General features: G+C 39.1%; 3 protein-coding genes across 22 annotated transcripts in view; all 3 read left to right on the top strand.

The window, feature by feature from the left end:
• The first annotated feature begins 829 nt into the window (after positions 1-829).
• On the top strand, positions 830-279,213 carry AKAP6 (A-kinase anchoring protein 6). 2 transcript variants are annotated; one of them, XM_064148457.1, is made up of 14 exons: positions 830-908; positions 51,118-51,478; positions 86,840-87,091; positions 93,694-95,481; positions 117,708-117,830; positions 135,287-135,383; positions 136,639-136,802; positions 188,939-189,087; positions 195,737-195,857; positions 225,679-225,825; positions 229,267-229,491; positions 246,680-246,895; positions 269,457-272,935; positions 278,241-279,213. In XM_064148457.1, exons 2-13 carry the CDS (start codon positions 51,152-51,154, stop codon positions 272,892-272,894), a joined length of 7,047 nt encoding a protein of 2,348 aa, XP_064004527.1. In that variant the 5' UTR covers positions 830-908; positions 51,118-51,151; the 3' UTR covers positions 272,895-272,935; positions 278,241-279,213. The 2 variants fall into 2 exon arrangements, with proteins under 2 accessions (XP_064004527.1, XP_064004536.1); XM_064148466.1 differs by lacking the exon at positions 830-908 and adding an exon at positions 50,849-50,863.
• A 44,096-nt stretch (positions 279,214-323,309) lies between these two features.
• LOC135178107 (uncharacterized) lies at positions 323,310-334,284 on the top strand. 7 transcript variants are annotated; one of them, XM_064148677.1, is made up of 6 exons: positions 323,312-323,419; positions 325,385-325,562; positions 327,321-327,476; positions 328,536-328,693; positions 333,085-333,171; positions 333,294-334,284. In XM_064148677.1, exons 4-6 carry the CDS (start codon positions 328,655-328,657, stop codon positions 333,771-333,773), a joined length of 606 nt encoding a protein of 201 aa, XP_064004747.1. In that variant the 5' UTR covers positions 323,312-323,419; positions 325,385-325,562; positions 327,321-327,476; positions 328,536-328,654; the 3' UTR covers positions 333,774-334,284. The 7 variants fall into 7 exon arrangements, 5 of the variants coding, with proteins under 5 accessions (XP_064004768.1, XP_064004747.1, XP_064004761.1 ...); XM_064148691.1 differs by having other exon boundaries at positions 327,406-327,476; XM_064148698.1 differs by lacking the exon at positions 328,536-328,693 and having other exon boundaries at positions 323,310-323,419; positions 327,406-327,476; positions 333,085-333,206.
• Positions 334,285-334,437: 153 nt separating this feature from the next.
• NPAS3 (neuronal PAS domain protein 3) overlaps positions 334,438-576,716 on the top strand; it is a 665,104-nt gene continuing 422,825 nt past the window's right edge. For 2 of the 13 annotated variants that reach the window (XM_064148564.1, XM_064148606.1), the window contains exons 1-3: positions 422,584-422,636; positions 423,104-423,193; positions 539,324-539,568. In XM_064148564.1, the coding sequence (XP_064004634.1) occupies positions 422,608-422,636; positions 423,104-423,193; positions 539,324-539,568 (364 nt within the window). In that variant the 5' untranslated portion in view covers positions 422,584-422,607. Of the gene's footprint in view, positions 334,836-337,430; positions 337,610-338,493; positions 338,790-421,820; positions 421,847-422,583; positions 422,637-423,103; positions 423,194-539,323; positions 539,569-539,670; positions 539,722-576,716 lie in introns of those variants that run through there. The other 11 variants (XM_064148599.1, XM_064148625.1, XM_064148527.1 and 8 more) reach the window with 10 other exon arrangements.

Genomic DNA, 576,716 nt, shown 5'->3' on the forward strand with positions numbered 1-576,716 from the left:
CAGCAACATGGCCCACTAGGCATGCAGCTCACCCACAGCCTTCAAAGTCCTCACTCATCTGTCTGCCTGATGGGTAGATGAAAGTGAGGCTACTCAGCATGCAGATGGTAGTGTAGGTTGCCCCACAGTTAAAAAATGATAAGGAGATTTTTCCTTGGTTGGCTAGAAACTTCTTTACCCTCTTGTGAATAAAAAGCTTTTTTTAAAAAGAAAACTAAAAAACTCATTGTCATTCACTCAACAGTATGAAATTGTCTTGTTTTGAAGTATCCAATGTTTTTCCCTAGCAACAAGATTTTTCTTGTAAATGACAGATTTGGTGTAGGAGCAGGGTGGGGCAGGGTGAAAATACATATTTCTTAACATGCTATTCAATAACTATTGTGTTTAGAGCTCTACTGTTAAAAATCATGCTGCTGACTGTTTATTTGAAGTAAAGTTTCCTCACATGATAACCAAATCTGACTTACAAAATTTGTGTCTTAAATTGGCAGGCATGATACTAAGTTTTAAATGTAAAAAAACTACTTATAGCTTGCACTACTTACAGCTTGCACATTTAAGTCCTGCATCATCATGCAGAAATAATTTGTCCAAAATATTTCTTAATAGCAGATATGTACTTGGACCTGGGTTCTAAAATCTGTGGCACAGTACTTTAAAAGCCTGCTTGCATTTGGTCTTGTTTCTTTAAAGGGCTTCCGTATTGTCTCGGGCTCCCCTGGAAATGCGGTAAGGATTCGTATCACATCTCGGTTGCCATGGCAACAGCAGCCTTTCCCATAATGAGCTGCATCATCTGAACTGATGTCACAGCATCATGCAGCAGGTCACACAAGGCACCTCCTAGTATTGCATCTTACAGATGTGCCGTAAACATCAAAAGAGGATGATTTGAACAGGACATGGTAAGTGCAAAATGCTGTGCTGCTCTTAATTGCACCATTATTTTTTCCTGCTTTATGAGATTCTCCTAATGTAAGGTTGTGTGGGCTTTGCCTTGTGGAAATCATTTTGAGGAAAGATGCTGCATGCCTAAATATTATTTTTTCAGGCAGACAGGCTAAGACAAAGGCCTACAGAAAACGCATTTAGTCCAAATATTTAGATTTGTATTTGCATTTCTGATAACACCCTGGAGGTTTGAAGAGAATATATTTACATTTCACCATCCAATTCAAAGTTGCTACAGCCTGGGTTGCTTAAATGGAAAGAATAGCTGTCTTCAATTTTAAAGCCATAAACATAGCTCATTCCTTTCCCTGATTCTCTATTTAAGCATTCCCATTTCATGTAGCTTTTCTTTTAACCTATTTTATTTCAGTAACACTAATATCACCTATTTACTGTCACTGGCCTTCCATAACGTGACAGTACAGAAAATAGTCTGCAAACCGGTGCTGAAGAAGCAGCTGGTACAATATTGATTTAAACCACGATTCAGTACTGTTCTGTTTCTGTTAATATTCTTAAAAGGGGGGAAAAAAGGTATAATTGTCAAACAATAACCAGATATCTTGAAAATACAGTAGCTTTTAGCTTTCTTACTGCTTGCCTTTCAGTCTGTTGTTAGGGTTTTTTTTCAATAGTGATTTGAATGTAGTGAATCTTAAAGCTGTCTTTTACTGGAAGACAAATAAGCTGGGTTTTTTTCCCCTTTTTTTTTTTTCTCCAATATAACTGCAGTAAAAGGTGTAGTTAAAGATTTGAGCATTGTGAGAGGTTGTGCCATGAGGCATGTAGTAATAGGAATAATTATAAAAGCTTTCATCTCTATCATGGACATGTTTCTTTTATACTCAGTAAGTTGACTATAATCATGTCTGTATAATATCTACCAATTCTTTACAGTGTCCAGTATTTGTTTATTTTCTACTGAAGTCTTACTTCTGGAGGCCAGGCTAATTTTGCTTAACTTCAAGTTAATCCTGCTGGATGCTACACAAGAATCTTAATTGTTTGATTTTGCATGTTTAAAAGATCTGGTGTTTCAGCTGTTTGCTATTAGGAGGAAAGAAAAGACCAGACACATGTCATTTTAATTGATCAATATGTCCACTAGGAATTAGGGAGTGGTCTCTGGCTCTGTTCTCCCTGTGTAGTTTATATTTCAGAAGTGCAGCAAGAGAAAATACTGGACACTTAACCATGTAGGGATGGTCTACATTTATTGTGGGGTTTAGTGCTTATATGTGATATAGATTGATAAATATAATGAGCTTTAACTGTACTTCATAAGGATGGGTGAGATGGCCTTGTCTGGCACACGCTGAAATGGAGCTCCTATTTCTTAATTAGGCAGTCTGTACTGCATCATGCTTTTTCTTTTTCCTTCAGCATGGGTTGGGTGTATTTGTTGTGTTTATTTATTTGTTTGGATTTTTTTTCCTACTGCAAAACATAAAGCAGCTGCTTGTAAAGGAACATTAGAATGGTGTTGCTTTATTTATTTGTAATGCATTTTACAGTATGAAAGTAGTGGTCTCTTGTGCTTCTTGTGCTCTCACCAGGCAAACTCGGAAGGTATGAGTTAGCAAGAGGATGAGACAGAGGGTGGGACAGTTGATGTCTGGCTAGTGCCAGAAACAGAGATGTAAGGAGAGCTGGTGAGTAATGCATTTGACTTGCAGCTTTTGGAGCCATCAAGGAGCAGTTAAAGAGCAGTAGATGTAAGACATAGTAGGTTGAAATATGATGTTTTTGTGAAAAAATATGTATTTTGTTAGATTTTGCATGTGAGTTGACTATCACTAGAATTCCTCAGAGTGGAGTTAAAAGTGAGGGAAAACACTGGAGGAAAAGAACAGATGATCTGCTATGAAGGCCCTGGTACAGGGTTTTTTTTTAAAACTTTTTCTAGTAATGAGAATGCAGATAATATTTGCTTATATTTTTCTTTTTAATACTCTTTATTTGTTTTTACCCTGTGTTCCACACACTTCTGACAGCACTGTTTGCTCTGGGAAACACCCACTAATAATGGAGCTGTGATGATGCCACTTGTCTCTGATCTGCAGGCTAGAATTCTTCGATACTTGGAGTTGATACTGAACTTTAGTTGGAGATGGGATATACTAGGGAACCGAAAGGATGTAACTGCTAAATCTTTCCTCTAAAGGAATTTATTATATAATCAAATAATTAGTTCCTACATAGCATGGTTTCTCCAAAAGAGCTGTAGGAGTTGATAACAAAACCTGACTCCAGCAATGGATATTTGTACAACGTAAATACTTTGTGGATTTATTTATTTATTGTCAGTATATAACAATACAAGGACTACTTAGAGGGAATCAGCATGTGTCCTCAATAGAAGAAAACCTTATTTCCTCTCTAAAGAGAACTTAAAAGAACTCTGGGCTCTAGCCTTCATCTTCTGTAGGTCATATTGCAGTAAAACAACAGCAGTGGGTGGGTGTCCCATCTCTCCCACTCCCAACAAGTCTAGATTGGATCTGTGTTCAAGAACTTATCACTGGAATGTCAGATTAAAGAAGTCCTCTTTATCAGAAGTGCTGAGGCATTGGTTAGAACTGGTAGCATTTCCAAAATTCTGATGAAATATTTTCTTCAAGATAATTGAAGAATTAAAAACAACAAAGGAAATAGATCCTGTGCCATGTCTTAATTCACTTGCACCTTTCAGTAAAAGCCACTGCTGCATCATGAAAGAAAGAATGACAAAATTCTGGGCTTGACTTCTTGCTTTTTTTCCTGGTCCATGCTGGATACTACTAGATTCAGGAAGGGATGTGGGCAGCCAGAATGTCTGAAATTCCAGAGTTGTGTTTAAAAGAAAAATAGAAAAGTATATTTTAAAAGAAATCATATTTGTTCATTGGAATAATGTAATTATATTTCATATTGTAAGTATGGCCTATGCTATATAATGAATTGTCTCTACATCCCATAATGAGACATTTTACTGGTGCCACTAGGATGAAATTAAAGATACATGCATGCAAAGATAACTTAGAGAAATGATCTTGCAGTTAATTTGTCTGGATATTAAAATTTCTGTGGACTGCAGAGGGAAAAGATGCTTTTTACTTTGCCTGTTTGATGAAAACAGCCACTCATGAAAGCAGACTCTAGCTGCAGAAAGTAAGAAAAGTTGTATGTGTTATCCCTATCACAAGTCACCTAGCCTAGGCCAGGTCTTTTCTGCCAGGAAGGGAAAGAGCAAAAGGAGAAGCTGACCTGGATGGAGAGCCAGGAGTCTAGATTGCTGCTTTAGGCAGTGAGTACAGTGGGTGGAAGTGGCAACCATATATGAGATGACTGTGATAATGCAGAACTCTGCTGCAAAGTCAGTGCATGCTGGGTTGCTCAGCTTCTGCATGGAAGGGAGACCTCAGCTGTCTTCCTAACCCAAACAAGTTTTTGCTACGTACATTTTCTGCTTTGTCAGAGTTTGAAGGCTCCCTGCGCCTTGTTTGCTGAGTGAACACGTGTCGTCTAATCAGTTCTCTTGTACACAGGCCCATGGAGTATTTTCTTTCTCATACTCAGTTTTCTATTTAATATTTTCTTTTGATTTAAAAACAAAAGCACCAAACCCCACTTCACATCCACCAAATCAAACCCGTGTAATATAAATTCCTTAACTGGTTTGTGATGTTCAGAATAGTTTTAAATACATGAACAGTCACGCTACATATGTGTGTGTGTATAAAAATCACATTGTAAGATTATCAAAATGTGCTTTCTTCAGTCTTTTTATTTTTAAAATGCCTTGAGAAAAGCAGCTTTGCTTCAAGAGGGAAAGGGCTGGAGAATAAATACATTAAAAATAGATAAATCCAGATACCTCTTCTCTTCCTGTTTTGTGGCTGAAATACAGGTTTCAAATATCTAGACTCTTGGACACTGAATCCTAGCAAGGCTGACTCAGCTTTTCATCCCTTCAAGGTCAAAACATTTGACTCTGTGCAGTTAACAATGTCTGGCACTTTCAGACAGGATGGTTAAAGCCAGGAATGCTGCCTGCTCTGTGTGAACTCTCAAGTCTGGTAGCATGTGTCAGGTACAGGCTTACCCTGCCAGCCTTGGCCAAAATGCTGTCACCTCCTGGTTCCTATCCAGTACTCAATCCTGGTGTTGGGCAAGGAGGGACTTTCTCTGACCCACTAAGTGAATGTCTTCTTTGGCACCTGGAAGTGAAGATAGTTTATGAAGTGCTCTCCGTCCAGGAAGATAATTTTTGTGTGCCTTAGAGAATATCAGCCTCAATATTAAGGGTGGAGGATGAACGCTGTAAATGCTAGTGACACTTTCTTAGTTTCACAGCTAAGTGGTGTTTGGAGCTTTAAGAGTGCCCAAGGCAAGTAGTCAGCTCTCTGGAGGACCAACTGTTTTGTAGGGCGAGGCAGTAAAAAGGTGCAATGCCAGCGGAACCACAGGCTTCTGTGAGCATGAGTGCAGGCACAGAGAGGCCTGACTCCATGTACTGCTGGTGCACCAACTCCAGTTACTTTCTCGCAGAGACCAACTGTACTAAGCACAGCGCTGAAATGTGCTCTCTTTTTGGCAGAGCTCTTTCAAGCGACAGTGGTTTCTGGGAAGAAATAGCTCTTTGAAATAGATTGCCCAGTCCCACTGGTGCAGCTGTCTTGTGATAGCTGACATACTTGAAAAGACATTAGCATTAGGTTGTACTAAAAGAAGTCCTAGCTTCTAGGTGAGGAAGTGCCCAGCTGCAGTAATTAGTTCTATTTCCAATCTAGCTGTTTTCTTTCAAGACTTGCTATGTAGACTGTCTTGTAAGCTCAATTTTGGTATAGTTTCAGGTATAAAGTTACTTCATAAACTGTCGAAAAATGATATTAATTTTTTACCACTTTGATGCCTGGATAAAATAAAGGAGGCATATATATTGAACATAAACCAAATCCCCTCCCCACATCCCCATATAATTCATGCAGCATTTTCTCTCTAGACTACAAGTTCAGTGTTAAAATGCATCCCAGTTAACCACCATAACTCCTCCTTGCACACTATGTCAGACTTGCATTCCTTGTTTTCAGCTCCTGCTCAGTTCTATCATGTGTTGACTTCCTCTGCATAATATTTGATCTTTCCAGCATTCTGTTTCTGAATGTTATGTCTGTAATTGCTCTCTTCTACCAAGTGGTTCTTCTTTTCTTATCTAAATCCCTTGGTTTAAAAAAAAAATTATGTTTCCTCCAGACAGTCTCTTAAAAAATGGTTTCTGAAATGTCATATGCAGAAAGCTTGTGACACTTCAAGGTTATTACTATGTTTTAAAATGACAAATGTCTACCAAAGTTTGGACAGGACCCTTACAGATCCTGAGGTCTGTACATATGCATGAGAAGCAATGGAGTATTTCCTGACTACAGTGTGTCAATTTTTGGCTTACGTTGAGGTGAGAAACTGTTTTCCTCAATTTTCCTAGGTAGATATAAGGTATAAGTAACATGCCCAAGTTTGTCAGAAAACCTTTGGCAGATCTGGTAGAACAAGCAGTTTATTGCTTGGGTAGCACTTAAAAAGGAATAGAAACTTATGCTTCTGTGTTTGTTTTCAGAGGTTGTTTTTTGTTGTTGTTTGTTCTGGATAAAGCTGGATAAAGTAGAGATCCATGAACTTGCAAGGGATTTATAGAATCACAGAATCAATCCAGTTGGAAAAGATCCTCAAGATCATCAAGTCCAACCTATCACCCAACATTATCTAATCAATTAAACCATGGCACTAAATGCCTCATCCAGTTTCCTTTTAAACACCTCCAGGGATGGGGAATCCACCACCTCCCCAGGCAGCGCATCCCAATGCAATCACTCTTTCTGTGAAGAGCTTCTTCCTGACATTCAGCCTAAACATCCCCTAATGCAGTTTGAGACTGTGTCCTCTTGTTCTGTCACTGGTTGCCTGGAGAAGAGCCCAAACCCCATCTGGCTACAACCTCCCTTCAGGCAGGTAGTTGTAGAGAGCAATAACATCTCCCCTGAGCTTCCTCTTCTTCAAACTGAACAACCTTAGCTCTCTCAGCTGCTCCTTGTAGGGCTGTGCTCCAGCCTTGTTGCCCTTCTCTGGGCACTTTCAAGCCTCTCAACAAAGGCAAACCATGATTGTTACGATTGTTACGTACCCTAAATTAGGGTGCAACTTAAAACCACAATGAGCCTGGGAGGGCTCCAGGCTTTCCTAAGAGGAGAATCTGCTTTTTTTGTTTGATTGTTTGTTTTTTTAATTTGGGGGTTTGTTTGTTACAGAAACAGGCCTCTGTTTTAGAAGTTTTAAATCAGTGATTCTTCTGTTGGCTAGAGAAATGCTTAACCTTTGACAGTTTGCTGTGACAGAACATTCACACAGAATCACAGAACATTAAGGGTTGGTTGGAAGTGACCTCAAAAGATCATCTAGTCCATCCCCTTGTCAGGGCAGGATCACCTGGAGTAGGTCACACAGGTCACTGCCAATATTTCTGCAAAACAGATTGAAAACAGGTAAGAAAAGAGCATACCTGCCTACTGAATTATTAGGCTGGTCAGACAGGAAAGTAAGGACAAGTGCCTAGTTTGCACTACAAAGTACACCCATAGGTATTTATAACTGATCCCATCAAGAACTGATGCTGAACAAGTGACTAGTATTGCATTTTTGCCTTCCCCAAGAAACACGGGGTTTTGGACAGATATTTCATAGAACTTGCACAGTCAATACAAACCTAAAAGAAAGAAGCCAGATATTGCCATGTCTGAGGGCTGTGTTAGATTGGTTTTAAGCTGATGTTGCAAGACAAGCCTTAAGCCCAGATAAAATATTAGTTACCAATGACAAAAATAATGAAAGACTTTTCAGAACACAGTTTTTGGTCAAAAAACCTGCACTCCAGAGCTGAGTACTATTGATAGAATAACCAGGGTGTATTGAGAATGTCTTCAAATAAGGTCATTTTTCAAAGTTATTGCTTGTAGTTACTCCAGGCTGTTTACAAATTTCAAGTGTTTTAAACCATGTTTAGAAGCAGCTTTTGCTGCTGAGAAGGCTAATTCCCTGACCTGTACTAATAAGCACGTGTCCTTCCTGTACTTCAAGCTGCACTGCTAGTATCCTAAAAGATACCATATTTTGTTAGGACAATAAATCAGATTTTGATTGGCACAGAAAACCCCACCCAAACCTCCTAGCTACATCTAGAAAAAGCTGCTGTCAGATTTTAGCACACCTACTCCGTGTTGCTAGGGCAATGACACAGCAGATATGTGAGCTGCCATTTTAAGGGTCAGCTATTAAAATATGCAGGGTATATTTTATAAATCCTTAATCTGGCATCTAGTCTTGTTCCTTCATGAAACTTCAGCCCAGTGTTTTACCAGGTCATTTCCAATAACACCCCAGTTTAGTTTTTGATAACCTTATGCTCAGATACTTTGGGAGATAATTAGGGTGTTTGGAGTTTTCTTATACTTGGAGAAGGTGGAGTCCAGATGTGCTTTGTGCAGCATTTAAGAGCAGTCTGCTGGGAGCAATGACAGTTGCTCTTTCAGAAGAAAGCAATTTTAACCCTTCAATTGCTTGGCCCTTGTTTTCTATGCAATATCTCTTAAAGCAAAACATTTAAATAAAAAGGAGAGGCTTGATTTTGTATTTCTGGGAATTATGCAGAAAGCTTCTTAATTATTAGTTTTGTCCAGATTCGTTCTGTCATTTTGAATTGAATTGGACCTTCAGTTTCATTTGCTGGTCTCAGCTATGTGATACCATTTGTTTATTGTAACATTTAAAGTCACTTCTGTCAAGGGGGATAAATCCCCCTCTATTGTTCCTTTTTCTCTGTGGGCAGTATGGAGAAATGTTTGTTGGCATGTTGAGAGCCTGAATGTTATGTAGGACACTAATACTTAATATTTATTTGATGTAAAGATCTCAGGTGTTCTTCCTCCTGTGTTTGGAATGAAAATATACCAAAACTAGTATGAGAACTTCATGAGTTTGAATTTTAGCGTGAGATGAATATGAACTGGTCAGAAAGTGATGAGCTACAAGAAAGGTAGCCTTGAGCAGCAGCCTGTGATGCTTGAGTCAAGGAGACCTAGAAACTGCTCTTGGCTCTGATATTAAATGTGCCCCTTGTTCATCACCTGTGACACATGGACATGATACTGACCCCCTTTGCAAAGTACTCTGTGTAAGAGCCGAATGAGACTTCTATCAATTAAACCTTACATATATATACATATATACAGGCAAGACAGCAGCAGATTCTAGACAGAATGGTACAAGGGAATGTTGCTAAGTAAAAGACAGATGTGGGCACTGAAAATGGAAAGTAAGAATCTAAAGGAAGGAAACTAGCTTTTGGAATTTTTGTTCTTGGGTAAAGGATTGCAAGTACTTATCAAACGTACATAAAACTTAGTGGTTTTGTCAACATAAAACTTGCATTTTTATGTAATGTATGCCAAACTGAGCCTGCTTAATTGAAAATAGAAGCTTAATGCCACAATTACATATGAAAAGACCAGGCAGATATCTGCTGCCTGACTCAAAGAGATTTCTGTGTAGACAGAAGCAGCAACACCTGGTCTGTAAAGCTGGAGGCAATATAAGCATGCCATTCTGCTGTGAGAAAAATGTTTCATTTGGGAGAAAAAAGAGGGACCCACCATGCTTTTGCATGACCTTAAAGATCTCCTTCCCACAATTAGAGCTTGATGAGAATTATTCTACAAAATGCTGTTTTCTTAGTCATTGCTGAGTAAAGCATCAATTTTTGATCATCATGAAACTCATTTTGACTAGATTTTGTTTAGAGATGAAACAACCCAAATCAGCTAATGGCAGGTGGATAATGGCATTAAAATGAGATGTAAGTTAGACAGAGCTAACATCTGCTATCAACTAGGCAAACCCCTGGGTTCTGGAGATATTCCTCTGTCCAGTCTAATAAATACTTATAGAAAGCAGAAGAGCTGTAAGAGTGAAGTTAGCTAAGGATGTGTATTTCCGATTCCTGTGCTAATACTTCAGGAATAGGAGCATGCAAGAAAGGCACCTTGTGAGTCATTGAAAGTAGCTGTCGCAGTTAACCTGTGTTGTTTCCTGATTCCAAATATAAATTAGAATCTACCTCAGTTTAGTTTTCCTTAGCCCTATATACTGGCAGGTAGCTTTGATTTCCATATTCGTCCTTTGAATTATTAAAAAAAGGATGTATGTAATTGGTAAGTTTTAAAAAGCTGCTATGCTGAACTCAAAATTAGTGTTAGACATAGCTGAATTATAGAATCAGAATTCTTTCAGTTGAAAAAGAACTTTGAGATCATCAAGTTCAACCATTATCTAGCTCTGTTAAGTCTCTTGCCAAACTATACCCCTTAGCATCACATCTGTGCATCTTTTAACCACCTCCAGGGATGAGGATTCAAACACCTCCATGGAGAGCCTGTTCCAATGTTTGATAAAGTTTTCTGTGACAAAGTGAAGAAGTTTCTTCTAATATCCAACATAACCTCCTCTGGTGCAACTCCAGGCTGTTTCTTCTTGTCCTATTACTTGGTATTAGGTAGAAGAGACCAACACCCACCTCATGATGGCCTCCTTTCAGGGAGTCATAGAGAGCAGTAATATCTCCTTTCAGCCTCCTTTTCTCCTCCAGACTAGATGCCCACAGTTCTCTCAGATGCTCCTCACAAGACTTGTTTTCCAGGCACTCCACCAACTTCATTGCCCTTCTCTGGACTAGTTCCAGCACCTCAATGTCTTTCTTGTAGTGAAGGCCCCAAAACTGAACATGGTAGTCAAGGCGTGGCCTCACCAATGCTGAGTACAGGGAGACCTGTTGTTGATCAACATTCCCAGTTCTTTCTCTACTGGGTGGATTTCCAGCCACTCTTCCCCAAGCTTGTAGCATTGTTTGGGGTTGTTTTAACCCAAGTGCAAGACATGGAACTTGGTCCTATTGAATCTCATACAATAGACCTCAACCCATTGATTCAGCTTGTCCAAGTCCCTCTGCAGAGCCTTCCTACCCTCAAGCAGATCAACATTCCCACCTACTTCAGTGTAATCTGCAAACTTACTAAGGGAACACTTAATTACTTCACCAAGATCACTGATAAAGATATCAAAGAGAATTGGCCCCAATACTGAGCCCTGGGTAAATGCCTCTAGTGACCAACCACCACTAGATCTAACTATCCACCACCACTCTCTGGGTCCAGCCATTCAGCCAGTTTTTTACCCAGTGAAGTGTCCACCCATCCAAGCCCTGAGTAGTTAGTTCCTCCCAAGAGGATGCTGTGGGTGTCAGTGTCAGGGTTTTGCTAAATTTGAGGTAAACCACATCCACAGCCTTTCTTTCATCCACCAAGTAGGTCCTCTTGTCATAGAAGATGAAGTTTGTCAAGCAGGAAAAAAATCTAGCAGCATAGTTTCTTGAACGGTCTGCAATGACTTCTAAATTGATTTGTGTATTTCTCTGTGAATGTTAATTGTTGATGGAGTGTTAATAGGGAATTTTTGTGCTCTTCTTATAAACTGCCTAGCACCTCATGATTTTGACCTTTAATAAACTCAACTTCTGGACAGTAGTGGCATAATCAAATATATTAACATAAAAAAATTAGTCTGAAAAAGATTATTTGATTTGTCTGGTTCTTTCACTGGTGTGAAAGAGACACAGGGAAGCTAGAGGTTGTAAAGAACCTCAACAAACCTTCAGTCTATGAAATGTTATTTCCCCCCCCTGATATGCAACATGAAAATGAGTCATTCTGAAGGTAAAATTTGATAGCCAGGAAAAACACCATTTTGGCAGGGCTCATAAGTGTTTATTTTATTTTTTTAATCAATATATTCCTAGACTGGAGAAAGCCTCAGGGATTATAATTAGCCTGTCTTGGACTGATTAGTATCAGGTACTTAAAGATCCTTGATCAGCAAAATCACATATCCTGACAGCCTGGTGAAAGCAAGTCCAACCTTTCATTTTGCCCTGCAGGGAGCTGAGAAAAGAATTGTTTTGGTAGATTAAGTTCTTTAATGGGAAAAAAATACTGGAGATATCGAATACTTAGAGGTGGTTATCTCCTGGGCCAGGAGTCACAGCAATTTATTCAATCCTTTCAAAGCATTTTACTGAAAGTGGGCAAAATATGATATGTGCCATAAGACTCTATTTAAGCCCTCCTCATCTTATCAATGGTTCACGCCTGCTAGCTGCATCATAACCAAAGTTAGGATTATTTTCTTAAATCCAAACCCAGAAATCTTTACATGTGCAACTTAAACTTCTTACATAAATACGCCCTGTGGTCAGGAAAATTGTAAACAAATATTCCAGTTTTAATTACCTCTATTTTCAATCTAACTTCAATGATTATCTTTGCTAAAATGGAAATGCAATTGCTCATGTTTAACAAAGACTAGGGAATGAGTAATTAAATGGAATGCAGAATGTGTGCATTGGAAACAATTCAAATTTCCTTATGAAAATTGCTTCAAGTAATTCTAAAAGGCCTTCAAATAGAAATAAATTACTCAGGAATATAGTATTGCAACAATTATTTTTGCAAGCTAAACCTCTATGAATAGTTGCATTGTTTATAATAAATAAGAAACTTCAGACTTAGTTGTACTATCTGGCCTAATTTGCTACAGTTTGTTTGCAGTGTTTCAAGACTCTCTTCCAAGACATCTTCTAAGACATCACAGAATGGGATTTAGAGTCAAATGGGTTGAAATAGATGATGCTTTAATAGCAAGCACAATTCTGTTCCATGACCCTTGAGAATCACAGAGTCACAGAATACTGGGGGCTGGAAGGGACCTTGAAAGATCATCTAATCCCACCCCTCTGCCAGAGCAGTTCCCTGAGCTCCTTGAACTGAGAGGCCCCAAACTAGACACAATATTCCAGATGTGACCTCACCAGGGCAGAGTAGACAAGCAGAAGGACCTCTCTCAACCTACTAACTGCAGCCCTTCTAATCCACCCCTGAATGGCATTGGCCTTCTTGGCCACCAGAGCACATTGCTGGCTCATGGTCAAACTTCCATCCACTAGACTTCCATGTCCTTTTCCTCTTTACTGCTCTCCAGCAGGTCTTCCCCAAGAGAAGACTGTTAAAGATTTGGATGTAGGTCAGATTACCAGCCTTTTGATATAAAATTTAGACATCTGTTAGTGACTGTGATACCAAGACCAAAAGAAAGCACAATAATGTTTCCCTGTTATTATCGATCATACACTATTAGACTTTCTGGGTGGCACTGCAATACAAATAACATCATTTTTTTAAGCAGGCAAAACCCATTGTTCTTTAATCTTAAAGAGTTTAGAGAAGTAGATATATGGGAGTGGTAAAGGAATATATCGAAGTATTCCCTTGACAAGCTCATTTCTGAACTCCAAGAAACAAATTTGGGACACACAGAAATACAGCAGGGAAAGTTTGATTTAAAAAAACCCACAACTAAAATGTGAGCTTCTGAGGGTGAGTTGGTTGTTGGGTAGTGTTGTTTGTTTGGTTGGGGTTTTTTTGTTGGTAGTTCTTGTTGTTATTGGTTTTGTTTTGCTTTAATAAGAGTGAAGGAGCTAAAAAGACATGGTGGTATTTTAATGGCTCCTAGGATTTGCAGTGAGGTAATTCCTGTTACAATGGAAAGGATGAAGACTGTCTTGGAGCTTTCTAGAAATGTCAGCACAAGGTTAGTCTGGAAGTTACCTTAGCACTTTTTTTCCTTCCACAATCATTTCTCTGCTGCACCTACTACAGGCATGCCACTGAAACTTGCCTCAGGAGGTGTTTAGTTCTTGGTGCAGGTCTCACTCTGCTCCTGCTGACTTCTCATGTTTCACTTCTAATGGAAATATAAATCTGTGGGTCTCACCCAATCCTTACTGGAGTCATTAATGAGCTCCAGGCTCAGTATCTTCCCATGTTGTGTGGGTTTTGTTTCTTTGTGTGAGTTTTTGGTTGGTTTTGGTTGTTTTTTTTTCCTTTTGGTTCTATGATTTCCCCAAGGGAAGTGCGGTAATATGAATGAAGCCAAGCAGAATTCTTAGAGGAGTGAAACCATTTGAAATGTGTGTCTCCCATCTGAGATTCAAAGTGTTTGAAAAAAGGGCTGTGTGTGACTGTAAAGATTTAAGAATTTACTGACAAATAATAAAAATATTTTTGGTATTGCCTGTGAAGTTCAAGTTGCTGTTACAGTACTGCAGAGTTGCCAAAGTATTTTTAATGTGTGTGTGTGCTAGAAAGCTGATTAAAATCTGAGCACCACTAATAACCACTAATATTATGCAGGTGGGGTTAAAATTAATTTTCCAAGAAGCTAACATAAATATTGTGTCTTCTTGAGAGGTGATTACAAAACAAAATAACCCCCAACAACCTAAACCCATCGAATTTGAAGTGCTTTATCCTGTCTGCAGTTTCTGAAAGATAAGCTTTAAAAGGGTAAAGAAGGAAAAAAAAATCAGGTATGCATCAAGAGCTCTAAAGGTGTGTGGCTTCATTTTCTACAAAGGCAAGTAGGATATCCATAGCCTGAAAGTAAAGTTAAAAAAATAATTGATGTTTGTGTGGAGAGGGATAGACTGGTTGATATTGTTTTACAGTTTTGTTGGGTTTGTTTTGCTCTTATTTGAAATATGAAAAAATCCCAATACTGAATCTGAGAATAAAAGATACATTTATATGCAGGAAATGAAGATTTCTTCGGACCAAAACATGATGGCAAACTATTAAACGTGAATTTAAAGGAATTATTTATGAGGGCCCCAGGGAACAAAGCCCTCTTTAATGACAAAGCAGGGATAATAGTAACAAAGTAGACAGGCAGTAAGAACATTAGAGTCAAGATATATCACTGTAGGTTGGGGACTGACCTGCTGGCAACCAGTGAATGGGAAAAGGACCTGAAGTTCGTAGTGGATGGAAGGCTGACCATGAGCATAACAATGTGCTCTAGTGGCCAAGAAGGCCAATGCCATTCTGGGGTGGATTTGGAGGGCTGTGTTTATTAGGTTGAGAGAGGTTCTCCTGCTTGTCTACTCTGCCCTGGTGAGGTCACATCTGGAATATTGTGTCTAGTTCAGTGCCTCATAGTTCAAGAAGGAGTTCAGGGAACCGCTTGAGACAATCCATTGCAGAGCCATGAAAATGATTAAGGGAATGGAACATCTTCCTTATGAAGAGAGGCTGAGGGAGCTGGGGCTCTTTAGCTTGGAGAAGAGGAGCCTCAGGGGTGACCTCATTCATGTTTATAAATGTGTTAAGGGTGAATGCCAAGAGGATGGAGCCAGGCTCTGCTTGGTTATGCCCCATGACAGGACAAGGGGCAGTGGGTGGAAGGTGAGGCATAGGAAGTTCCACGAAAACATGAGGAGGAATTTTTTCCCTGTGAGGGTGACAGAACTCTGAAACAGGCTGCCCAGGGAGGTTGTGGAGTCTCTCTCTCTGGAATATGCAAGACCTGCCTGAATGCATTCCTGTGTGATCTGGTATAGGTGATCCTGTTCTGGCAGGGGGGTTGGACTGGATGATCTTTTAAGGTCCCTTCCAGCCCCCAACATTCTGTGATTCTGTGAAGATCCACAACTATATCTGCTGATGCAATTCAACCCAGTTTTGGAGAAATCAACAGTAAGTACATTATATGTCAGTTGGTTTTCTAGATCCTAAAATCAAATAAGTTATCAGTGGTATATTTCAATGGTTATAGTTGTCAGAAAGATAGACAGCATATGAAGTCTTGCACAGATGTACACAAAAGTCCTCCACCCGCTCCAAACATGTACTGCGTTACTGTGTGTCTGAGAGAAGGCCCATAAAGGAATGCACCAGGAGTGTGACAGATAGGTGAGAGGATAGTAAAGGTTTGTGATGTGAGCTACATGACCTGTAATAGCTCTACTAGATGCTCCCTTTACCACTTTTTGACAGGTTAGATTTATTTTTTCTCACTCTCTTCCCCCCCCCCCCCCCCCCGGCAGAAGTGATTGTTGCTGGTAGAAGTATGTGGGAAGTGCTAAATAAGGAGTCAGTCATTCTTTAGGATGATGCCTGCACAGACAGGGAAGGGACTTGAGAGGTTAAAAATAGTGTGCCCAGGGTATGCTTGTGATACTGGGGCACCCTGCTGCACAAGGAGCTACAGGGAGGTATCTGGGAAGAGTCCAGCTATCAGAGTTAGTGTCTGGTGAAACTGTTAGAAGAGTACAAAGCTAATAGAAAGAATTTGGTAAGAGCCACTTCAAGCAAAGAGGAGAAAACCAGAGATGCTATGAGCTGAGTGGGTTTGCCATGGACTGTAGCAAGAGAATAAGGTAACAGCTGATGCAAGCAGGCCAAAAGTTAACTGCTGCTTAAAGTCTCCACAGGACCCTACTCTTCAGCTTCTGTCAACACAAATATTGTAAACTTCACTGTGGCCATCTAATGGGTATGATGAGCTATTTCTGCTCATATTGAAGATAAGTCTAAGAAGTTTAAAGCATACTGTGCAACAAAATACATCTAATGGCATTGTTGAGTAGGGTTACAGCATGCAGGAAATGAATAAACAGCAGTTTGGAAACATAATAATAAATTTAACTTCAGCCAAGCGAGCTCATTTTTAAAGTCCTTGGAGACCCTGCAGGATGTTTTAATGGGTCTTTTGTGACATGGATATTTCCTCAGTTTAAAAGCTGGACTAAAGAGGTTCATTTTGCATAAGTTAGGAAGAAGCCTTCATACAGTAATGATTCTGGGTCACTGCTAAGCTAGACCAGATGTGGATGAATGGCTTAACAGTGAAATGCTGCGTATCCTGTTACAAAGCTTTTTAGGCCTATATACTTACTCTCTTGGCAATACGCTTGCAATTAACGAGCAAATTCTTAATACATAGTTATATGTCAAAAAAGGGGGAAAGTAGTTCCAACACAGTTCTGGGTGGTTTTGCTGAACCTTTGAAGCCAGTCATTGGCAAAATAAATCAATGGAGCCATCTGTAATTAAGGATAATGTGATGTATGTATTATTACCACCCAGAAAGATGTTGTTTCCCTCTGTGTTACAGAAGTTATCAGAGAGAGAATCACAAACTAAACCTATTTTCTGGTTGAAAAGAATGAAATATTGTGATGTAGGGAACTGCCAAATAAACAATGAACTTTCCGAAATACTAGCTGTAATCTGTAATACATGAGCAGTTTTCATCTGAAAAGTAGACATTGTTGTCTTACAGATATTTTAATAAAAATTGTATTTCTCTTCTCAAAAAGATAAGAAATAACAAAAGATAACATCAACTTTTCATCTCACTGATATTAATATAGAATAGAATAGTCAGTTGGAAGGGACCTACAACAATCATCTAATCCAGTTGCCTGACCAAAAGTTGGAGCATGTTAAGTGCATTGTCCAAATTCCTCTTAAACACTTGAAAGGCTTGAGGCATCAATGACCTCTCTAGGAAGTTTGTTTCTGTGTTTTACCATCTGCTCATTAGAGAAATGTTTCCTCATGTTCAGTCTAAACCTTCTCTGTTGCAACATCAAACCATTTCCATGTGTTCTATCACTAGATACCAGGGACAAGAGATAGGCACTTCCCCTTCTCATTTCCCCCTCAGGAAGCTGTAGAGAGCAATGATCTCAGCACTCTACCTCTGCAAACTAGACACAGCCAGAATGTCCCATGGGACATGCCTTCCAGCCCATTCACCAGCTCTATTGCCCGCCTTTGGATGTGTTCAAGTACCTCAACACCCTTTTTAAATTTTCAGGCCCAGAACCATGTGCAGTACTTACGATGAGGCTATGCCAACACTGAATACAGTGGGATAATCAGACAGCCTGGCTCATTATACTGTGTTTGGTTCATCACAGGGTGAGGTTTGCCTGCTTGACTGTCAGGGCACACACTTGACTTGAACTGAGCCTGCTTCCAAGCAGCACCGCCAGACCCTTTTCTGCAGGGCTGCTCTCCAGCCACTCCTTTCCCAATTTACACTTGTGTTCAGCATTATCCAGCTTTATATTACATATTAATATAATATATTTTAATATAAGGTACATGTGAAATAGTTCAAATGGTTTAGCTTACAAGCTCAAGCAGCGTTGAAAGCCTGATTGCACTTGGTGCCTAGTCCTCCATTCTTCATTCACTTGTAAGTGTCCTCTTTATTGTTTAGAAAGGTGTCTTGGCAGTCAAAAATGCTATGAGCACAGTAATGGATCTTTGACTAAATATTATGGATGTGCCCAGTCAATTAACTAATGAAGCCTTATTGCATCTGTTTTCTCTGTCATTAATTTTGTCCATGTGTCAATGCTTTGTCATATATGAATGGACCCAAATTTAGGTAAATGGGTAAGAATATAAATCCACTTTTCTATAGCACCTTTATATCTTTACATAGAGGTAATTATCAGTTCATCTGTTGATATTATGAAGCAACACATCTATCCTGTATTTACTCCAGAATCAATCCAGATAGAATTTTTTTTAATATGTGCTGTGATTTTAAGATTAAGAGCTAGAAGGGAGGAAAGAGGAATGTGTATTTTTAATGACTTTGCAATGTCTGAAATACTGAATATAAAGAATTGGGTACTTGCTTCTGCAAACAGCAAAACTAACACAAAGGGTTGTGTTACTTCCTGAAAATAATGGCTCCATCCTTCTGGTATGGAACTTAATCAATGCTGACTTTGCATTCTTTAGTAAAAATTTGTTTCCCTGGACTATTAGATCACAACGTTGAAGTATTGTCCACTTAATAAATCCAAGCATAGTATAATTTAATCTTTAAAACAACAATGGAGAACTTAAATGAAAATTCTGGCATAAATCACATTTTCTGTGTATGGAAACAAATGAGAATTGTAATTTCTTGGCTTTTAATGTCTGGAGCATATAGGCTAGGTGTAGTCTCTTGGAAAATTCTGTAGCCAAGCTTAGTATGCAAGTAGGGTTTTTTTCTGCTTTTTTTTTTTGTTGTTGTTGTTGTTTTTTGTCTGGGGGGTAGCACTGGTGGTGGTTTTTGTATCTTTGTTTGTGTTTGATTTATTTTCCCTCTGGGAAATTATGTGTTTTCTTCAACACTTTGAAGGCAGTTCCTGATGTGAAAGGCATCTAAGAAGCCATGTCCTGATTTAGTACCGTAGTCACTAGTAGAACTATCCAAACACTGGAGACATAGAAATCTTTTTTTCCAATGCATTTATGTAGGCCAGAACTTACACTTCTTTGTGCCTTCTAAGATAAGGAAAAAAATGCTTAAACAATATTGAGAACAATATCGAGAAACCCAGTTTTGTTTTCATGTTTTAAATTTGTCTGTGATGAGATTACTGCAGCTTGTCCACAAAGAGATATGCACCTTAACTAAATCATCTCACTGCATTTTACAGTATGCCATTTTTTTTTTTCATTCTGGAAGGATATTTCCATTCAAGTTCCTGTCTTGAATTTATTCTTAAGAATTTTTTTGGTGATGTTTACTTTCACACATATATAAGGAACGACTAAGAACAATTACATTGTAATGCATCATAAAAAGTGTTGATTAAAGTAACAGAAAACTGGGGAAAATATTCTTGTAGGTATTTTATTTGTTTTAGAAATTAACTGTAAAACTTCATCTACTTTAAGAAACATAGGCACAAGACTAACTTAATGGGTGGGTTTTTTTTTTAGTTGTTTTTGAATATTGTTTTCCCCATTACACTGACTTGGAGTTAAAAATTTGCAAATAGATTTGAAAGAATGAGGCAGAAGAATTTGCAGCTCCAGTAATATTTTCTGACATTCATGAGAGAAATTTCTGATCAGTGCTGAAAAGGCTGAACTGTTAAGATGTAAGGAGTTAATGGATGATGGAATATCAGCAAAGTAGCTGAAACCATGTAAAGCTAGCCACGTATTTACAACCCCTTTCACTTGTTTTCTAATCTTTCAGAAAGAAAATATCTCTAGTCAAATGAATTCAGAGATTTCTGTGTTTCTGAGGGTATAAAGTTTTCAGAATAAAACATTTTCAGATATGAAAATAAAATCATAATAGGAAAAGTGAAGATAGTAGTAAAGTTGGTACCCATTACAGTGCTTTCACTGACCATCTCTTAAAGAAAAATACATTGCATGTAATGACAGAATTAAAAGCTAAGAAAAACATTAAACTGTAGCTAAAAATAGATAGCTTTGAAGCCTAGAGCTTTCATGTATAGTAAAAGATACTGGCCCTGTCAGCCTAATTGGTCTTCTCAAGCTAGTCTTCTCAAAAGGAAAAAGAAACATTCCAGTGGCTGAGATGTGGATTAGCCTAAATGCTTGTTTAGGCCTCAAAACTATTTGCAATGTGAATTTTTGGCGTACTTTGCTCTCTGTTTACTTCTTACTGCATTTGGAAATTGTAAAGTACTGTGGGAACACATTCTTGTGGCATTTCTGACATCTGAGCCAAATGAAAAGTAGAATACTAGAAAACACCATTATACTTTTGGTGTCTGCTGTTATCTATTGCCTCTGTGAAAGCATAATTTTCTTGAGTCAATGGAACTAGCTACCTTGGGAAATGTCATGCTGGCTGCTGAGTATAGTCATAGAATCATATGGTATGGATTGGAAGAGACCCTAATTCCAGTGCTCCTGTCATATGCAGGAGTGCTTTCTACTAAACTAGGTCGTTCAAGGTTCCATCTGACCTGGCTTTGAACACTTCCAGGGAAAGGGCATCCACAACCTCTCTGTGCAACTTGTTCCAGTGTTTCACCACTCTCATGGTGAAAAATTTCTTTCTAACATCTAATCTAAATCTGTCTTCTTACAGTTTGAAGCTATTACTCCTCATCCCATCACTACATGCCATTGTAAAAAGTCCCTCTCCAGCTATCTTGTAGGCTCCTTTTGATTACTGGAAGTCTGGTATAAGGTATCCCTAGAGCTTCCTCTTCAGATTGAACAACTCCAGCTCTCTCAATCCACCTTGGTAGGAGACACACGCAAGCCCTCTGATCATCATCATGACCCTCCTCTAGACTTATTCTAGTTGTTCAATGTCCTCCTTTTATGGGATGCCCCAGAGCTGGATGCAGTGTTCCAGGCAGGGTCTTCTGAGAGCAGAGCAGAGCAGGTAAAATCAACTCCCTTGACCTGCTAGCCACTCTTCTTTTAATGCAGCCCAGGGTACAGCTGACAATCTGTGTAAGGACTGTTTCTAGTGTTGTGCACTCTTGCGTCTTAGTCAAGATGCTAGAATTCACTGAACATCGGTTCTGCTAGAATCAAAGTAGCAGACATAACTTCTGAGTGACTGGAAGACAAATCTAAACCACAGAATCAATGCATTATTTTCATTTTCACAGCCATTTTCCTTCATATAACCATGCCTTTGGTTTAATTTCATGAAGTAAGAAGTGATGGGTGCTGCTCACTGAATGAATGAAGATGAACAAAATAAATTGCAGGCTGGAATTAAAAGCATTGATAATTGAACTAGCAGTGTGAGTCTGTAAGTCATCTAACATTGGGTAATCTTCATTTCTGTCACAGAATCACAGAATCACAGAATATTGGAGGTTGGAAGGGACCTCCAGAGATCATCGAGTCCAATCTCCCCTGCCAAAAGCAGGATTTTACCTAGGGTAGTCCACACAGGAATGCATCCAGGCAGGTTTTGAAAGTTTCCAGAGACGGAGACTCCACAAACTCTTTGGGCAGCCTCTGGGTTCCAGTGCTCTGTTGCCCTCACTGTAAAGAAATTTCTCCTCATGTTTAAGATGAAACCTTCTATGTTCAAGTTTGTATCCATTGTTCCTTGTCTTATTATTGCACACCACACCTCTCCCACTTGACACCCATCCCTCAGATATTTATAAACGTTGATCTGATCCACTCTCAGCCTTCTCTTCTCCAAGCTAAACAGCCCCAGGTCTCTCAGTCTCTCTCCACAGGGAAGATGCCTAAGATTCCACATCATCCTTGTGCCTCTCCTTTGGACTCTCTCCAGCAGATCACTGTCTCTCAAATTGGAGACCCCAAACCTGGATACAGTACTGCAGGTGTGGTCTCAGCAAGGCAGAATAGAGGGGGAGAAAGACCCTCCCTAGACTTCCTGGACACACTTTTCTTGATGCTCACCAGGATGCCTTTGGCCCTCTTGGCTACAAGGGCACATTGCTGTCCGATAGAGCACTTGCTGAAAGAGCTTATGTTTTGTATATATATATATTTATAATTTGTATTTGGTTTTATTTTTCTTTTTTATTCTTTAGTTTTCCTCTTTATTTCCTCACTTCTTTCCTCTCTGAGGTATGTGACTTGCTCTTCTTCAGCCAACAGAGTGAGCCAGTGTCGTGGTAGGCCTGATAGGCCCAAAATAAGCTTGTTACATATCCCGGCTTGCCCAGGCACTTTTTTCTGCTCTCCTTCCTTCTGTTTTGGGGAGAAGCAACCACAGGAAAGCCACGGAGTCTAAGGACTCTAGCCTGCCCAGACTTGTTTTGCTCCTGTGGTAAACAAAACACACACACTTAACTTGTGCTTGCTTTGTGCCCAAATTTAGGTAAAGCAAGCCTATGGTTTAACCTAATATGGTTAAGCTTGGATAACTGCCATTCTGTTTGGCTATTCTGTGTCCAAAGGCCAGTTAGTCTTGGCTACATTGATAAAAGGAGATGCACACATACACACAATGTGCTCTGCCATTGTATTAATGCCTGCTGTTGCCTGCTGCTACTGCTCTCTGTTCCTGGCAGTATACTGCCTTATTGCATATTGCTATGCTAAGCTAAGCTATAACCTAGCCCTGCCACAAAGTAACAGACCCTGATACTTGGGATTTGTTTGCCTGGAAACTGCCTGCCTCGAGTTTACCAGGAACAGGCTCTAGATGCCTCCACGTGATCGGCCTGCATAGCCAGCGTGACATTGTGCTAAGACTGCACTTTGCAAGACATCCTGCCTACCTCTGAAAGTCTCCTGCTAAGACAGGAAGTCCTGGAGATACACAGATTGTCCAGAGGACTAGGTCAGAGATTGTCTGCCTCCTTTCCCCAGAAAGAAGAATAAGAAGTCTGAGAGGCTGACAAGACAGAATTCCCTGAAAGCATTTGGGTACCATCTGAAGCTGTAACTAACCCCACAGGTCAGGAGATAATATTTACGGAGTGAATATTTAAAGCCTCTTCTTATTCACCATTGCCTTCTGCTGTAAGCAGAAAGTAGCTCCCTGAGTCCATCTAGTGTGCAAGTGGTATTTGACCACAGGTACCATCTCTTCCAGTTCAATTGAGTTCAGTGAATGTTTATATTTTTTGCTGATTATCTCTAGATACTATGTTATTATCTGTATAAAGTTTCCATGACTGTGTGAAGAACCCATTATTATTAAAGTTAGTGGTTGGGGGTGGCGAGAGTTCTGAATATCAAAATTAATACACAATATTAATTTTGGAAAAATATCATCTCACATTAATTATTTACCCCTTCATAACAGGCAGTGAAGATGTCTGGTTACTACTCCAAGCAGAAATGATGAAGGGTTAGTCATGCAAAGGCTGGTTTCAATGCAAAAACTACAGGAGAGTTTTTATTTTTACTATTTTTTTTTAAAATCTCCTTTCTCCCCCATCTCTTTCCTTTCTTCTCCATCTTCTATTTCCCCCCATCTTCCTTCTTTCCTCTCTGTCTCCTTCCTTTTCCCCTATTTTCCTCTATTCACTACCCTCTCCATCCTTTTCCTCTCCATATCCCTCCTTTCAGCACCATCTTCCCTTTTACACCATATCTGCCCCTCTTCCACCCAACACAGCATTTTCCCCTGTTTTCCCCCAAACTAAGAGCACCTGAGTTCTTTTGGAGTCTTCTCCCTCCCCAGGTGTGGCCACTTTGCCCTCCCTGCCCACTCCCTTATATAAGCCACTCCAGGAAAAGTAGGAGCTTGCTCAATTGGGCAGAAGGATCCTCTTCCTATCACCACTGGTGAGTCCCCATGGTATGCACTGTGGTAGTGGGACAAAAGGCTGGGGAGACTGGTGGTCCCCCTGATTAGGCAAGAGTAAGCTTGATGGTTAGTATAACATCGTCCACGGATGATGGCTGGGCCTCTTTACTTAGGCTGAGCTCCTCTACATTTAGCTACCTCATTCTTTTGCGTTGTAAAACTGTAAAAATGCTAGGAATGAATCTGTGAAATGTTTTGAGAAGCCTTGAATTAGCATGGAGGAAATGTCTGAGGATCCCTAATGAGGAATATGGAATAAAACTCATATCTCTGTTTTATGTCAGAGTGGTTATAACTCTGTCTGGATTTGTAACTGAGTTAAAACTTGCTTTATTCAGTACCAGGTGAAATCCTGACTGTCTTAAGCCAGGTCAGGGCAGCAGATGGCTGTGATGTGGTTCAGGGTTTTACTTTATTAAGCTGCTTGACAGCCAGAGATTTTTACAAATTGTTATCTCAAGCCATTTTGCTCCAAAGTGTACTAATTTTCACATGGCCTAAGCAATCTCATTTCACACCATTATGACTGCAAGCTGCAATTCTTTGGGTGTCTGTGGGTTGGAAAATAGATTGATTTGTTCCCAGGTGGATTAAAGTATAAAGCTACTGAACAGGTCATACCTCAGTGTCTGTAAGGCTGTCTTTCAGCACTCCTGTGCACCCCATAAGATTCAGAGGTTTATGACTTAAAATTCTAAAGGAATCACAGGATCATTGTGGTCAGAAAAGACCCTCAGGATCATCAAGTTCAACTGAGATCCTAGCTCTACAAGATTCACCCTAAACTGTATCCCTAAGCACCACATCCAAAAGGCCTTTAAACATTCCACGGGGGCAGTGGAATTAATGCAAGTTTCGGAGCATTTCTTTTTATGGAGGTTTTATAAAGGGTAAATGGTATGTCAGAGAACTTCATTGGGAAAGGTTCCTAAACCATATAAATGCTGAGCTTGATTCCTGCAAAGCTGATATACTGACATTACAAATAGGTCCATATTTAAGGTTTGGCTGGTTGAAGCTTTAAAGTTCTGTGTTAGCCTTAAAGCATGCTGTGTAATTCAGTACATCAGTGACTATTATGATATGAATGTGTAAAGTTACAATAATGTCCCAAAATGTATGAAATCTCTTTGCAAGAGTCCTGGGACAAGTCTGGAACTGCCAATTGTATAATTAAATGCACTATGTAAGCCCTGAGACAAGACTAAATGGACTTGATACTTTTGCACCATATAGTGCATTGATGCAGAGAACTCAGGCCACTAAAGCAAGTAAGGCCACGTTAGTGGAGTACTTTGATGATGGTTAATAGATTTAACTATTAGTTGAAGTTATTACTGATGGAATATAGCTACTTTTGGAGTAAGCAGGTTGACAAGGTAGAGGAGGCACTCACTGCATCCTGCTGTGTGATAATCAAGTGTTCACTAGAAACTTAGCCTCACCTGCTGCCTGCAAGCAACTAAAGTAATATATCTTGGGAAACTAGAAAGCTGACACTTGGCTAATAACTTCAGGAGAATATTTATTCTGGAAGAATTTGCATTATTATAACATGACTGATAGATGATTTCTGTGAATTCCTACTGTATGCATGTAGGCATAACAAGTATATGCATGCATATACTTGATACATAAGGAGTTCTACACTGAAGTGCTTTGCTTGATGACTAAGTTCATCCTAATTTCAGGAGGTCTCTTCCCATCTTCTCATAGAAGGGTGATGATGCTTCACTTCACCACCTCCAGGTGGATCACTGGCAGATGGGAAATGGGTTAAACCCTCTCAGAAGCCATATGTTTGCTCCCAGTGGGGAGCCAAAGGAAGAAGGGATTTATTTAATCCTTATTATTTCAAGAGCAGCCATGTGGAAGGTGGATTTCTCATAGGACTTTAAAAATTTATTCTAATTAAGGTAGAAATTGAATTGGAAGTGCAATACAATAGAATAATTCTATGTATATTCATTTCTGTTTCATCATGATGGGTACTTTCTGTTGCTGTCTGTGTGCTGCCAAGCAGCTGCTTCAGCATTTCCTTGGCTTGCTGCTTCCTCAGCTGTTATCAGTGCTGTTTCTCTCCTCCCCCTCCCCTTATTTAGATAATGGGTGGTGTAGTTTGCTATAACCTCCTGCAGCGCCTGCTCAGCTGCATACTAGCCCTAGTTGTTGTGCTGCTCAGGAAGCTGGTTTGACTTGTTGGCAGTTCTCTTTATAGCTCCTGCAGCAGCTTGCCTGTAGCTGTTTCTCTTTTCTTAAAGAATTCTTGTTCCATTTGCTGACACACACACACTCTTGTGGACATAACTTGTTTGGACTGGGGCAGAGCTTTGTGAAAAACAGTGTAACAGTATGTTATTAGTCTGCCTGGAAGTGGAGGTTTTTTCCCCCCCTTGGATGTTGCTGGTTTCCAGCAAAGAGGAAATGCTAGGTCTTCATTTACTTGAGCTATAGACTTTCTTTGCTCAGAAACTACTGTAACCAGTTTAACCACAGAATAGCGTAAGAAATGATGAATAGAAATAAGAAGCAACTAATCTGACTGCAGGTCAGGAATCTTGCAGTAGCTATAAATATTTTTTTCAGTAACTGAGATATCAGTTGCACTAGAATGTGACCAAAGTTTCATGTTCTTCAGGTTCCTGTGTGGAAGAGGAAAGAGGCTTTTCAGGTGTTTCTTTCAAAGTGTTCTTTATTTTCTGATGATATAAAGAGATTAAGCTCTAAGAAGTCTTGTGAGTAATAAAACTATAAAAGAACAGCAGATGAATCCTCCTGTTGTGTCCTGTCAACACCTGGTAGTTTTTCAAACCTTATAGACAGAGAAGATCTGAAAAAATGCCCACTTTAATGAAATGGATGATAGTGACCTTAATAGATTGTCTTCTTCTTAAAATTCTTCAGTGCTAGAGATATCAGCAAGTCAAGCAACAAAGTATTTGATAAACGTGCATGCTTGAAATCTTATGTTCTTGCTGCTCTTGAGCTAGTTGCATATGTTGCTGCTAAATAGAAATACCTCCTGTATATGTGATTAATCTTTCTCCCAGCTTCAATTCTCTCTTGAATGTCTGAGAAGCAAGAGTAGAGAACTGTAATTCATCAGGTTTTAATTCCTATAGCAAACTGAGATCAGAACAGGATCAGAATTTCTGTTATAAATTAACTCTTAATATACCTACTTATTTATTCCCTTGCTGCAGTAATTAATGCCTCCTGATTTTTCTCCTTATTACTCTATTACTTGGAGATTCTGAACCAAGAATCTGTCAGCAGAGTTGGTGTGAGCACAATTTTTGTCTTTGCTTGGTTTTGGACATGCTGTTCAACCACTATCTCTCCTTTCCCACCTAAAGGTAGCCAATGAGAAAGAGTTGAAGTCCTCTTAGATTCATGCACTTTTCCTGTGAAGTGATAAGCCATAGTTTTTTCAAGTGCATTCTCAAAAATATTTTTCTTTCCCTTTATTTTTTCTTGTTTCTTCTTTCATTGTCCTCTTTTTTTTCCCCTTCTCCCCCTTCCCCTTCCCCCCCCCCCTCCCCCTGGTTTTTCTGAGGGTTTTTTTTTCACTTTCTTACATTTCCTTTTTTTTCTTTTTCCTCCTTCACCTTGAGCTTAAAGAGGAATCTTCTGATAACCACCCACTTCAGCTTGAAACTTGTGTGCAACTGCTGCATCATGGCCTCTCCAAAATCTGGAATTCTACTGATGCGAACTCTCCAGAATCTTAATCTGTGTATGTAGAAGTATGGCTGAATAGACCAGGATGCAAAAATCCAGGCAGTGTAAGGTATTTTTGATAAAGAATGATGAAAAGGAGTAACAGGAGAACATAGCTGAGCTTGAAGGAAGCTCAGTGAATTCACTGAAGAGTTGTCAACTCCCATGCTTATAGTCTCAGAGTTGCAGAGCTGAATCATTAATCTATACTGAAGTAAACTGAATTGAAATATCTCTCTCAGCCTTGCCTTGGTGATCACGGTTTCCTAGGGCTTGGACCTGAAAGCTGCTGCTGGCTGACAGAAAAGTTAGGAAATGTACAATACCCATATTTCACTTGGAGTGAAAATTTATTGTAGGGACATTAGATGATTTTGTTATCTCATGAATTTTTTTTCCACTTGCTAATACATCTCTGCCCCAATAAACTTTTATAGGAACACCTGTGTAGCCACCAGCATTTTCATCACTGTAGTATGACTTGAACTAGTCCAGAAACCAAACTGGTGAAAATTGTGACAGCATAAATGAATTTCTAGTCCTGTTGGATAGCTACATGTGTCATGATGGCAATCCTAGGATGCCTTTTCTGTGCATAAAATATGCGGAGATTACCTAATGTTCAGGCTTGTAGTTTGAATACATCCCAGAACAGTGATTTCTAACTCATCAAAAGAACTAAGTGCTGAGAAACCACCAAAGATGATTGTTTGTGCAGGCTTGGGTTTATGGCTAAAGCTGTGAGACAGAATTGGGAGGCAAATATTTGTGAATATTATTGTGGGATTGGATGACTTAGAAGATCACTATCACTAAGAAATGAGATAAGGACAATTCTGCACTGTACCAGGACTGTGTCCAGAAGTGTTCTAGTGACAGGAAGAGCAATGCATGTTTTTAAACTAGGAATAAGCTACAGTTAGAATCAAAGTTCAGGTAGGAAAGTTTCAATACATTCCTCTTGCCTCTTTGAACACACAGACTTGAACCAGTTCTGCAAGTGGAGCAAGATCAGCCTCAAGGGGTTCATGGTGTTTGTTTTGAGATTGCCCCTTTTCTCCCGCTCCCGAGTCTCCTAGTTTTCTTCCCCCTCCCCCAGCTCAGCTTGCAGGTTTGTAAAATTTGATACAAAACTATTTAACTTTCCTTCATACAGTGGTCATATTGTGACTGTGGATAGTCAAAATAACTAAGTGACAGCAAAATACTTAGGGGTGTAGAAAGTATTGCAGCTATGTAAATTGCACCCATGTAAGCAAGAATAATCTATCTGCTCCACAAGTTAAGATATTGTCCTGCAGGAGACCTATTTACTTGTGCTTGTGTGGTTACATAATGCATTTATAGTTATATACAGGCAATTAAAAAAAAAAATCTGTGTCAAGTGGTGTGTAAGACCTTGATGAATGTTACCATTTGACATTATTTTTTCTAGATGGATAAATACCTCAGGCTAAATTTTCATTTGGATTTCCTTTGGTTTTGAAAGATAGGAGGGAACATGCAGATTTGCTAGTACTAATTACAAAAAAATGAGCAAACAAACCATGAACATTTAAATCCTTCAGTATCTTGTGGTAGTTTAACCCTCTAGCCTAATCCTAAATTATGAACATAGAATTGGAAAATTCCAGAGGCATTGAATAGAAAAAATAGTAAAAGAAAATGAAATAGGGACTGTTATTTTACCTTTTTGCCTTTTCTGTCTGTGATTCTGCTTTGCATTACTTCTTTATCTCTTTCCTGACCTTCAGCTGGTGGATTGTCTGATGTACTGGAGAAGGCAGGTCACTAGTAGCCCCTTTCAGTTTTTTCCAGAGAGGATCCTTGTGTTTTCTGAATTGCAAATAACTGTAAATCTATGTAAATACGTTCTATACATATACCTTGGATTTTACGCTGTTAGTTTTTAGTTTGCTTGTAAATACAGCTTCATTTTGCTTCTGAGCTAGTCTAGTGCTTTTATTTCAGGGGTAATTTCAACCCACTGCATATCTTCAAAATAATTAGAAATGATACTTAAAAAGGATATTAAAAACATACTGTAAAATAAAACTTGCTATTGCCAGGAGAGATATCTTCACGTCTTGCATGCTTTTTTGCTTCCGTAGTTTGATAGGAGATAACTTTTTTCCTGTGGGTGAGATTTACAGTCAGTTGCACTTCACTGTGTATTGCACCAAAATTTCTCATAGTTAGCATGGAGATGAGCAGGGGAACATAGTTTTCTTCTGATTTTGATGATATCTTTGCAATTTGCAAACAGTAAAGAGATATGACCTGCAAGTTCTCAGAAAGTGCAAGATTTCCAATGCAACAAATAGTGTTCTAGCTTCAGACTGCATGCTCCTGGCAGAACATTCAATTCTCCAATTGTCGGGTGGGTTTTTTGTAACGTTTATATAGATCGAATAACTTGAATATTAATACAGCTAGGAAAATTGAGAGCCTCTGTTACTTGAATTTCATTGCCTGTGATCTTGTCTGAAACCAAAGGTAATTTTGTTTATCATATTCATAGGAATGGTTCCTTATTTTTAGAATTATGGTGTCCCTAAGAGAAGCCACAGGAATCTGTTTCCACCTTTGTAATATTAAAGTGTATCAGAGAAATTCTTCGCCTACCAACTGTTATCTACCTTATTAACATAATGTAGTGTTCTACTTCCAATATGCATTACAGGAGTCTTTCACCAAAGACCCCAAATTGGTTCATTAGTTGGTCTTGATTGTTTGGTTACTGCTCATTATAAAAGGAGCTTGCTTTATTATTACTTTGAATTTAAGTTGCATGCCAGCAGGTTTCTTGTCTTTGATTTCATTTGACTCTGATTGCTTTAAACTACTTGGAACATAAATTGCAAAGATAAAGTGCCTTGCTCATGCTTGAGTGAAGCCAAACATTGCCCTTTTTTGGGGGTGTATGTGTGTGTTGTTTCTCCTTCAGTATATTTACCATGTTTTATGGTGGCTTATAATTATCTCTGTGATGGCTTGGGAGTTACCCTCCACACACTTAAGAAAATCACCCAGACAAGAGTCAGCCAGATGGAAGTTAAAAAATGAAGCTGTATTTACAGCTTAGTGTGATATACAGGCATATATATACACTCACATAAAAGTTAAAAGTAATACAGAAACACAATACCCCTCCCAGAAACAGTCCCCAGGAGGGCTCCCAATCCCATTCCTCCCTTCCCTCTCACTCTTTCTTTCCCTTCAGGAATAACCAGATCAACCCATGTATATCTCACATGATAAATCTGGAGATCTGAGGTGAGATGTCAAAAAAAGACAACAAGGTTAGAGGAAAAAGGGTTAGATCAGATTAGAGTTAAGGCAGAGACAGCCACAGAGACCAGACTGCCAGAAAGAAGGCACAACCAGAAGTGAGAGCTGAGCAGTGTATGAGAAGTGAGTGTCTTATCTATGCTTTGATTAGTTGGATTTCTCAGCAGAAGAATGGGTGATATAGGGCACATATTGTTTTCTTTTCTTTCTTCTCCCAGCTAAGGATTTTATTTCTGTCAGTAAAATATACCAATTAGTCTCAAACCAACACAATTTCCTGTTTGATAGGAGTGCATTTCAAAGGCAGGCAGGTGAGACTTCTAAGCATGTGTGGTGTGCATAGACTTTATCAGCTATGGAAAGTCTCATATGCTTTTTTTCTTAGAGGTTTGCTGCAGGTGTAACCACTGTGAAACTGATTTTGTGTAAGTACAAATACTCTATGAAAAGTTTTATCAAAATAATGTTAGTCTTCTGTTACTCTAAACAAACAGATTTACCTTTGTATTTTTACTTTGAAAGACATCAAATAGTTTCTTGCAATGTGTTTTATACGAACAAACATTAATGCTTACAAAATATATGCATAGATGACTCTGGGATAGGTTGGACTGGATGATCTTTGAGGTCTCTTCCAACCTGGTTGATTCTATGATTGGTCTTATCACTCATACAGTTCTGTTACACAGCAGCATGATGCACTGCAGACAGTGCTGACTTCTACCCACTGTGGCCTCATGCTCAGCTTGTATTAATTTAGAAAAGAAGGCATACATATATACACACACTTACATTTAAGAGAGCATTCCTAAAAGCAGAAATGTAAGGAATACAAACCTGTTACCTGGTCTTCACAGCTGGGTTATGAGATTGAGGGCCAACATCTTATGTTATTACTTCTGAGACTTACATTTGCAGGAAACAACTTTCAGCCATTTCCTCCCTACGGACTTCTGCCTGTAGGCAGTCTGTCCCTGAGGTAGGCAAGGTCACAGCAGTGGAGTTAAAGCTGCTCTTCTGCAAGATTGTGATCTCCTTTTCTTCTATGAAATGCTGATCTTTCCCAACAGTGGCTCCTGCAGTTCTCTGTAGTTTGGGAAAGCTGTCAGCTAGGGTTTTCTTCTTATTAGAAAGGAGCTTTCTGAACAATGTCTGGCCTCATTTCCAGGTTGCCTGCTATTGCTATTTCCTTTGTAAATATTCTGCAGCAAATGAGTGCTACCTTTGCTTCCATTGTGCTCTACCCAATGCAGAATATCTTACATAGCTACTATGAAAGGAGAGCAGTTTATGTCAAGGTGTTGCTCACTGTAGATTACAGCTGAAGCTACAAAGCAATCCAGAGAGGCAGTGAGCCACACAGTTGTTGCAGTTTCTTTCTTTCAGATTCTATGGTTCTGTGATTCTATTGGCAGGAGGCTTATCTGCTTATCTTAATCTTTTGCATAATGAAGTTAATTCTTTACATCTCTGTTTGTCTTTTTGAGAGGTAGGGAGCACTGATGTTTGAGAATATCTGATTTAAATAGCTGATATGGTTAAAAATATTCTATAGTCCCACCTTTCCATGTGCAGTATCTTTGTTCCAATGATGGGTAACCAAAAGAGTATGATGTTCAAAATGGGGATAGTATGGATGCCAGTAGAGAAATCTCTGTTCCACAGAACATGAACAAATACTATCATTGGCAATGCCATCTAGGAAAGAGGAAGTAACATGGATGTTAGTATCTTCTTATTTTAATTTTAAAAATCTAGCAGTAAAAGAGACTTCCTTAGATTCTCCTATGTTCAATAGCATTAGAGACTTCTCTGGAACAAATGCAAAATAAAACAAGAATCCATTTGAGAGGTGACTTCCCTCAAACTCATGTCTTTGGTTATGCATGTGAAATACATACTGTACTATGTTTTTCCTGATTGTGTTTCCCAGTACTCAACGCTACTGCTATACACAAAAATGGGAAGTCACAGTGAATTGTTTGTGATGACAAAGAGAAATAGTAGTCTAGGTGAAAAATGAAAGGCCAACTTTGTCTAAAAATCAAGATGCTTGAGCGTGTCCAGAGAAGGGCGACGAGGCTGGGGAGAGGCCTTGAGCACAGCCCTATGAGGAGAGGCTGAGGGAGCTGGGATTGTTTAGCCTGGAGAAGAGGAGGCTCAGGGGTGACCTTATTGCTGTCTACAACTACCTGAGGGGTGGTTGTGGCCAGGAAGAGGTTGCTCTCTTCTCTCAGGTGGCCAGCGCCAGAACGAGAGGACACAGCCTCAGGCTGTGCCAGGGGAGATTTAAGCTCGAGGTGAGGAGAAAGTTCTTCACTGAGAGAGTCATTGGACACTGGAATGGGCTGCCCGGGGAGGTGGTGGAGGCGCCGTCCCTGGGACAGTTCAAGGCAAGGTTGGACGTGGCACTTGGTGCCATGGTCTAGCCTTGAGCTGGGTGGTAAAGGGTTGGACTTGATGATCTGTGAGGTCTCTTCCAACCCTGATGATACTGTGATACTGTGATATTTTGGAGAATAAATCTCATGAAGAGCAATTGAAGGAGCTGGGGCTGTTAAGGTTCAGTTCAGGAGAGACAGGGACCTGCTGGAAAGACTGCAGCAGAGAGCAACAAGGATGACAGGGGGACTTGAACATCTCCCCTATGAAGAGAGACTGAGAAACCTGGGGCAGTTTAGTCTGGAGAAGAGAAGACTGAAAAGAGATCTACTCAATGCGTACTCCAGAGAGTCACTGGACACTGGAATGGGCTGCCCGGGGAGGTGGTGGAGTCGCCGTCCCTGGGGCTGTTCAAGGCAAGATTGGACGTGGCACTTGGTGCCATGGTCTAGCCTTGAGCTCTGTGGTAAAGGGTTGGACTTGATGATCTGTGAGGTCTCTTCCAATCCTAATAATACTGTGATACTGTGAAATATCTGAGGGGTGCATGTCAAGTAGCTGGGGCCAATCTCTTTTTGATGGTCTGCAGCAAAAAGACAAGGAGCAATGGCTACAAGCTGGACCATAGAAGGTTTCACTTCAGTATGAGGAGAAACTTCTTCATAGTGAGGGTGAGAGAGCACTGGAACAGGCTGCCCAGAGAGGGTTGTGGAGTCTCCTTCTCTGGAGACTTTCCAAACCTGCCTGGATGTGTTCTTGTGCAAACTATCTTAGATGATCCTGTTTGTTGGGGGATTGGACTCGATCTCTGGAGGACCCTTCTAGCTTCTCAGGTTTTGTGATTCTGTGAAGAGGACCCTAAAGGGAAACCTCATCACCCTCTACAACTACCTGAAGGGATGTTGTAGAGATGTTTGTGCTGGTCTCTTCTTGCAGGTAATTGGTGATGGAACAAGAGGCAATGGCCTCAAATTGCAACAGGATAGGTTTATACTGGGCATTATGAAAAAAAATTCACCAAGAGTGGTTGGTCATTGGAATAGGCTGCTCAGAAAGGTGGTTAAATCACCATCCCTGGATGTGTTTAAAGGTTGTTTAGATGTGGTGACTCAGGATATGATTTAGGGGTGAACTTTGTAGAGTATTGTTAATGGTTGGACTTGATGATCCCAGGGGTCTTTTCCAACCCAAATGATTCTGTAATTGAACTGTGGAAATACTGGGAAAGATCGTGCCCACAGTAGAAAAAGAGAAACAGAGACCAGGTGACCTGGACACAAGAACAAACATGCATGTACACAGACACATATTACAGAAGTGTACAGGGTAGATAAACATGTTTAAGGGAGGTAATCTAATTCATGTAGTTAATATATAGTACTAAGTAGCTTATGCTCACTCCTATTGATGTGACTTTTCTGTCAGTTTCATCTTCAAACACATGTTCTGTAGAACTGCAGTTTCCTAGTTTACAAATTAATGGTTTAACTACATCTGGCTTTCTGTACTGATTTGGCAAAATTACCTTGACACATGCATTTCTTTATCCAATCTCTATATCTTGGTTCTAATACCTACTATTTATATACTAAGGAATAGAACTTGTTCACACCTGACTAGAAAATAGGGAGGTTTTGGTATATGCAATATTGAGATTCATGCTAGCTATGTGAAATCACAGTATCATCAGGGTTGGAAGAGACCTCACAGATCATCAAGTCCAACCCTTTACCACAGAGCTCAAGGCTAGACCATGGCACCAAGTGCCACGTCCAACCTTGCCTTGAACAGCCCCAGGGATGGCGACTCCACTGCCTCCCTGGGCAGCCCATTCCAGTGCCCAATGACTCTCTCAGTGAAGAACTTTCTCCTCACCTCGAGCCTAAATTTCCCCTGGCGCAGCCTGAGGCTGTGTCCTCTCGTTCTGGCGCTGGCCACCTGAGAGAAGAGAGCAACCTCCTCCTGGCCACAACCACCCCTCAGGTAGTTGTAGACTGTAATAAGGTCACCCCTGAGCCTCCTCTTCTCAACTTTTGAAGCAGTGCTCCCCTGATCTGCCTTTTCAGACAAACTTAGTATGAGTTCTCAGTTATTCCTAGATAACTGAGATGTATACAGGTTATCAGAGGTTGCTTACTTGTTCAGGTTTTACACTTTTGTTCCCTGACATTTAAATTTTCAAGACTCTTTGCAGCATCTCTTTCCTAGAGAAGACTATTTTTTGTTAATCTTTTGTTTTATTAATAAGCTGTATGTGCTGTCAGAAACTGTAGAGATTTTTTAGCACATTTTGTAAACAAAACATTGGAAGGTGGAAGGCTGGGGTGGGGAGGAAACAGTGATAAGTTTCTGGCCTGAAGGGCAGTTTTTAGTTGAACATAGTAAAAATGGTTACATTGTGCTTAAGAGGTATAATACATCATACACTTTAAAATGTGTAAATGAGGTGATAAAGAGAACCCATTTTAATGGCCCTTAATATAATGAAGTAATAAAAGTGATAGCTGAACATCCAACAATGCTGGTTATGAAGTATCCTCCCAGAGAAGGATGCTAATGCTGCAGAAAAACCTAGGAAATCTGTTATGTCATGTGCACTGGGGGCAAATGTAGGGTTTTGAAAGCAGTCTGCTGTAGGCATGCAATCTCAACCACCAGGGCCTGCACAGATGGAAGTATGATCAATGCACCTCTGGGGTTTGGGTAGCTAGGTATAGGATAGTAATCGGGTTACATATCCATGTAGCTGCCCTCACTGTCAGCATTGTAGCTTGGGGTTTCAGCTTTGTAAACAGTGACATCAGACAGCAAAACACCCATAATGCCCTTACCAACCCACCTGCTGCCCGAGTTTGTATATCCTGTGATGTACACAAATACTTTTAACTCATCTATACTGGTGAAGAGTTTTGTAAAATACAGTGCAAGGATACTCCATCTGCCCAGAGGTAGAGGAGAAATTTTCCCACTTATTTTGGCTGCATCCTAAAGGAAATGCTGGAGCAGGGTTTTCAGTAGGTGAGCCATCTGTGATGAGCTGTCCACTGGCTCCACCAGTTGACCTCTACCACCTTCCATCCTTGGTCCTGAGGCTGCAGGTCTTGTGACTTGTTCAAGCAACTGACAGTATGATCCCCAAGAGCCCCTAAGATGTGACAATTCAGTTCACAAAATTTTGAGTGTTACTGGCAAAAATTCAGTGGCGTGTTAGAGCACACCTATGCATGTGCAGTTACATGACAGGGGTATCTGGGGAGGAACATGGCTCACTTCCTTCAGGACAGTGAGCAGCTCTGCCAACAATATGAGACACAGAACTGTTGAATTCGGAATGCAAAAGTTATCACTGTTCTTAATACCTACTGTAAACAGCCCTGTATCATGTATTGTACAACCTAAAGCTGTAGTAGCTGCAGCTGATATAAATTCTTACAGTTTCACTATGACAGCATTAGTTGCTATGACAAGCTTGGGATGTCAGTTCAGATCTTATGGAGGTTGCATATACTTTTTTTCAAGGCAGGGCTGTGTCTTGATGAGTCATGCTTGGCTGCTCTTTTTCTCTGAAGCTCAACAGAAGAGATGCAATGTGCAGTCTGTGGAGTCATAAATCCCTCATTCTGAAATAGATCAAACTGAGCCTGTAATATGCATGGTGATTGTGGTTTGACAAGAATCACATGGCATGTCATAGCAGTTTTGCAGGAGCTACAGGCAGACTGGCTGTTCCTAGAATCATATTTATATAAACAAGTCTGCAGCTCTTCAAAGATGAAGCATTTCTGTGAGTCAGTGAATTTTCAGTTGCGTCAATATCAAATAAAAAAAAAAGTCTAGCAGAACAAAAGCCTGAGTAATACAGACTGCAGCTATGCTCAAGATTGCTGCAGTTACAGAATATATTGCAAAGCCTTTGAAATGATTATAAATGTAAGCACAGAACGTACAGAACTTTCAGAATATGCTGAGGAATATTATGAATTAAACAAGTGTTCCAAGAGTATGTCCTAGATGACAAAAAAGAAAAGGGGAAAAAAGAAGATAGATATCAGGTGTAATTGTAGTTCCTTGTTTATGGAATCAGTCTGTGAGGTTTGTTACAAATTGCTTTCCTTTCCAAGTTTCTTACTCTTAATGAGAGAGGTGAATAGGTATGGAAGATGAAATCTATTTCTTTACTCTTGTCAGGTTGACTTCGCAGGGGACATTATATCCAGGTTAACTATTCTTGACTCTGCACTTCTGGAAGTTAAGATACTCTCTGCAATTTAAAATAAATACTTCTTTTGGAAAATTATTTTCAATGACAGACACTTAGATTACTAATTAGCTGAATCAAACCAGCATGATACATGGAGTGATACAGTCTAAATTGAAGGGACTCGGTATAGGCTCACTGCATCATTAATTATGTTACTTCACCTCTACTTATGGGAAGAGTATTTAATAAAGTCTCTCTTGAAGAGGATACTTTCTTTGCCTATTTTTGAAAGCTCTAGAAAAAATAGTGGTTGAAAATTTATGCTCTATTTTATTTACTGGATTAATTGAAAATTCTTATTCAAAAATAGTTTTAGTTGGATTTGGCCATCCAGCTGTAGAGATATAGAATGACACAGAGAAAGAAAAAAAACCCCATAAGTACTAAAAAAGTTCTTTTCAGTGTAGGGCTTTTTTGACAAGGTCCCTCAGACAACTGTGTTTAAATTACTTTTGTTGGATGTTACGTTGCTAATTGGAAAAAAAGAACTCACTTAATATTTTATCAATGTTTCCTCCTCCCTGTGAGCATAATTTTTTGGCTTAACAGCCCTCACTAGTACTGCAGGAACCTCTGCTGATGTGCCTGAAAATGGATTGGCTGTCATGGGAAGATCTGCATTATTTCAGCTTGCTTATTCTTTTTCACTGGAGAAATACGCTTCCAAGCCTATTGTACCTTTTAAAGATGACTAGAGTTTGCCAACTAGAGAGAAACATAGGGCAGCAGTGGGATGACAAAGACTGTCACTACGTATTACTCTGAAGAGCTGCTCTTTCAGTTAATTTTTTAAGTTAATACTCAGCAGTGTCTTCTGTCTCTGTTCTCTGGTGGGCAAAAAGCCAGATTTATTCTGACTGGAGCCATTTGGTAACATGAGGAGAAAATGGGGTTATTAGTGTCTCAGAGGAGAAGGCCAATATTGCTATCATGCTATGCTAATGCAAAAGGCTCCTTTCAGAAATGAAGACGCTTGGAGCGAGATATGCATTAAAACCCCTACAGGGAGCAATAGCAAATGCCAAAGTTCACCTCTTGTTTTAACATGGTTGCATCCTTCTAATGTCTATTTGTATTTAAAGACTGAAAGCTGGGTGATGGTCATATAGCATTTTTCATGCAGATACTCCTACACACTAAATGGATTTTACTAGTTTGTTACATCTCTGTATCTCATCTGCATGTTTCTGTTACATGGTGGTGTATAAACTACCCAAGTGAATTATTCCAGATTCCAAAATAATCAGTGAGAATGATCACTCAAAACTTGTCTTGGCATTCAGAAATACTTTTTGATATATGGGATGAGACTCCATAGCGTTGTATGACAGTTTCTTACTGATAAACTATTCACTTGAAGTATTTTTGTAGAGTAGCTTTTCAACTGTATTCACTTAATACTGAAGGTGTTTTGATTGAGGGTTTTTGTTTAATTTTGTTTGGTGGGTTGCTTGTTTTTATTAGTGAATAACCAGAAGGCAGGGAATACAAACAGTTTAATATTAGCAAAATAATTGTCATTAAAGTAGCTTTTACACTACTCCTGTAACTTACCAGCTGGAAGATTTTGCTGTCAGGTGCTTTCACATCTTCCTTCCTGCCTTGTCTGTTTATTTAACAGCAGCAGGATTAGTCCCCTCATTTCTCTTTGACATTCATTCTTTCCACTGACAACTCACTTTCCTCTCAGGATCTGTGTACACCTCTTCTGGAAGCCTTTGTATTGAAACAATGATGAAAAAATAGTCTTGACAGTGCACACAGCAGTTGTCTAATATAGAGTAAATCTTCTGAAGTTTAGTCAAATGTATTTCTCTCTTCCCAACATATCCTGTCCTTGTCACATTTTTACAATAACTTTTCAGGCTGAATTTTGTTGGAAAGTGCTTCTGTGTTCATTTTGGCCTTCCTTAATACATTTGTGCAATCAAATATGCAGTACTATAAATAGATTAGTGTATGTGTTTTGAAGAGGCAGAATACCCCTTAAAAGGAGAGAGAAAACAATCATAGAAAGTAAGAAATCTGAGTGACAGCTGAAAATGACCAGATTTCTGTAAGCTGAATCCATCCCTGTCCTAGGTTAGGGTGCATCTCTCCCCTGGTAGGGTAAACTCACTACAACACAGTTTTGTTTTGTTTTTTTAAAGTCAGGAAAACCAAAATTGTATTTCTTTATAGTTTCAATATAACAGTATAAGGAGAATAAACTACTACAGAAATATAATAACCTTAAGGAAGATGGGGAAGGGTGAAGTGGGTGGTGAAGCAGCAGCAGCCGCCAAAACAGTGGTGGGAGAGGACAGCAGCAAGGGGAAGGTACAAGCTGTGCTTCCAGACATAAAGCTCTTGATGCTCCAGTGAAATGATATTAACTTATCCATTGTTGCCATTATATGGCCTATCCCTAGAATGTTCACTTCTCCACTCAAAGCTTCTCTGTTCTGAATTCTTTTTTGTCTGAGCTAGAAGTCTAGCTCAAATGGCCACAATCCCTTTGTACAGAATATTTGTTAATGAACTAAGAGTCACTATTTCAGAGGGATATATATTTTTCATACATTGCTGACACAATATTCCATCTAAGTTTTGATGAAGATATCCAGCTGCACATAACTTAGAAGGAAGGTTCTCATTTGTCCTGAGCAGGAGCCTCAGAGAAGACCCAGGACATAACTCAATGGGGTTCAGTTGCGATATACAACTTGAACAAAATGGGAGGCCAGAGGTAGATGAGCAGATGAAAACATACTCTGACAAAAGGTGGTGGGAAGATGGTGTGGGCTAACAATACCATGGACCATTTGGTCTTGACTTAGTTGGCAATGAGTATTTTCAATGCCTCAGAAGAGACAGCTCTCGGCTCTTAGCTGGTGGGGCTTTCTGCAGGCAAGGGCAGCATAATTCCTCTCCTAACATGTGCTGCTGCTGTGGTGAGTTGTGCAAGGCATGATGCTGGCATATGTGGCTCATCATTAAAATGAGAAGGGAAATATAGTTGTTAGATGGATTATAAAGGTGTGATGGAGTGGGTCTTGTCTACATGTTTAGAACTCCACCATCCTAGAATAATTCAGCTGGACTCTGGCTGTAGGCTCATGGTTTTTCCATAGCTTCTATGGCATAGCTACCAGTCCCATACAGATATCTTAGCTTTTGAAAGGATTTGGTCCTAAATGTTGATGTTCAAATGAGTGAGTTGAGTTCACCCTTATCAAAAAGGTTGATATATGAGGGGGAAATGGCTGTGACTCAAGAATTACTGGATGCAAGGTTGTTTTGTAGTTGAGTTTAAGAAGAACTTGTGATAAATTTTAGGAGCGAGAAGTTTGTTGAAACGGAAATGAGCATGACAACAAGGGAAGAGATAGAAAATGGTGTAGCTATACATGTTTAATGAGGCTGCAAATTATTAATGTCAGTGTTGCAAGCACAGGAATGCTGACCTTGTGTGAAATCACATGGAGAATTCTCAAAATTATTACAAACAACATAAGCTTAAACTGTGTGGACTGGAACTTCACACATCTGCTATGCTTTCTCAACATGGGAAGTAGTTTATTGCTATGAAAATTAACTTATTTTGTATCATAGGTGTATAGGGGCAGTGCAGTGCTAGTTTTCATGAGTGGCTCAAAGCATGAGCCTAAGTCATATAGGGGAATGGAAGAAACAAGAATCTTTCCCTCCTTATTTCATTCTCCATCTTTGATAAACCAGTAGCTGCTGTTCCTGTGACTTTCAGTTGTTGCGCTTCCCAGACCATGATAATGTAGCTCATTTATAAATACTTTGTTGTATGCATTTTTTGTTAATATCTATCATGAATATTGAACTTGCAACTGAAATGTATGAAAACAAGAACACAAACATAGCTAAGACAGAGTGTGTCTCTGTCAGAGTTTTTCTCCCTGGGGTGCTTCTGGGTAACCCAATTAATCTTTCTGCTTCTACCCCCCCTTTGCTGATCCTCACAGCTCACCTTGACTGTAAGGCAGACTCTGGGATAAGGTAGAGGGGTGGAAATAAGGTAGATGAGTGGTTGGGAGCCCCTCCTGAGGACTGATTTCTGAGAGGGGTGTTGTGTTTTTGTATTACTTTTAACTTGTATATTTTGGTATATAGCTATATGTGTAATGTATTGTAAATGCCTGCTTGAATATTGTGCTAAGCTGTGAATATAAAGCTTCATTCCTTAACTTCCTAGTCATCTGAGTCTAGTCTGGGTGATTTCATTGCGTGAGGGGGAGTGGGTAACTCCCAAACCATCACAATACTGAAAAGAGTTACTGGCCTAAAGAATTAAAGTATTTGTAAGCCTTGTAAAAATGATTTTTTCTCGGTGTAAAAGATCTATCCATCCGTGACACAGTTGTTGGGTTGTGGTGTTTTTTTTGCTTTAGTTGTTTGGTTGGTTTTGGGAGGAGATGTGATTGATTTGGGTTTTGTTTTGTTTGAAAAATAAATTTAAAATGGAAGCATCTGTTCCTGATTAGAATGCCATCAAAAAGTGTAGTTACCGATTAGAAGAAGAATGACACAGAAAACATCCCTTTAATTGATTGCATCAGATTTTGGCAACTGTGAAGTAAATTACCTTCCTGGCAGACTCTTAATTTCTCCTTCCTTCTTAGCTTTTTGCTGATTTAAAGATTTTTCTGGAAAGAAAAGATTATTAGTGTCAGGCTCTATAAATAGTTACTCATTCCACAGCTGCTGGGAACTACAGACATTTCCAGCCCTTTCCATTGTTTTTGCTGGTAGTTTTCTGATAGTTGAAGTATCCTTGTCTGTTACTTTGTATTACTAGGCCCTAATAAAACTGAAGCTCATCACTATCTGTACTGAATTTGTGAGGCAGATTTCTCATCCCTCTCATTCTGAGGCTCTGGTATCTGGCCTAAACCAAATAGATCCCAGGGAATTATGAAGTGGTTGCCCTCAGATTTATTTCAGCTGCTTGTCTGAGCTTCTACTTCTGCTTAGTGCTCAGTAATTCAATTATTTGTCTCAGATGCTGCTCACAGATATCCCAAATAGAAAATGAATTTTCATGGACAAATCAGGAAGAAAACCAAGATATCTATAATGTAACTTAAAGTAGGCTACAACTTTTGAATAAGACATCCCTGGGGACTCTTCGAAGACAACTTACTTATTGCAAACTGTTTCTTTATTGTATCTTTGCTCAAGCAGTTAACAAATGCATGACTTTAGCTGTATTTGTTTGGAAGGGGCCTGAAATGATTGAGTTGAAGTATCTTTTAGTAAAACAGACTTAAATAGACACAAATGTCTTCTATGCGTTGACTCTTTATTTAAAAGTTCAGACTACTAATTTAGAACCTGGTAGCAGGTTTTTTTAGTGCAAAGAAATCTGTTCCAATCAGTATTAAATGGTAGCTGTATTTAATAAATCAGTTACTGATTTTGACCATTATATTGCATATATATTTTTTTATATATGTACACACACACTATTTATCACACTAAATTGTTGAATTACAGTTATGGTGTGGTTTCAAGTGATCCTTCCCCTCTACTCCACACTGGTGAGACCCTACCTGGAGTACAGTGTCCAGTTCTGGAGCCCCTGTTATAAGAGAGATATGGAGGTGCTGGAACGTGTCCAGAGAAGGACCATGAGGATAATCATAAGGCTGGAGCTCCTCTCCTATGGAGACAAGCTGAGAAAGTTGAGGCTGTTCAGTTTGAAGAAAAGGAGACTCTGAGGTGACCTTATTGTGGCCTTTCAGTATCTTAAGGGAGCCTACAAGAAAGCTGGTGAGGGACTTTTCAGGATATCAGGTAGTGATAGGACTGGGGGGAATGGAACCAAGCTAGAAATGGGTAGCTTCAGACTGGATGTTATGAAAAAGTTCTTCACTATTAGAGTGGTGAGACCCTGGAATGGGTTGCCAAGGGAGGTGGTAGAAGCCCCATCCCTGGAGGTGGTTAAGGCCAGGCTGGATGAGGCTCTAGACAGCCTGATCAAGTGTGAGATGTGTCCCTGCTTATGGCAGGGAAGTTGATACTAGATGATCCTTGTGGCCCCTTCCAACCCTGACTGATTCTATGGTTTGATTCTAATACTTATTTGAAGGCTTGTGTCTGCTTCTCAGAACTGTAAAGATCCATAAGAAAAGAAAGTTGATCTAAATAAATTCCACTCCCCATAAATTGATTAAATGTTAGGATGACTGAAACATGCAAATCTTAATTTGCATTTAATATAATCATTTTCTCACACAGCTTTTGGTTTCATGTTAGTTGGTTTCTACAGAGGTTTACTATCCCTTTGATTAATTGAAGTGACCAGTTGGCATGAAGGAGGTATAAAAATATGTACTGGTATAATGATGTGTAAACTCACTCATTGCGGAGATGAAGAACCCATTCATTTAAGTGTATTTGAGATCACAATAATTGTCATTTGTCTTCTTGGACAAGGCACATAGTTTTTCTACTTTTAAGCAGTTTTCCATTACATCATTTTCTGGATATATGAAATATCCACCTTATTCCTGCATTGTTGTAGAGGCAAGGAATTAATGTGGCCAAGACGTAAAAAAAAAAAATAAATATTTTATTTTCTTGAAAACCCTGCCCCCAAACTATATACAAAACTGTTTTAGGTTTATTTAGAGATTCTAATACAATTTGGAATTCTCCAAATGATATTATGGACAAATTTGGGGATTTAGGTAGTCAGGAAATGGAAAAGGCTAAGCTATAAACACAGCTTTACTCCATGATCAATCAGGCTGAGCAGAGAATTAAGAGAACAGCAGGCTTTACTCATGGAAGTGAGATAGGTATTTGGCAATGATCCCTTGCTGGATTTCTCTGCTGCTCAACTGTCTTGGCAGAAGCCCAAGACGAGTGGCAGTCACCAAACTCAAATGTCTCAAGACGTGGCTTCCACAAGACAAAGATTCATGGAAGCAATGCTGACTCGGCAGCAGCCGAGGAGTTCCAAACTGCTAGGGTCTCCCTAGTTCGGAATAGCAGCTAGGAAATGAGCTGTGATATGGTTCAAAGGTAGTTGGGTCTGGGTGCCACTGGCAGCTCTCTCAAATGGACCTCAGGACTTGCCAAGACTGCAAGTTTGCACAGAATGGTGCAAAAGTGGGGACAAATATCTAAAGGCAGAGACGGTGTAAAACCAAGAGCCATGTAAAAAAGGTAGGAGCCATCCAAAATGGGAACTCTGTCAAGGTGGGTGTGATGGTTTGGGGGTTACCCTGCCCCCCCACACTTTGTAGGTACCCAGCTAACTCAGATGGACCCTGGGAATATAGATGAAGCAATTTATTTACAGCTAGCAAAATTTACAAGCAGCTATTTACAATATATACAGTTATATACAATTATATACAGAAATATACAAAAGGATAAACAATATAAAAGCACAACTCCCCTCCCAGAAACCTGAGTCCCCAGGAGGGGCTCTCAAACCACCCCAACACCTCCCCTGGCCCCTCTCAACCTTACCCCAGTTCTCAGGAACAATAGAGGTGCAGCCAAGAGGTTAGGGAGCAGGGTTAGAAAGCAGTGATGTTAGAAAGATGTGTCTCGGTCTAAGGCAAAAGCAAGAGTGAGAGACAAAATGGAGAAAGTTTACTTCTTCTTCCCAGAGTTCTCAGCGTGACTGTGAGAGAAGTTGACATCAATTGTTTTCATTTCACTGCCCGTTATCTAGTTCTTTTGCCAAAACATTCCAGCTTGCTTCAAACTAGCACAGTGGGAAATCTGTCAAGGCAGAAACCACCTCGTGTCTTCTCCCTTGCTCTATTTATACTTTTCTAGATGAAGTGTCCATTTGCCATTTTATACTGGGCACAAAAACCCAGCCAGCCACCAGCCCCACTCCAGTGCAGATTTCCAAATGGGTCAGCACATGTGTGGGAAGGTGCCTCCTGCTGTTCCCCCTTCACGTCTGCAGGGTAGGGGGGAAGGAGCAGTTTTTTGCACTGCCTTCTCCCCATTAAAACCCATGGGGGGGTGAGGAGAAGAAAGGAATTTGGAGTGCTCCAGAACATGCACGCATGTAGTTGGTAGCTGTGTATTTACCCAGCTTTCTGAACAGATTTTACCTATGTGCTAGTTTGAAACAGGGTAGAATATTTTGGTGAGAGAAAGTAGATAATTGGCTATCAATGTAATGTACTTAAGCTAAGTAAAAATGATTGTTGATAAAAAAAGAAACCGAAGGCATAGGATTTACCTGTAGCAAAATGTTCAGAACAGTGACGAAATATTATTTTTTCCATATAGGTATTATTCCATTAACATAAATATTTTAATATGATTTTAAAAAATCATTCAGAATAAAACAATTTGGGCTAAAATTGTGATGAATAACATCAGAAAGTATTGATCTTCCTTCTGGAGATGTGCACATTCTTCTTTCTGTCCATTTATACTCTTTTTTAAGGTACTCTACTCATATTTAGCATTAGGATGGAAACGTGTCTGAATGCAAAATAGCTCTATTGTGTATACTGACTTGAAGTTTAACCAAAGAGAAATTCTAGCTCATATCAGTGTTTAATTTGTTCAGAATTTACTAAGATCCTATGGTTTATGTTGGTGCTTGATCTAAAATTTGAATTGTGAGGCTGTTTAGAGGGGTTTGAGTCTGGGTTTGGGGTAAGATATAATGAGGCTGATGTAAAGGTTGTTGAATAATGTATTAGTATATACAAAGAGAACTTCTCCCCAAACTTATATACAACTAACCCACATAAAGTCTTTGATGCATTTTGGAGAATTAAATGCATTATTTGCTTGACAGACAGGTGGCTGTGTAGTGGTTATGGCTGATTTTAACAATATGTGACAGAAAAATTAGAGCTCATTAACATTTACTCAACCCATTGTCTGCACTGCTGATCAATGCTTGGACTACTGTGTGGCTTAAAATGCATAATGAATCATTGCTTGACAAGAATCAACTGCTGCTGGAGGGAAAAGTCGTTGATCTGATAGCTGGCAGAGTGGATATGGCTTGCACTTTATAAACAAGGAAAATGTGAATAGCTGGGAAGCAGAAAGGGTGAGAGAAGTCTTTCAAGGCTTGTAGTGACTGATGAACTATGTTACGTCTGACACGCACATTCCATATTTTGCATAAAAGCATTAGCATCTGACTGAGCGGAAAACCAGGGGAAAGAGATTGCCTATGTGATTACTGGAAGGTAATCAGCCATCTGTTAGGCATAATGCACTTATTAAAGATGAGGATAGAAAGCATATGTGTGCATGTGCTTACATAGGATCTGTCACCTTTATACAAGTACTCATTAAAACATGGAACTGATAACAAGAACTAACACAAGGCAAAAATACCAAAATCAAAACCCCAGGAAGAGTACAAGTTTGTGGCTATGTTATCTAGTTCTGAAATGTGTCATAGAGTCATAGAATTGTCAGGGCTGGAATGGACCTCAAGGATCATCTTGTTCCAACCCCCCTTGCCGTGGGCAGGGATACCTCACATGAGATCAGCTTGCTCACAGCCCCATCCAGCCTGGCGTTATAGACTTCCAAGGATGAGGCTTCCACCATGTCTCTAGGCAGTCTGATACAGTGTCTCGCTACCCTCATGGTGAAGAACTTCTTCCTAACATCTAATCTGAATCTACACAATTCTAGTTTTGCCTCATTCCCCCTAGTCTCTCTCCATCCTTCTTGCAGGCCCCCTTCAGGTAGTGGAAGATCACTCTTAGGTCTCCCCAGAGCCTTCTCTTCTCCAGGCTGAACAACCCCAGCTCCCTCAGCCTGTCTTCGTAGCAGAGATGCTTCAACCCTTTGATCACTTTCGTGTTCCTCCTCTGTCCCCACTCCTCTATCAAGGGCTTCAGAGCTTGACACAGTACTGCAGGCGAGGTCTCACCAGAGCAGAGCAAAGTGGCAGAATCACCTCTCGGTCTGCTGGCAACACATATAGTTGCTTAGAACTCAGTAAGGCTTTGTGCTAGTTTGAGCCTAGCTAGAATGTTCTGGTGAGAAGAATTAGATTGTAGGCTGTGAAAAGAAAACAGTGATGATGTTTATTTCACTCATAGGCTTGCTGAGATGCATAAGAACAAGAACACAAACACAGATAACAGAGTTGCTCTCCGGGGCTGAACTTCTCTCTCTAACCTAACCTGCCATCTGTGTGACTAATCCATCTGCTTCCTGCCTCCCTAGCCGACCCTCCAAGCTACCTTGAGCATAAGGCAAAGTTTTGGGTAAGATAGAGGGGTGGGAGGGTGGTTGAGAGCCCCTCCTGGGGATTCAGATTTCTGGGAGACTGTTGTGTTTCTGTATTACCTTTTTAACTTGTATGTATTGTAAATATCTGCTTATATATTCTGTGAAGCTGTAAATATAAAGCTTCATTCAATTTCCAAAGCCAGTCTAGACTGGGTGATTTTCCAAAGTGTGTATGTGGGGTAGATAACACCCAAACCATCACAGACTTACATCTCAGTTTTGGAGAAAACAAAGTACTCCAGAAATATAACAATTTTGAAGATAAGCATTTACAGTCAGTCACTTAAAATTTCAAATACCACAGTCATAAAATCATAGAATGCGCTGGGTAGATGGTCCTGTTTTTCTTTCATATCCGAAGCATGAGGATAGCTGAAGCTTGTGCTCTCAGCGCCTTGCAAGTTCATTTGACAGGTCAGCGGAGGCGTGACAGGGGAATTATGTTGCTTTGCCAGAGTCGCAGAGGTGCTGGGGGAGGGGTATTGGGGTGGAGCTTTCTGTTTCTCCAGGGATTTTAGGAGAGCTCCTCTGAATGCGCCGCTACAGCGCCTGTTTTCCCAGAGAATGCAGCAGAACCTTTCCAATTTCCTTTCTCACAGCAAAATCGGATGATGGAGACTTTATATTCTGCCTATTTAATGAATATGTGTCCTAGTGTTCGAATGCAGTCATTTCTAGCTGCAACAGTTTCTTCTTGCAACATTTGTAAGGTTTCAAAAGCTTTTCCCTAACCTTACTAATTAGTATCCACAGTATGGTTTACTATTTTTGTAGGAATTTGTTTTAAGAGTGTGAAAAGAATGATCTATTTGAAAGTTTCTCTGCGTGTTCTCATTGGAATACTGCAACTTATGATCTGACGGAAAGAAAAGGATTCGGTGGACTTGATTTAAAGAGCAGCTAAACTTAGGGAGCTGTAATGCTGGAGAGCCATTTTGCAGTCAAGCACATAGTAACAAAAAGCAAGTCAGCAGGTTTCTAATAGTTGCTAATTGCAGACTCAGTGTATCAAAGCTAGAGCTATGCTCTACATGCTGCATGCAACAGCTTTTGTTTGCTACTGCAGACGCATGTTTTAATTTCTGTTTGGTAATTGAGCTGAGTCATGTTGAAAGACTCTTACAGAGTCTTTTAGTGGTCTGGTTTTTGTTTGTGGTGGGTTTTTTTGTGTGTGAAAAACTACCAAGAAAGCTCTGCACTTCCTGCATTTCTGTAACATTTAGTGATTCAGGACTGCTGGTAGGCATGCTTAATTCGTTAATGGTAAACATGCAGAAATTAAGACCTGTGTTACACCAAAACTTCATTTTTCAGGAGGAAGTGATATAAAGAGTACATGTAAAGAAATGAGACAATTCTGGCTGTTAGAGCTTTTGATTTCTATGCTTTAAAATGCTATTCTCAGCAGCATCTAAGATTAAAAAGTTTTATAATTCAATGAGTTGTCTAACAGCATATTTTGAGTATGTACAGCAACAGTTTGAGTTGAAAAAGGGGCAGTGGAAGGACACAGATTGAAAAAACACTCAGCATCTTGAAAGTTAATTTGATAGAGTCTTGCTGCAGAGTTTTTCATTTGACATTATTTAATTCTGAAGTGTTCAAAAATCAGACTTCAAGAATTGGAAATATTACAACAAGCACTGAGAGTGACTTGAATCTTCTTTCACTCCCTTTTGCTGATTGCACTGGTAGAAATTTTTTGTTCTGAAGTGCCAAGTTAATATTTACTAGTTCAATGTAAGTTTTAAAAATTTATTTGTGGGTGTGATAGATGTATAGAAGATAATTAAGTAGTGGAAGGATAGGAAATAAAATCAAACTAATATTAAATGTAAATTTACCCTCTTCCCCACTAAGGTAAGCAGAATGATGTTTATATACTTCTTTGGCACTCTCATTGCCTGCAGCAGTAGTCTCTTGATACAGGGCCTCCACTTGAAATATTTAGGACTGTGAATCAATAATCTCAACGTGGTTGATTTACTGGCTTCTGCAGTCTTATAGCTATTATACAAAAGATAAAATGCAGTCTTTATTGAAAAGATAGTCAAAGTGTAAAAACTCGAGTGCTGCCCAAAGTAACAGACGCATAACGGAGTTATTTGCAGTCTTAGCACTACGGAAAAGGAGTACAAGCAAAAATCGTTAGAATGTAGTGTAAGTGTTTTTGCTATGTACTAGTTAGAACAAAGTAAAACCACCTTTAAAAGAATCTAATCTTCCTAATTCTCTTGATGTAGACTTACTGAATGTAGCTTAGGGCTGCAAAGTATTGAAGAAGCAAGTAAGTGCTGGTACAAGATTTAGTGAAATTGTGGGTCAAAGGCAAGTATGTATTGAATTTGAGTCTCTCCCAAATTAAGTAGAAAATCCCTCCTAAGTGAAAATTTTCATAATGCTTTAGGTACTGAGTTCCAAATGAGGAGCATGCTGTTAATTAGAGTATTTTTCTCTCCATCATAGTGTTTACTTCAGCCTTCTGTATTACATACAGCTAGAAAGTACAGAGAAAGAGGTACAAAGTAAAATTACCTATTTTTTCCAGTAAACCTTTTAAGTGTATACTGATGGCACAATTCTTGGGCTTTAACTAAGCCAGTCTCCTAAAATTACACTTTAATCTTAGGTGCGTATTTTGACATTTGGAATTCTTATCTCTGAGTTTTGAGGAAGTTGTTGCTTATTGCAACATTTCTGAATCTAGAAAAACAAGGAGAAAAATTAAATTTACAAACTGAAATCTCCCCAAAATAGGAGGAGAGAGAGCTGAAAAACACATCTGGGCCAGCCAGGACACGTATAAGCCTATTTTGGCCTGTCAGGCCTCCTACAATACTAGTATATGATGGTTTGCAGAGAGTATCTTATAGAGTTCAGTAAAATTCTGCTGGCCTTATCAATGTTCCGCTCATGTTGCAGCTATAGAAATTCAGCCCATATCTTCCATCAATGAAAACTGTAATGTCCAAGGTAATTGTCTGCAGTGAGAAAAAAAGCAGTGCCTGCTTATTTTCTCAAACAAAACAAAAAACAAGCTGTTTGCTTAAATCAACAAGCTTATATTGGGAAAAATCTACTTATTCTTGAACCTCTAGGGTAGATTTTCAGGATAAGGAATGTATTTAGAAGTACAATGCCTCTCAGACATTGCCATTTACTCCTTGTAAAGTACGTTGCAAAATTCAGTCTCATAACAGCTGTCTCTTTACTTTTTATCTTTGCAGCTACTTTGGAAACAATTATGGTTTAGATTTTCCCATGTTAGCCATGGATGTAGTAGCACTGTCTCCCATGAGGACACAAGAACTGGATCCCATGTCATCTGATGCATCTCCCATGCTTATAAACATGACTCCTACAGTGGAACAAGATGGGGAAGAGGATGTCATGAAGGAGCTTGATTCGGGCCAGCAGTATGAAAAGCCTCCTCCTCTGCACACTGGGGCTGACTGGAAGATTGTTCTGCACTTGCCTGAAATTGAGACCTGGCTTAGAATGACATCTGAAAGAGTCAGGGATCTGACCTACTCTGTCCAGCAGGATTCAAATAGCAAGCATGTGGATGTGCATCTTGTGCAGCTGAAGGTAAGATGAATTTCATATTGCAAATTTTTCAGTGAGGGTGGTTTGCTCAACTGTGCTACTAGTGAAGTAAAGGGGTTTGTGTAACTTCTGTGTTATGTGGAAGTTTGCATTAAAAAGTGAATAAATCCTTTTCAGGAAGATAATAGAAACCCCATCATTCCCAGATTTTTTTGCAATATTAGTTACTCATTGCTTAATTCTTAACAGTCATAACCATAGCAATGAACATATTCACATGCCAAGACCAGCTAATACATCACTAACAGCAACCTGACCATACATCTCTAAGTGCCCAGAAATATTCTCATTTATTTTAATGAGCTTCAGAAAATTTATCTCCCAATGAGCATGGCTGCTTTGAAAACTAAGCAAGTTTCAGAGGCAATAAGGTAGAAAGAGAGTGTAATGTCTAACCTTTATGTGATGTAAAGGTTATGCTGAAAGTTGAACACAGGTTTGACTATGTAAATGTGTGGCTTTTTTCAGGCATAAGGAACATGAAATATGAAAATTTGAAAAATATGAAATAAGATTTGAACAGCCACAGTCAGAAACTAACCTCCCATCTTTCTTTTCTCTCTTTGCCCTTCTCCCTCTCTCTCCTCTTTGCCCTCCTCTGCATTAGTGAGATTAGAATTTGCTCCCCGCCCTTTCTGCCCCCTCCCTCCCCAAATCTCTTCCATGTAAAAGAGCAGCTTACAAGTATCCTTAAACAAATATCTGTCTTGGTCTGAGATTTAAATTTCGGTGTTGAATATTTAAAGATATTAAGGAAATTCAAGAAGTCATGTCTGGAGCTCTGTGTGTATGCTTGTTGGCATGGCTTGTTTTGCTGCAGCTGATGAAATGTGCTTTTGAAGGCAGCTGTCTCCAAAAATAGCAGGCAAATGTTATCTCGTCAGACCGAACTGTCTTCAGAGTTGTGTTCTGAGGCCTGTTTATGTGAACACAGACTTCCTTCATGCTTGGTGCTATGGTATTTGTGTTTATTTTAGAACTGGAGCTGTAGGCTATCTTAAAATACAACTCTGTGCACTAGTGTCAAGCATAGAGCAATTGTACTGTAATCAGTCTTAACTAAATAGAGCTGGAGTATCTTATGGTCACCAATTTTTCTGAGAAATCTGGGGCAGAGATTACTGGCATTAGAGAAGAGAAAGGACTGTGCCCACGGTATGCAGGAGGTTTTTAGCAAATATGCCTAAAAGGGATTTCTGCAGGCAGATAGAACAAATCTTGCTGCGTTCGGTTGCCAGTTCTGACCTGGAATTGCTTGTTGCCTCAGTGATGCAGTGCTAAGCTGAAACTAAAGGGCGAGGGAGCGTGTGTGTATTTCCACACAGGTTTGGGCTGGCTTAGAGCAGAAGCAGAAACGCTTATGAAATGAGAACGAGGATGTCAGTGAGTGAATAACATTTCCCATGATTTTCTCCTTTTTAGAGTTTAGTTGTGAAGATGCAGGAGTCAATGGTGGTTCGTAAAGTACTTCCCTAATTGTTTGTTTGTTGTTTGTTTGTTTTTTATTATCGAAGAAATTACTTGTAGCACCTAGGGATTTTTTAGAAGTAAAAAGAACTATGGTTAATGCAGCTGTATTATAAACAATTATAAAAGAAAAACATAAAGCAATCTCAATCATCTGCAGCTGTCTGGCCTGTGAGCATGGGAGGGACCCTGTCACTGAAGCTGTCAAATTTCTGTGTGCATATGTGGAATCACAAGGGTGTGATTCCAGTGTGTATCTGTATGCCTGCATGATAATGATTTCTATTTGAGAATCTTTGTGAAAAAAAATAAAAAACCAATAATTACTTTTTAAAAGTAATACAAAAAGGGAAAGCTTTCCAATTTATCTTCAGTAGTAGTAAAACCACAGCAAAGTTTTAAACACATTGGGAATACAGAAACTTTTAATTACTTACTTTTAAACCTTTACACAGACAAAAGGAAACAAGATTGTAAAACCAGATGCTATTGAAATATTTCTATTCAGACGTTACATCTCTTTTTTAAATTATTTATTCTCATATCCTCTTCCATTATATAACTTAATGAAAATCAGCTAAGCAAAAATAAAAAAACCCAAACCATCTAAACAACTCAAAATCCCAAATATATAACCTGAGATAAATCCTATATATTTTAAATATCTTCTGTGCCCCAATAATTCTTAAGGAATTGTTTCCAGCTTGTCAGGGTCCTTCTGGAATTGTGCCCAGGCTGGGCACAAGGCTGAATATGAGTCTTCATCATGCTGAGTGAACTGCAAAAACATTTAACATGTCTTTGAGACAATTTACAGTGGTTTAAATACTTTTTCACAAGGGCAGGAGATGGTCGTTCAGCTTGTGATTTGCTGTAACTTCCAAACTCTGTGGGTTTTCACCTTTTTCTTATCCATTTTACATGTAGGATTTGGCCCATGTCCATTACTAATCTTCTTTCCTCTAATTTCTCAGTTCCAAATGAATCCTCTGATATGTTTGATGTCCCTGCTCCAGCACACACGTTTTGTTATCTGCAGATTTAAGAAGCCTTCTCTCTGCTCCTTTGTCCAAATCATAGAGACAAAATGAATGGCACAGACTCAGGATAAAAGTCTATCATGTATGATTTTCTGAATACATTTTTGAAAGTGCAAACATTAGCAGAAAGTTTTCTTCAGGAGAGGTCCAGTTCCATTTTCATGCAGCTTTCTATTAATTTTGAATACTTAGAGTTGATTTCCTTCCACTGGTTGTTGATTGACTTGTGGTGATAGGGCTGGTTTGAGGATCTTAGGCCATAGCAGATTTTTGTCGTGTTGTTCCATGCAAAAAAAAATGTTGAGCAAACAGATCACATCTTTCTCCTGTGAATATCTGTTTGTATGCGTGTTCAGATCTGTCCGTGCTTCTCTCTTTCTGTAATCAAGAACTTGTTTCTTTTTCACAGCTCCCTGGGGACTTGGGTGTTTGCTGCCAGTCTCTTCTCATGCTAATTGACTGAGGGCTTTCCTAGCCACTACTAATCCTTTTAACATAGTTGTTTCACTTCTGCACTGCCCTTTTCTCAGAACTGGTCACAGCGTGACTGGGAGGCTTGACTTATGTCATCCCTTGGGAAATTTCCTGGAAAGCTCAGCCTCACCTGAGTGCTTCAGTAGCTTAGATGCATGAATCATAACTCACTGGGATCCAGAATGCTTTGTATTAGTCGTTGATTGGGTCATCACTCTTAACTCAACCTGTGCTAAGATATATTCACAGCTTTTTAACACTTTCTGTGCAACTATTACTAACTACAAGTATTTGTAAATGGAACTGCAGTGTTTTTGGTTGCTCTCTCCTTGTACTTAAAGCCTGGATTAGAGAACACTGCAAGGAGTTATAAATGCAAGGTAATAAAGGACATTCATTTTTAATATATCTGTGGTTAGACAGGTTATTGCTTTTTAAAATTCTATATTAGGAACTATTAAAAAGTGTAAAAACCTGAATACTGTATGTGTCCACCCCTCCTCTTGAATTCAGTGGGCTCTTACTGTTTGAGTAGTAGGAAGTACTTGGTTTATGGAATAAATACCGAAGGCTGGATCAAACTACTTTTCTGATTACTTTTCAACTTTTTTTTCCTATATCCATTCTTTCTAAGAGCAAAAATCAATATTCGGTGGTGTTTTGTGTTGTTTGGGGTTTTTTTGTGGGTTTTTTTGGTGTGTGGTGGGTTGGGTTTTTTTTGTGGGTTTTCTTTTTTTTCTTTTCATTTTTATTATGCCTTAAAATGAATCACTCAAAATACAGCTGAGTCTGGAAGATAAATTCAGCAAGTTACAGTTATTGTAATTTGAAACTCAGAATTGTCTTCATTGGATCTATAAAAGGATTTATCCAATGCTAGCAGCACTGCTGAAGTACTTTTACCACATATTTTCCTGTAACATTAGAAATGGGGCTAGACTTTAATCTCACCTTCAGTTTGATGACTGTGTGGTTCTGACTATTCTTTTATATGACAACATACTTCTGCAGCTTTTTGCCTGTGCTATCTAGAACACCTTTAACCAAGTGCATAGATGAAGTTTTCCGAGAGGCTGAATCTCTCGACTGTGCAGACAACTTGAAGAAGCATTAAACCTTATGTTACTATAACAGAAATGATACTTTAAAAACGATCACAGGACGTGTTAGTGATAGTTTTTACAGAGGCTTGTCTAGATGAAGCTCCTAATGGAAATATTGTGTGAACTGGTTATCTTGACAGAAGTTTGCCACAGGAGATAACTGTTATACTCAACAGATGAAAAGGAAACTTTAATTGGTAGAGGTTGACTAGAACTTTGTTCTGCCATTTTGCTTGCAGGCATAATATGATCCTGATCCTTCCAGTGAAGGGTTGCTATGCATGTTGATAAGAGCTGTTATTCAAAAGAAGGTGAAGAGAAATAATGATTCTTAAATTCACAACAGTATTTCTCAGAAGACTTCTGGACATGCTCAAAAATTATGCTTCACAAACCAGATTTTTCTAGATTTAAAAGTTTTCCTCTGTGCCCTAAGCATAATCCTCTGTTTTGGCAACAAGTCCGAGTCATAGAATGGCAGAATTGTCAGGGCTGGAAGGGACCTCAAGGATCATCTAGCTCCAGCCCCCCTGCCATGGGCAGGGACACCTCACACTAGATCAGGTAGCTCACCGGTCCATTCAGCCTGGTCGTAAAAAACTCCATGACTGGGGCTTCCACCACCTCCCTGGGCAACCTGTTCCAGTGCATCACCACCCTCATGGTGAAGAACTTTCTAACATCCAATCTGGATCTCCCCACTTCTAGTTTTGCTCCATTCCCCTTAGTCCCATCACTACCTGACATCCTAAAAAGACCCTCCCCAGATTTCCTGTAGGCCGCCTCTAGATACTGGAAGGCCACAGTAAGGTATTCTTGGAGCCTTCTGTTCTCCAGACTAAACAGCCCCAACTCTCTCTTCATAGGAGAGGAGCTCCAGTCCTCTGATCATCCTTGTGACCCTTCTCTGGACACACATTCCAGCATGTCCAGATCTTTCTTGTAATAGGGCTTCCAGAAGTGGATGCAGTACTCCAGGTGAGGTGTCACCAGAGTGGAATAGAGAGGGAAAATCATCTCTTTCAACCTTCTGACCACGCTTCTTTTATGTAGCCCAGGAAATGGTTGGAAATGAATGGGAAACATGGAGTACCTGGAAGAGATTAATGTTTCTTAGCTCTGATCCATCATATTGTTTAGAAACCTTCCAGCTGGTATGGCTTTTCTGCAGTCTTTCTCAGACTGATGTTTTTAAGGAAAAAGATGGGACTTCATTAGCACATTTTGACACATTTTACTGCAATAACACCACATCTATAATTAAGTCATCTTGGTTTCTTAGCTTTTAGGCTAAATTCTTTTCTGCCTGATGGGACCAAACCCAGTTTTCCCTCATCTCTTAAAAAATAGTTATAATCCCTTGGCTGTGCAGTATCAAACATAAAGAGAGGCTAATGATCTGTTACATAGAGAGTGCAATCCTGGAGGCATTAGGTAGGCTGTTTGCTCACCTACTGTGTCCACGCCTGCAGAGATGAAATTGATGTTCATTTTTTAGGTGCTAACTAGGTTTAAAATCAGGTTCAAAGTTGCTCAGACTTGCTAGGACTGGTGTTAGTCTGAGCTCAAAGATGCAAAATTTTAGACACCTGGATAGTTTTAATGGAATAAGCAACCTACGATATTTAGGTATCTACAAGATAAATGGCAGCTGAGCAACATGATTCAGGACTGCAGTTGTTGCCTTGTTTCTGCCCTAACGTTTGTTCTGTCCTAATGCTTATTCTGATCATTAAAGCCTGTTAAGAATGCATTCCTGAGGGACTCATCTTAACTTCCTAATGGAAAAAAACCCTCAACCTGTTCTTCCTCGGCAAATACATTAATGCATTGAATTACAGCTAGTTCTTACTCTGAAACCATTTTTGGTGTAACTATTTTTTACCAAGTATCTGTTAAGCTTGTATGAATTCTTACATGCTTTTAGCTTCATGTACCTGAATGTTGATAGTGACCACACTGGTTTATTAACAGATAATCTGTTTTTCAACAGTTACCTTAGGAAAAAGCAAACAAACAAACAAAAAAAAGCATCATTTTTAACCTAACAGAAAATTATTCTCTAGGGTAGTTGTTAACAGTAATGCAATTTCAGAAGAGAATTTTATACCTTTAACATTAAACTATTGTATATTGACTTGATTATTTTTTAAATCAAATAATGGCAGATTAACACAATGCTTTAAAAAATACTAGGTTGATTTAAACCATGCCACTTAGTCTAACAAAACAACTTTGCCCCTTTTCTGCTGATATTGTTCAGACTGTGCAGATACAATGAAGTTAACCTGGTTTTCTTTCTCCAGTCTATTGCTATAGCCCATGTTTATGCAAACTCACTGTTCTCTGTCTGCTTGAGTGCCATAGGAAAACCAGTACACACAGAATGTACATGTACTAGTGGAGTTTCAGTTGCCTTCTAAAGAAAGCTGGTCATTATTTGAAGGCTCAAATTGGGATGGAAGGCTGTTGGTTAGAATATAAAAAAGAATGAAAGAATTGGGAGCTAATAAAAAAGTGAGAAAGTCCTATCTGTTGTGGTGGCTTAGGAAATTCCTTCTCCTCCTTTCCCCCCCCCCATTAAAATTTACTAGACCAGCTTGGAAGCTACATTTTACAGCAAAGCTAAATGTACAAGCATATGTACACAACATATTTTGATGTATTAGCAATTACATGCTACTTAGAAATAATACAGCAATCCAACCTTCCCCCCAACCCAGACAAAGAAAGCCCAGAAAGCACCAACACCACTTTCTCTCTCCCCACATAGAACAAAACCAGCAGAGCTCACATGTTATCTGGTCAGTCAAAGTTAGTGGAAGAGGCCAGAACAGGGCACAGGAGCAGCAAACAGACAGCGCTCAAGAGCTAAGGAGAATGAATTGTTTATACTTCACAATTTTATACCTCTTAGTAAACCAGTGAATGGTACAGATTTCATCATTATTATTCTTTTACAACCATTGGTCTAATTTAGTTAGATTATGTACTGAATTTCTCTTATTGGGATATTCCAATAAGCCATAAACTACTAGAGTGGTATAATTTATGAGTAGGGAAGTGAGAACTGCTTGGTTACTTTTATCTATGTATCATTCAAATGAAAATAGCTGTGAGCTGGAAAGGACTTAACTGCTAACTCTAGTGATAATGGAGGACCTGGCTTGCATAATTTATCAGGATAAAATGTTAAATAGTATTTCAGACAGTGTGTTAGACCCTTTTAAAGCTTGGATGCTCTTCGTAGAAGAGCGGTGAAAGGATGTGAACAAAAATGATCAGGATTACTACTCTTGTGACAAAGGAACTTAAATATTCCTTGGAGTGACAGGAGACAGTCCTAGGGCTGGGACATAAGAAATTATATTTTTTGGGGGGGGGGGGCATGAAATACATAGGTTACCTAATTGATTTATTTGAAGTCCACATCCAGGGCCTTGAGAAAGCAATGTAGCATCTAAGCTTTCCTCTTAATGCAAGGGTGAAATCTGAACAGCTCCTTTAAAACATCTTGAGTTTCTTCAAAACAAAGCAGTAAGGATACACTGAGCAAAAATACTGCAACCTGTGACATTCCCTCCAAGAGAGTGCTCTTACTGCATTACAGAAGCATCCATTAGTTTCTGAGCAATGGATTGGAACATCAAGGAGGATGTGTAATTGAGGGGGTGTAGTTATAAGAGTATAGTGTATCATCTGCAATGCTATGGAGGTCTTATGGTTGTCCTAAAATAGACACTGGGATTATTCAGCAGTCAGGAGACTCAGGGGAAGAATGGAGCTCTAAGACAAGGGGGAATTGTTGATGTTTTACCACTGTTAGTTCCTTCATCTAGTTCTAAAAATAGAAAAAATCATTTGGATATCCATGCTTTTGAAATATATACTTCAGAATTTCTGGTTCAGATCTCAGCAACACATGAATGCATTCACCAGCACTTTGACCAGATATAATGATTATTTCTCCCACTTCTAATTTCACATTTCTCTTATGTTAAGGTATGCTAATAAAGGGTTTAGCAAATGAGATAATGTACTCTACCAATAGTCCCTAGAGAAATATTAAAGTAAATATCAAATTCCAGCACAGATGTTACCTATTACAGTCTTCTCTAGTCTGTATCCTAATCTGACTCCAACATAAATGTTTACTGGATATAATGATGTAATGACATAAATAGTTTTCAGCATGATGTTACACCATCATGTAAATTGATCAACCAAAATGTTTGCTGAGGGAATGTATTTTGTCTAGTATATGTATAGAAGATGCTAACCACACCTACTGCTGTGCTGGCTTTGCTGGGGAAAAAAGGTCAATTTTTATTATTTTAATAGTACGAGTCATGTCGTAGGATCACAGTATGGTAGGGGTTGGAAGGGATTTCTGGAGATAATATCACAGTATCACAGTATCACCAAGGTTGGAAGAGACCTCACAGATCATCAAGTCCAACCCTTTACCACAGTGCCCAAGGCTAGACCATGGCACCAAGTGCCACATCCAACCTTGCCTTGAACTGCCCCAGGGACGACGACTCCACCACCTCCCCGGGCAGCCCATTCCAGTGTCCAATGACTCTCTCAGTGAAGAACTTTCTCCTCACCTCGAGCCTAAATTTCCCCTGGCATAGCCTGAGGCTGTGTCCTCTTGTTCTGGTGCTGGCCACCTGAGAGAAGAGAGCAACCTCCTCCTGGCCACAACCACCCTTCAGGTAGTTGTAGACAGCAATAAGGTCACCCCTGAGCCTCCTCTTCTCCAGATCAACTTCTCTGCTGACATGGGTTCATCTAGATCGGGTTGCACCAGAATGCATCCAGGTGGCTTTTGAAAGTCTCCAGAGAAGGAGACCCCACAGCCTCTCTGGGCAGCCTATTCCAGTGCTCTGTCACCCTCAAAGTAAAGAAGCTCAAATGAAACCTCCTTTGTTCTACCTTGTACCTGTTGCCTCTTGTTCTAATCTGATTGGTACTGAGAGTAATCCTCTTTAGATATTTATAAGCATTTATGAGACCTCTGTCATCTCTTTTCCAGGCTGAAGAGCCCCAGGTCTTTCAGCCTCTTCTCAAGAGAGAGATGCTCTAGTTACTCAATCATACTTGTGGCCCTCTGTTGAACCCTCTCCAGGAGTTCCCCATCTTTCTTGAACTGAAGAGCTCAGAACTGGATGCAATACTCCAGGTGCAGCCTCACTAGGGCACAGTAGAGGAGACCTTCTCTTGACCTGCTGGCCACACTTCCTAATGTACCCCAGAATACCATCGGCCTTCTTAGCCATGAGGACACATTCCTGGATCATGGTGAACCTATTGTCCATGAGAACTCCCAGATTGTTCTCTGCAGAGCTGCTTTCCAGCAAGTCAACCCCTAATCTGTATTGATACAACTATAAAAGTAAAAATCTTTCTACTTGTAAACAAAGGCATACATACAAAGTCAGCATCACATAAATCCTCCTGGTAGCTTTTTTTTATTGAGATTTTGAGTTTCTGAGTAGTTTACAATGTGGAATGTTATTCTGACAGCCATCTAGTTCTGATCTCCACTGTGAGCTGCTATGCTTATAGAAATTTTCTTGATTCAAGTATTTCAGCAGGCTTTGTGGACACATTCCTGGCAGAGTTTGTTGCTTTTTTGGTTTATAATTACATATCACTTCCAGCTATCTGAAAACTGTAGGATGGCATAAGGGAGGAGTCAAAAAACAGAGAAAACTGCACAAAATGTAAGGTTTTTTAATTTTGGTTCACCATAGTCAGAACTGCTTGATGGGCTTCTGTTGTGAGAGAGCTGAAAACCAGGTGATAGCATGACTGCTGTCTGAATGTCAGACCTGCAACGTGAATGTTTTCAGTAACACAACACACTTGCCTTTTTGTAAGAACAAGTTCTACAAGTTCGTGGGTTTTAAATATCTTTGGACACTTCCCTTTCCAAGTATATGAATTCTTTAAGTGGATGGGGCCAATCTCATTTTGCTGGTCAGCATCAATAAGACAATGAGCAGCAGCTACAAATTGCAACATGAGGAGAAACTTCTTTAGTGAGGGTGACTGGAACAGGCTGCCCAGAGAGGTTGTGGAGTCTCCTCCTCTGCAGACTTTCAAAACCCACCTGGATGTGTTCCTGTGTGTGAGCTACCTTAGGGGATCCTACCTTGGCAGGAAGGTTGGATTGGATGATCTCTGGAGGTCCCTTCTAACCTCTAAAGTTCTGTGATTCTTCAAAGTGAAATTACTTTCTGTATAGTTAACCATTACAAAGCCTGCTGTGAATTTATGTGATGACTTGTTACATGAACTAAAACCTCATGACCAACAAGCAAGTAGGCACAGCAGAAGGGTGAGAGTACACAACAACACATCTGTGCAGACATGATTGTACTTCTAACTGAATTGCTGCCCTGTGCATAGTGTGCCATGGGCTGAATACCATAGGCATCAGAAGAGACAGGGTGATGCTTAATGTAAGCAAGTTCAGTCCAATCCGTTTATTGCTTTCCAAACGTGTTTTTGTATCTTTCATCAGAAGGCTACAAATTGTATTATGCTATGATTGGTTACATGTACTTGCATTAGAAATGACATACTAATTAGCATAGACATCCATCATACTCTCTCAACAACATGTACATTGTGTCTAAGCAATCTAACTCAGCAGCAATAGGTGAAAACCAGAGACTCCAGCCTTACATTTGCTTATGTTTGTTACACCATTCTCTAAGGTCCTTCCAACCTTCCATTTTATCTCAACTCAGCACTTCTGAACTCATGCACTCTCGCCTGTCCATGGCTTATGGTCCAGTGTATAATATTCAGACAATTCTGTAGAATCACTACATTGAATATTACTATTCCCAACAACAGTGTCCATCCCCTGACTGACATGCATGAGAGGATTTTCTGGAGGGTTGAGATGTAGTTCATGTGACCTTGCCCAAACCTTATCTGTCTTCCTGGGGTAACCTGGGGACTTTTCTGGACCCTGAGCTTTTCTTAAGAATGTCTCTGGAACTTCGTCTTGTTTGCATCTACCAAATACAGCTATGTGGCAAGTCCAGACAGGAACCTAGCTTCAGGTTAACGTTTGACTGATGTTCTAGGTGTAAGTGATGTTATCTTCTTCAGAAAAGGTTATAGTACATGCTAGACTTCCCTTTTTCTGTGATTGTGTGACACTTCCTTAAGAATCATTAGCAGTATTGCATACATACAAAAGATCTGAAGATTTTATTGTGCTTCTGTGTAACTGTCTCTAGTACAAGTGTGCAGAATCAGATAGGTGAACAAGCTTCCTCTTCGAACAGGAGCTTGACCGTTTACAATGGCTCATGCAGAAACAGGAAGAAAAAGGAGAATTAATATCCACTTGTTCATCTGTTAAAGCTTTATGAGTGGTCTCTCCTCTTTCTCCCTGTAAACCATTCCTAGGAGGAAAATAACAGTTTGTGTGGAGTTACATGTATTAGGTCTTGCTTTTTAAAAGCTGGAGCACATTTTTTTACAAATCCTTCCATTTATTTTTGGAAAATATATGTAATTCAAAAGGCATAAAGGAGCATTGCATTAGCAATTGTGGAGCTCCAAAATTCTGACAGATCTTTTATAAGTTCTCATAAAATATAAAATCTGCTGAACCTCGTAGCTTTCTAGGCTGCAGAACTCTGCAGAGCCTACCATAGAGCTGCAATTTCCCTTTCCTATCAAGCAGTGTACTTCCTTCTCATAACTTACATTAGCTGAGAAAATGCATCTCAAATTTCAGCAAACGCTACATTGCTTTTATTCTCCTCGGCTCACCCTGCAAGTGTACCTGCCCTTAGCTGTGATTATACACCTCAAAAGGGAAAAAGGGACTTTAGACAAGTTATAATATTTAGTGATAGCTTTTGGTGCGGCCGTTCATCTCTTTGGGTTCTCAGGGGTACGTTTGCTTCTGATCACAACTTACACAAACATTCAGAAGGCAACAAAGCAGGGAATGTTTCTACTTCTGTGGATTTAATCACAATCTGCCTAGTAATGTAGGGGAAATAGATGTTTTTCTATGTGGTTTTTCAATGTCATTGTGAGCTGATGTTTTGAAATGTCCTGGTTTTAATAACTGACATATGTAGGGGCATATATGTGCACAAAAGTGTGTGCACTATGTTTGTAATGCTGTAAAAGAAATCCAATGCCATTACTACCACCTCAGTATTTGAGTTCCTTACGTATTTGCCTTTCCTTGAAGATTCTTCTGAATTACCTGCCCTAAAATATTTGAGCTACGAGAGTGCAATTCACATAATTTAATTTTTGCGTGTGCAAGTTGTCTTTTGTTTGCAGTCACCTCATTCTTCATAGCTACTGAGGGCTACTCTAAGTCTATGCACCTATTTAGGATGCTGACAGAACAAAAGCTTCTCATCTGACAGAACATTGCTAATATCCTTTGGGAAGCAGAAATTCTACTCAAGCAGTGATGCTATATGCTAAATGGTGCAGAGTATCTCTACTTCATATGGAGTCAAGTACACAAATTACCCTCATAATAATAGAAACAGAATTTAATTTTTTAAAGCTCTTAAGCTCTATGGATGAGCAAAATGGTTTGTACACCACTCAGCTTCTCTGAAAGGAATGTCTGGGATCTGTCACTATATCCTGCCCAGTAGCTGGAAGACAAATTGAAGTCTGCAATATGATCAGCCAGCTATACTCCAAAATTGTAGAGCTGAAGTGCTAACCAGAATATTCTTATTTGCTCTTCAGTAGTTATTCTGAGGTTATGTTTTTAAGAAGCAACCAAAGCTAAAAAACAGGTGTAGGATCTCTTCTTTACCTGCTTTTTGCGTGGGGCTAGCATCTTAATTCAAAGTTGATTATTTTAGTACATCGCATTAAAAAAGGAATCTTACATAATGCATTGCCTGTAACTGTAACCTTGTATGGGTTCTCACATTTGATGCACACAAGTAGAGACTTCTCTTCAAAGAGCAGTTTAAGTATCCACGTTGTTCATGAATCTAGGCCAGCAGTTCTGCATGAGGAATCAAGGTAGAGATAAATACAGAAACTGTACATGGGAAGTGAACCAGTGCATCTTCTCTTTAAGAACATTGCATCCTTGGTTATAAATAGAATTATTTTCTTCCATAGAAGCACAAAATACTGACAATGCTATGTGTCTGTCAGACTTCATATAGAATAGGCAAGGGTTGCTGAAAATATGCTTTCTTGCTACTTTATAATTTTAATCTTATAATTTTCAGCTGAGATCTGCAAGGACAGCTTCACTGACTCAGATCTGTTCCAGATAGTTTCTTGATCCTGATTAGGAATGAAATACTTACAATATCTCTCAATTACTACCTCTACTTTTTGTCTTTTTTTAAATGCTAGGGAATACAGAATCAAACTAAGCATTTGAGTGGAAAAGACTTCCTGATGACTTCCACTGCAATTTAAACCACTATTTGTTTTGCATTTACAATACTTGGAATTGATTTGTGAATTTTGCACCACTTCTTAACTGCTAGTTGGATTTTCTTTGCTATTGTGTTCTCTTATATAGGAGATCTGGAAAAAGCAAATCAGAATGACAGGGTCACCCACACCTGCACATTATTGGAGAGTTTGCTTGAAAAATTCCCAAGGGAAAATGCACATTACATAGGCATCTAACAGAGTGCTGAAGAGGACTTTTTCATCTGTTCAAAAAAATACATGTTGGTGCAGACCAGCTCAGGAGGTTAAAAATCAGTTTCTAGCTACCAAGTTATCGCTTGCTTGGTTTATTTTCCTTTCTCTCTACTTTGTTTTCTTTTCCATTCTGCTCTTTTCAGGTTCTTTCTTCCAATTTTTATCGTTCAGAATTTCTGTCTGGTTCTTGTTCTTTTTCACTTCCTTCCTGCTTGTCTTTTATCAAAGCACATTGCAGAGTCATCTACTATCATGCTGGATTGCTACTTAAAGTCATTCTTTGGTAAACTGAAGCAATGCCACATTCTGTGGGGAGGGCAGGAGCCTGCCAGAGCAAGTGTTTAAGAAATATTTACTGCGTTAGAAACGAAGGGAAGTAGAAGACAATGATGTTCTTTCCATACAGGCCTTACTTGATCCTAGTGCCTTTTTAAAGTCTGGCTTTCTGTAATTTCTGTGACCACAGAGAGACTAAAGTGGAAGTTCAGTTTAAAAGCTTTAATACCTTTTCTAGTACACTCAAAACAATGTATGCAAGTGTTTGTAGGGTGTAGAACTTGCTTCAGGGAGTTTCCAGTATGGTCACGGTATATTTTTGTAGTAAATTAGCTTGTCAGCAGTAGTTTCTGTCATGACACGTGACCTTGTATTGCTAGAATCTGATTTTACTGACATTAATGGAGATTGTTTTTACTTAGTCTTGCATCTTCTCTTACTGAAGACCAAGATTCACTTGCTATAATTAAGCAGATACAAATTTTATTGTCTTGCTGTTTGAATAATCTGGCCTTGAATAAGAAGCAGACCTAATAGCATTTATAGAAAGGAGACGACTTGATTTTGTTAGTGAAAAATGCCAACTGAGAAAGAACTAAGAATTAGGCATCTACAGTAATTTCCAAGAATTATCCATTAAACTGCAATGATTAAATGCTTCAAGTCTACCCTGAAGGCCTCATTTCATCAAACTGTTTCAGGTCTGCTTGCCAGGACTAAAATGAACAAGTATATAAACAGCTACACAGCCAAACCCTCTGCTTTTTATAATATATATAAAGCCAGAGAACTAACATAGATTTAAGGGATAGTTTTGCAAATATGCGTGGTGACAACTTTATGCATTTGGGAAGCTCTTGAACTGTATGAAACTACTCAAAGATGGAACTTATTAATACGTTTGAGTTACTTTTTAGTGTGGATAGCTTGCCGAGTTATTTTTGTGGCATTGTTACCACTATTGGAGAAATTACTTTAACAAAGCACAAGTCTCATGTAATACTGTAGGAAAACATTTGAAATTTATCTCCTTGGCTCATAGTAGAAGGTGATAAAGAAGGCAAGCTCCAAGTTTCAGAAATATTTGTTTTGTGTGCAATTAATTGCATTTATTATTTCTATTATTCTATTATTTCTTCTTTCATTATTTCTATTCATAAGGAATTTGTGAGAAAGCAAGCTAAATGTAATGTCTTAGAAAGCTAGAATTTCGTTTTTAAAACCTGGGGGGAGGAAACAACGTGAAAATTCAGGGCCTTTGATCGATAGCCCTCAGAAGCAAGGCTCTAACTTCAGTACTAAAGAATGGGAGACTTCAGGCTGCAACGTTCTGTCGGCAGGGGTCGGCTGGTATTGTGCTGCAGCACCACCTAGTGCTGCGGAGAGCTCAAGGTATCTCCCAGCTGCTGCAGTTGTTGCTCAGGGGGAAAAAAAAAAGACAAATGGGGGGAGAAAAAAGTAAAAGAAAAAGGTGGTTATCACGTGCACAAAGCTTTAGAAAATCACTAGTAACTTGCAAGGTCTCTTTTAACGTTTATTTGAAAGAAACGGTTGTTAATGTGTCACATTTAGCATATTAAGACTTACCAAATAAAATGCTTGATCTTGCAGTGGTAAAGCTGTTCTAAAGCCCTTAGGGGAACATGCACATTCACTTGTATGCTTATATTTATAAATATTTGTACCTTGAAACATCCGATTTTCACACTGCTTTCTATGAGGAACACCAGCAGCTTGGCAGTGCTGCTTATAGGAGACAGTGTTTAACTTCAGGCTGCCCCTGGAGATGCAGAGACCTTTAAGCCTGGATGTTACTCCTTAGATGCAAATTACAGCCTCTCCAAGTCTGCATGGGTCACTGGATAATTTAATATTTTAGTTCGGGGGGTATTTTTTTTGCATGCTATTTGGAAGTTGTTTAGGCAGTGCAAGTTAACATGAACACAGCCACTGTATACTTAAAGAATCAAAAAAACATAGAGTGCTTTGGGTAGGAAGGGACCTCTGAAGGTCATCTAGTCCAATCCTTCTTACAGTAAGCAGGGACATCCTCAAGTATATCAGTTTGCCTAGACTCCTGTCAAGCCTCACCTTGAATGTCTCCAGGGATGGGGATACTTGAGACAATGTAGGCCAGACAGATACAACTCCTTGGGCAAGGAGCTTTTAAAGAAATTAAAGATAAAAAGGAGGGGGTGTATCACCTTTGGAGGAAAGGGGAGGTATCCCAGGAAGAGTTCAAGGATGTCGCTAGGTCTTGTAGGAAAAAAGAAAGGCAAAAGCCCATTTAGAACGTAGGCTGCCACTGCTGTTGAAGAGAATAAAAAAATGTTTCTGTAAGTATATGAATGGCAAGAGAAGGGGCAAGGACAACCTCCATTCCTTATTAGATGGAGAGGGGAATATAGTGGCAAAGGATGAGGAAAAGGCAGAGGTGCTTAACACCTTCTTTGCCTCAATCTTCAATAGTGGGACAGGTTGTTTCCAGGACAACTGGCCTTCTGAACTAGCAGGTGGAGTCAGGGACCAGTATAGTCCCCCTGTAATCCATGAGGAAGCAGTAAGGGACCTGCTGAGCCACTTGGGTCCTCACAAGTCCATGGGACCAGATAGGATCCATCCTAGGGTGCTGAGAGAGCTGGCAGATGAGCTGGCCAAACCACCCTCCATTATTTATCAGTCCTGGCTCACTGGAGAGATCCCCGAAGACCAAAATCTGGCCAGTGTGATACCCATCCACAAGAAGGGGGGAAAGGAGGAACCAGAAAACTACAGACCTGTCAGCCTGATCTCAGTGCCTGGCAAGGTCATGGAACAGGTCATCTTGAGTGCCATTGTAAAGCACCTACAGGATGGCCAAGGGATCAGGCCCAGCCAGCACGGGTTTAGGAAGGACAGGTCCTGCCTGACCAAACTGATCTTTTATGATCAGGTTACTCACCTGGTGAATGTGGGGAAGGCTGTGGATGTAGTCTACCTGGACTTCAGCAAAGCCTTTGACACCATCTGCCACATCAAGCTCCTGGCAAAGCTGGCAGTTCATGGTTTGGACACATTCACTCTGCTATGGGTCAAGAACTGGCTGGAGGCACGGGCCCAGAGAATGGTGGTGAATGGTGCCACATCCAGTTGGTAGCCAGTCACTAGTGGTGTTCCCCAAGAATGAGTGCTGGGCCCAATCCTGTTCAATAACTTTACTGATGATCAGGACCAGGGGCTTGAGTTAATCATCAGTAAGTTTGCAGATAACAACAAGCTAGGAGCAGGTGTTGATCTGTTGGAGGGTAGAAGAGCCCTGCAGAGGGACTTTGACAGGCTGGATAGGTGGACAGAGGCCAATGGGATGTGATTTAACAGGGCCAAGTGCAGGGTTCTGCACTTTGGCCACAACAACCCCAAGCAGCACTACAGGCTGGGCACAAAGTGGCTGGAGAGCAGTCAGGCAGAAAGGGACCTGGGGGTGCTGGTAGATAGTAGCTGAACATGAGCCAGCAGTGTGACCAGGTGGCCAAGAGAGCAAATGGCATCCTGGCCTGCATCAGGAACAGTGTGGCCAGTAGGACGAGGGAGGTTATTCTTCCCCTGTACTCATCACTGGTCAGGCCACACCTTGAGTACTGTGTCCATTTCTGGGCCCCTCAATTCAAGAGAGATGTTGAGATACTGGAATGTGTCCAGAGAAGTGCAACAAAGTTGGTGAAAGGCCTGGAACACAAACCCTATGAGGAGAGGCTGAGGGAGCTGGGCTTGTTTAGCCTGGAGAAGAGGAGGCTCAGGGCAGACCTCATTGCTGTCTACAACTACCTGAAAGGAGGCTGTGGCCAGGTGGGGGTTGGTTTCTTCTCCCAGGCAATCATCAATAGAATAAGGGGACACAGTCTCAAGTTGTGCCAGGAGAGGTCTAGGGTGGATGTTAGGAGGAAGTTCTTGACAGAGAGAGTGATTTGCCATTGGATTGGGCTGCCCATGGAGGTAGTGGAGTTTCTGTCCCTGGAGATGTTCAAGAGAAAGCTGGATGAGGCACTTGGTGCCATGGTCTATTTGATTGGGTAGGGCTGGGTGATAGGTTGGGCTGGATGACCTTGGAGGTCTCTTCCAACCTGGTTGCTTCTGTAATAACATGACTTTTACTCAAGTCCAAAACAGACAAGTAGAAAAATCAGGAGTAAGAGCAAGTGCTTTCAGTTCCACCAATTCATAAGACCATTGCTGCTATCGTCCTTTCAACCCGCCTGGGCAGTTCCTAACCAAACTTGCACTTCACAATGTGTTTTGATCAAAATGAGCTTTTATGTATTGCAGTAAAGGTCATCACACATAAAGTTTCTTTGAAAAGGTGCAGACATTGATATAATAACATCCTGGAAATGAATCCAGCATGATAAAGTTTTAGCATGAGAAATGCCCTTATGCATTAAGTAGATTAATGGATTGTGTTTAACTCCTAAGATAGTGACTCTCTAAATACCTTAAAAAAAAAAAGGTGTCTAACTAAACACAATAAAGTCTTTTCATGCAAATGCAATCATCTTTTCATTCACTGAGACACCCTATCCACCCCTCCAAAAACCAAAATCAAAGATGAGTCCGATTCTATGAGCTGCCATGTATCCTCAAAAGCACCTGTCCTAAAAATCTCTGTGTGTTTTCCCTTTTCATTTTATTTCCCTTCTATGAAGTCTTCTAAGAATTACTCACACAACACATGCAGCTGTGCACATCCCAGTAAGAAGCAATGTGCAATATACATCAAAATACTGTACTGATTTGGTGTGGGATGAGGGGCTGACAGTCCACTGAAGCAGTGCTAAGACCAAGATTTTTGTGTGCTGAGCTCCATTCTTTCTTTTGCCTTGGAACAATGTGTGCATTTGTTTAATTGTGGAATAAAACTGTTTGATCTTTTGTACAGTATCATTCCTCTGCAACCCAGATGAACCGAAGGAACAGCTGAATAACTTGATATTGAAAACTTAAAGGTCATAAATATTGGATGTAACAGCTGTTTCCATTTTAAAAAATTGAATGATGTAATCCCATTGCCTAGAAATGTCTGGAATGTGACAACCACACTTGGCACAGGAGAAGGAAAACCAGTTTTAACCAGCTTTTCATTTCCTAGGAAGGACCACGTTTAGAGTTTTGCGTGATTAAATCCTTCAGGGCAAAAGCTAAAGCTGTCATTTGTGTAGCTATTTATTCTCTATGAAATATCAGAAATGCAATTTAGAAAAAGGGTTCTTCTGCAGCAGCCTTACTCAGCTCTTGGTTTTTCAGAAGAATGGTGAAGTGTTTTAACAGCACAATCTGGCTCCACTTAGGGTCTTTCAATTACAGTACATACCTCTGAATATGTTAATTTGTACTTTGCAATGTTAACACATTGAGGATGTTTTTAACAGGAGAGTAAGCTTGAACAGTGTGAATGAAATGAGAGGGTGATTTGCCATTGGAAAGGGCTGCCCAGGGAGGTGGTGCAGTCACTGTCCCTGGAGGTGTTCAAAAGAAGACTGGATGAGGCACTTAGTGCCATGGTCTAGTTGATTGGTTAGGGCTGGATGACCTTGGAAGTCTCTTCCAACCTGGTTCATTCTATGAAATCTGCACCTTCATCAATTTTCAGTGCACCTTGTTTTTTCTTTTCCTGGAATAAATAGGAAGGCAACATGTGTGCACTCCAAACAGCCCTGTTTAATTCCTTATTTTCTGAAATAAAGAATTTGAAAATGTAGGGAGGGACAGATTAAACTTTCAGTCTCTGCTGTGTGCAAATACAAGATATGCAGCAACAAAGGGTATGCTGTGAAAAAATTATTCCAAGTAATTTTCAGTTTAAATGCCAGTACCAAAAATGCCAAAGGCGCTGTTCACTGATGTTTTCTTTATCAAAAGGAGAGTTTAATGTCCATGCTATTTCTCTGTGCCTCACATAGGTGCATTTCTTCACATAGCTTTTCTGAAGGCATAAGGGTAAATGCGAATACATGCAGTGGAATCAGCACTTGAGACAGGTTTGTTGTTAAACTTCATTTTTGTAATTAAATTATGGTGATGCACAGACTGATAGAAACTGTCATGTTGGAAGTAATATGTTAGAAATATTTTTTTATTTAATTGAATAGTACTTTTTTGTTTTGTTTTTGTTTGGATTTTTTTATTTGGTTGGTTGGTTTTGAATTTTCCACTGAAGATTTATTTAACTGGAAAACTTGATGCTAGTTTACCTGATGTTATTCCATTCTGTTTGTGAAATTCGTAAAAGATCATTTTGGTTGCAGATGAAGGCTGCATTCTTAGTCTGTTACATAAACAATGTGAGTTTGTAACATGAACCGTGTAGGCCATCTGGTTCATAAAGGTAGCACAGGGAAAAAAACCACAGGAATTAGATCTCAAACAAAAGTGCAGAGACTTGAAAAGTGTTACAGTGACATTTCAAGTTCGAAATCAGAAGCTCTTCATATCTTATTTTTATTTTTGTCTAAAACCCCTCCTTACTAACAAATCAAAACAACTCCCACTCACTAATTCTGTATAGAATGTATAAGTCAACTCCTGGGTGATGAAGCTTATCATGAGTGTAACTTCACTAAATGTCTGCATTTTATGATATTTGTGTTTCAGGGAAAACATAGGACTCACTTGTTAATTCTACCCCAAGTTGTTTTCACTACTGCTTTCTCTCTTCCACATCTGCAGAACAATCTGCCAAAAATGTGCCCTGTTGTGCAGAGCTGCTGAGCGATAAAGATCTTTCCAAAAGTTTATGATGAAGCCACCCACCTCTGCTGAATTGTCCTCCATATACTGTTTATTTATTGAAAGCCCACCCAAACTATATTATCTTGTTTGTGTTGTTTTCAACATGCATTTATTAATGACCTTTATACTTTTGTTTTTCCTAAGATGATCACCCATTTCCGACTTCTTAGTAGACTGTGTCTTTTTCATCCAGCTTGACTCATCAATAGCTCCATCCTGGAATGGGGGATGCAATTAGAAAGTAATATACTACCTAGTAATGCAAATGACACGCTGAGATGTGAGGGTTTGGAATTGCCTGGCATTCAGCAGGAAATGGACTTCCTGCTGTTTGCCAGGTATGAACCAAGTTGCAAAGACAGAACCGAGCCACTGATCCTTGGTCATATTTTCTCAGCATTTTTCAAGTTAAGCCCCAAAGCAGAGGAAGCTCTTTCAGATTCATAGCATCTGAAGCGTGCTGCTGTTGTATATAGAAATGTTTTAATTTATCATGGAAAATCTCTTTCATATTGTAAAAAGTATGTATTTCTACTGTGGCCTATGTATCTGCTGCCTGTTTGAGTACCAGCATTTGATGGAAAACATAATTTTTCTATGAAAAATACAATATTTTTTAAGCAGAATTATTTGAAACTGAAACAGAAATAACTTGCAACTGCAAATTAACTGAAATAATTTTGAGATATGATTTTCAAAAACTTGGCCAGAGAGCTTCATATAGCATTGTCCTAAATTACTTGAGTAAAACCAGGTCATGCTGTGTAGGATATAATATCTACACACACTGCAAGCAGCTGTGGCCAAACCTGGAAATGCTGCTTCAGTTAAAATTTTTCTCCCCTCTACTCTGAAGTCAGTAGTTCTGATCTGCTTTTTACTGAACACTGAACAAAGGCATTTGCCCTACTGGCATTTTTTCTACCGTTTTGGAATCAAATATTATTGCTTTCTTTTTAATATTGCTGCTTATTTCCACAGAAGCAAACTTAAAAGTTCAAGAATTGATGTAAAATAGATACACATCCATTTAAAGCAAATTTGTGATTCCATGGTTTTAAAAGAGAAGATGTCTGAGAGAGGAAAAAGCTTTTTTATTACCGTTAGAGTTTTTGATGGCTAAGGCTATCCTGCACTAGTAAGCCAATGCTTTTGTGATGTCTTCAAATAGTTGAGCTATGATATTTCATAAGAAATCTTCTCTTAGAAAGATATTCTTCTGGGAAAAAGGTGACTGTGTATCCATTAGAGTAGTGTTTCTGTCCTTACACTCAAGAGTTCAGAGGTGTGTTTGCATGCAGGTACTGTAGTAATTGTGGTGACTACAGTATCTCTCCAGGGTCTGTGAATGATCAGTTTACTCAAAACTCTGGCTCTTGAGTTTGCAGTCTATGTGAAGACTCTGCCTGTTGCCTTTACTGTATTTTAAATTTTGCTACTGGGAATAGCTGTAACAGTCACCTTGTTGCTAATTACTTTGGCACCTCGAGTTTGTGTGTAACTCAGGATACAAACAAGAACGTTGATTTCTCAGTATCCTTAATTCCAAGAAATACATTTTTGCCCCAGGTAGATTTTGCTACAAGACCAAGGAACCAATTTCATTGTGGTTTAGTAAGGTGTAGAAGTAAATAATTTGCAAAAGCAGTGATTGTTCTTGTTGGGGAATTTTGTTTGGTTTTGTTGTCTTTTTGTTCATTACTCTCCTTAAAAAAATAATTCTCTCTTCTAATAGTGTTTCTGATGACAGTGCTTTTAGGAAAACTTGTCTTACATGAGCTGCCTGACCATTATAGCTCTAATCTAGGTCAGAGGAACTGTTTGTCACAGTTCCATCTGTGAGGTTAGATCTGCCACTATTGGAAGTATGAGGAAGGGTGGGAATAAGAAAGCTGATCCACAAACAAAAAAAAAGAAAGGAGGGGGCAAGGAATGAGACTGAGCAACGAATGAGGGTGTGGATATATGACTGAGTCTTTCAACATGACTTTGAAACAGCCAGCCAAAGAATTCAGAAAACATCCAGGGCAAAAAGAGATACCAAAGGCCTGCACAGAAAAGTGAGCCCCTTTCAATATAACCGAGAGAAACTGAAAGGCATTATTAGAGTGCAGCTGTAATAAGTTCAGCTCCACAAGTGATTTCTTCCTGCCCATTCAGAATGTAATAAGTAATCATGACAAATGTGAGCATTGCAAAAGTAACAGTTTCTGTTTTGCAAGTGGTGAATCACTCCACTGGGGAAGCAATAACTTCCTATTAATACATTTGTTCCAAGCATATGATCTACCAGGTCCTAAAATTAATTCTAAGCTTCTTAAAATTAACCCAGTAAATATTTCCATTCCATATGAAGTTTAAAAATGAAAACCACAGTAAATTTGAGGCCAGTTACATACCACTTTGCTGTGAATTAGAGGGTCTCACCTCTCCAAGATCAGCTTTACAGGGTTACCAAGTGACTGATATGACACTAGATTCCTTCCTGTCATAATGCCCTAAACATTCTGCTGGAACTTAGGTCAGCGCTTAAAATAACCTTGCTAATTACAAGTCTACGAGTGTCGGCTGAAATTTCAGTTAGCTGCTGCACAGCAGCTTTGAATGCTGAGAAATCTCTACTGTAGCTCAGAACGTGCAAGGGAAGAGCAGGCAGGCCTGAACTTGATCTGCACAATAGCACAGGTAGAGGTTGCAGACTATTTGATGGATTTTGTACAAAACAAAAGCTGTTGACTCTGCACTGGAGATGGATTGGCTTACAGATCATCTATGGCTTACTTGTCTGCCTTTTAAACAGACCCTTACTTTCTGAACTTCTGGTTGCATACGACTCCTTTAGCTGAGGAAAAGAAATGGGACAGTCTTTTTTTTTGGAAAGCTAATACCTGAAAACTCTCCTTCCAGTGTAAGTGAGGTAAGACATCATTAAATGGAAATATTTCTGAAATTGGTAGGAATGTCTAAAGCAATAAACTATCAGTGGTTGAAAACACATTTTTAATAACAAAAGTGGTTTGCTTTTTTTTTATCAGCTGGTTTTCAACTTCTTTAGGAGCATTGCAGAAACTAAACACGCTTGGTTTGAAATAATACATTACATGCCCTGTGCATGTAATGCTAACTTGCAAAATTGACTTATCTGTGGATGTTAGATTTCTGAAAAGCTTGTTCAGCTTCTTTCATTCCCTCTTCTCCATAGTGTAAAGGTTCTGCAGGCACAATCTTATGCTTCAGCAATTTACCTTCGGAAGTGATTTTAAAACAGTTTGTCATATGTAAAGTTCTCATTCCCAAGCTTTGATGGGGAGATTGTAGTTTGTTTTTTTTTTTGTGTGTGTTGAAGTGAAACTTAATGCTCAGTCTTCTCTATTCCCTGAGACATTACTCAGCTAACTTTTTATAGGTCACAGTATAATTAGAAATAGTCACTGTAAGAGTATAATTACTTTGGCTAAAACGTTGACCTATATTGTGAAGGGACGTGTCTAGTAAAGACTCAGGAAACCAATAGACTGAAAATAATGTAAGTAATAGAAAGCATGGAACTTCAGCATTGTATCTAGGTTTTACTTACCTTCATTAGAAACTTACTAAATGCTGTAGCTCTTCATAGGGTGAGTGAATGTGACACGGATGGTCTAATGCTTATCACAGTTGTATTAGTTTAGAATACCACTTGCTCTGGGAGCTATATCTTTTCCAAAGACTCTTTATTTTTGTTCTTAGAGCCCAAAGTTGTGCATGTACTATGTCCTGAGGCTCAAAAGCATTTGTTGTTTCTGCAAAATTAGTCATTCTTTAGAAATTGTATCTGCAGGAGGAGTTCAGGAGTTTTTGGTTAGCCAAGACTTTTTTCTTCAAAGGTTTGCATTGGATTAAGACAAAGCTTTTAGACTTACCTGAGGCAGAAGCTGATAAGGCACTGATGTTTAGTTTGTACAAAGAGCCAGAAGAATGGGAAGTCAGCTATAGATTATGAAATGAGTTAAATTTTCTATTTGGGTGGGAATTTCTCACTGACTTATAAAAGGTTTTTATTTTTGCTCTTCAGCTGTCTGCACATCAGTGGCAATTGATCTTGTTTAGACTCGACTGGCTAAGCAAGTTAGGACCTTAATCTCTATAATATCAGCCATTGCCACATTCTTCTCCAAAGTGCTATTTGTGAAAGTTTCATTTCAAGCTCAGAAGCAGCAAGGAGTGGAAAATTCTGCTACAGATGTCTGCTTAGCACTAGACTAAGTGTAATAGATGCTTGTTACATAAATATTGTTGCTCTGTTTCTTCATCCTGTTTCAGATAAAGAAATGAGTCAGTGGGTGATTTTGTAGGGAATCTGCTGTTTATCTCTATTCAGCACTCTTGGGTTCATGCTGGACAGTAGTCTCCTTGTGTGCAATCTGTTTGCTACTGCTCCCAGTCTGCCAGCTAAGGGTTTCTTTTTAAAATTTGTTTTCTCAATCTCTTTGTCTCTACACTTAATTTGTTGCCACATCTTTAGTGATTCTTTTCTGGAGCGTGTCCAGAGAAGGGCAACAAAGCTGGTGAAGGGCCTGGAACACAAACCCTATGAGGAGAGGCTGAGGGAGCTGGGGTTGTTTAGCCTGGAGAAGAGGAGGCTCAGGGGTGATCTTATTACTGTCTACAACTACCTGAAAGGACACTGTAGCCAGGTGGGGGGTGGCCTCTTCTCCCAGGCAACCAGCAATAAAACAAGGGGACACAGTCTCAAGTTGTGCCGGGGTTAGGTATAGGCTGGATGTTAGGAGGAAGTTCTTCACAGAGAGAGTGATTGGCATTGGAATGGGCTGCCCAGGGAGGTGGTGGAGGCACTGTCCCTGGAGGTCTTCAAGAAAAGACTGGATGAAGCACTTAGTGCCATGGTCTAGTTGACTGGATAGGGCTGGGTGATAGGTTGGACTGGATGATCTTGGAGGTCTCTTCCAACCTGGTTGATTCTATGATTCCTTGGCATTTAATTTCAGTTTATAGTTTCTTGTGCGAGTAGGTTTTGCATTTAACATACATGTGATTGCCTCGTGTGACTTAGAGATAAACTTACCTGGTACAGTATTTGCCTTTCCCATACCTGTTGCTGCTCCTAATAAGTGAAGAGTTTTTTCTCAGAAATTAACATTATTGCTGGTTTACTTCAGTGTTTGCCTCAGTGATAAAATCAGAAATGGCAGAGCCAAGCTGTTCTAATTATTACCTTAATTTTACTTTAAGTCTGCAAGTCAGCCTTTTCATACTGTATTTTCTGCAATCTCAAGTGGAAGAATATCTTCAGGGGATATTTTTAAATTATTTTGATGCTCCTAATCCCATTTGATACTGTAAAAAACCATAAGGAAATATAAATAGTAACAGCAGATTTTTGACATGCATCCCAGTGAGCTTCAAAAGAAGGAATGGCTAATGTTTCAGGAAAGGGTTATCTAGATGATCTTTGAGGTTTCTTCTAACCTAAACCATTCTATGACAAGCAATATTGTCACCCCTTGTGCTCAGGCACAAAGGTTGTACAAGACTGCTCTACTCATTATGAGCTATGGCCACCCACAGTCCTTTATTAAGAGAGCTAAATGGTAGCTATCAGCTTTAGAATGTCTTCTTGCTGGAAGTTTACTTATAGTAATGGCTAAGAGGAGTCATAATGTTCTACTTAAAGTATTAATGTTTGAGTAATGTGTTTTTGGAGAGCAGGATATTGAATTATAGGGAGTGCTAGAATTTTAACAGAGTGGACGTAGAGGGGATATATAAATCAGGTTTGACAGATTTGCTGTTGTCAATGCTATTTCTCAGCTGACTGGGATTCCTACTGGCTCAGTGTGACTCAGTTGCTCATGGAACTCTCGATGAGGCAGTGAAAAATTCTCTGTGAAAATATCTCAATATTTAAGAGTATAGTGATAATAGTAATAGATTATTTAGAAATACTAATACTCCTTCCACTTTACTCAGACTTGACATAGACCAGCTGCTTCTGCTAGGCAGTGTGAGTCAGGCTTTGGCAGGGATATTAGCTCAAGTGTGACACTGTGAGAATACAGCTACTGTATTCTAGTGTTACATCCAGTCCAGCAGCAGTAGGGCTACTTGTGAATTTTACCACCTAAGAAAGGTGAAAGATTTGATTTGTATAAATTCAAGATTCATTTCAAGGCCAAATAAAATGGTATATAAAGAAATGCAAGACTGTTCATAGTCAAAACCATTTTTTCCTCTCAGCACAGGAAAATAATTATACCAACCAAAACCCCAGGTCATGCTGTCTTGCTTTCTTAATGATGTGAATGATGCTGACTATGAAGTGCTTTATAAATCAAGCATCTTATTCCAGTTAGCAACAAGTAATAAATATATTTGCCCATACAGACATATGTGTACATATAAATGAATAAATATTTAAATAAGCACTCCTCATTTCCTCCTTCTTTCAAGGCACTTCAGTCCTACTGTGTAGTGCATGAGTACTTTCTCAAGCAGTGTCAACATCTTAACATCCATTAAGTCTGTCAGTGCTTTACACTAGGAAGTTCTCTTGTAAAGCTAAAACTGGCACTATTGGAAGAATCATGTAGGAGAATTAATTTGCCAGAGCACAAGCTGACTTGTCAGAACTCTTACACTGGAATACGCTATATATTAATAAACCATTGAAATATGCTCTACTGTCTTGTAACATATCTCTAAATTACAATTGCTGTGTATTTGGGTAGTTCTATCATATTATGTCTCATTTTAAAATTAAATATTTAATTCTAAATACGGTATTAAAATGCTAACTTCTGCATTCTCAGTCTTGAAAGCAGCCAGAACAAGAACCTATTATTAATGACATTGAATTTTAGGTTCATTAGAGACAATTTAATTGAAAAAAAAATCTTCATTGCATTTATTTGATATAGCAATTTTTAATCAGAAGTACATCTAACATAAACTAACAAAGTACTGCAGACATGGTATAAAATCTCGAGTTTGGTCATTTCCTATTTATACAATATCCTTTTTACAGCTAAATGAAAAAAATAAGGTTATTGAAGATATGATTCTGTTAAAATCCATGGCTCTTCAGTTCCATTCCATCCCAGGCCTTGTGGTGAGAGGCTCTGTGCTAGAGTTTTTTGCTGCATCAGCTGTCTGAAGCTTCCTGGGTGGACTAAATCACAGAATTAACCAGGTTGGAAGAGATCTTTGCGATCATTGGGTCCAACCTATCACCTAACACCTTCTAATTAATTAAACCATGGAACTAAGTGCCTCATCCAGTCTCCTTTTAAACACCTCCAGGGATGGCAGCTCTACCATCTCCCTGGGCAGCCCATTCCAATGCCAATCACTCTTTCTGTGATGAAGTTCTTTGTAATATCCAGTCTAACTGTGCCCTGTTGCAGCTTCCTTGCTTTTAAGGATCTGTAGTGTGGTGAGAAAGTCTTTTTTACATTAAAATACTAACTAATCTTAATAGGGAAAACAAATAGTTGAAGACAATCTGTCTTCTCTGCAGCCATCCCCTCCTACAGAAAAGGTACAGGCTGGCCTGTGTTTGTAAGACGCTGCAGCTGGTTCTGGAAGTGAGCTGGAATAGCTTGCAGTAGCAACTGTCCTGCTTTGGGACAAAAGGATCCTTTTTGCTTCCACCCTGTATGAGCCCAACAAGGGCCCATATGGCAAAACAAATGCAAGTAGCTGGAATCCAAGATGGGAACTTCACTTTCAGGCGTTGTTACTTAGCTTGAAGTGCTTAGTGAGCAGTGTCATATCTTGCTCTCCTCTTGCTTTTTTCTTTCTCATTTTCCTTGCAGATTGAGAGTCAACCAATATACTTGCACTAGAAACATCCTAATGAAGCATGTCACATAAACTAACAAGTCATTACAGGGCATCTCCATGTCTGTTGCAATCCCAGACAAACCATTAGCATTTTATCAGCTCTGTCAAACAAGCACTGATTTGACATCTATTTGACATTATTGTGCAATACAGTGATGTAGGAATGTAACTTACTGATTCCTGAAATAACAGGATACAGCAGAAAAATGTTCACCAGGCTGGATATTTATTTACATAACTTTTTGGAGAATTTTGTAATAGCAATGTTTTCACAAGAGAAAGTGGATCATGTTCTCTTGCAAGTGTGGCAAGACAGGAAGGCTCCTGTAACAGCTGCAAATTTCCATTGAAGAAGCCTGTTTGAAAACAGGTCTCTCTTTAAAAAATAGATATACATATAAAACATCCTTCATGGAAAGGGCTTCTGTGAAATGAACAACTTTCCCATATTCCAAAAAGCTTTTGAGAATTTTAGTAAAAGGTAAAATGAAGATTACTTACTGCAATTCTGAAATGATGAAAATATTGCTCACTTCTAACAAAGTAAATCAAAACAAAAACCAAAATGGCAAAGAAAATAATGTGCAGAAATGTATAGAGCACCAGAAAAAGTTACTGCTAATAACAGAGACTAAGGGAGCTGGGCCTCTTAGTTTGGAGGAGACTGAGAGGTGACCTCATTGATGTTTATAAATATGTAAAGGGTGAGTGCTAAGAGGATGGAGCCAGGCTCTGGTCTGTGATGTCCAATGACAGGACAAAGGGCAATGGGTGGAATTTCCATGGAAACATGAGGAAAACCTTTTTTTCACTGTGATGTTCACAGAACACTGGAACTGGCTGCCCAGGGTGGTTGTAGAGATGTCTGGATGCATTTCTGTGTCAGTTCCTACTTTAGGTGATCCTGCCATGGCAGGGGAATTGGACTACATGATCTCTCAAGGTCCTTTCCAACCCCTAACATTTGGTGATTCTTTGGTTATTAGAAGAGAAGAGGGGAGAAGCTTACTTTGAAGATCAGTGGGTGTTCCCAACTGTGCCAGCAGAAGACAGAGTCCCTGATCATAGAGAGCTCCTGATAACTGTTTTCCTCCTACACTTCACGTTCTTCACTGGATAAAATGTGTTCATTTCCTCTATAGCTGCTGAATACCACAGCACTATTTAGCATTTCATTTCACTTTCTGACAAACTTCTGACTTGAAGTGAGTTTAGAGCCTTCCATAGCTGTTGATTTTCCTTAGTCATACTCTGGCTTTTTAATGTATGGTTATTTTCATGGAATCCCAGAATATTAGAGGCTGGAAGGGACCTGAAAGGACCACCCAGTCCAAACTCCCTGCCAGAGCAGGATCTCCTGTAACAGATCACACAGGAACACATCCAGGCAGGTCTTGAATATCTCCAGCAAGGGAGACTCCACAATGTCCCTGGCAGCCTGTTCCAGTGTTCTGTCATCCTCGTAGGGTAAAAATTCCTCCTCATGTTTACATGAAACTTCCTATGCCTCAACTTCCACCCATTTCCCCTTGTCCTATCATTTGGTATCACTGAGCAGAGCCTGGCTCCATCCTCCTGGCACTCACCCTTTATGCCTTTATAAACACTAATGAGGTTACTTCTCAGTCTCCTCCTCCCCAAGCTAAAAAGCCTCAGCTCCCTCAGACTCTTCTAATAAGAAAGATGTTCGATGTTCCACTCCATTCATCATTTTTGTGGCCCTGTGCTGGACTGTCTCAAGCAGATACTTGAGCTCTTTCTTGATCTAGAGGCTCGGAACTGGACACAATATTCCAGATGGGGCCTCACCAGGGCAGAGTAGAGGGGGAGGAGAACCTCTCTCAACCAATTTTCTTTAAGAGAAAAGAAAAAGAGAAAAAAAACCAGACAGACAAACAAAAGTAGCATTTATTCTTAATGTTTCACCAATAAGCAAAATTAGAGTAGAACAGTTTTATCATTATTATAACATTGTTTAGAGGTACATACAGGTAGAAAGGAAAAAATATTTCTCTTTGAGAAGTCAGAGTGCATTTTGAAGGAAAAATGCCCTTCTGAAAGTTGCAACTTTTCACTGGTTTAGCATCTCTTTATATATAAACACAGAAGGACAGAGCAGAGAGTGTGTTTGAGTCATAATTTTCAAGTACATTTAAAAGAAATTAATCAGAAAATTCACAAGCAGATTTTTTATTTCCTGAAAAGAGTAATTTGTACATTCAGATTGGCATCTTTGTCTTCTGATGAAGTAAAATGAACTTAAAAGGAAAGGCTGAACAGATATTTTTCTTAAATAATGGAATTTTGGCTGCATGTACTGTAGTCAGAAGGCTCAATGGCAGCCTTGTTTTCCTGCTGAGGTTTTACTCCAAGATCAAAGAATAGAAACCTGCAGTATAGCTTCTCTGTCACTGATATTAGCTCTACAGCAACATACTGCAATCTTACAGCTTTTAGTAGTTTTCTGTACATCTCAACAGAATTTCTTGAAGGCCAAAGGTAAAAAAAAAATTAAGTCAACATCAAAGCTTAGTTTTCATTGACTCTTGAGGGTTTGTTTATGCACTTTGTCTACTGCAGTGTTTGCTGTTCAGGCTATTTTGGTTCACACGAAAGGCTTGATGGATTCAGCAGCTGCAATTTACAGGATCAGCTGTCTGGAAGACTGAGTGAAGTGGGCAGTTGTCAGCCAAATGGATACAACCTCTCTAGCCTAAGAAATTCCACAGTCAGTGCCACAGTATAGCCCAGGAGAAAATGACAAAACCTTTACCTGAATGACTCTACAAAAATGTGTGAAAATAGAATGCCTAATGCATGTGTGAGATAAATGATTATGAAACAATTGGTTTGGAAATGGTGCTGTCTAAAAATCAGGCAATAACTTCTTGTGATATGAAAGTGTATCCTGATAAAATAGGAAAGGATTCTATGTTCATACTTGTAGGCTCTATATTATTGCCATTGACCGGTAACTGCATATTTAGAAGCAGATGTCAATTAGATAAGTGCTGTTTTCTTATGACTTAGAAATACATGGTTTATTTTATTCACCTGCCACTTATAGTAAGAGCAACTGGCACTCCTAACAGCATTTAGGTATTACCTTGTGATACTGCTATTCTTTATTTTTTAAATGCAATGTGCAAAAAAACCCAAACAAAAACATATGTGGCAGTTAGAGAATCACAAAATCACCGAGGCGGGAAAAGACCTCCGAGATCATCAAGTCAAGCCTATAACCTGACACCAGCTAAACCATGTCACCAAGTGCCACATCCAATCTTTCCTTAAAGACCTCCAGGGACAATGACTCCACCACCTCCCCGGGCAGTCCATTCCAGTGTTTAATGACCCTTTCCATGAGGAAGTGCTTCCTAATATCCAATCTAAACCTTCCCTGGTGCGGCTTCACACTATGCTCTTTTGTCCTGTCACTGGTTGCCTGGGAGAAGAGCCTGACCCCCACCTGACTACAACTTCCTTTTTGGAGAAGTTGTACAGAATAAGGTTACCTCTAAGTCTTCTCTTCTCCAAGCTAACCAACCCCAGCTCCCTCAGCCTCTCCTCTTAAGACTTTTCCTCCAGCTCCCTTACCAGTCTCGTCACTCTCTTCTGGATCCACTCCAGCACTTGAATATCCTTCCTGAAGTGAGTTCTGCTTATTTATCTCTATCTAATGCTAAATCACTTCCAAGGACTTAGGAAACAGAAGGACAATGAGGCCATGTTGTACCGGGTCCTTATATTGAGCCTTAATAAAACCAGGAATTTACATAACACAACCTCTGAACTGCATTAATTATTACAAGGAATAGTGGAACTCAGATCTGTGTCAGATGTGATTGTTTAATTTTGCTGAATTATATGTTAACCTAGACATTGGGTACAGTGGTAAGAAGATGCTGCACTAGATAATGTCAGTTGGGTTCAGCTGAATTAATTCACTAGAAGTATTCTCTAAAGCATTTGAAATAACACAGAAGTACAGCTGTGACTTTCAGTCAAGTTGTGGTTGGATAAAGGGATAATAATAACCTTTTTCTAGAGCTTGGAAAATACTTTGCTGAGTTGTAGCTTTGTCTGTGGGTCTGTGGAATTAGATTAGCACACTAACCTGGTAACTACAGCATCCGTTTACTCACCTGGACATATGTGGGTATTTGAAGCCCTGAATACTTGCAGCCCTAGGTGTTGCCAGAAGAGGCTGTGTGTTTTGTACTTCCAAATATAGGCACTGGTTGCTGCAATAAGGGAAGAGGACAGAAAGGAAAAGATATTGCATCTCCCAGTCTCCGCTCATTAAAACCCCAATATATTGTGCTCATCTCTTGTATTTCTGAGAGCTACTCCTGCAAGGGACTTAATTTAGCTGTCAGTGTTTTACTAAAATAAGTAACTGCTGATAGTACTTGATGACAGTAGTCTCTCAAGGGCTAATATTGTGCTGTCTGTGGTACTTATGTTATTTAATATTATCTAGGGAATTTATTTTGGTTTAGTTTGTTATTCTCACTACAACTGCCTGAAGAGAGGTTGGAGTGAAGAGGGAGTGAGCCTCTTCTTGGTGTCATGACAGGACTAGAGGAAATAGAATAGAATCAACCAGGTTGGAAGAGAACTCCAAGATCATCCAGTCCAACCATCACCCAGCTCTATCCAGTCAACTAGACCATGGCACTAAGTGCCTCATCCAGTCTTGTCTTGAACACCTCCAGGGACAGAAACTCCACCACCTCCCTGGGCAGCCCATTCCAATGGCAAATCTCTCTCTCTGTCAAGAACTTCCTCTTAACACCCAGCCTATACCTCCCCTGACACAACTTGAGACTGTGTCCCCTTGTTCTGCTGATGATTGTCTGGGAGAAGAAACCAACCCCCACCTGGCCACAGCCTCCTTTCATGTAGTTGTAGACAGCAACGAGGTCACCCCTGAGTCTCCTCTTCTCCAGGCTAAACAAGCCCAGCTCCCTCAGCCTCTCCTCATAGAGTTTGTGTTCCAGGCCTTTCACCAACTTTGTTGCACTTCTCTGGACACATTCCAGTATCTCAACATCTCTCTTGAATTGAGGGGCCCAGAACTGGACACAGTACTCAAGGTGTGGCCTGACCAGTGTTGTGATACTGTGAGTACAGGGGAAGAAAATGGTTTCATGCTGCACCAAGGGAGGTTCAGGCTGGATATTTGGAAATATTTCTTCATTAAAAGGATTCTATAACATTGGAATGGTCTGCCCAGGGCAGTGGTGGAGTCACTGTCACTGAAAGAGTTCAAGGAGCTTGTGGACCTGGCACTTAGGGACATGGTTTAGTGTTGACCCTTCAGTGATGGGTCAAAGAATGGACTGGATGATCTTGGAGGTCTCTTCCATCAAGATATAGTCTGTGATTGTGTTACATGCATGCATTCAATAATGTGGCTTTACTTTCTAACTGAAGAGATCAAATGTGAACTGATAAAAATTATTGCAGCTTTACTGATTTTCCTGTTAATCTACTGCCGTACAAGCCCACAAGAGCATCATCAGAGGCATACAGTTCTTGTCTGATAGAGTTGTTCTGACAGTAAGCTTGAAATTAATTAAAAAAAACATTGTTTATTCTTTTATTGATATTATGCACACACTACTCTTTACCTAAAAAAAACCTCTGAGAGACGGAATTAAAATATTAATTTAAAGGTAACTGTTGTGTTTAAAATATGCTCTTAAATCACTTTTAAATACATGCCACAGATATATGATTTTTTTTCCTGTATTTTAATCACATTTCCTTATTTGTTTATAATATGCTTTTACATATAGTTTTCAAATAGGATTGTTATGAAGCAATGTTGTTCATTCAGGAGCATATGCCTTAATATTCTTTAGTCTTGTGACTCATCCCATCACAACTTTAAAACTAGATTTAAAGTTTTTACAATGTGTGCAGCACATCTTAGTAATTTCAAATGTGAATTGTTACATTTGGAGGATATCATCCCATCAAATCAGTAGTTTTATAACTTGGTGATTTGTATTTTCTGTTTTCTCAACACAACTGTTCACAGCTTCTCTGCTTTCCCACTTTCTCCTTCTCCAGACGTCTTCTGAACTCAAAATTTAATAGAACAAGACTGTGCAAAAGTTAATGCCTTCTCATCACAGCAGTCACAATTCATCTTAAAAATAGTTTATCCACATCGAGTCTGTCCCAGACTTTGTCATACTTGGCTATAGAGGCTAGATTAAAATGTAAATTCTGTCCAAAAGAGTTTTGTTGATGATGGCACAGATCAGATTACTTGCATTTTAACTGGAGAAGAGTAGGGGGAGAAGCAGAGAGGAAAACTGCTTGTGGCAATCTTATCACACTCATTCCTACTGCTGTCTTCTAGGATGTCACTGTACAGTGTTAGCTTTTTGTGTACATGTGATCTTGCTGTGCCATCCTCATTTATTGTATGCCGCCTCTGTGCCTACTAGCAGCCCTGCCAAACAGAACAGCTGCTGGTTCAGTTGCTGTAACATGGTCATAAATTAAAAAAAAAAAAAGAGAGAGAGAGAAGAGGAAGCACCCTGGATGTATTAATTACAGTATCTTTCCTTTCTAAAACAATCTATTCTGCATTTAATAAAAAGTCAATTCGGAGTACAGGTGACCCATGGAAGGACCATATCTGTAGCTAAATATCTTTTTTTTTTCCATTGTAGGATATTTGTGAAGATATATCTGACCACGTTGAACAAATTCATGCTCTATTAGAGACTGAGTTTTCCCTGAAGCTTCTGTCTTACTCTGTTAATGTGATAGTCGATATCCATACGGTACAACTACTCTGGCACCAGCTCCGTGTCTCTGTTCTGGTTCTGCGGGAGCGTATTCTCCAGGGACTACAGGATGCCAATGGAAACTACACCAGGCAGACTGATATTCTGCAAGCATTTTCTGAAGAAACTAAGGAGGTACAGTCATAAAGTTTTGAGAATTTAATCTGTATTTGAAGCATCTCATCCCTGCTGCATATTTTATAAGTTTTAGCCTGATGGTTTTAAGGGCAGATTACTTGTCTTCTAGAGAGTTGGCTAATTTTGTGATTTAAGGGTCTACATTTGACACTCCTTCTCACTGAACCAAATTAAAGCAAGCATTTAAGGTCACTTTTCAGAAGTGCCATGGTAGTGCCTCACATGTTTTCTCCTGATTGAATGTTTTTCATAGGAGACTGGAAATTACAGGGGTGCATCTGATCCAATATACTTGGTCTGGTCACTCATGAATTTAATGCTTGCATACAATTAAAAACTCAATATTTATATGCAATTATGTTTTTAATGAAAAGATTAGCCGCTTCCCTTCTTGCATTCACAAACCTGAAGCTTACACAATGTTTCCCAACTAAGTCAGTATTGCTTTGTGGTAGAGGATGGACTTTAATTTGCTTGAGCAGCAATTCTGCAATATGCCTCTCAACAGTCACGTGTTTTGTTTAAGAAACAATGCTGTATGAATCATTCAGACCAGTTTTTACTCTCACGTGGTGTCATATTCACACACATGAAAATAGTTTGTAAATATGGATTCATCAAAATGCCTCTTCCTTCAAACATATCATCACTAAAGTAACTCAGTTACAAGGACACTACCAGTCTGTTTTTTTAAACTGAAAGAAGGTGGACATTTTTAATACTTAATTGATGTTAATAAAAGATACCTTAGTATGTAGAGGATTCTTTATTTACTGTAAATCTTAAGATTAGGATAAAAAGATTTTGTTAGGGTTAGATAAATTTATAGCAAGATATTTCTACATCAGTACAATCAGAAGTCCCCATGTCCTGAAGTTTATATCATTCACATTTAAAGATATGTTCTCTGTTGGGTTTTATATTTGTCTTTGCCACAACAGAGTGGGTCGTCCTGAAATCGATGCTCAGATATGTCCAGGCCCACCTTCCACACCCCCACTTCCTGATATATCCATACCTGGTGTTTCAGACTCAGTTTCTGTTTTGCCACTGCTGCTAAACCTTCTCTGGCAAGTCTAAAGACACTTGTCTGAATACCCAGAGCAATGGATTAGACTTCTGTCATTATTTTATAGCATAAGTGTGGTGCTGTCAAGATATAAGGCAAGGGCAGATTCAGATACTAAGAAACAAGAAATGTCTCATCTGGATCCAATTACAATTGCTATAAAAACATCCCTCCAATACAGGGAGGCCTGACTGGGGAAGGAGAGACTATTTTTCAGTGAGGAAAAAAACATGTTGCTAGATAAGCTTATATAGTAAAAATAATATATCTTTTTTGTAAAAGACAAAATATCCTAATGGAATTTCTTCCCCCACTCCAACTAAAACATAAATAGTAACTGACAGATTAAATGGCTAGCAAGAGCAGGGATACAATAGTAATATAAAGTTTTTGCTGTAATGCTTGAATAAGTTCCAGAAAAATATTTTTTAACCTTCAGGTATTTATTCAGGATTTTAATGGAGTATAATGCCAGTGGGTTTATTTGACATTATTTCATAAACAAGATGTAATGCTGAGACAATTGTATCTACTTTTATCTATCTTTAACTTGGGTGTTTCCTTGATATTCCTTCCCAGACAGGACTACATTGTGGGACTAGCAAGTGCCTTATGATGCAGGTATTATCTACTAGGGATTTTCATGCGTGTGTGAATAGTGAGAATGTTTGAACAAATCTACAAAGCTTTGACCATACAGATATGCTTTCTGCATAAGAATCACAGAAAGACAGGGGTTGGGAGGAGATTGACTCCAAATCCCCCTGCTAAAGCAGGTTTACCTAGAGAAAGTCATGCGGGAACACATCTAGGCATGAGGTGAATGTCTCCAAAGATGGAGACTTCATTCCCTTCTCTGGGCAGCCTGTTCTAGAGCTTCATTACCCTTAAACTAAAAATGTTCCTCCTCATGATTAGATGGAACTTCTTATCTTCAAGTTTGTGCCCATCCCCCTAGTCCTGTCACTGGTAACTACTGAAAAAAGACTGGCCCCATCCTCTTGACACCCATCCTTTGTTATCTGTAAGTATTTATGAGATCTCTTCTCAGTCTTCTCTTTTCCAGAAGAAAAAGGCTCAATTTTCTCAGTCTTTCCTCCTAAGAGAGATGTTTTAGTCCCCTAATCATCTTTGTAGCACTTTTCTGTACCCCCTACAGCAAGTCCTTATCCTTCTTGAAGTAGGGAGTCCAGAACTGGACATAGTATTCTGGATGTGGCCTCACCAGGGCAGAATGGAGGGGGAGGAGAACCTCCCTTGACCTTCTTGCCACACTCTTCTTGATGCACCCTGGGATGCCTTTTGCCTTCTTGGTCACAATGGCAAATTGCTGGCTCATGTTGTTCTGTTGTCCACCAAGATGCCACTATCCACAGGCGTCCAACTAGATTCTGCCCCACTGACCACAACTCTCTGAGCCGTGCCCTTCAAACAGTTCCCAGTCTATGTCACCACCCAGTCATCTAATCCGTATTCTTAAGCTTGGCTCTAAGGATGCCATGGGTGACAATGTCAAAAGCCTTGCTAAATTCAAGGTAGACCACATCCACCACCCTCTCCTTGTCTATCCATCAAGCTACGCCATCATGAAAGGCTATGAGATTGGTCAGGTACAACTTCCCCTTGGTGAATCCATGCTCACTGATAAGCCCTTTTTCCTCAACATGCTTCGACTGTTGCCAAGAACAAGATGCTACATCACCTTTCCGGTGACGGAGGTGAGGCTAAGCAGCCTATAGTTACCTTGATCCTCATCCTTTCTTTTTTGAAGATGAGAGTGGCGTTGGCCATACTCCAGTTCTCAAGCACCTCTCTTGTTCTCCAGGATTTATTATAGAGAGTGGTCTAGCAATGACTCCTGCTAAGTCCCTCAACACCCATGGGTACGTCCCATCATGTCCCATGGATCTGTGGATGTTCAGTTGGCTTAGCTGATCTCCAACCCAGTCCTCTGCACTTGAGAAAAACCTTTTTCTTGACCTCATCTGTGGTCTTGAGTATCTGAGACTCCTGAGGGCTGGCCTTAGCTATAAAGACCAAAGCAAAGGCGGCATTCAGTAACTCCACTTTCTCTTAGTTTTCACTACTCCTTGGGAATTATGAACTGGAAACAACATTGTAGGTATTTTTCTCTTCAAATCGAGAAGTCATCTGGTTTTAAATTAATAAATGGAAACTTTCACACACAACAAAGACTTCTACTTTGGAAGGACACTTAGAATTTGAAAGAAAATTGTAAAATATATGTGAAAGCTAAGCAAACATAGGAGGAATTGTAATCTCCAGATGAGGAAGTACGCTGCTCACTAGTAGAAGCTGGGAGTAGAAATATAGTTTGTAGAAGGGCCGAGTCTTTTAGGTCAGCTAGCAGAAAATATTTAGAACTGATGCAGAGACAGGATACTTGGCTAGACAGAAATTTGATCTGAACCAGGACAGCAAGTGTTATGTTTTTCTGTAGTCCATGAGCTTATCATTTTGCAAAGTGTTTGGCTCGCTCCTTAGGTCAGCTGTCTTCTGCATAATGGCAAAGAGTGGCTTTGACTGCCAGAGTTAGCTGAGGAGCTCCATGGAAGAAGTGCCAAAGTTTCTGTCATGATCAGTGAGACTATGTCCTCCTGCTACTATTCACTGCTTTCTCTGTCCATAGACTGCACAGTCAATCACAGTGCCACAGTCCTGCCTGGGCTATATTTATACTGTAGCTGTAACACACATGGTTTGCAGAAGCTAGCCTCAACATTTAGTGAGCAGGAATAGGGTACCTACAGGTAGGGTGCTTACCTACCTGAACTAGTAGGGCACCTACCAAAACATGAAAGTGGACAGCAAAGGGGTACTTCACTGCTGAGGAACTCAGCTCATTAACTAGGCAGGTTACTGTGATTTTGGCTTTCTCAGTAGTGCCATACTGACAGAGATGTCAACAGGAAAGATTTTTATGGCTTGGAGGAAATACAAGAACCAGTGAGGCAAGCTGTCTGTCATGACAAAGATGCCAAGCTAAGAAAATATTTGCAAATAAAAACGTTTGGAGAGTTAAAATTTTGTATGACCTTTTCTCCTCCAGGAATGACACCTAGAGATAGGTGAGGAGGAAAGAAAAAAGAGTTCTGTGCAGCATGATTTCTCTCCACCTGAACCTGAACTGAGTTGAATTAAACAACTGATAAAGTCAGGAAATAGGGAAGGATCAGTCTAAGGTTATGTTAAAACACAGTGAATTCTGATATTCTCAAACAGTTCATAAAGTCACTAAAAACTTACAAATTAAATTAGCTCATTTGAAAGGGTTAAAAAAAGGCAGAATTGTGTTGGTTTAAATGTAAATACAAGAACACATTGGAAAGAGCCTCTAGAACCTTACAGGAAGCATTGCTATGTGAAAAGGGATGCAATTTTTAACTGAGTTAGTGCTATTGGTAGCCAAAAACTGAAGGTAATATTTTCCTGAAATAAAAACAGTAATAAAAGTGTGGTCACACTGGCATTAAGAAACAAAATCAATAATAAAAATATTGCAATGCTAGCATTAAAAAAAGGCTCTTAAGCACACACATTTAGGAGGCTGCTTGGAAAATGACCAGGCAAGATGGTTTAATGCATAAGATTGTAAAATTTATTAATGTTAATAAATACATTTTTAAGAGGCAAAGGAATGGAGGTCATTACTCAGGAGAAATGAAGGCCCTTAAGGACCTTGGAAAGAGTTTTGGGTTTCATATGGTTTTACAGTTTGTAATCTTTTCTTGAGATTACAAGGAAAATGCAGTTGTAATACTGATCACTGTTTAGTCATTTTCCTTAATAAATGCAACTCTAAAATATAGATTGGGCAGACTTTTAGAAATTTCCCTTTTTAATTCTAGCATATTGACCATGTACAATTACTGGCATTCTACTTCTGATCAGAATGTGCTAAATAAAACATATTTTCAATGTCCAAAATTATAATTAAGAAAAAAAAAAACTAATCAATCTTTTCTAGAAATAGTATTTTTATCTGGAGGATATTTTATAGAGTACTGCAAGTGAGTGGAACAGAATACAGTGCTCAGGCTTTTTATGCATATAGAATATGGCTTTCAATAGTTTTCTACATTGAGGCTGTTCTTGTTCAGAACAAAATGCAAGTTGTTTATTGAGAGATGAAGAGATTGTAAGGTTATTGCACCTTCTTCAGGAATGTTGTCTAAGGTTCTTAAATTATGGATTTAGTCATATTGTTTCAGAGAATAATTCAGATGAGATCCTATTGTGAATGCTCAAGAGTTTGTTCTAAAAAAAACCACTATTAATCAAACCGAAGCTGAGAGGAAATATCAATATATTAAGGAACCTAAAGTTATACATGAGTTTATGCCCTTTATGGTATTTTAAAAGGAGTTTCTGTAAGCATTTGGGCTAATGTTGGCTTTTGTATTTTAAATTCTGCTTTTCGGGTTTGCTTGGTTTGGTTGTTTGGGTGGTTTTTTTTTTATTTTTCAGTTGGCATGCTCTGATAATTTCTTCTGGATAGTATCATGTCGCTACATAAGATGTGCATCAATGTAAATAGGACCAGAAATTGTTTCAGAATTATTTGATATTATTGTCAGGTTTCAAATTATGTGCTAAGATTTGGAAATCTTTGAAATCTGTCCAGGTATTAGAGCATTAAATCTACTAAAAATATCCTCATAAACTATTGACTAAGTATAATTTTGCTGTGATGGTTATGTACCACACTGCTTTTGGATCTTCATGTAGAGGGTTTTCTTAAAGTATCCTTCAAATAATCTACCAAAAATATTATAAACATTATTTTGACTTCAAACCTAAAATCTCATTTGCCACCTGAGATGGTCTCCTCTAGTCATGTGTGTGTTTCCAAGACTGAAGGACTTCCATTGAGATGATGCTGAGAAGGGGACTTGGCAGGCCAGAGGTTTAGGATTCCCAGACATAGTTTCTTTCCACTGAGCTGCTTACCTTTTGTGCTCAGAATATCCAGTAGATAAATCTTCAGGTGATAGCCCTACTAGAAAGTGAAACATAGTTATCAATCTCTATCTCATTACTATGGGAAGAAATGTCATGCTCTAAAAAAAAATATTCTGGAAGCAGCTGGAAGATTGTAGAACAGCAAACATTTCTGAGAACATAAGATTAACAATGTGGCTGATACATTCAGGAGTCTTCCAGATCCACTCCCTCCTGTTTGAGGTAGTTAACATGAGAAACGCTGAGTCTGCTGGATGGGATTTTTGAGTTTCCCCTACAAAAGAGAGTTGAGAGCAGAATCTAAGGAGGAGGATAACAAGACAAAAGCGAGTTGCTATTTTTAGGTTATCTGCTGTACAAGATTGAAACTAAGCAGTTTACTGCCATTTTTCATTCCCAAATACATAAGAATCTACCAGGCAGGTCAGTGATGAATGTTTTTCTAGATGTTAGGCAGTGAAACACAGAATCCCATAGTTCATGACTTTGTGTTTGCTCTAGATATAAGTTAATCCTCTAAAAAGTATCCTTTCTTTATCTATTTCAGGACCGTCTTGACTCTTTAACTGAAGTTGATGATTCTGGACAGTTAACCATCAAGTGTTCTCAAAATTACCTGTCACTGGATTGTGGAATTACTGCGTTTGAACTATCTGACTACAGTCCTAGCGAGGATTTGATTGGTGCTCTGGATGATATGACTTCTGTCCAAGGAAAAGCAAAATCATTTGAATCCTGGAACTACAGTGATATGGATAAGGACTTTCCAGGACTTATCAGAAGTGTGGGTTTACTTGCAGTAGCAACTGATCCCATTGCTTCCCAGTGCAATGAAGCATTAAATGAGAAAGAAACTCATGCACCTCTTTCAGCAGAAGATGGAGAAGAAAGCAAAGACAGGAAAGCACCTCATGAGCTCTCACTAGTATCTCCTTCTGCGAACTCCTCTCTTTCTAAAGAGCTGTGCTCTGAAGATGGTGTTTTACCTACTGACAGCAATCCTGTTTCAACGTTAAAGAAACCAGAATGCAGTCTTCCACAACACATGGGTGAAAAAATCAAACATTCTCACTGTGAAAACTCAACTCCTAAGAGGTCCATAAGAGACTGCTTCAACTATAATGAAGACTCTCCTACACAGCCTACATTGCCAAAAAGAGGTCTATTTCTGAAAGATGATGTTCTTAAAGATTATATGGAAGCCAATGATTTTAAAAGGCAAATCTCTCAGATAGTTAAAAATGAAATGAGTAGAAGTACACCCTCACTGTTAGACCCACCAGATAGGTCTAAGCTTTGCCTAGCTTTACAGTCGCCCTACACTAACAGTCCATCTGCAGTTAGTCAGTCATATGATTGCTTAAATACAATAGGTGATAGAAATCTTGAATACACAATAAATAATCACTTTAAGAACAGTCCCGTAAGTCTGGGAAAGTCTGCTTCTTACACCTCTAAAGAAAAATCAAAGCACAAGAAGTCTCAGGATGCTTCAGAGAAAGTGAAAGCTGGCAGAACAGCTGGGGGTACATGTAAAATGTCTCCACCAATACAAGTGAAAAAAAGAGGACGTTCTTCTCTGCAGAATGGAATTACTTCTCATAACTCTCATTCTTTGGAGGAGACAGAAACAGATTCTTCTTCATCATCAAATTCTTGTAACCGGAGAGATCCACAGGAGCAATCACAAGGTAAAGCTGAGCCTTTTAGTTCACCAACACATAGTCAAAAGAGTGCTTCCTCAGCTGGTTCTGAGCTCAGCAACTCATCACCCTTTCCATTGAGAAGAAAGAATAATAAAAGCTTCTCCTCAACACCAAGCTATATTGAAAGAAATAGTAAAGATAGTGAGGTCTGGTATGGGTCTGATGAATATTTAGCACTTCCTTCACATCTCAAACAGACTGAAGTATTAGCTTTAAAACTGGAAAATCTGACAAAGTTGCTTCCCCAAAAGCCCAGAGGAGAAACCATTCAAAACATTGATGACTGGGAGCTGTCAGAAATGAACTCGGATTCAGAAATGTATCCAACTTACCAGACAAAAAACCCCAAAAAAATGGGTAGAATTTCATCAAGCTCTTCAAGTGACATAGTATCCTCCTTAGGTGACAGTATTGAATCTGGGCCTCTCAGTGATATTCTCTCTGATGAAGATCTTTGCATGCCTGTATCTTACATTAAAAAATACACTGCAGAGAAGCCTGAGAGGCCCACTGGCAGTCAGCCTACTGAGAATGAGACTTCTGCCTCAAATAAATCAGCTTTAATTCAACAACTGATGCAAGATATACAACATCAAGAGAACTATGAAACCATATGGGAAAAAATTGAGGTAAGGCAATAATCCCATGACCTGCCGTAGTTTTGATAAGCCTATATATTGACATGGATCTGTGGGCAGGGGTAGAGTTGCTTTTCTGTTTTTTTTAATGAAGAAAATAGTCTTTAACTAGTGGTTGATGGAAACAGAGTAGAGCTAGGATCACTGTAATCACAATAGGCTGAAGTTAATTGTAACTAACTATAGAGAATTTGCCTACATTATTTTACTTCCACTAGACTTGGGAAAACATATCAGTAGAGATACCTTTGGCAAAGTTTGGTCTATGATGAATTATTTTTTCAATGAAGAGAAAAATATTGGAAAATCAGAGAACTTCGAATTTTAATGACATCATACTTAATAGAATCTGCCTGTTTTCTTTATAAAAATGAATTCGTTTGGTCCAATCATATAACAACCACATTTCTTTTTGATTAGTTCTCTTCCATGGCAGTGATTATTTTCCCTCCAGTGTTGATGGAACTAAGCACAATTACTTTTCCCCTTTTTTGCTTGTTTTGGTTTCTTTTGGTTTTGTTTTTAACTCAATCCTTTATAAATAATGACAACTTAATAGTTCAATATGCTAGAGCAATAATGGCAATAAACTATCCCACTAAACTTCAAATGAGATATGATTTCATTCTTGGCTTTTGGCACCACTTCTTCAGAAGTAGCTCTTCTTTGTATAGTAGAAAAGAATATTTGCAATAGTTAACACTACAAGAGATCTTCTTAAGAAAAAAGATAAACTTTCAAAAGGGAGGTGAATTTGAATGAATAATCAAATAAGAACTTATGAGGTTACATTCAGAGTAAATTTGCATTTCAATCTTCTGATGGGTTTGTCTTTTCAGCCATTGTGCAGGAGAACTCTCCCATTTAAAACATTTCTTGTTCATCTTTGAAATAGTTTAGTAAAATGACTGTCAGAAAATAAAACTCCATCTCTAATAGATTTCAAAATCCTTTAGGATTCATTACATGTGTATTAAAGGATGATCTTAACATCTCAGTCCTAAATCTGGTAGCTGAATTGTCTTCTGTGTATCAAGCTCCATAAAAGCTAAGAGAAAAGGACTTAGTTTACAACTCCAGTAAATGCTTCTTACAATTTGTGATTTCAATAACTTTTGAAGGCATTAGAAGTATTATGATTAGTGGAAAAGCATCTGAGCTAAAGATGTTTGAGTATAAAGTCATGGGGCAGAAAATAACAGAGAGAAATTTCCTATAGGAGGGTGCAGCAGCTGTTAGCCTTGAAACAGTCAGCTGTAAAGGGCAGCACTTGAAGATTCAAGTTGTTCCATCCATCCTGACGGCTGGGATTCATCTTCCGGACTCTGATGAAAGAGTCATCTTCTTAAGTGCCAAGCTGCTTCTTGTGCTTAAGTTTGTGTAGTGGTGTAGTGTTGAAAACCAGTCCAGATGAAGCTGACAGATACAGAGCCCTTCATTCCGTGCAAGCAATAAATCACATCAAAATGGTTTGTAAATACTTAAGACTCATCTTTCAAATGATACTACAAGAACCTGTTTAAGGACTGAAATTGTTAAGTATCTAGGGACCAGCTCCCTCCATTAGATGCTGACTAGCATCCTTGTGGCAAGAAGCAGGTGGCAGAGACACTTTGCATCCCCCTCTCAAATAATTATTTTCTTCCAACTTTTTAGAAAGGTAATTATCTTTTTTTTTTTTTTTTTTTTGGGGGGGGGGGTGGGAAATCACCTGTCTTTGTGTGATTTCCCTGCAGCTGCAGTTCAGTCCTGCCAGGACAGAGAAGTAAGAACCAGCTTTAACAACTGGCTGCAGCTGTAAACCCCCACTTCACCTCCATAACCATCCTCCCCTCACCTCCTTTTAACAGTGGATTGAGCTACTGCCTCTAATTAAATGTAGTTATCTCTTCTCTGGCCAGAGTGAACTCTTCTAGATTACAACTGCTGCTCTTGGCCTCGAGGAACTTTGCTACTGCTGATGCTGCTTTTTCTACAGCTTCTCCGTGTTTCTGGTTGTGCTAAATGCAGGAAAACATTGATTATGGAGTCTGAGCCCCTTCCCACAGTGCACTCCATATGATTATTTTCAGAGTAGAAGAGGAGGTTTAAACAGACAAAAAACAAAACAGATGCAAAGAGCACTGCTAGGAGCGGAGATAGTTCAGTGATCCATGCCTTTAAAAGCAGCACACAAAAAAGTTTGATATTTATTTCATGCAGGATGATGCATGCTAGCTACATTAAATGGCTTGAAAATGTATTTTCTCAGTGGTGAACAAACAGAAAACTTGTTTTCTAAAGAACATATAGTAGTCTAACATTCTTAGGAAATAAAAGGTTTTCCCAAGCTGCTTATTTACATGCGTTTTGAGGTTGTTGCTAGTAATTGTATCTTCAGCTTGTAAGACTATTTCAATACATGAGCTCATTCTAAGGTAAATCCTGCCTCAGGAACACTACACTGCCTTGCTGGGGTACTGTAATTTGGCATAAGTAATACAAAAGGAGAAAATTCCTCCCCTATATGATGTTATGAAGTACTGTGGCCAGCAGGATGAGGGAAGTGATCCTCCCCCTCTACTCTGCACTGGTGAGACCCCACCTGGAGTACTGCGTCCAGTTCTGGAGCCCCTATTACAAGAGCAATATGGATGTGCTGGAACATGTCAGTATCTTAAGGGGGCCCACAAAGAAGCTGGGGAGGCACTTTTTAGCATGTCAGGTAGTGATAGGAACAAGGGGATTGGAACCAAGCTAGGAATGGGTAGATTCAGACTGGATGTTAGGAGGGAGTTTTTCACCATGAGGGTGCTGAGACCCTGGAATGGGTTGCCTGGGGAGGTGGTCAAAGCCCCATCCCTGGAGATGTTTAAGGCCAGGCTGGATGAGGCTCTGAGCAACCTGACCTAGTGTGAGGTGTCCCTGCCCATGGCAGGGTGTTGAAACTGGGTGATCCTAGTGATCTCTTCCAACCCGACTGATTCACACGTGAGTCCTTTCTTTTGCTGGATCTCCTGTTTCATAATTCCCTAGGCAGAGCATCAAAAAATGTGCCACTGAGTTTCCTAACTGCAAAAATACACGTCTTACCAATAAATCAATGCTACTTTTGTTAGCAGCAGTTATGTACTGAAGTCAGATCTGAAATGAGAACTTTAAGGACAGAAGCAGCATGCTCACGGCCATTAGTAATCTAGTTATGCTGCTGCAAATGTCTAGCCTAACATATCTTATTTACTGAGATTGTAAAGCAAAAGCAAAATAAGTCAACTTTTTACATTGGGACAACAGCTTAGAAAAAAACCTATCAGCCTTAAAATCACTGAAAGTTATACTTTAACCAGGTAATAGAGCAAAAAAGGAAGTTTCAGTATTTTATTCTGATATGACTTAGAATAAATCTGGCAATATCTTAATATTAAGCAATTTGCTAAACCCATGCTAAAGTATTTATTGGAAGCCTTATTCCTTCTGCAGTTATAAGAAAGATAGCCATGTGCAGAAATGGATAAAATGTTTGGTTTCATATTTGCAAATTATGCAGACGACCTTGCATGGGTATTATCACACTGTTAATCTGTGTCTGCCTACAAACAGAACTCTGTTTGGCCAGCCTATTTGATGTTAGATAGAATCACTTTCTTGCTTTGCAATAAATACTGCATTTCTTACTATGTTTTACCTTGCACTGCAGCTAATTATTTGGCACATCCTTCTTTTGCCTTTGGTACTGGGTACCTCCATTGTAGGGTGCATAACATTTTCTGTGGTAATTCCTTGTATGCTTCAGAATCTTCTTTTTGGATTTAAATGTGAGAACTATTGATACCAAACTTTGATTGTTGCTCTTATTATTAAAGTATCATTCAGGTTTTAGTAGCTACCCTAAATGATCTTTTGGAATACAGGCTAAACACTCTTGTTCCTGCTCTACTAACTGGAAGGGAAAAAGAATATAACTCTCGCAGATAAATTCAACAGAGTTCTTTGTTGTAAGAAGATGGCCAATTGCCACTTCTAACATGTGGCACCAACACCCTAGAGTATCAGCTTCAGAATGTTTGAAAGTGTAATTTCTCTAAGAAAACTAAGTTTGCCTTAAAATCATACGAACAATTGTTTCTCACACCTCCCACCCCCCACCATGATCCCCATTTTAATGTGCAGCTGAAAAATGAGAAGACAAAAAAAGGCCTTTGGCTGATATAATGGGATTGCATTTTCAGTCATCTTATATGAATAAAATGATAACAATAGCACTTGTCCAGACAGTTTTTTTTCCTCTAGAAAGCAATACTTGACCAACTATACTGACTTTCTTGTGCTGTAATCTGGTATCACATAATCTCATTTACTTGATTTTTTAGGGCAGTATTGCAAAGGTTAGGAATGTAACCATTTGCAAGACTCTCCATTTAAATAAAGATGTGTTTGCTTTGCAGGCCTCAGGGTCAATTGTATGGAACAAATTGCTGATTTTTTTTTCTGTTATGCAGACTTATAGCTTGTTTTATCTCAGGTTTCATTTCCGCAAGAGGCAGCTGACTGTCCTCTGCAAGAAGCAATTTGATTTCTATCGATCCCATCTTTTTATATCATTACATGTCATGACTCTGCCCTCAACTTCATTGACTCTGTATTTTGCCTGAGGAGCCCAGTCAGCCTTGGCACTGGTTACTCACCTTCCTGACATGCCAATGGAATAAAATAACACTGCTCTGCATGTTTCAATGTAATAGGTTAAAGCATACCCCAGGTATCCTACAGCAAAGAGTTAGATAAAGATTTTACTGCCTTCTAGGATCCAGTCAGGGACCCTCTCATCCTTCTGTAACCATTTATTCCTTTTGAACCCAAGACTCCTCAATGAAGAGAGATTAAAGACACCTTACCAAATTATTGGAGTAACAGGAATAATTTTCATGTCTAGGAGAATCTAAGGATCAGTGTAGCCTAGAAAGTATAGTGCAATATCAGAGCTAAACTTGTTAGTGTTACAAAAACCTTGTGTGTTTGAGTGGGACAGATCTGCTTTTTAGAGGGTAGTCACAAAAGTTGACTAAACAGTAGACTTTTGCAAATGGTTAATGGACTTGGCGGAGCAAATCTATATTGGATGTACAGCCAGGAGCCCTCTTGGGCAGTGGAAAGCCAGTTGGTTAGAAAGTATTTGGAGAACTGACACAAAGGGGAAAGAATTTGTGGTGTTTTGATTGAAAGGGGACAGAGTGGCCTCTGGGCTGAGCATGGACTTAAAACACACTAGTACAGTTAAGGGGGAAGTTGGACGGCTTTAGGGGAAGTACTTTGCACTTATTTGTGTTTGGAGGTGATTTTCATCAGCACCTCAAAAGTGTGCAGAGAGGACAAATGAAGTTTGGGCTGTGGAGATAAGGTAGTGAAGAACTAGTGTAACATTGGTAGGACTTGGTAACAAATTAAAAACATAGAACTAAAATCACAACAGAACAGCTGGAAAGAGCAAAGATAATCCATAGGAAAAAGGACTGGCTTTTTTTGGATTATCAGATAAAGGGTTTTTTAAATGCTGCAGTGCTCCTCTCAGTCCTCCTGCTTTCAAAAACAGTGCTTCTAACACTGGCACTCTTAAAACAAAGGGATTGTGTATTTTTCCTAATGGAGTGTTTGCCAAGATTTGTTCATCTCTGAATCTTACTTATGCTGCTTCATGCAGTTTAGATTGAAATACTACTGCTCTTGGTTGATGACTAGTTCATAAAAAAACAGGTGAAAGAGGAGCCAGATCCAGAAATTCTTTGGCAACTCTGCAGTTTTCTCAGCAGTCCTGCTGCTTTGTGCTGCATAATTGAAAACGTCACTTCATATTTTCTGCTGAGAGTTGAGTTTGTGCTTTGTTGGTTTGAGTCTGATGATACTCCCCTGGTTTGAGAACCCATCCCTGTCATTTTCAAGCTGGTTAAACTATTCTTAGCCAGTAATGCACTACACATGTATGTATGTAACTCTTCTTTTACTCCACCAAATACCTAGTTACTAGAAGATGACACTGAAACACAGTGAACTCTGTTCCTCCAAAGATTTAGTTCTTAACAGCTTGCTTGAACACTAAACAGCTTCTCCAAGTGCATTCACTTTTCTCTGTCATTTGCTTAACCACAAACAGTCTGAGAGAGTTTGTCACCACCAATCTTTGCAAAACCAGCAACTTGTGTAAACTGCAAATCCTGAATTTACAACTTTAGATGTAGAACTGACTGTAGGAATTATGCTTCCTTAATGAAACACATCTGTTGTGAACCATATGCTTGATCGGAAGTGTTTGATTTTCCACATCAGAATGATTTGGCAGGGAGCAGTTTTAGATCAGAGATTTTTTACATTCAGTATTTGGAAAGTAATTCCAAATAATCTGAGGAGGGGAAAAAAAGAAGATAAAATCTGCTCACAAATATTTTTAGTAGCATTGGTTTTAGGGTATGACTTTACTAGTATTTACAACTGATTGTAAGGCATATCCAACGTTTGGTTCACATCTGACATAAGGCATTTGGCTGCAAAAAAACCTTTTGATTCTCTCTCATTGTGTTCATAGTTGGATATCACATCTCAGCTCAGGGGTAGCTACTTACATCCTAGATGAACTGAGAAACAGCTGCTTTTGCATATATGATTCTCTGAGTCCTAATCTAAGGCAGTCCTAATTCAGAGCAGCTTTAAATGAGCATTGGCTTTACAACCCATATTCATGTCTTAGCCTGGTCACAAGCACGCATCAGCGACACACACATTATTTACTTGTGAACTGGGAGCATTCTAGAAATAGGCCAAGGATTATTTCTTCCAGTTTGGATCTCTTTCTGCTAATAGGCAAAAGGATGGAACAGAAAAAAGATGGAGAGAGGGAACGGTAAGACTGCAAGAGCTGCATGTCCTGCTCTCACTGCAGCAAAGGACAAGCTCGAAGGGGCACAGTGGGTGCGTGGTGACCTAGCTGTAAAGTCAGTGGAGGTTGCAGATTTAAAAGGAATACAGTGATACCCTGTAGAACTGATCAGTATTTACTTTGAGATAATCTTATGATTGACTCTTTGCTGTCATTGTCTGGGATTGGTCAGTCATTTCAATGAGGTGAAGGCACTCAGAAATCCCTGAAGTAGTATTGGAAGCCTTCTATGATGGAACTAAATTTCAGAACACAGAGAAAGTTAAAATGCTATTGGGAATTTACTTCAGGGTGCATATGGTGGTTTAAGAGAGGAGAGCTGTTTGCTTGGTTGTGAAGAGTTTGAGATAGTTAATAGAGTAGCTCAGAAGCTATTTTAGGGCTCCTTGAAGTCCCATTGTTATTAACAGAAAGCTATTGAATTTGCAATTGTGGTTTTTAATATTCCCCTAAATATGCTAAATATGGAGACAATGCTCATTGCTTTATGTTTTCATAATGATGTGCCTTTCACAATATTTTAAGGTCTAGCTATTCTGTTACATAATATACTTAGGCTCTTGGATGCTTATGTTTTATGTATCTTCTATGAGAAACTACAGAGTATTCCAGAAAGATACAGTATACCAAAATGACTATGCTCTATTCTAAATATTTCATTATTTAAATAATACATTGCTGCTAACTTTCACCTTCATCAAAGTCCAGTCTATCTACTGTTGTTAATGCATCATTGCCTTAAAATGTGTACATGTTGGAGATGAGTCACAGCAAAAGAAATGTTCAAAGGTCTAGAGAGGATTAACTTGAGAAGAGCGATCAAGTTTGCTTACGTAAGATTATTGCATAACTCCTCAAAATATGTTCATATCTTTTGCTTCTTGTCTATCTTGATATATTTTGACAGCAACTGGTTTTCATTCCTTCATCCTTTCCATTATGTTATGAACAGGAATGAAACATTGCATCACACACTTAAATTTTAATTGTCATCATTAGACATCAGTGTGATTATAATTTGTAGGAAATATGGACAGGAAACTCTTTCAGAGCTTCATTCCTGGCTGTCTCTATGCTTACAGAAGCATTTAGAAGTTACCTTAACAGCAACCAAAAAAAAAACCCAAAACAAAAAACGTTTTCTGTTTTTCCTTTGATTTTGGAGCTCTGATGGCAATCCTCTTAAAGAGGGAATCAAACTGTAATCTTACCTGAATACTTTTTTATTTTTAGTAAAGACTTGTTTTTAATACAAATTCTCATGTAAGTCAAGTAAGGTTACCTGTAGTAGTGCTAGATTTGCCTCTGGTTTCCCTTGGACAATGTTTGGAATCTCTCCAGGCTGATGGAGGGAGAAGTAACAAGGAAAAAGATTTTTGGTAATAGTCAGTGTAGATGTTCAAGTCACGGTAACGTAATGTTACTAATTGCTTTTTTTCCTATTGAAGCCAGCATCTGAGTACACAAATGTTTGTTCATTGTGCTGTTTAAGGCTAAAGACACACAGAGTATTTTAAAATGCCATTAGTGCTGTAATATTAGCAGCAAGTGAACTATAGCAGCTAGCATAGAATTGGCTCAGGTAAGCCCAAATTAGGGTCTGCCTGATCTATGTGCTGCAGTGCAAACCTCCTGCAGCTGTACTGAGTACAGAAAAAGAGAAAATAAAATAGCAAATTTGTTAGAAAGACCAAAGCTTCTGGGGTTAAAAATAGAGACTGTGACAAGAAAATAAAGACTAGAAATTGGTTTTATTTATCCTTTAAGCATATCTAAATTTGGAGATGAAAAATGTAAGTCAGAATTAGGTTCTAAATGGGATGTAAAGGAATTCCCACTAGACACCACTGAAAAAACAAACTATCTAGAAGGGAAGGTAGATTAATTAGGAAACAGAAGAAAAGCAATTAATGAAGGAACTAATAGTGACAGGATTTCTTTGGAGACTGCAGGTGAACAAGAACCGAGTGCATAACAGGAGGTTAAATTAGGAAATTACAGGAATAACGAAGGAGTAAATAGGTACTGAAACTTAATCTCTCCTTGCTGGTGCCGTATTTAGTGAATAGTGGCAACCATTTCCTCTGTTTTTATGCAGGGAATCTTAACTGTAAAACAAGTTCATGGGTCAAAGAATTACAATATTTTTTGTGAGATGACAGACCTAACATCTTCTATCCAATTAACCTTCAATAATAGGAAACGCTGAAATCTGATTTTGAGGGGGCATTTTGGTCATTATAACTTAAGTCAGTGATACAGCAAAGGTCAATATATTTAGTAGTTCTCTACAAGCAAAGGGCATCTGTTTAATTTCAGCTTGGAAAACTTTTAGCCATGGTGATATATCCCCCTCTTGAGGCCAGAACTTGTTACTGCAGCTACAGATAACGCCTCTCAAATGAGTGATTTGCGTAACTTCGCAAGTGCAATAGTTAGAAACTCAGAGATTAAATAAATCAGAAGTTGGAGTATTTCTCATTATTAAGAACATTTTTGCTTTTGTTTATTTTCCAGCAGTTTTTTCTATGTATTTTATTCCAACAAATGTAATGCTGAAATATTCTTTTCTGATTTTCAACATCTGAAAATATCATCCGTGCATAAAATTCTACAGAATTTGTGAAATATGTTAAAAAGAATAAACTCCATTATCTGAGAAAAAAATGACAGCTGTATTATCCCCACCAATATAACTGCCTTTTTTTTTTCATTTCAAGAACTACAGTTACTTAAGTAGGTCTCTAATCCTAGTTTGTGGCCATAAAGTCAAGAATATAGTGGCTTTCTTCCTTCATCACTTATTGGATAGCTTACTGAAAATGTTATGTAACAAAACCACATCAACATCTATTTAGATTTTATTTAAAAGGCACTGAAAATCCTCTGGTATCCATTTTGTACATACAAACTGGCCAATTGAATTATTTTCCTGATTGGGGAAAATGTAACATTTTTAGAAGTACACAAATCTCTTTTTAATTGACACCATGCCATAGGGCCACTCTGGTTTCAGGCTACAGAAACAGCCATGGTGTATGAAGGGTGGTTGTGGCCAGGGGGATGTTGCTCTCTTCTCTCAGGTGGCCAGCGCCAGAACGAGAGGACACAGCCTCAGGCTGCGCCAGGGGACATTTAGGCTCGAGGTGAGGAGAAAGTTCTTCACTGAGAGAGTCATTGGACACTGGAATGGGCTGCCCAGTGAGGTGGTGGAGTCGCCGTCCCTGGGGCTGTTCAAGGTTGGACGTGGCACTTGGTGCCATGGTCTAGCCTTGAGCTCTGTGGTAAAGGGTTGGACTTGATGATCTGTGAGGTCTCTTCCAACCTTGGTGATACTGTGATACTGTGTATCACGTGCATCTTCCAATAAATTGAATGCTAAGAAATTAGTTTCATTTCTAGCAAGTATAAGATCAAAGAGAAAAGGAATGTTGCAAACAGTTAGGGGAGGTGCCAGTCTGGCTGCATTCAAGCAGCCTCTGGTGCCTGCGTGCAAGGTAGCAGCTGACCATCAGCAGAAATAACAGCTGCACAGGGCATTCCACCCCCAGTCCACTGTCTGAGGCCAGAATACTCAGAGTATGCAAACCACGGAATGTTGGTAATCCATAACTGTCTATTTTTCCGAGCAGGATAAAGCTAATATATTACAGAGGCCATTATGTGGGGAAATTGCAAATGAAGATCCGTTTGCCTTTTGGATGCATTTTGGCTGATAATCAATACATACATTAACTGTAAAACAATCTGAAAATAAGGTATGACGCCAAAACAACATTCCAAATAATTATATGAAGAGGCAAAGAAGTATTTCCAAGTACCCCTCACATTACTGTAAGTTCCTTCAACATCAATAGTTGGCAGCATCTTTAGAAAAAGCACGCCAAACAACTGGCTTCACTGAAGACAAAGATGATCAATTCACATTATCCACAGAGTCTGGATTAAGGCTGCTGCACAACAAACATTTCATACAGGAAAAAAGAGAGGACAGTTATGATAAGGAGATTTGATTTGAGGTTTATCTGTAGAGTAAATAATATATTTCCACTTACAAACAACAGATAGTGAAATAACTTCTGCATTTTCTATCCTAGTTTAGAGCTGTTCAGAGCAGACAAAAAAGAATCATGGGACTGTGAAATAGGTGTGAATGTACTGCAGCATTGTGACGCTGTTCTTTGAACAGGACATATCAAGACATTTTGGTGGCTCATATTTTTATCAGAGACAAGTCCCTCTCCTGTGTAGTGCTCAGGGTCCTTCCAGAAGCCAGACATTTCTTCCAGCTGCTGTTCTGGAACTGAAGTTCCCCTTTCTAGATGTTCCTTGCATCACCTTTCTTGTACCAGGCAGTCTCATTTGCTCTTCTTGTCCTTCCCTTGAGGCATCATTAGCTACCATTTTCTGGAGACATTGTTTGTAACTTGGCTCTCTGGTTTGCCAACTGAGTGAAACAGAAATATGTTGCCTAAAAGCATTCACATCTCTTAGCTGGTCTCTAAGATACAGCTATTCTTTGAATATTCAGAGTCACATGAGGATGTAATCTAAAAAGGCCTCATTTTAGGATATTTGATGATGTGATATATAAGCAAAAGTTAAAACCTACCCTGTATTAGGTAATGTTTTAGGAACCTATTTTTATTTCTTAGGTGCTGCTTGGCCTTCTTGTATTTTATATAAAGAAGAAATTACTTAGAGAATAGCAATTCTAAGAGTGGTGAGAGTTTCTGTGAGACAGTATCAAGAATTGGTCTTTGTGAATAAATATATTTTCAGAAACTACATATTCAGTCCTAGGAATATGATGAATTTTGAAGACCGTTCTGGATATCCTTTGGAAGTTTGTACATTACTCAGCTCACAGTATCACAGTGGCTGACTCTTCTGCTTTAGCTAGAAGAGCTTTTGCCAGCTTATTTTATTTCCAATGACCCAAAGCATACCACACATTTTTTTTTAACCAACCAAAAAGAACTATCTTTCCCTTTGCTTGTACTTGCTTCCACTCTATTACCCACTTTCTTATTGTTTCTTCTTCCTATTTCTCATTTTCAGGGCTTTGGTATCCTTGAAATCCTGTATTTCTGCTTTCTGCTGTTTCCCCTATTCACTCTATAGTTTCTGTAGTTTCTTTAGCAATATTTTCCCAATCAATCTCAAAATTTCACACAGACTAGGGATGCTGAATGAGATGGGCACTAGAAACATGTGAATACAGATTCACACTGTGGAGGTTTTCTGATAAAAGCCAGTACTTATTAGAACTCTGCGAGCACTTCCTCTATGTCTTGATAATCCAGTGATGATGAAGCCTATTTGTGCACAAGCGGTGGGGTTTTTGTTAATATGTCCTAGAGAGGACACTTTTGGCTTGCTGGCACAAGTGCGGCTTCCAGGCAGTGAGAAGCATCTCCACCAGAGGGCTGGCAAGGACCATGTTCCAGCAGCCCCTTCTCTCCAAGGCCAGGCTTCAGCTCAGTTTCTGACACTGTCATCCATCACTGTGGCCTGTAATGGAACTTGAACAATTTCAAATATTGCCTCAAAAATAACAGATTCAAATTAATATGCATGATAACTTAGGAGGCAGATAAGTAGAACTATTTTCTGTTGTCTAGAAGGGGAAGGCATATGTAAATGTTTTCCACACAAAGAAGGATTTGCTAATTTACTTATTTGCTTGATTCCCAGAAGTGCTTTGAATCTCACACCACTTTTAAGACACAGTACTGGCCTTCCATATTTTCTTGACATGAACTCTGTCCTCATCTGAATGAATGCAGGAGGCTTGCAAACAGGCACAAAACAGTATAAAGTTTCATAACATCTCAGGTAGAAAACAGGGCCATGTAAGTATGAGAAGTGATCAGCAGCCATTTTGTACGCCTGGCATTATTGCCATCAGAGCAGATGGCATTTCTGGAGGTTTATAACAAATCCATATTGCTGTTAAGTTCATACCAGATGATTCTTTAAATGATGGATGAGCCAGGCAGTCTTTCCCCTCCCTTCTCCCCACTAGTCCTCCCTACTCTTGAACACTTGCAAAGTCACGATGACTCTGGAATTTCCTGCATGACATTGATATGAATAACTGTCCTGACTTAAGGGCTATGGGGATGTCTCCTCCCCAGCAGTGTCCTTCCAGTACATGAATTTCTCTTCTGTGGTTCTAGGCATTCACTGATCCTTCAAAAGGTTGGGGGAAATGTTATCAGCAGTGTTGGAATCTTGTCTGCTATCTAAGAATATACCTCTCAGGAACAGGGTTTAGAAGCATTTGGCTTACTTTTCCTGTATCTATGTTTGCCCCACAGTCAATCTTGTGATACTAAGAATATCCTTTTTTACATCTTATACATTCCAAATGGCAGCAGAGGCCTTATGGTAGTTCTTTTTAAAATAGAAAGCAGATCTTCACCTTGAGCAAAAGGTAGGAAAAAGCATAGGAGAAAGAGAGAGTTATGTTTGTGACACCATGGAATGGTTTAAATAATTTATAGAGGTACACTTAGGAATTATTCTTAATATTCGTATTAATCTCTTTTTCTAGAACCAGAAATAAAGTCAACAGTCCCATAGGGTCAGTGAATTTTTTTATTGATACTTTTACTTATCAGGTTCACAGTCTTTCAATACAGTTCTTTTTAGTGGATTGAAATCTAAACCCTTTGTATGTTTCCCTGCAGCATGTTTTATAAATCTATCCTGCTTTTATGGTTATGATTCACACTGAGAATTTATTTAAAATCTTTTCTGACATTCTTGTTGTAGTCAAAATATAGAAAAGTAGCTTGGGACTATTAGCAAAATATGTTTGATTTAGTAGTGGAGCCAAAGGTCTGCAAAAAAATAGGAGTAAAAGTACCCTATCATCAGCTTTTGGGGACAAAGCCAGAAGTGAGTTAATTTGTAGTGTCTTCCTAGGCTTGTAAGAACAATGTTTTGTTGTCCTTGTTCTTCCAAATTCTCCAGTGAAATCTCCCTGAAAAGTTGAGACATGTCTGGCTGGCTTTCTTTGATATAACTTCAGATTTTTATATTTTTATATATATATTATATATATATAAATCTTTTCCAGCATCAGAATGCATCTTGGGGACTCTGAAACCAGACAAAGTAATGAGCCAGTGACCATACTGTCCTACCACTTGCTGTTCCATAACCATATAAGTGATGACCAATTAGAGGAATGCCCATTAGGAAAAATACATTCAGTAGCTTCTGATTCTGTGGGTGGTAGTTAGGCACAAAGCCTAGAGGTGGCACCTGTAAAAGAGTTCTGCAATTTTACAGCCTTAACAATGCGTAACTAGACAGTATATAGTAGAAGACAGATTCATGCCTTTACATGGATATCCACTATGAGAAGTATTTAATCTTGATCTTCACGTTTTCCTTGTTTAATTAATGTGAACTTAATTTGCACGTTCTGGGGTTACTAAGTTTAGCACTTCTTCAGCAGAGAGTTGCAAAATTCTATTTCTGAAGTATCTGTGAATGAATATACTCTGAACTGCTGTATTAAAAACATTCTGCTGATGTGTTTGGTCAGTTGTATGTTTCTGTGAGGTCACTCTGCCACATAATCTCGATGATACTGACACAAAGAATATATGTCATTGTGATGCCTTGGTTCCTTAGGGATTCCTAACATCTATATTGCTAATGGCTTTATTGTTGCCTCTCGATCTAACTCAAATTAGATTGACCATGGCAGTTTGTTGCAGCCTCGTCCTCTTGAGTACCTGGATTTCTTTGGCTTACCTTTCCCTATGAAGAAAGAGCACTTTTATCCTTTTGAAAATGAAGCCCATAGGCAGGAATGTGTTCCTCCTGAGACTGATATGCAAGTCCTTTTGTGGTTAGACAAAGGGTTTTCTTAATGCATTCTGTGATAGAAGTGCCCTTAGAGCCAGCCCATCCTTGTACACAGCCCCCTCTGTGAGCTCAGTCTTTTTGTAAACTGGGAACAAACTTTACAACACTGTCTGCTTGCAACAAAATTGGACATTCATTTTTAAGCACATGGCCTCATAACCAATTCTTTTAAGAAGAGAACTCCCTCTGTATAATAAAAGAGAAGCTAGAAAAGAAAAAAAAAAGGTCTAGGGTAGTGATTTAACAAGCACTGTTGTCTGGTGCTTCCACGCTGAGGTTCAAGGAACACAACAGATTTTCCAGCATCACTCTTAACTACCATGGCAAATAATTTTAGTATGTTTGCATTTAATAGATTGACACGTCTCTTTTTATTCTGGTATTAAACTTAGTATAAGTCATTACAGGGGCTTTGTACTTTTACAAATGCAATGATCAGAAGTACCTTAAGTGGAAGCCAGCCAGCATACATCTTAAACACATTTGACTAATTAAGTAGTGTACACAATGCACAGCTTAAAATCACAAGCCAAAAGGCATTGAAATAATTTTGCTGCCTGTGCCATGTAGGCACGGTAAATCTGGGAATTTCCACAAAAAGCAAAGCCCAAAGCCAAAATTTGATCTAGGATGAAGGCTCATGAAACTTTTTATAATTGTGTTTACTGAATACAGTTGCACCTTTTATGTTTTATGGCATGATTCTGGCAATGTTAATCCCAGCTTCCAAAGGTGCACATATCCAAATTCCTCATCTAAACAAATCTCACTTAAAAAATAGATTAAAATCATCTATGATGCTGCTACTTTTAGTATACCAAGGGGGGAAAAAAGAGGTTGCTTTTTTTAATAGAGTAAAAATTATGTGTGTTTACCCTTTTTTTTGTTGGGTTTGTTTTGGGGTTTTGGTGTTTTGTGGGTTTTTTTTTGGTAGGCATAAATGTGCAGTCTCTCAGGCTAAAGCTCAAAATTAGAGAACTGGGCCTCAGTCTTTTTCCATTTTAAATGTGGCCTAATAAAAGCTGGATTTGTAAAGTGATAGTTGCAGCTGGGATGGAAACTTCCTCCTTTCCTATTCCATTCAATTAATGAAAGCTGAACTTCAAAGTCTAAATGAGATCATTTGAAGTGCTAAAATTATTGAACACCAGGTCTGTTTACTTCCCTATTTGCCAAAAAGAGAAAAAAAAGGGCTGAAATGTAAAAGTAAAATGAAACCACTGAAATGAAGTTAGGAAACTTTAAAAGTTCTAGTGCTAGAAGTGATGTCAGCTTCGTTGAGAGGCATTCATACATAATTTTAAGTTAATCATTGGTCAGTCATGCCTTTTTTTCGTGGCTATGACAGTAAAAACTTTTCTGGGAGATCATAGTTTTGTGCTGCTCAGAAAACTACAATGCAAAGAGAGTATGTCTGAGCAACACCTCTGACAAGAGAATGTGCATAGATGTCATCAGGGACAGCAGCCTTTCTAGAGTATCATAGGTGCTTACCTTGTTGTCACTCATTTAGTAGCTGTTATTAGTAGTTTTTGGTCAACTGCTCATTATTTTGCTGACAGCCCATAACATTTCTCCTGGGGTCTACTTTGTCCTTTTTTAATCGTGAGCATTGGCTGTGCCACCATCTCCATGTGTGCATGCAGCTAGAATCAATAGGTTCCAAAACTTCTCCAGATGACTAATTTGATGGTAGTAAGCATCAGCCTTGGGTCTGCTGCCACAAGCTGGGAAGTAGGAAGCTAACGGACATCTATTTCTAAAAGAGGTCAGTCTTTGACCAGAGATAAGGTGAGCTTCTGAACTTCAGTGGGAAAGTGTAGGATGGCATTGTGAAAGCTAGAGAGACATGGGAGTGAGGAATTCATGGACCACGCCAAGAGGCAGTAGCAGGGTGGAGGAGGGGTCCAGTGAGATGTGCTGAATAGTCACCATGAGTAGGGAGGAATGTGCAAACAGGATCCAGCGAAACAGGGAAAAGGAGTGGAGACAAGCACAAACTACTTGGGATGCCAAGACTGCCTATTTCTGTAATGATTTTAAGTATTTAATCTTCCTGGTATAGAAGACAGAAAGTCCTATTAAATGTAATGAATTGTATATGAGATTTATTCATCTGACAATCTCTTTAGGCCTTGCAGTTGTGCTGCTGGGTTTCTTGTGCTGGCAGCACACTACCACAGCTGCTCATCTGCTCTGTTATCCCGCATGACAGACCAACCAGGCTGCCTGACCCAAGATCCTTTGACCAGCTGTATTGGGCATAGGGAGCCCTGCAACCCTGAGCAGCAGCTGGGGGATCTGTATCTTTTGCATGTCCTTGTATTTAGCAGAACAAGGCAGGTAAACAAACTTCCAGGTACATCCTTCCACTGCCCAATATCCATTCGTGCCTTTGGCCTCTGACCTTAGCCATCCCTGCCCTTTTTGGGTGACTCAGCAAGTGAATTCTCTTGTCTTGTGACTCAAATTAGTTTGAGTGTTCTGGTCACTATTATGGAAATCTCAGGATATTTAGTTAAATCCTATCAATTCTATTTCTAAGTCTTCAGTTAATTAATTCCTTAATGCTAAAGAATTTATTAATTCTAAAGTATCTTTTCATTCTCTAAGACACCAAAGCAGGCACACTGAGTTAAAGCTTCCTCCCTCCCAATACTTACAATGGTCTGTCTCTTTCATTCTTATCCATACAGAGAGGACAGAATTAGACCACAAAAACTAACTTTGTGCATGCTGAATTTCAAATGAAGACATTTTTGCTCTAGCTTTGTTCAAGGATGTGTGATTATAACTTTCTTCCTTTCCCTATGGAAAACCTGTAAAATTATGACAATAAAATGGCAAGCTGAATGTTTCAAAGGGGAATGTTTAAAAACTTTCTGCATGGGGCATTGAAGAGCCTTACTACTCTTTGCAAACTTTATTATACATGTGTCTACAATTAATCTGACAGCAATCCAGACCAATTTACTTTATTTTTTATATATATATATATATATATATATATATATATATTACTAAGCAGCATGAGAATAGCTTTATGCTGTGTCAGGGAGGAGCTTGTGGGTTTTTAGTAACGTAAAGCTTGCAGAGTATGGAGCTATTGCATTTGCAAAACTGAACCAGCTGGTTGAAAGCAGAGACTGGATTGTAGTGGTGTTACTTTTTCTCCTGTTTTGTTTTGCTCTCTTCTCCCAGAGGAATTCTTGTACAGTAAATTTGAACTTCAGTGTGGCTGACTGTGGGTTTTCAACTTTCAAGACGCTTTGATGGAAAATACAATAGTTTCATTTCCCCTTGCCAAAGCATGAGCTGGGTAGATGCTATACTGTTTTCATTATAAGTGTGATAGCGTCTAGATCAGACCCGTAACTAGTATAAACCAGCATAGCTTTGCTGAAGTTTATACCTGTTGAAACTCTTTCCTACTTAAGAATGATTACTAAAATTCTAGAGAGAGGAAAACATGAATTCAAACAGAAAAAACAGTAAGCTAAGAAGTGTCTAGGACAGGATATAATGAGGTTTCATGTGCATCTGTATAAAATGAAGAAAAAAAGACTGAAAAATTGTCCTGTATTGGTTAAATTTTGTGATCTTAAGGTTTTATTTCTTGCACTGAGTATGCCAGGATGTGGATTTAAGATTACATGCTAAGTTTCATCTTTGTTTTGAAATTATGTTGTAATATGTTCTTTCAGAATGTAGTTTCATGATCTGACAGAGACCCACAAGAGATTTTTTTTTTGTTGTTGTTGTTTAGATTTTCTTTTTTCTTTCTGAAAAACTTGTTCTGTTTAAAGTCTTTGTTTAAAAGGTATATTCCAGGAAATATTCTAGATGATGAGAGAAGAAGCTACCATAATGCTGTTTGTGTTCTCACATACACGTACATCATTAACTGCATTCTGTTTCAACTAATGAGGCCACGTTGATCATGCAGAAATGACTCCGTGTTGGTCAGAGTGTGGAAGGGCAGTGGCCCTTCAGTCAGAGATAAATTGTATTTCAGACTTCTCCTCTGTTATTAGACTGGAGGAGATTAAGGATCCAAATCTGTATTTATGACAGGGCTACATGGGCCACTGCACTACAAATGGTCCTTCTCCAAATATGAAGGGGTAGGCAGCCTTTGCCCTTTTTCTGTCTGCTGGGGCCAGCTGAGTCAGCACAGCACAACCGTTTGAACAAGATCGAGGCTGCAGCTCGTGGTGAGCTCTTGCCTACATCTCAAAGCCTCTCAACAACTACACCTGAACAAAAGATCAATGGCGAGAAGGTAAAGTTTAGCACCAGCACCAGTTACAGTTTGCAAACTGTAACTCCAGAGAGGTGCTGCAGTTGATATTTCCATAGGTTCCAATTCCCAAACAAGAGTGGCCTCCTAGGCAGGGATGAGTCACGAAGCTGGTGGCCAGATAATAAAGGTATCTCCCTCCTTACTGCCATCAGACGACTAAAATAAACAGGATGGAATCGTAGGGCTTGCTGTGAAATCCTTGGGGTACTGTTGTGACCATTAGGTTGTGAAGCAGGGAGCAGGACCTGCACTGTTGCAGTTTCATCTTACACACAGTTTGATGTAAAAATCGTTTTCCGTACCTTCTCACGACTGAAACCAGGCCGCCGGCACTTTCGCCATGGTGTGCGCAGCCACAGGGACATAGGGGTCCCGTTTTCGGTCTGCTGAGTGCCCCAGCCACGCCAGTGCCCGGGCTGCATGGCTGGCTGGCGGGCGGCGGCGGCCGCCAGCGGGGCCGGGCGCGGGTGCTTCGGCGTCGGCAGGTGGCGCTGCGGGCCCAGGCACGGCGCGCGGCGGGCGGGTGGCGCGGTGTGCCGCGTGCGGCGCGGCGGCCCTTGCGCGGCGCTGCCTTTCCGCTGCTCGGCCCGCCGCTGTTTTCGGTTGCTGCGGTTGTGCTCCGCGGAACGGATTCAATAAAATTTTATTGCCGTTATTTGAAAAACGGTAAGATTATTGTGATTTGTGGTGCCAGGCAGAAGAAAATCCGCCGAGGCTGGCCGCTGCCGGCGAGCCACTCTGCCGGGGGCTTCTCTCGGGCACCATGTCATCAGCCGCGATTCTGACATGCCAAGTGGCACTGGTCTTTGCAGCCTTACCGCCTTAGTTAGCTTGGTTTATCGGGGTTCTGGGGAAGGCTGTATCAATATTTTTTTTCCCTCAAACTGGCCCCCACGCGTTGCCTGCGCCCCATGGGGGCCGGCTGGGGCCCGCAGCCCGCCTCAGCCCTTCCGCGAGCGGGTACGCGCTGCGCTGGTGCCTGCTGCTGGGGAGTTCGTAAGGAGTAGCGCGGGTGGCAGGCGTTAGGACACCGGCGTGTTTTGTGAGAGGGCAGAAACGAGTGGGTTTCTAGTTGTTGGGTTTTGTACTGGTGCGAGCCTGCAGTGTGTCTGAGCACCCTTTTGAAGGCATGCGAACGTCGAGTACCGCAGGCAGATGTTGTACGTGTCTGTTGTGTGACGCATATACAAGAGAGAGCCTGCCTTCGTTTTTTTTCGTGCTTACCACTTCACCTCTCAAGGACAGCATGTTGCTAAAATACAGACGGAGATTTATTGTGGAGAGACTAGGACTTTACTTCTACTGCTCCTCTCCCCGTCAGCTTACATCTCCCACTCCTCTGCTTGTCAGGCATCTCTTATGCTCCACTGTTAGCTGGAGAAAAGCAAGCAGCAGAGCTAAGGGAACATCTTGCCCCGAGTCTGTCCTGTGGCTTGAAGTGAGGAACATAGCCCAAGTGGCATGGCCTGCTGTGGGAGAATGGGGGTGCTGCTCTCTCCATTCCTTGCCCCAGAGTGGAGACATGTTGTCTTAGTCACCGTATCCTCTGGGTTGTTTATTCTGTCTCTTTTTTCCCTTTCTGCAATGTCCTGATAAAAAGCCTGCAATGAAATCTGCAGATAAAGAGTTCTCTTTAGAATGCTTAGAGATACAGTGGAGGCAATAGATTCCTTCTCATTCTGAGGACTTGTAGGGACTCACATAAGAAATAATAATGAAACCAAAGTTTGCAGAATGCTTCAGTGGGTGCTGTCAGGTCTGCAGTATGCACTGGAGCATCCTGCCAGAGGCTAGTGTTGGTTCAGAAGCACTGTACCTTCAGCTGGAAGCTAGGGGTTGATTATTGGATCCTGCTTGGCACAGTATTGAGATAAAGTGACTTTGCTACCATGAATTTTCAAGGAAATGTTGCTCTACTTGGTCTGTGTTGTTATCATTGCACTTCTTTGCATAACACAGCTGTGCACCAACTGCTCAGACTCCTGTTTCTGACTTGTTTAGAATTCCAGTTTCATGTGCCACTTCGGAGAAGAGAATTTGGGCTCCTGAGTCACTCAGGAGTCTTTAAAAGCTTTATGCTTAGCTTGCTTTTACCTATCTGAATGGACTAACAATTACCAGAAATCATTCAATAAATAAAGTGGTGAGAGTGAGATACTGAGTACGTATACAAAGTTGTTATCCAACTGGAAGTTAAATTATTACTGTGCTGCAAAATTCACAGTTAATAACTAATAATATAACCAGTATTAAACCTAACTTGATTTAGTCTTAGGATGCTTGTAAGAGATGGACATTTCTCTTCAGAGTTAATTTTCAGGATATTTATAAGCATCACAGTTAGTTTGTTCTGTTTACTCTCTTGCTTTGTGGTGGATAAGACTTCGGTAAAATTATCTGTACTCAGTATGTGCCTACAGTATCATCCAATCATGTAAATTCAGGGGCACTATTTTTAATCAGAGAAAATAATTGGTACTAATTTTGAAATAAATGGTGCTCCTGAGAAGCAGGAGCTGCTACCTTCTCAGGAGCACCATCTGTGTGGCTCCTATGCAATCAGCAATATTTATATTAAATGCTATATATTCTGCGTCACCTACTGTTTGATTTTTTCTGAGTCTCATCCTTTCAACCAAAACAGGAATCATGAGACCCAACTTCTCAGAAGTAGTTTCTTGCCTCAGTCTACTGACGTCTACCGTGCTAATGCAGCTTCGTTCTGCACTTTTGTCAACCAACAGTGTTCACACTACACCCAGTTTGTCCAGTGCAAGGTCTTCAGCTCAGTTTTCATTGCGATCAAGATGCAGCTTTATATATATCCCTCTCATATCTTCTAAAACTTTCCTGTTTTCTCCATTTCATCAGTGTCATATGGATCTCACATTATTATTTTCCAAAATATCACCTTAGCTTATCCCCAGAAACACCATTCTGCTTCTCATTTACTAGAAGGCCACTTGGTAATTGTTTTTTTCTTAGCATGCTTGTAAAAGACAAAATTGTACTATACAGTACTCTCCTGGCTTTAAAAAAAAATTGAGTGTACGGTTTCCAGAGTGCCATTTTACTAACAAATATGCTTTTCTTGTTCTTTCTTTTTCCTTATCTGGTAAGGGGTTTGTAAGCAAGCTGGATGAATTCATTCACTGGTTAAATGAAGCCATGGAAACAACAGAGAATTGGACTCCTCCTAAAGCAGAGACAGACAGCCTTAAACTGTACCTGGAGACACACTTGGTAGGACAAGATTACACTATGATTATTATCAGTAATTGAAGTGTTCCGCTGTGCTTTTTATTTGATTATTATTTTTTAATTACTAGTGTGCATCTATATTTTAATGTAAGACTTACAGCATTACAGTTTATTTTAATGAAAATACCAACAAATTGTGTTCTGCCTTGAAATATGTACTGATAGCTTTCTAATCATTAAATTAAAAGCCAGAGTTCCACTGCAATTCTGGAATTGTCTCCAAAATGGAAAGAAAATAGCAGTAGCAAAAAAGAGAAAGGATAATGCCTTTTTCTGCTGAATTCTAGGATTTTTAGTATACTATAACATCAGTGAAATTCTTGTAAAGAGCTCTTCATTTTCTCTCACATAGTTTAACATAATAGTCTCTCAAACAAAATATTTGAAATAATTGTTTCAGTTATTTTACTTGATATGCGTTTCTCATTTTGATTTAATACAACTGTCACCAATCTTGTTCTTGCGCAAAAAGCTAAAACATTTTGTGGAAGAAGAAAACACTTGGATGAATAATCTTCTGAGAACATTACACTCTAGAATTATAGATTAAGAAATATTTTTGTGTTACGAATTCTTCTAAGGACTGGTTCTGGTTCTGAGGGGATGAAACAAAACTGAATTAAAGCAGGTATTAAGTTCCTCAAAAGCAACATTTTACACTGTAGGTAGAGAATAGAGATCAATGTATTCTGTGCAGTTGGTAGCTATCTTAACTATTGTAAGCTACTGTAATTGGTAAAGAGGGAAAAAAACCCTGGAAAATTAAGCTATGAAATTCTCTCTCCCTTTGCCAAAGTTCAGATTCTTGCCAGTACGCATTGATAGAAAACCTGGTGATAGCACTATTCTGACCCAGTGAGCTAAGCGCCCCAGCAAGATAAACCATGCATTAGCTGAACCCACATTAGAGCATCGCTACCAAACCTCAGTCTCATTTCCAGCCTCTAATAACCAGATGCTTATATATATATATATATGTAATAGGAAGTCACATGATGCATTACAGGAAAAAATTTCATCCTAAACTGTACATTAATACTGGAGTGACCATTATTGAATTAATTAAGTCTACACTGACCACATATACAATTAGAACCAAACTGTAATCTATCTTCAGAATTTTAACTATACAGAAAATTGTTTTCTGTCTTTCATTCTTGAACATCTACTGTTGTAGCATCACCTGCTAGATTAAGTGCCCATTGTGGTAGTCTGTCGAATGCAGTACAAGGGCATTCATCTTCACCTTACTTTGCAGATTTTGGAATTTGTGGCAGAGTTTGATTTTTGCCTTGTACTGCATATGCTCGGTCCCTTGGTTTCCATAATGTGTACAGGTGCTCTGCAGACACAGAGCACACCTTAAGATCAGAGCTCAGAAAAGGCATTGGTTGTTTCAGATTGTTTCCCTCTTATTCTGCAATGTGAGATTACTCTGCAATCACCAGGATATCTCTGTCACAGTTTGTTTCTTTTCCCCTTCTTCCATGGGGAGAAGCACAGTAGCTCTTTTGCAGGCAAATTACTTCCAACCTTACCTTGTGGTTCTTTGGGAGATGAGGCCAAAACCATCTATCGGGCTGGAAGGTGGAGTAGTAGCTAAAAAACCAATAAATGAGTATGTGGGCACCTATACAACTTCACTTTCCCCTTTAAGTGATTTTTATGATTTTTATGGCAGGAATAGTTAGTGAAAAGGTTGTTGTACCACAATGAAATAATTTTTCTTGGATTTCAGAAAATGTGCTATTGTATTTGTTTCTACACAGCAAAACTGAACTGTTAAAATACAGAGCATTTTGATAGTGGAGATGATAGTTATTAATTAAATTATCAGCTTTTCAGTGGCATTTGTCTGTCAGAAATCCTAATCTGTGTTTAAACAGAAGTATATGAACTTCAGTTCATATTTAAGCTCATGCTTGAGCATTTTAAGACAGTGATGATCAAGGTCTTTGTGAGGGTACTTACTTTTATTAGTAGAGACAAGGCCTTAGCCTTTGGCACAATTTATCAATTTCACCACCTGCAATATTGTTTTCTTGGAAATATGTTTGTTGCAGCAACAAAATTAGTACTATAAAGAGATAATGTTTTGCATCCACGAATTAAATCTCTGCTTTTAAAATCTAAGAACATATGGAGCATGAAAACAGAAAAACATACCTGTTTCATTTTCGTCATTGGCTGAGAAAAGCCTTGCAGAGGAGACAACTACAAAGTTGTGATCATCCTCCAAATTTATCATTATGTAAAATTCTTGACTGTCATTTTAGAGTCCCAATGTAAGTTGTTGATAAAAGATTGAATTTTAAAGTATCTCCTTGTTCAGCTTCCATTTCCTACACCTTTGACACTGCAAGAAATGGGTGCAGCACAGTCACTTAAAGAGAGGATGTTTATTAAAACAACCAAACAACCCCACCACAATAAACCTTCAACATCAACTTAGAATCTTTGCATAAGGTATTGCTCACGTGGGGAGTCAAATCACTTGAATAGGATGGTGATGCAAGTCTTCCATTATAAATGTCTTTTCATGACAGCTTCAACTTAAATTGGTAGAACTCCCAGAATTAATATTCTAAGTTGATCCTTACATCAGATCTCCAAGATTGTCCATCCAGAATGTTAACCAGCATTTTGAAGCATACAAGTAGGGTCTGTTTGTTGCTCTTGGCCCAGCCAGTGCTGCCTGTAGGCTTCTGACTGAAGGCTCCACCTGGACAGCTCCTGAAATAATTAGTGAAGCACTTTATTGTGAAGGTGGAAGACAGCCTTTTCTCAAGTGCACTTTGTGTACACACAACTCTGATACCTGAATACACCACGATTATATTAACTGTAGGTTAAATTTAATTCTTAAATCATTTACAACTTAAGATCTGCAGATTTTTGCCATGTTGAGTAACCAGACAGTTTAGTGAAGAGTGTGTTTTTTTTTCTTTATACATTTAAAGGCAGTCTACATCTGTAATGTGTGACAAAATAGACAATCTTCAGCTTGGAGCACAGCTTTCTTGCAAATATTAAAATCCAGTTCCATGATTTTCTGCAGAACAGAAATTACTGTATTCTTAACTGTAGATAACAACAAAGCACAAAGCTATCAATGAAAATACTTTTAGAAACTTCTGGAATAGCAACTGAAATGGTTCAGTTTTGCAGGTCTTCACAACTCACTAATACTGATGAAACTGATTTGGGATCTGTGTGCTTCCCATTCTGGCACCTGAACTTCCGGCACTCCTATAGGCAACCACTTGAGGTGTCAACTGTTGAAAACTCTAATATGTCTTTATAAAACAGGGATGGTTTTCATCAGAAATCTACTTTGCCACAAAGGCCTCAGTCATCCCTACTGGAGATAAAAGTGAGGCAGGTTTTGAATTTTTTGAACAACTAGGCACAGATTCACCTCCTAATAAAAGATAGCTTCACTGACCTTACCAGAAAGGAACTTCTAAAAATGGTTTCTCATTCATTTTGTCTTTTCTAGCTCTTCTTTTGTGGTATGCTTATTCTTGCCCATTGGCACCCTGATCAAAATCAGCTACTAGCAGACTCAGCTTAGACTTGGTGGTATGCAAATCAGCTCTCATAAAAAACGGTATCCTGAAGGCAGCTTATGAGCTAAAAGCATCTGTCTTGATGGTACTGCTGTGCTCGTGAAACTAGACAGACGTTGTTACCAGCTGAACAACTAAGAATTCACCATGGTTCTCCTGACCATTTTAGTGTGCTAAAATAGGTATTTTACTGTTTTTTTTTATCGCTGACCCCAGAACAGACTTTGTTTTTATCACAATAGAAAAGTGACCAAGCAAATAAGGAAATGTGAAGAACCATGGAGGAAGAGGTTTAGCTGAATGGCACCATACGTATTTCCTGATGCCTGGACTTTAAATTCTGTAATCTTAACTTTTCCCTTTGTTGTTAACACAGTACTCTATTTTCTTGCTGCACAGCTCTTAGCTGTGCACCTTACCATGATGTGCTCTTAAATCTTTTGTCCAAAGCTGTTTCTGTGTCATGCTTAGAGCTAGATAATACAAAACTTTTAAATGGAGACCTACAAATGAAAAAAATCTTGCTTTCAACTTACTTGATGGAACTTTTAAAATCCTTGTTGCATTATTAGTATATGTTAACAAACAGTATTTTTCAGTAGAAGAAAATTTATTAAGGAAAGGTCTGCTTAAATTTTGGATCTTGCAGGCATTTTTGTCCTAACAATCCTACTCTTAAGAATTTTTGTAAGATTAAAATCTGAAATATTTGGTACAGTAAACATATATCACAGAATGCATTGGACTGGAAGGTACCTCCGGAGGTCATCTAGTCCAACCCCTCTGCAGTAAACAGAGATATGCCTAACTAGATCAGGTTGCTCAGAGCCCTGACCTTGAATACTGAAAGGGGTGGGGTGTCTGCCATCTCTACAGGCAAGGTGATCTGTTCCAGTGTCTCACTACCCTTACTGTGAAAAAGTTTTTCCCTCTTTTACTTTAAAACCAATACCCCTTGACCAGTTGCAGCAGGCCTTGCTAAAATGTGTGTCTCCATCTTTCTTTATGAAATGCTGCACTATGGCCTCCCTGAGCCCTTGTTTTCTTCAGGCTGAACAACCCCAACTCCCTCAGCTCAGATGAGATGCTCAGGCTTTCTGGTCATTTTTGTGACCTTCCTCAGGACCTGCTCTAAAACGTCCGTGTCTTTCAGATGCTGAGGACTCCAGAGCTGTGCACAGTACTCTAGATGGAGTTTCACTAGAGCAGAGTAGAGGGGCAAAATCACTTTCCTTTGACCTGCTGGCTACACTTATTTTGATGTAGCCTAGGATCCTGTTGACTTTCTGGGCTACAAGTGCACATTGTCAGCTTGTGTTCAGCTTTTCATCCACCAGTACCCCTAAGTCCTTCTCTACAGGGCTGCTGTCATGTGTCATTTGACTCTCATTGTTACTGTTACGATATCCTTAGAGAAGATGGTAGTTGGTGGTTTCCTGTTTCTCTAGATGTCACAATTGTTTGTGACTCATGGAAAGAGTAGAAGCAGGTGGCCTTCTTAAAAATAGTTAACCATTCACACAAAGGTTATTTGTTAGTTTTTTTTAGGCAAAAATAGAAGTATGTTTAGTTGAAACTGGACTGGACTAGCAAATACTATTTTGTAGGAAGTGCCAGTGGCTGAGATTGCATTGAGTCATTGCAGTACAAAGTGCTGAATGGATACGCTAAAGAGAATTTATCTGATTTCTTGTCTAATAAATTGTCTGCATTTTTTACCTCAGTTTAGTCACAAGCTTTGTGCCCCATTCAAGTGCTTTCTACCCAGAACTGTTCTGTTGTATTAACCTTTCCAGTCCCCATATTTATTTTGCATTCTACAGTCTTAAGAATATCATAGAGAAAATAGTATTTCAAAACAAATTAATCAAGTTGATTTCACAACAGCATTTGCTTCTCTTCTGTATAGGAAGTTTAGATGTCATCTCCATTCCAAAACCAAATTCTTGAGATGTGGGAGTTTTGCAACTTTTATTATCTAAAGAGAAATGAAAGATGCATTCTCTTTGTGCCCAGTATAGAAGTTTCTGCCCACGTCATAGCTCAGCACTTTCTCAGCTGTAACCAGAAAATGCTTTCATACAGAAAATAAATTGTGCTGGTAATGTTACTTCTATGATATGATATAACTGATTGTTTGCAACAAGTCTGCTGTGCTCATATCCCTGTAAAAGTCTTATTTTCTGAAAAAATTACTTTAGATAAGTATTAAATATCTGCTGTCATTGAAAATTAGGTTGAATACACATGCCTTGGGCTAATCAACTGGCTGCTGTTGTGGTTACAGTGGTAACAGTAGTTTTATTACAGGCAATAAAGATTCTGAAATGGCTGCTTTTGCTACATGGGCATTTCCAATGTCCATAGCAGCTAATTTAGATTTTCTCCTCAAAATACACAATAGTATCTGCAGGATGCTGCTGCTAAAGTCTGAGCACCATGAACAGACATAATCTCTTGTTTCTCTGAAGACTATGCTTTGAATATGTTTAGCCTGGGTTTAGTTTCACAGAATGACAGAATGTTAGGGGTTGAAAGTGACCTCAAAAGATCATCTAGCCCAACCTCCTTTCCAGAACAGGAGCACCTAGAGCAGGGCACACAGGAATGTGTCCAGGTAGGTTTGGAATGTCTCCACTGAAGGAAATCCACAACCTCCTGGGCAGCCTGTTCCAGTGCTCTGTCATCCTCACAGTGAAAAAGTTTTTCCTTATATTCACGTGAAGTCTATGCTTCAGCTTGCACCCATTGTCCCTTGTTCTATCACTGGACATCACTGGGAAGAGCCTGGCTTCATCTTCCCAACACTGCCCTTTGTATACTTTTTAATGAAGTCACCCCTCAGTCTCCTCCAAACTAGAGAGTCCCTCTCCCTCAGCCTTTCCTCATAAAGGAGATATTTCATGTCCTTCATCATCTGTGTGGGTTTGTGCTCGACTTTTCCAAGCACTTCTGTGAAGTCCTTTTTGAACTGAGGAGCCCAGAACTGGACACAATATTCTAGATGCAGCCTCACCAGGGCAGAGTAGAGAGGTTGGAGAACGTGTTAACCACAGCCATTCTAATACACCCCAGGATGCCACTGGCCTCCTTGCCCACAAGGACACGTTGCTGATTCATGGTCATCCTACTGTTCACAAAGGCTCCCACATCATTTCCCCTAGAGCTGCTCTCTAACCTGTCTGCCCCCAACCTATAGTTTGAATTTCTGAGTTTTTTGTGGTTATCTTGGAAAGGTATTTTGAGTACACATGGGTTTCTGAATGTGTGTCCTTTTATATAGGAAGCAGACTACAAAACATACCAATCGGAGATACAGACTTAACTCAGCAAATTCCAAATGATACAGGCAAAGCAAAATAGAGGACTTAATACGAAATAAGACATCAGCCTTAAGCAAAGGAATGCATCTGTATTGACAGCTATATTGTCAGCTTTTAAAATCTGTAAACCCAGTAACCTTTAAGTGTTTCTGTTTCTTAAGTGCCTGAGAACATTGGAAGGACTCGACTTGTGCTGTAATCTGGAGTCAGGGAATGTATGGTTACTGGCTGTGGGGAAAACAGAGGTTCCAAAACTGTTTGGACTGTTCTGTTGAGTTTCTGTTAATTTTTGGTGACTAAATAAGAGAAAACTCGGGTATATGGGAGAACCCAGGTATATATCTTGTTAATCACAGTACCGTTGTCCTGACCAATACAGAAATACTGCACTTTATATATTTTCTTCTCCCGTAAGGTCATGCAGTGAGGAAGAGCTGACAGATGTCTTCTCTTTGTAAGGAGAAAGTGCAGGCCATGCTTTTGCTCCCAGCGTCAAAGAAGTCAGAGATCTGTCGTGATGCAGACCTGTTACTACTATGCATGTTTTTAGTGAAGGAAGGGTGCCTCTGTTTACTGGCCTCCCTTGCTACCAGCTATTGCCGGAGTGTTCCACTCAGGAGATTTCTTTTTTGCTAGCCTGTAGCATAAGCAATATTTTCTTAATAATTTTCCCAGAGACTGAATGGCTTCATTACTGTTAAGAGTACTACTTTCTTCTCTAAACCTGTCTTCCACTTTTGTAGTTGCCTAGCTTTGTGTAGGTATTTTGTTCAGCTTTGAAGAAAAAAGTGTTACATTTATTTTTACTTCAATTTAAAAAAAATAAATTCAAACCTTCCCTTTTCTCCTTTTCTTCATTCTTCTACACCACTGATTTTAAGTAATTATGCATAGGAAGGGGATAGGACCCCATAAATAAAGTTACCACTGTTGAATCTGTCTGTCACATTAGTTGTTAGCTAGCTCCACAAGTCCCAGCTTTTCTAGTTTTGTGAGTTGCAGCTGTCTCTGGACATAGGAGACATTAAACTGGAGGCAAAGAGTATTACGACATCATCCTAAAGTATCTCTGTTTCTGCAAGGAAAGGAGAAGGGAAAATGTCCCAAATAGGAACTCTGTCACTTGTGAGGATTTTGAATTCCTGTGAGCTATGTGTCTGGAACTGGAGTGTAGGAATGAGCTTGAGCTACGTCTCAAGAACCACTTGTCTTGCTCTGCTGTTTGGGTTTTTTAAAAAATCATTATGTTTAAGGTTTAAAGAAACAATATCCAGCTTCTTTTTAAGCTAAAGTTCATTGCTTCAGAGGAGAAAGCGATGAGATCCTTAAAACAGTGCTCTTTTATATGCCAGAATGTAGAGGGTGTGTATTAAGTACTTAATGTAGATTTCTTAGAAAACAAGGCCAGACATTGTCATAGAGCACATTAAAATGCAGATTGTTCAGATTTTGGGAAACATATAAATTAATTTGCACTTGTTGAAGGCAGGACAACTTGATTTGGCAGTGTTGCAAATTATAGAATTTGGAAGGGACCTCGGAAGATTATCTGATCCAGCCCGCCTGCCAGAGCAGGATCCCTCAGAGCAAATCACACTGGAACACATCCGGATGGTTCTTGGACATCTCCAGAGAGGGAGACTCCACAACCCCCCATGGCAGCTGGTTCCAGTGCTCTGTCACACTCACAGGGAAAAAATTCTTCTCAGGTTCACATGGAACCTCCTATGCCTCAATTTCCACTTATTGCCCCTTGTTCTGTCACTGACCACCACCGAGAAGAGGCTGGCTCCATCCTCTTGGCACTCACCTCTTACCTATTTGTAAACATTAATCAGGTCACTCCTTAGTCACCTCTTCTCCAAGGAGTACTGTGTCCAGAGAAGGGCAACGAAGATGGTGAGGGGCCTGGGACACAAGCCCTCTGATGAGAGCTGAGGGAGCTGGGGTTGTTTAGCCTGGAAAAGAGGAGGCTCAGGGCAGACCTCATTGCTGCCTACAACTACCTGAAAGGAGGTTGTAGCCAGATGGGGGGGGTCAGTCTCTTCTCCCAGGCAACCAACAACAGAACAAGGGGACACAGTCTCAGGTTCTGCTGGGGGAGGTATAGGCTTGATATTAGGAAGAAGTTCTTCACAGAGAGAGTGGTTTGCCATTGGAATGGGCTGCCCAGGGAGGTGGTAGAGTTGCTGTCCCTGGAGGTGTTCAAGAAAAGACTGGATGAAGTGATGAGGCACTTAGTGCCATGGTCTTATTGACTGGACAGGGCTAAGTGATAGGTTGGACTGGATGATCTTGGAGGTCTCTTCCAATCTGGTTGATTCTATGATTCTGTGAGAGTAGCCTGGCAATGACCTCTGCCAGCTCCTTCAGCACTCACGAGTGCATGCCATCAGGACCCATGGACTTAGGGATGTTCAGTTAACTTAACTGTTCCCTAACCCAGTCCTCATTAACCCAGTCTCGATCAACTAAGGAATCCTTTTCCTTAACCTTATCTTCCTTCGTGGCCTCAGGAGTGTAGGACTTCTGAGTACAGACCGAGAAAAGGCATTCAGCAACTCTGCCTTACCTGCATCTTCTGTCACCAAAGCACCCATCCCATTCAGCAGTGGGCCTATATTGCCTCTAGTGTCCCTGCAATATATTTGAAGAAGCCTTTTCTGTTGTCTTTGGCCTGCCTTGCAAGATTGAATTCCAAGAAGGCCTTAGCCTTCTAAGCAGCCTCCCTACATTCTCTGGTGACCATCTTATACTCCTAATGTTCATCTCCTCTCAAGTGTTTGCAATGCCAGAAGTTTCAGCAGAAATAGAGAAAATTTAGGGAATGGAAGGGCCTCTTTATTGGTAAATGTTTTTCTTTGCATCCCTTATGATAGTTGTGGTGGCTTCTTTTTTTCATTTGTTTTACAAATGATATAGGTCAATAATCTGGCATCTCAGTTTGTTAGATATATTTTGCTTAGAGGGCATGTTAGTTTACCTTTAAAATGCATAAAACCTTTTATCTGTATTTATATAAAAAGCAAATTACATCCCTCATAATTCCCTGCAATTTTAATAGAACTAAAAATTTTCCAGGATTCTTCTAAAACTGCATAGTATTATTTAGTGTCAGTGAATGCTTTTTGGTTTGTAAGTCAGTAAATGTATATTTCAAATGTATACGTGCATACTTTTTTTTTCTCTTTGTAAGTCTGTGTTTGGCAAGGTCAATATGCCAAGTGAATTTATCTCTTGATTGGAAAGCTCTTTTTGTCTTGGTTGGCATTTTTCTGCATGTGGTCGGACAACACAATTTAGACATATGTCGATGCCATGACTTTTGGGCATTATGGGTCTCCAAGTGGAAGAAGTGTTCCTAGAAACATGTAAGATCAGGCAGACATGTTTTCTTGGTACAAAAGGAATCAGAAGACTATGGCTTATGCAGATTATTTCTTGAGTATCTCAAGAAAATAAGAAATAATCAAGGACAGCTATATTTGGTGGACTGAATGTACAGTTCACCTTGGTTATGGCAACTTAGGAATTGTTTCATTGTATATCCATTTTGCCCATGTCCTTTCCTGCCTGTGTTCTTCCATCCCTCATTGTCTCTTGACAGTAAACAAACTGAGATTCAATTTAGGAATCCTCGTGTTAACTGGTGTTTTTTTCCCCCTTTTAAATCTAAAAGGTTTAGACAGGGAAAAACAGGGAAAATTTTATGTAGTGAAACACAAGAAATTAGAGTTGGCAGCATAAGAATTTATGTGAGTTAGAAATATGAAATATCTGCAAAAATAGCCTCTGTGCCTTTTAAAGTAAATCTGCAAAATAGGTTTCCTGAAGAGCTGGCCTAACTATCCTTTCTCTTCACATCTAAAATTATGCATTCAACACTTGGCTAAATTACCTAAGAGATGACAAACACAATGAGGAATGAGAAACAGAAATTGGGGACCTAAAGTATTTAATGTGAGAAAGATTGTGCTATTAATGTTTAAGAGGTAACAAAAGGAAAAAACATTGATTGCCTCATATTGGAATGGCAGAAGCTGTGACAGAAAATAAAAGAATGAGGTGCTTTTACAGAAGTATGAATTACTTAGGCAGTGCCTGCCCCTTTGTATTTAGTTTTTCTGGCCTGTTGCAAATTCTGTGGCACCTGAAAGACCTAGGCTGCTGCTCTGTCAGCCCATTACATTGCAATCCTTCCTCCTACATTTTTATCCAGTTTAGATTTAAAGGTCTCAAGGGATCAGGGCTTTCACTGTCTCCCCTAGGAGATTATTACACAGTCTAATGGATGTGACTTTCAGGGGAAATTTCCCTGGTATTTATCTAAAATTTTCTCTTTCTTAATTTAATTCCATTAGTCCCATCTACTGTAGCCCCCGTACTATGCTAATAAGTCTTCTTTCTTGATGTTCAGATTCATGGAATATAAGTAGATAATAAAGGCCTTTTCTCTTAATCATCGTTTATGCCTTGCTTATGTCTATAATCTTCCACCACTTCCATCTTTAAACATATGTTGTTTGCTCTTCACTAAACTTCCATCAGTTTGGCCCTTCGTAAATGTGCTTGGACCTCCAAATCAAAAAAAGTGTATCAAGATCAAGTGAAAGGTGAAGAATGCTAATCAGTGGTCAGAAGATAAAATAATTTCTGTGGTTGCTATAATTATCTCATTGATAAACATTTTGAACTCAAAAATGTTCAGTTAATACTGTGTTTAAATGAATTATGAACTTACCCCTTAGTGGGTGCTGCAGCATCAGAGGAAGATTCATTATGTTCTCCTTAAAATCAACCTTGACTGTGGAGCTGCAAAAGGTATTGCAATTGTGCTTTCATTCTGTTTTACGGGTAGAGTTATCACTCCACTAAAAGTACAGCTTAAAAGAAAAGAAAATTGCAATTTCTTTATAGTCTCTTAGGTTTTATGGAAAACATGAAAAAAAAAAAGACATTGACTGGAACCATTTCACATGTAACAGGAAAACATATGCTGGTGACTTCTAATACTGTTAGTTTTATATCTCTGATGAAATATGTGAAGCTCTCTGAAGTAAGATATTTCCCAATTGTTAAAAAGTCAAATAGTGTGATGATACATTTGTAGATGTAATGTGTGAAATACACTTTTTCATAGAAGATAGGATATTTATCCATGTACAAATTGCGTATTAATATCTATTTTATATCACCTTTGACTAATCAATTGTGTATTTAGTCTCATGTCATTGAAATTCTAAATATATGATCATTTCCATGTCAAAATAAGGGTAGCCTTTATAGTACTCTTTTTTTTTTTTTTTAATTTACTGAATGTCATTGATAGGTAGTATTCAGGAGTGTGAAAATAACTATGTTATTGCATGGTTTGTTAGGTTATTAGCTCAAATATATAAATACTAGGTGGCGACCAAATAGAGACTTTTTGTGTGGTCAGAACTCCTCAAGAAAGGAAGAAAAAAGTCAGAAAAAGAAGACAGATACACTTTCTATACAGAACCATAGAATCATAGACTTGTCAGGGCTGGAAGGGACCTAAAGGATCATCTAGTTTCAACTGCCTTGCCATGGGCAAGGACACCTCACACTAGATCAGGTTGCTCAGAGTCCCATCCAGCCCTGTAAGATCTATAAGATATACTTTCCATGAGTAGAAGTTTGATTTGGTACTTAAAATCTTGGTATTTTGTCATAGCAAACTATTGGGAGGTAACTGTGCCAGGACTCCCCAGTTTAAGAGGGACGGGATCTGCTGGAGAGGGTCTAGTGGAGGGCTACGAGGATGATTAAGGGACTGGAAGGCATGTCTTTTGAGGACAGGCTGAGAGACTTGGGGCTTTTTAGTCTGGAAAAGAGAAGACTTAGAGGGGATTTGATTATTTGATTATATTTGATTTATAAGTATCTGAAAGCTGGCCAGGATTGGGGGGGGGGGAGGGGGAGGGGTGGGACACAGGCTCTTCTCACTTGCTCCCTGTGATAGGACAAGGAGCAATGGGTGTAAATTGCAGCAAAAGAGATTCTGCCTCAACAAAAGGGGGAACTTCTTTACTGTAAGGATCACAGAGCACTGGAATAGGCTCCCCAGAGAGGTTGTGGGGTCTCCTTCTGTGGAGACTTTGAAGGCCTCTGGATGTGTGTTAGTGTTGTCCTGCTCTGGCAGGGGGATTGGACTCGATGATCTGCTTGGGTCCCTTCCAACCCCTAACATCCTGTGTTCCTGTGACCAACAGAGTTGCAAAAGTAAGAACACAAGAATAAATTGAAGAAACTGAAGTCATATTCCCTTTAAGACAAATAGTATGTGCAAATTAGAATACAAACAAAATAAACCCCACACTTTTTTTTTTTGTTTTCTTTGAGATTATCATTGTGTAGCATTTGTTTAATAGGTAAGTGGCACTTGTTTGTTGCTCTGTTTTCCTAGAACTTTACCGTGTGTTGAAATTCTCCCTATACAAAACAACACTGCTGATAATTTTTGTGGGAGTCTGGCTGTCCTTCTAGGATTGTCTCAGTCAAAGAATTCCATTTCTTTACTACTAGAAACTGTTCTCATCATGCTAAATTTCACAACTGAATGATATCTGTTACAGTGAGTATTAGAATTAAAAGTGCTACGTTCTGAGCCACAATATACATACAACTATACCTAAATATTAAAATCCATATCTTAGTAACATTGTGGTTTTCTCAAAAAAAAAAAAAAAAAGGCAAATGACTGTTAGGAATTTTTAAATTAAACTTTCTTTTTAAAATTATTGATCATTTAGATAATACTAATTGTCTGTACCACTGCTCTACAAAACCCAAATGTCCTAGAAACAGTGATACTGTTCTGAAAGGTATTTAAACATGTAAAAAATGAACGTCAATACAATTAGGTCTCAGGGGTACCTCAGTACACAACAAATGCCAATGTTATGATTGAGTGAAAGAATTTAAATATTTCTTTTAATATTACTTTAATCTGGTAATAGGTGTAAACTGCTATGTCATTCCAGCTAATCTATATTTATGTATGCACTGTAGATTCACATCATACTCAGTTGCATATTTGTGCTTCAGAGACACAAAGTACACTGGAAGTAATTAGTTGGGCACATCATGACTTAAAACACCCAATCATGATTATTCAAAGTCTGTGTGCCTCTGGAAGCAATAATATTTAATGGTGTATTGTCCTTACTGCAAATGTGAACAGGTCAAGACCCAGGTTGTGTTTCAGAGAATAATGGAGATTTGTTAAGAAAATGGTTGCAAATCAGTGAAATTTTGCATATCAGAGCTTGAGGTATATACATATATTGTAGGTTACCTACTCAGTAAAAGTTTCCAAAATCTAAGTAATCTACAGCCATAAAAAAAATTCCGTGGGGAACTTGAAATAAACAGTTTTTCTCATCTCCAATTGTACAGACAAATAAGATAGATGAAAAAGCACCCTCTTGTTTTAGTGTGTTCAGAGCCCAGTATAGATCAGGAAGGATTGCTTTTTTCTCCATAGAAGTTCTGCAGTATTGTCCAGTGGAGCAAACAGTTTCCTAAAGTTAGGGGATAGCTTATGTTTTTGAAAGCTGGGCTCCTTTGCCTCATGCAGTCAGCAGAAGATAGCCCTCCTAGGACTTTGTACTTAGGCTTTGGAGTCTTTATTCCTGTTTATTTAAATTCTGTAGCTTTAACAAAACTGTGTGATTCCTAGCTCACTTTTTCTTTCTTGCTAAATAAGAACAGCTGGTGACTGGGAAAACTAGAACATCATAAGGAAATTTTGCTTGTTGCAGCTTGTAAACTGTGTTATATATACTGTAGTGCTTGCGATGACATTAACGTGTTGTTTACAGAGCTGCTGTCAGGTCAATGCACATGCATTTTCCATAATGTATATGTGCTCATGTGTGATACTTAGACTGCTCTATAGCTGCAAATGTGTCTGGAAAGATGGCTTTGATTAATTGAGTTCCCTCCTCTTTGCCTTTGCTTTCTTCAGATGCAAAGGATACATTCATTATCAGGGAAGATCAGAAAAGGAGGGGAGCAGAGTACCTGGATTGCATGCTCTTAGAGTTACAATTTTCAAATGCCATAAGTAAACAGTGGGGAATGGTAAATATTCAGGGATGGGAGATAACCTGTGTTTGAAGGCCCTTTTCCATTCCAAATATTTGGTCTGATTTTATTTTGAGCTGTGCAAATTTGTATCTCTTCGTTGTATAAACCTGCCATATTTACTACGACTTCAAGCCTGCCTTCCTTTTCATGTGTCTCATTTTCAGCCCTGCAGGTATGAAGAACCATGAGCAATGATGCATTAATTGAGGGCTATTCTCTCCAGTGTTCCTTGTCCATTTGTTCCTTTTTCTTAGGAAATTACCACCATGATACATACATAAATAATTCTAAACCCAAAACTCATACTTCAGTACATTACTTGACAATTTCATTTGTATTTATCCCTGTATGAATAGTTCCCTCCTTTCGATGCCTCTGTGCTGATAAGAGTTTATTTCTGCTAAATTCCATGTATGCTCACAGCATTTGTGACACAAATAATTTATCCATAAATTCAGAATTTTGCACAAGGAGAATGTTGCTAGTCAAACCCCTAAAGTTTGGCCTCGTATTTATTCATCATATTTTCCTTCTTTATTTTAGCATTATTGCTAGTTAATAGGTGCACCTGAAAATCAAGCTGTATTGTAAATACCTGGTGCATTACGTTAAATGAATCTTTTCTAGGCCAACAAGTCTCTTTTTTCCTCCCTAATGAAAAAGAATACCTCATCTTTTCCAATTTTCCTATCAAACACATCCACATCATCTCGAGACACTGCCACATCCAGCTGCATCTATACTCAACTTCAATTATATGAAATTACACAACCTACTTTCAGGTCCTTTAGGTTCTCTTTTGCTGTGTGAGGCACACGCATAGTGCATTTCCTGTGAAGTGCATGATTACAAACTATTCAGTACAAGCCTGTTTTAAGTAAACAGTAAATTAAATATTGTCAGTGCTTGTTCACACATGCTCTTGTGAAGGAAAAAGAACTTCTAGATTTGGGTTCATAAAACTCTAGATTTAAGAAAGACAGACATACTAGGCATCTTTTTTTCCTTTTTAACTTCTTTTGGCTGACCCAGTTGTTCAACAGCTGGTACAAAACGATATATTCAGATGCCCATACAAGGAAAATTGGGCTAGAAAAAATGCTGAAAGTAGCTAAATTCTTGTTTATTGCTCTTTATTTGAATGGTGAATTCTCAAAAAGGTTGTATCACTAACTGTCAGGTACAGAGCTGCCTGAACGACTGTAAAGAGTCTGTCTGAGCAACATGCTTCTTTCAACCGTGACAAATCAGTTTATTGTGGTTCTGGCAATATTCTTTTCTGCTACACCAATCAGAGTTAGGAAAGAGAGGAAATGGTCGCTTTCCTGGGAAGTGAGGGCTTTTAAGTATTTTGTGGTGTCTGCTACTTCAGTACTAGTCGCTAGGATTTGGAGAAGTATAAGTAAGTTTTATAAAAGAAAGAAGCTACAAATGTGCACTTCTAAAGTCTCTTTTCATCTCTGCCAGTTAACTCACTGCCAAAAGAAGGCAAAACTCTTGTCTTTCAAGGAGTCAAATATTGTTTTCATTCATTTCATTGACATTTCAAAGAGAACAAGAGTTGTATGTGTGTTCAGGGATGCACATGATTTATGATTAACTATAGCAAGTTTATCATATTTTGTTGCTCTTTCTTATATGGAGGTATGACTAAGAAGCTCTGTCAAATAAATTCACACATTTATCCATTATCACTGGTGTATGAAATGTCATGTAGTAGGTCTGGTTTCCAGTTTTTGTCTCTATGACTGGATTTTAATGAAATTTGAAAAAACAAAATATAAATTAAAAGGAAACCAAATATTTTCATCACTGTTAAAGCCAAAATCCTTTTAAACTAGTAAAAACAGTAGTGCAACAAAAGTATGAAAAATACTTGTTTTGCATATTGTGAATGCAGAGATCTAAGGCATCCAGATTTGTTCTTTGAAAATGGATATGAGAATTAACTCAGAAAGACAATATCAATAGATGTGTATGAGTGCACATAAGGCAAATATATTCAATGCTGTAATTTTTTTATGGTTTCATAAATAGTGCTATCACCAACATTTCAAAGAAAGCTGAAAAAAACACCCCAAAACAACCAAAGCTCATATGTGATGGCATAAATTTAGTGTATTTTATAGAATACTCTTACTCCAGATATAGCCTATGGGTTGTGACTTTTCATAAAACCTAATGAATGTCTAGATTTGTCAGCTGTTTCAACACAGATGCACTTTGCTGATCTAATGGAAACATTTTGAGCCCAGATCCAAAATATCAGTAGCTTTTAGTATTTCAAACCAGTTCACTTATTGGGATGTGGTTCTTGATAAAAAGCAGCAAGTCATTTTGTATGTGTGTTTTATGATAACTGCCTCCCCAATGTCTGATGTTTTTTTTTTCTCTTCTCTTTTTTTTTCCTTTTTTTTTTCTTTCCCCCCAGAGTTTTAAGTTGAATGTAGATAGCCACTGTGCTTTAAAAGAAGCAGTGGTAGAAGAAGGACGTCAACTTCTCAAGCTTATTGTATCTCACAAATCAGGTAAATCCTTCTGAAATATTGCAAGTCTTTATGTCTCCAGACTATTAAAGAATGAAGGAGCATTGCTGTAAATTACTGCATATATTCACTTCCTTATGTATTATTAATATTTACATTATCAGATTGACCTTCAAGATTTATAAATGTTTCATATACTGCATACAATGCAGTGATACTTATAAGATGAAATACTGCCTGCAAATAGTCTGTTCATTTTATTTTGGTCTTGCTGCTCAGCTGAGTTTCAATTGAAATCACATCACTGAAAACTTCACACTGACATATTCTTTGATGTAGGTGCTATGGAAATAAAATTGAGATAATGAATTAGGATTTCAAATATATATATTTTTTACACACTCTGCATGGGTAATTACATTGGTAAAGCTTAATTTTGCCACTTAAACTAATTCTTACATCAATTTAAATATATTTATGAGGAATAGATTAAAATTAAAAATGCCTTTTTCCTTTGGTTAGGTTTGTCTTTTTCTGCAGGGGCCTAAAATTGAGAGGAAGGGGAGAGATGAACTGATTTCACTTTTTCTATCCCCACTGCCCTCTTTATTTTCAGACATTTGCATGACTAGTAGGATAATAGACTTTTAATCAGCATATACTGGTAAAGAATGCCACCTTAATTTTGGCCTACTTAGCATGCTTTTCATCCAGGTTGAAGTTACTCTTTGGTCTGCTGTTTTCTGATGTGCTGTGCATCTATTGTTTCACAGAATCAGACAGATCCATATAATGTGAAAGGCGCAGGAAATTAGTGATTTTTATATATGGTTCCAAACTGTGTAGGAGCCATAGCAGAGAAGGGTAGTGCCTGTCCTCATACACTGAGGAAAGGGTAATGTGTAAACTACAGAAAGTAGTTACGGAATTTGAAGTTAAGAAAAATGTATTTGGAGGATTCTGAAATGTTCTGAAATGAAGATTAGAGATTAGAGAGTGAGATTACCATAGTGCTTCCTACTGCATAGAAACCAGAGTTTATATGGGATTTTCCTTTTCTTGAAATTGTCAGCTGAAGCACACTCAAAAGGTAATATGATGGTTAAAAGAAATGTTTTGACCCTATAGATTTTTTTTCCACTATGAACAATAGTAATACTCAGATATATTACTGAGAAAATATTTTCAAATTCTCATTGCATTCTTTTAAATATTCTGTTAATTCTTTAAATTAAGAATAATATTTAGAGATGCAGTTGAGTTTACAGCTTTTACTTTCTTCCTCTTCATTTTGGAGGACTGAAGGACATGCTGCAGATGATTGCAAGTCAGTGGAAGGAACTACAGAGGCAAATCAAACGGCAACACAGCTGGATTCTTAGGGCTCTGGATATCATCAAAGCAGAGATACTGGCTACTGATGTGTCTGCAGAGAATGAGGAAGGGACTGGAAGCCCTAAGGTAAGTGGCTTGAAGTTTGTCTTATTTCCTCTTATTTCCGTCTTCTTTTGAACTATGCACCACTGAAGTTTTCTTTCCACCCTAAGGCTTTTCATTTCTACTGGGTAAACTTTTTTTTATATAAACAAAATGAAATTCCTTACTCTGAAACAATAAAAAAATCTGAGAACTTTCAAGTTTTCCAGGAAGACCTGCCTCATTGTGTGCAGAGGGGCATGAGGGGCAACATAAAACGTTTAGTAAACAAAACATAAAGCATCTTTAACATGAATAATCAGAATGGCTTTAAATTGTTTTGTTGCAACTATAAATCACTATAATCAGTGCAATCACTCAGCTCTGACATCCATTAGCCGCTTGGTTACAGCAAATTAACAAAGAAGAGAGAAAGTGATTCATTATCTCATTCCTGTTAATGACTATCAGATGCATTGCTTAATTAGGGGATGGCCATTGTAGTGGGAAGAAGGTCATATGCCTTTTCACAGATCTTCTTGCTCTGAATCCTCCATAAATGCATGGTGTTGAACGCAAGTACTTTTAAGAGTAAGATTTTGACACCTGTCATCATTTTATGAATATTAATTATTAAAGAGGGCTATAGTATTTAACTAGTTGCTAAAATAGGTATTTGTTACAGTATTTTAAATACCAAATATATTTATTCACATAGGTGTAAGCAGTCTAAACACATTGGATGTAACAGAAACTTGTAGCATAGGGTCCCATGGCCAATCACTGCCATCACAGTAAGCAGAGGTGGTTGTAGAAGGATCCATTGGAAAGTGTTGAATTTTCCAGTGCTTTCTAAGCAAAGTGTATGCAGCAATAACTCATAAGATCTTCTCTTGCAGCTGGCTGAAATTTATCAAAATATTCAAGATTTCTGTTTCTAGAAATAGCAGAGATGGTTGTGCTGAGTAGATTTTCAGGTTCCAGTGCCAGACAATTGTTTACATGCAGTGCTTCCTAGAGGGTAGTTTGTAGAGTGACTTTTGGCTAAGATTACATGAAAAATTCTGGTATTTTCTCACCATAATTCTGCATAGCAAGGATGAGCTGGTGGAGGAGGAAAAGCCAAGGATAACAATGAAAGAAAAATACAGGAAAATATCTATATGCAGGGGGCACAATTTGAATTGATAGTCTTCATCACTTGCTTGGTGGGAAATGCGCCTGTACGACATAGCAGACAGCAGAGCATCTCTTGGTTTCATATTTATGTTTATTAAAGTAAAAAGATTAGCTCAGAATTAAGTTACACCACCAACAATAACATCTTATATTTCTGAACAGCTTGTTCTTTCTATCCATGGCCAAAATTCTAACTGCTTTATCAAAATTATCACATGAAAAGCGTTCTAAAATCCAGCTTAGTTTTGCTATGGCGATTATGGAATCCATAGCTAGCATTAATTATATTAAAATATTTGCCTTAAAAGGAGTAAATGAAAGCATGGTTTATGTTGCAATGAATTTTTCATTATAGACAGGTGGTAGCTCATTGCCCTGTGCTTGTTATCATAAAGATAGGAACCTGAAGCAGTGGAGGTTTTTTTTGTGCCTATAGTTAAATAAAAACACAAGCAGACAAATTAAGAAAAAAAAAAGACAAGAAGTATTTTGGGTAATTTCATACTTTAAATTGCATCATTGTATTGTTCTTGTAAGTATGGGCTATAGTGTCAGTCAAATACCATCTACTTCTTTATGCTGAAAGATTAACTAAAATTAAAATACAGTTGGTAACATAGCTGTAGCTTTCAGTTTGAATTTATTTCAAAAGCCAAAAAGAACCTTAGAAGTATAATAGAAAAATCTAAAGATTATATCTAGAGGGTATTTTTCTTTTTGCCTTGTTTGAGAAACTACAGGAATAGCACTGGTGTTAGAAATCTGTAAAGAAATAGGAAAAGGAGGAAATTCAAAGGCCCGAGGAAAATTTTCCCTTAGGACGTTTAAAACATGTTTTCATAGTGCTATGCCATCTTTTATGCAAGCAATGGTGAGTGGAAAGGAGAGAGGGGACACTGCACTGTGGAAATACATTGTCAACATTGGTATTCAAGAATTTAGATTCTCCTTTTGAATTTTTTTGTTTTACTGTATGTATACTTCATAGTGGTTTATAGCGATTGCCTTAGAAGACTTAAGGGATGTTAAATATTTCTGGTGCCTAAGCTCTTCCTAATGTATTGCATTCTCTGTACAATCTTAGAACAACATTGAAATCTCTTTATTTACTAGAACTAATACTCTGTTGTTCTTATGAATAAACAAATGATGACTGCGTTCAGCTGAAGTAGGAGAATATAAGGTTTTGCCTTCTTACCCCATTGAGAAATACCATAAAAAATTTCAGAATTGCCATGTTGGATTCCAAGTACTCATGAACATTATGAGTAGCAAACATGACATGCAGTACATCTGACTTTATTTCAGAATCTTGAGACACTTAGCTAACAGTAGAAGTTTTTGTCTGATAGAAATAGAAGTAATCTAAAATATCTGGAAAACAGGAGGAATATTTGCATCTTTGTTTTTTCCAAACTTCTGGAAATGTCTGAGACCACTTGTTTTGTAACTGATCTCTAAAACTGGGCCACTTCTTTTCCATAAGGAAAGACTTAATGGAACAGTATTATTTTCGATAAACAGCAAAGAATGATACTGGAGAATGTTCTTTCTTATCTAGTGGCTGTGAGTGTTACTGCCTGAATGTTCGCCTGATCTAATTAACTTGTAGTTTGGTGGAAAAGTTCATTGCGTTATACGTCCTTGACACGTACAACATTTGCCCATAGCAGGCACTCTCCTTCATTCAAATTTGTATGGAATAGCGTTCTTAGGGGCAATTGTATGTTCTACATGTGGACAGTTAGTTCTTTACTCATTATTTGATCTTGGTGTTTTTGTTGGGAAAGTAAATGTTTGAATTAAGTTTTGGGAGGTTTTGGTGTTCAGATCATAACATCAGGACGTAAAGGCTGGTAGGTTAATATACACGTATATAGTCTACTTCTGGAGATGTTCCTTTCCATAATAATTGCTGAAACCAACGCAAAAGCATTTCTACTTTCCCATTGTAACTTCAGAGAAGTAAGCATGAAGCTGGTTAAGGCACTAGACCAAATACTTCAAACTCTATAAACTGACTTAGTTATGTCAGGCAAAAAGGAAGGTGATCTTAACTCTAACGATCTGTTAGTGGGTTAATGATAGAAGCATGAAGGATTTTAAGAGTATTAGAAAAAGAGGTAAAAATATGTGTCATAAAGTAAACCTAAAATCAGAGAACTAATAGATGGTTCAGGATAACAGAGTTTGAAGTGGTTAAACAAACCTTTATATAAAGGGGGGGAAAAGCTACTTTAATTTCCTCTTGATATCTTGTAAAGCAACTCACACTTCCAGGATCATCTCCCATTCTGTTGTACATAATTTTGGTTTTTACAAAAATTCCATACAGTCTTTAGTATGAAGAAGAGTGTTTTTTGGTGAGAAAAATGAAAATGTGATGAGGCTGTTTAATATCTAGGAGAGTTTGGGTTACCATACTGTTAACAAGACTAGTTCTGAGAAGGCTTTTGGATAGTTTTATAGTGATACTTGTCTCAGATCAAGTGAATGGGCTAAACACTGCAGAAAAATTCCATCAGTGTTTTAGTTTGAGGATGAGTTGGTAAATTTGAAAGAGCAAAGGTTAGGGACTGGTAAGAGTCTGTCCTTTATTTCTCTAGACTTGTAACTTGTCCTGGCCATGCTGCTGTGTTACTACAACATTTAGATTAATTCTTTGATACAAAACAAATATACAGATGGTATGTTTTGACATCTTTGCAATCAGTCCAAAATATATTTGTGGGTAGACATTTTCCTTTTTCTCAGTGTATTTTGTCAGCGCTAGATATCTATTCTGCAGACATCCGTACAATGCATGCACTGTAATATCAAAGCAAACACACTGGTATGTTTTCTGAGGTCTTCCATTATTTAAAACCATGGAGAATCCTTTACTGGGACAGTCAGATATTGTCAACAGGTAACAGAGAGCATGATTTCAGAGTCTAGTGGTTTTATTTGCGTGCCTACTGTGAAAATTTGGTTTCTAGTGTCTAATACATGCAATTGGAATGTTGTATATATTGTTGTAGTGATCAGTGCTTTGAAGTTGTCAAATGGCACATGGCCTTCATCCTCATTTCCTTGAGTTAGTTGCTTCTAGTGAAAGGCCAGGAATATCATGTGCTGGAGTGATCATTTTACTTGACTGCTGGAGTTTCTTAAGTCACAAGGGACTTCACATCTAAGGTGAATTTGTGTATTTAACTTGATCTCTCTGTCTTCCACATGCACAAACTCAGGATCAAATGTGTGTATTCAGTCCTGCATCTCATGTTCTTAATATTGTGGAGTAAAATGTCAAGTAAATAGCCATTGCTTTGTCAGTAACAATTTGAAAGATAATGAAATGGAAATCAGGGATCCCTGACATTGTACAGACATGGAAAGGGAATTTCAGCTGATAACTCACATGCCACCCTGGGCTATGCTTATCTCATGGCTTAATCAATTATTTTTTTTTGTTGGACATAAAACTGAAGCTTTTCTGTGCCAAAAAGCATTTGAGCAAGTGAGTTGCTCACTACTCACTGCTTCAAAAGATGGCAATAGAGGAAGTGATTTCCTGTAATTAGAACAGAAGGTTCTGCTATGTTGCCATTGAGGCATAGTCTTAAATTGTTGAATATTTACAATGCTGTTTGTACATAAATAGTATTATTGTGCCTAACAGCTGAACAGCTTAAAATCATTCATGTGACATTTCAATTCGGAGCATTTTGGAACTTTGAAAGTCTACACCTAAGATACTGTGATCTCACTCATTAGTACAAACAATGTCATTAATTCTGTCCTACTAGGAAAAAATACATCTTCAGCTGCTAATTTGCTTGGCTTTACATATTCTAATGTATGGCATTATAGAATTCTTGATCTGGCAGCTTCTTTGGTGGGGGTTTAAATCATGGATGAATTTCTCAAATGGATAGAAAGGATAGTGGTATATTAAAAATCAAATAAATCTGTAAGTCAATAGACAGAATTCTGATTTTGCAAGGAATAAGCCTGGAGCATGTGAATCACAAATGAATTCTTTTTTATATTAGCTGGTATTCAAATGCAGAATTGAAAATATCCATTAAGAATTTCCAAGCTCATCTAAGCAATCTGTGTTGATGTAACAATGAGAAGAACCTACGAAAGAAGCAAGAATAAGGAATATTTGTGTATTTTTAGTGCAGCTAGACTCATAAAGTTCCTTAGTTTTTAATAACTTGCTTTAAAAGCTATGTATTTTTAGTCTTACGACATCACCTAGAATGTGCACAGATCTAGCCATCATTGTAACAAAAGCCACCTTTTGGTAGGATTTTAGAGGTGAAACCGTAATTCTCCACACTATTTTAGAGGGAATGAATAAAAGGAAACAGAAAAATATTTTGGAATAACTGTAGTAACTGGATGTGATAATGGTGAAAGAACAGCCTGAATATGGGAAACCAAAAAGATTGACTTACAGTGAGTCTTAGTTGTAGAAAGGAGAAACACTGATAAATGTAATCTTCTGAAGGGTATTACAAATGTCGTGGCAGAAAAGCTTTGTTGAAAGTACTGTCCAAGGCTGAGAATTCATTGGAAAAATTTATGTGAGAATTTTAGTCTAGATAGAAAATCAGAGTGTTCATACCTTTAATACCTTTCTGGTAGAGGTTTTTTTTATTGTGCCTTGCCAAGAAGGTGCCTCTCTTTATCACATTTGGAAGCAAAATTTTCTTCAGATAAGTAAAAGGTTTCAAAACCCCATGCGAAGCCAAAGTAGTCTTTTAATCTTCTATGTACAGAAAGTTTCCTTTTAGGCTCTAAGAGAATGAAATCTTAAGTTGGTACATTGCATACCAAATAATGTTCACAGAATACCTCCTCTTCATCAGAAAACTGTTAAGATTCTTCTGAGCTGTATTTTGTATTACGTAGTCGAACAAGTCCATGCTTAGTTAAAATGCTTCAACTGAGCAAGTAATTTTAGAGTAAAAGACTGTAAGTTCCCAGACTCCTAAAACCTGCATTTTGGGGTCATTAGACACGGGCACAAGCAAACTGAACCTGAAAGCCTTCCTTTGGTCAGCTCTTTTACAAGGGCTTTCTCCCCACCACACACTGTGAGAGGTATGTGTTGAAACTACTGCTCCTTTTCCAGAGGAAGAATGTTATGTTCCAGCTGGCTGTTGATAAGAGTTTGCATAGCTTCCAGGAAATGCTATAAATCAAATAATGGCCTTGGTAGCCTCATCTTACTGTGCATCTGTGAGCCCATTGTAGGCCATGCTAGCGGTCTGCAGGGAAAGAGACTCTGCAGCTCTTTCCCATTGGAAACCTACAGCCTGTGTTAAATGAAGGCAACTGGGATAAATCTAACCCATTATTATGGGAATACTATATTGTGATATTAACTGCATTTTTAAATGTATAAGGTACATGACTGTGCTAATGTGCTTCTAAATGGATAAGTAGCAATTTACCATTGCTTTCTGAAGTTGTTTTCTGTTGCTACAAGAATTTAAATGTAAGTTATCTGGGAGAGCTATAAATTGGAAAAAAAATTCTTTCTAGTAGTTGTAAGGTTTTTTATTTCTGAATGATGAAAAGCAAAAAAAAACCAAAAAACATCAGAGGTGCCTAAAAAAGATTTTGAGCTATTGAATGTACATTCAGCTTACAGATGGTAGATTCACTGATATTTACTAAAAGCTGTTTCTCGAGTTGTTGATTTTGTGCCTTTTGATGGGCAGGAGCCTACTTTAATGGAGAAAGGAATGAAGCTAAGCAGCCAATGTCTGGCTGAGAATACAAACGCTGACCTATACCTCTTTAACATGCTGCATGAACCCTATGAAAACTTCTCTATATCACAAGTTAACTAAATACTTTGCTAATTTTTCATGAGATTGTGTCCCTAAAGTCTTAGTTAAGTATGCTTGGTCCCGTTTTAGCTCACAGCAATTGTTTTCTCATATATCCATCAACCGCCTTGCGTATTTGCTGCAAATTCTGACAGCATTGTTTTTATGGTACATAAAGTAATTTTAGTAGTCTTTAACAAGCCTAATCTCTAAAATGGTAGCAGAGATCCTATTTGTTTGTCTCAGTTGAATCTAAAAATTACCTTCTCTCTGGTTTCTTAAACTCATGACCAAGTACAAAGTAAATAGAGCCACACTTGAGAAGTTGTATTTTGGCAGCTGAATTGCATCAACTGTTAAACACAATATTCAGTCCTGTTATAAAACAGGTACATTTTTAAACCAGCATATTCTAATATTTACTGCAAAAACATTGAAAGTCATATTTTAATTGAAGCTGTGAACAAGGACTTCAAGGTCTCAGTGGCATTTATTGTATGCTTCTGTAATTTTTACACCTTTGTGATTCTAGATACGGTATATTGATTACTTCTGGCAGCAGTAGGCTCTTTAACAGCTAACACTGTTAATAGAAATAGTTATGCTTAGACAGCAAAGAAATTAGGATTTTTTACTTCAGGAATAAGGAAGGCTACTTTCTATTAAAACGTGGATCAAGTTCAGTTTGAAAGCTGTTTTAAATCTCAATCACTCCACTGAGAACAAGTGTAGACTGAGAACTCAGTGAGAAGAGATATTTAAACTGACATACACCCAAGGGGCAAATTTTATCATAATGCTATTTGAATCTTTGAACACTGTTATTCAAGACTCTGAAAGTATTTTAGGCTGTTGCAACTTCACATGCAAAACTGCACCAGCTCTGACAAGTTTTATGCAGGCAAAAATCCCAGTTGTGTTTTGCCTGAGTGTATTTGTGCGTATATTCATGTGAACGTATTTATCTTAAGTGACTTTAAGTATTAGCCAGTCAAAGGCTCAGATTTTCTTTTTTTTACCAGTATCTCTTCATTCTACTTTCTCTATGCAATGTTCTTCATGCATTTTTACTCTGTTATTTTGGAATAGAACTTATTTTCACCAGTGAATCTTGATGGAAAGCTGCTCTTATGAATGTCTACCTGTTGTTTCACATGCTTCTCAAATTTTTAAAGAAATCTGAATTTACTAAGTTTTGGGTAACATACACATAAATGCACAGAATTGTTTTATGGAAAACTGGACATCTCTCACTCTAAGCAGACATTTCTAGGGTAGCCTGTCAGTGGTATTGCTTCTGTCCTTTTCTGTGTGGGTTCAGAATTCTCTATATGTTTTTTTACAGCCACAGAACTTTTTTTTTACTTTTGAGTTTGAAGTCAGAACTTGACAGAGCACACTAACATAAATACATGAATAAGCAAGTGAAAAGAAAGAATCCTGTCTTGGCAGAACAAGTTTGTGGTTGGCTTTATAGTTCATGATCAGTAACAAACTATTTGAAATTCAAATCTTTTCAGTTAATTTTCCCTCTTCATTTCCTAGTCCTGCTTCCTCTCCATCTCTTGCTCTTCAAAATAGTTCAGAATTTCACCAGAATCACAAATGAAGCAAAGCACAGGAGCATGTGAGATAACTTTTCTCACAGGGTTCACTGGCTGATCAGACCCCCATGCAAGTGTAGTAAGACTGAAAACCAGTCCTCTGTAGATGTTGTAGCTGATTTGAAAGTAAAATTGGTTGTGGTCAGCTCAAACAATGAAGTTTAAAGGTGTGTTCCACCCATGTGTTGCTTACCAGTCATCACAATGATAAGTATTTTGGATGGTTGTAGCACATGAGCTAGACGTTGGGCTTACAATGTTTTCTCTTGCTGTCTCCCCTAGCTTGTTTTGCTTTTTCTGGCTTCTGTGGTAGAAATGTGGTTTTACCTCATATTTCTCATCCCGATTACCTCTGGTAGTGCAGGCTTCAGTGAAGTTAAACTTGACTTGCCTCCTGTGCTGAAATGCTTCCTTTTTTTTTTGCTGCCAAACTGGTCCACTATGTTTTCTTTAAAAAAAAGAAAAGGGAAAGCTAGTTTTTCCCTTTGATAGTGTCCTAAAAAATCTTGTACTTCGAAAATGGCAGCTTAATATAGAGGCTATTGCCAGTTGTCATTACTAAAGATTATTGCTTCTGTTAATAGCAGTCTGCCTTTGTCATTTTATTAAAATTATATTACTGCTCTGAAAACAGAAATTACTGCTTTATTCAATTGAAGAGTGACTGGCATGGCACTTCTCTGATCCTTAAAAAGAAATTTTACTTTCATTGTATTTGTACACTAAATGAATTGTTCATATCTACAGAATAAACTAACATCTTATAAATATTACTGTGTTTAATTCACTATTTGAGTTTTTGCTTTTATGGTTGATGTCTAGGAGTGTAATAGAGAACAAAAGGAACATTGATGTGAACAAAGTTACTATTAGATAAAGGTAAATTTTATCTTCTACATGTTTTTATTCTTTATAAAGTATTTTAATTACTTTTATATTCAGTATGATTGGGTGGCATTTCCTTTTTCTTTCAGTTAAACTCCTATTCCAGTCTTTCAGAGCAATATCTTCCAGCAACAATTTAATCTATAGAATCTTTCAGTTCTAGTCTCAGCTGTATACTTAATGCAGCTATTCTTCATTGGGGTGGTCATGAGGGAAATTAGGTAAAATAATGTTTGAAGGAAAATCTTCTTGGACATTCTGTATTTTAGATCCAACTATTCCTAAATCTGACTATGTGACTCTATTTAAACTTCAGATTTTTAGTGATGTTACAGATTTTGTTAGTTTTTAAACATAATTTGTTAGAAGGCATCATAATACAATGCTGAACATTGTGTGGCTTAACTTCTTTATGTGTGTGTACATTATGAAAAAAAAATAGAACGTTTTCTGTAGAGCAGTTGGTGAAACACAGACTTACGTATTAAAAGACTGCAAGATACTTACAGTATCTCAGGTCTACCAACTTGTGGATAATATCTAAAAAAATATTTTTTATAAGTTGTGTTGTGTTTCCCCCCCCCCCCCCTGGGATTTTTAATGATGCCTTTCCTATGTTATCTCAGATGCTGCTAATTTATTGATAATTATGTTTATCCAGGGTAGTGTAACTAATGTGGGAGGTACAATGGGGACTGCATCACATTTAGAAATGTGTGCTTGCTCCTTAAACACCTGGAAACAACTGCAGAAAAATATGTGTGGTAGTAGTGTACTTAGCAACATCCCTTGGGCCAGCTGCAAAATTAATGACAGTTAACCTAAGATGGCTTTAAATGTAAAATGGGATCTCTGACCAGGAGACAGGTGGTATGCTGTATTCTTTTATAACTGCCCCATAGAATGCTTTATGAACCATCATCAGGCTGGAGAGAAAGAGCAGCTCATCTGGGCATGTACACTTAATTTCTCCATCTTCTTTTCCCTCTTTACAATCTTGTTACAGAGAAGAGCCAGGCATTTAGCGCAGAATACCTTAATCCTTGAGTTTGTGAGCCCTAAGAACATCACAAGTCTGGTTGATGCTGACAGGTCACATCATCCCTTAGGAATTTGAGAAAAATGGTGAGAAAAGAAGAGAAAAAATAGCGAAGGAAAAACTTCAGATCTGCCTAAGTTTGACACCATGTGTTCTGAAAGACTTAAAGCTATGCAACAGAAGTCTAGAATGGTGCATTTATGCTTGCTTACATTCAAGGATCATCATTTGAGTTCAGAGGAGGGGGGTAGAAAAGAGGTGACTAAGGGCAGTTTATCTTTTCTGTCCTTGCTGTTGGCTTGGCAAATTTTCCTGGAGACTGCAAGGTTGTTAAGTACAGGCTTCCTTTCCTAGCTTAGATTTGAGGTGCAAAAGTTTGTTGCATAATAGCCATGTACTACTAGAAAAGCAAAATATAGAGAGGGATGCCAGAAAAGAGGATCGGTTTCTGTTTTACAAACTGCATGTAGTAAAATGAAACAAGGACTGGAAATATATGCCCAGCCTTTTTTGTTTTTTAATAAATATTACAAATAATGGGTTAGTTTGCAAACAAGTTGTGATTGACAACAATGGTATTTAAAAGCTGATTTCATAGTTTTTCAATAATTTTGTTAAAATGTTGTCTACACAACAATATTTTAAGGAAATATACAACAATATTTTAAGGACATAGACTGGATGAGGCATTTAGTGCCATGGTCTAGTTGACTGGATAGGGCTGGGTGATAGGTTGGACTGGATGATCTTGGAGGTCTCTTCCAACCTGGTTGATTCTATGATTCTATGAATATATTTAACTTCATGGTTTTGCTAGTTCATTTAGGCCTCAGTTCTTGCTCTTTAGTATGTTGCATGAAGCACCCATATTTATTTCAGTGGACTTATTCATGACGTGCATTGCTACAAAGACTTTAGTTTATGGAATATCAGCTAATTAAAATAAATCTAAAACTGAATGTGAAAAATGTCAATTTCCAATTCAGTGAATGCTTGCAATATTATAATAAGTTTGGGTTTAATTCTCAAAAAACCATATTAAAATTAACTTTTCTCCCATTTATGCAGTGCATATAACTAAACTTCCTTCCTACTGTGAGACAGTTTCATTTATTGTTATTTGTAAACAGCTTAGTAAAGATGCATAGTGGATTGGTCTAGAAACTCCTTGAACAGTTTCTTTTGAAATAACACTACATACGTTAAGCTCAATTACACATCCAAACAGCCACAGCACACTTTTGGTAATTTATTCATTGATTTAACATAGTACCCAGAAGAGTCATGCCTGCTGTCAATTTTGTAATATATTATGTTTTAAATATACTCATGCTCACCCATGCACGCCATTAAGGTGTGCATAAACCTGTGTTTTTCTCTCTTGACAGCTATAAATGTTTGTTATTATTACACAAAACATATGTTCATGTTGTTTTTGTCTAAATTATTCTATCTGGGGCTATAAAGTTTTAATGTTATTAGTTGCCCTTAGAATTTTAATGTTTCACTGCTGTAACCTTCTTAGGATTTCTCTGCAATTAAATAGAAACTATTTCACTACAGCCTGGAAGAACAATATATTTTATACAAATAATAAAAAAGAAAATCCTTCTTGATCCATTTTCTTTCAGTGTAGTAAACTGTTTACTTGACAGGATTCTACACACAGCAGTCTTACCTGTAGTATTTTCCAGAACTGGATAGAATGTTACACTTTCCTACAGTCTTCTCATTAAGAAAACAAACCTAGTTTAACCCCTTTAAGATAGGAGGTACACAATAAACACTTTGATTTGAAGGCTCTCTCCCTGCTTTTCTCTGTTGTCCCCTTTAGTCAGTAAAGTTGCTCCATTACAAACTAAACCTGTCAGTGTAACACAGAGATACACTGTGAAAAAGAGGAGAATTTACAAGATAGCATATTAGTCTTGAAAAATCATTTGGAGAAACATCTCCTGTGTTGTCTTCTAAATAGCAGCAGTGTTGCCAGTAGGAAAATATATTACTTCCCCCCTTTCAGCTTTCAAGGCCTTTTTTTCTAAAGAGAGAGAACAGATGGGAATTCATCCAAGACTAAAGATATTTACTGTTTTTAAATGAGCAAAGGACTCATTTAGGACAGTCTTTTCCATATACTGGATGAAGACTTTATATGAACCTTTCTTCATGTATTTTGTGCCAAAGTAGCCTCTCCTAGAGCAAGTAATCTGTAACAGTGCCAAGCAGAATTTAAATATCTGACTTTTATTATCTTATTTCTAAGTACAGCAGACTGGTATTTCAACTAGGTTCATCAGGTTTTGTTCCACAATCTGACCACAAAAAAAAAAACCAAAAACCAGGAGTTATTTATAACTGAATTTGTGCAAAATGCTTGAGATACTTCAAAAGTACAGAGAAAGAAAGAAACCGAGGTGGAGGGTTGAAGAGCCTTCCCCACAGTTAGAAGGAGAATCATCAGGCCAGCTGGAATTACAGTTCAGGAGTTCTCAGCCTCTTGTAGAGCTCACTGAACCAGTAGTTCTCACATTTCTACAGTAACAATTATCTGTTCATATTTAATGCTTGCAGGACTCTGCCAAAAAGATCTCTTTCTTTATGAAAATTAATTCCATCCAGCCAAATTTAATTTGTGTTCCCTGCCTTGCTTTCCCTTCTTTATTTGTTCTTTCATTCACTTATTCCTTTCATTTCCTTTATACTCCTCAGTCTTTCTGTCTTTTTAAAATTCCTTTTTCTTTTCTTCCTCCTTTTGTCCACATGCTATTAAAGAATTGTGTCTTTTCATCCCCAACAATTATTTCCTTTTTTGTTCCTCGTTTTCTCTAGGTATCTCAAGCCTGCCCTCAAAACTACTCTGTCTTACAGGGCCACAGTTGCTGCTCACAAACAGTGTTTCATACCACCCTAATTTTCAAGATTTTAATTATATCTGAAGCTTTGCCAATTACATGGTGAACTTCTGCATTGGAAAGAATAAGACCACAGCTTTCTATCCACAAAACTGAAAAGCTTATAATAGAAAAAAATGTACCATTTGTTGAAGAATAGAGATAACAGGGAAAAAGCAGTGTGTCAAGGTACTTGGTTAAACAATAATCTCTTACAGAGCACTCATTACTGCTAAATAATTGACTGTGTTGGGAGAAAGGCTTCTATGTGAAGAGAGGTTCAAGAAGGTCAGTTATCTAGTGGTAATGACCGTAGCGGTCGTTAGAGGGTATTAATGCTATTAAGAACAGAACTTTAACTTTTTATTGAAGTTTTTATTTAAAATATATTAACTTTGATTCAACTTTTAATTGAGGTGCAACCATCCAAATTCTATAGTCAGGAACCAAGAAGTAATGAACATAAAATTGCATGTTCTTCTGATAGGCTGATGGGTGTTTAATATATTATAATTTCAAGAGTCTCTACAGAGCAGTTATTAGTAGAAAACTATTCAGAGGTATTCTATTAGAATTAGGGTTGGATGACTGATTCAGGAACAAATTCTGGCTTAACCCATAGTAAATGCAGACAGTATATTTCCTGAATCAGGAAGAACTTAGCATAAATGCTGTTGCATGGGACAAATGCTGTTGCACTTAGCAAAGACTTGCTAAGTGAAAACAAAAATCCTTTGGTGCCTCAGATGATCTCCTGTGAACTTGATCATGGTGACAGCAGTATTGAATTTATTCTGAATTGAGTTTACAGTTCCATGCTAAGTAGTTGTATAAAGAAAGTCATGCTGACAGTAAGTAGGAATGGTGTCACAGTCACTATAAGAACCAGAGTAGGGATGTGGCTGGGGCTCCCAGGAACCTGAGCTAATATATCAGCAGCCCACCTGTTCCATCTTTCCATGTTGTCTTTTAGAGTATTTCAGGAAAAGGCTATTGAGTAAGTCTAAAGTTCTGGAGGGCTGGAGAAAAGGTATGAGAATGTAATATGAACTCTCAGGGGACCAAAGGAGTATTGCATGTCGTGCTACCTTCCAGTCTCCTTGCAACAGAACTTTTTGTTCTTGCCTTTCTGACTTGAGAACATAGTAATATTCTTTAAAATGACAGCAGCAAAACCAAATTGCTAGCAGAACAAAATGCTAAACACTGTTCCTTTCATTCACATGGAGGAATGATGAGCCAAAAGAAAGGCTGCTATATGATAGGAGTTAATCACATCACCGTGTGCATGTCTGGCAGGTGCTAAGCGACTTCCGTGAAAAAGGACCAGCATAGCATACAGAGGATTGCAAGCTGAACACAATCCTCCATGCTGTCATGGTAACTTTTCAAGGTGCAATCTGAGAGCCAAAAGCTATATTGTGTTTATGAAACGCTTTGACTTTAATAGATCTAGCAGTCTTATAAAGTAGCTAGGAAAAAAGTATCTTGGGACGAGTTATTTAGAACAATGGGGAATGTGCTATGTAAAAGATTTTAGCTGTTTTTATATCAAAACATAACTATTAGGTTAATCAGTAGTGCTTTATTACATTATTATCTGAAAAGCTTTTTTGCAGTGAGGATAACCCAGTTATTAATACTAATAGTGGCAACTGACTTCACAGCAGAAAAAATATTCTGAGTTTTGGAAATGTTCTGGGTCCTTCCAAAATTTCCAGGAATATGGTCAATTTGTAGTTCTGTTGTTCATTATTTATTTCTATAGTTTCATTCTTCAGACTGATGCATCATTCTATGAAAGCATCTTCTGCTTCTAAAATCCTTTGAACTTTTTTTTGTTTGTTTGTTTCCCCATAATTACAGACTTGGGGAATATTTTGTATTAAATTGGTCTCTTGCCATTTTCTTGCAGGGCAATTTGCTATATGAACTGATAATGATTTTTTTTTTTCCTGGGGGGGGAAAAAAAGTAAACTACTTTACATTTTTGGTAGGAAGCCAGGTTTTTGTCATTTAGACATGTCACATCGTTATGAAAACATCATGCATCATAACACAACATAACAATGTGATTTGCTGAGATGCTGACTCCTCTTGAAAAATTGTAACATGGTGCGTGCGTATTTCCATGCAAAGAACTAGTTGAGTGTTTTAGAGTGCTTCCTGGGGCTACCTGGTGCAGCAGTCTAATGTATTGGCCTTGTAAACTGAGAGAAGACAGTTCTAGTAAGTGACATGCAAGTCTGTTGCTGTACTTCATAGCTACATGACATTTTCATAAACCCAGAACAAAGTACTAAACGACATTCCAGGAGGTCATTTAGTTATCTGCCCTGCCCAATGTACAAAAGTTAATCATAGAATTGTCAGGGCTGGAAGGCACCTCAAGGATCATCTAGTTCCAGCTCCCCTTCCGTGAGCAGATACACCTCACACGAGATCAGGTTGCTCACAACCCCATCCAGCCTGGCCTTAAAGACTTCCAGGGGTGAGGCTTCTACCACGTCTCTAGGCAACCTGTTCTAATGTCTCACCACTGTCATGGTGAAGAACTTCTTCCTAACATCTAATCTGAATCTACCTGTTCCTAGTTTTGTGCCATTCCCCCCAGTCCTATAACTACCTGCTTTCCTGTAGGCCTCCTTCAGATAACTTCTGACTGTTTTCTGCTGTCTGACTTGTTCTTAAGGACCGGTAGTGGTAGGTATTCTGAAACATCAAAGCAATTTATTCTAGCTCTTAGCAACCTTGAAGCTTTGTTGCCTAAATTTACCTCACAGCAGTTTAGGTACATTTGTTCTTGTCCTATACCCAGTAGACACAGAGAATCATTACTTTATTCTGTGTGGCAAAGTTTAATGTATTTGAAGCTTACTATCTTTTTGCTATTCCATTTCACATTGCATGGACTTGTTCCATCAGACCATAAACTTGAGTGTAAAACTGGTAATAAAGTCAAGGCAAATTATTTTCTTGGTAAACACAAACAAAAAAACCCTACATCCTCTTATCTGTGCCCCTTTAGATTCAAACATTATCCCTGTGTGCTGCAGTGTGGCAGAGAGCCTTCAAGGTATCACCAGTCCCACGAGCACACTTCCATCTGCCCAGTGTAGGCTGAAGTAAAGTTCTGGAGAAGAGAGGTGTCTGAAGCAGGCTGAACTTGATGAAATAAATGAAAAAGCAATAAGGAAAAGATTATGAACTGAAGCAATATAAAGTAAAAAAAAAAACAGGACAAGAATTGGTTACTGCCTTCTCCTAATCACTGTCTATCCTATCTAAGCAATGGAGTGGGCAGATCTAAGCTTGCTGAAGTCAGATCTGCTGTGATGAATGGGTATTCTTGGGTTTTGGGAGGTGGTAGAACCATGGGAAATGGGAATGACCCCATCAAATGATGCTGTTAGGAATGATACTGAAGATGTATATGAAGAAGTTGCACTTATGAAAAGACAGACAAACCTAAAACTTAGTTTCTTTGCTTTTGATGTAAGCTGATGATGAGTTCAAAGCTCCCCTGGAAGAGATGAGATGTTCTCAGAAACAATTCCCAGAAGAGTGATAGAGATGACAGATTGGATGTGCAGTCAAGAATGAGTATTATGACCATCCAGTGGTAGTATCAGGATGCAGTGCATTTCCTCTTTCTGAATGGCTGCAATCTCATTGAATTGTGCAATGTAAATAAAATAAGGTCAATTTTCATGCTGTCCAGTTAATTTTGGTAATTTTGTTCAAAATCAACTTAGGTAGATTTCCTTCCTTAAAACAGCACCAATAATATCCCTGAAAAAAATTGAGTGGGACACCCCTTTAAAATCATTGACTGTAGGAAAAAACGTGACTCATCTTTTGGCAATTCTCACATGAATCACGCCGTTAGGCTCACATGTACTATGTGAGCAACCTTTTTTCAGGCAAGTCAAATGATCACATGTATTGATTTTGAACTGTAATGGAAATAGCTTCGTGTCGCATGGTATCTGGTTCCAATTTCTGACTTTGATTTGTAGGGATTGTGAACTAATCTTGCCATCACACGTTACATTTGTAAACTAAAGTTTTAAATTGTGCTGATCTGACTTGCGTAGAAAATCACCGCTGCATTGCAGGCTTGCACCTATGCCCAGTTTTCATCTTTTCTAGTCTCTACTTCAGGGCACAAGTATGAGCTATGAGAAAATTTATGGTGTGGGAAACCTGTATTTGTAGTATGTGTACCAGAAACAAGTGGACAGGAAGTGAGACGTGGTTCTGTTTTATGGTTAGGGAATCAGAGGCAAAGAATTGAAAGCATTATTAAGTTCACATAGAAGGTCAAAACCAAGGCAAAATCCATATGTCCTTTTTATCAGTTCCTCTGTGTAGACTCTCTGCATCCAGTCTGATTCACTTTTTGGTCCAGTGGTTGCTACTTAAACGTGGCAGAGCATAATGAAATAATATCCTCAGTTAGCAAAGGCAAGGAGTGGTGAAAGAGATGTCTCACAGACTGGTCAGCAGTGATACTATTTCCTTTGCATCTAAAAGCCTGTCTTCACGGTGAACACCTAGGAAATCTTCCTGAATTGATGACGTTATTGTATGGAAGTTAAAGAGCATTCAACTCCCATATGGATGTTCTTATTCAAAAGTAAAGTCAACATAACATGCTTTAGCTCCTTGGAGAAGGATTAAGCAACAGCAAATTAAGGACACTTTAGTCCTGAGTGAGTGTCCACATGGGGGATTAATGCACTTTTAACTTTTGCACATTATTTTTGAAGCATTAGTTAATTAATCTTAGAAGTCTTGTCCCCGTGCTAGCAAGTGCTCAGAGAGCTTGCAGGGATGTTGATTCCCAAAGCAAAGAGGTTTTTTAGGCATCTCTTCTAATGTGACATTTTATAGAGAAATACATTCTTATTTCAGTATGAGTTCAGTATTTGAATGTATCATTTCTAAACATGCAGTTCTGTACCGTTGCCCATTGCAGCTCTAAAAATACAATCTCAAATGCGTGATGTATGTTGACATCATAATGGTGTCAGAAAAGAACTCACTCCAGTTGAGTAGATCACAGTCATCTTTAAAATGGGAAACATCACATGCAAATAAACAAGGTTAGTGATGCATTTTCCATACAATACTGACTTCAGATAAATACTAAAGCTATTACAGTTGTGTTTGCCAAGTTAGGCTGTATCAATGAAAAGCAAAGCAGTATGTGGAAATACCCCTGACATTTGATAGTTTTTCCTGGCAATGAGTGTGATTCAGATATTTCCTTTCCAAATCATTTTTATTAACTTCTGTAATAGACTTTTTAAAAGATACTGCCCAGGACACACCTTTTATTTAGGACAGAAAGCTAGTATTGCAAATAAGGAATGAACACTGCTAGCTTTCGTTGCTGTTACCCCAAATAAAAATTATCCCCCTTGAAGCTGTTCAGAATTGGATGTTGAAAAAATAGCCAAGTGGACATTAATTTAAATGGAAACACTTCAAGAAGAAAAAGATAACAGAAGTTACTGCTCTGAGTTGATTTATCTGCTATTATTGTCTTAAATGATCATCTTGACTGCAGCTGTTTGAATAGGAAGCTGTCTGGCTATAAATAAGGAACAGGGCATATTCTCTGGATTTTTTTCCTCTTGCCTAACCTTACATTGTGTAACTGATAAAAGTAAACCTTCCATAAAACCTTCTGGAAAGATATGATTACTTCCTCCCAACCCAAAACATATCCTAAACAGTACTTTAAAAAGTATTTATTTTATTAAGCAGATATTAATTTATCCTTTTGTATACTTTGTTGCTGAGATTGTGGAGCATGCAAAAAAGCCAAATATAATCCAGCAGAACAAAACTTCAAAACAAAACCAGGATAAAGTACGAAAGGGAAAAAGATAATTCTTTATTCATCATGCATGCAGAGATGTTAATTCATTAAAGTATACCTATAATTAAAACCTTAAGTTAATTAAGTTTTTAGGTTTTTATATCCTCCTTATCATAGAAAAAAAAGAAAGAACAGTCTCACTCTCTCTGAGTAGTTGTACTTCTGGCTGAAAAATATCCCATCATCTTTTTCCTTCTGTGAGATACTTTTATTGAACTAAAGAGATCATAATTTTTCTAGATGAAAACTAAGATGTTTTAGGCCATAATTTATACTGGAAAAATGTTACAAACCTTTCGTTGTCAAGTATTTTGTGCAAACCAGCAAAATCTATTATTGAAGAAAAGCACATTGTAAAAATGGTAGTGATGGGAACTTTTGAACATGTTTTGTTCAGCACAGTGATATTTTGCATTTCATTTTAATAAGTCTTACTGGTTTTGGCAATAACAGCTATTGGCAATTTTGCATTTATCAGTAGTAGCAGAATTTGTTGGGTTTTGCAGTAAGATTCTGCATCTGAAGTTTCATCAAAAAATGTTTCTAATGAACTCATGAGCTCAGGGAAACTTGTGCAGAAGGGACTTGTGCTGGTTTCTGCAAGAGCATTGAAGTCTTAGTTTTACAAGACCTCATTTATATACTTTGCATTGGTATGGTCTTATGTGACCAAAAGAGTATGGGAAGGATCTGTTGCTACCAATTATTAGAAATTAGTTACTTAACATCTCTATTGTCATGATTATGTACAAAGGAATGTCCTGCACAAGCATATTTTCATCGGCAGAGATAGATGCTAACAGCTATTTATAAGTCTGTTGACTGTGTGCAGTTTGGTCAGTTCTGGAAGAGGAACTGCCTGGGAGGTCTGTGACTCTTCCCGGTTGTCCATCCAGGATGTTAATCAGCACTTTGAAGCATACAAGTAGTGTCTGTCAGTTGGTCTAGGCATAGCAGGAGCTGCCTGCAGGAGTCTCTAGTCCCACCCGGAGAGCTTCTGAAACAACTTGTGAAGCACTTTGGTGTGAAGCTTTCTGGTAGGCAGCTTCTGGTAGGCAGTATGGTGGATACCTCTTAAAGTTGGTCCGCTGTCTTCAGTTAGCCCCTTAATTCTATTCATCGGTTAAGCAGGGTGTTCCTGGGCCACTCAGGGAATTAATGACTAAATGCACTGGAAGTGCACACAGAGACACAGTGTCCTTGATCTCCAGCCGTACCACAATTCAAACTGTAGCACAAAGCTGAATTTCATCCTTATATTACACCTAAAAACGTAAATTCTGTAGATCTTGCCACAAATCTCTGCTGTGAGAAACTCACTGAAGGTAGGAAGAAATGGAATATCTCTTGCAAAGCTATTCAGCCATTAAGGCAAAAAGAATTACAGAGGTGTTAGTATGTAAGATACAAGATTCTGTGTTTTGGCATATTTAATATAAACATGAAAGAGAGAGGATTTGTGTTTGTGTATTTCATTGTCTATTTTTATTTGTATATCTGTCACTCCAAAATCTGGACTGAGTGCACAATAGAGATTAATTAAAATCAGAGTTACTTCAGAAAGCACTTCCTATAATAGAGCTGTATTAATAAATTAGTTGTGACTAATAGTCTTTTGTAGATGGATTAGAGAAATGAATTAAAATGTAATCTGAAGTAACACTGATAGAAATTATGTCTGATAAATCCAAGGTAACTTCTATCCTTGACTGGAAATAGAATGCCATTATGTGCTCCCACGGCAACACAGACAACAAAAAGTAACTGTACTTACACTGTCCATTTTCAAAAACTTAATTAGCAAGAATATCAAAAGCTCATCTTTGAGTCGGGTATCTGTCCTTGCATTCTACCCACCTAGTGCCCTTTGCTTGTCTATTTCTACCAAGGCATGAATTAAGCTAAAGTTATACGTATCTGTGTGTGTATGTATCTTCTGTATGTAGTTCTTTTTTATTAGTACCTAAGGCATTGGTAGCATTGAATTTATTACTGAGACAATTTACTACTACTCATCTGGTCAGAAAATTTCATCCCTAGTAATTTATTAAAAAGTGCTCGCTGATTTTTTTTCTGATACCAAATCCACCTAGAGGCAGATGAGGTGTCCCTCTCCAAAGTTACTATTGCAGGCTGTTACCCACAGGACATTTTCCAGATTAGTTGCCATGTGAGGCATAATGAATGACATAATAATTTAATAAACATTTTGTCAGAATGTAATGAATCTAAGGCAATATTAATATACACCTCAAGCTGTTAACATTCCAGAAATACTTCTAAATTAAGGTAAAACATTTCTCTGCAAGCAAAGATGACTAACAAAAGTATGCAGATTGCATGTGTTGATTTTCTGAAAGGCCTTTCTCAAATCAGCCATTAGCAAGCTTTCAAAGAGTTTAGTGAAAGTTGTAAGCTTGAATCGTTAATCCACCATTTGAACACCACCACCAAAATTTACTTTGGGATGAATATAAAGTTTAGTGGCAGTTCTTTGTTACTTCTATAGAAAGGTTTTTTAGACTGATCACTCTTGAAGTCCCCAAAGCATTGCACATTTAGACATTGGAAGCAAGGGTGATTTTTTGAAAAAAGAAATAGGTTTAAAGGGAGATTTGTATCAGGATTCAGCAATTGCTTGACACATAGGATTTGGGAAGCTGATGAAAGTGCTGAGAAGTAGAACGAAGAGAGTATAAAGCTGGGAGTGGGACTAGATAGAAGGTGAAATGCACTTCTGTATGAAAGGCCAGCACAAAATCTATACATCACTTAGATCTTACTTAATCCCTCAACATAGGGGCTTATATATAGCTATGAACTGTTTGAAGAAATTATGATGGAGCTTAAGTGGGACTCGTGCTAAGCACTGATCTTGTGCCAACTCATTGCAAAATGAGCGCTTACCACATAGAGAAGGATCGTGTTGAGCCTTAGGAGTCATGCAATATATAATGGAATGGGACTAAGGTACAGAAGAGGTCAAATGATGAAGACTTTGAAAGTATAACAAGTTGAAACAAGAAATTATTAGGAAACATGAAGAAGGTGTTTCCAAATGTACCTTCCTTAAGTAAATGATAAGTTATGACTCTCCTCAGACTAACATAAAAATGAAATGAAAAGAAGAAGTCTCTAACACCTATCTTGTTTATACTAATCAGGGTTAGCTTTATCCTCCTAATCAACAATCTTAGATTCAATCTGAATAATATTTCATTAGCTTTTCAGATCTACCTTTCCTGTCTAGGTCTAATTATATCTAATGGAATGTAGCTCAACTCACTATATTAAATCATTTAAAAAAGCCTCATCATTTTAAATGATTATGGGGCCTTGGGAAAGAATAGTCCCTCCTTTTTCTAAAACCTAAAGGACTTGCCCTAGATCCTTGTCATCATTTTTCTCCAGCCTGTTGTTTGATTGAAAAGAAATGTAATATATCCATTTTCATTTGTAGCCAACTATAAACAGCTACGTAAGTACAAACACAAACATCTGTTCTAATAAATCCTCAGAGAAGGTTACTTATTCATAGAAGTCTTCATTCTCCAAGAGGGAGATATTCTTGAAATACTTAGATAGATATATATATATTTTTTTTTTTTGTCTGTTCAGTGTCTTGCATATTCTGCTGTTTGTGAAAGGGTTAAAGGATGTCTTGAAATGTATCCAAATGGGCTCTGCATAGAATTGCTATCCTAGTGCCATTCACACAGGTTGCAAATATTAGAATTACAGACATATATAGACTGAAAGAAGAAAATCAGACAGATTAGAATTCTGAATGGTGGTGAGCACCCTTTACTGGAGAATCCACGGGAGAGTGTGGCATGCCGCTTGATCCTGGGCTAAGGCTTGGATTTTTACCATAGCAGTAAGGCAGAAATTGGTGAATGGAGAGAGATGTTTGAATGTAAGATAGGCTTGAGAAAAATGTTACACCTGTATTTCATCTGTTTGAGTTTTGAGTTGCTGTGTTGCTTTTTAAGGGCTAAGAATACATTTTAAGAATTCCCAAGAATTTAAGAATTCTGGGAAAGAGTTATGGTAATAACATTGCAGGGTTTATCAAGGCTTATTTATCTTACTGGCAACTATCTTTCTGTATATGTGTGACTTGGTATCATGAGTCCAGAAGAATAAGGCTGTAAAACATTGATTCTGTGGTTTATGCAGTAAAGTTGGAGACTAGATGCACATATCGTAAGAAAGAAGGGAAAGACTCTACTGGGAAGTTCTAGGAAATGTTGACTCAAGCTTATATATTGCATCTACTTAATGTGAAAAGGTACAGTAGTCATGTTAAGGTATTTATACTGAAAAATGTGTTTCCAGCTCTCTGGCCATTGAAGTGTCAAGCTGTATCATTAAAGGAAAAAATCATTTGACATTAGATTTCTGGAAATATACAATTATTTGTAGAGAAAAAGTTTATTAATACAGTCTTTTTATTTGAGGGAAGCTATTCAACAAGATACAAGGCTGTTAAGCTAATTAAATAGGTGTCAGTATTATTTCATTTAATTTTTTCCTGTTTGTAAACTAGCCCCATTGCTATTTTGTTCTTTCTGTTATGCTCAACTACATTTTAATGGTGAGAACATAATTAGATGAAAAAATACACTGCAGTTGTTTGCTTTATATTTTGTAATTTACTGTTACCCATTTTGCAATCTTATTTCCCACTTGAATTCAATATGGACTTGCAGTCAGAAGAGTTATATTTGCAGTTTTGTCAAATCAGTTTTCTCTCCGGAAGATTTTTCATCTTCATTGGTGGAAAAGTTGTTTCTGCTTAAAACTTCAGGGCAATTTCTTTCCTCCTTATTTTAGGCAATAGAAGATCTTGTATTTCACTGGTACTTCCTTCATAGCTGTCTATATTTCTTGTGGGATGCACATCTTGTTTAATAAAGTGCAAAAAAGATAATCCTTAGAATTAGGTGTCATACATTTAAATGGATGATATGAATAGCAGCAAATTTGAACTCCATTTGTGGAATCTACTCTTATCTTATACTACATAAAAATCTATGCCCTGGCCACATAAAAGTGAATTGCTTAAAAAAAAAAAAGACAGATGTGCCCAAATAGATTTGTTGCTATAGTAATATAACTCATCTCTTCATTTAGAAATATTTGTTTACCTTGCTGTTTTATGCAAGACTGTTAGAACAAATGTTAATATGTTTATAAATTAAGCAATAGGAGTGTACTTATAGAGAATATCTCTCTTCTTTTCCCAGGGTAGACACATGAGGGTAGTGCAATACATTGAAAAATTGCCAGCACCTCAGAAAAACTCAGATTATGTTGCTAATATTCATTATTACATTGCTTTTTGTGAAAACAACCACAGCTTGACACAGAATTAGTGTATATTCAAAACTAGCAATACGGGTAAATTATACACATCTTCACAACAGGCATAGCAATATTGTATATTGCTATAAAGAGGAGAAATAACTGACACAAGACCCTTTCACTTTTGGAAAGGAGAAATTCTGAACTTTTCTTTCCATTCACAATATGTTTATGTGTTTTATCCAGTAATTTGTTGCTGAAAAGTTACCGTCAGCCTCTGAATTACAGCCAGTATCACAGGCTCTCCTTTCCCTCTTCTTTTATTTGCTCAGAAGGTTATCCTTCTCACTGGGTGATAAACAGGATCTCTCTTGCTTCTTTGGCACCACGGATCTTATGGTTCTGATTCTCATTGCCCAGTTCAGCAGGAAGAGCAGACAATACCTTGCATGCAGCCTAGCTGTCTGAGCAGTTAGTATGAGAAATCAAATCTCTATTTTCAACTTCCCAAGAGAATGCTCTAATTACCAAGCTATCAAGAAACAGATTAATCGTAGCAACTCCAATCCCCAGATTTTTTTAAGGAAACAGCAATCTGCTTTTCCTGTGGAGCTAATCTATAGGGATATTTTATGTGCATTTTGCATGTTCAGAAGTCATTTTACAGTCTGAATCCATAACATCTGTTTTAGGCTTGTGGGTGACAGTGAAATTTGGCCTTTTTTTGTCATTTTCTACTGGTTCCTTGTACTCAGAATTTTAGAAATTCCATTCTTACTATGCAGCTATCTTCATGCCTTGTAAAGAGAAGTTGACTACCTTGCCTCGATTGTAAATTTTGTCTTTAAATTCCCTTCCATGTCTATGTCTTGATCTGGGTCTCATATGTCTCTAATTTTACTCACTCTTAGGTTTGTACTGTTCAGAATGTGTATAAGTCATGGCAAATTCTGGATTTTAGTTACAACTTCCATATATAAAATAGTATGGATTAAGGGAGCCTAGTTTTAAAGTGCTGAATTGAGTAGATATAAGTCAACAGAGACTTATGTATATTTTTTCCTGACCTTAGGAAGGTCAGTTAAATAAAAATATTCAAGTATTTAAGACTGCATATTTAAATCACCACTTCAATGTCTGAAGGCTTTCTTGGGTTTTCATTGGGTTTTCTTGGCCATAACTAGAGCTGCGAGGCACAATTTTGACAATGAGGTGACTTACTGTAGTGGCCAGGTAATAGTTTAGCTACATAACTGTATGCATGAATCTTTTGTCTGATAGATTGTCTCTTGGAAGACAGATTTCCTCTTTGAGGTTCTTCATATCTCTCTACCATTTGTTGAAGTTATTTTCGCCTCATTCAAGAGGAAAGCAGGTGACGAATATGAATCTTAAGGATTCAAACAATATATAGGGACAGCAGTGTATCAGCTATGTATGCGTATATTGCCTACAGCCTTCTTAACTTTTACTAGCATAGACTTCTCCTGTTAGCCACTGCATGAATAACCTGTGGTTAGTCAAACTAATACACCCTTAAAGTTCCTCCATTTTCTGGTTGTAGTGCAGGTGACTATGGTAGGAAAACGTACCTGGCCTTCCATATCCTCATTTGTAGCTGATAATTTAAAATTTCACTTCTGTTGCCCTACCGAGTTGAAAAATTCAGTACACATGAACCATGGTGCCTGCTTCTTAGGTATTGTTCATTGCATAACCACAGCTTTTCCTGATAGTAAGTGGGAATTACTTCTCATTTCAGCCACACACCATCTGTCCATTTAGAAAAAGAGAATAGCCTTCCTACAGTGGTCTGGTCCTCAGGAGATCAGTAGTTCAATTTTATATTCTCTTTTCCTTTAGGAATATTCAAATGTGTACTAAGCAAGATGCTGATCTTCACTTCTTTTTTAATATACTTTTCACATCCTCCTCAGAATTCCATTTTCCCTGAATTACTTAGTTTTACCTTCAATCCCCTCTTTCTCATAATCTTCTAGTGACATTTTCTTTGAAAAGGGGCTGGATACTCCTTCACTTAGAGGCTACCTGATAATGTCTAATGACAGGAAGGGTTTTCTGAGAGTTCTCATAAGGTTGCCAGCACTGAAAGGGTGGTTAGCATAAGCACCACTGCATTCCTCTGAAGAAGTCACAAAACAGTCATCTCTGTTAAAGATTCATTTTGTGTGGTGAATACCGAAGCTAAATCCTTTGTTATTATCCCAGTCGTAAAATGTTCAGGGGCACGTTACTTATGTTTACATTGTTCTCCTACAAAAGAAGAATACCTGCTTTCCTAAAAGACACACCTTCTTTCTAAAGGTCAAAAGGAGTTGCTACCATTCTGACACTGCACTGAAAAAGCTGTTAGTAATTTCTGTCTATAAATATATGCACATTTAAAAAAGTGCTAGTGGCCAAAGCTTATTTGTAGCAAGAGCCACAGTCATGTAAGTGTTGAAAAAGTACCTTTCATTAATTGCCCAGGGAGCAATCAAGAACATTGTTTATTTATCCTTTTGTAACAGTGCAAATGCCTAACTACCACTCTGAATCCAGGCAGTCCTACATGCTGGAATTTAATTTTTGCAGTTCAGTCTGACTACACTTCTGTAAAAGACTGCACAAGATCTCAGCATCCCACTATAACTATTGGGAGTTTTTTGCTTTCTTAATGTTTACATTTTTATTATTGTATTTATACATATATATACCTGCATATTATATATAAATATTAATTTTAAAGAAATCTTCTTTGTTATTATTATGATGCAATGTCATATTCCTGTGTATTTGACATGAGTTTTTGAAAGACAAATTGTCATAAAACAATGAGAGATAATGTAAAATAGTCAAAGAATATGTTATTTTTGGGGTTAGAAAAACCCAACTTTACTGCTGCAGACATGCACAGAAACATCTGCTCAAGTACTTTGGTGCCCAAACATTCCAGATGTCTACAAACATCTAGAAGCCATTTTAGAAGTACCAATAAAAATTAGGCATTGATGTCTCCCAGAAAATAATGGGAATTTGGAGTCAGACATTCATATATTTTAATTTAACTGCCTGCTTGTATGCCTGAGCACAACAAATGCCTTTGAAAATTGGTCATTCTGAGCCTTCCCTATATTTGTTTCTTCAAACCTTCATCTTGCAAGTACTTAAGCCTGAGCTACTGGTTTCAGTGGAGCTTTCTATCCTGGGATCCACAAGGGTCTGTCAATATGCAGCAGACTGAGGGAACTGAAAATATCATTTAGAGACATTCAGTGTCTGGGAAGCTCTCACAAAGGAAATTAGGAGACTACAAATTTGGGCTGATTTAGTTCAACCATTTCAAAAGGTGTTAAATTAATGTGGAGGAATTATGTTTTTCTTTGGTTTATAAAAAATTAGTATGTCTATAACTAAGTCTTGAATACTGGAAAATGAAATAGGAGTAAAAAGAAAATGTTGCAGTTGTGGAGAAAAGATGCCGAAACACCCAGGGAAACTTGATGGGTGAAAGAGATTTTATTCATACCCCTCAAATGAACAGGTAACTTTAGCTGACACCTTTTTTCCTACCACTTGTGTAAAAGCTCAGAAAAAGACTGTGGTATGAATTCAGTGCAGTGCTTAAACACTCACTAAAACTTAAAGCGTGTATGTTACCTCATTTACCTTGCTGAAGCTGCTCATGAGTCTAAAGCTCATGAGGCCAACAAACACTGCAGTTGAAGGGCAAATAAAAGATAAAGATTTTGGGAAGTGCAGTCTTCAGTTCTGGGGGTAGTGAAGATAACTATATTCATCAATGTTGCTTAAGCTCCTGGATGCTTGAATTTCTTCAAGCTTCTTTTTTTTAATGTCTCAGTAGTGCAGCCAGAAAAAAGTGGAAGACCTCTGTGCACAGTATTTTAAGATGTATTTTTTTCTTTAAAATCTTTTGTTGAACTGTTATTTAAAATGAAAAAGGTAGGGGATCATACTCCACCAAAATTATAAATAGAATGAATTATGAGATATAACTGTTGTAAGCATTGAATCCTCTTTGATATTATGCTCACATCTGTGTCTGATCATGAAACTGTTAAAATTAAACACAATTATCTGTAAGACAGCTAGGTTGCTTTATAAAATTTAACCTCATTAGTACATGCGTTTTGAATTGTATGCCTCTACATCTGCATTCTGGGCTGTTTCTATATTCCTTGTGAGTGTGTGTTCAGCAAGGACTATAAAGTGTTGTGGTGATCCTGTTCACAAAAAAACCCAACAAACCCCAACATTTTCCACTCTTCTTTTTGATGATATCAGAGTTAAATTGTAAAGCTTTATGTTAGCAGGTTCCATTAAGAATATAATTCCTTTCTCCCATATCTGAAATAAAAAAGTCTTAAAATTTTCTAGCATGCAATCCTTAAGCATGGATTGCCTAAAGGTCTCTACTGAGAGAGTCAGATTCTCTATATTGGGCTCTCTGAGGAACAAAAGACTTCCTATTCTGCCTTGCTCAGAAATGAACTATGCAGTGTTGGTTTGCTGTAGATCTGCTATGAAAGGTGGCTGAGCCACTATTTTACTAAGACACTTTCACCATTCCTACTGGTTTTGTTTCAGGACATTTTTTTAAAACAGAGTGCAATCCTCTTGGCTTTGAAATCAAACTATTCCTTTTTGAAGGAGCCATGAATGCAAATTTTAACTTGTGTCTAATCCCATCCCTTTTGAAATGTTTATGCACTGAAATTCTGAGCCAGAGCGAACATACGTTGTAAGCATTACCTGAGAAAACCAGTCTTTTTAAATTAGGTGTCTTTTATTTCTGAAAAGCTAATATCCAAACTAGCAACAGTAAAGATGTCCAGGTTTCAATGAAATATATTTCATAAATTAGCTTATCATTGCACTGATTTAGCATGCCTAGCAGGTGAAAGACAAAAACATGTGTTATCTTCCCTAGGGAACCTTCAATGAATGTCATTCTAGCTTCATATGTCTTTTTTCTCTCCCCTTCTTGAACTGATATAAAATTCTAATGTGTGCCCTCTGGTTCCATCTTCATTGAAATCTAGCAAAACCGCTGAAGGTAAGATAGTGGCAATGGTGCATGAAAAAAGGGAGAAGGAATACAGTGATTCATAGCATACTTGAAGAAAGTTGCAGTTGTTAACAGCGCTACTTTTGTGTGTAGACAGGTTAAAATGTGTCATATATCAGTGTTAAAAATAAAGTTATTCATCTTTACTATTTTCACAAAGTTCAGGGGAAAAAAAAAAAGGCAGTAAAACCCGTGCCATGTGTATCTTCAAAAACTATTTCACATGACTCTGAAAACAAACCAACTCAGTCACTCCTGGTGGTAGCAATAGTAAAGGCAACATCTTTACATGGATTTGCTTATGTAATTTCTGTAGTTCTGAATGGCAATTGCTCTTTGTTGAAAAACTCCCATAGGTTTCCATTCCTCTTGCCCATGGACATCCAAGTTACTAACATACAGTGACGGTTTTAATTTCACATTTTCCTTGGGAGTAGACATGGGAAACAGCCGGTAGGTCATCACAGTCAGAATTTAAATTTATAGGCACCACATGGTCAGTTTAATAAATTTTCACAATAAAAAAGAAAATGTAGCTAAATTAGGCAAAATGACCTTGTTCAATATTGAGCAAATCAACAGCAGAAAATTAAAAGAACATAATACTCTGTTTCTCCACATTTATAGTAATGAAAGCAAAGGCAGCAATAGAAGAGTAACTCAGAAATAAATTGCTATGACCAAAATTCTTTTTGCCTTGAGCTCTGTGGTAAAGGGTTGGACTTGATGATCTGTGAGGTCTCTTCCAACCCTGATGATACTGTGATACTGTGAATATGTTGTGGCATTGGATAAGTCAAAGAAGCAGAATCTTGTCTGAAAGATTTGATGAGTCTTGCTGCCTTTACTGAAAGAGCACATGGTCTGGGAACATTGGTAGGTCCAACTTCACCATTCCCTTTCACGGCTAGAGTAGAAAAGCATTAAGCTACAAACCTGTACATGTGGAAATGAGTATTAACTGGAATAGCTGCTGTGTATTTTGGAAAGAGTGCTTATATGAATCAAGTTCCTGCACGACTACATGTTTGTGGGAAGGAGTCTGTGTGCTGGCTACTGGACTCTCACTGACGTAAAGGAAAGCTGCATGAGTAAAACCACGTGCAGTGCTTTGAAAATGTAACAATGAGCACATCAGGGGAGTGGAACATCCACTGCCTTCAGACAAGCAGCGTCATGCTACACAATTCATCTTCTTCAGCCCTTCTACTTAAATCTTCTGCAGCTCAGAAATGCACAGTCTGGTTTTGTTGTTTTGTTTGTTGTTGTTTTTTTTTGTCCCCCATTTTGTAGTTATTTGTAGAAAGGCAAAGATTACTTTTGGACACTAAATCATTGGAAAGATCTTTAAGAAAACCTCATTCTTAAATGACTCATGACTGTACACAAGCCACTGTCACCTAACTATTTCAGGCTCACAGAATGTTTTAAAATAACTGTAAAGGAATGGAATTCTGGAGACAAATATTTTGACTAAAAATGTTTTCAGTGTTTCATTAGGCTTTGACTCAGACTATGAAGTTTTTCTCTATTAAACACTTGAGGAAAGAGGGGAGAAATATAAATTATATTGACTGTATAATATAGATCATTAAAGTGTAGCAATCCTGAGAGTCCAGTGTTGTATCTGTCTGCATAGGAGAAATTTGTTCATTTTCAGACTAGAAAGTAGGTAACCTACTGCAGTTAGTCTTCCCATAACAGAGGTTTTGCTTAGGTTTTTACCCCCATATTTCTATAGCATTCAACTCATGCATAAATAACACAAAAGGAACAAGTATGGAGGTGTAAAGGTCTTGAATTACCAAAGTCTTTAAGCAACTCCACAGCTTCAAGTGGTAACCATTGGAGTAATCCTGTTGCTCTTCAGTGGGATAGATTATGTGCTTGAAGTTACTCAAGTGCTTAGTTAGAGGGTTTATGGTGGGGTTTTTTGTTGGTTTTTGTTTGTCTGTCTGTTTGTTTTTATCATAGTATTGTCACTTTCCATATAGAATATTGAATTTCATGTTTTAGAGCTAGGAAGTGGTAACAAAATGTGTTCTTTATGAGGCTGCACCATATCCTTATTTCGTTTTGGAAAGACACAAAACAGTTTGATTTTAATTTCCTTTGTACTTAAGAAAAAAAAGTATGTTCTTCAGTGGAGTAGTGGCTCATGTAGAAAGCAAATTTTAGATAAGACAAGAGGTTCTGAATGCAGTGAAACGTATGTAAGTGATCAAAACTGGACAGGTAATTTTTCAATTCATATCTAAAATTAGTGTTCCTCTGTAATATTCTTTTGGTGATTGTAAGAGAACTGAATGTTGGGGTGTTTTTTTCAGTACTGTAAACTGTCAGTTAAATCATTTACAAAAAGATCCTAGCCTATACTCAAAGCATTTCTGGACACACTGCAGAGTTTGGTTATTGTCAGTAACAATAAATCCAACGTATTTGGAGGCACATACTCCATATTTGTTAGATTAGAGATTCTAAATGACTGGTAATGGATTCAAGTGTACAGCCAAATAAAGCTACACTACTAAGAAGCATATGGATCCTCATATTCAGATGTAGAAAAACCAGTTAAGCTCCAGCCCTTCTTAGTTCTTCATTCATGAGATGATACCTTTACAGCAAAAGCAAATAAGTAAAAAGTTTCTTTTACCCCAAATTAAAAAAAAACAACATTTTTAAAATATAAGTTTGAAGTTAGTCTTCCACAGATAGCCAATTAAATTATGCTAAAAATGACATTTTTAATTAAACACCAAGGTAAGCATAAATGGATTTCAAAATAATTAATCAAACATCAAAAAATTGAAACCTTTTTCTGCTTGAGCAGCAGAAATGAAAGAACCAGTCTTCAGGTCTCATAGAGATTCAATCTAATTTAATTCTCTGTCTTCTCTAAATAAACATTCCTAAAACCTTTTTTTCATCTGGGGGAATAAGGATGAGAGGGGTAATCAATATTTCTAGCATTTTAATTAAAACCGTTAGTGGAATAAATCCATTTAATTATCAGTTAATGAAATACAAGGTCATTTACCTGACAGGAACTTTGAAGGTGGATTACTAGCTGGAATAAAGTAGAAGAACCCAATGTCACAGCCATTTAGCTTCTGTCAAATTTAAGGTTAAAATCCTTTTAGACTATTTAACCTATTCTCTACCGTTTTGTATTATGTATGTCAACTGGCAAGAAGAAATACACCACCAAAACTTACCTACCTTTAATTTTCCTCCAAGGTTTATGCTAAGCTTCTGTCATTTCTTCTCCATTTTTCACCTCAAAAGATGCAAAATTCAAACAAATCCTGGGGTATTTCCACTTACTGCAAGTCTCCTTGACTGAAATTAGCTACTGCGCTTGAATTCTGTTAGGAAATTATTAGCCATTAAACAAGCTAAACTTGAATGTAGCCAGTAAATGTAATTGTGGATGTGGAATAGTAGCTGCTCCATTTTTTTTTAATGTAGTGAAGTAAAATAAAGGGAAGGTTTTAAGGCTGATGTTCTCATTTTGTAGAAGAAAGAAAATGAACACAGAAGGGTTTCTCTCTGTGGGTTCAGCAGCAAATTTCCCTGTAGTATCTCAGTGGGACAGCAAATCAAGTGGTGAACAAAAGTTCTGCCTGAGATGCAAGTATGAGTGTCAGTATTAACAAGCAGCAAGATCAACAGAGAAAGAACTACCCTTTCCAGGATTCCAGGAGAACTGTGCAAGTATAGGATAAAAATGAACATGTATATGGACTGTACCCACTTTGTGGTAGGATTTTAAGTTCAGGGTTGATTTTATGTAATTAGAAGTAGATCGTTTTAAATTGAAATGAATACTAATGGTAATTATAACCTCAAACTAAAAGTATACACTGCCATTTGGGAACATGCTAAGGTGCACTGCTATACTCTTTTAAAACAAAATCATTGGTTCTGTGACTCTTCCACTGTCTTTTATATTTGAATCATAGAATCATGAAATCAACCAAGATCATCCAGTCCAACCTATCCCCCAGCCCTATCCAGTCACCTAATCCATGGCACAAAAAAAATAAAATGTAGGTTTTCAAAATTGTTTTAATGAATTAACTTCAAATTTGCATTTTCCTATCCATTGTAGCTTTTGTAAGTCACATTTGCCAAATTACTTATGCATCTCCATAAGACCATGGTTATCATTCCAGTTCAAAAAGGATGTTAGCTATGTATTTTTATAGCCAAACAAAAGTCATTGTTCTTAACACAAGGCCATCAGGTCCTCTGTATCACAAGCATTTTGTTTTATTAATTACAGAAGTATTCCAGGTGTGTGTGAAGTAGTGCTATAGAACATGTCAATCTATATGGTGAAAGACTGCTCATAACATTACTATGTAAAGACAAATAATGAAGTATAGACAAGGGAGACAAAGTTTGCTGTCTTTTATTAGACCATCTGTTAGGGTCCAGAAAAGAATGGAAAGCTTAAAGGATGGTTCTCAACATAGTGCAAGCAAGGCAGGTTGACTATGCTAGCCATGACCCTGCCTGCAGCTAAGTCATGGAAAACTTAACAGGTGCAAATGAAGAAGCTGGTGTGGAAGGAGAGTGGCAGCTAGTACAGGAATGTGAAATCTGCTTCCAACAGTGAACAAGAGATCTGGTGTTCCCAGCCCTTCCTTCTTGCAGTGGGATTGAAAGAAGCAAGGCTGGCATTTCAAGTTTAAGCCCAGGTTATTAACCAAACCCTTTATTTTCCGGTTTCCCTCATAAGAAATGGAGGCTTCATTATTCTTAGAGCAATAAGATATAATTTTTCCTGTAACTGCTGAAAAACACTGACTGTTCTGCACTTGTTTTCAAACTTTTCTTTGCTTGCAGCTTCACATAATTTAACAATTACATTAACACTACACATTTCCTGTCCTAAAAAATATGTAGAATATGAAAGTCAGGAATCCATATATGTGGAATTATGAGTTTAAATGGTTTTTTTTTCTCACATGATTTGTAAGCATATTTTTCTTGCTTGAAATAATGCAAGAAAAGTACCATTGACTTTGGCAGAACACAGCCCATCCTACATTTTCTAGCTTTAGTCTATTTTGCTAGAGATGCTGGAAGATTCTGAATGGTAGCACTTAAATGACCTCACTGGAGGAGAAACAAAAAAAAGAAACCTTTCAAAATGTCATGAAAGCAATAGTTTTCACTCCCTGTATGTTAATATGTTTATAATTCTTGAACTACTTGAAATCTTGATGCTACTTTTACATAATTGTTTACTGAAGAAAAACACTGTGCTGAAGGGCATCATACCTGCTACAGGGACCAGTTTGAGAATGCTCTGGGTTGGAAAGGATCTCCAAAGGTCATCTAGTCCAACCCCCTCTGCAGTAAGCAGAGAAATTCTCAACCGGATCAGGGTTTTATATCTTGTATCAGAATTTGTATTTTAAAGCTTGGTAGGTTTAGCAGACTGAAAGTTGCTTATTTATAACATTGTATGACCATGTGTGTTTATACTACTTTAGGACTCTTTTAAGCTGTTAATTTTTAATAAGAGTCTGAACAAGTTTACATAAGAAAACCTAGAAATGGTAGCACAGATGAATGAAGAACTGATTTTAATATGGTAGGATTGCTGCACCAGTTATTGGCAGCTTTTGGATTGGTATTACGAGGACAGCATGTCTGTTACAACTTTGTGGTGTCAGGGCTAATGAAGACTATAGTGTTTGTAAAATCCATCACCCTGACTTCAGGGTAATGTAGGCAATACAGCTGGCTGTGAAAGCAATCAGAATCTCTTTGTCATCCAGACCCAGCAACATTTGCAGAAGATTACTGCTATCAAAACTGAAGTTTTTCGTCGTATCCTTTGGTTGTCCTTATTGCCCAATAATATAGAGGATTCCTCTGAAACAATGAAAGAATAATAGGCAAAGCCAGCTATTTCGTTATGTTGCAGTGATGACCTAGGGATGATTTTCTGATGAGGCTATAGAGGAATTGGCCTTTTGCAGAATTACTTCATGTTCTGCAGAGGAATAGAGGCTTCTGTGGCTCCTTGATCTTTGTGTGGTCAATACACTCTGGGTTCACCACCTCCGGATGAAACTACCTTGATTCTCAAGATGCTGCTTAGAATTTTTTTAGGCACATTCTTTACATCTTTTATTCTTATTTGTTTCTTCACATAGGAAGAAAATCTATCGTTAAATTCAACCAAGTAAATAAGACAAAAAATATTTATGGATTTGTTCAGTATTACATGTAAATAAGCATATGCACAGACCTCAAAGAACTCTGTACAGTGAAAATCACTGTTTAAAAAGTATTGCTTTACGGAAAACAATAGTTGCCTGATCTCAGTGGGTTACTCAGGTGCAAATCAGGACAAGTTTTGACTATGTTGGTTTCATTTTAGTTATGGTTTTGCAGGATATGAAATACGGTGAATTCAGCAACATGCCGAGAAAAGTGCTCAGCAAAGTATTCTTTTATCTGTTATGCCCTTTTAATTTTTGGGGGAAAGTCAAAGTTTCACAAGATGTCCTGCAGAATCCTGCAAAATCTGGCAAATCACACCAAGGAGATATGGGTTTTTTATCTGCAAGCATTGTAGATTCATTGCCTGGAAAACTTTACCTTTCAGATATTTGTGTGTATGTGACAAATATGAAACATAGTGTTGGGTATAGTCCCATGGAGAAAAAGTGCTTAAAAGTAAGTGAATCATTTGAGATTTAAAGCTTTTGGGTTTTTTTTTTCAGGTTTTTTTTTTTCTTTTGCGAAAGTTCTTTCTTATTTAACACAAATAAACAAACAGAAGCCTGATATGACCTTGATGTGGCACTTCCAGGTACTTCAGAAAGGACATACTCTTTTCTCTGCACATGTACATGCTGTCTGCCATTATTTGGATGCAGTACGAATAGAATATATGGTCCTTTAACATCTTCCATTCCTTTCACTATCAGAGGCAGTGGAGATTCAGAATGTACAGAAATTGTAAAACCAAATCCAGGTTTCAACTCACTCTCATACTCAAGCCAACACATCCAGCATTTTATTATGAGAACTGTATAACAATAGTTAATACATGTTTCACCTTCTACATTGAGAAAGAAAGCAGATGAAATAAAGTGAGTGGATCAGAATCTTCTGTGTGGTAATAATGAGATTGTAGAAATGGAACTTACCATATTTAAAGCAAAGCTGTCAGGATGATATGGGTAAATGCATAGCAGAAGAAAAGGATTAGGAAGATGAATGTATCTTTGCATTGTTTGGAAATGTATTTTGAAAGATAATGATGTTAAATTTTATTTAAAGAAGGATTTTTAAGCTCTGCACAGGCTTGGATGGAGTTCTTATGTTAGATATGTATGGCAAAATGCTGTGCCTATAAATAAGAATTTTTAATTTCAGCTGCAAGATAGAAGTCTGGAGTCATAAAGGCCTTGTCTGTATCATAGAAATATTTATGTATTTGGTCCTAAAGCATGAGTGTACCTGCACTTGTTTAAGTTCCCTTGCTTATTGAGCTTGTACAACTGCACATGGGAGCTGCTCTGCAGAAAGGCTGATCTTGAAGCAGCTCAGTTGTATCACTGCAGCTCCCCAATGACTCAGAAGAGATGATGCACAGGGGGGACATGGTAGGACAAAAAGTTTTGAAGCAACAGGTTAGTTCTTGAGGATGTTTTTTAAAGCTCTGACCAAACTCAGCAAGATGTTCAGTTCATGTTTGCAGATATGCTTGCAGTTACAGGCTCACTTTGGGGAGAGGCATGACCTTAAAATGGTATGTGTTAAAAAAAGGCATGGTGGAAAGCAAAGCTGCTGATAGAACCTTTATTTCTGATAATACCAGCTATGGAAAATGCTGTCTGGGACTCTGCCATAGAACTAACAGTGAGCACTGCATCCAATTACAACTCAGTTATTTTAATTTGTAAAGCAACTATTTCAATACATACACACATATATATTATATGTATTTATAGATGCTACTCAAAAGTTTCAAAGTCTTGTATGGGCTTTCATCATATTGTAGATATTCTTAAGAACCCCCCTCCCACTGTTTAAAATGCTCAGTTAAGTAAGGATGTATATACGGTTAAATAAGGATGCCTTTTGTGTCTATGTTTCTCTTTTTAAAAATATATTGGTGCTTTTAAAGAAAAAATGAATTTATATGTTGTATGATTTACAGTCCTGGAAAAAAAATAACATAGCCATAACTTTGCAGTTTTTGTGATGCATGAAGATCAGATTTTTTAATGTTGGTTAATGCTTTACTAATTAAAGTGTGCATGTTAATTAAAGCAGAGGCTAATGTTAATTACCTATATTAATGGAATCTCATGTAGCACCTGCCTGAAGCAATGGGTTCAATTTTCAAAATATCTCAATTAAGGCTGAAACTTTTGATTTGCATCTAGTAGGGTTTCAATTAACTGCATTGCAAACTTAAATAACACACTTAAAGGGGTAATATCACCAATCACATGCCACGTGGCGGAGTTGGTCGGTTCAATTATTGACTACAGCTATGAGAGCTTTTGCAGTTGGTAGGTGAGTACTATGGTATTGGCAAGTGATTTTTGTCTACGGCTGTCATCATTTCTGTGGCTGTTGAAAGAGAGATGTTAAATTGCTGTACTTGTGTATCACTGCAATTCCACTGTTGAGGGAGACAAAAATAGAATGATGTTAGCTCACATCCAGCATTCAATGGTGAAGATTCAGCGTGTTCCTCTGAAATAAATGACCACTGTTACATGACATGGTAAGGCATTTTATCAAATGGGAAAGCAGCATTTGTGATAAAGTGTGCAGTGTTGCAGTGTAATTCTTAGCCAAACCAAGAGATGTGATTGTATTCCCAATCTCTGTCTCAGCCACCACAGCATTACATGTTGACATAGGAGCTCTAATGAGCAGCTTCAGGAAGCGATTAACAAAGCACTAGAAATAGATGCAATCATGCTGATTGGAAATTCTACCTAAGCTCCATAAACAAGACTGTAATGTCCTGCTACCATACAACTTTCTATGGTAATTACTCCTGATAGCTCCAAGACTTGAACTTTTAATCTGAGCCTACTCCAATAACACATTGGTGTTTCAGTTATAATGAAACCAAGATCCAAAAAAATCCCAAGCCCAAGCTACATTTTGTTGATTTGGACACACAATTATGAATGGATGTAGGATTTTGTGGCAGGACCCAAATTTTGTTCTTACATGTAGTGCAAAAGCATATCCAAGCATAATTCCCATGTGGCCTCTGTAGAAACAGAACACTGGAGAGTCAGTTTTCAACCATGCTCAGCAGAGACAATCTGGAGTACAAGAACTGCCTGTGGGTACTTTGTCAGGATCTCTCACTTATACCTATATGTTTTCCTGATAAAAATGTCCTTAGGCTTTAGGCCATCCTACTACAGTGGGTGCTGACCATGTATATAAAAGATTGTCTCTGCCTGTTAATAAAAGCTATAATATTCAACTGTAACACTCAAGATGCATTTTAATTAATGCTGTGATGAAACCAAAAAAGTCATCGCAGTATCAGTCAAACTGTCTTAAGGAATTTGTGAGGTTAGAATAAAACCTTTCACCAAACTGCATTTAAAATATTTGTTTTAAAAATTACCCTTGACTTATGAGTTATTAGTTTGTGGCCTCTCTTGGGTCTAGATTAATCAGTGTGTAATGATTTTCACTTCTAAGGAGCCTGTGTCCCACATCATGTTTTAAGGTCATTAATTGGTTTAGAACTCATACTTTTTCTATCTCTGGAAATACATTAACATCTCTCGTGATCTGAGTTCCCAGTATCCTCATGCACTCAACTCTCTGACAGTATAATTATTTTTATAGGTACTATATGGCCACAAAGTATTTTGGAAATGTGCATCTTTCAGTTGAAGTTTTCCCTCGTAGTAACTGAACTTCAGATTCCTCCACTCAATATGCATCTTGTTTTAGCTTCAGAAATGTCACATTTTTGTGGGTCATGTGTTAAAATGAAAAGATACAGCATATTATGCTGTAGTATGTTATTGTCATCTCTGTTATTCCTCCTAATATTGTTTGAAGGAAAAAGATTAAATTGCTCAATTACATATACAATTACACTTGTTACATGCATGTGTTGTCTTTAGACATCTATGTTTTGAGAGGGGTGAGTTTGCTGGTCTTGGTCTGCTTTGAACCTGTCTGCTTTTCCTTGCAAAATTAAAACATTTAAATACCTTGAATGAAAATGTCCAAACATGTCCTATTTGTTTGACTCCTGGTAGGACAGAATAGTGTAACAATAAATCCTGTATTAATTCGACAATTTTAACTGCACTCTAAATGAGAAGTGATACAGCACCAAACAGCAGTGTCTTGTGTAATGGTCAAGTCTTTGATGAAAAGCTGTTGAAATCATTGTATTTACAAGATTACTGAGTTTAGGTCTCTCTGGGCATTAGTTGGCTCAAAGGCACTTAGCCAATTAAGGCTATTGGAAAAAATGAAAGCAACCCAACCTGAAGCTTTCTGAAAGGAATCTTTAACTTCTCTTACTGTATAGGAACTGTAAGACAGCATTTTCAGTATCTTGGGTATACTTGGCTTGGTTTTATTTTGCCTAGGGTGGTTTTGTTAGGTCTGAGTGAGAGAGAAGTGTTTAATTTGTTGTTTATATCACAAAATTATGTAACATAGAAAGGATCTTGACCAAGCGATTTCACAGTATCATTTTTTTTAGGGAACAAGGAAGAAAAAGGCTGTGAAAATTGGGGTGGGTTTTTGTCAGTGATTATTTGAAAGGCACACTTACTAATTTCTTACTCTCACCTTTTGTCATATTTACCCCTCCTAAGCTCTTTGCTTTATGAGCAAGTGAAGACCATAGGTGTTATAGTCAAATCAGACGGTACAGGGCCCAGAGTCATGGCAAGTTTGTGAAGGAGGTCTTTGGAAAGAGTGAAATGAGAACTGTGTAGAATGAAGTCTGTTATATTGTGGCATTTTCAACAAAAATGGAGCATTAGACAGTTATGGGCTAGAATGTGTGGCATATTTTTTTAAAGGTTCTCATAAGACTCAATTGTGCCATCTTTACTCTGGCAGAATTCCCTTATCCACTCTGGAAGGCTTTCCTAAATACGCTATCTAAAGAACCTGAGTGCTGGATATAAGCTTTTATTTAAAAGTTATTTTTGGAGCTTTAACACACATAACATAGATGTGAATCAGAATCTACATTAAAGTGCTGAGATAAAAGGTTTCCAGTAAATTTTATCTTCGTAATGCAATAAAGTGTTATCACATTAGAATCCTTGTCAAAGTAAGATGTCTAGCATGCTTCTGAAAAGGAAGCTTTCATTAAAAAAAAAAAGAGAGAAGTTTTATTGTTAGTAAAGAGATACAATTTCTGTTATATTTTAAGACTATATCTGTGCAGTTACTTTGTCTTAGCCTTGAACAATCTCTTTACATGAGTGGATCATTCTTAATATTTTATATGTCTATATAAACTGATGTGGTTTTTTTTTAAATCTGGGTTAACTGCATGTTGTTGCATGTCTCTAGTGGCATACAGCATTTTTATTTCCAAGTAAATTTATATTAGTTACAGTCTCCAGCTGTTTTAGATATAGAATCATTTCCTGTTGGTAGAGTTTTCAGAACAATTCCCTTCTTTTTCTTCTCAGAAGAATGAGAAATTTAATTTAGCAAAGACATCCTATAATTGCCTTTGTATCTAGCAAGGTATCTAGCAATCTAAATATTTTATTTTATTTAAAACATCTGTCTACATAATATCATATGACTTATACACGCCTGTATCAGCCTTCTGAAAGACAGCTGCTGCCACTTTTATTTAATTTATAAGAGACCAACAAAATTGCTCCTTAAGATAAAGCCCGTCTGCCACTGAGTCATATATAAAAAAATTCTGCCAGATGAAAATTGCTTGCATTTACACTTCTTGTTAAACTAATCTAGGTTATTTCAAATTTGGAAGCTTTTTTCCCCCCTCCTTTTCCCTCTGCCCCCTCCTCCCTCCCCTCCACCTCCCCCAGTCACTATGGAAACATAGGACTTAGAGATATACATTTTTTAGAGGCTTGTTTTATTAAGACTGAAGGTACATTTTAAGATGAAATGCAAACTAGAGTTGCATCTTAATTGCTCACTTGTGGGATCTGTTTATCTCCTGCTACTTTCATTTTCACAAACATTGGTTGCAAATTATACTGGTCAGAATTTTCTTGCAGTTTTTCAGAGAGTAACCTATTGATAATGTCAATACAGGACCATTTTCTGTTTTGTGTTACTAACCTTTGTTTGCAGTGATTGTAAACCATTTCTTTGTATGAAGCAATTCACAATGAAAAGAAAAATACTTCGTAGATATTATCAATTTAGGCACAGCAGCTGTCCTAGAAAAATAGACAGAGGCATTCTACAGTATGTCTATATAAGACAAGTTTACCTTTTCCAGGGAAGTAATCAAAATATTCCTTTTTGGAGAACTAAGAGTATGAAAGGAAAATGTTTATGGTTCCCTACTGGCACACAGTTATGATTGACAGGAAAAACCAACATGTATGCCACATGAGACATCTTGTTCAGGAACTTTCAGGAGGGTAGTAAATTGGTGTTGGCACAAACACAAAAAAATAAAATGACTTGATTCAGCAGTTTTCAATTCTAAATCCCCAGGCTCCAAAGAAAGAAGTAAATATTCATCAAATGATCAAAATTTTTATTGATTTTTATTCTGCATTAGCAGCTCAAAGTCAAGATTCTTGACAGGGTGGATGTCGGTTTGAATGATTCTCTTTGAAATAAGGATGCAGGCACTGGGCTGAGTGCTACTGTGCATTCCTGAGCCATAGGAAAAGACTATTAGAACCCTAGGAAGCTAAATTTTTTAAAGACTAGTATAAAGGCATGCTTGTTTCTGTACTGTTTTGATAACTAAATTTGTTTTATTAGTATGTAAAGCAATTCTTGTTTTTCCTGCTTTACTCATTTCCATTATCATCTAAGGACAACTTTTCTGCAGCACTTCAAAGGGGACTGGTACTTCACGTGCTACACTAACCAAGTTAATATCAGTGCTTTCCCCAACTAAGTGTATTTTAGAGGGAAGTGCTAGTCTTGCAGACCAAAGGAAGCAAAGATAGTATCTGCACATTATACATCTTTAATTTTGCAGCTTCTGCCAGGGAGTAAATAAAGATCATGGGGGAGGGGATAGAGGAAGGAGGATGGAAATCCAGGGGAAGAGAATGTGAGCATGAATGCAGCACCGAAACACAAATGTGATGACTGTGATTACCGAGCTGTGAGATTTAATGAGAAAGACTGTATTAGAGTGAAGTAGAAAATCATAACCATCACCTCTAGTCTATAGCAGTATAATTGGATCTCAGCCCCCAGCAAAAAGTAAATAAATAAGTTAGTGGCATTTTTAACAAACTTAAATATATTGAGAATAAAAGGGGAAATTATGCCATTACTATACTGTTGCAGTAGACTTGGGTTTGTTTTTTTTTAAGTATCTCAGCTTGCATTGAAATGAGATTCGTTGCTGTAAAATGGAAGAAGAGACTGATAAGTGTGTGCTTGCGGGGAGGGGTGTTAAATAAAAAGCCTAGTGAGGCAGAAATAGTGTAACTATCAAAGTGTTAACAAACTTCCCAAATGTCCTAGGTGCTTACAATTCAGCAAACATTTTTAACAGCACAGCTCTAAAATTAAATTTTACAAACATTATGGGTAATACTTTAATAGTATGCAAATTGCAATGAAGTCAGCAGCGGCAAAGCTGACCTCTCAGCAATACAAATATTTTATGCTTTAAACAGTTATCTTTTTACAATTCCCTCTACCTCAGTAGGTGTCAGGTGCTTCAAGAGGCTCCTCATCTGAGGATCATAAGTAAACTCGAAGGAGCAGCAGTCTGTGCCTGCTTTTTTCTACATAGCAATGCAGTTGTGCAGTTCAAGTTGTTTTTCTGTGGCTGCAGTAATTACTAGTATTTTTTTGCTAATAATATTTAACCAAAGTAGTGGTTTTTTTTTAAATCTGATTTTCCTCAAAACCCAGATATATGTATCTCACATATGTATGAATAGGAAAAAAATCAGCTAGAGAGAAAAACACTTAGCCTGCATTTCCCTAGTATTAAATAAATGAAGTAAGATGTGTAGGTTTTATCCTCTTTGATAGTCTGCCTATTCTTGCTTAATTTTGCAGTGGAGACAGAGCCTTGTGTTCATATATGCACAATTTTATATCATTAATGCTTCAATATCTAAAAAGTTGTTGAAACAATTAAAAAAAAAGATTTATCTTTGTAAAAAGAGAAAAAGTGATTTTAATTTAAAAAGCAAACAAAACACCCAAACCCAAACCACTTGTGTTGCATATTTTCATCTCTATGGGTAGCATAACATCAAATAGACTGTCTAGGCATGGAAAAATCTCCTTCCGTTTCTGAAGTCAAATAAGCTTTCAGTGAGAGTCTTTGAGGTACACTCAGTGTAGGAGTTTGGACTGACACTGTTGAAGGATTGACACTCTTGAGCCTTTCAAAATATCTGACCCAAAATATTGAATCAAAGGGAAAGTAGCTCAAAAATTCTGCAGTTTTGTGACTTGGAATGTGTAGAAAATTGTGGGACTACTCGTTAAATTTACATGTATTTGTAATTATGAAATGAATAAATATGAAGCATTCCTCAAGCATAAAGAAGCTTAAAATGGAGCTACTCAGGGGTAAAAAAAATCAAACTGTTTATGCACTATTCAAAGTAATTACTTTGTAACATGCTTACAAATGTAGTAGTATTACACAAAAAGCATTTCATGTTTTTAGTTGGGTTTTTTTAGAAATATGGCATCATCTCACTAATCATTACTGTATTTTATATAGATTCCTTTCACCATAAACATAATCGTACAAAAAGCTCTGTAAATTAAATGATACAAAATATAAAGCAGGAACATCACTATGGTACGGTAAAATAGACTAAAAGTCACTATACCAAAGTAACATCATATTCATACACTGCAAGTTTAAAGAAGTGAATAATTACCTTGTATTCATTTCCAAGTGAGATTTTTCAATGAAATAAATTCAGATAAGCTGGAAACTACTTTCTGCAAGTCATCAGGTTCACTTCGCTGTGAGTTTGTACACATCCTAATGGCAAAAGAAATCTCAAAAATATGCCCAAGGTAGATCTCTGAGCAGAATTTCCAAGGAAAGGGTCATAACGTTTTTCTGTTAGCTCAGTCATGCCTTGCTGGGATGCATTGGGTAGTTTATGCTAGGGAGGTGCAGGTTTTGCAAGACCTACTTACCCTCATTTTTAAGCGGAAACATCCACATTGATCTGCAGTGGGGGTGGTCGGAGGAACGTGCACTATCACTCTGGAGTTTCTCCTGCACACGTGTGCTGTCCTGAGTATTGGTACCTGAAGGGCATGGCCTTTTGGAATGCCCAGACTTGCAGATCAAGTTAGGTGCACTGCTTGTCTGTATTTTCTGGTACCCAGGCCTTTTAGAGGAGCATGACTCTTAGAAGCATCAGTGCTTTCAATGATAGGCAGACTCTTTAACAATCCTTTTTAAGCCACTTCATTGCTCTAGAAGTGCAAACAGAGGGAATGGTAGGAACAATCAGAACTGTGCAAATAGTGGAGGTTTTAATTAAGTAAGGTTGAGTTTACAATTTTAGCACATTGAGGAAAGACTTTTCAGTGTCTGACAAGTCTTTCCTCTTCTTGACTACTTGTGGAACCTGAGGCTGACCCAAAATGTGTTTGATCTTATGCTTAAGTACAGCATGTCTATCTTCTGACTTCCTGTAACAAACTGTTTGCTGAATAGGAGAGAAACAAAGACAAAAGGTTGCATTGATGAATTGGTATTTTAGTAGCACAAATTCTCATAGGTTTCTCGGAAGGGGGCTGTTGGGGCTTATGGTCCTTGTGGCACGTGAAGAGGTGTCACTGAAGGAGCTGGCGGGCAAGGGGCAGTTTTGATGAAATGAAATCTAACTGTTATGTTGATGGGTTTGGCCAGATCTGCATCCTTGTTAATTTCTGTGTCCTGCCTGGTTTTAGTAAGCACTGTCATCCCAGCCCTTTCTGTTGTCAGAGCAAGCCTGTTCCCCACCTGACCCTCAGTTATTACAAACCCTTCTTTTGTGTCCTGCCTGTCACTTACTTTCTGCAGGCTGGCGATGTAGATCTGCAAGGCAACAAAAGTAGCAAAAGATACTGGCCATTGTCCAATTTCCATTCTTACAAGGACTTTGTTTTCACCTTGCAGTTTTTGGATACTGTTGTCAGAAACTATTCAGTCTTGGAGGTCTCTGGAAAGGTTAATCCTTTCGTACTTTTTCTTCAATGCTTTGTGGTATTTGTGATATAGAGAATTTCTCCTGGTACATAGTTGAGATTTGTTTGATGCACGGGGCATGCCATGCTCCTGTGTTGTATTTAGCGTTACACTCAACAGAACCACAGGCAGAGGGGCACTCAGGAATTAGACACCAGAGGTCCAGATTTTAAATTAACAGCATGATCAGGACACTGCCATGGACTTGGTCAGACAATGCTGTTGAGCCTACACTACTGATTGCATTTGCACTCCACAGTCCTGAAGTCACAGGTCATGTTCCTAATCTTTGTAACAAAACAGCAAAAATCCCAATGTATTTCTGAAAGCCAGGGGAAAGGTATTGCCGTTATTTGCTGTCTTTTTCTTTCTCTTTCTTTACCCCACCCTACCCTCCTTGTTATTTCTGATGGCTCTGGGAACTGCCTGAACTTCTGCTTGCTATTACACAGACCTACTTCATCTAAACTTTCATTTTCTGGCTTCTGGGGGCAGGCTTAAAAGTCAACGTGCTGTTACTTAAACTCTACAATGAGTTTAAATACCTTGATAAGTAAGAATGTTGACTTATAATTTTTCCTCATTCAATGTGGAAGCTGCACGTTGTTGTGATGATTTTAGTACACTGATAAAAAAAAAAAAGACTTATTACCAATATAAAAACATTTCTGAGATCTATAATGATAAAAATACTTTGCTAAGGTTTTAAGTGGTAACAAGCATGCCCTGATTAGCAGAATTAATTTCCTGCATGATCAAAACACAGCATGTCCTTTGTAATAGGACTCTAGATGTTCAGCTCTCAGTAAACACATTTTATGATATAGGATTATTTTTTAATCTGATTCAGTCCTGAAGAGAGTGTGCAAGGTGAAGGGTGGAAAAGGAGGGAAGGCTGACAGACTTTGAAGGAGTGAACTGCAGCAAGGTCCCTGTATTAGGCAAGGGGAAAGGGGAAAAGGAGAAAAGAGAAAAAGCAAACAGCAAAAGATAAGAGATACCATCCTGCTTCAACAACAGAAAACAATGCCTACAACTGAGGTTTGAAGCAGTGTTTCTGAGTCACTTGAAGATTTAGAAGCTTAACTCACCAAGTCTGGGACTCGATGATCTTAAAGATCTTTTCTGGCCTAAATGATTCTGTGGTTCTTCTTTACAATGCATTTGAAGTGCAAGGCTGACTGCTTGGAAGTACTGCTTCTACCCTAAGTGCTTTCGGCAGCAGAAGACCTAATGACTGACTATGGGCACAGAGTACTGGATGGTCAAGTATGTCTGTATAGAGTCTTTGGTAAACTCCTACCTTCTGAAGAACTCTTTCTGTAATATGAATCTCCATGGAAGATATTTTGAGTCATATACTCCTCAATATAAATTTATTCAGTAGCTGCGTCTGTGACAGAGCCTGGGTAGGCTTCATGTCCTGTAGTAAAGGCTTCTCCAGAGCTTTATAATGTGTAGAAATGTAATGTTATCATTGATTTTTTTTAAAATGCTTGAGGGCACAGATATGACCACACAAATGCTACTATGATCAACTTAATTTTGGTTCTAAATTACTTCCAGGTTTATCTCTCAAGAAATTTGCCAATTACAGAGATATAAAGACTGACAAGCTGGGATGTGCAGCCTTATAGAATGGTGCAACTGAAGGTGCACTTCTGTAAAATAAACATACTTCAGCCTTCTAAGACTATGTGCTGTATGATATCTTCTGACCACCTCCTTGTTTGACAGACACTGGAATCCTTATGCTTATCCTTGCTGGATAAGGAGTTGGCTGGAAGGCCACACTCAGATAGTTGTGTTCAACAGCTCAGTGTCTGAATGGACACCTGTGACGTGGCCTCACTCAGGGGTCGGTAATGGGACCAGTGCTGGGAAGACCTTATGGGAGCGTTCCAGTACCTATAAAGGCCTACATGAAATCTGGGAAGGGACTTTTTACAAGGGCTTGTAGTGATAGGATGAAGAGCAATGGATTGACGCATGAAAGGGGCAGATTTAGACTGGATATTAGGAAAAAAGCTTTTGTAGTGAGGGTGGTGAGACACTGGAAGAGGTTACTGAGGGAGGTTGTGGGTGCTGCCTTCCCAGAGATGTTGAAGGCCAAGTTGGATGAGGCCTTGAGCAACCTGGGTTAGTGGAAAGTGTCCCTGCCCCTGGCAGGAGAGTTGGAATAAGATGATCTTCAAGGACTCTTCCAATCTAAGCCATCCTATGAATATGAATTTGTTTTTTAATTTAAGAGGCATTGTTTTTATCCAGCATATGTTCAACTAATGGAAGAGGAACTGAAATATGTCTGTATTTCATATGTAATTCTAAAGTACAGCTTAGTGTAACAGTGGTATAGCTTTTTTTTTTAGGACTAATTTCCTAATTCCATTGCAACTAAATATATTATAATTTGTATATTTAAAACAGAATAGTCTGCTTTCAGTAACACAGTCCATAACAAAAGGCTTGTGCTCCCTAGGAAACAGTCTCTGAAAATACTTTAAACACCAATTCATTGACATTTATTCTAGTACATTCCAATAAAAGAAAAATGTTTGCAGCAGAACAGCACTATCACTGAGTTCTCATTTCCAGTTTTTATTGGTGTAAATTTTGAGTCTCTCATTTGACACTCTTTATACAATGTAACCTTTCAATCTCCTTCCACCCACGGTAACAGCCATCATCCTTTGTCTTTCTCCACTTCAGAATAAGGTCATTCTAACACGTAGGTCTAACAAGAAATACAATGTATTTTCATTGATTTGTATTGTTACTGATTACCAGTTCATATTACATAGTGATCTGTATAGTAAAGGACATTCTGTGTTATCATGCAAAACCTGTCTTAAGGAACAGATTCTGTTTCCCAGGTTCCTTCAGTTTATTTATATGGTCTTGCGTTTTAGAAAATGAGCTTTTTGACAATAACCTTGATAATATTTACCATTATTAATCAATCACTACAACTGAATATTTGGCAGTAGTATAGCATGTTTTAACTGGCTTTACCCAAAGGCTACTGTTTTTTCAGAGTCTTGTTCAGAGATTGGATCTTCCAGTCTCAGGAAAATTAAAGCATTTTGTGATTTGATTATTAGAAATAGTTCATTTTAATTTACAACAGAATATTGTGATCTCATTACAATCTGATAGGACAGTAACTGTCAGAGAATCTATACAAGTGTGTAACTAGATCATCATTGGCTTCCTTATTGTGGTTTTATTGCAAAACTGGACACTTAGAAGAGGACCATGGAGTGGAAAACAAATACTGAGTATCATTCCTTGGCATTTTTCTCCACCTTCAGATTTTCACTGATTCTGGCCTGTTACATCCTCTAAAAACAAGGAAGAAATTGAATTCCACTTTTAAGATGTAAAAAGTGAAAGAATGGTTCCCCCACCCCCAATTTCTATTTCTATATTTGGGATGACATACATATCAGTAGAATTTCTTAGATATCTGTTCTTACAGTTGTGTTAGTTAATAGGAAAGCATATGTGGGCAGTCCGAAAACGCACACTCAAAATAAGCTAGAAGGTAAAGCAAGTAGCTTTTCTGCATTTGATTTCAATTAATAAAGTCATCCCTTTATTCTGTCAAAATACTGCAGAACTAGTCCTTCATTATCACTAAATCTCTTAAGCTGAAAATAAACTGCAATATCGGTGCTGTGTACTATTTTCTAGATTGTACCCTGTGCCTGCTAGTTTAGGTAGTTTTTTTGAGACATAACTGATCAATGCCTACTTGAGGTCTTCAAAGCCTCTTTGGATTTGCAGTTGATAGCAGTGGAGCAGGGATAAAAAAGTGCTCAACTACAAGAGTGAGATAAATGAATTCACATAGAAAAGAAATCAGAGAGATCCATCTGAAACTCGGCACTGCCCAGGTTTGAGTTGCTGTAAGTATTCACAATCACTGAAGACAGAAATTGGATTTTTTAAAGAAAGATACAATTGATTTATAGAGAGATCATATTTCTCAGGTACAAGAACTGGGACACAATTGCTTGCAGTCAGGATTGGTGGTGTGTGATGTTGATGAAGTTCATAATCCTCAGGACAAGAAGACCTTATAGCTGTGAGGAAGAAATAGTGGGTGCTTGTTCATCCCTCTCCATATATTTACTTGCCCTTTCCATGTTGTTTTTCCTTTCCTCCAGTATTCTATTTTATCCTCCTTTTTCTTCTCTCATTTTTCAAATACATTAAGGATTTGCCTAGTTACAAATATTTTTGCAAGTGAACAGAAAAGGAAAAAATCTGTGAAAATATTCTTGCTTTATTTTTCCTATTTCTTATTTTAAGATGTGGGAACATTATGGGGAGGGGAATTAGAAAATGCCAAAAAAAAAAACCCCACCAAAAAATTAGGTGTATCTCAAGTATTGGGATAGTTGTATATTTGAGACACAGCATATGGAATCAGAGAGTCGTGAAAGTTGGGAAAAACCTCTAAAATCATCAAGTCCAGCTGTGAACCCAACACCACCATGCCCACTAAGCCATGTCCCATTTATGCACACACTAAAAGAAGTGCATGGTTTACTTGGCATTTTTCTTGCCTGTCTGCTTAGAACATTGCTAAGGTTTGGTGGTGGTGCTTTGGTTTGGGCTTTTTTTTGATTGGTTTTGGTTTTAGTTGGTTGGGTTTTTTTTAGTTTCTTAAATGCATATTAGGGTTTGCTGCCAAACTTAACAAATCTCACTGTGATAAGCAACTGAGAGTGAAAGTTGTAAATGTTTGAAAGAGAGTTTTAAAAGGAAATGGAATTTAAAAATCAGATGCATCATTACTTAGCAAAAACTGCAGCAAGGCATAGGCAAATATAACTGTTATTAGCAGAAGCTCATAAAGGTGTTCCAGCCTCCCCTCAGACTCAACAGCCCTGCTGGTGTTCTTCAGTGGCTGTTTCCCTTCACTTGCCAGTTTTTGGTTGGGTTTTTTTTCCAGATTTTGCAGATACCCCTTCTGCTCTCTAGCTCTTCCACTGCTTCCTCTTTACAGCTGCTGTGTTGCTCTGTAGATTGGTAACTGTCATGCTGCCAGCAGCCAACCTTCAGTTCCTCGCAGTCCGCAGTAGAAAGTACAAGAGTTCTAATACAAAATTTCCTCCACGCTTGTTGCATTTACTAATCATAGCACTAAATAGTTAAGCAGGCATTCCCCTCTTAATGGAAAAAGAAGAGGATGTAGTTACCCAGAAGTAGCAGTTTGTGAAGCAGTATCAGAATTTATAATGTGTTTTTCTTTCGGTGAAGCATATTAAAAGAAAACAATAGCATACTGGTCCCAAAGTGCTTTTGAACTTACTCGACCCTCTGTTCTTTGTCCTGTTCCTAAGGGCAAGTGTGGCAAACAGCAGATTTCATCCTTCTATCATCTGTTTCTCTGAGCCTCAGAATCAAACTGATCGTCACAGCTGCAATAAATAAAGTGTCTATTCAATAAGATATGGTGCCAAATATTATTCAACATTCTTCTGATTGTGCACAGAGCCTGATGGAAAACAGCACAACTCATTTGTTGCCTTTTTTCCTTGCAATTAAAATGGAGTAATTGGTAGCCAGCAGATACGGGAAAGCAGAGTGTGAACAATGCCAATTCGCTTGCTTTAGTTTACATCACTATTTAAATAAAAAAAGACCTATAGTAATATGGCTTCTGTTAATTCTGAAGCAATGTGGTAACATTATCAGTCTTGAAGCCTCCAAGAAATGTCATTTTGTGTGTCTACCTGTTCTATGTGTGATTTCTAATAGCTTTTTCAATTGTGCCAGGTATTTAAATGCAGCATTTGATTTGATACAGATCTCATGGAGGATATAGCACATTCTCTGAGAGACCTAAGTCGTTCAGTTCTAACATTTGGAAATACACTTTTCTCTGACTTAATGGTTCAGCCTTCTTAACTACCATATCAGGAGAAAAATGAAGGTGTGAATCATTTGACTAAAATTGTTGCAGTCCAAAAGTATTTGTTTTAAATGAATTCTTTCTGACTTCTTTTTTTTTTTTTTAAGTTCTGTTGTGTTTTATTTTCTCTTTGTTTTCTTTTTCTAGGCTGAAGTTCAGCTATGCTATCTGGAAGCACAAAGAGATGCTGTTGAACAGATGTCCTTAAAGCTGTACAGCGAGCAGTACAACACTAGTAGCAAGCGAAAGGAAGAGTTTGCTGATATGTCAAAAGTTCACACAGTGGGAAGTAATGGGTAGGGAACTATTCTTTTTGTTGTTTTATTCTCACTGATCTGTGGGATTTTTTACATGATATACTTTCTCTTACTTCTAGTTAACCAGGATTTTTCTTCGTAGGCCAAGAGGCAGAGGAAAACTCTTGATATGTTTTGGGTTTTTTCAATACATGGATGCAATAAAGAATGGACTCTGGAAAATTTATGCAAATCGTGGTTTGCTCATAGGACTACCAAACATTATCTACCAGCAGTCCATTGTTTTTACTTTTAGAAGTGCAATGTGTCATTTTGCTTCAGGCCTTTCATCTCCAATGGCTTTGTATCTTTTGATATTTTGGTGTCTTCCAAGGAAGCATCTTTAGAATCTATTAGTACCTCTGAAAGGTAATTCTCTATTGTGGTTATTCTGTAGTAACTAAGAAATACTAACATGAAGCCATTCACTTATACTTCTCCATTTCAAATATGCCAGTTTTCTACTTCAGGAAAGCTTTTAAATTTTGACTCTTTTACCTTGATTTAGAATCATAGAATCAGTCAGAGTTGGAAGGGACCACGAGGGTCATCTACTTCCAACCCTCCGGCCATGGGTAGGGTCACCTCACACTAGATCAGGTTGCTCAGAGCCTCATCCAGCCTGGCCTTAAACACCTCCAGGGACTGGACTTTGACCGCCTTCCTGGGCAATCCATTCCAGGGTCTCACCACTCTCATGGTGAAGAACTTCTTGCTAACATCCAGTCTGAATCTACCCCTTTCTAGTTTTGTTCCATTCCCCTAGTCCTGTCACTGCCTGACATCCTAAAAAGTCTCTACCCAGCTTTCTATAGGCCCCCTTAAGATACTGAAAGGCCAGTATCTTTGATTTGATCTTCTTGGTCTGTTTTTTAATAAATGTAAATACACATAGCCTTACAGATACATGTATTATATATCTTACATATATTGCATGTATTTGTATTTCTATATATGTGTGTGTGTATATACATGTATATAAATGTGTATATAAAGGTGCTCTCTCTTAGTAATTTGGGCAAAGAATAATCAGAATTAACAGACTAATCAGTGAAAACTTTCTGCCTCTCCCTTTTTCACAACCAAAAAAAACCTTGTAGTTTTGCTTTAAGACTTTTTCTTAAAGGTCTTCTGAAAACCAGCTGCTAGCTCAGTTAAATGACCATAAGAACATCCGTCTTTGTTCACAGTACTGTGGGGCAAAATCAGCTCAAAAGAGTCAAGCTCTGCTCATTGTTTGAGTACACTGATAGAAGGCTTCTTGTAACCAGTAAACACAATAGGTTTTTGCCTGCAGTTTTCCTATGCAAGGAAAGCTATTGACCAAGGTGTTCATGAGCTCTTTTTATCCAGAACTTCCTTTTCCAGTTGTTAACTCAATGTTGAGATCTTGGAAAAACAGTTTCATTAAATTACCAACTGTAAAGATAAATGAGCCTTGTAAACATCCCCTCTTATTACACAGAAAGATGACTGTTTTAGAAAAGTTGATGTGAGCTAATTATGTAGGATTACTGAGATCTTGATTACACATGCAGAAATCTGTCAGATTCTGAAACATGCCAGTGCAACTAGTGCCAACCATAAAAACAATTTGTTCAGAATTGGTGTGTATATGTATATAAATGTGCAGTGGGGGCTATATGTTCAAAACCAGCTTCTAATTTTGCAGCCACAGTTGAATGTGAGCAAGACATAAGGTCGGACTTAAGACAGTAAGACACCAACAGACATTTGAATTTGTTGAGAGGAGAGGATATAAAGCTATAAGCATAATGGAAAATCTAGTTTGTAACTCTGTGCACCATAGATGTAAAGCAAATAATCCCTTAATTTGCGTTGGTTTGCACCTGTAATTAATGCTTATCACTTGGAGTGGTAATCTGCTAATACTCCCTGGTTTTTCTGTGCTGTGGCCACCTTTTTGGGCTCCTATGACCATTCCAGTTCTTAAGAGCCTCAACAGTGACTTAAGAGACTTAGGTACCTAAGGGACACAAATGCAAAACCATATATTGAGCCATTATAGAAACTAGGGTGGGCTGGGTTCAGATGGGAAACTTGCAGTTGAATCAGTCTGAGGTATACTATAGAACACAATGGAAATGCTGTTCAGCTGTTTAAAAGTGCAGTTGATACAACATTTTCCTACTGCATATCAAGTTATGGAGAAAAAATTGTGGACAGAAGTTCCACAATAGGATGATCTAGATAGAGAATGAGGTTCTTATAGAGAAGGGACCATTTACATAATTGGGAAAAGTAGGATATATATCCATTAACTGTTGTGGACGAAAGAAGAGTGTCTACAGGGAGAACAAGAGTTACAGATGGAGGATTTTTTATATAGTTAGGGGAAAGATTTGAGAGGTGACTTTGTGTGGGAAATAGCTAAATTCAGATAGGTAAGGTAGTATCTGCAGAATAGGGTGATGCTAGTTGTTATATAAAGAACAGGAGATTTCCCAAAGAACAGTGTTTCTCAATTTTTTGTTACAACAGCTATAGGGAAGGTTTACATTTATCCACATGGAAATGTCTAAAGTGACAACAAGTGAGAAGAGAACAGATATCCACTGCCAGAGACCCCCAGCTAGCTGTGCAGAAGGAGGTAATCAAGAGCAACCGAGAGCAGCTGCAAAATGTTACAGCAAATCTAGCTGGAAATACTGCATCCCCTCAAAACTGGGGAGGAGTTCATAGGGGTACTGTGGGGAAGTGATTGTTCCCTGTGCTCAGCATAGGAGCTGAGCCACACCTTGAGTGCTGCCACACCTTGAGTACTGTATTCAAGGCCTAGAGAGTAAGTCTGATGAAGAGCAGCTGAGGGAACTGGGACTGTTTAGTTGGAGGAAAAGGAAACTGATGGGAGACATTATCACACTCTACAACTACCTGAAAGAACAATATAGAGAGGTACCTGGTCTCTTCACGCAGGTAATTAGTGATAGAATGTGAGGGAATGTCCTCAAGTTGCACCAGGGGTGGTTTAGGTTAGACAGTAGGAGAAAAAATTTCAATGAAAGTCAGGCATTGGAACAGGCTGCCCATGGATGTGATTGAGTCACCATCCTTGGATGTGTCTAAAGATCATTTCTGTGAGTCTTAGCAATATGGTCTAGTGGGGACCTTGGTAGAGTAGGGTTAATGTTTGACCTGATGATCTCAAGGGTCTTTTCCAGCCTGAATGATTCTATAGTTCTGTGATTCTGTGAGATACGGATGCAATATTTAACGCCAAATCCTGGGATCCTCTCATCATCTAGTACTGGGCCTTCATGGATGAGGCTTTAAGAAAAATGCATTCGAAGGGGCTTCAAATATGCACTGAATATAAGTTGATGTTAAAGCTGTTAAGATCAGAACTCTCATTTCTCCTGTATCCTCCAAATAAAAAGATGTAAGAGGAGTTCTATAAATGGTGACCCAGAAATTTGACACAACTTTTTATCTGGGTGAATTTTTTTGGTAGGCATACCAGCATGTTTACAGTACTTCTAAATATCATTTAAGTTATGCCAGCAAAGACATAATACCACCTGGAAAGTCCTGTTAAACACAGGAAAGAAAGGGTGATGGAAATACTTTCACATTCCTTTTTATTTATTAATGCCGCAGACGAACTGGTTTCCTCATGAGAAAGGTGCTCATGAATTTTCATTCAAAATAATAAATTGATGTCCACATTTTAAGAAATATGTTTAGGGTTCAAGGGATTAGACATGCAACTTTGCATATCTGATATTCTGTTTGCCAAGATAAGATATACTTCTTAATGTCATTTTAGTTATTGTGTAGCTAATATTTTCAGCTTATTAACCAGCAGACCTATATTAAGGAAGCTGTAGTTACCTACCCTTTAACTGATATTATTATATATGTTGGCCATTTTTTTTATATGGAGGAATAGTTTTTTCAGTAAATAGGCCAGCTTCTTTTCTTATTTTTTTAGTGGTTGGCCAATTTGGATAATCAACTAAAATGGGATCTTTTCTATGGTTCTTGCACCTGTAACACACATCAGTATTTCAGAAGTTACTCTTTCCCCAGTTCTGCCTGTGGCAATACGAAGAAACAATCTGCTAAGCCCAGGGAAAAAAAAAAAGACTCTGAATAGAAAAGAAATATTCAGTATGACACAGAAATACTGACAGGTACATTTTAATCCAAACCTGCCACTGATCCTACAGCTAGTGGATTTTCTGAATATCTTTTTAGCAGCTTAGTAACTTACATCCTCTTTGAACTAATAATTTAATAGTAACCAGTAGATCCATCCATTTAGATGTGAGGCAGTCATTTTAAAAACAAAGCTTTTTTTTTCTTTTAATATAAGAGTTATTTTAGAACTACTAAAAATATTACAATCAATTTTATATATTTTGAATTGTGACGAGACTTTGTAGGCTGACTTCAGGTTCAGGAAGATAATTGCTATAGACAATTTGCTCAAAATGCTTCCAAATTACTTTATTTTACATCAGAAAACTGAAGAAGAGAGTAGGCATAGTATGTAAACTATTAGAGGAGGAAAAATATCCCCTTTACTTCTTGCAGCCCTTCCTGGGATTTTCCCAGTGAATCCTCTTTCTCTCAGTCTTCATTTTAGACTTAGTTTCTGTTTAGCTAGAAATCATTCACCTTTTTCGTAGTGTTAACTGGGTTTTATATTATAATACTAAGTGAAAAGTGCTTTTGTGTGTCTTTAAAGGATGGGTTCGTGCTGTTAAACCAGTACATAGACCAATCTTTAAACAAGATATGGTTCTACAGATGAAAAGCAAGTGTTTGGATCCAGCACATCTTTCACCTACTATAGTAAAATCCAGGTCTGCTTCCTGCTGCAGTTTCCAAAGGCATCCCTTCCCACTCTGGCAGCAGCAGGTCATGAATGTTGAGTCTAGCTTTTGTTTCCTGTCATCTTTGTAATTTGGATTTTTTACTGGCACAAATCATCCACTCTGTACCAATTTTTATAAGATGAAATCTAGCCTCCTATCATAAAACACACATTTTAATAACTGCCTGTCACTTGTGTGACTTTGGATAATATTTGGGTAAGACAGAAGGGATAAAAAAGGAGCAGTAGATACTGAAGATAAAGAATGGTTATACTGCTTTCTGATGAAGGGATAAAGAATCAGTATCACTGCAAATACACCATTCAAAATGGAGTTTAGTTTTATTTCAGTTTCAAAATGATATCTGAGTCAAATAACTCCTAAAATAGGAGAAAAGCCCTGAGCTCCAAATGAAGCTATTCTATTTCAACAATAGTAACTTGCCCTTTTGTGCTTACTCTTCTTCATAATAGCATCATTGCTTACCTTCTTAGGGCAGCAGGCAATTTTAAGTAACTGCACTTCATAAATTATTGAGCAAAAGTATACTAAGTACAGTGGATTAAACTAGAGACTTGCTTCAGAAGCAGGAATCAACACTTGTACATTATACAAGCCTTCTTTTGTTGTCACCTCAATGAAAATAACACCACAGAAGGCAAATGCTTTCTTCTCTCTTGCTTGCTTGCCGAAAGACAGTTCTACTTGTCACAACTTTATCTTTAAGCTTTCAAAATTACCATGCATTTGGTAATCTGGTTAATAACGACTGAAACTGCAGTGGTATTAATAACTTTGAAAACATGGTTACTTTATTGTTTCTCCATTTAAAAAATGCTGATTATTTTAATGGGGTTGCTAAAAAAGTTGTTACTAGTTGGAGAAATTAGCTTTAGCGGAGCATGCACTATTGTTTGATCAATATGTGTGGGGGGGTGATAGTACTGATAAGGCTTTTGTTAGTCCCAGCTTTGCAACTTTGAAGATCCCTTTTCAAGGGGTATCTTTCTGACGAATATGCAGTTTTCCAGCATGTACCTTCTGTCTTGTATCACAGTGTTTTAGAAGAATCTATGCTTTACTTATTCACCAGGCTTTCAATAGAGAATCACATTAATCCTTTTAAGCTCCTTATTCTAATGATTTATTTTGTTGAAAACCGTAGTGATCCTCCTTTGAATTTTAATGATTGCTGGCTATTCAAGGATTCATTGTTTTGACTTCCTGTCCTTACCTTTGTTTCTTACATGTCTGTAGGGAACACCTGTCTAATACTGTATCTGGCCTTAGTTCTCACTGGCTTACCATATTCACTCAAGCCTATCTTAAGACGTTAAGTTGAAATGCTAGCTACTCATCCATGAAAATAAATGTAGGATATTTACAGAGATAGGCAGATAGACAGCAGAGGGATAACTGAATGGATTGAGTCATTTTCCAATTAAAACGATATTTCTCTATAAATTACATCAAGATGATCATTGCAAAGTTTGCTCAATATCAAGTCATCGCTTTAAGAAAACCCATTAAATAAAAACACCTATGAGGGATCTCTAATTCAAATTTTTTGAAGCAAATGCAGTGTGCCAATAGTTGTCAGGATTTGGCATCAGCTGCTGAATTTAGGTCGTGGCACTGGCTTAAATTGGATTTCAGTTTTCATTTTCATCCACTCTGTATAAATACAGAATGTCTCTTTAGAAATATAACTAGGAACATCATGAGTTTTCAAGAATATATTATTCTAATACAAGATTTTAACAACTACACAGTATTTATGCATAATACATTTTGTTCCTTATCTACAGCCTTTTGGACTTTGATTCAGAATACCAGGAGCTCTGGGATTGGCTGATTGACATGGAATCCATTGTGATGGACAGCCATGACCTGATGATGTCAGAGGAGCAGCAGCAGCATCTTTACAAGGTTAGTGCTACCGTTACTGCCTTTACCTAGCTATAGAAGATCTGATTAGCTTGACAAGCCTTTCTCTCACAGGATATCGCTGCGTTCATTGTATGTATCATGGTGTCTATTAGAATTCCCTTCCCTGTCCCCAACCTCATTTCCATCCCCTGTGCGCTGACAGGCTGCACCGACATCATAATTGCAAGAAAGTTCCCTTTATCACATTCTATTTGGTGTAATTCTATAGAAGGACAAAGATTTGTCTTCAAGATGAATAGAAATAAATGAAACTGCATTAATAAATAGACTGAAACAAAATGAAGGCAAAAAATGAAATGCTAGCATTTAACAAAATGTGTTTTGATTGGAGCTTTCAGCTGGATTTTTATCCACCTTTCAGACCTCATATTGGAAGGAAGAAATTTGCCTTGATTTTGGTTTGCTGCTGCCAGGATACAGGACTCTGCCAATTTAATTTTTATTAGTTATACATAAAGCAGACATTGTCATGTTAAGCCATCGCGCTTGCTTGTGATTCCAGGAAAAAGATTTTGAACTTGCATATTGATTATAGGGTGTTCATCTAACATATACACCCTTACACACGGTTTCTCTTATTTACCCCAGAAGGTCTTTATTACTTCTTTTAGATAGTACTTTTGAGAAGTTTCCCAAAACACGTGATTTGATCCTAAAATTGATTCGAGCTTCACTGTGTTTCTAAGAAGCAGCAGCCTATGGGTCTGAGAGGTTGGGGAGGAAGGTAAAGGCTTTCAACAGAAATACCAGGCTGCAGTAAATCTTCCTCATTTAAGCAATTTTTATTGGAGTAATTCTGACAGTTGTCATCCTTGAATTGCTTTGAGCATATGGCATATTTCAAAGAGCAGATTGTGAATCATAAAAAATAAAATTAATAACTAACCACAGAATCAGCAACAGTATAATGACAAGAAACAACTACCCTCTAGCTTTTTTTTTTTAATTTCTTATCAAATAAATGATACATTCAAGGTCATATAGAAGTTGTTTTCTTTCTTTTATGGTTGTGTGATTTGATAATTTCTTAAGCGTAGTTTATTTTTTCTTGCTTTGCCGCCTTGATTTCTTGGTCGTCTTCTTGTATTTTATTCTGCCTAATGTTGGCCCTTTTATTTAAAATACCCAGTGAGGAAGTTTTGTCACATGAGTTAAAATGTATTTGCAAATGGAAATGTGATTCTGATCCAAACTATTTTAGACTGTGAATGAGTTTCATTCAGTGGCCTCCATTTCTTACTTTGACAATCATTTCTTATTTCTGCTAATGTCTTTTTCCTTATTTTCTAAATATTTTAATCATGTATTAACAGTCCTGACCTTGGCTAGGCTAAGAAATAAGCAATGTCAGAAATGAGTAAAAAGTTTCCTGTGAATTTAAAATAAGGTATTTTAGTAGTGCCCGTCCATGTAAGACCAGCTTGTACCATGCCTAATGTAACCACAAGTTTTAGTCCTATGATAAAAAAAAATCAATAAACATGTATTTTAAGGAAACAATCCATCCAGCAGTATGAAAGGGAACAAAGCTTAAGCAGCCAGCCCAAGTATTTTAGATGCCATTTAGGATACCTCCCTTTTCCGTATTCAGCTGTAACCATTCAGAATAATTATAGATGGTAAGGCTGGGATAATAATGCACAGTGAGAAGAGTAAGAGAAGGTGATAATTTAAGAATTAGTTTGCAGTACAGCATGGTGGCAAAATGAGGAATATTGTATATTCAAAATGGGAAGTAGTAGTTTCTTAATATTATGAAACTCTCTATTTTGGTAGGCATGACATTTCCAAAAGCAGAAAGTTTGTGCCAGAGAGAGTAGCTGAGTTTGTTCATCTATGCAACACAGACAAATCAGCACTGATTCCAAAGCTCAGGCAAGCTTATTTGTTCTGCGGTTTCTACAGAGCAGTCATTAATAGGGGCCCTGTCTCAAAAATACCTATCTGATCACTGCAAAATTCCTTGAAGGGTGGAAACAGACTGCCTGCCCTCCCATGGTGAATATTCTTTGCATATACCTTTCTAGTGAAAACAGAAGGCAAATTGTTAAGGAATGAGGGAAAGACTTAAGTAGAAACACAGTGTTTGGTAAAGAGGAGACTAAGAAGTGTTCTTAAACAAGAGGAGTACTTCCAGGTTGTCTAAAAATTTTTGGTGCATAGCATTAATATATATTAGCCTTTTTAAGAGAAAGAAATGGAACAAAAAGAACCTCCCTAAGAAGTGTTGACTGCCCCATCATTTCAGTCATTTTAAAGTAGACAAAACGGCAAATGTAAATTGGGAACAATTGTGCACTGGGTCTGTACCGTTCCTTAATTTCAGAGACTCGCATAACAGTGAATCATGCCCTCAAAACCGGTATTAATAGTTTTGTAAAAGTAGGCTAGTAAACCGCTCTTCTAATTAATAGTGACACCTCTTTCGTTTGGAGCCTCTTACACTGAGTCGTGAATGGTCTAGTGTGCACAGCCAAGGGGCAGGAGCACTGCCCGCACTTCACAGTGAACGCAGATATTCTGGTCTGTAGGGACAGAAGTCTGTAAAGAGAAATTCAGGCAGCTATTATTATCAGAATTCCTCGGTAATGTGGGGTGTTATGAAAACAAACGTCTTGCTTTAGTTACTCGTTTTCAGTTACAACTTCAAATGTGAACGTGCTAATTGCACTCTCCTCCTTTTGGTGGATTCGCCTAAACTCACAGATCCATTTTCTCAGTTATTGAGCTGACAAGTAATTGCACCTCTGAGCCAGCTCAGCAAGCCGCCTCTGTCAGGGAACCTGCGGTGGTATCACTATTACCAACAGTAATCATTGCCCCTAGAAGTCTATGAATGGGAAGGAGCAATGAGGAAACAGGTAAATTAGAAGGGAGAAGCATACATTAAAGCAGCATAAATATTAAAATTGCATATGAGAAAATAAAAAGTATTTTCATGGTTAGACTATTTTCCTGCTAGTCTATTTTCAGATTTAATGTAGTTTTAAGTCAACACTCATCTTAATTTTGCTTTGTAATATTCCAGTAGCTTCATAGTTTTGGTTGGGTTTTTTTTGTTTTTTTTAGGATCCTTATTATCATTCTCTAACTAGGTTTTGTTTTGCCCTTAATATAGTAGGAACAGCACAGCCTTTTTGTTTTGTTATATTTAACTCTAAATATGTAAATATGACTCATTGGATTTCCTAGAGATTAGTGCAAAGATTTCCAAAAAAAGAAAAAAAAGATATTCTTCCTCACTATGCTCCTGCACAGTCCTAAATGATTTCAGCTTTACAGACTTCAACTAGCTGGTGATTTTCAAAATCAACTAGTGCTTGATGAAATGGCAGTCATGGAATGAATTGCTGACAGTTTATTTGTCCTCAAACGCTTTGTCTATTAACTACAAAAAAATTAAAAGGAGCATTTCCATGGTTTTGGACTCTCACTTCTTTGTGCTTCTGTAATAGCTCAGTTTAATGCTGAGTGTATCATGTTTATTTCATTTTAATCTACTGCATGTGAGTCTGATCTCATAAGCTCTAAGTACACAGAACTTGCATTGACTTCAGCTGTATTCATATGCCGTTACTGGAGGATCAAACCCAAAGAATTTAAACTCTAGTAATTAGCCCTTTAGTGGGAACTTGAGTAATTCTGTACCTTGCATGTTCAAAATGAAGCAAATCAGTATATACTGGAACTGTGGAGATTAGAAATGAGTATACGAGGCAGAAAAGTTAATGATAATTCTTTCCATTTTCCTCAGAAGATTAATTGCAAAACTTAATTGAGTCAGATTAAAACTTCATTTAAATAAGTGCAGTATGATTGTTAAAATTGTTAGCATGTATCTTCAGAATAAAAATTAACCAAACATTTAAAAATAATATCAAATACAACAAATCATATTTTTTCCTGTCTGGTTACATGCATGGTGTTTTTGATACAAGCTGTAAGTCTTGCACTACTGTGTCTTCATCAGTGGTGGCGATTATGGATGGGAAAAGACCCTGATGCAGTAGTGCAAAGATTTTGAAAAACGTTTAGTTGACCTGGTTTTTGAACAGATTAACTGCCAGATTATTTCATCAAGGGGAAGTAGTTGGCTGTATTAAATAACATGAAAGTGCACATCAAAAGCTAAGGATACCTTTCAGAAAAAGTTGAGGGGAAAAAAACCAATCTCCCAGCAGTTTTTGTTTCCTTACTAGAAGCTATTCCGTCCTCGGAAGGTGCAGCTCATTTTCTCCTCTGGGTGCGCTGCTGCTCCATTGTGCCTTTCTCCCTGGCTCAGTGTGCTGTGGCCTTGAGTGGATCAAACAAAACGTGGTGAAAGTTTCCCTCATTTGCATCACTTCTAGACAGCCCTGTCGTACTCTTTGCTGACAGGAAATCACTGTCTTTGTCACCTTTTTTCAGTGATCTCCTTTTGGCAGAGATTGGCCATGTGACCAGGATTAATCACAACAACAGTTCTGGCTCAGAACTCAATGACATGTTTTCCTCAGCACTTCAATAATGGTGTAGAGGAGTCAGTAGGAAATGACTACATTAATTTCAGAGTGAAAAGATAATTAACACTTAAGGAGTAGTGCTATAACCTATGGAGCTATTATTCAAATTAAAACTAATTTATTGCAAACTTGTGAAAAAAAAAAATTAACTCCTGTCCTTTAATGCAACTGTTAAAATAATCTTACAAGAGTCCCTGATTTGAAAAAGAGGCACAAACTACATTTAACACGGTAATATAAATAGAGAAAAACTTCAACATTTGAAACTGGAGGCTGAAGTATGTAAAGTGCTTACTTAGATGATATGAATAGGATACTGGCAAACAAAAGCAGCAGTGTACTCCTAGAATGCTGTGCTTCAAGGAGTTTCCTTGGCAACAGAAATGCAGTTCCAAAAGTAGACAGAACTTTCCTCAGAAAACATACTATTAATAACAACCTTCCGGAACAACTTGGAACAATTTGACTACTTGGCAATAATAATGCCAAGTGTTCTGCAAATTAATCTAACACATAACAGTTATATGTTTCTCTTGCCCATAATTCTCCTGTACTGGAGAACTGAGTTCTCTGCTGTTAGAGGATAAAAATGTGCAAAGCGGTTCCAAATGCTGCGCAAACAGAGGGAGCTCAAATAGCAACAGCCTATAAGGATCAATTAATGTGCTTTGTATCATTTTAACTTGTAAAACAGATTAGTTTAATTGGATTACTTTGTTTCATTTAAAACGAGTCCTGCGTACATATGAAGCCACATTGTAGTTCAAGCAGATTTTCACTATAAAGAAAACTTATTAAAAGATTAACAGCCTGTAGAGTGGTATATTTGGACAATATGCTTAGGGGATTGGTTATAAACTAGAAAACGTGAAGATTTTTGCTCCTACGCAGCATATTCTGCACGGTCCAGGCTGCCTTCTGTCTGTCTGCTAATCTGTCAGTGCCTGCACGGAGCTGCTGAAACAAGTCAGTGGGAAAAGATGATCATCATCATTTCAGAGGAAGCTCTCAGCACACTGCAGGATTGAGTCCCTTGTAGGTAGTAACTACAAATCCGCTATGCATGCATTATTTTTAGATATGTCATCATTTCTGTGTGAGCCAGGAGAATAAACTAAGTTCAGAGTTGCCTTGCCAATAGGAATCATTAGAATTCCACTAAAGGCCACGAGTTTACCAGACAGGAAAGGTAGGCTGTGCTGCTGCCTTGACTTTTCCTGAATTCTTAGATCTAAAGGTTAAAAGTAATCAATATCTCATTGTGCAGCCTGATAATAAGTAATAACTGTGATGTTAAAATCTAAATGATTGCAGATAGCACTTAGGTGTGTTGACCCATTTTGGAGGGCTCTGTAATTGCCATTAGAATAGTCAGTACAGTTTGCTAATAAACTTTTAGGCTACCTTGTGAAAATCGTTATATTCCTGAAATATAACTTTAATGCTATTAGCAAATTATGTCCCACAGTGAAAGCTTTTATTTCATCTGAGAGAGCATATGCTAAAAAAAAAGAGAAAGATTATTCTGCTAAATAATATCAGTGGAGATATTCATTAGCAATGGTAAATTAAAGCGTTATAGCTACATACATGGTTTGATACATGCCTCAGTGGCAGTTATTCTTTATCTTCAACATTGTAGTGTGCTTTTAACTGTATAGTAAAATAATTGAGCTAAGTTTTACAGAAAACTCTGATTTCAATTACTGTCCTTCACAAAGTTCAGTAACTTCCATGTGATAGGCTGTTTTGGTTCCCCCCCCCAACTGATGAAGAATCTCTGTGACTTCCCACACTATGTAAGAAAATCAACTGCTTTTTTGTGGAGGGGTCTCAAAAAGGCCAAATACTCCAAGCAGCAGTAAAAGTCTGTTCTAACATACAACATCAGTTAAATTAGTTTAGACCCTAACACAGCAAAGTTTCCTAGTCTATCATTGCATAGAGTGCTGAAATTGGTTAACTTTTCCTGCACAAGTATTTTAGCATTAGTTGCACTGAGGAACAAAGTGAAAACTCCTCTGTGACATGTAGTGTAACAACCAGCTCTTTTCAGTGGTCCATATGTTCAATTTTGTGGTATGATTAAATTCCTTGCTACTTCTGCCAAACTTTGTCTCTTAAAACACAGAAAAGAAAATTATTTTTGATGAGAAGCCTTACTTAAAGCAGACAAATGTTAAATTTTAATGTCTTACACAATGACAACAGGAAAACACTGATTACCATGTCTATGGAATTACAAAGTATAGAGAACAGGTAAAGAAAAACTGTGAAAAATATTTTTACATTTTCTTGGTTACTTCTGTGATACACTTTGAATGTAAATACACATCTTTAAAGGTGGTATAATTTCTGGGCAGCAGACTCCCAGTCTTTCTACAAGAAGTGGCTTCATTCATTTCACAAGAGTAAGTGAATTTCTCCCATTTCTTCCCAGCGTGACATTGACGATGAACTTCACATTGTAGCAAAGCAGTATTTACTGAGCTCCTAGCAAAAGCCAGCACAGCTTTTGGGAGATTAAATCAGTGTGTCTGGAATGAAAGAGGCATTCGACTTCAAACAAAAGTAAATGTGTACCACATAACTGTCATCACCATTCCTTACTACAGCTGCAAAACGTGGACAATTTATAGTCATCACGTCAGGCAACTTAGTCAACTCCACATGGCTCTGTCTTTGTGTCCTTGCTGATGTAAAATGGCAGGATAAGGTCCCAAGCAGTGTGACCTTAAAGCATTGTGAAATATACGGCATGAGAAGCAGTGATCTGGCACATTCAGACATGGAGGTTTGAATGCATATGTCCAGCAGTAAATTACCCAAAGCCATTTTTTGTTCATCAAGCATTAAAAAAAAACAAACAAACCAGAAATGGCACCTTAACTTACCACAGAGGATGGTGGAAATTGCTACCTTTATTGCTTTCTGTGTGCTAGGACTGTCCCAGCATGGTAGAAGGGGTTCGAGATTTGTCTCAGAAGTGCTAAATTATTCATGTTCTCTAAAGCCTATGTAAGAATAGTTGAAATATAGCAGCACTCTGGCCTAATCGTTGGACCAAGAATCCCAAAGAAAAGGTGTTATGCTGTTTTATGTGCAGTTAAACACCGAGGACAGCACTGTTGCTATATTGTTCCTTGATGCATTGAACCGGGTAAAGAGGCCATGTGAGACTCCCAGGCATGGGCATGTTCTGGCTTACATTGTTCTTAGCATAACCTTTCCAAACTTTATCCATTCATCTAAACAAGTATAGGTTGTCTGTATTTTCTTGTCTCCTGACACACTGAAGACATCCAGACTATATGTAAGCAGTGTGAAGTCCAAGGACCTGCCCACTCTGAGACTGGTATTTAAATGTATTACCACAGATTTCGTGGAAGTTCATATGAATCAAGCATCTCAAGTAGTTACTTGTGAATTTGTACTCAAATTTCATTCATATGCTATCATAAACAATGATGTTAAAGAAGAGAGATCAGCCCTCTGTACAATTGAAGACATTAAAAGAAACCAGGACTGGTTTCTCTTTATCAGAATGCATCTCAGAACCTTTAGACTTCTTGCAGTTTTTGTTCTGGGCTACCTTTACTATATATGTGCAATCTTTACTATATAATGTAGAAATTGCTCCATCAAGTCAGAGAATTGTGGGCCCTGTGCAGTTCTCCAGCTATTTTTATTCTATGAGGTTTTCCAGTAGTCCTGATCCCACATGGTCATACAGAAGCCATAGCCTCCTGCCTTGAGCAGGTTGATGATCCACATTCTGTGCAGTGTGTCTCTGTGTCTGCTCTGAAGCTGCCTTCCACTGGTATCACCACATAATATCTTGAAGTAAGACCAAATTAGGAGCATTAGTAACACATTATCTACATAAGTTTTGAAGTTGTGTGTGGGCATGTTTTTGGGTTTTTAGCACCTTGGAGGATTAGGCTTTTTCAGAAGAATGCAGAGTGGAAAAAAAATCACTAGCACAAAATATATAGAGCAGTAGTTTTACCTTATTCGTCAAGTTAGTTGCCAATTTTTGTTTCAGTTTCCTATCTTTTCACCTCATACTCCAGGAGAAAATATATTTTGTTTCTAAACTCATAGGAATCATCTTGATTTATCCATGATGTTGTGCTTCATAAACATAATACAGAAAATACAATTTTATTTCCGAATTACTCCTCATCAGTATACCTCATAAATAATAGACACTGCAATATTCCTTTGAAAAAAAACCCACACCATAAAAACCAGTGCCCACAGGTTTAGGAAGTTTTCTATATGAAACCCAAATTAACTAAATCTCAATAAACCTGCAGTAGCAATACACTCAATGCATGCATATCTAAATGATAAGGAATAAGTTGCAGCAAAGTATACCAGGTTATCATCTCCTGAATTTTTATTTGTACTTGTATTTTATTTTTATTTTAATAAATTTAGATTTTATATTGTATTTATGCATTGAAAGTATGTAAAATATCAATATGAGGTATTTCTTTGTATCTATTTCTAACCTTTTCACGTATTTGAAGTTAGGTGATGTTTTTACGTCGTGTCTATACACTTATAATGCAGCTAAATGCACTTCTAATGTCGCTAAAAATAGCCTGCCATGGGCAGGGACAGCCTCCACCAGACCAGATTCCTCAAGGCCTCATCCAGCCGTGAACACCCCCAGGGAGGGCTCATACATGACCTTCCTGGGCTGCCTGTTCCAATGTTTCACCACCCTAACTTCTCATTCTAACAAGGTAAAACAGGAGGGTGATGAAGCTGATGAGGGGCCTGAAACCCAAGCCCTATGAGGAGAGGCTGAAAGAGCTGGGATTGTTTAGCCTGGAGAAAAGGAAGCTCAGAAGTGACCTCAGATTGCTGTCTACAACTATCTGAAGGGACGTTGTAGCCAGGTGGGGGTTGGTCTCTTCTCCCAGGCAATCAGCAATAGAACAAAGGGACACAGTCTCAAGTTGTGCCTGAGGAGGCATAGGCTGGATGTTAGGAGGAAGTTCTTCACAGAGAGAGTGATTGGCATTGGAATGGGCTGCCCAGGGAGGTGGTGGAGTCACTGTCCCTGGAGGTGTTCAAGGAAAGCCTGGATGAGGCACTTAGTGCCATGGTCTAGTTGACTGGCTAGGGCTGGGTGCTAGGTTGGGCTGGATGACCTTGGAGGTATCTTCCAACCTGGTTGATTTTATGATTCTCTAATTTTGTTCATAGTTGTGGCAATTGTGGCTTCATCAGGTCCAATTAGGTTCTAGAGTAGGCTGCTTCCAACTCCTGTGGCCAGTGAGAAAGAACCACAAGTATTTCTCAACCTCATGTGGATGCATCACAGAAAATGTGATTGCTGTTGATTTCCAGAGATCATGAACTGTAAATGTTTTGGAGCAAGACAGCAGTTGTACCCTTCCCATCCTGTGGCTGCAGAATGGCAGGTGCTGTCACAGATATGTAGGACAGAGTCTGTCTGTCACTGAGCAGACGAACAACAGGCTATGGAAAGACTATCATTTCCCCAGTAACATACTGGGAGAAGAGGTCATCTGAAGCTAAACTTAAAAACTGTAGAAATCTAAGCTCTAGCCTTGGCATGTGGGGAGCAGTTCCTGACAGGAGCTAATTTAGGCTACTAAGGGAGCTAAGTAGACCAGGATCTATTGTAAGGAGGTTCCTCTAACAGGTGATTCAGAGCAGAAGCTTAAGTTAAGCACCCTGAAATAGTTTCAGAAGAAACCTTTTCTCTCTTCTTTCTCTCTCCACTGATTGTATAAAGAGGTTATGAAGATCAGCCTCACTCAGCATTACCTCTCACTGACTCTCAGTTATCATGAAAAGAGGGATTTTTAGTACCATTGTGTCATGTCTATGCAATATTCCAGTTTGATACCCCACTGTGATGCATCCAGATTTTGACAGATGTTACAGTGGAGTTTGATCATCTCTGCTTTACCCATTGATTTCCCTTAGAAATGAGAAATGATAGGTACAGAATTGCCATTAGAGTTTTTCAGGTGGTAACTTTCCAAAGATGAACATTAGCCTTTTTGAATGATGTACTGAAACTGACATACATAGCTTTCTTGCTGGCCTTCATTGAGGACTATGTGTCTGCTCTACAGGTAGAAGAACAGTAGTTCCCAAGTTCTCTTCGTTTGTTATCATGTGTGGAAAGATCAAGTAACGCCACCAGAGGTTACAAATAGTCATGTGATCCCAATTTGTTGTCCTAAAAAGTTCAACTCTGTTGCTTTGTTCTTCCACTAAGCGTATGCACTTTATAGTCAAGGTTCATGTTTCTCCAAGTCAACAGTCAAATGCTTCATAGTGGGAATATGGAAGATTTTTGTCCTTTTTTTACCCCAGATCTCAGGGGGAAAACAAACAAACAAAAATGAAGATAGAAAATCTTTCTTTGTAAAAATATTTAGTTTTCTTGTTGCTTCAAGTTGGGTCAAATTGCAATTCTCCTCTTAGAAGTTCTACCCAATTTAATATTTAAATATGTTTTTAGGTGTTTCTTCTTTATCATGGAGACATGAAACATTTCTTAATTGTCTCTTCTTTGTGGTGAGGGTGACCAAGCACTGGAGCAGGCTGCCCAGAGAGGTTGTGGAATCTCCTTCTCTGGAGAATTTCAAAACCCACCTGGATGCATTCCTCTGTGACCTACCCTAGGTGATCCTGCTTTGGCAGGGGGCTTGGACTCAATGATCTCTAGAGGTCACTTCCAACCTCCTAACATTCTGTGATTCTGCAATTTCCAAGGGATCATTTGTGAAGTACGTGGTTCCCTGTCTGAGGAAAAACATTAGAGTGAAGCCAAAGCAATATATGCCTCCAAACAGTGGCTGAACTACCCAGAGATGTGCCAAAGCAGAAATAGCAGAACACACAGAGAGATGTCAGTCAATAGACCCCCCCAAAGCAGGGCAGATGCAGACTGACTGAAGCTATAGGCATTTTAGTGCAACATACGTAGTGTTAACAGGCAGCATTAAAAGTAGAAGGAAAAATGTTCTTGAGTAAAAGATCCAGGCAGACAGCTTGAATATTGCAGTTACCTTTTAAATTAACATATAGTGTCTGAAACCATTGAGAATTTAAGGTTTTAATGAAGGAAGAGATATCTGTAATGTAACCTAAGCAAATCTAAAGATTCTCAGTGTTCTGGCAATGCAGAAGTCTGCCAGGAATTCAATTGCTATATTTGCAACTATGCTATTAGATCAATGACTAATTTGATACCAGCTGGTTTGTGGAGCCAGCTGCAGTGCAACACTGATAAGGAACAAAATTAGACTGGAGAGATGCAACCAAGCACTGCAGATGTGAAATGAAATCATTATGAGACCCGTGGATAAATACAATCAGTCAACAAGGAACCCCTGAAATAAGAGTTGTCATCACTTTAAAGTTTACTGTAGTTATTTTACAAGAATTCTACACATCTGTGGCAACAGCCTATACAAGCTCTGGATTCAACTGGAATACAGCATTCAAAGCAGCACCAGAAAGAAAAAGTCACTGCGATTGCGCCCTAGCATTCCAACTGAATTTAGCACTTTTGGAGAGGATGAGCGCATACAAGTTAAATCTCAGCACAAACCCCCACAAATCACCCAAGAGTCCACCAAACCAGAATTCTGTTCGTCTAATAAAACTGCTGAGAAAGGCATTGTGGCCAAGCAGAGACCATGTACCCACAGAAAGTGATGCAGAGTGGATGAATGACCTACTAATGGTCAGAAAATCTCAGAGTAAGCCAACTCCAAAATCATTTAACAAAACACTGAAAGCCTGAGACATGCTACAAACTTTTTGTCAGAGCAACAATGTTGACTACAGCGTCAAAAGCACATTTTGGCATGTTGATCAGAACGAACAACAAAACCACTGTTTCACTGCGTATTTTGTCAGGTATCTGTAGGCTTTTATGATGATTGGTCTGAGCTTCTAGAGGTATTCCAATGTGATACGGACTAAGCAATGAGTAGCTGATGGCAATCTAAACATAGGAAACAGAAATGTGAAAGAAGCAGCAATCCATAACCAACTTGTAAAAGAAAACCTGGACAGGAATATTAATCTAAATGCAGAAAACTGGGAAGAATCTGAGTGGGTGGCATCGGCTGATTTTCTGAAGGCCTTGAGAAACCAGAAGCCCCTTAGGAAACAGGCAGAACACTTGACAGGGAGACAGTCCAGTCTTTCACAGAGGTGAACAACAGTTTTTACTATTTTTTTTGCACACTTGGAAAAGCCTGTGGATTTTTGCCATGGTCAGTACAGAGGGACTCAAAGAAAAGCTAAAGGACCAAGAGTGAATAACATGGGAAGGCAGGGGTGAGGGAGAGAAGGGGCGGGGGGGGGGGGGGGGGGAGGGGGAGTAAGCAAGATAATAATTGTAAAGTTTTAGAACTATTTCAAAGGACTGAGCTTTAGGAAAATCTGATGATGGCACAGAGCTTCTGTGGCAGTTCCTCTGTCATTTCCCCCCACACCATGGCAGAAGTAGGGGATACATGTAAGGGTAAGTTAGAAAGAAAATAACATTCCTTCCAACAGAGACCCTCAGAGAGCCCTGGCTTCTGATATCAGTGAAACCAGGAATTTCAGTCTTGCCCGGATACAACAGCACAGCTGTCTCCCTTCACATGCACAAGGCACTTGTCTTCCAGGAGGAGTAATGTACTACTACTTGCCTGATGGGCAGTGTCTCTCCTTCAAGACATGATCTGATGCCTCCAGCTGCAAACAGCTCCACACTCCACCTTTTTTAAAATCTCAATTCATGTGCTGGGTGTATCTGTACAGATTATTGAATAGTACTGAGTGCTCCATATTTGTTAGGTATTTACTGTAGATGCAAAGCAAAGAGAATATAGTTATTTAAAGACATATAACTTCGTTTAGTTCACTTGTCTCTAAGATACATACCTATATACATGTATTTTGTCTAACAGCACAAATATTAAATAAGTGAGCTTTGCTGTTCCTGGCCCATTTTAAAGTTACTCAGACTTCTAAAATGTTAAGCAGTAAAATGTGTATTTTGGAGAAATGCTCCTGTTTGGCTCACATTAATTAAAATTAAACAATTCCTGCCGGGAACCAGATGAAAAGAGAGATAGAATATTGCTGGCCAAGTGCAACAGGCAACAGCAATGAGAATTGTTTGTTGTGGGGGGTAGATTGGATAGGTGTGAGGAGCGTTTTGCACCTTTTCTGAAAGCCACGTGTCCCAGCAGCTCTTTCTTGGCTGAACAGCAGGATAGTCTCTCTCTGTGCACTAACTGTTTCCACAGACAGTGCTGTCATTGTCATAGTGAACCAGCAGGTAGAAAATCCTAACCTTGGTGCTGAGGCATGCTCAAATGGTAGCTAAACTTTTCTGGTTTATGCTTGCTTATTTAAACAGTGTGGAAATCTATTTCCTGCACTTCACCCATGTGAATTCACAACAGAAAATGAATCTACTAGAAATTTCTCCCATTTCCTTTCCTTCGAGCCAGTCATAAGAAACATAATACTGTAATAACTTGCACATAATTTAAAAGCTCTTATGCTTATGGGTGTCTGTATATGTTCTGGACTTCTCTCCACTGTCTGGGTAGCCTCCAGATGGGGAGACTTAAAGTGATTAGAGATCTGATGGTTTAGGCATTCAGTTTCATTGAAATCACCATAGACCATTTGCATCACGAATATGATTTGTTCGATGTAGAGATCTTGTGAGAAAAGGCTTTTATGTTGATATTTATGATTTTATAAGACTAAAAATAGCACAGAACACCCAACTTTTTCCTCACTGGCACTTTCTAAATTCTTCCCTCCTGAAGCATATATTCCCTTTTATGAGTTCTTCAGACTCTTCTTTTTGTAGCTAATATATTATAGCTCTCTGATTTAATTTGCTACCACCAGAATTTGCTATCCTAGCCCTACAGATTTCAGCACTAGCAGATTGTTATCTAAAAAACCAGACTCTTCCATTTTCTGATCCCTAGTTGTGAAGTCGTCCAACAACTGAGGATTTTCCTGAAGTTTTGGGCTTAACCCACGTGTTCAGGCATCTAATCTACGTGTCAGTTGTCAGCAGTGACCATGCATTTCTTATCCACTTCTTTCCTGAGACTAAATGTACAGTGTCAACAGTAGCTTGCGCTCATTGCTGTTGTCATGGATTTATACAGCTAGCAGATATTTAGACACAGACCTGTGGACATTGTAGTCTTACTTACAACATCCTTTTAACCAATGATGCTGCCCAACATATTTTTGTTCCATCCTAGGAAAGCTCCTGGAAGACAGTTACGGATTTCTTTTATTCAGATTCTCCTCTGGTCTTTCCTAGGGAGCTGAGGAGTGTAGTGAGATAGACTGACCTGTTATGGAACCTTACTTTATGAAACGGCATGGAAGAGCCTGGGAACTCGGATGCCGTCCTTTTTTTAACATTAGAAAATACTGGTCAATCAGTTTTGGTATCCTGCCTCAAGCAGCGACCACACCTGGAAAATCCAAGACTTACATTCATTCCAGTAGGCTTTAGTTGAAGGGATTTACGCACTTCTTTCACGTTTATCTTTTCTTTGCATAGTCCTCTGATTTTTTTGTTAGATTAAACCGGCTAATTAGCTGCTGTGACCACCAGGTGTCCTACTACACTGTGTTGTTTGCCTGCACTCTACCTCCTACTTGCAGAGGGGTGTACAAGAATCTTTAGTAAAACGTCTCTTGGTAGCTGAGGTTCTCTCCTGAGTGCAAGGGTGCCACTTGTACTCTCAGTTTGGTCCTTTTTTAATATACCAATCTAATGGAAACGAATTCATACTAGTGGGACTTCCTCGGACCTATGAAAGGTTGCGAAATCGAAAACAAACGTTGTCCTTAAAGGTTTTTGCTGGTTTAAGTATTCAAACCTTTTTCTTAAGTGCTTAATGGCTTTACCAAAGGACAGTTAACTTCTGCCTCTGCCATTTCTTCCGGGCTTTATTAAGGAGGCAAAGAATAAAATCAATGCAATGGCAGTTCTTCAAATATCAGTACCAAATGCCAATCACTAGTGAGTTGGAAAAATTGCCTTTAATAGGGTTAATGTAGTGCTAGTGTAGTCACTTAATGTACAAAAGCTCTATGGCCTGTTCTAAAATATGTATTCATGACTTTAATTTCTTTAAACTTCAGTTCTATAGCAACACATTATACCTCTGGCATAATAGCTAACAAAATGACATAAAATAGTTAAACTTGACTCATGCAGGTTTGAAAGAAAACTCAACAAGTAGAGTTAGGAACATGATATATTCAACAAGGTATACTTAATTTTTTATTATTGTTTTGAAAATTGTCCCTAATTATAAAATTGATGTTAAGATAGGAAGCACAGCCACTTACACTAAGTGAAACCATTTTATGTCACTGCGCTGTAGAGACCATTCACTAAGGTTCTGTCACCATAAAAAGCAGACTCACGTGGTTTTGCTGCTATTCCCAAGAGAATGTATTCCTTAGAAAGTCTGGAAAGCACAGAATAAGAACTAAGAGCTTGTTTTTCATCTCTTGTGCTTTTTTCTCTCTCTCTTTTTTTTTTCTTTCTCATATTTTCCCACTTCATTTAGAATTACTAAATTCTCCACAAGGGATAGCAAACATCTCTTAACCAGGCAGACAACAGTTAAAGCTGAAGACATCAGTACACATTACTTTAAGCATATGTCTTCTCTTTATGGGTGCAGATCTTTCCAATTTGTATTTGAAGAGCCAGACAGCTCTCATGGCATGCATGGTTACCAGGACAGGCTTTCTACAAAGCAGGACCAGAATGTCTTGAAAGAATGCCAGAAAGACAAAAGTTCATGTCTTCCCTAGGGTTCTCTATACCTAAAGTAGATTCAAAATATCCTGAATTTGCTTTTATATTACTACACTACTGGGTTTGTGTCCTGATATTTCCTGCTCCTGCAGTTGTTTGAAGCATTTCTTTCCTTCTCCGACAGATGCATATCTTTCCCAGTTTACAAAGTAGGCCTTTTTCACAAATTAAATCCAAGCCCACTATTTTTCATTTTTATCGGGGCCAAGTTACTAAAAATTGGCTTTCTGACAGTTCTAGGAAGAATCCACCCTTAAGAATGTCCAAAGAGTGTGTGTATTTGTGTTCGTCAGCCCCTGTGAAAATTGTTCAACTTCCCTGTGTTCTCATTGTATAAATTGCAATTCCAGAAACACCAAACAGAGTTAGCCCAAGATCAGTAAAAGTCATCTGGTTTCATGTTTGATTGTTGTAGAAATGTCATGCTTTCACAGATATTGAAGCTATTGGCAAAGGTATAAGAAGATAAAACAGCTGGAAATTGAATTAAACAAATTCAAACTAGAAGGGAGCCATGCAGTTTCTAACAGCAAAGGAAGGTAGTTATTTATCATCTTACTGAGGAATGCTGTGAATTGTCCGTCATTTGCATCTTTAAATCAGAGGTGGATGCAATACTGAAAGATTTTCTCCCAGCCAGAAAGTCTTGGCTTTCTCTGCTTAATATAGGCACATTTTATACAAGTGGTGAGGTTAGATTATGACAATTTCTTGAACTTCAGATCTTTGAGTCAGCCCAAGTTTTGTCAGAGAATATTTTGGCAGAATGCCATTACAGATAAGAGGAAGCTTTCAGCTTTTACCGTGCCAGCAAATAAAATTTTGAGTTCACATTTAGCAGCAGCATAAATCCTTGAAAACAGACACCTGAAATCAGGGAAATATAAAGAAACAAATGAAAAGTTTCTATTGTTTCTGTCTCACTAACTGTTCAGTAGACAAAATAAAATCCAGTGTTACTACTTTCATGTATTTTTTTAAAGTTAAGTATTAATGTTAGTCTTGTAGGAAAAAAAAAACATAGAGTTTAGAGTTAAGGTGTTCTCTGTGATAACTAAAATGTAACCTAAGTGCAATAATTTATTTTTTGTCAGTCTAGTGTGGAACAAACAACATTAAGTAGTTCTGAGCTCAGACAATCTGTTCTGTTGGACAGAATGCTGGAGCAGATCTCAAAAGACTTGTGTTCCTGCATCAGAAATCTTCCCTGAGACTGGACATAGCATTCATCTGTACCTCAGTTTCCCATTTTAAATTGAGAATAGTATTACTTCACCCTCATGTCTGCACCTCTTTGGAGCACAGGACTGGCAAGTTTGAGCCTTCCTGGAAGAGACTTTGTTAAGCATACTCTTGCTGGTGGAGGTTTGGAATGAGGCGAAGTACCTTTCCTGGTCACAGCAGCTGTTGGAGATACAGACAGTGGCTTTCAGCATGTCCTGAGTTGTTCCCTTTACAATATTTGTGGACAGAACTGAATCTCATAGTAACATCTCGCTCCATTACATCCATTACATGACAATGTAACAGAGAGCATATTTCTATTCCTGGTGGTTCATGACCACAGTTCACATATTTCTTGAGAGTTACAGAGGTCTTAAAGAGCAAGCCCAGTGCCACATGCAGGAGGTCAAAAGCAAGACTTTTTTTGGCCCTTTCCTCATTATATATAGGATTGTTCCTATTATTATTATATTTAGGTTTTATCTCTTTTAAATTATTTTAAATACTTAAATATTATTACATCCAAAAGGTCTATTTTTAGAAATGAACTCAGTCTAAATCTATGGAGGTGAGGGAAAAATATAATAGAATTTATCATGTATGTTAGCTTTAGAAAGTGTTCACACTGATAGTCAGCATTCAACAAACACAGTGGTGGTGTTAAGTGTTTTACAATTGAAATACATCTTGGAAGATGTTTTTTCACCTCTTAGAAGCTTTTCCACCTCTAAGGTAGTATGGTTCCTGCTAGAGAAGCTGCCTGGGCATAGTTGTTGTGATCACCAGTAAGGAAGAGAAAACATCTGTGTTAAATACCTACAGGTACCTCAGTGTATTATCAGTCTCAGATATTTTGAAGAAGATTAGTTCTTAGTTCTTGGTGTTCAGCCATCTTTATGCTCTTAGTTTATTTCAGACCACTGAATTTCCTACTGATAAGGCAAAAAAATGATCAGTTGTAACTTTTACTATCAAAGCTGTTAATACCATAAGAAAATGAAATAATTTCTTCCATGTTAAAGTAAGTCAATGACATTTGTGAGGTGTGCAACTTCTTGCCAACTCTTTTAATTTAAAACATTATCTGTTCAAGGAAAACATATGTTAGAACTTTTTAACTCAGTGATAGGGAAGGCACTAATGAAATATGCATGTATGAATTTTGTATTGCATAAGTTTTCTCTTTCTTGAAATGTGATTAAAAGCCAAACATCTGGATTATGTTTAAAAAGCTTGGATATCCAGTTTTCAGAGAGATTCAATCTATTTTGACACTGTACACTTAGCCTTAACATTTTCAGCATGCTGTTAACATTACTTGTTATTGTAAAAAAAATTAATAAATTCAGGTTTAAACAAAGTTGGACTTCTAAGGCTAAAAATGTTTTCTGAAATAGCTCTCTCTGCAGCATTTGCACAACCATAGTTTAGGCTGTGTCAGCAGCTCCATTATAAATTTGCTCTTAAAAGCATTTTGTAGCTGATCATAAATATAACTTTTCAACTTGAAAGTATTTTTTCCATTTATTATAAAAGTACTTTGGTTTTTTTTTTCCTAGAATAATAAGAAAAATTAAATTCTGAGTTCTTAAGAATAAAAACATGAGATTATAAAATGAGATTAACCCAGCTGTGAACACCTAATGGTATTGGGATGCCAACATTGACTTTTTGTTATAACATTAATGTGTACTGGGAAAGTGAATAGCCATTATCTGCAGTGTCTCTTGAAGGGTTCAGGATATATCTGTCTGGAGATAATAATAAGTACTTAACTATATAACTTTCTTTTTAACATATTTTAACAATAGTTTTGATCCGGTAGGTTGGTAATGGTATTGCTGTAAGAGGAATTAGGGTAATTGCCAGTGTTTTAGATAGTTAGCAGAGACGTTTTAGCACTCCTAGTGGACCTGCTGCATGTATCAACTTTGACATAACTCAAGGGAAATTATAAGGAATAAACCAAATAGCAGGTTATAAAAACTATTAACTTTCCCTTTACTTAAAACAAGACAGGATGCATGCTTGAAATAAAAGTTACATTTTACATTATAACTTTTGGGCAAATTGAGAACCCTTTCTGATCAGCACCTAGATTTGCCCTCACACAGATGAAAGCCCTGTCTTGTATAAAATAGTTCAGATACATTAAATATCATGTTGTTAGCCTAGGTGCTACAGAAAATGAGAATTCAGACTCACATGTTCTGAGGGTAGAGACTGAGCAAGCTAGACAATCTGTCTGGTCTTGACTTGAGGTCACACACCAGCTTGCATGGATTGCAGGGCCATCACCACAGGCCAGGGATAATTTTTTTTTCCCATCATTGACAAGGTCCAGTAATTTAGACCACTGTGTCTGAAACGGAGTACTGATCTTTGTGAATTTACATGTCCTTTGGTGGAGACTTTGAGTTCTACCTCTATTGGTCTGAGGAGCTCAGATTTCCCTTTGGTTCTTTTTAGAGTGAGGAACTTCTCCCATGAAATAGGTAAGAAGGAGAAGATCTAGAGATATTCTACCCTCAAACGTATCCCAGTAGGCATTGCCAGAAGAGAGGATAATTTCTTTGTTGATTTTTGAGTGAAGCTTCAGTCACAGAAGGTTATTACTGACCACCATTAACATCCTGACAGAGTAACAATGGAGTAAGGACTTCAGAAGAGCCAGTCTGTGAAAGATAAAAGAGAGGAACATCCATTTCAAAACAGAATGATGCCTGTAACACACAGCCTGACAATAGTTGGTGCACTTGAAATTAAATCTTTGTGTAGAGGAGTTTCAATTTTATGTTTCATGCATACTGCAAAAGCAAGCAGAGCTTAGTGGGAAAGGGGATAACAGGTTATAAATTACTTTCTTTTATTATCTTCTTCAAAAATCTCCATAATCTTGCAGTGTTGTAATTTATTTTGTAAAAATGTAAGTGTGAAAATGTAGCAATTTGAAATTTGGTACAGGTAGGGTCAGCATTTCAAAATATCCAGCCGTAGATGGAACTGCCACTCTATTTTTTTTTGTTTCCAGGACAAATAGTTTCCCTGCCATCAAATACATTTTCTGCTCCATAATGGGCAAGCTGCAGTCTACAGCAGTATTTTGGACTCTCCCTCACTTTTTTTCTTTCCTCCCCCGCTCCCCCCAGTAAATATACATTAGCACTAACCCAAAGATTCATTCCTAAAGAATGCCATTTTTTATTTGTTTAATATAAATTATTCTCCAGGCAACTAAAGTGTAAATGAAGCTGAGTCTACATTTGCTATGTTAAGTATGGCTTGCTGTGTTAAGTATGGCTGTTAGTTGTGTCTGTATTAGCGTGTACCAGAAGTCACATCTCTGGAGCAAGGTGTGAGGTGAACCTCAAAGCTTTCGGAGCATTGCTGCAAGCAGTGAAAGATGAATCTCAGAAATTTGTTTTTCTGTCAGCCAAAGATCCCAGCTAAAACACATAGTTTAGAAGATCAAGATTGTGACAGACTTCAGTGCATCAGCTTTATGCCCTTACCTGAACTGTACCTGAACCTGTGTTGTGGCAGAAAGTTCTATCATCATCTGCCAGGATTTGTCTTTATTAGTAGATGGATAGCAGTTTCTAGATCTAGTGTGATCTCCTGCACCTGATACTTGATTCCTTGAACTATATGAACTCAGGCTGCTGCATTTTGGGTATATGTTCTTAGCAATTTAATTACATTTAAAATCTGTTTCATAGTGTAGTAAATAACTGGTTCTGCTACAGAACAGTATCCTGAAGGTAATGGGATTGAATTTCAACACAAGTTGACAGTCAATTAAAATTTTCACATATCTATTGAATTAGCCAGTTCTTGGCTGCTGTATTAAGGTGGAATCTTCCCGTTCAGCTGAGCACTGAGTAAGATAGACAAAATGCATAATAAAGCCAAGTCAAGTCTTAATATACCCACTCAAATTTTTATTGTTTACATCAACTAGTAAGCTTACAGAACAAACTCAGTGATGTGGGTTAAAAAAAAAATCAATAAGCAGTATTTAAACAAATTTCCTCTGTATTTAGAGTAATGAAGCTTAAAAAAAAATAAAAGAGAAGCCCTTAAAACTTCTTACTGAATTACTGCCATCAGCAAGTAGATCCATGGGGCTTGTTCGGCTAAAAGCCACAACAGACTTTGTAATGCAATGATGTAATCTTGGCTTTGTGTCATTTATATTCAACCTAAAAAAAACAATTTTCCTGAATAGACAGGCTGACAACAATATTGTTCAGTGTTGGTTTTTATTTGGATTGCTTCCAAATGGTTCATATGCCTCCACAGCAACACTGCATGCCCGCTTAAGTTTTTACTGTGAATTCCAAAGTTTCCCCTTTTTCCTCACATTTTATTTTGCTTTTAAAGTCCCACTTATGTTTGTGAAACTAACCAGCTCAGCCACAAAATTAGGATGTATCTTGCAGAGTGCATTCATTTTACTTTTTGCATATTTTTCCCGAGGTCATGTCAAGGTTAGTTTGAATTCCATCCTACATTAAGACTTCTTTCACAGCTATTTAGCTCTGCAGCCTACTCCCCGCTGGGGTCTGCCCCTTGGGCACGTCAAAGCTTCAGACCTGACAAATCACACACAGATGAAGCTGTACAGTTTTTTAAACAGTTTCATCAGTAATGTGGGCTGGGGTGGGTTTTTTTTCCCCTTTATACTATACTTTTTTTTTCTTTTTTTTTTTTTCTTTCCTTTTTTCCCTACTGGAGTTTACTCTGTAAATTGCAATATTATGAAGACTGATTTCTGTATGGAAAATTCCCTTGCACAGGCAAGTTGTAAAATAGGAATGATGTTGTATAGTACATGCCACTCACAGCCTCCCAGAAACTGAAAGTGCTGCAGGTCCTCATAATTAGTAGCAAGCTATAGCTCCTTGTCTATTAACTGTAATCATGTTGTTAACGTCTATTTGCACAGAAGAACCTAAAACTATAAAGGCTGATAAATACTCCAAATTTATCATCCGCGTTGCAAAGCTGTTAGTTATCCAGGAGAGTTGTTAGTTGTTCACAGGGTAAAAAAAACCCCAAAACTTCTGTCAGCCTTGGGATTACTCTGATGAGTAAAATGTTCTTCAGTGTCAAGAAATGATGCTGTACTTTGGCAGCAATCCTTATGGGACTTGGGAAATTTTAAGTGGGTGTATGTGTGTGTTTATATATATAATTTGCTTCACAACTACATGTAGGGCTTTCACCCTGTGCATTCATGCACAGACACACACACAGACACCCACACACACACTCGTGTATGTACTGCTGCACAAGAAAGAAAGAAAGAAAGAAAACCAGCAAGCAAACCAGTTTGAAGTGTAGAATGCAGCTTGCAGGTGAAAAATAATTTTCTAAAATTCCTAGCTGTGGAGTGCTAGCTGTATCTTAGCATTTTGTGAAACTAATGGTGCAACACCATTTCCCATTTAATTGATGAAGTTAAAATGCTTGGCTGCTAATGAGTGTATTAGCAAACAATATACCCTTAACAAGCTTAAGCAGCTCAGGATTTTAAAAAGCAGCTTACTGTCCTCCTCATTTTTATAAGACAAAATGTGCTGCCTTCTACAAATTGCTTGATCGACTGATGAAGTACTATAATTATAGTTGTATTGCAGTTTTGACAAAGCCACAATAACAGATTGTAGTTTAGTCCCCACTCTAAGCACACAACTCTTTGCATTACAAAACCCAGTTTTACTGGTCTAATTCTTACTGAGAACAAAAGGCACCTGGAGGTGTTAACTATATACTAAAAGAAAACGTGGAATCTAGGAAATAATAATATTGAAGCATGACTTTTCTTCTTGCAGTTAGTTCATTGGGAATGGTATCTAATGAAGAGTTTTCTAAAGGCTTGCTTGTTTGGAACTAATTAAAGACAGATATCCTAAATAGAAAAAGGATCATGGGAATTACATTAGGTGTCTGGAGACTTGTTATTCTTTTGGTACTCTGAGTAGATTGTAGGAGTTGTTAGGGATTCAAGAAATAAGGCAAGCTAATAAAAAGTTCTATTTTTCTGGTTATTGGCCAACTATTGTATTTTTGTTTGCAATAAGATTTGTGCCAACAGGCTAGGGGCTTGAATAAAACATTTAAACATTTGTGCATTAACACATTATGGTGAAAAGAGAGTCTTGTGCTTTCACTCAGTGCATTTCAGCCTTCAATTAATGTGAAAGCACTACAATGCCTATGCAACTTCTCTTGCCTAGTGGTGCACCATTTATCATTGCAGTTTTACATTGACCTTGACACCCACTTCATTAGAATAAAGATTGTCTACCATTTAGGTTACATTGTTCCTCTGCACAGAGACCCCATGCAAATTTCTGTTCAGATAGAAGAGCTGTGAGCCTGTCAGAGGTCATCTGCATTAAATGATTGCAGCTATTTTCCAACTGCTTCTTTTCATTCTGCTCAATTCAGGCTAGGAGGATCAATCAAGCCCTCTGCCTGAAACAGTGGGACTGCTGGGAATATAACTGTTTTTGGTAGTAGTGGATATGCCCTAAACAGTATTAAATATTTAATATAAATTCATTAAAGGGCATACAAAGTCTTCAAAAAGATATTACATTTATAGTAAAATTTAAAGGGTTGGGTATCACCTTTCTTTAGAAAAGAAGGCAGAACAACGAGTACCAACTGTGTAATTTTTTAATGTAGGCAAAATTTAGTTCACAAAGTTACTTAATATTTCTTTCAGTGTGTTTATTTCTCTACCTGCCACAGAAGGGAGTGTCTAGCAAACGTGCAATCTACACTGGCTACTTTCTGAAAGGAAAAGGCAAGGTGTCTGCAGAGATTTAAGACAAAAGTGCTAAGGTTTGTTTTGCTTTACAGGCGTGCACATCCAGTCTCGCACAAATACATGTTGCACTCTTGTGCTTATTTGTAAGGGGAAAAAGCAAATGGAAATAAGTCAGTACTCTCCTCGAGTTTTCTGAGTGATATAATTGGAATTAAATTATTAATGGGAGATACTTAAAAAAGATTGTTTTATGATCTTCTATTAGAGAATTTGCAATTCATTTTAATATTTGTAGTTTGATTTATATCAAAGATAATGCAATCTATGTCCAATTAACAATACATAGCCAATGTAATATGATTTCCAGATCATGCAAATGGAATAAGCTAGAAGAGGAAAAACTGATTCTTAACCTCAGATGCAATTTGCTGTGTGAGTTCTGGCAATTTTAAATGACATTGCACTTTTTAATTTTTCCAAAGGCTCAGCAGCAAATTCATCCCAATCAAGAAAGCCCATTATTAATTTACAAGGACAATTGTAGGAGTCTTTATAATTTCCCTGTGCAATTATTTGCCATAAATTGCTAATAGTGAAATACATGAAGTTTGCAAGAAACAGCAACTGCTATTTCTCTAGACAGATCACTCAGCCCGGATCTTGAATGCTGTCAGGAGGTTCTAGTGCTACTGACAGCATAAGAAATATAACCAAGCTTCTGGATGATTTCTAAAATGTTTCACACTGATAATACCAAAAAGGTAGAAGTATTAATAGCTATTGTGAAGTGCAGGCTGGCCTCTAGCAGATTCCTTCACTTTGCTTGTATACAGCTGAGCTTTGGACCCTGGACTTTGGAATAAAAAGAGTCTTTGTTCATCACTGAATGGCATTAGGCATGGGCTTCCTAAGGGGCCACCATGAAGCCTAGCATGAAGAGTGCAAACATTATCCAGAAAGCAAAGTAAGAAAGTGTGTGAAGAGATGATGGACAAATACTGCTATATGTGCATTGCTGTATGTTTAGACGTATTTATATTACATATTTGCTGAGCTTACTTCCAAGTATTCCTTACTCAGTTTTCTGCATGCGGTGTGTTTTGCAAACGCTTGCCATTGCTGGCTGTGCATGCACATACGGACACCAAACTTGTGTGTGCAGGTTTTTGTGTCTGCAGCAGTTGAAACACCCTACAAGGCAAGTTTTTAATATTTGAACATCTGATCCAGGTAAAATTAAAATTGCAGGTCCCTCAGCCCTGATCTCAGCTGTGTTTCATACAGTGCCATTTGACTGAAGATAATTTTGTTAGTGTGTGAATGACAGAATGCAGAACATCTTCAAATAGTGGACCCTTATTCCAATAATGGAGAAAATTCACTAGCTTAATTCTTCTGTACTTCGTAGCCATAGCTCCACTGTGTGTTCAGTATGTCTGGTCTCTTTTCACTATAACCAACAGAAGCACCATACAAAAGTCTTACAATGGATGTCTTAATCTCTCTGTGTGCTTTTAGAGCATTATTTTGAATTCCATCATGCAGGCTTTTTTTTTTTTTTTTCCTTTTTTCCTCTGAAGTTTTATTACAGCAACAGAATTCCCAGGGAGCTTTAGGGGCAAGGTTCGCATAATATTGCCCTAAAGTTTTGCTGGCGAGGTGAAATCCACACCCCAGTCCTGATCATCTTTTTGTGGTGTTTCTCTATCTGAAAGATGCAGTGCACAGTCTTACAGAGTCGTTAACTGTGTACAGATTTTTTTATTGTTTACCAGACAGTGCACATCTACGAACCTTTCACTATGATTTCTTTCTCTGACCTCTCAGTGACTAGGCATCTTGTTCCTTAACACTGAGGGAGGCTGAAAAATGCTTGAGTTGCTCAATGTGTGCCTTCTATACCAGTTTCAAAATGGCTTATTCTTCTGGTTTCCATGGTGACAATTAACACTGTTACAAGGCATTGTTCCAGTCTCCATTTGGGTAGAATTTTCGGGTGTGATTTTTCACACAAAAAATGTTTGAGATAATTTTTTTAAAGAAAAAAAAGGGGGTGGGGGGAAAGGAAGGATTTTTTTTTTTTTTAAATTTTAAAAAAGGAAAAAGGGAACAAAAAAAGGCAGCGGGCAGGATAGGCTTGGTTTACTATAGAGTGTCAGAAAATGTGTCTCAATCAAGCCCGCCTGGGTTTCTTAGAATATTTTTATCAGAGGAAGTAAGATTTTTACTTGCCTTGGTTTGGAATTCAACTTCTGATGGTGTGAATATTTTTGCCAGGTTTATTCACAGGTGAATGCTGTTGGGTTTTTTGTTTTTTGGTTTTTTTTTTTAATCCCACTATTTTTGTTCGTATTGAGAAGGAATAAAAAGTCAGAACTCTTTAACTTACATAACAACATTTTGAATGTCTTTTGAGTGATGTTAGTAACACAAAAGCAGACGTGCATACACACAGCTAATCATGCTATAAAGACTTTGCAGTTTTCACACTATATTGTTTAGGGGTTTATTCCTCATTTTTTTAATAGGACAGATATTGGAAATTAAATACTACTCATTGATTTATTATTGTGGCTGTTGTGAAAAACCTGTAACTTTAACTTTCTTAATCTCATCCTCAGCTGTTAAACAGTAATCTGTATCATAGCATCCACAGACTGTCACAATGGAACAGACTTTGCTCACTTAAAGCTGAGGAAGGAATGAATCTGAAGATTAAATTATCTTCTCACCACAGGATTAAGTAGTCCTACCAGACTAGGGTTGTGCAGCACTGATAGAGCTGGTAGCTAATTTTACCATGGAACTGCTTAGCATGTAGGTGTTTAATGGATTACAAAATAGCATTAGCAATAGCATCGCATGCTATCAGTTCTTCAGCTGTATGTCCTGTACATTCCTTTAACTTAAAATACACACTGCTTGTTAAATATCCAGGAGTGAAACAATACTGACTGTGAGTCACATACCAATACATCTAATAATGAACTGAATTCTTCCATCTTTTACAGTTACAGTATAATGCATTTATTAATCAGTACTTTCATCATGCTTGTTTATACACTAGGTTACATGGTGACGAAGAGAGAGCACGTACATAAAATCTAGCTTATTCATTTTTTACTATAATAAGCTTTTATAACATCTGTCACACTATTTGGCTCACGCTGTACCGAATTATTTTATCTAGTCCAAAATTAAATGAAATGTCTTCTGTTTCCGTGTTAACAAGAGGATTGTAGTTATGAAACATGCAGTGTATTTATTTCTTCATCACTCCTGCACTTCCCAGGAACGTACCCAGCCCCAGTGCAAACAGCAGCGACTGCCAGCCTAGAACAGGTGATGAGTATTAACTAGCTGTGACTGCACCAGTGTCACACAGCTAGAGGACTCCCTTAGTCTATTAATTCACTTGACAAAAGAAAGGGAGTTGCACGAACTGGATTTCAGTGCCTAGCAAATTGGACTCTGGATTCCCCTTGATATTACATGTACTTATGGAAATAATTATGCAAATCCTTTTCAGCTATATCATCTTTAAATAGAAATCAGATTACTTAAAGAAGATTGTAATCTCCTCCAGTAACTATTCTAGCTGAAAAGGCAGTAACACAGGACCAAGAAGCATACTTGTTGAACGTTTTAGTCCAATAAAATCATGTTTCCTCTTGGCGGAACCAGTTCCCCAGTGCCAGCTACCTGCTGTTGTACATTTCTAAACCCTTAGCTGCAGCACATCAAGTATCAAAAGGCAAGTTCTTTATAAACAATTCCTTGTTTTTTGCTATGCATATTCATGTAAATTTGGATACGCAGACACCTGATCAGTGTTCATTAATAATGAGAAATGGTTTAAATCACCTCATTTAAAACATTTGCTCTATGATCCACAAATGACTAATATTTGCTGAAGTTTACATAATACAAATGATGTGCATGTGTTGTGTAAATGAGAGATTAAAATATGAAACTAACAATATGCAAACATATGCATGGAAATGCTGAGGACCTGTTAGCTGAAACAGTGATTTCACACCTTTATTATGTTCTTTAAGGCATCTTCAATTGTATTTTGCTTTGTTTTCCTAAAGAACATGTTCCTGGATCTGGCAAAGTGCCCCATGTTTTAAACATGCCTTATTCTAGTTTAAATTTTTATATTTGGCTCAGTTATTAATATTTTTTAGCGTGAGCTGCTGTTGCAGTTTTCTTGGCTGAATTTAAAGCAAAGAAAGCTTCATGTTTAGGATGCAATCTGCTAATAGCTATGCATAATTTATGCATGTCTTGTAAACACCTTTGCAAGAATACTGAACTCTCCTCTTTCAGTAAAAGGTGCATTTCTGGCTGCATCAGAAGTTCTGTTTCTATGAGTGTTTTGTATCCACGAGGGAGAGGGAGTTAGCTTAACTTGATGTAGGATGTGCATATTAAGTGGATACCTAAGTTGGTTTTGGTGTTTGTTTTTTTTTAAATTTACTGTACCAGCTATTAAAAGAAAATTAATCACTTTAGTAATTATTGTATGTAATAGTTAATCCAGGTTTTCTGAGAATGCAGGATTTAAATATTTGCCAGTGTATCTGTAGATTAGAATAACAAAGTATGTAAGTAATATGCAACTCTAATCTTAATAAAGTAACTGTAATGTAATTTTGGCAGAAGTTTCTGGAGTTTTTTACTGTTTTGTCTGTTTCATTTTGGTGTTTTCACAATAAATAACAGTACAAAAAATAAAAAGTAATTTAATCTTGAAGAAACAAATGGATTGTATGACCATTGTGATTGTTGTGATTTGTGTGCCATTTCACTGCTCCTGTTGGTTGATGCAGTAAACATCAAGTTACTGGTATTGTGTTTATAAAGGAATTATGTCTAGTTGTTTTTATAAGGTGAAACTCTCACATTTTTATGTCTAATAGCACTTCAGTCCTGTATATGAGACAAAATATACACTGAGACAGAGAAACTGGGCAGGAAACTTAATTGTTTCCTTGTTTTGGTGTTTGGGTTTTTTTTGTTTCAATGGAAAGCCTCAGTGTTGCTTGCTGAAGTAATATGTGAATATAAGACAGCACTGACTCAAAAGAGACAAAAGCAGATCAGGCTTCAGATGAGAGAATGTTGGTGAATATTATTGCACAAGTGAATATTGTGAGCGAGTGAATGTTACCATCTGTAAATCAATTGCTACTGCATGTGTGGATACATCACACAGAAGGCTGCGTGCTTGGTACCTAAACCTCTTGTGACATGCCATGAGAAGGTTGTGTGCATTAAAAATAACCAAAAACATTGTAGATTTGCATAGTGAGCAAGGTCATAATTGGGCATGTAGAACTGAAGTTGAAATTTAGATTCTAGAGAAAACTCTTGGCAGTAGCTGATGTTATGTATTTCTTTTCATTTTAGAGATACAATGTAGAAATGTCAATCAGGCACCCGAAAAAGATGGAACTGCTTAGTAAGGTTGAAGCTCTGAAGAAAAGTGGTGTTTTACTACCAAATGATCTCCTTGAAAAAGTGGATTCAATTAATGAAAAATGGGAACTGCTTGCGGTATTTGCATTTTTATTACTGTTTGTGGGTTATGTGTACATTTTTGTGTGTTGAAGTATGCTGTCTGTCTGATTTCTAATTTGAGGCACAAATATCTCTCTCTTTCAATTCACCATGTACATTTCAAACAAGCTACTCATGCTATTATAAAAACTCCATAGTATTTTCCTCTTCTGTTGATTTTTTTCTTTTTATTCCATGCTTGTCTCCTGTCTGACTTTAATAATTTTAGTTCTTTAATACATAAAAAATGTAAGTAAAATATGCCATGTATTATGGGTATGCACCAAGTCAACTATAATGCAGTATATCTGATATACACTGACTGTCATGCCTGAGTGAATGTTAATAGAATTTATTCTGAAGGTACATGTTAGAGACATCTACTGTTTAACTATTTACTATACCCTTAAGATGAAAAGTGGGGTTGTCACCACGTATTTCAGGTCACACTGATGGCTCAAAAACAAATATGCAGATTTGGTGGAAATCTGAATACCTGAAGCTAAGAATACAGCCAGGGATGTGTTTCCTGCTGCTGTATTCAGCTCACTTTTGACAAAAGCCAAAAAAGTTTCATGTAATTCATTTCACGCTATGATGGGCTGGGTCTCAGCCAAAGAGTGAGATACAAGAATCTGGAAAAAAAAAAGCAATATAGTGATTCTGTTACCCAGAGACCAGTGATGGCACCATGCAGGAGACACTATTGTCCTATTGTTGTAAAACAGCTGAGAGAGAGAGAGGTCAAACTATGTATTTTTCCATCCACTTCTCTCCTTAATTTGCCTTCACTTCAAATCAAGGGTAAGATAAATTTATAAATTACTTTAAATGATTAATTATAGATGTGTGATATTAGCAATACAGTTGCATTGCATAATTTTGCATGCTATTATCTTTAGTTTTAAAACATTTCTAACGTATTACGAGTAAGCTATAGATGCAACCTTCCAACAGCATTTTAAATGCTGGTTTGTGTCACTTTAGCTTATTTGGTGATGCAATTGCCATTATGCAGAGGGTGGGGCTATTTTTTTTCTAGTTCAGCACAGTTGTTTCTATTAGCTTGATTCTCTAAGTGTGCAAATTATCAGAAATGTTAAAAGTTGCCTTATGACCACTGAGCTTATTACTCTTGTTTTTTTAATCTGCAGCATCACCACAAGGATTTTTAAACTGTTGGAGCATTAATAAACGTACTGATAAAATGAGAGTTATTAACCTATTCTTTTACATCTTTTACATAATATAGTTTCAGTTGTAAGCCTTACCTGTATGACTTACAATGTATTTAATCAGATTCATTCAGTGGCAGAGATTAGAGCTGGTAGGATATAGACCTATGAGATAAGTAACGGAGCATAATTCTAAAAATCTAGAAAGATTCTGTCTTGGGGGGAAAAAAAATGAAGCCCTCCTCTTCTCAGTATGCTAAAATAAAAATATACCTCTGGATTAAGTTTTGCCATTACTTTCAGCATTTACAGAAAAATAAAATACAACTATTACAGTTTTCCTACTAAATGCAATTTCATGAATAATAAGCAGAGTTTGATAGAGTTTTGTTTAATTTAATAAAAACCTCTGCAGAAACTAACAGCAGTAGGCATACTGTTTTAATTGGCATGATTACGTTTTAATTGGCATGAAAAAAATTAAAGACAAGGATTTTAACTTCTAACAATGGTAAAATAGAGGGATATGGTTTTTAATATTACTTTCATCTAAGGTGAACAGTGTGGAATGGAAATACATTAGAATGAAATGTCAGTGGTGCGTACAGTTTAATCTGTGAAATTTTGTCCCCTGTGCTGAATATTACTCTGTCTCAATTGCATATTAAACAACCCTATCAAGGCAGGCATTGGCATCTGCTGTGCTGACACAAATTGTGAATTAAATGAAATTGATGTCCTCTGTCGTATATTTATGAAGACGGACCATTCTCTGAAGTATTCTGTTTATGAAGAATTTATGATTGCAAACTGTTCCAGAACAAAAAAGTGGCAATAAATTCTTTTTTGTGACCCTACCCTCCAAGGGCATTGATTTCACCTCCTGCTGCTACTTTTGTTACTGCATAAAAACAATAGCTAGTGCTGGATTCCACTGAGGGTCTTCAAATTATCAATATTTGCACCATGAAAATAAAAGGGTGTTGCCAGGAAAGCATGTTTTTCAGTTATGATCTCCTAAAGATGTTGTTTGTAGAATGCCACGTAGTAGAGTAATGGCTTTTGGTCTAATTTTATTTGTGTTTTAAAGCTTATTTTTGGAAGCTAACTTCATTGTTATAAATTATATTCCAGTAACTTTTTAAAGCATGTATTTTCAACTGCCAGCCACACTGGGTTACCAAAACCTGTGTCTTTGTGTTGCAACAATTAAGCACTACTAATTATCAGTTTAAAAGGTTGGTGGGTGTGATTGTCAGTGTATAGTCAATATTCTACAATCAGTAACACAGATCAGGCTGTCAGACCGACAGTCTCTTATAGGTCAGATAAAATACTGCTTGGCATAGATGCAGCAGGCAGCAGCATATCTCCCTTGTGATGATCAAGGATTGCCTTTCAAAATAATAAAAAGAAAGGTAACTTCCTATCCCTGGCCTCTTCAGAATATTCATTATGCTCACAGCATCCACTATCAAAATGTAATTCAGTGGCTCTTTTATTAGAAATACTACTTACGAAAGTTGAAGTAAATTAGTGTCATTAATGATCAGAGTTGATTGTTTATTGTAGTCCATTATTTTTAAAATGGATGCTAAACATGGGGAACTTTAAATCTAGTTGCCTGAATAATTGGCCTGATGTTCAGGAAAGTTGGGACTTTGCAGTTTCTAGATTATTGGCCACCACATCCACTTTTAAAAGCAAGTCAGTTGTTCCGTGACCTACCTGCTCCTGTATGCAACTTTAGGGCTGTAAGTTTGGAAATTATGACCTGGCAGTTCACACCTCAAAAAAGTATTTCAGTGTTTCCCCCAAAACTTGGTCCCTTGGATAAGACGTTGGTGAGCCCACTGCTTGTCATTTTTATTTTGTCATTGCTGCCTAGAAACTAGTAACTCTCACAGTCTTGAATGTCTAAAGCCATGGTCAGGTTCTATAGAGGTAACTAGTTTTAAAAGTTATGCACCATTTTGTTTCCTCTGTCCATAGCTGCTCTTAATAAACATTGATTTATCATGCTCCCAGCCAAGTCAGTGACCCAGAGAGAGCAGCATAAGTGAGAAACAAGGATACACAAAATGAAATTGATTGAAACAAGGAAACAGTGAATGTAATTGATTGATATTAGTAGTAATTATTGAAAAAAAAAGCATAACAAACCACATCACTAGTCATCTAGCAGATGCTTCTTGTTGCATATTAACCTATATATTTTCTGATACATAAGACTAATCTATGTTTTCTTTATCTGATGCATTAGAAAACCCTAGGAGAGAAGATCCAAGACACAATGGTAGGGCACAGTGGGTTAGGTCCACGTGACCTGCTCTCGCCTGAAAGCAGCAGCCTGGTAAGGCAGCTGGAGGTCAGGATCAAAGAGCTGAAAGGGTGGCTGAGAGATACAGAGCTTTTCATCTTCAATTCCTGTCTGAGACAAGAAAATGAAGGAACAATGAATGCTGAGAAACAACTGCAATATTTTAAGGTAATAAAAAAACAATCATAGTTTTCATAGAGAGAGTCCTCTTTAAGGTGGGATAAAATATGTATCCTATACATAACAATGCAATGCATGTACATATGTAATAATGTATTAATATTTTCACCTTCAGTTATGTGCTGTATGTTCATTCATGTTGATTTTATTGAACCTTTACAATAATATTTATTTCTTACACTTTTTTTTGTTTGCAAAAGAGAGAGCTTTAGAGAGCTAATCACCTTTGGGAAAGCAAGAGCATTCTGTCATTCTGCTTCACTGTATAGCTGTTTTATTCCCCCCCCAAAAAAAAGGGAAAAAAAAAGCTTCACTCTGAATTTCATTCCCTACATCAGTTAAATTAATTACTGTATTGTATGACCATCAGCTTAATAGCCTATTCCTCTGCACATATGAGTCAAGAACAGCCTATCTGAGGTCACATTCACAGAGATATAAATTATAGCATACATGAGAAAACATTCAAGTTTGTGGTGAATAGCTATGTGGAAAAGACATACACTATGAGATTTGCATTAATCTAGGCCACATCTTATGCCTAAGCCTCAAGATTTATGGAGTAGAGGAAAAAGAATTGTAGTCACAATGCTATATTCGGCTGGATAAGCTCCTTCAGCTGAAAGCCAGTGTTTAGCTTTGCAGCTGACTTCATGGAGATTGTAAGTTTTGTTCCATTTCCAAAAGCAGTGGGACCATTTAGGAAAGAGTTGTTAAGCTGGCAAGAAAACCTGGTGGAACCATGTGATTTCCTTATGTGCATAGCTATCACTCCTAAATAAATCCTCACCTGAGTCATCATTGCAGGTCACTTTACTTTGCAAGTGATTTTGGAGCAAAGAGTAAGAAAGGAATCATGAGTAGTTGGGTTTTAGGGGCTTTTCTACTACTACATGAGTGTTTATGATAGCAGCATTCTTTAGGTGATGGACAAATATATTAAATACCTCAAAGGGCATGTTGCAAGCACTTCTAAACATATTTTTTTATACAGAGGTTCAAAGGGCACAACAGCAGAAATTGCACAGGCTTCCTAATTAGTCATTCATTAATTCTCAAGGATTTGTGAGAAGGTTGTATTAATGTAAGAGCATTTTTATAATCCTGAGAAAGTCCATTTCAATGCATTTTTATGTTTTAATATTGCCTTTTCTTTTAATGGTTTGTGGCCTTCTGCTAATAGAGGAAAAAAAAGATCATGCAGATTCTGTTTTCCTATCAGCAAACTTCAAAATTAGAGATTATGAAGGACTGTTGGTAGACCTGCCAAACTTCTTAGCAATGGATTCATGTTTGCCATGGGGAATTCAGGATGCTTTGTGTTTATGTGGAGAATGATGGCATATTTTAAAAATGCATAGCTCTAGATGAAAAAAATCTAATTTCAGAAAAGCTTCTTTCTAAATATACATTTATAATATGTCTAAGACATATCTATATATATATATGAACAGAATACTATAACAATGTTGCTTATGTATTTGGAATGTGCATAAATCTCTGGAATGAAATCTTTCAATATATGTATGACATGGTGTCATGTCAAGACCTCTAGAGATGTCAGATAGGATAGTACCACCCACCGTGACATAACCAGAGTATTTCATTACTTGGTTGATTATCTATTAATTACACAAATAATACATTAATTATTTTCAAAATGGTAGCCATTAGAGTATAAAAAATAATTACCTATCAAATATAGTGAGAGCACATCACTTTGTCATATATATGAAACCATCTTTGTCTCATTAAATCTGAAATCCACTATAAGTAAGTTTTTCATTCTTCACTGATCTCCTGGGGAAGTGTGTAAAAGATAAAATGGGTATAATTAACAATACTGCAATGTATAATACATATATTTGAGAAAGAACATTTAGAACATTTTCAAAAACATTAGCTGTGCCACTGGTAGGAAGCCTGCTGGGGTTTAGTTTGACTGACTTCCTGCTTAAGAGTTTAACCTTAGTATTGCTTTCACTGTGGTAAGTGAATCATTGCTTCTTAATGGAAATTGATTGTGCTGCACCATTGCAATTATACACATAGCCACTATACACAGAGACACATTTGTAAGGAAATAAACTCAACAGCGATGTTGATTTTCATTCCATAACCTTATGTTTTAAATTACACTTATGCCTTAGGAAAAACAAGGAGTTTAAAAATGTTCAGGTGTTTTCCTTTCACTGGACTATGTATAGTTCCCATGCAGTGAGGAGCCAAGATGAGAACAATGTGGTGGGAGGAGAAGTTGTTAAATTAACTGGGATGAAATTATTTTGACTGCTTTGTTTTATTTTGTTAAAAACCCATGCCATTTTAATTTCAGCATCTTTATATTAGAGGATCTACTGGTGTGTTACTTTTCTTTTGGGATGTGGCTGTGCAATGTGTTCTTAGTGTTCATACAGAACTACCCAGTCAAGGAGCTGTGCATGCTGTACAAACATTAATGAACTAAGCCCTGCTAAACATTGAAGGGAGATATTATTACCCCCTTTTTAGAAATGAGAGAAGTGAAATGCACAGAGATTTAGTGACTTCTCCAGGTTTTCACAGAAAGTCAGTGGCTGTGTTAGGGTAGAAACCAGCTATGGTGACACTGATCTTTGGTACTGTCCTCAAGGCAGCCCACTCTTCCTTCCTCTAGGTTCCATTTTCATATGTGATGGAAAGAGACTGCTTCCCTGTGTTTACTGGTATTTTTTCTTTACATTCAAAGTCCAAACTCTAATGAGTATGACTGGCTGATCAATTTGTAGATATGCATATTTGCATATGTAGATATTAGAATTTCTGTCATATTATTAGTTAAGGTCATTGCCCATCTTAGGTAACATTCTGTACTTCCTGGTGTTGTGGAAACTGTGCTGTATACTTTAGTCAGCTGAGCGATCTAGGCTAAGAAAATCAAGAGATTGACTTAAAATTCATGAGATCTTTGTAACTGTGAATATACATTTATTGTACTTTTCCATCCTTGTTTATTTCTTCTCTGCCTTTTGAGTCCCTTGAGTTCAGGTTTTCAAGCTTTTCACAGAAACAGTGACGATCAGAACCAGAAATGTACTTTATAAGTGAAATACAAGATCCTCTGCTAAACACATAATCCTAGCAGCCAGAAGATATAGTGCCATGAGACTAATAATTGGCATAACTGATTTCTTACCATTATATGATGGTTTTGTGGGTCTGGAGAGATTTGGAGCAGCAATAAAGGAAATTCACATTCTTTCATTAAATTTTAGTAAATTTTATCAGAGAAAAATCCACCCAGAAATTTGTGTGCTTGTTGGCTTGTAAGTAGAAGTGTTCTGCCACACGTGCTTTTATGTGTTTGGGACTTCAAAGTATACTGCTTTCTCTGCAAAATGCCCTCTGAAAGACAGCAAAGGACACTAAATGATTAGTTATATATTTCTGTCACTTGCAATAAGGGACCTTGTTCTCCTTCCAGGATTTTCCTTTTCAGAACAGAATTTTAGCAGAGTTTTTCTGCTGAATGCTGGGTTTTTTTGCAACAATAATGTTGCATTTGATGTAGTTTTCTGATCTGGTTTTATTTGAAGCAATAAGCAACATTCTATATATATCATCATACCTGTCTCCTAAATATGTGTTTGGGTCTTTAAAAGAGACATGATTTTCAGCAGCACTGAAAGCCTGTAGTTCTCATTGGCTTTACTCAATGTGTTCATTAATCAGACTGCTTATTTGTACTAAAAACCCCAGAAGTTGCAAATTTTTTCTCATTTAATATTTCTAAAAGTCAATGGTCTATTGAATTCCATAGCCAGTAGTATTTGTAGCCATTTCTGTTTGCCTTGTAAACAGTGTAAATTATCTGATGCTTGTAGCTATTTCTTATGACTACACTCACTCGGAAGTGTATCTTTTCATCTTCCCATTAAATTTGTGACTGACCATACCAGATGATGTAATGTCACTTAAAATATATATACATAGCACCATCTCTTATTTCTCTGATGCCTAAAGCAACTGAACTTTCTGATTAAACAATATAGGTTTGATAATTAGTAATCAATCATTTAAGCAGTACTTCTTATGATGCTTTTCATTTTAACTGAAAAGTTTGCCTTAGAGTCAGTGCTGCGCATCTTACAAACGATTCTCTCAAATTAAATAGAAGTGAGTTTTGGAGCATATAAGATTATTTCCAGATCGAAGAGAAGTATTAACTTCAGGTAAAGGTTTAGAGACTCAGAGATTGGAGAAGAGTGCTGCCTCTTCCTACAGGTGCCAGGAGCTGCTTTTGCTACTGCTATTTTGGATCCTTTACAGTTTTTGGAATGATGTTCCTGGCAGAGCTGCAACCAAAGAATTAGAGAAATTCAATATGCATGTAACAAAAGCATGCAAAACAGCTTCCAATTGAAAATCCAAAATAATTCAAGCAGAATTTAATCCTTTTTATACCTATAAGGTGGTAGGAAAAAAGTTGTAATAATTTTAATAAATTTCTCAAAAGAACAACAGTTACTTCAGAGCCCTAAATCTTCTCATAGATGAAGAAATGTTGCCCACATTTTATTTGGATTGCAAATTTAACAAACAGGAAGGCATACAGTATTAAATCTTAGGAAAAACAGGTGGGATTCCAAAGGTACACATAGCCTGATGCCACTTAAAGTGGTTTGAAGCAAACTCAGACTGAATTTACGTGGCCAGACATCTCAAAGAAACATTTCTGTAGACCACTCAAAAGAAAAACTGATAAGATTTGAGGTTTAACTCAAGCTGAATACCACAGAAGACACCCTGCCTTACAGAGAAGAATGTCCCAAACTGGCCACTACAAAGTAAACTTGTTAATTTCATACTGATAAACAGCTTACAGTTCATTTCTTAAACCTTCCACATCAATGATTGCTGCAAACTTTGGGCTGTTTTTCCCCTCCTAGTCGTGGCCTCTTGAAGAGTCAGAAATGTAGAAGTGAAAATAGCTACATGGCTTCTTTTGAGATAACATTCTCAGTTCCATCACTTACTATTGCCATAATCATTGAAGATACATTTGGTTTTCTTCTTTTAACCCACCCAAAAGACTCCTTGAACGTTTCACTTGCTGCTGCCTCGACAATCATTTACATCAAAACCAGAATCTTTCTCTTCTTTTACCATCAGCTGGAAACAGAAAATGAGCAAAAAATATCAGATGACAAAATAAAAGAAAAATAAGTATTTTCCCTGAAAGAAGTCAAGATTGACTCACATGAATTTACAGTGAGGGCTGGTACTTTGGTTGACTTCTAAGCTTTATTTGCTTTGTTAGGGATAACATAAAGAAAAAGTACAGTGTGGATTGGAAATACAAGACAGTTACCCAAAATTCACTGTACTGTTTCCATTAGGGCCGACTCAGCATGTGATTATACAATTTATTTGATTGTTTATAACTGCCCCTTTGGAGCCATAGCATTGCATTTTCAGGTGCAGATCTCTCTAATATTACTGGATTATTGATTGAACAGTGTTCTCTGGAGCCCTTCAATGCCACTAACAAGGTGGTGGATCATGGACCTAGTAGACTGTTGCCTAATTTTGGTTTCAATACTGGACAGGTTTCCCAAGTTTCATCTTTGCATATGAGTTAATAGATCATACTCCCAATGGGGAATAGTATTATAGACTACATTAGTAGCTTTACTTACACTAAAAATCATTTCATACTGCCAGGAAAACCATTGATTTTAGTAGAATTATTTGAAGGGTAAAGCGTAATACAGTATGAGTAAGAATATGAGTGTAAAAAGAACAGGCCTTCAGTATACATTCTGAAGTGTTATTGCAGTCCTTATCAGGGACATTATGTATCACAAGTATGAGATGTCAGTAAGGAATGGGATTTGAAAACTGACAACGTATTACTAGAGACTGCAGAGCAGTTTAGATTACATTTCTTGCATAAAGTCAGTGAAAAAAAACCACCCCAACAGAGGTATGTAGATTCCTGTCTTATGCAGGATGATGCCCTTACTGGTCTGCTAATAAAGTGTTGCATCTCCTCACCTCAGAATAAAACTGAAGGCCTGACCTGTAATCTGGTGGATTGTCTGTGCATTTCCACATGAGGTGACGATGCAAGGTCCAATGCCTTTCCCCTTGTCGCAGTGATAATAGTTTTCATGTTTTGGAAGCAATAAGAGGAACCTCATTATGTTCTCTAGTCTAAGCTTTAGTGAAGGAAAGATGCTGTTCCATGCTCTCATTGCATTCATCCTATTTAGTCTTCTTAACCCAGTTCAGTTGTGCAGGCAAAGGAAGAATGGCAGTTGAAGTTCAGTAGTATGAGTAACACTGAACCTTTAAGGCCATTATACACAATCAACAACCTCGTCTGGGTATTTGGCTTTTGACAACCCTAAGCTTTTTGACTGCTGTTCACAGTTCAATTTGACCACATCAGCTGTGTCTGTCCTCACTGGCCTTATCATAGCCCTTGGACTAAACCATTCCTGTCAAGGTCAGGTCTGCCTAACTTCACCAAGAGACAGGTTATGTTAATTTAAAACCTAGCATATTTATGCAAACACTTGCTAGAAGTTATTTCTGCAAGTGGGAAACTAAGGTAGGCTAGCCTATTTCAGATACTAGTGAACCTGCCTCATCACAGTGCTGCCTGACTCGGATTTACTTTTTAGCAAGTAACCTTTTTTGTTGGGACTTTTAGTTTTGTCTTGAACTGAAACCAAACAACGTGTGTCTGCATGTATGTATATTTATGCTTAAGATATGGCAGAAGAATGAAAACAGTGTTTTTATGTTTTAATGACACATCCATTTTGAGGATGCATTGCTTTTTAGAAATAAGATAAGGTACACCATTTCTAGAAAAGCCTTTTTGTTGTCTTTGCATATACAGATACACATGAAAGCATCATAATATATTTCCCTCTGTCTACCCCGGAGCAGCTCAAGCTGTACATTTTTGAATCCAGGCTAAATTAGCTTCACTGACACAAGAAAAAAGCCAAAGGAAATCTCTTTTCCCTTACTCATTAGATGTGTTTATTTTCTTTTTCCTATCACCCAGCCTGTCCTGAAGTCTCCAGAAGATTAGTCTCATTTATTTTATCTTTTCTGCTTTCCCATAAAAAGGTAATACCAATGCAATGTAGGATGTTTGGGTTTTTTTTCCCCCTGTAGTTCAGAATAGGGTAAACTCTTACTACATTTTAGAATATACCAGACCCATTGCATAGGGACAGGAAAAGTCCATGCCTACTGTCCGGGGGAACTAGATTAAGAGAGGGAATCTCAGCCTGGAAGTTACAGATACCTACGTAGAACCATGCAAGAAAGTTTTTCCTTTCAAGTCTCTTACACAGGCCTGAGGTGGAATACAATGTTTTAAGAGTTTGTTAAAGATGGCTGAAATTCTGAAACCTAAAGTTTCTTTAGGCAGTTGAAGGGAGTTTCTTGATATCTCCTACAAGGACAGGCTAAGGGAGCAGGGGTTGTTCAGCCTGGAGAAGAGAAGGCTTTGGGGAGACCTAATAGCAGCCTTGCAGTACCTGAAGGGGACTACAAGAAGGCTGCAGAGGGACTGTTTGCAAAGGCCTGTAGTGATAAGGTGAGAGGCAATGGCTTCAAGCTAGAGGAGAGTAGATTTAGATTGGATGTCAGGAACAGGTTCTTTACTATGAGTGGAACACTGGAACAGGTTGCCCAGGAAGGTAGTTGAGGCTCCATCCATGCAGATATTTAAGGGTGAGGCTTCACAGTGCTCTGGGCAACCTGATCTAATGGAGTATGGCAGTGCTGACTGGAGGGTATTTGGACTAGATGACCTTTGGAGGTCTCTTCCAACCTAACCCTTTCTATGATCTGGTGTGTGATGTATGTTGGGAACCATCTTGATTTCTTTTACTCTATAATTATAATTGACAAGCAATTGAATATGAGCAAGCAGTGTGCCCAGGTGGCAAAGAAAGCCAATGGCATCCTGGCTTGGATTAGAAATGCTGTGACCAGCAGGGATAGGGAGGTGATTGTCCCCTTGTACTCTGCTTTGCTGAGGCGACACCAGTTCAGTTCAGTTTTGGGCACCTCATTATAAGAGGGATGTGGAGGTGCTGGAGTAAGCGCAGAGGAGGGCAACGAAGCTGGGGAAGGGCCTGGAGAATTAATCTTATGAAGAGCAATTGAAGGAGCTGGGGGTGGTTAGTTTGAAAAAGAGAAGGCTGGGGGGAGACCTTATTGCTGTCTACAGCTACCTGAAAGGATGTTGTGGAGAGGTTGGTGCTGGTCTCTTCTTACAGGTAATTAGTGATAGAACAAGAGGGAATGGCCTCAAGATGTGACTGGGTAGATTTAGAATGGACATGAGGAATTTTTCTTTTGCAGAATGTGTGATCAGGCATTGGAATGGGCTGCCCAGGGAGGTGGTTGAGTCACCAACCCTGGGTGTGTTTAAAAGTCATTTGGATGTGGTGCTTGGGGTTATGGTTTAAGGTGCACCTTGTAGAGTAGGGATATTGGTTGGACTTGATGATCCTGAAGGTCTTTTCCAACCTGAATGTTTCTGTGATTCTGTGAATTCTAAGAAGTGGAAGTAAAGTTGAGCCTAACCTTACTTGATTTCATAGTTTCTACCTAGATTTTAAGTGGTTTAATTACATGAATTTCTATACACATGTATTTGAAATGCTGCTCAGTGTGCTGATCTTGGTGTGAAGTTTGTAACGTCTGCTACAGGAAAATGAATTTTTGGGTAGCATGGTTCAGAATACATTTCAAAAGCAAAGCATAGCATTGATATTTATCCTACCTGTCTAATGCTTTCCATACTTTGAGCATTTTCTGGGGCAGAAATGAAACCCTAGCAAATTGTGCCACTTCTTTCAGTATTTCTTCTTTGAATGTTTTTTAACTGGAAAGAGAACTTCCCAAACTGAATGAAAAGAGGGCACGAACCAAAGGCATTTATAAACACAAACAGTGCCAGACTAGAAAAACGAATCCTCCTGCCATCACGTCTGGCTCCTCTGTCTGAATGACTTGGCTTGTCCCCTGGAACAAAGTTAACCCCAACTTTGCAGCGTGTGGTAAATAGCTCTAAAACATTTCAGTGTGAAAATGAATTTAATTAATCCCTTGTATGCAGCACAAGAAAAATAAGGCTTGAAAAAAACTACTACATTCCGGTAAGGAAGATGCATTTACATCCGACTTTTATTTTTAAAAGTTGCCTTCCTGTAATTGCAGACTAGTTTAGAGATGAGATAGGAGCATCTTAACAATAATGGACACTTTTTTTAACAGATTATTGCCAAAAGTGCATTCTTTATTCCAGGGAGACGCCGTAATAGATACCAGCGCTTTAGTAATGATACAAGCAATCTGTAAGCTATTATAGTTTCTTTTATAGGAACTTAATCTTCATATTGTTTTATATGTCTGGAATGTTAATAGTGTTTTTAATTTATAAAGAGAATTGTATTACATATTACTGCTTACATGGGAATATGAGCTAAATAACAGACCATTGAACTATATTCTTGCAAACAAATATTTTGAAGTCCTTAAACAAGCATAAGGAATAGAGCTGAGAAATTAAAAAGCTTCATACTGCTATAATAGCAGCTTTTATGGAACGAGCCCAGAAGGATCTATTCTGGATTGCTACTGAGTTTAGTGTCGAGCTACACTTCTGGAGAAAAATGGGAATGAACACAGGTACTCCTGGCATGCTATTTAAAAATAAATATTTTATTTAAAATAAACCCATTTACCTAATTAATGAATTTATTTGCATTATTGATTGCAAATAAACACAAATTCCCATGTAATTTTTAATATTAATCAAATGAATGAATATAAGCATGAGGATGATTGCAGGACTGGAACATCTCTGCTATGAAGAGAGACTGAGAGACTTGGGGCTGTTTAGTCTTCAGAAGTGAAGCTTGAGATGGGATCTTATTAAATTCTATAAATATCTGAGGGATGGGTGTCAAGATGAAGCTGCCAGTCTCTTTTTGATGATACCCAGTGATAGGACAAGGAATAACAGTGACAAGCTAGAACACAGGAGGTTCCACCTCAACATGAGGAGACACTTTGTAGTGAGGGTGATAGAGCACTGGAACAAGCCGTCTAGAGAGGCTGTGGAGTCTTCCTTCTCTGGAGACTTTCAAAACCTGCTTGGATGCTTTCCCCTGTGGCCTGCCCTAGGTGATTCTGCTTTGGCAGGAAGGTTGGACTCAGTGATCTCTGGAGATCCGTTCCAACCCCAAACACGCTGTGATTCTGTGATTATCTGTATGGAGAATGTAGCACCTATGTAGATTCTTGGAGCCAGTGCAGAAACGAACTATTTTCCCCTATTAGTTCATTGCCATTTTTTATATGTACAGAAACAGACACAGTTTGCAAGGAATGCAGTGAACTGTGCTCAGACTTGTAAGATAGAGATTGCAACACTTTATGAAGCTGTGTGTTACAAAGAGATATGACCAGTGTAGCAATGTAGTGATTGTAATGCTATTAAAAGCAGGGCTTTAAATAAAGAGAATCTGCTCACTGTTTAGAAAGAAGTCATATTCTACTTTAAACTGTAATTCTGTATTTCTGACTTACAATTAGATATTTCTAAAATGTCAGCCCCAGACTCTGTTGTGACCATCACTGTAATAAAACGTGGCAGCAAAGATATTATATCAATACTTCTGCTGTAATTAGCATTAAAGATCTCTCAAGGGTTAAGTACAAAGATTTTCTAATGAAGGGTCTCCAAGCCTGGTGCCTTTAAAATCTTTTAATATAGCCAAGGCTGGTGACAACCCGGAGACTAATCTATGAACAAACCTGTTTGGAGAGAATAGTTTTGTGGTGTGTGATGTATGTTACGTAAATGAGCTTATTAGGACTCTCATCTATTTTATTATTGGCGCCCAATTTAATAGAGGCATTTAAAAAACAATATTTCTGCCTGACTCCTTGAAATGAAGAAGATACATTGATATAATTGAGAGCAAATGATTGCATGTTGTGCTATTTAATCATGTCATTTTTCAATTGCTGTTTTTTGCACTTCACTGCATGCTTATAGAATATTTAGTTTCAGTATAGATTAAGTCCCACAGTATGCAACTGAGTAGAGTTCCCATATTAGGTGACATTTTCTTTTAACCTTGAAATCAGCAAAAGCACACAGGTTTGGCAGTGTTTTTCTAAAAGATGACAAATCATTCATTTCCTATCTTCAGCCCTTTTAGTTTGAGGAATTACTTTCTTGCTAGTGTTTTTTATGAATGATTGGATTTTCTTTCTCAGTCAGAAACAGAAATTCTTGTTTTCACCATATGCCCTGTAAGAATGGGATTTGAAATACAGAGATGCATTACCCCAATGGAAGTCCCAGCAAGCATTGCCATTTTATAGAAAACACCAGAACTACATTTTACTCAATATCTGTAATCATCTTTTCCCTTTATTGATGTTTCAGTGCTGTTAGCCATGACACTTGAATGTTTTAAATTAGAAAATTTGAAAACTAGCCAAAAATCAGGTATAAAAAGGCAAATTACTTTTTTTTAAGAACTGCAGTTACATTGTTTTACTTAAAGGTAGATTCCATTCTCAGATCTAGCCTTAATTTCTGCATATGGATGTTGTACTGAGTAATATCAGTTCCATCTTCATTTTGCTTTCTGTCAGGCAACAACTAATGCAATTAGAAGATCATCGTTCCCTCCCCACATGCTGTAACAAGGAGAAAGTGTAAGGCTTTAACAGACCAAGGGTAGAGAGAAATATTTTCTTAGATCTGGTAATTTCTGATTTATCTGTATTCAAACTGCTTTCATTTTCCTAAAAGCACCCATTATTGCTCATACATGGAAATACAAGGTAAGCCTAGAAATAGCATTTGTCTCAGTATACCATAGCATTTCTTCTGAACCTGAAAGCACAAAGAAAATCCATCTATGTAAGTTACCATTTGTCATCTTCCAACTATTTTCAAAGCTCTGGGCATCTCTGCATGGACCTTTATTATTCCTAATTCTGGAGGGCAAGCAAGAAAGACAGAAGTAATTGAAAGAACTTCAGATGTCATAAAATCTAATTCCCTAAACAATACATAATAAAAGATGCTACAAAGCCCGTATCTCCACATTTTATTTGATTATTTAGGTGAACTAAAGTAATCTTAAATTGACTCTTAAACTATTTTTTAAGCACAAGTAGTCTCACTGAATTCACTGAGCAACTTACCACTTTAAAATATTTAAAACAGCAATAATATATAATATACATATAATATAGATAGATACTTGTATATAAAATAAATACATTATTAACATTACTATAAATTAAACACTTTGCTCTAACAATGGTTCAGTGGCCAACTGATCTACCATGTTCTGTGAAAAGAGACAACTCCTCATCCATGTCCTTCACCTGTGTGGAGCAGGTAGTGTGGCACAGCTTAGGTGTTGATACACTGCAAGAAGGCTGCAGGATGATTTGGACTTGAGGGGGCTCTAATATTTCTCAACTTCCCACCACTGTATGCTTTCCATATGCTCTGGCACTGCCTAAAGCTGCAAATGTATTTCTGATCACATGCCATTTGCTTAGGAGTCATGCAGCTATGCCAGGCACCTTCTGTTCAGATCATGGCTACTTCCATTCCCATACATAGTGCCATTAGCCCATGGCTTGGAAGAAGTGTTTGATGTCATGCAACTCAGCAGGGGCTTTTCCAGATGATTTAAGGCATGATATTAACAAGCTGTGAAAAGTAGTTTCAGCTAGCCCTTTTTAGCTATGCAGGTGATAACTTCAAAGCACTGAAAATAGTAGTAGGCAGAGGGAAGAAAAATCCTCCAAGATTCTAGCAGCATGGACAGGAATTCTCAGTATGGGAAATCATGGCTTGTAATAACATCATCATGAATAACACCTCAGTGTTATCAGGGTATCTGTTGCAAGGCAAAGGACTCAGATACAAAGTCAGGTTCGTAGCATCTGCAGCTACTGTGTCTGCTCTTAGTCTGCAGCAAAAAGTCAAATACATTGGTTTGTGTCGCCTCAAATGATTTAAACGAATGTGTTTCTCCTACGTTTGTATTTATAAATACAGTAACTGATTGTGTTTACAGTTACCATGAGTCAATGGACACACAATGGTGTGAGGAACCACAATCAAAAGTGTCTAATATCTATACTTTAGCAAATCTTCTGCACACAGAGAAGGCTGAGCAAGCCTAAGTGATGCTTCTTGGTCCATTACTAGATAATTTCCTCATTTTCTGAACTGTCAAGTGCCCAGTAGCTTGCTATAATATCTATAGACTGTCAGGCCAAAGCCTCAGCAGACATACTCATCTTTCCATCTTCCTTTCTGGTTTTTGTTTGATTGGTTGGTTTGGTTGGTTTTTTGTTTGTTTATTTGTTTTATCTTTTTAAGGTAATAATTATTTGTAACAGTTAATTCACAGTGTAGAATGTACCTTGCAAATAATCAAAGTATCTGTGGTCCTGGAAGCACAATTTGTGTGTACAATTGCCATATTGACAGGTTTTTATATAAGCATGCCAATTTAACAAAAGCAGAGTGTGAATGGATATATACAACACTGTGAGATGTCATAGGATACAGGCAATTATGGTGTCCCTTTAGGACAATGTATACCAGATCCTACTACTGCTTACATTCATTATTGCTAGCACTATTATACAGGGTTTAAAGATGTCTTTACATGATTAAGTTCTCTGGCTTTTAAAATGTTGCTGCTATTGCCAACTCTTTCAACACACTGTTAGATACAAGCACTTTGGTCTTCTCTTGCTTAATATTAACCATAATATCATGTAATAAAATTGAAACAAAAGTGCCATAGGCCTAATTGTACTGTCACAGCCATGTAAATCAGAACTAGCTTCAGTAAAGCTACTGTTATTATGTCGGTGTAAAATTGATGTAAATTAGAAATTACTTGGATGACGTAGCTCTGCTTTCAAATAACACAGTGTAAAGTCCTCACTTAAACTCCTATAGAAAACTCCTTACCTCACCATATTTCATTATATTGCATCACACACACCCCTCACAATATTTATAAGCGATGAAGTAATCTGATAGATCAAGGTAACTTAATATAATGGGACCAGATCCTGAGCTATATTGACTCCTGCAAAGTGGGACTGCCATCAGTATAGAACTTACTGTCACTTCCGTAACACCAAAATGTTTAGCTGCTGTAAAATGTAAGACATGAACCCCAACTTTATACTTAGGTAGGTTTTTTTGTATTGGTTTGGGTTTTTTTTCTGATGTGATGTTAGGCTAATGAACAGCATCAAGAAGGAAATGTGCCAGCCATGGTGTTACATCAGGAAATATGAAGGAAACTAGTAATGAACTCTAGGAAAATAAATAAGGGCAAGTTCAGGAAATGTAAGTGAAAATGCAGCTCTGGTATGAATTGAATAATAAAATTCCTGGTCATATTTTGCCATAAATAGTGGTTTGGGAATTTGTCATGCACCTTCTTTAAAATTCAGAAATATTAAAGGTACAGGGTTCTCTCATTATAGAAGTAATAGAATTCTAGCTATTACAGAGTTAGGGTAATTTGAATAGCTATAGCATGCATTATATCAATAAGTGGAACATCTGTGTGAAATGTCCACCTGCTAATCTGCTACTTGGTGTATGTTACGATGAAACCTACTTAATCATTTTAAGATGTCTTCTAACAAAGCCTTATCTAGATTAACATTTCGAACACAAATACTTCTCAGCATTAAAACTTCTACTTTAAATGAGATTGCATTGTCTTGTTTACCCTTGTTGATTAATAAGCAATCTGTTAGCTGCTAGAACAGCCCAGTGGTGCCAGTGAAAGTAGATTAGTAATTCAGCTATGTTTGTTGGTTTAATCATCATTTCTCTAGAAGGCTTTGAATTAAAAAAAAAAAGAAAGAAAGAAAGAAATCACTTGCATTCTATCCATAGGCAAAGAAAAGATACATATTTTTTGGATGTCTGTACCAACATTTTCCTTCAGACTTTCAGTTTAGTGTTATATGAGCTTGCAGCATGCTCGCACAGCCTAGAAGGCACACCTTATCCTAGGCTGCATCAACAGGAATGTGGCCAGCAGGTTGAGAGAAGTGATTCTACCCCTTAACTCTGCACTTGTGAGACCCCACCTGCAATACTGCATCTAGTTCTAGTGTCCCCATAGGACATAGAGCTGTTGGAGGGAGTCCAGAGGAGGGTCACAAAGATGATCCAAGGGCTGCGACACCTCTGCTGTGAGGATAGACTGAGGGAGCTGGAGTTGTTCAGCCTAGAGAAGAAGGTCCAGGGGGGACCTTATAGCTGCCTTCCAATACCTGAAGAGATCCTACAGGAAGGGTGGAAAGGTACTTTTCATAAGGGTGTCTAACAACAGGACAATGGGGAATAGTTTTAAGCAGAGAGAGAGAAGCTTGAGACTGGATCTGTGGAAGAGCTTCTTCAGTGCAAAGGTGGTGGGACTCTGGAAAAGGTTGCCCAGGAAGGCTGTTAATGCCTCCTCCCTGAGGTTGTTAAAGTTCAGATTGGATGAGGCCTTGAGCAACTGAGTCTAGCTGGCAGGTGTCTCTGCTCATGGCACAGAGGTTGGAATAGATGACCTATAAGGTCCCTTCCAACCTAAGCCATTCTGTGATTCCAGCAGCAAAATAGTCCCTTGAGGTACAACATTTCTAAGCATGAATTCCAATTTTTAAAGAAAAAGAGTGATATAAGCATTTGAAGCTTGAATTCACTTTTTGTATTATGCTGTTGTTTTGTTAATAAAAGTCAAGAGGGCAAGTCATCATTTTTTATAGGTTAATGCTTGTGAACAGCAGTGAGAGATGCCATGGCTGGTTTGTTTGCTTACCATGATTAACTGGAAGCTTAAAGGCAAATACCCTGTCTTCCAAAAAAAAGATAGTAGTTCAGATTTTCTCATGGGGTCATGCACTTTCATCTCTGGTGTCCCACAGAGGGAAACAGATGTTGGCAAGTTACAATTTAAATTATGTGGAAAGCTCCCACGTGTGAAGCACGGTCCTGTTAAATTCAGAAGTAGCACAGGCCTATGGTAATAGTTGAATATTTGAACCATGCAATGCTGTAAAAATAAAGTATCTCAGAAGCTGGGCTGAAGCAGTCATCCTCAGATGTGTTTGTGCCTTCTGTACCCCCAGCTTCGAAGATAGTATTATTAAAATGCAGTATGAGCTAATAAAATCCTGATTTGATATTGAATGACAGTAAGAGTGTGATTGTGGGTAAAACCATTCTCAAAAGCACCCCATGCCATTAACTGCTTCTGGGTGGTAGATCTCTCTTTAGTTTTGGCATGTAGGATGCATTATTTATATTGCTGTTCAATGAGATTCTCAGTGTAGTTACTTGGGCTTCTGGCATGGAACCAGCACACCCTGGCTCCCATCAATATTCAGCAATACTAGAGCCTAGCAATAGTGTGCATTCCTGGTAGCATGGGAACCACTATGATGAAATAAATACAGTGAATTGCTCATCTTTAAGAAGGGTACAGTTATCACAGTATTCCTACCTTTAGCTGAGTATGGAACTGCCCTGAAAATATTTTATGATTTAAAAGAAAATAAATCTGTAAAGAATTTTATACTGAATTTTCTTCTTAGCATTTCTCCTCTGATAGGATGCTCAAGACTCATCATTTCTATTGTTATTGTTTTGTTTTTCTAAATATATATATATATATATGTTCTTATTGCAGGACTACAATTTTTTTCCTCCCATTTTTTTCCTGAAGATTTTCTGAAGCTGATTACTGTCAGGGTAACTTATTTCAGATGTAAATGAGAAGGAAAAAAAGAAAGGAAGACAAGAGAAGCCCACACTATAAAACTTTGAACCTTACTGAGACAGTTAGCTATGTATGGCATTTGTTTGAAGAAGACTGAAAGTAACTTTACTCCTGTCCTATTAAGCTTAAGACTCTGTTCACCTGAAAATAAAATGCTAAACTTTGACACTAAGGATGGGAGTTTATGAAGAGGTGAAAAAAATGTTGTAAGACAGAGCTTGGGCACCGTTAAACATCAGATAGTAGTTAATGTTTTAATTTGCAAAGTATTCTACGCTGACATCTGTTGTTTGTCTCTCCCACAGTCTCTCTGCTGTGAGATCAAACAGAGACGGCGTGGGGTAGCCTCTGTGCTGCGATTATGCCAGCATCTCCTGGATGATCAGGAGACCTGCAACCTAAATGCAGATCACCAGTCCATGCAGTTGATCATCGTGAACCTTGAAAGGAGGTGGGAAGCCATTGTCATGCAAGCTGTCCAGTGGCAAACAAGGCTGCAGAAGAGATTGGAAAAAGACTCGGTGAGTGATGCTTTGTTTAAATAGATCTTATGTGCTTTCAGTCTTTGTGAAAGACACTTTTTCAGTGCAAGACAAACACTTTAATCTCAGTGTGTTTTCTTCTGATTGAAAAATGACTCTCTGGTGAGACTTCACCTGGAGCACTGCATCTAGCTCTGGAGCCCTCACTACAAGGATATGGACCTGATGGAGTGGCTCCAGACGAGGGTCACAAAAATGGTGGGGGGATTGGAGCACCTCTGCTACAAAGACAGATTGAGGGAGCTCTGATTGTTCAGTCTGGAGAAGAGAAGGCTCTGGGGAGACCTAATACCTTCTTCCTAAGATCCAGTCTAACCTTACTTTCCCTCAGCTTCAAACCATTTCCCCTTATCCTGTCTCTTAACCCTTTGATGAAAAGTCTCTCTACAGCGTTCCTGGAGGATGCCTTCAGGTACTGGAAGGCAGCTCTAAGGGGGCCTACAAGAAGGATAGAGAGGGGCTGTTTACAAAGGCCTGTAGTGATAGGACAAGGAGTTATGGCTTCAACTTAGAGAAGACTAGATTTAGATATGCTAGGAAAAAGTTCTTTACCATGAGGATAGAGGATCACTGGAACAGTTTGCCCAGGGAGGTAGTTGAGGCCCTATCCCTGGGGATAGTCAAAGTCAAGCTTGACAGGGCTCTGGGCAACCTGATCTAGTTGAGGATGTCCCTCCTCACTGCAGAGGGGGTTTGGACTAGATGACCTTTGGAGGTCCATTCCAACTCAGAGCATTCTATGAAGATACCATTCCTAGTCTTTATTGCCTACAAGTGAAGGTTTAATTTTTCACAAAGCATTCTATTCTGTGGACAGAACTGCTTATTAAGTTGAACTCACAATACACATGTTCTGTTTCCACACAACTGTTGGAAACAATCTTCTCCTGTTGCCAGATTGCTCAGTACCTGACAGAACTGGACCCAGAGACACATTTCACTGATTGCAACTATATTTCAGAAAAAATATTTTCTCTGTATCTAAATCTGGTTTTAATTAGCATTTCAGCAGTAGATGTGTATTAATATACAATCCTGTGTTATTTGAATATAAGTTAAAGGCATTAATTTGCTTTTATCTCAGGGAAATGATTCCTAAGAGGCAAAACAGCACTCTGCTTAAACCACCCGTTAAGTGGCATAAATTAGACAGGTCTTCTACAGCATAAAACTGTATTGCAGAGGAGTATCTACGTTTAAACAATAAACCATAGGAGGAGCAAAATAATCCCTACTGTAATATCATTGACTGTAAGGAATGAATTGGCTCAACATGTTTTGTTCTGCTGTCATGAGGCTGAACTCTGTACACTGCAGCTACATTGACAGCAGTGGTAGCCTTGTGTAGTGCATCTGCTGATAGGCCTTGATGAGATTTGAAAACAAGTAACATATATTGCTTATTGCTGTCTACAACTACCTGAGGGGAGGTTGTAGCTAGGAGGAGGTTGCTCTTTTCTCTCAGGTGGCCAGCACCAGAACAAGAGGACACAGCCTTAAGCTATGCCAGGGGAAATTTAGGCTTAAGGTGAGGAGAAAGTTCTTCACTGAGAGAGTCATTGGATACTGGAATGGGCTGCCCAGGGAGGTGGTGGAGTCGCCGTCCCTGGAGCTGTTCAAGGCAGGATTGGACGCAGCACTTGGTGCCATGGTCTAGCCTTGAGCTCTGTGGTGAGGGGTTGGACTTGATGATCTATGAGGTCTCTTCCAACCTTGGTGATACTGTGATACTATGATATTTAGCTTACACAGCTTTTCAGGTTTATGTCAAGCAAAATGAAAGGAAAAAATGGTTGCCACCCTCTTTCTAAGAATTATCTAATAGTGAGCTACTACTTTTGACTTATTTTTGTTAAAGTTCCTATACAAAAATAACAGAAGCAATTCTCTTGTTCAGACAAGGAATAAAAGATATTGATAAATTAAGATAATATAATACCAAAGCTTTTAAATTCTTTTGAGAAATGCTGGTTGTAATTTTGTTAAAATTCCATCTTTGGAATATTTTAGTCATGTTAGTAACATTGCAGAATCACAGAATGGTAGAGGTCGGAAGGGGCCTCTAGGGATCTTCTCGTCCAAGCCCATTGCTAAAGGGGGGTCTATATCAGGTTAAATAGGAATATGTCCAGGTGGGGTTTAAAAGTCTCCAGAAAAGGAGATTCCATAACCTCTTTGGACAGTCTATTCCAGTGCTCTGTCACCCTCAAGGTAAAGAAAGTTTTCCTTATGCTTAAGTGAAATCTCTTGTGTTTTAGTTTATACACATTGTCCCATGTCCTGTCAGGGTGTCCTCTGGGCACCACTGAAAAGAGTCTGGCCTCATCCTCTTGACACCTGCCCTTTCAATATTTAGAAGCATTGATAAGATCCCCTCTCAGACTTCTCCAGGCTAAAAAGTCCCAGTTCTCTCCTTGTAAAACAGGTGCTTGGTCCCTAATCATCTTTGTAGCGCACCATTGGAGGGCTACTACATCAATAGCTCTAGAAATCTGCTGGTTAATGCTACGCAAAGTGTTTAATAAGATGACCTGCAGCAGGAAAAACAGGTGAACAAATCATGTGTTTATGCTTGGGATTGCAATTATCAGGAATTGAGGCACAGTGAGGGTATGAGCGTGGCACCCTGCTTGGTATATAAGCTGGATGCTTGGAACTTCACAAAGGGCACGCTGCTTTGTTCCAGCTTTGCCCGAGGAAGTCTGGTGTTCTTTGCTGGGCTGAGCTGACTTTGGTTCAGCAGGCAGTGGGTATAGCTAAGAAACGGCAGCCATTCAGATCTATCAGGATGCTTATCTGTTTTCCACTATGGGCTGTTTTGCTTTGGAACCTCTCATCCTAGGCTTGTATATAATAATAGGATTCTTTGAAATATGGTAGCATCAACAGGTTTCTTGTACTGATAAAACTTTCTGTATTCTCAGCATTTAAAGATGCCCCAGCCACTGCAGGATTCAGGTTTCTTTTTCTTCTCTGGCCTGAGTTGGCATGTTCTAACCTTCCTTTTCACTCAGTTCCTGTGTAGTCAGTTCTTGGGTAGGTACCAGAACTGTTTCTTCTGCTTCCCTATCTCTCTGTATTTGATGGTGTGCCAGTCTTGGCACACAAACAGTATCCCTTGGTAACAAGTCTTTATTTGTGGTTGACCACAAAATACTGTAATTTATGAAAACAAATGAGATGTTTTTATACCCTCATAGCATCTGACTCATTCATGGCATCTGACTTGCTGACAGTAAATAAGATAACCCAAATGATTATATTTCCTCTTATATGGACAAGAGTTACTTGCATCTTCTACTGTCCTAGTTTGTTTTATGTGCATTTTCTTCATCCTTCTGCCCCTTTTTACATTCAGTCAGTTATCTGGGCTGGAATACTCAAATTAACCACAAAAGGCTCTGGAATTTCTTTGAATTGTTTGTCTTCATTGATGGTTTTCAGCAATATTTAATTTTGCTCAGCTTTTGCAATAGTGGGAATCATAAGTTTACAGATAACAAGAAGATACTAACATGTACTACAAGCACCCAAAAGTTATGTTAGAATGTGGGTAGATACAGTATATTAATCTAAAATGAACTATTCATACAATGAAAAAACCCACAAAGATTACTTTTAAAGAACAGTAGGACATTTGTCTGCTACTGGAAGCAGTCCTAATCTCTTCTAGCAAAAGAAGTTTTTATTTCTCCCATATGGTTTTGGGTTGTTTTTTTGTTTGTGGGTTGGGGTTTTTTGTTGCTGTTTTTTTGTAGTAAATTCCTTTCCCCCAGATTTATCATTTTGTAGTTTGCTGATATAATGTTATAATAGGTCACCTAAATTTAGCTTCATAATTACACCAGTATCTTATATTTTGCTAACAAGACCCTGCTGGCAATCATCTTAAAAGAAAAAGGAGTCTGTCTGGCAATTGCGGCAGCAACAACAACAATCCTTAGTCAACTAAAGCCAAAGCACTTCTGAAATTCATGATCAGCAGTTGGATAAGCTTTCACTCAGTATGTGCTCTCCTTTAGAGGGTCTAGTAGACTGCAGACTACTACTTGAAAAACTGAACAGGATAAAAAGTATTTAGGATGGACTTAGTCATTGTCATGCCTACAAGTTTACAGTAGTAAAGTCAAAGTAGGAATACCTAAGTTGTGTCGTGTTTTGGTTGTTTTTTAATCTATTTTGATCAGCCAATGGTATAGGCAACGTTTGGCCTCATTTAATTATTCCAGCTGCTACAGATGTTCAAAGTTTGGAGATGTCCTGTACAGGTGAGATATGTCATTGTATAGAAAGCTACAATGAGATTACCATGGAAATTCACTCTCCTACGACTGTTTTGCTAATACTGGAGTATATAAAACTGTTGCACTGCGCTGGCTGATAGAAAAAGAGAAAAAAACGTGGTTTCTAATGGATTTTAGTTCTGAAATTGAAATTCGATATTCTTGCCTTTTTGGTGACTGGAAAAACTCCTTTTTCCCCAGACTGGTTATTCACTGAATGAGAAACATACCTGTTTTATGGAGCAGACAATCTCTTTTCTTATTCAACAGAGAGAGCTAATTATTGAAGAGACAGTATTAATCATGCTTTTAAAATGGAGATTTGGAGCTAAGGCGATTTGGGTTAAGGTGCTGTAATTCTCCCATTGTCCTGGAAATGTCTCAGATATTAATTTGTCTGATCACCAAGTTCACTACTGTGCTTCATAAAAAAAAACCCAAACCAACACATCTTTATTTCTCTTGCTCTCCTAAGTCATCCTGTGTGTACGCTACACGGTATGTCCAGCAAACCCCCCATCTGTATTGGCTTGCAAGTATGCTGTACATCCAGCCACATAATTGAAAATAATAAGGCCACAATAAATGGGATGGCCTTGGGATATAACACTCAAGGGATTCAATTGGTGTCGCTTTGCATCAATGTCCATGCATCATGGTAATTGAGGTAACATAACCAATTACCACATTTTAATTAGAGTTGTAAAGACTTAGGGAAATCTGCAATGGTGAGACAGCTCACTTTAAAGCAAAAAAAAAAACCACCTCTTTCTTTTCCACAGGCTTGCTTCTGAGGCAGTCGTTATAGAGGGGTTTGGGGTGAGATATAATGAGGCCGATGTAAAGGTTATTGAATAATTTATTAATATACACAAAGAGAACGTTCCCCCGAACTTATATACAACTAACCCACACGAAGTCTTTGATGCAGTTGGTAAAACTGTTTTGCAGAATGTCTGTGTACAGCCAAATTAACTTGGTCAAGGTTTTAGAAGTGCTTCTGATCAGAGTCTTGCAGCATAAACTGCCGCTGGTAAAGTTAATGAAATTCCTTCAGCAACTCGAATTAAGAGAGTTCAAGTACTCACTAGTTGGGAGTCTTAAGGTCTAAATTCCCAATATATATAGAGAGAGAAAGCCACGCGGTTGGCGCCCTGCGGAGCTGCTGGTTCCGTTCACACTGGGGCGCGCCCTCGGAGGAGGGCTCAGGGGCGCCAGAGAGGTCTCCCGTGGCTCTCAGGACGTCACTGGGTGGTCAGCAGCCCCCCGGGCAGAGCAGGGTTCCAGGTTTGCGGGCGGGAGCAGTCCGATTGAGTGCTGTGTGCAGCCAGCAGGTGGCCCTCGGGCTGGCAGGGCGGGCCGGAGCGGCGGCCGGCCAGGAACGCGTGGTTGGATCGTCCGTCCGCTGGATCGATGCGAGGTGTGGTGGAACAAAGGATCACTAAAGCAGACAAAGGTAGCGGCCCCAGGCAGGGGGAGGTGAGCGGAGAGCAGAGGGCACCTTGTTTACCTGGATTGTCCTATTTAACAGATGTGGGCCGAGATTAATGGTCCTTTGGCCACGATATCATCCAATCGGTTCTGGCAGTCGGCCAAAACCACACCAAATTAGTAAGGCTGCACAGGTCTGGTTCCCCCAGGTGTGGGAAGAGCATGAGGCTTGCACCCGGCGGGCCGTAAGCTGGGCGTGTGGGCCTGTAGGACCGCTTACACAATGCCTTACACAGCCTGGGCCCTGGGCAGGCCAGACTTCGTGGCACCAGGCCTGTTGTGCCCCTCTCGTCCCTTCAATGTGTTTACCTCTGGCTTGGGCAGAAAAACAAGTCCAGGCGAGGCAAGGCAGGTGTAAGCCTGTCTGGGCCTATGGGCCCTCCACAACAGCAGTAAAGAACCTGTGTGAAGCTCTGGTTAGGGCTTTTTCCAACTTCCTCATGGTTTCATTCCTTGTAATGTACTTCTAGAATGAAATTACTTCTAAATGCTGTATTGCTTCTAGGCTGATAGCTTTATCCTTTTTCTTCTGTTTTTCTGTTTCTGTGATGCTCTCTGGAAAAGAAGAGAGTCCCTAGTAATGCTAGAAGAGGTATCACACAGTATCACAGTATCATCAGGGTTGGAAGAGACCTCACAGATCATCAGGTCCAACCCTTTACCACAGAGCTCAAGGCTAGACCATGGCACCAAGTGCCATGTCCAATCCTGCCTTGAACAGCTCCAGGGACGGCGACTCCACCACCTCCCCGGGCAGCCCATTCCAGTGTCCAATGACTTTCTCAGTGAAGAACTTTCTCCTCACCTCCAGCCTAAATCTCCCCTGGCGCAGCCTGAGGCTGTGTCCTCTTGTTCTGGTGCTGGCCACCTGAGAGAAGATTGCAACCTCCTCCTGGCCACAACCACCCCTCAGGTAGTTGTAGACAGCAATAAGGTCACCCCTGAGCCTCCTCTTCTCCAGGCTAAACAATCCCAGCTCCCTCAGCCTCCTATTCTCTGTATTCAATTCACTAGTGAAATATTTTTTCAAGACATTGAGTGACACTTGTTCTAAGCTTAAAAAAAACCCAACAAAACAAAAAAGAAGCACAAAACTCCGTTGATTTGTGGAAAAATAACATGAGGAGAAACTTCTTTCAGTGAGGGTGACAGAGCACTGGAACAGGCTGCACGCAGAGGTTGTAGAGTCTCCTTCTCTGGAGACTTTCAAAACTCACCTGGGTGCATTCCTGTGTGAACTACCCTAGGTGATCCTTCATTGGCAGGGGAGCTGGACTTCATGACCTCTGGATGTCTCATAGCTCCACTAAGCAAAAATTTGGTTTCTGAAAGATTCTTAGTTTATTGTAACTCATTATTTTGTAAGGTGAGATCTGGCTAGAAGTCTTTCATAAAATTTAGGAGCACATCAGAATGTCTAATGGATCAAAGTACTGAGTGATAATTAACTTAATTGGCTGAGGAGGACACACTACATGTTGTAAAATACTGAACACTTGCTGCATGTACTTGCCCTTACAAAGTAATTGTTTAATTACTTACATTTCAGCCTTTACTAATAGTTTTTTTCATTATCTGTCATCAGTCATTTCTGGTTTCATGCTGAACCTCTCCGTTTAGCACGTGACAACACAATCTTGATTGCTTGTATTTTTTCCTGTCAGTTCTCATGTTTTACTTTTACTTCGACACTGGTGTCTGCACACTTTAGCACTTCCTTCTATTATGGTTTGGTCTATTAGGCCAAGCATTTCCTAAACTTGCTGGCTCAGTGCCACAAAGTTTGGGTATGGATCTACATGTATATTTGTATTTTAAAATAATGACTTGCTTGGATTTTTTTTTGTGTGTGTGTGTTCTTTTTTTTTTTGGCTGGTTCAAGTTTAAGCTGTTCAAATGTATAAACTTGGAGAGGAGGAAATTGATGTATTTTAAACACTTTAAACACAGGAAGTGTTTCAACATTTTATCTCAGGAACTTTCAAGGTTGGACAGTGGTGCTGTCTTAGCCAGTAAGAAGCTAGAAAGCTTCAGGGTGTGGGGGCATATACAAAGCTTCTGTGTTCATCTGTGGGGTTGGAAGATACTTTTGTTTCTCAAGTATTTGCTATCAACTCCGTGTTTCAGACTGGTGCTTCTTTGGAATTGGGTGAGGGAATTTCATAGCTGGCTGAAATCTGTTGATATATCTCTGCTGATCTGATTGTTTTCTGTGGTTGGTGTTTACAAACCCTTACTATTTCAAATTTTGGGCTCCGCAGTTCAAGAGAAACAGGGACCTGCTGGAAGGAATCCAGTGGACAGCCACAAGGATGATTGGGGCACTTGAGCATCTCCCCTAAGATGAGAGACTGAGAGCCCTGGGGCTGTTTAGTCTGGAGAAGAGAAGACTGAGTCCTCTCAGTCTGATCAATGTCTATGAATATCTGAGGGGTGGGTGTCACGTGGACGGGGCCAAGCTCTTTTTGGTGATCAGCTGCAGTAAGACAAGCAGCAGTGGCTACAAACTGGAACAGAGAAGGTATCACCCCAGGATGAGGAGAAACTTCTTTACAGTGAGCGTGACAGAGCACTGGAACAGGCTGCCCAGAGAAGTTGTAAAGTCTCCTTCTCTGGAGACTTTCAAAATCCATCTGAATGCAGTCCTGTGTGAACTACCCTGGGCGACCCCGCTTTGGCAGGGGGGTTGGATTGATGATCTCTGGAGGTCCCTTACAACCTCTAAAGTTCTGTGATTCTGTGGTTAAGAGTATTAGAATGCCAATGAAGCCTTCAAAACTGCCAGCTGATCGCATGGCTCTGTAACTTATGATCATGAGGACACTGTCATGTCTCATAGGTAACAGAATTTGATCCTCATTGGTGTGGTGTGTCTATTAGTCTTAGTATCTTTGTGTTTAGAGGTTGTGTTCAGATTTTGAGACAGCAAAATCAGTCCTATAAAATACAGAAATGTAAACTTTATAACTTTATCATCAGAAAAGTCAATGACGCAGTGGCAGGTTTAGGTCTTTGTGGTGTGGTGGCATATATTCTACCAACAACCTGTCAATCTATTTTTTTTTTAACTTGCTACAAATTACATAATGGTCCAAACAGTGTGGGTAAAGCTTTTTTTACATTTTCAATAAAAAGAGATTCCCTACTCCTGAAACATCAGTTAGAACTGTAAGATTCACAAAAATCTCCAAGTGAATTCTCAGGAATAATCAGTTTAATAGGAAAATATCTAATATTCACAAATTGGAAACCTGATGTTTCCAGTGCATGCAGGTGCTAAGAGATCTGTCAAATGCCTTTTAAATGGCAAAAAAATAACTCGTTAAAAAAATTAAAAGTGTTAAAAGCAGATAGGTTCCTGTTTTCAAAGACAGAGGTCTTGTTTCAAAAGGAGTCACTTCCTATTTAGACACCTAACTATAGGATCAGATATTTAATTGTGCTCATCAGATAGCAACTCATCAGAGTTCACTGTGTTCAGGTTACTGTGTTTTATTTAGATGTCTAATATCTATTAATCATAAGATTATTAATCATTAGAGTTAAGGGAAATAGAGAACCCACAAACTTCAGGGTTTAAAATTAATTAAATGCCAAGGTGCACTGCATCTAATGCAAGGAATGGTATGCTCATACCTTCTGCAAGGAATGGTATCTGAGCATAACTGAAGCTAATTTTATGATATTTTGAGTCAAGAATTCTCAAACACAATAGTTTTCAGAATGAGAGGAAGAAGCCTTAATTCCTGAGAGGTTGTACCGCAGTCATTTCCACCTTACAAAGATCTTCCATACTGCATGACAGGGACCAAGCCCTCCACTATTATAGAATCATAGAAACATAGAATTGTCAGGGCTGGAAGGGACCTCAAGAATCATCTAGTTCCAACCCCCCTGTCATGGACAAGGACACCTCACACTAGATCAGTTTCTTCACAGCCCCATCCAGCCTGGCTTTAAAGACCTCCAAGGATGGGACTTCTACTGCCTCCCTGGGCAACCTGTTCCAGTGTTTCACCACTCTCATGGTGAAGAACTTCCTAACATCCAATCTGAATCTACCCACTTCTAGTTTTGCTCCATTCCCCATAGTCCTACCACTACCTGATAGACACTGGAAGGCCACAGTAAGGTGTCTTTGGAGCCCTCTCCTATCCAGACTGAACAGCCCCAACTCTCCAGTGTGTCTCACAGGAGAGAAGCTCCAGCCCTCTGCATTATGGAAATGCATTTGCAGGATCTCCACTAAATATGTATAATCAGTGTTTCATTGTTAAATATTGCAGGATGTTCTAGAAGCTGCACCAGCTTTAAGCAGACAGAAATGCAATTAAAAAAAAAAAGCTGTTTTAAAAATGTATGGAAATAAAGAAGATAAAATTATTCATTCTTTTTCTTAGGTAAAATAAAAGGTACCAAATTAAATTATCAGGTAGGAGATTTAAAACAATCAGAAATGAATACTGTTTTCATGCAACCTGTAACAAAAATGAATCTTCTTCCTACAAGATGTGGATAGCAAAAATACAAATTAGTTCAGTAAGTCATTAGGCAAATTAATGGAGGTGAGTTCAGTTAATTCTTACTAAATTTCAACTCTCAAAGTCCCCACAGGCTGGCTTCTTAAATTTGGGATGGCAGATTCCCTCCCATTCTATGTGTCTGAGGTGCCTGATTTTTCCACAAACATTCTGCAATGACCACTGTAGGAGATGGACTCATCTGAATGAACTGTTGATCTCACCCAGAATGACAGATGCCTTTGAAAGTACATGAGCTTGCAGATTTACAGACCTGCCTATAATATAATTTCACATATACCAAAGAAGTTTTAAGGAATGCTCAAAGGTTTTTCATGGTATTTAGGGCTTTTTTTGCTATTTCCAAAGACTATGCTGTAGCCATTTAGGTAGAATCATAGAATCAACCAGGTTGGAAGAGACCTCCAAGATCATCCAGTCCAACCTATCACCCAGCCCTATCCAATCAACTAGACCATGGCACTAAGTGCCTCATCCAGTCTTTTCTTGAAGACCCCCAGGGACGGTGCCTCCACCACCTCCCTGGGCAGCCCATTCCAATGGGAAATCACTCTCTCTGTGAAGAACTTCTTCCTAATATCCAGCCTATACCTACCCTGGCACAACTTGAGACTGTGTCCCCTTGTTCTATTGCTGGTTGCCTGGGAGAAGAGGCCACCCCCCACCTGGCTACAATGCCCCTTCAGGTAGTTGTAGACAGTAATAAGATCACCCCTGAGCCTCCTCTTCTCCAGGCTAAACAGGCCCAGCTCCCTCAATCTCTCTTCATAGGATTTGTGCTCCAGGCCCCTCACCAGCTTTGTTGCCTTTCTCTGGACATGTTCCAGCACCTCAACATCTTTCTTGACTTGAGGGGCCCAGAACTGGACACAGTACTCAGGGTGTGGCCTGACCAGTAGCCTGCTTTCACCAGAAGAAACCTTTGAAAAATATACTTACCATTTTTTCAAAGATCTTTCTTGCATTTTTTCCCCTGCAAAATACACAGAAAATATAATACACAAATCTATTTAATATTAAAATATGTGCATACATTTATGTGTCAGTAGTACAATAATATCCACTAAATAATAAAATGTGAATCATTAGCAGTGATGATCTGTATTTCATTTCTCTTTACATATAAGACGTTTGTATCATCGCTGTAGCTCTAATCCATATTCAGGTCTTCATGTTTGGTGTGCAGTAATATGTAAATTACCTAGCCAGCTGCATTAAGCAGTGTTTGTTTATTCTATTTCTTTTGGCATAGAGTATAACTGAATTTCTGCCAAAAATGCGGCTGCTTCAGGGAACACTGTTCGAGTTGAAGGAAGTTTTGAAAGGAAATGCATATCATAAGTCCTTACTCTGTGAAACAGCAAAAATCAAAACAAACTTTCTGTTCATAAAAGTATCTGCATTAATGCGAAATAATGGGCTTGCAAAATACAATGAGTGAACTGAATCCTTTTTAGAATGCTCTGTTTACATTGGCTTTGTAAACAAGAATACAAGACTAGGAGGCGATGATTTTTTTTTTTCAGACGTGGGAAGGACGACTAAAACTGGTGAGACATGAAAATGGGAAGTTTAAGAGAAATTATTTTAAAATGGCATATTAATCTCCTCTAGCACATAGCATTTAAATGCACGTAATTTTAGAAAGCAGAGAAGTTTAAGTGTTAAAAAAAAATGTATTAATGATGCATAGAACAATCTACTTATGCTTGCAGTCCTTTCAGTCTTCCAGTCTGACACTTCCTTTTTTATCCAGCCAGCTAATTTCCCCTCTTTTGTGAGGAGTAACTGTTTTCACACTAGTGCTTACCCAGCAAGCCTCCTCATTGTTTCATGGTTAATTATGTTCTTGAGCTTCACCTTCTCAAGTGAAGGGAGAAAGATTGGACCTCCCCACAGCTCTAATGAAAGCTAGGTTTTAGAGATGCACTGTGTGAATAAACGCAGTGTCTGATCTACCAACTTAATAAATGAGTTTCTAAACTTTATGGAGTCACTGCCCATCCAACAGGTTTACTGAACAATGCAGAAAGACACTTTATTTTCCAAATCCTTTTAAAAAAATATTTTTTTTAAAAAGGGGGGAAGAGTATTGCTTCAGTGTGAAATCAAGTACCAGAAATCGTTCCAAATCCTCCCAGCATTTACAGAAAAGCTGCCCCTCAGACCTTCCGTTTCAGTACCAACCTGAGCTGCTGCATGATGGACTTTGAGCTCTATACTTTAAAGTAGTGTATTAATAACACTTCTACTAATAATGCTAATAGCCCTGTGCCCCTCAGTCATTACACCACTTTGTAAACTCTCAGTGGACTTTATGTGTCTCGCCAACGCTGAAAATAGCTGTTGTGGATAGACTTAAATCTTATTTATGTTCCCATCCAAGCTCAAATTTAAACTGTGTAAGATTTAAAACAAACTCTGTGGTAACAGAAGAAAGCTAAACAGTGGCAACAGTGGTTTTGGAATAACTAGGTACTCCTCATTGTAATTTTGTATTCAGACAACTGATGCAAATACAAACCTCTTACTATATCAAGATGCAAAGTTGTCCAAGATCAACAAAGTTGTCCATTACTTTTTCTTCTAATTTCCACAAAGTATGCATATACTAAATAGTTTCTCAAGTAACCAAGCCAAATGCACATGTAACCCTGCTACTCAAGATGCTGCATGGGATCTACTCAAGATGCTAGATTAGACTGAAAATGCCAGTCCTTTTTTATTAGCCAGTTCCAGGGTTGATCATCTATTTTCTGTAGGACATCATCATTTACCAGTGACACAGACAGGAAAAAAAATCACCAGGTTCACGGATGAGATGATCTTAGAGGAAGAGCACTGCCTGGGTACCTTTAATACCTGGGGATAAGCCAGTGCTTCTGTTTTGTAACATTTGAAAAGCAGCTCTAAGGTATGGCTTATGTAATGCAAAGGACAGTAGTATCGTAGCCTCAAGGTGCTTACCATTGTAATTTTGATTCACGGCCACGAGAAGTCTCTGCCACTTAGCGACAACTGTGGTGTTTAACTTAACATTTGGAAATCCATAGGTATGCAGACTGTCCAAGTACTTAGGACATGCAGCGTTCTTCTAGCCTTTGACTTCACGATGCTATCTTATTGGCTCCTCTCTAGTCAATATCCCAGATTTACAGATGGTGAATCAATGACTTCAGGGAGTGCTGGAACTGAGATTACAAAGAAATTGTTTTGAAAATTAAATTAAAAAAAAAAAAGGAGGGGGGAAGTCCATTCCATTTGGTAACAGAAATTAGGATATATTTGGTAGTCTCTCAACTGCTTCCCAAGGAGTAAAAACTGATGATAGAGCCATATATTTTTTAATGCAGTTCTGTTATTCATAAATAATAGATAAAGTCTCCTTTTCCAGTATACAGGAAGATTTTTTATTTAGGAATTCAACCCTCCTTCCTCCAGTTCTCAGTGAGAAAACTGTCTAGGTTTATCCTAGGGTCAAGCTCCCAAGGGCTTATGTCCTAGTCTTTCTTACCTTTATGTCTCTCTGTTTCTATTGTGATTCTCACAAACACTCATTTCTGCTGAAACAAAGCTTTTTAAACTCTGCAATTCTAGGTGGCCTGATGTGCCTGTTGTAGTTTGGAGATGGCTACTGTGTCAACTGAGCCCCTTCATACTGAGTTGTTCTGGTTTAACTGAGTACAGCATTAAAGGAGTACCAGCTCCAATGTAAATAATACGAAATTAAAGTGTTCTTAACAAGTAGGCAAACTCTTGACTAGTACAAAGGCAAAACAGGACTGATTTTATTGTGCTACTGTAGCATTGCCAGTGCAACTTAATTCATGAGTGTCTAAATGCGTAAAGCAGCTGATGTGCCATCACTAAAGGCATAACAGTGAAACAGTTGTGCTGAAGGTCTGCAATGTAGACAAACAACATTTAAAGCTGTTTAAGCACAGATTTCCTGGGGTTGGGGAATCTTTTTGTCTTAACTGTAAAGAATGATCTCTGATTGGGTCAAATTCTGAGACTTGGCATGGATGAACTCCCGTCAACTTGCACGGGCATGTATCTGAGGAAGAGTGCCAGGATTTGCTCTTTTCTGAACTAGGTGTGCATGGTAACATCTTGGGGTTGGGTAAAGCTAGGAATGTTTTTCTAAGTTTCATAAAGAGCTTGTGTTGGAGTCTTGCACAAAGAAAATTGTATATTCCTCTGAAGTAAAGGTGAGACCAAAATGACATTCAGGGGTGAAAAATCCTGTCATGTAACCTCTTGACAGATGAAAGGAGAACTACAAAGCAGCAAAACCAAGAGTCAGTAAAATATGCCATGTAGCCAGGTTTTCTCATCACACAAAAAGCAAACAAAAAAAGCCAAAATACACAACTTGGCGTACAGATCTGGGACTGTAAACCTATCTGTATGGCAATATGATTCAACATAAAAATGTTACAGATGTTCTTATGTTCTCTAGGAACATTTAGAGGTCTTCTTCATCAAATAAGAACCAGAGATGTTAGAAAGCCATGTGAGCATGCAGTGGTAAAAAAGGAGCTCCCTGCTTCCATAGAGGCTGGAAAGCAGATTAACAGGTAGTGTGTTAGCAGTGCTACTCTGGGCACAGTGCAGGGACTTAACATGTTGACTGCCTGTTTTTGCCCTGATCTGTAATCTTCAAGGTCTTCCCCAGTCTAGGCAATTCTGTGTGATAGAAGTTAGCTCCTGGAGGCCTTCTGCCGACATGGCTCACCTTCTATTCCAGCCTTGTTTATGTGTGCTGTCTTGTATGTGTGGAGGGATAAAGAAAACTATCATTTTTTCAGTCCTCTCCTCCAGACTTTCATTTCTGAGTGTTATCAAAGAACTTCAAACAGCATCATAAAGACAGGTACCTGAGCAATGGTGGAACCTCAGTTGTTCCCATAAGACACAGCCTGCAGTGAGCAGAGGTGAAGTCAGTGTCCTTCCTGTGGTACAGGAATCTGTCCATACAACCACCCGTGTAGGACTTTGGCAATGTAAGGACTGTAAAGACTGAGCATTTCATCAAGGGAGACAATAATAATTGTAAAATGAAGGCAGTGATAGTGTGAACCACAGTCTTGGATCTTATTTTCTTATTTTCTTCTTCTTTTAACTGCAACTATAACAAATATGTATGCTCATGATCAGTTTCTCCTGTGATCTGTGATAAGGCATACTGCTTCCATATATTTTGAGTCCAGATTGTAATGTGCAGGTCACTTCAGCATTATGCATGTGGAATATTATGCATGGAATATGCACATGGAATATTATGCATTAATATCCTTATGCATATTAAAACGTTGGTGTTGGGAAATGGGGACAGTTTTCTTCTCGGCTACGGTGTAGGGAACCCCATTTAGAAACTGAACTTAAGTAAAGCGGTGGTGAAGTGGGTACTGTACACATGACTATTTCCCTCAGCAGAGTACTTGGCATGCTTGCATTTTTCAAAAGACAAAATCATGTTTGTCTTTCTTGAATGTGCACACATTCCTGGAGATGGGGGATGGTTTTCTTTCCTTCTTTCTTTCTTTCTTTCTTTCTTTCTTTCTTTCTTTCTTTCTTTCTTTCTTTCTTTCTTTCTTTCTTTCTTTCTTTCTTTCTTTCTTTCTTTCTTTCTTTCTTTCTTTCTTTCTTTCTTTCTTTCTTTCTTTCTTTCTTCTTTCTTCTTCTTTCTTTCTTCTTTCTTCTTTCTTTCTTTCTTTCTTTCTTTCTTTCTTTCTTTCTCTCTTCTTTCTTCTTTCTTCTTTATTCTTTCTTCTTTCTTCTTCTTTCTTTCTTCTTCTTTCTTTCTTTCTTTATTCTTTCTTCTTCTTTCTTTCTTCTTTCTTCTTTCTTTCTTTCTTTCTTTCTTTCTTTCTTTCTTTCTTTCTTTCTCTCTCTCTCTCTCTGTCTCTCTCTCTCTGTCTCTATGTCTCTCTCTCTCTCTCTCTTTCTCTCTTTCTCTCTTTCTTTCTCTCTCTCTTTCTTTCTCTCTTTCTCTCTTTCTCTCTTTCTCTCTCTTTCTCTCTCTCTCTCTTTCTCTCTCTCTCTCTTTCTCTCTCTCTCTCTTTCTCTCTCTCTCTTTCTCTCTCTCTTTCTCTCTCTCTTTCTCTCTCTCTTTCTCTCTCTCTCTCTCTCTTTCTCTCTTTCTCTCTTTCTCTCTCTCTTTCTCTCTTTCTTTCTCTCTCTCTTTCTCTCTTTCTTTCTCTCTTTCTTTCTCTCTTTCTTCTTTCTTTATTTCTCTCTGTCTCTCTCTCTTTTTTTTTTTCCTCCCCTGGCCTCTAAGTGCAGTTGAGTTTGGATAATTTGTCCAGGGCAACTGAAGGATATGTTTCAGGGGAGGGAGGAACAGAGTTTGTATTTATTATTGTAAAAGCTCTTTTTTTCATGTTAATTCCTTTTAAAAAAATATAATGGTACGTAGGGGTTGCATTACAGGCCAGTTTCACCAACACAAAGTATCTGTACCGGAGTAGCTCATGCAAATGAAGCTGAAAACAGAGAATCATTGTTTAATAAAATTTGCTGTGGAAAAAAGCAAAAACTATCCATGTTTTACTAAAGGAAACAAAGGGGAAAAAATGCATTTTTGAGACTTTTCCAGAGAGAGAACTGGGGTCTAGGAAATGTCTTTTTTTTTTTCTTAATAATGTAATTTCTTCCTATTAACATTTTCAACAGATTAACTGTTTAACCATTAAACACCAGCTCTACAACACTGCAAGCATTTATGTGCACACCTAACTTCACTTACGTGAATTATCACACTGAAATGGGAATACTGTCTTGAACAAAATAGTTCAGGGTTCAAATTAGGAATAGTCAAACTCTTAAAGCAGCACTTTCGAATGCATTAAAATTAATTCAACCTCTTCTGAGTCTGTAATTTGATTGGCTATTGGCTTAATTATATTAGAAACTTTTCATGCAACAGTAAATGCTTTCTAAGTGCTGTTTATCTGGTGGTAATATTTTTGAAATGAGAGTGTGCATAATACTGCACATCTTTTGGGGTTTATTGCAGTGTTATTTTTCACTTGCTTGATCAAAACTATTTACCTTCTTTTACTGTGAATCATGTGACCATCAAGATCTACTTTAGACACAGTGACATTTAGTGACTTTATAATGATTTGTCACTCTGGCCTACTTGTCCCACTTCTAGAAAGATAACACACACACACACACACAGACACATGTATATGTGCCTGTGTGTATTTATACACACAGACTTGCACATGTGAAAAACCAGTTTCTAAATTCCAGGACATTAGGCCATCAGCTGCACCAGCTGCCACCCAAAGAATTTTTGTCAGATGGAGCGGTACCTTTACTGCATGCTTTGTCACAAGGCCAGCACTGAAGAGTGAGCCTAGCAGGTTCGCCCCATTGAAATTTGAAGCTCTGTAGCACACTTAAACCTCTTTAATTGAAGTCCGTCTTCTATGCAGAGCTTGGCAAACAACAAGACAGACGGGACAAGAAATAACAGGAGTTTTTCCCAGCAAAGTGAGCAATTGGAATTTAGCTCTGCCATCAGCTGACACTTAATGGTGGTGTATCTCCCATCCTCTGAATAACACCAAATGAAGGATCAGTTTTGAGAATTTTAAATATTCTGTTGCAAATTCCTAATAAACTATTACTATTGATAATTCTTATTCTCCAGCACCCTACCTATGCACTGAGCAGCTGGATAAGTAGACATCTGACATCATAAAAGTAGTCCTCAGAAATTCCTGGGTTTTAACTTGCTGCTGCTGTCAGTGCAAACACAGGCTGGAGTGACACCACCCTCTATTCTTCACTCCAGAGATTTATTCAGGAGTTTGTAGGGTGCTGCACTCCCCTCAATGTCTAATGTCTCTTTCTTGTTTGAGCAGCTTGCTAAATTTTGTAAAAGGGAAAGGGCAAATAAATACCTGCGCTAAAAATGCCAAAGAAAAAACGTTTGTGACTTAAGCCTAGGGGTTTGTTTCAGAGTTAAAACTTGGTCTGTGCTTGGGAAGAGCTATCAATGTAGCTGGTAATCACTAACGTTGTACTTTAAGGGAGGTGACATTTATAAGAAAAGCTGTTATGCACTAATATCAATTCAATTAGTTCCTTGCACAGAGAAAGCTGTGCTGGTAAAAGGACCATATCTTCATGAGGGCCTTTGGAAATAGATCTGTGACAATCAGAAGGGGAAAAAGTAAATTAAACCTTACCATCATAGCTGTGCCTGCCTCTTCCAGGGCTCAGAAAAGCATGTGCATTTGGAGAATAAAAACCAGGCTTTGAAGTAGGAAGCACTCGGTGGAGATCAATGGGCTGAGGTCACAAGTCTACACGTTTTACTGTTTTAGTCCATCTGACTTGCAGAACAAACAAAGCAGCCAAGTGTTGATTTACAGGGGGAAGGTTATCTTCCTGAACAATAAGGACCAAATGTTTGGGGGTTTGAGATCCTATGGACATAAAATCCTCGGAACCTGCTGCTGATATCCTGCCTTTGGGAATTTATTTTTGCGGCTGGCAGAAGCTTAAAACAGTAAAATTATGCAGTTTATGAAGCTTTCCAAGACAATATATTCCTAATGCTAAGTACAACAGAGTTGTAAAACATGCCACAGAGAAAATGAGTCGTTGTACCTAATTTTGTGTTTAATTTAACAGGTTTTCAAACTAACTTAATGTAATCATTGTCATTCTCTTACACCAGTTTTAACTTGCAGGTTGGTTAAGGGTCAGATATAGGTGAGAAACTGGGTCCAATTAAGTATCGACCAACAGCTATTACAAAAATATGGCAAACTAGCTAATCCAAATACGGATTTCTGAACTTCACAATGTACAGAACTGCTCTAGTAGCTGTAGTTACCTAGGAAATGGATTTTTTTCATGCAAATTTAGCATTTAAATTATCACTAGCTGACATCCTAAAGTGGAAAACAAAAATACAAAGACTGTAACAAATTTACTCCATAAAACTTTAGGGTAGGTAGATCCACAAAGAGGCTCTAGCCTTCACCATTAGACATGACCGGTTCTCAAAATCCCCAAATCCTCTTAACCTGCTGTCATGTTATATGTAAGATCCCAAAGTCTGCCTATCTCAGAGCCCAGGACTCTTACTGGAACTGTTCAGCAAAGTTAACATTTGCCTGTCTTTCAAATATCCCACTAAGGACTTGCTCTGACATGGGTTCAGAAAGTTAAGACAATCAAATGCTTTCATTTATTAGGAGGAAGTTTTTCACAGAGAGAGTGATTTGCCATTGGAATGGGCTGCCCAGGGAGGTGGTGGAGTCACCGTTGCTGGAGGTGTTCAAGAAAAGACTGGATGAGGCACTTGGTCTACTTGATTGGATAGGGCTGGGTGCTAGGTTGAACTAGATGATCTTGGAGGTCTCTTCCAACCTGGTTGATTCTATGATTCTATGAAAGCAACAGATACAACAGATTTGGGATTGCCAGTGATAAATGCACTGGCTGTAAGATGATCTCAGCTTAATAAATCCTGGGTAACATCCGGCAAAGATGGAGATGCAAACCTTGGTTCTAATACGTAATAGAAGTGCAGCAAAAGTTAAGCTATATACTGAAGGTTCAGTTTTTACCAAGAAGGGTGTCCCTGCCTTGGATGAAGGAAAAGGAGCACAGCCGATTGACTGTCCCCAGCTGTGCTGGTACAGGTGCCCCTGCACACACCTGTTGCAGCTACTGGCCTCCCTGGCAGTTGTTCTTGTGAGTTTTATACGCTGGATGAGGCTGTCCCTGCCTTCTAGATGATGTCTGGCATGATTTGGGAAGAGAGTTGAGTAACATATGTCTAGTATGTGCTCATTTTGGCTCATTAGGATGCTGAGAGATGTCAATATTAAAATTGCAAAGGTCTTCATTTGGGCACCCTGGCCCTCAAAATCTGCTTTGAAGTTGGTGTTTATGTTAGTTTAGCCTTCCTTTATCACTTTTAGCCAAAACAGGGCAGGGCCATCTTATCTTCATAAGACTTCCTCCTTCAGCTTTTTTAGCAGGCCAGATTTGTGGTTCTTCATGTAACACAAATGAACACCTGCTGATTGTACATGACCTTGGTCCCAAAGAGCACTAAATCAACTTGCCTTCCTGTCCCACGGTAAGACAGGCAGTTGTCCCACATGTGACAGGGAAGAAAAAAATTCTTTGGAACCTATACTTCTATCCATGATTATGTGCAGTATATTAACAGAGCTGCAGCACGCAGGGACCTACCTTATTTAGAGCTAAGTCCAGTGAAGCATGAGGACACAGATATATCTTACATGGAGGGTATCTCAGTTCATCAAAAAGATTAATAATCATAGTACCCTGCTGAATAGTGGATAGCTACTCTGCCCAATTTGGAGAAAATCATTCTCCTTGCTGTCAGTTGAGAGTTTTAGTCATTGGCCTACTGGACATATTGGGGTGGGATAGCCTTGTGCTGTGCACAGGAGCAGTGCTACCTATATTAATAATTAAATAGACACTGGAGTGGGGATTTGGACCTGCCTGTGCCTCTTGCCAGTCAAATGTGTTCAACACTGCACTGCAGGATAGAATTCTCCTCATCTATGACCCAATGAATATTTAATTGTTTTATGCAAAATGAAACATGCAAAGCAGGCTTCTTTTCAGAATTGCATGTAGGTAGAGCTTCTCCTGAGAGAATGAGAACCTGCTGCACGTCTCTTATGCCTGAGTCTGGCAATGTGTTCCACACCCAAAATTAGAGCCCTAACTTTTTGAGCTGTTGGAGAACATACCATGATTTCTCACAAAAGGGCTGAGCAGCTTTACTTCCTGCCTCAGAGAGAGAGATCCCAGCTGAGAATTGAAGTCAGAGATAGATGCCTTTCCTTGCACAATTTACCTTGGCCAAGTCTCAGTGAATCTAAGTCAGTGACTAAGCTCTGTACAACTGCTTTCACAGGACTACAGCCTCATTTTATCTGCTTGCATTTCAGTAAGTTTGTGACTTTGTGATGATGTAGATTGCTGTTTGCTGTGTGACCAGTGCCCTGTTTGAAAAACAAAGTTTGCAAGAGTGAGAGATCATAGTTGAAAGGTTTTTTTTACAAAGTGCTTGTTTTTCTGGATGCAGAGATCATTGTTCAGCTGTTAAGATGATTTAAACTAATCTAGGTTAATGCACAGTTCCATTGCAAGACTTCTTATATCAGCAAAATATTTCCTAATATGGAAGCCTTTCAATAAATAGAAGAATAAAGTAAAATTGAATTGTGCTCAGAGAACCAGCCCCCAAATCAAGGCCCACTTCTGCCTTGTTTTGAGAGGTTAAGGTGAGTCAGTACTGTTGGCCATGCTACAAATCACATTTCAGTAAGAAAAATCATCAGGGTATTCTTTTTCATCCCACAGGTGTTTCTAGAAGGAATAACTGTTGATACTATGTGTTCTGAATCATAATAGCAAATATTATTAGAAAGTTAAAAAAGTCTTAAGAAAAAAAAGCAAACTAAGTTTAGCTCAATTATTTATTAGCCCTGCCCTAGAGAAAGGTGTCAGCACAGACAATATTTGAGATTCATGTAGTGTTTGGTTAGACTGATTGTTCTTACAGCTGAAGATATTAACATTCATTAGTCTTACTTACTGGTCATTAGTACTGCTTTTATTATCAAGTAAAGAATAAATAGAGTAAATTCTAATAAAATTTCATCTTCTTGAGATTTCCAGTGCATTCAATCTGTTGTTTTAAGCCTAACAACAGCAAAGTTTGTTTTAAAATTTTCAAAAATCTTTTAATAAATAGATCCTTTATATCTTAGGCAGGCTAAGAAAGGTTCTCATATATCCAACATAATAAAGTACTAAATTGCTGGGCTTATACCAACACATTCACAATTTTACATCTGCAGAATGGTTAAAACTCGTTATGCATACAATGACTAACCACAATTAATCTCTGCTAAAGAAAAGTGAAATTTCTCTATTATATTTTGACAGCAAATGAGGAGAAAAAAAGAAAAGCCAACCAAGAAGATTAAAAAATCATGCAAAATTTAATAGGTTTCATTTTAATTGATTGTTTTAATGGTACACAAAACATAATAAAATTAAAAGCCTATTAGTGATCGTTTTTTCCAAAAATGCACTTTAGTGCCATTAATTTACTTATGTGATTTCAGTGGAAGGACATTTAAAGTGCAGCTGTAAATATTTTTAATCTCTGATTTTTAATTTTTTTTTTTTTTTTTACAGGAGCCTCTGAATGTTATTGATCCGAGTTTGATGGATCTAAATGGTCCAAGTGAAGATGCACTGGAATGGGATGAAACTGACATAAGTAATAAGCTGATCAGTATTCATGAAGACTTAAGTGATCCTGATCAGGAACTCAGGAAGGATGATCTAAGCCTGAAGCCTATTTCAGGAGAATGTGGTGATAACAATGTGAATGAAGATGAAAACATCAGTGACCGTGGAAGTCCTCTTTATTGCCCCAGCATTACTTCCCCTGCAAATCCTCACATCTATCAGGTCTATAGTCTTCATAATATTGAATTATCAGAAAAAAACCACATGCCTTTTTTGAAAAAAACATCCAATCTCCCCACTATAGCCCAGTCTAACAGTTTGAACAAAAGTCTCAGTAAAGACTCGTCGTTTTCATCTACCAAATCCCTGCCAGACCTAATAGGGGGTACCACACTGGCAAAACCCTATAGCTATACGTATCAGAGTGGAAACATAAGCAGGCACTCGGAGAGCGAAAGTGGGATAGTGAGTGAGTGTGATACAGAAACTACAAATAATTCAGAGATTTTTTTGCTAAATGATATTGAAAGCAGTCAGAGTAATCCTGAAATTGGGCATGCAGACACTCGAGTGGAGGATACAGTCAATGTAATAAAGCAAAAAATAAAGCAAGGTGAAGAAGACCGTGCTAGTCTCACAGATGATTTCCAGTCGGCACCTTCTGTACGTTGTGGAAGTGAAAACGATGAGGATTTGGACAGAATTACCATGTGTAACCCTGTTTGTCTAGAAGAATTGCAAGGAAAACACGACGTCTTTACATTTTATGATTACTCATATCTTCAAGGCTCCAAATTCAAATTGCCAGCGATAATGAAACAAGCACAAACTGAAAAAGCACATCCAGAGGGCAGTCTGCTTCATGGCTTTTGTTTTGATAAAATACCTGGTAAATCTGAGCATAAGCCTGGAGAGTCACAATCAGATGGGTTTATTCATGCCCATACTCTGGAAAGTATCCCTGGAGAATTAGATCCCAATTCCTGTAAATGTGCAGAAACTGTAAGAAAATTAACTGTTGGTGACAATACAAAACAGGTTTCAAGTTTATCTCGTAGTTCTTCGTTAGAATCTCTCTCTGTAGTAGGTGATTTGTTCAGCTCAGGTATTTTTAAAAGCGGAGACGGTCTTCAGCGGAGCACCTCTTTGGAGAGCTGGCTGACTTCTTGCAAAAGCAATGAAGATCTCTTCAGTCATCATGGCTCAGGAGATATAAGTGCAAGCAGTGATTCTGTTGGAGAGCTCAGCAAAAGAACGTTAGACCTTTTGAACCGCTTAGAGAGTATCCAGAGTCCTGTAGATCAAAAGATAAAGCGCAGCATCTCTGATATAACACTCCAAAGTAGCTCCCAGAAAATGTCTTTTACTGGACAGCTATCTCTCGATATTGCATCCTCCATCAATGAGGACTCAGCAGCTTCTCTCACTGAACTCAGCAGCAGCGAGGATCTTTCTCTCTGCTCTGAAGACATTGTACTGCACAGAAATAAAATACCAGATTCAAATGCATCATTTAGAAAACATCTTAATAGATCTGTAGCTGATGAGAGTGATGTCAATGTCAGCATGATTGTTAATGTCTCCTGCACTTCTGCTTGCACTGATGATGAAGATGACAGTGATTTGCTTTCAAGTTCCACCCTTACCTTAACTGAGGAAGAGCTAGGTATCAAAGATGAAGATGATGACTCCAGTATAGCAACTGATGAGGATATTTATGAAGAATGCAATTTAATTTCAGGACTTGATTATATAAAAAATGAACTCCAGACTTGGATTAGACCAAAATTTTCTTTGACAAGGGAGAAGAGAAAAAGTAACCTCGGTGAGGAGATTCAGCGCAGTAAAGTTAGTAATGAAACATCAAAAGCCACAGATACATTAAGCATTGAAACACTTCTGAACGGTTCAGTACAGAAAATATCAGAAAATAATGGCAATAGTAAGAGTGTACCACGTGATTGTGAAAAAGAGACAAAGAGTCACTCCACGAAAGATATCTCTCAGGTTGTGAAAGATCAGCTGGTGGATGACATGGAGAATGGCAATGTTGAAAATACTCTTGGCAGTCAAAAGGAATGTCTTGTTAGAGCACCGGCAACTCCTGCATCACTTGATGTCAGAGAAGCTGAAAATGAATGTTGTGTCTGTGAAGCATTTACAGACAGTTCAGATGATTCACATATGGATGGCAAGGAGGCTGTTCTGACATTAGATGGATCCAGAAGCCCTCCAAAACAATGCCAGAGTCATCTTCAGCCTGATCACCACTCTGCTGCCTCCTCTCCTGCTAAAAAGCCCTGTCTTGAATCTTCTTCAGAAATTAACTGTGTAGACATCCATGATGCAGCTTTACAAACATCCTTACCTAATGGTCAACAGTGTAGAATAAACAGTACTGAAAAATCTACTGATTGCTGTCCAGCCTTGAAATCCAGTGAATCAGAATGTGACTTCTCAGCCAATGGTCTAGATTCATGCTGTAACTGTGAATCTGCTGCTTTTGATAAAAAAAATATGGAAGATGGCTCAGTGCACCATTTTGTGAGGGAAATAATAGACATGGCATCAACAGCTTTGAAAAGTAAGTCACAACCTGAATGTGAGTCATCTGTTCCAGCCTCATTAGCACAGATCAAGGAAAAAGTGTTAGAACACTCTCACAGACCCCTTCAGCTAAGAAAAGGAGACTTCTATTCATATCTTTCACTTTCTTCTCATGATAGTGACTGTGGAGAAGTAATCAAATACATAGAGGAGAAGAGCAACACTCCTGTGCCACAAGACTTCACAGATGAGAGAGAAAACATTGAATGCTTTTTTGAAGCCTGTCCTGACGAAGAACGAGTTGAGCAGCAGCAGTCCATTTCTAATGGTACTCCTAAAGCACAAGCTGAGGAGCAGCAGCATATTTCTAACCCTATTTCTGAAACATCTCCAGAGTCACGAGGTGAAGTGACTCGAGAGTCATTAGAAGAGGTTGAAACTTCATCTGAAGTCAGGGACTCATCATTCTTACGTGAGGATGGCAATATAAACATACCAAATCCTAACAAGCAAAGTGCACCAAACAATTTGAAAAATGCTGCTGAATATTTGCTGTTTGCTGATGGGAAAACTGAAGGCTTGGAAAAGACTGCTCCAGGGCATAACCTTGAAAAGAGTAGCACAGAAAAATTGCCTGGAACTGAAGAGCCCAAAGGATGTGCCGCTGCCACTGCTGCTGCTGCTGGTGATGAAGAGGCTTCAGCAACAGAGTTCCAGTTAAAGCCTGGCCATTCACAGAAAAAGGATGTTTTGCATCAGAACAGTAAAACTCTTGCTTGTGAAGAAAACCTCCTGAATCTTCATAATGAGAGACATATAAATATGCACAGATAGAATGTAAACCTCTCTAGGCACGTGCTTTCTCCTAAAAGCAGGTATGTACTCTATAAGTTACTCATTCATTTTACACATTCATTCTTTTGCATTTTTTACTTTATTTGTTTGTTTGTTTACTTTACCTTTTTGTACAATGAAAGGAGATGAGTCACCACCCAGGTTTCTGTTCTGTGACAGTGCTTTATCATTTATTTGGGTAATACCATAATCCCAATTACATGCCACTGGTCAATAAAAGCAGTGAATACTGACTGCTTCTTGCCCTTTGGCGTTGCACTGAATGGAGCTGCTTGCTCCCTTCTGGAACAAATCTGCTGTCTTGCAGAACCTGGGAATTCTTCAGAACTAACATTTTTTCCCCCTCTCCAACCAACCTTTGGAATCAGAAGCTAGCTCTATTCATCAATCCTCCCCTCCACAGTCAGCTGGCCTTAAGAGATGTTTGGAAGCACTTGGCTAAGCTGAACTCCTGCTTTTTGCAAGAATTGGGGGTGATTAGCAGGTTGGAGTTCTACAGGGTTTACATGTAAGCCATGAGGAATAGCTAAGCAAAGTGGAGAGCTAAGTCATTCCGTGATGTCAGTTTACCATGATTTCAGTAAGCTGTTATTAAGAACACAAATATAACAAGACAGTATTAGGCTAAAGCTTGAGGTTACCAAAGTTAAGAGATTTTTGCAACATTATTAGGGAGTATAATGTGAGGAGTAATGTGGAATAAAGATCTGACTACCAAAGCAGTACTGAAAACTTTGGTTCTGTTTTGTGGTCAACATTTTGAAACATAAGTAAGATGGTAAAATTAAAAATGGAAAAGCAAATCTGACCTCTTCCCAAGTTTGAAAGGTGGTTCAAATCTAGAGTTTCTGACCTCACGTAGATGTCTAACAATAACTGCACATTTTACAAGGAAAGATCTACAAAGCAAAGATCTTAACATGTATCACTGCAGCTTTGAGTCTCACGAATTGTGACCCAAAAGTTACCATAGCTGTATGGAATGTCTTTGGAAATGCCCCTCCAGTAAACTAGAACCACCGTGGTAACTCCACATACCACTCCAGTCCCATATGCTGCTGCTTGCCAGAAGCCGTAGCAAAGAAATTTTCAGTAAAACACAAGGATCTTCCCAGGTTTCCCTGGGAAGATCTGGAATCTCCGTCCTTGGAGATAGCCTTCCTTCGAGCAGGAGGTTGGACCAGATGATGTTCAAGCTTCTTTCCAACCCAAGTTATGCTATATTTTTGTGGTGTTGCTAGAAGGCTGTTTATTCCTCCTTGCTCGCAAAAACCACTACTACTCTCCTACTGCAAACTGTGTAACTGTAACAGAGGACCTGGGCTTAATTATACAAAATCAATTGCTTTGCTGCTACCAGATATCTAATGTCTGCATTTTTGGGTTGTTTGTATTACATTGCTATGCTTAGGCTTTTCTTTTGCACATATGAGTGGTTTGCCCATCATTCACACATTCACATATGTCTAAATATGTCTAACAAAGTCTCTAGGTTATGACAGCAATAGTCTACAGTTTGCCATTATCTCTTTCAATGAATATCTATTTAACTAATGCATCATCTCGGAACTGTGATAGCACAGAAGATACTTCTAACACGGCCTTGAAATAGGCTGTTGTGACATGTTGATGCCAGTTAGGTTACAAAACTCAGTAGATTAGACTATATATTCTAGAATCACATTGAAGGGCTGTGTGTATGTGGAAGCCCCCGTTTGGAAATTGATATCATGACAAAAGCCTGATGTTGATAAGTGATAATTATGTAAACATAAGCACCGCCTAAATTACTGTTCTATTGGTTTTCTTTTTTTCCCCCCTTCTCATTTTTCTAATATTAATTTGAGGAAGAATACTTCTCATAGCGAGCACAATTTTATTCTTGTTCTCATTCTTTCACTGATGAAGATAATAACATATCTTTTTGATTCATTAGTACTTCTTCTCTGAGGATCTCAAAATACTGTGTAAACTTTCCCTCTCCAGAACTTCATAGTCACTTACATGGTAGTCAGCTGTGGTTTTGGTAAGTCTGAGCTATGACAGTATGCAGTTAGTGGAAGGACTAAGATTGGATATGGAGGATGGAGATAATAATAAATGTCCCATCATGTAATGAAAGGTAGTGCAGAGTCTGTATGTAGCAACTCAGTAGGCTGATGTTATAATTCTGATTTTTGACAAATATTTTTAAGTAACAAAGCCCTTCTTACTACGTCTCGATTTTTAGATTGAAAAATGTGTGCAGGTCTTGGCTGATGCCTAACATCATCGCTTCCATGGCAAATATGTACTGCGTTATTCCTGGCAGTAAAGCACTAGGATACCTAAAGTTTATCTCTGGCACATCAAAAAATGAAAATATGAGCTGCTAGATTTGGTTCCACTGAAGTCTGAGCTCCCTTCCCCCATTCACAAGCTTGATGCTTTAACTTCATCTCTCATGCTATGGGGAATGAATTACAGAAGCAATCTATCCTAATTTGTTAACTTATTCAAATAACAGTTATTATACTTAACTATGCTAAAGATTATCTTTTTGGTGGCAGATTGTTTATTTTTTGATGAGGCTAATTACTGATTTTCCAAAGGTAATTTACATTTATTACTAATACATCTTTTAAAATGTGACAGATAAATGTTGTTCCCATAAGTGTATTATGAAAAAAGTTACTATTTAAAAACACATTATTTAATTTGAAAGATAAATGGCAAACAACATTATTTTTCCTGTAGCACCTGTGCTGTAAGCTCATTTAAATGTGTAATTTCATGTGTAGCTGGCAATACTTAGAGAAAAATAATCTATAGTGTATGTGTACCTTTAAAGCATACTAAGAATTCAAGGCTAAAAAAGGTATAGTTTCAAAAGTATCACAGCATCACAGTATCATCAAGGTTGGAAGAGACCTCATAGAGCATCAAGTCCAACCCTTTACCACAGAGCTCAAGGCTAGACCATGGCACCAAGTGCCACATCCAATCTTGCCTTGAACAGTCCCAGGGACGGTGACTCCACCACCTCCCCGGGCAGCCCATTCCAGTGTCCAATGACTCTCTCAGTGAAGAACTTTCTCCTCACCTCAAGCCTAAATTTCCCCTGGCATAGCCTGAGGCTGTGTCCTCTCGTTCTGGCGCTGGCCACCTGAGAGAAGAGAGCAACCTCCCCCTGGCCACAACCACTCCTCAGGTAGTTGTTGGATTTGATCCTGGTTTAGTGTTACCTTAGATGTGCAGGGCAATGAAAGTAGTAATGAAGGAAATATTTTTGCCAAATGGTTAAAAAAAAAAAAAGGTAAAATAATACCAGTTCTATAGGACAGGCTTAAAAAAATATCTCTGCCAGCACTGGCTAGTCTCTTGTGTGAGTAACACAGTGTTCTTCAACAGAGGAGTTCATAAAGCTGTGCTGATTTTATTCTTCAAGTAGGGGACAGCTTGAAAGAACTATCTTTCTGTAAATGATGTCATGCAATCTTCTGCTGTCACTGTGACCCATGACTCACCAACAGGATGGGAATTTTTAGTCACATATTCAAAATGTGTAGAGATCACTACATGAACGAGGTTTATGTGATGGGTCCAAAGTCTTTTCTGGAAGGTACATTAGACATTTTTTTTTTGTAGTCTATTAGTTCTTACACAAGTCCAAAAGCTATTTCCTTCCTTTTATGCAGAATTTTTGATTAAAATGTAAATTTGAACCCGATTTAGAGGGCAAAAATGTTTTACTTGGGCTTAAGCCAAATAAATTGTTTTTATCTGACTGTGCTGCAATGTTAGCCAGAATATCCTGCCACTTATTATAACCAGAAGTGCCCTAAAGTTGGTACTTAAGAAGGCCTGACTGTTATTTCCTCCTCAGAAGCAGATTTTTGTATGACTTACTCCTTCCTTGCCTCAGTTTCTTTAGCAACAAAGTAAAGAAAATAATGATCAGTTGGACTGGATGATCTTGGAGTTCTCTTCCAACCTGGTTAATTCTATGATTCACTAAAAATGTTTTGAGATCCACAGATAAAAGACGATATATGAATGCGAAGGACTATTAGTTAATTATTACAGGAGAAAAAAATATATACAGGGTTAGACAACAGTTAATATGTGATAATTTACTTTTCAGTACTGGATCTACAAGAATTATCTTAAATTTTTGTTTAGCCTTTTTTGTTTCCCTAGAGGTTTTTATGGGCATACAGACACTCTACTGTTTCTTTATAGCATTTGAAACAATCTGACTTTTTAGCTTGTTAGAGCATCTGACTTAAAAAAAAACTGAAAACAGAATAAAGGGACCATCTTGTATGGTCTGTGCATTGCACACTTAAACTAAACAAAGCTGAGACAGTCCATCAGGGAGACTTTTCTTAGTACGGATAAGTGCAACTCATGTCGAAGTTGTAGAAACCTTTTAATACAACATTCCCCTTTATTTGGATCAGGTCTTCATTAATTCCTAAACAAACTGTTGAGCTTTTAACTATTTTCATGTAGGTACATTTCTTCTGTAAATGGGATGTGTGTATATGTGTGACAGTTACAGCAAATGAGATCAAAGGAGAAGGTAACTGGATAAATCCAGATATTCCTGCTTAATTTGGAAGGCACATAACGCGTGTTTGGGGTGCCTCTTAGGAAATGCCTATGAGATGTACTTTGCACTAATCTTTGTGCTGTATTCCGACAGTTATTTCTTCATAATCCTCATCATAAGCCTGTGCTTTTTGATGAACAGTTTAACCCTAAACTCTAAGCTAGATAATTCTGTAGTATGAAAATTTAAGTCAGTGCCAGTACGAGAACATCTAAGTAGCTATTTACAATTAAAAAATGCAGTGATGACACTGACACTTCTATTCATGGACTAATCCTGTGACAATCCTTTCCTCCTCTCCATTGAAATCTCATTTGATGTGTTTACATAAATATAAAAAATAAATAAATACAAAGAAGTGATCTTTTTGTTGCTTGGCTTTTGAGAATTCCTGTTTTCATTGATCGGTGTACTTTCGAGTGTGCTGAAGGTAAGTTCCCAGGTAAGGCTGAGGACAGGATTCAGGAAAAAGGTCAGATTTGACGACTTCCCTAGTTTCTTCAGAAACAAAGTCTTTAAAAAAATCAATGTTTTCTACATCAATACAATTTTTTTTTACCGTAGCTTGTACCTCAGGCTGTTAAAAGTCATTGCCTACCACAAGCTTCTGTGTTCAAGGCTCTTGCATGTGACCATATAATGACTATCTGTGGCTGTTCTGGAAGAGCTGTGTTTTGCAAATAAAACTTCATTTTCTGTAACCTACTATTACTTTTTTTGTTTCCTTTTAGAAACTTGGCTGCAATTCAGGTGCAGGTTCATCCTGTAAACCCTGGGATGACCTCCAATTCCATTGTATCACTGCCTTGCATTACACTGACTCCCAAGATAAATTTTCTTTCCAAATGTGATTTGTTCATGTTGGCTTTGTGATCAGGCTGCATATGCTAGTTCTGTTTCAGTGATCATTTTGTACTGTAGCAAGGCCATTTGCTTTCATAAGGATTCCTTTCCCAAGCTACCTCTAATGACCTCTCCTTCCCAAACTGAATGCTCCTGTGCTACTTTATCACTGGTTCTGTTCTTTAAAGTTTTGAAGTTCCACAGAATTCACGATTGGTCTGCTTCATCTTTTCAGGACTGTACCTCTCAGTACTCTTCTATTTTGTGTATCAAATTTAATATTTATGTGTATAATGCATAAGTTTATTGAAACTATTTTACTTTTTAAGTGACAAGTTTTGTTAGATTGCAGCAAAAAGAAGTCATAAGGCCTCCTGATTCAATACATATTAAAACATTAAGCAATTAAAATAAATGGCATTTTATTTATTGAATTTTAAAATGTAGTCTATGCAACACTTCAAGAAACAACTACATGGTGTTGTATACTAGGAACTGTTGAAATTCTACTGAATTCAGTATAACATTTTGGGTTTTTTATGCTTCTTGAGGTGACAGTGAGAAAAAAAAGTTTTTAAAACATGTGTGCCTTGCTGTATTTCTTATACCATTTATTTAAAAGCTGCTTTCACAGTAAAATTATGTTGGTTTGAAAGGAGGAAATAGCAAGGTTAAGATGTGTGAATAATTTCTGTATATATGTATAACCAAGTGCAAACATTGATGTATAATGACAGTATAAAATGCTTTAATGCTTGTGATGTCCAGTGATGTGGAAAATATAAGCCTTAAAACCATTAGATTGCATGGTAATTAGAATTGGCATAATAAACATAGTTTACTCGGGAAAAAAAAATAAAAGGCAGAGCTGTGATCTGTTTTACCTACTTTCCAAGAACAGAATGCTTTAGCGAAGCACAGAAGGAAATGGGTTTGTTTGCAAATATTCCCTACAGGTAGGTGATTCTGTAGTGGGTGAAGATTTTTATTGCCTGTTGCAGAGGTAAAGAACTTACTTCATTCAACATTGCAGAGTCACAGAATTGTCAGGGTTGTAAGGGACCCCAAAGATTGTTCTGTTCATACTCCCCCTGCCATGGGCAGGGACACCTCACACTAGATGAGGCTGCCTAGAGCCACATCCAGCCTGGCCTTAAAGACCTCCAGGGATGGGGCTTCCACCACTTCCCTGGGCAACCTGTTCCCAGTGTCTCACCAGCCTCGGGGTATTTTCTTTGTAATAGCTAATCTTAAATCTCCCCTCCTCTAACTTGGATCCATTCCCCCTAGTCCTAAAATGTCCCTCCCCAGCTTGCCTGTAGGCCCACTTCAGATGCTGGAAGGCCACAATAAGGCCTTCTCAGAGCCTTCTCTTCTCCAGACTGAACAACCCCAACTCTCTCAACCTATTCTCATAGGAGAGGTGCTCCAGCATTAGGAGAGGTGCTCCAGCATTACGATCATCTTTGTGGCCCTTCTCTGGACACATTTCAGTGCATTCTACAGATCTTTTGGACAAAACAAGGAGATAAAGGTACTTAGTTGTTTAAGGTAGTGCACTGCCAACTGCATTAGTGGCAATGATCAAACACATGTTTATAGCAGATCTTCTCTTGTTTGCCAGGTAACACTTTGTTGTCTGATTATTAACCTTTAACCTTAACCTGATTATATTTAAAAAGATTTCTATCAATTTACATAGACAATTTTAGAGTTGGCCATTTCAATGACTAATATTGTACATTTCCCATGGTTTTGTCTTGTACTAAAACTACACTGGGTGGCCAGACCAAGCCAGACAGCTTTATAAGCGATCTCTGTAAACACAGCATGCATTTACTAAAAAAAAAACAGTTAACTTCTTGGAGAAGTTTAGAGCCATGGAATGCTCTCCCATACTACCTTTAATTGCTGTTTTTCCAAGTATATACATAGCTTTAGAAAAAGCTTCAATATTCTTCATCATTAGAAAATACACGTCAGTTGAAAAGCTTAGCTAGTAACTCAGAGGAATTACATTGACCAGCTGATACATTCACACAGCACCTAAGTAAACCCCATGGTTCCCAAATCAGCATCTTCCTATTACTACAAGAGAAAAAGGTTTTATCTCTCAATTTACATTTCCCCTGTGTAAACTTCAGTAGACTAGGATACAAGTAGGACAGAAGAAACAACTCTTAGCGTAAATAAAAGATAAATAAGAAGTATTTATTAAGAAAACCTTTTGAATCAGTAAAGATTTCTGCTCTCATCTCGTATTATGTACAAAACTAATAGGTTAACCTATCACTACCTGAAACGTGTAACTGTGTAGTTAAAGAGCACTTTAATATATTTTAAATATTTTCAATTGATTGATTGATAGAAAGTTAGAATATCACTCTCAATTTTAGTAAAATATTTACAGTGATAATTATGTTCATTGATAAGTTATTTCAAACATGATATTTAAAATGATCTTACCATAGGAATTGAGTTGGGAATAATACCTTTTTTGTTGTTTGATTGGTTTTCTCCCTAGCATTTTCTGGTTTACATTGTGTTTTTTTCTTAACTTACTTTGACTGTAGTCATACCTTACACTCTGATGACAGGAAAGTTAATAAGTCAAAGGCTTTTCAGATCTTTCAGCTCACCCAACAGACTGTACACAACTCCATCAATTACTTATATCATTCTATTATGTCATTTGCCACAAATTCACTCTTTATCCTGGGGGAAAATAGGAATACTTGTCAAATCAATAAACCACATATTCATCATACAATATCTGGAATATCATATGGTCACAACTCAAACTTCTGTGGTTCCTTTCTAGAGATGCTGAACATTTTAATTTAGCTAGTATTCCCAGATCTATATTATTTGGTCTCATGAGATAAAGTCATCATTTTTATGACTATGATGCAAGACACATCATTATCAACTATTCCCTTTTCTTGGCATGGTTAGAAGCTTTTCCCTTTTTTATTTTTCTTCTCAGAATATATTGGACTTTGTTGTCAATAGAAGTTGATTTCTAAAGGAAAAGAAATTAAGAAATTTCTGATATATACACTACAGAATTTCTCCATTTCTTACTCTAAGTCATATGCTTATGGCCAAACTGTGCCTACAACTTGCAAGAAGTTCCAGTGCTAACTCCCTAAAGCAAAGCATTGGTAAAGTGTAAAATTAATGTTGGTGCACTAACAATGCCTCTAAAGTCAATTCATACATACCCTGTTCCATGCAGGTGAAAGTCTCTAGAAGCATGTTGCAAGTTTTTTTTTAATCCCCATATAAAGTTTCATAGGTTGCTTTTTATTCCATACACCCGCTGACTCGGGCTTGAACTTCTGCAATCTCTGAGGAGGCCATTTGACAGTAACGGCCCTGACATGAATCTCCCTTTTGTGACTGTTGCATAATCCTTCCCATGACAGCCAGAGATCTCCATCTCTAAACAAAGGGGATGCACAGAAACACTGGTGGTAAAACACACCTGAAACTGTGATTTAAAAGGTGGTTTGTAACCAAGGAGTTCGATGCACCAATAGCCTTGTAAACTATGTCCGCAATCTTTCTCACATGATGGTCTGTTTTTATTCTCCCAAGGTAAGTCAAAAAGTTTTAATGGAAGAGTGCATCTGCACCTGCATTAGAGGAAGAGAAACCCAGGTGGTGTCTCTATGTCCCTATGGCTGGTTATGCTGTTCATTGCATACATGTGTCCACATAAGCACAAACACGTGCAAAGATGCTGAAACTGTTTCTGCTTCACAATAAACTCAAATGAAGAGTCACCATCAGGTAGATGGCATCTTGACCTTCCTCCTTGCTGACAGGATCCACGGATGATGTAGGTAACGTAGCTCATCATTTTATTCCACTTTCCCTGTGTTGAAGAAAGTGTGTTTTGTCTAAAGCGCATCTGGTATAAGGTCTCCTTTATTTTGTTTTGTTTTGTCTTGAAGACATCAGGAACAACGTCCTAAAGGTTCCTGTGCTGCAGTGCACAGAAAAGGGGTTATTGATGTTTAGAGCAGACTGTACTCATACTTGGCTCAAGAGGATTAACGGGGATGTCAGGTTCTTAGCCAAGTCAATCTCCTTCACTGACAAGTTTCTACAAACTTACTCCTAATAATAGCATCACTTCGAGAGGGATTTTGGCCAGCAAATGACATCTGATCTATTGCCTTCAGTGCTGGGCTTCTAATTTTTCAGACACCCTGTCTTTCCTACCAACCTGAATCACTTAAATTTTTCATGTGAGTGCTGTTCACTCAGTAAATACATGCTCATCCCTGGTTGTAGAAATGTTTTCAAGGACTAGACCATAAATGAACTTAGGCCTGTGCATTGGATGAATTCTAAGTGCTTCAGTGCTTTAGAAATGGAATTTCCTATGCAACAGTCAAGCAGTGTTCCTTTATTTCTTGAGTTTTGTAAGTCAGTTGATGTACTGTAGAAATATTACTAGAATAATGTAGTTACTGTCAAGCTAATACTTGAAAATTACAAGAACAGAATTACATCATGCTTAAAATGAAATGATACAGTGTGAAAAGAACAGAGAAGTAAATGTTTTTCCCTCTGCCTTATGTTGAGCTCACATCTCTGTGGCATTCTCAGTTTGTAGATGGGAGTGAAAATTAATTTTAAAACACATGCAACATTTAAAAGATTTTTGTCTTTCTTGTGATTACTGCAGAGATGTTTTAACTGTAGTAAGGATCAAGTTGTAGCATTTTTCAAAGTAACATTATGAGAGCGACAGGGAAAGGGAAACACGTTTGACAAGATTGCAAGCAATAGTGGAGAAGCACAAACCATTCTTGATGCATTTCATTTACAGAAGGAAAAAAGATGAGGCTCTGGAAGAACTGATACTGAGCATCAACCACCTACTTCAAATCTATCCTTCTTTTTCAGGGGAAAATAAATACTATAGGAAATAAGGTGCCCTCAGGCAATGTGATCTGACAATTTCTCATACTGACTACTGTGCATATATACCTGAAATTCTGCTCTGTAACCCTTCATTCAAAAGCCTGATCGCAGAATTACCTTTAGAAGGCATGGGTTCTATTGATTCCTCACAAGGAATAGGACTAAATCTGAGCTGAGACACATCTCACTCCAACAAAGCTTGAAAATGAAGTTGTAGCTAGCTGATTTCAAATAATATACAATGGTAGACAAAAAGGAAAAGAAAACAAAAAGTGAATTTTTCTGTAAATCCTACTGCCCCCCGAGAGTAGTTTAATCAAGAATAAGATCTGTGGGATTATGATAGTTCTGTTAACTGATCATTATTTATCCTGCCATACTGATGCCTGACAGATTTATGCCTCTGAATTTTGCTTTACTCACCTCTAAGTATGGCTTTTCAAAGAGCTGAAGAGATTTTAGAAATGCCTTTTCAACGGTTAATATTGTAAACCCCCCACCCCAAAAAAAAAAAAAAAGAAAGAAAGAAAAACAGCCCCACAGCTCTGTTGGATTGCTTAAGCATCTGTGCCAGACCAGCTGATCAGTGATGCTTTTGGCCATGTTTTGCGGGGGCAGAGCTTTTCATGCACATAGAGCTCTATTTTCCCATATTAATAGGACTACTAAAGAAAGCTTCCTCTGTAAGGGGAGTTTGCTGTAAATGAGAGTATAGATATTTCTCAAACCTGTTGCTGTTCACTTTATGTATCCCTGCATCTCTTGTCCTCTGGTCTTCTAAGATGAACAGTTCTCTGTTTGTACCTTTGTCCCTTACACAATTCAGTAACTAAACAATTATTTGCAACTTATGTTTATAACAGGTAGGTAAAGTCTTGAAAGGTGGACATGGCAGGCAGGACAGCAGGGCCTAGTATATAGGTAGTGCTACCTCTGTGCCAGATAACCTGGAGAGAGGATTTAGATCAGCACTTTGGCTGATGACTTAAAAATAAGAGAGAAGCAGAGGTCACCTTCAAGGATGGTTCATGGGAACTCAATCAGGTTAAAATATTTGTGGAATGATAGCAGCATACACTGTGGTGAAGTAGATTTATCTTTCTTGCTGGACTTGTTATTGCAAACTGTAAAGTGATACTATTTCTGAAAACCCATTTCTCCAGATGAGCTGTTCAGTATGCCAAATGTTTCCATCAGATGTACCGTTGTCAGTTAATTAACATTTGATTGCACTAAACACAGGGTGTTGGAGAGGAACTTTCTTGTTGGAGAGAGAGGTGTATCTTATGTGTGAGTTCTCTGGAAGGGGGGGTACATACTTCTGTGCCACTCATCCCTTTTTTGGCTATAGTAAGAGAGGAAAACAGAGGCACTACCAGCACCTTCGTTTTTAGCTATGTATCCTGCACATGGGAGTTTCATATGTAGAACAGCATTTGGAAATGTAAAGGTCACCATACTGGACAGGTGTGTGAGTAGGATATGTGATGAAAAAAACAAAATAAAAATATAAAGGGAAAATGAAAACAGAAAAGGAAAAGAAAGGAAAAGAGGAAAAAGAAAGGGAAAGAGAAAGGGAAAGGGTAAGGGAAAAGAAGGTATAAAGAAAAAGAGAAAAAAAGCAAAACAGTAAGAGAAATGAAAAAGAACAAAGAGAGAAATGGAAGAAAGAGTAGAAGGAAGGTTGAATTATGCCCACAGATATATCTTTAGCTATTTGATAGTGTTTTGTAACACAATAGACATGATAGTATTCAGAATAATGAATGGTTCAGTTAAGACAAATCTGTCTTCTCCCAGACACATAATACCAAGTCACTCACAGAAATAGATTGGTAGTGAATTTAGACATGAAGGTATGATGGAAGGAGATACTGTACTCCTTTGCATGATGTATAATTAATCTGTGGACTTTCATTTCTACAAGAAATTACTGAATCAAATAGCTTAGTGGGTTTGTAAAGGAGTCTAAATATAGAATAGGCAGCTGTGCTAAGATAGCAGGTTAGTTCAAACTAATGACAGTGGTGAGCAAACTTCATTCTCCACAATGAAAGCTCTTGTCCACTGAAAGAACAGGGGAAATTTCCCAAACTCAATGTAAAAATGGACAAAGGTTGAAGATTTCTGCCTTTCTCTAAGGCAATCAAAAATGGGCCACTGACAGACACAAGGCATATGCAAAGATGCAGAGAAAATGCCTGTGTTTCTTCCCTCTTCATTCCCCTGTTGAGAATGGAGACATGGGGTCAGAGACAAATTATTTCAATTACTTGACAAGCTAATGTGCTGCACCATAAGAAATTCTCTCAAATATTGTATTGTGGGCAACTGTAACCAGCTTTCCATATGCCATATGTAACATATACATGGTTACCTAATGTCCCGGAATCCGGTATACCTCAAAATTCCTCTCCCTCTGTGGTATGAATGGGAGAGGAAAGGTGAGAAAAACCTGTTTGGTGTATTCCCTGTAGTGGGGAATACTATGATTAGCTTAGCCTTTTCCAACTTCTGACATCCAAATTAGTCGAATTTACCTATGGTATCCTTGTAAGATCTTCTCAATCTCACTTAATCTGCTAACTGTAACTAAATTAATTTCTGTATATAGTTTTGGGGGCAGGTTTCAGGAAAATAACTCTTATTTTCCTATATATTCCTGACTTGGCCACATTAATTCTCTGCTTCCACAACACCTAGCAGGACTTAACTGTACTAAATTGTATTTTGATAAAGAAAAAACACTCACATTTCAGTTCAGTTGAGTAACAACATTTCAGAAGCATAACCCTTCTTTAATCATGTACTTTGATGGAGGAATGCTCATAAGCACATCAGTGCAACTCAATTCTTTCCAGTAGGGCTGACATCTTAAACTGCTCCACACAATGAATCACCTTGTCAAATAAAGTGCAAAATGGAAAACCTGTTTTCAAACTCATCTGATACAATGACATTTACAACAACACGTTTGAGGTGATAAACCAACAGTAATAATTATATTTCCCTTAGACTTCCATTGTGCTTTGAAAGTTTTATGTAATCATTTGCTTTATTTCCCCCCCCCCCCCTTGCAAAATTTTGTAGGAGGATTTTTACTTTTAAAAGGAGACAAGAGAAAGAGCACATTTGGCATACCACAGTTTAGCAGTTGATTAGTTTTGATGGCAAGCCAGCTTATATATTCTTAGGAGATTCACAGAATCATGTAATGGTAGAGATTGGAGGGAGCTGGGATTGTTTAGCCTGGAGAAGAGGAGGCTCAGGGGTGACCTTATTGCTGTCTACAACTACCTGAGGGGTGGTTGTGGCCAGGAGGAGGTTGCTCTCTTCTCTCAGGTGGCCAGCACCAGAACGAGAGGACACAGCCTCAGGCTGCGCCAGGGGAGATTTAGGCTGGAGGTGAGGAGAAAGTTCTTCACTGAGAGAGTCATTGGGCACTGGAATGGGCTGCCCGGGGAGGTGGTGGAGTCGCCGTCCCTGGGGCTGTTCAAGGCAAGGTTGGACGTGGCACTTGGTGCCATGGTCTAGCCTTGAGCTCTGTGGTAAAGGGTTGGACCTGATGATCTGTGAGGTCTCTTCCAACCTTGACAATACTGTGATACTGTGAACTTCTGGAGATCAAGTCCAGCCCTGCTGCCAGAGCAGGATCACCCAGGCCAGGCCACACAGGAATGCATCCTGGTGGGTTGTGGAAGTTTGGAAGTCTCTAAAGAAGACTCCACAACCTCTCTGGGTCACCCTCACAGTAAGAAAGTTTTTCCTTATGTTGAGGTGAAACTTTGTGTGTTCTCGTTTGTGTCTGTTGCCTCTTGTCCTATCAAAGGATACCACTGGGAAGAGACTGGCCTCTCTCCTGGGCACCCACCCTTCGGGCACTTGCAAACATCGATATGAGCTCCTCTCAGTCTCCCCCAGAATAAACAGGCCCAGGTCTCTCAGTCTTTCCTCGTAAGACACATGTTCCAGTCCCTTAACCATCCTCATGGCCCTCGAGTGAACTCTTACTGTATTTTCCTGCCCCTCCTGAACTTGGGAGCCCGGAACTGGGCACAGTACTTCAGGTGTGGTCTCACCACGGCAGAGTAGAGAGGTAGGAGAACCTCCCTCGGCATGCTGGGCATGTTCTCAGTGCACCCCAGGATCCCACTGGCCGCCTTGGCCACAAGGGCACGTTGCTGTCCCGTGCAGAGCTTGCTGGCCACCAGGACTCGATGAAGCTGCTGTCCAGCAGGCCAGTCCCTCCTCGGTGCTGGCGCATGGTGTCTGGGTTCCTGAGGCCGGGCCTTAGCAGTAGGCCGAAGCAAGGTAGGCACGCAGTAACTCGGCCTCCTCGGTGCCCTCTGCACCAGGGCTCCCTCCTCATTCAGCTGCAGGCCCAGGATTTCCTGATTCCTCCTCTTAATACTGGGCTATTTGAGGACTTCTTTACATCCCTTTCCAGATTTAATTCTAAGCAGGCCTTGGCCTTCCTTGTTGCATCCCTCCACACCCTGACAGTGTTCCTGTAATTCTCCCAAGTAGCCAGTCCCTTTTTCCATATAGTGTGAACTTCTTTCTTCCACAGGAATTCTAGTGGCAGCTCTGTGCTCATCTGTGCAGTTCTCCCGTCTCTTCTACTTGATTTTTCTGCTCAAAGGAATGCACCTCTCTTGTTTGAATGTTAACAAGCTCTCCTGCCCCCCCTCCGCCACCTTCTAGGGACCCCCCTACCTTCCAGAGTCTTAGCTCATGGGATTCCTCAGAGCAGGTGTTTGAAGAAGACAAAGTTAGCTCTCCTGAAGTCCAAGGTTGTAATACTATTTATTGCCCTGTTGCTCTGCTTCTTCCTTGTGTGATACTAAAGTCTACCATGTTGTGATCACTGCTGCCAAGGCTGTCCCCAGCCTTCATGTTCCCAACCAAACCTTCCTTGGTCACTAATATAAGGTCCAGCAGCACACGTTTGTTCATTAAAATAAGGTCCAGCAGCACACCTCTCCTTGGCTCTTCCACCTGTCAATGCACTGCAAGAGCCTTCTGGACTGAGTATGCTGGGTCCAGGCATTTGGGGCATTTTTTAATATAATATTATATACATTATAATTAGTTTCTAATATTTTTCCATGATAATCAATAGTATTTGTCTTTAAGGATCATCATGACAGTAAACACATTAATGAAATATCTCTAAATGTCTATAATAAGCTTGGTAAAATTAAGAAAGAGGATATGAAGAAAGTTCCTGTTAATCCTAGAAATCTGTGCTCTAATAATTATATTCTGTCATGTGCTCGTGATATTCATGGAAGTGTAAAAAAATTAAGCAGTTTCAGGAACATCCTTCCAGTCATTCTTGACACTACCAGAACAGTGTTCTTGGTTTGCCCTGTCTCATCTACTACCACTGGCATCCCTGCACAGGGGCTGAGATTTCATTGAAACAGATCTCCAGCTGAACCCTGGCATCTGGGAACAGAGGCTGAGATTTCATCCAGCTCTTCTAAAAAGAAGGTTTGACATGACATTTTCAGAGGTATTAGGACTGCAGTTATTTAGTATCTGCAACAAACACATATGGATCTGGTGCTGTAGAAAAAAGGGCCTCTGGGGAATAGCTTGACTTTAAACACTGAATATGTGTGTTGAGCTGGAAAACAAAGGCTTAAGAACATGGGATGAACTTTCCAGACAATCTGGTGAACAGCAGCTGACAGTCCCTAATAGGAAGGAATAAAATGACAGGTCAGGTGCCTTGGAAGTAGAATTTTATAAGCAATGTATATGATCCAGTGTATGGAGAAGAGAGAATCTGGCAATGCTTCTGCACAGCCAGGAAAAGTATTTTTCAGTGTAGGTGTGTGGGCTACTGGCAGAATTATTGTAATGGCTAGTTATGTACTTGAATCTAAAATGTTCCCTGTAAATGTATTATTTGCTGAAACATCAGTTTGGATAAATATGTCCTTATCTTATGCTTCATTACCAACAGAACCTCAAAACAACATGTTCAAATGAGCGTCTCAGTTTTTTCCCCCCAGTGCTGCTCTGTTGTGAATATATTGTTATGTTTGCCTTGCACTAAAGGTAAAAATAGAGTAGGTTCTGGAAGAGTATCTGTTTATTACTAAAAGAAGAAAACATACAGCAACCCATCAACACTTCCTTTCTACTCCTACTCACAAGTAGACACATGAAACATTTCTCATCAAATTACAAAAAAACCCCAAACCAACACAGTATACAGTTCTTTCAGTTATGCCCATTCATATTTAATAACCAGGTCTAAAGGCTTCAAATGTAATTTCATTGTGACAATGTTAGTGAACAGAAGCCAAGCTGTTCCTACACAACGATCCATAAACAGCGGTTCTGAAAAGGGGTCTCTTTCTGTTTCATTTACTAGTAATGCCTTACCATAAAGCAGGCTACAGACTCTGATTGTCTGTTTTGCTTATCAGGAAATTCTGTTCTGAGCACTGAGGGCATGATTAGAATTGAAGCGGGGGAGGATCCCTGAGTACTTCTTCCTTTGCAGTGCTGGAAGGTGGAAGTTGGATAGTGAGATCTTGTATTCACTGGGACAAAGCAGTGTATAAATAAGTGGTGGTACAAGTATGGGAAACTGCATGAGACTAGGAAATAGTCGCTTAAAAAGGCAGTATTGTCATGATGTAACTAAAGATGCCACAGTCACCTCATAAACAGTCATTTTTTATCCAAAATAATTTGTCGTTAAATATATTAAAATCAGAAGCAGCCAGTATGAACTCACTAAAATGCTACTGAAGTGGGATGCATCTGCCTATAGAATCAGAGGGCCAGCACCTGTCTGAAGTGTGGCAAATGACTGAAAAAAGAATTACAGCACTTTTCCTTGGCCCAAATATTCAAATGTATTTACATATTGTATGTTTCAAAAAGTTGCAGCAATTGATTTGTGTTATAGCAATTCTGTCCAGTCAGTACTTCATTGTATGCCAATGCCTTTGGTTAAGCAATAATCTGGCATTTTAAGCATAGAATCATAGACTCGTAGAATTGGTTCAGGTGGAGAAGACTTCTAACAGCATCAAGTCCTACCATCAACCTAAGACCACCATGTCCATTAAACCATGTCCCAAAGTGCCATGTCCACATGTTTATTGAACACCTCCAATGACTCTGACTCCACCACCTCCCTGGACAACGTATTCCAATACATGATAAGATTGCTATGGTGCTGCATATCACTACTGCTATGCCATACTGGGTTTTTCATTATCTCATTCTGGATATACTTTTTTTTTTCAAGGTCCAGTTAGAAATAGAAGAGTTTAAACTTAGTTTATTTCATAAATAAATCTTTACATTTGACTGTTGTAAACTACACACTTAAAAGGAAATAGAAATACCTGCACTATAAAGAAATTCTACCAGTTCAGTAACACATTAACTACATATATTTTTTTAATAGCATTTGTGATTATTGCTGCCAATACAAAACTTTGCAGAACATAGATCATTTTTACAGTTGAAATTGCCATATGCACATGTGCCTCAGCACATGAAAATTGTCCTTTAGCACTGGCTAATGACATTGAGTTTATTCGTAGCATACTATGTTTCCTGGAATATAAACATGGGAAAAAAACCCAAGCAATGACAGCAAAGGACCTTTAAATGGATCACTTTTAGATTAGGTGATGGAATTGTGCCTGGATTTGAACTTCTTGCCACTTCTGTAAGTCCAAGTTTTAAATATTTTTTAAATTGGAAAAATGGAACAGATACTGCACCATTAGTTTGTTCAACAGTCTGTGGGTTAATAGCATTTACATAAGACAATGCTGAAAGTCTTAGTTTTTGTTACTGTAAAAACAATTTTTTTTATGCTTTTATATGCTTAACACTCTCTGTATTTCTAATGCCTGTATATTAACTCTGGGCAGCTGAATAATTTAGTGATAACAAAAACTGTGCACTTACTTTCCCTGTCCCAGACAGTACTGGCCTCTTTGCTCTCACTGCATCTACACAACCTCCTGCTTTTGCAGAGAGCAGAAAACTATTATCCCCTCTCCTTTTTTAAAGGCACAGAAATTTCAACATAAACACACTGGAGAAAATGTAGAGAAAAACGTGTCTCAAAAAAAGGAAACCAGTATGGGCACTCCACAGCAACAGCACAGGAATAACTTTGCTCACACTGAAGCAACCTTGAATTGTCTTAAAATCAAGTCCAATAAGGCAAATATCCAAGTTCTGATGTTGCCCAGAAGAAAAGGTTTGCCAGACTATAATCTTTGTGGAAAAGTTGTTCCTTGACCTTTTTTGCCACCGTAAGTCTACTGCAGCACAGGGAGGTCAAAAGTGCACTAGTTGTTAGTACCAAAGATGAAGCTTACCCAGACACTGAGAGCAATGATTGTCAAACGGCTCCATTTGCAAGACAAGAAGTGTATCCTTAGCAGAGCAAGGGAGATGAAAGAGATTATTTTCCAAGGGTCACATTTCTTCTTCCTTTCTGACCTCTCTCAAGACTGCAAAAGAAGCAGTAAGAGTTTTCTATAGCAGAGGTGCTACAAAGAAAACGGGACTGTGCTTTCCTTCCTCATCTCTGCCAGTCTTCCAGCCACAGTTAAGATCTGCTCTGCCTTTCTTTCTCTTCCATAGCAGCGTAATGAAAGTATAAAAAAATGAACACAGAAATTAAAAGGACAGTTTCAAGTGCCTATAATTTTACATTTTAAAGACCTTCTAAGAACCTGCAAATGAGTTTGGGCTATGGCTTGCAATTTGGGTTTGTTTCTTGCCATCTTTCTGTCTGTTTCTGTCACCAGTACTAGTATGGTTACAGCACCTAGGTGCCCTAGCTGTGGGTCTGTAAGGAACAAACAAGCTGTTTCTGTTTTGCATTTCCAGCCTCTTTCTGCTTTTAAATGACTATAGCTTGAAATGAAGTTATCCGATTTAATTTCTAGCTCCCATGAGCTTAACTCTACTAAAGGTATCAGAACATTTCAAGGAACAAGTGAGTTGCAAGGCCATCATCATTCCATCCTGTGGTTGGCAGGCTGTGCTCCACCAGGGTACAAAGAAGAAATCTTTCATGAAGGGAAACTTTTCATAGTTGCTGTTCTGAAGGTACTGCAGTGATGCTGTAGCAGTCTGTAGAAGTGTCTTAGCTGCTCTAAACGACTTCTTTGTTTCCTCCTAGAAGCAGGAATAACTCATCCAAAAACTATTCTAGTTATAGAGTGTTGAGGCGTTGAACTTGAAATAAGAAATAAATGTTTGAACTATCGAAGTATTCAGATTAGGATATATTGATAAGATCCACTATCTGTCATTCAAAAATATGTGCCTTTTTTTAATAAGTAGTGACTATGAAACTCAGCACTTCTCAACTCTTTGATGAAAGATCAGGACAGTGGATAAATGAAACTGCTATTATATAATACAAGGCACAGTGTGAAGTAGTTACTGATTTTTGTACTTCTCTACTGTGGCCTAAAAATCGAGTTTGACCTAATTTTTCAAAATCAAGGAGGAGGAAAAGATAAATTCTATTCAGAGGTAACTTGGAAATATGTTTCAAAGCAATCGACTGGAATATGGGATATAACTCCCTAAGTTACCGCCAAAAACATCTATTGACTACATTTTTGAATACTGCCATCTTAACAGAATAATTAACAGTCCAAGTGTCATTTGATAAACATCCTCATAGTGGAAAGCTCAAATAATGGCCAAACACTTACAATTTTATATATATATATATATATATAAGTACAGTAAGCCAGGTATATAGGCTATATAAAGGCTAAGAAAACAGAAGACATTCTGACAGTAATGGGCTACATTGTTTAGCTTCAAATGGGATTTTGTATACCTTTGTAAAGCTTTTGTACTAGCTATGCTGGGACAGAATCACAGGCCAGCCATGGTCTGCAGGCCATTAGCAGTTCTAAGCCAGCCAAGATTTCTGACTTGGGCTGACTCACAGGTGTATCCCATACCATGAAGATCACACACAGTAAAGGAGAAAGTTCACTAAAGGAGAGAGGAGTTTCCTGCTTTAGCTCCTTCTCTCTTTTCCTGCTCTTGAGAACTGCATTCCTGGACACTATGGCTACTGCATGATCTCTGGTATTGACATTGGTGTTAATTTGGTTGTCTCGTTACATCAATTTTTGTTTCAGCCTGTGAGTCTTCTTTACTGCTTTTCCTTCTCTGCTTTAGTTTAGTCCCAGATATGAGCTGTATGTAGACAGTTTTCTATTATAGCAGTGGATTCTATTATTATTTTTCTTTGTACTTTAATTTATGTTTTACTGTCAGTCATCAATATTTGTTTAACATGTGGAAAAGTCCTGTTTAAACATTCTCTCAAGATACTTGGCTAAACTTGCTATCCATTGAATGCCTTGGAGGATAAATTATTGAAATCTAAGCTCATGCTTATTCCCATGGCTAATGCACAATTTTGCAGCTGGATTCAGAGTTTAAGCCAGAATTCTAAGAGGTGGAAAATTTTGCCCGCCTTATAAAGCAAGCAGGTTCAAGTTGCCTTTTCAGTTTGTGAGGAACCCTTAAGAATCCCTTAGCATGAAAGGTATGGGCTGGTTTCCCCTGTGAGGCCACTGAGCAGCTTTTCAGTAACTAAAACTCAAGCAGGCCAACTCCCTAGTTAAAAGGGTAATCTAGGAATGAAGAGCTTTAAGGGCATTTCATCTTATTCTTTAATATCTTCATATCTGCAGTTAATAAAATATTGCTAATGGGACAGAACTCTCACTGCTTTAGTTTAATTTCTGGGCTGCTTCAAGAAATGTTTTCTTTGCAGAAACTTTATGAACATTTATCAACAACTTGTTATATATAAAGGCTTATATCTAAGCTTTGTTTAATCAAAGATATTTAAACGGATGTTAAATGTTGTCAGTCCTGTAGGTGCCAGATTTCCTTGACTCTGTTACCCCTTATCCTCTCTAACAACTGCACCCTTACGATTTCTATTAAGTCCTCAAGTTACAGCATTTGATATCAAGGCTGACAAAAGAACAGCCTTTTTTGCTTCTTATCCCAGTTAGTGATCTTACAAGAAGTTTCAGAATTTCAAATTACACCCCTGATGCCTTAAAGTCCTCTAATAAAAACTCTCTCATCTCACTTTGAGGAAATACAAGATCAAAATAACAGATTAACCAAGTTCTGAATAGAGAAATGTCTCTGCAGTTCTAGGCACTGTTGGTTCCCTCCCTACTCACTGCAGCTCTTAAAGGAAGAGTGGTGATCTAGTGAAACATTTATGAGTGTGGGTCTCAAAATATGGGGATTGCAATGCATATCTGAATCTTGAAACAAAAGAGTTACTTTTCAGAAATTCAGATTAGCCCCTGTTTAAATGACAGCCTTCAGATTAGGCCATGCAGATTGAATCTAAGATCTTAAACATGAAATACCTAATTTAGGTGACCAAAGTCACTAAATCTGATGATTTGAATGCTTTGAAAAGCTGTCAAAAAGCTTAAGAATCAAGGGCAGTATAGCTATCCATAGAAAAAGTGGCTCATGGCTCTTCTTTTCTTGTCCTCACTCTCTCTCTAGTTTTTGACTCAAAGATCATCCTTCCTTTTGGCAATAGAGCATTAAGCAAAATTTAACATGTAGCTCAAAACTGCTATAATACCAACTGTTGCGATACAGACTGTGCTTCCAGCAATAAGTACTTAGCACTTTGCATGTTTGTGTGTCCCTCTTCTTTTGAATCCTTTGCAAAGCACATTTTAAAGAGTAGATATGACCTGACCCATTGTGATGAGTATCTCCTATAAACTTAGCAGAGCTGTGGAGAACAAGTACAAAACACCATGCTTCTGTCCTGACATACCAGAAAGAAATAACAATACCACAGAGACTGAACATTACAGTTGTATATTATGGACCAGAACTAGGATGTGTATTAGGTTAATTAGCTCAGCAACAGCTGAGTGACAAATAGCAATTATTAATAGGGAAAAAAAAAGGTTATGCAAAATGTATCAAACCTAATGAAGATCCTATTGCAATTATTTCCTTGTGCTTACTGCATCTTTCAAGATCCAGATGCTGTTCCAATAATTAATCGTATCATGCTCCTCTGGTTTAACTTGTAATTATTGACTTTGGAGAAAGGAAGTACTGAAGTTGGTTTGGGTTTTTAAGTGCAATGCTAGTTCTTGAAATATGGAGGTTTGCAACTTAAACTCTCTTTTAATTATACATTACTTCCTAGAAAGCAATGCGTTCCTCGAAACTGAATGTAACTGGCCACTCTGTACACAGGAGGGTTACTGGTGGGGTGAAGTAGACTAGAACTGAAGTGTGCTGCCCACATAGTAAAGACTTCATGTAAAGAAACAATGATCTGGTTGCTATCTATTGTGATAACACACCTCTACAAAAGTATAAGCATAATATATCAGGGATTAAATTCATAAAGCTTGCTCTTTGTGAAAGATAATAATGGTATACAACCTTGATACAAATATATAATGTTCTGACTGCATATAAACAGACTCACATATGGCCTATATTTACAGGAATGGCTAAGAAAATAGAAAAACGTGTGCAAGTCTCCACAGGGCCAGGTGCCATTTAAATTTCTTAGTCATCACATGGTACTGGGTGATGTTAATGCTGTAGTTAAAACATGCCTGGATCCGACTCAAAAGTTCAAGGTGGTTTTGTTTCAGATTCAGTAGGGGATGAAAGTTCATCTTTAAAAACAAGAGAGATATGTCTGCTTTTATTGCATTCCTAATGCAAAAAGCTGAGAATTTAAACCCAGGTCTTTTGTACTACATCCTCATACAGTTCAATGTGTCTTAGCTGGTGCAGGGCTATGCTCACAGTCTTTGTCCTTGTGAATATTTAATAATTCAACAGGCTGTACTAACAAGGATTTCCCTTCCAAAATCCTTGCAGCCTTGTGGCTACAGCACTAGTCAATCAGTTAAAAAAAGAAGGTTGAAGTCTCCCGAGGCAGGGTGATTTAACTGTTTCATATATTTGGGGAGCTTCTTGTCAGAAAGATACTTTAGGTAGGATGGCATTTTGTTTTGAAAGAAGACTGACAATTTATCAGCATAGTTGTTGACTCTTTGGAGGAAAAAAAAACCACAACAAAAAAATCTGTTTCCCAACAAATCATAAAGCAGCTTTTGTTTGTCAGGATAATGCATGAAATTCTTCTTGTTTTCAGAAGACAGTATTGGAAAGGTACTTCTTCACTTATGTGGTCAGGCTATTAGCTGAAAATATTGCCAACCTTTTCTTCAGAATTATGAAATGATTAGCTATCATTGTGATTGTTCTTCCACCGTGCCTTCACCAAGAGTGATACCTACATATTGTATCCATACAACATGAACAAGTCATTCTTTCCTTTTCTAGTAAACTGTTAAGGGGTTCTGTTCTGCTTTGCTTGTGGGTATTTTAATTGACTAGTTGTTCTGACAATGTTGAGAGAATGATGTCCGTATTTCTGGAACGTTTAGGAAACACTACATAAAGATTTGTAGGTTACTTTGAAATTCCTATTCAGAGCACAAGCTTGCATGCAATGGTACACTACCACAGTGTCCAAAAAAGCCACTGTAAATGGAATGATCTTGCAGCTTAATGAAACAAGAAGTTAATCATCTGGTTAAGATGGTGGCCTGCCTAAATATACAAGCTTCTTACGGAATTTGGGTATAAATTCCACATTCCCAGTACCAAAAGAATATTTACTTCGCTGCACTTAGGCCTCTTTTACAGAAGGGGAAATAAAGCAAGAAAATTGGCACTGGGGAATGAAGACATGAGCAGTTGTACTGAATCTATATGAGGTGAGCACTGACAGAACAGCTATAAACAACATTCAGTAATAAGAAGAGAGTTTTACATTAATGTTTCTTGGCCTGCTTTTGAGGAAGGCTATGTCAGTGATCTTAATGGCAGATTTAGTCTCTGCACCTATAAATCACTCTAGTTATAAATAAGAATCTGTCTGTGTCAACAACTTTGCTGAACTGGGACCACTAAGTGTTGTATTTTTGCTGGAAACACTTCAGACTGTAAATCTGAATACATTTGGATACCAATCAGGCAGTTCTAACACCAGCGAAACTCTCACTGACTTGAAGGGAGTTTTGTCTATGTAAGGAACAGGATTAGCCCCTCACATAGTTATTTCCTCAGAGAAAATGTTAGTGGAATGGCACATCATGCATTTTGCCTGAATTTAACATTATTTGCTAAAAACAAGTTCCCCATATTTGGAATTTCCCCATCCACGTAAGTTCTTGGTGTTATCACATAAGCTTGAAGTCCACTGACTTGATAATCAGGTTTCCAGCCTACTGAATGTGGGGCAGGCTGTGGATGTAGTCTACCTGGACTTCAGCAAAGCCTTTGACACCGTCTGCCACAACAAGCTCCTGGCAAAGCTGGTAGCTCATGGCTTGGACAGATTTGCTCTGATAGGGGTCAAGAACTGGCTGGAGGGCCAGGCCCAGAGAGTGGTGGTGAATGGTGCCACATCCAGTTGGCAGCCAGTCACTAGTGGTGTCCCCCAAGAATCAGTACTGAGCCCAGTATTATATTTATTGATTATCTGGTCAAGGGGATTGAGTCCAACATCAGTAAGTTTGCAGATGACACCAAGCTAGGAGCAGGTGTCTATCTGTTGGAAGGTAGAGAGCTCTGCAGAGGGACCTTGACAGGCTGGATGGGTGGGCAAAAGCTAGTGGGATGAGATTTAACAAGGCCAAGTGCAGGGTTCTACGCTTTGGCCACAACTCCAAGCAGTGCTGCAGGCTAGGGACAGAATGGCTGGAAAGCAGCCAGACAGAAAGGGACCTGGGGGTACTGGAAGATAGTAGGTGAACATGAACCAGCAGTGTGCCCAGGTGGGCAGGAGGGCCAGTGGCATCCTGGCCTGTATCAGGAACAGTGTGGCCAGTAGGACAAGGGAGATTATTCTGCCCCTGTACTCAGCACTGGTCAGGCCACACCTTGAGTACTGTGTCCAGTTCTGGGCCCTTCATTTCAAGAGAGATATTGAAGTACTGGAATGTGTCCAGAGAAGGGCAATGAAGCTGGTGAGAGGCCTGGAACACAAACCCTATGAGGAGAGGCTGAGGGAGCTGGGGTTGTTTAACCAGGAGAAGAGGACGCTCAGGGGTGACCTCATTGCTGTCTACAACTACCTGAAGGGAGGTTGTAGCCAGGTAGGGGTCAGCAACAGAACAAGGGGACACAGTCTCAAGTTGTGCCAGGGGAAGTATAGGCTGGATGTTAGGAGGAAGTTCTTGCCAGAGAGAGTGATTTGCCATTGGAATGGGCTGCCCGGGGAGGTGGTGGAGTTGCCATCCCTGGAGGTGTTGAAGAAAAGCCTGGATGAGGCACTTAGTGCCATGGTCTAGTTGACTGGATAGGGCTGGGTGCTAGGTTGGACTGGATGATCCTGGAGGTCTCTTCCAACCTGGTTGATTCTATGACTTAACCCTCTATCATACAGAGTAGATTCTAGTTCTGATCTACCTTGACACTGTTTCCCAGATTATTTTGTTGTGCTATCAATTTATCATTAATGAGGACAGCTGTGGCACAACTTCATCTTAGAGCTGCATGTTGACAGTACTTAAAGTTCAGTTGGTGGAAAGCTCTGTAGATTCTGTAGAACTGGTGTATTTGTAAATCATAGGGTAGCTTCACTTCCTAGTTGATGTCTGACAAAATGCAATGGAAAAAAAGTATCTTCCTTGGCAGTCTCAATCAGCAGAATGCTTTTCCTAGACTGAGAAAATTAAAGCTATGATAGAAAATACCTGGTAACACAGGTTAATGGCTATTGTGTTTCAGAGTCTCATGTAGAGAGACACTCAGCAGACTGAACTAATGTCATAGGAAAGAAGAGTTTTGAACTCCAGCTGTAATCTTATATATATATATATATATATATATATGAGAGGAGTTTCAAGCTAATATCATGTGTTTTATTCAAGTCTGGAAAGGGTAGATCAACCATTGCAGAAGTCTCCAATTTGAATGCCTGTTTTGCTCTAAAAGGAGTCAATTCAATGAATTGGACAAGTAGTAATGGGTAAAATTGGACAATTGTTATTAATTTTGCTATGTAGGTTGAGACAATTTCAGCTTCTACATTACTTTTCAAAAGTACTACTTTAGCATGAGAGCAGAGGATTTGATTCATGTCATGTTTTGAGTGGAGCAGATAATGAGAAAACTGTGGAAGTTAAGATTTAAAAGGCTTTGAATATTGTGAATGTGCAGTTGCTTTTTTGCACCACATCATATATACATGCACCCTCCAAACATGCCTATCAAACTAAAAATTGACAGAAAACTCGAGTGGCCACACATGTACCAAACCTTGGTGTAGCATTTATTTCTGCATATGCACCAAACTCCCATGTTTACCTTGCTAGATCAAAGATGGCTCCAAGAGCAAAATTAAGTGAAACTAAATGAAAATATTCCTCTGTGTGTGTACAGGATGAAAAATAATTTCCCTGTAATTCTCTCCCTCTTAAAGAGGTTTTTGCCTCTGCCTGAAGTGCCTGTAACAAATCCCTCTCGTTTCCTTTCCAAGTTTCCTGAAGATCTTAGTTGGAGCCCCTCTGATTTACAAGGAGAGAAGCTATCACTTCTGAGGGAAGGCCCAGAAAGTAATACTTGAACTTTGCATCATCTTTGCTGCAACACTTGCAACCATTTGCTACCATTGCCTTATAAGCTTTACTCAGTTTCATTGTTTTGTCTGTTTACTCTGTAATACCATTAGTTCTACAGTGCCTTTTTTTTTTCTTCATGTGGAAAAAATAATTACATCATGCAAATATTGTTCTTCTGGTGCTAGGCACTTTATATTTCTGTTGTAATTTCAAGAAAAGCAGTGTAAACATCAGCCACAATTATTGAAAGCATTTCCCTAAGTTAACATTACTTAAAATAGTCACTTGTCAAAAAAGAAGTTAAACTACCTCATATGAGATGTCTATCTTTTCACAGCCTAGCAAATGATACTTGCTGAAGAGTTTTGTGAGAATAGCAAACTGCAGCTAAAAAAGCCAATACTGATTCTGGTTTTTAAAACATATATATTTATTGATGCCCTTTTGGTTGCGGTAAGAATATTGCGTTTTTCACAGCAAGGGACTAATAGGATCTGCACAGTGTATTTTTCCCTGAAAGGAATTCTTGTGGATGGGTATTACAGCAGTTGTGGCCCAAAAAGTTACCGGACCAGCACTCTGTGTATGTAGGCTTATGTCAGTCTTTCTGGTATTTGCAATGGTTTTGGAACCTTGAGCCAATGTGCTGTGAGGAGAGTCTTGGTCTGCATGGAGTCAGGGGAGTGATGAAAAAAATATGTAAATAGAATTCCTTCTTTGCTTGTTTCTCTCATACCCCAAAGATAAATATTTGTGACCTCTAAAAGTAGGAGAGTCCTTAATGTAAGTGAAATGGGAAAGTGAGGAAAGAGAGAGACATGGTGAAAAGTGTGGGGAAGTACTATAAAGGTTACAACTGATCAGAAACTATCCATGCGCTAGGTTTGAAATGAAAGAGTAGATTTAGATTGGATGTTGGGAACGAGTTATATACCTTGATGGGGGTGGAACAGTGGAACAGGCCATCTAGGGAGGTAGTTGAGGCCCCATCCCTGAAGATATTAAAGGTCAAGCTCAACAAGTTTCTGAGCAACCCGATCTAGTGGGGGATGTCCCTGCTCACTGCAGAGGGCTTGGACTATAAGGTCCCTTCCAACTCAGACCATTCTATGATTCTATGATCAACAGATACCAAATCTGTATTTAGTGGTGCCTGTATTGCATCAGGAATACTTCAGAGACATGAACCCATGGTTGCATCACTAAAAGATTTGTTTCTCTTTATGGAGACAAATGTGGGTTTAGCACTGCAGCTGCATGGGCTCTCGCACATTTCCTGGTCAAAAATTAGCTGCTGCACATCTCTTAGGTGCTGAGCATATTCTTGTGGAAGTTCCCCTACGCCTTTTATAGCCTCACTTTGTTGCATTCATATTTAGGATTATTGCTACACTAGCATCTTCATTTGGATTTCAAGCATGCTTTTGAACAGTAGATCACAATGATCTTCTCTTACCAGGCTTTGGCTCACATGGTGGATGTGTGAGAGCATGCAATCTCAACTGCTTTCAGTTGAAAACATTAAAAAATTACCCCCCCCCCAGCTATGAAGTGTGATGTAGAAGAGCTCTAATGCACAATTCTGATGTAGAGGACCAGGCTAGAGCTACTTTGAAAGAATCCTTTTCCCACCTTCCATGTGGATATACACTATAGATTGTATGGTAAGGGTGCTGGGTGGGTCATCAGCACCAGCTGTTCTCCTCTACAGATCTGACTTAAACTGTGTTTACATGATGAAGTGGTGCAGCCAAGAGAAGCAGATTTGTAGAGGAAAACAATTCAAAAGAGAGCAAAGTAACTTCCGATTTATACGATATTTTGGTGGTTGATTTGACTTTTACTGAAATAGTGTCAGTCTTCCCACTGATTTGAGAGCTGATTCTGTGTCTAACGAGCTGTAATTAAAGTAACAAACAATCTCCTCTCCCTTTCCAGAAACATGCCTGTTGCTCATTTGAAAGCTTGCTTTTCTCAATTTGGTAATTATCCCTACCACATTTCATGATTACTTTTTTCCTCAAAGGAGCAGTGCCAGATATTCAGAGACTGTATTAGTCTCATCAGCGAGGTATTTACAGACTGCTTTATCTGCTTTGTCATTTCAAAAGGACAGCTGTCTTCACCTGCCTAGCAGCCCCACATTAGCTTCATGAGGTACATTTAATGTTTGAGCTCTGCCCAAAGGAAAGAGAACTGAAACCCAGGTTCCTTTTATTCCACACAGTACTGTGTGACCATAATAGAAATAAAATCAGCTGGTACTTGTGTGCTGAGCAAGAGCATCTGTTGACAGTAGTGGAGTCAAACTGATTGTGAGAAAATCAGTCGTTGTCACTTCAGGTCTTTAGACTGAACATTATTTATCAAGAATTCTCAAGTTTATTTCAGTTATTCCTTCATCTAATTTACCAGGTGTCTTTTTTTCTTTATTTCTATAACAAAAGAGTCTACTTCTCAAGTGCAGATGAGTTTTCTAGTTATATTAGGGGGAACTCTGTGTGTAATATAAGAGAAGATTAAGTAATTGTATTTGGATAAAAATGCCTAACCTGAAAGCAGCTTTCAATACAAAGCAGACACGGTACAAAGACATGGTACCTTCTTTGTCACTGTTAGAGCAGGTAATTAATGACATGAGATAGGATTGTCCAAAATTAATATTGTTTATTAATTTTGATATTCAGGATTCTCACCGTCCACCCAGTATTTTTAATAATAATAGATTCTTTGCAATGGCCATGAAGATATTTAACAAAGGATAAACAGAATCTAGAGCATTTGAGAAATAACTAGCAATAATACAAACGTTAAACTCAGTTGAACTGGGAAGAAGTTCTTGCTGTCAGTTGTACTGCATGCCCACTAGAGGGACTTGAGAAGCTCCTTTCTGCTGAGGCAGAAGGCTTGGATTCAGAGAATCTCACAGAATTTTGCCTAAGAGGCTTTGAGTATTTACTCACAAAAGTTATTTCCTGATTCCCAGGGCTAATTACAGTTCCCAGACAGTACCCAAATATTTGCAGGGAGTTCTGTTGGTGTCTTGTCAGCCATTGAGGCTTCTGATCTTCCCAGGCTCTTGGCAGGGGTGCTGGGAGAGAAGCAGATGATCTCTGGTCTGGTCCAGGTTCCTCTTGGCTCCAGACTTGGCACAGAGGCTTGCAGGTGAAGGCAGGATGTCTTGCTGATGTGCAGACTTCACAGTGTCATGCTGGCTAAGTGAGCGTATCGTGTGAAGGCATTAAAGGCCTATTGCTTGTAAACTCGAGGTACAGCAGGATTCCAAGTAGACAAACCCAAAATACCAGAGCTTGTTATTGTGCAGCAGGACTAGCTTATAGCTTAGCAGACATAATGCTGCAGAGCATGGCAGGTTGCAACAGCAATGAGGCAAAAGTACTGGCATAAGCAGAGAGCACATTAAGGCAGAAGAAATGGCAGAAGCATGTTGTCTTTACCTGCTCATCTCTTTTTACCAATATTGCCTGAGTCTAATGGATCTTTGGCCACAGATCAGCCAATGGCACTAAGCCAAGCTTAACCATATTAGTTGAAGTCAGGTCTTGCTTTTACCTTTTTAGGGCAGAACACAAACAAGCATATAAACACTTGCAGGGACATGGAGGAGACTGGAAGGCACAAGGGGCCTTTTGTCTTCCTTTCCTGTGTTTGCTTCCCCCAGCAACAAAAGGAGATAGAGCAGAAATTGTGTCTGGGCAAGCCAGGACATGTTTAGGCCTATTTTGGCCTACCTTGGCCTTCCACAACAGTCACTCAGTAAATTCTTTAATGGAAAGCTACCAAAGAGACCTGAAGCTATAGTCTTAATTAAGAGACAGTGCTCTTCGAATCTTATGAAAATTATAGCTGAGGAATGTTTGTAGCATCTAATGAGAAAAAATAAAGGAAGAAATAAAGTTTTCCAGTTGAGAAGAAGCCTGTGATGCCAAAATGACACTTAAAATAAAATACACTAGCTCAGTTGCTACTTGGGAAAAAGCATAGCATGAGGTTCAGGAGGCAGCCTTGTGGCTTCATGATAAATGATGGAATAAGACTTTAACAAGAACCAACAAGTTACTTGTTACTGTGGAAATTGAAAATAGGAAGAACACCAAGAAGGGAAAAAACAACCTCATCCCTAAACCTGGTCAGTATGAGAAGGCAGAAAGCATTTCAGCTGAGTGACTTAATGCTAGCAAATGCATTAATAAAATAAATTTGTCTCCTTAGTACCAAGGGTAAAATCAGTCAAAAAGGTGAGGTGTACACCACATTTGTTCATTGAGTGTTAGATCTCCATTTTTGGGCTGTCTTTACATGGAAACCAAGTTGCATAGCAGAGTAACTCTTGGCTTAATCTCAGTCTTCCACAGATGTTAGCTACAAAATAGTATGTATTGGGGATTGTAAGCTTGGTAGTATTCCAGAGCCTTCCAGATAGATCATTCACACTCCTATTTACTTTAGAAGAAGGAAGACTGAGCTAAATGCTTGGATGGGAATGGTAATGATGCCTTAAAGTTCTGTAAGGTACAGAGCCAAACAATTTAAAAATAATTCCTTCAAAGCAAGCAGAGAAGAACGACAGAAAAAACTTAAGGCAGGCAGACACAGTAAAATTTATATTGGGAAAGACTGAAAAAGGGAATACTCAAAATATGTGAGCACCTGCAAGCTGCCTGGTAAAGAAGCCTGATATTGAACAGTGTTGAAGGAGTTAACTTGTAAACTTCTTGTACCACTGGTGCATTTATTTTAATTCCTAATAAAGGAGGAGATAAAAACCTGCGAGGACAGTAAAGGAGGACTGCAACTTTCAAACATGTTCTGACTTCTGACAGTGACTAGTTTGTAGCCCACAGAGGAACAGGATCAAACATTTAGATGACTACAGAGTTCTACAACATAAGCACTGAGTTTAAAACTACTAGCACTTAGCTGTTGCTCTTATTTAATCAGCTAAGAAAGTCCATAAGAACCTGTCTGGTTGAACATGAAGTGATGTTTATTATTGCTGGTTATACCACATCTGAATTCTGGTTAAATGCTAGGCTGTATTTGCTTCTAGATTTTACAAATTTAGGTGCGTTTGATTTAGAAAATATCACTTAATATGACAACCTGAATAACCATATACAAAAAGTATTGATAAAGAGCATCACAATTAATGGGAAAGAGAATCCTAGGTTATCACAGAAATCTGTACCGTGGTAGGCCTTTTTTATCTTCATTAATGATCCTGGAAAGGCAGTAAACAGAGCTACTAATTTTCATACATCAAGTTGAACTGAGAGAAACAGCTATTACTTGTGAAGAACACAGAAGTAGCAGCAGAAGAGCTCTAGGAAAAAAATACAGTTGTGAATAAAAATTAATCAGATCAGATTCAATTACCAAAAAAAAGAAAAAAAGGTTACACAATTAGTACATTAATTCTAAATGCCCTAAAGTGAAGAAAGAGACCTAAAGCTATTCTTTAAATAAGATAGTAAGTTATGGTGAGAAAGAACTAGACATGAAGATGCTGTCTGATAGAGTACAAAAAAGGGAGCACTGCAAATGTAGCCCCTTTGTGCATGTCTACCACATCAGGAAGCCAGGAGGCAAGGTCCTTATAAAATAACTGATTCAAAGCTCACTGAAGCAAATGGAAGGACTCCAACCCCTGTCAATAGGCTTGGATCAGGCCCTAGGCATGTCTGTGTGAAGTCACTTGGAACATTGCATTCCCTTTTTAGGCACAACCATTACCACAAAGACACTGAGAAACTGAAGGAAGGCCAGAAAACTCTACTACCACAAGCACAGGGACTGGAAAGACTGAATGCACGGTGAATTGATTTAAATCAGCACACAGGAAGCTTGCATTTGTACAATTAAGTATCGTCTCATTGTGCATTTGTACTTTCTTTTCCTTAAATAAAAGTTTATTCTTTCCAATAACTGAGTAGTAAAACATGTTTTAGATCCCTCTGTTTTATAGATTTTGCTTATTTAACTGACAGCAATTAAATATATTTATATAAAGAAGCTTTTAATTTAAAAACAATTTTGCTGAAGTCAAAGTAGAACTGATTCTTTCTGTCTGCAATGTCCAAGATTTTATAAATGTCTCATTCCCCCCCCAGTTGTTATCCGTAGACTAGAAGAGGAAATGAAGTTTTCCTGCTTTATAAAACTTGCAACCACTTTTTCAGTTTTGAAAGATGTAGCTAATGAACTGAACCTGTTAGAGAAATGGAAATAAAGAAATCATTCTCTGCATCTATGAGCAGGTTTGCCACCAGAAGGTAGTTTGGCTTTTCAACAAACTCTAGCTGTAGGTACGCAGCTACTGACTTTGACCAAGTTCAAAAGGCCTTTTGAACCTCCACAAAGGATACATACTGTGCTTTAAAAAAATCTAAATCACTCTAACATTAAAATAACTTAATGTTTTAAGAAGCTTAAATCAGATAGCTTATAAAGAAAATGTTCCTATAGAAATAAATCTTGTATACTTCTTACTGTCTTTTCCTCTTTTCTTCTTCTTGATTATTTTACTACTACTAAACTCTTAACATAAATGAAGGGAGCAAGAGTTACTATGGTTATCAATCTAAAATTAGCTGAAGGACATAATTACTCAAGAATTAGGGGATGTGTTGCCTGTACAAATGAGTACTAAAATAAGGAAGGAAAGGAAGGAAGGAAGGAAGGAAGGAAGGAAGGAAGGAAGGAAGGAAGGAAGGAAGGAAGGAAGGAAGGAAGGAAGGAAGGAAGGAAGGAAGGAAGGAAGGAAGGAAGGAAGGAAAACAAAATGTCACTGTAATCCGTGTTTTCCACAGGGGTGGCCGTCATAGCAGCACCTGGAGCTTGATGTTCTCTTCTTAAACCCATTTTTTCCAGGAAGAGTATCTTGTGCACTGTTCCTGAATCTTGATGTTGTGGCCCCTAGTAGACAAGGGAGTTAACTAGTTTGTCGAAGCTTATATGGGAACTTTAGGCTTGAGAACAGTTTTTATGTACAGTGCTAAGGGCTGACAATATATATGGCACATCACACAAAGAGAGGAGAACTGCCAGAACACCTGTCCTTCAAAGAAGCAGCACTGTAACACTTCCAACCAAGCGTTTATATCAAACAGTGACAGAAAGATCGGGACAATTGGATGCATTCAGTCCAAAGAGCCTCAAACCCAGTCCTGGTTTTCAGGTACCTATCCTGCTATGGCATGAAGGTGATTATATGTAAAAGTTTAATCACAAGCTGCTCCCCCTGGCTTCAAAAAAGCTTACAAAGTTTCATAGATAAAAAAATTAGTAAATGCCGATTTAGAGATTGTTTTTCCATTTCACCCTTGTGAAGAACAAGCTGCTTTAAAACATTTTGGGTTTAGTCAGTTTTGTGAATTTGAACAAGCAAAGCTATGGCAATGAGGGCAAATATAAATGAGAAAATGGATTAGGAGAAAAGAGATAGCACTAATTCTGCTTATTTGCCCAAACAAAACCCACCAAAACAAACACCAAAGAAACAAAAAAAGAGGTTAGAAATATTTCCAAGAAATCAGAAAAGCAAGTTTCCTAATCTTTATGAATATATATGTATATGTAACTTGAGATTATGAGGTGTCTGTAGTTAATCATAAGGATCTACTTGCTCAGATAAGACAGAAAATTACAACTAGAAAACTTCAAGCTTGATATAAGATTAATTTTTTGACACTTGCCTTATATCAGGGAGTATCACATTTTTGTTAAGATGGAATCCAACCATTGATGTTTGGACTCAATCTTAGAGGTCTTTTCTGATTGAAACAATTCTGTGATTCTATGAAAACAATTCTATGATATTTTCTTCTTATCACAAGAGTGGGACATGTGAAAACTTTCAACTCTTTTTGTTCTGTGGTGTTTTGCTTGCTTAAGGCATCTTTCATTACACAACTTATGGTGCCTAAGACTTTGGGATGTCATTTTATGGGTGGTAGTTATCATTTAAAATACAACATATTGAGCCTCCTTTAAAGATGAATTTTCCTTTCTAAAATCTATATGTCAGTTCAATTAAAATTTATCCTCTGTTATGCAGGAATTAGTCCAGTTAGCCAGAATATCTCCTTCTGAAATTGTAATTTTCTTGTAAAAAAACACTGACTAGAGTAAGATGTTGTTAATTTCTATCAGTAGAGAAAAATGGAAATGGAAGATTAGCTACAGTGGAAACATGAGGGTGGGGGGAATTGCTCCCTCAGTACTTAGTGTAAATGATGAGACAGGAAGAGAAAGCTCTGTGGCATCCCTTACCTTTGTGCTGGGCAAAAAAATAAAAAAGGGCATAATCTGGAGTAAAAATTAAAAAATCAAGCCACTTGACTATCTTCATTTAAGCACTCCATAGCCTTTGTACTTCCCTCTGTGATGAGTGAGAGGACCAAAGAATTAATGTTATGATAAATAACTGCTTGCAGTTATTGCTGCTCTGCCACATGTTCTCAAGCAGTCATGCCAGAAGACTCTTCAAAGTGAGCCTCTGCAGCATTTAAAATATACAGCTGCCCCAGAAATGCTTTATTCAGCATGGTCTGCATAGTCAAACCATAACAAACTTGCTGGAATTTCATTTAATAACAAAGGCAAAATTCTGAGGTGGTCATAGGGTTTTTTTCAGACCCTTTTACTGTTCTTCAGTGTAACTTTTATCGACATAATTAGATTTTCAGAAGGATGTGAAATTTATCCAAGACCTGAGTACCTTAACCAGATTCTGTGAACCAGATAACTGTCTGATGAACTCCAAAAGAGATATTGAAAGGTTTGGGCTTAGATCGCTCCTGCCCTACTGTCTGTAGTAGTTCTGGATGAAATTATAGCACACTATGCCTGTGGAGCCTTTTACTGTCAGGAGGAACATCATGGAAGGTGAAAGACAATGAAAAGGTGGTCTTGTGATTAAAAGTTTCTGTTGTTCATTGAAATCATTACACTTCAATATCAGCAGCTATAAAACCAGCATTTAATCTCTTATTGGACTTTTAAGATAGTTGGTTTCACTTGGCCTCCAGGATGTCTTGTCAGAAGGGCACATAGCTGTGTAGGCTGTGGTCTTGTCCAAAATTACTCAACATTTGGATCTTTGTGTTTCAGAGTATTAATCAGATTACAGGTCATAATCTGTAAAAGCTCCCCTGCCACTGCTCTGCTTGACTCCATTCCAGATGAAATCTCTTTGAATAAATCCTATATCACAATGGTACTCCTTTGTGTGTCTACAGTCAAAAAGAAGAGTAGAAGGGAGAGAGGAGGGAGGGGAAAAAATTGTATGCATACAAAGAGATGCTTCCTTCAAGGGTAAAGACCTAAATGAATGTAGCTCTTCATTTATCATCTTTGGAATTTCAGAATACCTGTTCTTCTAAGAGAGGCCAATTACAATATTTAAAGTAATTCATCTAGTGATCTCTCTTCCATTTGAAACTTCTTAATTTCTTATGCCCTTTTCTGTGGATTCACAATGTGAACATACCTAGGCATGCATCTGTTATTTGTGTCGATTTAGAGCAATTACTTAATTAACTCTGACATATGGCATTGTTTTACATTGAGGTTATTAGACCCTTTTTTTCTTTTAAGATGAGCAAAGAAAAGCTAGATGCAGACAATACACATGAAAGGAATTAATTGAATTTGTTACATCGCATTAGGCCATTTACTGTTTACCATTCAAGACAGCTAGGGATCCCACTACCTGCTTCTAAATCCTCATGGAATGAATCCTTGCTCATCTGCTTCCATTTATGGCAAAGATAGGGAAGATTACCATTGCACTCAGGGATGTAATTCAAGTAAAATATATTTATAGACTCTTATACAGTATGACTCCCCACAGTATATGACCACTCCATATGGACTTGTCCCTATATGAAGGTGAAATTTAGCATCACTATTTCCATAGCTAAAAAAAATCAAAGGCCTGTAGTGGAGAGAGGGGGAGCAAACAGTTTCTCCTATATTACCCAGGTGTTCTGTGGAACAAAGATGATCTGAGACCTCTTCATCTTAAGCACCAGCCCACTGCATCCTAAATGTGGTCACTGCCGTTCAAAGAAGTGGAAGGAAAACAAAGCAATGGTAGTTTTATCTGGACTCATATATGTAAAAATGAGGGTTTAAGACTAAATCCAATGCAGTGTTCTTAAATAATACAGGTGATGGTCTCATGCTCAGAAATTCTGATTCAATCCCACTGGTTTTCCTTCAGTGGCTTTTAAATGCTTTAGTCACTTTGGTAAAGAGTCTAAGTCCCCAATAACCTTCAGAAAACCTGCTCTATGGTAAGACAACTAAATAAACTTTCTGTTACTCATTAAAGGGGAAAATAATGGCTTTCCTTATGAAAATTATTGTTTATAGTCATCTGACTAGAACATACTTATTCTGCAATAAAACCTAACTATCTTATCTATAGAATAACTGGGCATTTTCAGCACCTTCTGGGAAACAAGTTTTGAGGATTAGGATAGCCAGGTTCAGCAAGGCAGCAGCTGAAACATTGGCTGCTGGGAGTGTACACCAGGAGAAATATTACTCTGTCTAATGTCTCTAGTACTATTTCCTCTGCATCCATTTTTGACTACTCAACTGAATGATTTTGCACACTGCCCCAGAACAGCAACTCTTTAATGAGAAAGAGTGTTGCAGAAGCAGTAGTAGTATTAGTAATATCCCAGATTGCTTGCCATACAGGAGAAAAAGGCATATTGGTGTTTTGGAAACTAGAATCCGTTTCTATGCTATCTTGATGACTGTTTTTCAGATGTAGTGTACTAAATCTGTAGCAAAATGCTGTCACTCAGACTGCTAATGGGCTGATATTTTTTCTACTGCCTTGTAATGAACACTGCAAAAGTTAACATATCAAACATCCATTAGTCTGAAGGCCTCCCAAGAACCTAATTGTAGCATGGATAGATAAAGGAGGGTACCTAAAATGTCATTGGTATTCTAACATGAGTTTCCTTGGAAAGTGGCTGGGTAGATTGAAAAAGAAAGAACAAGGTGTTTGTCTGGGGTGGAAATCAGAATGACTATGGCCATTGTTTTTAATAAACAGTAATCTGCGGAAGCTCAAAAGAAAGCACAATTAAATAACTTGAGAGCTAGACTTGTGAAGAGGATTCCTGTTCTCTAGGCTGGTGAGGGCCACCCAAAAGTGTCCAGCTGCTTACCTTGTTAAACACTCCCCTGTTTCACCTAACATGATCTGTAAGGTTGTAAAGTGGTCACACTTCAAGTGCCTTTCAGTGCACTTCAAATTCTTTTGAGATATTCTTCACTGACAGAATTTCCCACTTTGAAAGGGAGGACTATTTCAAAAGATAACAGAACTTCTCAAAAACACAGCAAAAATGGAAAGAAAGAAAAATAAAGTAAAACCAAAACAGTGGTTTGACACAACCCTAAATGGTAAAGTTACATAGGAAGGGGTTTATTTTCACCTTTATTATTTATTTTATTACCTGACATGATTTTTCACTTTAGTGTTGCTTAAATGCACTTTTTCCCCCTCGAATGTCTACTTACACAACAAATTATGTGACAGACTAAATGTATTTGAAAGTGTCCTTGCATCCTTATCATTTGCATTTTGAACTGCCCATGTGGGCTGTACACACATCATATGGCTTGTTGCCAAGGCATTCAGCTACAACACAGAATGTTTTCAAGTTCAAAGCTTGTATCATTGTTCACATCATTCTTATGTTTTACCCTCACTTCTGTTATATCACTAGAAGATGTTTCCTTTGCATCAATAGATCCTTAATATCTTGCTCACTTTAAAAATGTGCAAGCCATTAAAACAAATAAAATAGGCCAACACATAAAGACAAAAGACACCAGCTTTATGTAGCTGCTATACTCAGTAGTGTATAAGGATCCAGAAAGTTCAGTTAACCCATCCATAGAGATATTATTGCTCTATTAGTGACTTTGGCTCACACTCTAGAGCACATCTGCAGACCCTGCTACCAGGAAGGTACCACATGACCCTGGGGCTTCAGTGAGAAATCTCCAGTTGTAAGATGAGAGTCTTTGTGCTGGCAACTGCTGACAGAATATATATATATATATAGGTCAAGTTACCTGAGTATGCTCTACTTGCATATAGTACCAGTGGTCATCTTTCGTTTGTATGTTTCTTGGTCTTAAATTATTCCCTTTCTTAGCAAAGCTTTTTAAAAATAAATAAATATATAAATAAAACATGACAGAGCTGCTTTTCCCCTCTCAACAGTCAGGTTTTCTCTCTTGACTGGTAATTGGGGAGGGAGAGTACAAATCTTGCTTTGAATTTCTTGATTGCATTTTTGTGCTTGTTGCAGAGATTTTTATTTTCTTTATATATACCCAGGAAAAACAGAGAGGGAAAATAAATTCTACCTGGAAAATCCTGTTTCCATGCCCTGAAAGTGTCCATATACAAGGCTTATGATTGAGTGGAATATAAGAGCAGGGGACAAATATCTCTATCGGATCTGGAAATTCTCTGGGGTTTCTGGTTCTCATTTATTGAGCAATATGCACAGGACTTCATAGTGTGTCGTGATCTATGGCATCTATGATGGCTTGCAAAAGTTAAGGATTACATCTGGATACTTTCTGTCCTTTTGTGCTGCACACCTTTTTCTCCTTTTTGTACTTCCACTCTTTATTTTTCAAGAAGCACCTACCTCAGTACAGGCATTGTACTAACAACAGATTGTTGGACCCATATGGTTGGAAAGACAGCATTAGGACACCTGTTCCTTACTGAGTATATTGTATCTCAATTGAAATGGTGACACAGTACAAATACCAATCAATAAAACATGGAACACAACAGTTTGCGCTCTGCTCTGAGAACAGATTGCTGCAGTGATTTTAGGCATGCAGTCAAAGGACAAGTGCTGTCACTGGATAAAGCATGTTATGATTAAACTTCACCAGTCAACCCCATCCAGATTCTGTCTTGAACTTTAGAAAATCCAGGCTATCCTATTACTATGGGATAAATTACCTGTATTGCAGAATGTGAGTCTTTTTGTCGTTGTAAAAGAAACAAATAAAGGTTTAATGTGAAGAAGCAGTGGAAAGAAATAATTTTCCACTGGGTGAAAGCCTACCTTTCAAGAAGATGATCTTCAACTGCTGTGTTTGTATTGCATTTGAAATTTTGCTTGCATTTATCTCAGTATAAACATCATATGTATTTATCTAAAAGGTAAAGAGATTCCTCTAGAGCTACTCCAAACACAAGGAAGTAGTACAGAGTATGTGTTGTAACAACCTTGCCCTTTTTATTTTTAGTGAAGTGGAGTGCTTTGGAAAATGTTCTGTAAAAGACCCGTTCAATTGTTTTGGTCTATGTGTATTTATGTGTATTTTTAATGAATGTGTCAAGTTATGCATGGGCTCGAGTTAACCATGCTCAGTCACAGCCTGTGAGTATGTTGACAACAGAAGGTTCCCTGAAATTCTGAAACTGGCAATTTAGATTACACAGGAAAAGGAAAGGAAAAATGCTTACAAATAACTTGAAACTACTACAACAGAGGCACTTCATTGAGAGCAGGGAAAGGGAAAGTTGATGAGGAAGAGTGTATTCTGAAAGTGTAAAGTGGCTGCAAAAGAAAGCACTTGGCTGAAGTGTGTTGGTGGCAGGACGAAAATAAAGGAATTAATGTGACAAGGCTGTACATATCACAGGAGAGTCTTAAAGAAAAACTGTGAAACTACACTTCCTCCTCTCCCTCCTGTCCTCCCCTTTCCTTCCTCCCCTTTTCCTCATCCAGTGTTTATGAATGTATATCTGAAAAGAAATCTTAGTCTAGTTAAGCCAGATGAAGCTATGGCACTAATTTCAACTCAAGCTTCTTGACTCCAGCCAGCCACTAGCCTGGACAGGAGGAAGATGAGTTGACCATAATCAGACGCTGTTACGAGTTCAGCTAGGGTAGGGTTCATTTTCTTCACAAGAAGCTGGGAGAAGCCAGAACAAGGTGGCCAGCTGAACCAGCCAAAGGGGTATTTGACACCATGTGAGTCATCCCCACTATATGAGGGGAAGGCTGATGTAAGCTTCAGGTAGCTGCTGTTGGTAGCAAGAATTAGCAGTATCAGGTGAGCCGTTTGTGTTTGATGGCAGTGCCTTTTTATATTACTTCATCTGTATTGTTGTTTTTGCTCTCCATCCTTTGTATTGTGCTGTTAAACCCTCCTTATCTCAACCTGTGGAGTTTTGCATTTCGTTATGTTTCTCCTTGCTGTCCTACTGGGAGGAAGGGATGGGCAGCTGTGTGGGGCTCAGCTGCAGTCTGGCCTAAAAGCTGTGACAGACAGTGAGGGCCTAACTGCATGCCGAAGTACAGTGCCACTTTACTTCCCAAAGATAACTCACCTGGGCTGTAGGTGCTGTTCCAGGAGTTTAGATTCTGGCAGCTCCGTGTTACTGGTTTCAGTAACTCCCAGGATGACTCAGATGTCTCCAAGCTCATGCTAGGGCATGCAAACTGCACCCTAAATTAACTCATCATGTATTTCTCCAGAATATTGGAGATATTGACAGCCACGGTTTCAATGACTTGTCAAAAGCTGCATGAGGATGAATAATTGTGTTTGTGCTAAAAGGTCACCAGTAGGAAAATGTACAGCTAAAATCTTAATCTTTTACCATGTCTACATAGTAAAATTTAGGAGATCTGCATCCACTGGTCTACTCAGTATAATTTACTACTGCTTCAGTGAATGTTATACGTGCTCCTTATGTCCAATATCTCCACTGTCAGCGTCAAGATTTTGCAGACGGAAAATGCTTCCTTTTACGAGTTGTGAGAAGACACTTAGAGCTGAGGACAGTCACAGAAATCATCAAGTTACCAGGCTGTTTGGGTCACTGTCATATATTAAACCAGGTTGTCCAGAAAGAGAGCTGTAACCCACACACTGGTATGTTATTAAATTTCTGGAAAGTAATGAACTGGCAGTGAAAGTGAAAGGGAGGAAAAAGCAGTAGTGTGGAATGGCCCCTTACTCAGGAAACTTTGAAAATGTGCAGCCATAATAGCTGTGGTGAAGTTCCTTTAAATGAGACCTTGGTATGTTGTGGAATAAAAGTTAAAATAGGACATCGTGGCATTCCAAGTTGTACTGAATAACTGCGTACATAAGGGCCAAATTGGGGTGTTATTCACAAGGGAATATTCCCTCCCCCCCCCCCCCATTTTGAACAACAACAAAACAGAAGCAGAAAAAAAAATAAAAAAGAGCTGAGAACACTTTAAGATACAGGGCACAAATGTGTAATTATTCTTGGCTAACATGGTAGCTGTTGATCATTTAATGAAACCATAATTACCATATAATGGCAGGGTATTTATATGACAGATTACTACATTATTACAGGGTAAGTGCGTGATTATTTCTGTCCTCAAAATCAGAATAAAAAAACCACATGGAAGTGGGAAAAATAAGTTGGAAAAAAAAGGGGAAAAATATCTGAATTTCCCAGTGCTACTCCCATATTGTTACTTCATCCACACCTCAATCACAGAGTGATGGCAATTGCCACCAGCACTCATGGCGAAGCCAAATCTCCACAGGAAATCCACGCCACAGTACAACAGATCATGAGGCTTTTTGCCAAATGGCTACAGCTCTAGGCTCCATTGTGCTTATAGTTCAGCTGATTCAACAGCAATTTGGTCACTGGTCTCTTGTCCTCAGAAGACACTACACTGCTGCTTGCTTAGAGAGAGACAGCGTGTGTGATGGCTGTGGAAAGAACTGCACTGAGAGATACTTAACTCACCCTTCTTCTACGCCTTTAGGAGAGAACAGTGAGCTAATATAGGTTTCAGAGTAATGCTGGTTTTGCTCCATGGGGAGAAGTTGAATTTGGCAGGGATCAGAGGAACCTGTGAGCGGAAGGCTGGTTGGTATGGTCTGATTTTAGTGAACGCTGCTGGTATTCACTACCATGTGGAATGTTGACCATTTGTCAAAACTGATTGGATTGTTTTAAATTGTGAGAAAATGCTTAAAGTGATTCCTTGTATGAGTAAAAATACACTGACAAGTTGTGAATTGAGTTTTAAAAGTTGAAAGCAGTCCACCTAGAGCTTTATGGACAGGATGACAACTTTCCATGTGGCAGGCAAAATTAAATTGTGAACCCATCTGACTCAGTGATTACCCAGGTCTTACATGGATGTTAAGAGTAATGCAGTCAGCTGCTTTACCTGAAATTTGCTTCTGCATCTTCACAGTGCCACTTCAGCTGCGTGGGAGAGGGTAGGCAGCACTCTGTTTCCAAAAGAACACTCTTTGAACTAGTATTCTAAGTTACAATTTGTTTCAGGTTAAAGAGTTTGGTCCTAAATAATAACTTCTGGATTTGGCAAGATTTTTAACTTTGGTTTTCCTCGATTTTTAACTTTGGTTTTCCTCGATTTTTATCCAGCAAGAGGCATTCTTGTAGCTATTTTAAGTCTTTTGTAATTTCTATCCTTTTTCTTTTCTTTTTTTTTTCATTTTTTTTTCCTTTTCACTCAGAAAGGGAAAAGAGACAAAAGTAAAACCCACATGCTGTTATGTTTGCTCAGGATTCATCCTATATGTTTGCAAAACAAAAATGCAGGCTGCAAGAGAAAAGAATCTGCAGGCACTAAAATCAGTCTGTGTATACTTACTTTGAAGACAGTTATAATTGCTGTATCTTTGTAAATTGCTTGCTTAGTAAATGGGTTATTGCTCTGAATGGTCAATGATTGCTCACCATTCACTGGTGCTAGGTTATTTCTTTCTGAAGAGAAAACATCTCTTTGGTCCTTAAAAGGGTAGTGCACCCATGATGATAGTGGGAACATTAAGTTAGAGTCAACCCTGCTCTCCCTGAGCCCTCAGCATGCTCCCACAGGCAGCAGTATTCATTCATGAAACGCAACACAGAGCTGACTACACACACTGCCTGATAGAATAATGACTTCTTTAAGCCATTTCACTGATAGACTTAATTCAAAGTGGTGCCTTATTTGAATTTTCCCCTTGCTATTTACTGTAGATGGAAGTTACTGAATGGAAGAAGTTTTATGAACTGAACCTTCTGCTTCATTACAGGCTTTGTTTGCCTCCTCTCTGTTTTTAGAGTTAAAAATTGTTACAATATATCATCCAAATCTCATTAAAGCAGCTCCTATAGATAAAATAGCAATGAGAGTCAGTATTATGAAGCTCTACATTCAGATTAAAGCGTTAACATTTTTGCCTGTTTGGTGTTCCTCATAGAGTTTATTCCTGTGAAATTAAATGTAGCTAGAATCTGAGTTTTGCAGATTATTTATAAATAACCTTCTCTCAGAGGGTGCTAGTTCTAAAAGAAATTAAGACAATTTAAGACAACCAGCACTAGAACTGGAATAATCCTGTTTCTTTTTCCTTGGGGGGATAGTCATGTTTTGAGTGTTAGCATTCCCTTTAGGAAAGGAATCCAAAAACTTTTATCAGACCTATTTTTAAAATAAGTCTTGATCATGCAACAGAATATAAGGAAATGTTTGCCATCACCTATCCATCTTACTCCAAGCATTAATTAAAAAAAAAAAAAATCTGCAAGTAATTAAATCCTGTGCTACTCTTAAAATCCTTTACAGTCATTAGAATCTTATTATCGAGGACCCAATCCTTCTGGCACAGTAAAATTTCACTAATGGGGTAGGACTTGGAGCAAGTCTCATGAGGAAGGGCTTTAAAATAAAGTTCAAAACAATCTGCAATTACTTCTCAGAAACGTGCTCTATTTTTCAGCTATTGCTCTCTGTATTTTTCCTCCTTTATCCATTTCTAAGCAAAGGTCCTACATTAGCAATTTTATTTTCAGATTCTCCTGGAAAAAAAAAAAATTGAGACCCAGGAAATTTTCTTTCCTGGCTAAGTCAACTTCCAGAGTTTCAAATCCTGGCAAACCAGCCTCTCCAAGGTCTCGTAAAAATTCTGGGCTGTTATCTCCATATGCCTGATAGACTTTTTGTGTGTGTGATCATAATTAAAACTGTCTGTCCTTTCCCTGTGACTTCAGGAGAATGGCAATGAGTCACAGGAGCTCTGAAAAAGCTAGACAGATAGAGGCTGAGGTTAGCGGCTCAGAATCACTTACCTGCTGTATTTCATCCATAGAAATGTAGATCCAAAGCTCTGCCACCTGCCTCTTAATTCAGGTGACTTCAGAACAAGTAACCACAGCAGAAGGTTGTGTCAGTGTAAGCATCAGGAGACAGTGGTAGTCTTGGGTTTGGACTGAACCATAAAGACATGTAAAATAAACGGCCTTGATAAGGAACATCATTATCTTTGTAACACTGATTTTTATTCTTGTATAATCTGTTGAAATGTTTTCAACAATTGCAGGGTAAAAAAAGTTCTTTTCAAAGTACAAGTGTATATGAAAAGTGAACTGATGAATACATGAAGGACAAAAATGACACTGAGACGATTACTGGAGTGTTATTAAGGGGAGAAATACTTGACCTTCAAAATATAATTTAGAAAATTAGTTCGCTATGAAGTTGTTCTATTTTGTAGTATTTGTGATTGCTCTTTATTTCTCACATCTTCATACCCATTCTTCAAATTTAATTGATTTCCTGTCTTTTTGGAGCAGTCTTCAGTTTTGAGGATTTCTGTCACTTAGAGGAAGCTTGTTTACCAAGTGGGTCACTTCCCCAGCTCCTAGAGCTCCGGTGTCCTCCCCTTTTCAAATTAAAATTGTTTCAGCAGCAAATTGATCTGATGTTAGAACACAAGATGCTGGAAGATATAATCTCAATGAAAGCCTTAATAAGCTAATCACATTGCTGAGGATAGTCTATATTGCTAATCTAATGTTCAGGGAAGCAAAAATGAATCTTTGACACAACGCTTGGAAGCTCAGCAGCTTCTTGAGAAGTCAACTAGTTATGTAAAACTAAGCAGCCTAATTAGTCTTAGACTGAACATCGCTCCCAGCTTGGGCTCTCAAATTAGGGGGAGGAAGCTGAATGTCATGTAAGAATGACAACATATGTCTGAAGCGTCAGTATGCTGCTTCCTGAGCACTGATGACCTTGACATGCACTGGAGTTCACAAAACCAAGTATCTTTGAAGATCCAGCTCTTAGGTAGTATACTTCCTTTATGTTAAAAAAAGTGATGGATACTTTAAACTACTTGAGGATCTGGATCTCTGCACAGACTCAGGCTTTTTGAGTAGAATAAGGTTTGCTGATCAGAGCTAAGATTTCTATCAAGCAGTGTACAGTGCTGCCCAGATGAAGCAAAACACATTTCTACCACTCAATACCCCAAAAGGACCAAATGCCTTCCTGGTATAATGCTCCTGAAAGCAGCACATCAGATGAAATTAGAAGCTACCTTCTTAGGGAAGATCTTTTATTTTTGCTAGAAAATGTTTCTTCAGTATAATTTTAAAAGGTTTTATAAATTTTATTTTGATTTAATGAAAACATGTAAAATTATTAATATAAGCAGGCTTATCAGTTCCATTTCCTACTGAACATTATTTTTGCTAGTTTTCTTTGTTTTTTGTTTTTTGGTTTTTTTTTTGTTTCCTGCTTTATCATTCAGAAGGTTTGCACTGCATTCCTGTACATATTTGGTTTGGTGCCCAGAAATGTATTATTTTAACAGGGCTAGTTCATTAAAAGTTATTACTTTACAGAGGTTCTATCATGCATACATAATTATATATATGCCCTTCCACAACGAACAGAGTGGTAAAATTACAATGCCTTTTTTTTTTTTAAGGTTTATCATCTGTGCCATTTCAAGTCGCATTGATTTGACCAATCCTGGCATATAACTTTCCTACTTCTTTTTAAAGGCATTAAACTGTCAAAGCATAATGTTAATCCTTTCTTTAGTAATATTAGTGCTTCAGAAACTATTGAGACTGAATTGTCCTCCCCTTGTGCTGTCCAAGGAAGAAAACAAGCATAGATTCTAACATAGACAACTTCTCTCAGCCCAAACCACTAAGCCAGTACTCAATGTCCTGTGCAAGGACTGGCAATGGTGCTCTCTCAAAATCTTTTTTTTTGATTGCTGTATTTTTTAGTAACTCCTTCTTGCTCCATGAAGAGTCTGGTTTTTTTTGGAACATCTCCAGATATATGGTACAGTTCTTAAGACATTTGAGTGACCAATTTTATGAATTTGTAAGACTGGATAAAAAGTATTACTTCTCCCTGAAAGCTATCTGTGTCTACAAAGCTGTATCACAAGGCTATGTGCAAGCAGAGAAAAAATCTGCACAGCCTTTGCTGTGAGTTGGCATTAAAAGATAATCAGTGTGAGCAGTGTAACTGAGCATTGTATTGGTGTACTTGGTCAGGGGCCAACATTTTCAAGCTGACCTGAAAAGCATGTTATATGTTGGTGTGACATTAAAGTGTTATAAATGTCTTCTGTACTGAAATACCTGATTTGCTTCCTGCAGCTATGGCAGAATGAACAAAATCACTTGAAGAGATGGGACATTTAGCATTTTTGCTGCTTCCTTCTCATCATTGCCCACCTGGAGCTTCAGAGGATAAGTCTAAGACTACTTAAGCTACATCAACTGACAGATTTATGAAGTCTGGGCTGCACATACTTTGTGTAGAGGCCTCGAGCACAAGCCCTATGAGGAGAGGCTGGGGGAGCTGGGATTGTTTAGCCTGGAGAAGAGGAGGCTCAGGGGTGACCTTATTGCTGTCTACAACTACCTGAAGGGTGGTTGTGGCCAGGGGAAGGTTGCTCTCTTCTCTCAGGTGGCCAGCACCAGAACAAGAGGACACAGCCTCAGGCTGCACCAGGGGAAATATAGGCTCGAGGTGAGGAGAAAGTTCTTCCCTGAGAGAGTCATTGGACACTGGAATGGGCTGCCCGGGGAGGTGGTGGAGTCGCCGTCCCTGGGGCTGTTCAAGGCAAGGTTGGATGTGGCACTTGGTGCCATGGTCTAGCCTTGAGCTCTGTGGTAAAGGGTTGGACTTGATGATCTGTGAGGTCTCTTCCAACCTTGGTGATACTGTGATACTGTGCTCCAAGTTGGTTTGTGTCCTTTGTCCTGGATATTAAGTAACAATTTCACTTCAGGCATTCTGCAGTTACAGAATTATTATGAGCTGCAAAGACACGTGCAAATATGAAGAAGTAAGCACTCGATGAAATTTGGAATTGCTGTGCATCTTAACACTTTAAAATATTTTAGCATCAATTTAAATCAATGGGAAATATATCTAGTGCACAGAAATAATTTAAAAGTTGTAAAGACTAAACCCCAAAACTACAGATCAGTTATACAATATATAATCACTTTGAACTATTTATATGCCTCCACATATTGAAAGCATGTTTTTGTGTAATATTTGTCTATTGACATCGAGAGAGGTCCTCCCACACCTTGTCAGGCCACATCTAGAATATTGTGTCCAATTCTGGGCCACTCAGTCTAAGAAGCACATCTGGGAACTGCTTGAAAGAGTCCAGTGCAGAGCCACAGAGATGATGGAGTGGAATCTCCCTTTTGAGGAAAGGCTGAGGGAGCTGGGGCTCTTTAGCTTGGAGGAGACTGAGGGGTGACCTCATGTTTATAAATACACGAAGGGCAAGTATTAGGAAGAAGAATCCAGGCTCTTCTCAGTGATGTCCAATGATAGAACAAGGGGTAATGGGTGCAAGCTGGAGCATAGGAAGCTCCACACGAACATAAGAAAGAACTTGTTCACTGTGAGGGTAACAAAACACTGGAACTGGCTGCCCAGAGAGGCTGTGGGGTCTCCTTGTCTGGAGACATTCAAAACTTATCTGGACACATTCCTGTGTGACCTGCCCTAGGTGATCTTGCTCTGGCAATGGAGTTGGACTAGGTGATCATTCAAGGTCCCTATCGCTCTGTGATTTTGTGGCATTGCTTCTTACTGTAATGTGATTAGACAGTGTTATTTGAGAAATGACAGCATCCATGAAGTGGCAAAACAGAGGAAGTTTCTCAGTCTGAACTCATACAAAACATAGTAGGAGCTAGTTGGGTTTATGTAAGTTCCTCTAAATATTCCATAGGTTAATAGTGATTAAATTTACACGTAAACACGTTGCAGATGCCTTTTTCTTGCTGAGAAGTAGCTACATTTATTCTTCATTAGTCAAAGGTTGCAAACCCTACCTATAAAGGTTCACTAAAGCGAAGGTGTTCTTGCTGTCATGGTAGAAGGCTGGTTTCTTCTGTCATGGAACAGAAAGGCAGTGACTGTTTTTTGCAAGTGCTGCCCTTCATAGGCAACATCACTCTCCTTCAGCCTGACTCGCATGGCTGTTCAGCAAAAACAAGAGCTCAGCACTGTTCAAAGAGCTGGTATCTCGCCTAACGTTTCTGTCTTGGAAACATGCTGCAGTACTATGTGAGATGTGCTGTTAAGTGGTGGTGTACAACTATGCTAAAAGCTTATCTACAAAACCTGTTTACAGTCAGTCCACCAGCCCCTGTGAAACTCTTCTTTTCAATACGTTGTGTGAAAGTGGTGATGCACAAAATTTAAGCCTTGTTTTCTCCACAGGATCAGGCTATATTGCATGTAATTGTACAGTGTGGGGTTACCTTTCTGTAGCCTGTTCCCACTGACTTCAATGGCTTGACATAGAAACTTCATCTCCACAACTTCTGATAATGCTGGCCTGTTGACTTCAATTAAATACTTCTAAAAATCCACTTTATTTCTCATTCTTAATAGCATCAGTCCAGTGGTTCTCTATCACACTTTCAAGAACAAATGTGCAAACACCTCATAAAGACAAAAGCAAACTTCGTTATACTTCAGTGACAGCTTGTTTCTTGTGATTAGTTTGTTGACTCCCAGGATACAGTACTGAATACTACCTCCTATGAAACAAAGACGCATCATGCAGACTGTTGTTTTTTTTTTTTGCTCATACCCTTTTTCAAACTTCTCGTTGTTGTTCTGGAGGAAGTAGGGAGAAGATGAACAATCCAGAATGATGTTTTTAAAACCAAATGGATCAGTGCTCCTTGTCCTTCCTAAAAGTCATATAAAGGTCCGGTACAATATATTGAACTGGACCTTTGTATATTGACTGGACCTCAGTGTATTGAACAATATACTGAACATATTTATGTTTTTATCTGCTGTGAACCTTCATTTTGTGTTGGGAATGTTTGTTTTGGAGGGGCATGCTATTTGTTTTTTTTATTATTTTTGTTTAATCTGGTTTTGTTGGGTTTCAGTTTGGGGTTTTGGTTTTATTTTCTTTGGTTTTCAGGAAACTGAAATTTCTCCCAAGAAATTAAACTGACAGTGGAGATGACTGTGGGAAGAAGAGCATGCTTGAAATAGACTGCTACTCATTTATTACTCAGATTCATGACTAAGGTATGTTGCCATTCTAACCACTATAGTGTACTATAATGCTCTTCTTAGTCTTTTTTTTTTTCTCAGAAGGCAAGAAAAACTTTATCAGAGGAAAAGTATGATCTGAACTTTGTTTTTTTTTTCCCCCCACCAAAATCTCAGATTTGGAATCTAAGACATACACCTGACCTCTGATATTTATGTATTACTATCTGCCTTATTTGAGCTCTTCAGAGTTTTTAATTCATTTAGATTTTTTTTTGTTGTTGTAACCACTGATTTAACTTGAAATCTATCCCTCCACATGCAAGACAATTTTGCCATTTTCCTTCAGAAGCCAGACAATTTATAGATGAGCTCAGACCAAATAAATCAGGCAAGATGTATTTATAGGTCTAATATACCATATATATTAATATATATTTTTAATCACCATTACACTGTCACACTGCAGAAATAATTAGCTGTGAACAGGGCACACATGTCTGCTATCCAGGCAGAGACTATTGCCAGACTCCAGGCTAGGATGCTTCAGAACAGCCAGTGTTTAGAGTCAATCCCTGCATACTGCTTGTATCCATTAGTGGTGAGGTGAGCCTACTTCATTTCTCTACACTAATTCACCTGAATGACCAGGTAACTCTAATTGTCTTCAGACCCATCAATTTCTCCACGAGGGAACGTTTACAGTAACTCTGGACAAAGAAATACACTTCTTAGTGGGTGAAAAAGAAATTGACTCCTCTTTGGCTCCACAGCTGTTTTCTCACAGCATGAAGTCTTGAGAAACCCTTAGTTTTGCTTTCCAAACAAGAATTGTGTCTCGGACAGTGGTCTCCATTTTGAGTTGACTAGATTTCTGAATTTGAATGTATGAAAGTCAGTGGCTTAATATTCAAGTACTGCTCTCTCCAGTCTCTGCCATGACTCCAAATTAAGCTAACAGGAGAGTCAAATTCTAATTTCTATATATGATAGTGAGGAGTCAACCCTAGACCTCTTTAAAAAGGCCAGTAGTAATTTTATCTTCCTGCAGCATCATAATTGAACCAAATAATAAATTATTAGGCATCTGCTTGCAAAGCTATATTATTTTTCAGATTATGGAATAATGTGTTGCCCTGGTTTTGCTGGGACATAATCTAACCATCAGCTGCCAGCCATAGGCTGCAAACCATCAGCAGGTTCAACTCAGCCAGAGAAGCTAAACCAAACTGGCTACAAGAGTAGCCCATACCATTAACATCAGCTCTGTACAAAGGCAGAAGTTTACTGAGGATAGGATGTCTCCTGCTTGCTTCTCTCCCCTCCCCAGAGAACTGCTTTCTTGTTTACTATGACTGCTGTACACTGTCTGGGTTGTCTACAAGTTTCTATATTTCTATGATGATTTGAGAGTTACCTGACCCCCTACTCTTATGAAATCACCCAGACTAGACTCAGCCAACTGGAAAGTTAAGGAATGAAGCTTTATATTCACAGCTTAGCACAATATACAAACAGGTATTTACAATATATTACAAATATATACAGCTATATACAGAAATAAACAAAAACAATACAAAAACACAACACCCCTCCCAGAAACCAGTCCCCAGGAGGGGCTCCCAACCACCCTTCCACCTTCTTTCCACCCCTCTACCTCATCCCAGAGTTTGCCTTACGTGCAAGGTGAGTTTGGAGGATTGGAGAGGGGGGTTAGAAGCAGAAGGATTGGTTGCACAAATGTAATCAGAAGAGAAGCACACACTCCGACAAAGATGCACACTGTCTTATCTATGTTTGTGTTCTTGTTTTCATACGTCTCAGTGTACCTGTGAGTGAAGTGGACATCACCATTGTTTTCTTTCCACAGCCTATAATCTAATTTTTCTCATTAAAATATCCCAATTATCTTAAAACCAACACAATTTCCTATCAGTATTGGTATTAGTTTGGCTTTTTATTTAAATCCTGTTTAATTTAACTAGGGGTCTTCTTTTTCAGGTTCCCCTTCTCTGCTGTGGAGGAGTCATCAGATAGAGCAGCTACTCTAGTTTAACCCCAGACATGGGCTAAATGTAGACATGTGTATGACAAAATGAACAACATCCAAGTGCAGCCTGAAGAAATAGTTTGGTATTCACAAAAGTACTTTCCAGTTAGCACATTTTGCACATATATGGTATGTTTACTTTTTAACTGCTTGTTTTCCCTGAAACACACATTAAAGGATTTTCTTTCTGTTTTTAAAGATCCTCTCAACTAACAGTGAAGATAGCAGATATTTTAAACTCTATAGATGAAATAATTTAGCTCCAGCCCTGTGTGTTTTACTAACCAAACAGAACGTATGTACACAATCTATTACAGATACCAGGACTTACTAGCAAAAGGAAGATAGAATGATTTGCACTGACAAGAATCATCTGCTATCATAATAGGTTCAAAAAGCTTAGATGCTCAAAAATCAAATTATTTTTCATTACTCCCTCTCATGGACTCTCTTTCACCTAAAAATCAAATGCAAAACAAGTATTGTTAGTGCAAGTAGCGAGGACCCATATTAAGAATATTTTGAAAGCTAAGAATAGTATTGCTATTTAAACTTACTATTTCTGCTTCCTATCTTCAGATCTGCAAACTTTGAAGTATTATTAATATATATCATAAAAAGTGTAAGATGTACAATGAGTTCAAGAAAAATCTTAACCTTGTTAAGATTTTTTTTCCCACTTCAGGTGTTTGATAGGAGGTTTAAAAGTTTTATTAATTCAAGATTATTTTTTGCATGTAGTAGCTTCTTTATTATGCAGATCTTCACCCCTTGTGCTTCTCCATAAGCTGACAACAGTTGAGTAAAACTGATTAGAATCAAAGCTGAGCTGCCTAAAGAGAAATAGATTATACTATCTTCTAGATAAAGGTAGTCACTGTACTTGGCTGGCATACAGGGAAGGACTGGATATACAGAAAAGCTGTCACTGATGGCATAGAAAATACCATGGGCTGTTAATAATGTTCTTCAAGACAAAATTATCTTCTTTTTTAAATGAATTCAGTGATTGCATTTGGATATTGGAAGGATTGCTGCTCTATGATCTGGATATCCCACAAAAGGCTCAATTTTTTTGTATAATAGGTTGAGTTCTGTTTTGTTTGTTTGGAGATTTTTTTTAACTGCATATGGTTTTATTATGTTAGGATAAAAATAATTCAGTCCTGCTACAGGAAGAAATTTTTCCTTATTTTTTAAATAGTTGTTTCCTATGATGCTACAATCAGAAATAAAAATATTTCCATTAAAACTATTGCGGAAACTGAGAAGCTGAGTTGAAAACAGCCATTTTTGCAAAGTGCAACTGAAACCAAATTCTCTCATTGTGTAGATGTTGTTGCTGTTATCTACTTGTATGAATTCTCTGGCGTTTCTTCTTGTTCCAGACCAAAAGGCCAAATCTATAGTAAATAAACATGCTTGAAAGATCTGTAGGAGGTTTTCACAGAATAAAAGGCCCATGTCAAAAGAGGTGGTACTTTGGCTGGAGGAGTTCCCTTCCTCTTTCTTCTGTCTTATGTATGGTGAAGAAAAAGGCAAAGTACTGTTCTGGTTTTACTGGTACAGAATCCCAGACCAGCCATGAGCTGCAGGCTATTAGCCATTTGGAGTCATCCAGGGCACCTGACCCACGCTCGCTACAGGTGTAACCCAGACCATAAATATCAACTCTGTATAAAGGGCAAGTTTGCTTAGAACAGGGGAGATTTCTTCTCCTGCTTGGGTTCCTTCCTTCTCCTGTGGACTGCTCTCCTTGCTTATTTTGACCACCATACCTCCGCTAAATTAAGTATAACTTCATATACTTAATATATAGTTTGGCTGTTTCATTAACTCTGTTTTCATTTCAACCCACCCATTTTCTCTCTGTTTCCATTTTGTTAGTTCTTCTCAAAGATTACTAGTGTGTGGATAACAGTAACAGATGTGCAAGTCATGTGAATGGAGTGAATAAAGCTATCCCTTTCAGGTTTCTGATACATCATGTATAAACACCAAGAAGATTTGTTTGGTTTTTAACCCAAGAGAAGTTTCAAAGAGGTAAGATTTGATATGTGTTTGAACTCTGACGGCCTACTGTGAATATGCTCAATACTTACATTTCTTTATTAAGAAAAAAACAAAAGGAAGGAATTCAGACAATTAGCTTCATAACAGTGAGAACTGAAACAGCAGAAAAAATGAGTAAGAATAGTACTCTGGTAGAGATTCCTGTGCCTGGGCAAGGATGTATTTTCAGCTAAGCGAGGCTGCATTCAAGTCTTTGACACATTTCTTTCCTTACAAGTTTGTTGGGTTTTGGTTTTTTTCCCTCAGAAAAACACTAGGACCAAAGCTCAAAGTATTTATTTCTGACTTGTACATATGCTCGAAGTTTCAGAAACTGCTTAGCAGGATCTCAGCTTTATATGGCTGCTCACCTGGGACCATGCAATACAGGAATACGAGTGGAAAAACAGTGCTGTTAGAAACCACAATAAAAAAAACCCAAACACCAACTATGGAGGTGTATAGCGTAGAGAACCCAGTACAGACTTGAACTGCACTAGATGCCTACAGTCTCTGCCATGCCAGCTCCCACTTACACATGGTTGGGTTTGGTGCTAATTGGGACTTCCAGCTTGAGTAATCAGGAAGGAAACGTAGGCATAGGTAGTGCTGCAAATATTCTTGTTTCATGGTCATTTCTATATGCAGTCTTGGTAGCTATCAAAGAAGAAAGGCTATGTGAGACTCTGCTAGGCTTGTCTGAAAGAACTCTGAGGGAAAGCTCAGTGCTTTTTGTTTGGGTTTTTGTTGTCCTTGTTTTGGGTGGTGGTTTGTGGGGGTTTTTGTTGTTGTTGCTGCATGTATAACAATCTTGGATTCATTCCTCAAAACAGAATAAAGACAGTATGGTTGGTTTCTGTTTCTTCTGAATTAGATAGGAATGTCTACTTAGAGAAAGGCTAAGAAGCCTTGAGCTGCCTAATGTTGTCTTTACGCAACATCCCAACAGCTGCTTCCACAAATTATTTTTAGGAACACTGATAGAGAATATAAATAAAACTAGAAAACACACTTTCCCCTTTGGTTTGACTACCCTTCTGTCTTTTGAAGGTTTTGCTTATCTTATGGATGAAAAGGACCAAAGGGAATTATTGGACCAAAAATCTTCAATGTGGTGAGAACACAGGATAATATTCTGGTATCTCTTAGAAGCCTTGTGATTAAAAAGTATGATATGGTTTATGAATCTGGGTTTCATGGAGAAGCAGGTAAGCACAAGTTAATTGTGGTCTATGTACCCCAAATTTGATCCCAACAAAGTAGCAGGGTGCTCTGATTGTAGAAAGAAGTTAAATGGATGCAAAGGTGCTAAAACTCCCTGGAGAAAACCTGAGGAGAGCATGTAGTCTACAGAAGTTGGTAGAGACTGGAAAACCTAGCTAATTGCCCCTTGATCTCCTGCTGGAGCTGCTAGAAAATTTGTAGGGAGTTCAACACTGCAGGAAATCTCTGCTGCTAAAAGATAACTCATTTATTAAAATTTGGGGCCAGAGCAAAGTATACAACACAAAAGAAATTGACTTTAATACTGAGGTTCCGGCCTTGGAAATTAAGCTGTCCTTTGTCATTACATGGTAAGCCAGAGGCTTTTCTTTGCTTTCACAGATTGAGAATTAGGCTAGCTGGCAATGAATAAAACTCAATACTTCTTCCTGAGACAGGTTTGGTGGTCAAAACAGAGCTTAGGTACATACCTTTGGGCATATGAGCAGTGTATCAGTCTTTTCTCGACTGTGGACTCTTCATCCTCACAAGACTCTCAGCTGCCAGTACCAATGAGTGAGATCCTAAGATTAGCCTCAAACCTTAGCTGCATTTTCCCAGTGGCAGCAAACTGTGCTAATCGCTGAGCCATTGGGATAGCCCTGTAGGGCATTCTTCTAATAGTTTTTCTAGTTCTTCCCCTGATGTCCTTATACATCTTTTATGATTTCGATAGTGATGCTACTGTCCCCAGGCACTTCCCTTCTATCTTACTTTCTACTTGCTTTTCTATTGAATACGGGGGGAGGGGGGGCTACCTTAATCTTGCCCTTTGTTCCCAATGCAACCTTTCAGTAAAGACACTTCGCTCATCTGCCCTTCCAGTCTTGAGTACAATTGTGAGATGGAAAATATTTGGTTACTTCCTATCTAAGTTTTGATGGTCTTTTTCCTGATTTCATGGTCTGTTTAGTGGTTTGTCTTCTGAACAGATGAACAGCCAGTTCTTTTTATTTAAAATTAAACTCCAAATATTTTCTTTAAACTGTACTCATTGCCTTTACAAAGGAATGAAAACAAAATGCACCATGTGACATCATTTGGAGGAGAAAATTATGTTATACAGTTCTAGAAAGAAACTATTTTTTTTTAAACTGCAGCTCTTCTCTAATGTGCTCTGCTGATAAATAGTAAAAAGGAATTTTTTCCTAACTATATATTTCTCTCACATTATACATATAAATTCCTTTGGGGATAACTTTAGCAATATAACTTGAGATAGGAGGTAGCTGATATATGTGAGGTATTAACATGAAAAATATTTTCACTGCATGTATGTTATAAAGCTCTTGGAACGTTACAGGCAACAACAGTATAGGACAGTTAGAGTCATTTCCTTACTCCTGTTCTGCCTGCATTTTTCCCCCTGTAGGTCCACCTTCTCTTGTTTCTTTTCCTGTTATTTTCATTTCCCTTCTCATCTTGCATTCACCGTTATGCAGGGTGCTTTTTAAGGACCTTCTTTTGCATCACACTGATGATACGTAGTGGTAGCAGCAACTGAAGCAACAGTCAGTGGACACATAGATGATGAGTTGTAAAATAATAAATCGAATATTTAATAGTTAGACAGAAGATGTGGACTTTATCTACACTTAATGGGTGGGGAGGCTGATTACTCATTCATAGCAACGCCACTTGTGAATGATGAGGTCACCCCTATCTCAGGAAGATAAATGCCATATCCTGTTATGACATATTCCTTTTATATAAAATTAGTTCAATTTTCTCACTAGTGAGGAATTGGTATAGCTAAAATAAAATAAAAATCATCACTTCAGGATAAAGGCATTTTAAAAATCTGTAATTCATTATATTCTATTTTCACTGTATTTTATTTCTGTTCTGTTTTGTTCTATCCTTTCCTGTTCTACTTATAGTATTTTACTCTCTACCTAAATGATATCTGACTAAAGTGAAGCAAAAATTAGATGATACAATAAAGCTTTGTGGCATTCACTCCCATACCTGTCACAGGCTCCTTGCAATAGCAGATAATGAAAATTCAAAGTCAAACCATTTACCTTTAAGTAAATGGAAATGAATTTCCAGAGAAGGTATATTTTTTTCACCTGTGAAAGAAAGGAACAGTAGTATACTGACAATGCGAATAAAGATATAATACATAATTGTGGTAGAGATACATGTAAAGCATAAATATGGAATGTTATTATATTACACAGTCATGTGGTTTTAATTTTTAGCTTTTAGTATGTATTTGCCTGAGAGGAAGGTCTACAGTACAGTGCTAGAAACAGCAGCACTCTATTAGAACATTACTTAGCTTAATCAATACGAAAGCAACTTGCAGAATATCTTACAATCATATATGTGTTGAGACAAAAACTGTGTCACTTAGACAACAGAACCTGTCAACAATTTGAGCAAAATGAGAAGTAAGCTAAATTAAAAATACTGAGCTTGATTCTTACCTCATTTGCATCATCATACTGCATCAAAGTAATTTAAATCTCTCATGGGATGTTGTAGCACCAGTGAAATATATGGTGAATTGGGTCCATGCTATTTAACATGGCACAGAGAGTAAGCCTGATGATGGATATTTTCATTGGTGTATAAAATAAGTCCCAGAAACTGTTACTGGATTTCACCATTGTGATTAATTTAAAAAAAAACAAAAACAAAAACAAAGGGATATAAACCATCAAAATGGACTTTTCTTCAGGCATGACATAATGCAGATTTATTTTATATCTTTTAAGAGCAATGAGAAAGAAAATGCTTGTGCATCCTGCAGATATTCACAGTTACATTCAAATCCTGTTCATCTTGCAACAAAAAAAACCACTTGTTAGTAGTTCTGCCGACCCGGTGGGACTACTTGTGCAAACAAAGTTATCCAGGCTGACTTTTCAGTTACATTAACACGTAAATTAAGATATTAATCAATAGTCATAAAAGATCTTGCTAAATACCAAGAGATCCTGGTCTTTCCATTGTAGATGAAAAGTGCTGACTTTCAGGACTAAGTTGAAGCAAGCTTGGCTAAAGGCAGGCTCTCTGTCCTGGCTGTCCCTCTGAAACATGAAAATCTGCTTAGAGTTGCTACTGTAGAGCATAGAGTGACAATCAATGGATGGGGACTTCGACATGATTACATCCACTCTACTGCCTGCCATACATTGACAGACAAAACTACTGTAATGGAGTGATCATTTGGAAAATGGCTACTGCCCACATTTAAATTCCTTTCAGTGTTATTCCATAGCCAATTAGGGTGGTAGTCCAGCCTATATTCATGCCAGTCTTGTACTATATTGTAAGAAAAAGGAAAGGAGCAGCTCAGAAGTCTTTAATTATTCCTCCAGCCATTTATTGACCTGCTCTCTAAAGGCCATATACGGGCCTTCATCTGCATGCAAAATTCCTATTGACATCACTGGGAGGGCTACAGGCAGATGGAGGGTACTTTGTAAACCCTACGTTTTGAATGCATTGTAAGAGAAAGGTGCAGAATTTGCAATCTTTTAAAAGAGTGAGCAGCATAGTTTATCAAATATTGCTCTTTAAACAGTTGGAGTAATGTTTTTCTTTGCAGTAACATCTCTCCTCTTCTCCATAAGCTATATAACCTACACATTTCTGTAGAGTCTTCATATTTAACACGCAAACAATTGATATCCCTACAGTATAAACAGGGTAGATAATGAATATAAGTGGGATAGAAAATTAATCCTACTTGCAAGGAAAGAGAGTCATAATTCACTTAGGCTTCTCAGCTCTTGCGTTATGAGGTCTTCAGCTAACTCATGGGATCCATTCCACATCCCACAGATGCTAATTATGAATTCTTTTTATGTGCAACATGTGGGGACTAACCAGTTTCATATCTCCTGGTATTAGCTGCAATCCAAAGCATTTTGAGTTAAACCAGAATGCAAACACGATGCTGTTTAATACAAAGGATTTGAATGCAGTCTCTGTTTTAACATTAGGTTGGTGTGTCTTAATTTGGTTTAGAACAGCTACGGGAGGAAAAGTCAAGATAAGAGAATATTGTTAGATTAGGAGCCAAGCTATGATTCCAAGAGGCACACAATCTCATGGGAAAACTGAAAACTGGACCAGGTGACAGCCCTGATTTATGGAAGTAAAGGTTACAATGCCTATGGAGTGATGGGGCAGTCTGGGACATGTGCCCCTTCAGAAGTGCTGCCATGGCTTTTCAAACACCATTCTTATTCCGAGTGTAACCTGTATTCTATCGCACGCAACTCTTCTTGATATGAGTCTCTATTTCCTCTGAAACGTGTCACCAGTAGCACTGCTGTTTGTGTAAGGTGCAGTAAACATACGATGTTACTTTCTTTTCTAGCTGTCCACTCAGGAGGCTAGCAAAGAGTCCAGTTCTACCTCGTATGCACGACACTCGGCTCCAGCAATCAGCGGCTTGGAGCTACAGGTCCGTAGTCTCGGTGTCCCCCCTGAAGCGAATTGGTGAGACGCTACTGCGTGAGGGGGTTGCTTTTTTCCCCTGTTCCCCTGCTATCCCTGACTCTGCTTCCTGCTCACCCCTCGCTGCAGGGAGAAGGACACGGAGCGCACGACAGGAACACCCACCGAGCACCATGGCGAGGAGGGCTCCTGTGCCCGTGTCCCCCCCCCGGCTGCGGCTCCTACGACGGCAGCAAGGCGGGAGAGGACCGCCGGCGGGGGAAGCGCGTCCCTCTGCCGACCCACCCTCCTCGCCCAACTTTCCGCGCTTCTCGCCTAGACTTGCTCCCGCGTACTGCCGCGGCCGAGCAGCATCACGGCCCTCACAGGCTGGCGGAGCCGCGCAGTGCCGCGACCCGAGATGAGCACTTGACGGAGGTGGAGGAGGGCAAAGCCTCTCGGAGCGCACGGAGGGGCGGGCTACGCGCAGCCCCGGGGTGGGTTGCACAAAGGAGCGGCGACGCAGGCTGGGGACGAGCCTCCCGCCCCGCCGCTGCTGCTGCGGTGCGTGCCGCAGCCGGAGGGGAGCTTTGCGAGGGGGCTTTGCGCAGCTCTGGGCGGTATAATTGATATGTTGAAGCAGCAGTAGGGATCAGTGCGTGCACACACACCACACACCTTACAAGTTTGACTAGCAATAACATTGCTGCACACTAGGAGGGGAGGAGAGTCAGCTCCCTACAATAGGGAACAAACTCTGCCACTGCACAAAAGCGGCGCATTTCCTCCCTTATGAAAACCGTCCCTTCGTAGGAAGAAGGGGGGGTGGTGGGGTGGGAAGAAGCAAGTTACCATGAGCAAGAACTTGTGCTGCAACAATCCTCCACTCTTCCCCTCAGGCCTCTGGGAGCAGGGATATTCCTCCCCCTCCCCCCCGCACAGTTGGCGCTAGCCCAGACTGTGGTCAGCCGCCTTTATTATTACTTCATTGAGACAGAGAAATCCTCTAAGACTTGCATTTTGGGTGGAGGGTAGGGGGTGGAGGGACGAGAAGGAGGAGGGAAAGAAGGCAACATTTGCTGCTCATCATTTTCACTGCACCGCTAAAGTAATTGCGCCCCCCTCTCTCCTCCCTGTCCCTCCTCAGCTTGGATTTTTCTCTTGTATCTACAGCTCCAGTGTATTAGACATACCTTTTTTTTTCTTTTTTCTTTCTTTTTTTTTTTTTTTGGTAGCTCTGATATTGCACTCTCCTTCCCCCCCCCCCCCCCCCCCCCCCCCCCCCATTCACGCATTGCATGTTTGCAGTTCGGTGAATCCCCCCCCCTTTTTTTACCCCTAGCCCCCCCCCCCCCCCAAACTCCTCTCAATCTCAGCCCAGCAGCTCACATCAAAGCGCCCTTCCTCACTCACAGTGGCCGCCACTCACTAATGGGATTGCAGTGTGCCTGGCTCTGCTGCTGCAGCCGCCGAAGGGAGAGTCGCTGCTGCTGCACCTCTTTGCCGAGACTCGCTGGGTGCTGAAGCCGCGGGGATGATCAGGATCTTCCCGGATTTCAGCGTGCAGGTGACGGCGGCGGCGGCCGGCGGGGCGGCCGGGGGGGTGCCGGCGGCGCCGGGCATGGGGCGAGCCGGCGCCGCGGCCAACGGCAACCCGCAAAACGTCCAGGGCATCACCTCCTACCAACAACGGTGAGCACAGAGTGGGAGAGGGGTGTGCGGCTCTTCCTGAGGCTCCCTCACTTGCTTTTTCTTTGTGCTTTTGTGTGTCTTTGTTTCCCCCCCCCCCCCCCCCTTTTTTTTTCCTCCTAATCTCTCCTTGCTGTTTGTTGGGGGGCATCTTGGTTGGAGGGGAGGGATTTTTCCTTTATTTTTTTCTGTTTTTCTTTCTTGAAAAAATACAGCATCTTTTAAAATGCACTGAGAAGTAAACACAATCTCCTAGTTTTGTCTTGGATAAGCTGGAAAGCAACAATAGGGGGGGAAAAAAAAGTTAAAAAGTGAAAAAAAAAAAAAAAAAAGTGAGACCCCAGCAGCTTAACTTGGCTGTTGCAAAGTTTGGGATCCCGTCCGCTCATCCTTTCTAAAGAGGAATTTCTCAATGTCAATGCCTTGTGCAAATCCCAGTGTGTGGCAGCCAGGGGGATAATTGATCATGGTATGCTGATTGATAATTTGCTTTCACCCAAGAAAAGAGAACAATTTTCACTTGGGGTTGCACACTTGCAATTCCACATTGTAGTTTAACAGTATTAACGTGTCACCTGTTACTACAGGGAATATACGAGACCCTAAGTATACTCAGTACTGTTATTTTTTTTTAATCTTAAATGCATTCTAATGCAAATGCAGGAAACTCACAGAGAGAGCCTTTAGGAAGCAGAGTAGAAAGTTGGCAGTAAGTCTTGCTGAAGTTTAAAGACCTTCCCCATTCCCCCTAACAATTCATCGATAATGTACTAACACTAAGCTTAACTACTTACCTGACATTTCTTAGCGTTTCTGCGAGGCAAAACCAGAAGTTTGAATCTGTTAGTTTTCTCTGTCATAAGCTTATAGCCGAAGCCGAATGCTCAAATAAAAAAGTAGGTGACAACAGATAAGTGCAGGCTGAAATTGGAACAAAACATTATTTCTCCAAATGGCAATAAAAATGGCACCGTTCCAAGTATCTTGCTTTCCTTAATTGCATTAAATACTGAGAAAAATGCGGCATAACCTCAGATATCCAAACTAAATATTCCTGTGATGTGAAAGGAAAGAAAAAAATATATAGTAAGTTTCAATGTAGTATTTCAGATTTAACTGGTGCAGGAGCCAGATTTTAGATACTCAACCATTGCCTGCTTTGTTGTTTGGCAACTTTGTGTTGCTTCCTATAGTTTTAGAAAACAAATGATGGCTCTTCCATTTGATGCCCATGACAGAAAATGTTTGCTGGTCTTGGAGGTTTTGTTAAATAAAAAAAATAATAATAAGCTGGTACTCCTGAAATAGTCCCTGATGCCTTAGCACTTTTCTTAGCTGAGAAACATTTGAAACTAAGCATGAGTCTTGTTTTTGCACAAGCAAACTGATCTTTCTCCTATATATGTGTATATATATGTATGTATATATATACATATATAAAGCTTGAATGTGAGAGCTATAAAGAACGGATTAAAGTTCATTTTAATGTTTTTTGTATGATTTTTGTCACTTATAACAATATTTAAATTACAATGGAAACTGACGGACACTTTAACGAGGAAGTACAGGCAGCATTCACAATAGTTTAGTCTGTGAAGTGGGGAAGTCAAGGGTCAGAAATGTCAGATTGGCTTTTAGACAAATGAAAGAGACCTCTGGAGACTTTAAGTTAAATAGAAATATGTAGACAAGGCAGCGTGCAATTTTTTAGTACTCCGCTTTTAATAGTTTGATCATGTCAGCCTGTAATCAAGAAGTTATAAAAGCAATACTGCTCTGACAAACTACTAACACCTCTAATCCAAAGAGCCTTTAGCAGATATCCAAGTACTTGAACCAAGAGGAATCCAGACCAATCTGGATGCCTCGCATACTAACGCAACAGAGGGGAAAACATTTTTATACTTATTCCAAGTTTTGACTACGTATTTTCGACAAAAGAGCGTGCTTTATATCGAACGGTTTTTATTCGGGCTCTCTGAAAAAGCTTAAAATACAGCAGATACCGACACTACCTTCTGCTACTGCAAAAGCCGAAGTGACACCTGTTAATTTTGTTACTGTCTTTTTGGAGGCGAGGAGGCAGATGTACCGGCAGGGCACGGTGTGTGGTACTTTCTAGACCCCCTCTCTACATTTCTTGACCTCCACCCGCACCCCAGCTGCCTCTCACAGCCCGGCCCTGGCCGGCGGGCCGCGGGTCACCGCCTCTGTCTGGCCAGCCCCGCACAGCGGAGCCGTGGGACCCGAGGCCATCCCGCCGCCGGCTCCGCAAATGCGTAACAGCCGCGCAGAGGCCGCACGTGAGTAGCGTGGGTCGGCCGGCGGCTCCGCTTACCCCCCGCCCCCGGCTGCGCGGGAGGCCTGGGCCGCTGTGTGCGAAGTTACGCCGGCCTGGTTGCCTCCTGCAGAAAAGAAGCCCTCCGGCCCCGGCTGCGTGGCCGACGCCCCGTAGCCAAACTTCCAGGTGCTAACTTCTTTGTCACTGGCTCTCCCCTGTGGCTCCTACGCACGCTCACCTCCTCCTCACTCCCCCTCAACTTGTAGAGTTGTCACGGAACCGTTTCACGCGAATAAATCCCCCGGACATTTGAGGCTTGCTCCTCTCCCCAAGGAAGCCTGCTGGATTTTCCCTGGGAGCAGGATCAGGCCCAGGAAGCTGTACGCGCAGTTACAAAGTTACCCTGGAGATGGAAAGCCGCTACCGAAGAAGTGATTGAGCTTTCAAAAGCTCTCAGCGCTCGGGTTTTCCTGATGTCCTGGAAGAAAAGATTAAGGTAGCGGTTTCTTTTCCCGGATTTCATGACTAGTTAGTATCTCCAATAGAATAGCGTGAAGTGCTACACCCTTTCCCAACAAAGCGGGTCATCACTCTCCGTTAACGTTTCCAGTATTACGCCCTTTATTCCTGCAGTACATAATGTGTACCTTCGGGACGTGCAGGCACGTTCTTTAAGGGTGCCGGGGCGGGAGCTCACGGTCCCCCTGGTCCCCGCCGTCCCCACGGGCGGGCGCTAGGTACCGCCGCGCCCGGCCCTATGGGCCGCAGGACACTGACATCCGCCTGACCGGCGGCCCCCAACGTGCCCACCCGGCTCCGTCCCCCACAGTGGGAGCCCACGGGGAACGCGCCGCCGTGGGCACCGGCCGCGCTTCTGCGCCCGCAGAGTTGCAGAGAGTCGCTGCCTTCCTCAGCCCCTCTTTCCTGCTGGAGCCCAGACTCCAGAGGAGGAAAGTGTGCGAAACTGCAACTGAGTGGCGTTGTTGCGCCGGCAGCGGAGGCTGTGTCCCCTGCACGCAGATCGGGAGCGGAGCTGGGGAAGCAGCTGGAAAATGCCCAGAAATACTTTCACAGCGGTCAAGCCCGGAGATCCCTGACTCCCCTCCTACCCCCGTCCCCGCCCCGCCAGCCCCATGGCCTGGCACCTGGCGCAGCCCGGCCCGCGGGCGCGGGGGTGTGAGCGCGTGTGAGTGTGCGGAGAGTGAGTGTGTGCGCGCGTGTGTGCGCGCGTGTGCCGCACCTGCCGGGCGATGCCAGCGGCCGGGCTGCCCGCCGGGGCTGCGCCGCGGCTCGCTCCCCCCGCCGCCGGCCGCCGCCGCTGCCTGCGCTGGGCATGTCTCTGGGGCCGGCGGGGCCCCGGCTCCCTCCGCTCCTCGGCTTATGGACGGCGGCAGCGGCGGCAGCAGCGCTAGCAATCAAGCGAGCGAGCGAGCGAGCAACCTGCACCAGGACTGCGCGGAGGAGTAGGAGTCCGCAATGCTTTGGCCTCAGTACTTTTCCTTAGCCTGTCGGGCTAACCAGGGCCATTGCTGCCGCCGCTGCTGCTGCTGCTAGACACACAACACACACCAACATCAGGAGGGGGAAAAGTAAGGGAGAGAGGAGAAAAAAAAAAATCCCAGGAAGATGGCGCCCACCAAGCCAAGCTTTCAGCAGGATCCTTCCAGGCGAGAACGGTAACACTTTCTCTTTATTGAACCTGCAGCAGCAGCAGCCGCAGCAGCGCCGGGCCGAGCCGCCGCCACCGCCGGGGGCCGGGGCTGGCTGCCATGCCGGGGTGGGGGGGACCTGCCGCCGGCACCCGCTGCTCGCACAGCCGGGCACCGGGAGTTCCTCCTAGTGCGTACCGCCAGCCGCACGCACACGCACACACACACACACACATACACATACAGACACAACACAGAAGGCGAGCCGCGCAGCAGCAGCCCTGCTCCGGCAGCCGCACTGCTGCCGCTTGCCGGAGCCGGTGCCTGGCGGGGCGAGTTGGCGAGCTGGGCGTGTGTGTGTATGTGTGTGTGTGTGTGTGCGTAGAGGCGGGAGCCCCCCCCCCGTCCTTAGTCCTCCCCCCCCCCAGGCGGCCCCCGCTGCTCTGCGGCCCCGGGGGCGGCGGGGCGCCGCGCCAGGCCCGGCTTGCTGGGCGAAAGGGGCCGGCCCCGCTGGTGTGGTTCAAGTGCGCCTAGGCCGGAGGGGTGGGGTGGGCACATGGGACACACGTCGAGCTGCCCCCGCCGGGCTGCCCGGCCCGGCCCCCCCCGGCGCCCCAGGCGGGTCGCGGGCACCGGCTCCTCCCGGGGTGGGCAGAAAGGAGCCGGTACTCGGCTAGGAGAGGCGGTGCGGAGGGGCCCGGGGAGGGAGGTGGGGGTGGGGGGTGTCGCGGTACCCCCAGGTTTGCTACCCATCCCGCCGCCTGCCCCATATACGACTGGGGGAGAGTGTTTGCTATTAATCTGCTCTGCTGGTGACACGAATTACCCGTAGCGGATTTGTTCTAGTGAAGTGAATCTTTCTAGAAGTGACTGGTAGGGAACAAGAGTACAAGTTCATGTGATGTTACTTTGTGATTCTTACAAAAAGTATCCGGAGCCCCACTGCTACGCTGCGGTGAGATACATGCCCGGAAGGAGAGCCGTCAGAGGGGTTGGGGTGGGCTTTTTTTCCTCCTGCCTCCTTTGGCGTTACAAGGGAACTTGAGGGTGAGAGGTGAGGAAGGTTCCTGTTTAGTTGTGAAAATGGAAATTAACATTTAGACAGCTTTTAAAAGTAGCTGGATCATGTGTTACTTGATTTATATTTCACAGCACAAGTGACTCTGGAAAAATATTTAAACAAAAGTAAAGGCAAGCGATCCAGGTTCATTTTAAGGCTTAATTTCAAACTTAGATTTTTATTTTTCTTTAAAGCACAATCAGCGTTTTAATACAACTTCCAAACAGCACAGTTTTTATCTAAATAGCTGTGCCATTCTTCCTCAGGAAGCAGAGTGCCCGGTATCAGAAAACCATCGGTTTCATAATCGCCCCTGAAGTGTTGGTGTGGCGGTGTTAGATACATTAGTATTAACTGTTGCACTTTGACAAGGCTATATGGATATCTGGCAGAATTTGGGGATACGTGTAATGGGAAAACAGAGTATCCTCAGAAGCCAGTGACTTCACTGAAGGATTTTCATCTTCATATATATATAATCTCCATTTTGGTGGCTGCAAAGACGTTTCTATATTGTGTTAATAATACTTACGGCAGCAGGCTTTTCTCCTGCAGAGTTCTTTGTTGGAAAAACAAGAAGTCCTGTCCCTCTCAACACACAATTCTGCTGTCTTCTTTCTGAGAATGGTACTATATTAGTGCTAAGTGCATTTGCCAGGATAGCTTCAGTAATCTCTCTAGCAGAAGCATATTTGTGTGCCATTTTGGGAATTTCTCTGAGATAGGAATCTTGAAGATAGAATTAATTTCTAGGGGAAACTTCATAGCCTGTGCATGAGTGCTTTCTTTATCACCTGTCTCCATTTGGCATTCGGAGAAGGTAAATCAAAGTGTGCGATTTGTTATTCTGCTCCACTTGAGAGCTGAACTAAATAACACTTGGTCTGAAATTCTGATTGAAGTTGTAGGAGGATATACTGTATTTAATTTAATGCCCTTTAATAGCATCTTCTTGTTCAGCTCTGATGCTGTCATTTTAAAGGTTGGATCGGAGTAGTTTTTCCCTGTAGGGAGTGGGAGGAGTAATCATTTCAGGGGAAAAAAGTAGTCTAAATTCGTAGAGCACTAGTGGCCACGAACTTGGCCTAGTGGCCAAGCAGTTGGTTTTTGCCCTGAGGGTTCGTGTTGCTATCACTCTTTACAATGCTCCAAACAGCTTAGGTATAAATATTACATGTAGAAGTTGATGACATTTTTTGTAGCAGAAATAGGGGCAGTCTGTTTGATCTTTAAGTAAAAGTTTTGGAGAAGGTTGATCAGTGTTTCAATAAACAGGAGCGCTCATGTAGATTTTACTGAAAGTTAAATCATGTGCACCTGAAGTCTTGCACAGAAGTATTTAAGCTGTCTTTGTACACATCCTTTCAGCTGTGGGCACTAAGCTATTTGAAGGACAGGCACATTCAGTACAGGGTTTTGCAATCTCTTCTTCGTTACTGCTATTGTAAAGTAGTTCTCAAGATTAAGAGTCCTGTAAGTGAGCTTCATGTACATTCTTTCTTTAGTCTTCACTTCTGCAATATTTAGGTAAATTCTGCTATATTTTTTTTTCAAACAAGGGTTAATAATTACAAAACAGGTGTCAACAGTAGTAGTCACTGATGCGACCAAGCACTTGAATTGTCTTGAGACTTTTTTTTTTCCCGTTTAGATTTGTTAAAGAATGTTTGAGAAGTTACACTCTTGTATTTATTTGATTTTCTTTGAAACTACGAGTGTTAACAAATTTTACAGTTACAGTAGCAGTTTAAGGCCTTTCAGTTGTGTGGATATGTAACCCAGAAAATTAAATAGAAGGAAGTGTCATGCATATGATATGCCAACATTGATTTGTAAAAGCATATCACAATACCAAGTGCTGTTGGTTTAAAGTGAAAGAGAAAAAAAACACCCCACCTTTATTTTGGTGTTTCTTTCTAGAGCATGAGCTTAAACACAGCAGTGATAAATGATGATATGCATTGTCTAACACTTGCTTTTATATAAATAGCTCCAGAAGATTGCTTAAATGATAATCGAAAATATGAAATAAGGTGGCCTTCATATCACAAGGCCAAGGGTCTACAAATGGAAAAACTGAAATAATGAAATATTTCCAAGGCAACAGACTGTCAACAAGAACAGTAATGCATGGACATATCATAGAGCTACCAGAGAGGATATTAGATCTTATAGCTCTAGAGCCAGGAGTTATAATGACCTTTATTAAATAGAGCCCTCCCACATTACAACAATCTTTCAGATTTCTGATTTATGGATTAGCAGTCATACTACTCTTCATAATTTGAAACATTCTCCCACCATATTTGATTTGCTGCACTTTTTTCTCCACTGAAATCATACATTATTTAGAGCTTACATGAGAGTATTGATCAACAAAAGTTATATTACATATTTTCAGTAACTAATGGGATTCTGAATAACAAGGTTTTGTCTGCAGCACTGCTTCTACTTTCTTTGAAGCACAATTGTTTTTTTCCCCTTATATCTAGTTATCCTATTCTGTACCAATGTGATCATCTTATATTCTGATGTTATTTGGTAAATAAGTTGTGAATAATTAGAGATTTTTGTTCACAGACCCCAGAACCGTAGGTGCTTTGAAGAGACTATCAGGCTATACTGTCAGCATTCCATCCCCTTTTATTAGTGTCTTACTTGTGTTTCAGAGTCTCACATACTGGCAGTTTCAAATCACATTCGTTTGAAACTTGGCACACAAGTTGCCAGCCCAGATGGGAATTTTACTGCAAGAGCGATGTAAAAGAGTTGCTGAAAAACGACATTTGAAGCATTAGTTTCACCAGCATCCTTCCTAAAAAGTACAATGCTTCAATAAATGTTTATTTCATAAAATGATCTTTATAATACTCTCTTTAATGGAAAATGTATTCTAATGTAAGAATTTTGAGTAACTGATGCTGACCATGAAAACGTAACTGTAGCCATTTTATTAACCCATCGAGCTCAGGAAGATGAAGATATTTTACAAACGTGGCAGAATTACATTTGATATCAATTAAGTAATTGGGTTTTTTAAATGTAATTTAATGTTGTGAGACCAGTTCCTGGAGTCTCATATGAATAAACCTTACATAGAATCAGTCCATCAGACTCATTTTACATTATTGTCACTAGTAGCTCTTGGAGGTGTTAAAAGTGCCTCACGTGAGATGAGATTTAAGCATTAATCACATTTCAAAATGAATCAAGTGAACTTCTGCAGGATGTCAACCTAGAGATTTATTTTTATATTCTAAACATAGGGTGCTTGTAAGGTACATAGCTGAAACTGCTTTTCCACTCCAGTCATTTCTTTCTTTGGTTGATTGGTTTGTTTGTTTATGCTTAATGTTTGGCCTCTTTATTTATTTATTAAAAAAAAAAAAAATTCCCCTCCAAAGAAGCTGCCAAGGATTTATAGCCAAGAGAGGATATGTTTTGAAAATTCACTTCATAATAATTGCATTCTTTGAGGAGGGGCAATTGCTTCCTATGTAATATTTATGTGACTGCTTCATGTTATCTTTAATATACAAAGTCCCATTAGCGTGAATGAGGTGTGCAACTTTTTGTTTAATAGGACTTTGCCTAATAAGGATCATTTCTAGTAATGCATTTTGGTGCACAAGAAGATGTACCATACTAAGGATATGATTGCTGCCATGTCTTATATGACTAGGGCATTGTGCTGTGACTGGCTTGAGCAGTGGTTTTGCAACACACGAAGTCCTAATCAGATGAATAGGGCTGTTGTGCCATTGATTTGAACAGGATTTTGGGTAGTAAAAGTACTTGTTAGTTTTGCATCCTATAGTAGTGTGTTGCACAGGACAAAGCAGGTATGGTGAGTATAGGATAGTATTTGTGCCTGTGACTTAACAGAACTGGACCAACCCTGTCCTTGGGAGAATACTGAGTTGAAGTTGTACCTTAATTTTTAAAAGGTCCCAAGGGAAATGATGTGAACAGTTAAAGTATACTACAGAGAATCATGAGCCAAGATGAAAGTGATTTTGCCATATAGTTCAGAAGGTGTGAATTTTTCACTTGGTGAAATCACAATGGTGAGCTTTAATGTACTTGGAGGAGGGGTGAGCTTTGCATCTGTGTGTTGTTATAAACTGTGAAAGTCTTGAGATGCACAAGTTAAAATGGGCTGTTCCTGAAGGAGATTCAGATCTCAGCCTGCTGCAGCTAGATACTGAGAGTTGCCCTTACCCGGCACTCTGCACACGGGCGAGAGTTAGGCACATTAAAGGACAAGTGATATATAAGCAAGAATTTGAAATGGCTTAGTGAGTGAGAGCAGTTTTGAACGTTTCCTACGGGGTATTTTCCCAGCCTTCCCTATGAGTTGCATTTTGGCCTTCCACTCTACAGTTGTATCTTGTTGTTTGACTGTTCTGGGGAACTTCTTACTGATGTCATACAGTGTCTGAAGAAGACTTTGATATTAATACTGATTTGGTACATCAGCTTTTCTTTGTGTAGCCTTGTGTAAATGCAAATGCCATTTTCCATGTTTTACTGATGAGATAGATATGCACAAAAGATTTCTGAAAACTAGCAGAAGTGGCAGAAGATGTCAATGTTAGCACTAGGAATAAAATTCCAGTCCCCATTTTGAGTGTGTATTCAAAGATTAGACTGCCTTCGTTAGAGGGATTTAAATTCCTTTACCGGCAAAACCTCTACTGAAATAAAGTGCTTTCAGCGGATGGCTTGATTGCTATTTAGAATTAGCTGTTAGCTTGATATATAATAGAAGTTCAGCACTTATGTTAAATAATTTAAGTGGAAAAGTACTGTTCCATTACCTGCAGGCATGTTGGGTTTACATATGTATATAGTGAACTTACAGGCTATAGTCTGAATAATACGTATGTATGTAATCTACAGTAATGTCCCCAGGGCTTGGGTTTTCTGAAGAGCCTATTGGATTTAGGCATCCAACACACACTGCATTTCAGTGAAAAATGGGCACCTAAATCCTATAAGCCCCTTTTAAAATACTTGCTTGGGAATTTTGGCTGAAACGAGAATTTAGAATCGACTTCATTACACATGACATTCTTTGAAACTCGATTTTATTGAGTGATGTGCAGTCTTTGAACAGTCATTTTGGATTAAATCCGAAAAGGTTATAGTTTTTTCCTCAAATTTAGGCACAAAACTGATATATTTGTATTAAAATGGGGGTGGGATTCCCCCCCCCCCCCCCCCCGTTTATGCGTCACGTTTGAAAGCCACCTGCAAACTGACATTTATGATCAGTTCACTCACAGTCTAGGCTGATGTGAGTTAGATAGCTCCTGCCAAAGCTGTGATTCATTTAGCAAAAGTACAACATACAAAGTTTTTTGAAAAAATTGCTCCTTAGAAAGCTGTGTTTTTACTTAGAGATGATGGGTGGCAGAATTCGTTCCTTTCCGGGGAAATAAATGTAACTGGGCAGTCTTCACAGGTCAAGGCTGAGGTCAATAAAAAGAACTGAGTGACTGACTGTACGTTTCTGGCAGCAGGATTAAGAAGGAAAAAAGTCTTTAAAAAGGAGAATAGCTGCCGGTAGTACTCAGCATTCAACCTTCACAGCTGGAAAAAAGAGAAAGTAGCTGATTTTATTTGTCTGACTGTAGTTAGATGTCGGATTGGCATGTTTGCTTCACCTTTGCATAAACGACTAAGAGTGTGGACGTGAGGTTCTCAAAAACAAAACACCAAACCCCCAAAACCTTCGTTGTGAACAAATAAGAAACAAACCAAACCTGTTCTCTCTTGGTAAGCAGCAAACAGAGGATGAACCCAAAAAGAGAAACAAATGCTTTGGGCTAACTTAGAATTCCCTCCCTCCCCTCCCCTTATTTATTCTGTCTGAGTTGCTGTTTGGTCTTACAAGAAAACTTGTATTTCTTGTGGAAAATCAAAAGTACAGTCATTCCTTTTTCTTTCAACAACTGAACAAGCTAGATAAATGGTGCTCAAGGAGCAGTGTTTGAAAGATCCAAGTAGTTTACTAAAGTATCTTAATTAATTGGATGTTCACTTTAGTAGTGATGTTTCCTGTTTGTAGGCAGTACTCTGCAACAAGAACATAGATTTGATATGTAAATAATATATATGACTTTACAAGGCAAATTTTTATTCAAGATCTATTTTTACTAAACAGCTGTTTTGGATTAACAAACAAGAAGACATAAATGAAAATAGAGACTTCAGATGAGAAGCACAACAAAAGGATGCAGCAAATTCCAGACCTTTCAAATACATATATACTGTTCCTTTTATCAGTCATCCTACTTACACCCAGATTTCCAAAGAGGTGACATCTTTCCTTTTATTCCTCTTTTAACAGGAGGGGAAAGAAAAAGCTTTTATGCAGAATTGAGATTTGAAAACTCTCTTTGAGAGCAGTTTTCCGAATTTTCTGTGTTGTGTATTACTTCTCAAGAACAGAATAGGGGACTGCAAGATGTAACAAACACAGCAAATCACATCTTCTCCCCCCTAGAATTGCTTCTCACACTGAAAATACATCTTTAGAGTCATCCAGTATTTATATTTTGGATTTAGGAATATTTTTTGTAGTTGTGATTTATTTTTAAACTTTTTTGTTTGTTTCTTAATGGTTTCCTGATACTACTGCAAAAAAACCCCACAACAAACCTTATTCATTCTTTTTTTTTCCTTTTTCTTGTAATTAAGTATATTACTTCTTCAGTTCCAATAGGAACAAACTCAAAACGATGAAGTGAAAGTGTCTCCTAGCAGACAGAGAATGGCAGAATATTCCACCTGAGAAGCAAAATAAGAATGATTCTGTATTTATTCTGCATGTTACTAATTGTGAGGGAAACTTTAAAGCCAGTCCACTGTATCCATGCATACTGCAAAGTATTAGCAAATGTTGTGTGTTAGGTAGACACAGCGTTTGTATTTGCTTGACAGGAAATAATGCCAGTTGATTGTCTTCAGCAAGCTATAAATGTCTTACTTTAGATAAAGTTAAATGTAAATACATGCATTGGAATGGTGATTTTTTTTTTCTCTCTTTAATGCTGTGAGGGAAAAGCAGGCTCATCCTTTTTTTTTTTTTTTTTTGCACATTTTTATTGTTCTGTGTAAATGTAATTTGTTAATCCTGTGAAATTTGTCATAGATAAATTTGCTTGGATTATCTTGTCACCACCGTATCTGCATTCTTTTGTTCATTGCTTATTCATAATTTAACAGTCTGGCAGTGAGCCTTTTTGGGATGCTCACAAAAGATATATGACCTCTACCAGCTGCTACTATAACCTGCAGAATGCACAGCAAGACATTAGAAACGTGAGGATTCCTCTACTGATTAAAATGCTCTTCATTTAAACAGTCTGTTGGTAAGAATCTCGGGAATCTTTGCGGAGAGCAGTTTTGATTTTTCTTTTCTCACAAAATTAGTTCTAACTTTTTCTTGCCCCACCCCAAGTGGGAAAACTGATGTTGGATCTTAAGGTGATGGCTCTTTGCTTTTGGATGGCCTAATGAAAATTAAATCCTTCATCATATGTGCCTATGTATACATGAATGTGCACGTGCATACATGTGTTTGCATATACCTCTCTACCTATGCACATGTATGTAATTCCTGCCATTTTGTGGTAGGAGAAATTAGTACCCACATATGTTAATTCAAAGCTAAGTCTTCTCTTAGGATATTTTGCAGCACGTATTATTATCCAGTACTAATTTACAGGAGGGTCTTCTGATTTAACCCCTCTTTAGCCTCAGTGTCTTACAGATTGTGTTGTGTAAATACTCTATATTCTTCAGTGCAAGAAAGACATTAAATAGAATGTTACTTGAAGTGTAACAACGTTTTAGATTTGCATTATTCTCCTGACTCAGTTTAGCATATAATTTTTTTCTTCCTCCCTCCCCCCCCCCCAGTCTTATCTGCAGATCAGCTTGTGAGTAATGGCTAGTTTTTACCTCCCCTTTGTGCTGGCACATGATTATAGTTCAAAATAATTCATTGCTAATCCATGCAGTATTGGTTCATCTCCATCACTCTGTTTTGTGATTAGAGCCTCAGGCCTGTAAGAACATCCTTCTGCACAGTTTTCTATCCTGATTTTCTTTGATTGCACCCCATATTTTAAATAGTTCTGCCATTACTGTTCGCCTGCCAATCCTTTTGTGCCATTCAAAATGTATCAATTATATGAAATTAATATTTTGGTGGAGCTATTTCATGAGGGTTTGTGGAAAAGTGCTTGCTTTCTACTGCACTAAGCAGTAGTGTGTATAGGCCTTGGTTCACCTCAGCCAATGATAGAAATCTGACTTGAGTTTGTCATTTTCCCCTTGCCAGTCTGAATTTGCTGTGTACTTACGTGCATTAGGTGCCTCAAGAAGTCCAGGATCTTTCAAAGAAACACTGTGTCATTTGCAAAGAGACTCTGGTAGAATAGTAACTACAGCCTTGTCATTCTAAAGACAAAATTTCAAGCAGAGCTGGTGTAAAACAAAGCTGACTGAAAGAACTTAAAAAATACATTGGGCCTGATCCTACTATGATCTCTCTGGCTGAAGCCACAGTTTATTGGGTCAGATGCGAACTGATAGGACATTAGAGCTGGGCTTATATGATGTAATGATATCGTACCCTGATCAGCTTTAAATGTAATATTTCCAGATTATGAAGTAAATCCATCATTTTATTTCATATCAAATAATGCTAGTTTTATGAGAAGGTCATCTAAAAGATTTTTCAAGACTTTGTTTCAGTATTGAGTACTGCTGTGTTCCTTTTAATAATTACTTTCATCTCATTGTAGCCGTGTGTTCGAAAGTGTAGGTCAATAAGGATGATCGCATTCAGAATTTCATGATCTGTGTAGTGGAACAAATTGAAAGCAAAGCCTGTATCAATCACTGTGAAGGGAGGGTTAATTGTTACTGCTTCTCAAGCCTCTGGACAGATAAACCAGTAATGAAATACTTATTGCTCTGATATGTGAATGGTTAAGGATGAAACAATGAAAACAGAAGCAGTCTTCAAAGATAACAACAACAGCAAAAAAAAAAAAGGCAAAGAAAAAAGAATACTCTGGACTGAAGTAAGATACTGTGTATGCTGTGCATTAATATTTTAAAAGTTGGTGGGTTTTTTTTCTGTTTTAATCTAATGTAGCCTTCTAGTAATGATGTAAGACAGCAGAGGGTTTCTAAAGCAGCTATAAAATGCCAATTCGAAATCTTTTATTATGCGAACAATTTAAAACGGTTTACAGGCAGTCTGGACCTTAGGTAAAAGTAACATTTCTGGCTTTAAGTGTTTTCATTTCTTTTCTTTTTTTTTTTTTTTTCCATGTGTGGTACCGTTAAATGCCTTTTTCTGCCCCCTCCCCCCCCTTCTTTAAAAGCACAGCTGTATTTACTAAGCCGAGTATGTTTTGTTGCCTCGTGAAATCGTTCTGAAGCATTTTGTCTACCAACCAGAACTCTAACGGAGTGTTTAAAGATAGAAGCAGCAAAATAAAAACGAGCTCAAAAACAAATTAGGATATTACAGTAAACATTTAACTATTTCTAGAATGTGAACTTACACATTTTAAACATCTGTTAGTTACTTATACGTTGAAATATATGCAAAAATATTTAGCCAAATTGAAGTCTTAGGCCCATGACAATCATCTCAACACAGTGGGTAGTTCTGAAAATTAATGAGAATGATAATACTGTAAAGACTGTTCCAGAGTTTGCCCAAATTCATTATCTAAGACTCTTGTTAAGAACATCTCAAAGAATTTTAACCAGGAAAATATATTAATGTTTGAAAAGCATTTTTTCAAAACGGTGATTTATAAAAGTATAATGGAATTATATATGCAAGAGCTATAGTTAGAAACACAAACAACACAGAAGCAGCACAGTTATAAAGGAACATTCCCCTGTAGCTAGGCTGTTTGGCTTTGATTTTGTCCCCAAGTGTCAAGCTTTCCTTTGTTTTGGGATGGAGGAAATGAAAATCTGAAGGCAACTTACAAAAAATGTATTTTTGACTACTTGTTAGTTACTTAATGAGGCCTACAGTTGCTTAAAAGCTAAGTAAAGCAATGAATAATTTTAAAACTGGTATAAACGTCTAAAAGACAATTGAAAAGCACTTTAGGAGGCAGGGTGATGAGACACATCTTTAGATTTCTCTTCAGAATGCTAAGAATTTCCTGTTGCCTGTTTCCTGATGGGATTGACGCAGCTGTGCATCATATGGAATGAAAGATGAACCAAGTGCCTGACTTTGTTTTCTGCAAGGCCTTTATTGAAGAAAATGTGTATCTTGGGTTTGCCTTTCTTTTTTTGGTTTGTTGGTGTGAATACTATACACAAACTTATTGAAGTGGGAATTAATTATGACAATGATCTCATTTCCTACAGGACAGAAGTTTTAGTAAAGTATGTTGGTTAAGAATGCCTTACTTTTTTTCCTTTCTTCTATTTTTTTCCCCCCCTTGATGCAATGAAAAAGAAAGCAAAATGCTTGGAAGATTTACTGTGTCATTTCCAGTTGTGTTTTCAGAAGCCATTGATATGAAGAAATGTGTGTGAGTGTGTGTAAGTGCACGTGTGATCGCTGAAAAACAGAGCAGTTTGTAGAGCTTCTTAGCCATGCCGACTGCTGTGCAGTCTGTAGCACATTTACGAAACAGTTTAATGGGAGATGTGACCACAAACTAGAGAAGAATGGGAGATGTGATCACAAACTAGAGAAGAATGGGAGATGTGATCACAAACTAGAGAAGAATGGGAGATGTGATCACAAACTAGAGAAGAATGGGAGATGTGATCACAAACTAGAGAAGAATGGGAGATGTGATCACAAACTAGAGAAGAATGGGAGGATACAAAATAATTTTTAAACAGTGGTTTTGATCTGGACTGCCCCACTTTGTGGACAAATTCCCCAAAGAAAGTTCAAGGAAAGAAAATCTTCTAATTAAGTTTTCCTTCCGTGGTGAGAGAAAGCTTAGTGGACAGCAGCTAACTTGGTGAACTGACTCGGAAATGAGTGAGAAAAAGGAGGTGCAGATCTGCAGCAATGGGATCACCCTTCTGCTTGTGTCCCAGTCCTTGGCAGAGGTAGAAGCTGTGATGTTTTGTGATATTCCAGTTGGAATTCATACTACCTCTGTTAGCATTAACTTTTGCTCAGAGGGCTGTATAGGCAAATCTCGTTGCTGTACCACAAGCTCTGGGCATTGCAATGAAATGATTAAAGCAGCTTCTTAGCATTATACTAAAGCTCTATGCTATTAAAGCAGAAGCGAGCACACAGGCAGGCGGCATTGCAGTGATGGGCAGCAGCGAGAAGGGCATGTTGAAAAGGCAGAGCAGAGGTCTATGTGCCTAAGCAGGGTGATCCACTGGGTTGCTTATGAGACTGACTATGCTTGCAAGAGACAGCCTTGTAAATTGTTATGTGAATTGCACTTTAAATATTAAGCCTTGATCCTCTCAGCCTGACAGTCAGCTGTAAAGACAGTTGAGCATTTCCCTATTCTTTTTGCCCTGTGACTTCTTTGCAAATACCCTCTTTCTGCTGTCTTTGGATACTTAGAGCACTTCTTCAGTGCATACTTTGAGGGATCATTCTCATTTACCATCCAGTTTTGTGTGGGAGTTCTGCAATGTGCTGTCTCTCGGCTGCCCCACTTTCCCCACCCCCCCTATTCTGCTCTTCTTCTTTGCATAATCTTATGTGAAAACACAATTTAAGTATCATCTCTTTGCAGATGATTCATAGGCTCAAGGTATTTCCATCTCCATGAAAATGTAGTCTTGCTTCTCTGTCATCTCCTCCTTTATTGCATAGCTTCCTTAGTCAAAACAGATGTCCTGGAGTTCTTTCCAAGACCTACATCTCCTAACACTGCCATATTGCCTGCTAGGACAGGTCTGTAATTTGGCAGGCTTACTGCCTCGTAGCATCTCTCTCTCATAGCTTAGCAATTAACAAGGCAAAGAGTATTTGGTATTTGTAGGGGAGAATTAGGCCAACAAACAGGAAACACGGATGTTGTTGTGATGATGCCGAACCATATATCCACACTGTGTGCAGTTTATGTGTTGTGTGTAATTGTGTTACTGTAATTTCAAAGATACTGCAGCTTGAGATAAGGGCATGAAGACTTTTGATATATATGGAAGGAGTTTTGTGAAGGCTTATGAGATATATGCAAGGAGTTTTGTCAGTGGAGAAGTTAAATAGTTCATCTTGGAAAAGAGATGACTGAGGGGAATTGGCTATAACATCATGCAAGGCCTTAAGAATGTAATCAGGGAACAATTATTCATTAACTTTAATATTATGAGAAAAAGGAAACATCCTTTATGGTTCTCAGGAAACAGTTTAAAAATATTTGACAGATTTTTGCTTTGTTTTGTTGTTTTCAGGGCTTTTTTTGTGTTCTCCCTCTCTCCCCCCGACGTAACATACACTTGAGTGGCAGAATTCTTTGCCAAAGGACGTTTTAGAGACTAGAGTATGAACAGGTTCAAAAATGGATCAAGTGTTACTCTAGTATAATGTCTCTGAGGAGCTATTCAATGTGATGGTGATGATGCAACTCAATTTCAGGCAGTTTTTACCCAGCTGACTGCTAGATGCTGACAAATCATGGAAAGAAACCCTCTTTCTGTGCTGTTTGGTTTGTTTGTTTTTTACTGACTTAGTATGACTACTTTGTTTTGTCCTTAAGTTCTTTGCCTTCAGACTATAACTAAGTCTTTCAGGCTTTTTCTGCCTAACATCCTTGCTGTATGTTTTCCTGCCTAATATTCAGTTAAATGCTCATCCTCACTACCATTGAGGATTATTCTTTTTTTTCCCCAGTCATATCTGCCTGGAATCCTATTACAGAGATCATTTTCAGAGTGACAGACTGTCACTCTGACCATGTCCTTTGTATCCCCACTGGCTTACCTTCTCTGATGCATGAAATGCTAGTAACTTGCCCTGAGTTTCAAGCCCTTCTTCATGCAGCTGTGTCTTACTATTTCACTTGGTCAGTTTTTCTTCAAGTGGGCCCTGTTGCCCATTTAGTGTATTTGCAAACGTGCGTTCATTTGGTGCCTTGTGCTTGGACTTAGTACTTCTGGGTGACGTCACCTTTTGAGTTCATCTCTCTTCCCAAGATGGTCCCTGCCTGAAATGCCAACAGAGGCATAAAATCATCAGGCTACTCCTAAGGGGATACCACTTCCTGTGATGCTGTTGCCTTGTTGCTTCTAAATAGTTTTCTATTTCTTACGTGATACTTACACTGTAAGATTTTGTGTGTCAGGGACAAGTTTTTTGTCTTCTGTCACTTGGTTAACTGGTGGATGTGTTAGCACAACAATTACTGTTGCTAATCTGAATATTTTTGTCCATTAAAAGAAATAATTCATGTATTACCAGTCTCTCCTTTTCTGTGTGCTTGATTGATCTGGGATGCTGAGTGCCTGTAAGAGGAAGTCATGTCTTTTAAGTGTGTTGGGGTGTGAAAGGCTTTTATGAAATTCAAAGGAGATGGGACAAATTAATAGCTGAGAAATCCCCTGGGTGTTACTAAAAACATATCTGTCTGAGGAAGTGCCTGCATTGAAAATGATTGGAGACTGTGGGTGCATATCATATATGCTGTTGCTGTTCTTAAGTTATTCCTTGCAACTACTGGTGGGGGTTGCTGGAGATGGGATAGAGGAAACATTGCACTGATTCAGTACACGTGTTCTTACATTGTAATGTAGAATGTTTTTGGAAGCTTGAGCTTCCGACAGAAGCTGTTGGAGAAAATGGCCTCAGCTAAGTAGTTTCAGCACATTTCATGAATGGATATGAGATGTGTCACAGCTTAATTATATTGCTCCATAATGGATTTCTCTCTCATGTTGTTATGACTAAGAAAGACCTTCCTGGGACTGTATGGACAAGACATCATTCCATATGATGCCTTAGGGGAAAAAAAAAACCCAAGTACTTGCCTTGAAGAGTTCATATTATCAATTGCTGTTTATTTTTCATTTGTTGGAAAGGGTTTTCTGCAGCACAGTAGTTAATTTTACACTCATATTTGAAGGTTGATTTTTAACTTTTTTTTTTGTTAGCATCAAGAAAAATGTGCATTAAACAAACTGAATTCAGCAAAATTAAATGCTTGGATATTATTTTGCTTAATGAAATGCCAATGGGATAAAATTAACTGTGGTGATGACTTGAACATTGCAGTGAACACGTGTGAACTTCAGTGTGTACTATACTTTTAAAGTGGGTTGCAATCTGGTTTATACATAGTAAAAGTAAACAAACCTAGCCAGAGTGATATGGACCTTTAAAAGGCATATGGTCAAAATACATATTGATCACTTTTGTCAAAGCTATGTAATAGCAATTTCCTTGTAATTCCTGTATTTATGTCATGTTTGGAGAAAGAAATGATTCACAATAACTGTTGTCATGAATATATAAGTTTACATATTAGGTAGAGGTCAGTTATTGTGTGTGCAAATTTAATTATACACACAAGCATTTGGAGTCACATTTTGCTATTGGATCAGTGTAGGCTTGGCAAGATAGCAGCAGGTATGCAGCTTGCTCTTCATAAGTTCCTCTAGCTTGAAATAATTCATGTTGATTTGTTTAAGGAAGGGAAAAAAATTGTTTAAGGAAGGGAAAAAAGAAAGGAATTGTGGAATGCTGTTCATCAGAAGGTTGGTATCCTTACCTGATTGCATAATCAAGATCTGGTAATCAAGTCTTGAGTCAGAAGCAGAGATTTGGAGAATTCCAGGAGGAAAAATTGAAACTTGGATGGCCACATTTCCTAGAGGGAAAATGATGCTGATATTCTAGAGGAACTTTGTACTAATATCACTGTGTAGACTTCTGAATGAGCGATATACAAGTCAGAAGCCTAAAGGAATGCTTTGGAAGGAGAGTGAGAGGAGGTTTGATTTGTTTCACAGGGTATTTGGAAGAGGGGGAAACGGCCTCATTTATTTTCAGATTTGAATGTGTGGAATAGTCTTGAACAGGCCTTGCATTTACCATAATGTGTCATGAGGGGCTTAGACTGTGACCTTCTTTGAATTACAGAATAGCTGAGATTGGCAGGGACCTCTGGAGATCATCTAGGTCAACTCCCCTTGCTGAAGCAGGGTCAGCTAGAGCAGTTTTTCCAGGACTGTCCAGTTAGGCCTTGGGTATCTCCATGGAAGAAGATTCCGCAAAGTCCCTGACCACATTGTAGTGTTTGATCACCTCATGACAAAAAAGGTTTCCCAAATATTTAGTATGACTTTCCCTCATTCTGGCTTGCGCCTTTGCCTGTTGTCCTGCAACTGTACACCTCTGCAAAGAGTTTGGCTCCATCTTCTTTGTAACATTCCATAGATAGGTCTAGATGGAGTTGAGCACTTTCTTTCACACGCTGTTCTTGTGTCTGAACACGCCCAACTCTTTCAGCATCTCCTGAGGCATTGTGTAGTGCAGTCCTCTATGTGTCTTGGTGGCTTTCTGCAGTGCCTTTCTCCTGTATGTCCCAGTATTTCTTGTACTGAAGAGCTCCATACTGGGCTTACTACCTGACACAGTCTGACAAGTGTCGAACGGAGAGTGACATCTGTTGCCTACAGTCTGGTCTATATAGATCAGTATGCAGTTGGCCTTCTTTGCTGCAGGACTGCACACTGATAATGTCCACTACAGCCTTGAGACCTGAGATTTCTTTTGGAGCAAATCAGCTCTAAAACTGTAGGGCCTTCCAAGAAGAAACACTGGCTTTATAGATGTTAGTAGAATATAGGCAATTAGAATGTGAACTTTGGGACAAAAATGTTAAGGGCAGGTCAGTGACAGCAGTGATTTTGGGTGGCTGAAAAAAAATGATTAAGGGATGCACCACGAGATGGTCTATCTTGAGCCGTGATCAAGTTTGTTATATGTCATAATGAATATTGTGGTACTGAGTTTAAGGGGTAGAATTTCACCTACAATGAAAGAAAGAGTGGGAGTCAATGTCTAGGACAGAAAGATTGAGTCAGATTCTTTTAAAATGTTGTGGATGATAACAGACACTGAGAGCACCCTCCATAGGTAATGAGCATCAGTTATTTCCTGGAAGGAAAAATCTCAGGTATTTACTAGTCACAAGCCTTGATTTATATCTGAAATGTGGTAAAACTATTTTGGGAACTGTAGAATTCTGATTGTTCCTCTTGTACTCAGCACTGTAGACAGGATTAATCAGAAATGGAAGTGTGCTACACTCATTCATTAGCATCAGTGGTTCAGACTGAAGTAAGTGTCTGCATTTTGGTTTTTTTTTTAATTACTCATAAGCTGTGCCTTGAACATTAATAGGTCTCCTGCCAGTTGAGATTTTTTTATGGTTACTGTGTGTATATCCCTAGGTGTTCTGGAGGAAACAAAAGCAGACAGTTCTATATTGCAGGCAATTGGTAACTTGATGCAAGTGAGAATTTCTCAGGGGTTCACTGACACCTACCTGAAGGGTGGTTGTGGCCAGGGGGAGGTTGCTCTCTTCTCTCAGGTGGCCAGCGCCAGAACAAGAAGACACAGCCTCAAGCTGCACCAGGGGAGATTTAGGCTTGAGGTGAGGAGAAAGTTCTTCACTGAGAGAGTCATTGGACACTGGAATGGGCTGCCTGGGGAGGTGGTGGAGTCGCCATCCCTGGGGCAGTTCAAGGCAAGGTTGGACGTGGCACTTGGTGCCATGGTCTAGCCTTGAGCTCTGTGGTAAAGGGTTGGACTTGATGATCTGTGAGGTCTCTTCCAACCTTGGTGGTACTGTGATACTGTGATACTGTGACACTAGGTCTTGGTAAAGGGGGAAAATGGACAACTAACAAGAAGAAGAAAAGTTTTACTTGTCTGATAAATGAGGACATCATAAAAGTGCAAATAACTTAAAAAGTTGTGAAAGCTTGAGCTAGTGACATTCAGGGTAGCTATGTCCTATGTGTGTCTTTTGAGATGTGATGATTCAAAAATCATCACATGGATGAGAAGATGGTTCAGGAGTAGTCAGCATGGATTTACCAAGGGGAAGTCATGCTTGACTAACCTGATAGCATTCTATGATGACATACCTGAGTGGGCAGATTCAGGGGGACCAGTGGATGTAGTCTATCTTGGCCTTTGACACTCTCCCATGATATTCTAGTGAGCAAGCTCAGGAAGTGTGGGTTGGAAGAGCAGACAGTGAGGTGCATTAGAAGCTGGTTACAAGATAGAGTTCAAAGGGTGATGATCAATGGTGCTAAGTCCAGCTGCAGAGCTATAACCAGTGGAGTCCCACAGGGATCAGTGCTAGGTCCAGTCCTGTTCAACATCTTCATCAATGACATTGATGAGGGGACAAAGTGTCTGCTCAGCAAGTTTGCTGATGACACCAAATTAGGAGGCTGGACAGAGCGGAGGCGTGGGCAAAGAGGAACCAAATGAGTTTCAGCAAGGACAAGTGCAGGGTCCTGCACCTGGGGAGGAATAATAAACTGTACCAGTACAGGCTGGGAGGGGATCTGCTGGAGAGCAGTCTTGTGGAGAGGGACCTGGGGCTCCTGACAGATAACAAGTTGTTCATGGGACAGCAATGTGCCCTTGTGGCCAAGAAGGACAATAGGATCCTGGGATATATTAAGAGGAGTGTATCCAGCAGATCAAGGGAGTTTCTCCTCCTCCTCTACTCTGCTCTGGTGAGACTTCATCTTTAATATTGCATTCCGTTTTGGGCTCCCCAGTTGAAGAGAGACAGGGATCTGCTGGAGAGGGTCCGGCAGAGGGCTATGAGGATGATTAGGAGACTGGAGCACTGCCTTATGAGGAGAGGCTGAGGGACCTGGGGCTTTTCAGTCTGGAGAAGACTGAGAGGGGATTTAAGAAATGTTTATAAACATCTGAGGGTGTCAGGAGCAGAGGGACAGGCTCTTCTCACTTGATCTCTGTGATAGGACAAGGAGCAATGGGTGTAAGTTGCAGCAGAAGAGGTTCCACCTCAACACAAGGGGGAACTTCTTTACTGTAAGGGTCACGGAACACTGGAACAGGCTTCTGAGAGGTTATGGAGTTTCCTTCCCTGGAGACTGTCAAGGCCTGTCTGGATGCGTTCCTCTGTGATCTGCACTAGATTGTGTGGTCCTGCTGTGGCAGAGGGGTTGGACTCAATGATCTCTTTGGGTCCCTTCCAACCCCTGACATCCTGTGATCCTGCAAAAAATAGGAAAAGTAATGCTAAAATTTCCCTTCATGTTGCAAGAAATGTTTTACATCACAGTGGGGTCTTAGAAATACACAAAATCAAAGGGGGTGGATTATAATTTTTAATGACTGTTTACAGACATTAAAAAAAAAGAAACTCCTGGGAACATCCACCAAGCCTGGTTTTTCATCTCATGTCATAGCTCCTGTTGATGCCTGTTATTGAACTGGAAACAGTACTGTTACAGGAAAATAAATTCCTTGTTCTGTGGGAGCAGCAAGCTGCTGAAGATAGGCTTGTTGCTCAGATGGGCAGCACAGAGCCTCAAATGTTATTTATAAAGGGAACGTTTTGGTTTAGTAGTGGATCATAAAGGATTGCACTGGCTGCAGAACATGCAAGATCACTGCTCCTGTAATTAGGTGGTATTTTACACTGCAGTCATATGATTTCACTGTGCACCATAAAACATTATGCTTGCATGGCTGGTGCTTGTTTCTGTCCTTAGAGCTGAAGCACTGTGCTTGTGTGTGGGAGGCCAGACAGTTGAAAGGAAAGAAATTCTCAGGGAAAGCTGACCTTGGTGAATAAAAATGGTTCTTTGTAAGGAAGAGTCAGTTTTTACTAAGGGACTGGATTTCTTCATTTCTTCTTTCATTCTGGAGCATAGGATCCCCAAGGGAACCCCAGGGGTGAAGAGTTATTCTCCTCTAAGTAAATATAGTAATTATGGAGTGTTACAGAGTTTTACAGAGCTGCACAGTTTTTACTAGAAGGGCCATGTCAGAAGTACAGAAAGTTTATTCTTGTAACCTGATGGCTGAATTGAGTGTAAAAAGTGAAGGTCTTTTCATTCACAGAAAGGAAGAAAAGGTGTTAGTCAGTGGGGGTGAACTTTGTCTGGAAAGCTTTTTAGCCTCTGGCCAGAACTGTTAGGAGCTATATATGATGTGGACACTTCTTTCCTTATTCCCATAAGCAAAACATATCCATTGGATCACAATGAAGATGTGTCTGGCCATGCACTGAGAGTGTACATGCACTTCACATCAGAGCTCAGAGGCTGCACAGACATCCCTTAATATGACAGAATGGAGCACATTAAGAGACCAGTATGGAGATGTACTCATTTCTCTCCCTTCAGGAGACCTGGACATGGACAAGCATAAGGTTGTAGGTCATTTGAATGATTTGATGAACTTGATTGCTGTCCAAATATTGGAACCTCTAAGCTCTCTTACTAACAAAGATGAAGACAGGAGGCAAGATCAGACTTAATACCTTTTATTCCCAAAGTATTTATTTGCAATTTGTAAAATACTGCCTATTTCTGCATCAAAGTAGCTCCCACAGAAGAGAGTGAGGGTGACTGACCAAAAGTTACTCTGAGAAGTAGAAGCAGAACAGAGATCAGACCTTGAACACTCATTGATGTCCAGTGGTTTATAGATGGTACTTTTTGCTTTGGAAGGTAAAATATACTATAATGAAAGCTGGAACAAACATCTTTAAAACTAAAAGAAAGTTGATATGATTTCACCTTGAGTACTGTGTCCAGTTCTGGGTCCCTCAATTCAAGAGAGATGTTGAGGTGCTGGAACTTGTCCAGAGAAGGGCAGCAAGGCTGGTGAAGGGCCTGGAACACAAACCCTATGAGGAGAGGCTGAGGGAGCTGGGGGTGTTAAGCCTGGAGAAGAGGAGGCTCAGGAGTGACCTCATTGCTATCTACAACTGCCTGGAGGGAGGATGTAGCCAGGTGGGGTTGGTCTCTTCTCCCAGGCAACCAGCAATAGAACAAGGGGACACAGTCTCATGTTGTGCCAGGGGAAGTATAGGCTGGATGTTAGGAGGAAGTTCTTGACAGAGAGAGTGATTGCCATTGGAATGGGCTGCCCGGGGAGGTGGTGGAGTCACCATCCCTGGAGGTGTTGAAGAAAAGCCTGGATGAGGCACTTAGTGCCATGGTCTAGTTGACTGGCTAGGGCTGGGTGCTAGTTTGGACTGGATGATCTTGGAGGTCTCTTCCAGCCTGGTTGATTCTATGATTCTATGCTTATCATGACTTCTAAACTGGAGGGAGAAACCTGCACCCTGTTACAAGTGAACATTGTAAGGCCAGTTCCCAGTTGTAAATAGAAGTGTTTTGCACAAGGCAGCACCCAATATAGTACAAGTTTTATTTAATTTGTAAAGTTGTTTCACATCAGAGTGACCTAAAACAATTGCACAGCTTCACCTGTGTAGATACCTAATCTGAACAGGTATTTTTAATTGATTTCCTTAGTCATATACTAGTGATGGTGACGTCAATGTCAATACTCCCATTCACTTCAAGAGTCTCAGATTTTACCCCTTCACTGATGAACTTGGAAACATCACACAGGGGTAGGTTTAATCTAACAGTAAACTATCACCACCTAATAATACTATTTATAAGTGGATGTGCTAGGGGTTGTTGAACTTTATGTTTCCTATTGGGCACTTTTAAGTAGTAGATGCAGGGAATGCCTTCTTAAGTTGATGCCTTCTTTAACAATAAAATAATTTTTAAAAAAAGGTGTGATTTAGAGAACACTGAAAGTGCTTTATAGTATTTAAAACAAGGTGGAAGCTATCAAGTTGCTGGAAAATTTCTGCAGGAAACAATAGATTCATCGTGAAAATGGCACTGCACAGATCACTTAATAAAGTGCTGATTCATATTTAAAATGTGCCTTGTAGTAGCACCAGAGGTATACCTCTCTTAATGAGATTGTTTTAAGATCAAATATTGACAGATACATTTTTAACAGTGTTTGAAATTATGTCAGACTTGAAATATCTTGCCCCTGGAGAGCTCTTGAAAACTTTTTTCCCCAGCACACTCCTTGTTAATAGGAAGTGACGGATTCTGAGAGATGAAAATTTGAATATTTAACCAAGAGAAAAATCTCCCTTTTGCATATGGCCTTCAGCTTTAAAACCATAGAATTTTGAATGCTTAGAACTTAATTTTTACCTTTATGGTGTGATTTAGTATACAAAAAGAAATTGTCACCAAATGTCTCCACATTAGATTTCTTTAAGGTAATGTGACATTAGGTTTTTTGAGATAGTGTGATCAGATGCTTTGCTGACACAGTGAGGTGTTAATTGATTTTACTTATTTGAGTTCTTCTTGAATTATATGGCTCGTTATTTGTCCACTGAGAAAGCAAAACAAGAAAATGCAGTGCTGAAATAACAGAGAGTTAACTTTTGGTAAAGTGATACTACTTGCGTAGAACTGAGCAAAAAAAACAATGATAAAAAAGGTCAAATTACCAATCTTGATCAAAGAGGTGCTGGAAGGTGTCCAGAGAAGGGCAACAAGGCTGGTGAAGGGCCTGGAACACAAACCCTATGAGGAGAGGCTGAGGGAGCTGGAGTTGTTCAGTCTGGAGAAGAGGAGGCTGAGCAGAGACCTCATCACTCTCTACAACCACCCAAAGGGAGGTTAGAGTGAGGAGTGGGCAGCCTCTTCTCCTTGATGACAAGCAACAGAGGAAATAGTTTCAAGCTGTACCAGGGGAGGTTTAGGCTGAAAATTAGGAAATATTTCATCACTGAAAGAGTTCTCAGACATTGGAATGGTCTGCCCAGTGCAGTGGTGGTGTCACCATCCCTGCTGCATCCCTGGTGCTTAGGGACACATTTTGATGTTGACCCTTCAGTGCAGAGTTGAAGGTTGGACTGGGTGATCTTTGAGATCTCTTCCAACCAGATGTATTCTGTGATTTCTCAGACCACTTGCAATTCAGATGTGTCTTTTAAATATTCAGATTTTCTGGTTCAGACTAGATAACATAAAGTGATAAAGGCTTGTATTACACATACAAAAGATACACATGTACCTAAAGACAGTACCTGTGTAGCAGATCTGTCTGTTAACAACAGCAAAGTAGTAAGTCAATCAGAAGTAATTTGCTTCTCAGGAAGCACAAAGCTTCTACTGGAGGGAACAGCTCTGTGAGTGGTGAAGAGCTGAGTGCCAGAATGTTCACTAATGGTGTTGTCAGTATTAACACTTTTCTTAGTGTTGAATTTACTACTGTATGATGTAAATTAATTCAGCAGAAGTGTTTTATGTAGTTAAGTTCACATAAATCAGTCCTATATGGTTTTTGAGAACTTAGCCGTGTAGCAGAAACACACCACAGCTTTTTAAAGCTTTCAGTGGAAAACACTGCTTTAAAGATTAGAGGAAGAAACTTCAGGATGTCTCTTGATGGGCAGCACTTTGTGCAGAAATAAATAGATTGATGCACTTAAGTCAGTTAATTTATCTGAACTGATTGGAAGGGTGGAAAAAGTTAAATAGTTTGGGTTTTTTTTTTTTTTTTAAGGTTAAGGCTGTAAGAGTTCTCCTAGAAATTAGAATTAACTCCTAGAATATTTAAATGTCTTTAATAATACCTATTTTTTTCCCTAATGGTAGCTGTAACATAAATGAGGTGAAATACAGAGGAGGAGTTTATGCATATTCACAAAAATAATTGGAGTAGGAAGATGAACTTGTCAGACATACTGAGAGTTCCTACAAACCAAGAAGTTCGAGGGAAAATCTGTGCTAGTCTTAACTAATTTTGTGCCTAGATCAAAATCTAAGCCTAGCCAGAGTGATTTGATTTGATCCGCTGATATTAAAGCGTGGAAGAGAGCATCAGTGTCTGGTGTTCTTCCATTTAGAGTGGATTCAATAGGAGCAACAACGTCAAAATGATTGAAATTTGGATTTTCAAGGCATTAAAATTGTACTGGGAATATCAGTGGGGATTAGTTGTGAGCTCTCTTTTTATCCTGATAGGGGGGAAAAAAGGAGGTGTAAACTGTGAGTTATTTTTTGCCATTAGTTATATCCAAACAATTCCACTGGTGTTAATGAAGTTGTAGAATGTAATTGAAAACAGAAATCAGCCCTCTGCTATTGAACTTTAATGCATATTCTGAAAATGTTTTCTAGAAAAAATAAATTACTTCTTCCAATAATTCACCAAAAAAGATGGGATTTGCTTAGCTTTAGGTTATAGTCTTGATGGGGTGAACCCTTTTTTTGCCTTAAATTTGTGTGATTATTCGAATAATACACTGCTGTTGATTTTTCAGTTTGTCAGTGAGATGCCCCCAAGAAGAAGTTAAATTGAAAAAAAATTGATTAATTGCTGCTTATAATTAAACACATAGAAATAAAATATCAATACTATTTTTTTTTTTAATACTGGACTCCTTGGAGGCAAGATTAATTGAAAGGAGAAGGAGAAGCAAGCCCTAAAGGCTGGATAATGTATTGCTTGCAATTTCACTTGCTAGTATAAACAAAGCAAATGCTAAAGTTGCTGAAGGAATTGAAACTTGGGTGTGGAGATTTGTGTAAGTGAAAATCTGCAGTAAATCCTAGTAAGTGATCTTAAAATTGTGAAGTTTAGAGAAATGCCACTTTAAAGCAAATAAACAATGTCCTCCATTGGATGGTTATTTGAAGTTGCAGGCTGATATTTTTCAAAACAGCTCAAATGTTTCACAACCTTAAGTTTCATTTTTGGATATGGTTTAGCTACACAAACTTTAGTCTCATTGAAAAGTATAAAGATACAAATGAAATTAAGGGTCTGTTGTGAAAAAATGGGAGCTCCTCTCCTATGAGGACAGACTGAAGGAGTTGGGGCTGTTCAGTCTGGAGAAGAGAAGGGTTCAAGGTGACCTTATTGTGGCCTTCCAGTACCTGAAGGGGGATACAAGAAAGCTGGGGAAGGACTTTTTAGAATGTTAGGTAGTGACAGAACTAGGGAGAATGGATCCAGGCTAGAGGAGGGTAGATTCAGGTTGAATGTTGGAAAGTTCTTCACCATGAGGGTGGTGAGACACTGGAACAGGCTGCCCAGGGAGGTGGTAGAAGCCCCATCCCTGGAGGTTTTTAAGGCCAGGCTGGATGGGGCTCTGAGCAACCTGATCTAGTGTGAGGTGTTCCTGCCCATGACAGGGAAGTTGGAACTAGATGATCTTTGGGGTCCCTTCCAACCCTGACATTTCTGTGGTTCTATGATTTCCCAATCATTACTATTTTTATAAATGGAATAAAATGTCATTTGAATTGTGATTCATAGAAGAAAATGTTGGTACCAGAAAACCTCATTCCATATGCTGTAGAGTTTGGATTGGGTTCTTCACTCATGTCAACAAGGGATACTTAGAAATAAACAGGTAAATTCTCTGAAGATGTGAAAACCTGGTATCACATAGTAAATAGCTAAGGGTGCCAAGTTTCCCTTGCCAACATTTGAACTCTAGTAACAACACATGCGATGTGTAGATACTTCAGGTGGTATTTTAAAACCATTCAAGTGTTACCATGTGTGGTAGGTTAGGGCTTATTGGAAGATTCCAATAAGAGAAGTCAGGACTTTCCTGAAAGTTCAGTGCAGAATGTCAATAAATTATAGCATTGGTTGTGAAAGGAAAAGAATTTATAAAGCCTTTATCATTCACTGGTCTGCCAACTGGTATAAAAAGCCAGACTATAAGCAATTTTAGTCTCTTGGCTTCTGGGCACTGGCTCTATCACTGTTCCTTCGCCTCTCTGACTCCTTCATGCTAACCTTATCTAGATAACACAAGAGCCTTGCTGGTTCTTCTATCTGAGGGGGAGAGAGAAAGCAGCATTGGCCCCTTCTGCTTTTTTTTTTCTCTGTCCAGGGAGAAAGATTTGGTTTCTGTGTTATTTCTAAATTGTATATAATTGTAAATACATATAAATATATTGTGTATATATGCTTGTAAGTTTAGCTTGCAGTAAAATACAGCTTCATCTTGCTTCCAGCCATCTGAGCTGGTCTGGTAAATTTTTATTTGGGGGGTGATTTTCTTAACCCACCACATCATGTTTCTAGAGGAAGCAACATTCAACCAGTGCTCTGCTAAGTGTGTGAAGTGTCTGCTGATGCTGCAAAAACTATGATACACATTCTGTTCCTGTTGCAGAATGCATGGCTCATCCTTCCAAATCCTTACATTTCTACTTATGATTTAGCACTGATGTACAGGCATCCTACCTAAGTAAAGATATTTAATGAATGAGTGCTCAGTGACCACATTTGGTATGCCAGAACATAAAGTTATGCAGAGAACAGAGCATCTATTTAATATTTATTTAAAACTTAAGCCAAACTAGGCAAAATATGGAATGAATGCAATACTGCAAGATGGTCTGGCAATGGTGATCTATTTTACCTGCAAAATTCAGAAGCAAGCTGGCAGAAGACTTTATTTTATATCATTATTTGGTCACCATCTAGCTTTTTCCTGCAAGTATTTTTGTAGGGATTTTTTAAACACAACCTGTCCAGGTTGTGTCTTGTCCATCTGTGGTAGTCTGAAGCAGGCTAGAATGTTGTGGTGAGAAGAACTAGATTACAGGCTGTGGAAAGAAAACAATGGTGGTGTCTACTTTGCTCACAGGCTTGCTGAGATGTATAGGAACAAGAAATAAAACCATTAGATAATCACTCTCACTTGGGCTGCTGGCTGAGCTGCATCTCTCTAACCCCACCCTCCATTTTGGGCTAATCCACTTTGCTTCCTAACGTCTGGCCGAACCTCCATTCTTCCTTGGGACTGGGGTAAGGTTGAGAGGGGCAGGGGGAAGGTGCAGGGGTGGTTGAGAGCCCCTTCTGGGGACTCAGGTTTCTGGGAGAGGAGTTGTGTTTCTGTATTACCTTTTTACCTTGTATATTTCTGTATATAACTGTATATACTGTAAATATCTGCTTGTGTATTGTGCTGGCTGTAAATAATAAGCTTCATTCAATTTCCAGAGCTGGCTGAGTCTAGTCTGGGTGATTTTCAAAGTGTAGGGGACAGGGAACACCCAAACCATCACACCATCAAATTCAGATGTCACGTGACTTTGGATAGATTTAGAGAAATTATTAACTCAAATTGATTAAAGAATTTTGGAGGCTTTAAAAAAAAAAGTTTTTAAGAAAATGGGATTATTGTAACTTTAGGCATCCAGCTGATCTCCAGGTCACCATGTTTGGCCCATCTGGTAGTCCCACTATGAATTTGTGTGAATTTCTCAGAGTGTCTCGCATACTGCAGAGGTTTACATACCTCTTTCAGTACAGTATCTTGGGCTGCCAGTCAGTTTTCCCCTATTTCTGTGAAGTGCAAAGGCACACATTGCCAGGGGCACTGTGCATACAGCTAGAGAAGATTTTCATTAGGAATCCCTTCACAGTGAGGTTACGTGAGCTGTGATTGCTCTGCCGTTACCCTCTGTCCCTTTATAATTTCTTTTTATTTCCACAGAAAATGCAGGAATTCCCCAAACACCACTGCATTCATTAGGGTCACTTTTATGTTTTAATCTCTTTGATGGGAAAGCTTCTGCTTATTTTTGTCTTGCCATCAGTAGGTAGAGCCGGATTGTTAGCTAGTGTTAAGTGCTGTGGCTCCACTGGGTCCAGTTCTGGGTTGTCAATTTATACAGGCTGAGTATCCAGCTGAGTACAGTACAGCTAGGAAATCCCATCAAAAATCATTCCAACTTTCCTTTTCTGCTTGTTCTGTAATTTTTTCTCCAGTTTTTTTATGCCTGAGATGCAAAAACCTCCACTTAGTCCAGGTACTAGAGCCAAAATCCTACATAATGTACCTTAGCCCCTAGGGTAGTCCACACAGGAATGCATCCAAGTGGGTTTTGAAAGTCTCCAGAGAAGGAGACTCCACAACCTCTCTGGGCAGCCTGTTCCAGTGCTCTGTCACCCTCTCGGTAAAGAAGTTTCTCCTCATGTTGAGGTGAAACTTTCTCTGTTCCAGTTTGTAGCTACTGCTCCTTGTCTTACTGCTGCTGACCACCAAAAAGAGATTTGCCTTATCTGCTTGACACCTACCTCTCAGATATTTTTATACATTGACCAGTTCTCCTCTCAGTCTTCTCTTCTGCAGACTGAAGTCAGTGACAAAAAGATGCTCAGGTCACATTACAAACTGGCCACTTATATTTGGGACATCTGATTATTCTTTTGGGGTTTTTCTGCCACCTGGGAACTGTCATTTGTGAAATCAATTAAGACTGTTTTGGTTTCAGTGAAAGCTGGGTCACCCTGACAGGTCTGTAACCCCAAACTGTAGGTAGATAGCATCATGGAATTGTTTCTGCTGGAAAAGACCTCAAAGATCATCAAGTCTGTTAGAGGAATTCACATACAATATTTGAGCCTCAAACCCCATAGGATTTCTGTTTCTAACATCTGATGAATGGTTGGTATGTAGTGAGAAACAGAGAATTGTGTCCATGCAGAGTATACCTTGAACTTCTACCCACTGCATTCCTTACTTTTATTTGTTATTTTTTTTGTAAGCTGCTCTTTGAGAAGCCTATTTTCTACCCATGTGGCATTAGAGTTTCCCCCAAACTCTCTTTACTTTAGCACTGTTGGCCGAATAGCTACAAATCCTGAGGAAATACATTTCATTGTTATAAAAAATGTTCACATTTGGTGGTGATGTAAAATTTGGACGTTTGGAAAGTCTCTGGAATGTTGAGGTTCTTCTTTTGAGTTCTTCGGACTGCTATTTACTGTAAGTGGTGTAGAAAAGTAATTTAGTCCTTCTTTTCTCTTGACAGGTAAATACATTGTACACACACATATAGTTGAACTATAAAGGAAACAGTAATTTAATTCAAATGGTTCAGTAAGTGAGTTTCATTTGGAGCTGGAACATCCTGATTACTATGTTTGATCTACTTGCTTTTGAAGAGTGAGAGATTTGTCAAAACTTTGGGACCGCGATCCTGTCTATATTGATCTAAAGAGAATCATAAATGTATTTCCCCCTTTTTCTTACGAAGAGCCTCAGCATGCCCTAGGAAGGACTATCCAAAACACCATGGGAGCATATATGTCATGCCTTCAGAGCCTTAGCCATGTCACCTTGTGCTGACTTCGGTGTTTCTTTCCTATGAACGCTTGTAAGGGCTGAGAGGATTTACAAATACACAGAAAAAGAGTTAACTGAGAAACTGATTTTTTTTTTTAATGAAGAAGTTAGATTATTTCTAAAAGGGAATCACTTAGAAAATAGCAAGTTTGCAATTAGTAAAAAATAGCCAAGGTTAATTTTCAATGCTAAGTCAAAATCCTGTGTGTCATAGAAATAGTGAGGTTGTCTTCATCACTGTTGGAATTATAAGAAAAGAGGTTGCCGTAAACCAGTGTTGTTCTCTTTCTCCAAGTAACTAGCAATAGGGTGAGAGGAAATGTGTTGTGCCCAGGAGAGGTTTACATTGGATATCTGGATAAATATCTTTGCTGAAGGAGTGGTGTGGCATTGGAACTGCCCAGGAAGCTGGGGAAGTCATCATCCTTGGGGATGTTCAAGGAGCATGTAGATGTGGCACTTCAGGGTGTAGTTTAGTAGTTGTGATAGTTGGATTATAGTTGGACTTGATGATCTTAAAGATCTTTTCCAACCTTAGCAATTCTATTCTATGATTCTGTGTTATCTTAGTTTGTCTTGCTTCCTTTGCCTTCAGACATTGTAAGCCCCTGATCAGAGCTGACCATTATGTGCCCTTTTATTGCCAGCACACTAACGCCTAGAGCTTGATTAGCCTGTAAGTGCTCGTGGATTATAAATGACTGGTAACATAGTAATAAAAAAGAAAAACAAACTTATGAATGGCTGGCTCTAAAGTAAGGTCTAAATTCAGATAGAATGAATTTTTCATTTTAAAATTGCAGGGAGTTGACTGGCTTGGCAGAAGTTCTGCTGGGAAGTGGTTTTGGATTTTGGTTTACTGCTATGGGAATTGCTAGGAATTGGAACTGGGCGTTCCTTGAAATGCAAATTTTTGCTAGGGGTTTTTGAGCATGGCCATGGAAACCCAGAAGCCTTAGGTACTCATTGGCATTTCCTACCCTTTCTTGTGGAGCTCTGTAATTAAGTGCCCATCAGTCTGGAGTGGCTGATTGGAGAAACAGAGGGTTCTTTCTTAAGTGGAAATACACTTTCTCTGACTCAGATCTACACTCTGGATCTTGCTCTGAGTTGTCTTGAGTGTCAGGTTTAGTTAATTATGTGTTCCTGGTGAGTAGGAAAACTGGAAAAAAAACTCTTGCTTTTGGTTGGTTTTGTAATTTCTGAGGCTTGGATGGTTTTGTGTTGAACTCCAAGGAGGCTGGTGTAAAAGTTGAATAGGTAGCTTGAAAAATGTGAGTTGTTATTATTGACTGGTGGGATTTGGTTTAGCATAAATAATTGGTCTGAAGGGAAGGTTTGATTCACAGAAACCAAATTTACAGGTTAAAAAGAGCACAAACAGTGTGTGGATTTGATTGAGCTTTACCTCAGTTAAAAAAAATAATGAAGAGCTGCATGTTAAATTTTCTACAATGTCATGGATTATTATACTGAATCCAGTGTCATTAAATTGTAGTTTTTTGTTTCTTGTCAGCTATAACAATTTCTGCAGGGCACAATCTGTGTGAAAGTATGAATAAAATTCAGAGAGTAGCATCAAGGACTTCTGAGCTCAGAAAACTGAGTTTGGCAGTGCTAATTTGTATTAAAGTTGTTGTTGCATGACAGCAGGAAAAAGATTTAATGCTTGCCACCTGAATCAAGCCATGGAACATTGGTTTCTATAACTGCCATGAATTTGAATCAAGGCCAATATCTCTAAATTTGAAATAAACTGATACTCTGTCTTGAAAGAAGATACAGGCCACTTATGTTGCAGAAGGTATTTAGAAAATGTATTTCAATTTAATTTTTAGCAGTATGTATCTTTCAGATTTTTAGGCACTTTAGCTCTGGCCTTTTTGGCTTTTACTGTATTCTAGCAACTATGTAGCCTTTCAGTCATTTATCAACTTCCACTATTGAACTCATAGTGGTTTGTGCAAGACCATAGGTGCCAGTTTTAGTCCCACTGCTGCTCTTGAGACACTTACCTTAGTCTGAAAGTAATTTTTCTTTTGCATATAACTGCACTAATGGGGGAAAATCAGATTTCAAGCCAAGCGGTCACACTATGAAGGTTCAAAGTCATCAGGTTTAAAGCTTGTACCAGAAGCCTAGTGCAACAACATTGCTTTTACAGCAGCATAGAGTGTGCCTCTCTTTCTAGAGGATCCCCAAATATTTTACAAGCAGCAGATCAAATTTAAGATTTCTTTCTTTCTCTTTGGCAAAGAGGCAAAAACTGTATGAACTGACAGAGTGGCTGGAGAGCAGCCAGGCAGAGAGGGATCTGGGGGTACTGGTTGACAGGTGACTGAACATGAGCCAGCAGTATGCCCAGGTTGCCAATAAGGCCAATGGCATCCTGGCTTGTATCAGGACTAGTGTGGCCAGCAGGACCAAGGAATTCAGTCTATGCTGGTATTCAGCACTGGTTAAGCTGCACATTAAGTACTATGTCCAGTTCTGGGCCCCTCAATTTAAGAAAGATGTTGAGATGCTGAAGCATGTCAAGGGAAGGTGAGGGGGCTGGAGCACAGCCCTACAAGGTGCAGCTGAGGGAGCTGGGATTGTTCGGCCTGGAGAAGAGGAAGCTCAGGGGAGACCTTACTGCTCTCTACACCTACCTATAGGAGGTTTAGCCAGGTGGAGGTTGGTCTCTTCTCCCTGGCAACCAGGGACAGAACAAGAGGACACAGTCTCAAGCTGTGCCAGGGAAGGTTTAGGCTGGGCAATAGGAAGAAGTTCTTGACAGAGAGAGTGATTGGCATTGGAATGGGCTGCCCAGGGAGGTGGTGGAGTCACCGTCCCTGGAGGTGTTTAAAAGGAGACTGACTGGATGAGGCACTTAGTGCCATGGTTTAGTTAATTAGAAGGTGTTAGATGATAGGTTGAACTCGATGATCTCGTAGGTCTTTTCCAACCTGGTTAATTCTGTGATTCTGTGAATTTCTTTCCTGCATTTGGCCTGGCTTTGAGTCTCTGTATAAATGCCATACATTTCTTCACAGACATTATTTACCATTGTAACAAGAACAATCTCAGTATTTTCATAGTGAAGTGAGAGCCTTCCTTTCTAAATGTAAAGTAAGGTTTTGAACATCCTTCCGTGGCAGAGTGCACAAGACTTAGGTGAAGTCTGAGGACTGGAGGTGCACGGACTGTGTAGCAACACTTGAACCCAGCTGCTTTCTTTATGCACATGCCCTCCTGTGGGTAGTTTCTGTTTTTCACTGGGTGCAGAAGGGCCTGGCAATCTATTATGTGGGAATGACTTAATCATCATCTAGACTGAAATGTAGCAGCTGCTTCATAGCATGTAGGAGTAATACACAAAAATCTTGTGATGGAAGGGGGGAAAAAGAAGATATGGCATGCATCTATAAGTGCCCAGGAAACTTGAAGAGGTAGAAGGCAGCTATTCCACTAAAACTATTTGATGTCTTTGTTGTCATATAACATACTTTCTTGGGTTGTCTTTCATGTCCCTGATGGAGCCCTGAGGATATACTCCATTTCAACCCTGTTTTTAACCTCTCGCTATGCTCAAAGACACAGCCTCCTTGGTGAGGAGGATGGGATTCCCTTCAGAGCCTATCAGTGCTGCTCCTTAATCGGTTGAAGTGGTGTCTGCATGATAACAAGAGGTACTAGTCTCACCCCAGGTTGTGCCCGCTCAGGAAGCTATAGAGAGGCTGGAAATGTAACCCAGATCTGTGGCATGTTAATACAGAGCATTACCTTTAGGCTAGCAGGCCTGGCTACAGTCCATAGTTGAAATTTAAAGTGATTTAATAAAATGCATTCAATTTTAAATGCCCCAAGGTTCCTATCATTTGTGAAGCTGCATCTCTTTCAAAATAATATGAGCAACATTTTTTTTTCCTTTTTTTTTTTTTTGTTAAACTTTTGGTGAATATGTTATAAATATGAAAAATTATAAACTGTAGAGGTGGAAAAATATGAAGGAAACTTCGACTAACAAGTGCTACTGCACTACTGCTGTCATTCTTGTGGCTACATATTGTTAAGGCTGGGGACAACTGCTTGTTATTGAGCTTACATCAGAGTCTTCATGAAAGAAAAATATGTATCTTGTAATTTGTGCCTTTTTTCTATGGGCATAGGAGGTAAACTTTCCTCCCAGCCTTGCCTTTTCACCGAGCATAAAGGCTGTTCTGCAATATTTTTCAGCTGCATGCCTGTGTTTGTTTAGCATTTCTGGTTGTTTAGTCTTTCTGTTACACACTTGCTGTCTTTTGGGTAAGTGCCTACTGCATTCTAGTGGGTTGTAACACTTAACATTATATACAGCACATTGTACAAAACATCTGAGTACCCAACATTACTGCTTAGCTTCCATGGCTCCACAGCTGGAGCTTAGCTACTGCCTCACAAACCCTATGAGGAGAGGCTGAGGGAACTGGGGTTGTTTAGCCTTGGAGAAGAGGAGGCTCAGGGTTGAGCTCATTGCTGTCTACAGCTACCTGAAGGGAGGTTGTAGCCAGGTGGGGGTTGGTCTCTTCTCCCTGGCAGCCAGGGACAGAACAAGAGGACACAGTCTCAAGTTGTGCCAGGGAAGGTTTAGGCTGGGCAATAGGAAGAAGTTCTTGACAGAGAGAGTGATTTGCATTGGAATGGGCTGCCCAGGGAGGTGATGGAGTCAGCACCCCTGGGGGTGTTTAAAAGGATACTGACTGGATGAGGCGCTTAGTGCCATGGTTTAGTTAATTAGGTGATAGGTTGAACTCAATGACCTCGTAGGTCTTTTCCAACCTGGTTAATTCTGTGATTCTGTAAATTTCTACCTGCTGGCATCCTGTGCTCCAGAGATATTTTTACAGAAAAGATAACAGAAACGTGGCTTGTGCTATTTTAATTTCTGTAGCAAGAATAAAAGTTCACAGTGCTCCAGTTTTACAGTTCTCATCACTCTTAAGTGCATCTGTCTATTGTTGCTTGTAGTTTCTCTAGAGTAAACATTTCTATTTAACCTGCAGGCTTTGTAATATTTACCATAGTATGTGGAATCTAGGTGCCCAAATAATGAAAACCAAACCAAAACAAGAACAAAATAAAAACCAAGGCAAAACTAAACCAAAACAACACCTACAGAACCCCCTGTCAACCAAACATAGGAGTGTTTTGGAAACTTTTTGGTATTTGCCTTCTTGAAACATGGTATGCTTTTGGCAGAGTATGTTGCAGCCAGCACACTAAGTAGTAGGCATGCAGGAAAAAGATGTGCAAATGCTTATTATGGGTGGTAAAAGGATGTTCTGTGTATTATTTTATATATGTATGTATACACAAATAACCAACATCTCAGCCCAGCTGTAACACACAATCACCTGCCCAACCTGAAATTGTCTGTCTGTACAGACATTTATAGAGCTGATGTGTTACTACAGTTCCAACAGGCTATGTACATAGGCCTGTGCATTTCTGGTATATATATTTTTATACTGATAACACCTGACACTTTTCTCTGGCCCATTGTTAGCATTTTGAGTGCATATCCATCTATCCATATCCAAAATGGCAAGAACAAGCCTTTGGCTAATTGTAGCTCTTCTGTGCAGAAAGATGGCACAGTTCTAAAGTTCAGTGTCTTCAAGTTTTTCAGGGCTAGACTCAAAGCATTTAGAAAATAAACTTAGAGGTGTTTATTCCTTGTTATATGGCTGGAATAATCTAAAAATGGCTGGAGGAGTCTAAAACATTCCCAGTTGTTTTTAGAAAAGACTCCAATATTTTCAATATTACTTTTGTGTAACGTAATTTAATTTAATGTAGAGAACTGCTGAGGCTTGATGGAATTCTCTGTTAACCCAGCATATTATGACATAAACCAAAATATAATTATTAATTTTATCAGTTATCCTGGGTTAACTCCCAAACATTGCTTTTTGTAAGAGGCATTCTTGTTCCTGAATCACGCTGATGATCCTTGACCAGGCTGCAGTGTGAAAGTGCAGATCTTGGGTGGATTTCATTTGTGTAAAGTGCTGAAATGAAGGAGGGAGTGCATTTAGGTTTTACACCTAGGCCAAATAGTGGACTCCTCTGTGATCTAACCTGTTAAAGTTGGAGGAGCTTTTCTGTATAGCTGCCCTGCAGTGCTGAAACTAAGTTATGAATGCTGCACTGTTCAAGAGCAGAAAGGTTTGCCTGGAAGAGAGCGGTGTGCCTGGGCCCCCTGCTATTGAGAAGATGCCAGTCAGAAATGAAAACGTCTTTCTTGAAACTATAGCCAACTTCCCCGTGACACACTACAATAATGCAAGGAATTTTTGGCCAAAACCTGTAAAAATAAGCATAATACCTTGGAAATGGTAAAGAAGAAGTGCTCTCATGGGGCTATTTCAAGAGGGCACTGCCAAAAATATGTGTGGGTTTGACACAGTTTTAGAAGCGCCAGGATTGAGAAGTTTAAGCCGTTCCACCCCCTCCCTTCTCCCCGCCCTTTGAGATCTCCAGTTTCTTTTGCCTTTTGGTTACGACTACAAAAGATGTCTTCTGAGAAAAATGCTTTCTGCATGACATCAGAATAAAGGAATGTTCCACACTGTTCGGCGTGTTTAAAAGTATTGCTTGACTGAAATAACATTACATTGAGAATGAATTCTGAGCAGAAGGCCAGCTAAGGGAGAAAACAGAACGGATCGTGTTTTCCCAAACTTTTATCTTTAAGAAACATTGATTTACTGGACTTTGTAGAAATGTTTTCTTCAGAGTAATAAAATTGTGCTGTGTGGAACAGCACAGTGAAATAAAGACAGCTGCCGTTGTGCTGTGTGATGGAATGCCTGTAGCCACAGGTAAAGACGAAAACATTTGGAACCAGAAAGCAAAAATACATGCAGATAGAAAAGTTCAGATATTTACTATAGGCAGGGAAAAGCTGTGGAAATATATTTGCTGCTGTAAAAAAGTCTCAGGTGTTTCTCATTGTCAGTGATTTTTATTCTGCCTGACTTAAATTAATTTTTCATGTGCGGTTAATAACAAAAGCTAATTAGTCTCACAACTCATGCATTTGCAAGAGTTTCTTTTTCTCGAGCAATAACAAATGTGTTACTGCTTGGACACTACCTGTTACATGATTCTTTGGCATGCTATAATTTCCACTGGCACTTGGGATACTTAAAGAAAGAAGAGTGTTAAAAATAGCAAAAGAAAAAGGTGATGCTTAAGGAAATACAGTACGAGGGGCAGTGGGTGGAAGTTGAGGCATAGGAAGCTTCATGTAAACATGAGGGGGATTTTTTCCCCCTGTGAGGGTGACACAACACTGGAAGAGGCTGCCCAGGAGGGTTGTGGAGTCTCCCTCTCTGGAGATATTCAAAAGCCACCTGGACATGTTTCTGTGTGATCTAGTATAGGTGATCCTGGCAGAGGGGGTGGACTGGATCTTTCAAGGTCCCTTCTAGCCCCTGACATTCTGTGGTTCTGTGATATTCTAAACAAGGTATACATAATAAACAATAGTGATACTAGTAATTACCTTGAATTAAGGATTTACCAGTTGTAAGTGTAGTGGATTCATTGTCCAGAATGACGAAAATGTTAATTTAATTACTGCTTGTAGTGTTAATGAATAATTACTCATTACAGATCATAGATCGATGAATCTGTTTTCTTGTTAGGGATAAAAGGAGGCTAAGGTGCACTGCAGTTCATAGGTGAGAGTGAAAACTGAAGTTTACATGATCAGATTCATCACAAACCATTGATGCATTGCAGTGAAAATCTTCATGAATTTGTAGGATAGTGGTCCAGATCCTGGCCCTGGGAGCTTGCAGTGGCAGGGATTTCGGAAATATCTATGTCAGCCTTGTCCTTCACTGGAGGCATGGAAGACTGGAAGCTGGGAGAGCTGCCAGTCTCCATTGTCAGTAAGACTCTTGCACTGCAGCTGTGTTATGTAGGTACTGGCCATATGCTGCAGGTGTTATCTAGGTTTTAGTGTTGGTTATAAGAGTCTCCTTAAATTTAGATTCCTAGTCAATGAAATAAACCCACTCTGTGAGTGTATAATCTAAGCAGAAAAATGAGAACATATCCCCAGAGTGGCAGCATTAGCTTGAAGGAGAGCAAGCAAGGCTGTTATAGTGCTAGGCTACAGCGAGGCACTTGCATTCCCAGCACCCTTGAAGTGGAAGCCTAGGAGAGCTGGGAGACAAATCAACCCAGGTGCCCAAAACACTTGAGTAATGCCAGAGCTGCAGCACTGAAGGGACCCAGGACAAAACAGGGATTGTTGCAAAACGTGTAAGTTTGTTCCATGTAAGTTTGTCCAGTAAACATTTGTGGGAAGTGTATGTGTGTTGTTTTACAAAGCTTGTGGAAGAAGAGGGGGGAGGAACAGGAGAGAAAGAACTGCATGATAAGGGCTGCTGCAACATGGCTGGCTCTCATCTACTTCTGAGTTAATGAGACTTGATGTTCTATTTGAAATCCCCTAGCATCCTGTACTTGTGTATTTCTTTTGGTCCTTCTTTAACAAGGCTGAAAACCCTTATAGGCTCAGAACCAAGAAGACTTATACGTTGACATTTATTGTTATTATTACTATTTTATATTTATTTTGTTATGCATCTCATGAGACTTTTATTGCTGCAGTTGTCAGCCCTTCTACTTTGGGTACCTATTCAATGAATCCTTACAATGTCTCCCACCAGATGAGACACTACTCACTTCTTGCATCATGAGAAGCATCACAATGAGGAGCAAAACAGAGGAAAGGGACATACTGTCCTCTGTATGGGTTTTTTTAGCAAGTCACATCTGCACAACAGTAGTTTTCAGTAGAAGAGTTTTGCTGTCTATTTTCTTTTCACCATAATCTCTGTGAATAATGAAGTTGCATTTGCTGCAGTCCAATGAGTTGTCGCAGAATTATTTGGGGAGATACCTAGAAAAAAAAAAAGGTGGAAAAAAAATTATGTTGCTAGTTTGAACTTTGCATTTTGGAAATAAATACTAAAATAGTGAGGATAGCACCATCAGGCAGACAGCAGGTGGGCCAAGCAGCAGGAGGGAAATGATACTTCCAGCACCTGTTCTGAACACTTTAGCAACAACAACAACAAAAATCCACCAAAAAACCCGCACCAAAAAAACAAACCAAACTAAACCACTGAAACCATAACAAAAAAAAAAACAAACCCACAGCACAAAAAACAGCACCCCCCAAAAAAACCCAACCCCCCAAAAAATCCAAACCCCTACTTTTATTCCAGTATTTCCTTCCTCTATTTTCTTAGTTCATCTTAAAATATGTGGGAGGGAGATCTTGAGATTCATGCCACTTTATGCTGTGTAGATTTATGTGATTTTTATATGCGTCACCTTGCTACCTGAGCTGCAGTGTGTTGCTAATAATGCTAATAAATTAAACCCCTTTTTTTATTTTCCTGGTGGTGGTAGTCCACTACCATTCTTCCCATTTTACAGATGGACAAAAACGTGAGTACAGAAGGAGGCCAGCATCAATTCATGGCTTAACTGTAAACATAATTTATGGGTTACAGCTCAATTGCATAAAGGAGGAAGCCAGTCCATAAAAATGGCTTTAGTTTCTTTTTGCTCTCTTGCTTCTTTGCTGGTTCAGTAACCCTGTACTTCACTGAAGAATCTGCTGTCTGGTCTGATTTCAGTCAGATTAGAAACAGATGCAGGGGTTAGAAAGTGCACCAAATGTCACTGTGTCAAAGGAGGTGGCTAAACCTGTCCCTGTTTTTCTTGAGCAACAAGCAGTAGACAAGACAACAGCATACAAGCTCTATGCTGAGTATGTAGTGCACTAGGATCAGCTGTGAACTAGTCAAGGCAGGATTACCCAGTGAAGTCTTTATTAGGGCCATTGTAGACAGAGCATGTGTTACAAAGCAGCTGGCTTTTACTAGTAGGTTTGTCTCCAATTTTCTGGCTCTCAGAGCTGACTATGAGTTATTAGGTGATGTTTCTAGAGAAGTGGTTGATCTTAAAAATAATGCATTCAAGTGTCTGGTGTTACTGATTGTACTCTTCAGTCTGCTACAACTTGTACCAAATGACCTTAGGTAAGTCATTTTGCTTTATTTCTCTCGTCTTCCCCCTTTGTGGAATTCTGCCCTGTTGCTTAAGACAGATGCTACAAACATTTCTTGAGCAGTGCTTTGACCATATGAATTGCCTGCTTGTATTATTAATTGTGATTCCTTTCTCAGGAGTCCTCCATTACAGAATATAGCACACATAGGAATTTTTAATTTGACAATAGAGTTAAGATGTACAGAGTAAAGAGTTGTCCTGAGTTAGCAAATCCTACTCTCAGAAGCCCCCCACTCACCATGCAGAGAGAAGGGAAAGTAACACACAAAAAATCCTGGATTCACATAATAAATTTTACCTTAGCCTGTTTGCAGAAAATGCCCAGCAGAAGCAAGAAGCAGCAGGCAGAAACCAGCCCAGTAGGAAAGACACAGCCTCATCCACTAGGCAGGTTACTTGGTCATAGAAGGAGATGATGTTGGTCAAGTAGGACCTGCCTTTCATGAAGCCATGCTGCCTGGGCCTGATCCCACCTGGATGGACCTTCGTCTACTTTCATTGTAGCCTGGCCCTCCCATTCCAGAGCCCTATACCTGTTGTGTAAGGGCATTAGAGTTAGGATGTATGAAGTTAAGAGTTGTTCTGGGTTAACACAGCCTGCTTTTACAAGCCACCACACGGATGAGAGAGAAAATAGCACAAAAAACCCTGCCCAAAACCTGGATAGAGATAATGAATTTTCAGAAAATGTGCAGCAAAATGCAGAATCAGCATCAGAAGGCAGTGATAAAACATTTTCCCCCCACCCAAGCACACAGAAAGCAGCTCAGCAGAAAAGACCAACACCCCAAAGCTGGAAACCAGAACCAGCAAGTGGAATAGGAAGCCTTTAGTGTTGCAATCTGAACTTCAAACCCTAGGATACTTTGCTCCTGACAGCATTTACATTTTCAAACTGTCACGAGGGCAGCATGGTATTGAGTATCAGCAGCAGATTCAACTCAACCTGTAAGAAGAGTATTGAATAAACTAGGAGAGGCTGAGAATTCACTGTCTAGTTTGTCTCCTGGTGATTGTGGTTATTGAGAAAAGCGTATTTCTGCCTTCAAAAGTTGGCTAATAGTCAAGATGTCAATAATAAGTGTTTGAATGTTAAGTGCTACTTGGTTAAAAATATGTTCCTTGGAAAAAGAAATTTTGCTGTGTAAGGGCTCAATTCTGTAAATAAATGCTCCAAGATGCAGTCCATAATTAGCGTGAGAAGACCAATTACTACCAAGCAAATGCTTCATAAAAATAGGTACTGTCACTAGTGGTAAGAACTATACAACTGGGTCATATATACAGTAGCAATAATTTAATTGCTATATTGACTAATTAATATGTTTTCCATTGGCCACCAGTGTTGCAGGATTCCACTGTGATACAATGATACTTACTGGGACTCAAAGTCCTGGTTAGTGGGGCTTGTAATTGGTCACAGCTCTTTAGAAGTAGTATAGATGCTCTTTTCCTTTTTGTTTGCCTCATTCTGAAAAAGATAAAGAAACAATGAAGAGCTGACCATAAGTAGAGACAGCAAACATCTTGTTGTCTGAGGACCACAACATTCTCAGAATGCTCAGCTGCATCTTACTAGGGCAGTACAGAAACCTTCAGTTCATTGCTAAACTGCAGCTGGCTTGAAATAAGAATTATAGATAGCTTGATTGAGTAGATTAACTAAGGGCCATATTATTCTTTAAATGAGAGCTCCCACAGTTTATCTTCCAAGTGTGTGAAGTGCATTTTACATAGTTGCTCAGTCATTGAGTGAATATTAATGAAAGAGTCCATTCTGCCTGCAGAAAAGTGCCTCATACCCACCTTGAGAGAACTTTTTATGAAATGAGTTGCATAAGTAGACCACACCTGGAATACTGTGACCAGTTTGGGGCTCCTGAGTTTGAAAGAGACAGAGACCTGCTGGAGAGACTCCAGCGGAGAGCCATGAGGATGACTGGTGAACTTGAGCATCTCCCTTATAGAGAGTGACTGAGAGACCTGGGGCTGTTTAGTCTGGAAAAGAGAAGGCTGGGAGGATGTTGAAATGTCTATAAATAGCTGAGGGGTGAATGTCAAGATGTCAAGTGGAGGGAGCCAATCTTTTTTCAGTGGTGCACAGTAGCAAGACAAGGAGCAATGCCTACAAACTAAAACATAGAAGGTTTCTATTCAATATGAGGAGAAACATTTTTTACTGTGAGGGTGACAGAGCACTGGAACAGGCTACCCAGAGAGGTTGTGGAGTCTCCTTCTCTGAAGACCTTCAAAACCCACCTGTGTACGTTCCTGTGTGGACTGCCCAAGGTGGTTCTGCTGTGGCAGGAGGGTTGGACAATGATCTCTGGAGGTCCCTTCCAACCTCTAATGTTCTGTGATTCTCTAATGATATTTTTTTTTTTTTGGGGGAAGCCCCTCTTTATCTCCTAACTGTGTGTGGGCTGAGCATTGTCTTCATAGAGAAAAGGAAGGGAGGTAAAACCAAAATAATTCCTCACAAATAACATTTTATACCTGTTTTTGAAAAGAAGTTTCATGTTAGGTGGCAAGCTGTTATCAATGCATGTATTCTTTCAGGCAGAGTAAAGCAACGTGGAATTAGGACACGTAAGCAATTCCAACAAGATGTTTAGAAGTTCCTTCTGTGGTTCATTTATAACAGTAATCCAGCCTTGCACCTTGAAACACAGCAAGTTGGGGGTAAAAAGGTGATGTAGTTTTGGGGGTTTTAAGTTATTTTTTTCCATGGTGAGAAATAAATATGTAATTGAGTAGGTATAAAAGCTTTGTTTCAAAACACACAGTCGTGTAGTTACCAAAGACAGACGGGTTACTACAGGCAGCCTGTTGTTTGGCTCTTTGGCACTTCAGCAGGGGGAAATTTCCCTTCAGTATAGATTCTCTTTTGCAAGCTGGCAGTCATTATGTTCAAGTGTGAAGAAAGTTTAGCTGCACTGGCTTTAGCTATTCAGCTGATTCAGTGATTAGAACTGCACAGGCAATAAAGTCCTCTTTCTTCACAGGTCAGATGTGGTGCTGATAATCAGATTGAAAGTTTCTATAACCTAGCTTACTTACTGAGACACCTTCCTCACATGTTAGAAAAGCAGGGAACACTGTTCCAGAACTGGCACTGGGGTGGTTTTGAATTGAGATTTTTTGTGGGTTTGGTTGTGTTTTTATGGGGCTTTTTTGAAGGAGACCTGATTCTAGTATGTGTGTAGGTAATTTTGTTTATTGACACAGGTATCACAGTATCATCAAGGTTGGAAGAGACCTCATAGATCATCAAGTCCAGCCCTTTACCACAGAGCTCAAGGCTAGACCGTGGCACCAAGTGCCACGTCCAATCTTGCCTTGAACAGCAAGGTATTGTGACTGCCTCCGAAAATAAGATGAAGCCATATGCCATTGCATGTAAATATCAATTGGCATGTTCTGCTCATTAAGTAATCTCTCTTTCAGAACTTGCCATGAAACTTGATCTTGATTTGGTTTGTTAAAACACTTTGGGTTTTGGGGTCTGTATCCTGAATTACCTCTAGTATATATGTGTGTATCTTTATAACTTTGATGATCTTTATATTTTTTTTTTTTAGTTTAAAATATATGTATATATTTCTGTTGGCATTATTTTAGCTGTTAAAGAAATGTAGTTTACATCTTGCAAAATTATGTTATAAAACCCCAAGCTCTATGATGATACTGACTTTTCTTTAGACCAAAGAGTGCCTTAGCTCAGTGACTTAATTATAAACAAGAGTAGGAACATTCCAGAGACATTGAGTAGAAAATAGAGGTAAATAAAATAGGGGACTGGATAAAAAATAGAAGTAATGATGTCTATATCATTCCATTTGCTTGCTGATTAGGATAAAGTTTGCTGCATAAACTTTTCTCCTCCTCCTTTCTGCTTCTCTCTGCGATTCTGCTTTGCGTTACTCCCTTATCTCTTTCCTGACCTTCTGCTGGTGTGTTGAGTCTGTGAGGTACTGGGAATGGAAGGGAAGGAGGGGGAGGAGGAGGCTGCTGGTAGCCCCCTCTGAGCTTGTCCAGAGGAGTGGGGAGCAATTCAAGGGGTTCTGAATTGTAAATGTATGTAAATATGTATTTTGCACATATCAATTACGTTATACTTCCAAATTTTTAGCTTACTTTTGTAAATATAGCTTCTTTTTGCTTCCAAACCTTCTGAGTTGGTCTGGTGGTTTATTTTTGGGGGTAACTTCAACCTACCACGGAGTGATTCACAGTTCTGAGGTTGTGAATCTTCAGGCTTCTGATGTGCCATAAGTGCAGCCATGTAGTGTTTGTAACTGAAGAGTATCACACAAACTGCAGACCACTGACCACTGTGGAACTATGAAGCTAAGGTACTTGTTTATGTGGTTATGTCCTTGGTGTTGCAATGCGTGATCTTTGTAAGTTCATCTCATCTCTGGAAATCCTTGTGCAGTTTAGGTGTAGGGATTGATAAGACGACCTTTTGTATTTTATAAGAAAGGCACCCTAGAAAAGATGGGGAAAATAATTTCTGCTGCTTGGGTTGTCATCAAAACACATGACTGTAGCTGAACGAGGAGTCTGGAGCGCTGATGTGCTCTCTGTGCTACACACTGAGGACTAAATGCTTTCTGTCTCACACAATAGTAATGAGAAGTAATTGAGAAGCGCTGCAGGATACAGAGAAAGTTTTAATTTGTGTGTGCTAAAGACTGATGAACAGGCATGCCATGCCTTGCTGCTTTGATGCTGTGATCATGCCTGCTTTTCTTTGCCAGCACTATGGGCTTTCTGCTTCCTGAAGGTTTATAAAGGTTCTCTCCTGGAAAGGAGGCACTCTTCTTATTTCTACAGCTTCCTTTTCCTGCAGTCTTTCTGCGCTGTTCACCTGCTAGTGTTGACAAAAGCTTTTTCAGATACTAGATGGATTGACTTCCTTTGTGCTGTATACCTTAGGTTAGTAATTCTTTATACTCATAAACATCTGTTGAGGGGGAGGAGAGGAAGTGGCTGAAAAATAAGAATGTTCTTCCCAGAGAGTGATTTGCCATTGGAATGGGCTACCCAGGGCGGTGGTGGAGTCACTGTCCTGGAGGTGTTCAAGAAAAGACTGGATGGGGCACTTAGTGCCGTGGTCTAGTTGATTGGCTTAGGCTGGGTGCTAGGTTGGACTGGATGATCTTGGAGGTCTCTTCCAACCTGGGTGATTTTATTATTCTAATGTTGAAGTGCTGTTCCAAACCAAAGTCTTTATTAGTAACCTGCATATTCTACCTGTGTATTCAGATACCCAGGATGTTCACGTGATGAATGACTCCTGCATGTTTCATAGCATTGAGTAGTATTTTTGTATCTGTCTGCTTTATGCATTTTTCACGTGCTAATGACATTCGTCTTGTCTATCTGTGGTGTTTTTAATGTGTCCATCACCAGAGTAATCTGCCTGTCTCTTCTGCAAAATAAATGCCTCTTGAGATAGGAACAGTAATGCATGTGTAATTTTTTCATTTTTCCAAAAAGGTTATTACTGAAAGATAGGAGCCTCCCTTCCCCCACTCCAGTACTTTTTTTTTCCCAGTGACAAAATCTGCAGCAGAAAGCACTGAGCAAACAAGTTTATCAATTTGAACAGGCCAACTGCACAACTAAATGTATGTGAAACTTAACAAATCCCTTGGGGAATCTGACTGTAAGAATTTCCTAGTCTGTGTCGAGTTACTGAGGTGCGACATGGTGGATTGAACTTAATGCCTTAGGCAAGCACAGTCAAATAGAGTTTAAGATTTTGCTGTGTCCATGAAGGGATCTGCTAGTAGTTGTCTAAATTAAGCTTTCAGAAAAGAATATAACACTATCATGAGCTCTTTCCCTTGAATATTTTGGCAGGTTATTCTGGTTTAAAGGAAATCCAACTAGGATTTCCTCTGTGTAAGCCTCATGGCAGTTGCAGAAAGATTGAAGGGTTACTTCCCTTAACAGGAGCAGCAAAATAGTGGAACAGACATTTTCCAGTACACTGTGCTGGCTGTTTTAAATGTGTATCATTTTAAGGAAAAATGAGGATCTCCACCTGTGTGGGAGTTGACTGCTGTGACCCAGTAGGTGCTGCTGATGCTAAGACTGCAGGGACATCACACCTGCTTTCTTCTTGCTTACATCTCTGTGAAAGGAAGACTGAGCCTGGTGATCAGTCTGGCCTTAAGGACCTTTCTGAGCCTGTAACGGCCAACCTGAAGAAGGCAGCAACTTATGGAAGAGTCTCTACATGCACTACAGAGTTTAAATGAGGTCTCCTAATGACTATATACTAAGAATTGGAAAGCCACCAAGATGGAAAGGAAAAGCGTGGGTACACAAGTGCCATGCCCAAATCGAGGCAAAACTTGGAGCATTTTGGGAATGTTTTTAAGCAGAGGTGATCTGGTGTCTTGGAAAGTTAGAGTTTCTCATCAACCCTCTGCAGCGTAGCTTCACCTGTAGGTGACAGAGCTGCAATGGTAGCCTTGCCCCATGCCTGGCAAGTAGTTCAAGTTCTCAGAGTGAAGGTGGAGGTGATGGTAGAGCTGGGCCTGAGCAGAGGGGCAGGATTAAGCTGCCTCAATCATAGCTCACAGTGGTGGCAAAGCAAAGAGGAACTTTGGAGTTTAAAATTCATCTCTGTTCTCCTTGAGAAAGAGTCTAGAAATCTGGATTTCACTGTGCACATGCTGTTTGCCCTCACTTCTTGCTGGCATCTCCAGTACTATTTCTTCTCTAGTATGTACATGGACAACTCAAAGTGTTTTTAGGACTTCTTGCATCACTCTTCTTCCACAAAGGACCCAGCTTCTTGGGTCACTGAAGTGTAAAAAGCTTATTTACATGGTAGCCTATCTGTGAGGCACAGAAGATACCATACTCTTTTCATTGCCAGTGAGGCAAGTGTTCATTGGCTTTTTCCTGAAGTGTCCCAAGGCTTGGAACTGAGTGTCTGTCTCTGACTCTTTGGGTAATTTTGTTTCAGCTTGTTCTCAGACTTTTTTTAATGATTATTATTATTTTGTTGTTCATTTAAATTGGCTAGATGGCAGTTTGGCTTATTGCCTGCTAAAATTGGGCAGGGACAGTTAAAAGCAGGTCTGTATTTGCAGACTCTGTATTTAGATGATAATATTCCTTTAGCTCTTTGTATTACCAGTATCTATGGTGATCTCAGCTATAGGATGAACCTATGCCCTTCTGTCGTGCGTTAACTCAGGACCTCCAGCAATTAGCTAGAGTCAAACAAATATAATGGGATATAAGAATGATCAGCTGAATGATCTGTTTACATTGAATCACTGCTTTTATAGTTAGATGACAGGAAGTGATGAGAACATTTTTTGTGCTATCCTAGATGGACTGTTGGTCAGATGTTGAACATGAGTGCCAGGGGTCTGTTTGCTTCAGTTTGTGGTTCCAGGGAGATGAGGTGCTGCTCCAAAATGTGTAGGAACAGGGAGATAGGCATTCGAACAAGTGTGTTTAATCTGTCTCCTACTGCTCAGAGCAAGCAGTAGTCTGCCAGCACAGTGACCAATCCCTAGAGTTAATTACCATAATTCATTAGCAAAGCCTCACTTCCTGGATGATTTGAGTTGATTAGTAGGCAGTTTGTTCTGTCACCTTTTTTTGGCTGAGCATTCAGTCAGAGGTTTCAGAATCCTAAGACTTAATGGATTTACATGTACCACTTACCCAGCAGGGGGAAACAACTGAGATCTAATGCAACCTGTTGCTTTTCATGTAGCCTTTAGGACTTGGTGCAAGGCTTTTTAACTGAAAAGAGTGAAAAATATTTTTTTTCTCCTATGCTTTCTTTCTTAACCCTATGGTCTCAATAGATCAGCTGATTACAGCTGACCACTTATGGTGAACCTAGGGTAATTTGTTTCTCACATGCTAGTAACGTTGCAGAAGGTTGTAGATCTTCCTGAAGAAGAGCAGGAGCTATGCAAGAGAGCTAATGTATATTGACAGAAGCCACTACTTTTCAGGTAAAAACTGAAAAGCTACTTGTCTGTTAGTTATGTGGTTTAGTAGACAGTAGCTTGCAGTAGGAGCCTGTGAGTCACGAGTCTTTGGTCAGATTGCAGTTAGATCAGCAGATGTACCTGTCACAGTGAGCCCTATACTTGCAGGTTTTGAGCAGGGCTCAGTGACTGCTCCTATTTGTGGATTTCAAGATTATCTGTCTTTTTTGTGTGTGTGTTTGGACTGAAGCATTGGTCTGTTCACCTGCCTGTGGACAAATAAGCACCATGATGTATAGCCAAATTTTGTTACTATCTTGTTCAAGCTAATGTAAGTTACAGGCAAAATTCTGTAATTGTTGCCTAGGATATAACACTTCAAATTTTTGCAAGTTTCCTTTTATTCTGCTTCTTAATTCAGTTATAAAACTAATACATTTTAGAATAAGAGCAACACTTTTTTGAAGAAAGGCTGAAAATGTTCCCTTTCCTTGATACTCTTGGGAGGAGGGGAGACTGGGAGGACAGGAGCGTAAGACTGTCTTGGTTTTATATATATTATTACTACATCATATGTATTATTCATATTATTATTATATATTGTATAAGTGACTGAAGGAGCTGGGGCTGTTTAATTTCAAGAAGAAGAGGCTGAGGGAAGACCTTATCAACATCTACAGCTACGTGAAAGGATGTTGTGGAGAGGTGGGTGCTGGCCTCTTCTCACAGGTAAATAGTGATAGAACAAGACAGAATGGCCTCAAGATGTGACTGGGTAGGTAGGTTTAGACTGGACATCAGGAAATATCTTCTCACAGAAAGAGTTGTCAGACTTTGGAATGGGTTGCCCAGGGAGGTGTTTGAGTCATCAACCCTAGATGCGTTTAAAAGTTGTTTAGATGTGGTGCTTGGGGATGTGATTTAGGGTGAACCTTGCAGAGTAGGGATATTGGTTGGACGTGGTGATCCTGAGGGTCTTTTCCTGAGTGAGTGTTTCTGTGATTCTGTTACTAAAGTAAATTTGTGGAGCTGTCTCAAGATATAAAGTTGGGTTAGGTCAGAAACCAGCAACCAGCAAAGTTGTTTTCTTTAGCAAGGTATCATATATAGGTGGCTTCAGTGACAAATTATGCAGGGATTTTATACATTAGTTGAAGCCAGTAATGAGTAATTTGCACATTATCTGATGTTACAGATTTCCTTGAATGCTTTCAGAAAGATGCCAGGAATTCAGTACTCTGGCTGTCTGCCTAAGTTTGGCTGAAAATGGTAAGAAGACAGGAAAGAAAGAATTACTGCAAAGGAAAATTTTATTGTCATCTAGTGGTATTACCCCATCTATAGTATCCCAAAATGAAAGAGTTCAAGTCTTGTCAGTATTGGTAGGCTTAGGAGTTTGACATCAGGGCTGGACTACATTTCTTTGGGCCCTGGTGTATATGGTGTTTTGCCTTGGGCTCTAGTTATTTACTACTGCAAGGACTATTTCCTGTCAGATAATTTTGTAGTGTGAGTTACTGGATTTCAATAAAGCTATGGCCTTGGCCTTTAATCCATTTACCAGAGATCTATGCTTTCTATCTGTTGTAGTCCACAGTGGCATTTGCAATGTAACAAAGGTTTTAAAGATTTACTCTTCTGGCACTTAAGAATGTTGTTCCAACTTAGGGTTTCTTCCCTTCTTCAGGTAATTAAATTTCTAATATGAATAAGTAACTTTACACACCTTAACAGTGTCCTGGCTTTAAGGAAAGGATTTTCTGTCTTGCAGAAAGGACTTGGCAGTGTTTGTGCTTTGCACGCAGGGAAATAGCCGAAGGCACTGTAAAAAAAGAAAACCCAGTATATTGAGATATATTAATACTTGTATGTTTTGGCATTTATTTCTAATGACAAAAGCGATTCTGTAACATCACAATCCATAATAGTTATAGCAGAAATCCTGTGAAAAGATCAGCAAATATAAGAGAAGCAGTTTTGGGCCCCGTGCTACAAGACAGACACTGAGTTTCTGGAGCGTGTCCAGAGAAGGGCACCAAAGCTGGTCAAGAGCCTAGAGAATAAGTCTGATGAGGAGCTACTGGGGGAACTGGGATTATTCAATCTGTGGGGGAAACATCATTGCTCTCTACCACTACCTGAAAGGAGGTTGGAGTGAGGTGGTGGTTGTTCTCTTTTGCCTAGTACCAAGTGAGTAGAAAAAATTCTTTCCTGAAAAGAGTGGCCATGGATTGGAATAGGTTGCCCAGGGAAGTGGTGGAGTTGCCATCCCTGGAAGTGTTCAAGAACACAGAGAGAGAGTGATTTGCCATTGGAATGGGCTGCCCAGGGAGGTGGTGGAGGCACCGTCCCTGGAGGTGTTGAAGAAAAGCCTGGATGAGGCACTTAGTGCCATGGTCTAGTTGACTGGATAGGGCTGGGTGCTAGGTTGGACTGGATGATCTTGGAGGTCTCTTCTAACCTGGTTGATTCTATGATTCTATGAAATGTGTGGACATGAGAATTTGGGACATGATTTAATGGCTGTGGTGGTCTTACGTTGATGGTTTGACTCAATGATCTTAGAGGTCTTTGCTAGCTGAAACAATTATCTGATTTTATACATTTAACTACCTATACTCAAACAAACTAAATAAAATTATTTAATTACAGTACAAGCAGCTGTAGAATGTGAAGGTTTGAACTGGCTTTAAACCTTTCCTGCTTGTGGGCGTTCTTCTAGAGCACCCTGGCACAGTGAAGGGGTGTACCATGTGCAAAGCTTGCTCTAAATGGGAGCTAAATGAAAACACAGGGATGGAGGGGCTTGGAAACTGGCACGGCATGGTGCTGCCTTCCACCCACTGGTGAAGAAATCTGGCCAGCTTCCAACTGATAAAGGTAGAGCAAAAATCTCTCGTGTCCTGGGCTACTGGTGCAACCACAGGTGCAGGACACATTTAGTTGAAGTTATCATTTGCAATACATCCTACCAGGCTTTGCTGTCTGTCTTGTTATGAATCCTATTCCCTTAAGATTGTCTGCTCTTATAATATGTTAACAATCAGAGCATCAGGAAGCACAAACTTTTGCCAGCCTTTAATTTTTAGGTGTTTCAGATGTTTGCACAGTAGTGCATTCCATTTAATCTAATGTGCAGCTGACATACAACACAATGTATTATTATGGACTAGCTAACTTATTTGCAGCTAATGAGCAGTAAATAACAAATACTCATTAATAATAGATTTCTCTCATCATGAATTATCTGTGAACATTTTCCCAAGCAACTTTGCTATTCAAAGGTTTCAGTCACAATTTAAGTAAATCTATCTCTTTCTTATTTGGGAGGTGTTATCTGTGAAACTAATTGGGGTATGAAATTTAAGCTGGTTTAGTGTTGGGTTTGTGATTGCTTCTATTCCCCAACTGAATTGATAAGACTTCTAAAATCAGATATCCCAAATACTAGTGGTTACAAAGTCTGCATTAGGCAAAGCAATGCTCTGCTTCCATACACAAGGAGTCTGCCAGAGCACTGGTAGAAAACAAGCACAAACCCATATAAATATCATAGAAGTGAAGCTGGTGGAACAGGAAAGTGAATATTTTTCAGTTTTGTAACATAAAAGTATGGATAAAACCCTGGGAAAAAGCTTTGTAATGGAAAAGTATGGAAAAAAAACTGATTGTGAGGTAGTATGCCATGAATGAGGATAAGCTATTCTGAGCATTTTCCCAAATATGTTACCTTCCCAAGAACTTTTGCATCTTTGTCCCTCTTCTGTCCTCCTCCCTTCCTTCCAAGTGAATATTTACAAACTGTTTAATCCCCTCTCAACATGAGCATATAGCTTCCACTGACACTAATGGTATGCTTATTGCCAAGGAAATAGGAGCTCTCTTAGGGTCAAATTTCACTTCATTTGTGTAAAGTTGTGTAACTGACAGGTCTAAAAATTCCCTACTGCAATCCAGGACCAACACGTTAATAAGTCTTTGTGCCACGTGTATCCTTACAAGTCACTCCTCCAGTTGCTTGGCCTTATTTGCCTATCTCCAGCATTTCCATGGCTACAGTTTGGCTACTTTTCAGGTTTTGATTAATTTTCCCATTGACTTTCTGGCTGTCAGAGAGGAATTTGTGCTGCTTTCAGAGGATGTAATGTATCTGATGATTAAAGACTATGGGCTTCAAGAAAGTGCACTTCATTATACTCGGAGAATTGGTAGGTAGTTTTCTGTAGGAAACAAGTGCATGTGAAGACAGTTGACAGTTCTTTGAAGGGCTGAAACACTAACTTTATTGATACAAAGAAAAAGAAGTTGTAAGAAATCCAGATTAACTAAATAAAAGCTTTCCAGTGACCTAAAGTGAGGGATGTTGCCAAAAGCTGAAACTAGCTGAAATTATTCTGGATGAGTATAAAAGTATGGTATGGACAGGTGGAGACAAAATTTTACATCCTTGCACAAAGAGGAGTTAAAGCACTGAGAAAGGGAGGGTGAGGAAAGGGCTTAGCCATTGTTTAGGGAATAGGTAAAGAGACTGGTAAATGCCTTGGTGTTCACAGAGTAATTTGTTATCTTCTTGATGCTTAGTTTTCAGTAGAAGTATTAACCAATGATAGATAGTTTACTATTAACACCCATTATGGAGTGTGAAAAAGTTACACATTTGCATAAAAGAGAGAGGAATTGTCCTGGGTTCAGCTAGGATAGGGTTAAGCTTTTGGGTTGTGTGTTTGTTTTGTTGTTTTTTTTCCCTTCAGAAGAAGCTGAGAGGCCAAGATAGGCAACTTAACCAGGCAATGGGTGTTTAATACTATACTGACATCATGCCCACTGTATAAGGAAAGGCTGGCCAGGGCAAGCTGGGTGCTTTGAGATTGTGACCTAGGGGCAGGATCAAGCCAGTGCTACATTTTGTATCACTCACTATGTGTATTATTTCGTTATTGTTCTCCCTCACTGTTTTCTCTTGATGCTGTACCCTTAAACTCTTCTTATCTCAGGGGCTTTGCCTTGCCCTTATGATTCACCTTCCCATCCTATTGGTGGGAGAGGGCTAGGATGGGGTGGGGCAATTGTGTGAGCAGTTTCATGGGGCTCAGCTGCTGGCTGGGCCTGAAACATGGGACGAAGAACACGTAGGTAAGTAGGATTGTGAGCTGGGGTTGTTTGTGGGGGTTTTGTGAGTTTGGTTTGTTTTTTTAATAACTAATGGTATTTATTTTTTTAGTGACTAATGGTATTTATCTAAGAATAACTGTGAATTGGCTAGGCTGCTTGCATAGCTGAAAGCATCTTCGATGAAAGCTCTTAGAGCCAGTGAGACTCCTAGCATACTAGCAGGTATAGAGTTGTGCTCAAACAGCTTGCTTCAGCATGCAAGTCAGATGTTTAAGTTCTGATTCTGAACCTGAAATAGTGACTAGAGACAGTTCAATGTTCCTAGTGAAGGCAGAGGCTCCTCTGCGACTGCCATTTTGTATACAAAATAATCATTTAGGTATTTAGTTGATTTCCTGAGAGAAGTCTCTGTGAATATGGTCTCCTCCCTGCTGCTGAGATGTGCTCTTCTCACTGAGCTGTGCTTCTCTTTAAACCTTGTGGACCTAGGCAACAATAGACCAGTCAGCAAACTTCAGTTATTGGAAAAATGCACATTGCTAAGAAGCATCTGGAAGATAACAAAGGTGTATGTAGCAGTCACCATGATTTCTTTTTAGGGCACGTGGGTATGGTATTGGGTAGGAGATTTGAAGAAGGATGCATGCCATCATGGAATATTAGGGCCTGAGCTGGTTTATCCATACTTTTGAAGAACTACCAAGAGCTATCATCAGAATTTGTGTAATTTTTTTCAAAATTTATCATGATTCTTTTACTTCATTGTGGTTCCTTTTGTGAAATATCTCAGTGGTGTGGTCACCAAATGGTCTACAGAAGTTTAGAAACAAAACTTTATTTGAGCTTGTGGTAGCAATGACAATATTTTGATGGTTTAGCCTACAGCAGATTTTGAGGCTGTCCTTTTATATCTTTACATAGAACATCCACTGGTGCAGTAGGTGTGGCTCAGCAGAGGCAGGGAGAGTGGAGGACTGAGTCGGTCATTGACTTGTATAACTGATGGATTTTGCTCACTGTTGGCTGAACCTTGACTGTTACATCAGTTGTATTTTTCTGACACTGGTTTCAAAATAGTGTAAAAGCAGAGTGAGTTTGCAGTTGGTAATAATAGTCATAGGGAGTGGGAGATAGTCTGACAGGTTCACTTCTGCATGTCTGGTGTTGACAGTCTGCAAGATACAGCATGTTCACTGGCCTCTCTACAGCATCAGTAGGAAGGCGAGCTCCCTGTACCTGTGCCTCTTGTTTGAGATACCCAAGCACTGCAGGACACGGACTTTTGATTTGTCTTTTTGTGAGATGAATTGTTACATAAAGAGCAGCTGCATGTAAACAAAACAACTGCTTTGGTTTCAGCTGCAGTTAAGCAAAAAGGATGAAAGAAAAGACCAAACAGAAGCACTTCTACAGTTGAAACAGAAACATAAAGGAATTCTTTTCAGTTTCTTGTCTTCTACAGACAAATTCTAGAAAAGCAATGAATACATTAAAAGGATTGGAGATATTTTTACTTGTAGAGGATGAGGATGATGATGTAGAGGAGTGAAAAGGGTGGGCTTGCAGGTGGAGAATGAGGCAGCAAGGGAGGAGTTGTAGAGGGATACAGTTATTTTTTGTTTAATTACTGTAGTTCTTGTGAGGAAGCTGAAGACCAAAAATCCCTCTTTTTGGCCCTCTGTGGCATTGTGCACATGTAAAAGTAATTTAAAGAACCATTAATTTGAAGTTCCTGTAATTTTAACTACAAGTTGTGGCTAATAATGTACACAGTACTATTATATGCCCAGATAATTTCATATATTGTGCATTAAAAACCCAGCAACCAAAGCACACAGAACTTTATGTGATTATTTGGAATGTGATAAAGGTTAGTTCATTAAACAGCATATAATTATTTGTTCTGTCAAGAAACTAAGCCTGTGAAACTGGAAGAAAGCAAATTTGTTCTTACGTGTGATGGAGGTGCCTTAAATTAGTAACCAATGAGACTTAGCCATATAAATGAATAAATTCACTGATGAAAAATTGTGTGTTTGTTTCCTCTATGCCATGTTAACTTTATGGGTTAAATTGATTTCTTAGAACAGCAGCAAGCTGTGCTTGTAAGAAACATTTTCCCCTCCCTGCCTGTTTTGGAAACTGCTAAATGCTGCAGTGCTACTGGAGGATGGTAGTCCATGTAACTAAAAATTACGATTCTAGAATCGGTTAGATTATTTTTTTTTCTGATAAGAAGTAATTTACCCTCATTTGGAAAATGATTTATGTTATTTTCCTTTTATTTTTTTTTTCTATGACAAGTACCACATTGCTTGTTTTCTCATCTCTTACACCTTGTATGTGTGTGCATTTTATTTTCTTCTTGTTTAGCATTGAAACCTGGAGTATAGCATCGTGTGTTAGATGGTGTCCCATGTAAGCAGTAGTATTTTGCATAATATTGTTTAGCATCAATTTAAATCATTACACAGATTACAGGACTGTAGACAAATAGGTCTTATTTCACTTTATTTTTCTGTAAATCAGGAGTGTAAGGGAAATACAAGGGTGCCAGTTCTCCCAACTGTCTGTGAAACCCCACTGACAGCACTGGGTTTGCAGAGGTGTAATTTGAGTATACTTAAGAAGTTGAATAGATGAAGCCAATAATGTCCCAGTGGTCCTTTGAATTTGGCCCCATGAAATTAATTTCCACCTCAGCTTGTACACAGAATAAATTAATTCATACAGACCCAGTACAGCTCTTCTATAATCTGTGTAATTGCTTGTTTATTCCAGCACCTGGTAGGTCTCTTTATCTCTGAACTTTTGTGCTCTGCAATATTAGCTTGTCTAAAGCTGTAAAATTAAAAGTTACTTAAGGATTTTATTGAGCTGAAGTGATTGTGTTTTCCAGACATAGAGGGTTTGTTTACTTAGCAGTGATTCAACCCCACCCAGTTGTAAGGCCAGCCCAAGCTGTTATCACACAATAGGACTTGGTGTTTGACCATAACTGCACGTCTCACTCAACAGGCAATCAGCATTTTAATTAGTGATTAAAGGAAAGTCATTGTACTCTAGCTGCTTTATCACAATAGCCTAATAATTTTGTGTTGAATAAATAGATAATGCAGAAAGGAAAACCTCCCCTCATAATGTTGTTGTCATTAAGGACTCTTTTACTCATTTGTGTATGTATTAAAACACACATGACATGAATAGAGGTAATTATAATTGCTACAGGTTTTTTGGCAGATTAGCTCACAGGTTTTTTTCTTCATTGTAACCCTTTTCCCTTTATAATGCCACTCCAAAATGAATGCAGCATTTAAAAGTTCAGATAAAGGTAAGTAGTGGTGGCTCTGGCTAAGGTGTGTGAGTGTGAATGATTGATTTGCTGTGTGCATCACTGGAATTAGGTAACTTGCATCATGACTGTGATGTACTGTGTAATTGATGCAAGCCCTTTCATAGCATTCTGAGATTGAAATCAATATTTATTTGGAGTGCAACAAATGTAATAAGCTGTATTTCTTGTGTAAGCTTTGGTCTAGTTCCAGTTTTAGTTCAGTTTTCACATAATTGCAGAACGTTAGGGTTTCTAAGGGACCTCAAAAGATCATCTAGTTCAACCACCTCACCAGAGCAGGACCACCTAGAGTAGGTCATACAGGTCCAAGAGGGATTTGAATGTATCTAGAGAAGGAGACTTCTCTACCTCTTTGGGCAGTCCATTTCAGTGTTTTGTCACCTTCACAGGGAAAGAGTTTTTTCCTCATGTTCATGCGGAACCTCCTATGCTCTGTCTTGCACCCATTGCCCCATGTCCTATCATCGGTTGTCACTGAGCAGAGCCTGGCTCTGTCTTCCCAACAGTGCCCTTCACGTCTTTATAAACACTCTTCACTGAGAGAGTCATTGGACACTGGAATGGGCTGCCCGGGGAGGTGGTGGAGTCGCCGTCCCTGGGGCACTTCAAGGCAGGGTTGGACGTGGCACTTGGTGCCATGGTCTAGCCTTGAGCTCTGTGGTAAAGGGTTGGACTTGATGATCTGTGAGGTCTCTTCCAACCCTGATGATACTGTGATACTGTGAACATGAACGAGGTTGCTCTTCAGTCTCCTCTTCAAGCCAAAGAGACCCATCTCCCTCAGCCTACATCCATTCCTTTGTCTTTTTTCGTAGTCATCAGGGTTTTGTGGAAGATCATCCAGAAGGAACCGGTACATCTTTTGCTTTTGCAAACAAGATACAGAAATCAATCCAATCTCAAGCTATGAGTGCTTTTTATTGTGAAAGGATGGACTCTTTATTCATAACTTTATTATTTACCACTACAAATATTCTTCATCTGCATATCACATAGACGGGAATTGTGTGTTGTTAAGTTTCACTGTGCTTTTGAGCTTAGTGGCACACAGTTCCCATCTATGTGATATAATTAACAATGAATACCCCTTACTAAAGAATGCAGTAGTTTGGAGGCAAATGAGAAACTCTTACTTTCCGTGTACCCAAGAGATAGATTCTTCTCAAAGTAAACAGGTAATTGCAAAACTATGACACCATAAATACAAAATTTCATGTATGTTCCAGCAAGGGTGCTCCTTTGATGCTGGGAAGACTTGGTCTGAGGGGTTTCTGATCTTTGGTTTTGTTTTGAATACAGCCACTCTAAGTTGTAATGAACTCAACTGTTTCTAACTACATGGCATGATAGCTATAGGTACACTGGCAAATGGATTCTTTTGAGTACTTTGCATACCCCAAATTTTTTGATTACTTAAACCAGAGAGTTTTGAGTGCAGTGCTGGTGGTCAGCAGTGCTTGCTTTGCTAAGCTCCTATGTTCAGATATTGAGATGGAGAGAGCTGCGATAGAAGGGGCTGTCTGTGGTCTCATTGCTTCTCAATGTGCTTTTGAAGTGTTGTACTTCTTGTTTTTAAGAGTCAACATCCACTCTGGGTAAACTCCCAGTAATCCTCTCTGGTGGTAACTTTGGCTTATTGAAACAAGCTTACCCACACCTGCCTCAGTGAAAGGAGCTCTGATTCAGTGATGCTTTGCCAGTAGATGTGATGTTAAATCATCTTCCATGTTCTGTGTTTGAAAGTATCAGAAGCATTACATGAATCATGTAAAGGACAGCTTTTATGTATGGCTGTTTTGTGTGGGTTTGGGTTTTTTGGTGTGTTGTTGTGGTTTGGGGGTTTTTTGTTTGTTTGATTGGATTTTTTACTTTGGGGGGATGGGGTTTAGGGTGGTATTTTCTGTGTTTTAATGTCTGATCTGTGGATTTGGATTGTTTTGTATGGGTTTGTTGGTTTGTATGGGATTTTTTTGTTTTGTTGTGTCTGTCCCTCCTTACTCATCCTCCCTAACAGATGAAATCCACAGAGACATTAAGGCTTTCTTGGTGCTGAGGTAGGAGTTAACAGCTATTGAATTTGTCAGGGCTTTTTTGTGTGTGGGTTTGGTGTTTTTTTTCTTCCCAAAGGTGGTTGTTAGTGGGTTTGTGAGGACTGAATTACTAACACACGTATTGCTTTATAGGCTTTTTGAAGTACTCATGCAAATACCTTAAATGCTCGGAGCATACATACTGTATTTTAGTCTGCTTTTATTCAGCTCTACTTTTTCAGATTGCTAGTAAAAAATGTTTTTTCTGCCTTCTGCTACTGGGGATGTTATGGTTGCTAGCTGTTTACAATTGTATCATCTTTCCTAATGTATTAGAATAATGCTTTGTGAGATCTGATCAATTTATATGTATTTGGGGTGACAGGTGAGTTAAGGCATTTATAATGAAAGGAGTCATGGGGAGGATAATCTTGGCCCATTTTGGTACAATGTGTGTTTTAGCTGGAAAAAATGGAAGAATGGGGTTGGGGGGAGCCAAGCCAGACAACTTTATGTCCTGTACAGAAGGACAAATCCAGACTTAGTCTTAATTTTATGCTTGCTGTTCAAATTATATCTATTCTTCTTGCACAGTATAGCAAAAAAAACCCAAACCAACAACACACTGAGAGAGAAGTCAAGTCTCTTGTGAATGACACTCATAAATGTGAAGTACAGTCGTATGTCAGGTTTTTATGTTTTCCTTGTTAGTGAAACAATGATGGGTGGAGATTTTCCCCATGTAATGACAGGTGAGTTACTGTAGTCACTACTCTAACCATAAAAGGGTAATTTTAAAATACATGATTCCAAAGAATACTAAAACTGTGTGATGCTACTGTGATACCTGCAATATTTGTGATAGGAGTTGGGTGCTTTGTTGTGCCTGGTTCCATCAGCTGTGCTGTGTCTGTCTTCCCAGTAGTGCTTGTAGCTGGAGCAATGCCTTCTGAGTGGAGTGGGTCAAAAGAGACATGAGTAGGGGAAGAGCATTGTGGGCAAAAGTGAGCCTTTACTCCAAACTAGGATAGAACTGTCCTAATGGTAGGCAACACGAAGCATACAGATTCTATACATTTAAGAGTGAGAGAGGTTGGGGAAGGAAATGAGGGCCACGTCTTTGTGCTGTGTGCCTCCATGATTAAGACCCCCCTAGGCACGGATCTTGTATAGATCACCATTCCAGAACAATCAGATTGTGAGCTGGGAAGTTAGAGGGTGAAAGACCTTTGCTAGGATGTGCAGTCCTCTGACCCTCCTCTGGCTTTTTTTCCCAGTAGCCTAGTAAATTATCATATGACACTTGGTAGTTCATTTTCATATTGCTTAAAGGGTAAGAAATATCTCTGTGCTGCAGAAAGCAGCTGCACATCTGGGAGATGTTTTACTGTTGGCGGATTTACTCACAGTCCAGTGCTCGGTTATCTCCCTTCATGGACAGTTGTGACAAGCTCATTAATTAATTTATTAAACTGAAAAACAAAATTGGTATGAAGCTTGGTACAATATTTGCAGTGACCGATAGCCGAGCTACTGCAGAGTTGCATTTATTTCTCTGCTTCCTTCTTCTGCCTTGGAGTTTTGATATAATGAGCAACTTCTCCTGAAAGAGTATATAAATAAAGCAAAGTCATCATTGTATGTTAAATATACATAATCAATACCTGTGAAAGCAAGGTGAGCATTGTGTTGTGAAGCTTTCCTTACAATGGAATCACTAAAGCAGTCCTTTAGATGAGTTTTCCAATGTCTGGTTTGTACCTTTAATACTGCAATCACTTCTGGCAGATAGTAGTAAATATGTGAGTCTAATACTCTTCATAATACTTTTAAAATTAGTTTAATAGTAACTTAATACTTGCATCAGGCAGTATTATAAGTTTTAGAATCACAAGACAAATGCCACCCTCCACTCCTATCTCCTGGGTCTGTGCCTATGATACATCCTCCTTATGTACGTTGTCTTTTAAGCCATTCTCATGTGACTTGGATGTCTCTTAATTGGTGATCTATTTCCTCCGAAAATAACAGAAGAACAGCTTTGTAGACTGCTCTTGTCCCTGGTCTTTTGTAATGCTGTTCCCAGTGTTGTGTATTCCTGCTGAGATTAAACGTGGTGGCAACATGCCACTCCGTTTTGGAGAACCTGCCAATTTGAGAGCAGGGTGTTCTTTGTGATGTGATCCATGCCTGCTAAGTAGATAACTTGTAGCTAGCTAACTTAGCTAGTTCTGGACCTTACTTCTGTTATGTAGCTGTTCCATCCTGCTTGGTGGTGGCTTGGCTTGCTGTGAAGCAGGGGGATCAGTGTTCTTCAGCCTCTTAGTTATGATTTCTCTTTCTAGTGTTTGATTTTGTTGACAGAAAATCCATTATATTTTTGGCACTGTAGGAAGGTAGCTGCAGAAATCTTTGCAGCTGACAGAATAACCTTAAATAATGGAAGTGTTCTATTCATTTTTTAATGGGCAGCACTGTTGATACCAAGTTACAAGACAATGTATAGATCAGTGTGTAGTATTTTGTGGCCATCTGTACATATTAGCTGTTCAGAATCCTTTTGCAAGCATGCAGATTTTCAGTAGTCCTTTCCCACTGTAGTAACTGTTTTGTTTTGGGTGGTTTTGGTGTGTGCATAGCCTGGGCTTTATATTTGTTTTGTGTTGCGTGGTTTAGGGAACTCCTTTGTTTGTTTTCTGAGGATATGCTGAGGCCAGTTTGGTTATATTGTGTTTCTTGTGGTGTTTTATTCTGTGGCTTGGTTGGTTTTGTTTTGGGTGGATTGTGTGTGTGTGTGGGTTGGGGTTTTTATTTATTTTATGTTGGGGTGGTTTAGGGAACTCTTCTGTTTTGGTACTGTTTCAGCTCCAGGTTTGAGATACAGGGGAAATTCTTCAAAGACCCTTCAAATCATGATATATTCCCAATGACAAGTGCACAGTGTCCTTTTTGAAGCCAGATTATGGATATTGGTGGAGTAGAGGGTGGGTCCACTTCTTTGAGCTGGTCTTGTGAATATTTTCATATAGCAATATTTGGTCCAGGGGATTGGTATTTTCAGTTTCACCGCTGAAAACTGACTGACCATTCAGCAAAGCAGCAGGCTGCACAGTGTTGGTGAGAGAGCTGTGCTGGGAGAAATGAAGAAGTCATCTATACATTGACTAGTCAGTGCACATGCACATAAGCATGGCATGGATGACTTGCTAAGCATCATTCATATAGAACATGTAATTTCTTGCAGCTCAATCTTTTTTTTAACTTGTATTACAGGATCACAGGATGTTAGGGGTTGGAAGGGAGCTCAGTAGATCGAGTCCAACCCCCTTGCCAGAGCAGGATCATAAAACCTATTGCAGGTTGCTTAGGAATGCATCTGGACAGGTCTTGAAAGCCTTCAGAGAAGGAGATTCCACCACATCTCTGGGGACCCTGTTCTAGTGCTCTGTGACCCTTACAGTAAAGAATTTCTTCCTCATGTTGAGGTGGAACTTCTGTGCTGCAGTTTACAACCATTCCCACAAGAACCCCAAGCAGCACTATAGGCTGTGGACAGAGTGACTGGAGAGCAGCCAGGCAGAAAGGCACCTGAGGGTACTGGTAGATAGTAGCTGAACATGAGCCAGCAGTGTGCCCACAGCACAGCCAGTAGGACAAAGGAGGTTATTCTTCCCCTGTACTCAGCACTGGTCAGGCCACACCTTGAGTACTGTGTCCTGTTCTGGGCTACTCAACTCAAGAGAGATGTTGAGGTACTGGAATGTGTTCAGTGAAGGGTGACAAAGCTGGTGAAAGGCCTGGAACACAAACCCTATGAGGAGAGGCTGAGGGAGCTGGGCTTGTTTAGCCTGGAGAAGAGGAGGCTCAGGGCAGACATCACTGCTGTCTATGGCTACCTGAAAGGAGGCTGTAGCCAGGTGGGAGTTGGTCTCATCTCCCAGGCAACCACCAACAGAACAAGAGGGCACAGTCTCAAGTTGTGCTCGAGGAGGTATAGGCTTGATATTAGGAGGAAGTTCTTGACAGAGTGATTAGCCATTGGAAGGGGCTGCTCAGGGAGGTGGTGGTGTCGCTGTCCCTGGAGACATTCAAGAAAAGCCTGGCTGAGACAGTGCCATGGTCTAGTTAATTGGACAGGACTGAGTGATAGTTTGGACTGGATGATCTTGGAGGTCTCTTCCAACCTGGTTGTTTCTATGATTGGACTCTCTCAAGGAGATTCCTGTCCCTCTTGAACCAGAGAGCCCAAAGCTGGATTTCATTATTCTGGGTGGGGCCTCTCCGGGGTAGAGTAGAGAGGGAGGAGAACCTCCCTCGACCTGTTGGCTGCACTCCTCTTAATGCACTCCAGGATGCTGTTGGCCTTCTTGGCCATGAGGGCATGTTGCTGTCCATGGAGAACTTGTCCACCAGGACTCTCAGGTCCTTCTCCATGGGACTGCTCTCCAGCAGATCACCTCCTAACCTGTACTGGTGCAGTTTATTATTCCTTCCCAGGTGCATGACTCTGCACTTACAACATTGCTCTAGACCTTCTTAAAGCTGTATCAACCTAGTGCCAATTGTCTTCTCTTTCTCTTCAAGTGTTCTTATCTGTGAGTTGTAGCCTTTCAGGTAGACTTGATAAGTGAAAATCTAAAATGGTTGTTGTATTGCAGCTTTAAAACATGCATATACTAAAGCCATTCAGAAGTAAGGAGCTGGACCTGCACATTGGGTTTTAGCCATTCACCCAAAGACAGAACTATAACTGCATCTAGCCTTAAATTTTGTAGAAGTAAATTTAATGGTGAGCACAATCACACTGTGGGGATTGTTTTCAGTGCTGCTTTATTAAGTTATGTAATGGCAAGAGCTCCAACTTCTGAGATTGTTGAAGTGGTATATTTAGAGACTGTGTTAGGATGCCTGTCAGTAGCAAGTGCATGGGTTTTCAAAGTGCAGAGATTTTTACCTAGATACTGCTGCAGCTTGTGATTTCTATTTAAATAATTTGGAGGTTTTAAGCTTTAACACCCTGCTTTTTAAAAGATGTTTTAAAATCTTGTTTCATTCCCCAAAGATTTGTTTTCTGCTGTTGCGATTAGATGATGACAGCTAGCTGGCTTTTAAAATTGATCAGGAAGTATTCTGGCAGTCATTCAGTGTTGTAATAGCACTTTAATGGATATGAGCTATTCACCCAGATCAGACTCAATGTCAAAACAGGCGAAAATACAGCTGTCACTCTGGACAAGAAGTTACACATATGCAAGCAGCTGCTAATAATACTGGAAAGGAAGTGGTGCAGTAATGCTTTAAAGGTGCATGTGTGTATATGCGTGCATACTGCTTCTACATGTGTAGATGCCACATAACAAACACACTAGAGACAATTATTTTCTGGCCTTGGGTGTGCAGAGGGGAAAAAAAGTGAAATGTAGCATAACTTCCTTAGGAGTATTCTCTTTACTGTGAGGGTAGTGGAACACTGGAACAGGTTGCCTAGGAAAGTAGCTGAGCCCCTGTCTCTGGAGATATTCAAGGTGAGAGTAGACAAGGCTCTGGGCAACCTGATCTAGTTGAGGATGCCCCTGCTAACTGCAGAAGGATTGGACCTTTGGAGGTCATTTCCAATCCAAATCATTCTATGATTCAATGGTTCCTCACAGGTCCCCAGAAGATAAGTTCTTTATGAGCTGGGGGCCTTCCAGTTATTTGAATTAAGAAGCTTTGAATAATATAATGTTAAGAGTTTTACTTATTTAGAAACTGATAACTTTGTGGGTCTTCATTTAATGCACATGTGCTGTTAATTTCAGTGGAGCTCCAAACATACATCTAGATCAAGAATATGTCTGTAGAAATACAGGGGGCTCTTTAAAATCACAGAAACACTCAGATGAGGGAAGACCTTCAGGATCACCAAGTCCAACCAATAATGCTATTCTACAAGGTTCACCCTAAATCATATCCCCAAGCACCACATCCAAATGACTTTTAAACACATCCAGGGTCTGTGACTCAACCACCTTCCTGGGCAGCCCATTCCAATACTTGACCACTCTTGCTGTGAAACTTTTTTTCCTAATATCTAGTCTAAACCTACCCAATCACATCTTGAGGCCATTCTCTCTTGTTCTATCACTATTTACTTGTGAGAAGAGACCAGCATCAGCCTCTCTGTAACCTTCTTTCTGATAGCTGTAGACAGTCAAGAGGTCTCTCCTCAGCCTTCTCTTCATGCTAACCATTGCCAGCTCCTTCATAAGATTTATTCTCCAGGCCCTTCCCTAGCTCTGTTTCCCTCCTCTGCACTTGCTGCAGCACCTCCACTTTTCTCTTGTAACGTGGTGCCCAAAACTGAACACAGTACTTGAGGTGTGGCTATTTTTGGTCTAGTAATTTTAATGCTGATATCTTAGTATTCATTTATATATGTTAGAATCTCCATTTTTCTTAGAGTACTTTCCCTTGTGTGTGTCCTAGGAATTAAGCTGCTAGTACATATGGCTTATTTCAAGACTCTTCACTGTCAGAGGGGTAATTGAATCATCACATGGACAAAAGCATTCATGCTTTCCTATCATGAAAAGCTGATATAGTTACACGTAGGTAGAGCTGATGTTTGCTGTATATTTCCTGAACATGGTATGTTTTCTTTCCTGTTTGGAAATTTAAGGTGGAGAGAAGTAAATGTAGAGAGTGGAAGTGCTTTGCTGTTTGGCTGAATAATGCTCAGGAAGTCAAGAAGCAGCTAAATTGGGGAATGTGTTGCAACCCCTTTTAAACTGCAGTAGCAGATCTTTTGCCTAATGTAGACTATTGCTGAAGTTGATTGGATAGTGTACAAGTGATGGTGATGTCCTTGCTTGAGTTTGGGTTTTTTTCCTATTCTTGAGTTGTTTTTTTTTCCTGCTCTTGCTTTACTGAGGCTGATGGCGAATTTTGTCCCTGTAAGGGCTGTTGTGGGTTTGTTTTGCTTTGTGTGGTTTCTGCTTTTTTTCCATAGAATTTTAACATGGTGTATTTTCCAGTGTTAAAGTCAGATGAGAATTGGGCTATGCAAATTTACAAGAAATGCAGGATGTCCTCTGAGTATTATTAAATATGTTCACATAACTTCCTAGAGGGACAAATGTAGAGGTTACAGGAGAATGTTTTGAGGAGGCCATAACATACTAAGTCACTGATATTGTGCTTGTTTATAAATGTAAAGATTCTGTGATGAAGTTTGAGAGTTAAAAATCATTTTTTATATATACACATATACTCCTGAGCTTCCCCTGCTTCAGACACACACTAAACATACAGACATCAATCTGCATTTGGCAAGTGTGATGGGGATAAAATGGGCCAGACCCTTGAGGATTAGCTGCCCTTTATCACAGTATCATCAGGGTTGGAAGAGACCTCACAGATCATCAAGTCCAACCCTTAGTGTGACTCAGAGGCATAGGAAGGACTCTGAACAGGGCAGTGGAGAAGTCTAGGCTAAAATGAGAAGTTGTTTACCTGGGCTGAGGCATCCAAGTCAGGGCTGTCCTTGGGGACAGCAAGCAGAGGAAAGCATTGTCACCTTAGATCATTGAAGCACTGAGTGGAGTAGGAGCAGACTAGCTCAGTGCAGTTCTCGTTGGCTAAAGCACTTCTGGTTTTGATGTCCCATCTGATCTACAGTGAAAATAACAGTAAACTTTAGATGCTCCTAATGTGCATGTTGCATATAGAACTATGCACTTAATAGACTTGTTTTGGTTCCTCTATAGTTCTATAAGACTTGAAATGAAACCGTTATAAATGGAATAAGCTCATGTTCTGGATAAGCAAATCTATATCATTTATTGCTTGTTATCTTTCTGAAAATTGGACATCTGTTACATCCTTTTTGTAACCTCCTCCTGGAAGAGGAGATGATGGATTTGTCCTGGGTGGCTGGATTTTTGGAAAATGATGAGGTTTAAAATATTTACAAAATACAGTTTGGGAACTGTGTTACGTTGGCTATTTAAAGAGAAATCTCTTCAGCAAAAAAAAAAAATGAAAGAGAAAACGAACAGTATTTGCTCAGAGATGATGTGGCATTATTCATTGTTTCATTTTATTTTCAAGTCAAACATTCTCTAAAACACTAACCAGAAAAAAGTCTTACTACCTGTAAATTGATTTATTTTTTAGCCCTCCACAGCTGCCTTTCCTCTCTTCAAAACCAAAATTTACTTATTTGAACAGTCATGCATGATGTTGATCTGCCTAATGTTCCTTTTCTTTTCTGCTCTCTTGCTATTCCACGAAAGATTTTCAGTGCCTGTAACTGCTCATCACATCGAGAAGAAAATGCACACCTCTGTATTCCTTTGACTTGCAGGCTTTTAGAACTGATTCCCACAATGGTAAGCACACATGGCTGCGAAATCAGGATCATGGTGGACTTGCAGCGCAGGCATCTAATGACTTGCTGTGCCTGGTATAAATTGCTCAAACAGCATCCTTCCAGGTTTTCCTCTCAAGGGAACAAATGCTTTAAAGAATGACCTTCCTCTGCCCCTGCACGTCAGCCTGGAAAGTTTCTATTTGCTATTGAATTCTTGACAAGTAATAGGCAGTACTTAAACCTACTTAGGATATAAAATGTGAAATATATGCTTTTTTCCCCTTTAAAGCAGTGTTGTTTTCTTTAATAATCATATAAGAAGTATGTTGGTGGTGGTTCAGATCTTTTTTAATTTGCTTTTTCTTTCTTTTTTTGCCCCTCCCCCTCCTCCTCTTTTTGGCTTCCTTTTTTTGGTGCCAGGGCATCCAAAAAGGCGTTTTGTTTTTAAATGCCTCTCCTAAAACTAGAAGACCTAAAACATCTTTTCAAACTTATTGTTCTCAGCCTTCTCATCCTTGAATTACACATTACTAAAGTGTTCACTCCCTCAACTGTGGAAGGACTAATAGTACCCTCTACGCTTTCAATAACTGACAATACTGAAAATATTCATTATTTTACAGTTCTTTTTCTGAAACATCAAATCTGTGAGTGTTTTACTCTAACAGAAAGCCAGCTCATTTTAGGTCATAATGCTGCAATTACTGTGTGCTTGCTTAGTCTTTGTGATCAGTTTTTCTGATAGCAGTTCTGAACTAAGTCTTGCTATTTGCACTCGGTGGAAATCCCAGAAGTTTTTTCATAATCATTTTTCTTAATAATAATTTCTAATTTTGCATAAAGATTCAGGGGACAAAATGTTATTAGAAGCCAGAAAGGATCCATGTCGGTTGTCCTCCTTTTTCAAATGGAGAAAAATAATGTGCAATTATGGCTAATTACACATAATCCTTAGTAATCCTCTGCAGAAAGTACAAGCTGTCAGGCCACAGTTCTTTTCAGGACTTTAGTTGCTTCCATGTGAATCTGAGGGGAGGTTTCTCATGATTTTTTGCATGATTTTTTGTTGTTGTTTGGGGGGTTTTTTTGTATGTTTTTAATGTGTTCAGTTCAGAGCTGACTTTTCAGCAGTCTTGGTAGGTTTTAATACATAATACCAATTGCAAAGGTAGTAGGAAAAAGCACACCTCAATAAAGCTGAAAAAGGTAATTTAAAAATAACCCAAACTTGTTTTTGCCCTTCCTTTCAGTAGCATTTGTGAGGTTTAAAACCTTTGGAGGTTTTCTCACTGGTTCATATGAAAGAAACACCTGTGGATACTTCCCAAATAAATTTGTTGTTGGAGTCTCCTTCTCTGGAGACTTTCAAAACCTGCCTGGATGCTTTCCTGTGTGAACTATCCTAGGTGATCCTGCCTTGGCAGGAGGGTTGGACTTCATCTCTGGAGGTCCCTTCCAACCTCTAAGGTTCTGTGATTCTAGAGGGACATATGCTTGTTCCTTTTGTATTAACTGTAGCACAGGGAGAATTCTTGAATTCTTAAAATAATTGCTATATTTGTGTGTAATTGAGATCTGTTGGGGTTTGGTATCCTTATTTAAAAAAGCCAACCCAAAAGAAACCAGTTGCACAAAAGCAAATCACAAGCGGTGTGAGTTAAGTCGCAGTGTCATAAAGATACTCTTCCAGCCAGTGTACTTCTCCAGGGATTAAGTCAGCTGTGCAGAATCTCACTGTGCTTTTAGGTCAATCCATGAAAATGTCGAGCGTAGAACAGAAAGTTTCTGTTCACACCATTTACTCCAAATATTGTAGTTCGGATGAGATTGTTGCTGAAGTGGCTGACTGTTTTGGTAAAAGCATCTTGCAAGTAGAAGATGCAATTTAATGTTTTGCACTTGATTGAGTTCCATTTTTTTTTCAGGTGGCTGTTTCTGTATAGAAAGTAAACAGCAGTGCAGTTTGCTTGGAACACACCCACCTGCCAGGCTTCCTTTGCCTAAAAGCATGTATATTGTGTCCAGAAAGGCCTGAGTTTTTCTTCTTGTTTTGGGTTTGTCTATTTGATTTTGTTTGTTTTTTTTTTTCTGCCTTCAGTTTTTGAGTTTGTTTTGTTATCCAGAGAGGGGTTAGTATTAATTAACACACAAGCAATATGACCATTTATCACTTTCATTGCAAGGATCTAAGGCTGATCCTTTTACACTGAGTAAGTATTTTAAAAAAAGAAAAAAAAAGGGCTTCAGCTCTTGAAGTTTAATTTCTTTTTACCACCATTATTCCTTGAGGCCTGTATTTTATGCACATACCTTTCCAGAGCATGCTTTACTGCTAATTGAACTTAACCCCAGCCCCTATGCCTATCTTTCTTTTCTTTCCCATTCTTATCTCTCACACTTTTCTTGAAGAGGAAAACTATACTCAGATTTCAAATTTCTTTAAATCTTTAATGAAGATTTTTGACAGCATAGATCACATCACTTAATGGGATGATTGAGGACTTGGAGGAAATTATAGAACTTTGTCTTGGCACTGAGAAATGCAGGATCTAGAAATCTTGGGGCATGCAGCAGCCTATAGCCACAGTAACCATTGCAGCTTATGTTACAGTTGATGTTCCTGCCACACATTTCCCCAGCCACACAATGTGTGATAGCAGCCAGTACAGCTCTTGCTGTTGTGTTCTAAGGAATCCCCACTGGGGTGCCACATCACTCAACATGTTCTTTGCAGCAGTGGAAGGCATGAATTGTGCTGTGCTGTGCTCAAGCCTTGGGCTCAGATCGAACTCTGATGAAGCCAAGTTCTGCAGCTGTATCCTTTCTCTGTGTGCCAGCCTGTGTGTCCCAGATAGCTGCCATGCTGGTGTTTGGATGATGTGGCAACCCAAAGTGTATAGAGCATTGGCCCCAGGCCATCGAGGTCAGTGAACTTCCAGTTAGACTTAGAATTGAAATTAGACCTAGTGTATGATAGGCACTCACCATGGGTTACGTTGAATTAGTGTATTTTGGGCTTTGCTCCCTGTTCCATAGGGGTGGCTTGCAGGCTCTGTCTTAAAAACTGCATGTTGAAATAGCTTAGTCTACTGTTGTCTGTAATAATTTATTCTCTTGCTAAGGTCTCTGTCCATTAATAACATAGCAATCCTCTGTTCAACCATAAATGGAAAAATGGCTTTACGTTGGCTGCCAGTGCCATCTGGGAATGCAGTAATGAATGAGGGATAAAAATGTCTTGATGCTCACATTGTTCCTTCTTAATGGGAAGAGGTAGGGCTGGATGCTAGCGCAGTGAGGCTAGAGAAGTATCTGTCCTCTTGACCTCTGTGCGTGGAACAGAGTCTGCAGCTGCTCTCCGAATCGTGATCTTTACAAAACAATCTGAAGCACCACCATGCTTTTGGATGTTCCTGAGAGGAGCCGTTTCAGACAGTTTAACTATACTCCACGTACCAGAGGAGATAAGAAATCACTCGGTGCCTGGTGTCAGCAGGAGTCTGTAGATCAAATAGCATTAGTGGATTTTGACTTTGTCCGTAGCCAGCAGGTGCTAATCATTGAAGCCTTGCTCGATGCTGTGTAAGATTTCTATACCTTTACAGCACAGCATTATGGATGTTGAGGACTTCTTGAGAAGTGGTAACTATGATGGAATTTTGCAGTACAAGTTAAGGACATTTCCTTTTGGATCATTCTGCATGGATCTCTGCCATCACTTCAGTTTATTAGTTGTAGCTACTTTGGGAAACTTTTTCCTCTTCATGCACAGCAGTCTCAGTGGTTTTGTGGCAGGCCAGTAGTACACACATTGCACAGCCACCTTTTGCCCTTCTCTGTCTCAGTGAGGGGCCCGTCTGCCTAGCTCCAACATGTAGCAGAGAGGAGCATCTGGCCCTTTGTGATTGGAAACTTGCTGGGTAACTGATTCCTTATGCAGAATTAAGGATGCTGAAATAGACCCTGATGACAGCAAAGCTTTCATGAGAGGGTTCAAAAAGTTGACATTGATGCCTCGGAACACTTGAAAAGAAATAATGACGTGGAAGTGAACTAATATAAATAATTTAATAGGAAATCTCTGTGCAGTCTCAAATACAGTCCTCTTTTGTTCTGAAATGTGTCAGTGTCTGGCTATTTTGCTAGTGTTATGGAGCCAGTATAGAGATCTAGAAAAGTTGTAAAATAATGTCACCAGCAGAATAGCAGAGTCAGAATATTTCAAAAGAACAGCAGCTTTTCAGAGAGCAAATTATGCTAACTACCATCGTGGAGGGAAGAAGCACTTTACAGATCTTACCATTTCACTGTTAGCCTGGATATGATCTTTGCAGTTAGTGAGTTACAACTTTTACAGCATATTGGGCAGAAGTGCTGGAAATCGTTTCCTGGTGTTGTGGAAGAAAGGTTGTACGATGTTATTAGCCTGTTACCCAAATAACTTGAGAAATACTCTTCTAGATTGTTTAATGCTTTACTCAGGACAGATAATTAAACAAAAAAAAAGTATAATTTTTTTTGTTTAAGAGAGAGAGGGAAGAGGGGCTGAAGCTGGCCACTGCCACTGTGAATAATCATCCACACTGTTCTACAAACCAGGGATAGTCACTAATATCCTTTGCTGGTGTAATCAGAGTTATTTGGAGTTATCAGTTGAAAACACAATATTCCACTATTTGTATCTTTCACTATACTGGTGCCTTTAAAGTATTTTGCCAGAAGTTGCATTTTCTTTGCACTGAGCCTGACTTTGTGCCTGTGCCTAACTGTCAGTCCTTTAAGTTTTGAAGCCTTTTGGCTTAGGTGTATGTAGCTTAATGATGTTTTTGTAAATTATGAGAATATTGCATATAGTTGTCTTCAGCAACATGAATATAGGAACAAAGTAGAGCTTCATTAGTAGGCTTAATTTATAACTTTTTTTTTGTGGGTTTAAGGTAACATTTGTAGGTACTCAGCTGGAAGGTGATTGACCTTGTCTTATACAGGGCTTGAGAATTTTTGTTTGTTTTATTGGGGGGATTTTGTGGTGATGTTTGGGGTTTTTTTTTTTTTTCGGTGGGTTTTGTTGCTTTTTGGTGTGGATCTTTTTTTTCCTCCTCCTTCTTCTCAGAGTAGTCTTCTGCTATCGGGTTGCAATCTAATTTCCATTGTATTCATTCTACTATAGAAATACTTAATGTCAGGAAGGAGATATTTACTGGAATACACGAGTCCAGAATTCATCATGATTCAGTGTGAAATCCGCTCGCCCTTTGCTCCCCACCCCCTCTTGAATTGGAATGAAATGTGCCTTAAACTGAAGTGAAATACATCACATGCAGCAACAGTGGGCCCTTGCTTCGCCTCTATTCCTGGTGTGAAATCGATACACTATCTTTCCTCCTGACCTGTTCTGTGACCTCCATTGCAGCTTTCATGCTGAACAGCAATTGCTTTGAACAGTCTGGGTCTGCCACAGCTCACAAATGATTCTCAGCTTCTGTCTAAAACTGGTGCTGATAACAAAGGCTTGATTCTAAATAACGCAGTTGTAGTCATCTTGTAATTATGAGTTACATGAAAGTGCATGGTCTTCTATTAATAAGCATCTTCCATGGCATGTACAGTGTGCAGGCAGCCAGAATAATTCCTTATTGAAGATGCAGGAGTTCTGTTCCTAAATGTATCTGATAAACTTTGTTTTACGGAAGGGGAGAAATGTAGCAGATACTTCAAGAGCCTGTCCATGGTCTTTTTAAGTGCAAACACATTTTTCTTTGACTTCATCACTGACTAATATGGTAATTCCAAAAAATTTCGGTTTTTTGTTGACTTTTGAATTTCCAGAGAAAATTGATATTGGATGATGCATGCATTCAAAGAAGGGAGATTGTTGCATGAACTAAGATATTTTAAAGCTGTTGAAAATGAAGCAAAAGCCAATCCTTCACTTAAAAAGAAAAATTCAAAACAGAGAGGAAAATACATTCAACAATCCTGATTGCTAACTAAGAGTGATTCAGGAAATACCAGCATTTTGGATCTTTCTTTCTTTATTTATTTATTTATTTATTTATTTATTTATTGAGGGTGATTTACCAGAGGATTACTGAAAGGAAAGACAAATTGAAGTACTGATGGGCATTTATGCTTGCATTAAGAAGTCTATTGTGCCGTTAGCTAGATTACTTTAATAGTCTTTGCTGGCTTTTGAAATCAAGAAGCTGCATGAACTGCTGGATAAGCATTCATTTTTTCCAAAATTTTGTGGTAGGAAATAGGATGTCCTCAGATTTCCATTGTGAAATGAGTGTCTCTTAATGGAGCATTCCTCTGTTCTTTTCCTCCACAAAACTAAAGTGTGACCGTAAGCAATCTTGGCGTCATGGCTGAAGTTAAAACAAGCTTTCAATGCAGCATAGTTTATTAGGCAATGCTTAACTCTGTAATGATGACTACACTGTCTGGATTTCACTTATTTTATCAATGTTTGCAATGAAATGAGTAACAGAGAATATTGCTCTCCTTATGTATACATTTTAACAATACTTAACTAGATGAATATTTTTATTACTTCTTCGTGTGCTCATTCTGGCTGTTACTAGCTTAGATTTCTTACCAGCATGTGGAAAGAGAGAGATGTATAGCAATAATGTAATAATGTCTCTATAATACAAAGAACCATAGCACTGGTGTCAGACTGGGTAGTATGTTATTGAAATACTATCTGTGACATGATATCTGTTTGCAACACTTTCTAGGGATCTCTGTAGCGTTAGTTTTGCCTTTTGTGGACACCTTTATTTGGAGAGCTTAAGGTGTGTTAAGACTTGCTGTGATTCCAAAATGTATATATACATTTTTAATACAGTGACTCAAGTGATAATGATGAAATATCACTGTCTAGTAGCATTGTTAAATAAACCCAAGCGAAAACCAACCACGCAGCTGAAACAATTAAAATCAATCTGTTTTAAGAGTTGTCTCAAAACAAGCCTAAATGGGGAGATAGCTGGGAATCAAAAATAAAACAAACAGGTGGTGCTGCTGGGAAGCTTTATTCTCCCACTCTATGCAAGTTGAAATGCTTCCTAGGAAAAAAAAAAGTTCTACTGTGTTTTTCTGGGTCCTTCAGTACCACCAGCTGTTTTCTATCCATTAGTACATCTAGATTGCCTTATGTTTTCACTCATTGCCCATGAAGAGGTGTGTACTACAAAAAAGATGCTTTTCAGTGTAAGTCCAAGAGAGCAACAGGGAAAGAGCCCTAGTTCCAAATATTTTATTAAATTTCCCTAGCCAGAGGTTTGTTTTCGGTTTTATTGTGAATATGAAGAAGTAATATGGTGTATGTTCCCCTCCAATGAATTGCTGTGCAACAAGACTTGATGCTAATTCTACCATTCCCAAAAATCAGGTAACAAGCAGTTTATCTTCTAAATAATACTCCTGAGTACTAAACCTGAAATGTTTTGGCTTCAGCCCAAGTCAAACTTCAGGAAGCTTATTCACAGGAGCATATTCCCTACCTCTGTAAATTTAATTGTTGTTATGAATAGAATACATGTGTCAAGATGCTGCTTGTGAATTTTACCTGCTTACTTTTTGTTCCTGAAGCAGAAGCAGCATGAAGTTTGATCTTATTTTTTTAAATACAATTTTGTTTTCTTTTTATTTTTTCTCCTTTATTTAACAATGAAGCCTGCTATACTGGGCAAATACCCTCATCTGAGGGATTTGAACAGCTTTAGTACTGACATACGTTAGGAAAAATATTTGCCCCTGTGCTCTGCACAGCTCTGTGTAAGACCTCCCTGTATTGTGCTGTCCTAGGAGGTCCTGTCAGTGGAAATGTAGGAATAGTAACCACATGAACCCATCAGCCAAAAAAATATAGATACTGGGGCAATAAGGGCATAGACTTCCAGCCTGTGGGGCAGGTCTTACAGCATCAGTAGTGCAGGTATTTTTTCCCCTCATTCTAATATCAGGGAATCAAACCTACAACCCTATACAGACCTCTTATATAATGGACAGGTCTCCTCCTGCTACTGGTTCCATGCTTTGATGAAACAATGGCAAAAGGCTCTGAGTCTTTTAAAAAAATACTTAAGAAGAGTAAAAGTAACTTAAAAATACTTTTGTCCACTTTACAATAAAACATTCACATTTTATTTGAAAATAATAATTAAAAAATGCTTAGACCTTAGATATTTGTCACGGAAGGTAGTTTGGGAGGTTGTGGGGAAAGACACAGGGATGACTCCTATTCCTGAGAACAGTGTCTTTCCTGATCTGATAGAAATTTCTTCTCAGATGTTAATTGGAATGAGGAAAAAAATACATATTTCTGACTGTCAAAAGAGGGTTTTTTAAAGGAATGTTTGTGAGCCTTTAAAAAAGGGAATAAGATACAGAGGAAGCTTACTTCTGCTTAGTTTTATAGAGATTAAAAGAAACTGTGAGGGACTTCTGAGGCACCTCACTGAGCTAACAGGCAGCATAATGGCAAATGATTCAGTGCTGACAGATGAAACATAGTGCACGTTGGAAAAAACAATGTGAACTACTCATACACATTCCTGGCGTCTAAATTAACCTAGAGGAAATACACTGGATGTCACTGTGGGCAGCTCAGTAAAAATCTTTGCTTTAGTGTGCAACACTAAACATAAAAGCAAATAAAATGCTAAGCTATATTGAGGGATGGGGTAGGAAATAGTGTTGAAAATGCACCTAATGATACTATAGCGTGAGCATTACAACAAATATGTTGTGGTATATAGATCGATGGTGTGACATCACCTGAGTAATGTGTTCAGTTCTGATCACTGTGAGAAAATACAGCAATAATAGAGCCAGTCTGAAGCAACAAAAATCATTTGTGTTTAACATGAAGAGACTGAAGAGATTGGGTAAGTATCAAGAGAAATAAGATGAGAAATGAATGACATTCAAAATACTAACAGATGCATACACTGAGTGCTCCTATTTGCTGTTCTTACAGTGTGAGATGCAAGCAGTTACCAAGTGAAATTAGAAGTTGATAATTTAAGAATAGGAAAATGTGATGAACCTCTCTCCCCACATGGTATGATTTGTTGTTGAATTTCATTGCCCTCTGTGTCCTTGATATAAAAAAATCAGAAAAATCCAATAAAAGTAAAATATTTTCTGAAGTGGTACAGACATTTACCATTTCAGTGGGGGATGGACCAAGGGTAGGGAATTCAGGAACTCCCTTTGCTTCTGTCTGATACAGACCCATGCTGTGACCTTGGGTTCACCTTATGGTCTTTCTCATCTGCAGTCGTTTTTAATTGTGAAGCACCCAGGGCAAGACTTAACAATGCTATTCAACTGCTTAACTTGCAAGCAGATACTAATCAATATGAAGTAAGAATTAACTGTCCGTGTGGTTTGTGTATCTTGTCTCTTAGACAGAGGTCCCTGATGGTCTCTCTTTAAACACTATTTTTTATATTTCAAAAAAAGTCTTCTTGAGAAGTGATAGAACTATGCATGTGAAGCTAGATATGAGCCAATTTATAACTTCATGAACTTCCCTAACAAACTCAGGGCAGGTGTTTCTTCCAAGTTGTTTATACTTCATATGCCCATGAAATGCAGCAGAACATCAAACCCAAGCAGCATAATATGGATAGTTGCTGCAGTCTGTGCTCCTCTATAATATCAATTCAGTGGGGGGAAAAAAAAAAGCCAAAGTTCACAAACCAAAATACAGGTTAGTCTATATAATAATCAACTGCCCTAGATTTTAAGTCCTTCTAGCAATGTGAAATTTCCATCAGTTTTGCTGGAAGGAATTTTACCAGCAGAGGCCAGCCCTGAATTTTAGGAAGGGACTCATACCTGCAGGTCAACCAGAGCCTATTCATGTATCCTTTAGTATACAGGTATCCTGTTATACACTTCCATAAGGGTTTAGGATATGCATATAGGACTCTGGTTTAGGCAGTAAGCAAACACACACATAGACTGTAAGTGGTGCTTCTCAAACCAAAGGTCCATCTTGGTGATATCTTGTCATATAGTTCAGTGGTGCCTCTGAGCTATTGCATGTTCTTTTCTGCCTACAATAATGCTTCTTACATCTGATTCTGTTGTAGAGGATTTTGTAGCATTTCCACATACTGCTTGGAAATCTAATGGTGCAGAAAACACAGTCAGGTGTTTTGCAGGTGACACTAAACTGAGAAGGATTGTTGATCTGCTTGTGAGGGTAGGAAGACTCTACAGAGACCTGGACAGGCTGGATCAGAGGGCTGAGGCCCCATTTGATTCAGCAAGGCCATGGACAAGGTTCTGTGTTTATCACAGTATCACAGTATGTAACAACAACCCTGAGCAATGCTACAGGCTTGGGGAGGAGTGGCTGGAAACATGCCCAATAGTGAAAGAAATGGGGGTGTTCATCAGCAGACAGCTGAATATGAGCCAGCAGTGTGTTCAGGTGGCTACAAAGGCCAACAGCATCCTGACTTAAGAACAGTGTGACAAACAGGACCAGTGCTCAATTCTGAAGCCCTTGCTATTAAAAAAAAATATTGAGGTGCATGTCAAGGTCAACAAAGCTGGCAAAGGGCCTGGAGAACAGGTCTTCTGTGGAGTGACTGAGGGATCTGGGGTTACTTAGTCTGGAGGAAAGCAGACTGAGGGGAGATGACCTTGCTGTCTACAACTCCCTGAAAGGAGGTTGTGGCAAGGTAGATCTTGGTCTCTTCTCCCAGCTTACCTGTGATAGGATGAGAGGGAATGTCCTCCAGTTGCACCAGGGGATGTTTAGTTTGGATATTAGAGAACTCTTCTTCACTTAAAAGGCTATCAAATACTGGAATAGGCTCCTCAGGGTGGTGGTTGGTTCCCCTTTCCTGAACATACTTAAAAGACATATAGATAGGATGTTAAAAGGTTTGATTTAGCACCAGACTTGTTAGAGCTAGATAATGATTGGATTGAATGATCTTAAAGGTCTTTTCCAACTGTGAACTGTTCTATGATTCTATTATTCTATTTTTCCTCCAAACTGGTATACAGATTAGGGGCAGAAATCAATGGTGATTGTAATGATGGCCTGACTGCTTCAGTCCCTTCCTTTCTTCAAGGGATGTCAGATACTTAGTGTCAGTCAGAAGGCTCAGGCAGATTATCCTCCTGTTGTCTCTCAGCACTTATGCATATTGTCTATGCTTCTCTGTCATGTGGTAGGAATCTTGCACCAGGTCCTATCTATGTTTTATCTTTATGATACTTACTTTTAAACAAAGTATGACTATAGCTACTCCACATGTGTGGCTTAAAATGTTCACTGCAGCCTATCAGGGCTGCCCCAAAATACTCAAGACCCCAGCAGAAATTTCAAATTGCTATCTTGAATAAGAAAGGTCCCTTAAGTGCTGTCTGAAGTCTGCAGTTGCATCAATTGATACTTTTCCCAATCGTCCATGTTGCATGCAGGAAGGTTTTATTCTTACCAGGACAACAGGGAACCTGAAACATAGCTTTGTCATAGAGCACCAGCATTACATAAAATGCTGTGTCATTTGCACCCTAGCTGCTTTCTAGCCCATGTGAATAAAAAATGTGAATGCTATTTTTTTGTCACTTTCATCTGAGAGAACATTCAAAACAGGTTAATAACTCTCCCAAATGATCTCCATGCTCATCTATGACTTGCTTTGCTGAAGTCTACTGACAGCAGTACATTGAGTTGTGGACAAGAGGGAAAGGCAACCAACATAATTTTATAAAGTCATCGTGGATGTGTGGTCTGCCTTCTTTATGAGAAGGAGAATCCTCATTTTAAAGAGGAATAATGCTGCTGCAGAAGTTGTCTGGACAATTTGTTGTTTAATATCACGGTGATACGCAATGCATGTTTAAAAAGAACATGCAGAGCAGTTTGGTTCCTACCAGCTTCTAAGTACAGATGTTGGCAAATCTCAGCACTCCTAATCACAGTGAGAAACTAGGCCTCTTTATTGGGCTGCTACCTTTGAACTTGCATCTGTGGTAAAGAAGATGAGACAAAATAGTTAATATTTTGCAAACCACTTTTTTCCTATGTCAAAACCCTGGTTTTATTAAGTGTAGGAATTTCCTATGGAAGTTAAATGGTGAACACCAGTGAGAAGAATGTGCTTCTGTGGTTCTTGAGTGTCCTTGATGTATGCTTTGCTTGTGTACCCAATTCATCTGAAATAACTTTGCTGTCATTATTTGAAGGCTGTAGAGTTAAATGGGCAAAACCTTATTTTGCTGATTCTCTTTCTGTGACTTTCAACAAACTCTTTAACAAAGAGATTTCATGACACTGTTTAATGAAGGGACAAGTTCTGCTTGAATATAGAATTATAGAATGGTTTGGATATAAAAGGGACCTGTAAAGGTCATTTAGTCCAGCCTAGTCTGCAGTGAGCAGGGACATCCTCAACTAGAGCAACTAGAAACCAAACAGTACAAAAGCCATTAATACTGGGATAGTCTTATTTTCCCATCCACTCCAAATGGATATATGAGCTATAATCTCCATCTTCTGTAGGAAACTATGACATTTGAAAACTGAAGTATTAATAAGTGTTATGTTGGGATGCTGAAACATTAGGCATGCACACAAGCAGAGTTCAACTTAAAGAAAGTAATCTTGGAACTGGTGTAAAATACTCTTGCACCTTAAGATTACATCTTTTGTAGTGGAGGGGGGAGGGGGAAATCAGATCTCTGCAGAAAATATTATTGCTCAGAATTCTCCTTCGAGGCAGGATGTATATAGGGTAGTAATTTCAAGGCTTCATATCTGTGTTTAGAAAGAACTGTAATTCTAGGAACTGTCCTAATTCTATGCAAGACGTGCCAGCCAAGGTACTATCTGGCATTTTTGATTCTCATAAAAAGAGCATTTTTCTCAGAGCTTTATTGTACCAATTCACATAGAACATACTGGAATTATGGAGTCTCTGCCTATATGTCTTACTCTGAATTTTCTTGCTTTCCAAGATGGTTAGCAATTTGCATTGCTTTTTAAAAAGTATTGTTTCTTTATCTTTTAATATCTTACTTATCAGAGAAAACCAGGGTCCAGTTAGTTAAGGTTTCAGTTGTACGTGGAATGTGACTTCCTAAGCTTGTCATGCATCAAACTGTTATGGCTGGCAATTGTTTAAAAAAATTCATTTTGTTATGAACTAGCCTGTTTTCAACTGGGCTGTTCAGAGATGGATTGCTTTCTGGAGTTTTTGACAGGTGTAATTGTTAAGGCGTCATCTGTTCTTGTTTGCACAAAATACATTTTAGCCAACTGTAGGACTTGCCCGCTAATCTTTCTCACATCATTCCATTCTTTGCTTGCCACTAGACAAATCCCCTGTTATTTGACCAGATGGTGGAAAATCCATTCTCATGATAAGTTGCTTCTAGTTTGCATTTAGATTACCTGCAAAAATGGAACAATTTACTACTCTGCCTCTAACCATCTCTTTCCTCCTTTTTCCCTTAGTTTGACTTCTTGTAACTAATTATTTAAATTCTGCCCTGTGAGTTAAAATTAGTCATAGCTTACACGTTCCACATGTATGTAAATGCACTTAAGTTCCACCTCAAGTTGTATGATGAATCCATCTAGAGTTTAGTGACACATAAAGAGAGCTGTCTGATGTGCAAACACAGCAGCATGTAATTATTTTGTGTCTGAGGTGGTACATTTGAACTTTCTAGGAGAAGTATGCAGCCTCTAAAAACCAAGGTCAGGGGTGAGAGTGCACCCAGCATCACCACCTTATGACACAAGCACCAAGGCATGGAGGATGCTGATATTAAGTGAAATGCCATGTTTCATGCAGTGTTTATAGGCATTTCATCTGCTATGTTTCTGGCTTCTATGGGAAATAACCTTCTGTACTACAGTGTTAAACAGGTACTACCTTAAACTATTTTTTGGGTGTTTGTTATCATCAAGTGTCAAGCTTTACTCTGACAGCTTATATGAGAATAGGCGTGTTTGTTTCTCAAGCCAGTCGAAACTTAACTGAAATTGGGGTGACCTAACCACTACAAATTGATCAGGTTCAAATAATCATCAGTGTTCTAATTGTTAATACAGAGAAAAAGACAAGAAATCCATTTTAAAGCATAAAATAAAACAGGAATATACAGTACCCACAGCAAATAGCCAATAGACAGTTTTATCTTGAGCTAAATCAATTTTGTACGTGGAACCTGCGAGAAATACTCTATCTGCTGACAATGTGCTAAAAGCAAGTTAGCAAAATTAATTTGCTGATGATTGTATACAATTTTGGGCTTTCTTTAGAGCAGGGGAAAAAAGAAACCATGAAGGCTATGAACCCATGAAGACCAAGACAATGAGGGCTAATTGTCTTGGTAAACCTTTTTTGGTTCATGACTAGCAGTTCTTGTTAGTTTTTATGTTCTAGGGGTGTGTGTTGTGAGTTTTTAGATGGGTGAGATTGGGAGTCTTAGGGGATTTTTTTGGTAGCAGTAATAAGGAATGCTGAATAAGCTGTTCCATGAGGTAGACTTAAGTTCTGGCCCATAGCTTCAGAGTTCTCAGGTGAAAAATAATTGTAAATCTATTAAATGACAGCTGAAGTGCATAGGACAGAGGGCAAATGGATGTGATTGTGTTAGGCAGCTTCTAAACACATAAAACACAAGCATAGTCTTTATTCAGCATACAACTTTATGGAAATACACTTACCATGCTAAAATGAACCCTAACAATAAGAGACATAATACAAGAAAATACAATATTTTTTTTTCCCCAAAGCATTGCTTGAGGAGTTAGCTGCATAGTTAAAAACCTGCCATGCACTTTGAAATGTGCTCATAGTGTCTCAGGACTATTTTCTTTTTCAGGTGAGGCAAAGTAGACCTTCTTCTGTGCTAATTTAGATGCCATGGAGAAGTCAGTGGGATTTTGAGAGATTTACGTTGATGTCTTATTTGGCTCAGTGGTTTGGGATAGGATTTTTTTGTGTCTGTTATTGTTTCTGTTGCAGTAGAGAGGAATTGAAGGAAAGTAAAATAACTCTTTAAGCAGATTTTTTTTTTTTTTTTTGAAAGCATATGGTAAGGGCTGGGTCCAAAACCCATCTTGGGATCTTGACTTCTGAAGTGCAAAGGAAGACTTCTTTCCCTTGGTTGGGGTCCACAGCAGCTGCTATATTTTGTATGGAGCCTCATATATTGCATAGTTAAACAACAAAAAAACCTCCACACTGTGCTCCCCACACTGAAAAAAAAAACAACAACAGAAAAACACCCAAACATCCCACAAAAAGATCCCCAACCCCACCCCTGCAATAACCCAACACTAAAAAACAAACAACAACAAAGAACCAAACAACAAAAAACACCCCCCCAAAAAAACAACCCTGAACCCCCAAACCAACCAACCAAAAAACCCCACCAAGTTGCATATTCTAATATCTTCCCATTTTTCGGTTGTGACATCTGATTCTGACTAGGTGTAAAAGCAGAACTTTGATTCACAGTCCAGAGCTCTAATCTGAACTTGAATCACAGAATGGTTGAGGTTGGAAGGGACTCCTTCTCCAGCCCTGAGGTCTTGGACAAGCAAGGTTACAGGGTAGGTTTCCTAAGACTATATCCAGGCAGGTTTTGAGGCTGTCTCTATGGGTGAAGACTCTGCAACCTCTCTAGGCAACCTGTTTCGGTTTCCATCAACTTTGTAGTAAAAAAGGGTGTTTCCTGATGTTCAAGTGCAATCTGCTGTGTTTCAGTTTGTTGGTCACCTCTTTCAAAAAAAAAGAGCTTGAAAACTAAAATAAGAGGTAGCTGACAGGTGTTCTACGCTAGTCCAGTGCAGTGAATACTTATTTAAGACCTGTTCCGTAAAAGGATGTTCAAACCAGCATCTTTAACTTCCCAGAAGAATGCCACAACTACATCAGAATAAAGATTTTTCTGGAGTGAGCCATATTCTGCTCCACTTGTTTAACTATTCAAGTAATAGCAATAATCAGTATTACTATTCAAGGTTCATTTGGCCAGACAACTGGTGGAAGAGAGAGCATAATTCTGAAGCCCTGTGATGAGGGCACTCATCTGGGAAGGATTCTGATAGTTTTTGCAAGGACTGCTTATGCATTTCTGAATGACTCTTAATATAACATGATCTGACTGGCTCCCTTTCCTTCCTTCAGTGAATCCTGATTTTTCTTTTTTCCCCTCATTTTCTTCCTCCCCCCAGTAGTAACATGGTTTTAGCAGGAGGAGTTAACATGTTTATCACTCTGCAATAGTTATTAAGGAGTCTGTGGTAATGTTTGGAGTTGTAGGGGTGTCTGTTTGAACATCCTCTGGCTGAGAGGTATGGAGAGCATAGTTCTCCTATATCTTTGCTGAAGCAGTGTAAAAAGAGGCATCTCTTCTAGTCTTGGTTTAAAATAAACATAGAACCGTGGGGAATTAAAGTTTGAGCATAGGTCAGCCAATGTGACAGTGCACTGGAGATTTCTGAGGCTTGAATTTGCTTTGTAGGCATTTCTGGGTGACCCAAAGTGAAGTATGTGTGCATCTCAGGCACAAACAGCAGAGACTTTCCACTTCTGAGTTTCTTTTTTTTGCTAGCTTGCATGGTTCCCTGCAGATAGCACTTGTGTTGTGGATCCCATTTTCAGTTACTTGGTTTTCTTCATACACTGTGTATGCTGCTTGGCGTATGACTGAAAGAGCCTGGGTATCGTAATAAAGAAGTCTCTCGTTGCTGCCGTACCTGGTGAATGCAGGAATATCTCAGGATTTGGAGGTGTTTGGCCCTTCCATTGTTGCAGAACTGTCTTCTCCCTCCTGCATGTGGGTTTCCATGGCCCAAAACCAATGCTGAGGTATGCTCAGACCATGTTTCCAAATTTTATGAGCAAGAGACCAGAGCTGATAAGACTTGAAATGGTGTGCATTTGCCACTTTGTGTAGGTGCAGCCTCATTGAGGAAGGTCCTCAGTTTCCACAGTAGATAACTTTTTCAATTTCTTATAAAGCTTATTGCTGGATAATAATACCAGATTTTTTTTTCCCCCTCAAACATTCAATTTCAAATTTCTGTTAAAACAAATATGTGATTTTTAAAAAGCAAGACTAGCTTAGAGCTATCTAGATGTAATACTGTAACAATAATAAAAATTATATGTTGGAAAACAAGTAATTAAAGAATTCCAGAGCTTAAAATTCCACATTTAAAAAAATGTGCAATAGGTCTCAAATAATTTGCCACCATTATATTAAAAGAGAAAAGGTATTAATTTGGGGAAGATACAAAAGCATCTGAAATGTGTTTTTATTCCAGAGAAGGGAAGGGGGGGGTGGGGGGGGGGGGAAGAAAGAAAATTGGAGGGTACTGTTTTGTGTGCAATTCCCAAGTATATTTTAAAAACAACATTGAATTTTTATAGCCAAATTATATTTTCTGCTAACAGGGAGTTGGGGAGGGATGAATAATAGAATGATTGACAAATCTTTTAGGGCCTGATTTTACAAGATGCTGTGCACCTCCTGATTGCTGCCAATCACTTCCCTTTTCTTTCAGTCGATCCGAGAACATATGGCATTATTCAGATGGTGCTGAGCACCTTCAATCACAGTCCTCATAATGCCACAACATCCTCATTCTGTGCAAATGTGAGAATTGCTGTTGACATTTTAAATTGGAGGGTTATTTGGTCTTTGTCTGGACAAACTCCCAGCTGATATAAATGAATGCTCTGCCTGAGGAAGGGTTGCGATGGGAAATAATAAATAATCAATATTATAAGCACTATTGTATATACACAAATTATATGAGGTATCAGTTTGATTCATAAAATTCTTTACCTCTTCCCACTTCTGTTTGATGGGAGGGGAAAAAAAATTACTGTGGAGAACTAAAGTTTAGTTTACTCTCAGTGCAAGTTTTAAAAAAGTGGAAACTCTGGATGTTATGTGCAGAAGGCAGTTGATTTTTAAAGAGCCTAGGGAAAAAAAAAAAGGTGTTTAATTGAATAAAATAAAATAAAATAAATTAAATTTCAACATACTGATTTGTCCTGCATTACAGTTACCTGTAGAGAACCTCTAGTCATGTCTATCTGTTTTTGATGCCTCTACAGAATAACTGTCCAGCATCCTCTGCCCAACCAAACAGAATGTAGGAAAATCTACCGATATGACGGAATCTACTGTGAATCTACCTACCAGAAGTATGTTGAAATCTGTGTGAGTCTTGCCTCTAGCTCGTGCATTTAGTGCTCGTGCTCGCCCGCTATTCAGAAATGACACGTGTGTTGAAACTGTGCACTTCTGCTTGTGTGCAAAACCTCGACAGCAGGGACACAAAGATGTTGTTTTAATTCTTTGGGGTTGTGCTCTAACAGATAAAAAAGCAAATTAAAAAAACCCAAACCTTAAGACTTTACCGAACCTTAGGTATGCTTCTGTACAGTGCAATAAACAAGAATGTATACAGTAGAAAATCTAGGCAAAAAAAAACAAGTATTGCACAGGTGCTTCACATCTTCAGGATTTGAAAGGTGTGTTATGTATAAATTAGCTGTCACTTTTTTTCAGTTGTGTAATGGAATGATGAGTTGTAATTTGCATAATCCTTTAAGAAGTCAAATTATACTGTCATGTAGCAGACTTAACATGCTAGCTAGGATTTCATAGCTTTGCAGCTAATTAGTATGTACCTTACAGGACAGTTAAATTGAAGTTGAGTCCTCTTGCTTTGCAGTCATTTGCCTTTGTCCGTTGCCCTAACGGAGCCTGCTTTTGTGCATAACTCAGGCTCTTTACCAGTGCTTCTGACAGAAGTGCTGCTGCTGTGGGCAGGCAAATGTGACGTGGTCGACTTGTGTTACTTTTTGCAGTCACTGAAGTCCCTATTTTATTTGGAGTGAGGATTTAATAATTTATTTCTCCACAGAATTGAAAAATGTGTATTTGACAGGTATATTGTTAGCGATTTTATATTAATGTATTGCAAATGCATTATGAATTTTCTGTTCTCACTGGGTTTTGAAAATGCTTTCTGTCACTTAGTGTTTACTTTTCACACTTCAGCTATAGTCTTGTTTTGTATCCCAATGTTGTTATTATCTTGTGTAGAACAGATTTCATTTTCTAAAGAACCCCTTAGCTTCTAAAAATCAATTATATTCTGCATTGTGAGAAGATCTTTCTTTGGCAAGGCAGTTATGCTCGTTATAATTTTGTAGGTCATATTCTCTCATCCCCTCTCTCTTCCTTTTTTTTTTTTTTTCATTCCTTAACCTGCTGCTTATTCCCAGAATCTTTTCTTTTAGTAATAGGTACAACCCTGCCCCTTCAGTGTATCTGTGTGTACTTCAGAGTGTCATTTTGGCTTACAGAAGTGAGAGAAAAAAAGAAAATCTAAATGTATCAATATAATTACAGCATCAATGTAACCTGGTGAGCCAAAACAAAAATCTGGCCTCTTGCTTATCTTTTTTTCTGTGAATGACTACTTTTGGTGGAAGATATGACCCCTCCCCCCCGCTCCATGATTTTACATTGATTTCTAAATATTTCTTGCTTTTTTGGATGGTTTTCCTTTCTGTGTCCAAATAATCTCAGTGTCCAGGGTAACTGAAGCAGTGTAGATCTATCATGGCTTTAAATGTCACCACAGAACTTAACTTCAGTGGCTTTACATCTCTTGTAACTTCTTTTTGGTAAGCATGAAAATGCATTCATTTGTTTAAGTGTACAAAGCAGATTTGTTGTGCACTGTTTATATCAGCTTCTAGGAGCAACTTCAAGAGTTTGAAACTTTGTGGAATTAAGAAAACTTGGCATGGTTTGTCATGAGTGTTTAAATACAGCAGTAGCTTCTCTCTGAATGCTGCAATATAGTTGATGATATTATTTTTAAAAAAAATTATTATTATTATTAGATAGAATTTTTAGTTAGTACAGGTAAAACTGGCCTGCTGTGTTGCCCACAAAATGGAATAGTAGATATTAATTTAGAAGTAGAGATGCATTTGCAGATGAGCATTGGCTAAATTTCTTTCTAGAAAGGACAAAATAAAAAAAAAAAAGACTGGTGATAAATCAGTGTTAATTTTGACATCTGATTTGTCATTCCTGAAATAGATATTTTGAAGTATTATAGCCCAGTTCACCTCATGGATTATTTTGTAAAACTGATTTTTCTACAGAAGACAGAGAGTGCTTTTCCATTAGGGAAATGTTCCTTCTTCTTTCTTTTTCCACGTTATTTTAAGTTCTAAGGTATGTTGTCTATCTTGTTCACAATAGAGGGTTTTGATGCTTTTCCCTATAGTAATTTATTTCCAGTGATATAACAACAAATTACCAAAATGTTTTCACTAATCAAGACAAAAAAAAAAAAGAAACTTGAGATATTTTCAAGAAACTTTAAAAATTCTTTATACTCTAATGCTACAATACATATTTGGTGCTAGATGTTCCTGTGCATTTCTTAGGCAGGCTCAGTCTCTCCCCTTATTAGATTGGGGGAGGATGAATTGATGTAAAAAGGCCACTGGTGACCAACAGAAAGAGTTGTGTGACCCTCCCTTCTCCTGTAGGATAATTTATGGGCTGGAAACAAAACATGGAACTATGTGTTCTGAGAGTTGAAGCGATTTTAAGGACTAGCCATACCAAGTAGGAGAGGACACAAAACTGTGGATCTGAGAGCTTGGCATTTTTTATTCCAGATCCTTTTAAAACTAAAAGAATTTTTATGCAGAGAGCCTACTCTGGATTTATGCTTAATCATGTACCTACTAAAGGTATTTTGTGTAAAGCTACTTAGCAGTTAAAATAGAGATGTTCTGATCCCTTCTGTAAAATATTTTGAAAAGATCATCCCATGACCTTCTACTCCAAAAATACATTTCAGAAAACATTTGAGGAAGTAACCTTTTTAGTCAAATCTTGGTGCTAATACATACTATGAATAACAGTTTGTAAGAGGTTTTTAAAGGAGAAGATTAGTAAATACATTATAGGACTATTTAAAAAAAAAGGGAGGGGCAGAAATCTTTTTTGCAACACAAATTCCTGAGGAGCTGGAGTAATGATTATGTCAGCTAATGTATAAATTAGGCAAAATAGCAAATATTTTACCACAGATCCCTCTAGGCTATTTATGATCTTCTTGCAACCGAGTCTCATAGCTGCCTCGAGATACTCGTGCAGAACAGAGTGGAACACAGAGCTTCAAAAGCTGTTGTCAAAAGAACAGATTGTAAAAAACCTTATTTCTATGGTTATTACAGCCCCTCCGTGCTGCTACTGTCCACCACATTGGTTGACATAAGCCTATGTTTTAGGTAGCTGAGAATATATATATATGCCTTTAAAGAAGCTCAAAAGTCAGCTTGAAAATATTTACACATTGTTTCTGTGTTCCCTAGCTGTACAAACCACCACACCAAGCATTTTAGAAGATGTTACCATTCTGTTTGTTTTGAAGTAGATGACATGTCTCAGGCTATGGAGGTAAAAACAGGGGCCTGTCACTTAGAGGCATGGAAAACAGCTGTCCATCAACTCCTGACTATTTCTGTTTGGTTTTTTTTTTAAGTTCCCACAGCTGTAGCCAGGTGCATCCAGGGCTTTTTTTTTTTCTTTTTGTGATGTCAAACAAAGTTGGTGACAATGAAAAGAAATATATCTTGTACAGTGCAAGCTGCTTCTCTGTAACCAAACTGCCAAGTTTTTTCCCACTTGCCCAGAGTGAAAATCCTTTCTTCTGCCAACTCAGAAACCTATGGTTTGCACTGTTGCTCACCTTTGTGAAGTGCCAAATGGGGGACATAGCCTGGGTAGATCTCCAAAGACAGCTTAAGAGGAGCAAAGCTTCCTGGGCATGCTCCAGTTTTATTTGTTGCTAAATTACAAGGAGTAATGCAATGTCAAGAGTAAGGTTTTTTTTTTTGGGTTTTGATAGTTAGTTTTTTTAGACTTATCTGCAGGGAGTCTCTGTTGTGTACCAGCAAAGAATATCTCTGGGGGGTGTGTTTGTTTTCGGTCTGAAAGTTACTGCCTTCACATGGTAGCCCTTCAGAGTATCACCTGGTTTGTGAGGGGAAATTCTCTTTTTGCTGGCTGTTATGTGCTATCTCCAAGGCAAGGATGAAGGATCATATATTCCATCATACCTGGGAAAGAACAACCCCAGGTATCAGTATAGGTTGGGGACTGACCTGTCGAAGGCAGCGAAGGAGTAAAGGATCTGAGGGTCCTAGTGGATGGGAAGTTGACCATGAGCCAGCAATGTGTTCTTGTGGCCAGGAGGCCCAATGCTGTTCTGGGGTGTATTAAGAGGAGTGTGGCTAGTAGGTCAAGAGAGGTTCTCCTGCCCCTCTCCTCTGCCCTGGTGAGGCCGCATCTAGAGTACTGTGTCCAGTTCTGGGGTCCTTGGTTCAAGAAGGACATAGAACTGCTTGAGAGAGTCCAGCACAGAGCCACAAAGATGATCAAGGAAATGGAACATCTCTCTTATGAGAAGAGACTGAGGGAGCTGGGGCTCATTAGCATGGAGAAAAGAAGGCTGAGAGGTAACCTCATTAATACTTCCAAATATGTGAAGGGGGAGTGCCAGGAGGATGGAGCCAGGCTCTGCTGGGTGATGCTAAACAACAGGACAAGGGGCAATGGGTGGAAGTTGAGGCATAGGAAGTTTCATGTAACCATGAGTAGGATTTTCTTCCCTGTGAGAGTGACAGAACACCAGAATAGGCTGTCCAGGGGGTTTGTGGAGTCTCTCCCTCTGGAGATATTCAAAACCCACCTGGACGCATTCCTGTGTGATCTGCTGTAGGTGATCCTACTCTGACAGGGGGCTTGGACTGGATGAATTTTCGAGGTCCCTTCAAGCCCCTGACATGCTGTGATTCTGTGTGATTCATTTCTTCCTGTCTGTATTAAGCAGACTTAAAAGGCCATGTCTCTCTTCAGAAGGATAGGGGGTAAGGAAGAGTTCTACAGTATGGTATTTAATTTGAAATCAAGAGCATGGGGTAAATATGTAAGGAAAACACCTTACTCATTTAAATCCCAGAAATGCAGCACTCATTTAAATCCCAGAAATACAGCTGTGGCCTTACCAGCTGTTTTCCTTTTTTTTTTTTTTGCCCCAGAGGTTGTAGTTTGGTCATCCTGAGCCTGTAAATGGTTTAAAGCATTCAAACTTAACAGATCAAATTAAGCTCCCCTCAGACTATATGTTGACTCAAACCCATGACTATTTGCAACAATGAGAAAAGGATGCATAAGGCTAACCCATTCCTGTCAACCTCTGAGGTTTAAACTAATATTTAGTTATTTATGAAATGGATAAAACAAAACAAGTGCTTTATACACCTCAGAAATCTCAAGGCCCTGCTAAGCAGCATAAATGAGAACACAAAACTTTTAAGGAACCAGGTAGCTTTCTCAGGGTTTCTAGTGAGGGAATTGAACCAGATACAGAAGATGGGGAGCTGAAGGATTTCTCAGGGTTGCTAGTCTGCAGTGCTCATCACCACCTTAATCTGGGCAAAGCAGTAATAGACCTGCAGAGGAACTAATGGCTCCACATGGAGATTCACCACTTAGAAAATGGGTTAAGGTCCCCTGCTGGCCCCCTGCAGCTGGACATGCTGGTTCAGGTCAGTATTGTCGTTTCAGCAGCACAGAGAAGTTGTTAATCGCTGAGAGGTCGTTCTGCTGGTTCTTAGTTGTGGTGTTGCACTTAAATGGAAGTGGAAAGGCATAAAGCTTTTCAGGCTTGTTGTTTATATAACCTGACTAAGCTGATACCCTGTAGCTGAAGCAAAGATACAGTAGTCTGAAACAAGTTATTTTAGCTGCAGGAAAAGCATGTAACCAGCAGGACAAGAAGATGTTGTTGAAGCCAGGGCTGCTGGGTTCACAGACTGCTGTTTTTTTGCCCAACAATGACTCCAGTATCCCATGTTTAGGAGTTATCTAATCTTAGGGAGGTGATTCTGCCTTCTACTCTGCTCTGCTGAGACCCCACCTGGACTGCTGCGTCCAGTTCTGGAGCCCCCATTGCAAGAAGGATGTGGATGTGCTGAAGCGTGTCCAGAGAAGGGCCACTGGGGTGCTCAGAGGGCTGGAGCAGCTCTGCTGCGAGGACAGGCTGAAAGAGTCGGGGCTGGTCAGGCTGGAGAAGAGAAGGCTCCCAGGCGACCTTACTGTGGCCTTCCAGTATTTGACGGAGGCCTACAAAAAAGCTGGGGAGGGACTTTTTAGGCCATCAGGGAATGACAGGCCTGGGGGAATGGAGCAAAGCTGGAGATGAGTAGGTTCAGGCTGGATGTGAGGAGGAAGTTGTTCAGCATGAGACTGGTGAGAGCCTGGAATGGGTTGCCCAAGGAGGCGGTTGAGGCCCTGTCCCTGGAGGTGTTTAAGGCCAGGCTGGATGAGGCTCTGGGCAGCCTGATCTAGGGTAAGCTGTCCCTGCCTGTGGCAGGGAGGTTGGGACTAGATGATCCTTGTGGTCCCTTCCAACCCTGACTGATTCTATGATCTTATGAGAAGGTACTGAGGAAGCTGCTGTCAGAAGTGTTGTCTACTCTAGTGAGGAAGAAGAGGCCCTCATTTTCTTACACAGAGGATCTGTCATTGCAGAGGTCTTCCCTCAGCTTCTGTATTGATTTTTCCTCTCAAAGTTCACATCTTCATGAATTTAACAGGTGCATTTGAAGAAGATTTTTATGCCTCTTCTCTCCATAAGTTGGACCATCCTTGAATATAATGAAAACCAATGTCCTGGTCCATTCTCTCTGGGCAAAGGGCAGAAAAGCCACTGCTGGCTCAGGTAACAGGCCTGGCTCTTACAGCCCCGGTGCGGGGCTGCCTGGCAGAACATTATCCCTGGTACAGCTGCCTCTCGCCTTGATGTCGCTTTCAACGTATCTGCAGGTTCTCTGCCTGAGTGCTTCTAGATGTCTTTTGTGGGTATTGAAAAAAGACTTTAGCCCAGTTCGAAAGGCATCCAAAAGTGAGCCAATGTCTTGCTGTCTCCTCACACATATGAGGAGGTGATAGTGGGCTTTCACTAGGTGAGAAATGAGATTAGCTCTGCCACTTTAAAATGATTAATGATCTCTGGCTACCATTAAATTGAACATCTAATCCTTGGCTGATTGAGGCATTTGAGAGGGTAGCACTCAAAAAATACATTTTCAATAAGAGAAATTTTTGTCCTACTTATTTCTGTTATGACACAGCTAGGTGTTGCACTGGCTTTAAGATTTTACTTTGAGATTAATGAAACGTAGCCTGACTGGAGAACAGACACAATGCATACATGGTACCTGACGGTTTGCTCTCACTGAATACTAAAGGGCCATGTTTAGGTTTACAAAATAGCACTCATTTTATAGTTCAATACAGGCTTTGATGACTCAACTTCAGCTTTGCAGTGTATAATTGTAGTATCTATTCCAAGTTAAATCCTGAAGCAAATTTAGTGTTGGTCAATTGACCAATTAGCCGTTACCTTTTGCTGTGCTGCACACAAGCCATGTTCAACTGGCTGAGTCTCCAGGTAGCTTAACAACCCCCTGTCAGTAGGATACTGGTCGCAGTCTGCTAATGCCCTCTTAAGACAGGTGGAGTTTATTTTGTGTTCTATAACAACAGTGCTTGCATCTCACTTGAATTTCACATATGATGGGTTATTTTTGTGCTGTTTCTTTCATTGTGTGTGTGTGTTTGTGGGTTGGTTTTGGGTTTTTTTGGTAGTTGTTGTTTTTGTTTGTTGTTTTTTTCTTCCCAAGACACATGATTGGTTTCACAAACAGGGATCAATTAATATTATCCATGACTGAGCTACTCTGTGTGTTCAGCAGGGTTTCTTTTTTCCCATGCTCTTTTGGTAACTCACTGATTTGCACAAATACAAAAGCATTAATACCAAATATATCCAAAATATTACTTGAGGAAGCAGTGAGCAAAGTAACAGTTTCATTTGGCTTACTGACAGTCTATATGATCCATCCATGATTTGTGGGGAAGGAGAAAAGGGGAAACAATTATCCCCAAACTAAGGAGCTAGCCAAATATCTGCCCTAAAGTTCATGTAAATGTCATGAGTTGTGGTAACAAAGCTGTTCTGCAGTATTTTAGGCATGGTTTTGAAAGGGAGATCTGCAAGTCTTTGCTGTATTTTGATTTAAAAGACCAATGTATGATACTAACAGAATCTTGCTTTACAATCAGCATTTCATTCTGAAGAACTTCAGGTGAAAGAATATTCTTCCTTTCTTTATGTGAAATGAACTTACTGTTAAAGTACTCTTACCTTATTTTTAGTCTGAAATTTTCTAACTTTCGTGTTGCAGGAATATACCAAATCCAGCATTAATTAGGAGAAAACTCTTCCGTTAATGATATTCCTCAGTTCTTTTGCCACATTTCACAGAGTGTGGGGGGCTGGAAGGGACTTTGAAAGATCATCCAGTCCAACCCCCCTGCCAGAGCAAGATCACTTATAGCAGATCACACAGGAACTCATCCAGGCAGGTTTTGACTATCTCCAGAGAGGGAGACTCTGCAACCTCCTTGGACAGCCTGTTCCAGTGTTCTGTCACTCTCGCAGGGAAAAAAAATTCCTCCTCATGGTTACATAAAACTTCCTGTGCCTCAGCTTCCATCCATTGAGATATTTGTAGACAGTAACTCAGTGATTGTTGATCCTCTCATTCATAGCAATTTGAAAGCTTCTTGTAGCTGTTTGATGAAGTTGTCTTAGCTTGAGTAGTAGTGTAGTCCATTAGTTGTTCCTATGGCAGTGCTCAGGGATCACTGATATAAAGTAGAACCATGTTGTTACATGCTGTTTGAAGTGGAAAGATTCTGCTCAACATCAGTAGTGATTTATGTAGTCCTTTCTTATGGCTATTCTGTGTTTACTTTCTTGTATGGCGAAGGATCTTTTTTGCCACTCTGGCCAGGATATTGTACTGTAGGCCAATATTAATTTGGTTATCCTCCACCATCCATATGTCTCTTCTTATGTTATTATATTGTCTTTGTTTGGAATCCATGCTCTTACTTATGAGATAGACAGCTTTATGCTCAGCTGTGTTAAAACACATCTTATTCAGGTGAGCTTGGACTGCCATGCAATCTGTGGAACTGACAACTCTGGTATTTACCATTTTATTATCTTTTCTGTCATCTGCAAATTTTACTGAGAAGGATTTTATGTTTTCTTTCATATCACTGATTTATTCTCCTGCACAGGTACTCCATTGGGAATAAAGGGCTCAAGGAGTTCTTTCCCTGCACAGAGTACTTAGGATAGACCTAATCCATATTTCAAAGCTGCTGGTCGTAATGGCTGGGAGCAGATTAGGGCTGCCGGCACTGATGAGTTGCAACCAAACAGGGGCAGTGAGTCATGAGCTCGCTACCTTGACTTGCAGCAGTATGAGATGTCTGCAGCCTTTCTTTAAAGTAATGTGAGGCTTGTTTTGCATAGGGGGGTGTTGTTGAAATGCAGGAGGCAACTGTCTCTTGAAAATTTGTTTCTGTAGTGATGGCTACTAATGAATTTCCATCTCTTTCTGGAAACATAGCTAGATTACTTGCAAATGGTTAGCAAATTCAGTGAATGTGTTTATCCAAAAACAAAGGCTAAGTGCTTTTTGGAAGGCCTAAAATTTTTATGTTTGTTTTCTTCACAAATGGATTATTTTACATTTTATTTTACAAATGATGCTTTTTATTTAGCAGACTAAAACATAAAGTTTTTTATTGAGAAATAAGTTCAGAGTTCACTAGAAATTGTTTCGGTAATGTTTTCTCCCTCATTTTTCATCCATGCTTCCAAAGGGATTTCTTACAGTAAACCGTAAAATCATGTGATGAAGCTGGTGAGAGGCCTGGAACAGAAGCCCTATGAGGAGAGGCTGAGGGAGCTGGAGTTATTTAGCCTGGAGAAGAGGAGGCTCAGGGGTGACCTCATTGCTATCTACAACTCCCTGAAGGGAGGTTCTAGCCAGGTGGGAGTTGGTCTCTTCTCCCAGGCAACCAGCAAAAGAACAAGGGGACACAGTCTCAAGTTGTGCTGGGGGAGGTATAGGCTTGATATTGGGAGGAAGTTCTTGACAGAGAGAGTGATTTGCCATTGGAATGGGCTGCCCAGGGAGGTGGTGGTGGAGTCACCATCCCTGGAGGCATTCAAGAAAAGTCTGGATGAGGCTGGACTGGAAATTACAGACTTGTCAGTCTGACCTCAGTGCCATGCAAGATAATGGGGCAGATCACCCTGAGTGCAATCTCAGGGCACCTACAGGATGGCCAGGGGATCAGACCCAGCCAGCATGGATTTTGGAGGGGCAGATCCTGCTTGACCACCTTGATCTCTTTTTATGACCAGATGACCTCCCTGGTGGACATGGGGAAGGCTGTGGATGTAGTCTACCTGGGCTTCAGCAAGGCCTTCAACACTGTCTGCCATAGCAAACTCCTGGCAAAGCTGTCAGCCCTTGGTGGGAACTGGCAGGATGGCTGGGCCCAAAGAGTGGTGGTGAATGGTGCCATCTCCAGTTGGCAGCCAGTCACTAGTAGTGTGCCCCAGGGATTAGTGCTGGGCCCAGTCCTGTTTAATATCTTCATTGATGATCTGGATGAGGGGATTGAGTCCTCCATCAGTAAGTTTGCAGACGACACCAAGTTGGGAGCAAGTGTCAACGTGTTAGAGGGTAGGAGGGCTCTGCAGAGGGACTTGGACAGGCTGCATAGATGGGCACAATCTAATGCCATGAGTTTGAACAAGTCTGAGTGCCAGGTTCTGTACTTGGGCCACAACAACCCCATGCAGCACTACAGGCTGGGGACAGTGGCTGGAGAGCAGACAGACAAGAGAGGGACATAGGGGTACTGGTCCACAGGTGATTGAACATGAGCCAGCAGTGTGCCCAGGTGGCTAAGAAGGCCAATGGCATCCTGGCCTCTATCAGGAATAGTGTGACCAGCAGGACCAGAGAAGTCATTCTGCCCCTGTACTCAGCACTGGTTAGGCCACAACTTGAGTACTGTGTCCAGTTCTGGGCCACTCAATTTAAGAAAGATGTTGAGGTGCTTGAATGTGTCCAGAGAAGATCACCAAGGCTGGTGAGGGGGCTGGAGCACAGCCCTATGAGGAAAGGCTGAGGGAGCTGGGATTTTGCAGGCTGGAGGAGAGGAGGTTGAGGGGAGAACTCATTGCTTTCTACAACTACCTGACAGAAGGTAGTAGCCAGGTGGGGGTTCGTCTCTTCTCCCAGGCAACCAGCAACAGAACAAGGAGACACAGTCTCAAGCTGCACCAGAGCAGGTTTAGGCTGGGTGTTAGGAAGAAATTCTTCATAGAAAGACTGATTGGCATTGGAATGTCTGCCTGGGGAGGTGGTGGAGTCACCATCTCTGGAGGTGTTTAAAAGGAGGCTGGGTGAGAAACTTAGTGCCGTGGTTTAGTTAATTAGAAGGGTTACATCATAGGTTGAACTTGATGATCTCGTAGGTCTTTTTCAACCTGGTTAATTCTGTGATTCATCAGAGTGGAGTAGAGGAAGAGAATCTCCTCCCTTGACCTGCTGGCCATACTTTTCTTGATGCAGCCCAGGATAAAATTGGTTTTCTGGGCTGCAAGTACACACTGATTTGTCCATTGCAAAACTGACTTTCTGCTAAAATTGATAATAGAGGTACCTGTAGACAATTTAAAGCATTCATACTGATTTGCCTTCCCATTAAGACACGTACTAAAAACATGCAAAGATGTAGCAAAGTGTGCATCGCTTCAAACTGTCATATAGAAAACAAGACTTGCATTGCCTTTTGTCAAATCATTGGGGGTTTTTTGGCACATTGTCCTGGTTTTGAGCAGACAGAAGCTATTTTACCCCTTCTCCAAGGAGTAAGATAGAAATGTTGTGTAGTGGAAGTGTAAATGGAAATACTATTCACAAATATATACAGAAAAAGACAAATTTATATTCAACTTCAGTGCAGTTCTCCAGCCTGGACTTACCACAATTTCATTAGACCAAAACCTTCCAAAGCCTTACCCCCATGCCAGGCCTCATTGTTGTGTCCCCCCCCCAAGTCTCCCTGCTTCCCCACATATCAGGCAAAAATTGCACAGGAAAAATGAGCCTGGCTGCTTGTGGCGAGTTGAAAATTACCTCCAAATAAAATCACCAGACTAGCTCAGAATGCTTGGAAGCAAATGAAGCTATGCATTTACAGCAAACTGAGATCTAAAGGCATATTATAGAATCACAAGATGAACCAGGTTGGAAGAGACCTCCAAGATCATCCAGTCCAACCTATCACCCAGCCCTGTCCAATCAATTAGACCATGGCACTAAGTGCCTCATCCAGGCTTTTCTTGAACACCTCCAGGGACGGTGACTCCACCATCTCCCTGGGCAGCCCATTCCAATGGCAAATCACTCTCTCTGTCAAGAACTTCCTCCCAGTATCCAGCCTGTACCTCCCCCAGCACAACTTGAGACTGTGTCCCCTTGTTCTGTTGCTGATTGTGTAGGAGAAGAGACCAACCCCCACCTGGTTACAACCTCCCTTCAGGTAGTTGTAGACAGCAATGAGGTCACTCCTGAGCCTCCTCTTCTCAGGCTGAACAACCCCAGCTCCCTCAGCCTCTCCCTCATAGTTGTAGACAGCAATGAGATCACTCCTGAGCCTCCTCTTCTCCAGGCTGAACAACCCCAGCTCCCTCAGCCTCTCCTCATAGGGCTCACCAGCTTTGTCACCCTTCTTTGGACATGTTCCAGTACCTCAACATCTCTCTTGAATTGAGTGGCCCAGAACTGGACATAGTACTCAAGATATGGCCTGACCAGTGCTGTGTCGAGGGGAAGAATAACCTCCCTTGTCCAACTGGCCACGCTGTTCCACAAGAATATATTTGCTATTATTTACAAAGTAGAAACAGGACAAGGACCCTCACATGGATCTCCCTGAACTGTTCCTCAGCTCCCCTGCATGAACCCAGAAGGGTTTCCAGCCCCCTTTCCTTCCCTCCCAGTTGGTTTGTACCAGTGAGAAGGTTAGGATGGAGATGAGGGGAGCAATGTGAAGCAGAGAGTTGAGAGGAGATGGAAGCCCAGGTCAGAAAGAAGACAGAATTGTTTATGCACTGACTTTTTATCCCAGATTGCAAACCAATGAATGATATAGACTTTATTATTCTTTTTACAAGCAATCCTCTAATTTATGTACATTATACACTGAGCTTTTGGGAATGTCCTGGTTTCTTGGTTGGAATTTTCCAATAAGTCTCAAACCACTACACTGCTAAAGGCCAAAAGCCTCCCCTGAAATACCAAACAAGAGATAATGGCTGACATGTGCTGGAAGCAGGGAGAAGGAGAAAAAGGGCAGAACAGACAGAAATGTCTGTTTATGTAGGGGATGCAGGCTGATGGGAATGAAATAGCAAAGATTACATTTTCCAGTGTCCATCTCTTGTACTCTCTGGTACTTTTGGAGGACTTAAGAACCTCCATGGTTCTTAAACCCATATCATGCAGTTCTGTGAGGTGTCTGCAGTCTTACAGTTCCATGTGCATATACACTCATGTACATATATGCATAAGGAAACAAAATCATTTTAGAGAAGGAGACAATGGAAGTGTGTAATATACTTCTATCTGAGTGCTATAAAAGGTGACCATTAATTACTTCTTTCATTTTTTAGGTTTAAAACACTCTCGTGGTTTTAAAAAACACCCAACAAATCAATAATACCATATGGCCAAAAAATGTGTATAAGTAAGATTTGCCCTTAATTTCTGGTAAATAGTAAATTTCTCACAAATACCAAACAAATTTGATCAATGAGGAGGAGAGGTGCAATCTGTCACTTTTCAAAGTTGTGTGCTCATTGAGCCAACAGGAGAGTCAATGAAAGGAGATATTTTTACCTGTTACAGTTGCATTGAACTTTGTCTTATTGCCTCATAAGAGACGTTGGGTCTGTGCCACCTTCGAGATTGCAGATTGTGATGCAGAGTAGTTTAAGATGCTGTAACATGTACCATTTAATCAGGCTATGCTGTTTAGAGTATGTGTTGTGTACTGGGAATAATTTGTGTGTAAAGTCTTTCCAGCTGCATCTATATAAAAGGTGAAATTCCCCTACCTCCATGCAAAAGTCAGCTAAATGGACTGTAGGGAACAGAGCAGCAGCTGAACGAATTAATTTCATGTAGCTGTCCATAGCTGGCTGTGACATTGTAGTGTGCTTCCTCCACAGCTGACTTGCAGCCAGGGCCCATACACATCTTTGTGGAGTTCTTAGACTGATGAATTTCTCAGTATTGATCAATATTCTCCTTGCTTTGAAGCATCTTGTACAGTTTTCTACCCCATTGCTAACTTCCAGTGATGTGCATGCCTGGGGTATTGGCTTCATAAGCCTCATGACGGCAGTGGGCTTTGCTACCCAGTATTATTATCTCTAAGACAGGAGGTCATCACACAGTAAGGAGAGGGGAACTGTCTCCTCCTCCTCCTCCTGCACCTTTCATGTATGTGCTGCTTTATGTGGCTAGGGGAGAAGGGCTGTTGTGCATTACTCCTTTCTCCAGTGGAAAATCTGCCAAAGAAGAGAATAGTTTCTTCTGGTGATTCTCATGTGATGCATGTATAAACAAGATGGTCCAGACAAAGGAAGGCAGCACTAAAATTTTGGAGGTGTAAACGAGCTTGTGTAACCAGTGACACTGCAGGGTGTGAAGAGTTTGGCAGCCTGTTAGTCCTGGGGAGCTCCCCAGGGTCATAGATGCTCCTGCTGTACACTAGACAGTCTGTGACTTGCGTTATCAGTGACCAATAACAATCAATGTATTGATCATAACTATGCTTTGACATAGCATGTGGTGTTGCTTTGTCTAGTAGTATTTTCTTTGCTTTGGGAGCACTGCCGTACTCTACATTTTGAGATGGATGTTATACTGAAAAGGACATTCACAGTTTTCTAAATTGACATATTGAATTGAGAGGATTTTGTTATTCAATTTAAAATATTTTGAGTGAAGTGCAAAGCTAAGATTAAGAGCAGTATGCAAGCCAACTCTATTTTATAGTTTTTAAGTATAGTTTGATCAGTTGGAGGTATTTTAGTGATGTGTTATCCTACCTGGACAAATCTGCATCAGCAGAAACCTCCGTATTAGGTACTATTTTACTTGCAAAACTATTGTTTCACTGATACTGGTTATTTCACTAATAGGGGATGATCTTCCTGTATGATTCCCAAGCAGACCTTTGCTGATACAGCTGATAACAAATGCTTAGTGCTTTGCCACAGTAGTGCACCAAGATCATATTGGCAAATGCTCCTAATGCAGACCTCATCTGATTTTAGTCATTCACTTTTCTTAATTTCAGACTTTAGCAAAATAAAACTTTTGTTGTAAAATTTAAAGGGATGTTAGTTGCTCCACAACTGTAATGAATAATCATCAGGATAAAGAGATTCAAGAGCTGCACTGTATTCAAAAATCAATTGTATTTTTTATATAATATAATTATTTAGTTTTCCATTTGAGATATTCTATTTGTAGGCTTGACTCAAGAATGAGAAACTAATCTTCTGAGTTGCTTCATGTATTCCACTTTCGGTCTTCGTAGAATCTAGCTGATGGTGTGATTTGCCTGATTAATTGTGACAGCACTAGATCCCATGTGGTTGAACTCCCTTGCATTAATATCAGATGATATAACTGAAAACTTTCAAAAGTATTCTGAGCTTTTTTTTACTCCTTTTTAAAAAAAAAAAAATCTCTCCATGAAAATTGATGTGAGTGGCCTGGTGATCATAACCAAGTCAGGCACAATGCCTTGCTGCATGCTTTGGGCAACACCTACATCTTATGTCTACCAAAGCATTTTATGGTTTTCATAGCAGGAGGCTGTCTTGCTTCTGGGGGTAGCTCCATGCTTTTAGAGTGGCTGCATTGTTGCTTGATTACTGGTGATATTTATGTTACATGCTGGACGCAGCATGACAGAGAGAGGCAGTTCTGATTCGTATCACCCTGAGGAGCATCAAGCACGTATCCAGACCGTGCATCAGCATCAGTGTTAGCTGTGACATTGAAATTGCTGGAAGAGGCATGGAATCGGACAGCCATCCATAAAAGGGTACTACTGAATGGCTGTGAAGTTCACAGCTGGTAGATTCACATCTTACAGAAAAGCAGAACCATGGAACAGGCAAAACTTGTTAGGTTTACTAAATAGGTTAAAGCAGCTTCATTAGGCAGAGTATTCTCGTCGTTGATACTGGCTTCTTTTTACATGATCTCCTCCATAAGTGTCCTAGCATATTATAAACAGGTCTTTTGAGAGATCAGTCAACCAACCACTTCAATTTTCTGTCTTCTGAAGGTTAAACTGAAATCTAATTATTGTCATTGCCACTAAATGGAATAAAATACATTCTGGAACGTTAAAAACAGTTTTTCATTTTTCTTGCTTAGATATTTTGATGCATTTTGGTGGCAATGCCAACTTCAAGAGTGAAAATAGTCCAAGCAATGGTGGGTGCTTACTCCTAGTTTACGCCAGATAACATCTTTTTTAGGTTGAGAACTGGTAGTAGATCTTCTGCCTTAATTTGAGGGAGACTTTGATTTTTTAATCCTTTAAGAATTCCTAAGGTAAACAAATGTCACATTTTTTATGTTCAGGTCATTTTTATGTGGGAAATAGTTGACCCTTCAATGGACTGACTTTTATTAGAGTGAGGGCACTTTTCCTCAGCAACAGTTTAAGAGGTGAAGTCCTGCTGCGATTTTCTGGGGTTGTAGAGCCTCCTCACCTGCATGCTGTTTGAAGGATAGTTAGGATTGGTCATACAGCTCTTGCAAGCATCTGCGTAGGAGGACTTGGTGCATGGCTCCAATGTGCTCATGGGTGCATTTGGGAGTTTTCTTGGTTTTTTTACTTGCTACTGTAGAACACCACATCTTGATGACTGTGCTCTCACTCTTGGCTGCCTGTGCAGGCTCTTTATCCATGTGTTGTCAGAATATTTGCAGTAAGTTGGAGTGCAACAGAACATGCTATTTGGTGTTGGACTCTGCAAAAGTAGAAATAGGGCTTTACAAGCCTTCCTCTGCTTTAGGAGTTGCTGCTCTGTGTGTTCCAATTGTGTTTACTCTAAAGGCATGAAGTAAGGCTTATCTGTTTGCAGATACATAGATCCAAATTTCATCCCTTTATTGTTGTGTTTAAGATAAATTTTACATCTGCATAAGAATGAATTAGAATTAGACTTGATATGGGTGTTGCATATTGCATACAATTATTAGAGAAAGTTATACTTTAGGCCAAATGCAGTGGTAAGTATAAACAGAAATTTACTGGAGTTTTTGGCCTGTTTTGATACTAAAATTCTCCCTACCGTTACTATCCCACTCGCTTCCTCTGTCACTGCTTGTGCACAATGTTCCTTAACCTAGAAAGACAGGTCTGTTGTTCCTCATGGCAGGCACACCAGCACTCTGTGGAGTGTGAGGAGTGCTGGGATAGGTACGCCAGTGCCTTGTACTGGTTTAATGTAACAGTGTTTCCCCTGGCTTGAGGCTTGTGCTTGGGAGAACACAGTGTGCATTCCAGATGGCATCGCAAAAGGTTTCTGCCAGGGAAAGACAGGTAAATATGATGAAGCAGGGAAGTAACTGGGGAACTGTACTGCATGATTTGATGATGGTCTCGGACGCATGCGACTCAAGAAATACTAGTTAAAAGGTAACTGGAACTAGTAGAGTCCTACAGCGGCCAGTACTGGAACCAGATCTGTTCAATATACTCACCAAGGAGCTGCATGAGGGCACAGAGTGCACTGTCAGCAAGTTTGCTGATGGCACCAAACTGGGTGGAGTGGCTGCCACACCAGAAGGCTGTGCTGCCATTCAGCAAGACTTGGACAGGCTGGAGGGCTGGGCAGGAAGAAATTTAATGAAATTCATCCAGGGCAAGTGTAGAGTCTTGCACCTGAGAAAGAACAGCCTCAGGTATCAGTATAGGTTGGGGACTGACCTGTTGAAGGCAGCGAAGGCGAAAGGGATCTGGGAGTCGTGATAGATAGGAAGTTGACCGTGAGCCATCAGTGTGCTCTTGTGGCCAGGATGTCCAATGCTGTTCTGGGATGTATTAAAGGGGGTGTGGCTAGTAGGTCAAGAGAGGTTCTCCTTCCCCTCTACTCTGCCATGGTGAGGCCGCAGCTAGAGTACTGTGTTCAGTTCTGGGGTCCTTGGTTCAAGAAGGACATAGAACTGCTTGAGAGAGTCCAGCACAGAGCCACAAAGATGATCAAGGAAATGGAACATCTCTCTTATGAGAAGAGACTGGGGGAGCTGGGGCTCATTAGCTTGGAGAAGAGAAGGCTGAGAGGTAACCTCATTAATACTTCCAAATATGTGAAGGGTGAGTGTCAGGAGGATGGAGCCAGGCTCTGCTGGGTGATGCTAAACAGCAGGACAAGGGGCAATGGGTGGAAGTTGAGGCATAGGAATTTTCATGTAACCATGAGTAGGATTTTTTTTTCCCTGTGAGAGTGACAGAACACCAGAATAGGCTGTCCAGGGGGTTTGTGGAGTCTCCCTCTCTGGAGATATTCAAAACCCACCTGGATGCATTCCTGTGTGATCTGCTATAGGTGATCCTACTCTGATAGGGGGCTTGCACTGGATGACCTTCTGAGGTCCGCTCCAGCCCCTGACATGCTGTGATTCTGTAAAGTGTAAATACTGTTGTTGCAATACTTATTATATGATAGTAAACAATCCACTCAATAAATATAAGAAAATTTAGGTCAGAGTTGTAATTTACCACACTGATGAGGAAAAATGTCATGGTAGATCATGCTGTTGCATACAGGGTTTTTTTGGCACACGGCTCTTTCAGTGATGTTTTTTGAAAGCAGGTCTAGACTATGAAACTCATGCTGATATTTATCCTTATTTGAGTCAGATTGGAAAGAAAAACACCCAAAAACACCCTTCATTTGTATATTTACAGGAGAAAATGCATTCTATGTGATACCAACTCATAAATGTGCAGGGAATGAGTGATTTTTTTTTCTGATGCTTTTTCCAGCCCCCTTGTGCTTATCTCACCTTTTGAGAACTGTTATGAAGAAAAAAAGTCTAGATGTCTTGAATATTTTGTAAATTGGTTTAGGTCTTCTGTGTTGGTTTTGTGGTTTGGTTTTATTGTGTGTGTGTGGTTTGCTTTTTTTCGTTTGTGGCAGGGGGTTTGTTTTGTTTACGTATTAATTAAAGACTCTGTCCTTAAATCCCGACAAACTGATTTTGGACTAACTTTGTATTTCTTGAAAACAAGCAGTATTTGGAAAAAATATATGTTTTTTCCCCAAAACAGTTCTCATACTTCTGGTGCTCAGCTCCTACCAGAATAATGGGATGGCTTTTTCTGGAAATTGTTTTTCCAGATTGTCAGAGGAAAATTTGGTTTAATGTAAATTCAGTAAGATCTAACTTCCTTGAGATGAATAGGTTGTTATGAGAGAGTAGCTGCTAGTAACTTTTCAGTTGCCTTAAGACTGGTGTCTCTTTTGCCTTCCTCCTTGTATGACTCCTGGGTTCATTCAGTCCTGTCTAATCAGAACGATGGTATTTTATATCTACTTCAGACTTTCTCTTGTCTTATTTATATGTCATAATTCAGTATGAAATAAGATTCTATAAAATCTGTAGCATATGAATCAAAGAATTCATATTCTACAGGAGGTTCATTTTTTGTGATTTAAAAATGCAGTATGAATACCTGGTTATTTAGGATGGCTACCCTCTGGGCATGTGGCTTGTGCAGGGGGGTGGCTCACCGTATGAGCCTGTATCTTGTCCTGATTAATTACATTTGCTGGCAGGTGTGAGTCTGGTTGTCACACTGGCATGCATGTAGATATATATGTATATAGATACATCTTTTTACAGGGACAAACAAACGTGTACAACACAAAAGTTAAATCATCCCCATTTGATTCAGAGCATGCCTATAGAAAGAGTGTTCAGAGCAGTAGGAAAAAGAGCACATTAGCTCTGAGTCTTGAAAACTGTAGAACCAGAGACACTTCATCACTGGACTTGGATTTGAATAACGTGTTACTGCTTTCTGAGACAAGTGGAAATTGTGCAAGGTGCAGGAGCAAGATCCCTGGGTAGCTCAAAGTCAGCTGTGGCAGAAGAAATGTGGTTGAAACAGAATAGCACAGGCAGAGGCTGCTGCAGTGGTGAGGGGAGAGACCTGTAGTCCTCCGAGGGCACTGCTCAAAGCCCAGACAATTCTCGTGGGTGATGGGAAGACTGAGGAGCCGTTATTATCTAAGCTTTGTGTGATAGAGAAAGTAAAGGATGCTTGTTTTTGGAACGCGTGTTACAATCTGTTTATCTTTTGCTTCAACTTTTGCATATACTGGAAGGGATGAGCTCAAAACCACAGGGGTTAGAGCTCTGTGCTGCTTTCTGCTCCTGACAGCTGGAGAACAAGGCCAGCATTGTCTTACAGGGACAAAGTAGGCTGTCGTGGAGGAGGAGCCAGGAAAGTCTGTGTCTAGTCATTATGCCAGGAAAATCATGAAAGACAGTGATACAGTTTTCTTTGCCTCATGGACATAGTGAGCCCCAAATGCAGCAGCTAGATGCATTGAAGGGAGTCTTCCATGGCTGCTATAGTGTTGTGCATCAGAAGGAAGATCTGTTGCGTGCCAGCCTACTGTTTAGCTTTTATAGATCAGTCCGATACACTGAACGTGTGCTGACTGCAGTTGAAACTATTTGTGGAAAAGAAAACAAGGCCTCTGAATTCTACATCCATCTGTAAAAATACATATGGAGAAATTGTAAATGTTCTGTGCAAAGCAGCAGAGTGTGGAGCTGTGCTCGTTGCAGAGTCAAGTGCGACACAACAGAGGAACACTTAGATAAAACACTTTGGTGCACCTTCATAATCGTGAGTGAAGCACTGTGGTTTTTCTGGGATTTTTGCTGTTGTGATTTTTGTTGTTGTTTGGGTTTTTTAGGGCAGTGATTTTTTTTTTGTTGTTGTTTTTATTTTTCCCCCTTTCAATCTGGGGTTCTTTTAGATGAAGAAAAGGTCCCTCATTGTGTAATGCAGATTTCTTCTTTACTGAACAGCAAAAATCTAGGTCTTTAAAAGGCCTAAATGGTCCAATCTGACCCAAGATTGCTCTTGTTAATCAGTTTTAAACACTAAGCTTACCTGTGTTTACTGCTGAGTGCTTATTGCTTTTTTTTTTTTTTTTTTTTTTTTTTTTTTTTTTTTTTTGGTGTTTGGTTAAAGGTTAGAATCAAATAATTACTGTTAAAAATAATCTTATTTTTAAAAATTGCAGTCTCAGAGACTTCAAGGGAAAGCAGCTTTTTGTGACTGCAGAATTAGGATCCTATATACTACAGTACACTGGAAGAGGTAGAGAGTTTTCAGATCTAGAAGGTGGATTTTCTTCTTTTTTTTACAACAGGATGTTGTAAAAAAGCAGGATGGAACCTTGAGCTTTTATTCTGCTTTTAGCTCTTTTGTGTATGTGTTTCTGGACTTTAATTTTTATGTGATACCTATTATTGCATCATTAATATTCTTTTATTCTGTTGTCTCAGAAATGTGCCCTGAATGTACTTTTATCTCTGCTTGTTATTGCTTGTAAGCCTTATACTACTTCACCACTGTGGCACAGCTAATGCTCTTTTCCCTTGCTTAAGCCTACTGCAGTCTCTCTGGCCCTGCCGTCAATCACCAGCTGGATGCTGAGACAAATTTTTTATAGCAGCTTCTGTCAGTAAAAAGACAATATTTTGAAAAATACAGTCTAAAAGCTGAATGTCAGCCTGCTGAGTGGCCTGGTTAAACAGGAGAATTGATTCTGCCAAGTTTTTGTTGTTTAGCTTTTTTTCTTAATTGAAAAAAAAAAAAAGGGTGTGTGTGTGTGTGTTTGGGGTCTAGCCCAAATAGTAAACAAAATAAGACTTTCTTGGCAAGGACTCATAATTGACTAGCTTACTGAAATTGTTAAGCATCTCCATAACCATTTCTGTCTCCATTATTCTGGCCCCTGCAATGTTGAAGTTTTCAGACAGAGGAGTAGTGAAGAATTTAAACTCTAATATCTCTGTCAACCTCCCTGTAGTCCACACTTTTTTTTCCCTTTCAAATTTCTCTTTCCAGCTTTTGCTGAAAAAGTGTGGTCTTTCTAAGGTTCAAGATCCCACAACAAGCAATACTCTGCAGGAAGCATTCCAAAGGAGATTCTTCATATGCTGAACTCATGTGCTTAATCTTTATGACCAGGGCAAAACACACTGGAAATTCAGATAGGCAAGAAGCTGCAAACTATTTTAAAACCACTTTGAAAAAGGGGCGATGGAAGCACATGGCATAGTGCGCAGTAAATCTTCTATTGGAAAGCTGCAAACCCCTTGTTGAGAAGTTGCATTGGTCTCTTGAGCCAGAGACTATTGCTGTCCTACAGATATATTGTTGGATGCTGGATTGAGAAGTGCAGCCTACTTGTTAGTTGATAAATAGAGATTAGAATCATCTACTAGGCTATTTTATGGTGCTTGTTAACAATATTTACCTTCTAAATTGATTCAGTATAATCCTCACTGTGGCTTTACCTCATTTCTGAGAGACATGTAGATAATGTGTTACTTCTATGAAGTCTTGCATGTCATCGAAAAAGTACTGTATTTCCTTAGTTCAATTGTGTGGCAGGATTTATATTAACATAGATTTTGGAATATTTGAGCTCCCATAGGGCATAGTGTGTGGTTGATATGACATAACTTGCTTTCAACAGTTGTTTTAACAAGATATCATAGGAGGTAAACCAGGCTGAAAGGCATAACTCAGTCAGTTTAGTAAGAAACACTGTTGGCAAAATTCTCGACTTTCATCTTTATCTGATTAATTCAAGGCTGAATGTTACAGAGAAAATATTTTTACCCTAGCACAGTATTTGGTATGTTTATTTTGAAACCCCCAAAACCAATTAAACCCCCAACTCCCTCCCCTGAACAAAAGCCAAACGTCTCACCCCCCTCAAAAAGAAATGATGCTATTTAATACAAAATAATTTTGAATACATTGTTAAACTCTTTGCAATTTTATGTGCATTTGCTCTAGCTGAAAACCATACTGCTTAAAATACCTTCTCACTCCTCCTAAAAGCTGTTTTGATAATACATTAATTAACACCTCTCTAGTACTTGGCTTGTTTAGCACACAAGATAATTTACAGTTCCTAATATTTTAAACTGTGTATTAAAAATACTGGCATTGTCTAACAGAAAATACATTCTGTCTGAATGTAGCCTTAAATGTTAGCCATAATTTACGTGTAGCTTGGTCTTTAATTTATTAAAACCACAGGTATTAGCAAGACATTAAAGTATATCTAACATTATTTGAATTAATATTAACGTTTTTTTCAAGTTTCTGCTGATGGTTTACTATTATTAGTACCATGCAGAGACTTAATATCTAATAATACCAGTAAGTAACTTTTGGTTTATATAAACAATTTCAGATTTTAAGGCAAAATGCTCTCTTTGATCTATTTTCTCCTTGCACAGGGACTTTTCTACTGAATGAAAAATACTCAGCCAAATTAGTATTTGAAAATTTATATCTACTTGCTTGCATCAAAAGCCTTTGAGTGACCATTTACTTGAGAACAGATTTTAGACGCAGACAGATTTTTACTGTCTCTTGATTTCGCACTGCGGGGAAAAGCTTACTACACAAGGATGCTAAAAGGCGTGAGGGTTTGGTAATGGGATATGGAGACCTTCACCTTAGGTCACTAGTTTGAATGTAGCCCAGGTGGGTGGAAACTAAAACCCATTATCATCTGATGGCTCCTGGATGGCCTGTGTGAAATGAATTGGTGGTCTCAGTCAACTTCCTAGTGTAAAGACATCAATATTGCAGAATCAGTATCACAGTTCTCAGGGACTGGGACCCTTGCTGAAACTCTTAGCAGAAAAAAATCAGTGGCTGGAGTGGATTTGGGCACTGGATTGTCCTCTGCACCACAAGTGGTTTGGGTAGAATGGGTGAGGAGAAGAGTTGTGAATCAGAATGGAGAAACCATTGGCACTCTTCAGGTGAGGTCTGGTTTGAAACTACACTTCCAGGACTGTTCAACTGTTTGATTTCCGCTATCATTGCTTACAAGGCATTTCAGAGAATGCTGTGTACTCATTCTAAATAACAGGAAGGTCTAAAAAAAACCCAAAAACCCAAACCAACCAATCTCTCCTTGGGAAGTTTGTATGTTGTTAACACTACATCTTTAGAGGCTATCTTCCTGGTTGAGTTTTTCCTTGTTGACTTTCAGACTAGCTGGTGGAATCCCTTGATTTTTTCTGCCTACAATTTTGCTGTCAGGCTCCAGTTGGTTTCATGATCCTGATACTAAGGGAGGAAAGTAATGTATGTCGTATTATTGTCAGAGGCAGTGAAAGACTCTTCGTTGTAATTGCTGTATAAAAATCAATGCTCAAAATCTAATTGTGGGCAATGGGCAAAGTGTATGTTGTTTTCCAACCCACAGAGAATTACTCTCTTACCGCTTTTATGCATAGTGGCTTGTGTGTCTGTGTTGACCATGGTTCTGATTAAAATCATAGAATCAGTCAGGGTTGGAAGAGACCACAAGGATCATACAGTTCCAACCCTTCTGCCATAGGCAGGGACACCCCACCCTAGATCAGGCTGTCTGGAGCCCCATCCAACCTGGCCCCAAACACCTCCAGGAATGGGGCCCCAGCCACCTCCCCGGGCAACCCATTCTAGTCTCTCACCAGTCTCGTGCTGAAGAACTTCCTCTCAACATCCAGTCTGAATCTGCCCATCTCCAGCTATGTTCCATTCCCCCCAGTCCTGTCACTACCTGACAGCCTAAAAAGTCCCTCCCCAGCTTTTCTGTAGTTCCCTTCAGATACTGGAAGGCCACAATAGCTGGTGAAGCTTGCCTGAGTTGGTAAAGGCATCTTCATCATGCACTTGCTCAGGAAGTTAAAGGAAATCCCTTTGTCATTAGAGTCTTCTGGAGAGCCAATATGTGGATTACTTGTTCCCATTACTACTGCACTCCTCCAACAAAAAACAAATTTATTCCTTTTTATCCATGGACCAAAGGGTCACACCACTAATGAGAAGGGCCATGTTCCCATCCAGGTTATGGATATCTCCAGCGATGCTCGCATCTACTGAGGCTAACATCATCAGTCAAAGAAAATAATCCAAGAGATGTCATGGGAGTAGGGTGGCTGGAATATTTCACTATTTATACTGAAATCCACTTAACTTCCTGCAGTTTTTATGGGATTATGGTTATGGGAAGATGGTCTTGGTGTTACAACTGAATTCATGTGCCTTTTTGGATGCGGGTGCTAGTGTAAGTTGCTGCTGGGGTGGAGTGGCTTTAGAACAGACAGAAACATGTACCATCTTTCTCATGAGTTCAAGTAAATTTTTTTTTTCTTATAATACAGCAAATTCTTATTGATAACTAATATTAGGATGCTCATCAACTCTCCTCTGGATGCTTTAAAATTTATGTTTCTAAATATACAAATATAAAGGGTTTACAGTTGGTATCCCAAGAGCCTGTGTAACTTAGCATATTCTATACACATCCTTCCTAACAAACAAATCAGATGCATAACATTAGGCTGCCTGAATACCCTGACTTCCTCAAATATTCAGTGGGAATTTATGGATATTCAGTTATTTGGCTTTTCTCTATTTAAGATAGTAGTGCATTCTTCTTTGCAGTGAACCTTGTTTACAAAACTACTGGAGGAATTTTGCTTTTCCTTGAGAATAGTTAACAAATTTTTGTGTAGAGCAGTGCACCAAGCTGAGCGAGGCAGTCAAAGTGCTGGAGGAAAGGGATGCCATCCACAGAGACCTTTATAGGCTTGAGGGGTGGGCCAAAGCCTGTTAAGTAGTTTAGCAAAGCTGAATGCACCTAGGTCTGGGAAACCCAAGTACAAATACAGGCTGGGTGGAGTCTGGATACAGAGCAGTCTCAGGAAAAGACTTGAAAGTGTTGGTTGATGAGAAACTTAGTGTGAGCGGGGTAGTGTGCACTTGTAGGCAAGAAGCTAACCATATCTTGGGCTGTATCAAAAGAAATGTGGCAAACATGTTGAGAGAGATGGTTCTGCCCCTTGACTGCTCTGGTGAGACCCCACCTGTAGCACCTGGTCCCTCTCTGGAGCTCCCAGCATAAGAAGGACATGGAATTGTTACAGCAGGCCCAGAGCACGGCCACAAGGACAACCAAAAGGCTGTAGTACCTCTCCTGTGAAGATAAGCTGAGAGAGTTGGGGTTGTTCACCCTCAGGGAGGCAAGGCATTGGGGAGACCTTAGAGTAACCTTCCGGTATTTGATAAGGGCCTACAAGATAGCTGTAGAGGGACATTTTACAAAGACATGTAGTGATGGGATGGAGGGGAATGTCTTCCAACTGGAAGAAGCCAGATTTAGATTAGGCATTAGGAAGAAATTCTCCCTCATGGGGATGGTGAGGTTCAGGAACGGAGAATTTGTAGAGGTTCCAATTCTGGAAGTGTTCAAAAGCAGGTTAGATGGAGTCTCAAGCTACCTTGTCTAGTAGATGTCCTGCCCATAGCAGGGGATTTGAAACTAGATAATCTTTAAGGTCCCTTCCAATCCAAAGCATTCGACAAGTCTGTGATGTTATGTTACTGTTTTAAAAGAACAGTGTAATTTGCCTATAATAGGCAAATGATAATACTTATGATACCTGCACCCATTTTGAGATCAGTAAGTAGCAAGGTTTTAATAAAAGCATTCACAAAGCTTGTCTGCTGTGCAATAGAAGATGCTAACAGATTTGAACCTTCTGTGAAAAACATTATGGTGTAAATAAAATTGCAGGAGGCTTCAACTGGATCTTTTCAAGACAAACGGGGGGGTGGAAATTGATTTGTTACATAGCAGTCCTCATTAGCTGAATATCTAAATACTGGCATAGGGTTGCTTGGTTTGGTTTTGGTGGATTTTTACTGTGTGCATGGTTTGGTTTTGTTTTTTTGTCTTTGTTCATTTGTTTTTGTTTTAATTAGACTTTATTTTTAGGAAATAAAAGCAGTTGCATCTGACAAAAGGAACTATTTAATAGAATTAACAGATACTATTAAAAACTGCATGAAACATTCCTACGTGATTATTGTTGTGGTTTGGAGATTTTTTGGCAAGGGTAGTTCCAGTTTGTAGCTAGTAGAAATCTTTCTATATGTTTGGTTTTTTGGTGTTTGGTTGGGTCTTTTTCAATCATGTGTTTTCAAAACACTCAAACCTAGTGCTGTAACTATGGATGATGATCTGGGGATTGCAGGAGTTAGAGAAGTCACAGTAGAGGTTTGTAACTTCTTTTAATTTGCTAATCCATGCATGGAACAACATTTCCTGCGTTACCCAGGGATTAAGCCCTAGGGCCAAGGGCAAGGCCTCAATTTTAGTTTGCTAGTGATAGGCACAGTGTGGTTAGAACTAGGTCTCTGCTGTGGACAATACCAGGCCTTTTCAATTTAAATTTCAATAACAGTAGCAAAATATTAAACATGGAGAACATGACTTAAAAAAAAAAACCCACACTCCTGTCTTTGCATTCAAGTTATTCCCTGGGTAAAGCATGTGCTGTAATATTGGATAGTAAATAGTTGTGTGTTGGATTTTTTCCCCCTCTTTTTTTTCATTAAAAAAATAACAGGATGTTAATTTTATGGAAAATATTTGTTTCTGAGGGTGTAGTTATTAATAAGAACAAAAAGGATGTTTTTTTCTGTAGATGACTGCACTGATGTTTAGCAATGCAGTGAGTGCTGCACTTCAAAACATATTTTTTTTAGCAGATTTTTGTTTACTCTGATTTAACTTGCAATTCATTCGCATTAGGTTGGTGAGTTTTAATGTAGGTCAGAGGAATGGTAATCGCTCTGCTTATAGTAACTTTGAGAGCGGAAAGATTTTTGTAGCTCTAGGTTCAAAATGTAATAATATTGTATGTAATAAAAACTGCTGTATTGTAATACACCATAAAACCTTTTAAAACTGCAGAAGACATACCTGGTAGCATTCAGCTATTATTTGCTTTTAATTACCTTCCATTTAAATTGTGTATTACATAGAAAAATTTACATTTACACACAGATTTTTCTGAATTCAGAACTTGCAGAAGGAATTCTTCACTTGCATCCATATCTATGAGCTGAAAGCAGTTCCTAAGACTAAATAAAAACAGGAGAGCCATCTGTGATCAGTGGCTTTAATATTTTTTTGTATAATAGGTTATGTGGTCATGTATTGCTGCTCTATGTATTATGTGTAATTGTGAAGCTAACTTCCTTTCAAGGCCAGTTTTTAACATAGGAAAAAATGTTGCAATGCATTAAACTGAAGGTAAGCATAGTACCATACACATCAAAAGAAATAATGGCAGGGGTGTGAAGTCTTGTATGAACTCCAGAAACTTAACAAATAGGAAAGGCAAATCAAGGATTGGATTTATGGGTCCAAGATTGGGATTGTTGGCCACAACAACCCCAAGCAGTGCTACAGGCTGGAGACAGAGTGACTGGAGAGCAGCCAGCCAGAAAAGGACCTGGGGGTACTGGTAGATAGTAGCTGAACATGAGCCAGCAGTGTGCCCAGGAGAGCCAATGGCATCATGACCTGGATCAGAAACAGTGTGGCCAGCAGGACAAGGGAGGTTATTCTTCCCCTGTACTCAGTACAGGTCAAGCCACACCTTGAGTACTGCATCCAGTTCTGGGCTCCTCAATTTGAGAGAGATGTTGAGGTACTGGAATGTGTTCAGAGAAGGGCAACAAAGCTGGTGAGGGGCCTGGAACACAAAGCCTATGAGGAGAGGCTGAGGGAGCTGGGGTTGTTTAGCGTAGAGAAGAGGAGGCTCAGGGGTGACCTCATTGCTGTCTACAACTACCTGAAGGGAGGTTGTAGCCAGGTGGTGGTTGGTCTCTTCTCCCAGGCAACCAGCAACAGAACAAGGGGACACTGTCTCAAGTTGTGCTGGGGGAGGTAGAGGCCTGATAATAGGAGGGAATTCTTCCCAGAGAGAGTGATTTGCCATTGGAATGGGCTGCCCAGGGAGGTGGTGGAGTCACTGTCCCTGGAGGTGTTGAAGAAAAGCCTGGATGAGGCACTTAGTGCCATGGTCTAGTTGACTGGCTAGGGCTGGGTGGTAGGTTGGACTGGATGATCTTGGAGGTCTCTTCCAACCTGGTTGTTTCTATGATTCTATGAAGAGGTCTTGAATGCTCACTGTTCTCTAGCAATGCTGCATCCTCAGACAGAAGAGTCAAAAGAGGAACACACTGCCTTCAAAAAGCAATGCTTCTCTTAAAAATGAAGGCATGCATCCTGTATGCATTGTATACCTGTGACTCCTGTTACCTTTTGCTATGGCCACTGCACACAGAAAGCTTGCAGGATTTGCCAGGATGTAGAGTTTGCATTAGATCTGTGTTAGACATAAGTCCTGTAGCTAGAGCTTTGGGATACCTTTGTTATAACTTTCTCCTTTTGTGGAGATGCTGCTTTCACACGGCCTCTTCTGTTATTCTCATTTTCATCATAAGAAATTTATGTCATTAACATTGTGTGTGTGTGTCTAGTTTGACTCCCATCATTTGGGTTTGGGACCAAGAATTGCAGATTTTCTTGTGGACATCTTTAACTTTGGGATTGTTTTTCTTATTAGGTACTGTAGTCGTAGAGGTTCATGCAAATGGTGCCATGGATCCAAGCTTACATAGTACTGCTGCTTAGCCTCTGTGCTGTGTGGAGTGGTAGTTGGGGAAAGGTGTCCTGAATGCTGCAAAGCATGAATTTGTCCACTTAGATTATTTCTTAACATAGTAGGGAAGTATAATCTTTATATAAAGTCACTGTTCATGTATGATTTTCATTAAGTGTCATGTAAAAGGATGTTTTTTCATCATATTTTTCAATAATTGCTCATATTTTTTATTGCAAATAGAACCCAATCATTAACAGTCCTCTGATGTGGTGTCAAGTGTTATCTCAGGTTGTAGAATATCAAAGATAATGAGATACTGCTTTGTTTCTTAGTCACTGGCATCAATATACATGCTATTGCATGCTGCAGTTACCTCTCTATCAGCTTTTAAGGAGGTTAAAGTAAATACTTCAAGTTCAAAATCTCAGTGTTGGCAGATATTAGCTTTTCCCTATGACTGTCTCAGTATTTTGGGAATAGAATTGTATTAAACAGTGAAGCAACTCTAGAGTGTTCAAAGGAGATATATTTAAATAGCTTCTCCTCATGCTAACTAAAGAGAGTTCCACACTGGTTTGTTGCATTAGTTGAATGTTGCAACCCTTCTGACCACCTCATAATAATTATGAAGTAATAACTATAATAAATAAGTTTTAGGTCAGATTCAGTTGTGACCATAATAAAACTTGTTTCCTAGCCGTTTAGTATTTGAAAGGTAGTATTGCAGTATGTGTGTGGTCTGAGTTTTTTGCAGACGTGATCTGCATTTAATCTGGGAAAATTAATTCCCTAAGCTGCTGGCAGGCAGCATGTACTTGTTAATTATTCAGGTGGATGACAAATGCAGAGCAGAGGTTCTCGCAAAGACAAAGTTTGTATGATGCATGTTTAGTAACTGATAGGCTTGACATTCTGTGGTGTCTTATTCAGTGCTAATCCTAATAAGCTGCCTGATGAGATGAACGCCTATCCTCCTGTCCTTTAGAGAGAGAAAATAGAGATTTGAAAGAACTTCATTATAGCAATAAATCCCATACTTTCTGTTATTCCTGCTGAAAAGAGATCTTGTCCAGATGAATAACACACACAGAGAGAAAAACGTCAGAATGGTAGTGTAATACAGAGTATTGAAACAAATAGGAAACTGTATTGTAAATGCCTGCACTGTGAAAGTAGGTGCAGTTTAATTTGGTGGGGAGGCCAAGTTCATGCAGTTTAATGCCCGTCAAATAATTTTGGCTTTGAGTTGCAGGTGATATGTGTGGATGTATGGTTTCACCAAGACTTGGCAAGTTGCTAAGGAAGTTACTTGAAAACATAGTATTTGTGCTAGTCATCATTTTCCTTCTTCTATGTTTTTGGAAGTGAAGCAATGTCCTGTTAGTGTTCAGTTAATCAATTGTACCAGACAATGGCGAGGACCAGTTGCCCATAGACACTGGAAGTATTTCTAACTGGGAGGCTGCCAGTGCAAGTGCTCCTGTATTTGGCCAGATGATCTTATTCTCTGCTGATTTCTCATGGTTTCTTTCATTCGTCCTATATTTATTGCAGTAGACAGAACGAGAAGAGATTTAACACCCCCACTGCAGTGCAGAGCACCCAGCACCAGTCCTGAGCAACATTTATCAAGTTTTTCTAGGACATAATGACCAAAGTTGCATCTTTTGTCCATTCACTGCTCTCTTCCATGTGACAGGCTTTGCTATTTGCAAACTGAAAGAATAAAAGATAGGCTTTTTGAATTTGAATTTTCTGTAAGCTGTAGGTACAAGAAGTGTCATTTTGAACACCAACACACAAAGCAAATTTTCTGCTCTATCACTTTTGGGTTATTTTCTAAATTTGGGGAAGATGGATATATTTTATACTCCTGTGAAACTTAGTCCTTTCAATCTTTTCAGCTGCATGTAAAGATCCTCTAGCTCCAGCGTGAGGCTCGGAGAGAAGAGACTCTAGATTTACGTCAAGGTGTCAGTGCTTTAGCTTCTCTCTGCATCCTCCCATTTCTGTGTGTGTGTGGTGGAGGGAGAGGAGGGACAGCATAGAAGAATACTGTAGGTCTAGGTTCTTGGTACATTGACAGAGGGCCCTGAAAAAAAGTAGTTTTACCTGCTTTCTGGACTTTCCTGAAGTATGATGGGTTCCTAATAGTAATCGGAGAACACCATTTAAGTATTTTGAGTGGAATGCTTTGTGGCTCATGAAGGTTAAAGAATTGCAGTAACATAATGCATTTGTTTATCTTTACAAAACACGTGGTGCATTGAATCCTAGCTCTGAGCAATCCTTATGTCTTGAGGTGAAGGAAAATGTTAACCTAATTTACAAGATAGCAGAGTCCTGGGCCTCTCCAGATTAGGGGCTTTTAGTCAAATGAAGTTGTAGCTAATAATTGAAACTAGTTTTCTGATACTAACTGTGAGATTCAGTTGAAATCACCAAACTCATTTCCTCAAGGTTTTACGAGCTGGTTGAAATGACAGTGTAACAGGGAAAGGGCTTTTTGTTTGTTCCACCAATTTATGTATGCTTTTCTTTTTTTCTTCTTCTTCTTTTTTTCCCCTTGCATAAATTATTGGGCATGGTGATTTCAGTTCTGAGACTACCAAACTCACTTCTTCTAAGGTTTAAGGTTTGGCTGAAATCAGAACATACAAGGATAAGGCTTCCTTTTGTTCCACTAATTTACGTATCGTCTTTCTCTTTTTTTCTTGCACAAATTGTTTGGTATGGTGATTTAATTTCTGAGACTTAATTTTACCTAGCAGAAAAATGCATTATGTAGTGTGTAAGTAATTGGTGTCTACAGAGTAATTTCATAAGGTACTTGATGCATAATAGCATGTTCTGAGCTATTCATAACAGAAGAAAGTTATTTTGGACGATTTAGCCCCTATGGTTAAGCTCATATTCCAGTGGACAGCTTTTCTCTTTGTGCCATTACATCTCTCCTTTATAGTTGCAAACAAAAGCAACATTGCTTGTGTTTAAATTAGAAATAAAGAGAAGAAATTGTAAGGAAAATAACTGTAGTATGCATTTTAGTGAGTCTGTGCAGAAACTGTGACTTTCTCTTTGAATGAAAAAAACAAAGCCCTGGTCACAAGCCATTAATGTAAAGCGTCCTGCCTGTACTCGGGAAAACCTTGCAAGTGTTGTACGTTAGCAAAACCTCATTAAAGCATCATGTACACACTTGGATAAACTTCACAAAATACCATATTTTAAGAAAGCCCCATTAAACTGTCATGTACATTTCCTGCATTTCCTTGGCTATTAGTACTTGATTACTGAGAGATTTGTTTCCTAATTGAAGCTTTCTCCCCCACCCCCACCACCTTTTTTTCCTTCAGTCATTTAGGGCAAAATCTGAAATGTGCAACAGAAACAGATTTATCTTGGTTTCTTTGAAGAAACTGTTCTTATCTGTGAGCTTCCAAAAGAGAATATGCATCAGGCTTACTATTTCCAAAACAACATGAGCACTAACCATAAAAAATACTTCCCTCCCCTGCAAAAGATGCACAAACCTGTAGCTTCATCCTTATTTGCACCTTGGTAACAGGATGAGATGCAGTGGTGTTGAAATGTCATTCATAATTTCCTTCATTTTTGTGCTTGCACTCGCAGCTTCTTATCAAATGCAAGTTCTGCATTTTTTCACGGGTATTCTAATGTCTTAAATTATTATTTAGACCAGCATATTGGGACAGTGTTTTTATCCAGTTCCTGATAACATCCTAAAATTATCTTTCACTTTAGGAGATTAATTATTTGTTGCATCTTCCCTTTGCAATGGTATGATTAAGTTGCTGGTGCTCTGAAGTTTTTTGGAGGGGAAAAAAGGAAGAGTGGGAAGAGATAGGAGGAAAAAGAAAAGATTGTTTTCTTCCTGCTTTTTTTGGTATTTCAGCTGCAAGCTCAGCTACCTCTGGACACAGAGTTTGTGTTTGTTTTTTTTATAGGCCTTTCTGGGTAGTAGCATGCCACATCACTTTTCCCTGACAGGAAAGGAATGAAACAGAACTGAATTGGAGGTGGAGTTGCTGCTTTGATTCTTTGTTCCTTGACCTGGAACAAAAATAGTTTGAAAGAAAGCAGCATCACTCTATCCACAAATGAAAAGAAAGTAGAGGCCCACATTAAAAGGACACCCTACCTTTTGCTTGAGCAGCCCTGTTTTTGATTGAAGGACCAAGCCACTTCTCTGCCTTTTTTTTTCCAAGCTGTGTCTCTTGCCAAAGATGGAAAACGAAACTGGTGCCTGTGGACGTATATTCCATGTAGGCATGCACTAATAGGTTTATGATGTGAACGCACATTTCCCTCTCAGCTACCTGAATTGCAGCTGTATTGGTAATATTCAGTGTCTTGTTCCCCTACTCCTCTCAGCAGAGTGCAGTGTGAAAGATCAGAAGCAGCAAGAATGAGACATAAATGTGACTTGGACCTGTGGGCTGTGCAGCTGTATGCACCCATTATTCCCAAGAGTTCCCATCATTCCCTTCCTTTGCTCAGGAGTAGTAGTAGACTAAATATGAGTGAGAGAACAGCCAAGTCTATAGCAGTAAAAAAAAAAAAGCCAACAAAATTCCACACCAGAAAGACCCACCTAAAAAGACCCTGCCACCAAAACCCAAACCAATCTGGCTACATGCTTTGGCTAAGCATGCAGGTAACTGTAATATCACACTTAAGACATCAGTGCTTGCATAAACAGGAACATTTTTATGCCAGTAGGTTTCCATGTCTTCCCCAAGCTGATTGAAAAAGAACAATAGAAAATGTTTTTGTTACTCTCAAGTAGTCAAAGAAATACATAGATGGGATCTCAGGTTGCTGCTGTTGGCTATCATGACTTAATAACTGAGTTTTCTTTTCCAGTTACCACTGCAGTATCCTAATGCCTAGTTTCTCATTCCCAGCCGTTGCAGCAGGTCAGGGAGTTGGAAAGAAATCCTAGAACAAAATCAGCAGGTGATAAACAGCTTCTCAGATAGCTATTTTCTTCTTTTGTTTGTGCCAAACCGCTCAAAAGTTCATAACATAACTCCAGCCTTTTTTACTACCAAGGTTAAACATCTCTGCTCTATGAGGCAGTCAGCTTCCCCCCCTTGCCCCCCCTTTTTTCTGTATACTGAGAGAGACCTTTACTCACCAGGATTATGTTTTAATTCTCTTGGTTGTTACCACCTTCCCAGTTTAGGTAAACAGGAATGCAAGCCACCTAGCTCGTCTTACGAGAGCCCTGAAAACAGTAAGGTGACAACCTCCCCGTCCAAGACTAATTATAATTCTAACAGCTTCCACTTGTTTTTCAAAAACTCCTCACCAACAATGGCTCCTGTCAGGCTACACATTTCAGATGCTTTCTCATGGGAAAAGTGGAAGGAATCAAGATTCAAATCCATTTCAAATAAGGAGGGCAATCTCTGAAATCAGATACTCAATTGGATTGGAACTGTTGCAGTCAGGTATTGAAGTATTCAAACAGTAAATTTGAATCCCATAGAAAGGAATAAAAAGTCATGAGGTGAAGGGAAACTATTTTTTGCACATGTTGGATAGAGTAAGTGAGGTAAACTCTCCAGTTGCATCAAACAACTTCAAGTGGGTAAGTCATTCTTCCTAGGGAGGCAGAAAGGAAGGAGTACAGGATACTGCCTGCCTTCCTACAGGATACTCTACATACAAAAGTGTGTAGAGTATCAGTAACTTCAGGTCATGGAGACTGCCAGACTTTTTCCTAGAAGTGCTCATTTATTCAAATGCCAAGAAATTTCAAGAATGGCCATTTATGAGATTGAGATCAATACAACTGTATTGACACAGTTCATACTGTGAAGGGACTGGAGGTGAACAGAGTCAGATTCTGCTTGTGGCTTCTAAATAAACTTGTTAAAAACCGTCTTTTTGTAAAAAACAAAACAACCCAAAACTGTTTATCTGCAGCAGAATTTATGTGGATGGGACCTTTTTTTTTCCTGACTTTGAACACAAACATTCTGTAATATTTATGTGGTCTGCTTTGGGATTATGATAGCAATAGTGGCTTTGGGGGACAAGGAAATGCACTTATCTTTTTTCTAGTTAATCTTTTTGATCAGGATTCTATCCAGATGGAAAGCCTAAACAAATGCAGAATAGAATTTCTTGGATTCTCAGAGAGAGAGTCATGTGGTGCTAAAATAGCCTGATAATAGTACAGAAGTTAGCTATAGCATAACATGTATATCACCTTGAAGAAGGTCTTACTAAGATGATCAGTATCTGTTAACCCTCACAGTCCTTCCAACAATGATAATGTTAGAGAAGTAAGGGGAAAAAATCGTACAATTCTTTCTTAGAGGCCTGGGTTGAGGAAATCTTGTGCCATACATGCATTTGTGATTAAGATGTCATGTGATGGCTACCGAATCTTTTTGGCTTGCAGTTCCATAGAGTGCCCAGTCTCATTTGTGATCTGAATATAACTGCATATTACATGATTCTGCTCCATGTAGAACAAATGATGTAAATCAGGGCTCTTCTTTCATTTTTTTGTCTCAGATGTCTTTAATTCTGAAGATTTTGTCCTCAGATTAATGTCCAGATGGCAGAAGAAAGGGTTATTGGCTGCAATTCATTATTATCTTTAATACCTGGTCATAGGACTAGCAGGCATGTGTTGTTCAGGACAGGCAACTATTTGAGAGGTCTTTCACAGTAATTAGCAAGAGTAGAATTGGTTCAACTCAGAAAGTTCTCCTGTGTCATCCAAAGTAAGAATCTATCTCAGTATACCTGAAGTGAGACAAACCACAGAGATATCCAAGGCTTAAGTTAGCTTCATATAATGGTTGCATTGCTCACAAATATCTCATTCATTTGAAAAAAAAATTGGGCAGGGAAAAAAAAGAGCAAAAATCCTAATTACTGATATGTAATTTTTCAGTATTTACCAGGCCATCATTTACATATTTGACCTTTGATTTATCTAAGTATTTTGCCATATTCCCAAATACTCTCAATTTGCCCAGTTCCGATTGCTCCTTCGACCAAAATGAGGCCTCTGTGTCCCTAGCTTTAAAACTCTCTCTTTACTTCTTGTATTTTTCTTTTTTATCCCCAACTTATGTGCAGCTGAAGTGAGCCAATTTCTAATATAGCTGCATCGATTCATTAATGCAGCCCAGAATATCATTCGCCCTCTTTGCTCCAAGGGCACATTGCTGGCTCATGTTCTACTTGGAGACCACCAGGACCTCTAGGTCCTTTTCTGCCAAGCTGCTTTCCAGCTGAGTGACTCCCACTCTAATACTGGTGCAGGACTTTGCACTTTTTGTTGAACTTAAAGGGGTTCCTGTCAGCCCATTTTTCCAGCTTGTCAGTGTCCCTCTGGATGGTGTCATGATTCTCTGGTGCATCTGCTACTGCTCCCAGTTGTGGGGTGTGTCATCAGCACACTTGCTGAGGGCATGTTTTGCCCCATCATCCTGATCATTATGAAGATGTTCAGTGTCTTATGTACCATGACTCCTGTATTGCCCACATATCCTTTCCCTTGCAGCTCCTTTCTCTCTAATGTATTTTTTTTTTCAAGTGAATCAAATCCAAGCTTGAATCTCTAGGGATAGTTAAGGTTCTTTGTCCCTGTACCTATCTGTTCTTACTGCAGTGCTACCTTCCTTTCTGCTGCTAGAGTGACCTAAGAGTACTCCTTGTCTCCTCACCCAAACTCTTCTAGCGTGAGGAGTTCTGTTCAGTGAATAGCTGCCAAAAAGAGCTGGCACACAGCTGGAATCCAGGGATTTACTGACATCTCAGAAAATTGTTGCTGTCTTGGGTAATAGACTGGGGGTGTTTATAACAGTGAAACGTGCCTGATAGGGTTTCCATAATAACTAGAAAGAACATGATTAACCTTACCAGAGAAATTATGCTCTAAGTGAACAAAGTCTCTGAGCTAAGCCACAGACAGCATTCTTCTTGAAGCAATCTGAAAAACTCACCTCCCGAAACCTATCCTCAGGGTTCATTTTTTGGCACTGACAGGCATTAAGTATGTTTATCCATGAAACATTGTGGCTATTTAGGCCTTCCAAGAATTGCATGAGTGAATGTCTATATCTGATATCAGACCTTTTGCTGTATTTCTCTTCTCTTTTTCTCCCCTTTGAACCCATGGACAGTTATACTTGGGATTTAAGCATTCTTTCTTCAGTACTGTTATCCCAGAGCTGTGTACATGTGATGACAGGACCAATAATGACTGCAGGAGCACGGATGTAGTAAGGTTTCCTGCTTTTGAGCAGGATAGAGTGTCAGAAGTGAGTCTGTTTTTGCTGAGGTAGCATTAATGCTGTTTGGTTGAACGTAAGTGCTGAGACATTGCAAGAGTTTGGAGTTTTGTTGTTTTTTGGTGGGGTGTGGGGTTTTGTCTTTGGGACTGGGAAGGTGGAGTTTAAACCACTTGCAACATTAGTTCTTTTGGGTAGAATTTCCAGAGTGGTGGCAGGTATGAAAATAAACCTGTCAGTGCTTGCTAGTTTCTGGTGGCTCCCATTGCAGTGATTTCAGCAGAGAACAGAACCTTTCCTTGACTTGTGTCTTTTTGGGATTCTGCCTTCTAAAGTAAGCCATTTGACACACACTGCTTATTTATGCATGTAAAGCAATTATAATTAAAATTCTGAGTGCTCACAAATACAAGAGTTTCTGTCATATAAACATTTACCTGTACTGGGGAGGAGTGAGTGTACAGGATGTTATTCGTTTGGTGAGTGTTTCATACAGAAGCTCTTTGCCTTCTGCAAAAAACTTCAAAGGCAGTCAGGGACAAATGTGACTGAAGAAAGGGATTTTTTTTTCCTGCAGCACTACTATAAAAGCAGGAAGAAAGAGGGGATGAGATAGGCTTGGAATTTCTTCCTTTAAATGAAGGCCTTTCATGTAATAGTCTCATGGCAGCATGAGTTGGACAGCCCTAGGGGGTAGGGCAAAGCAGCAACCTGTACAGAAGAATACAGGACTTGCCAGAACATTCACAATGGCATGTTTGTGTAAGGTTACCACAGAAAACAGCAATGCTATTGCAAAAGCAGGCTGTGAGAGAATGTAGTATGTTGGGGATTTTTCACTTTTTTCCTTTTTTTTTGTGTGTGTGTGATAAACTAAGGATATCTTCAAGTTTCACAAAAGAGTGTAAATGAGAGGCATATAGATGAGGGCACACAGCAGCCACCGAGGGCAGCAAGGAGTGGAAGTACTAAAGAAGAAACTGCTAGCAAAGTAAAGGTGTGTTGAAAACTTAAGAGGGAAATCCTATATAGAAGTTGTACTCAGTGTTGAATATGAGATCCAGTCTGAATTACTTGAAGAATAAGAGGCATTTCTTGGAAATACTGTTTCCATAGTAAATAGTGTGTGTTTAAAAGAAGATGTGATTTTTGTCAGCTGCTTTAACACAAATCAGTGACTTTTAAACCAAAACAAGATGTTTCCAACAAAGAAGGGGAAACTTAGTGTAAAGTAATCATGAGTAAGTTTGCAGATGACACCAAGTTAGGAGCAGTTGTTGATCTGTTGGAAGGTAAGAGAGCCCAGCAGAGGGACCTTGACAGGCTGGATGGGTGGGCAGAGGCCAGTGGGATGAGATTTAACAAGGCTGAGTGCAGGGTTCTACACATTGTCCACAACAACCCCAAGCAGCACTACAAGCTGGGGATAGAGTGCCTGGAGAGCAGCCAGGAAGAAGGGGACCTGGGGGTACTGGTAGATAGTAGCTGAACATGAGCCAGCAGAGAGCTCAGCTGGCCAAGAGAGCCAATGGCATCATGACCTGCATCAGGAACAGTGTGGCCAGCAGGACAAGGGAGGTTATTCTTCCCCTGTACTCAGCACTGGTCAGGCCACATCTTGAATACTGTGTCCAGTTCTGGGCTCCTCAACTCAAGAGAGATGTTGAGGTACTGGAATGTGTCCAGAGAAGGGCAACAAAGCTGGTGAGGGGCCTGGAACACAAAGCCTATGAGGAGAGGCTGAGGGAGCTGGAGGTGTTTAGCCTGGAGAAGATGAGGCTCAAGGGGGACCTCATTGCTGTCTACAACTACTTGAAGGGAGGTTTAGCCAGGGGGAAGTCTCTCTTCTCCCAGACAACCAGCAACAGAACAAGAGGACACAGTCTCAAGCTGTGCTGAGGGAAGTATAGACTTGATACTAGGAGCAAGTTCTTCCCTGAGAGAGTGATTTACCATTGGAATGGGCTGCCCAGGGAGGTGATGGAGTTGCCATCCCTGGAGACATTAAAGAAAAGCCTGGATGAGGCACTTGGTGCCATGGTCTAGTTGACTGGCTAGGGCTGGGTGCTAGGTTTCGAGTGGGTGATCTTGGAGGTCACTTCCAACTTGGTTGATCCTATGAAATACCTTTTGTCCTACTGACTTATATTTATTCTATAGTCTTTCATATAAAGTGCTCAAAATCAAAATTAAATTTCAAGATCGAAATTTGGTCAGAAGGAGGAGTTCTTGGGAGCCTTTAGTGACACAATCTCTTTCCAAGCTGGACAGAGCAGTCATGAAACCTACGTGGGTCATGATTTAAACATATAGGTCTCACTAGCCCTGTTGAGTACACACCTCCATGTTTCAAGACAGCAAAGTGCCTGGAAGGCTATCAGATGTTAAACATCACAATACTTCTTTCCTAACCAGCTTATCTTTTGCTCCTCTTACAGTAATTCATGTGCCATCCTGAAGGCATTTCCTCTGAAGGATGTATTTAATTTTGTTTCTGTTTGAAAAGTGACTTCATTTTGGTTCTAGAATGCAGTCAAAGCTAAGTGCTTCCAGATGGTATCCAAACGCAGCTTAACTCTGAGTGCAATGAGTGGTCTGAGTGCTCTCACCAGGTTTCCAAGTTTCTCATTTGTCCATCCATGTTTTACTGTACAGACTTCCAATTTTACCACAATAGAATATTTTCCAGCTGGTATTCCAAATCATTTGCTTTACCTTTTTGTGGTCTGCATTTGCTCTGTCAAACAAATGTGTTTGATTTTTCTCTGGTCTCTCCTGTTGGGATATGTGTTGAGTAAATGGATGGAGCAAAGAACGTGTGCTATTGCAAGAATATATTCTTTTTCCATCTGCTTTTCCAGATGCATATCTTTTTCACGGATCTCTAGCAGCAAATAAATGTTTTCTGTGATGTCAGGAAGTAATGCATTGCATTGTTTGTGGTGGATTGGTCAGTCAATTGGTTTGTTTTATTGGTTGTTTGGCTTCTTTTTGGTGTGTGCTGTGGTTTTTTAAAAAAATAATTCTTCAGCTACCTCTTTCCCATTTCTGGAGAGGATGCATTGGTTTGGGTGTTAGCATGATTGCTTTTCATCTAAACATGCACACCATTTTTGCAGTAAACTGGAAGGATAGAAACATAAACTTTAAAATCAGTAGATGTTCTGCTTGTTAAATTTGCAAATCAGTGTGTGAAGAAGATAGAAAATTAATAATAGAATGTGTTTTCTGAAACCTGTTCATTTTAATTTCAAGTGGTTTTATATTTATATAAATTTATATATTCATGTTATAATTGCAGTGTCTATATTGGTCTGTGTAAAACAGTGGTGATATTTGTATATTGCGTAGTCAAAGTTCTTTTCTCTCAAGGTGAAACAAACAGGGAAGTAAGAGAAACTACCTCTGCAGATGTTTCAAGCAGATCTAGCAGGATCAAGTACTCCTGCTGTTATTTTCTTAGTACTAAAAATTGAATGGCCATAATAATTTCAGGCTACTTTTGCAAGTCATAGTTAATTCATTTTGCTAGGATGCTGTGGCTAGATTCCATGTACTACAATTGTACGACTCTCTTTAAGCGCTGGCCAACATCATGAGGCAATTTTTATCACTACATTTGGAACACTATACAGTGTTAGGTTTCAGCTTTTTAACAAGGAAAACAGGATAAGTTCACAAAATAATTTCTTGACATGATACACAGAGTCTGAATGACTTGCCAAATCATAGATCTGATCTTAATCATATTCTGCTGTGAAAGAAATTCTCTTTTCTTGCATGACTGAAAAGAGTTGTGAAGTTAAAAGATTGTCTCAGGTAAGACATAAAATTAAGAAGCTACTTTTTTTTTTCCAGCTATGTTATATTTGTGCTAATTTCAAGTCCAAGACATCAAGGAGTTCAAAAGAGGACACATTAAATTTAATTTTGGCTTGGAGTCCAATTACAAAGACAATCTTTTGGTTCTTTACTGAAACTGTAATGCAGTGAAGTGGGGCTTTTGCTCTTACATTTGGGGGAGTGCTGGATAATAGTAGGTACATTACCAGGCTTAGCACTAATTTTCATTAGCTTTCAGTTATTAGACAAGTTGTAAGTCACTACCATTGACAAAATGCCAATAATGTAGTCATATATGAGGAGTGCTTTGTTTAGAGGAATGTCGATCAGAGCCCACTCCAGAAATTACAGAATGGATGAGCGAGGTTGCTGTTGGATATAATTTGATAAAAATATAACATAGTTATAAGTATTGATTGTTTAATCTGATTTTTTTAATTAATTAAAAACTTTAAGAAGTATTTTATTAAAGATTGTTCTTTTGTGTAGAAATCCTTGATCAGGAGCAAGAACCTTCCTAAAGCATCCTTCAAAGTCTTTTTTTGCAGTTTGTTTAAATCCTTCTACATCCTTTTTTTTCACCTCACTTATCCAAGCCTCACTTGTTGAGAGGGATTTGCAGCACTCATTCTGCTTCTGATAGGACAGATACACTCTCAAATTGCCTGGCAGCAAACCATGTAGAATGCCTGGCTGATGGCATGGCACTGGCTCTACCATATTACTGGCTCAATTAGCATTTCTTCTTTTCACTGCTGTTTAGCTAAAGGTGAAGACTTGTGTGTACTGAGGAGATCCACAGGAAATGGCCTAGGATGTGACCATCAAGAGAGATGTAGGCTTGATTTTTAGAAAATATAGTACTGGACTTTTGTCTCCGCAGAACTTTTGTCAGCTTAACTTCAGGCAAATAGAAATACTAAACCAGAAATATATCTAACATTTTCCTTGTTTCACAATGATACAGCTGGTTTTGTTTGTGGTGTTTTTGTGTTTGGGAGGTTTGTTTAGTGTGTTTTTTTGGTGTGGTGTTTTGTGTGTGTGTGTATTTGACTGCACTCTTTGGTTCACAGTTTAGGAAAGTTTCTCTTTTAGTGGTCTTGCACTACAAAACCTATTGAGCCTCTAATCTACTGAATCTGAACCCATTTTCTAATTGACTTAGTAATGCATTAACTAGAGAAAAGCAGCTGCACGATTATGATTGAAGAGGAAAAAATATTTTTACGTCAGAGATTTAATCTAATTTTGTTGGAATTTTGATGCTATGACCTTTAGAGATCCTGTAGAGGACAGTGGTTTGGACCACCACTCCTAGATGGGGTTCCTGCCACACCAAGCTGCAGCATAGTTGCAGAACTGCAAAACTGGCCCTAGTCATCATCTTCAAATGCTATGTCTGCATTCAGTAACTTCTCCCATATTTCCTTCACTCATGTTTTGGGAAAGTTTAAGCCAGCATGTCAGTTAGTTTGTTCTTTTGAGAGATTGGTGTGGAGTTGTAGTTTTTGTGTGTGCATGAAACAGCTACTTAATCTACATATTTAATCTGTTTTCCCTTTATTAGTGTCTATTTAACCCGCAGTCAGTATGCTTCAGACACTTTTACAATCAATGTCTTATAACTACCAAACTACATCACACATTATCTGCAAATCAACTATTACTACTTTGGTGAAAGAATTATTTCATCCTGCATATTGATGGATTTTCAGAGGTCTGCAGGTCTTTAAAATCCTGCTGAAGACCTCAAATAAACTGTGAGCCTGTTTTGTAGTAAAACACAGACACATGCTGTGTACTAGATCTCTGATCATAATGATTTTAAGCTAGACATATGGGCTTAATGCTATCCTCTTTGGAGATGGAGTTTTTATTAGCTCTTATAGTTCAGGTTCAATCCCTAAATTACTCCAGACACACAGGAAAATAAATATTTCTGAGTTCAACTTGCGGGGCAGAGCTGGTGTTGATGCCACATGCATGATTTCAGAGCAGTTCAGTAAGCTTGCCATGAAGCCAGGTCTTCAACTGATGTGTCAGAGGTTATCTGTTTAACTGTGACATCAGGGAAACTCAGTGTTGGTGAGAGGAAGGAGGTAAATCAATTAATGAGGATCAAGACAGGCTTGTTTTATTTTCTGCTGTGAGCAAAATAAATACTTCTCTCAATTCTTGTGGCTAATCAGACCAACCTGTTAGAAGTGGCTGTGTGGAAAGAAAATTTTCAAGTAGACCTGATTCCTGCCTCCTTGAGTCTAGTTTGGCTGTGATGCTGATCGTGCAAACCAGTATGAGAGCTGAGTAACTAGTCATAGTAAAGACCAAAACAGAGATCCAAGTATCAATCCTTTTCAGTTATAACGAAAGCTTAGCTTCCAGGTGAATGACATGCGTGTTTTTATCCAGGTAGGGAGGGTTGAAGATGTGGTCTGCTTCCTGGGATTCATTAAAGATAGTCATAGGTGTCAGGCAGAGAATGGTCACTGAATGCCATGCTGTTCTTAAAAGCTTCAAGTGAGATGCGTGTTTGGTAGAAAGTAAGCTCCATAGTTTCTCTAAAAGTTCTGAGTATTTTCAAGCCCTTGATCTGTTATCTTTTTCCACTGTGTCTCCCAGTTGCAGGTCATGGGGCATAATTGCCTATTGCTTCCCCTGTGAGCTTCACAGGCAGTTGTGCTTGCTGACAGCCCTTGAGTTGCCTCTGGGTCTGTCATAGAGCAAAGCTGCTGATGGGCTTTCTTACCAAGCTATTGTGGATTTAACTGTGCCTCCTTCTCAGCTGTGATGTATGATTGAATCCCCTCATTGAAGTGAAGCACACTATCACATCAGTGGATACAAGAGCAAAGATACTGCTATACTCAGTGCTATCACTTCCAGCATTTTGTAACAGTAGGAATTTAACAATTAAGAAGTGGTTGAAATTGTTGGTGAGCAGGTAAAAGGGGAGCTTAATTCTTTATTTTTTTATGTTGTTATTCAGAATTCTAAAATACTAGAGCCAAAGTTGTCTTGAGAAGCAAGGTAGTACAAGTTGCTTGCTTGGGAAGAAGAGGGGGATGGGAAAAAAGGGGAAAAGAAATATGGTTGTTGAATTGTATTATGCAAAAAGAGTTTTGAGTTAAATAGAAGGAAAAAGGAGTTTAGCTTGCAAGTGCAGCTAGTTTCCTGGCACTAAAGCATTCTGAAGAGAATTTTGTGATATGCAAGAGTATAGGAGTCCTGAAAACTCAAGAGTTTTGGAGTAGCTATTAACAAATTTACTGTTCAGTGGTGGTAAAATATTTCTTTGAAACTGTTTCCCAACTGTCTCACATCTGCAACAAAACCATTGAACCACCCAATGATTCTGACTTCTTTTTTTTAAGAACAAGGTACTTTTTAAATGCTGTAACAAATTGATATAAAATGTATCTACAATTACAAGCACAAACATATGTTGCTCTTGACTAGTTTGCTTAAACTGAAATGATATTCTTTTATTTGAAGGGTGTGTAAGATAGCATTAGATTTGAAAACTCTGTATTGAATATTATTTTCGACAGCCTTTTTTAGGGTCACTAAAATTCCAATAATTCAGTATAGGATTGAAGTCGATTCCAGAGAAAAATTTAATATAGTCTGCTTGCCTGCCAGCTTCAACATAGTTCCTGAGTATTGAAATGGTTTGACACATTGAAATATAAAGTGCCGTTGTCATATCTATTGGTAGAGTATTTTATGTGATCACATCTAACAAAACTCAAGTCAGAGTAAAACTTAATGCAAGTCTTCTATTTTTACCCCCTTCTTCTAAAAAGAATAGAACAATCATTAAGGAATATAAACTATTGTTAGGGTTAAAAGTGTCAAGTCTTATGTGGTCATGTCATATTGACCCTAAACCCTCAACTAATTTCTGTTGTATACTGTTTGAGTGCTTTTTTTTATAATATAGATGCTGTGTGAGTGTTCTATAAATGTTCATTTACAGAACTTCTGTATCCTCTTTTCTGCTCTTGCACAAACTATTCTGCATCTTACATGCAAATACTTGATGAATATCCTGAAGAGAGATGAACTTGTGGCCACTGCAGCACAGTTTCATGCAAATTAATGCTACATTTTCTTGTTTTCCTTTTGTCTGTTGGTTCCACTATTAGATTTACTGATTGCCTCCTCAAGCAAGAGTAAAAAGTAAAAAGCAGTGGGAACATATGCCATCCTAACACTGAAACATCTTCATGTTAGCATAAAGCTTGGTTTAACTTCTGTGGACTTCAGTCAAGGCTGTGGTTCACATGGAGCTGAAGGAAGATGGTTGGGCTAAGGTAAAATGAACAACTCTGAAGCAGATGAGCCTTCATAGTAAGACATTGGGAAGCCCATGTTCATAACTTGTCTGTATATTTCATGCATGAAGTCTTCAGAAAGATAACAAAAAAGTGTTTTGTAAGTATAGGTGCCCAACCTCATCATGCTATAGCTGCCAGATTGTAAACATGGACTTAGTGCTTAGGTTAGGTTTGCAGACTACCTGAAAAACATATATGATGTGCGCTCACGCACTGTAGCTTATGTAGTTAAAGAAGCAGCAGAGCTCATCTCATAAAATGTCACAGCAAAGAAGTTTGCTTCTTGAGGAAGGATGTTAAAGCACAGTTACTTAAATTTTATTCACTTAATCTTCAGAGGTAAAAAGGACAAGGAAAATACTGTAAACATTCTGCAATTTCACACGTTCTCTGTTCCTTTGATATCTTGGTGGCATTAGCTGGTGTGATGGTTTGGGGGTTACCCCACCCCCCACACTTTTGTATTTGCCCCAGCTAACTCAGACGGACCCTGGGAATATAGATGAAGCAATTTATTTACAGCTAGCAGAATTTACAAGCAGCTATTTACAATATATACAGTTATATACAATTATATACAGAAATATACAAAGGATAAACAATACAAAAGCACAACTCCCCTCCCAGAAACCTGAGTCCCCAGGAGGGGCTTTCAAACCACCCCAACACCTCCCCCCGGCCCTCTCAACCTTACCCCAGTTCTCAGGAAGAAAAGAGGTGCAGCCAAGAGGTTAGGGAGCAGGGTTAGTAGGAGCAGGGTTAATGAGATGTGACCAGGTCTAAGGCAAAAGCAAGAGTGAGTAACAAAATGGAGAAAAAGTCTTTCTTCTTCCCAGAGTTCTCAGCGAGACTGTGAGAGAAGTAGACACAATTGTTTTCATCTCACTGCCCATTATCTAGTTCTGTTACCAAAACATTCTAGCTTGCTTCAAACTAGCACAGCTGGAGAGGATTCTGAGTGGCCTGATCTAGTTGAACATGCCCCTGCTCACTAGAAGGGGGGCGTACTAAATGACTTTTAAAAGTCCCTTCTAACCTGAACGACTCTATGATTATTTGCAGTAAGCATGCCTATTGCTTGCTTCTGTTTCTTGCATTAGCTCTTTTAGCGGTCTTCAATCTTCTCAGTACAATATTCCAACTTAAAGCATGCCCAAGCAATAATGTTTCTTTATTAATATTTCAGTCTAGTGGAAATGCAAATTGGTTTATTTTTCTAGATACAAAACCTGGACTTTCTGATCAAGTGTGTGTTTGTTGTATAGAAAGTTATCACATGGTTTATCTGACTCAAACAGTTTTCCATATATTCGTCAGAGAAGAATACTTACTTTGTAGAGTTTAAAAAGCAGACACAGTGTAGAGGCACACCTCAGTACAATGGGGCATACACAAAACTTTACATTAGTTTGAGGGTTCAGGTTGCTTGCCCATTTTATGGGGTGAGTTGAGATTAACAAGCAATACACAGAAATGCACCCATCATTGTTCAAGAGAGATGTTTAAGTATAGGGAGCGTATGGAAGAGTAAACTATGTATTTTGGAGGGACTGGGAGCATGATGGGATCCTTCAGAAAAAACTTGGTGGACCTTTTTGCTGTGGATTTGAAAATAAGTCCAGAAGGCTGAGCTTAATATAACATGTGGCAGGTGGCCTGCATTTGCCTGGAGAATTCCTCTAGGGCAAGACAGCTCAGCAAACACATAAATCCTTTTTTTTCTTCTGTTATCTAGTAGCACATTTAGTTGCCATGGGAATTTTATTTATGCAGCAGATCCTCTGCAGTTCAGTTTGTGCCTAAAGTTTAACTGTACAGCTGTTACCATAAATACTACATGGCAATATTTTCAAAACACACCACCTTTGAACAAAAAGAACATGTCTTCTCTATTATTGATTTTGTCATGCTATCAAAATACTGTTTAGATTACTCTAGGATAGTGTTTCCCCCAAAAGCTGTATAAGTTGATCTAAAGTGTGTGCCTCCTGTACAGCTCTTTCTAATAAGGATTTACTTAGAAGAAATTCTGGAGGTATTTTTCTGAAGAATATGTTGCAGCAAGTGAAATTTGGTGACTTGCAGGAAAGAGCTTTGTATGAATGCAAAGTGCATATATAAAGACCTGCTTGTTTCCAGGCTACTGGAGGTAGCCTCCCAAAGGACCTCCCAAAGATCGTTTGAGTCCAACCTCCCTGCGAAAGCAGAACCACGAGGATGATCAGAGGTGTGGAGCACCTCTCCTATGAGGAGAGACTGAGGGAGTTGGGGCTGTTCAGTTTGGAGAGGAAAAGGCTCCAAGGTGACCTTATTGTGATCTTTTGGTGTCTTAAGGGTGCCCGTGAGAAAGCAGGGGAGTTACTTTTTAGGATGTCAGGTAGTGCTAACACTAGCGGAAGGGATCAAAGTTAGAAATCAGTAGATTCAGACTGGTTGTTAGGAAGAGGACAGGAACCATCTGGGAACAAAGCGTAGTTTATTTCCTGATCAGAGAGATCACCATAAGGAGGAGCTTCCGCAGCATGGGTTATTCTCTCCTCTGGAGGTTTTGTACAGTCTGTGCATTCTGGCCAGTTGGTGGTCGCTTCCACCAGGCCAGGGCGATTGAGAGTACTCATTTGTGCTCGTTGGGTTATCAAAGCCATCCATTTAGACCAGGTTGCATCTGTGGCATGATGCAGTGATGAACCTTTGCCTTTGAGCATCCAGGTTAGAACTGGCAATCTAGGAGCTAAAAGCAATTGTGACTCAGTTCCAGTTGCTTCAGAAGCTGCTTTCACTCCTTCATAGGCTGCTGGTATCTCTTTCTCTTGGGGTGTAATTTGCCTCTGAACCTCTGTAGCTACAACTCTAGAAACCAAGTGGACGACCATGTGTCTCATTTGGAGCTCTCTGCCAAAGACTCCAAGTTGGTCCATTGTCACTCACAGCCATGTACAGAATGTTCTTAATGTCCAGACCAGTTCAAACAGGTCCGAAGCCCACTGCATGGACTTGCTTCTTGCTCTATCTGATCAAAAGCTGTTTGTTGTTCAGGTTCCCACTCAAAATTGTTTCACATTGTGCAGAGGTTTGACAATTTGACTTCAGGAATGCGTAGTCTCCAAAATCCCACTGCAGCCAAGAAAGAGAGAGTGTCCTTATTTGTAGGAACTGCCATGGTGGAGACTTTGTTTAAACCTTATTCTGGACCTCCTCTAGCAGGTCCATGTCTTTCCTGTACTGAGGACTCTATAGAGTTGGACACAGTACCCCAGGTAAGGTCTCACAAGAGTGGAATAGTTGGGAGTAGAATCACTTGCCTTGCCCTGCTGGCCATGCTTCTTTTGGTGCAGTCCAGGACAGAGTTGGCTTTCTGGCTGTGTGTAAATAAACATTGCAGGCTCATGTTTAGCTTTTCGTCCACTAGTACTCAGAAGTTCTCTGCAAGGTTGACCTGCATCATGGGTTGACCTGCATTAGAGTTGATCTATATGCTCATCTTCTAGCCTGTATTGATAATCAGGCATTGCTCCAACCAAGTGCAGGGCCACAAAATTGTGTAGAACCTTGTGAGGGTCACATGGACCTAGTTCTTGAGCTTGTCCAGCTTCCATTGGATGGCATCCTGGCCCTCAGGCACTTAGCTGAACAAAGCTGAAGGCTCTTCATATAATTTGAGAAGCCCCTAGTTTTGTATTGTATAACTTGGTTGTGTAGTAAAGTCTGGTGGAAGGACATTTAGCTCTGAAAAGGCACATTCACTGATAGAATAGTTTAGTGGTTTAGAACATGTATATAAGTAAATGTTTTTCATTAGTATAGGCTCAATTATCTCAACAGAGAGAATTAATAGTCTCAGTAGAGATAATTGATATGCAATAAAGAAGAATTAGGAGAGACAATTGCTATGCATGCTAGATGTAGAGGCTTTGCAAGATTAAACAATGTATGCATTTTGAAATGTTTCAGTTGTGTCCAGTATACTCCTGAGAAAGTTAAAAGGTAACTTTAGAACTTTTTGCCAATATTTTTATTCTACCTGTGCAGGAAAATGCAGTAGAATTCCACAGATTCAAGCATCTTTGCCTCAAACTGAACATTTCCAGGGCCTACACACAGTTAGTGAGTGCTATTTCTCACTTTAATGGCCTCAAACTGCAATAGGGTAGGTTTAGACTGGACATTAGGAAACTTTTTTTTTCCCCACAGAAATAGTGGTCAGACTTATGAATAGGCTGCCCAGGGAGGTGATTGAGTCACTGTCCCTGGGTTTGTTTAAAGATCAGTTAGATGTGGTGCTTAGGGATATGGTTTAGGGGTGAACTTTGTATGGTAGGATTAGTGGTTAGACTTGATGGTCCCAGGGGTCTCTTGCAACCTAAATGATTCTATGATTTTGCTGGGTACTAATCTCTCCTATAACTTAAAACATATTATAAAATAATTTCTCAGATTTTACTCTTCTTTTTAGTGGCATGTTTAGCTTTTAGAAGAGCTGGTGGAATGAAACATTAAAAATAATGAAAACATCTGTGATTTGCTTAACTCATGTAGAATGTGGCTTCATATCTAAAATTGAGGGGAGTTTGAAGGATGCTTACTTCTTGTGGTATGCCATCTATTTTTTTTCTCTTCAGATATTTATGGCTAACTAAACCACAGATATGCTGTATTAAATTAGTCAGAGAGAATATAAAATTAGCAAAATTAGGATCGGTTTCCCCAAGGCAAGGGAATCTTTTCACACTATTCTACTCTAGCAGACCCAAGGTACTCGGCAATAACACCTAGGAGAAATGTTAGCTGGAAATGTTAATTGCTTTTACTTATAAATACCTAAAGGAGATGCTGAGAAGGGGGAAAAAAAACAAATGTGAGGAGATGGTAGATTTGGATCCTGGACACTGTTAATCCATCCTGTAAAACAGCTGAAGGTAGTCATAATAGAAACCTTGCACCACTCCAGCCTTTCTTGAGCTCAGAAAGATTCTGTGATCACAAATTCATGAAATTATTGAGGCCAGAATAGAGCTCTGAGATCATCAAGTCCAGCCTTTGTCCTAACACCACCACATTGACTAGACCATGTCACTAAGTGCCACATCCAATCTTGCCTTAAACACCTCCACGGAGGGAAACTCCACCACCTCTCTGGGCAGAGCATTCCAGTGTCCAGTGTGGTGACTTCTACCAGGACACATCTAATGCTGTCTCCATTACAGGTTCCTATACTGGTTTAGATGCCAGAGTTTTTGTTTTCTCTGCTCAGGTAGCTGGCAGAAGACACCAAATTTGAATAGTTTCCCCTTGTTGTATGACAAGGGTGACTTTGATAGTCATGGTGCTCAAAATAAGAAAAATACAGGGAGGAACCAGCAAGTCAGCAGCATGTGCAGGAAGTAGGAAACAGAATACAGAAAGATGGGAGGAAAAACCATCAAAACACTGGTGCCAGTTCTCTCTCTCAAAATCACTGTTTTTTATTACTTTTTTTTCCCTCTGCATTGTTTCTCTCCCTTTTAAATCAGCATGTAAAACTTGATTTCATGATTTAGGAAAACAGCAGACCTTGTGTCTCTGATGGGCAGTGAGGATCAGGGAGGAACAATCAAAGCTTTCTCTCCCTGGGGCTCTTTATCCTTTTGAGCGTTACAGATAACCTGTTCTCCAGTCAGAAGTGGAATGACCCTTCAGTGCTTTGGCTTGTGTGAAAAATTTGGGGCAGGTCCTTACTTAGCTAGAGGCTGCTGATCGTTGCTGCAGCTCTGCCAGGGATGTTTGGGGTTGCTATTTCAGTGCAGCTTCTCTCCATCAACGGCAATGTTTTTCTCCCCTTGTGTTTGATGTTTCTATTTCAGTGAATAATTGTCATCTTCCCTTCTTATTCTCCAGAACCTGAAGCTTAGTTTTCTATATATTTTTTTCTCTCTTCACCAAATCCTTTGAGAAAGCCAGGTGGCATTCTGCCCGTTTCCAAGGGGTGTTTATTTCACCAACTTGTGGCCTAGGAAGACAAAGAGCGATTGCTTTTCATCTTTACTTATCACCACAACTAATACTGTGAGAGCTGTTCTTACCACTTTAAGTTGTCTTTCAAAGGCTCAAGTATACTTTATATCTAAAAAAAAAGATCAACTCAAGTATAATGTAATGGCACCCATTGGTTTTTCACATTCAGAGCCTGCAATCATGGAAACACCCAGGCTGTGTTTAGTCAGATGTTACTTTGTAGTAAAGTAGAAGAGAAATAGCGAATATGTGCACTGGAAAGTTTTCCAGTTCAAGTTTATAGTCTGCTATTGTAATTCAGTATTTTTCTTGGCTTTGCATGTCTCCTCATCTACTGTCAAACACTGTTCTGAAAGAATCCTGCTAATCACTATCCATTGCATTCATTGAAGTAATGTTGGGGTTTTTTTTTTATAAGGTTTCTTACATTCATTAGGCAGAGGAATCTTGGGATTTTGTGTAGTCTTTTTGGTTTTGTGTATATTTTTTTTTCCTTTTTGAAATTTCTTCCGATTTTTAGAAATGAATCTTGAGTTCTTGAGCTCTTGTTTTTGAGAGCACGTTCAAGAAGTCTGACTTAGAAGTAACTTTGGGTTTGAGGATGTGGCATCAAAGACATGAAACTTGTGTATTATTTGAGGGCAGAGCTTTAAGGAATGTGTAAGACACTGCAGGCAGCGTGCTGGGACGTAGGGTAGAGTGCACAGTTCCTTCTGGTGAAATCCCTGGGAGAAGTTTGTGTTTTCATATGCAGCTGACACGGATATTTTCCTTAGTTTCTTAGAAATGAAGAACATTTCAGTGTTCATGTTTTATAAACATGTAGTGTGTAATTGTATAAATAATGTACTTAGCTGAATAATGTTTAGGAATATCAAGCACTATTACTGGTAACATCCTCATCTTTCTACTACCAGATACTATGCTAAATAGTAGTGATCTTTCAGAAAGAGAATTCAAAAGCTTTCTTCTGCACGATTTTATCTGCCTGGTTTCTTCACTTTCTGAGTTGTACGTAAATGGTCCTTGAAGCTGTGGACTCATGTCTAGAGAAACCTACTGAAATGTTTTGTTGAGGAATTATTTATCATTTGTTCTGAAAATACAGAAGTGTTATTGGCCATTGTTAGAAGAAAACTTGAGCTTATGTTTTTCTGTGACTAGTTTAAGCTTTTTGGAGAAGAGTATAGCTTGCTTTTGTCCTGCTTAAGTCATCTGCTGAATTTTACTTCTTTACATGAAGAGAATGTTTCTAATTAACCATGAAGGAATTTGGCTGACTTGAAATGTATCATTTAAAATATCATTCTATATTCCTTACATGGCATTTCATCTTGCATATTTACATTTTATTGTTGTCTTCATGATTGATAGTATATGACAAGACAGACTATAGAATAAGAAGTCATAATGCTACTGCTTCTTAGGTTTCAGCGGAGTTTGAAGTTGCTCAGGATGGGGCCCTCTGTACAGTTTCCTCACTTGTACAGCTGCTGCTAGCTGCTGCTTTTTCATTTGGAAAAACAGAGATTTAGGAATTTACATAATCTGATCTTACAGTCTGTACAAACAGAATTTCAGATGCTAATTTTCACTTGTTTGTTAATCAAAGGTTTTCAAAAGGCAGTGTTAGTGTATTATTAATAACTTAAAAGTACATCCTGTTTATGAGGTAATAACCTTCTGTCATGGGCTGAATTGACTTTGAGTTTAATTAGCTCAGAATTTGTTTGATACAGAGTTAATCAACCTCACAGTGGCTGTGGAGCAGGTTTTGTTTTGTTTTGTTTTTTACTTCAACAAGCTTTGAGAGATAAAAAACTAACAAATGATACATGTGCCTTAAGAGAATAAATATGTAATATGTGTTTAAAAAGACACAACAAACCTGTAAAATCAGAATTCACTTTAAAAATCTGAAACTGCTTTAAAAGACTCTTTGCTTTTTTTGTTTGTTTTGATTTTAAAATCCATATTTACAGAATTTTTTTATTCAGCATGAGAACTGAGAAAGGAAACTAAAGAAATGTTTTGTGGACATATGTGTATGTGTGTATGTCCACAGACACTATAGAGTTATCTAAAGTATTACAGAGAGTAAATTAATGCATTTATAATGTATTAAGAAACCCCTCTGCCTGCTTTGAAACTAGAGTGCTTGTTATAAAATGCCAAGAGTGTATATATCCCTTTCTGTTTAGAGTGAAAACACTTGGCTATGGTATCATAATAACAAACCAGTACAAATGGCAGTGATTTAATGCAGGCAAGTTTGTTTTAATAATTTGAACTAACAGTAAGACTCACAGTTTTTAATGTCAGTCTTTGAAACAACTTTGGTTATTGGGAGATTTTTCTGCAACAGTTAAAAATTAATTAGTTTTAATATTTTTCTAGTGTGCCTGCAGTAGTTCAAATGAAGATCAGTTTGAGAATCCCATTATCTGTGTTGTACTGGAATCTTCTGGGTTTGGAATCTGGACATGTATCATTTTTTTCTACATTAAGGTGTTACTATAATTAAATATAATTGGAAAGTTCATAGCAATGTATTATTTTTGTACCCGGTGCTGGATCACCGTGTTATAGGACAGCTGGAAAGGACTTTAGGTGGTCTCTAGTCCACTGGATTTTTCCAGTCAGATCCTAAAAAACCTCTAAGGATGGGGGTCTTACACCCACCCTATACAACTTTTAGCACTTCTTGACTGTCTTTGCAGTGGAAAAAAATAGTCCTTTTATCCTTTCCTTTGTGCTTACATCTGTTGTCTCTCCCACCCACCATGGACCGCTGTGAAGTGCCTGGTTCCACCTTCTCTGGACCTTCCCCATAGGTGCTGGCAGGGTAGTCTTAAGTACCCACCCCAATTCCACCTCTTTTTCAGACTGAACTAGCCCTAGTCTGGTAGTCTCTCTAAGACAAGCGTTCTGACCCCCAACCATCTTGGATAGTCCTTTGCTAGACTCCTGTTGAGCTGATTAGTATCTTTCCTGAGTTAATAAGCCCCAAACTGAAGGCTGTGCCTAGATGTCTTCTGGGGATGAGCGACTGGCTGTGCCACTGTGACTGTTGCTCAGGATGCTGTAATGCTCATGTTCATCTCACTGCTCAATGAGCACCTGTATCCCCCTCTGCCTTTTGTCCTTGTGCACTTCCAGAACGCTTCTGTTGGGCCAATCCTTTGGCCCATCTAGGTCCATTTTGGTGCTAGTCCTGCCTGCATGCACATCGTCATTGCCCCCTCAGTTTGCTGTCATCTTCACAGGTGATAAGAGACTGCTCTCATGCTTCTCATGGACACTAATATTTTAAATGGGTAGACCCCTCTGGTGCTCAAGTTGTTATCATTCCTGCAAGATGTAACTCATTAACCACTAACATCTAAAGCCAAGCATCTTTGTATTCATTTAGTTGCTTGTAATTTTTCACTAGTGTATTTGGAAATGTATTTGTCATGCAACTTCATTGCATGACAATTGGATCTAATGCCACTGTTGTCAAGTGAGAGGATGTGACTAAAATATAATTTTAAAGTAACTTATATATATATGTATTTAATTTTAAGTACTGTTAAAAATTCTATTCAACTTCTTTAGACAACTCTTGAGTTTGCAACGTTGTCATGCAGTTACTTCTGATGAAGTGCCTTATGAAATGAGGGACAGTATCCTAGAATGGCTTAAAAATATTGTAAACTGCACAAGAATTGTTGGTAAGTTTTATAAGCTTTAGGAACAGGATACTTGAGGGTACCAGAATTCTCTTTTTCATTCTGTTGAATGTGAGCTGAGTCCATTTCAGTATGGACTAAGTATGACACTTCAGAAGGTCAAGCCAGGGCAAGGAGATCCTCCATTTAGCTTGTTCTAAGACATTAACCTAAGAACATTACATTCTGTAACAAGTCTGCTCCACAAAGGTGAGGGAGGGAGGAAAGTAAGAAGTTTTTGACATGTGTGTGATTATCTTTACAAAGCCCCTGTGTGTCATTGTTGTTTCAAGATTTGCTGTTAGTCTAAAAGCCAAATTCTTTAGCTCAAGCAGAAGTTAAAAGATATGGTATATAAACTGCTCAGCAGAACCTGAAACCTGTATGATCTGGAGGTTGAAACAGGTGACTATAATCATCCTGTTTTTAAAACAGGTGAAGTGTATTTAAGTGTATTCATAGAATGGCTTGAGTTAGAAGGAACTTTAAAGATCACCTAGTTCCAGCATCCCTGCAATGGGCAGTGACACCTCCTACTAGACCAGGTTGCTCAAAGCCTCATCCAGCCTGGTCTTAAACACTTCCAGGGATGAGGTGTCCAATATCTCATCACCATCACAGTATTCCTAATGTCTAAATTAAATATACCCTACTCTAATTTAAAATCATTGCCACTTGTTCTGTCACGACATGATTTACAGAAGTCCTTCTCTAGCTTTCCCACAGGCCCCCTTCAGGAGCTGGAAGGCTGCTATAAAGGCTCTAGGGAGACATTATTGCAGTTTTTCAGTACTTGGAGAAAGTAGTTATAAGAAATATAGGGATAGGCTTTTTCTCCAGGCCCTTAGAATCAACCAGATTGGAAGAGACCTCCAAGGTCATCCGGTCCAACCTATTACCCACCCCCATCCAATCAACTAGACCATGTCTCTAAGTGCCCCATCCAGTCTTTTCTTGAACACCTTCAGAGAGGGCAACTCCAACACCTCCTGAGCAGCCCTTTCCAATGGCAAATCACCCTCTCTGTGAAGAACTTCCTCCTAACATCCAGCCTATACCTCCTCCAGCACAATTTGAGACTGTGTCTCCTTGTACTATTGCTGGTTACCTGGGAGAAGAGACCAACCCTCACCTGGCTACAGCCTCCTTTCAGGTAGTTGTAGACAACAATGAGGTCACCCCTGAGCTTCATCTTTTGCAGGCTAAACAACCCCAGCTCCCTTAGCCTGTCATAATAGGGTTGTGCTCCAGGCCCCTCACCAGCTTCGTCGCCCTTCTGGTACCTCAATATCTTTGTACCTTCTAGTACCTCAACATCTTTCTTAAATTGAGGGGCCCAGAACTGGACATGGTATTCAAGGTGTGGCCTGACCAGTGCTGAGTACAGGGACAGAATAACTAACCTCCCTTCTCCAGCCAGCCACACTATTCCTGATACAGGCCAGGATGCCATTTAGCAGGATCTGTTGCAACAGGGTAATATTTTTAAACTGAAAGTTTAGATCTAGACTGGATATGAGGAAGAAATGTCTCACAGTGCTAGCGATTAAACACTGCATCAGGTTGCCCAGAGGGGTGACAAGTGCCCCATCCCTACAGTTGGATAGGTGCTTGAGGTCAGGTTGAATACACCTCTGAGCAGCCTTATGGAGTTAAAGATGTCCCTGCTTCCTACTGGGGAGTTGAACTAGATGACTTCTAAAGGTCCCTTCCAACCCAAACTGTGCTATGATTTTATGATAGTTTGGTCTGATGTCAGCTTGTTACAGTTTACACTTGTGTGCTGCCTCTGGGCCAGATTAGTCACTGAGTTGATATTTGCTTTCGTTTCTGTGTTGAGGACATGCTAATTCATTTGTCAGTTAAAGCAGAAAATCCGGACTGTGCTTTTATTGTCTGGATCAGTTCCCCGGAAAACATTAAAATGTAAGCTATGTTGATTTTCTTTAGTTAAATTCGAGTAAAATGAAGGTTGTTCATTTTGTGGCTCAAGCTATAAGCTTAATGCCACCTCAATTTATGATGTAGCTTTTATGTATACATATTATTCACTGTACGGGATTACCACTTCAACATCCATATTCCTGTTGGAACATGGTGTCCTTTAAACATCACATTGAGAGGATTATTAAGACTTCCTACTGCCATTTGAAAAATGAAACCATATTTTGTCTGTATTTATCCTTGTCTGTTTATGAGAATCTGGCTCAGGGTTTTATCTCCTCAAGCTAGACAACTATAAGGCTTTGCAGACTGGCCTGCCAAGTGGTCTCATTACCAAGCTTGAGCAAAACTCTTTTGCCAGAGAAGTGTATCTTGCAAAAAAACCCCAACATTCCAAAAAACCCAGGCAGCATATCTCCCTCATCCTAGCATCACTGCATTGGCTACTCAGAAACAAAGGACAGATAGTGAAGTTGGCCTGTCAGCCTCTTCATGGACAAGGACCTGAATATATCCCCCAATTTAATTTTGAGATACATTGCTTCCAGGCCTCTATGCTCTTCAACGCCCTCTTAGTGCAAGTTTCAATTGCAAAAGCACAGACCTTGCATGATAGAGGATTTTACCATTATGCCCAACAGCTAAGGAAGAAGCTGCCTTTCTTTAGGAGGCTCATGATCTTTGCTTAAATCTCTCCTGAAGATTCACATGTTTACCTTTTATTTTTCTTTTCTTTTTTTTTTTTAGTGTCTAACATTTTATACATCATAACAGAATGATGTATTCTATGCTGCCCTGCAGAATGAAGTGGCAATTGTAGTTTTAAGTAGGACTACTTCAGATTTTTTTTGTGATTTGAAAAAAAGGAACAACCTGACAAATAAGTTGTCAGAAGGCCAAACAGCTGATAGGAAAAGATGCTTAGATTTAGGGGAAGGGAACAATGAGGAGCGTCTCAATATTGCTGTGCCCTCCACCATCCAGCAATTGGTCATTTACTTGAATTTAGAAAGCTCAGAGTCAAATTTAGCTGCCTTCCCTTTACTGACTTCTTCTAATTGTCAGACTGTTGACTGCTCTGGAGCGAAGCTAAGTCATTTCTATGATGAATGTGTTGTTAATATAAGTAAGGTTAATTGATGCTTGGACCTGAAATTAGATCTGATACATCTTGCTATAGACCATATGCTGTTCTAGAGTAAATACTTCTTTCTTACCTCCATCTTTTGTTATAATGTCAGAGAAAACTGAAAAAAAAAAAATCTGGTTTTCTTCTCAGCATGGAAAGTGCAAAAAATTTTAACTGCTTATTGAAAGTTACAGATGCTTCATTTTCATATACAGAGATCAATTTCCTTTTATTAAGCAGTGGTCCTTTGCAGAAGCATGTTCCGTTTAAACATTAAAACAAAACTAGAAATATGTAAAAAAATAATTTACACAATTTTTTAATGTGGAGAAGTATTGGGGTCAAAGGGAAAAATGCCTTCCAAATGGAGGGAAATAGTCAGTAAGATGACATTTCTTAGAGACAAAGAAAATTAGGCTGTAGTAATACATCTGCAAACTGATGACCACCTGGATGAGACTTTTGGCTCCTTGGATCTTGGAGATCTCGTATAGAAGGAACGGGAAAGATGTAGGTATAAGCTGTTTGTTTTATTGTGTCAGGAAAGAAAGGAGAACATGAGTAGAATTATGGAGAATTAAAAAGGAGGCATTTTCAATGATATATCTGTTAAATTTGATTGGCTGATATTTATGTGGAGCTTCCATGGTAATTTTGGTTTGTAGGCTAATGTGAAATAAAATTCCATGCTGGGTGATAGTGATTGGTTAGGATTTGTTCTTTTATGAATTTAGTGCTTATTTGAAAAATAAATAACAGTGGGGTTTGGTTCACTAAAGAAGGTAAATAGAGTGGAGGAGGAAATGAGATATTCTTAAATGGAAATGTGTGTAGTTCTTGAAAATAACTGAAAATATTACCCTTAAAGATTTTAACCGCTGCCTGTATTATGGTGTGTGTATATATAAGTACCATCAGTGCATAAAAATATCACTTGATGTAAAAAGTTTTACCAGCATAATATTTTCACAGACTGCCAGGTTGGAAGGCACCCCAAGCATCATCTAGTTTAAAGGAGGTGGCTCAATATCCTGTCAAGTTGAGTTTTAAAACTAGCACACTCTCCAATGTAGAGGAATCCACTGCTGCTCTTGGGAGATTATTCCAATGTCTGTGTGTTCTCATTGTCTAAAATTTCTTCTGAATTCCAAGTGGAAATTCCCCAGGAGTAACTCGTGCCCTTTACTCCTTGTCTTTTCCGTGCGACTCCTCATAAAAAGGGAGTCTCCATCATCCCGGCAGCAACCATTTAAGTACTAGTATGTAGTAATAAGGTCTCCCCTAAGTCGTGTCTTCTCAAGGCCGAGCTAATCCAGTTCTCTCAGCCTTTCCTTGTGGTAGTGCTTCCAGTCCTGTCATCATTCTCATGGCCCTTCCCTTGGTGTTTTCCAGCCTGTTGCCATTTTTTTTGTATAGAAGGGACCAAAATTGCACACAGGACTCCAGGCATGGCCTGAGAAGCACTGAGTAGTGTGGGACAATCACTTCTTTATCTCTGTTGACAATGTCTTTGTTGATGCAACCCATCATTCTGTTGGGTTGCCTTGCTGCTGCTGCACACTGTTCACTTATGCTTTTCCTTGCACTCCAGCTTCTAACAGGTTAATGTCTTACTCATTCCCTTATGGGTTACAAATAAAATATTGTAGCATAGGACTTACTAGCAGGCTTTTATCATCCTACTGAATGCAAAGTTTCTGCCAATCCAAACAACATGTAGAGTTCATGTCACACAGGATCCCAGGATGTCAGGGGTTGGAAGGGACACAAAGAGATCACCGAGTCCAACCACCCTGCCACAGCAGGACCATACAGTTTAGCTCAGGTCACAGACGAACACATCCAGATGGGCCTTGAAAGTCTCCAGAAACGGAGACTCCACAACCTCTCTGGGAAGCCTGTTCCAGTGCTCTGTGACCCTTACAGTAAAGAAGTTCCCCCTTGTGTTGAGGTGGAACCTCCTGTGCTGCAATTTCCATCCATTGCTCCTTGTCCTATCCCAGGCAGCAAGTGAGAAGAGCCTGTCCCCCCTCTCCTGACACCCAGCCCTCAGATATTGGTAAACACTTATTAAATCTTCTCTCAGTCTTCTCATTTCCAGACTGTAAAGCCCAAGGTCCCTCAGCCTTTACTCATAAGGCAGTGCTCCAGTTCCTTAATCATCCTTGTGGCCCTCTGCTGGACCTTCTCTATCAAATCCCTGTCCCTCTTAAACTGGGGAGCCCAAAACTGAATGCAGTCATCAAGATGAGGTCTCACCAGGGCAGAGTAGAGGGGGAGGAGAACCTCCCTTGATCTGCTGGACACACTCTGAATATACTTCAGGATCCCATTGGCCTTCTTGGCCACAAGGGCACATTGCTGTCCTATGGATACCTTGTTATCCACCAGGACTCCCAGGTCCCTCTCCACAGGGCTGCTCTCCAGCAGATCACCTCCCAACATGTACTGGTGCAGTTTATTATTCCTCCCCAGGTACAGGACTTTACACTTGTCCTTGTTGAACCTCATTTGGTTCCTCTGTGCCCAGCTCTCCGCTCTGTCCAAATCTCACTGAATGGCTGCACAGCCTTCAGTTCTATCAGCCAAGCCTCCTAATTTGGTGTCATCAGCACACTTGCTGAGCAGACACTCTGTCCCTTCATCAATGTCACTGACGAAGATGTTGAACAGGACTGGACCCAGCACTGATCTCTGGGGAGTGCTGGGTTACTGGTTACAGCTGTCAAGCTGGACCTAGCACTGTTGATCACCTCTCCTTGAACTCTGTCTTGTAGCCAGCTTCTAATTCACCTCACTGTCTGCTTTTTCATCTCACACTTCCTGAGTTTGCTCACTAGGATGACATGGGAGATGGTATCAAAGGCCTTGCTGAGGTCAAGGTAGACTACGTCCACTGGTCTCCCTGAATCTACTCATTCAATTATGTCATCATAGAATGCTATCAGGTTAGTTAAGCATGATTTCCCCTAGGTAAATCCATGCTGACTCCTGATAACCTTCTCTTCCAAGTGCCTTGAGATGTCCTCCAGAAGGAGCTACTCCATCATTTTTCCAGGGATGTAGGTGAGTCTGACTGGTTGATAGTTCCCTGCAACCTCTTCCTTACCCTTCATGAAGGCTGGAGTGATATTGGCTCTCCTCCAGTCCTCAGGTACCTCTCCTGTCTGCCACGATTTTGCAAAAATGATGGAGAATGGCTGAGCAACAACATCAGCCATCTCTCTCAGCACCCTTGAGTGCATACCCTCAGGACCCATGGACTTGTGAGTGTTCAATTTGTGTATTTGATACCTAACCCAGTCTGCACTGACCAGTGGGAGCATTCCCTCTTCCAGTCTTCCTCTTCTTCATCCAGGGTCTGGTGTACATAGAGGAGTTCAGCCTTAGGTGTAAAGTCTGAAGCAAAGAAGGCATCCAGCAACTCTGCCTTCTCTACATCCTCAGTTATCAAGGCTGCCTCCTCATTCATCGGTGGCCTCACACCTCCCCCTATTCTTCCTTTTCCTACTCATGTATTTGAAGAAGCCTTTCTTACTCTCTTTTACTTTCTTTGCCAGCTTCAGTTCCAAGAGGGCTTTGGCCTTCCTTGTTGCCTTCCTATATGCCCCGACAACTTCTCTATAGTTCTCCCAAGTGACAAATACCTTCTTTTATGAATTGTAAATTTCTTTCTTTCCTGAGATCTCTTTCAGGAGCTCCTTGCTCAGCCATGCAGGTATCCTAGCTTGTCTACCCAATTTTTTCACTCAAGGGAATACACCTAGCTTGGGCTTGGAGGAAGTGGTCTTTAAAAATTAACCAACTTTCTTGGGTTCCTTTACACTCCAGAACCTTAGCCCATGGGATTTCTGCAAGTATGTCTCTGAAGAGTACAAAGTTAGCCCTGAAGAAGTCTAGGGTTGTAATTCTGCTTGTTGATCTGCTTTTACTCTGTATAATACTAAACTCCACCATGTCATGATCGCTGTCCCCAAGGCTGTTCCTGATCTTAATGTCCTCAATCATTCCCTCTTTATTAGTTAATACAAGGTCCAGCATTGCACCTCTCCTTGTTGGTTCCTGCACTACCTGCATCAAGAAGTTATTGATACACTGCCAGAGCCTTTTGGACTGTCTGTACCTGGCTGTGAGAGCTTCCCAGCGAATATCAGGATGATTGAAATCACCCATGAGTACCAGGGACTTAGTTCTAGAGGCTATCTCCAGTTGTCTGCAGAAGACCTCATCAGCATCTTTCTCTTGGTTTGGTGGTCTGTAGCAGACACCTACAACAATCTCATCTCCTTTCCCACATCTCTTAATTCTTACCCACAAGCTCTTAACCTGTTCTGCCTCCCCCTTTGGATAGAACTCAGCACATTTCAGTTGTTCTCGCACATAGAGAGCAACTACCTCACCTTATCTGGCTGATCTCTGCTTCCTGAAGAGTGCATTGCCATACATGACAACATTCCCATTGTAGGAGCTGTCCCACCATGTTTCAGTGGTGGCAATTATATCATATTCATTCAGCCTAACGCAGATCCCCAGCTTCTCCTGCTTATTCCCCATGCTCTGTTCATTGGTATATAGGCATTTCAGGGAGGGAGTTGATCTGTTTGCTTTCACTCTTCCAGTCTGACCATTCCCAGCCACTTCCAGGGACATCAACCTAGCAGCGAGCTCTGTGTGTGCTGATTCCTTATTACTTGATCCCTGTGGTACATCTCTGTAAGACTTTAAGAGTTCTTGTGTGTCCCCCAGCATGCTGCAAGGTAACAGGCTGAAGGCTCTTATTAGCCTCCCACCTGGTGTGCTGTCCCTCAGCTTGTACTCATTGCTAGCCCTTGCATCTTCTCCAACACACAACTCCTTGTTATTTACCTCCCCTGAGATAGCAGCAGAGCTGATGCATCGCCCCACAATATGAACTCATCTTCTTCAAGTGACAAGTATTTCAGGTGGAATTAAAATGATGAATTGTTGCAAAGGTCTTTGTATGCATTGCATATGCAAAATACATTTAGTGTAGTGGTTCTGTAGAATGAAGTTGTTCTCAGTTTATTTTTGCAATAAGTGACTATTTGGGAATCCAAATATCACTTTTTTTTTTTTCTAAGCAAAAAAGGTGGGGCCAATTCTTTTGTTCTTTGACTGTTCAAGGTGCAGGTGTAATGAAAGCAAGCATACTGGTATTTTGAAGGAATGAATGCAGATAAGGGAATTTATCTCACTGTCAGTAGTGTTGCATGTGACGTGTTGGAGAACTGACCTTTTGCAGCTTGTTCAGAAGGCTTCATCTTACCTTCCAAAACTATTACTTATTTTCCAAAGGCATTTCTTCAGCTTTTCTGCCCTTGCCCAAGTGGATGTTTGTAGAATGCTTTCATTTTGAATAACAAAATAATAGAAATTGCCAAACAGGCTTCCCTCCTCCCTCCCCCCCCATATGATTTCTTAAGCCATGTGACAATTTTTTTATTTGCAATGAAGTTTAAAAACCAAGCAAAAAAAATTCCCAAAGGTCCAACTGAACATGTAGCCCATGTAATGTCTTGGAGAATATACCTTCACCAGTCTTCACACCTTTGTTTTCCTTTGACCACATGCTTCCTGGTTTCATTTGTTGTAGTGACACTGGACAGCAGGGAAATTAAAGGAAAGCAGTTCATAAGAGTTTTCAGATGCTAATACTTTATTCAGATGTTAGCAAATGACTCACATGTAGGCAGCAATAAAGAACTGCACATGCTTTTGGTAATACGTGATCTGGGCAGCACAAAAAAGGAAGGAAGCTTGGAAAGTGCAGTGTTGTGTTTTTGGCAATATTTTGCTCCACGAATTGCTGCCAGAGCGAGAACAGTAGCGGACATTGTCTAAAGCATCTCTGACCAAGCTCTGAACTCTTGGACCACCCTATGGATGGATGGTTGCCGGGACATTTCTTTCAGGGGAAAAGTCTCTTCCTCCTGCTGTTGCGTTTTGGCTACCTTTTCTTTAATCAGTGTGTTTCTTTTTTGAGGTGTTAATCTCTCTCCCACAAATCTTGCCATTTGCACTGTAGGTGCTCACTTGAGTTACTCTGGCTTTCAGAGTGCAACTTGCACTTCAGATTTCAGTCTTATTTTCACTTGGCTTACAAAAATAAGTGGGAATATAATCCAGGAAACCTTCTGAGCAGTCTTTGAGGCACCGAGGACTCAGTGGTAATTAAAACCTTTCTGTTTCCTGACAGTGTCTTTTTTTTTACATTTCCTGGTTTGCAAGAGCAAAGAAATCAGAAAGTGGTTCAGGGGAGCCAAGCAGAGCACTGAATGAAAGTCCTAAAGAGAGTAAGTCACCCAAAAACCTTTTAGGGGCAGCTGCATTTTGAGGTTGATGAAGAGAACCGAAAAAAATGTTGACTAAGGCCAAATGCAGCCTGAAATTCCAGCAGTGACCTGCTGTAAACCCACTCAGCAAGCTAGCGATTGCTGGGTGTTTAATGCTGACATGCTCTGGGGTATATGGAGAACAGCCAAGAAACACGATGGCTGAATGCTAGGAAAATAAACAAGTTCTTATGTGGGTTTTTGTTGTGTTTTTTGTGGGTTTTTTTTTTTTTTCTGTTTTGCATGTCACTAGGGTATAGTCATAGCAGTAAAGGATATGACTCTACAGCACTGCTGACACTGGTTAGGTGACTGCTGGCACTGTTAGCAGCTCACTGTGTCTAGGAGTAAGGTTGTGAATCAAATGGTTAAAACAAACCAGAAGGTTTTTAAAAACAGATCATAAAATGCTTCATTTAGTGCTAAAACTTGCTTTTACTGATGCTACATGCTCCTGAGGCCTTCATATCCCTTTTGGTATGTTGGCAATAGCTGAGAATTGCTCCTGATTTTATAAAGGATCTTACAGAAGGTTGCAGACAAGTGGTTTGCTCACATCTCTTATTTCCACAACTGCATGCATCTAAGCTCAGTCCATTTGTACTTCACATGGCAACTTGAAGTTCCAGTGCATGGTCTGTGTTAAATATGCAATATCTAGTTTACTTTTCCAATACTCTTTCTCCTTTCAATCAGTGGAAAATAAGACTTAAATAGTTGTTTGGTGCTTCTTGTTTTGGTTGTTTGTTGGTTTTGTGTGGTTTCATGATGTAGATAAAAATGATATTTGCTCTGTGTGTTTCCAGTAAATTATAGTCCTGCTTTTTATGTAGACTTTGCATGATGTGTATGTTATTTATAGCATACTATTCTTCTTATGCGAAGGCAGTGAGTGCTTTTGCAGATGTAGTTTTCTGCAGCACCACACAAACTAAGGATTTTGTTCTGTCCTCTTTATTTCCTGAGTGAATTAAACTTGTGAGAAAGAAGGGAACACATAATGGGGCTCTCTTTGGGCAGATCTTGGCAGGAAGGTACAGTAGTCTTTGAAACTTACTTTAAGAAGTAGGTTTTTTGATGTCTTTAAGACTGCAGTTGTGTGGTGGTTTAAAAAAAAAAAGTTATATAACGTGTTTATTGTGACATAAATAAGTTTGCTTGCTGTTAGCCTCTGAATAAATCAATTATACATTCCCAATCTTACATTTCTTCTAACAAAGTGAAATGTGAATACCAATATGAAGTCACAAATATTTTGATCTTTTTTTTCCCCTTGCTGTTCTTAGTGCTTGCTCCATGCTCAGAGGCTAATACCAAGTGGAATTGAACACCTGCAGCTCTCACTTCAAGTTACGCTGTATACTGAAGATGAAGGGAATTGCAGGTGTTCCGTGATTCCCAGAACTTATCCCACATGACACTGCCTATCTGGAAGGAATTAGTGCTCAAGTGAGGCTTTTGTTGCAGGATGCATTTAATACTTTGAATATATGTCAATTTATGCCTGTTCGGGGTTTATCTTCTCCTCCCCCTCAACGATAATGTTAATTTCTCCCATTTTTGGAGTTCTTGAGATGATTTAAAATTATTTACATAAGAAGGTCTCATATTGGAATATTCTATAATTTCTTTGCAGGGAGTAATTATTTGCTAGCCATCAGCTGTATCCTCTCTATATTACCTCTTATCTCCTGTCACCTGACGACTTTACTCCTCTTGTCTGTGATTCTAGTTTTTGATATGAATAATTGGCATCTTTTTCAGGGTGAGGAAATAGTGTGGTTATTCTTTGCATCCTTTTAAGAATCGATTTTGCATTTGATTTTGCTTCTTGGAGAATAGCAATACCAACTGTCCTATTTCTGTTGTTGTTAGTAACAAATATCAAAGAGTAAAAAGCATTCTGGTTAATGTTCTCTGAATCTGAGTTGCATCTTAGATCTGAGCACTCCTTTCTCATTTTTGAGGACTACTTCTCTGTTAGATTTAAATGGGCCAGACATTCTTTCTTTTTCAGCTTCAGGGGAAAAACTTCAGTGGGTTTTCCAGCTAGATTTTCCATTTAAGAATTCTGGCCTTTCACCGAAACCTTTGCCTTCATATGGGCCCAAAGTATAGTATTTCAACCATGTTGTGTAAATGCAGAGCTATTATATATTAATAGAAGAAACAGGGCATGTGGGGGGTGCATAATTTAGGGTACTTGCATTATCCTTAAAAAAGGAACTTCATGGTCTTGCAGATATTGCTCAAGGAATGAGTTCTGACAACTGGACTGAACTTCAGTTCAAAAAGCATCACATGTGAAATTATAAGTAAATTATTTGGTAAGGGAAAGTGAGAAATGGTACAGATAGGAAAGTTCTCATTAATATAATGAAATTAATTATCATGAACAAATAAAAGGTGTTCTGTGCAGATCAAAGGAGGATATAGTCCTATGTGATAATGTATCCTCAGCAAGTTTGCTGATTATGTGAAACTGGATGGATTGGCTGATACACTGGAAGGCTGTGCTGCCATTCAGTGATATCAGGACAGACTGGAAAGATGGACAAAGGGGACTGTAATGAAGCTCAAGGAGGATAAGTATAGAGTCCTGCATCTAGGAAGGAATATCGCCGTGTACCAGTACAGGTTAGGGGTCAACCTGCTGGAAAACAGCTACATGGAGAAGGACCTTGGAGTCTTGGTGGACAATAAGTGATCAGTGGGACAGCAATTTGCCCTTGTGGCCAAGAAGGCCAATGTATCCTGGGGTGCATTACGAAGAGTGTGTCCAGCATGTAATGAAGATTCTTCTCCCCTTCTGCTCTGCCCTAGTGAGGCTGCATCTGAAGTATTGTGTCCAGTTCTGGGCTCCCCAGTTCAAAAAGGACGGGGAAACATGAGAGACCCCACTGGAGGGCTAGGAGGGTGGTTAAAGGACTGAAATATCTGTCTTATGAGGAAAAGCCGAGAGACCTGGGACTGTTTGGTCTGGAAAAGAAAAGAATGAGAAGGGATCATATTAATGTTCACAAATATCTGAAGGGTCAGTGTCAAAAAGGAGACAGTCTCTTTTCAGTGATGTCCTGTGGGGGCGAGAGGCAGCAGATACAAACTTGAACACAAAAAGTTCCACCTCAACATGAGGAAAACACTTTGTTGATGTAAGTGTGATAGAGCATTACAACAGGCTGCCCAAGGAGATTGTGAAGTCTTCTCTGGAGAGTTCCAAAACCCACCTGAATGCATTCCTGTGTGACTTGCCCTAGGTGATCCTGCTTTGGCAGGGTGTTAGACTTGGTGATCTTCAGAGATTCCTTCCACTCCCTACCGTTCAATGGTTCCATAGTTCTGTAATTACACATCAGAAAGCACGGAATGCGTGTTTTGCAGTCCATGCTAGTAGATGGTGCAGAGGAAGAGATCATCTTATCATTTCCAGCCAGCTCTTCCATTGCTGGGGCTAGTGAAACTACTTTTTATCACTGTTTAAGCAAAATAAACTTAGCAGCGTAACTCTCGACAAGTTGGTTAATGAATGTCTGTAGTTGCCTTTCTGAGAACTTAACAAAGTTTATAAAATCAGGTAAAAAGCCAGATAGAAGCACAGTCCATAGCTTTGAATAAAACCCTAAATCACAGAGTCACAGAATGTCAGGGGCTGGGAGGGACCTCCAAAGATCATGCAGTCCAACTCTTCTGCCAGAGCAGGTTCACCTGTAGATCACACAAGAACATATCCAGGTGAGTTTTGAATATCTCCAGAGAGGGAGACTCCACAGTGTCCATTGGCAGCCTATTCCAGTGTTCTGTCACCATCACAGTGGAAAAAAATCCTCCTCATGTTTGCATGAAAGTTCCTATGCCTCAGCTTCCACCCATTGCCCCTTGTCCTGTCATTGGTCATCGCTGAGCAGAGCCTGGCTCCATCCTCTTGGCAAGTACCCTTTACACATTTATGAACATGAATGAGGTCACCTGTCTGTCTCCTCTTCTCCAAGCTAAAGACCCTCATCTCCCTCTGTCTCTTCTCATAAGAGAGGTGCTCCATTCCCTTAATCATCTGTGGTAATGCCCTTATTACCTTGGTGCATTTGATCTTTGGTGCATATCAGAGATAGCTCACAACTTTTACACAGCTGTACAACTGGTAAATGTCTTCAGCCTGAGAATCATGCCTGGGACGTTGCAGGTGTGCAGGCTTGACTGAAGGTATAGTGAAATGATATTTCATAGTTGTGTATCAATATTTTTGATTTTGATATTACTGAAAAGTCACCTATGAAGTTTGCCTGACAGGGCTTTTTTCATGTCTGTTTGGGTTTTTTTGGTGGTTTTTGTTTTGTTTTGTTTTTTTAATAACCTGTTAGGCCAGAATGCAAATTAGAGTTGGTTGAGTTTCACTTAATATATTTAAATACTTTGTAATTCTTTGGCAAAAAAAAGGTTCTTATGCCACAGCATGATAAAAAACAGACAAAACCTTCTAGTCCATGTGCAATAGGTACCATTTCTGGTAAGTACACATTGATAATATGCCATGTGGAGTCACATACCACATATTCATGCTTGCCTTTTAAAGATCCCCTTAATTATTTACAACAGGATAAATTTTTTAACGGTTTAAATTTTAATTATCTGCAGAAATCAGAGCTTAGCATTCTGTGCCAAACTTTTAAACTCTGCATAGATTCTGAATTTCCTCTAAATAGTTTTCAATTAGGCTTCTTGCTCTTTTAATTTTTTTGTTGTTGTTGTTTGCTAGCGAATAATTGAGCGTATAAAAGACCCATTTAAATCATCATTGCCTTCTCCAAAAAGGGGCAAGATTACATACCCAGCAGCCTTTGAATTCTTGATATGCCTTCAGAAGTTTTCAGCTATTTGTTTTAATAACTGTTAAGAATTTATTATGATGCATTAATGGTGTGCTCTGTAAGTTATTAAATAATGAGTTCAATCTATTAATCTTTCATATTATTGTTTTAATGCTATATTTAGGAATGAAGCAATAATTGAAATGCTCCTTTAAAGTTTTTAAAAGCTTTATGTGTACTTCTCAGGATACATTTTTTGATCTATGGGGAAATGTGTGCAAGCAAAGTTTTGATATAGCATATGCTGAACTTGAATTAAAAAGATTTTGGTTATGTAGAGTTCAAATTACCTTTGACATATTTTTGCAGGTTAGTTACAAATTTTCAACTAAACATAGAGCTCTTTTTTATCATAGAGCCTAACATCAGATTTTAATCATATTTTGTACCCGCAGGGTTTTAGGTTTCCAACAGGCCACCTGTCTCAGACATTAAAAAATTCACAGGACAGATGGGAAGGTGAAAGCAGTTGTCCTTGGATAAAGAAATTCTTACACTGCAGGAACAGTCACAGTCAAGGCTGGCTGATATATCACACATATATGCCTTTCTTCTAGCATTGCTGTATCATGATTGCAAATTTCCCTTTAGTAGTATAAATACAGAATTCATCACTTATCCTTTTTTCAGTAGAACAATTTGCAAACCCTGTTTCTTCTCCACGTGGTCTATGAATCACTGAGGGATAACATGACATGCATAGTACTTCAGCGAATATAGAGTCTTGTACACTTAGTGGAGCTCCTAGAAGTCCTGTTGTTTATTAATGACACGAGCATATGACTATTCATTTGCGCAGACCTCTGGCACTGGTTTGATAGGTGCGATGCATTTTAACACGACAAATGTACCAACCTAAAGAAAAGTGGTTATTGGCAAGAAGTTTAAAATGGTGATGCTTCCTCCCGTGCATTATCATGGTTTCCTACAGTGATAATCATTTTTGAATGTTGCTTGACAGTACAGTTATGGACCAACTCTCAGTATTATGTAGCAAGCACTCTGCAGTGTTTGAAAATGCAAGGGACAGATGCTGACCTTGGATGTAACATATCCAGTTTTCATTGACCCAGGTATTTAAGAGCCAACAAATCAATTGGTATGATCAGTTTGCTGTTTGGTCTGCACTCTCCTTCATCACAAAGAGCAGACCCTCCTGTATTTGGCTCCCGTGAATATCCTCTCCTACTTTAGGCTCTTTCCTTGACACTCAAGACAAAAAAATGCAAATGCAGTGTGTACTGCTCAACAGCTCTTAAATGCACGGGTTCAATAACAAGAACTCAGCCTGTGAGGTTTCACTCGACCTACGTGACAGAGAGATGCCTGCCTGCCATGTGGCCTGAAGAAAGGTCTGTGCAAGATGTCCCAAGACTGCCGTTAAGCCTGCAGCACTGGGAAAGCTGGATTTTGCTGCCTAGCAATGTGTGTTTGTAGATGTATTTTAGAAATTCCAGAGAATCTTAAGTACAGGAAAAAAATAAATCTCATAGTAAGTATCTTTTAGATGTTGCAAGTTCATACTGTATGTAGATTGCTTCTTTTAGTGTACTTTAATCATGGACTAGGGTAGAATCAGAGTCCTTCTGTCTGCATTCCAGGTGTATGCTCTGATCTAGGTGGAAAGGCTGTGATTATCTACCTGTTCTTTTTCTCTGGTCCAGTTAATGCTGTTTCTTTTGTATAGATTGCAGGAAGGATTAAGAGTGCCCGCTTGCTCAGAAAGGGGTAAAGCGGATGGTTAGTCAGTGTGCACCCTTAGGGTTTGGTTCCTCAAATGGAAGGAAATTGAACCTGCTACCTCTGTTTGTTTTAGTGCAAAATCTAACCCCAGAGATGTGATTTAGGCAGGATTTGAGCATATACCAGATCAGGGCATGTTACTGGAGAACTGATGTTAAGTAGCTGCATAATGATTGTGCCCTTACTTACCTTCCTTGCATAAGTGGGAGGATGTTTCAGGTGTGAACAGAGGCAGGGTTGCAGAGACCATGGAAGTCTCTGGAAATGAAGAGTCTTGTAGTTTAGAAGCTCTCAAGATTTACAGAGTTAAAGGAATGCACTTCTGATCCTAGGTGCCTTCCAAATTTCAGGGGTTTGTGCTTGAGTCTTGTGGTACATAATGCTTCCAAAACATGGGCAATCCTCGGATTATTTTGTTTAAATGAATATATAAGTAGCTTGCTCAGCCCAGTAATGATGTGTCTTGGTATGGGTCTTCTTTGCAGAGAGTTCCTCTTCGAAGTACTTTGATCTTGAAATATGTTGAAGAGATAGAATTTGAAAAGACTTGAGTTTGTGGGGGGAAACAAAACACACAAAAAACCCCAAACAAAACCTTGCAAATAAACAAACTCCTTCCATTCTTCCCAAAAAAAAAAAAAAAAAAAAAGGCCCAAAGCCAAACAAGCCATCACCACTACCACCAAAAACCAAACCAAACCCAAGCCAAAACAGTAAACCCCCCCAGACAACAAACCATGTTTGCTGCTAAACAGAATTCTAACCTCTTCCACAAACATGCTTGGCTCTTTCCTCAGATCACAGAGAATGGCCGGTGCTGTCTCTGCTGATCTCTGACTCAAATTGTTCCTCGCTTGGTAGGTGAGACACCAATGTATGAATGAACCCAACACATAGGAGAATGGATGGCAAAGTGCTGGTGGTCCCAACAATAAGAGAGTTTGCTGTATGTTCACTGGAGTGTCAGTCAATGTGTTTGTGGGACACATCTGGATCACTAAGAAGCTTGACTTGTCCATTCTTTCTATCCAAGTTTCTCTGAAAGATTTCTCTCAGGAGCTTGAATGCATTACATCTTCTGTGAAGAGTGCTCCCTGAGACTTATTCTGTGCTCCAAACTCTTTAATAAAGTCTATCCTGACAAATAATTTCACCTTTATGGATAGTAAATTTGTTTGCCCTTGGCATGGGGATTGGAAATAAACGATCTTTAAGGTCCCTTCCAACCCAAACCATTCTATGATGGTGGTGCATATTTGCATAGAATATAATCTTTTATTTCTCTCCTCCTCGTCCTACTTCCCACACCTCACCTGCATTGTCCTTAATAGATATATTCATTTAGAAATAATGATGTGCAAAGACAAGAATGCCTAATATTGAAGGGCAATATGCTCATAGGTAATACATTAGAGCAATTGTTCAAGAATAACTCATTTAAGATTACACCTGTAGGGCTGTTGAGGTCACATAGACTTCAGATTATTGGTTGCATTAAATGCTACTTGTGTGTTTTTAAAGAGATATCCTTACCATGTCATGACAGCTCTTTGAAACAAGTTTATATATCAAGTTTTGTATTCTCTGTTTACAAGTTAATTCAGTTTTGTATTCCATGTTTCAACTTTTGGTACTTCTGAAAAAAAACTACTCTTAAAAAAAAAATTAGTCATATCATTATGGTAGAATTACTTCTAGGCTACTTCTACTGAGTGCTGAGCCCAGAGGAGAGTTGTGAATGAAGCCTTTGCATCTGCTGCTTTAGAGTATGCATGTCAGTCAACCTTGTACAGAAAGTGTGAGAAGGGAGGGAGGAAGTGAGCCTACCAGAACTGCACAAGGGCTCTTCTAAAGAATTCAGTGCTCTTTAGAAGGTGACAGTGGCATCCTGGGGTGCAATAGGAAAGGTGTGTCCAGCAGGTCTAGGGAGGTTCTTCTCCCCCTCTACCCTGATGTGGTGAGACCACACCTGGAATACTGTATCCAGTTTTGGGCTCTCCAGTTCCTGAGACTTGAGCATCTCCCCTATGAAGAGAGACTGGGAGACTTGGAGCTCTTTAGTTTGGAGAAGACAAGACTGAGGGGAGATGTCATCAATGTATACGAATATCTGAGGGGTGGGTGTCAAGTGGATGAGGCCAAGCTCTTTTCCATGTTCAGCAGCAATAAGACAAGGAGTAACAGCTACAAATTGAAACATAGACGATTTCACCTCAGCATGAGGAGAAGCTTCTTTACAGTGAGGGTGACAGAGCACTGCAACAGGCTGCCCAGAGAGGTTGTGGAGTCTCCTTCTCTGGAGACTTTCAAAACCCACTTGGATGCATTCCTGTGTGAACAACCCTAAGTGATCCTGATTTGGCAGGGAGATTGGACTCGATGATCTCTGGAGGTCCCTTCCAACCTCTAAAGTTCTGGGATTCTGTGCCTCAGTCATACATTAAGTTTAGGAGCCAGAAAAAAATAATTTCAGGCATTTCAGAAACATCATAGAAGTTGAAACCAGAAGTATAAAATGTTTGGACAAATGATGCCCTGCACCTTTTTCAGTGAAGGTAGCTTCCTAAATGATAAAGGCCAAGAGCTTTGTTTTCTGTAAATCTGAGACAGATCTAAGGCACTTTACACCAGCAGAGAACTGCTCACTGAACCAAAGGGTTCCTGCTTTTTTCCTTTCAAGCTATTCATTCTTCCTGAAATGCATAGTATCTGTAGGTTTGTAGCAAGCTTTGTGTCTAGCAACAAGATGAAATGAATTTGTTTGGTTTTAGAGTCCAAAATCTGCTGTGGACTGCCCATGGCCCACTGGTCTCGTTGGTGTGTCCAACTAGTTTTTAGGTGGCTTGAGTTCTATTAACTTTTCAAGCTAATCTAAATATTTGACACAGATACTTACATGAGTGAAAAATCTTTTCATTTTAGCAGGGTGTTAAATCACTTGTGATTGTGAACTGGAAGTGAAATGGCCTGCAGTATCATATTTAAGAGGGAGAGTTTCTGCACAGGGCTGCCAGCTAGAAGCTTATTTTGCAGCTGGAAGATGTTTGTGAAACCCTTGCCAGCATTAAAAAAAAATATTGGATATGAATCATTACCATCTAACTACTAGGGACAAATCTTGTGACTGTTTTATCAGTATAATCCTATCAGTGAAGGGTTTCCATGTTATAGTTGTGAACGAATTAATGAATTGATGCCAGTTTTCTAGAGGGTTGCTACCTGTGTAGTCACAGTGTCGATGTGTTCATTCTCTACAAAACTGAAATGGAGAATGAGCCTTTGATGAACTCCTGACACAGTTACACTGTTGCGTAGGCTGCTGGCATTATCTTGTACTGGGAAGGAGAGCACTGAGTTCCTAACATCATCACCAAAAAGAACACAGACCTCTGAGACAGTTGTTATTGACAAAGAACGAGACTGGCCCCATGATGCCAGCATGAAATTGTGAAAGCCTCTCAACTCCTGAACAACTTGCACTTAAAAAGATCGTGTAGAATTAGTTTGGTTAGAAAACCTCTGCACTGTTCATTTATTATTTAATCTTATTTTACTTTGTACAGACAATCTATCTGGCCTAGTGTGAGGCTTCACACAGCCAATTACTTCAAGGTGTTTAGTTCATTTATTATTTAAGGCATAAATCTTGTACAGGTTGTCCATTGATGACCCTGTGAGGAGTCTATAGTAAATGCCTTTCATCATTTCTGACTGACTCATGCATGTGGACCTACCTGCTGAGCTAAATAGGCTAGGAGAGCTGATGGATTTGTAAGAGACTGGATTTAATGGCCTTTTTTTATGTGCTGAAGTGATGGAAGTTAGTACATATCGTTGAGGGCCAGTATTAGGATTTAAGAAATGAAATTTTATAGTGTCATGAATTATATTTGGTTCTTCTACTTGAGAAGAGTTCACAGTTTGTTTTGTGTGCTTTGTACCTTAAAATGTGTTTTTAAAGCACTTGCTCCTGTGTTTGAATAAATAAAATGTTGCCATAGGAAGCTACCTAATGTATTTAATAGAATATTCATAGAAATTCTCTCTTTAAGACATAGGTTCTGTGGTTATGTTTATCCTCCCCCTCCTTCCTCAAATCATTCCTCTCAGGCTGATTTTTAAGTCTAGTGCAGTGATACCAGCAAGGTGCTCTCTGAATGGCTTGGAAAGAGACTCGCTCAAGTAATGCACCGATTGCATCTGATGGGCTTATGTGCTATTAACAGTGTCTGTCCCACACTGAATGTGCCAGGTATTTAACTGGGGACTGGTACTAATTTCAGAGCTAATACTAAGCCGTTCCACATCAATGCTTACAGCAGGTGGTTTGAATTGACAGTGTAAAGGGAGAGAGAAAAAAAAGTGAGAGAAAATTACCATTGTAGTATAGAATTTCTCAGATTGAATTGACTGATTATACTGTCAAAAGAGCATTGGGAAACTGGCAGTGCTTCTGAGGAGGAAAGAAGTGACAGGATTCTGTTAGGAAGAGGTTCTCTGACTTTGCACAAATAGTTCAAAATGATGGTAAGATTGGATGTTAAAGGTTTTTATTTAGCAGTCTGTGTGTTCTCAAATTTATGTGTAAACTGATCCTGCATTTTTCTTGCTCTACACTGTCCCCTTTTAAAGCTCATCAGGTGATTCAGCATGACTTAACATAGTCCATTCAACACAGCTGTCCTAGTTTTGAGGACCTTCTTTATAGTTACACCAATTAACCCTTAATTTCCTTTAACCTATAATAATGGTGAATCTCATCTTTCTGTACTATTGGGTTTGAGTTTAAAAAACAAACCACATGCCAAACCAATGGCAACCTGCCACCTTCCAAAGGCAACAGCTTTTGGGGACCAGGTTGTGGAGAACGTATATAAAGAAGTTGACTCAGTAGCTAACAGCATTGTGAAGTTGTCAAGTATAGAAATAAATGGTGTCTTAAGTGAATCTTCTTAACTGCATTAATACCTATTTGCAGTTCCAATTGAATGTTTCTTTTATTGCTTGATTTCAGTGGAAGAAGACCAGACATAAACTGGAGAGATAATCTGAATGGTTCCTTTTAGTAATGTCAATTAAATTGTTCAGTAATGCCTAATTATCCTATTCATTTTAAGTTATTAACTATGCCCTGTGATGGTGCTGGGATTTTTTTTTTCTTTAGGTTTGTGTCTGATGGGACACTTTTTTTCTTGATTGTGTAATCCCTCTGATTTCACCTGGTGGAATTTGGGATGATCTGTTCCACTAAGGGGTTGTGCACCTCTTTGTTGATAGCACCAGCAACCCGGAGAATTTGCTTGCTAGATGGGCTCCAAAGTGGGAGTTTTAAAGAGACCTGAAATTTACCCATGTGTGGGTAGTGTAGAATTTTGTGAGTGTAAATAAAGCAAATATCACATAATCACAGAATAGAGCTGGTTGGAAGAGACCTCAAAGATCATCCAGTTCAGTAAAAGGGTCAGTACTAAATCATGTCCCTGAGCACCAGGTCCATATGATGCTTAAACACATCCATGGATGGTGATTGCACCACTGCGCTGGGCAGACCATTCCAGCGTTTGATAACGCATTCAATGAAGATGTATTTCCTAACATCCAGCCTAAACCTTCCCTGGGGTAGCTTGAAACCATTCCTGTTACCTGACATCAAGAAGAGGCTGCCCACTCCTTGCTCCAACCTCCTTTCAGGTAGTTGTAGAAAGCAATGAGGTCTCTTCTTAGCCTTCTCTTCTCCAGACTGAACAACATCAGTTCCCTCAGATTCTACTCACAGGCTATATGCTCCAGGCCTTTCATGAGCCTTACTGACCTTCTTTGGATATGTTCCAGAACCTCAATGTCCTTCTTGTAGAGAAATGAACACATTACTTGAGGTGAGGCCTCACCAATGCTGAGTACAGAGGGATGATCACCTCCCTGTTCCTGTGTGCCACAGTGTTTCTAATCCAAACCAGGATGCCATTGGCTTCCTTGGCTGTGTGTGCACAGTGCAGACTCATATTCAATTGACTGTCAACCAATGCTCTCAGGTACCCCTCCAAGTTGCAGCTTTTCAACCACATGTCCCCATTCTGACATTAGAAAACAGAGCTGACATAAGATTTTTAAATTGTTATTCTGGCTTGTCTAAAAAGAACGTTGAGTCATGGAGAGCAAGAAACAGAAACAATCTATTAGATCTTGTAAATCATTCCAGAGACTTACTAACCTTTTTGTTTTGGAAGTCATGACAGTTAAACTTAGTGAAACTGTGTTTAACCTGTGAAAAAAGGATATAGTTTAGGCTGCCAGAATAGATACTGCCTCTCATATCTTATAAAAGTATGCCTGCATTTTCTTTTGTGAGCTTTGTGTTTGGGGTACCATTGAAAGCAGACTGCAATATTTATGTAGTATACATAAATATAATTACATTTAGATGTTATAAGTAAATATAATGCTAGTAGGAAGCTTAATTCTGCAAGGAAAGGAAAAATTCTCTCTTTGAAATTATTAGAGTAATGAATGATTTTTGAGGCACCATTTACAATGTTGAAGGCTTGTGGCTACTTTATAGCTCTTCTAAAATGCCATTGTGGGGAAGACACATTCCATAGGATTTCTGTGATGACTACAGAAGGTGTGCTCCACTGCTTCCAGAGCAGCCAGTTGTAGCTTCAAGGCTAATGCGTGAAACCATGCTCTTCTGCTTGCCTTCAAAGTGTCACATTGCAAGCAAGTGCAACCACATAAATACAAGAGGCAACATATTTGTAATCTGCAACCTTTATCAAACCATTTATAGTTTGGCAAGTGTAGCAGTAGAATCTGGGAGAAAATGCAATATCTTTAAATTGTTTTCTTGTGTCAATCAAACCGTGCAGTCATTTCTTTGCATTTGAAAGAAACCCAAACCCTTATTGCTTTGGGCTTTTACCAGTTGTAAATGTTAATATTGCAAGGGGAAAATATTTTGTTTAGAGCATGTTTATCTAGGAAGCATGTTTGCTTTAAGTTAGCTCCTGCTTAGCTTTAAGTTAGCTTTTTGGTAAAGAGCTCAGGAACTTTACCAAAGGGAAAAATAGTGTGAAAGAATGAGTAGCCTTACTGCTGGGCTCATAAGTTTAACTTCCCTTCATATGTGCAATGAAGAGCAGTCTTTTACTATTTCACATCTGACAGCACAAATTATGTAGATTGGTGATATTTATCATGTGGGGGGGGGGGGAAGAAATTAATACTGTGTAGCATGTAAAACAAACAAATGGCCACTGCATTATACATATGGAAAAGAGGTTGAAAATATTGCTAGGTAGAGTGAGGAACAGTTCTTCCTCCCTTTATGAAGAAACCTAATCCTTACCTAGGAATAGGTTTTGGCATAACCTGAAGATCTCAGTAAGTTTTACCTGGCTGTCAGTTGAATTTGATGTGAGCTGATAAAAGTTAAGCTCAGTTTTACAGAAGGGAAGTCAGTAACGTGCGTTAAGCTCTGTTGAAAAATGTACTTATGACCTCATCCCTTTCCTTAAGAACTTCTTATATGTCATTACTTATCTATCATGCATATTCATTTCCTGTTCCTACTCTTTAAACTTCACTTCTGCATGCAACAGAGTTTTTTCATTCCAATTCATGGTGTCACATGTAGGAACACTCAATAGCAGGGAGGATGTGAACTGCATAGATCCAGGGACAGCATTACATTTGTGGAATGAAAAGTAAAAACATTTCATCCACGAGGAAAAATAGCAAATAAATAGAAACCTTTTTACTTGGGTAATGTGTGTGATGCAGCTCTATGTGGTGAGTGTGCAAAGTAGGTGAAAAATAGAAAGCAGGATTGGGTTTTTTTTTTCCCCATTTTTTCTGAAAATAGAAACAGAAATGTGACCTGTGGATAACACTCTAGGTATGTTGAAGTTGTTCTTTGAATCTGAAAGCTCTTTTCATAGCAAATTGGAAATGATGACTCACAAAACATAGTTTACTTTGGAAAGGTTGGAAACTTTGTTTTTCAGTATTTTGGGAGTTCTGTAGCCCTCTGGTGGAATTTAAGGAGAATCTACAAGTAAATTATAAAACAATCAGTTATTATTAAGTCGTGTTTTGCTAGGTAGCTGAGTAATACATTGTTTCCCCAGTTTTTAATGCAGCGGTGCTGCAATTTGCCATAAAGCTTAAATTTCCAAGAATTGCTGGAAAAGTCTTCATTGTCTTTTTTTTTTTTGTTAAAACTTTCTATCTATCTTGCAACAGTATAAGATGTAAGAGGTGAAATAGTCTTAAATAACTTGTCTGGGCAGAGGCTGCATGATGAGAAGGGTAACAAGTTTTCATTCCCTGGCCAGAAATGTTCAGCCTTCCCAATCAGAGAAGTTCTGTCTGTGTCCACAAAAAGGTGGTGTTATTAAGAACAACTCTTGTATAGGAGATAGGGTGCATGTTTGAGAATGCAAGTTCTGAAAGTAGGGCTTGCAAAGTACTATATTCTTTTTGCATGGCCCAGCTGGTAGAAAAAAAGAGACACAAAGAAATAACTGAGGAAGCTGGAATTTCTAGGACCTGACAGTAGGAACTTCTCACAGAACCTCAAATTCTATGTGGCAGTGGCCAGGAAAAGAAATAAATGGCAACTCTGTGTAGTCCAACCTTTCTCATTGTGGATCTGGCAACTTTTAATAGTTTTAATGCTTACCTTAAAACAAGTCTCATGATGGGCCTATGTATGTATAGGATGGCTACTAGTGTTCCTCATCTCTTAAATCAGTTACCTTTGTTAGATAGTAGAAGCAAATTCCATGATGTGGCAGGAAGAAAGGCAAACTGTAACTTTAGGCTGGAAAGAAAGTAGACCAGCGCTACAGTGTATGGTTTTCACAGAACCATAGAAGGTTAGGGGCTGGAAGAGACCTCGAAAGATCATCCAGTCCAACCCCCCCCACCAGAGCAGGATCAACTAGAGCAGGTCACACAGAAATCCACCCATATGGGTCTGGAATGTCTCTGGAGAGGGAGAATCCCCAACAGCCATGGGCAGCCTGTTCCAGTGCTCTGTCACACTCGCAGCAAAACATTTTTTCCTCATGTTTCCATGGAACTTCCTATGCCTCAACTTCCACCCATTGCCCCTTGTCCTGTCATTGGACATCACTGAGCAGAGCCTGGATCCATCCTCTTGGCACTCACTCTTTACATCTTTATCAATGTTAATGAGGTCACCTGTCTGTCTCCTCTTCTCCAAGCTAGAGAGCCCCAGCTCCCTCAGCCTTTCCTCATAAGGGAGATGTTCCACTCCCTTCATCATTTTTGTGGCTCAGCACTGGACTCAGGTCCCTGTGTTCCAGGTGCTGCAGATGTTGCTGAGAAACCCTACTGACATACCCTTGTTTGAGATACACACAGCTGAGATGCTCAAAAGAATAGCAGTTTGTCTCAACCCTTCCCAGCTTGCCAGCACTCTCCACCCACAGGAAATCCTTTTACCTTTATTAATTTCTGTGCAAAACAAGTTCTAAGACCCACCAGCAGAACTTTGTATCTCCAAACCATGAACACGTTTCTTGCACTTTCTTCAGGAAATCAAGGCTAAATCCTTTGTTATCTCTTTCAGAAAGAAATTTAATTGCTCCCAAGCCAGGATACTTTATGCCAGGTTTCAGCCTGTAGCACTTCTTACTGCCAAGTTCTGAACCCCTGAAATTAAGGGCTTATAGAACTGCTGACACAACCTCAGCTATAATAATGCGAATGACACCACCATAACAGTGATGATAAATGGCATACATTTTAAAACATTTAAAATGATCATAGCCTTAAAGTCAAACACATCTGGGAGATATTAATGGTATATGAACAGCCCTGTGTGGATCTGAATTATGAACAGCACAGAGATGGAAAGAGATAAATTGCATAATAAATCACTTTACTTATTGTATTGTTTACTTAAAAAAACCACCATATATACTTTCTGTTTATGCAGCGTGTCAGCTGTTTGAAAAAAAGATGAATAGTTCTAAATTCATATTTATTCCAAAGACTGAATATTTAGCACTCTGTGGTGTCACACTGACTTCAGAGAAATAATTGCAGTATATGGTTTTGCCAACAATGATGCCATTGAGTTTGTATATATTTAGTATGGTTTTATCCTCTGATCAGTTCCTTCTTTTTCATTTCATGAATTTATAGAAGTTAGGTGCTTTTTAACTCGTCTTTCTTTTGGCAGACATGGCAGGCACAGCGTTGTTTCCAATGATACTAAAAGGATAAGAAAGTGTTTCACAATGTTTCATCATTGACTCTGTTATAATCCCTTAATTATCAAAATGTGAGTGATAGTTCTAAACTTTACTTTTTCCAAATGTCACTTGGCCAAACTGATTTAAGCACAAGGGTTTCAGGGAGCTTTGCAAATCTATCTTATCTGCAAGAACTTTGGTTCTGTGCAAGTAAGTCAGATGGTTTTGTTTTAAAATGCTTCACTGGGTACTGAAATAATTAGTGGGCAAAATTCATATGTGCACCTGAGTCAGGAGGGTTTTTCAAGGGGCTTTGTAAGGGTCAAAGGCCCTGCAGTCAAATTAGATTTATCATGCTGAAGTCACAAACATCTTCTACATCCTGATCATGCATAGACCAGATTGTGATCTACCAATTCCTCACCTTTTCTTTCCACTTCAGTCTTTCCCCATACTTACTGGCACTGCCCAGGCCTCTGGGAAGCCTCCCAACTGTTTCAGGTTATTGAGGAGCTCAGTACAGAAGTTTTCTTAGCTAGTGCAGGTGTAAGGGTGATGTGCAACCTGTGGTCTTTCACGCCTGATTTTTTGACAGTTAATGCAATTGTGTACAAGGAGGAGGCAGTGAACGCTGAGCACTGAACAGTACTTAAATATGCTTTGTTCTTTTTTTTGTTTGCTTTCTATTTTGTCTGCTTCTCATGTCCTTTTGCCCACAGCTCAGGTGCTTTTTTTCCTCCTTGAATTCTTCAGGTACTTCTCTCAGAACTAATGCTTTTTCCTCTGGTCTTTTGCAACCTATCTTCGTTTTTAGTTGATGGGCAACATTTAGTACTTCCCTTGCTGGCAACTCAGTTCTGGAAATTTTGTTGTCACCATATCATTTATTAAACCTGCTATACCAAAGAACTAGGCAGGCTCCTCCCTTCATTTTCCTGCTGTCTTCAGAAAATGCTTCATTTTTATGAACAGTAACATTCTCAGTCACCATTTTTCATATAGTCTTGGCACAGTAACAGAATGTCATGAAAGGTAAGAAAAATCAAAGGTAGTAAATATCATAGGGTTATGAGTTTACTGAGAATGGCAGGTTTTAATGTTTTGCTTGTTTGTTTTCCCTCACTTTTTTTTCTTTGAGGCTCCTTTAAAACAAACAAACAAACCACCAAAACTCTACAGACTGTGATTTTCTGATTCTTTGCATTTACTGTTCTGTAAAGTGCAAGAGAAAATATTTTGCCTTCACAGAACTATCATTTCGAGATAATGTTTTGCTTCTTAAATGAAGCTTTACTGGAGGGAAATTTCACTTCAACACAGAAAAGGCACAAGTGCAAGTTACAGAAAAAGATGCTAAGAAAAGCAATCTAAGAGTTCTTAAATTGCTGAAGTTGTATTAGAACTCCTAAATCTTAGACTTTGAATTTTATGTTATTTTAAATGCTATGTGTTGTTGCTTCTTTACAATTTATCAAATAAATTAAAGAAGGAAAATGCACATTCATAGTCTTGGGGAAAAAATATTTTGGAAGGAAAAAAAAAGTGGTTTGAAAGATGTTAACATTTAAACTTATTGTTACAAAATAAGTGTTAATATCTGAAACCAGGCTCTCTGAAATGCAGTTTAGTGTAAATAACAAAGTAGCTCTATTTGATTATACATTGTGACTAAAAAGAAACAAATCTTTAATATCCAAGCTTTCAAATAAAGCTAGTAAGATCAGCAGTTCTGAAAGACAGAATATCTCCCAAGATAGTCTTTACATGAGGAAAGGGAGAAGAATTATAGGTTTTGTTTGGTTGGATTTTTTTTGTTTGTTTTTTTTTTTTCCTGTGCTGCCAGTACTTTTATATATAATCTGAAGATTATTTGTTATCTCTTGAAACATTTGTGTTTTAGATTTACTTCATGATTATCGCTAAATCTTAGCATCACGAAATCACAGAATGACAGAAGTAGTCAGTTTGGAAAAGACCTTCAAGATCATCAAGTCCAACCTATCACCCAACACCATCTAATCAACTAAATCATGGCACTAAATGCCACATAAGTCTCCTTTTAAACACTTCCAGGTGACTCCACCACCTCCTTGGACAGCCCACTCCAAAGCAAATCACTCTTTCTGCAAAGAACTTCCCAACATCCAGCCTAAGCCTGCCCTTGTGCAGCTTGAAACTACATCCCCTCATTCTGTCACTGGTTGGCTGGGAGAAAAGACCAACCCTCACCTGACTACAACCTCCTTTCAGGTAGTTGTAGGCAATAATAAGGTCCTTACTGAGCCTCCTCTTACTGCAATAATTTTGACAGATTAATTTGGAGACTGTTCAGTGCATTCTAGCTTTTTGAGTTTCTCTTCTATTTATGGGAATGTTCAACTGATTGTTTTTTCCTTAATCTCTTCAAAATAGTTTTCATCAAAATAAGAGCTTGAGCATCTTGAAGAGATCTGAAAATGTGTTCACACCTTGAATGATGCTGGTCATAATACTTAAAGGCACTGAAACATTGAGCTGGTGCTCCAGGTTCTCTATCATTTCCTCTATCGTGTACACTGTGGATGCATTACATGTCTAGAATGTAGTATTCCTGCATGGATATCAGTAACTATCTGAGTACATTTATGAATTAAGAGCTATATATCAAAGCCAGAAGAAAGTTGACTCGATACACAATATCCTTTAAGATGATGTCTTCTATTTCGTTAAGCTGTTCACTGTATTTTTGTATAAATGGAACTTAATGTGGGCAGTTGTCCAGAAAAGCACTTTAGACATGTACATAATGCTAAACATAAATAGTTTCCTTGACATCAGTGACACTGCTCATCAGCTTATAATTATTTATGTATTTCTTTCAGTATTTAAACATTCTATGGAATCAAGCCCATAGGCAGTGCATCCACTGAATGGAGCCAGAATGGAGGGTAGAAACCTGCAAATTTGATTTCTGCTGTTGCATTATAACTGCTACTTATAACCCAGTATTAATTTTGCCTTTTGTTATAGTGAATGGGAAGGAACTGCTTCTTTGTCCTTACAAGTGTATGTGACCCAGTTATGCTTTTTGTTCCAGAAACAGTACAGAACTAATCTGTACAATGTTATTTGACTCAGAGCTTTTACTTTCTGAGACTCTTAAAACTCTTGAGGAGAACTTTTTCTTCTTTTTCAGAGTAAACATACCTTCCCCCCCCCCTACTTTATGGTTGTGTCATAAAGTTTGCAGTTTCACAAGCTGCAGCAGTCTAAGCATCAAGTCTCACTGCTCTTGTTTTGAGCTGAATTTACAGAGATCCTGATGATTATTTTCTGAATCTGTGGTTGTGATTTGGGAACGGGGGGGAAATAAGCACAAATAGGTGCCACAAATCTGTGTGTGTTGGTGGTACCTGTGTGTAGAGACTGTTTGTTTCTTGTTCTGTCTGCATGCAGGTGATAGAGGTGATGTTCCTTAAACCCATTGTGGGCTTTATTTCAAAATCAGAGAAATAAATGGAAAATCACTGATTGGTGTAAACACATTTTGACACCTAAAGATTCTATAATCTGAGTGCCTGGGAGTGATAAAAATTGCCCTGGGCAGTAGTGTCATAGATACTGGAATGGGCTGCCTGGGGAGGTGGTGGAGTCGCCATCCCTGGAGCTGTTCAAGGCAGACTGGATGTGGCACTTGGTACCATGGTCTAGCCTTGAGCTCTGTGGTAAAGGATTGGACTTGGTGATCTATGAGGTCTCTTCCAACCTTGGTGATACTGTGATACTGTGATTTTCGATACAAACTTGAACATAGGAGGTTTCACTGTAACGTGAGAACAAACTTCTTTACAGTGAGTGTCATGGTTTTTAAAGATAGCTGACAGAAATTAATCTCTCAAATGAAATTGGTGAAAAAATACAGAATTATACTTTGGGAGAAATACAGAGATAGACATTACAAAACAATGACCACATCCCTGGCAAAGCCCCTTGAATTTTCCCCCAACCCAAAAACTAAATCAAATGCTCCCCGGTGCTCCAGTCCTCGGAGTGATGGAGCACTGAAACAGGCCGTCCACCTGCATGGTGGACAAAACCAGCATGGATGTATTCCTGTGCAGACTACCCTAGGTGATCCTGCTTTTGTCAGGGGGTTTGGACTCTATGATCTATGCAGGTCCCTTCCAACCTTGAACATTCTGTGATTTTAAGTTTCTCTTTCTCCATTTGAGGTACTGCATAACATGCTCATGTCTACTGTGTGCACAGTCGTTTTTCAAATGACATGCAGCAACCAACCACCCAGGGTGATCTATAAGACTCCTTTTCAAAACCCAACAATCCAGAGGGGTTTTTTTTCTTCTAAAGTGAAAAGAAACCTGTTAGATTTGGTGTGTGAATAAAGTCATGCACAGTTATTTTGATGGTAAACTGTTGCCTAAAGAAAAAATATTTCCTAGTCACTTGTTGCAGACTACTTCTACTCTGCCGTGACAGGGATGACTGTAGCATCCATTGGAGTACTCAGTCTAACTTAACCAAAAGCAGTCAAGCTGTAAGAGCATGGGTTTCGGTGCATGCTAAGTACCCTAATATGCAAATAGCCTGCTGCCTGCCTCTCCACAGCACGCTCTGGGACCGGTGCTGTGCAGCTTTACCATCTTTCATACCACAGCAGCTTTGGTCTGCCTGCACTAACACATTCACACCTCAGCTTGCTACGGAGACAAAGCCCTGGTGAGTTACTTGGAAGGCAGCGTCTTGCTACAATTTTCTGTCAATGTGAAAATGGTCTTCCTCTAAGACTCTTTTGAAGGGATGAAACCACATAAGACTGTATTGTGAACTCTCATGCAGTTTCTGTGCAGCCTCTAATGTTGGGTAAAGCACAGGAAGTGAATGGATTAATTGAATATGGGTCAAAGAACTGTATCCAAAGAGTCTACCTGTGCTCCTGCTTCTGTCATTTCTGATGCCTGAAAAGCTGTTGCCTCCACATGTTCTGCTTCAGATGCCAGTGCATGCTCCAGGGAGAAGTGCATAGTTTGCATCTATGCATATCAAGATGAGAATAATCAATCAGTTTTTCTCCCACCCAAATAAAAATCGTTAGCTAGATTGAAGCTTCAGTTCTTTTGCAGATGAATTATTTTGTATTATCTGGGTTTTTTTGAGAGTCCTTGCTTTAAAAATAACAACAAACAATCAAACGTAGAATAAGATCTTGTATTTTTTACAGTTTTACAACAAGAGGAATAGATTGTAGTATAATTTACCAAAATTGTATTTTCTGTTTAGTTAGAATTGGTTTCACTGAAATAGTTCAGAATCAAAGACTTCTCTTCTCAGTGAAGGAGGGAAAAAAGAAGCTTGGTCCTACTGAAAATGGGAGTAGTAAACTGCATTATTCTTTACAGCGATATCGAAATGTACTCTCTAGATCCAAGCGTTTAAACTTCAGCAGTTCTCATGCAGATTAGGTAATTGTTTGCCTAGCTGCCAGCTGTGAATTCAACTGCTGGCTAACTAGCCAAAAATGTGGATTTGCAGGTGAATAGAAATACACATTTTAGAAAAGCACTGAACTGAGATTTTAACTTGCTGAGTGTTTTATACAAAGTCACGGTGCTGAGTGCATTGAATACTTTGTCTCCCACCTTTTCATATTTCATCAAGCCATAGTTTACAGTTGAAAATCTGTGGTAGTGAGTGGTTCTAGAAGCTCACTTTAAACCTTCCATTTTTCAGATAATTGAATTTCACCTATGCATAGCTTATAATCTAAATTAGTGCTCGCTATTTCTCGAAGACCACTGCTGTTGATTTCATAACCATTTTGCTAAATCATCCTTCTGTGTTTAAAGGAAAAAAGTTGTTGCTTTGAAGTGAAATAACAGGAACGGACTAGAATCAGACATTTGGCTGAAGACACTTGAAGCAATAGAAAATTTGCTGCTATATCCCCTGCTGAAATAAATGTATTTGCTAGAAGTGTGGGGACATAAATTAATAAAATTGTAGCCCTTGCTGATAGCTCATATGGCAGCAAAACTGCAAAGGAAAATGGAAGAGCACCAAAGGCCTATAGATTTATTCCATTTGAGGAATGAATGTAATGTTGTTAAGTTTTTTTTCCTTTGTCAGTGTAGGTTAAGCTACAATTACACAGGGTGTGGGGGCAAAAAAAAAAAAAGCACCCTAGCAAGTATCTATGGATAATAAGTGTCCAAAGCCTTATGGTATATATGTGCTTAAGTTCTTGTTGTTCTAGGGTCTTGGAAAGGGCTTGGTTTGTGGGCTTTTTGGGTTAGATTTTTGGTGGTTTTGTTTGTTTGTTTGGGTTGGGTTTTTTTTTGTTTTTTTTTTTTTTTTTTTTTTTTTTTTTTGGTTGAGGTTTGGGCTTTTTTTTCCCATTGGTTTGTCTTGCTTGTTTGTTTGTGGGGTGTTTTTTTTGTTGTTGGGTTTGGGGCTTTTTTTTGGTGGAAGTTTTTGTGGGTTGTTTTCAGGGTTAGGTTTGTGTTGTGTTGGTTTGTTTTTTTTTGCTGTAGTGTTTTGTTTGCTTGCTTGTTTGTTTGTGGTTGGTTTTTTCTCCAGAGTGCTGATTTGGGGATGTCTGTACAATAATGCAAAGACCATGTAAATGTAATATGTGATCAAAGTGCCACATTAGAATTCAGGTTAGACTGAACATGGAAGCTTTCTCTTTTTTTTCTTTGATGCCTGTTCTTGGGGTTTTTTTTCATTCAAGTAATGAGAAATGGAGCTGTAAGGAGGACTGCAAATTCTTTCTCTTTTGCCTGACAGTCTTTCACACATTTTGTTATGTCGTCTTTTGCCATTTTGCATTATCCCTAATTAAGTAACATTTTCAGTACGACATATTTTGAATATTCTGTATGTTCTCAGTTGTTCAAGAAATAAGCATATACATTGTGACAGATAAAACAAAAGCAGAGCAGACACAAGAATGCAGCTGTTTATTACTAGCTGATGAAGAATTAACTAACTTTTTTTTTTGGGCCATCTGCAAGGCTTACTCATATGGCCTCTGCTTTTTACTCTTGTAGAATGTAGCTTTTGAATTAGTGGCGAATTGGAGCTCTGAAATTATCACCACTAATCACGTATTGTGAAAGAATGGCAAATATACTATTCACAGAGTTTTATTGTTACTTTAGTCACTTTCTATGACAGTGGCATATTCTGACATGCCTTATCTATTGCCTTATCTCTTCTTAAAGTGCTGGTAATGAGGAAGGGTATGTCCCTAATTCTAGGTTAGGAGGTGAGAAGGATTAATCTAAATGGGGTCACAAGGTTTTCACCTCTCCCTTCGCTATGGACTTACAGAAGGCAGCCCTTCACAGAGTAAGGGAGAGTCACGCAAATCACAGAGCCTTTGGAAGCTGTAGTAAGGTGGAGCAGGGATGCATATTTGGCGTTTTTGTTCTGAATACCATAGTTGTCTAGCTGAGAAACAAATTATAGGGAGCAACAGTTCAGTTTTGCATTTGTGTGGGATAGCAGTAAAGGAGCAGAAGCATCTGTCTGATTATGCAGCAGCCCAGCTGCAAAGGTCAGTTCAGTATCTCAGAATTGTGGGAGAATTGATTCATCTGTGAAACACATAGAAGGGAGGGAAGGATATGGGGGACACCTCTGTTAGTGCTTCTTCAATTTGATACTGCTTAGGAACTTGCTGAGGATGTGTTTCACCATGTCATGCAGATCATTAAAGAATACATTAATTGGTATTGACTTCAATATTCATCTCAGAAGGACAACAATACTGAACTAGCTGCCAGTTGGACTTTGTGAGACATTTCAGTCTGAGGATTGAGAGTTTTCCACTCATCTTGTTCTGCACTTAGTCTGTGTCTCACCAGTTTGGCTAGAAGGGTCTTTTGGGAGACTGTTTTGAAGATGCTTGTAAAGTTAAGGTAAACAATATCACTGCCCTCTCTGTACCCATCTTGAGCAAGTGTTTTGTAAATGGCTGCTGATAGGGCATTGCTTGCCTTTGCTAATTAGTGCCTGCTGTTCCCAATCCCCTCGTGTGTTTGGAAGTGGCTTTGGGAAGGATTTCCTGTGGCCTCCAACTCTATAGAGTAAGCTTCTTCTACTTCGTTTTCTAGATCAGGTGGTCTACAGCAGACGTCTACTATGACATCATCTATGTTGATTTGTGCTCTGATGCATCCCTCTAAGCTCTCAGGTGACTTGCTTCTGTTGTCCTCTCTTTTCCCTGTTACCTCTGAGCTTTCCTCTCTGCTCTCCTGGAGCACAAAGGACTTGAGTGTGGCAGGCTGCTCAAACTAGGCAATAATCAAATAGAACAACAGTACTGAGGGCAAAAAAGGGAGACATGCCCTTGATGAGCAGATGTACATCTTCTCTAAGATTTCCCAGCTTGCTTCCCCTCCCAACTGACCTTAATCTTCACCCTTTGATGGCAGAGATAGTCAAGCCCTCCCTATGAAATTGCTTTACCTTTACCTTGTCTGAAGGTCTTAGAGTCAAAAGGTCATATATCCCTCCTCATTATCCAAAGCCCAGGTGGGAATTTGAGAGCAGAAAAGCAGGATGTATCTGCAAAAACCATCAAAATGTATGTAACTCAATGTTTTTAGGAACCAAAACTAGGAGGGAGGAGAGCCAAATCTGGGTGTATGATCAAATGTGTATCACCTTACACAAAATGTAGATATGATCTTTGAGCACAGTGTCTGTGGAGACAATGCACTTCCTTGCCCAGACTGAAGACTGCAGGTCACAGCAGAGCTCACAGAGAGAAGGTGGCAAACGGAGAACACAGAATCCATTCCAGGGAGCTGAAATTGTCCAAGAGAGTTAACCAGTGCTTTTGGAAAGGCATGCTGGCTGCAGCCAGCTACCCTGACAGTGAACGTTTGTAATAAGGAATAAGTCTTGTGCAGAATGTGTTTGTTTTGAGGGAAAGGGAATGAAAGGCACCAAAAGGGGGAAGAATATTACATGTCCTTGAATGAACTTGTTTCTCCTGAAACTTGGAGAAACTTCGATATGCTAGACACATAGAAGAGGTGTTTGCCAAGTGCCTTGATAGTAAATCTGATAGAGGGAGGGGTTCTGTATAGGTAGATAGAGAGCCAAAAATTTGAGATTAATTACAGCTTCCTTTGAAGCATCAGTCCTAAATGCTGTGCCTTGTCCTGCTGGTACCATCAATATTTGGGCTTGGATGATTAAACAAAAAGGTCTTTGCTTTTGTTTGTCATCAAAAGACATCACCACCACCCTGCAGAAGGAAAAGAAAAAAAAAAGATTGAGAGGTGGAGAAGGTGGTACAGAGCTCTGTCAAGGCGAATGTTTTTCTCTGGTGAACTACTACTTTCAGTCAGATATAATTCAAGACAGGAAGAGATAAGTTCTGTTTTCAGTAAAAGGTTGGAGACAAGAGCATCCAGAACAGTCTTTATATTTAGGACTTTTGTGTATTTTCTTGCAAACTAAGATTGTGAAATATTCTTGGTTGTGGAGTCCTGTACTTTAAGGAAAACCAAGAGAGTATATTTTTTTCTGGATATGCTTCATTGAGAGGTGTGCATGTTTGAGGAGAAATTGAGTGTTTCAGGGGAACCAGATGTTGTGACAATCCCCAGCTGAATTTTTGGCATCCAATGGCTACAGTCACCTGCTAGAGCTAGAGTGGAACATACCATGCTTGCCTCTAAAAGTAGGACAAGCTCAGCACAGGGATGCTAGGGTTGAGCTTTCATCGTCTTTGTATCAGTTGTACTTGTTGTATGAAGATGGGTTCTGACCACTATGACAGAACCAAGCTGAAGTTAGTGGAGTTAGCAAATTTTGAAGCATAGCAGACCATAGCTGGATCCACTGTTTAAAAAATAGCTATAAATAGCACTGATTGTAATATATTGTGAAATATCAACACAAAATAAAAAAATGTACTTGAAAGCATGGATTAAAATAATACTTTGGTTAATTTAAGGCTTCACAGCTCTCCCAGGAGGTCGCAGAGTCAAAAATATGATCAAAAGCTGGCTTAACTATCAGTACCTCTCATGGCTTAAGAATATGTAAACAAGCTCATAAGCCCAGACAGTTCCCAGCTGGCTACACATCTGAACAACTTCACATGAAAATGTTATTTCAGGTAACATCTAGGAGATTTTAACGAGGATTTGGTATTAGTCAAACTTTAGTTTAAGGACGTTTCTGTGTATTTGAAGAAAGAAAAGCAAAGGATTCAAGCGAGAAAAGTTGGACTAGCCTGATATGAAAAAAGCTGTTACAACTGCAAACTGCTTCTGAATCTGAAAAGGAGAAGTAAATAATAAGTGAGTTTTGCTGTATTTGTCACAAACCACTGTGGAGGAAAAGGAATCAAGTGAGCAGTGGCCCTAAGGAGCCTGGCAGAAATCTGTTCTAAGATCCCATTAAAATGCAATTCAGGAAGTTGGCCGATGTCGTAGTTGCCGTGGTTATCACTGGCACACTGTGTATTATTTATTTCTATCAGCTATTGAATAGAGATATAAAAACATATGTGTCAATTACATTGACATCTATTTCCTTCTGTGTCTATGGTTTCAGTACATGATTCGAGTTCCAGCAAAGTCCAAAACCAAACCACTGTCCCATTACAGCCGCAGGTTACCTATGGAGCTGAGGAAGAATATTAGATAGCGACTAGCTGGGTTTATTATTGTTTAGCACTTTTCAGAATTCCAAGTAAGCATTTCTAAAGGAATGGTAATTTTGACTAGATTCCAAGTGGGCAGTTTCATTCTGGCAGCCCTTATTGTTCTGACAGCTTCAGCTGAGTATGTAGTCTTGCTTCTATCATCGCCTTTCCTTCATGAATATGTTAAGCTGGTAGTGCTTGGGGATATGTCCTTGCTCATTCTGTGCCATTCTACTTTCTGTGAACATTTGTATGTCTATGTGGCAAACTGGACAAACTGTAAAATAACCCAGTAAAAATCACTTGGTAGTTCTAACCTTAGCTGTTTCCAAGACAGGTGATAGTACGGGGTAGGAATATGGCAGCAGTGTTGAAAGTGATTTTTCAGCTGTAATGCTAGTCTGTGTCAGTTAAATATGTTTGTGTAGCTAGGATCTTGTTACTTATTCCTGAACACAACTCCCAAATAAAAACATGTTTTCTGTAGTAGATGAAATGATACCTATATTCACTGATGTCCAGCTGTTTCAAGTGAAGGGCTAAATGTATTTCAGAGAAGTCAAGGTCCGTGCTTCAGAACAGATTCCTACATCTGTTCCATTGGATATGCACAGTTCTTTTTGCTTTTGCTCCTTTTCAGGAGAAAACAAAACCAGAAAAACCCCAAAACTCCCCAAACAGAACCAACCAAACAAAAAAACCCAACTAACCAAACAGAAAAAAAAACCCAACCCAAACATATTCTCCCTTCCCCTTAAGGCTGTATGGAGAATTTACTAGGTAGAGCTAACTCCAACACTTTGCCCCTAATTTATGTATGTGTGTCTGCCCTGGAATCCAAGAGTGATGGGAGCTTACTGTGCACCAGCAATTCCTAGTTTCCCTGTGGTGTTATGGGTACCAGTGCTAACACTCATCTGGTTTCAGTCTTAGACAGGAGAGCTGAATGCACTTTCTTTACTCAGATCTTCCTTTTTAATTCCCCCATTCTCTTTTCTTTGGATATTTTTTCAATGTTGGGGGCAGTAGAAAGTCCTTGAGGAAATGTTCCCTAGGACCAATTTAGCTCAGATTTCTGCAGGCTTATTGGGAGACAAGATGAATGGCAACTGTTTCCTGCATTGTGATCCGGTATGACATGCTGTGATATGGGGCCAGTTAGAAAGCTGATAAGCAATCATAGCAAAGATAGGAAAACAGCTTTTTGGAATGTTCCCAGCTCATATGAGCACTGCTGCAGCAGCTGCGGTAAAAGCAGTGAGAGGCAGCATCTCATAGCAATGAGATTCAGGTACGTAGGTTCTAAAAGTATGTGGTGCAGGGATTACAACTTCAGTAGCAGGAACACACTTCCTTCATATAGAGATTTTCAGGGCTGCAGTTTAGGTCAGTGTCACCTAACTCACAAGATAGACTTGCTGGTGTGGACCTGAATCATAAATTCTGGTTTATTCAAGAGATCCCTGTATAATCCCATTGAAATTAATGGATCACTTATATGAACAAACTTTGCAAGTTTGGGATCTACGAGGATTTGAGAAGCTATTACATAAGGTAAATCTCAGAACAGTTTTTGTTCTATCAAGCTAATATTGTGAGTCTGTGGGTCAAGTTAGTGTTTTGCTCACGATTACACTGGAAATTAGTAGTAGGATTGAACCAGAAACTCAGATCACTGACAGTCGGCCTCTGATATTGGCATTTTTTGTCTAGTTTAAATATATAAGCATGCTTAGTGTGCCCCAAAGCATCTGCCAAAATACGTAATACAGATGATATCATTTTTGCAGGGAATGAAAGGATACTAGCAGCTCATGTTTTATACTCACAGGCTGATATTAGCTGCTCAAACAAGAACCGTGTTCCAATATTATAAAATAGAGTATAGATCCAAGGGCAAAATTTGGCTCTAAAGAACTGAATAGAAATTATTCTTAGAAAGGCTTCAATTATCTCCACAGTAAAACTACTAGAATCCTCATTTTCGTCACTACAGACACTTGATGAGAGTAGCAGATGGCCACACAAAGCATCCATGCTATTTTATTTGAGATTTTATCCTAAACTGAACTGAAAAATAAAAATATTTCAAATAAGACTTTTTAAATTGGCACCAGAATTTTTAGGTTTTGACAGTCTAAACAAATCTGGAAGTAACCTGAAAATCAAACTTCTGTCTTGATTTAACTTATTCCATTATGGGCTTACAATCGCTACTTTTTGCTGTCCCAATCTCTTAATGTTTCTTGTTCTTGTATACCAGGCCAGTATCACAGAATCACAGTCTGTTAGGGGTTGAAAGGGACCTCCAGAGATCATTGAGTCCAACCACTTTATCAAAGAAGGATCACTTGGGGCAGGCCACACAGGAATGCATCCAGATAGGTTTTGAAAGTCTCCAGAGAAGACGACTTCTCACCCTCTCTGAGTACTTTTTCTACCAGCCATTAATAGAAGACTCTAAAACTGTTTTGTGTTTTTGGCATTTTGCTTAAAAACTTTTTGGGAGAAAAAGTTTCTTCTCCTGAGCCAGAATTCTAGGCCTGGGTCTTTGGTCTGTTTGTGGCTGTCACTCTTCAGGAAAGCTGGAGGCAATTATGAGACTCCTGTTCTCTGATTTCATTATAGGAGATAGTCACAGACTGGAGGATGGGTACATGGGGGCATATCATCAGTAGCCCCTGCCAGAGGTCATATGAGCACAATAGTCAAGATCCCGTTTTGTCATGTTAGTAGTGTCTGTCAGGGGGCTAGCAGTGTGGGAATTAGCATTTGCACCTTAATAAAGCTACAGTAAATCCTTTTTGCTTAGTGAAGTCCTCAAGTGCCCGGAAGGCATTAAGCATCACACAGGTACATTGACTCCTACGTTATAGGAAATGCTTCAGCTGCTTTTTTGCTCTCTTGCTCTTAAGAGCATGATTTTTCCCATCACATGTTTTTGAAGTAGGCATTCCTAGGAATGTAAATAATAGCTGTGTAAGCCAAAATCACAGCAACTGCTGTTGTCAACAGTCGTGATTTAATTATAAAGATTGACTCTGTGTATCTCTTCATCCCAATGTAGAGATTAAAAGAGATGTGAGGTGTACTGTGCTTGGTGTCCAAAGGTGTTTAGAAAAGGCAGCAAACATGAAAACTTTGGCCTAAAGAGAGTACTAAATAGGCAAGTTCTCAGTGTCTCATAAAGGTTAATTCAACATTCAGTTTATTAAAGTCTATTTTAATGTGTTTTATTTTTCACACTGTTGAGATGAACACACGTGCCAGTCGGTTACAGGATTATTAGCACATGGTTCCCACTTCACGGCAAAAGCTTGGCAGTTTCATTTGTTCAGCTGCTGTGTGCTTTCTGAACAGCTCTGTACCAAAAGAAGGATTCCACAATTTTTTTCCTCATTCTGTTTTTCAATTATTTCCTCTTATGAAATGACTTAACACTAAGGCTCGGTGTTGTCCTTTGGAATCAGTGGCGTTGGGCCAGGCACTTCTGGTGACAGAATTAGACTCTGCTTATTTATTTCTTTGTTTGTTTGTTTTCTGCTCCTAATTCTGCAATGGCAGGAGTTGCCAGGACTAGCATTTAAGAAAAATAAAAAGCCTGTCATATTTGAACTTAAAACATATCAGTTTGGCTTATATATTTTTTTCATATTCCAATATTCCAGTTGCTTACCTTTTGGGCTTTTTTTTTTTTGGTAGTAATAGCAACACATTTAAATGATGCCAGGTTACATATTTGTATCGGGGAGCAGGTTGCAAATTCTTCCTTTTCTAGAGAGGCAGAGAGATCATATAAAACTGGTGACCACATGTTGACAGGCTGAATCATTTAGCAAAACCAGAGGCAATCATTTCAAAGAAAAATGTTTTATTTTCTGCCAGCAGAGTATAATGGAGAGAAATTGGCTGGTATTATTTTTAAAAATTGCTCAAATCACTGTAGTTAGTATAAAATTGTCTCTGGAACTATTTCCTGTAACTTAACCAGACATATGATTGTATCCTTTCTATTTTGAATACCGAAGCTCACATTTCATCTGTCTTGTGTAGAGCTAGTCAGGTATAATAGCTCTTTGTGATGGTTCCTTCGTTCCCTCTTTCTTTTCTGTAGCTAAACTCCCACCTACAAACCTAATACAACTGCTGGTTTAAAGCATCACTCAGTAGCTATTACTAGCAGTTGTTTGCACCTCTTTCCCCTTTAGATGAACTTGTAGATCTGTCAACAGGTAAGTTCCAAGATTAAAATAGTGTTTGTGAGTGAGCATTGATTTTTTTTTTTTTCTTTCCTCTTGACTCTCAAGTATTTCTCATTTACCTGACTGAGGATATCCCAATGATGACAGATTTTAGAGTAAGGTGGCATTTTCAAACACAGCTTCCAGGGCATCTTTTCGCTGGGAGCAGGATTATACCAACACTGTGGTCTCGAAAATCCCTCCTTAATTGTTCTATATGTTTTGAACATCTGTGTGAATAATGGCTTTTGGAAATTATCTCAAGAATTCATTATTAAAACTATGATTATATGAATATTTTATGATGGAGGCTTACTTAGTGTATGTATCTGGGTACACTAAAAATCCAGTACTTGGGCAATGACTTGAAATGGAGAATGCGAACAATGCCACTACCGATGCTATTGAGGCCTGGATTTACTTTTGATGTTGAGTAACAGTGCCAGTTTGATGGCTAATGGCAATCTGAAAGGTTTTCAGCAGCCTTTGAGGAATAATAATATTCTGCCACCAGCCTATCTGTGACAAATTTGCTGTTTGCCCTCAGTGATTCACACTGGTGCTCTTAAATACTCTCCATCCCTGTTCACCTTCATAGGTCAGCCTCGCAGTGCTGTAGCAGTCAGAGCACTAGGGAAGGTGGCCAAAAGGTTAGGAAGAGAAATGTTAGTACAAGTCAAATGATTTTATAAACCAGAATTATTTTAAAGTGTTGTGTTGTGGCTACATAGGGAGGAAATAAAAGTGTCTCGAATTTAAATTATTTATTTCTTATTATTTATTTATCATGATGATGATTGATGGAACCTGATTCTGAACAGATGACAGTCTGGTCCATCTAAGCAGTCTGTGCTGGGAAACATGGGATCCTTTCTCTCAGAGGAATTTCAGTGCGTTTGGAAAACAGAAAATAAATAAATCTGGATACGTGAAAAATGCACATCTTGTGCTGAGGGAAATTAAGAAACTTTCACAGAACATCTCTGTTTCTTTCTGAGGTCTGCCATTTTTATACCTCATTCCATCATTTTTTTCACTAAAAAATCTGAGGTGGCATAAAAGAAACTCCTGCCTGCTTTTCTTCAGAGCCAGCGATTACTTTGCCCCTCAGAAAGAAAACGAAGAAATGATTGCAGAGAATCAGTCCAGATTAGACTGAGATAATTCTACATGCCTGGGAGAAGATATTTCGGTTTCTGGCATTAAGGAATTGATGTTGTTCTTTTAGTTTCACATGTTCTGTAGCCTATGGAACTTACCTGTTTCCATTTCTGAAACAGGAATACTATCACCGGCTAGGAATCATACATGGGGAGAAACGTGTAACTAATGGTGTAGTCTGTAGTTACAGCTCCATATCTGCTTCTTCTATGAACCCCAAACTGAAAAACTTAAGTTTTCTTATGAATAGCAGAGAGCATTGTAGTTCAGCAGGATGCTGTTTCATATATGGGCTAAAATAATCTCTAAGTATATCAATTGACATATTAAAAGTGGAAAATTGTATTGCTTAAGAATGGTTGTTACTGACTTCAGTGCTGAAATTTAGGTTTTTTCCTTCCCCCAAGATGAAAAACAAAAGAGAGAGACTGCTAAATGAAGACTCAAAAACACGTAATGACTGAGTTTACTTAGTCAATCGAGTATCTTGTCAAAAGGAAGGTTAAAAGGGCGACTTGATCATGGCCTGTAATTACCCAGCCGGGAAGAAGATAGCAGATATTTGGAGTTTCTTTTGTTTAAGTGGACAAAGGAATAGCAAGATTCAGTGAATGAAAGCTGAATTCAGCAAAGTTGAAACTGAAAATGAAACACAAAATGTTAATGGGAAGGCTAATTTAAACATTGCAGCTGCTTAGCAATAGAAATTCTTTGCTTCTTGGAGTTTCCAGACTAGGATTGATACTTTTGCAGAAGAAACCAGAGTGATTGGGTAATGTTGTGTAGTATGCCTCGTGATGGAAGTAGTTCCTAGATAACCATAATATTCCCTCTGATCGGGACCTGTGTTGTCTTAGCCGGTAAAGCATTTCACTACAGAGTAATTAACAAACCACTTAAGGCAAGGAGCTGTTCAGAAGGGGACCTTACCTTTGAATCTTTCTTTATGTTGTGCTTTTCTATCACTCGCATTTCTTCAGCTCTGTGGCTGGTTGGCTCTTTCTGAGGAAGTGTTCTTGTGAAGAGCTGTACTGCTCAGTGGAGGTGTAGCCTAGTCAGCTCTTGGGCAGTTGTGATGGTTTGGGGGTTACCCCGCCCCTCCCACACTTTGTATTTGCCCCAGCTAACTCAGACGGACCCTGGGAATATAGATGAAGCAATTTATTTACAGCTAGCAGAATTTACAAGCAGCTATTTACAATATATACAGTTATATACAATTATATACAGAAATATACAAAGGATAAACAATACAAAAGCACAACTCCCCTCCCAGAAACCTGAGTCCCCAGGAGGGGCTCTCAAACCACCCCAACACCTCCCCCTGGCCCTCTTAACCTTACCCCAGTTCTCAGGAAGAAGAGAGGTGCAGCCAAGAGGTTAGGGAGCTGGGTTAGTAGGAGCAGGGTTAATGAGATGTGACCAGGTCTAAGGCAAAAGCAAGAGTGAGAGACAAAATGGAGAAAAAGTCTTTCTTCTTCCCAGAGTTCTCAGCGAGACTGTGAGAGAAGTTGACATCAATTGTTTTCATTTCACTGCCCGTTATCTAGTTCTTTTACCAAAACATCCCAGCTTGCTTCAAACTAGCACAGCAGTACTTCAGAGCACTGATCATTTCCATGCCTTTGATACATGTAGTCTGATGGATTTAGGGTACTGTTGATTATTAGGTTGCTTGAGGAGGTGGCTGAGGCCTCATCCCTGGAGATATTGAAGGTGAGGCTCCACAGGGCTCTGGGCAAGCTGATGTGGTTGAGGCTGCCTCTGCTTACTGCAGAAGGGGTTGGACTAGATGATCTTTGGAGGTCCCTTCCAACCCAGACCATTCTGTGATTATTGAAGAAGCATTGCTAAGGACATGAGTTTTATATCTTAACTGTTAAACCTTTGAGCCTTTTGATTAAGTGTGGTGCTAGGATTGTAATTGATGATGTGTGTGTGTTGGAAGGAAAGGTTTTGTCATATCACTACTTTGGTCATGAAAGGCTTCCAGCATCAGGCCTGCTTTGACTCATTAAAATTATTTTTGAGGACAACTGCTTTTGACTATACCATATCTGAAAACCTTATTTACAAATTAGATCTTGGGTCTGCCAGAAAACCAAAATGTGTAGGGACACACTTCCAGCCGTACCACTGTGTGAGGCAGTTCATGGTCTGGGTTGAGTGCATGACCTCTGACAGTAGACTCTTCCTGGTGTTTCAGGAGGCACATATGCCAAATAATGCATGTGGCCAGTATTGATATCTGTAAATTGGACAAGAAGGAAGCTCTCTTTTCTGCATTCAGTGTGGGTTTCATTTTATATTCCACTGTGTCAAAACTACTGAAAATATAACAATATGATATCTTTTTTCATATGACCTGTAAGTCTTTGTGTTATGCACCTAAAATCTGATCAGTCTTACAGCCAAAAATTGGTTCAATGAATTTTTATCTGTCTGCATATAAAATTTCATTAGGGGGGACTAGCTGAGAACTACCATGAAGAGTTTCAACTGAAAGGTTATTTCTTTAAGAAGGTTGTTACAGACTGAAAGAGGGAAAAAACTGCATCAACCTGTTGCACTTGTGCTGTGCTACTGTAATGCACTGAAACATGATGACACAGGCAGTGAGGGTTTTCTCTACTAAAATGTTAAATACAAAAATGTATTGTTTAGGGTAGTAAGCATTTAATCATTCATTATGAATGGAAAGGATGAAAAAGGGTAGTGTGCTTTTGTGTGTGTGTGTGTTTCTTATCTTTCTGGGGTTCATTTAATGTATTTCATACCATCTGAAGAGGTTACTTTAAGGTCATCAACTTTACTGAATTTAGAATCATAGAATGAACCAGGTTGAAAGAGACCTCCAAGATCATCCAGTCCAACCTATCACCCAGCCCTGTCCAATCTAATCAATTAGACTATGGCACTAAGTGCCTCATTCAGTCTTTCCTTGAACACCTCCAGGGATGGCGACTCCACCACCTCCCTGGGCAGCCCATTCCAATGGCAAATCACTGTCTCTGAAGAACTTCTTCCTAATACCAAGCCTATACTTCACAACTTAAGACTGTGTCCACTTATTCTGTTGCTGGTTGCCTGGGAGAAGAGACCAACCCTCACCTGGCTACAACCTCCCTTCAGGTAGCTGTAGACAGCAATGAAGTCACCCATTTGAATTTGCGAGAGTGTTGTGGTTCTTCAAAGAGAGCTGACAGAAATTAAGTTCTCAAATCAAAATTGGAGAGAAAATACAGAATTATATTTAGAGAGAGAAAATACAAATCTAGACATTATAAAGCAATTGCCCCAGCCATGGCAAACCCCCTTGAATTTCTCCCCATCCCCCAAAAAAAGTCGATCTACACTCCTCAGTGCTCCAGTCCTCCCCCCAACCAATGCCTCTGCCATCCAAAGAGGCCTAAACGAGCCTCTGGAGGCCTACTGCTTACATGTTACTCCTGATATAGTGGTTCCCGCCACACACACAGGGCAGAAGAGGAGGAGGAAAGGAGGATGAGCTGACCTTGTTGTGAGTCTATAAAGAGATAGCAGAATTATGGGATTGAATAACAATCTTCTAGTTCCCAGAAATGTTTTTAACCCAGTAGCCTCATCCTGGGTCAGAGAGACAGTTTTTACATGTAATAAAACGTGGAATGTTGTCGTTAGGGCTGAGAAGAGACTTGTGGAACACTGTGCATGGTGACATGTTGCTTCATGAGGCAACAGTCTCAAGTTGTGCCAGGGGAAGCATAGGCTGGATGTTAGGAAGAAGTTCTTTACAGAGAGAGTGATTTGCCATTGGAATGGGCTGCCCAGGGAGGTGGTGGAGTCACCATCCCTGGAGGTGTTCAGGGAAAGACTGGATGAGACATTTAGCGCCATGATCTAGATGGGTGGCTAGGGCTGGGTGCTAGGTTGGACTGGATGATCTTGGAGGTCTCTTCCAATCTGATTGTTTCTATTCTATTTTTTTGCTCACTTGTAAACTATAATGGTAGTTGTGTACCAGTAGAAACACATATTTGTGTACCTTGAAACACATATTTATGTACCTTGACTTTCTGCTTAAAGTTTAGGGCAAGACTTCCTTTGGATCAAGTACTTGTAAGATTTTCCAATGTTTAGCAAGTTTTTCGTGTTCTTTAGGAACTAAGGACATTTGAGTACAGCCTATTTCCCCCAAGAAACAGGTAGGAGGAGGAGGAAAACCAGCCCTTGAAAATGCATTTTAATGTTGAGTTATGAAAGAGTGACAGAGTTTTGTGTTTTGTCTTGTGTTTGACTTTAAGTCACTGTTTTGCTTCCAAACCTGTGTGCTTGTCTGGGTTTGTCTCTGAAACTTTATACCCTCCTCTAACACTGCTAGTGGTATCAAAGCTAATACTTTAGACTTGAAAAAAACAAGCATCCTAGAAATTACACTTGTTTGTTTGCTTGCTTTATTTTCTGGCCAGGCCTTCCCTCCCCCCAGCAGCTTCTGCCTTTCTGCAGTATTTGTGCGGCAGTTGCAAACTTACCACTTGTCCCAGAGGGTTAACTAGAAAGGAAATGCTGTTTCTCTGCAAGGGGCTTGTAGCTTGTCCTGGATTTTGTAAGCAGTAATAAAGGCTATTTCTCTGGTGGTATGCGTGAACAACACAACTGCTTGTGTGCTGCTGAATTTAATTTACGCTGAACTGCTCAAAGTTCAAGCCAGGGGGCTAAAAATTAAAGGCCTTGCAGCACGTTCATACCCTGCTGTTTAAAAAGGCCTATAGAGATAGGATAAGGGGCAGTCGTTTCAAACTAGAAAAGAGTGGGTTTAGGTTGAATGTCAGGAGCGAATCCTTTGCCATGATGATGGTGGAATACTGGAACTGGTTGCCCATAGAGGTAGTTGAGGCCCCATCTCTGGAGATATTCAAGGGGAGGCTCAACAATGCTCTGGGCCACCAGATCTAGCTGAGGATGTCCCTGCTGACTGCAGAGGGGCTTAGGTTAGATGACTTTTGGAGGTCCCTTCCAAGCCAGACTATTGTGTGATTCTGTGATACTGAGGCAACACTTCAACAACTAATGCTGCACTATGGAAAGTGAAGCTTCTGCTTCTGTAAAAGTGAGCATCAATAAATTGCTTAGTGAGCTTCTGGAGACTTGCAGAGGCAGCAGAGTCTTACTGGGACAGAAAAGAGAAAAAAATTTGCATGCACTGCCTGGTTTTGAGCATCCAATGGACATGTCACTGCCACCAAACAGACTGCTTGTTGCATATATGTGTGTATATATACACACACACACTCTCATATTTTTTTCCAGATGTGCTCAAGGTATTTTTAAATTAAGCAGCTGAATAGCAATGACACTGACCTCTATCAGTACAGATTTTATCACAGGAAGCCTGCAACACTCAGGGCTGACATTGGTCATGTAGCTCATTGTCCTGTTGAAGTTGTGTTGTTGGTTTTAAGATAGGTCAGTTGTGTCGCTGTAAGCTGGAGTAGCTCCTTTGAACTATAGTGCTGGCATATCCTGTAGCACTTCAATGCCTTTTCGTGAAAGAACTTGTCCAGGCTGCCATTGGTAGGGTTTGTAACTCCAACTTGTATCTGTTCAGCATAGAGCCACCAGCATAAGCATGACTTTTAGATGGGGAGGAGAGAATTATGGAGTGATGAGAATGATAATTGTGAGAAGGGAGATATAAAGGATGTTATCTTATGACGAGGTCTTCAAGAAAAGCCTGGATGAGGCACTTAGTGCCATGGTCTAGTTGACTGGATGGGGCTGGGGGATGGGTTGGACTGGATGATCTTGGAGGTCTCTTCCAACCTGGTTGATTCTATGATGTGTTTCTATATGATATGATTGAGATCATACCGCCAAGAGATTATTTACGTAGCAGCATTGAAATAGAGAGGTTGGAATTCTTGCCCTAGGGTTTTTTTTTCCCCTCATGCTCTGGGAACTAAGTTGAAGTGGATGGTTAGAGAGAGCACAGCCAACTCTAGCAAAATCCCTGTTTAGATCATTTGTAAAGAGCAAACATGTGATGTCTGAATGCAACATTATGCTCCTGGGCCATTTGGCAGTAGTAAAACTTCATCGTACAGATAAACTGCATCACACAGCTTTTATTAAAACAAAAATTGGGTTTTCTTTAACCTGTGCTGCTGTCTATGCCAGAGCTATCTCCAGTAAAATAATGCTGTGGGAAATAAAGGCCGTAGTTAATATAAACATTCTAGCAAAAAAATTCTACATTAGCTCTAACAAAAATGAGGAAAATAGCAGCTGCTTGCTTATTCTTTATTAATTCAGAACCAGATCAAACACCCCTAACCTGAAGCATTCCTTCTTATAGACAATGCTTTCAGAAGCAGTATAATCATAAGTTTGGGTTCTGTTCATTTCAGAGTGATTCATTTATGTAGTAACTGCTACTTAGCCCAAAGTGTAAAGTTTCTATTTAAACTGTGGTTTAAATAGAATATTTAATATTGAACGTAGTGTATAAGATGGGGATATTCAGAGAATCGGGACTAAAAAGCTGTCTGACTTTGTAATTTAGGTTTATTTCAGGCAGGTAGATGTGACATAGAGTGACTTGATGTCTCTTTTATTCTCTTGTTTCCTCACGTTGTGTAGTAAGTGCAATTCTTTCTTATATTTGTGAGGTTGCCAGCATTCAGGTCTGTAGTCCCAGTGTGGCAACAGCGTACCTGCGCTATTTCTTTGGTTACCCACTGAAATACTGTAGTAAAATTGCACTTTTCATCTTAATGCTGAATAAATTACTTCTGTACGTATTTGGTAATATATTCTCCTGTCACATAGCTCTTGTTATTGTTAATTGGAATTGCTTATGCTCATTGAGGGAGGAATACTTTTCATCCTGTTTTGAATGGAAATCTGTAATCTCGAATTTGTTTCTAAACTTCAGTTGTAAGGAGAGCAGTGCAGGAAATTGCTGCTGTTCCACCAAATTAGCTTCTCAGATATCCTTTTAATTGGAGACCATAACTCAGATTCTCAGTATTTTAGAAAGCTGAACAATACAAATTGAAATACAGATATTTCCAGTAAGGGCTCAGTTCAAAGAAGGCTTTTATACACAGATGAGCCTGCTAACAAATAGCATGTCATATGATAATGAGACCATGTTTTCTTCTGCAGTTTCACATTTCCTAACTGCACTGCTGTGAAATAAGTGGAGTGTTTATCTCCTCTCCCTTAAACTGACAAACCTCTGCTAGGGACAAGTGTGCCCACTATAGACAGAACATAGGTATACAGAAGAAATAAAATCAATCTAAACTCTCAATCAGAAGCACACTACTTCCAAATGCAATATATTACACTTGTGCAGAGCGTTCGTTTCCGCCCAAGTATTCTGTTTTTAAAGACCTCAATTTATGTTTAAGAACAAGCAAACCATAGTACTTTGACAGCCGTTCACACTTAATTTCTTTGCATTAAACCAACAGCATTCTTTTCCACAAACATCCATTGTTAGGACAATGCTCTCAGATGGAATTTATGAGAAATGGAATTATGTTACCAAGGAGATAGCATTTACTATAATGAAGAGTAGATCCTAGAAAATGGCCCCTTTTACAGCAGCTCAGAACAGAGCCACAAAAGCAATTGATTGGTCTTGGCATTTAGTCTTATATCAGCTGTGTCATCCATAGCTTCAGGAGTGAGAACACTAATCTGAAGTGACATTTCTGTTCTGGCGGGCTTTTCTGCCCTGATGAAAGCAATTACTTCATTCCTAAATGATAATTTGCAGGAGTTTCAACCACTTTAATTGATAATTTTTTGTTCTGAGAAGTTCAATTGTGAAGTGATTAGCTGATTTGGTAAATAGAAATTTAAGGTGTGAAATGTACAAGTTGCTCCAAGGTAAAGTGCTGTTTATTGAGTGCTGCAAAATTGCTTGATAAAACTGCAGTTTCTCTATTATCATGAGGCTGGCAACTCCTTAGTTCAACACAGGGAAAAAAAAACCCACAACATTGGTGTTCTGGTTGTGGAGTTTGCGTTTGAACTGGTTTATCATGGCTCAGTTAATTGCTGCTGTATCAAAGTGTGTGTTAGTTTTAAAAGATTGTGTAGGATGGTGGCATTATAATCCCTAAAACCTGTCTGTTCCTATTATTACTTTATAGTGACTCACTTTGGGGCATAAATCCTGCTGTTTAAATGTTGAAACAAATGTGCTCGTTGGTGATTAAGCATATATTTTAATGGTTAGTTCAAGCACACAAATGTTTTCATTGAACCACACTTAACCTATTAAAAATTCTGTAAAAGAAACCTCTTCTGTCAAACAGCTACCCCTAAGAAGCAGCCTCAGGTCTCATTGTTATAATAAAAAGCTTGGGTTAATATAGATACTACTTTTTTTTTTTTTTTGAGTTGCACATTATTTTTATAGTAATTGTTAAAGCACACTTGGCCAAAAAGGGTGTTTTCTTTATCTACAAGGAAAAGAGACGTTTTAATAGAAACCAGATCTGTGATATTTTCCTATCTAGTGAAAAAATAATGGTCATTTCATGTGTTAAATGAGAAATATAAAGCAAAAATGAAGGTCAGACTGATTTAGCACATCAAACAGTCTTTGTCAGCCAAGCTTAATATATCCTGAGTTTGTGGAACAAATGAAATTTTGCTGCTATGTTACACTTTGCTTCCAAACAACCATTACAACTGGTTTTATATATTGTGTGAGCATCAGACCATCAAACAGTGCATCTTTACTGACGTGTTGCTGCAGTGATGATCTACAGCAGCAATCTGCCATTTATATAAGGGCAAAATGTGCATCTATATTTAGTTGTGAAATTGGCCTATTATACTCTTGATGTTTACAGAGGCTAACATAAATTAATGATGACAGCTATGAGCGGTGCATTAGTTAAGCGGCAGAGTTTTTACCTTGAACTTGAAGGTTCCAGCTTTAACTTCCAGCTTATGCTATACAGTTTTCTTCACACATTAAAGAAAGTCTGAACACATTCTTTTTTTTTTCTTTTTTTTTTTTTTTTGGGGGGGGGGGGGGATGGGGAGGCAGTATTAAATGGCTTCAATTGGTGAACTGTGCCATTCATGATAAGGTCACGTAATGGTTTTGCTTACTTTTTTTGGACAAACTTTTGCCCTGTGAGATGATGATATTTATGGTGTGGCACAAATATAAACGCCTCTGAAAAGTGTTTGCTCATTGAAAGGGTCTGGTTTGACTGACTTTGAACTTCGTTAGGCATCAGATATCTCTTCTCTGATGAAAAAAACAGTTTGAGGAAGCAGTGTCACTCTCTGGTTTATCTGCTGCACTTTCACCTGGAAGTCGCCTCCTCATGCAGCTCATGTCAGGGCAAATATAGATGCTAGTAGCTATAGATTCTGGTTAGCTATGACCACAGATCTGACAAGTATGCAGGTGTTCAAAGGTTCACGAGTTAAAATGCTGAAGTCTTTGATGAATTTTTGATGGATGAATTTTTAATACAGGTCGACCTTTTTCCTTTGAGGCTGCATGCTAGATTAATTGATAAATAGTGAGTCTGAGCAATGTTCACATCTCCTAAGCAAACAACTAGAAAAATCCATAAAAATCTACCATCTGACTTCTCAGATGTACTTAAAGAAAGAAGGTAAATTTTAATGTGGCTTTTGATTCTGCTCCTTTCCTCTTTTTTTTTTTTTTTTTTTTTTTTTTTGTTTTGTTTTGTTTTGTTTTGGGAGACTTCACCCTCACAGAGCTTCTCCTCTTTTAAACAGTCTAACTGTTTTTTATTAGTCTTTAAGTTCTTTCACTCTCAGTTCAGAAACAATCTGTGTGAAAAGGAAGTCTATGAATAGGACAGCAGAAAAAAAAATGACGCAAAGAAGGGGAGGAAAACTCAAGGCAAAAAGTTGCCTCAAAAGAAAAAAAAATCCTCAGGGATAACAAAATATTATGTAGAAATTAGAAGTAAGGATACTTTCAGTATCATTTTTTGGAGAGCTAATTGAGTTAATCTTAGGAAGTTGGAGAGGATTTCTTTTCTTCTTTGAATTCATGTCTGAGGAACATGGGCTGTCTTACTTCATTCTTTTCACTTGTGTGGGCTGCACTGAAAAAACATCCAGTTTCATGCATACTTGTGAAAAAACAGCATTTAGGAAAAAAAAAACGAAAAATAACAAAAAAACCCCAGACAGTAAGAGGCTTTAATCTCCTGCATCACCAGTGCTGATGCTTAACTTGCTAGACTGGGCTTTTCAACTGCAGTGTGTCCAGTCTAAATCAATTTTGGAGTCTGGAAGTGTGTACTGCTGTTCAAATGAGTATCCTCTTAGGTTGAACACTGATTTTGTCATGTCAGTATTACAGAAACACAGATGGGTAGGAGTTCGAAGGGACCTCTGCAGATTATTTAGTCCAAGCTGGTTTCCCTGTGTAGTGTGTGCAGGACTGCATCCAGATGGATTTTGAATATCTGCAGAGGAGATGCTGCAAGCTCTGGACAGCCTGTGTCAGTGCTCTATCACCTTCAAATTAATGATCTTTCTTACATTTAGATGGATCTTTCTGTGTTCTTGTTTGTGCCTGTTGTCTCTTGTGTTGCTGAGCAAACAGTTCCAGGGAAAAAGCTCTGGCCCCATCCTCTTGACACTCACCCTTTACATGTTTATAAGCATTGCTAAGATCCCCTCTCCAGCTTCTCTAGGCTAAGCAGACCCAGCTCTCTCTGCCTTTCCTCTTGAGAAGAGATAGCTGCAGTCCACTCATCATCTTTATTGAACTATTTCCAGTAGTTCCTTGTCTGTTTTGAACAAAGAATAGCAGAACTGGACAAAATACTCCAGATGTGGCCTCACTAGGGCAAAATAAAGGAGGTGGAGAACCTCTTTCAGTCTGTTGACAGCACTTAATGCACTCTGTGATACCACTGGCCTTCTCAGCCACTGCTGGCTGATGGCTTACTTGTCCATGACTTGTCCTGGTCCTTCTCCATACACCTGCTTTCTAGTGCTCAACCCCTAACCTGTGCTTGCTCATGGGGTTATTTCTTCTTGGGTGCAGGACCCTACTCTTGTCCTTGCTGAACTTTATTAGGCTGCTTTCCAACCAGCCCTCTAGCCTGCCAAGGTCTTACTGTATGGCAGCACAGCCTTCCAGTGTCTCAAACACTCTTTCCAGTTTTGTATCCTTTCCTCTGGGGAAACCTGGGGCATAGGCCAGAATATGGCTTATAGGTGGACTTGGACATTGTCTCAATGTATTGTCCAGGCATTAGGAATCAGCTTTTCTATGTATCCATTGCTATATATAGGCTTAACTGCCCTCATTGTTTGCGCTGGCCATCTTGAAAGCCCAGAAAAGATTGTTTTCAAGGGTGTGACCAAGTGAGAGAATAGGTAATAGATTATTCCTGTAACAGATCAGAATGTATAAACATTCTCATTAGTTAAATTGTCATATTCATACACTACTTTGCATTGCATTGATATAAGTGCAGAAAGTATGTAAATAGATTATTAAAAAGGGGGAAAAGATATAAAGTTCATCAAGATAGTAAAATGCTCCAAGTATGACAATGCTGTGCCGTGTAATATTAACATGGAAGGTAAGAACAAGAAAAGAGGGTCTTTCTCATATAGGATTGTGTATATGTGAACTCCAGAGCATCAGAAGTTTATTTCCTTATGTGCTACTACAACTAAGCTCAATAGTGAGTAAGTATTGTTCTACTTTACTTTTTTTTACAACTATTGGAAAACACTGTGTACAGATGGACATACATAATTGGCATTCTCTTTCAGAGGACTGTTGGAGTTGGAGATCACTTAGCTCTAGTCCACTTTGTCAGCCCTATTTTTATTACGGGCTTTAACATTGCCAATAGTTTCATGTATCTGATACATTCTCCCATATATAAATCCTATATATTCCACACATCTGATGTAGCTTCTGTAAAATGGATACAACTGACTGTTGTCCATCTGACTACAGCCTTTGAAGAGTGGGCACATCCTTGTGGATCTTTTGATCCTTGAATTTGGAGGACTAGGCTAATATATACATACTTGCACACACATGTATATCACTTCATTCTCTATAAAGCTTGTTATAAACATTATTAGATATTGTTAAGTGTTATTGTTATCCTGTATCTGGTTTTGCTGCTACTAATCCATGTTGTTGTTAGAGGCTTAAGAAATTCACTAGTGGTTGATAACAGCTGAATTAACAAGTGTGATATTGTTTAATATTGCAAGAAAAAAGTGCTCTGCTCTGCTATATCACAGAACTTTAGAAGTTGGAAGGGACCTCCAGAGATTATCAAGTCCAACCTCCCTGCTGAATCAGGATCACTTAGGGTAGTTTGCGCAGGAATACATCCAAGCGGGTTTTGAAAGTTTGTAGAGAAGGAGACTTCACAGCCTCTCTGGGCAGCCTGTTCCAGTGCTCTGTCACCCTCACTGTAAAGAATTTTCTCCTCATGCTGAAGTGAAACCTTCTGTGTTCCAGTTTGTAGCCATTGCTCCTTGTCATATTGCTGCTGACCACTGAAAAGAGCTTGGCCCCATCTACTTGACACTCACCCCTTAGATATTTGTATGTATGGATAAGATCTCCTCTCAGCCTTCTCTCCTCAACACTGAACAGCCCCAGGTCTCTTAGTCTCTCTCCATAGGGGAGATGCTCAAGTCCCCCTCTGGGGACTCCCCAGAGTGGCTCTCTGATGCACTCTTTCCAGCAGGTCCCTGTCTCTCTTGAACTGGGGAGTCCAAAATTTGGCACCGCATTCTGGAAGTGCAACTGTACTGTTGCACTCGTAAAGGATTTCAGTATACTTGTAGAAAATACTGTCTTTTATGAGTCTGCTGTACTTCTCTGCTCATAGTTAATGAAAGTGAACAAAGACTATGAAAGAAACCACAAAGTTCTCCTTGGCTGGATTATATCTGAAGCTCAGCAGCCTGCCTGGCCCTCAAACCTTGTTTGATGGTTCTCATCCCTGTCTAATCTCTATTTATGACAAGAGTAGTGAGGCTACCATAAAACCCCACTGGTGCAGGTATGTGGAGCTGAGCAGGAGGAGACCAACCTCTGAAGTTCTGCTTGGGGGCAGAGGGTCTTGCCTGTGTCAGGCTTAGGGGAACGACACAGATGAAATGTAAATGCAAGCTGCTTTTGCAAAACTGGACAAGTCTGTGATATATCTGCTTCCGAGGTACACTGGGATATTTCAGACAGAAATATTTATTTGTAACCACAGCCATTCCCCTGTTTTCATTCAAAATGCTCCCACAAAATTAAATTATTTGGCTGATTTGTTTTTTTATTTTTTTTTACCACCCAAACTGAGACACAGAAGCAAGGTATTGATAAGCTAAAAAGTCCTTGCTAATGCAGGTCACTGCATCTGTTGATATGCTGTAACATGTTTGATTGCCATTTATATGCTGCAAAAATTAGGAGCTGTGATTGTCCCATCTTTAAAGTGACAGATGATGGTCTGTCAGACATGTGGAGGCTGTGGATGTGCACATAGATATGGAGGCTTGTGTATGAATATAAAGTATCAAAAATGACATGAAATAAAATATGAAGCAGGTTAAGCTTGGAATGACCACAAGCACAATGAAATCACAAGTGAGTTATGAGTACCCATAAAACTTTTATGCAATGCCATATTATCATGTCTTCTGCATCTGCTGTGACTTCAATAGAGAATCTACTTTTGAATTGTTGTGTATGCCATTTAAAAATTATACAGTAGTATTTATTGTGCCCTTCATCTTTACAAGCCAGACCTTCTTTATATCAGTCCAGGTGGAAAGACCCTAAATTGAAAAATAATATGTGTTCTAGAAACCTTCTCTTTAAAATGGCATTAATTTTCTACCTGTTAAATATCCTGTTTATATGGTCCTATATCTCAGAATTACCAGGACCTAGCAGCTGGAAACATCTTAGTCATCTTTAGTGGACTTTCTATAAGGAAATTCTGTGAGAAGTGTGTTCTTAAAACAATGCATGAAATGTCAGGACTGTACGATGACATCCTCCTTTGATATGTGCTGTATGGTGATGCGCTCTGATCTGGTTATCCGGACTCCTTCCCTTTCTCCACAGAGGGCAGAGGCAGCAATATTTATGTCCCTTGGGTATATTTCCCACTTTTGCTTCCGTGTAAGTGCTGTGGATAGGTGGCCTGTTGGGGAACCTTCTTTATCCCGTAAGGACTCTTGAATGATTGCTTGTTTCCTGAATGTTTTTGAAATCCACTTGAAAAACACAGGTGAGATTTCCCATACTTGCTATATTTTTATTTCACTCGTTAGCAGGAGAGCCTGTGGGTATTTGTTCTTTTCTTGCAGCCTGATACACTAGCAAGTTCATTTATGTTATGAAGGACCACCGCTAATCATGATGGCATATGGCAGGATCTAAGATGAGGTTTGCCTCTGTGTCAGCACCTCTGATTTCTGTTGTGAGATTCACACTTCTCTTTTCTGGCCTCCTCTTGGGTTTATCGGTGGCAGCGCTTTGCTCTGTTAAGAGCATCTGATGATCAAGGTGATGTTACATATCAGAATCACAGGTGCCAGAGAGGATTAACAGTGATGTTTAGGTCATCTAATGAATTCCTGCTTCCTGCAAAGGAAATCACTGCTCCCAAATTAAGGGCCCATTGTATCAGTGTAGCTGCAGCATCTGATGCTACAAGTGCGTTTTCTTGGTGGAATTAAATACAGTAGAAATTAGGACTTGCAGACACTGTTTCTAAATTTAGCTTAATGCTCTGATGCCAAGAGGAGAGTGCTACAAGTTCCAGACTCATTGACTTGAGTCACTCAGTGAAGCTTCCACAAATGACAACATGCCAAATGGCTAGGAGGAAAAATGTGTTATTGACAACACTGTTTCTTAGGAGTTTCACAGAATCACAGAATTAATCAGGTTGGAAAAGACTTTCAAGATCATCAAGTCCAACCTTTTGTACATCTATTATAACAGCTCACCATCCGTTATGCTTTGGGATTTTTTAATTGTAAAAGTTTGAATGGATGATAGGCAGCTTTCAGAGGATTTTTTACTTACATAGGTAGCCTTACTGTCCAGTTTAACTGACTCCCATTGCAAACTGTTAGTGTGCAATATATTCCATTCCAGCAATTCCCTGAACCCTGTACAGAACTTGTAAACTGTGGATTTGTGTTGCTGAGGAATATTCTACTACCATTTGATTTCAGAAGTGGCTGGGATCTGTAATGTTTCTGATTTTCTCTACTAGGGATCTCCTAAAGCTGCCTTCTTATATAAGGGTGTTATTAATTCTTTGGAAATAAGGTGTGAACCTCTATGTGCAGACTTTCAGAAGAGAGTGAGAATCTCAGTTCCGGGCTTCTCAAAATTGATTTAGGGACTTGAGGCCCACAGGCAGTGCGCTCAAACAGCCTAGAAGGCAAATCACATCAAACAGACTGCCCAGGCAGGTTGTGGATGCCTCCTTCCTGGTGGTGTTCCAGGCCAGGTTGGACGAAGCCTTGAGCAGCCAGGTGTAGTTGAGAGGTGTCCCTGCCCATGGTGAGGAGTTTTGAGTAGACTATCTGTAAGGTCCCTTCCAACCTGAGTCATTCTGTAATGCCATGATGCTTTTATAGAATCATAGAATCAACAAGGTTGGTCCAGTCCAACCTATCACCCAGCCCTATCCAGTCAACTAGACCATGGCATTAAGTGCCTCATCCAGTCTTTTATTGAACACCTCCAGGGACGGCGACTCTTGGGCAGAGACACTTCCATGCTTCTCCCTTTATGCTACTGTTGTAGGTGTTTAGCTTGGTTAGAGGATCTTCATGGAAATTGTTTGGGAAGTTCACACTGCTCAGAGCCGTGTGTTGTTGATTTTTGTATATACACAATGACTTCCTATCAGCTATATTTAATCCAAATTTTAAGGGTTTTGCACATTTATGGTGGTAGATAACGAATTTTTTAAAGTTGTCAGAGATGCATCCACAAAAAGCATTGTGAAATCTCATTTTCCAGGTACTTTGCTCCCTGAATATTAATTACAAATCTATCTACTTGTGGTCTGTATAGAATTCATGGAGACAAGTATGTACTTTAGAGTGAGGTTCAGTACGATGGTGTATCTTTATCTGTGGTTAAGGACATGCTGTTTCCTTCTGTATCTACTTCACTGACCCTGGTTCTTATCTGTACTGTATTTTTTAATATAATTTGTATTAGTATAGACTTGTTTATTGAGCATTGATAGGGAAGTGTGATGGAGGGATTTCATTTGTGTTTTAATGGCCTATTTGATCTGCCCTTTCAAATTGGAGGTGGGAGAGACAGATACAAAAATGCACATATCTAAGATAACCTCTATAGTTTAAATTCTTTTCAAATTAGAAATATAGGTAAATGGATGTCTCAGAAACATGGTATTAGATTTCCATGTGCCTAAATTTTGCTAATTAACTTCATACACTGGAGTGCTTTTATAGATTTGGCTCTGCTGGGTTTTTTTGGTTGATAAAATTCAAGGTTTTCAGGAACGGTTATGGAAGCTTGACAGAAGTGTTTACTGTTCCACTATATATTGGTTGAATTCTGTTGTGAACTAATGACTGCTTAATGAAATTGTGGCTGTTACTTCATCAAATTAATAAGTAAACAAATAGAGCAAAGGAAGGATAGAGACTGTGAGGAACAAAAACAGTTTCTATTCAGGTGATTGGTAAACAGCAACCCCAGCATCAGCACCAACCTGTGAGCAGCAAGGCAGAGGCATGGTCTAGCTTATATAGTCAGTTAATATTCTGCTGTGTCTCAAAAAAAAAACAAACAAAAAAAAAAAAAAACACCCAAGCCAAACAAACAAAAAAACTCTCTCATTAGAAACAAAAGAGGTCATATCTGTTCCTTGTACTATCTACACATGCACTCATAATATTTTGAGAAGTGTACTGTATTTTTTTTCCTGCCCCAAATCATTCAACAAAAAAAGTTAATTACCTTTTTGCTTTGCAAGGCTGTTGAAACTACCTGAAACTTGAATTTCCTTTGAGTTTCAGGGGAAGATCAGGAGAAGACTCCAGTGGTTACCCACTGTCATCACAATGTGCATTCAGCAGTTTTACACCAATTAAACAGCCTGAGAGAATAAAATATGAGTTACCTTTAGGTGTTGCATATGGATGGTAGCAGGAGACACATTGATGCAACAGGACTAAATGAATGCCTTTGCCTTTCCACCTGCTCAGGGTAAAGCAGAAGGTCCTTTCTGACCAACAGGTTGTTAATCTGACACATATATGGTAGTGAATTACAATCAGAGATGTGAAGCACAGAACTGTATCAACTGCTTGCTCACCTGTTTAACTAAGCTTGCTGTTGCCACAACACAGAGAGCTATGGGACAGCAGCTTCATGAGCTTCGTCCAGTAAGGCTTATGTTATGCCAGGGTCATGCTTCTGTGGCTCAGAACCTACTGCCCAACCTGTTTGGTCATTCTGGCTTCAATTACAACCCCTGCCAGAGGTGGTACACACTTCAGTCATCTGCTTTTAACTTCCTTTTCCCAAAAGTCAAAATTGGGCACAGGTTTAGACAAAATGAGATTACAGTGGGACAGGAGAAGCAATGGCATCTGTGCAGGTAAACCCCATATGTACACAGAATTCTTGGGAATCTTTTCTTATAATTTGCAGCTGAAAAAGGAAGAGTAGGCTAGGAATAAAGTGGCTGAAATTAATTAGAGGTAATGATTTAATAATTTGGCTACCACTTACTATTATTTTTAATCATTCAGAGACTGGAGTACCATTAACTACACCCTGAAGTCTGTCCGTGTGTACACAACAGTGTTTTGAAAATGTGGTAATTTGTATAGAAGAGCAGCAGTGAAAAAAGCAAATGAGTTAAATGTGACAGAACACTAATACTGATGAATGCCCTGCTTTGTTTATTTTCTTTCAGCTTACAAGCCTTGAGGAAGGAAAAGTCCCGAGATGCTGCTCGCTCTCGTCGGGGAAAGGAGAATTTTGAATTCTATGAGTTGGCAAAGTTGTTGCCACTGCCTGCAGCCATTACCAGCCAGCTTGACAAGGCATCCATCATTCGACTTACAATTAGCTATCTGAAAATGAGGGACTTTGCTAATCAAGGCGATCCTCCATGGAACTTGAGAATGGAAGGACCTCCACCTAACACATCAGTAAAAGGTATGAGGTGAATGTGTTGTATAGTATCGAATATGGCAGCCTTTAAATTGAAATTTTTACCATCGTCCTTTCTTCTTTCCCTGCATATCAAATCCTTTAAAGGGATACAAATGTGGAAATCTGAGGTCTGCATGAGAAAGACACCATGTGAAGGTGAAATAAACCTCTTATTTTATTTATTTAAGAATGAACCTATTGGTCTAACTATTACAGCTGTAAGTCTTCGAAGTGACATAGACTACACAGTTATTTAGCAAGTTGTATAGCAATGATTATGCCACCTTGTTTTAGTATTTTGTGGAAGGGTGAGTTTGAGAGGAGTGTGGCACTATTCCTAGGTTTGAGGACTCGATCTTTTAATTCTCTGACTAAACCTTAAAGGCAGAATTGTGTATTTCTGAAGTTTGAGAGAATCACATCTGAATTTTTAGATCTGGGGGTTAGAGGTTAGGATTTTATTTATCATCTTGTTATGCATATAGAAGTTGTTTTGACTTCTCAAGCGTCTGTAAACATTTCATCCAAAATAGGTTGCTTTCAATATTAAGCATCCTCTTTTCATGCTCAAACAAGCAGTTGGGCAGAAAAATCAATGTTTTAGACATGAGTTGCCACAGGTAATAGAGGAATCAGACAGTTATTTTAGAGGCTGTGTGTGTGCTGATCCTAAATAGTGTTTCAAATGGCTTGTATAAGCTACACATTTTTTGTAAAATACTTTCTTCACTCATGCTGCTTATGTGGTTGAGCATCATCTTGCTGCCTGATAAATATTTTAAATTGAGGAAGGAGTTGCATTAACAGAGCTCAAGGTTACTAAAACGTAGGAATTGTGGTTGTCCTGGCCTTGATAGCATTAATAAAAACCTACTGATCTCATATTTGGAGGGAAGATATTTTGGGAACAGGCATATCAGATTGGTGCATTTTTCTTTTTTTTTCCCCACGTGTGATAAAATTTAAACTCTCTGTTTTACACAAAGCTAAACTGCATATAGCATGGGATACAAGAAAAAGACACCTTTAAGAGTGGAAGGAGAAGTAGGAAATAGAATCTTATGTTAAGGATCTCAAGTCCTCATTATAGGAAGGACATGGACCTGGTGGAGTGGGTCCAGAAGAGGGCCGCAAAAATGGTCAGGGTGTTGCAGCAACTCTGCTGTGAGGACAGGCTGGAGGAGCTGGGGTTGTTCAGTCTGGTGAAGAGGAGAAGGTCTCTAGGGAGACTTAATAGCAGTCTCCCAATACCTGAAAGGGACCTACAAGAAGGAGAGGGAGACTGCTATGATGATAAGACAAGGGGCAATGGCTTCAAACTAGACAAGAGTTGATTCTATGAATCTGGGGAGTTGTCAAGGCAGAACATATTGGGGAACACTGTGAAAGGCAGAGAACAATGACAAGTTGATTTATGGGAATTGCCAAGAAAAGGGGATATAGGTATCTTTTAATGCTCATAGATGCTTATTTCAGATGGCTTTCTCTCGAGTACCTATGGTTGTTTCATCGGACAGAGGTACTCATTTCTGTGCTCAAGTAATGCAACCAGTTGCAAAATACTGAGAACTGATTGGCAATTACATGTACCCTGTAGACCACAAGCCAGTGGGCAAGTAAAATAATTGAATCATACGATATAGAACAAATAGCCAAAATTGTGCCACTTAGAGTGCAAGGGAAAACAAACAATCAAACAAAACCCAAACCAATAAAAAAAACCACCAAAAAACAACCAAACAAAAAGAGCAGATTTAGATTGGATGTTAGGAACAAGTTATTTACTGAAGAAACACTGGAGCAGGTTGCCCAGGGAGGCCCCCTCCCTGGGGATATTTAAGGTGAGGCTCAACAGGGCTCTGCGCAACCTGATCTAGTTGAGGATGCCTCTGCTTGCTGCAGAGTCGAGTTGGACTAGAGGACCTTTGGGGATCTCTTCCAGCTTGGACTACTCTGTGATTCCACGTTTCAGCTCACAACTTCTCTTGAAAGTTTCCTAGTATTGGTGGTGCAAAGGGCTTTTACCTGCTCTTCCAGTTAAAGGAATGTTAGTTAAGGGAAGTTGAAATTTCAGTGGATTGAGATAGATGTGTAGAGCGAGAATGAAAGAACTTGTGGACTGCTGCTTCTGATCTAGTAGCTAAACATATTTGTGCCATTTCATATATTTAATTTATATTATCTGCCACATGATGGATCCTTTTCATGGAGAGAAAAAAATAAAGGAAATAGTTTTGTTGTCCAGAGCAGAAGTATAACATGGTTCATAGGATTCCTAAGAGAATATGCAAATGTTTCCCTGGTTTTCAGATAAAAGTTTATTCTCAGACAATTAAACAGTATTTCAAGGTGGCTGTAAAGTGGACTTGGCTGTACTATCTGTGAAAATAAATAATTCCTCCAAAAACTCCTGCAGCTAACAGACATACAGTGCTTCTACAAGCTGTGTTATGGAAAGTCTGATCTCTGTAGATCTCTGTGTATGTTTTCAGGCTATCTGGGATCTGGTTTTCATTATCCTTTTGTGCAATATATACCTGAATACTGAAGCTTCCTTTTTGTGCAAAAATTCTAACCAAAAAAAATAATTTCAAGGGAAAATAAAACCTTGTTCTTAGACAGCATAAATAGTCTGACCTAGATTAACATGTTTCTCCCTATTAGAAAAGGAGAGATAAACATTTAATGTCTTTTCACCCTAGCTGATACAATAATCCTCCTCCTCCACCCATATGGTGATACGTTTCCCATTCTGTAAGGGATATAGAGGATATATAAGGGATATAAGGGATGTGGGGGAGCTGGGGGAGAATTTATTCTTCTCCTTCCAACCCTTATTTGAGTACTTAGCTTTATGCTAACCCTGAATCTATTATTTATATGTCACTATATTGAAACAGTGCTTGATAAAACAGTGCTTTGTTGTATAAGAATTCCTCATACGCAGGTTTAAACTCTATAGGTATATTTTGTTACTCCACCAGTTCTCCTCACATAGAAACCTGTTCACACAATCTGATCAAACATTTATGAAATTACATCAAAGAAAATTCATTTTCATTTATTAAGGTTGCTTTTTTGCTGCCCTTGAAGAAGTTCATATGGATAAACAAGCCTCACATAAATAGCTCGCAGCTTCATGTGAAGTATGGTTTATAATCCTACAGTAAAACACTAGATATTATACTTTGTGCATGCCCAAGCAATCTTCTCAATAGACTTAAAGGTATTTGGAAAATTATATGAGAGGTACTTAACGTTGCAAATGCAACTGCTGCCTTTCTTCCCCCCCCTGCCTTTTCCCCCCCCCCCCCCCTCCTCCTAAATGTGTTGGCATGCTTGTGCTCATAATTAGATTTCAAAGCTTAATTTTAAATTTGTCCCCCAGTAGTGTAGAGCAGTTTAATAATTTTAATTTACTATTTCAGGAAGGTCCTTTACTCTGCCCTGCATTTATCACAACTTTTCTTAAAAGTCTATAAAGGCTGATGAGTTTGTTTTCTTATGCCTATTGTGTAGTGATCACAACAAGTTGTGCTTGCAAATGAACACTCAGGTAACTCCATCTAATATTTTCAGAGTCAATTACTTCATGGAAATATCTCGAGCAATTGGAAAGGTGACAGATAGTTTTCTCCATTATTCTAGAAATGCCTGTATTGTTATAATACAGATCAAATCTGCAATGAACATTATGCATTATTCAAGAAATGACCAGGCGTTCTCAGCAGTGTTTCAGCTAAATAACTGATGATTGTAACCTTTAAAGAAATCACATTGTGGTGACTATTGGTAAATCATTTCTCCATTCATAGCAATCTTTATTTAGAGGCTATCTAGAAACCATTATATCTTTTATTAATCTTAAAAGCAATACCCAATGATTTGACATTTGCTAAAAATGGATAAATTTTCCATCTTCTAATACAGCAGATTTCAGTCAATGTTTTTTTTTTTTTGGTGCATTGTCTAAGGCTTTCTGTATGTAGGAAGTATTAGTCCTTGTAAACAAATACATAACGTGCAGCAGATGAGTTTTAAAGATTATCATTCTTAAAGACCAGGACATGATTTTCATTTCGAGGAAAATAATTTTGAAGTTATTGAGAGTCAATAGAAATAAAATTGCTTTTCTTCCCGTCCTATGTGCAATATATTACAAATAGCAGTGCTATTCTCCTCTGTCTCTGTTCCTCCAGAAGTCTGTTTCATGCCCAATATTTAAGGGTTATGTTTTGAGGAGAACACTAAATGAGCTGCTGATCAATTTTTTGCACTTAAAGGTGAATTTTCTATGAGCTGTGATTTGGGAGTGGATGTGTGTTTATAGTATGAACTGTATGTTCAGCTAGCAACTGGTACTTTATACAGCACAGAGCTTGAAGTCCTCTTGTGCATTCTTGTTGTCTGGCACATAACAGGCCCTGGAGTCCTTTTGCAACATCCATCTCTTGTGAGAACCTTCATGTTTTGAAATACTGTCCTTAAATGATTCATTGCAATTTTATTTTAAATTTTGAACACAGACTGTTGTGGAAAGCATTCGAAGATCGTGTGGGGGTTTATGTTCTTTTCTGCTGTGTCTTCCCAAGCTATATATTTTTCCTTTTTTCTTTTTTTTTTCAAGTAAGGAGGAGGAGTGTGAATCACCATGATATTCTCTTGTGTGTTGATTGTGTTTATATGATGTAAAGTCATGGCATTTATTTCCTTTGGGACAACCATCAAGACGCTGGTACTGACTTGAGCTCACAATCACTATAAAAAGAAGGTTCACGACTCTTTGTCTTGAAAAGAGTTTCCAGTTCTTGCCATATCTGTTTCTTCAGAAGCTGCAATTAAACTTGTAAACCCTTGTCCTGGAAATCTGCCATGATGACATCAAAGTAGCTATTGTGTCTTCATTCTTTTTTTTAGTTGAAGTGAGGTGTTAGTTTCTCTCTTTGCAGATACAAGTATTTGTGCAAAGCCATGAGTCTAATTTCCTGCTGCACAGCATGACATATGTAAACCTTGGTCATGCCTTTTCCTTGAATGAGAAAAAGTTAATTGTAGGATGATCCACAGTCTCAAGTTAGAAGCAGGTTTATCATGAGCATTTTTTTTAAAGACAAATGTTTACATTTTAGATCACATAAGTAAAATTATCTTACTTCTGCTGTGAGAGAAGAGGTGAATGAGTGATTCTAGTTGAAGAATTTCAGCAAACAGTACTGCCTGTCTGGTAGGTTGTGTTAAGTATGTGACTCAGTTCAGCCATCATCTGGCATTACATGTTCTGCAATTAGGTAGTTTTACACATCTGTGTTCTGGAATGAATATGTATTAGTATGAAACTAAATCCAATGCTGTCAGAAGTGTTTGTGGTGAGCTGAAATTCTTCATATCCAAAGTTTTCTTGTCCAAATACGAGTCTGACAGGTATGCACTAAAACATTCTTTGTTACTTCTGTTCTGCATTGCAATAAAGTTGAAAAAGATGTTTTGATAATCAGAAAGAGAGAAATTTTGCTTTAAACCAAAATTACACTTTTTACTTCAAACCGGCATGTTTTTCAAAGGAGCTCTTCTTGGTGTAAACAAAGCATATGAGTATAGACTGAAAATCAAGTTGATATCTTATAGTAGGAAACTTGGGGTTGAGGAAATAAGTCCAGTGCTTTGATTTCTCTGGGAAAGAAAACAAGCAATAATGATAATTGGAAAGTATGGTAATTGTTACCCCAAATGTCAAGTGGGATTACTTTCATTAATTTAACTACCTTTTTCTTATAATTTCTATGCTAGATGTGTATGGTTTTTTAAGAGATAAATCAATTGTTCTCTTCTGAATAAATCTTATGAAGAGCAACTAAAGGAAGTGGGCCTGTTTAATTTGAAAAAAAAAAAGGAGCCTTAGGGAAGACCTCATCACTGTTTACAACTACCTGAAAGGATCTTATGGAGAGGTTGGCACTGGTCTCTTCTGAGATGTAATTAGTGACAGAACAAGAGTGAAAGGCCTTAAACTGCAATAGGGTAGGTTTAGACTGGACGCTAAGAAAAAAAGTTTCATGGCAAGAGTTGGCATTGGAATGGGCTGCTCAGGGAGGTGGTGGAAAACCCTTTTCATTTTACCTGATGTTAACCTTTTGTATTTCAAACTGAGTGTTGTCTCCTGAGCAGGAGGTGCAAGGCAGTCTTTCCCTGCCAAACCATGCAAGCCTTCTACAAAGAACAGCCTTCTCTTCCAAATTACCAAACAATTCTGTCTCTGGCAAACCATCTATAGTGGCAAAGAAATAAGAATTGCTTTCTTCCTTAGTGTTTGTGGCCTAAGACATTGTTTTTCACTTAGACATGAAAAGGTCAATCAGATGAAAAGAGCAAAATGCAGGTAAATTTGTGCTGTTGCTGGTTGTGCAAAAGGTGTCTAAATCTGCCCCTTCCACTTCATGTGGAACTTTGGCTCTTGTGCTGGAGAATTATTGATAGCTCTGTAGTTTATTTCTCCCTATCTTGCAGATGTTTTTCTTTTGAGAATGAGTCCTTTTTATGTGTAGGTCACTATAAAGTACTCTGCCAGTGTACCAGCATCAAATGCCGATTGTTAAGTGCTGACATCTATTAATTCTGAAACCTGTTTATATGACCATTGGGGCAGTGCAGCCACAGGAATATTGACCTATTGCCTAGGTTAAAAAAAAAGATTGCTTGATGTTGTTTGAATGTAGGAAACAAGTGCTGGAAATTTCAGACAGTGTTGAAACATTAATGTTCTTTATGAGAATTATTGATGGTTTTCCAGTAAGAAAGATATGGAACTCAGAATCAGGTAGCTCTGTTTGAAACTCATTGTGATAGATAAGATGAATTAAATACTGGACTCCGAGTTGGTGGTTGCCTAGTGACAAGTGATCATGACCTGATTGCTTTCAAGCTCTGCAAGGGGAGGAAGGTGCCAAACAATATGCTTAGTGCTTTTGAGGGCCTAATTGCCTGATGGGGAATCTTAGGTGTGAAATTGATGGTGAGGAAAAAATTTGATGGAAAACTTAGAAAAAACCTCACTAGAAGTTTAAAATAAAAAAAATGAAGTACGTGCACAGGAAAACAACCAAAAATTGTAGAACTGCTTCCTCTTTCAAAAGCAGTCATTTGAAAAATATGGCTGTGTGTTTATGTATGATTTTGGGAATAAAAGGGAAATAATGGAGCAATTAAGATAAACTGAAATATCTGAGATGCAGAAAATTGATGAAGACAAGCAGAGACTTTAAGGGAAAAAATCTATCAAGATTAGAAAAATTGTTCTTATTTGTATTAGAAATGGGAAGAATCCTGGCAATGGTGTAGGCTCATTGTCATTGTGGTATAGTAAAACCGATGCAGCAAAGGCAGGAGAGCTCGACAGAGGTTTGCTGTATGGAATCGGTTCTACAGGTCTTTACAATTCAGCTTGCTGCTAATAGCCATGGTCATCAACAATACAAAAACTTGGAGGGTGCAATTGTGTTGTCAGAGTTCATAGTTTGGTGGACTTTGCAGTGTTAGGGTTACAGTTGCACTCCATGATCCTAAAGGTCCTTTTCAACCTTAAGCCTATGATCCCATGGCCTATTTTCTTGGTCAAAGTGAGATGATTTTAGCGTGTTGTGGGTTCTGTTGTCTTGTTTGTTCCTACTTATTTTTTCCTCAAGCTCCACATGGAAAAGCATTCTGCCTCTGCAATGCCACGCATTAGGTCCCAAGAGCTGCAAGCTCTGTGTTTGAGTTGTACTCTTAGACGTAATAAATTCAGTCTCTATCTTTTCTGCTGGAAAAATGAGCAATCTTTCTAAATCAAACTTAAAAGTACTTGAAAAATATTCTTAAGTGTGCAAAAAAAAAACCAAACCCCAAACCAGATCTTCCCAACAAAGCAGGGAAACCTCTGACTTCTCAGTAATATCCACTGGCATTTTCTCACTGTGATTACCACAGTTATGTGGTGCTTCAATAGGTTACCTGCCATGGTACAAGCAAGGAACTCTGAAACTCCTGGGCACTGTATTCCTGAATTCAAGCTTGCAGTGGTTCTCAGTTATGCCTTTTATGTGTTCTTCAGGTAAGGATGGTTACCTCTGATATCAGCCTGTTTAGCATCAGCCATTCTTTCCATGCTGATGTTGTGAAGGTTGCAGAATGGAGCTGTAGTAATCTCAAAGCAGTTATAGGGACAATAGTGGGAAAATTCCTTAATTAAAGGGACAAAACTAAGATTGTGTATTTTTTTCATCAAACATGGATAAGTGGAAAGTAATCCTTGGCAGAACCAAGCTAAACATGCTAACTGTAACACTGATTGATCTTGGAAAGCAGACTGAAATGAAACATTATTTTAAGAAAGGAATTTCTGTGGATGCCTTCAGAAGCCTCTCTGGCCATGATCATCAATGAGCTGGGACTAAATATAGCATTCAGAGTGTGCTGATTCAGAGTTTGCAAATTACAGTGATGTTTGGATCAGAAACAATGATCTGTGCACCTTAGTAAGCTGAGACTCTTAGAATGTATTTATATTTACTGTTCCAAACTCCAGGCTACTAGTTGTTGTTTTGCAGTTAATTTTTTTATAAGACTTTAAAATGTTTTAGATTTCATATGATGCAGAACAGGAATAATAAGATAAGCTTTTCAAGTTCATCTCTTTTTGTTCATGAAACAAAAGGCATAAAAAGAACCTACCTGATCCTTCCAGTTCTGCTAGCAGAAGTGCTGAAAATATTTAGTTTCTTATCAGGCTATATTTGTATTGTAAAAAGTTCTATCCATCACTTCTGTGAATACACAAAAAGTTTTTTGCTGGTAACAAATTAATACTCTTTTGAAACTCTTGTCAATCAGATGTCTATCAGTCTCTGAAAGAGTTGTTTATTGGTAGAATTGCACCTTACAACTTAACAATTAACTAGGGAAAGGACCAAACAGTAGTGTTTTTAAGAGCGCGAAAGAACATGTGACATGAGTGTCTTTTCTCTCACTCCCAACCGTTACTATATTTTTCTTCTATTACACTGCATTTCATCTTCCTTTCTCTCTTATGCTGTTACATTGACTTGACCATTAGGTTCTTTTAGTACAGTTTATTAATTTATTTTTCTTGGTTATCATCTTTCTTCCCCCCTCTTTTTTTTTAAGTCCTTAACTGGAGCACCAAATATGCGTAATGTCTTCCTCTTCTACTCAGTATCCAGTGTTGACTCTCTTCATTTTTACCTTGTGTTTGCATTCTCAATGCAGTCTTAATAATTAAAACAACCTGGTGAAGAATATTAATATTTAAAAGAAACTAAAACATGTTTTTATCTTTTCACTTCTTTCTTCCTCTCATGTCTTTCTGTGCACAGCAATCATCTGTGCCATTAAAAAGTCACTTTTGAGTTGAAAACATACCTTTCTCATTCCATCACTTAAAAGGTGGTGGAGTGTTATTATAATTTATGATTGAGAACAGACAGTATTGGCTGAGTGGTTTTTTGCAAGAGCTTGGCCTTCAGACTTGCAGAGGTAAATATATCAGGAGGAGAATAGAATAAACAGTTTCATGGGCTCCAATCTTGGTTACTATGGCAAATTAAGTCATGGAAAGCTTTCAAATTAAACCATAGTTAACTTCTTGTAATTATATATATAATATCCAGTAGAAATTTGTTTGTAAAAGTCAGTCCACCTTTCCAAAGCTCTTAATAAAATGTTCCCCTATGTTTTTTTTACAGTCATGTTTTATGTAGCATGGGCTAGCTGCAGGTGGTTTGGTTTTTTAAGAAGCATAAAAATCTTAAATAATATATTCAGTCTACATAACTTTTTCAAATAACACGTATGATGGAGTTAGCTAATTACAGATGTGCAATAAATCCTGTCTGCCTGAAGCACTTTTTTTGTTTTAGAAGTCAGAAACAGGCAAAAAATAATCACTGCTGTAGTTTTTGATATGTAAAATAAAAAAAAAAAAGGCAGTTGCTGTTTGTAGATTGCAGTATTTGATAGGACTTTTATTTTGTCTTTTTGTCCTTTTCTGAGCAGAAAGACAGTGTCTTTGCTATTAGTAGTATTTTGGACAGAGCCTCAGTCATGCTTAATATTGTAACATTCCATTTTACAAATGAAAGCATTTGAGGAATTGGATCTTGTGCTTGGATTTAACAGTTTCAGGTATAGCTAACATACCTTAGTCTCCACAGCTAAGCAGAGAATGTGAGGACACACTAAAAGTCCTGCAGATTCAATAAAGCTTAGCCTTTGTTTCTTCTGTTAATGTAGTTTATTGGTTTTCTGGGTCATAGGAACTTCTGCCATATATCTCCAGTTGAATGTCTGCTTCTTTTAAACCCTGATCAATGCATTGCAGAGATGTTGGAATGTTACAAGTAAAGAATATTTTGATTGAGCTTAAGGAAAACACACCGAAGTGGATTTTTTTTTCCCTTTAAATTGGAAGAGGACATCTAAGTTTCCTATCTCATATATTTGCAGTTCTATGTTTATTACTATTTTCCAAACTGACTGTCGGTATTTGAAGTAAATAGTAGTCAGAGTCTTGGATGTGAAATTTGAAGTATCTGGTTTTAATAATAATTCCTATATTCATATAGTAGTTACTTTAGATACCTCTGGTCAACAAAGCAAAATTTGGATCATGAGGGAAAACCCAGTAATTTTAGAAACCAAAGTGCAGTGTTTTTTATATCTATATGATATGCAAGTAGAACCACTGTTGGACCAAAGATTGACCAGCAGTATCAACATAGTTTTATTCCTGCAACTGTTCTCTTTGAAGCCAGGGGAAGGAAATCGTTTCCACCAAATCCCTATGCTCTTGTGGTCTCCCATTTCAATCAGGAATATAAAATAGAATACAATGAATCCATAGTAAAGACTTTCTCAGGACATTAGAGAGGTCAGTAAAAACTGTTTTCATTAGCTGACTGTAATTAAAAAACACCCTTCATAAAGAGCTTACAATTTAGAGAACATGTAAGCTTCTGTATCTACCTGAGATTTTGAACCAAATAATAATCTCCACACAACTGAGGGTGTAGGTCTTAAAATACCAAGGTGTCTTTAGAAATATCTTTTCTGTTTATTTGGAAGCTTTTGAGCCAAGATGAATATTTTTATTTTTAATTTCCGAGGTCTTAGTCACACTATGATGTCTGTTCTGAAGGAAGGAAAGGCAAATCTCTAATAAACTACTTCAGTTGTGTCACAGTTTTCATAAATAGACCTATTAGAAAATGTTTACCTTAATTTCAGCGCTTGAGCACTTCACTCCCTATAATTCTTAGAGTTAAATCAAGTGCATGTGTGTGTTGTTAGTTATGTTCTACTTGCACCATACAAAAATGGGTTTTGCTTTGCATGAAGTAATACCCCCTAGAAATACAAAATTCTATGTCTTACTTCATCTGGGAAGTTATTAATTGTATGCTTATAACCATAAGAGGCAGAAGAAAGAAATATTTTTGTTCACATTCTTTTATATATATATATATAGAGAGAGAGACAATTCCCAAACATTACTTTTAGCAGACAGAATAATATTGTCAGCATTGCCTCACTTCAGATTTCATAGAAAACCACACTTGTGTGAAGGTCTAGGAGAAACAAGGAGCTGATTTTATGTTTGCTTTTTTTAAGTACATATGACATTTCTAGAACTATCAGAGAAGCTCTGCATCCGCTTTTGAGTTTGAATTGCAATGTGCTCTAGTTGTTTCTCATCCTCTTGATGAAGCAGAACAGTGATGATAATGCTAATAGAGAAATCGAGGCAAATACAGGGCTAGCTTTTCAAAAGAGCACAGCACCCCAACTGGGGCCAGATTTCAAAAGATCTCTGATCCTATTCAGCAGCAAAATAAATAGCTAGATTTTCAAAAGATTTCAGCACTTTGGTAATCTGATCATAAGAAGCAGCTGCTAAGCACATTTGCAAAGCCAGCCAAGAGTGACTTGTTCAGTATCACATAAGAAGTGTGTGGTAAACCAGGGAATAGAGTCCTCTTCTCATGTTGCTCGGTGAAGAGTCCAGTTCTTAAACAAGAACAGTATCTTCGTGTTCTTTGCAAGAATGCTGTATTTAATCAGCTTTTCATCAGGAATGGAAACCCACATCTATGAGGACATAGTCTTCAGAATAACCTTAAGATTTATGCTTGAGGTGGATAATGAAGCAGTCAAATAGGAATATTACTAATCCATTTAATATTGAATCTCTGTGTTATATTGCCTTAATAAGGTATATCTTATAAAAGAGAAAGTCCCTTCAGTGTTTTCTAAAGATTTTGTCATCTGTTGCTGACCTTTTATGTGTCACATGGGAAAAAAAAAACAACAAACAAATTAGAATAACTAAGTATTAAAAAAAAAAAAAAGACAGAAATCTGTGGAAACAAGTATGTTATGTGGCAGGTCCAGGTGTAATTTTCTATGGGCTTTCACCCTCATACCACATTCTGAGGGCATAGTGGGTTTATTTACATTTTAAATGTTTCTGTGCCTTCTTGGAGATGAAGAAATGGAGGGGGTTCTCTCTCTCTTTCTTTTTTTTCCCCCCAAAGATATTTGTTGTTTATTTAATAGTTTAGCACACTGTTTCTCTTTACCCTTATATATCAGGCTGTTTCTGCTTATTTAGTGTATAAACACTGATACTCACACATTTTGTCCCATTCTTTATGGTTTCTGTCTTGACAGTCCTTACTGTCCTTTTGCTCTGGCATCCTATCCTGAAGACTTAAAGGGCAAATTTTCTTTCATAAATATTACTAAGGAACTGAGAGGAAAGTAGCAGTTCATAATACATTTTGCAGCCTTGAGACTAAAAGCTCCAACATTCTACAAGGTCTACATATTGACTCACCCATCACAAGCTTGAAGTCAGCCCAACAAATGTTCCTTGGGTAGAAGCATCAGACAAAGCAGTGCTCAAACAGCTTTTCATTGTGGGCTCACTGGCAGTTTTGTCATTCAGTCTCCAGCAGTGATGATATAGGACTGTAAATGTGGCATGGGATAATCATTGAAGATGTTCATATCTGTCCTGAAAGGCTCCTTATTTCACCTACCAAACAGGAAGATGAGTTTCAGAGGAAATCTCCCTCGAATCTGGTGTGAAATGAACACAAAGGTTAGATGTGATGGTCATGAGATGGTTTGCCCTTGAAGTGCAGAGCACTTGCAGAACAGTTTTGTTGAGGTACAATGTTGTACAGCCACAGTAAGCATCCAGTCTGACTTCTTGCAGACCCAGACAGAGAAACTCATCCAGTATTTTCTGTATCTGTTTCTGATACAGGTTTATCTCTTCAGAAAGTACCTATTGTTGAAATAAAAAGCATTTAAATGCTAAAGAATCAACTACATCCCAGGGCAGATTGTTCCAACAGTTAATTATTGTCACTGTGGAAAAAGGTATGCTTCATACATATCCCTATTTTGGCTTCAGCTTCCAAGCCCTGGATCTTGTTATGTCTTTTTCACTAGATTAATGAGCTGCCTACTGTCAGAAATCTCTTCCACATGTAGGTATTGTGATCCTCTTAACCTTCTTTGCAGTAACTAAATAAATTGAGCTTTCTTAGTCTTTCAGTATGGGAAATGACTTTCAGAAGTTTAATCACTCTTGTGGCTATTATTTGAGTCATATCCAATTTTCTAACATACTTTCAGACTGGAGGGAGCCACAGGTGAGCACGGGATTTCAGTAATAGTGTCGTAGAATCCTCAAGTAAAAAATGCACTGTCTGTTCCAGTGTGCTGTTCTTTCATTTGTCCCAGTGACATATACTTTTTATGCATTTTGATATAATGCCAATGGTGGGTTTTTTTGATTGTGGGTTGCTTGGGGTTTTTTTCCTACTTTGAGAATTAATACAAGTTTCTCTTTGTGATATTTCTGGATTCCTTTTGCTGATAAGGATCAAACAACGTCAAGAGGTATATTCTTGGGAGTAACGGTGAATGCCGAAGGTTTTCCTTGGTTTGCATTTTCTACAGTGACCTAATTATTTCAGTATGATTAGGCTGTGCTACAGAGAGCTGAATTTAGAGAGCAGGCATGGCAAGGTGAGCTTGGGGAATTGATCTTCTGAGGAGAGTGGCATTTGTAGTTAGCATGTTGAATGGGTTAGCAGTGTTAGCTTACCTAGAGAATTTGGAATATCTCTGGAAACAAACATCTATCCAGGTTTGTCTAAATTGTTCCTTTTGCCACCTTCTAGTCTGATAACTGTCTTATTCAGACAACTGATAATGCCATGTTGGAAAGAACGACTCTTATGTACCAATATAGGCTGGGGGCTGACCTGTTGGAGAGCAGTGCGGTGGGGCAGGGTCCTGGTGACCCTGGTGTACAGAAGGATGGCTACGAGCTAGCAATGTGCCCTTGTGGCTGAGAAGGCAATTGGCATCCTGGGATGTGGTTAGTAGATTGAGAGAGGCTATCCTTACCCTCTACTCTGCCCTGGTGAGACTGCATCTGGAATATTGTGTCCAATTGCTTGTGGGCCTCTCAGTTCAAGAAGAAGGAAGTGCTTGAAAGAGTCCAGCACAGAGCTGCAAAGATGATAAAGGGAGTGGAACATCTTCCTTATGAGAAAAGGCTGGGGCAGCTGGGCTTCTTTAGCTTGGAGAAGAGGAGCCTGAGGGGTGACATCATTCATATTAATGAAGAGTTTCTGAAAGGTGAAGCCAGGCTCTTCTTGGTGGTGTCCAATGACAGGACAAGGGGCAATAGGTGCAAGCTGGAGCACAGGAAGTTCTGCATACATAAGTAAAAACCTTTTCACTCTGAGGGTGTCAGAGCACTGGAACAGACTGCCCAGAGAGGTTGTGAAGTCTCCTCTGGAGATGTTCAAAACCTGCATGGACACATTCCTGTGTGACCTGCTCTGGCAGGGGATTTGGACAAGAGAAACCAGAGCACAATTAAATCAAGTAACATGAGGAGATCCTTGCTAAAAATGCACAAAAGGTCCCTTTCCACCCAGACCCAGTCACCTCTAAACACACAGTCACAGTCCTAGTACTGTGCTTCACAGAAGCTGGGGTTCTGCAAGGAAAAAGAACTCACTTCCTAAACCAGCACATTAACTGGAGCCAAAATTTGTATGGCAATTGGAAGAAAATAACTCCTGAATTCAGTCTTCTTTTAGTTAAAAAATGAAGTTAAATGGACTCGGGTTCTTATCGTTGCGATTTGGGCTCAGCTGTCTCTAGTATTTGCAAGTAACAAAAAGACATAAGCTTTGGCTTTAAGAAAAGCTGGCTTTTTAAGTCAGGTAGTTTCTTTACAAGTGTAAAGGAAGATGCAGTTTTTGCTGGTGACTTCCTTCAGTTTGTGTTCTCAACAGTAAATTCTGTAAGTAAAAGACAAAGCTTTCAAGCTGTCAGCCATTTACCACTATGAATTGCTTTGGGAGAAAGATATTTTACTTTCTTTTAAGCCCATACAAAAGCTGTCTTCTCAGACTTCTGGGTCAATTCCTTTGACTTTCCAAAACTGCAGTTGCATTCAGTTAACTTTCCTTGCCTGGCCAGAAACCTTTGCTCAGCTCAGGGGAAACTCTGTTTGTCCTCACTTCAGAGGCTTGGGTTTTAAGCTGTCCTCAGGAATTTGGGGCAATTAGTTCATTTCTATGCTACATTAAAGGAAGTGATATCAGAACTTTAGGTCTTGCTTCTTTGTTTATGAAGTGAGGAAGAAAGGAAAGCCCTTGGATCCTGAAAATGCTTTCACTTGCCACTGCCTTGCCTGGCAAGGCTGCAGGGAGAGATTGCATGTACCCTTATAGGCAGACTCAAGAGAGAATTGACTGTTACTTTATTCCCTCATCTCACATTACCCAAATGACAATTTTTCTATGTGTCATACCCATTTTTGCCCTGATTTATTCCCTAAAACTATTTACTAGGTTTGTGTTACTCAAAATACCAGCTAGCATTTAAGAATGCCTTGGCATCTTTGCATACACCAGTAGTGATGAGTTGTCCAAGAATAAATTGATTAACTGCATTCATTTCCTCAATTTCTCTAGGGAGTTTTTAAAAAAGAAAAACCTAGATATTAAAACAGAATATTTGAGAGGAAAGTCAGGTTGCAGATTATTTCTGCTATTAATGGAGGTGGGATTGTGTACATAAATAGAAAGATATTTTAGTCACTTACACTAGAGCAACAAGAAAGTTGAAATCATCTGAATCCATCTGTAGTATATTTTATGCTTCTAACAATTTCAGTTCAATGTCTCTGTTTAGTTTCATACAGATCACTTATACTGACAAAAAGAAGGGAAAGAAAACAAGGAACCTGCCATCAGTCATTCATTTAATCAAGTAGCAAAAGTATATAAATAAACATACTGAGTTAATTATTCTTCTGTATGTAATGATTGACAATAATGTTAATTTATTCCCTTTTTTAACCTTTGACTGTCAGTGTAGCTGGGATTAATAGGCACTGACAAAATGAAAAGAAGTAAATTCCTGATAGCCACTGAATGCTGCTAACGTTGGAGTGTTTTCCCCTGAAACTTCTCCCTGAAGATGTATCAGATCTGTGTCATGTGTTATTTTTCACACTTCTTTGTGCCATGTTTCGTGCAATTTTGGTGATTGCTATTAATTTTCAGACATATGGCCAGGAATATTTTATGAATGAAGAGGTTTCTGGAATATACAATATTACTTCTTCATGTTTATATGAGAATTGCAATTCGAAGATCTCAAAATACTTTGCACATGTTATTGCAGAATGTACTCAAAAGCTAGAAAAAAAAATACAGTGTTACAGCTAATAACTTATGTTATCTGCTCCATTTGTCAGACAGCATTTCTTCCACAGTGAATTCTCTGTTCCCTCTTTGCAGTGCTTTACTGAGTTCTGCCAAAGTGAAGAAGAGATTTTTTTTTCAGGCCTTTTGACTTAAGGGTGCAGAATTTCCAGAACAGCATTCCCTTTTAGGAGTGCAATGACACCCTCTCCCAGCTTTTCACACCTGAAATATATTCCAGTTAAGCAGTTACTCCAGCTTCTAAAATATCTTTCTGTAATGATATTACTTGTAGATGAGCAGTAGTTGTCCTGAAAAAAAAATCGTGCAGGGGACATTTTGCAGCTTGTTTTGTTCAGAGAGGAGGCGACTGAAGGGCTACCTCATTCATATTTATAAAGATGTAAAGGGTGAGTGCCAAGAGGATGGAGCCAGGCTCTGCTTAGTGATGCCCAGTTACAAGACAAGGGGGAATAGGTGGAAGTTGAGGCATAGGTAGTTCCATGGAATTGTGATCTAAATATTTCACTGTGAGGGTGACAGAACACTGGAACAGGCTGCCCAGGGGTGTTGTGGAGTCTTCCTCTCTGGATATATTCAAGACCCGCCTGGGTGCGTTCCTGTGTGACCTGTTCTAAGTGATCCTGTGCTGCTGGGGGTGGGGGGGGAGGGTGGACTTGATCTTTCGAGGTCCCTTCCAGCCTCTAACATTCTGTGATTCTGTGTAGCACTGTGTGGCATTTCATTCAAGTCAGTGGAAGGCATGTTTTATGACAGGCTTTTCACTGAGCTTGAATGGTGTATCAGTGAACAAAACACTCCGGTTCCTTTGTTAGAGATAATCTGGTTGTATTCAGGTGTGTTTCCTGCAGTATTTCAGTAAGCTTTGCATGTGGATCAATGTGCTTTAGTAATTGAGCTCAAAATGTCTGAGGCACAAATGCATAAATTTGGATTTCACTGAGTTTTGTGTTAGGGTTTCTGGATCGTTTTGGTATGTTGTGTGTTAGGGTTTTTTGGGTTGTTGAAGTGGGTTTTTTGAGAGGGTTTTTTTTTTTTGGTTGGTTGGTTTGGTTTTTTGCTTGTGTTGATTTTACTTTTTCTTGTTTTGTTCTTTGGGTTTGGTTGTTGAGGGATTTTTTGCAGGTTTTGTGTAGGTCTTCTATCTGGTTGGTTGTTTTTTTAGGGGGTTTATCTTTTGTGAGATGCCTTTTTTGGTGTAGTGGGTGGTATGGTTTTTTTTCCTTTGTTTTGTTGTTGTGTTGGTTGGGTTTTGGTTTTTTCTTTGTTTTGTTTTGCTTTGCTTTTATTTTCCTGAAAGAGTGATCTAGTTGCATGTAGCTACATAATCTCCCAAGTGGTTCAAAATGGAAATTGTTTTTGCCACTCAAAGATTATGCACAATATGGTTCTTAAATATTTGGTTTTTTATTATTTGATAAGGAGTGAAGTGAGGTAGAGTTTATAGAATCATAGAATTGTTAGGGCTGGAAGAGACCTCAAGGGTCATCTAGTTCCAATCCCTCTGCCATAGGCAAGGACATCTCACACTAGATAAGGCTGCTCAGAGCTCCATCCAGCCTGGTGTTAAAAACCTCCAGGGTTGGGGCTTCCACTGCCTCCCTGGGCAACCTGTCCCAGTGTCTCACCACCCTCATGGTGAGTTGTCAGTGAAAGTTGTCTACAGATGAATTTTCGTATATCAACTTAAAAAAATACAACGCATACACAAAAAAACCAAAACCAAACCCTTAGCAGAAATCCTCAACCCCATTTCTTTGTCATAGAATCAACCAGGTTGGAAGAGACCTCCAAGATCATCCAGTCCAACCTAGCACCCAGCCCTAGCCAGTCAACTAGACCATGGCACTAAATGTCTCATCCAGGCTTTCCCTGAACACCTCCAGGGACCGTGCCTCCACCACCTCCCTGGGCAGCCCATTCCAATGCCACTCACTCTCTCTGTCAAGAACTTCCTCCTAACATCCAGCCTATACCTACCCTGCCACAACTTGAGACCGCCATGAGTAAAGGAGAAACACAAAACAATTCAGAAAAGACAGAAGCCAGTTGTTAGCAGGGTGTGTAGGCATCAGTCCTGCAGAGGTACACTCCCTGTTTTTGTGAAAGGTTTTCTGCCAGACCCTGGGGACTGATCCCTTTACCATTTTGTGGCTCTCAGGGAGATTGTGGTTCTGCTGAATTAGAAATTAAAAAAAAAAAATAAATCTTGAAGCAATGTTTGCTAAACAGTGATGCAGGAATTCTAGTCAATCTCTTTAATTCTGCTGGGCATAGCACCTTTGAGACAAATTGTTGAGTTTTGACAAATATGTTACAACAAAACCAGTTTGCATTTGTAGGATTCATAGAATTGAGCAGCCCATATTTGGCAACATGATGTGTAAGTAGGCTCACATTATATGGATAGGTAATTCTAGGTTGGATCTCTTTATAGTTAGTTGCCAGACTACAAATTCCTTTAACAATAATGACCAAATTACACTAGCAGCAAATCAGAATTCAATTGCTTTGCAGTTCAGTACTTTTTTAAGAGGAGGGTTTAGGGATTTTTTGGGTGTTTGGAATAGATTTTTTTTCTCAATCATAGACTGAAATGTTATTTACTGGAATTTTTTTTTGTTTTAATTTAGATTTCCCCCTACTTCCCTGTGTTAGATAGCATTTACTAAGTATTGGAATTATATTTTTCTTTGTATTTTACTGGGCAGCTTATGTACTCAAAGCATCACCTAAGTACCAATAACACATTCTTGACTGAATAATGATGTACGTTGAATGTTACTTTTTTTGTCTTATAAATGGATAGCAATTTACACAGCTGTGGATGTGGGATGTTTCAATCCCAGACCATGTTGTAAGAAAAATTGAATGACAGTGAGCAAAACAGCAGTAATTATAAAACTAATTACTAAATGCTGATGATGCCCATAGGCTTTGCATAACTAAAATTAGAAAAGGAAATTGCTTTCGGCTTCAGAGAGGCAACATGCTAGTTATTTCACTGTTTCAGTCAAAATGGAACATGGTGTATAAAGTTCAATCAGGGGAAAAAAAACCCACATTAGTTTATGCACATAATTTTTTTTTTTAATGCAGAAATGTTAAGGAATTAATCCTTTTTGTCTTTTAATGCAAATGTATCTGCAACATAAATCGAGAAAAGTGACATGAAACTACTTGTTGAGCATCTTTCTATGTAGCTTTACAAGGCCTAATTTGTCATTGAATTACTTTAGCTTTGCTGTTTGTAAAAAAAACAAAAACAAAACCCCACCACACCCTTCATGAATACAAAAAAGGAAGTGTTTTCTCTCACCGAGTCCCATATGGAATAAAGATTTGGCTTAAAACCTAGGAGACTGGATTTCAAAATTCCCTTGGTAGAGTTCTACCTCCTGTTATATGTATCTTGAGGATACCTGAGGTACACTCCCTGGGGTGTTCAAGGCTGGGTTGGATGAGGTCTTGAGCAGCTTAGTCTAGTTGTGAGGCATCCCTGCCCATGGCGGGGAGGTTGAAGTGGATGATCTCTAAGGTCCCTCCCAGCCTAAGCCATTCTGTGGTTCTGTACTACATATATGTGCATATTTGTGTGTGTGTACCTATATATGCATGGGAACCATGTTAATTTGTTATGTATCTATGTTTTCCAAGGGATAAAATAGCTAGGATCAACCTTGATCCTCCTCTCAATATAGTATATTTTAATGCTTTGTGTTTTTCAGGGGCAGACTGTAACTCTTTTCATGCACTATTAATAATATAGACAGTTCCAATCCAGGTTTGTAAAAAAAGACTGCAAATGGCCTTGAAATGTAAAACAAAACAAAACAAAAAACCCCAAAACAACAACAACAACAAAAAAAAAACAACCTCACCCTTTTCTCCATTCTTATGGACCTAGACATTAACAGGAGTAGTATTACTAGTAGCCTTTCTTATAATATTCAATTCTGATTTCATTATAACCATTAAATAATGGTAATGGTTGGGATTGTCTTTACAAGGCACTCAAAAAGGCAAGCAGGAAATCCTTCTTTTAAGGAGAACACCCTTTTCTCAGAATTTTCTGTCATGTTGCTCCTAAGTAATCTCCATTATGTGAAAAGAAACAATTTCTTTTCAGTACTTGAAGGATAGAATGCCTGACTGCTGCCAGAGCCTGTTGTTTTTAACATAAACATTACAGCTGTGTTTGCTTGGCAATATTTGGCCATTATCCAGTGAATCTGTGCTGGAACACTAAATTATCACCTTATGCTCTCCTCCATTGTAAGAAAGTGCTTTTGTCAATATAAAACTGCTGCTGTCTTTTCCTTCTTTTTTAGTTCTGCACATTCAGGAAGTTTTTTGTTTTGTTTAAAAGTTTCTGACTTGTGAATATCCTGACCAGGTAACCTAACAGGCATACAGAAGTACTGGTGGAGGTCCATCTTTAGTAGATTAAATTCATAAGTTTAGTTTTGACCTGACTTTTGCTAAACGTTTCCAAGATCTTTAAGATTTTTTAAAAATATTAAAACTGTCTGGCTGTTGTACTACATCTTTGCCAGATATGAAGGGACTTGTATCTTTGTTGTTGTCATCATCTTTCAGGGTTATTTTATTGTATATCTACATCATCAAAGTAAAAGGTTATTAAAACGGATGAAAAGAGCAAACTCAACATAATACCACTTTTGATAAGTGCTAGTAAGTAGGTAAGACTTACACAACTGTCCCTAAGCTATATGATAAGGGTTTTTTTTTCCCACATCTGTTTCAAATTAATCTCAGTTCAGGATAGTCAGAGTTGTATGCAGAGAAATGTTGCTAGTATTTAATAATTGCCTCTCTTCCCTATTAACACTGATACTTGAAATTCAGCATAGAGTACGTTGTTTTTTCTCGTGTGTATATGTGAGGCTAACGGAATTACTGTGTGTTCTTCCTTTCTTCCAGTGTCCTGACAGCAGGGTTTTCCCCATATACTAACTGTCTTTTTCTAAAGCTAAAGGGTTTTCCATGTCAAACCTTTTTGCTGCTGTCTTTTTTTCTTTTTCTTTGAAGCACTTTCCAGTATCACAAATAACAAATCTCCTCAATTAAGAAAAAGATCTGAATATGTGCTTAACTTCAGGCATGTAAGCAGCTCCCTTGATTTAAACAAGATTATTCATTTGCTTTGAGTTGCTGATCTATTTAAAAGTCTTGCTAACTTGAGTCGTAACAAAAAGGTCTAGCATTAGGTCAAGAATTACCTTCTGCAGCTTATTCTTTCTGCAGTCTTTCCATTTGTGATCTTTTATCAGTTTATCAGTCTGTATGACAGGATTGTATCTAAGACAATTTGTATTCTATTTTTTAAGTCTCTTTTCACAAAATGCTTGATGTGTTGATTTGCTGAAGTCTGTTCTGCATTACATTTACTGCATTTTCTACATTGTGTTTTTAAGGACTTACAAGGCTGATTTTAACCACATGCATTTAGATTGCGGAATTTGGGTTGAAATCATTGCAAAGAGGTAAATCTCTGAGATGTTATCATTGTATGATAAATTCAGTTGATTTCTGCCTGTTCTGTGTCATTGGCACAAGGGAGTGCATTAAAGGTTTGTAGTAAAAAACACACTGTGTAGTTATCTTAGAAAAGAAGCCTCTGTTTTTAGCCAACAAGATTGGGCCCAGTTTCTCTATGATCAGAGTATTACAAAGCTAGGAAAGAATAATTTATATCAGAGGTTCTGTGATGGAATGAAATGGAGCTCTTTTGAAGTATGATCTCTGAAAGCACAGCATGAAGCTCAAATAAAGTGAAGGACATTCGCTATTACAAGTAATGTCCTTAATAATCTTGTTAGTCTAGTCTCCCTCTGTACGAGACAAATGGAACATTATTGGCTTATGGGCTGTAGTAAATAATTTAGTTTCCAATATTCAGGCTGCTTTGACAGTAAATTAAAATGACATGAAAGGGGCTTGTTGAATAAAGAAAGTATCCAATCAAATTTAATTGGCATGACTAAGGCAGTAGAAATATGTTTTATAATTAAACCATGTTTTCTTGGAGCTTTATAAGCATGTATGAATCAAAATGTCAAAAAATTATTCTTTGATACTGTGTATTTAAAACTTTGCATGGCGAATAGTTTTCTTAAACAAGGTTCTAGATGTACATACTGATTCAACATGAAAATAGTTTTAAAGTTTTAAATAAGTCTGGGGTTAGCATTTATCTGTTGACCCAAGGTTTTTGACTGAAAAATTAAAATCATTTTTGCAGTCCTTCTCATACTTGAAAATCTGGATTTTATATCAGCTTTAAATAGTCAGGGTATAAGCTCTACAGCTTTTTTTTTAACCTGTTATCATAATACTGGATGGCTGAAATAGCTGCTAATAGGTGAAAGTGTAGAAGAAGGAAACCAACTGGAAGAAGCAAAAAAAGGAAGATAAAATAGGTGGTGAACTAACAAATAGTTTTATTTTACTAAGGCGTTTCTTTAAATGTTTCTTATTTTACAGTTCACATATATTAACCAAATAATCCCAAATATTCATTGTTGAGTTCTTACTCATCTTTCTGTCAATGGAGTCTCAGAAAATGGATATTGTGCATTTTAATAGTAAAAAGAGTTAACATTTCTGTGGATCCAAGAAAGACAGTACCTAATAGAAATTTGCAGATTTCCAATCATTCTTTTGTTGTTATAACCAAAGCTCTCCCCACCACCACCCAGTATATAATAGTCAGGTATTTGCAAATCCTGATGATGCTTCATTCTCTTAAAAAGAAAAAAAGAAAAGAAGTCAAACCAAACAAAAACATACAGCTTAAAAAAACATAGACAGCTTTGCTAGTGAAAAAGTCTTCTGAATTAACTTTGTCTTTTGGAAATTAGGGACAGGTGACTTCCCTCCTTCATCAAGAGTATTATTTGACTTACTACAGTCTGATGTGCTTCCATAAACGGATGCTAGGATTCTTGAAGTGGTTAAAACACAAGAGTAAAATAGATACAGAAGTGGAAATGAATGAGAGAATTCAACTTTTATAACCCTAGCCATCCTGCAGTAATGGATGCTCTGGTTTCAGAGCTCATAAAAACTATTACATATTCTATGAAAAAAAAGGTTACAGTCTTCTGTTGACCTCAGTTAGCCCCATCCTTTGCAGGAAAAAAAAAGTTTTTCTTTATTTTTGATGTGTGGCAACTGGATGTCTAATGGCTTGTCTTGTAACCCATTCCATTCATAGGTTAGTGGGTAAAAATGTCCAGCTTCTAGGTGACTGAACTGCAGTTGAATGGAGGTAAATAATCTCATTAAACAGATGGAAGCCTCTTATTTCCTGAAAAGATAATTCAGAGTTCAACAGGAAAAGTTTGCTTTAAATTTCTACTCACGACAAATCTGCACTTGTCTCCTCAGCCCTGGGTTCTTTCATACTTCTAGGATCTCGTATTAGAGCCTTGTAGAAAGATTTTGAGAGTTAAGTGCAAAACCTTCTTAAATGCCTTTCCCCCTACTCACTTTAGGCTACTTTCTTAATCATCAACCTGCAGATTAATCAAAACCTTACCAGCAGTGACAGTTTAGTCATTGGTGTTTTATACCATGCCAAGTAGATTCAAGTGGATAAGTCCTCGATTGTAGATGATGAATCTCAGTAAAACTCCATCTGGGGCACTTGTGTTGTTCTCACTATTTCACATTTACATCAGGATAAATATGGCATACTTTTCAGTGAAAATTAGTGAACTACTATGTGAGATGTAGGAACTTAGCCAGTACTGCTATTCTGCATCTCATCTCTATGCTGAGTCTTCTGATAGCCAAAATTCTTTTCACCTTAATGCAGTCTTCCAAGATTGAGTTCCCATTGCAAATGACAAGGGAAAGACAAGTAAAATTCAGGTGCTGTGAAACTGATTCCAACACTAAATGGCAAAATAGTGCCAGGCCTTCCATTGCTGAAGAAAAGAGAAAATTATTTTCAGTGGATCAAGTTTTCAAGGATTCCACTTTACAGTATCACAGTATCACCAAGGTTGGAAGAGACCTCACAGATCATCAAGTCCAACCCTTTACCACAGTGCCCAAGGCTAGACCATGGCACCAAGTGCCACATCCAACCTTGCCTTGAACTGCCCCAGGGACGACGACTCCACCACCTCCCCAGGCAGCCCATTCCAGTGTCCAATCACTCTCTCAGTGAAGAACTTTCTCCTCACCTCGAGCCGAAATTTCCCCTGGCGCAGCCTGAGGCTGTGTCCTCTCGTTCTGGTGCTGGCCACCTGAGAGAAGAGAGCAAGCTCCCCCTGGCCACAACCACCCTTCAGGTAGTTGTAGACAGCAATAAGGTCACCCCTGAGCCTCCTCTTCTCCAGGCTAAACAATCCCTCTCCTCGTAGGGCTTGTGCTCGAGGCCTCTCACCAGCCTCATCGCCCTTCTCTGGACATGCTCAAGCATCTCAGTGTCCTTCCTAAACTGGGGGGCCCAGAACTGAACGCAGTACTCGAGGTGTGGTCTGACCAGTGCAGAGTACAGGGGCAGAATGACCTCCCTGCTCCTGCTGACCACACCATTCCTGATGCAGGCCAGGTTTCTTTCTTTTTTTCATGATTTTAAAAAATGATCTCTCAAGGTTTCCTGCCAAACCAAACCCATGTTTTTTTCTGGAAATCATCTTTGTGCGGTGGCTGGTCCTTACAAGAGTAAGATTTCTAAATGATACTTCAAAGTGAAGAACATATTGTGTTGCATCTGCTTGTGTCAGTATAAATTCAACTGATTTGGCTTTAACTGGCCTTGCTGATTACATTTTTCTGTTCTATTTACATGTTTCCATCCTGCTATAGTTTTTCACATTGGTATTTCCTCAATTTTTCATTATTATCTCTTATCTGCTAGACCTAAGCAATCTTTTCTTGTGTGTACCACAGTTTTAATTATTTCTCTTGCACCCTCACTCCCCTGTCTTTTTGTAGAATACGGGTCAGATCAGATTGAATGCTCTTAGGAAAGATGATGATGTGTGTAGATTCACTGTTTGACAGTGAAGTCTCATGTAGGGAAGTGACAGATTTCCTTGCTGTAAGTCATGGTTTGATGGATTTCTTTACATTTATTTTTACTTTTTAAAACATTTATTTATGGAATTATCCTTTTGTGAAGTGGAGATTGTAATGGATTCCCAAATAAAACAGAAGTTAGAGAACATCAGATCTCTTTCCATAAGTACAGTACTTTCTTGACTGTTTGCTCAGGAGAAGGGGAGATTCTAAGGAGACCTAAGAGCAGTCTTCCAGGGGCTACAAGACGGCTGGAAAGGGACTGTTTTCAAAGGCCTGTAGTGATAGGATGAGGGGCAATGGTTCGAAACGAGGGAAGAGTAGATTTAGATTGAGTGTTAGGAGCAAGTTCTTTACCATAAGGGTAGTGGAACAGTACAACAGGTTACTGAGTTAGAATCATAGAATCAACCAGGTTGGAAGAGACCTCCAAGATCATCCAGTCCAACCTATCACCCAGCCCTATCCAATCAACTAGACCCTGGCACTAAGTGCCTCATCCAGTCTTTTCTTGAAGACCCCCAGGGACGGTGCCTCCACCACCTCCCTGGGCAGCCCATTCCAATGGGAAATCACTCTCTCTGTGAAGAACTTCTTCCTAATATCCAGCCTATACCTACCCTGGCACAACTTGAGACTGTGTCCCCTTGTTAGGTAGCTGAGGCTTCAGCCTTGGAGATGCTAAAGTTCAGGCTTGGCAAGGCTTTGGCCAGCTTGATCTAATGGATCACTGCTGGGCATTGGAGGTCCCTTTCAACCCAAACCAGTCTAAGATTTTGTGATTCTATTTTACCAATTTATTAACAAAATAAAACCAAAAAAGGAAATGCACAACTGGGTTTTTATATTATGCTTTAATTTATAGGACAACCTCCTTAATTTTGAGTGCCTTGTTTTGAAGACTGGATTATATTCAGTCAATACAGAATGATGCTTGAACTCTATTATGTGAAAAAAATGACTATATGTGATTGGTTTCTACAGAATAAAAGTTACAGTGATCCAATTCCCTAACTTTTGACAGTGACACTTAAACTTAGGAGGCAATCCATTCCTAGTGGCAACTTAACTTTGCATTTCTTTGTTAGTTCACTGTGTGTTATCAGGGAGGTATGTAGTCTGTCTTGTTAAACTTAGACAATGTTACAGTACCATACCCAAGTTCTTATAAACACCTTACTGATATTTTCTGGCTTGGTAAACATAATGTTACACCTTTTAAAAACTTTAGCAAAATATTTTGACTATTTAGGGGCTGTTTCTAAATTTATTTTTAAATTCATTACTAAACTCACGCAGAAGATGTATATTTTTCTTTACTGTGATTCATCATCCACTGTTTCACATAGATGAAATATGAGAGCAAAAATAGTAGACTTTTTTTTTTTTAAAAGGCTTTTGTGTAGACTCAGGAGAGTCTTTCCTGCAATATCTAACTGAAAAGGTAATGAACTGTAAAATATGTTAGAATGATTGGGGATTAAAAATCTCTGCTGTGTAGTGACAGTACAATTATATTCCACAGTAAAGGTTTCTTATATTAAGTGTAATAAATAAAACTTTTTTATTTTAACTGTGATTGGTTGTCACCACTGTAATGATAGCTTTGACCTTCTTCCTCTTCAAGTGTCGTTAGCCTGTGACCAGCTATTCAGGATACTATAGAATGAACTGGAATGACTCTGTGGGAAAGCAGCCATTGAAACAAAAAAAATTAAAAGGAATATTTGCCTATAAAAGCCTATATTGTAACTTTTGAGTCTTCTTGCTCTTTGCACAACTACTTTACTTATGTTTTCTGCCTTACGACATGGTGATTTATCTTAAGATATCCTATAGCTATCCATTTAGCTTTAACACATCTGATTAGCATTTTTAACATTCAGATTTATGTAGGCTTATGACAAGTTGCTCTTTCTATTAACATTTTTTAAAAAGCAGCTCTGATCACCAAACCAACTAGAAGAGCACAAAATGACTTCCAGTTTCTTTCAAAGGATGGAACAGTCAGATAGATGAATGTTAAATTCCTTTTATTGATAAATTTGGGTTGTGCATTACCAGGAGCATAATGTAAGCCTCTGTTTTAACATTGCTAAAGCTACTCTGCAGTGTAAGTACTACAGAAGTATTAAAGTAGTACTGATTAGCCATAGTTGTTCTTCAAAATTATGTCTTATGTTTTCTCTTCCCCTCCCCTCCTGCATTTTCTCAGGCACTCTGTGCCTGACAGGGAGACCAGGTAACTGTCTTGATTGCTTGACCTGTTTGGCTCTTTGCTGTACTATTCCTGTAAGTAATAACTAACTCTTTTCTCTTCCTGGAGTCTTGTGAGCATCAGCCCTACGAAAAGGTTTAGCTTATCGTGTCTCAGAGAATGAGGAGTTCAGCCCATTTCAATGTTGCAGCTCTGGGATATATCTGTGCAGCAACTTCCCTTATAAACTCATTTTTAGAGGTAGTTATTTGTCTTAAAGGAAACCTTATCAGGCAGCAAGGCCCATAAAAATCTGTGCATTTGTGCTAATATTTGTCAGACTTTGTAAATATTATTGCTTTAACTACCCTGTGCAATTACACAGCAGTGTCATTCAGCATTAATGATCTTGTGAACAGGAGTATTAGTATCTAAAGCCATCAAAATAATGATATTTCTACTCACTTAATGGGCATTCCCTACATGACCAGTTACAAGAAACAAGGGCTCACTTGCCCTGAATTCATCTGAACCTTGTGATGGGAGAACTGAAAACTCCTTCACTTTATGAGAACTTTTGATTAGGGTTTGGGTAGGTAGATAATGAAAGAGTGAAACATTGAAATGTGCCTAAATAACATGCTGTTACAAGCCTTATGATAGATTTGTGTTTGACTTAACAGCTTTTGGAACCTAATAAAAAGAACTTAATTGACAATTTCTTGAAATTGCTAAGAAAACCTAGTGATGTTGGTAGGGTATAATAAGGAGTTTTCTCATCACTGTCTTCAAGATTGAGCCTATACAAAAAAAAAAAAAAAAGAAAGAAAGAAAAGAAAAAAGAAAAAGGATTTATCTCTGTGGTAACTCTAAGTAATTGATATACAGACAAGGTTTGCTTCCAATTTGCCAGCAATAAAGTTGTAATAGGGTTTTCTCTGCAATTTTAGCCTTAATGTGCTCATTCCAAAGAGCAGTATTTTTCCAAGCGAACAAATAACATCAGTAAAGCTTACGATCAGTAATAGCCCCACACTGATGCTTGCATTAAACTTGTTAAATCAATTCACTAGACACTTTCTAAGTGGACTGTCTGTTTACTTTGACTTTCACCCTGTGAGGATTATCCATCAGTTACATTTATTTTGAATGATCTTTACACTTGGAATTTGTAATTGTTCATGCTTGATTGTGCTTACAAATATGTCTTATTTTTTATTTTGCAGCTTAATTTTTGTGACTTCTGATTTTTTTTCCACCTTTAGTTGTCTGAAGGATATGGATATTTAGTGGCACACAGTAGAATGTATTGTATGTTTAGCCTTATCCAAATCCTAAATGAGCACTTTGCTACATAATTATGGTGGCTTCTTTTGGTAGTTATATATTTCATATTGCTGTTTACTGAAGGTACCAATCCACTACGTGCAGTATTGTTCTTCTAGGATAAAAAAAATTAACATATAAATAATGTAGGATTACAGTATTTTGAAATAATTAGCAGAATGTGGTAAGTACTAAATGATTTATTAAAGATGTAATTTAGGCAGATTTGCTGCATGAGACATTAGAGTGCAAAAAGCCATACTGTACTCTGCAAGGAATCATTTTGTAGATGGTTAATCTACCAACTAGACTGCAGTTTTCAATCAGAACAAACCTGGTATGCTACTGCACACTGCCTTTTGTCAGTAAACACAAAGAGAAATCTGAAGTAATCAATCTTTCTTATCAGTAGCATTCAGTATGTGTACCTTTCTTTTATTTTATTATTTGGCTCTATAAAACTAGACATAGCATAAAACAAAATGTAACAGTTTAAAAGTTTATTTATCTGGTAGCTAAGTACACATTTTAAAAGGTAGCACAAAACCAAAATAATAGCATTGCCTACTGCATGCATTACAGAATCACAGAATATTAGGGATTGGAAGGGACCTGGAAAGATCATCTAATCCAACCCCCCTGCCAGAACAGTACCACCTAGAGTAGGTCACACAGGAATCTGTCCAGATGGGTTTTGAATGCCTCCCAAAGAGGAGACTCCACAGCCTCTTGGCAGAGACTGTTCCAAAGTTTTGTCACATTCACAGGGAATTTTTTTTTCCTTATGTTCATGTGGAACCTCCTGTGCTCCTCCATTGCCACTTATCCTGTCTCTGAAAAAGGTTTTGGAAAGAACTGAGGTCCTGCAAAAAGGTTGTGGATTCTAGGAAGTTCCTGGCTAAAGAAGCTCTAAAAGCTGCATGGAGTGTTGTGATTATCTACTGTTTTTTCACACTCCTTAGGCTGACTCTCACATATGTAGGGCATTGAAGAAAAACCTGCTGTCTATGAAATGTTACAACTGTCCCTTACGCGCATCGCTTCCCATCCTGGTGAAAGCAGTACTTTATTTTTTCCCTTAAGTAAAAGTAAGTTTTCATAATGGACATGTGATATGCTTTTTGAAATGAAAGCCAACTTGATTATAAAAGTATTCAGACAAGATAATTTTTTTTCAATTTGTTGATCATATGTTCATTTTTTAGCTATGTAATTCTTACTTGTTTTCAAGGAAGTAATTTGGTGTAACTCAAAGCGGGGATGTGGAGGTGGAACATCTCCTCTTCTCCAGAATGTGACAGAAGTCTGTAAATACATAATACTACAATATCATGAAGAAAGAATGACAAATATAATGTAGTGGACATATAAGGAGTGCATCCAACTCAGCCATTTTCTTGTTTCATTTAGAATCATAGGCTTATTGGAAGGGACTCCCAAAGGTCATCTAGTCCAACCCCTCTGCAGTGAACAGGGACATCTTCCACTAAATCAGGTTACTCCAGAGCCGTGTCAAGCCTGACCTTGAATATCTTGAGGGATGTGGCCTCAGCTACTTCCCTGGACAAGCTGTTTCAGTGTTTCATGGTAAAGAAATTACTTCTATCATTTCACAGTGGAATGTATGGCTTAACCTCTCTCTGGTTTTTTCCTCTCTTTCCTCCCTGCACTATATGGGAAAACCTAAACATCTCCCACCTCTTCCAGCACACCCCCCTCCCCGCCCAAGTCACCCCAGAAGTAATCTGATATATCTATTTTCTGCAGAGCAGAAACTCCAGAAAAATACCCTCTAGAAAACCAGAGCAAATTCTGTATAATAGAAAACCTTCTTAACACTTTATTTGGTGTCTTCAATAGAAAGTAAGAGGGATAGGGTCTTTGCCTTTCTGAACTTAATGAATGCTGTTTGTTTCAAGTATAAATTTGCAGTTTTTAAGTTTTTTGCTGTTGTTTACTCCTTTCTGCCTCACAGCTGCAACTGAAGTTGCAGATGATTAGGAATGGTGTTGAAGTTTTAGGAAGCTTAGTGGTAGGTAGAAGACTTGTGTGTGACTCACAGTTTGATTGGGGTGTCGTAATAACAATTTACATAGGCTCTGTTCTGTTAGATCACAACTGACTGAGATTTAGAGTGTGTTGATACATTTTAAGAGCCAGTTAAATGCTGGAGCATTTTGACTTGTCTGTACCGTCTCTTCCCTTTTTGTGGTTTATTTGATATGATAGGAGCATCAACAGTTTGGGAAATGAATTCTGGAAGAACTAGGATGTGTAGTATCTCTGCCATGACTCATACCTCCACCTGGTCTTGGATGCAGGAATCGAAAGAGGGATGACTCCATCTCTGAGAGGTGGCTGTAGGTGAATCAATGGCAATGGTTGCAAGCAGAAAATGAGAAAGAACCATCCTTTCCCAGTCTGTGCCTGGAAGCATCTGGGAGTATGATACAAATTAGTGTTCCACCAACGACTTCCTCAGCAATACAAATGACATTGCTCTAAATATTTTATACAACTAATAACTATCCTAATCTGTATGCTACTGTACCTTCAATCTTCACAATTTGCCATTCTTCATGGTCATAATTCCTAGGTGGAGGAGCTAGGAGGGCATATTTTGAATAGGTTGGTGATAGATTGATAAGCAACTTTATATTGAATGAAAAAAAAGAATATTAGTATAGTAAGCACTCTGGCAAAGCAATTCACTCTTATTTGGAAAATGCTTCTTATACACTAGAAGAGATCTTGCAGTGCTTTCAGATTTGCCTGACTTATCTCTTTATTTAGCTACATGCTATGCATTTCTTACAGCTAGATCTCTCTTCAGCATTCAAGTCTGTCTGAGTCTTGCTTGTGTGTACAGTACTCATATGCAACAAAGCAAAACTTTCAGGTGGGGTTTGGATAATTTCAGAAGTTAAATGAACAGAAGTATCTTTTTGATATGTTAAGATAACTTATTTGATTTTTATTTTAGTTTTGTTTTGGTTTATCTTTCAATGGAAATTTCTCTGGAAGGTTCTTCCTGAGCAGAAGTGGTCTACAAGCTGGTGGCATTTAAGCACTCCCATTCCATTACCAATCAGCATACAAGGGAGTGATATAGTGATCATCACAGCCAACAACCCTTGTCTCTTTCCCTTGGTACACTTAGATGAAGAGGAGACAACATACTGCATGAATATGGAACATGGCTCAAACTGAAACATCTGAGTCTTTTGTGAGCTGCCTTAATTGCTTTATCAAATTTTCCACTCTTCTCAGCAAGGGATAAATAACTTAAAGGACTTCTCCAACATTTCTAATAACTCTAATCTTGGTTTTAGATAGAATACAAAGCATCTAATTGTTTCTGTTTACTGGTAGTTTTTCATAATTTCTGATTTTGTTCAGCTCAGTTGTAAGAATGGGGAAGAAGATAGGCTTAATCAATTATTTTTCCAACTGATTGAATGCATCCACCTAATTGACAAGTATAGAAGCAGAAGTATTCCTTGCACAATGTAATTCAAGATGGAAAAATCATTATTTTTAAGAAACAGTTGCTTTGATTTCCTAATAAAAGCAGGCCATGTGAATAATTACTTCCCACTAATTTCTGATATAGCCCTTTCTGCAAAAATTGCCCTGTTGGCTTTCTGAAAAAAAAGGAACAAAAAGTTTTGATGAGATTTGTTAATTTGAAGTAAAAGATAACATATTTTAAGTGAGGCTTTACATAATCTCCTCTAGGCTAGCCTGACTTATCCAGTGACCTGCTCAGAAGAATCTCTGGTTTGCTTCTTCATGGTATTTTTATTTTGAATGCAAAATTATATTCAGAATTATTTTTTAGAAGTGGTCATTTTGTTGGTTGATAATTAAAATCTAGTACCAGAAGGAAGTGCAACGATTGGTGAGAAGGGAAGGGCAGTTAGTTAAATAATGCATCCTCTCTTCTCTGCTTTACGTTTTTTAACTCAAGAAACAAAAGGCTAATAATAAAGATTCTTAGGTGTAGTATTGTTACTATGTGCTTGGTTTGTTTAGAATCATAGAATCAACCAGGTTGGAAGAGATCTCCAAGATCATCCAGTCCAACCTAGCACCCAGCCCTAGCCAATCATCTAGACCATGGCACTGAGTGCCTCATCCAGGCTTTTCTTGAACATCTCCAGGGACAGTGCCTCCACCACCTCCCTGAGTAGCCCATTCCAATGGCAAATCACTCTCTCTGTGAAGAACTATTAAAATATAAATGTCAACAATCTTTAGTTTACCCCATGAAGAAGTGCACAACTTTATTACAGTAATAACTGAACCATTATATATTAACATTGGTTTGATTATTTTCTGATATTTTGGAGCTTGGAAGTATGGCCCTGTGTAACTCTTCTCCCACAAGTGTCTGCATTGCAAACTTCTTGTAATTTTATTTTTCAAGATTATTATCAGAGGCTTAATTGCTGCCTGCAAGCCTTGATTGGCTAGGAAACTGATGAATTTTGCCCCTTGGTTACAATTAAAAGAAAAATACATCTAAAGACAAATGACTAACAGCTGCTGAATCATCTCTTCTGTTTTGCATGTGTTCTGTCTTCTTTAATCTTATCCTGGTTTGATTTTTTTTTAAGAAGCAAATTCTGTTAGGGCTTGTGCTGCTGATTTCTAAGGTTGCCAGGTCAGTGGCAGTGCTTTATTTTGTTGTATCATTGGCTTGTGGGTATCATCACAGGTTTGTGATTTCTTCAAAGAGAGCAAGGGGAAGTCAGCCATCACAAACCTGTGGCCAGTAGGACAAGGGAGGTTATTCTTCCCCTGTACTCAGCACTGGTCCAGTTCTGGGCCCCTCAATTCAAGAGAGATGTTGAGGTGCTGGAATGTGTCCAGAGAAGGGTGACAAAGCTGGTGAGGGGCCTGGAACACAAACCCTATGAGGAGAGGCTGAGGGAGCTGGGGGTGTTTAGCCTGGAGAAGAGAAGACTCAGGGGTGACCTCACTGATGTCTACAACTACCTGAAGGGAGGTTGTAGCCAGGTGGGGGTTGGTCTCTTCTCCCAGGCAACCATCAATAGAACAAGGGGACACAGTCTCAAGTTGTGCCAGGGCAGGTATAGGCTGGATGTTAGGAGGAAGTTCTTCACAGAGAGAGTGACTGGCATTGGAATGGGCTGCCCAGGGAGGTGGTGGAGGCACCATCCCTGGAGGTGTTCAAGAAAAGCCTGGCTGAGGCACTTAGTGCCATGGTCTAGTTGACTGGATAGGGCTGGGGGATAGGTTGGACTGGATGATCTTGGAGGTCTCTTCCAACCTGGTTGATTCCACGATTCTGTGATATGATTCTATGGTAATATCCAGAAGGCAATGATAAGATGATGTCGAGAGTGTCCTTGCTAGAGCAGCAGCATGGCAGTGTGAGAAAGCACTGGCACATCATGTTTTGTGCTATCCATGGGTAGGGAGGCTCACAGCGCTAGTGAAGAGATGCACTCTCCCGGTGTGAAGGCGTCACTGGTGAGCAAACAGGGATTTCCTGGTGGAGAGCTTTGATTTCTGGGCGTTAAAAACCCAAATTGTATAATTAACCTGTATAAATGTATAATTAAAGAAGCAATTGTATAATATTGTAGCACTGCATGAGATGGATGGTGTTGGAAAAGCAAAGTGGGGTTGAGGTATGTGTCCCAGTTGAGGGGCATGAGCTACCTGGGGCTGGAGAACAGAGATGGGATTTGCTCCTTTTAGAGAGTAGGAATGAAGATAGTGCCTGCTGATTGGGAGTTTAAAGTGAGATCCTATTTACTGGTGCGTTTATCACAGTATCATCAGGGTTGGAAGAGACCTCACAGATCAAGTCCAACCCTTTACCACAGAGCTCAAGGCTAGACCATGGCACCAAATGCCACGTCCAATCCTGCTTTGAACAGCTCCAGGGACGGCGACTCCACCACCTCCCCGGGCAGCCCATTCCAGTGTCCAATGACTCTCTCAGTGAAGAACTTTCTCCTCACCTCCAGCCTAAATCTCCCCTGGCGCAGCCTGAGGCTGTGTCCTCTCGTTCTGGTGCTGGCCACCTGAGAGAAGAGAGCAACCTCCTCCTGGCCACAACCACCCCTCAGGTAGTTTATGCAAAAGGCAGTCAGGTAGAATGAATACATCCATGAGCTAGGCCAAGCCTGTCAGACTAAAACCTTCTAGAATCCTCCACCATCGCGGCAGGCCTGAGAGTAGGCCAAAACTGCCCTCCCTAGCTTAGGCCTAGAAGGCCTCAGCAGGCCACACGGAGCAGCTCACAATTCCCTGCCAGCCAGAAGCCATCTCCCACTCACAAGCCATGCGGTAAGTAGGAACATGTGCTCTTGCCAGAGACGTGAAGGGAGGAAAGGCAGTGTGATGGTTTGGGTGTTCCCTGCCCCCACACTCGTTAGAAATCACCCAGACTAGACTCAGCCGGCTCTGGGAATATGAATGAAGCTGTTTATTTACAATACACAAGCAGATATTTACAGTATATACAGTTATAGACAGAAATAGACAATGTAAAAGGTAACACAGAAACACAACTCCCCTCCCAGAAACCTGAGTCCCCAGGAGGGGCTCTCAACCACCCCTGCACCTTCCCCCTGCCCCTCTCAACCTTACCCCAGTCCTAAAGAAGAATGGAGGCTCAGCCAAGAGGTCATGAAGCAAAGGTGGGTTAGGCCAAGTGGAAGGTGAGGTTAGGGAGATGCAGTTCAGTCAGAAGCCCAAGGCAGAGTGAGTGTTGCCTAAATGTTTTCGTTTCTTCTTCAGCAAGACTCTGAGGGGGGGTAGACATCACCATTGTTTTCCTTTCATAGCCTATGATCTAGTTCTCACCAAAACATTCTACCCTGCTTCAAACTAGCACAGGCAGGGAGGAGAAGAGAGCAGGATTAGCCAGGCACTGCAAGTTTGCAGATGACACTAAGCTGGGGGCAGATGTGACTGAGCTGGAGGGCAGAAGGGCTCTGCAGTGGGACCTTGACTGCCTGGACAGATGGGCAGAGGCCAGTGGGATGGGGTTCAATAGCTCGAAGTGCAGGGTGCTGCACTTTGGCCACAACAACCCCATGCAGAGATACAGGCTGGGGTCGGAGTGGCTGGAGAGCAGCCAGACAGAGAGGGATCTGGGGCTGCTGATTGATACCCGCCTGAACATGAGCCAGCAGTGTGCCCAGGTGGCCAAGAGAGCCAGTGGCATCCTGGCCTGCATCAGGAATGGTGTGGTCAGCAGGAGCAGGGAGGTCATTCTGCCCCTGTACTCTGCACTGGTCAGACCACACCTTGAGTACTGTGTTCAGTTCTGGGCCCCCCAGTTTAGGAAGGACACTGAGATGCTTGAGCGTGTCCAGAGAAGGGCAACGAGGCTGGTGAGAGGCCTCGAGCACAAGCCCTACGAGGAGAGGCTTAGGGAGCTGGGGTTGTTTAGCCTGGAGAAGAGGAGGCTCAGGGGTGACCTTATTGCTGTCTACAACTACCTGAAGGGTGGTTGTGGCCAGGAGGAGGTTGCTCTCTTCTCTCAGGTGGCCAGCACCAGAACGAGAGGACACAGCCTCAGGCTGCGCCAGGGGAAATTTCGGCTCGAGGTGAGGAGAAAGTTCTTCACTGAGAGAGTCATTGGGCACTGGAATGGGCTGCCTGGGGAGGTGGTGGAGTCGTCGTCCCTGGGGCAGTTCAAGGCAAGGTTGGATGTGGCACTTGGTGCCATGGTCTAGCCTTGGGCACTGTGGTAAAGGGTTGGACTTGAT

Source organism: Pogoniulus pusillus, chromosome 1 (assembly GCF_015220805.1).
Source record: "Pogoniulus pusillus isolate bPogPus1 chromosome 1, bPogPus1.pri, whole genome shotgun sequence".
NCBI lineage: Eukaryota > Metazoa > Chordata > Aves > Piciformes > Lybiidae > Pogoniulus > Pogoniulus pusillus.

Coding starts and splice junctions, on each gene's coding strand:
- AKAP6 (XM_064148457.1), top strand. CDS start 51,152: ATGTTAGCCATGGATGTAGTAGCACTGTCTCCCATGAGGACACAAGAA. Junction 95,482..117,707: donor CCATATGGGAAAAAATTGAG/GTAAGGCAATAA, acceptor TTATCTGGTAAG/GGGTTTGTAAGCAAGCTGGA. Junction 189,088..195,736: donor CACACAGTGGGAAGTAATGG/GTAGGGAACTAT, acceptor CCTTATCTACAG/CCTTTTGGACTTTGATTCAG.
- LOC135178107 (XM_064148677.1), top strand. CDS start 328,655: ATGATATGGTTTATGAATCTGGGTTTCATGGAGAAGCAG. Junction 328,694..333,084: donor TGGGTTTCATGGAGAAGCAG/GTAAGCACAAGT, acceptor TTTCTTTTCTAG/CTGTCCACTCAGGAGGCTAG. Junction 333,172..333,293: donor TCAGCGGCTTGGAGCTACAG/GTCCGTAGTCTC, acceptor CCCTCGCTGCAG/GGAGAAGGACACGGAGCGCA.